Below are 576,716 nucleotides of genomic sequence, written 5' to 3'. Positions count from 1 at the left end.
CCCATGGAGATCAAGAGAGGTGCAGGACAGGGTGGGGAAAAATGCGAGGGACCCATGGAGATCAAGAGAGGAGAAAGGTGCAGGACAGTGTACGAAGAAACGGAAAGGACCCATGGAGATCAGGAAAGGAGAAAGGTGCAGGACAGGGTGGGCAATAATGGGAGGGACGCATGGAGATCAAGAGAGGAGAAAGGTGCAGGACAGGGTGGGAAAAAATGGGAGGGACCCATGGAGATCAAGAGAGGACGAAGGTGCAGGACAGGGTGGGAAAAAATGGGAGGGACCCATGGAGATCAAGAGAGGAGAAAGGTGCAGGACAGGGTGGGAAGAAACGGGAAGGACCCATGGAGATCTGGAAAGAAGAAAGGTGCAGGACAGGGTGGGCAAAAATGGGAGGGACCCATGCAGATCAAGAGACGAGAAAGGTGCAGGACAGGGTGGGCAAAAACGGGAGGGACCCAGGGAGATCAAGAGGGGAGAAAGGTGCAGAACAGGGTGGGAAAAAAGGGGAGAGACCCATGGAGATCAAGAAAGATGCAGGACAGGGTGGGCAAAAACCGGGGGGCATGGAGATGAAGAGAGGAGAAAGGTGCAGGACAGGATGGGAAAAAACGTGCGGGACTCATGGAGATCAAGAGAGGAGAAAGGTGCAGGACAGGGTGGGAAAAAACGTGAGGGACCCATGGAGATCAAGGGGGGAGAAAGGTGCACGACAGGGTGGGCAAAATGGGATCGACCCATGGAGATCAAGAGAGAAAAAAGGTGCAGGACAGGGTGGGAAAAAACGGGAGAGACCCATGGAGATCAAGAAAGGTGCAGGACAGGGGGGGCAAAAACGGGAGGGACCCATGGAGACCAAGAGGGGAGAAAGGTGCAGGACAGGGTAGGAAAAAACGGGAGGGACCGATGGAGATCAAGAAAAAAGAAATATGCAGGACAGGGTGGTCAAAAATGGGAGGGACCCATGGAGATCAAGGGGGGAGAAAGGTGCAGGACAGGGTGGAAAAAACGGGAGGGACCCATGGGGGGCATGGAGATGAAGAGAGGAGAAAAGTGCAGGACAGGGTGGGGAAAAACGCGAGGGACCCATGGAGACCAAGAGGGGAGAAAGGTGCAGGACAGGGTAGGAAAAAACGGGAGGGACCGATGGAGATCAAGAAAAAAGAAATATGCAGGACAGGGTGGGCAAAAATGGGAGGGACCCATGGAGATCAAGGGGGGAGAAAGGTGCAGGACAGGGTGGGCAAAAACGGGAGGGACCCATGGAGATCAAGAGGGGAGAAAGGTGCAGGACAGGGTAGGAAAAAACGGGAGGGACCCATGGAGATCAAGACAGGAGAAAGTTGCAGGACAGGGTGGGAAGAAATGGGAGGGACAAATGGAGATCAAGAGAGGAGAAAAGTGCAGGACAGGGTGGGTAATAATGGGAGGGACCCATGGAGATCAAGAGAGGATCAAGTTGCAGGACATGGTGGGAAAAAATGGGAGGGACCCATGGAGATCAAGAGAGGAAAATGGTGCAGGACAGGGTGGGAAGAAACGGAAAGGACCCATGGAGATCAGGCACGGAGAAAGGTGCAGGACAGGGTGGGCAATAATGGGAGGGACCCATGGAGATCAAGAGAGGAGAAAGGTGCAGAACAGGGTGGGCAAAAACGGGAAAGACCCAGGGAGATCAAGAGAGGAGAAAGGTGCAGAACAGGGTGAGCAAAAATGGGTGGGACCCATGGAGATCAAGAGAGGAGAAAGGTGCAGGACAGGGTGGGAAAAAAGTGGAGAGACCCATGGAGATCAAGAAAGGTGCAGGACAGGGTGGGCAAAAACTGGGGGGGCATGGAGATTAAGAGAGGAGAAAAGTGCAGGACAGGGTGGGAAAAAACGGGAGGGAGTCATGGAGATCAAGAGAGGAGAAAGGTGCAGGACAGGGTGGGAAAAAAGTGGAGAGACCCATGGAGATCAAGAAAGGTGCAGGACAGGGTGGGCAAAAACGGGGGGGCATGGAGATTAAGAGAGGAGAAAAGTGCAGGACAGGGTGGGAAAAAACGGGAGGGAGTCATGGAGATCAAGAGAGGAGAAAGGTGCAGGACAGGGTGGGGAAAAATGGGCGGGACTCATTGAGATCAAGAGGGGAGAAAGGTGGACAGGGTGGGCAAAAACGGGAGGGACCCATGGAGATCATGGGGGTAGAAAGGTGCAGGACAGGGTGGGAAAAAACGGGAGAGACCCATGGAGATCAAGAAAGATGCAGGACAGGGTGGGCAAAAACGGGAGGGACCCATGGAGATCAAGGGGGGAGAAAGGTGCAGGACATGGTGGAAAAAACGGGAGGGACCCATGGAGATCAAGAGGGGAGAAAGGTGCAGCACAGGGTGGGCAAAAACGGGAGGGACCCATGGAGATCAAGAGTTTAGAAAGGTGCAGGACAGGGTAGGAAAAAACGGGAGGGACCGATGGAGATCAAGAAAAAAAGAAATATGCAGGACAGGGTGGGCAAAAATGGGAGGGACCCATGGAGATCAAGGGGGGAGAAAGGTGCAGGACAGGGTGGAAAAAATGGGAGGGAACCATGGAGATCAAGAGGGGAGAAAGGTGCAGGACAGGGTAGGAAAAAACGGGAGGGACCCATGGAGATCAAGACAGGAGAAAGTTGCAGGACAGGGTGGGAAGAAATGGGAGGGACACATGGAGATCAAGAGAGGAGAAAAGTGCAGGACAGGGTGGGCAATAATGGGAGGGACCCATGGAGATCAAGAGAGGAGAAAGGTGCAGGACAGGGTGGGAAAAAATGGGAGGGACCCATGGAGATCAAGAGAGGAGAAAGGTGCAGGACAGGGTGGGAAGAAACGGAAAGGACCCATGGAGATCAGGCACGGAGAAAGGTGCAGGACAGGGTGGGCAATAATGGGAGGGACCCATGGAGATCAAGAGCGGAGAAAGGTGCAGGACAGGGTGGGCAAAAACGGGAAAGACCCAGGGACATCAAGAGAGGAGAATGTTGCTGGACAGGGTGGGAAAAAAGTGGAGAGACCCATGGAGATCAAGAAAGGTGCAGGACAGGGTGGGCAAAAACGGGGGGGCATGGAGATGAAGAGAGGAGAAAAGTGCAGGACAGGGTGGGAAAAAATGGGAGGGAGTCATGGAGATCAAGAGAGGAGAAAGGTGCAGGACAGGGTGGGGAAAAATGGGAGGGACTCATTGAGATCAAGAGGGGAGAAAGGTGGACAGGGTGGGCAAAAACAGGAGGGACCCATGGAGATCATGGTGGGAGAAAGGTGCAGGACAGGGTGGGAAAAAACGGGAGAGACCCATGGAGATCAAGAAAGATGCAGGACAGGGTTGGCAAAAATGGGAGGGACCCATGGAGATCAAGGGGGGAGAAAGGTGCAGGACAGGGTGGAAAAAACGGGAGGGACCCATGGAGATCAAGAGGTTAGAAAGGTGCAGGACAGGGTAGGAAAAAACGGGAGGGACACATGGAGATCAAGAGAGGAGAAAGTTGCAGGACAGGGAGGGAAGAAATGGGAGGGACACATGGAGATCAAGAGAGGAGAAAAGTGCAGGACAGGGTGGGCAAAAACGGGAGGGACCCATGGAGATCAAGAGAGGAGAAAGGTGCAAGACACGGTGGGCAAAAACGGGAGGGACCCATGGAGATCAAGATGGGAGAAAGGTGCCGGACAGGGTAGGAAAAAACGGGAGGGACCCATGGAGATCAAGAGAGGTGCAGGACAGGGTGGGAAAAAATGGGAGGGACCCATGGAGATCAAGAGAGGAGAAAGGTGCAGGACAGTGTACGAAGAAACGGAAAGGACCCATGGAGATCAGGAAAGGAGAAAGGTGCAGGACAGGGTGGGCAATAATGGGAGGGACCCATGGAGATCAAGAGAGGAGAAAGGTGCAGGACAGGGTGGGCAAAAACGGGAGGGACCCAGGGAGATCAAGAGAGGAGAAAGGTGCAGGACAGGGTGGGAAAAAAGGGGAGAGACCCATGGAGATCCAGAAAGGTGCAGGACAGGGTGGGCAAAAACGGGAGGGACCCAGGGAGATCAAGACAGGAGAACGGTGCAGGACAGGGGGGGCAAAAACGGGGGGGGGCATGGAGATGAAGAGAGGAGAAAGGTGCAGGACAGGGTGGGAAAAACGGGAGGGACTCATTGAGATCAAGAGGGGAGAAAGGTGGACAGGGTGGGAAAAAACGGGAGGGACCCATCGAGATCAGGAGAGGAAAAAGGTGCAGGACAGGGTGAGAAAAAATGGGAGAGACCCATGGAGATCAAGAAAGGTGCAGGACAGGGGGGGCAAAAACGGGTGGGACCCATGGAGATCAAGAGGGGAGAAAGGTGCAGGACAGGTAGGAAAAAACGGGAGGGACCCATGGAGATCAAGAGAGTAGAAAGGTGCAGGACAGGGTGGGCAAAAATGGGAGGGACACATGGAGATCAAGGGGGGAGAAAGGTGCAGGACAGGGTGGAAAAAATGGGAGGGACCCATGGAGATCAAGAGAGGAGAAAGGTGCAGGACAGTGTACGAAGAAACGGAAAGGACCCATGGAGATCAGGAAAGGAGAAAGGTGCAGGACAGGGTGGGCAATAATGGGAGGGACCTATGGAGATCAAGAGAGGAGAAAGGTGCAGGACAGGGTGGGCAAAAACGGGAGGGACCCAGGGAGATCAAGAGAGGAGAAAGGTGCAGGACAGGGTGGGAAAAAAGGGGAGAGACCCATGGAGATCAAGACAGGAGAACGGTGCAGGACAGGGGGGGCAAAAACGGGGGGGCATGGAAATGAAGAGAGGAGAAAGGTGCAGGACAGGGTGGGAAAAACGGGAGGGACTCATGGAGATCAAGAGGGGAGAAAGGTGGACAGGGTGGGAAAAAACGGGAGGGACCCATCGAGATCAGGAGAGGAAAAAGGTGCAGGACAGGGTGAGAAAAAATGGGAGAGACCCATGGAGATCAAGAAAGGTGCAGGACAGGGGGGGCAAAAACGGGTGGGACCCATGGAGATCAAGAGGGGAGAAAGGTGCAGGACAGGTAGGAAAAAACGGGAGGGACCCATGGAGATCAAGAGAGTAGAAAGGTGCAGGACAGGGTGGGCAAAAATGGGAGGGACACATGGAGATCAAGGGGGGAGAAAGGTGCAGGACAGGGTGGAAAAAATGGGAGGGACCCATGGAGATCAAGAGGGGAGAAAGGTGCAGGACAGGATGGGCAAAAATGGGAGGGACCCATGGAGATCAAGAGAGGAGAAAGGTGCAGGACAGGGTGGGAAGAAAGTGGAGAGACCCATGGAGATCAAGAAAGGTGCAGGACAGGGTGGGCAAAAACGGGGGGGCATGGAGATGAAGAGAGGAGAAAAGTGCAGGACAGGGTGGGAAAAAACGGGAGGGAGTCATGGAGATCAAGGAAGGAGAAAGGTGCAGGACAGGGTGGGGAAAAATGGGAGGGACTCATTGAGATCAAGAGGGGAGAAAGGTGGACAGGGTGGGCAAAAACGGGAGGGACCCATGTAGATCATGGGGGGAGAAAGGTGCAGGACAGGGTGGGAAAAAACGGGAGAGACCCATGGAGATCAAGAAAGATGCAGGACAGGGTGGGCAAAAATGGGAGGGACCCATGGAGATCAAGGGGGGAGAAAGGTGCAGGACAGGGTGGAAAAAACGGGAGGGACCCATGGAGATCAAGAGGGGAGAAAGGTGCAGCACAGGGTGGGCAAAAACGGGAGGGACCCATGGAGATCAAGAAAGATGCAGGACAGGGTGGGCAAAAATGGGATGGACCCATGGAGATCAAGGGGGGAGAAAGGTGCAGGACAGGGTGGAAAAAACGGGAGGGACCCATGGAGATCAAGAGAGGAGAAAGGAGCAGGACAGGGTGGGAAGAAACGGAAAGGACCCATGGAGATCAGGAAAGGAGAAAGGTGCAGGACAGGGTGGGCAAAAACGGGGGGGCATGGAGATGAAGAGAGGAGAAAGGTGCAGGACAGGGTGGGAAAAAACGGCAGGGACTCATGGAGATCAAGAGGGGAGAAAGGTGGACAGGGTGGGAAAAAACGGGAGGGACCCATCGAGATCAAGAGGGGAGAAAGGTGCAGGACAGGGTAGGGAAAAACGGGAGGGACCCATGGAGATCAAGAGAGGAGAAAGGTGCAGGGCAGGGTGGGAAAAAACGGGAGGGACCCATGGAGATCAAGAGAAGAGAAAGGTGGAGGACAGGGTGGGAAGAAACGGGAGGGACCCATGGAGATCAAGAGAGGAGAAAGGTGCAGGACAGGGTGGGCAAAAACGGGAGGGACACATGGAGATCAGGAGAGGAGAAAGGTGCAAGACAGGGTGGGCAAAAACGGGAGGGACCCATGGAGATCAAGAGGGGAGAAAGGTGCAGGACAGGGTAGGAAAAAACGGGAGGGACTCATGGAGATCAATAGAGGAGAAAGGTGCAGGACAGGGTGGGAAAAAATGGGAGGGACCCATGGAGATCACGAAAGGAGAAAGGTGCAGGACAGGGTGGGCAATAATGGGAGGGACCCATGGAGATCAAGAGAGGAGAAAGGTGCAGGACAGGGGGGGCAAAAACGGGGGGGCATGGAGATGAAGAGAGGAGAAAGGTGTAGGACAGGGTGGGGAAAAACGGGAGGGACTCATGGAGATCAAGAGGGGAGAAGGTGGACAGGGTGGGCAAAAACGGGAGGGACCGATGGATATCAGGAGAGGAAAAAGGTGCAGGACAGGGTGGGAAAAAACGGGAGAGACCCATGGAGATCAAGAAAGGTGCAGGACAGGGGGGGCAAAAACGGGAGGGACCCATGGAGATCAAGAGGGGAGAAAGGTGCAGGACAGGTAGGAAAAAACGGGAGGGACCCATGGAGATCAAGATAGGAGAAAGGTGCAGGACAGGGTGGGCAAAAATGGGAGGGACCCATGGAGATCGAGGGGGGAGAAAGGTGCAGGACTGGGTGGAAAAAATGGGAGGGACCCATGGAGATCAAGAGGGGAGAAAGGTGCAGGACAGGATGGGCGAAAACGGGAGGGACCCATGGAGATCAAGAGAGGAGAAAGGTGAGTCTGTTGGCCTGGAAAAACCCACGTGGGCTCTGAGCCCTGCCTGGCTTCTCTGGCTGTGTCCATGCCAATGTCCCCTGTAAGGCGTGCTGCCACGCACACAAAAACACCCCCCCTGTGCAGTCTTTTCCAAGGCCGCACTGGGGAGCTGAGCATCGGAGTTGGGGCGGGGAGCAACAAGGAAAGTGCGGGGAAGTCTTGCACCAGTGAAGGTTCGTATGCACCTATGCGCGTGAGCTCCCCACTCCACTGCCAGCCTGCCATGCACTTGGGGGGGTTGGGGAGGCTGAGCACTGCGCCACGAACTTCAAAGAGGCTCAGTGGCTCCCTCTTCTTCCCCACTGTCTGTGTCTATTGCTGGCGCCTCCCGCCAGGGTGGGGATTGCACCCAGAGGAGGTGGTGAGTCTCTGTGCCCGCTCGCTGAGGCACCTCCATATCCAAAGCCGGAGTGACAGCAGTGAAAACGTCCCCCTTGATCTCATCTCACCTGAGGTAAAGGAAGGCCTGCCGAAAGCTGAGCCGGGCACAACACACACACATACATGCACACACCTGCCTCCTCCTCCTCTTTGAGTTGCCAGCTCCCATTTTCTGAATGGGGATCGAATTGGAGTCTGGGGTCGGGGGGGGGATTGGGGTGTAGAGGCTTGTTGGGTGAATTCTCCATGGGGAGAGAAGAGGCAGGGTGAAAGAGGGAAAAGACACAGAGAGAAGTGGGGAGAAAGAAAGAAAAGGGAAAAAGAGGGAGGGAAAGAGTAGTGGAGAGGAAGGAAGGAGAGAGGGAAGGAAGGGGGAGAAAGAGGGAGAGAAAGGGAGGGAGGAAGGGAGGAAGAAAGATAGCAAGAGAGATAGTGAGAAAGAGAGATCAAGAGAGAGAAGGAAAGCAAGAGAGAGAAAGAGAGGGCATGAGAGAGAAAGAGAGAGTGAGAGAAAGAAAGCAAGAGAGAGAAGGAGAGGAAGGAGGGAGGGAAGGAAGGAATGAGAAATGGAGGGAAAAGGAAAGAAGGAAGAATGAAATGAATGGAGGGGCGGAGGAAGGAAGGACTTTTTTGGGGGGTGTAAATTTTTGTAAATAGAGATCCCATAGGAATCAATGGAAAAGCCAATAATGCGTGCAAGCGGAAAACTCACCCCTTTTGTCTCATTACCGCCGGTATTCAAATTGTTCAGGGGTGGGTAGAGGAGGGGGGAGACAGGGGGAGAGAGACAGTGCAGACTGCCCGGAGGGAGCCTCGTGGGTGGATTGGGTGGACAGTTACTGTCCGGCTGCAATAACTCGAAGGGAAGGGAGGGAAACGCATGAGCCGTTTGTGCATCTTCTCCAATTTTTTGTTACTGGGAGGCCTGACTGGGGTTCTAGGATTGTCTTGGGAGAGACTGGCAGCAGTTGGGGAAAGGTTGGGGAAGCCCTTGCCAGATTCGCGCTGCGCCACCACCTTCAACTTCAAGCAGAAACCTCTCTCTCTCTTTCCTCCCTCCTCCTCCTCTTCCTCCTCCTCCTGTATTCTGCCTCCCTCCCAGCCACATTCCCCTTCCTCCACCACCAGCGGCATCCAGCTCCTCCTCTTCTTGCTTCTTTACAAGATGACAGCTGGGCGGCGGCACGGAGGCTGGAGGCGGCGGGTGTGTGTGTAAGAGGTCCGCAGGAGAACTGGGGGGAGCTGCGGTGCCTAGACACCTGCCTGCAGCAAAGGCACCCCGCGACCACCACCTTTGCCCCCAGAGGAAAGACCCCAGCCCACACCTGCTGCTTGCTCTCCTGGGGGCCCCCGCAAAGATCATTTTCGGGAGCTTCCCAGCCAGGTCCCTTCCATGCGGCGGTGGCCGTGGCTCCCCCCAGTTCTCCCACGGACCTCTTCCACACACACACACCGCCCCCAGCCTCCGCGCCGCCGCCCGGCTGTCATTTTGTAAAGAAGCAAGAAGAGGAGGAGGAGCTGGATGCTGGTGGTGGCGGAGGAAGGCAAATGCGGCCTGGAGGCTGGGAGGGAGGCGGAATACAAGAGGAGGAGGGAGGCAGCCTCCACGCTTTTCTTTCGGCGGAGGAGCTAAGCAGCCTGAGACGAAGGAATCAATATAAAAGCACCACTGGGCTGGCAATGTCTCTGTCTGCTTAACTTTTCCTGTCCAGCCCGAAGCCGAAAGAAATGCGTGGAGGCTGGTAGATGAAGTAGAGGTCAACAGAATCGGGACAGAGGCGAGGCGAGGAAGCGGCGGCAAAATTTTTCTGTGGGAGCCCCGGTCGTCCATCGCCCACCGCCACTTCCTGCCAGAAGCCTGTGAGGGGCCAAAGCCAGGTGTGGGGAAGGGTGGAACTTGCGGCTTCGGGCTGGACAGGAGGAGCTAATTGGCCAAAGACGTTCCCACCCAGCGGCGCTTTTACATTGATCCATTTCTCTGGCCACTTAGCTCCTCCGCCGAAAGAAAAGCGTGGAGGGGAGGCTGCCTCCCTCCTCCTCCCGTATTCCGCCTCCCTCCCAGCCTCCGGGCCGCATTCGCCTTCCTCAGCCACCACCAGCATCCAGCTCCTCCTCCTCTTCTCGCTTCTTTACAAAATGACAGCCGGGTGGCGGCGCGGAGGCTGGGGGCAGCGGGGGGGTGTCCATTTCTCTGGGACAAATCATTTGTGCCAAGATGCACCACCACATCAACGTTATTAACTATACTCACAGCATTGACAATATTTGTAATCCACCTCTTGTTCCTGCTGGCAGTGGCCTCTGGAAGACACCTCATCAGCTTCACCACATCCTTACTCTGTCCCAAATCAACACCTCTAATAGTCGAGTCACCCACAAGAAAATGCATCCTCTTTTTATTTCCACTAACTGCACTTGATGGTTTGGTAACACTATGCACCTTACGACAACTTCCCCTTGGAACATCCCTTATCCTCCAGTTAAGGGGCCTCGCTAATATCTGCAATAACCTTACAATTTAAATCCTCAAGTACATTATAGTAATTAGATACAGAGAGACCAAAATTGTCTGTGCTCCACTGCATGTAATCTTCCTGAACCAACAGTTGTCCACACAGCCCTTCTCCTTGGGGGTACTGAGGAAGTGAAGGCTGCACACATGGCTGCATTGCAGCACATGGCTGGGACAATCTTTGCACTTCCGACTGCAGGAAAATGTTACATTGGAAAATGAACAGAAAATTAAAAAAGAAGATAAGGTGGAGAAAGTTGAACAAAAAATGGAGGCGACCAAAGAAATGAGTGATATATCAGCAAGACATTTAGGAGAAGCCATCACCCATTTAGAGATAGAACGCACATCATCTACTTTACGGTTCCAGAATATAGTAGAAGAAAAGGAAGAGAAGTTGGGAGATAAAATGATTGAGATATTGGCTGAAATTTTGCAGATGGATCCACAGGAGATAATACGCAAAATTTATTAACTTTACAGAGTACATACAAATTTTGCAAGGAGGTACCACCTACCAAGGGAAGTCCACATAAAATTTGCAAGAAGAGCTATAAGAAATGACATTTATAAATGGTCTTGAAACCAAACTATTACTTATAAGGGCAAAGAAATCATAATATTGAAACAGATACCACAAAGAATAAGAGAAAATAGGAAACAGTACCAATTTTTAACATAAAGGTTGCTTTTTTTAATGTAATGTTTAGATGGCTGGTGCCAGAAGGTATGATTGTAATGTGGCAAGAAAAGAAAATTAGAATAGAATCAGTGGAAGAAGCAAGACATTTTTGTGAAGAAAAAGGGCTAGGACTGCAAGAACTACCAAGCAAAGAAAGTTAAGGGAAGTAGAGAGGAACTGGAAGAAGCAAGCCAGTAAGAAGAAGAATCAATTGAAACAGGAAAAAAATGAAAGGAAACAACAAAAAGGATAAATTGACCCCCAAAAGAGAAGACTATTGTTTACAAACCTAAATAAACTATCAAACAAGATGATCACCTTGCAAGAATTACATATTAACAAACAGAACCAAAGATTAATAGAAAATGTAGAATTAGGAAATTTACGCACTTCACTGGCAGAGCAAAAGAATCCTGGATATTGCAATATATGTGAAAAAATCAGTCAATTCAAAAGAGATATACAAAGGTAGAATATTAATAATACAAATGAAAATTTAACATAAATATCTAAATCTGATAACAATTTATGCTCCAAATGAAAAACAAAAAGAATTTTATAAAAAAGCTCCATGAAAAATCATAGAATTAGAATTGGAAAATTCAATTGGAAAACTAGGTGACTTCAACGCTGTAGCAAATAAGACATTAGGTTATAAAGGTAAAAAAATATTAAAACTAAAAATAAGTTGCCCAAGTCCTTTTGGGAAATGTGTGATGAATTAGGCTTAAAAGATGTTTGGAGTGAGAAACACAAAACAGTGCAACCAATATACATACTATTCTAACCCACATTATAGCTGGTCAAGAATAGATATGGCCTGGGCTATATCATCTTTAAATAATGAAGTAGAAGAAATTGAGGTTGAACCAAACAACTGGGCTGATCACAACCCCATAACATTAATATGGAAAAAAAGAAATAAAATTGATTATGGATCGAAAAAATTTAAGAGAAACAATACAAGCAAATGCTAGAAAGAGAATTAGATATATTCTTCAACATAAATAAAACAGAAGAGATAACACCACAAATACTTTGGGACACAACCAAAGCATATATCTCATATATGGCAGAAAGGAACAAAGAAAAAAAGCTTAGCAGGAACAATTGAAACAAGAATTAAAGCAAATAAAAACCAATTTGCAAACTGACCCACAAAATAAAAACTTTAAAGAAAAGAGACATGTTGCTGTACGCCGTACATGCTGGCATTGCGTGGCTGGCACTTGCCTGCTGGCTGGGCCGGGACGGAGGCTCCAGCCCCACGCCCATGCCCAGCTCAATGCCAGCATGTATGACATCTAGCAACACGTCCAGCCACCACCGTCGGTGCCTCCGTTCTGGAGCTCCGCCTCACAGTTGACCACCCTGCCGCCACCCCACGGCTATTGTCCAATGCCGCTGCTGCGGCGTGGTGTACAAGAAAGAGAGAAAGAAAGAAAGAGAGATAGCAAGAGAGAGAAAGAGATAGCAAGAGAGGGAGAGAGAGAAAGAGAGAGGGAGCAGAGAGAGAAAGCAAAAAAGAGAAAGAAATAGAGAGATAGCAAGAGAGGGAGAGAGAGGGAGAGAAGGGGGAGAGAGAAAGAGAGAGAAAGCAAAAGAGAGAGAGATATAGCAAGAAAGAGAGAGAGAGGGAGAGAGAAAGAGAGAGAAAGACAGCAAGAAAGAGAAAGCAAGAAAGAGGGGGGAAGGAGGGTGAGGGAAAGACATAGCGGGATGGAAGGAGGGAGAGAGCGAGAGCAAAAAAGAACGGAAGGGAGGGAGAAACAAAGAGGGTTGGAGAGAGAGAGGGAAAGAAAGAGGAAGGAAGTGAGAGAAAGAGGGAGAGAGAGAAATAGAGGGGAGGAAGAGAGAGATTTTTTTTGTCCAAATGTTTTTAGCCCCCCCCCCTCAATGTTCCCCAGGATTTTGTAAATGTGAATAATGTGCTCAAAGAAGGTTGGGAAACACTGCTATAAGATATAAAGAATTGTTGAAAGATTTTAATTCAAATTAAAATCAAAAGAAGAATTAGAAGAAAAAAGGAGAATTTTGGATTGGTAGACATATCTACAAATACAGTGGTACCTCATCTTACGAACGCCTCTTCTAACGAACTTTTCAAGATACAAACCTGGTGTTTAAGATTTTTTTGCCTCTTCTTCCAAACTATTTTCACCTTACGAACCCAAGCAGCTGCTGCTGGGATGAAGGGATTTCTTTTTTCCCCTTTTTTGAAGAAAGAAAAGGGAGGGGCAGCTTGGAGGAGTAAAGATTTTGCCTGCTTGCAAAGGCACTGAAACGGTGTCTTTTTAAGAAAGAAAAGGGAGGGGCAGCTTGGAGGAGTAAAGATTTTGCATGCTTGCAAAGGCACTGAAACGGTGTCTTTTTAAGAAAGGAAAGGGGGGGCAGCTTGGAGGAGTAAAGATTTTGCATGCTTGCAAAGGCACTGAAACGGTGTCTTTTGAAGAAAGAAAAGGGAGGGGCAGCTTGGAGGAGTAAAGATTTTGCATGCTTGCAAAGGCACTGAAACAGTGTCTTTTGAAGAAAGAAAAGGGAGGGGCGCCCCCCTTGCCTTTCTTCCTTCCCACTCACCCTTTAGCCTAGCCTTGCTTCTTCCACCCGCCCCCTTTAGCTGCTCCTCCCTGCCCTCTGTTCGCCTCCCTTCTAAAGTTTGGGATTTTCCTGAAGGATTTGCACGCATTACTTGCTTTTACATTGATTCCTATGGGAAACATTGTTTCATCTTATGAACTTTTCACCTTACGAACCTCCTCCTGGAACCAATTAAGTTCGTATGATGAGGTACCACTGTACAGGATATATATGAAAAAGATAAGGCAGGACTCGGGTTCCAAGTGGGAAAGAGTGGTCCAGATAGGATAATAATGGGAACAGATACAAAACTAATTGGTAAAATTTATAATTTTTAAATCAACTATGAAATGGAAGTGGAGATAATTTAAAAAAATATGATCAGCTGAGCAAAAAAAATTGGATATTTGATTCAATTAGATAAATGGAGAAAAGTGTGATCCTATAATTGGCAAATTACCAGGTCAAATGCATTTAAAGAAAACCAATATAAGATGTTTTACCGTTGGCACTTAGCACCCAAGAGAATTTCAAAAATGTTTCCAAATGTATCACCGTTGTGTTAGAAATGTAAAACAGAAAAAGGATCCTTTTTTCACTTATGGTGGACATGCATTAAAACAGGATCCTATTGGAATACGATAGATAAATGGTTAGCAGAAATTCTAAAAGGGAAAATAGAGAAAAAGCCAGAATTGTTTTCTATTAGGGATTTTTAACGAAGTATATAAAAAAGAAGATAAATACTTGATTACCCATATTCTACCAGTGGCTAGGATAACATATACCCAACTATGGAAAAGCAAGGAGCTACCAAGAGAAGAAATAATAATTTAAAAAGTTATGGAATATGCCGAGATGGTTATGTTAACCAAAAAATTAGAAGGGAAAGAGGAAACGGATTATTATAGAGTTTGGGATAAATTCTAGAATTGGTTAAAACAAAGAAATAGCTAATTAAGTGAAATAAAATGTAAGGTTCAAAAGATCAATGATTGATATGTTTATCTTTTTAATTGGAATTAAAATTTTCTATGTCTTTTCTTTTTTCCTTTTTTGAATTTTTCTTATGAAATGTACAGCATTTACAGAAAATATAGACAAAAATGTTCTCAATTAAACTAAAAATATATATAGCTCCATATGTGCTTCTGATGAAAATTTGGATGTAAATAATCCTGGATGTGTGTATTTTTCTTTAATGTTTGTGTGTTTTTATATGTGTGTCTTTTTAAAAATATTTTTTTAAACAAATTTAAAAAGAACCATGAGGTTCTGAAGTCCCCTAGGAAACTCACCCAAGCAAGTGTGATAGGCGCAGTACTTTAGGCAATTCAAATATGAACTGAAGCACAGGTCCACAGGGAAGAACCTATCAGCCAATGCTTTGTCAAGATAAGATGCGTGTATCATGTTTCCTTGATTGCGTCTGCAGAATCCCACCCAGCTGTGCTATTTAGGGTGACTTGCTCCCTCCTTAATCTGGGAGGGGGAGGACTGACAAACCATTACAGGATAGTGCTGAGGATTTTAATATGTTTTTCGCAGATAAAATTGCTCAGATCCGGACAGATCTTGACTGCAATTGAAATGCAGTGTGGGTGACAATGAGTCAGTCAAGGTGACAGGAGCTCATCTTAGTCCTTTTGTGTGGGAGGAGTTTGACCTGGTAACACCTGATGAAGTGGACAAGGTCATGGGAACTGTGAGCTCTGCCACCTGTTTGTTGGATCCTGGCTGGTTTGGGGCTGGGTCCAGGAGATTGTCAACACTTCTTTGAGGATGGGGTCCTTTCGAGCTCCCTACAAGGAGGCAGTTGTGTGCTCCCTCCTCAAAAAGCCTTCCCCTGACCCAGCTGTTCTAAACAACTATTGTCCTGTTCCCAATCTTCCCTTTATTGGAAAGGTTGTGGAGAAGGTGTTGCTCCAGTTCCAATGGTCCTTGGATGAATCTGTTTATCTGGGCCCTTAACAGTCTGGTTTCTGTTCTATTCTGTTCTGTTCTGGCCTAGGCAGATCAGAACAAAGGAAGAATCCATGTGCTGAGATTTTGAATCAATCTCTTATATGAAAAGCAGCATTTTATACAAGCAAATTTAAAGCCTTTCATTCCATTTTGGCAGCTTTCCCTATCAAATTGCCTAAGAGATAAAAGTCCAGGCAGCTGCAAAGAGTCAAAGCTAATTAGCACATTCTTCAGTGAGATCATGTTTCTTCGGTCACACATACACACTCCTGATTCTCCAGGTTTTGATCATACAACTGCAGCTCTGCCCGATGAAGTTAGAAGAATAATAGCAGATTGCCAGCGAGACATTTCTGGAACCCCAAATCTAGGACAGCCACCATTGCGAACATTAGAACACTACACTACTTTACCCAGAAATCCTCCTTTATATACTGTCTGGGTGTAGTCAACTGTTTCCTCGAGATATAACTGTCTAGATTTTCTTTTGTAGACTAACTTTCTGAACCTTTTCCCATAAAGATATTCCTATCTGCTTCTTGACCTTCTGATCTGGGCATCTAATAGGGGCTCATGATCTCCCATCTCTCTCTTCTCCTCTGACTCAGACATTATCATCATTGTCTCTAGATGTTCCTGGGGTTCCAACTCTCCTTCACTCTTACTATCTGACTCAGTTTTCAAGAACACTGGCCTTGGGTACCAAGACATTGGTTCATCCTCCTCAGAATCTGTGACTAACTGACCAAGTTGTGGATCACTCACATCAGTTTCAGGCCTGGCTACAACCCAGAAACTGCTTTAGTTGCATTGATGGATGATCTCTGGCAGGCGCGGGATAGGGGTCAATCCTCTATCCTGGTGCTTCTTGACTTCTCACTGACTTATGATGCCATCAGCCATGGTATCCTTCTGCACCGGCTGGAGGGGTTAGGAGTGGGGGGCACTGTTTTATAATGGCTCACCTCCACCTCTTCGGTCGGTTGCAGTCGGTGTTAGTGGGGATCAGAAGTTGACTCCTAGTTCCCTCCTCTGGAGAGTTCCTCAGGGATTGGTCCTTCCTGCTGTTTAATATCTACATGAAACCACTGGGTGAGATCATCTGACAACATGGGTTGAGTTACCGTCAATATGCTGATGATACTCAGTTATGCATCTCCACCCCATGTCCACTCAGTGAAGCAGTGGAAATAATGTGCTGGTGTGTGGAGGCTGTTTGGATGGGTGTTAACAGGATCAGACTCAACCCCAACAAGATGGAGTGGCTGTGGGTTTTGCCTCCTAAGGGCAATCCCATCTGTCCATCCATCATGCAGAGAGAGTCTGCAACATGGGTGTCCTCCTCGATCCACAGCTGACCTTGGAACATCATCTGTCAACTGTGGCAAGAGGGACCTTCGCCCAGGTTCGCCTGGTGCACCAATTGCGGCTCTACCTGGACAGGGAGTTTCTACTCAGTCATTCATGCCCTTATCACTTTGAGGTTCAACTACTTCAATGCTCTCTATATGGGGCTATCTTTGCAGAGTGTTCAGAGACTGCAGATAGTACAGAACACAGCTGCGTGAGCAATCATGGGTCTCCTGAGATATGTCCTTGTCAGTTCAGCACTCCACACGCTGCACTGGCTACTGATTAGTCTCCAAACACAATTCAAAGTGTTGGTTATGACCTATAAAGCTGTACATGGCATGGGACCAGATTACGTACGGTATTGTCTTCTGCCTCATACATCACAGTGGCTGGTGAGGTCCCACAGAGTTAGCCTTCTCCAGGTCCCATCATCCAGACAAGGTCATCAGGTGGGGCCTAGGGGAAGAAATTTCTCTGTGGTGGTCCTGGCCCTATGGAACGAGCTCCCCCCTAGAGATCCATACTGCCCCCACTCTCCCTGCCTTCCATAAAGTTTTAAAGATCCATCTCTGCCAGCAGGCCTGAGGCCATTGAAATTTTAATAGTTTGCCATGCCCAATAAATATCTGATCCATGATGTTTGAATTTAGTTGGTTTTTAACTATGGGGATTTTTAGTTGTGAATTTATGTAGATTTCTATCATGTTTATATTACTTGTTGTAAGTTATCCTGAGTCTCAGTAGAAGGGTAGTATAGAAATCAAATGAATGAATGAATGAATAAATAAATATTCCATATGGACAAGGTAGTTCTTAGATTGGATCTGGCTAAAAGTGAACACATGGTTCTCTCAGGCACAGGATATTATTATTCTTAACTTTTGTTCTTGTCCTGTTCGTTCTTGATGTGCGCCAAGCACTGTGTATCTATATCAGCAGTGTTTCACAAGTTGGAATCACTGTTCTATCATTTCAACCAGCTTTGATAGGCCGAAAGGTAACACAGTTGACATTTGGCTTCTGGATACGTGCTACAATAGCTAAGGCGTATGAACTTCAGTCGCACCAGGAACTGTTTCACATCACCACCCATTTTATGAGTAGCGCTGAATAATTTTGCAGCTTGGGCGACACAGGTGTCCCTGAGGGAGAAGGGGCATTAGTCTTACCTGACACACCTCTTCTCAGAGAAGTGGATATAGCATCCAGCCCACCCGATATGCTTAATGCCAACTGTTGGCTTCAGTCCAGCAGTCTGTTGCTTTGTTACTTCATTTCAAGCTGTCAAGCATAGCAAAAAGACCGACATCTAAAAGGCTTTGACAGTCTCAATCCAATCAGAGAGCAGATAGATTTAACCCAATCCTGGATGCTATATTCACCTCTCCAAGAAGTGGCGTATCAGGTAAGACCAACACTCTTTTTCTAACCTGATAACAGATGATTTGAATCTTCCAATGTTTTTGAGGGAAATGTTCTAAAGAGAAATAATTTTTGCACGCTCATTTATTTTTCTAAAAATACAGTTCAGATTTGGAGCATCCGGTGAGAACACATCACATTCTTGAATGTGTATTTCATGCATTTTGTCACACTTAGTGCTGTCAGAAACATGGCAGTATGTGAATTATTTTGTTTATTTATTTTATTTATTTATTAATAGAGTTGAAAGGGACCGTTAGGTCATCGAGTCCAACCCCCTGCCTGAGCAGGAAACCCTACAGCACCCCAGCCAAATGGAAGTCCAATCTCCTCTTGAAGGTGTCCAGAGTTGGGGAGTTCACCACCTCCCCTGGCAGGCAGTTCCATTGGTTGATCGCTCTGACCGTCAGGAAGTTCTTCCTTATTTCCAGGTTGAATCTCTCCTTGGTCAGCTTCCAACCATTGTTCCTCGTCCGGCCCTCTGGTGCCCTGGGGAATAAAGAGACCCCCTCCTCACCGTGGCAACCCCTCAAGTATCTGTAAACTGCTATCATGTCCCCTCTAGACCTTCTTTTTTCTAGGCTGTCCATGCCCAGTTCGCTCAATCTCTCTTCATAAGTCTTGGTTTCGAGTCCCCTAATCATTTTGGTTGCTCTTTTTTGCACCTTCTCCAGAGTTTCGATGTCTTTTTTGTAGTGAGGTGACCAGAATTGGATGCAGTACTCCAGGTGGGGTCTGACCAGGGCATAGTAGAGTGGTATTAGTACTTCCCTGGTCTTGGAGCGTATTCCTCTGTTGATGCAGCTTAGGATTGAGTTGGCTTTTTTGGCTGCTGCTGCACATTGCTGACTCATGTTTAGTTGCTTGTCCACCAAGACTCCAAGATCTCTTTCGCAGTCACTACTGCTGAGTGGGGTATCTCCCAGGCTGTATGTATGTCTAGGGTTCTTTTTGCCGAGGTGGAGGACTCTGCATTTGTCGGTGTTGAACCTCATTTTGTTGGTATGGGCCCACTGTGATAGTCTGTCTAGGTCTTCTTGTACTCTGAGCCTGTCCTCAAGGGTGTTGGCTACCCCCGCCAGCTTGGTGTCATCTGCAAATTATATTAGTTCCCCTTTTATTCCCTCGTCCAGGTCGTTGATGAAGATGTTAAAGACTACAGGACCCAGGACAGAGCCCTGTGGCACTCCACTGTCTACTTTTTTCCATGTGGATTTGGTGCCGTTGAGGACAACTTGTTGGGTGTGGTTGGTCAGCCAACTGTTTATCCATCTACATGTGTAGTAATCTACTCCATTTTTTTCTAGTTTGTGGATTAGGAGATTGTGGTCGACTTTATCGAAAGCCTTACTGAAGTCCAAGTATATGAGGTCCACTGAGTTGCGTTGGTCAACTGACTTGGTTATGGTGTTGAAAAATGATATGAGATTGGTTTGGCATGATTTGTTTCTGATGAATCCGTGCTGGCTATTGGATATGATCTTGTTTGTTTCTAGGAAGTGGGTAAGTTGTTTTTTGATTATTTTCTCCAGTATTTTTCCAGGTATAGAGGTCAGACTGATTGGTCTGTAGTTACCTGGGTCGGTCTTTTTGCCTTTTTTGTGGATGGGGACTACGTCAGCTCGCTTCCAGTCTTCCGGTAGGTCTCCAGTGATCCAGGATATTTGGTAGATGAGGAGGAGTGGTTCCGCTATGGTGTCTGCCAATTCTTTTAGGACTTTGGGGTGAAGTCCATCTGGCCCTGGTGATTTGTATTCGTTGAGTTCCCTCAGGTAGTCCCTCACTGTGCTTTTGTCTATGTTGAATTCGGTTCTGGGGCAGTTTGTTGCAGTTAAATTGCAGATTGGTTGGAGGGAGGTTCCCTTTTGTGTGAAGACTGTTGCAAAGTAGGCGTTGAGTAGCTGTGCTTGGTTATTGCTGTCTGTGATTTCTCTACCCTCTTCATTTTTTAGTGTGACGATTGTTTCTTTGATTTTCTTCTTATTGTTGATGTGTTGGAAGAATCTTTTTTTGTTGTCTTTGACTTCTGCTGCAAGGTGTTGTTCATATTGTGCCTTTGCTGTTTTTATTTTTTGTTTGCAGGAACTGGTTGTTTGCTGATATTCCGCTTTGGTTATGAGTCCTTCTTTCCATTGTTTGTACTTAGCTTTTTTTTCTTTTATGTCATCTGCGAGGGCTTTGTTTAGCCATGCAGGTTTAGTTTTGGTTTTCCTGTTTTTCCTTTTCATGGGGATTGCGTTGTTTTGGGCGTCTATGATGCTGTTTTTTAGGATCACCCAGGCTTCCTGAGTGGTTTTTCCTTCTAAGAGTTCGTTCCAGGGGCATTATTCAAGGTTCGCTCTGAGCTTGTTAAAGTCCGCTTTTCTGAAGTCTGGGACTGTAGTGGTGTTGGGTATAGTAGCTAGTGATTGCACTATGTTGAATTTGAGGATGACGTGGTCGCTCTCTCCCAGTTTCCCTTCTTCTTCTGTTCCCTCTATTGTTTCTTCCCTGTTTGTTAGTATTAGGTCTAATATAGCATTCCCTCTGGTTCCTGTTTCAACTTTTTGGGTTAGAAAGTTGTCAGCTAGACTGGAAAGAAATTTGGCAGACTTTCCGCTTGGTGCTGAGTTAGTTTTCCAGTTGATGTCTGGGTAGTTGAAGTCCCCCATTATTGTCGTGCTGTGTTTGTTGCATATGTCTGTTAGTTGGCATGTGAAGAGGTCGTCCATTGTGTCTGTTTGATTGGGTGGTCTGTAGTATACTCCAATTGTGGTGTTGCTCTTTTTTTCTTTTATGTTGACCCATATGATTTCTAGGGGGTTATCATCTTTGGTTGGATGTAGTTCTGTGGCAGTGTAGTGGTCTTTGATGTATAGTGCAATACCTCCTACTTTCTTGTTTGACCTGTTCTTCTTGAAGAGGTTGTAACCCATTATCTGTGTGTTCCAGGCGTGTGTTTCGTCCCACCAGGTTTCTGTGATTCCAATTAGATCATATTGGCCCTCGTGTATTAATAATTCCAGTTCGTCCTGTTTGTTTCCCAAGCTTTGTGCGTTCGTGTACAGGCATTTTAGATGTTTGTGTTTGTTTGCAGGTAGAAATTTTTTCATCTCAGGTTTGTTTGTAGGCTTGTCCCGTTCCCCTTCCTTGTTTTGTTCAGTGTTTTGTCGTATAGTTTGGTCACCCTCCCCTCTCAGAGCTAGTTTAAAGCCCTCCTGATGAGTTGGGCTAGTCGGTTGCCTAGGAGGTTCTTCCCCGCTCTAGTGAGGTGTAGCCCGTCGCTTGCTAGAAGCCCTTCTTGGAGATAGTGCAGGCCATGGTCGAGGAAGCCGAAGTTCTTATGGCGACACCATCCTTTAAGCCAGTGATTTATCTGCGGGATTTTGTGTTCTCTGGCGGGGTGTCGTCCTCTAGTGGGGAGGATGGAGGAAAAAACAACCTGAGCACCTGTTTTTCTGATTGTGTTGCCCAAGTGGTCATAGTCTTTCATAATTTGGTTCATGTCTTTCCCTGTGTCGTTGATTCCCGCATGAATCACCAATAGTGGGTAGTAGTCCATGGGTTTGAGTATTTTGGTGAGGTTTTCAGTTATGTCAGAGATTTTAGCTCCAGGGAGGCAGCACACCTCTCTAGATTGGTTGTCTGGTCTGCAGATGGGAGGCTCAGTTCCCCTGAGGATTGAGTCTCCAATTACCAGTACTCTCCTTTTCTTTTTGGCTGGCTTGGGGTGAGGGAGGTTAGCTTCTGTTGTTGAGGCTTTTGGTGGAGTTGTGTTGTGCTTGGTTCTTGGTGGTTCTTTGTCAGATGTTTGCAGGTTTTCTTGTTCCGAGAGTACTGAATATTTGTTGCTTGTAGGCAGTGGGGTTGGGAGGAGGAGGGTTGGAGTTGGTGGAGGCTTGTTTTTTCGTCTTAGGGTGATGTGTGTCCAGCTATTTACTGCTTCTGGGGGGTGGATTCGGCTTAGCTCCTCTGGGGTGTTGGTTTTGTTGGGAGTCTGATGGATTTTCTCGTTGTGATGTTGGTGCTTCAGGGTTGTTAGGTTTTTCTCTAGGTTTTCGATTTTTTCCTCAAGTAGCTGGATGAGTTTGCATTTGTTGCAGGTAAAGTTTTGGAGGTTCGAGGGGAGGAGTGAGTACATGGAGCACAAACTGCAGCACACCATGGATTCAGTTCCGTCTTCATCTATGCTTGTTCGGGGAGTGACTTCTGTGTGCATGGTTGGTGTATCTTCTCTCTCACTCTCTGTGTTGTTCTTTATGTGTGTGGTAGGTTGCAGGGTGGGTGCGGGAGAGTGCAGAGGTGACATGTCTGCTCTTGTTGCTGGGTTGGTGATTTCCTCTGCTTCCCTGGTCAGCAAACCCGGTGTTCTTTTGCCTCGCGGTGAGCTTTTAGCTTCTTCCCAGCATGCACCAGGAGTATGCAAATTACCCCCTGAAGCTCAGATTCCTGGGTGGTGATTTCCTCTGCTTCCCTGGTCAGCAAACCCGGTGTTCTTTTGCCTCGCCGTGAGCTTTTAGCTTCTTCCCAGCATGCACCAGGAGTATGCAAATTACCCCCTGAAGCTCAGATTCCTTGTAGTGTGCTTATTCAGATTAATTGATTAATTTCTGCCCTCATCACCTGATGCATAATTTTTAATTCTTATCTCTGTAGCTGGCTCATGGATTTGGATATCTAAATTAGCTTTTCTCAACTTGGTTGTTTACATTACGATGTAAAATTGATGTACTTTGAAATTTCTATTTCAATAGCTCTGGTATTAGTGCTATGCTTACAGTAATTAATCAAAAAATGGAGAGTGAGGAATTTTGTCACAGTTTTGTACCATTTCTTTTATTTATTTATTTATTTATTTATTGGATTTGTATGCCGCCCCTCTCCGGAGACTCGGGGTGGCTAACAACAACAATAAAACAGTGTACAATAGTAATTTGGTATTAGAAATGATTAAAAATCTATTAATATAAAAACCAAATATACATACATACATACCATGCATAGAATTGTAAAGGCCTAGGGGGAAAGAGGATCTCAATTCCCCCATGTCTGGCGGCAGAGGTGGGTTTTAAGTTGTTTCCTTTTCACCTTCAGAAACAAATACAAGTAATCCTCAATTTAGAATAGTTCATTTAGTGACTGTTCGCGGTTACAACAGCACTGAAAAAAGTGATTAACAAATATTAATTATCTACCAAATGTCTTGCTTAGCAATAGAAATTTTGGGCTTAATTATTATTGGTTGTAAGTCAAAGACTACTTGTACAAAATGACAGATGAAACTTTGATATGCCATTTGCAAAGCAAATCTGAATCATGACCAGTGTCTTTCATAAGATTTCCCACTGTAGCAGCATCCTTTAAAAAAATGTATTTAATAATGTAATATTCAGAGCTGAGTTCTACCTGAGTTCTGTATATCTGTTGTTTCCTTCTTTGAATTGAATATTTGTAAAATATAAAGAACAGATCATAATTTTTGTTCCCAATTGTTCTGCAGGTATCCACAATACTTCGAATAGTTTGTGGGAGTCTAGTGTTTATGTGCAACGCCATAATGTGGACTTTCTTTGCTAAAGCTTTAAGATATTCCTCTTCCTCAGCTACAGTAACGGTGACATCAACAACATCCAACTTCATTTTTTCAGTGAGTATGAGAGACCATATAATTGATGAAAACTTCAAAAGGGGATCCTCTCTTTTCTTTAAGGGAGAATATCATAGTAGCCTTACATTGTGTACCACTCGTGAGTGTTCTGAATGATCTGCAAGTAATCCAAAATCAAATATTTTGTCCAGACTTAGAAAATCCATTTTGGTGTCAGACATTTCTGGAACTGGAACATTTAAGACACTCTACTCTGAATGCACAAATAAGGAGGTTTTAGCAAGCATGTATGCATTGATAATATTGGATGAATTCTTTTGTTAGTCACTAGCTATTTTCCAAACAGTATATTTAAATCCTAAACTGTTGTGTAGCCTTTGAATGTTATATACAAAGAACCTTTTGAATATACAGTGGAACCTGAGCTAGTGAATGCCTTCAATAGCGAACATTTCAGATAACAACCAAAAATTTCATTAAAAATTTGTACCAGATACCAAACAAAATTCGGATACCGAACAGCCACGTCTCCCCACCAACACATTGTCCCTCACTTCCACCCTCTCTCTTTATCACTTGTCTCTCTGCCTTCATCTCTCTTTTGGGGAATCCTTGCCAGGGGCACCCAGGGGCTCCAATCCACACGGAGCAGCAAAGCGTCGCTTTGGCAGGGACGAGGCAGGCATGCCACTGAGTTAGCCGGTCCCGGCAGCACCAGCAGCAGCAGCAACTGCTGAGGTGGCTCCAGCGGGTTCTCTTCGAGGAGCAGCAGTACTGGGAATGTCACGTCCATGCCCCAGGCCCCCGCTTCGCTGCCGCCACTGTCCTCAAAGAAAAGCCTGGTACGGATGGAGAGGGCTGTGGGCTGCAGGAGCGAGGTGAGCATGGGCAGTGGCTGTGGGGGCGAGTGGGCGGGAGCAGGAGGGGTGCTTGCAGGGCTCTTTCTCACCCCGGCAGTTCCAAACGTAGCGGCAGCTGCCCTCCCGCCGGCCAGCCTTGGAGAAGGTGCCGCTGCACCATGGGTCATCCAGGAAGTTGCAGACAGGGTTCTTCTCTTGCAGCCCATCCTGCACAGGGAAGAGCGGGTGTCATGCACCCCCGGCACCCCACTCACCTGCTGTCTGAGCTCATACTCTGTGATCTTTTCCATCTCCTCGTTCATCTGCTCAATGTTCCGCCGTCACCTGTCCTCAAACTCCTGCCAGGGGAAGAAAGAGCCCTGCAAGTGCCCCGCTGCTGGATACCCCCCACCCGCTCCCTCCCCGGCCTCATGGGCCCTCCCACCTTACCTGGGAGTGCTGCATGCCTCCAGCCAGGCCTGCTCACCACCGCAGCTGCCGCCCATGCTCACCTCACCCCTGCACCCCACAGCTTGCTTCATCCACATTAGGCTTCCCTTAGAGCAGGGGTCCCCAAACTTTTTACACAGGGGGCCAGTTCACTGTCCCTCAGACTGTTGGAGGGCCGGACTATAAAAAAAGCTATGAACAAATCCCTCTGCACACTGCACATACCTTATTTTAACATAAAAAAACAAAATGGGAATGTACTATTTAGAGGGAGAGAAGAAGTCTGAAATTCATACATGTTTATGTTTTGTTTTTAATTTTCTTTTGTTAACATCTGATTGGCTATACAAGGTTTTACTGGTTTATAGAAAAATGTATAAAAATATTTATAGAAAAATATATAAAGAAGGAAGCACTCTGGCATAATGATTAATAAGTTAGAAATATAATTGGTGTTGTACTTTTTGAAGGAACATTAAGGAGGGAATTTAATTAAAAGAAAAGTATGTACCTGGATGACAACATTAGAAAAAAAACTTTTGCAACTTTTTTGATGATTGATATTAGTTACTGACAAAATACCGCATTTTATTCTGTGAAAATTAGATGGTACATTGTATTGTTTGAATGTATGCTGAGAGAAAAATTTAAAAAAATGTACACCCCCCCCCCCAAAGTCTTCCCTTCCTCCGCCCTTCCATTCATTTCATTCTTCCTTGCTTCCTTGTTCCCTCCATTTCTTCTTCCTTCCTTCCTTCCTTCCTTCCTCCTTTCCTTCCTTCCTTTTCCTGCCATTTCTCCTTCTTTCCCTCCCTCCCTCCTTCCCACTTCTCTCTTCCCTCTCCCTTTTTTTCCTTCTTTCTCATTTGTTTTGTTTCCCTCTCCCTCGTTCTTTCCCTCCATCATTTTCCCATTTTTCTCTTTTTCTCTCTCACATTCCCTCCCCCTCACTTGTTTTCTCTCCCTCTCTCTCTTGCTTTCTTTCTCTCTCTCTCTCTCTCTCCTTTTCTTCTCTCTTCCTTCCTCTCTTCTTTTTTTTCTGCCATGCAACACGCCGCGGGGCAGTCGGCTGCAAGCAGAAGCTCCCAAGACGGTGGCACCGACGTCGGGTCGCAGTACATTGCTGGCGCTGCGCTGGGCATGGGCACAGGGCTGGCACTGGCCCGCTGGCTGGCCCAGGATGGAGGTGCCAGCCACATGCCCAGCGCAGCGCCAGCAATGTACGGCGTCCTGCAACACATCAAGCCGCCGCCACCAGTGCCTTGCAGCCAACCGCCCCACCGCCGCCTTACGACTACTGCTGTGCCCTCCTGCTTGACCCACGCTGCGCCACCTTCGTGGCTTGCCCTGCTGCCCCGCGCCCATCAGAGCTCCCGGTGCGGCTGAAGCGCGGGGCAGAATAGGTGGCGGCGGCTGCTTCAGGCCCGCCCCCGAGCTGAGCTTCCTTTGGCTTCCTTCGAGGCAAAAGCTGCAAAGCTCACCTGCCGCCTCGAAGGAAGCCAAAAGAAGCTCAGCTCAACAAGGACCGGCTGTTGGTCCCTTGAAGCTGCCACCGCCACCGCCGCCCACTGCAGAGATCCCTTCGCCCGAACGGAGGCGGCAGGCTCAAGGGACCAAGAGCCGGTCTTTCTCGGCGCTGAATTGTTGTAGCCTCAGCCTCCGGGCGAAGGGATCTCCTCAAGCAACGCAGCTCCGAAAAGGACCGGCTCTTGGTCCCTTGAACCCACCGCCGCCTCCGTTCGGGCGAAGGGATCTCTGCAGTGGGCGGCGGCAGCGGTGGCAGCTTCAAGGGACCAACAGCCGGTCCTCGTTGAGCTGAGCTTCCTTTGGCTTCCTTCGAGGCGGCAGGTGAGCTTTGCAGCTTTGCCCCAAAGGAAGCCAAAGGAAGCTCAGCTCGGGGGCGGGCCTAAAGCAGCTGCCGCTGCCTACTCCGCCCCACACTTCGGCCGCGCCGGGGCGAAGTAAGCTGAGGCTAGGCCCGTCGCCCCCGGCTCCAAGCGCGGGGCCTGGGCGGCGGGCAACCATAGGGAGGGCCTCCCCGTCGCCTGGCCGGGACGGTGTGGCCGTTAACAATTTAGTGCACGGGGGTCCTGATGGCTTGTTTACTTCCCCCTCCAGACGCTCTTGCAGGGCTTCCAGGCTCCCTGCGGGGCAGCAAAGAAGCAAAAAAGCAGCACTCTCCCGTTCTCTCTCTCCCTCTCTTTCTTGCTTTATTTTTCTCTCTCAGTCCCTTTCTATGTCTCCCTCTTTCTCTCTCTCCCTCTCTGCAGCAGACCCCCCCCAACACCAAAAGTGCCCAAACGCGCGCAAACCTCACCGGTGCAAAAAACAAAACAAAACCGGCACTGGAGGGACCAAGACGGTCTGCAGCTGAGTGTCTGGAGGAGGAGGCGGAAAGCCAGAGGGCGGGGAGGAAAGCAATTGGCTAATTTCTTTCTCGCCTTTAGGGAGAGGAACTGTTGCTGCTCTGCCATAGGGTGCTTTCCTCCCCGCCCCCTGGCTTTCCTCTTCCTTGCCGCCGCCAGACGCTCAGCAGCAGAGTGGAGGGGAGATTCGGGAACTTGGTAAAATCTTGTACGCTGCTGCGGGCTGGGTAAATAGCCTCAGCGGGCCGCATCCGGCCCGCGGGCCGTAGTTTGGGGACCGCTGCCTTAGAGGACAGTGGTGGCGGCGGGTCCTGGGGCATGGATGTGATGTTCCTGGCGCTGCTCCTCCTCGAAGGGAAGCTGCCAGAGCTGCCTCAGCAGTTACCACTGCCAGGACTAGCCAACTCAGTGGCACGCCTGTCTCATTCCTGCCAAAATGACACTTTGCTCCTGGGTGTGAAGTAGAGCCTCCAGAGCCCTGGCAAGGATTCCCCAAGAGAGAAAGATGAAGGCAGAGAGACAAGAAGTAATGGAGGGGGGGAGTGAGGGGCAATGTGTGTAGGGGAGAGAAAAAAATCCTATTTCATGGATTTTCGTTTATCGCGGGTGGTCCTGGAACGGAACACCCATGATAAACGAAGGATCACTGTATTAGCGAGTCAATAGGGGCTGGGAATCAATTAAATCTATTTCCTTTATTTCTTATGGGGAAAATTGTTTTGGATACCAAACATTCCAGGTACCGACCAACTTTCCAGAAGGATTGTGGTCGTTAGCTGAGGTTCCACTATATTCAAAATATTATTCTTTAAAGATAACCTATGCATCTTCAATTGAAAAAAATTACGCAGTGATCAGAGTACAATTTTACTATTGATTATTCTTCCTCCTGACTTGCAGGCTTTTTTAGGAAGATTGTTGTTTGGAGAAATAGATGACCTGTTATGGTGGATTGGAATATCCATTTCTCTCCTTGGACTTCTATTACTTTACACCACACCATCTCTACTAGAACAGCAAATCTGTCTGAAGAAGAAAAAGAAGTAAAATGCATAGACTTTATAACACAGAAAAGGAATAAACAAATAAAACATGACTCCAGGTTTGGTGGAAATACAGAATTGTAATGATGTCCTTATAATAGAGGATTGTGCTGGATACTAAAATACTTTAATCACACTGCACTCCTGCAAAAAGAACCATAAACAGAATTTCCGGAGAAAGAACAGCCATCATATCCGTGACATGTGACACTATTTGGTAAATAATTATCACACAATTTACCATGACCAACTGGAATAAAAGATGTTTCACAATTCTTAAGAAAGATATGGTATTAAATGCAATAGGTTTTCCTCTTTTCTATGTTAAGCTGACATTGGTCAATCGCAGAGAATAAGAAATAAATAGTGTTGGGCAAACTGAACTTACATAGTTTGGGTCCGTGCCGAACTTTGCGGGGTTTGGCATACCGAACCCGAACCCGGACTTTTTCAGAAGTCCGTGTTCAGGTGCGGCATTTGCTCGAACACCGTGGCAAGCAGGAGGGGGAGGCAGAGAGGGCTCTGAGGCTCAAGCCACTGACTCGGCTTGGGGGGGCAGGAGTGGCGACTGAGTCAGAGCCCTCCCCCTCCCCCCCACCATCCGCTTGAAGCTGCCGGCCGGGATCCCAAATAGCCGGCCGGAAGAATCTGCCTCCCCACCCCTCTGGCCCGGCATGAGGCGAAACGCTGGAGGGGAGGGGTCAGGCTCCATCAAGCGGCTGATGGCCGGGAGCCGCCAAAATGAGAGAGAACTAGGGGCAGGGATTTTCGGTGGCTCCTGGCCATCGCCTGTTTGATGGAGCCTGACACCCCCCCTCCAGCGCTTCGCCTCCCGCCAGGCCAGAGGTGTTGGGGTTCGAGTATGGGTTCGGGTTTGGCGAACCTAACCGAACTCCGACGGCAAGTTCGTCCGAACCCGCCAAACCCAAACTTCAACAGGTTTGCCCAACACTAGAAATAAATTAAATTTATTCGTTCTTTTCACGTTGCAAAATATGTCAATTGTACATTGTATGCTGATGGCATTGGCAGTGTAGTACCTGTGATAATTCAGATTACCAAAATATATATCAAATACAAATTTTTAAAACATATCGATATAAATATAAATATGATGACATCAATATGATTGGTCATGCATTGTGAACGCGACCATTTTAATATAATCAACCAACTATAGATTAATGCAACCTGGTAGTACTTAACAGAAAAATTTCTAAGAGAAAAATGGGCTACTTTTCTTCAAAGTCAATGCTACACATTTAATTAGACCAATATACAAAGTCTCAACTGTAAGAATTTAAATCTTGTTCTAGTGTGTAATACAAAAATACACTGCAAAAAATTCAATGAAGATGAATTTTAATATAAAAATAAATGTTTCTTTTATAATTCATCAATGATTGATCTTTTTAATAGCTCCACAAATGTTTGTGAGCTTTTGTGCTATTCCTATAACTAATAATATATCCAGGATCATAGCTGTTGGATATTTCTCCATCCTCAGTGGGGCCAACTTAATAGGATCTGATTTTGCTTTGTTTTATTGTTAATTTTTGCAAACAAGAAATTTCTTCTTCTAGGATTCTACATTGTCAGCTAAGAGAACACAGTTGCTTGTAATGTGACCGCAAAGGTCATTTTTATAGAGTATGAAGAGTATTGATACGAGAATGTCACTGTTAACTGGAACAGGATTAGATAGGTCACTCCCTATTTTGGCAACTTGTTGTCTGTTTGATAGGAATGCAGTTAGAGAGTAGATTGTTAGTTCTAGGTAGACAGTAAACACAGTCAGCCAAAATGGACTGAAATGTCTATATGCCAATGCACAGAGTATGAGAAATAAACAAGGTGAATTAGAAATTAAAGTAAATGTGGGAAGATATGATATACTTGCCATTACAGAAACTTGTTGGGATGAAACAGATAAATAGAATATACAGCTGGAGGAATTTAAATTATTTAAAACAGATCAAATAAAAGAGGCGGTGGAGTTGCACTATACAGTGAACCCTCGAGTTTCGCGTGTTCAAGTATCGCGAAAGGGCTATTTCGCGAGTTTTCAACCAGGAAGTAAACTCCACCATCTGCGCATGTGTGCCCTTCCACGCATGCATAGATGGTGGAGTTTCCCCACCGGGCAGAGGCTTCCCTGGGTCTTCCCCCTCTTGCCCCCGTAAGACCCCAGCGGCGGCGCGAGCAACGGCGTGGGCGGGCGGGCGGCACGCGCTTGGGGACATCCCAGCTCCGCTCCCCAGCTGGGGAAAGCGCGCGCGTTTGGGGACTCCCTAGATCCGCTCCCCAGCTGGGGAGCGGATATAGGGAGTCCCCAAACGCGCGCGCTTTCCCCAGCAACGCGCGCGCGTTTGGGGACTCCCTAGATCCGCTCCCCAGCTGGGGAGCGGATATAGGGAGTCCCCAAACGCGCGCGCTTTCCCCAGCAACGCGCGCGCGGTGGGGACTCCCTAGATCCGCTCCCCAGCTGGGGAGCGGATCTAGGGAGTCCCCAAACGCGCGCGCTTTCCCCAGCAACGCGCGCGCGGTGGGGACTCCCTAGATCCGCTCCCCAGCTGGGGAGCGGATCTAGGGAGTCCCCAAACGCGCGCGCTTTCCCCAGCAACGCGCGCGCGGTGGGGACTCCCTAGATCCGCTCCCCAGCTGGGGAGCGGATCTAGGGAGTCCCCAAACGCGCGCGCTTTCCCCAGCAACGCGCGCGCTTTCCCCAGCAACGCGCGCGCGGTGGGGACTCCCTAGATCCGCTCCCCAGCTGGGGAGCGGATCTAGGGAGTCCCCAAACGCGCGCGCACCCCAGGCGCGAGCAACGGGGTGGGCGGGCGAAGGGCGGGCGGCAGTGGAAGCAAAAACACCATCTGCGCACGCGCAGATGGTGTTTTTACTTCCGCACCGCTACTTCGCTAAAAATCGATCATCGCGTGGGGTCCTGGAACGGAACCCTCGCGATGATCGAGGGTTCACTGTATATAAGAAATAACTACACCTCTACATAAATAGAGTACAACAATAATGGAAATAATCTTTAAAAAAAAATATTTTTATTTACAAATATACAAAACATAAAAAGAATAATCAAAACAGATAACAGTTAAATCTTAGTATAGTATAATATATAACAGTTTATAAACATATAGATTTATAGAGAGGGGGTACAAGAGGGATAAAGGATAGGGAAAGAGTGAGAAAGGAGGAAGGGAAAGATAGGAAGACAAAGGAAAGAAAAGAGAGAGAGAAGGTAAAGGGGTGGGCGAGTGTACGGTGAAGCTATGTTGAAAACGAGAATTAATTTCTAATTTGTTAGCTCATTACCTTGGTTCGGATTGGTCATATACATAGGTAAATGCAAGCGTTGAGTTGATCAAAGTATAGAGATTTTTTTTAAATAGAAGTAAATACCGTATATACTCGAGTATAAGCCGACCCGAGTATAAGCCGAGGCACCAATTTTTGCCACAAAAACTGGGAAAACGTATTGACCCGAGTATAAGCCGAGGTTAGAAAATGCAGTGGCTACTGGTAACTTATAAAAATGGAAAACAATAAAATTACATTAATTGAGACATGTTTTAGAATATTTATTTTAAAGAAAACCAGTAAACTAGCTCTGTAAATTTAAAAGAGGGTAAACAAATTAACAATATTAACAATAAATTAAAAAGTAAAAAAAGTAGCTCGATCAGGAACAAAGCTAAAACCTAAGAGTTAAAATCCTTCAAAACTGGATTCCTTCTCATCATTAATTGGATTTACAATATTGTTCTGTTTTTATATATGCTGTGAGCCACCCTGAGTCCTTGGAGAGGGATTGCATACAAATCCAATTAAATAAATAAACAAACAAACAAACAAATAAATAAGTGTATCCAAAGAAGAGCTTCAGCATTAGCTGCTGTGAGGTTATCAGCATAGAAAACCAAATAGATAGATGGATAGATAGATAGATAGATAGATAGATAGATAGATAGATAGATAGATAGATAGATATAGATAGAAAGATAGATAGATAGACAGACAGACAGACAGAAAAATAGATAGATAGATAGATAGATAGATAGATAGAAATAGATACAGATAGATAGATAGATAGATAGATAGATAGATATAGATAGAAAGATAGATAGACAGATAGACAGACACACAGACAGATAGAAAAATAGATAGATAGATAGATAGATAGATAGATAGATAGATAGATAGAAATAGATACAGATAGATAGATAGAAAGAAAAATAGATAGATAGAAAAATAGATAGAAAGATAGAAAAATAGATAGATAGAAATAGATACAGATAGATAGATGATAGATAGATAGATAGACAGATAGATATAGATAGATAGATAGACAGACAGACAGACAGACAGAAAAATAGATAGATAGATAGATAGATAGATAGAAATAGATACAGATAGATAGATAGATAGATATAGATAGAAAGATAGATAGACAGATAGACAGACACACAGACAGATAGAAAAATAGATAGATAGATAGATAGATAGATAGATAGAAATAGATACAGATAGATAGATAGATAGATAGATAGATAGAAAAATAGATAGATAGAAAGATAGATAGATAGAAATAGATACAGATAGATAGATAGATGATAGATAGATAGATAGATAGATAGACAGATAGATATAGATAGAAAGATAGATAGACAGACAGACAGACAGACAGATAGAAAAATAGATAGATAGATAGATAGAAATAGATACAGATAGATAGATAGATAGATAGATAGATAGATAGAAAAATAGATAGATAGAAAGATAGACAGATAGAAAAAGAATTCCTGTCTAGCTCTGCCTCATAACACATTATTAGATCCTATCCAAGCAAGGACAGCAACTACCACAAAATACCATTTTTTAAACAGTTTAAATCCTTTCAAAGGAGGGGGAGGAGAATCTGACAGCAGGGGGCCTTTTTAATCCGACTAAGGACAATGCAGAGAGAACAAAGAATAGTTACTCACCATTGCTTTTCCCCCCTCTCGGTTGGAGCAAATGGCTGCCTCATTTGCTTGAGGCAGGGAGAGGAACTACGGCGTGCCAGAGGGGACAAAAGCTGGTGCCTCCTCGCTCTGGCTCAAGCAATGGCGCCCTCGTGTGGTGACTTTGTCAATGACCCGAGTATAAGCCGAGGCTGTGTTTTTCAGCCCATTTTTTGGGCTGAAAAACTCGGCTTATACTCGAGTATATACGGTATTCTATCTTTCTATATCTGGGATCTCTAATTACTATTAAAGGAATAAAAAGGAACTATATACCGGATTTATGTCTGGTCAAATTTATATCAATCATTTCAATATTACAATGTAATATTCTCTCTTTTTTTTAGCCATCTGTAGAAGGGATCCTAACAATTATTAAATGAGGACACAGTTTCATTTCTGACTAGCATGGTTAATTTAGTCATCTCTGCACAATATTTAATTGTTTTAATTATTGAGTCTTTAGGAGGTATGTCTTCGTTTTTCCACCACTGCGCAAATGTTAATCTGGCTGCTGTAGTGATTAGGTGTATTTGGGTTTTAGGCAAGTTTTGTCTAAGAATGCCCAGAAGGAAGCATTCCGGAGTTTTTTCTATTTTCAAACTTAGTATTTCATCAATCCAGAGTTCAATTATATTCCAATAATTCTGTGCTTTTATACATTGCCACCATAGGTGGAAATAAGTACCTAGTTCTTGATGACATTTCCAGCAATATGGTGAAAGTTTATTGTTTAATTTTGTTAGTTTTATCGGGGTAATGTGCCACCTGTAAAAACATTTTAACTAAATTTTCTTTGTAGGATGTAGCTATGGTTAATTTATAATTTCTGCTCCAAAGTAATTGCCATTCGTCTTCTTTGATCTCTTTTTTAAGATCCAGATTCCATTGTTTTACGTTTATTTTTATATTAGTGTTATCCAATTCATTATAGTTTAGATAGCAATAGAATTTTTTGATTAATTGTTCCTGAGATCCTGTACATAATTTGTCTAGAGTAGCGTTTCCCAACCGGTGTGCCGCGGCACACTAGTGTGCCGCGAGACATGGCCAGGTGTGCCGCCAAGCTCCAGCTGGGCGGGGCGCTGCCGGTACTTCCGTCCTGGGGCTCCCGCTCGCAGCTGTCCCCCAGCTCCTGTCCTCCGTTTTTTGGCCCAGGTTTTCTAATTCTGTTCTTGATCTGATTTCTCCATTCGAGTTTATTATGTCTTTATACCTTATTATATTGTTTTTTTTTAAATGAAAATTAGGGTGTACATATGCTTCTAACGGAGCATACCATAGTGGGATTCCTTTGTAGAGTTTTATACTAACTTTTTTCCAGGTGTGCACTAGGGATTTCCTGATCAGATGGTAAAATATTTGTGCGTCTTAGGTTTTTCATCCCAAAGGTAATAATGCCATCCTAATTGAAGGTCGTGTCCTTCTAAACTTAATAGTCTGGTATTAGATAAGATCATCCATTCTCTTATCCATGTTAGGGATGCGGTGATGTAATAATCTTTCCAAATTGGAAGTGCCAGGCCTCCTTCTTCTTTTCTATCTCGTAAGTATTTTAAACGAATTCTAGGATGCTTATTCTGCCAAATGAAATTACTAGTAATTTTGTTCAGCTTTATAAAAAATTCTTGTTTCAGGTGGATTGGAATTGTTTGGAATAGGAATAGTATTTTAGGCAAGATGTTAAGTTTAATAGCCGCTATTCTCCCTAATAATGAGAGCTGTAGTTTCTTCCATTACACCAAATCGCATTGTATTTTATCTATTGGTTTATCATAGTTATTTTCTTTTAGGCTAGAAACTTTATTCGTCATATTGATACCAAGATATTTAATTTTTTTTTACTATTTGGATATCTAGTTTGGACATTAAAATAGCTTTCTGCGTATCTCTCATGTTTTTGGTTAAGATTTGAGTTTTTGTTTTATTAATTTTAAGCCCAGCTACTGTGCCATATTCTTCTATAATAGCAAGTAATTTAGGTCCTCATTCTAAGGGGTCCTCTAGAATAAATACTAGGTCGTCCGCAAATGCTTGTAATTTATAAATTTCGTTTTTACACTTTAGACCTTTTATAACTTCCTTTTTTCTAATGATTCTAGTTAAGACTTCTAATGTTAGGATGAAAAGTAAGGGGGACAGTGGATAACCTTGTCTAGTACCTTTATGTATAGAGATTTTTGTTGTTATATCTCCGTTGAGAATAATGTAGGCGGATTGATTATTTTTTTTTGGTAAATCCACAGTAACTGAATTTATTTTTTATTTTATTTTTTCAATTTTTTAAATTAATTTTTTAAAATAAACAAACACACATACAAACATTAAACATAAAGTGGGGGTACATTTCCCCCGCTTATCTTGAAAGTATAAATTCAAATACAGAAAAAGAATACATAGTTAGCTATATATTGAATATTAAAAAAAATCTAATAAATTTGAGTTAAAGTTTTCCCAATTTTTACTAATATATGTAAATGAAACAAAATTCTTGCTATGTTACTTATACATAAACTAATTCTACCATAATCATCAAACGGTATATTTAAACTAATGTTGACATTAATATTACCCATATAAAAACAAATTCAACAAATTAACTAAAAATAGATTTATATGTCTTATTTTTTCTTATCTATCCATTTATAAACATTGTTCCACGTTTCATAGAACTTAGTATCTTCCTGATCATTTAAACGTCTTGTCATCATATCCATTTCAGCGCAGTCTAGTACTTTTGCTATAACTTCTTCTTCTTTGGGGATTTCTTCCCCCTTCCAATTTTGCGCATATATAATTCTAGCCGCAGTTAATATGTGTATAATTAAATATAAAATTTCTTTCTTATAAGTCTGATTGGTGATTCCTAGTAAATAGAATTCCGGAGTGTTTTCTATATCCTGCTTGACTATTCCTTTTATTATTTTCTCTATCATCTTCCAATATGTTTTAGCTTTACCACATGTCCACCATTGATGGTAATATGTTCCTATTTCTTTCTTACATTTCCAGCACAATGGAGATGTTTTGGGAAACATTTTTGCTATCCTGTTTGGTGGGAGATGCCACCTATAAAACATTTTAATTTGGTTTTCTTTTAATGATACTGATTTGGTCATTTTCCAATTGTTAATCCAAACTTTCTCCCATGTATCAATATCTATTTCCTTGTCAATATTTCTGCACCATCTTATCATATTGTCTTTTAAGGTCAATTCTATATTTTTGTGTGCGATAAGAAATTTATATATTTTACCTATTGTTTTTGTTTGGTTGATAGTAATTAAATTGCTTAACAAATTTTTGCTTTTATTAAAAATGTAGAGAGTTTTGTCCTTCTGATATCTAGATCGAATCTGGGCATAGTGCCACCAATCTGTTGTTATCCCTTCTTCTTGTAATTTAGTCCTGGATTTTAACTTCATTTGGTCATTTAGTAAATCTTTATATCTTATAATTTTTTTCTTGTCTTTTATAGACTTCGGATGTGTTATTGCTTCTAGGGGGGCAAGCCATTCAGGAATAGTTAAAAAGTGATTTTTCCTTATATCTTTCCAAACCTCTAGTAAATATTTCCTTAATGTGTGTCTTTTAAAATATGAGTGGTTTTTCTCCTTATCATACCATAAAAATGCGTGCCATCCAAGCATAAGATCATGTCCTTCTAAATTTAATATTCTTTTATTGTCTAGGGTTATCCAATCTCTTATCCATGTTAAGACGGCCGCCTGGTAATATAGTTTCCAATTTGGAAGACCAAATCCTCCTCTTTCTTTAATATCTTCTAGACAGTTTATTTTTATCCTTGCTTTTTTCCCTTGCCATAATTTTTTTTAACTATATTTGTTAAAGTTTTGAAAAAGATACCCCCTGGATTTATTGGAATTACCTGGAAGAGAAATAAAACCTTAGGTAAAATGTTCATCTTAATTGTTGCGACTCTTCCTAAGAAAGATATTTTCAAGTTATTCCACATTTTATTTTATTTATTTATTACTTAGATTTGTATGCCGCCCCTCTCCGAAGACTCGGGGCGGCTAAATCTTTTTTAATTTCTGTTAATAATTTTATGTAGTTGTCATTTTTTAAAGTTATTGTTTTAGCTGTTAGAGATATTCCTAAATATTTTACTTTTTTAACAATCTTTATTCCAGAGATGCTTTCTAATTTGGTTTCTTGTATTTTACTCATATTTTTAGTTAAAAATTGTGTTTTACTTTTATTTATCTTTAAGCCTGCTACCTTTCCATATTGTTCTATAGCTTGCATTAATATAGGAACTGTTGTTATCGGTTCTTCAATTATAAACGTTAAATCATCTGCAAAGGCTTGGACCTTATAAGTTTCATCTCCTACAGTTAGGCCTTTTATTTTAGAGTCTGTTCTTATCTTAATTAATAGAGTCTCCAGAACCATAATAAATAACAGTGGTGATATAGGACAACCTTGACGGACTCCCCTATTTATCTCAAGTATTGGTAGTTGATTGTTATTCAATATTATATTTGTTGTTTGTTTTGAATATATAGTATCTATTAAGTTAACAAATTTTGGGCCAAATCTTATTTTATTTAGTTGCATTTTTATAAATATCCAATTAACATTATCAAAGGCTTTTTGAGCATCTAAGAACATTAGGGATGCTGCCTTACCTGGGTGTTGTTCATAGTATTCTAATGTGTTTATGACTCTTCTAAGATTATTTTTAATTTGTCTACCTGGTAAGAACCCATTTTGGTCTTGATGTATTATTCCATTTATAACTCTTTTAAGTCTATCTGTATAAATAGCGATAAATATCTTGTAATCTACATTTAACAATGTTATAGGCCTGTAGTTTTTAATTTTTTCTGGCTCTGTACCCGGTTTATGTATTAAGGTTGTTAATGATTCTGACCAGGATTTGGGAATTTTACCCTCCAGTCTACATTCATTAAAAATTTCTAACATATTATTTCTTATTGTTTCGTTTTCTATTTTATACCATTCTGCAGGTACGGCGTCTGGGCCCATGGCCTTATTATTTTTCTGTTTTTTAATTGTTATTAGGAGTTCTTCCATTGTTATTGGACCATCCATAGTAGCCTGTTGGTCTTCTGTTATTTGTGGTCATTTTGAAAGTTGTAAGTAGTTAAAAACTTCGTCCTCACTAATATTATCTTTTGCATATAGATCTTTATAGAAATTGTACACAATAGCTGCCTTTCCTTCTGTGTCATGTTTTATTATGCCATCTTTGTCTTCTAGTTTTTTAATTAATTTTGATTGCCTCTGTTTTCTAAGTTTATATGCTAACCATCTGCCTGGTTTGTATGCATGTTCAAAATAATGTTGCTTTGCTCTTTTGATTTTTTCAATCATCTGATTTTGTTCTATAATTCTAATTTTATGTTTGATTACGTTTATTTCTGTTTTTAAATCTCTATTCTTTATGTGCTGCTGTGCTAAAGATTCTATTTGTTTTAATTCATTTATTAGTTGTACATACTTTAATTTGTTTTCCTTATTAACTTTTGCTGTATAGGATATTGTTAAACCTCTAATATAAGCTTTAGCTGTGTCCCATAAATTTTGTGGAGTAGTATCTAAGTTTTTATTAATTTCAAAAAAAGTTTTTAATTCTTTTTCGATCCAATCCTTATATTTCTTATCGTTTAATATGTTTCTATTCATCCACCAATTATTCTGTTTGTTATTAATTCTCATAAAAACTACTACTGGATTGTGATCGGCCCATGTATTGACATCTATCTCGACCTCTTTTATTTGTTCTGCAATAATTTTTGGTGCCCATATCATGTCTATTCTTGTCCAAATTTTGTGGGGGTTGGAGTAGAAAGTATACTGTCTCTTGTGGGGGTGTCTTTCCCTCCAAATATCGTTTAATAATAGTTCCGCTTTCATTTTTTGAAAAGTACTAGGTAATAGATTCTTTCTTCTTTTTTTACTTTTGTTGTTGCCTCCCCCCCCTGAATGATCTAGTTGTCTATTTGCAATAGCATTGAAGTCACCAATTATTAATACATTTTCAATATCTAATTCTGTTATTATTTGATGTAATTTTTTATAAAATGTCGTTTGATCTTCATTAGGGGCATAGATAGAAACAATAACTAGAGGTCTAGGTTCAATATCAACTTGTACAATCAATATTCTACCCTCATTATCCTTATATATTTGTTTGGAATTTATAGAATTCTCAACATACATCACTACTCCTCTTTTTTTTGATCTGCTAATGCAGCATACATTTTTCCAATTTTGGGATTCAACAGTAATTTTTGGTTGCTTTTTTTGATATGCACTTCTTGTAATATTGCAATTTGAGCATTTTGATTTCTGATTTTGGAAAAGATTTGTTTCCTTTTCCTTGGTTCATTGAGTCCATTGACATTTACGGAGAAGATTTTTAAGTCTTTACTTATTGTCATTTAGTAGGTTTCTTGGTTTCTCGCTGCGGTTGAACTCTTCTAGCACCTTGGTCCTGCTCGACTATCTGAACAGTAGCCCCCAGATCTTCTTCCTGTTGGATTGCAGGTTTTTCCACTGATTGCTGTTGTACTGGTTGTTGTTGAGCAAGTTGTTGTTTGGCTATCTGATCCAGTTGGCTGATGCCGCTATTTTCAAAAAAGTACATGGCTTGATCTAGATTTTCCAGTTTGTATCTTGTAGAGCGCCAAGTCAGAGATAGTCCTTGTGGAATGAGCCAACGAAAAGTTATATTTTCTTTAATCAAAATTCTAGTTAAGAAATGATAGTCTCTTCTAGTTTCTCTAACACTTCTTGGAACTTGTTTCAGTATTTTTACTTCAGCTCCTTTATGTTGCAATTTAGAGTTTCTTGCCCAGTGGAGTATGTCATCTCTCAATGCTTTTCTTGTAAACTTGATGTGTATCTCTCTTGGAAGATTGTGGCGACGGATGTAGCTATTCGAAGTTCTGAAAACTTCATCGATTTCTTTCAGTAGTGCTGTGGGATCCTCTTGGAGTATTCCTCCAATAGTTTCAGCCATAGTCATTTTTAAATCTTCATCTTTTTCTTCTTTTATATTCTGAAATCGTAGCCCATACGAAGCACGTTGCATCTCCAAATGAGTGATTGATTCATCATATCTTCTGTATCGTGCATCAGCTCTGCCTTCGAGATAGTCCATTCTTTTTTCAGTTTTGTCAGACTTCTCTTCAACTTTCTTAACACGATCTTCACTTTCTTGTAGTGTTTGTTGCATCTCCTTTATCTGTTCTTTCATTTCTCCCATGTCAACTTTCAATTCAGCCATCTCTGTTTTGAATTCTGCCAACTCAGATTTTATAGCTTCTCTTTGTTGTGTTGCGTCCTCTTTTATAGCCTCTCGTTGTTGAGTTGCATCTTCTTGAGATTTAAACATAAAGTCTTTCAATGTATTCAGAGTTTCTTGTATTGTTGCAAAATTAGAATGCATTGATTTGTCCTTGTCTTTGTCCTTCTCCTTGGTAGACATAGTGACTGATAACACCTGGTGCGTCGGGGAAGGATGAGGTGACCATTGTGGGGAAGAAATAGCTGCTGTAGTTTGTTTTTTAACTGTTTTGACATAGGTTGAAGTGCTTGACATTCTCAAATTTGGATCTACTGTTTCAACCCTGAAATTACTTTTAATTTGTATGGAGTGGAAGGAAGAAAATTCCTATAAATTCCAAACCTATTCAATTTACCTTATTAGCAATTTCCCTTAAAATATGACAATATAACAATATTTCAATCCAATTACTAACAAAATTCAAGATATATTGTTATTTTTAAAATTTTAAATAGGCAAAACGAAAAAAAAAGCCAGGTGTAACACTTTTAAAAATAAGAAAGAAGAGAAAGGGAAAAGGAAATAATCTGGAAAGAGGACAAAATGAATAAAGAGAAATAACTATTCATGAGAGGAAAAAATAGCATAAGAAGAGAAAAATATAAGAGGGGAAGAGGAGGGAGAGAGGAAAAAAGAAAAAAAATGAAAGGAAAAGAAAGGAGTAAAAAGAATTATTTTAATAGGGAGGAAAGCAAAAGGAGGGGGTATTTTAATCCAACTGTAAAAGAGCAGGGAACCAAGGTTTGTTAACAACGCATATATTTCAAATCAATTTTCTTTTGAAAATAACACTACACAAGAAAAGGAGAAAAAGAAAAAAAAAACCAAAAAACAGGGAGAAAGATAGTTATTTTGAAGCAAAAGATATCAGTGTTATATACGTATATTCTTCTTATATTCTTCTTATGAATCAAATAATTTTGCTGGTAAAGGAAGGGTATCAATCCAAATGTCAAGTAGTAGTTCCAATTTCAAGTTCAGAAGGGAAATCAAATTAAAAGTTTTCGTTTGTTTAAAATGGAGTCAGTTTATTTATTTTCCAAATCCAAGACAGATGTAGACAGGCAAATCTTAAAATGGAGTCAGGTTATATTTCGTACACCAAGGCAGGTATTAAGAAGATCTCAGCAAATAATCCAAAAGCGATCAGCAAGTAATCCAAATACGATAATCCAAAGGCAAATAATCCACAGGAAAGGCTGAATAAACTCTTTTTAATTTAATATTTCAGTTCCCTTTATTTTCCATTTATTTTCAAATTATTGTATTATTTCGCTGTTGTGTAGGAGAAAACGGCGAGATGAGAAAAAAGGCAGCAAAAATGTGTTCCTCCGCTGTCAAAGTTAGAGCCCGGAACACAGTAGTTTTGACGATCTAAAAAATCCAAGTTTCAATCATCATTGCAGGTTACCTTTAGCAGTTTAAATCTTTTCCATAGTCATATCAAATTTAAATTGTTTTATTAATCCATCAAAAGAAGAGAAAAGAAAAATATATATATATATATATTTTTGTTTCAAAGTTCAAGTTCAAGATAGAAAGAACGAATGTGAAAAAAATTAGATTCGGCTGTTATTTGCGGATGGATACAAATTGTCCAAAAACTTTCACCTTCGCCTTGTTAAGAAAAAAAACTTTCACTTGAAACTTTTGCTATGATCGGATCTTCTGTTCTTACACATGGAACAAAGAAAAACTTTTTACCTTGGGTTGTTGTCTGCAGTATTCCTTTTCAGTCAGATAGGTTACGATAAATTTCACTTTCTTTTAACTTTCTCTTGCTTCCCGCTGGGTATGGAGAGAGTGCACTGGCCGAATCCTCCTGATTGAGGAGGATCGGTTCTCCCTTCTCCGAAGCTGCGGGGCGAACCGCTGTCTCTGGAGCCCCAGCGACGGCTCCTCGGACAGAGGGGAGCCCCCTGTTCTAGGATCGGGCCATCCGGACCCGATCCGATCGCAATTAGCGACCTTCGGAGGGGTAGAAGGAGTCTCGAGGCAGAGCCCTGCCGAAGGAGACTCCGCTGCGGTCTCTTCCAGACCGGAAGTCGAGAATAATGTAGGCGGATTGATAAGTGTATATAGCTTTAATTGCGTTTATAAATTGGCAGCCAAATTCCATATATTCAAGTTGTTTAAATATAAAATTCCAGGACACATTATCAAAAGCCTTCTGGGCGTCTAAGAATATTAATGCCACTTGTTTTTCGCTGTGGCTTTCATAGTATTCAAGGGTGTCTAATATTATTCTGATGTTATTCTTTAACTGTCTCCCTGGAAGGAAGCCATTTTGATCCGGATGTATAAATTGGTTTAAAAAGCCTTTAATTCTATTGGCTAAGATAGAACTGAAAATTTTGTAATCTGCATTTAGTAGAGAGATAGGTCGATAGTTGGCTATTTCTGTAGGGTCAGTGTCCTTTTTTGCTAATAATGCTAAATTTGCTTCGGTCCAGGATGTTGGAATTATACCTTTTTCTAAGGCCTCATTCAGAGTTTCTAACAAGGCCTTTTCCATTTCTATTGGAAGATCTTTGTAGAATTCAGCTGGGAGGCCATCTGGGCCTGTGGCTTTATTAGTTTTTTGTTTTTTGATTGCTTCTTTTAATTCAATAGTATTAATTTCCTTATTTAGTAAATCTTTCGTTTCTTTTGGTATTTTAGGGAGATTGGCCTGTTCTAGAATTTCTTGTATTTTTTGGTCTTGTAAGTTATTAGATGTATTTTCATGGTTGTCATAGAGATTGCTATAGAAATCTCTAGCAATCTGTTTTTTCATTTCCAAGTCATGGCATGGTTCCCCGTTTTTTGTTTTGAGCTAGTTAATAAGTTTTTTTCCTCTTTGTTTTATAAGTTTATTGGCTAGCCATTTGCTGGGTTTATTTGCGTTTTCAAAATTATATTGATTGTTACTTTTAATTTGTTGTGCTAGTTTTTCTTTATCCATTAGATTTAACTGATGCTTTATCAATAATATTTTTTGTTTTATTTCTTTCTTTTGAGGATATTTTTGTAGCTTTTCTTCTAGTATTTTGTAGTCTTCTTCTAACTTTTCCATTTTCCGCTTTTTTAGTTTATATTCTTTGGCCATGTATGAAATAGCAATTCCCCTAGTTACTGCTTTGACTGTGTCCCATAAATTTTGAACACTTGTGTGTTCTTTAGTGTTTTCTTGAAAAAAGAAATTCATTTCCAATTGGAGTTTCTGTTTAAAATTTTCCTGATTTAGAATTGATTTTGAGGTGTCCATCTATGGCATTGTTTTGTTCCTTTCCATATTAATTTAAGAGCATTATGATCTGAGATAAGATTAGGTTCTATCTCAACCGACTGTATTTTTGTATTAAGTTCTGTTGTTGTCCAGACTATATCTAGTCTTGACCAAGATTGATGTCTATCTGAATAGAAAGTAAATTTTTTAAGTTTTGGATTTCTATCTCTCCAACTATCTTTGAGTTTTAGTTCTTTAATTAAATCGAAAAAAGCTTTGGGTAAGATTCTTTTCTTTTGTTTATTCTTTCCATCGTTATTATAATCCAGTTCCTTGTCAATTATTCCGTTAAAATCCCCTAATAAGCAAATATTATCCGTAGCATATTCATTAATAGTAATTAATAATTTTTTATAAAAGTTTTCTTGGCCTTCATTCGGGGCATATATGTTAATTAAAGTTATTATTTCTGATTCTTTTTGTAATTCTATTATTAAGACTCTATCCTCTCTATCTTTATATTTCAGTTTAGCTTGTATGTTAGGATTAATATAGCAGATTACACCTCTCTTTTTTTCCTGTGCTAAAGATGAGAATAGATTCCCTAATTTGTTCCTTTTAAGAAGATGTTCAAATTTGTTTTTAATGTGTACTTCTTGCATTGCAATAATATCTAGGTTCAGTTTGGCAAATTTATTTAGATTTTTTTTTTTTTTGCGAGTTCAAACCATTTATGTTAATTGAATATATCTCAATTCCCCAGTTAATCGTTTTTTGTGCCGAGTTTAAGTTATCTATATTTGGGTCTAGTTGCCCTAGTGCTTCTGATCTCTTTTGGTATGTCTGCGTAGCCATTTTTTTCGTTAGTTGTATTATTGGTAGCCAATGCTTCTTCTGTTCTATTTAGGATCTGATCCGTTGGTTGTTCTGTAGTTGACAGAGGGTTCCTTATTTCCTTGTAATTTTTTGTTTCAGCCGTCTGGTCATTAGTAAAGTTTTTTTCAAAAAATTCTTCGGCTTTATCAATCGAGTCTATTTTTATTTTTTTTATCTTGCCAAGTCACTAGCATTCCCTCTGGGACTAGCCATCTAAAATTTATATTATGCCTGGTCAGTTTGGCAGATAAGAAGGTATATGGCTTACGTAGATCTCTTACATGTTAATGGAAATAATCTTGAATACATTTGGGTCAATATTAAAGGGGGTGGGGGAAATGACATTGCCATAGGTCTATAGTATTGGCCACCTAACTAAACAGAGGAAGTAGATGAATTTTTTGCTAGTCAGCTAACTAAGGTATGTATGAAGCACATCAAAATAGTAATGGGGGATTTTAATTACCCTGACATCAACTGGGAGACAAACTCTGCACCAAATGGAAGATCCAACAGGTTCCTAACAAATCTAGCAGACAACTTTGTTACCCAAAAATAGAGAAGGGAACAAGGGAATCAGCTATATTGGACTTAATTCTCACTAACAGAGATGAAATGACAGAAGGTGTTGAAGCTACAGAAATCTTGGGGGAAAGTGATTATGCAATATTGGAATTCAACATTATGCAAACGAAACAGTCAAACTAGAGTCTTGGACTTTAAGAGAGCTAATTTCAATAAACTTAGAGAGAACTTGGGAAAGATTCCATGGATGAGAATCCTCAATGGGAAAACAACTCAAGAAGCTTGGGAAATTTTGAAAAGTGAGATTATAAAACCCTAGACTAGTTTAATACCAATGAAGAATAAAAATAATAGGTCACAAAAGAAACCAGCATGGCTGCATAAATAACTCTCTGACAAATTGAAAGAGAAAAAGGACAAGTATAAAAAGTGGAAAGAATGTTTGCTATAATAGATACAAATATTTTATAGTCAACATTCAATAATGATATAGATCTATAATTTTAAACTTTTTGTAAGTCCATATCTGCCTTTGGTATCAAAGTTATACCAAACTCCTGGGTCTCCGGGAGTTTAGCTTCTAGAATCAATTCATTAACCCTGCTGTTCTGTTCGAGTCTGTGCAACATGAAATCGAAGTTTGAGACCCTGTAAAAAAATTTCCCTGCATTTCTGAAATTTGAAATTTTATGACTTTTCATCACTTCAGGCGTTTCCTCTTTGAGAATTTTTTTGGGGGGTGGGACTTAGTTTTTGCTGGGCAAAAATAGTCACACTTGTACTGTTTACGAGTCTGTGTGACTCCCACTGAAAATTCTTTATTTTAAGTGCTTATATTTGGTCAACTTCTTTCCCTTGGAAACTAGGTTGAACATTTCCGCACACAATGAAATGAAAATTGAAATAAAAAAATAATGCTTATTGGTTTATCTTGCTCATAAAAGCCCGCCCACATCCTTTTTTGTGATTTTCTTTTCAATTTATAGATAGTTTAGCCTGAAAAATGTGTACAATTTTACTAAATTTGGTGTGGGATTACTAGTTTGAACATTTCTGATCATAAGAAAAATATAAATGAACTGAAAAAAATTATGCTTATTGGGTTTTTTAAAATCAGAAATAAGCCCCCCCCCCCCCAGCTGCTTGCAACCATTTTCACTTTACATTTGTTTTAGGCTCCAAATCCAAAATATTTTTAATATCTTAGGCATTCATTTACTCAATTTAACATTGCTGATCATCATAAATTTGTTGGGTGGGGTGGGGGGCTAACTTTTTTCTGGGCAAAAAAACTCACATTGAGTCTGTTTCTGGTCGTATACGACCCGGAACAAAAATATTTTTTTAGGTACTTAAATTTGGTCTTTTCGAAAACCTTTTTCACTGGGAAACTAGTTTGAACATTTCTGAACATAATGATATGAAAATTGAATTGAATACAATTGATGCTTATATTTTTATTTTGATCAAAATGGCCATCCCCCCATTTTTTGAGCATTTCGTGTTAGTTTATATTTTTTTATGCTACAAATCTCTAAAGAATTTCCCCCCAAAAGTTTTGATATACTAAATTGAACATTTCTGATCATACGAAAAATAGAAATGAACTGAAAAAATGATGCTTGTTTGTTTATTTTGGTCACAAAAGGGCCACCCCCCTCGGCCTTGCTGTGTGCCATTAATTTCACTTGTTATATAGATTTGGCTAGAAATATTGGGAATATCCTTTTGAAAAGCAAGCACATGATAGCCAGACAACTAATTTTATGAAAGAAATCCATTTTACTAAAAACAAGTATGTAATTTTGAAATTAACAGCATAATTTTTATATAAATTGAAACAATTGAACACAGCGGGGGGGCGTTTATGTGCAAAATAAACAAATAAGCATCAATGTTTTCAGTTCAATTTTCATTTCATTATGTTCATAAATGTCCAAACTGGTAATTCAATGCCAAAGTTATTGAAAATATTTGGAATTAGGGGCCTAGAAAAATTTATAAAGTGACATGCTTGAAAAAATTGGGGGCATGGCCCTTTTTTGAGCAAAATAAACAAATAAGCATCATTTTTTTTCAGTTCAATTTTCATATCATTATGTTCAGAAATGTTCAAGCTAGTAATTCCATATCCATACCAAATTTAGTAAAATTGTACATTGTTTGCACGCAAAACTATCTATAAATTGAAAAAAAATTCACAAAAAATGGGGCGGGGCAGGCTTTTATCAGCAAAATAAACAAATAAGCATTATTTTTTTATTTCAATTTTTATTTCATTGTGTGCATATATGTTCAGCCTAGTTTCCAAGGGAAAGAAGTTTTCAAACTGACCAAATATAAGCACTTAAAATAAAGAATTTTCGGTGCGAATCATACTTCTTCAAATGTCTTATAAACCTCCACTGGTAACCCATCTGGACCCAGTGCTTTCCTATTTTTCTGTTTCTTAATAGCCTCCACCAATTCCATCATTGTGATTTTCTCATCTTGTTTTCTTATACGTTTCTGGTATTTTGGGTAGCTCTGCTTTTTCCAAATATTGACATCAACTTCCTCTTCTTTGTATAGATCTTTATAGTATCTCCATACTATCTTCTTTTTATCCTCCTCTATATTGTATTTTTTCTTCATTTTATTCATTTATTTGGTTGGTGGGTTGGTTGGTTGGTTGGTTGGTTGGTTGGTTGGTTGGTTGGTTGGTTGGTTGGTTGGTTGGTGGATGGATGGATGGATGGATTTCTATGCCGCCCTTCTCTGGAGACTCAGGGCAACTTACTACAATAAAATTTCTAATTGTTTTAACCATTTTTTCTCTTTATCTTTCCTCATAAGCTAACCATCTTCCTGGTTTATTCTCATGCTCAAAGAAATTTTGCTTTGATGCTTTAATATTTCTTGCTACCTCTTCATTTTTTGTCATATTTAATTTATGCTCATTCAGATCCATCATTTCTTGCATTTTCAGATCTTGCAGTTGTATCTGCATCTTTTTTAAAAAAAATTCCTATATTCCATTTCAAGTTTTCTTTTAGTGGCTTTATTCTGTTGATTTCTCTCACTCGTAAATGTCATGGCCAGGTCTCTGAAATATGCTTTAGATGTATCCCCAAGTATTTGTAATATACTACCTTCTTTTCTATTTTCTTTCTTTACAAATAATTCAAATATTTTTCTTGCAGTATTTTTCACCGACTTTTTCCGTTTGCCTCTCCATCTAATAATTATTGAATTATGGTCTGCCCGTACATTAGATTCAATGTTTATTCTTTGTAATCCATTTATCAAATCCATGATTGTCCATACCATATCAATTCTTGACCAAGACTTGTGTCTAGAAGAATAAAATGTAAATTGTTTTTCTTTTCGATGCCTCTCTCTCTCCTTGTATCAATCGATTTCCATTCTTCAACAATGTTAATGATTTAGATAAAGTTTTCCTTTGTTTTTTATTTCCCTTACTTGTTTTATAGTCCAAATCTGGCCTTACAATCACATTAAAGTCTCCTAACAAACAAATATTCTTATAATCCAACTCATTAATTTTCTTATGTAATTTTATATAAAATAGATCTTGATTGTCGTTTGGAACATATATTGCAACCAATTAAGTCTTCTGATTATTCATCATTATTTCCACTATTATATTCTTCATTCTTCATCAGAATATATATATTTTTTGAGTTTATTTTCTTCTGTATATATAAAACTACTCCTCTTTTACTTTCATCTATTAATGTTACATACAATTCCCCCTGTCTCTTGTCCTCTAGCATTTTCTTATGTTGCTTTTTAACATGTACTTCCTGTAGATAGATTATATCCATGTACAATTTTTTAAGTTTATTGAATATTCTATTTCTCTTATTTGGTGAGTTAAGTCCATTTACATTTAGTGATATCAATCTAATTTCTTCATCCATATTTCTTTATTTTTCCTATTTTAAGGCTTTTGCCTATCTTTTGCAGATCTTGTCATTTTTTGTTCTTCTACTCTATTGTTACTTTTCCTGATTCCTTTTCCAATTCTTGTTCAGTTAATTGTACTTCTTGTCCTCCTGCTTCCTCATCTAGTAAGTATTCTTCTCTTCTCAATTCTAGCACTCTCATTCCTTCTTCAGTCTGTATAAGATTCTTCTCTGTTTTGGCTGTTTTATTCATATCCAATCTCAGTCTTTGTCCTTGCCAGATAAACCTTATGCCTTCAGGAATCAACCATCAAAAATTCACTCCTCTTTCAATTAGCTATTGTCTTCTTTGGTCTCTCACTCTTCTTGGTACTTGCTTTAAAACAGTGATCTCTTTCTCTTTATATTTCCAGGTATAGTTTCTCAATTTTTGTAGCAATTCCATTCTACGTGTCTTTTTGGTGAATTTCACATGTACGTTTCTTGGGAGGTTATGTCTCTTCGCACACCTACTATATACTTGATAGGCTTCATCAATATCATTCAACAGTTTTTCTTTACTTTCTTCCAGAGAATTTGCAAGAATAACCACAATTATATCATTTAAATTTTCTCCTTTCATAAACATTTATAAACTTTCTCGTCTTCATAAACATTTTGGAAATGTAAATAAAATTCAGATTGATCCATCTCTAAAATTATGGATACTCTTTCTAACCCTAACTCTAACCCCTACAATGAGGAATTTGTGCGCCCCCTCCTCAAGAAGCCTTCCATGGACTCAGCCATGCTTAATAACTACCGTGCAATCTCCAACGTCCCCTTTATGGGGAAGGTTGTTGAGAAGGTGGTGGCACTCCAACTCCAGCGGTCCTTGGAAGAATCCGATTATCTAGGCCCTCAACAGTCAGGATTTAGGCCCGGCTACAGCACAGAAATTACTTTGGTCATGCTGATGGATGATCTCTGGCGGGCCCGGGACAGGGGCTTGTCCTATGTCCTGGTGCTTCTTGACCTTTCAGCGGCTTTCGATACCATCGACCATGGTATCCTTCTGCGCCGGCTGGAGAGGTTGGGAGTGGGAGGCACTGTTCTTCAGTGGTTCTCCTCCTACCTCTCCGGTCAGTCGCCGTTGGTGTTAGTGGGGCATCAGAGGTCGACCCCTAGGTCTCTCCCTTGTGGGGTGCCTCAGGGGTCGGTCCTCTCCCCCCTGCTATTTAATATCTACATGAAACCACTGAATGAGATCATCCAAGGGCATGGGGTGAGGTATCATCAGTATGCTGATGATACCCAGTTATACATCTCCACCCCATGTCCAGTCAGCGAAGCAGTGGAAGTGATGTGCCGGTGCCTGGAGGCTGTTGGGGTCTGGATGGGTGTCAACAAGCTCAAACTCAACCCTGACAAGATGGAGTGGCTTTGGGTTTTGCCTCCCAAGGACAATTCCATCTGTCTGTCCATTACCCTGGGGGGGGATAATTGGCCCCCTCGGAGAGGGTCCGCAACTTGGGCATCCTCCTTGATCCACAGCTAACATTGGAACATCATCTTTCGGCTATGGTGAGGAGGGCGTTTGCCCCGGTTCGCCTGGTGCACCAGTTGTGGCCCTATTTGGACAGGGAGTCATTGCTCACAGTCACTCATGCCCTCATCACCTCGAGGTTCAACTACTGCAACGCTCTCTACATGGGGCTACTTTTGAAAAGTGTTCGGAAACTTCAGATCGTGCAGAATGTGGCCTCGAGAGTTATCGTGGGGTTACCTAGGTTTGCCCACATCTCCCCAACACTCCGTGGCTTGCATTGGTTGCCGATCAGTTTCTGGTCACAATTCAAAGTGTTGGTAATGACCTTTAAAGTCCTACATGGCATCGGACCAGAATACCTCCAGAACCGTCTTCTGCCGCATGAATTCCAGCGGCCAATAAAGTCCCACAGAGTTGGCCTTCTCTGGGTCCCATTGACTAAACAGTGTCATCTGGCAGGCCCCAGGGAAAGAGCCTTCTCTGTGGCAGCCCTGGCCCTCTGGAATCAACTCCCCCCAGAGATCAGAACTGCCCTCACACTCCTTGTCTTTCGCAAATTATTTAAAACCCACCTATATTGCCAGGCATGGGGGAATTGAGACATTTGGGAATTGAAAAAAGAGAAGATATTGGACAAATTATTGTTAGGACCCCAGGAAAAAACAATTCAGAAAATATATCGCCACCTACTTTCTCAGGATGAGGAAAAGGGCAAAATAAAGTTAAACATGAGGAAATGGGAACAAAATTTTGGATACTGTATGGAATTTGAAATCTGGTAACAAGCATGGGAAAGAAACTTAAAAATTACTTTGGCCACATCTTATAAAGAGAATTAGTTCAAAATGTACTATAGATGGCATATAACACCTGTACAATTAGCCAGAATTGACAAAAAATGTCCATCAACATGTTGGAAATGTAAAGGCGAAATTGGCTCTTATTACCATCTTTGGTGGAACTATGACAAAGGAAAATGTTTTTGGAATACAAATACAAATTGGCTGGAATAAATTTTAGGCATTAAAATAGAAAAAAATCCAGAAAGCTTCTTGCTAGGAATATTCCAGCAAAAATTAGAAAAACACCAAATATATTTGATTATCCACATAACTACAGCGGCCAAGTTAATTTATGCCCAATATTGGAAGAATGAAGCAATCCCTCAGGAGGAAGAGATCATAGAAAAAGTCATACTCTGTGCAGAAATGGATAAGTTAACGTTAGAAATCAAAAATAAGGAAGAATCAGATTTTTTTAAGTGTTGGGAGAGGTTCTATTGGTGGTTAGAGAAAAAAGAAAAAAACCATGGTTAAAATAAGATCAGAAAAACATTTATTTGACAAAGCTATTGCTTGGTATTATAATCTATTGTTAATATTAAGATATAGAATGTTTTGTATAATTCAAGAAGTGTATTCTTTTCCAAAACTGGCATATGCAAATAACATAATAGAGCTATAATAGAATGTTACCATAGTTGGAACCATTTTTTCTCTAAGATATGCTGCAAATTCGTCCAAATCCTGTTTGTTTTTCTTTATTCTTTGTTTCTTTTGTTTTTGTTTTAAATGTAGTAGTATTTATTTATGTATTGTATGTATATATGTATATAAATTAACAATTATAATAATAATAAAAGTTCTGAACTCCTCACCGAGCATCTGGGTACCTATGTGTGATGGATGCAAACCATCCCTCTTAAACAACTTCCATCCCTCTTAAACAACTCCCTATTAGACCACCTACTAACATAATGACTAACATATCCAAAACCTTCAGCTTTACACTACTGCCTTAACTACACATTAAACTCTGCGATACAAGTTGTTTTATCCTCCTGACCACAAACAGGTGACACCTCTGAGAAAGTCACTGAATCAATTATTCTGCCCAGCTCCATGCTAAGACATTGGAAATCTCTTTTTACTACATTAACATTTCTCTGGGACAAATCATTTGTGCCAAGATGCACCACCACATCAACGTTATTACCTTTACTCACAGCCTTGATAATATTTGTAATCTGCCTCCTGTCCCTGCTGGCAATGGCCCCTGGGAGACACCTCATCAGCTTCACCACATCCTTACTCTGTCCTAAATCAACACCTCCAACAGTTCAGTCACCCAGTAGAAAATGTGTCCTCTTTTTATTTCTACTAACTGCACCTGATGGTTTGGTAACACTATGCACCTCACTTACAACAACATCCCCTTGGAACATCCCCCCAGGCGGAGGCCTCGCTAATATCTCCAAAATTGCTATGTTTGTGTTCCACTGCATCTAATCTTCCTGAACTGACAGTTGTCCACACAGTCCTCCTCCTCGTGGGGCGCTGAGGAAATGGAGGCTGCACACATGGCTGCATTACAGCACATGGCTGGGTCAATCTTTCCACTTCTGACTGCAGGCTACAAACTATGGACTGCAATCTAGAGATCTCGCCATATAAACTAGATGTCCTTATGCAAAGAGGGCAGCACCCCAAGTTCCACAAAATACTATGGAACACGATAGCCTAACAAGTGTTATACTGCACCAAGCCAGACATCTTAACAATTTATTGAAAAACAAGTACTTGCCAAGAAAATCAACAACCCCTGCCAGTTTTGGTTTGTAGTTGTATGTCTCCTTCTTCCCAGCCAGTAGTACCTGCTCAAGCTCTTTAAAATCAAGAAATAGAAAAAGGCTAAAAAGCACTACCTTTCTCTCCTCCTTCTCTCACTAGGTCTCAGGAGCTGTTGCTCTGGCCTCTGTAAACTGAAAGTGCAATTAAAAATGGCTTTTCCCCTCCTTTTTTATCCTTCCCAGTCTAGTTCCTCCCCAGCCTAATCTGTGATTGGTCTGTGTTTGAATTAAAACTGCCAATAAAATTGTCCTTTACCTTTCTCTTCTTACCAGCCAGTAGTACCTGCTCAAGCTCTTTAAAATCAAGAAATAGAAAATGGCTAAAAACCTTTCTCTTCTCCTTCTCTCACTAGATCTCAGGTCCCAGCCAGGAGCTGTTGCTCTGGCTTCTGTGAAGATTCTGATTCTTTATCATTTTTAGATGGCAGATACAGTCATACCTCGTCTTACGAACCTAATTGGTTCCAGGGGGAGGTTCGTAAGACGAAAGGTTCGTAAGACGAAACATTGTTTCCCATAGGAAACAATGTAAAGTCAATTAATCCATGCAACCAAAAAACAAACCCGCAAAAAAACGGCGTTCGGCGACTGCTGGGAAGCCGAGCGGCTATTTTAAAAGGTGACAGCCGGGCTGGGGGGCTTCCCAGCAACCTCCCGAACCCTGAATCCGGAAATTCGGCAAAAGTTCGGGGTTCGGGAGGTTGCTGGGAAGCCCCCCAGCCCGGCTGTCACCTTTTAAAACAGCCACGCGGCTTCCCAGCAGCTTCCCGAAGCCGAACGCCAAACCCGAATTTTCGCGTTCGGGGTTCGGCGACTGCTGGGAAGCCGCGCGGCTGTTTCAAAAGGTGACAGCCAGCCTGGGGGGCTTCCCAGCAACCTCCCGAACCCCGAACCCGGAAGTTTGGCAAAAGTTTGGGGTTCGGGAGGTTGCTGGGGAGCCCCCCAGGCCGGCTGTCACCTTTTAAAACAGCCGCGCGGCTTCCCAGCAGCTTCCCGAAGCTGAATGCCAAACCCGAACTTCGGCGTTTGGCGCCTGCTGGGAAGCCGCGTGGCTGTTTCAAAAGGTGACAGCCGGCCTGGGGGGCTTCCCAGCAACCTCCCGAACCCCGAACCCGGAAGTTCGGCAAAGGTTTGGGGTTCGGGAGGTTGCTGGGAATCCCCCCAGGCCGGCTGTCACCTTTTAAAACAGCCACGCGGCTTCCCAGCAGCTTCCCGAAGCCGAACGCCAAACCCGAACTTCCGCGTTCAGGGTTCGGCGACTGCTGGGAAGCCGCGTGGCTGTTTCAAAAGGTGACAGCCAGCCTGGGGGGCTTCCCAGCAACCTCCCGAACCCCAAACCCGGAAGTTCGGCAAAAGTTCGGGGTTCGGGAGGTTGCTGGGAAGCCCCCCAGGCCGGCTGTCACCTTTTAAAACAGCTGCGCGGCTTCCCAGCAGCTTCCCGAAGCTGAATGCCAAACCCGAACTTCCGCGTTCGGCGTTTGGCAACTGCTGGGAAGCCGCGTGGCTGTTTCAAAAGGTGACAGCCGGCCTGGGGGGCTTCCCAGCAACCTCCCAAACCCCGAACCCGGAAGTTCGGCAAAGGTTTGGGGTTTGGGAGGTTGCTGGGAAGCCCCCCAGGCTGGCTGTCACCTTTTAAAACAGCTGCGCGGCTTCCCAGCAGCTTCCCGAAGCCGAACGCCAAACCCGAACTTCCGCGTTCGGCGTTCGCCGACTGCTGGGAAGCCGCATGGCTGTTTTAAAAGGTGACAGCCGGCCTGGGGGGCTTCCAGCAACCTCCCGAACCCTGAACCCGGAAGTTCGGCAAAAGTTTGGGGTTCGGGGGGGTGCTGGGAAGCCCCCCAGCCCGGCTGTGACCTTTTAAAACAGCCGTGCGGCTTCCCAGCTGTCTCCCGAAGCCGAACGCCAAACCCGAACTTCCGCATTCGGCATTCGGAGACAGCTGGGAAGCCGCGCAGCTGTTTTAAAAGGTGACAGCCGGGCTGGGGGGCTTCCCAGCAACCTCCCGAACCGAACCCGGGGTTCAGAAAAATTTTGCCTCTTCTTACGAACTTTTTTCGAGTTACGAACCGGCGTTCAGGAGGCTGCTGGGAAGCCGCGCGTCTGTTTTAAAAGGTGACAGCCGGGCGGCGGGGCTTCCCAGCAGTCTCCGAATGCCGGTTCGTAACTCGAAAAAAGTTCATAAGAAGAGGCAAAATTTTTCTGAACCCCGGGTTCGTATCACGAGTTGTTCGTAAGATGAGGGGTTCGTGTCTTGAGGTACCACTGTACTGCAAAGGTTAATCAAGATTTTGCTTCTGCATTTATCTTCAATAATATTTTATCCATTCCATTGGAAAACTGCAAGTTATATTTAGAAGGCCTGGACATTTTTATAATGGAAGCATTTGATCAAGGATAAGATGAAAATAGTTGAACCACAATTGTTTTCTCTTGTCAGTCAATAACACACTGAAGCAAAGTTAGCTTCTCCAGTGCATCTGGAAGGAGAGTCCAACATGGGTTAAAATCCAATCCTATTGGTAGAGACTGAGTTAATTTAAATAATTAGCAGGCACCGCCCCCTAGTAGCCCCCAAGAGCTCAGTTTTAAAAACTCAGTCTAAGTGTAGAGACTGTGTTTTTCTGTACTAAGTGGTTAATATGTTTAATATGTTATATTATAAAATGTTTAGTTGTATTAAAGTTGTACCTTTTTAATGTTTTCTTCTTTTGTCTTTACTGCAGGTTGAAGAAGAATTTCTAAAGGGGTCTCTGCCCTCCGCGGGCACCACCCCCATCAATCTCTCCTCGGGGACTTCTTCCCTCAGAGGGTACTGCCCCAATCGAGGAGCTACACAGCCTGGGGTCCCTGACCTCCGAGGTCACACCCGGCTGCGAGCCGAAGGTGGGGGGGTCCGCCCCCCCCCACTGGGAGGCTCGACAAGCGTTTTGAGGCTTGAATAGCGCTTGGAGCCGAGAGAGAGCTTTCTGGCAAACGGCCAGCGCCTCTCAGCTGTTTGGAGGCCAAGCCGCCGCCGCCGAATTTGCCACTTTTTTTCCTGCTGCCGGTTTTTGTTGCCTGGCTGGAAACGATGGCGTGAGGAGCCTGGAATTTGCTCGTTCGAGCTTGGGCGAGGCGAGGCGAGGGCATAGCCGGATGCCTCAGAGTGGCACCTTTTTGGAGGGCTCCTTTAGCGCGACCGCCATTGACATTTAGGCGGGAAAGTTCCTCTCCGCTCAGATTGGGCACGAACGAACTTCGGGCTGTTCTGCGCTTGCGCGAGCCCCTGAAGTAACAGCTACCATTTTGTCAGCTGTGTAATAGAAGGACGGTGGCTTGTTTCTGCTGAGAGAACCAGTTGTGAGTACTATGGAGGATCACGCTGCTCCGGAGGCAGTGCCTTCTCCTGTGACAGGTCCCAAAGATAAGGCCAAGGTCAAGGCCAAAGATAAGGCCAGGTCATCTCACGCCTCCTCTTCATCCTCCCTTAAAGAGGCAGAGAAGCGTATCCAGGCCCTGGAACAGAGGCTGGAGGCGGCACTCCAAGTTCCTCAGCCCATTCCTTCACTCTCCTTGCAACATTTGGGTCTAGTCAGAGAACCCTCAATTCCTCAGGTCACCACCAGACCTTCAGAGGTTCTTTCTGAGAGGGATTGGTCTCCAGATAGACAGGCATCATCCAGGCCTCAGATGATTCCCTCCCCTGGCCTCAGCATACCTAGACCAGCATCTACATCTCACTCTGTGAGAAGCATGCAAGGCCCTTCTGCAACTTTTACACCTACAGCAGCAGGGCTTTGAGTTCAGCCAGAAGCCTGGCAGCAAATGTCCCCCACGCTGCAGGACATTATTACAAACGCGTATTCGCAAGGAATGGCAGCTGGGGTGAACCAATCTAGTCAAACAAACCGTCCTATACAATCTAGAAATCTGTGGTCTGCTCCGCCCCCCTCAGGTTTGGGGTCTTGGGCTGATGAGTCACCCTTTGAAGAACACGAGAAAGAATATGACCTGTCCAATGATGAAACTGTCCCTGAACAACCTGTTACTGCGGGGTTGTTCAAAGCATCAGTTTTTAGAGTTCTGCTCCATAAAGCCAAGCAGGCAGTGGACTTGCCTGGGCCTGCCAAACCAGATGAGACCGCTGGCGAGGCCAAACCTTCCGTTGTCCTATTCAAGGAGCCCCAGCCCGAGTCAGACCACATTCTTTCCTCGGAGATTTTCTGTCAAAGCGTGAAACGCCCCTGGCAATACCCGGCAGCTGCTCAAGGTCCCTTGGCCATGGAGAGGAAATTTTACACCTTTGATGGGGAGGTGGAAAAACTTTTAGAATTTCCTCCCATAGATCAACCAGTCATGCAGCTGATTTCCAAGGCCTTAGTACCTTCCGAGACGGGTGATAGCCTTAAGCCAGAGGACAGGAAGGCTGAAGTCCTCTTGCGTAAAATGCATCAGATGGCGAGCTTCGGGTTTCGAGCAGCAGCTGCTGCATCATTTTTCAACAGGGCATCAATAGTGTGGTTGCAGGAAATGCAATCCCGCCTAGGTCCAGAGGACAGTCGCCTTCGTCAGGACCTAGGTAAGCTTCTAGCTGCGGCGGAATTTTCGGCCAATGCCACCCTCCATGCGGCCAAGTTTTCTGCCAGGAGTATGGCGACTACATTCTTCTCCAGGCGTCTCCTCTGGCTGAGGAACTGGCCAGCGGATTTAAAGTCGAAGTGGAACCTGGCCTCATCGTCCTTCCAAGGAGATAAGCTTTTTGGGGAAGCCTTGGAACCAGTCCTCATTGAGGACAAGGACAAGAGGAAGACGCTCCCCAAAGCTTACAGACGTCAGGAGCGCCAAGCCGGCCCTTATGCACGTAGACAGTCCTTTCGTTGGGACACCTCATCTAACGCGGGTCAGAATACAAGACCTTATCCTCAGAACCAGTACAACCAAAATACGTTCAGGGGAGACCGTGCCTTCTCTCAGGATAGACAAAGGGGATTCCAGCAGAGGCGTTCCTTTAGAGGCGGTCAGAGGGGCTTCAAGCGTACCAAATGACTTTGCACCCCAGCCCTTAGGAGGCAGACTCCAAAGCTTCAGTGCCTCCTGGTGGACCACGTCCTCCGACAGATGGGCGTTGGCCACCGTATCTCAAGGGCTACGCTTGGAGTTCCTACAGCCCCCACCAGCAAGATTTGTCCGGTGCCCAGTTCTGAGAGATCCGCAGAGGAAAATTCAATTGCGTCAAGAGATCGCCCATCTTTTAGATATACAGGCAATAGAAAAAGTGCCAACACTGGAGGAGGGTACAGGTTTCTACTCGAGGGTATTCCTGGTACCAAAGTCCTCAGGAGGTTTCAGAATGATCCTGAACCTGAAGCAGCTAAATACTTATATCAAGTACAGAAGGTTCAGGATGCATTCTCTCCAAACCATTCTGGCCTCTATCCGCCATCACGACCTTCTGACGTCGATAGACTTAAAAGAGGCTTATTTACATATACCAATTCTTCCAGCTCATCGCAGATTTCTCAGATTCCACCTGAATGGATCTCATTATCAATATCGAGCCATGCCATTCGGCCTGTCATCGGCTCCTCGAACTTTTACAAAGCTGCTCGATATCCTGACCGCTCATCCACGGTCTTGATCCATCAGGCTACTGGTGTACCTGGACGATATCATCATCTTGTCCAGGTCCCATACCAGGTCGCTAGAGGATCTAGCATTGACACGACAAACATTAGAATTCCATGGCTTCACCATAAACGAAGAAAAAAGTCATCTTCTCCCTGCGACCAGGCTGCTTCATCTGGGGTCTATCATAGATACTACCCAAGGTATCGTAACCTTATCTCCAGAGAGGATAGCAAACATCCGGTCGTTGGTCTCCAACATCCAACAACAAGATCAGGTATCCCTGGCCCTTCTTTCAAAGGTGTTGGGTACTTTGGTATCCTCCATAGAAATTGTGCCTTGGGCTCGACACCATATCAGGGCCCTTCAATGGTTTCTCCTTCCTTCACAGAGGGACAGAGTGAGTCACTCACACAGACGGGTAAAGATCCCACGAGTGGTCATGGAATCATTGAGATGGTGGACATCCCCAACCTTACTTCGGGGTTCGCTTTTTCACGAACAAGACCGCCTTATTCTCACCACAGATGCGAGTCTGTCGGGCTGGGGGGCTCACATGGAGTCTCACTTGGCTCAGGGACTTTGGACACCGGAAGACTTGAGCCTGGTCAATATCAACTACCTCGAACTCAAGGCAGTTTTTCTAGCCCTCCAATCCTTTGCACGATGGGTTCAGGGCAGGCATGTCTTGGTATTGACCGACAATGTGACTACCAGGGCTCACCTAAACCATCAGGGAGGAACAAAGTCTCGTCGACTCATGTCCTTGACTAAAGACTTGTTCAACTGGGCCGAACACCAGTTGGCCTCATTGACTGCAGAACACATAGCGGGGACCAGCAACATTCAGGCGGACTGGTTGAGCAGGTCAGTCCTGGACCCCTCAGAATGGAGACTGGATCCTGCGCTTTTCCAACAAATAGTTCGTCGCTTCGGGTCTCCATTAGTGGACCTCTTTGCAACCAACATCAATACACAGCTGGTGAGATTTTACTCCCGTTTTCCGACTCCGGGGGCAGAAAGAGTCAATGCTCTTTGGTCACCCTGGCCTCAAGGTCTGCTGTATGCCTTCCCTCCAACATGCCTCATGCAGAGAGTGTTGGACAAGATAATTCAGGAATGGGCAGAAGTAATTGTGGTGGCGCCTCACTGGCCTCGGCGCCCATGGTTTGCAGACCTGACAGCCTTATCAGTGACCCCCCCCCCCTGGAGGATTCCGGATCCAGACATCTCTCTCAGCCAAGGGTCCATTCAGCATCCGAACCCTCAGTGGTTCCAGCTAGCCGTTTGGCATGTGAGAGGAACAGACTGAAACAGCAGTTATTACCAGATAATGTCATTAACACAATGCAGGCAGCCCGTCGCCCTTCAACGACAAGAGTGTATCAAGCAACGTGGGCAGCGTTTTGTAGGTTCTGTTCAGACCATCATGCAGATCCTAACCAGGCATCCATAATTTCAATGTTGGAATTCCTACAATTGGGCATTGACCGAGGCCTAGCGCCTAACACATTGAGGAGGCAGGTAGCCACTCTTTCAACTATCATTCGGTTGTCGGAAACCCGATCTCTGGCTCAACATCCGTGGATAAGAGACTTCATTAAGGGTGCCATCAACACGCACTCCCCTCCAATACGGAGGTTTCCGACATGGGATCTTTCTCTGGTCCTGTGAGCGCTTACAGGACCTCCCTTTGAGCCCATGGGGTCTATTCCACTTCAATTACTCTCCATTAAGACATTGTTTCTAGTGGCCATAACATCGGCCTGTCGAGTTTCCGAGCTATCCGCCTTGTCTATTAGACAGGACTTGTGTATTTTCCACCCGGATAGGGTTGTGTTAAGATTGGAACCCTCTTTCATTCCAAAGGTGAATTCGGGGTTTCACAGGAAACAGGAACTGGTCCTCCCAGACTTCTGTACCCATGGTCAACATCCTTCGGAGCTCAGGTGGCACAAGATTGATGTCAGAAGGGCCTTGAAGCTCTATATTAGACGGACAGCATCTTTCAGAAAGACCGAGACTCTGTTTGTCTCTTTTGCCAAGAGTAAGATGGGACTGGGTGTTTCTTCTCAGTCTCTCAGTCGCTGGCTTAGAGATTGCATCGAGGAGGCTTATAAAGCACGCTCCTTGTCACCTCCGGCGGGAGTGACAGCACATTCCACCAGGAGTGCAGCTGCATCGGCAGCTTGGTCGACACAAGCATCTATCGAGGACATCTGCCGTGCAGCGACTTGGGCTTCACCTTCTACTTTTATCCGCCACTATAAACTGGACTCACTAGCTTCGGCGGAGGCTTTGTTTGGCAGACATGTCTTGCAGCGAGTGTGTACCACTCCAATGACCTTGGCGCAGCCTTTTCCCACCCAAGGGATTTGATCTTTGGTATATCCCATGTTGGACTCTCCTTCCAGATGCACTGGAGAAGAACCGTTGTACATACCTGAACGGTCTTCTCAATGCTCTGGAAGGAGAGTCCAAACCCACCCGGCATGGTTTTGTTGGCCAGGTCGCCGGAGTATTTGGGTTGTTAACGTTACATGTTATTAATGTTCAAATAAATTCTTGTTGTTATTACATTGTCTTCGTTTTTAAAACTGAGCTCTTGGGGGCTACTAAGGGGCGGTGCCTGCTAATTATTTAAATTAACTCAGTCTCTACCAATAGGATTGGATTTTAACCCATGTTGGACTCTCCTTCCAGAGCATTGAGAACACCGTTCAGGTATGTACAACAGTTCTTTCTGCACTTACTGACCTTAAAAGTATCTCTTTTTTCTGTACATGATAATGCACGCTATTTTCCTTTGCTTTAAAGTATGGTACACTAGTCCCATTGTAGTTTAAATGTAAACATGTAAACATGTTATTGTTATTAATGCTATTAAATCAACAACTGAATGTGCTCACAGATTGCTAATAAAGCACTAACAAGCATCTTATTTGGGTTATCATTTGGGGCAGGCCCTTATAAAACATAAGACAATGCAAATTCCAATAAATGGCTTGAACCATATGGTGGCATTTTGTCTGCAAGTTTTTAAAACAGCCATATGTCTACGGAGATTCTCAGTAATCTAGATCATGGTTATTCCAAAAAGTGTTTTTTCAAGAGACAAGTGGACTTTCTGGTTTTTCTTTGAATACATTTCGCTTCTCATCCAAGAAGTTTCTTCAGCTATGACTGGAGGGTGGGGAATGAAAGGATTTATATGCCTTGCAGACACCTGGTTATTTGCATTCTTTTAGTAAGTCATTAAGTTCACCTGGAGATTTATCTGTCATCAGGGTCACTTGAGTGGTGCAAAAGGGTGTGGAGCCTTCTTGGAACAGTTGAAAAGACTGGTTGTAGATTGAAGAAAGATGATGTCATATGCCTTCTCTTCTTTTGAGAAAGGACTGTTCAATTTTGACATAGATGGCCTCTTTGACCATTAAATGTTGAAAGGCTTTCCCTTCATAAGTGCATGGCACAACATAGGGCAGTGATGATGAACCTTTTTTGGTTTGCATGGGAATATGTGCGCACTAACGCAAATGCACATGCCCACATCCATTCCCTCCCACACATGTGCACACACACACCATACTGCCTTTGCACATGTGCACAAACCCTGCACACCCGAGCATGTGCACAAGCCTCACTGAAGCCTGGGATGGTGAAAAAGCAGCCCAACAAGCAAACTGGAAGTTTGGAAAACCTGACTTCCGGTTTGACATTGCACTGTTTTTCACACTCCAGGACTTCAGGAAGCTTCCCTGAAGCTTCCGGAGTGCAAAAAACAGCACAACAGGCAAACTGGAAGTCCATTTTCTGAACTTTCAGTTTGCCCATTGGGCCATTTTTCGCACTTTGGTGCTTCAGGGAAGCTTTCTTGAAACCTCTGGAGGCCAAAATGGCCTTTCCCAAGGCTGAAAATCAGCTGGCCACTGTACACATGTGTGCTGGAGCTGACCTACGGCAATGCGGTGGAAGTGATGTGCCGGTGCCTGGAGGCTGTTGGGGCCTGGATGGGTGTCAACAGACTCAAACTCAACCCGGATAAGATGGAGTGGCTGTGGGTTCTGCCTCCCAAGGACAATCCCATCTGTCCGTCCATTACCCTGGGGGGGGGGGAATTACTGACCCCCTCAGAGAGGGTCCGCAACTTGGGCGTCCTCCTCGATCCACAGCTCACATTAGAAAACCATCTCTCAGCTGTGGCGAGGGGGGCGTTTGCCCAGGTTCGCCTGGTGCACCAGTTGCGGCCCTATCTGGACCGGGACTCATTGCTCACAGTCACTCATGCCCTCATCACCTCGAGGTTCGACTACTGTAATGCTCTCTACATGGGGCTACCTTTGAAAAGTGTTCGGAAACTTCAGATCGTGCAGAATGCAGCTGCGAGAGCAGTCATGGGCTTACCCAGGTATGCCCATGTTTCACCATCACTCCGCAGTCTGCATTGGCTGCCGATCAGTTTCCGGTCACAATTCAAAGTGTTGGTTATGACCTTTAAAGCCCTTCATGGCATCGGACCAGAATATCTCCGAGACCGCCTTCTGCCGCACGAATCCCAGCGACCGATTAGGTCCCACAGAGTGGGTCTCCTCCGGGTCCCGTCAACTAAACAATGTTGGTTGGCGGGCCCCAGGGGGAGAGCCTTCTCTGTGGCGGCACCGACTCTCTGGAACCAACTCCCCCCGGAGATCAGAACTGCCCCTACTCTTCCTGCCTTCCGTAAACTCCTCAAAACCCACCTTTGCCGTCAGGCATGGGGGAACTAAACATCTCCCCCTGGGCACATTTAATTTATACATGGTATGCCTGTGTGTGTGTCTGTTAGTATATGGGTTTTTTTAAATCTTTAAATATTTTAATTAATTGAATTATTTATGATTTGTTTTACACTTGTTGTGAGCCGCCCCGAGTCTTCGGAGAGGGGCGGCATACAAATCCAAATAATAAATAAATAAATAAATAAATGCCTCACTTGCCCTCCAGTGTGGCTCCGCATGCCACCTGTGGCATGCATGCCATAGGTTTACCCTCACTGACATAGGAAAATAAACACATCAGGAGTAGATTCAGTAGTCCATCTGCATTTAAAAGGTATAGGCCACATTTTGGACAGAGAGGACTGCTGGTTTGAAAGAGGGGTCAAAGAAACAATCTACAGTATGTCAAAATTGAACAGCCCTTTCTCAACAGAGAGGGAGGCATATGACATTTGCTATCTCCAGTCTATAACACAGTCCTTTCAACAGTTCCAAGAAGGCTCCACATCAATTTGCACCACTCAGGTGACCCTGATTACACAGATAAACCTCCAGGTGACCTTAACAACTCACTTAAACAATGCAAATGACTAGCTACCTGGAAGGAGTACAAAATATTCCTCATCATCCAGTCAGAGCTGAAGAAGCTTCTTGGACAAGAAGCAAAACATCTTCAAAGAAAAACCAGAAAGCACTGATGGGCTCCTATGGGAATGGTCAGGTATGCAGTACCAGTAGAAAAATGTTGGTCAGGTATGCAGAACCAGTAGAAAATTTTTGAATTTTATTTCTTTTTTTCGCTTCTAGGCTCTGGATATATTTTTCCTATTGCAGTAAATGAGGTTGAATATGTATAATTTTAGAAGATCTCTCTCTCTATCTCTCTCTCTCTCTCTCTCTCTCTCTCTCTCTCTCTCTCTCTCTCTGTGTATACATATAGTTTATATAGTAGATAATGTATATTTTTGTGTGTCTGTGAGTAATATGTATTTACACATATGGATTATATATATAGACTTAAATAGTATATTATGGATGTTCATTAATAGTAAATAGATAGGGAAATTGTTTCTCTTTGAGATGAGGAGAGGCCAGGCACCCTAGCCCAAACTCTTGATGTGAGTGATGTCAAGTTGGCCACCTTTAAGCCACTCCCCACTCACATGATTGTCAAGCCACTCCACCTGATCACATGGCCTTCAAGCCAAACCCACAAAATATGCCACGCCCAGAGTGTGGTAATAAATTTTTTTGTGGCCCTTCACTGCCAGAAAATCAGTTGTCTCTTGAAAAAGCACCTTTGCGATAAAGCAGCCATAATTTTTTTTGTCAATCTGTAGCTCCTTTATGTCTTTTTCTTAAAATTGTCATTTAGTTTGATATTAAATTAAGAGGAAGATAGTCTTAGAGGCTGAAATAGGAACATTGGCTGCAACATTCCTGCTCTACATACTTAAGAACATTTCTGGAATGTAAGTAAGCACCATGCAGACCTTTTGTGTCACTTGATGTTTGCTGTTTAGAAGGATATATACATACAAAATAACTGATGTTCAGCTACAATTCCACTTATAGATTATGGCAAAATTATCTCTTGCATGCAGATTTTAATTAGAAGTTCTGTCCTCAGATTTTTTCAAACTAAAGGCTCCTATATAATTCATTTTATCTTTCCTCTCTTAGGGAGAAATCTTTCAAACCAAAATAGTGTGTGCTCCAAGGAAAACTGGACTGAAGAAAATAGTAGCCAAACTGATTTCTACCCAGCTAAAAGAAATAACTGTGGGAAAGATTATTTCCACCATTGAATAGCGATGATGGTATTCCCAAAGATCATCACTTGGTAGCACTAGAGATGTAGTTCTAGAGTAGTACTAGAGATTCAAGTTTCTATATTTTGCTTGCAGCCTTTTTTTTTGGGGGGGGGGGGGTATTTTTTTTCCATACACACTTCTTCAATACATTTTAAAATATTTTCATATTACAATAAAGACAGTATCAAGTTATTACATTATTTATAATTAATCTCCCAAAAAATTATTAGTTCCAAATTAATTACTTCCAATTTGTTCCAAATTGAATTACTGGGCCAAACCTAAACAGACCCCAACCTAACTTATGGGGCTTAGGTCCAGAGGAGCCAGACATTATGGAAGATCCCTCCGAGCCAGACCCATCCCAGGCCTACAGGGAATCTCCATCTTTACCTGCAACCATTACTAATCTGCCTCCAGAGTTTCAATCTATGTTTTCTGCCTTATCTAAAGCCATTGATGCCAAGCTCTCGGCCATCAATATGCCTTCTCACTCTCATCCCCTTCCACGCGCCCCTAGGCCCGTGAGTTCACTCTCTTTTTTTTCCCAGTTATTTTTATTTTTTCCCAACAAACATACAAACAACATAAAACATTTATACATACATGATAATTTACTTATTAATGAGTGTTTTACAATTCTGTTTTTGTTACTTAATTTTTTTATAATACTAATTCCCTTTCTTATTTTTTTCTGTCCAATTGTACAGTTTCTCCCACACTTTGTAGTGGTTCTTATTTTGTTTATTCTGTAATTCATAAGTTAATTTGCTTAATTTAGCTTAATTTAGTTCACTCTCATCCTACAGAGTTTCAATTAATGAGGATTCGGATTCTTCTCAGGATGAGAACGATGACGTGGAAGTAGAGGATAAAGATGACCTATTTCATTGCCTGTCGGAAGATGAGGAATCTCAAATCAAGATTCCAACCCTGGCTGTGATCTTTCCATTTCAACTCTTCAAATCTCTTCTATTTAAAACAAGAGTTTCTACAGGCTTAGCCAGGCAAGATAAACACTCTGTTCCTTTCACAGATCCTCCTGAGGAAAATCTACCATACTTCATGGAGGAACAGGAAGACAAAGAGGTCATTCCAATGCCGAAATTGTTTAAAGATGCTCTGCTCAAGCAGTGGGACCACCCAGCCTTTGGCTTCAATCCCACAACCAAAGACAAGAAATTATATAAGCTTTACCCATCTTATGAAGATCTTCTTGTCTGCCCTAAACCTGATGAACCGGTTAAAACTCTACACTCTGTGGCTGCTATGCCTGGTGAAGCAGAGGAGGTATTAAAACTTGAAGACAAATGCCTAGAGAAAATGCTCAAAAGATGTTTCGTCCTGGATACCTGGGCTATCAAGAGTGTAACAGCAGCATCTTTCTTTTCTAGAGCTATGCTTTTATGGCTTCAACAGCTCCAGCAGCACATCCCCCCTGATGATCTATGAGGCCAACAGGATTTCAACAAAGTTTTTGCAGCAGCCCAATATGTAGCTGATGCTACCCTGCAATCATCAAGATTTGCAGCCAGGTCAGTAGCGGCCTCAACGATGGCCAGAAGGCTTCTATGGCTGCGCCCTTGGCAGGCGGAAGTGAGACAAAAATGGCAGCTGGCCATGGGTCCTTTGAAGCGCGATCTCCTATTTGGTGACCTCCTGGATCCTCTTCTCACTGAAACCGCTGACAAAAAGAAAGTTTTGGGGCCCACCAACAAGAATGCCATCAAAACTCAACCCTTTCGACATCCCAATCATCAACAGGATCAAGGGTTCACCTTCCAGAGAAACTCAGGTCAGTATTCCCTTCGTTTTCGCTCCCAAGCTGGCAGAAACCCCAGGGGTAGAGGATCCCGTTACCAAAGAGGTTCCTCTTCGACTAGAGCTTCCAGAAAGCCCAGATGGTGAGCTTCATTCCACTCCCATAGGGGGGCGCCTGGCTTGGTTCTCCTCCAGATGACGCCATTCCTGTAAGGATCCCTGGTTTATTGCTACTGTGGGGGTCTTCAGTTGGAAGAAACCTCCTAAATGTTTCATTTCTTGCCCATCCCCCAGGTCTTCCCCATCTCGTCTCTGAATGGAGGAAGCTATTTAAACATCTGTTGTCTATCAGGGCTATCCAACCTGTTCCATTTTCTCAAAGAGGTCTGGGCTTCTACTCCATCCTCTTCATGGTCCCTAAGACATCTGGAGGATGGAGAGCCATCTTGGACCTTAAAAATTTGAACCAGTTTATTAAATACAGGAAATTTAAGATGCATTCTTTGTCATCCATCCTAGCCGCTATCCATCCTGTGGACTTTATGGTCTCCTTGGATCTCACTGAAGCCTAGCTTCATATTCCCATTGCCAAAGGTCACAGGAAATTTCTATGCTTCGCCTTCCAGGGCAAGCACTATTAATATAGGGCCATGCCCTTTGGGCTCTCCTCGGCTCCTCAAGTCTTTACTAAGCTCCTAGGAGCCCTGGTGGCTCACATCCAAGCCACGCCGATTCATATTTTATGCTATTTGGATGACATATTAATTCGTGGGGCCTCTAAGGAGGACATTTGCTCAGACCTCAACATTACCATGTCTATCCTGAGAGAAAAGTCAGTATTAAGGGGCTCATTTCCCAAATACGATCTCAGAGAAGGACTTCCATCATTATCCTATCTTCTCTACTGGGAAAGATAGTATCCTGCATTGGCATTATCCCCTGAGTCCATCTTCATGCCAGGGATCTCCAATGGCTTCTGTTACCGTTCCAGAGATCGGGGAACAGCAACTCGACACGCCTCATCACTATCCCATCCATAGTTTTAAGATCCCTTACATGGTGGATCTGCCCCGCTCTGGACAAAGGATCTCCCTTCAGGTGTCCAGATCAATTCAACCATCATCACGGATGCTAGTTTATCAGGCTGGGGAGCCCATGCCCAGGGCCTGATAGCCCAAGGCACGTGGTCAGCGGAGGAGATTTCTAGGCCTATCAACTGGCTGGAATTGAGAGCAGTGTCTTTGGCCCTCAAACAATTCAAACCGCACATCATCAATCAACATGTTCTGATTCTCACGGACAATATAGCTACAAAGAGTCATATTTGCAGACAAGAGGGCACCAGGTCCAAGGCCCTGATGAGAGAAGCCCTGAAGTTGGGTCTCTGGGCAGAAAGGCATCTTCAGTCATTAGGGGCCGACCACATATTGGGAGTCCTCAATGTACAAGCTGATTGGCTCTCCTGGTTGACTCTAGACCCAGGAGAGTGGAGCCTTCATCCAGCTCTGTTTCAGCAAATTGGCCTCAGGTTCGGTCACCCATTGCTAGACCTATTTGCAACCGAGGCCAATGCTCAACTCCCTCAATTCTACTCCAGGTTCCCATCCCCGGGAGCGGAGGCAACAAATGCACTCAGAATCCCTTGGCCTCGAGGGCTGCTTTACGCCTACCCTCCAATTCCAATTCTTCCAGATGTGAGCCACAAGATCATCCTCGAGAAGGCCCAGTGATTCTGATAGCCCCTCACTGGCCACACCGGCCCTGGTTTTCGGACCTACAATGTCTATCCGTCCAGGACCCTTGGCAACTCCCCGTTTTGGAAGATATGTTGCAGCAGGGGGCCTCTCTCCATCCATATCTGGAGTGGTTCCACCTCACCGCTTGGCTATTATCCGGCGCAACTTAGACCTGCGAGGATATGACCCGGACACTGTAGAAATAATCCTGAAAGCCAGAAGAGTGTCCACCAACAGGATTTACGACCATACCTGGTCCAAATTCCACCAATGGTGCTCAAAGGAGGATCTATCCCCCCTGTGTATTCCCATCCACAGGATAGTAGCTTTCCTCATGAAAGGGTTCCAGCAAGGCTTTTCATCCAGCACCATCAATCGCCATCTGGCAGCCCTATCTTCGGTCCTAGCAGGGCCTCACAGACAACCACTCTGCTCCTTTCCGGAAATTCAAGAATTTCTTAGAGGTATTTCAAACCTCAGACCTTTCAGGGTTCACAGATACCCGTCCTGGATTCTCCATTCTCTTACTCAGGCACCATATGAACCCCTAAGGTCAGCGTCCTTCAGGTACCTATCTTACAAGGTAGCATTCCTGGTGGCGATAACATCTGCCCGACGCATCTGAGAATTGGCAGCCCTTTCAATTAGGTAGGGTCTATGCCAGTTCTATTTGGACAAAGTAGTCCTGCGTTTGGACCCCACCTTTCTACCCAAGGTCAGTTCCATGTTCCACAGATCCCAGGACATTGTGTTGCCTTCATTTTGTTCCAACCAGAACCATCATCTTGCGGTCAGATGGCACACCCTACATCTCACCAGAGCGCTGAAAATCTGCATCCAACGGACAAGATCCATTCGGAGGTCTGAAGCTCTATTCGTGGCCTACCATCCCAGATCCATTGGATCCAAGGTATCCAAGGTATCCTCAGCCGTAATAGGCCATTGGATCCGAGGGACTATCTCAAAGGCTTATGAGTCAGCTTCCCTCACCATACTTAGAAGTATCACAGCACATTCCACAAGAAGTGCAGCCACATCTGCTGCATGGGCAACTCAAGCTCCATTGGAAGAAGTCTGCAAAGCAGCCACTTGGGCCTCTTCAAACTCTTTCATAAGGCATTACAAAATTGACTCTTACACTTCAGCGGATGCTGCCTTTGACAGAAGAGTCCTCCAATCCGTTATCTCTCATGATAGCAAACTAATCCCTCCCCAGGGACTCATCTATTGGGTATGTCCCACGTGACTGCTGGACCCACTCTCTCAGTACGGAGAATTGATTGCTTACCTGAATGCCTCTTCTCGTACGATGAGCAGGTGTAGCAGTCGCTTCCCTCCCTGTATTTCTTTTCTAACTATGGTTATTCCTTTAACCTGTTTCTTTCCTATCATGAGAGTTGAACACTATTGAGCCATCACAATTGAGCCTAAGTCTACGGATTTGCGAATTCTGGGGAAGGGACAGATCCAGCAGGCTTTTTAAAAACTAGGCTCGGTCCTCGACGGATTGGACAGCGAGCAACCCACATGACTGCTGTACCCGCTCATCATATGAGAAGAGGCGTTCAGGTAAGCAATCAACGGCTATTTTCTTCTTTCCATTCTTGGATATTTTTAAGGATATCTTTGAACAAATCTCTTACGTCTTCCATCTTTTGCCAAATTAATGTATCAAAACGTTTTATCCAAATATCCAATTAACCTTTATATCATCCAGAAGCCAAAATTTTCCAAAACAGATTATATCCTTCTTTCCTTCTCACCCTTTCCAAGTTCAAATAAAGTTCAAATTCAAGATGTTCTCTTTCTATTTATTTTTCAGTTTCTATAGAATTAATAGTTTCTATCAAATAAAAATCATGTTTTCTCAATCAATTCTTCTGCCATTCCTTTTGTTACTTGCTTTGTAATAATTTTTAAAATCTCTGTGTTGATGTTCTTGCAACTGATCAGTCCTCACTAGGAAATTTCGGAATGTGTAGATCATCTGGGCAGAATCATTTATTTCTCAAAGTCTAAAAAGAAAAGGTAAATTGTAGACATTTTCACAATGCATACATAAACAGACTATTTTAAATGGGTTTGATGGACACATTGGAAGGTACTCTGGTATTCTTTCTTGGCTTTTGTCTCAGAAACTTTCTGGCCGCCACCCACATCCCACAAATTGTACAACCATCAAAAAGGAAAATACATATACGTATAACTAGATTAAAATATTACAGTAAATGGATGTAGTGAAGCAGGCTATTTTTCAGTTCTGCCACAATTTTAATATAATAGGTAGAAGCAGTTTTAGGCAGACAGAATGACTGTATGACTGGAAAATTTATGTTTGTGTAATTTTTTTAAAAATAAACTTGTGTGGAAGATATTCTAAAATTTGAGAAGATTCCCACATTTGTATTTTCTTCCCAGTTCTCAGAGTGATCATCTTTACTCACTAAACCCAATCCAAGTAGTCTGGAGAGTCAGTCACATTTTTTTCCATAAGGATATGAAAAAGTTTTAAATCAATTAGAAATCTTCAGTTAGATTTCATATCACTTTTAGCTAACAGATTGGAGGAATTGAGAAAGGGCATTGGCTTACCTTGAATGCCCATTCTTGTAGGTTGGAGCTAGCATTCAGATAAGGTTGTCCTTCATCCAATGACATTGAGGACTGAGTCTATCAGTCAATTGATAGCTTATATATAACCCCATCTCCTGGGACATATCCAAGTTTCAGACCAAAAAAGACCAACAGACTCGACATGGAAATTAAAAAGAAAAGAAAAACTTTGTTTTGACCACAGAACTTGGAACAAGGCTCAGAAGCAGAAAAAAAAGTAACACTAACACATACAATAACCAAATAGAACCAGGGAGGACCTGAATACTAGCTCCAATCTACAAGAACGGGCATTCAAGGTAAGCCAATGCCCCTTCTCCATAGGACAGTGATGGCAAACTTTTTTTTCCTTGGGTGCTGAAAGAACGTGGGCCCGTGCTATCACGCATGCACAAGTGCACATACCCATAATTCAATGCCTGGGGAGGGCAAAACCAGCTTCCCCTACCCCCTGGATGACGTCTGGAGGCTGGAAATGGCCTGTTTCCCAACTTCTGGTGGGGCCAGTAGGCTCATGTTTCACCCTCCCCAGGCTCCAAAGGCTTCCCTGGAGCTGGGGGGAGGATATGAATGGCCTCCCCACCCCCCCGGAGCCTCTTTGGAAACCAAAATGCCCTCCCAAAGCCTCTGTGCGAGCAAAAAATCAGCTGGCTAGCACACACATGCACATTGGAGCTGAGCTAGGGCAACTGCTCATGTGCCAGCAGATATGGCTCTGCGTGCCACCTGTGGCACTTGTGCCATAGGTTCGCCATCACTGCCTTAGGAGGTTGGAGCTAGCATTCAGATAGAGACATGCTAAAGCTAGGCCGAGATCTCAGGTGGGCCTTCTCATAAGGTGGAGAAGAAAAAGCAACCCCTAGGGTGCAATCTCCACCACCTGCTCAGCAGCCAAACAAGGCTTCCACTATTTTATAATGGTGAATGAACTGGGTAGGAGAGGCCCAGGTAGCCGCTCTGCAAACCTCCTCTAGAAAAGCCTAAATATTCCAGGTTGCCGATATAGCAGCACTCTGAGTGGAATGTGCTGTGATGTTAGTTGACAACGGGAGACCCTTCAGAGAATATACTTTAGCAATAACTGCCCTAATCCAATACCCCACTGTGGCCAGAGAAATATTGCGACCACTGGAGCGAGAAAGAAAACCAATAAGGATGCCTCTGTCCTACGGGAAGGAACAATGATTTCAATATAAATCTTCAGGGTATTTTATTTATTTGTTTGTTTGTTTGTTTGGATTTATATGCCACCCCTCTCTGGGGACTCCGAGGTATGCCATGTCTGTTCCTTAGGATGGTGGAGATGCGCACAAAAGATGGGCAGGACTATATCCTGGGATCGTTTGAATAAAGAGTTTACCTTGGGCAAAAAAGAGGGATCTAATCTGTGCATCACCCTGTCAGCATGGAAAATGCACAAATCTTTGTGCACTGACAGGGCTCATAACTCAGAAATGCATGCACCAAGGTAACAAAAAAACCACCTTATATGATAATAAACTCAAGTGCGCCTCTCTAAGGCAGTGTTTCCCAACCTTTTTTGAGCCGCGGCACATTATTCATATTTTCAAAATCCTGGGGAACACTGAAAGGGGCGGGGCGGGGGGGCGGGCTAAAGAAAAGTTTGGACAAAAAAACCCTCTCTCTTCCTCCCTTTCGCTCTATTTCTCCCTCTTTCTCTCTTTTCCTTCCTTCCCTTCTTTCTCTCTCTCCATCCCTCTTTCTTTCTTTCTTCCTCTCTTTTTTGCTCTCTTTCTCTCTCCCTCCTTCCCTTCCTCTATGTCTTTCTCTCTCCCTTGCTCTCTCTCTCTCTCTCTCTCTGTCTCTCTTGCTATCTCTTTCTTGCTTTTTTCTCTCTCTCTTGCTCTCTCTCTCTCTTTCACTGTCTTGCTATATGTCTCTTTCTTTCTCTTTGCCTCTCTTGCTATCTCTCTTTCTTTCTCTCTCTCTGTCTCTCTTGCTATGTCTCTCTTTCTTTCTCTTTCTCTCTCTCTCTGTGCCTCTCTTGCTAAGTCTCTCTTTCTCTTGCTATGTCTCTCTTTCTTTTTCTCTCTCTCTGGCTCTCTTGCTATGTCTCTCTTTCTCTCTCTCTTTCTCTATCTCTCTTTCTCTGCCTCTCTTTCTTGCTCTGTCTCTCTTTCTCTGCCTCTCTTGCTATGTCTCTCTTTCTCTCTCTCTCTGCCTCTCTTATATGTCTCTCTTTCTTTCTCTCTCTCTCTCAGCTGACTGCAAGCGGGAGCCCTGACGGCGGCAGCTGGACGTCCTGCTGGACACCGTATATGCCAGGCCCGCAGCGCCAGCAGCACGTCCAACCCCCACCGTCAGGGCTCCCGCTTGCAGTCAGCTGAGAGAGAGAGAGAGAGCGCTCCCTCTCGCTGCCGCCATCTCCCCGCAACTGCCTGCGGCCGCTGCGGCCACCCCCCCCCCACTCCCATCGCCAGTGCCCTCCTGCCGGGCCACAAAGGACACTTGCCGTCGACGCCAGAGAAGCTCCAGCTGGGCGGGGCACTGCTGGTACTTCCGTCCTGGGGCTCCCGCTCGCAGCTGTCAACCGGCTCCTGCTCGATGCCGCGGTTTTCGGCGCTCTCCTGCTGGGCCCCAAAGAAGGAAGGCGGGAAAAAGGCGCGAAGAATTGAGCTCTCCTTCTTCCTGCCTTCCTTCTTTGGGGCCCAGCAGGAGAGCGCCGAAAACCGCGGCATCGAGCAGGAGCCGGGGGACAGCTGCGAGCGGGAGCCCCAGGACGGAAGTACCGGCAGCGTCCCGCCCAGCTGGAGCTTGGCGGCACACCTGGCCATGTCTCGCGGCATACTAGTGTGCCGCGGCACACCGGTTGGGAAACGCTGCTCTAAGGAATTCATAAGTGGAACCAGTCAATGAGTCCAACACTAGCGGGAGCTCCAAGGTGGGAAATCTGTGGAATGTGGGAGGACTTAGGTTGGCTACCCTCTTGAGAAATTGATGAACAGTTGGGTAGTGTGAGAGCGAAATAAAATTCTCACACAACAGCACTATAGACAGGGCCGCCACCTGTCACCTAAGGGTGTTTGGCAATGAACCCATAGCTAAATTTCCCTTGAGGAAGCAAAGTAACTTGGGAATGGGAACCCAAAGTGGGGAGAGCCTCTCCACACTGCACCATTCACAGAAGGCCTTCCAGGTAGCCTGATATAGTCTGATGGTGGAAGGTTTCTGGGCAGCTTGAATAATATCTATGATGTCTCCATCATAATCCTGTCTGAGCAAGATGAAGTACTGAACCGCCAAGCGGTTAGTTGAAGCTCCTGGATGTCTGGGTGCACGATCTCCCCCTGTATGAATAGATAGATTGTGTCGAAGAGGCAGTCTGAAGGGCAGCCGGATTGATAGCACCTGGAAGTCGCTGAACCAAGCGCAACAAGGCCAATAGGGGGCAATGAGTATCACCTCCGCCCACTCTTTGATCACTTTCTGTAGAACTCTGGAGAGAATAGGCAGGGGGGAAGGCATACATACAGGGTTCCAAAGACCATTGACAGCCGCTGCTCTCGGGGATGTAAACCGGGAGTAGAACCTGCAGAACTACACATTCTGCGGAGTAGCAAACATATCAATTAATGGATAACCAAACAAACATGCAACAGAGTGAAAAACTTTTGGGTTCAACTGCCATTCAGCATGGTCAATGGCTCTCCTGCTCAGCCAGTCAACTGTAATATTACTCTTCCTGAGATGTGCTCAACCGTAAGAGTTAGTGGATGTCTCTCTCTGCCCCAAACCCGAGTCTAAGAGCTTCCTGGAACAGAGCCCTTGAGCAAGTCCCTCCTGTCCAGTATGTACAGAGCTATGCAGCAGGAATAAGATACCAGAATTTATAGTATGGCAATTTAGGAACTAGTGCAGAGAAATAACGAAGACACTTTTGTAGAAAATAGTAGTAAACAATTTTACTCTTCAGTACAATCAAAATATATTTTGTCTTAGTCTTCTATTTACAGGAACAAATTTTGCTTAAACTATATGCAGTCAAGCTTACTTACATATAGACACTAAACCAATCCAGGTTTCTCTGTATCAATACTACAGCTCTAACTTAATAATCAACTCACGTTCAAAACTGCTCCAGCCAGCCAATTAACAACATTACCAACAACAGCAACCAACATAAACAGCCAACATTAACAGCCAACAATCATTGTAAAGTTGCTTTTCATTTTATAATGCTCTGGCCCAATCAGGTTGAAGTTTACACACTACAATTCAGCATTCATTATTGTTTAACATGCTTACATCCTTCTTTTACCTTACATGTAACATAATGGAGTATCACCTAGGATTGAGCTGTTTATGTACATAGACAACACCGGCCACATTCCAGCAGGATGGAGACAAGGAAGATACAAAAACTATAGACCCATTAGCCTAATTGATATAGCAGCTAAGATGTATGCAAAACGTATCTTGAGGAAAATAGAGGACTGGGTAATGGTAATACCATTTTTTATAATTTTACAATTCTTTTCATAAAAATTGACGATGTAACCATCAGCTGTCAATCTCCCTACACCCAATAAACAAAATTTTAACTTTGGAATGTAAAGTACATTGTTTACATTTGTATTCAAACAGGGAATTAATGCAGACCCAACCAATTATACATTAGAAGTTGTTCCATCTGCTAGCATTACAAGTTTTAACCCAGATGCTTTTTAAACCCTCATTGTTTAGCAAAGTCTCACAATTCACAATGTGCTCTGGACAAGCCAAGTCAAGAATCCAAATTGCCTTGCTCTGCTTCTTCTTTGCTGACTCCATGTAGGCTGCTTCTTTATTCACTTTAACTCCACTGAAACCCCCCTTCTTGGCTTTTAATTGTGGTTTGCTTTTAGTAGGACAATTTCTTGCACTGTATCCTCTGTTTCCACAATGGTAGCAACACATAACAGCAAAAGTCTTTTCATCTTTTTTAAAAAAAATTATTGAGTTTTCACACATAGTTCAAATCACACATTATTCTGTTTTACAGATTATAAACCATCTCTATTAAAATTCTTATAATAGATTTTTACCTGCTACATTCCATTATATACATTATATTTTATACTTTTATATTCTAATATTTGTTATATTCAATAACTGGTAAATAAAACTTTTTACAAGGTAGCTGTAGATTGTTTCCATTGTACTGTTGCTTCTTATTATATTGTTTCTATATTCTTTTTTGAACCCATTCATGCCATTTTTGCCATGTTCGTTTTGATTCCGTGATTTTGTTTCCCTTGATTGAGTTAGTGAGTTCGTCCATCTCCACGCATGTATATATCTTATCTATAATTAATTCTTCCGTTGGGGTCTGGCCATTTTTCCAGAGTTGTGCTATTGCAATTCTCGTTGCGGTGTTTATGTGTGTTGTAAGAAGCATTGTTTGTTTTGAGTATTGTTTTCTCCAAACTCCTAATAGCATAGCTTCCGGAGTGAATTCGATTTCCTCTTTCATAATCTCTGAAAGCCAGGTATGAGTTGTTTTCCAGATTTTTTGTATCATAGGACATGACCACCACATATGGAAAAAAGTACCTCTTTCATTTTTACACTTCCAACATGTGTCTAATAATGTTGGGTATATCTTTGCTAACCTAGCTGGGGGAATATACTATCTGTAAAAAAATTTATAATAATTTTCCTTATATGCTGCCGAAAGAGTTATTTTGGATATTGTAGTCCATGTTTTTTCCCAGTCTGCTATGTGTATCTCATATTGCAAGTTTCTTTCCCGTGCTGTCATAGGTGTTTTAGTTGTCTCTTTTATTCTTTCCTGTTCCAGAAGTATTTGATATATTCTAGTTATTTGTTTATTTTCATTCCCTATTAAAATCTTATCTAGTGAATTCATAGATTTTTGAATACCGGGTGTTTGATTGTCTTTCTTGAATCTAGATTCTATTTGAGCATATGTCCACCAATCCATTTTATAGTTTAATATTTCTAGTTCTTGTCTGGATTTGAGTTCTCCGCTTGGGTGTAGAATATCTGTGTATTTGATGGTTTTATTTAGGTCGATCAAATTTGGGTAGATGATGGCTTCCATAGTGGACAGCCATCTTGGGATTTTATCATAGTGTTTCACTTTAATTTCGTACCAGGTTTTTAGTATGTTTATGTTTATGTTTGTTTGTTTATTTAGATTTGTATGCCGCCCCTCTCCGCAGACTCGGGGCGGCTCACAACAAAGTGAAAAACAATTTACAACAAATCTAAATTTCTACTAAAAACATTTTAAAAACCCCATTTTCTAAACACACATACATACACACATACCATTTATAAATTGTATATGCCCGGGGGAGATGTCTTAGTTCCCCCATGCCTGACGACACAGGTGGGTCTTAAGGAGCTTACGAAAGGCAAGGAGAGTAGGGGCAGTTCTAATCTCCGGGGGGAGTTGGTTCCAGAGGGCCGGGGCTGCCACAGAGAAGGCTCTTCCCCTGGGCCCCGCCAACCGACATTGTTTAGTTGGCGGGACCCGGAGAAGGCCCACTCTGTGGGACCTAATCGGTCGCTGGGATTCGTGCGGCAGCAGGCGGTCTCGGAGATATTCTGGTCCAGTGCCATGAAGGGCTTTAAAGGTCATAACCAACACTTTGAATTGTGACCGGAAGTTGATCGGCAACCAATGCAGACTGCGGAGTGTTAGTAATGATTTACGGATCAGGTGCCTGTTAAATATAGTTTGTTTTTGTGATTTATCTTTCCATAAATGCACATGCCAACCTATTTGTAAATCGTGACCTTCTAATACAAGTATTATTTTATTTTTTAAGTTTATCCAATCTTTTATCCAAATTAGGCTCGCCGCTTTCTGGTATAATTTTAGATCTGGGAGCCCCAGGCCTCCTCTGCTTTTATTATCTTGGAGATAGACATATTTTATTCTTGGCTTTTTATTTTGCCAAATAAATTTGGAGATAATTTTGTCAATTTCTTTAAAAAAAAATTGTTCCAAGTTGATTGGGGCTGTGTGAAAAAGGTATAAAAATTTAGGAAGAATATCCATTTTTATTACGGCAATTCTGCCTAACATTGATATTTGTAGATCTTTCCATTTTTCTAATTTTTTTTTTAGTTTCTTGCAATAATTTATCATAGTTATCTTTTTTAAGGGTTATTGTTTTGTTAGTTAGTATTAATCCTAAGTATTTTGGGTTTTTTGTAGATTGGAGTTTAGTGGTTTCTTCCAATTTCCTAATTTGTCGTGTGCTCATGTTTTTTGTCATCAACGTTGTTTTTTGTTTATTTATTTTTAAACCTGCAAATTCACCAAAGTTTTCAATTTCTTTAATTAACTCTGGACCCGAACTTGTTGGTTCTTCTAAAAAGAAAACCATGTCGTCCGCATATGCTTGTAGTTTGTATTCTTCTTCTTTGATTTTAATTCCTTTTATGTTTTATTACTTCTTATTTTATTTAATAATAATTCTTGTGTCAGTAAGGGTGACATTGGACACCCTTGGCGTACTCCTTTTTCTATAAGAATTGGTTTGGTGGTGTCTCCGTTTATTATTGCCCTGGCCTTTTGAGTAGTGTATATATTTTTAATAATATTTTTAAATCTGTTACCTAATTTTAATTCTTTGATTAGCTCATTTAAATATTGCCAATTAACATTGTCAAATGCCTTCTGAGCGTCCAGGAAGACAAGAGCTATTTGCCTTCCTGGATGCGCATCTCCATATTCTAAAATATCTAGAACTGTCCTGGTGCAATTAGAGATTTGTCTAAAGGGTAGAAAACCATTGTGATCTGTATTGATAATTTTATTTAAGATTTCTTTTATTCTATCTGCTAAAATTAGCATAAAAATCTTATAGTCTGCGTTAAGCAGAGAAATTGGTCTATAGTTTTTTACTTTCTGTTTGTCTAACCCCTCTTTTGGTATCATCGTTATATATGATTCTCTCCAGGATTCTGGAATTTTGGCTTGTTCTAATATTTCATTGTATGTCTCCAATAATATGGGTTCAAATAAATCTTTATTGCCTTTATAAAATTCTCCCGGGAGTCCGTCCGGCCCTGGGGTTTTAGAAACATAGAAACATAGAAGTCTGACGGCAGAAAAAGACCTCATGGTCCATCTAGTCTGCCCTTATACTATTTTCTGTATTTTATCTTAGGATGGATATATGTTTATCCGAGGCATGTTTAAATTCAGTTACTGTGGATTTATCTACCACGTCTGCTGGAAGTTTGTTCCAAGGATCTACTACTCTTTCAGTAAAATAATATTTTCTCATGTTGCTTTTGATCTTTCCCCCAACTAACTTCAGATTGTGTCCCCTTGTTCTTGTGTCCACTTTCCTATTTTATTGTAAGGTAATTTTTTCATTTAAGATTTGTTTATCGAGTTCTTCAATTTGTAAGGAATTATTTTCTTGTATATATTTAATAATTTTTGCAGTGTCGATTGGTTCTTTATATAGGTTATTGTAATAGTCTTGCATTATTTCTTTTTTCTGGTGTTCCATGTGTTGTATTATCCCATCTTTATCCTCTAATTGATAGATTAATTTTTCACTTCTTGTCTTTTTAATTTTCTGTGAAAGCCATCTACCTGGCTTATTAGCTGTTTCAAAGTATTTTTGTTTCGTTTGTTTTAGGTTTCTAATGAATTCATGTTGTTCTATTATGTTTATTTTGTGTTTGGCTTCCCTCAATGATATTTATATCTGTTTGTTGGTTGGATTTTGTTGGAGTGTGTTTTCCAAATTGGCTATTTTATTTATATACTGATTATACTCTGCCTTCTCTTCTTTTTGTTTTCTAGCTGTATATGATATTGTGACCCCCCCTAGTATATGCTTTCAATGTGTCCCAAAGTATTTGAGTTGAGGTGGGGTGTTTCTTATTTTCCTCCAAGAATAATTTTATTTCTTTGTTTAACATTTCTGTATATTTTTCATCTTGGAGTAAATTTGTATTTAATGACCATCTTCTATATTCTTTCTTTTCCCCCTGCCAGGTAATTGTTATCGGGTTATCGTCAGCCCACATGTTTGGTTCTATGTCAACTGTTTTTATTTTTTTATGCATACTTTTACTTAGCCAAACCATATCTATCCTAGAAAAGGAGTTGTGTGGAGTTGAATAGTATGTAAATTGTCTTTCATTTGGATGTATTAATCTCCACATATCTTACAAGTCTAATTCATCTGTCATTTTTTCAAATGTGGTTGGTAGTGTGGCTCTTTTTATTTTACTTTTCGTTTCTATTTTATAATCTAGTTTGTGGTTCACTATTCCATTATAGTCTCCTATTATACATATATTTGTTTGATTAATTTGAAGTAATATTTTATGTATTTTTTAATAAAATTGTTTCAGTTCTTGGTTTGGTGCATATATGTTCACTAATAGTATTTTCTCTCCTTTAATTTCTACTTCTACCATAATATATCTTCCTTTTGGGTCTGTTTTTATCTCTCTTGGCTTTAGTTCTTTTTTCACATATGTGGCCACTCCTCTTTTCTTTTCTTTTTCATCTAATGATGTATATAGCTCTCCCAGTTTAGTATATTCTAAATATTTTTTATGTGCCAATTTGATGTGTACTTCTTGTAGACATGTTATCTGTGCTTTCTGCTTCAGGAGTTTGGAGAAGACCTTTTTTCTTTTCTGGTTATTGTTAAGACCATTTATATTTATTGAGATTAGTTTAGTTTCCGATAGCATTTAGCTATGTATGGGTAGAAAGAGAATATATCAACAAAAAATGAAAGAGCAAGGGTTTTTCCTTTTTAGTTCTGTTTGATTTCTTTGTTTGTTTAGTTCTGTTTGTCTGCTGCCGCTGCTGTTTGAGATCTAGTCTTAGCTCCTTCTTCTTTCCCCCTTTCTCCCCCTTTCTCCTCAATCTTTCCCCCTGTTTGTTTATCAGTCTTTTCATCTTTAACTACACTGTCTAGCTGACTTTCTTTATCATATTGCCTTTGCCTTGCACAATCCAGCAATTTTGAAGTTACAAAGTCTAAATTCAAGGATGTTTCTGGCATACTCTGCAAGCTTAAGACAAATTTTTCTAAAGAAGATAACAGTTGTTTGTTTGTTTTATTAGAGTTGAAAAGGGCCCTGTAGGTCATCAAGTCCAACCCCCTGCTCAACCAGGAAATCCTACAGTGCCCCACCCAAATGACAGTCCAATCTCCTCTTAAAAATGTCCAGAGTTGGGGCATTCACAACCTCCGCTGACAGGCTGTTCTACTGGTTGATCGCTCTCACCATCAGGAAGTTCTTTCTTATTTCCAGATTGAATCTCTCCTTGGTCAGCTTCCATCCGTTGTTCCTCGTCTGGCCCTGTGGTGCCCTAGAAAATAGTCTGACCCCCTCCTCTCTATGGCAACATCTCTATGGCAACCTGTATACTGCTATCATGTCCCCCTGGACCTTCTTTTCACTAGATTATCCATGCCCAGTTCCAGCAACCTCTCTTCATATGTCTTTGTTTCTAGTCCCCTTATCATTTAGATTGTTCTTTTCTGTACCCTTTCCAGAGTTCCTATGTCTCTTTTGAAGTGCGGTGACCAGAACTGAATGCAATACTCCAGGTGTGGTCTGACTAGGGCAGTGTTTCCCAACCTTTTTTGAGCTGCGGCACATTATTCACATTTACAAAATCCTGGGGAACATTGAGGGGGGGGGGCTAAAAAACGTTTGGACAAAAAAATCTGTCTCTTCCTCTCTTTCGCTCTATTTCTCTCTCTCTCTCCCTCTTTCTCTCTTCCTTCCTCGTTCTTTCCCTCTCTCTCTCCAACCCTCTTTGTTTCTCCCTTCCTCTCTTTTTTGCTCTCTTTCTCTCTCCCTCCTTCCATCCTTCTATGTCTTTCCCTCACCCTCCTTCCCCCCTCTCTCTTGCTTTCTCTCTCTCTTGTTGTCTTTCTCTTTCTTTCTTTCTCTCTCCCTCTTTCTCCCTCTCTCTTTCTTGCTATCTCTCTCTCTCTTTTGCTTTCTCTCTCTTTCTCTCTCCCCCTCTCTCCCTCTCTCTTTCTCTCTCTCCCTCTCTTGTTATCTCCTCTCTCTCTTGCTATCTCTCTTTTTTTGCTTCTCTTTCTCTCCCCCTCTCTCCCTCTCTTTTTCTCTCTCCCTCTCTTGCTATCTCTTTCCCTTTCACTCTTTTTTGCTTTCTCTTTCTGCTCCCTCTCTCTTTCTCTCTCTCCTCTCTTTCTCTCTCTCTCTTGATATCTCTTTCTTTCTTTCTTTCTTTCTTTCTTTCTTTCTTTCTTGTACACCATGCTGCAGCAGCGGCATTGGACAATAGCCGTGGGGCGGAGGCAGGGTGGTCAGCTGTGAGGCGGAGCTCCAGAATGGAGGCACCGACGGTGGCGGCTGGACATGTTGCTAGACGCCGTACATGCTGGCGTTGCGCTGGGCATGGGCATGGGGCTGGAGCCTCTGTCCCGGCCCAGCCAGCAGGCAAGTGCCAGCCACGCAATGCCAGCATGTACGGCATACAGCAACATGTCCAGCCGCCGCTGTCGGTGCCTCTGTCCTGGAGTTCTGGCTCGCAGCTGACCACCCTGCCACCGCCCAGCGGCTACTGCCTGGTGCCGCTGCTGCCACCGCCCTCTCACTGCCGCCGCCCTCCCGCCAGATCCCAAAGCTCACCTGCTGCCGCCGCCAGGGAAGCTCCAGCCAGGCGGGGCGCTGCAGCTGCCGGAAAACTTGGAAGGCGCAAAGAAGGAAGCTCAGCTTCCAGTCTCACAACTTTTTTCCTAACTGATTACTAATTCTGGTTGTTCCAATCCTGGCTACATCAATACTGGTTACTTTAGCTCTGGTTCTGCCAAGCCTGGCTATCCTAGTTGTGTCCTGGTTCTGGCTACTTCAGCCTTGACTTTGCTCTGGGCCCATAACCTGTCCGTATATAGAGAGCTACACAGCAGGACCTGACAAGATACCAGAATTTATAGTGTGGCAATTTATGAACCAGTAGAAAACAGTAGTAAACTCTTCAGTGCAATTAAAATATTTTCTTTCTTAGTCTTCTTAGTCTTCTATTTACAGGAACACACTTTGCTTTAACTATATGCAGTAAAGCTTGCTTATTTATTTATTGGATTTGTATGCCACTCTTCTCCAAGAACTCAGGGCAGCTCACAACATGTCAAAAACAATATACCATATACATATCAAAAAAAAGTTTACTTACATGTAAATATTAAACCAATCCAGGTTTCTCCGTATCAACACTACAGCTCTAACTTAATAATTAACTCACATTCAAAACTGCTCCAGCCAGCCAACTAACAACATTACCACCAACAACAGGCAACATTAACAGCCAGCATGGATTGCGCATGTGCCGAATTGAATTCTAGGTGCTCCACCTTGAGCTCCAAATTAATATATTATGTAAAGGAAAATCTCTCCCTTAAAAATATTATAAATCCTTCTTGAAGAAGAACAGAAGGAACAAGAATCTACAGACATCAAAGAGAATTTAAAGATTTACGGTTTTAAGCAAAGACGGAGATTCTTTCGCTTTAATGAGGGAGTGATAAGTGAGTACAATAAATCTTTTTTCGGGGGGGGGGTAAACAATATTTTTATACAGTAGCTTATATATATTGTTGTATATACATTCCAAATATTTGTCTATAGGTAATTATTTTGTATTCAATATTCTTATTTGGATAATCTTATATCCGTACAATTTAGTAGTTCAGGGGTAACGTAGAAAAGAAGGGTAGTTTAGAAGTGGGGTAGGAAAGAAAAGAAAGAGAAAAAGAGAAAAAAAGAAAGAAAGAAAGAGGGGGAGTAGTACCTGCAGACTAGCAGGAATATGCCTTGTGACGACTTAGTTTGGTTATGTTTGTTAATTTTATGAGTAAGAGGTATTTGTGAGTTATGATATTGGTACGTTGTTAGTAGTTATCGAGTGGATTGAACTCAGACAGGGATTGTATTGATTTTGGTCCGAATTTCTATTGTGTATATCTTTATTTTAATTTATGTTAAAAAAGTTTGATTGGTTTTTGTTTTATTGTTTTTAAACTTATATAACCATCTGAACCATTTCTCCCAGGCCTTGTAGAACTCTGAATCATTTTTTGTTTTGTATTTCCATTGTTATTTTTGATAATTCAGCACATTCCATAATTTTACTAATAATGGTTAAGTTTGTCGGGGTGTCTTCTTTTTTCCAATGTTGTGCGTATGTTAGTCTGGCAGCCATCAGTATTTGAATAATAAGGTATCTGTCTTCTTTGTTTAATTTCTGTCTAAAAATGCCTAGAAGGAACAATTCTGGTTTTATTGTGATCTTTGTCGATATGACTTGGTCCATTATTCTTTTAATTTGTGTCCAAAATTTTTGGGCATATATACAGGTCCACCACAGATGATAGTATGTTCCCTGGTTCTTCTTACATTTCCAACATAGGGATGATACGTTTGGGTACATTTTAGAGAGTGTAGCTGGTGGAAGGTGCCATCTATATATCATTTTGTATAAATTTTCCTTGTAGGATACAGCAAGTGTCATTTTGTAGTTAATTGTAAATATTTTTTCCCACTCTGTAAGTTTTATTATATATATCCAAAGTTTTGGGGCCATGCAATCATGGATTCTTTATTTATTTATTTATTTATTTATTTATTTATTTATTTATTCGATATTTATGCCGCCCTTCTCCTTAGACTCAGGGCGGCTTACAACATGTTAGCAATAGCACTTTTTTAACAGAGCTAGGCTATTTCCCCCACAATCCGGGTCCTCATTTTACCCACCTCGGACGGATGGAAGGCTGAGTCAACCGTGAGCCGGTGATGAGATTAGATTAGATTAGATTTATTGGATTTATATGCCGCCCCTCTCCAAAAACTCGGGGCGGCTCACAACAAGATAAAAACAATACATAATAACAAATCCAATACCCACCAATCCAATTACAATTTTAAGCTAAAAATTCATAAAAAACAACCCCAGAATATTAAAAAACACGCATACAATCAATCTAATACCAAAACAACATGTGCAAGGGGGAGATGTTTCAGTTCCCCCATGCCTGACGGCAGAGGTGGGTTTTAAGGAGTTTGCGAAAGGCAAGGAGGGTGGGGGCAATCCTAATCTCAGGGGGGAGCTGGTTCCAGAGGGTCGGAGCCACCACAGAGAAGGCTCTTCCCCTGGGTCCCGCCAGACGACATTGTTTAGTCGATGGGACTCGGAGAAGGCCCACTCTGTGGGACCGAACCGGTCGCTGGGATTCGTGTGGCAGAAGGCAGTCCCGGAGATGAGATTTGAACCTTCAGATCTACAAGTCAGCTTCAGTGGCCTGCAGTACAGCACTCTACCTGCTGCGCCACCTCGGCTCATTTATAACTTGCTCTTCTATAGTATCCTGTTTTAATAGATAGCTATATTAATTTGGAGATCATTTTTATGTTAGATCCAAATATTATTAAGTCGAGAGGATTAGGGTTTTGAAAGCCAAGGGTACTTTTGTGTTGTTTGTATTTTGTGTTTATTTGTATATATGTAAACCAGTCTATAAGTATTCCGTTGTCTTCTAGTTGTTGTCTATTGAGAATGTTATCATTAGGATCTAGTAATTTGGAATAGGTTATTATTTTTGGTACTGAAAGAGCGGTCTGGTAAGTAAAGGATTCATTTGGGGATAGCCATTTTGGAATTGCTAGATAATGATTTTTTTTAATCTGTTGCCATGTCGATATTAATGTATTACTTATATAATGGTTTAAAGTATTTTGGTATTTTGTTTGGTTCTGCCATTAGGAATGTGTGCCATCCTGACTGTAGATTAAATCCTTCTAAGGAGAGTAATCTTGTGTTTTGTAGAGTTATCCAATCTTTTATTTTAGTTAAGATAGTGGCTTGATAGTAAAGATAAAAGTTGGGTAGGCCAAAGCCTTCTCTTGATCTTGCAGGTTTTTTAACTTTATTCTTGCCTTTTTTTTTTGTCCAAATAAATTTCCGAATTAGTTTATGTAATTGTTCAAAGAATGACTTGTTTGGTTTGATCTGAGCTACCTGAAATAGATATAGGTATCTGGGGAGAATGTTTGATTTTATTGCGGCAATCTTACCCATCAGTGATAGTTTTAAATTTGTCCATCTAGTTAAATCTTTTTGTATGTCCTGTGTAAGTGTGTCGTAATTATCTTTTTTCAAAGAGCTATTGTTCGCTGAGATTGTAATGCCCAGATATTTAGTTTTTTTCACTATTTTTACATTGAGAGCTTGCTCTAATATGGAGTTTTGTTCTGGTGTCATGTTTTTTGTTATAATTTGGGTTCTGTCTAGATTAATTTTGAGACCAGTTATTTCCCCAAATCTATGAAGTTCGCTCATTAAAATATGGGCTGTTTTAAGTGGATCTTGAATTGTGAATACTATGTCATCTGCAAAAGCTTGAAGTTTAAAGTGTTCCTTTTTTATTTTAAGTCCATTTATTTGCTCATTATTTGTTATATTTTTTAGTAGTGTTTCTATGGCTAATATAAAAATTAGAGGTGCTAAGGGACATCCCTGACGTACACCTCTCATTATTGTTATTTCTTCTGTGATTGTTTTGTTAAAGAGTATTTTTGCTGTTTGTTGGGAGTAGATAGATTTTTATTAGTTTGATAAAGTTGTCTCCAAATTTCATATGTTCTATTTGTGTTATGAAATCTTCCCAATAGAGAGAATCAAAGGCTTTTTTAAAGTCTATAAACATGAGCACCACTGGTTTATCAAGGTTTTTGTTATAGTATTCTAAAGTGTTGAGTATGGTTCGGGTATTATTACTTATATTTCTTGTTGGGAGAAATCCGTTTTGATCAGAGTGTATAATGTTGTTTAAGATATTTTTGAAGCGTTCTACAATTATTGATGAAAAAATTTTGTAATCCGTGTTTAATAGTGAAATTGGTCGGTAATTTTCTAAGTATTTTTTTGTCTTTATTGTCTTTTGGTATGATAGTAATGTAAGCTTCAGACCATGTTTTCGGAAGCTTGCCTTGTTGTAATGCCTGGTTATATAGTTTTAGCATTATTGGTTCTAGTATGTCCTGGTGATGTTTATAAAATTCCGAGGGGATACCGTCGGATCCTGGGGTTTTATTATTATGTTGTTTTGCAATGGCCAATTTAATTTCTGTAGGAGTAATATTCTTATTTAACTTTGTTCTTTCTTCCTCTGTTATCTGTAGTGTTTCATTTAGAGCTAAATACTTCTTAATTGCAGGGTTATCTGGTTTGTCTGAGTTATATAGATCCTGGTAAAATTGTTGTATTATGTTTTTCTTATCTTCTGTGTTTGTTTTCAGTAGGCCCAAGTTATCGTAAAGAGATTCTATGGCTTTGTCAGCTTTTTGTTGCACCAATTTAAAAGCCAACCATCGGCCGGGTTTATTAGCGGATTCAAAATTTAGTTGTTTTAAAGTTTTGTACTTGGCAGTAAGTTGTTGTTGAGTTTCTAGGTTTATTTCATGTTTTATAGTTTTAATTTTAATTAGTATTGCTGTGTCATCCGGGTATTGTTGTAATGTTGTTTCTGCTTCCTGTAATTTAGTGTTGAGATTGTTAAGTTTTTCTTGTTTTTGTTTGTTAGTGTAGGATGAGTAAGATATGTATATTCCACGTATGTAGGCTTTCATTGTATCCCAAACTACCTGCAATGTCATATCTCCTTCACAATTAATCGTTATAAAGGGTGGTAATTCATTTTCTACTTTAGTTTTGAAATGTTTTTCATTTATGGTGGAATAGTTCATAGTACATTTTTTGTGTGTTATAGAATCCTGGTTGTTGAGAGTTAAGAGTATGGGATTGTGATCAGCCCAAGTGGCAGATAAGATCCTTATTTCTTTTGTTTGGTTTGTAATATAAGAATTGGACCAAGCCATATCTATGCGCGACCAATATTTGTGTGGGTATGAGAAGAAAGTGTATTGTGTATTTTCCGGGTGATGTGTTCTCCATATATCCTTAAGTGCAAATTCGTATGTTAGGTGGTCAAATGTGGCTGGGAGGGTTTTTCGTAAACAGTGTTGTTTGCTACTCTTATGGTCTTTGTTTTTATTGTGTATCGCGTTGAAGTCACTCATTATAATAAAATTTGTTAAGTTCAGTTCAAGTATTTTTTTGTGTGGTTGTGTGTAGAATACTGATTGATTGATAGTGGGTGCATATGTATGGAAGTATGGGGATAATGCGAGATGACATCAAAAAAATGCAGGACCACATTGGCAACTTAGACAAATGCATGGGAAAATTAGACAACAAAATGGAAGCGGTACAGAACTAGTAACTAGCAACGGTCAAAAAATCCAAACAATAGAAGAGAAAAATGAACGAACAGAAACGCGCCTTCAATTCACCGAAGCCAGAGCAGAATATATAAACAAAAACCTAGAAGAGGCGATGATAAACGTAGAAATGGAAAAATCTGCCTTTTTTCTTCGATTTCAAAATGTGAAGGAAGCAGACGACCAAGACCTTCCACAAACTATGTCCGAAATTCTTTCAAAAATGACTGGGAAAACAAAACAAGAAATGTTAGAACAAATCGACGAAATATACCGAGTCTCTACCTCATTTGCACGTAGACATAGACCACCGCGGGAAATACATATAAGATTTACAAAGAGAAGCACACACGACGAAATATACAGAACATCAAAAGAAAATGTAATTTCACATAGAGGAAAAGAGATAACAGTATTAAGACAGATTCCCAGACGAGTACGAGAAAGACCTAAACCCTATCAATTCCTAACAACCAAAAAAGTACAATAAATCTTAAAATGATGCAGGGAGGGAAAGACTCAAGCTTAGCGAACATTGAAAAAAAACCCTGGATAAATTGTTGGACATCTGTTCTGGATTTGAGCAGAGATTTATTACAGTGGAATCAACAATTGGAAATCTGGCTTCGGAAGTTAAATTGATTAAAAAGGAGGAGGAGTCTTCTGCTGGAAAGATACAGAAAGTTGAAAAACAAGCGAAGGATCATGATGAATTAATTAAACAAATTAATTATAGAACTGCTAATCTGGAGGACCGTCAGAGGAGAAGAAATTTACGTCTGTGTGGTTTCAGATCAGACTTTGCCTCTGGTTTAAACTTAATTGAAGCAGTATCTGCTTGGATAAATAAGCAAGCTGGTGTTCAAGTCGGCTCGGAAGATATATTACGAGTTCACTGAGCTGCTCCACGCAGAAATAGGGAGAGGCAAAGAGACATTGTTATGGCTTTGGTCAGTGAAAAAAAAGCAGAGATTGTTTACAAGTCTTTGAAGAGTTCTGCTTGCCTTAAACAAGATGGAAATGAGATAAGAATTCTGAGGGATCTCTCTTGGGAAACCTTGAGAGTGAGAGCTGCCTTACTCCCAATTTCAAGCCATTTATATCAAAGTGAAAAAAAGTTTACTTGGGGGTTTCCAGCTGCTATTTTGGTGTTCCAAGAAAATAAAATATACAGCGCCCGTACATTGGAGGAGGGAAAGGCATTATTGGATCAACTGGGGATCAAGTTTGAAGAAGCTGGAGCACAAGGAACTATGAGTGACACAAAGAAGCAGAGGAAGGAGAAGATTTTTTTGACAGTTGTAGTACCCCAGAAGAGGTGAAAAGACAAAGGGAAGAGCAGCTGAAGGAGTTAACCGGGCAGGTGGAGGCCATTAGAAGAGAGCAGAGAAAAACACGAGCTCAGCACGAGAAGAAAGCTAAAAAGTGACCTTGTTGGCTCTCCTTGTCTTTTTGTATTTTTTTCTCGGAGATATTTTTGGATTCTTGTATATCTGTTATTCGGTGAGGGAAGTTTAAGGGGGGAAAGGGTTAAAGAAGTTAAAGTTAAAGAAGGAATTATTTAAAGGAGAAAGGAGGGTGGGAGGGGAATATTTCTCTTTTATTACAATTAAAAGTGGTTGAAAGAGGAGCTTAGTTGTGTGGGAAAATCAATCAAGAGAATGTGCCTCATAAATGGACAAGGGTTTTTCTTGTCCTCCCCCCCTTTGGTGGGGGGAGCACAAGGGGAGGCACGTTGGGGGTGTGTGATAGGGGTAAGGAAAGGGGGGAAAATTAAACCAAGGGCAAAACAAGAGGGGGAAAGGATTATTTTGGTATATTATGATTATGATTGAGTGTAAGATAATGGTTTAAATGTGAATGGTTTGGGATCAGATTTGAAACGTTTTAGGATATTAAGGATGGCTAAGCAACATAAGGTGGATATTATGATTTTGACAGAAACACATAAAAGATGGGGAGGAAGGGATAAATTGATTAATGATAGAAATTGGAAATGGGTGTATGAATCTAGAGGAATGCAAAATAGTAGAGGTACAGCGATTCTTATTCATCAGAGGGTTCCTTTTGAAGAGGTTGGAGTTCAGAAAGACAGAGAAGGAAGGTGGATATTTGCTAGAGGGAAAATATATCAAAAGAAGTTGACATTAGCAGCAACTTATGCCCCAAATACAAAAACAAAACAATTTATATTAAATACTAAGAGGAAGTTAGACAACTTTATGGAGGGCTCAACTTTTTTGGCAGGAGATTTTAATATGCAATTAACAAATGGGATTGGAAACAGTAGGATATTAAATTTAAACAGACTTAATATGGTGGATCTTCATGCAGATATTTCAAACAGAAGTACATATTATTCAGCAAGATATCATACATTTAGCTATATAGATTATATATTAATGAATGGGGGGGCAATATACAAGTTAAAAAAGTAGATATTAAAAGTATTTGGTTATCAGATCATGCCCCACTATTGGCAGAATTGGAAATAGGTCAGGAATGCAATCAAAGAACTTGGAGATATAATGCAGTTGTAACTGCTAGTGAACAAGATAAAGAGAAATTGCAAACAGAGTTATGCAAATATTCCAGAATTAATGATGTGGATGGTATTAAACAATCAATTGTGTGGGATGCATGTAAGGCCTTTATGAGGGGACAATGTATATGTATGGAAGCAGATATTAGGAAGAGGTGGGGTAGAGAAAGGGAAATGAAGATAAGGGAAATAGATTTGATACAAGAGCAGCTAAGATTAAGTAAAAGTAGAGATTGGAATAGTTTATTGAAATTGAAAAAGAAACAATTGATGGTGTATGATGATATCAAATGGAACAAGATGAGAATGACGATGTGACAAAAAATATTGAGCTGGGGGACAAAATCAATGCAGCAAATGGCCAGATATCTGAAGAAGAGGAAAGAAAAATCATGTATTTTAGCATTGAGAGACTCTAGTGGAGTGATTAGATATGGTAATGAGCAGCTAGAGAAGATAATGGGGAAATATTATGAAGATTTGTGTAAAGAGGAGCAAGTGAAGATAGAAGTCCTCAATGTTGGGAAAATAGTAGGTGAAGAAGATAAACAAATATTGAATGCAGAAATTACACAAGATGAAATTGCTAGAGTAATTAAAGGGTTAAAACAAGCCAAAGCACCAGGCCCGGATGGGTTTACAGGGGAATTTTACAAAACGTATATGAATGTATTGCTGCTGCATTTGGGGAAACTGTTCAATAATATATTGTTAAATCGTGATATCCTGCAGACAAGGAAGCTTTCAGAAATTGTTACTATTCCGAAGATGGGTCGAGATTTAAGAGAGCCTGGGTCCTACCGTCCTATCAGTTTGGCAAATCAAGATTATAAAATATTTATGAAAATATTGGCAAATAGATTAGAAAATATTTTACCAATAATGATTGAAGAGGATCAATATGGATTTGTGAAGGGAAGGAAAATAAGTGAACCAATTAGAAATGTAATAAATGTGATGCACCATGCTACCGTTACTAAAAGGAAATTGGGAATTTTGAAATTAGATGTGTATAAAGCCTTTGATAAAGTTAACCATAGCTATTTATATAAATTAGGTAAGGAACTAAATATGGGGGGAAATTTGTGAAATTATAAAAGAAATTTATAAAGGGAATGAAGCATATATAAGAGTGAATGGACAAAGAACGCAGAGAATTAAAATATTAAACGGCACCAAGCAGGGATGTCCTTTATCTCCAAAATTATTTATAATAGCAATAGAGTTCTTAGCTAATAAGATAAGACAAGATAACACCTGGGCAGGATATAGAATAGGGGAATTAGAAATGAAAATATTTTTTTTTGCAGGTGATGCAATTATATTGACCCAGACCCCGATGGAGATGATTAAAGGTATAACAAATATTTTACAAGAGTTTAAACAGGAATCGGGACTGTCAGTTAATATGGAAAATCAGAGATTATGTGTTTAAATACAGGTCTGGGAGAGCAGATAGAAATTAGGAAAGAATCAGGGTTGAAATTAGGACTAAAAAAAAATCAAATATTTGGGAATTTGGTTATTGAGAAACCCAGCGAAAATTGAGGAGGTGAATTATAGATTAATATGAAGGAAAATGTTGAAACAGATGAGGACCTGGAAAGAGAAAAAGCTAAGGAGAATCTCTAAAATAAGAGCTTTAAAAATGATGATAGTTCCCAAAATGATGTACCTATTTCAGGTGCTGTCAGGGGGCTATCAACATTTAAGTTTAAAGAGTGGGACAAAAAATGTAGTTACTGGATTGAAGAAGATAAGAGACCAAGAATAAGATAAAAATGGTTAATCGCGAATGAAAAAGAGGGGGGATGTGGAGTTCTTTGTTTGGAGCTGTATAGGGAAGCTTTTCAAATGGAAAGGTTAATGGAGTTGCAACTATGTGAAAACAAATGGGTGAAATTGGAAAAACAGATAAACGAGATGAAGAATAGAGAATTAATTTTTATAAAGTGGAATAGAAGCAACTTAGATAAATTAATAGGTCCCATGAAAGGGACTATGGAAATTTGGAAAAAATGGCAGGGGGAATTAGGATTATATAAATCTAAACTGTCATCACTTTATGTAATAAATAAAGACAATGAAACAAATTTGAATAGGGTTACAACAGAGTTGAAGGGAAGAGGGATAACCAAGATAGAACAGTTATATGAGAAGGATGGCAGGCCAAGTAGAAATCGTATAGAATGGTGGTTAGGTAAGGAAAGATGGCTACAAATAAATGCAATATGTAAATATTTTAATGAAAGGGAGAATAAAGAAGCAGTATTGAGGATATAAAGGCGCAAGCAACCAGTATATATAAACTGTTAGTGCAATCAGACGGGGATATGATTCAAGGATTGACTAAATGGTGGCAAAATGAGATACCAGTAGAGGTACAAGAGATAGAAAATATAGTAGAAAATATAAGGAAAACTAAGATTACAAGAATTAGGGAAATGAGAAGGAAAATATTACATAAGTGGTATTATACTCCCGTTCAACTCGCACACTTTCAGCAGAAGGTTAGGGGTAATTGTTGGCATAGCTGTCAAGATAAAGGAGTATTTATGCATATGATTTGGGAATGCCCCATAGTGCAGGAATTGCGGCAAAAAGTGCAAGAGGATATAAATAGAATGTTAAATATACAATGGATAATCACAAAGGAAAGGGCAGTATTAGTTAAAAGCAATGCGATGGGAGAATTTAGAGAAATAAAACAAGCAGCAATAGAAAGCGCTCAGGCGGTAATAGTTTTGGGTTGGAAGGATGCGACAAAATGGACAATGCAAAATTGGTACAGGTACATGGTGGACCATATTCAATTTGAAATGATGGATAAAAGGATAAATTTGGATAATGAAACTGAATTGAGACAACTGATGGGACGGTGGGACAAAGTAAGAAGATATATGACGAGTAGAATCCAAGACCAAGCTACAAGAAATGAATTGGAATCACTCTATAATATGTAATTAGATATTGTGCTCTTGGCTTATAGTGGTTTATATAAGAAACTCCCCCGATATGGTGGTGGGGTATGTGTGTGTGTCGGGGTGGTGGGCAATTTTTTTCACTATGCACTGTTTTATGTTGTGTGTATATTAATCTTTTTAAAAAATCAATAAAAATAATTTAAAAATTAAAATTAAAAAAACCCATTAACAGCCAGCATTAACAGCCAACAATCATTTTTAAGTTACTTTGCATTTTATAATGCTGTGGCCCAATCAGGTTGCAGTTTACACCTTATGATTCTGCATTCATTACTGTTTAACATGCTTACATCCTTCTTTTACCTTATATGGTAACCTAATGGAATATCACCTAGGATTGAGCTAATCCTTGAACCTCCCTGTCTATTAACATGCACCTTAGCGGTCATGTTATCAATGAGCATGAGGACATGTGAACCTAGGATAGAGCTCCTAAATTGTTTAAGAGCAAGGAAAATGGCCCTGAAACTTTTCAACACCACTGAACAACACACTCACTCTCCAAAAAGACCTGGACTTTGTCTCAGACTGGTCTAACACCTGGCAACTTCAAATATCAACCAACAAATGCTCTACCCTCCACATCGGCAAAAAGAATCCTAACCGCACATACGAACTGAATAAACAATCTCTCACTGCTAACCCACACTCAGTAAAAGACCTTGGAATACTAATATTGAATGACCTAAGTGCTAAAGCCCACTGCAACAATATCGCCAAAAAAGCTTCTAGAGTTGTTAACCTGATCCTACGCAGCTTCTGTTCAGGCAATCTCACACTACTTGCAAGAGCCTATCCCATCCTAAACTACTGCTCATCTGTCTGGAACCCGTACCACATCTCAGACATCAACACCCTTGAAAATGTCCAAAGATATTTCACCAGAAGAGCCCTTCACTTCTCCACTCGAAACAGAATATCCTACGAAAATAGACTAACAATCCTGGGCCTAGAAAGCCTAGAACTACGGCGCCTAAAACACGATTTGAGTATTGCCCACAAGATCATATGCTGCAACGTCCTACCGGTCAATGACTACTTCAGCTTCAACCGCAACAACACAAGAGCACGCAACAGATTCAAACTTAATACGAACCGCTCCAAACTTTACTGTAAAAAATATGATTTCAACAATCGAGTTATCGAAGCGTGGAACTCATTACCGGACTCAATTGTGTCAACCCCTAACCCCCAACATTTCTCCCTTAGACTCTCCATGATTGACCTCTCCAGGTTCCTAAGAGGCCAGTAAGGGGAGTACATAAGTGCACTGGTGTGCCTTTCGTCCCCCGTCCAATTGTCTTTCCTTTCTTTCACCTATCATATATATTCTCTTCCTTTCATATATCCTCTCCTCTAAGTTCACTTTCACCCTTATATATCTTACCACATGTCTATTTTTCTTCCTATGTATTTGTGTATTGGACAAATGAATAAATAAATAAAAATAAAATAAAGTAATTGATAAGGCAGATTCTTAAAAGGACCAGAGTCCCTGCGCCATCTGGCCATCCATGTGTGGCCCCCAATCTGAAAGACTGCGTTGGTAGTGATCACCAAGGTGGGAGGGAGGAGGAAAAGTGAACCCCGCTGCACCACCAAAGAATGCCACCAGTGAAGGGAAGGCAGAACCCTGGAAGAAACCCTCACCTTGGCTAAGGAAGCTGACCTTCCTACCCTTTGGAAAGGAAGCAGGAACTACTGCTGTTCCCTAGAGTGCAAGCAAGCCCATGGAATGATATCTATACAAATAATCATTTTTCCCAGGTGTGCTGAAAGTAGAGAAATGGAGACTATAGGACAGTGCACAACACAGCTGGCCAATTCTGTGATGATGTCCTAACCCTCCTGAGAGAGGAAGACCTTGCACTCTAGGGAATCTACTAGGGTTCCCAAATACTTGATGGAAGTAGATGGAATAAGGGAACTCTTGGGCAGATTGATAGAGAACCCATGGTTATGGAGGGTATCATGACATGAGATCTTTTACAGCCCTGTGTTGGGACGATGCTTGCACCAAAATGTTGTCTAAGTATGACTGGAGCCTAACATTGCATGACCTTAAATGAGCCTCCAAGACTGCCAGAACTTTAGTAAAGCTGCGTGGAGCCAAAGAAAGGCCAAAGGGTATTGGTATTGATAATGTTTACCAGCAAAACAGAAGCAAAGATATTGCCTATCCAACTCCCAGATAGGAATGTGGTGATACGCTTCTCTGAGGTCCAATGATGCTAAGTAATCCCCCTGGTGAATGCCTCATAAAATAGTTGCAGAGAATTCATTTTGAACCTGTGATATTTAATGAACAAGTTAAAACCCTTAAGGTCCAATATGGGCCACCAGTCCCCCAAAGACTTCAAAATGAGAAAAAAAACTGAATAAATCCTAAGCCCCTCTGATCTGGAAGAATCTTTTCAATAGCCCTAATTGCTAAGAGGTGCTGAACTGCCCCCTCCATCAAGGTCCTTTTAGAATGGTCCCTAGGGACTGGACAAACTATGAAAAAGGAGGGGGGGTAATGAGAGAAATTCTAACTGTAAACTGAAGTGAACTGTGTTGCGAACCCAAAGGTCCTGCGTAACCCTACCCCATTGGTCAGCAGAGGGTGACAACTTGCCACCTATGGGAATAGCTGGAGAGGCTTCACTTGGAATGGTGATGGAACTTTGATGAAGCCCTCTTGAAGGGGCGCTTGAATGGCTTTCCCAAGGTGGACCTATCACCATAGGTAGTCCACAAACCATACGAACCTGGGGGAAAGCTGGACTGAGGTCAGTCTGCCGACAAGGCTGTTTACGGTAGGCTGCCTTCTTAGCAAAGAAAGGAAAACCTTTCTACAATCATTTGATTCTATTAGAATAGGATCTAACACCTCCCACCAAAGCATGGACCCCTTAATTGGTTAAGTAGGCAGACACCACTTTTGTCATGTGTCAGCTGTTCAGTTCTTCAGCCAACTGATTCTGTGGCCAACCATGACCCGCAGCAATGGCTTTGGATGCAAATCTGACAGCCTTCAAGGTGGCATCATAATCATTTCAGATCAACTTCAGATTTAATTTGAAGTATAAACTAAGATCTGACATAGGCCTCTCAATTACTTGGCAAAATTTCATAAAGATCTATTTTTTAAAATTTCTTTTTATTTATTTTCAAATTTTATGTTACAAACAACAGAAATGAATATATATTCCTGCAAACATACAAAAAATAACATGTGCTTGAACTGTTATCCTGCCCTTTGAAGTAAACATATTATTTTTCCTCCATTCATTATATGCTCTTTAAGTTATTTGGAGTACAGTGGTCCCTCGATTTTCGTGGGTTCGAACTTCGCGAAATGGCTATACCATGGTTTTTAAAAAATATTAATTAAAAAATCCTTTGTGGGATTTTCCCCTATACCACGGTTTTCCCGCCCGATGACGTCATACGTCATTGCCAAACTTTAGTCCGCCTTTAATAAATATTTTTTAAAATAAACTTTAATAAATAAACATGGTGAGTAATAATCTAAATGGTTGCTAAGGAAATGAGAAATTGCAGTTTAGGGGTTTTAAGTGTTATGGGAAGGTTTGTGATACTGTTCATAGCCAAAAATAGTGTATTTACTTCCGCATCTCTACTCCGCGGAAATTCAACTTTCGCGGGCAGTCTCGGAACGCATCCCCCGCAAAAATCGAGAGAACACTGTATCGCCAAGGAACCTTTTAACCTTTCTTGTAAATACCATTCTGTCAGAGTGAATGGACATATTACTACATCCAACTCTGTCTGTGTAAAGTATATATTCAGAAAACGCCTCCATTTTCTAAACAATGGGACTGTGAACTTGCTTTTGGATTTTTCTGCTTCTAAGCATTCTACATTTGGTCTACTACCATGCCCACCGTAGAGGCTGCGGGTTCCAGCCAGCATTTTAGTAAACATTTTTTGCTAACTAACAATAGAATATGCAGTAGGTTTACTCGAGGAATTATCATGTCCACAATGAAATAAACATAATTTAGAAGAAAAATTATTTTCTTTTGGCCAAATCTTTTAAATTATTTCTTCTATTTGTTGCCAGAATTTTATAACATATGGACATTTTCATAAACCATGATATAAATCAGTGTGAGGTGTAACACACTTTGGGCACGCTGTTCATCTGTCCGGTCTACTTGTTGTTATTGGTAGATTGAATAAATATGTATAATTTTGAATTGAGTCTCACGCCAATATTCACTGATCATGTATTCCATCCTTTTAGGATTGTATTCCCAATGCCATTATCCCCTAACTGTTGTGCCCATGAGGAGAAGAAAGTTTCTGAATGTCTTTTCACATCTAGATTTCTCATATGGTGATATAGCATTGTCACTGTCCTGGTCCCTAGATTTAGTGAGAGAATTTTATCCCATTTCATTTTGTCTGATTTTATCTTTTACATCATATAATATAGGAACTAAGAAACCCAGTACTTGAGCATACAGCAATCCATGTGCTGGTCCTAGTTTATATTTATCTAGCGGTTCTTCCCTATCTAACCATCTAGGTTCTGTTTCATGCAGTAGGTGTTTTACAAGTAGGATACCTTTTGTTTTCCATTCCCTAGACATCTTATTTTCTCGGCCCTGTGGGAACCCCGGGTGGTTCCAAAATAGTAGATACTTTGATATCTGGAACGATAGGTGGTATTTTATTTGCATGACCTTCTATGTTGCTATGGTATCATGGAAAACTATTTATTTTTTAATGTAGGATGGTAATTGAGCTATCTTTACCTGTAGTAAGGTGACCAAATCCCAGGGTGCACAGTATTGTGATTCTAAATCATATGCTGAAAAAATACTTGTGCCTTTTAATCAGTCATAAATGTGCCTCATCATGCATACTAAATTGTATCCCCTAATATTAGGGGCATCAATCCCTCCTTTTTCCTTTGTGGCTATCAGCTTATAGTAGTGGATGCGTGGGCACTTGCACTGCCATAAAAAATGGGATATAGCTTTATTGAGTTTCATAATATCAGCATGCTTTATCGGAAGGATATAATAGTTTGGAAAGACATCATTTTTATTAGATAATTATATTCCCAAAAAGAAATTGGGAGGTTATGCCATCGTTGCAATATTTGAATTATTTTCATAATTAATGGGGGGTAATTTAGCCTACATTCAGCCTATATTCAGCTGTACGTCCAATTTTGATGCCCAAATATTTCACAAAATTTTATACTACAGGTATCCCTCCTATCTCTTTTCCTGTACTTCCCACCGTTCTGTTTCCCTTCAGGAATAGGATTTCACATTTAGATTTATTAATTCTGAACTCAGAAAATGAGCCAAAGTCCTTTTAAAAAGTTAGAATTTTGGGAAGATCCCTGCTTGGGTCAGACATGGATATCATCTACAAAAAATGTCTTGAGTGTGGAAGATCCTATTTGTATTCCTTTAAATGTATTTTGTTCCACTAGGTATCTCACCAGGGGCTCAATGGTCAGATTGAAAAGTGTTCTGATTTCAGGCTAAGGCAACTAATAGTTGAAATAAAGAATTGCTAAGTGCATATATTTGTTGTTCTTTCTGGGTGCCCCCAGACTTCAACACCAACTGGAAAAAGCAGCCAGACACGCTGGTAAAAGCAAAAGCACTTTATAGTTTGAAAAATAAACACAGAGAAAAACCTGTTCTTCCCAACAGGCAGGCTATGAGGCTTCACAGCAAAGTCCTGACGGCCAGACAATACAGCAGACTTCTTGCTGGCACACACACCACTGTAGAGAATAAGCCCCCACGCCTTTTTCCCCAAGGTTTCAGCCTTCAAGGCCACAAGTCAGAATCAGAGACGCCAAAGATCACAGCCAGGTCCCAGGACTCCCAAAGACAGGAAGGGTGGGTCTGCCTTTTCAGCCTTTCTGGGGAGAACCACACCCAAACGCAGCTGTTACCTATTTAGGACTGGAAGTACCTGGCTAATTGTCCCCTTCGTTGTTCTGCTCTTCTCTGCCTGTGATCGATGATGGCTTGAGCATTTTCATCTAAGGACTCCAGGCTGCTTGCTGGGGAGAGCTCCACCCCGAGGGACTCTGGCTGTTCTCCCTCTCCCTCGGCCTGATATTCCTCCTCCCCTTCTGCCTGGGCCTCCTCCTCCTCCTCCTGTTCCTCATCCTCCCCCTCTGAGCAGGGAGCCGGCAGAGGTTCAGCTGTTCCCTGAGGAGCCTCAGACGGAATCACAACATTTGTAAAACACAACAACTTTATTCTTCTTTCCTCTTCTTCCCCTCAATCATCTTTGCACACAGCGCCTTCTTTTCTCATCTCTAGTTTTAGTATTAAAGTAAAGTAACTTGAAAGTCATATAAAAACATTCCACAAGTCATTCTAAAATTTATTGGCTGATCAGTGTTAGTCCAGAGTCATAAAAGCAGGCAATAAATTCACACAATGTATAGCTTACGCTCGGAGCTGGTTAGGGAAGCCCCCATCTTAAAATGGCAAGATTGACGTCTCAGCTTTCTCTTCCGCTCACACACGGATGTGAGGAAATTAATTAACCAGCTCTTCCCCTTCTAATATTTCTTCCCTAACATTTGTTCTCTTCTCCTCTGCAAGCATCTGAAGTAAGGGTTAACCCACCTGACATCTTCTTCACTAGAACTGGAATGCATCTGCACGTCACCTGCCTCCTCCCTTTCTGTCTGTAAATCAGGCCCTTCTACCAATTCATAATTGCTTTCTACTTTGGAATCTGAAAAATCTGCAGGCTGAACGGGAGTATACACAACAAAAAGTAGGATACCTTTGATGAGTACCCTTCAACAAATAGAAAGGTGTGGACCTAAATCCTGTAGTATACATTCTTGCTTTAGGTGCTTTGTAAAGGCTTTGTATATAGGTACAGAAAGACCCTGTAGTCCGATATGATCAAGTACCTGTCCCAGCTACTTCCATTTCACACTATCAAAATCTTTCTCTGCATCTATAGTGATTAGGCAGCGGTCCCCAAACTACGGCCCGTGGGCCGGATGCGGCCCGCTGAGGCCATTTACCCGGCCCGCAGCAGCGTACGAAATTTTACCATAACCTCCCGAACCTCCCTTCCACTCTGTTGCTGAGCGTCTGGCGGTGGCAAGGAAGAGGAAGAAAGTCAGGGGGCGGGGAGGAAAGCACCCTATGGCAGAGCAGCAACAGTTCCTCTCCCTGAAGGCGAGAAAGAAATTGGCCAATTGCAGGCCCGCTTTCCTCCCCGCCCCCTGGCTTTCCTCCTCCTCTTCCTCCAGACGCTCAGCTGCAGACCATCTTGGTCCCTCCAGGGCTGCTTTTTTGCTTTTTTTTTTCTTCAGGGATTTTGCACCAGTGAGGTTTGCGTGTGTTTGGGCACTTTTGGCATGGGGGGGTTGCTGCGCAGAGGGAGAGAGAGAGAGAGAAAAAGAGGGAGAGATAGAAAGGGAGTGAGTGAGAGAGAGAGAAATAAAGCAAGAAAGAGAGAGAAAGAGAGAGCGGGAGAGTGCTGCTTTTTTGCTTCTTCGCCACCCTGTGGGGAGGGCGCTGGCCTCTGCCCTCAGCCTGGAAGCCCTGCAAGAGCGGCTGGAGGTGTTGAAGGCACTGCAGGGCCAGTACCTCTGGGGCCGTAAGCAAGCCATCAGGATCCCCCCCTCTCCGCACTAAGTGGTTGACGGCTATGCCATCCCGGATCGCAGGGAAGGGAGCTTGGAGCCGGGGCCTAGCTTCAGCTTACTTACCCCTGGTGCGGCTGAAGTGTGGGGTGGAGTAGGCGGTGGTGGCAGCTGCTGCTGCTCCAGGCCCACCCCCGAGCTGAGCTTCCTTCCACTTCCTTGGAGGCAGTGTTCCCTCTAATTTTTTTTTGGGGGGGGGCGGAAAAGTATAGTGTCTGAGCGGCAGTCCCTTCGGGACTGGGCGGCACAGAAATAATAAATAAATAAACAAACAAACAAACAAATAAATAAATAAAAAACCCACCCTGTTTTGCCTCAGAGAATTTCAAAATAAAATACTGTACTGTGTGTCTATAACAGTGAGCTCATAATAGGGCAACTCTATCAATATCAAAATGCCACTTAAATAGTTGAGCTAGTTTCAAATTAGATTTTGATTTTCTTTCTCTCTTCCTTACTCCCATTCTTTTTCTTTCTCTTTTCCTTCCTCTCTTTTTTCCATCTGTTTCTCTCTCTTCCTCTCTTCCTCTCTCTCTCCTTCCCTCTCACTCTTTCCCTCTCAGCTTCTGGGCAGGTTTGGAAAACTCTGAGTTGATGATGATTTTTAAGTGAGCTCACTGCTCAGCTTAGAGGGAACTATGCTTGGAGGCAAAGCTGCAAAGCTGCAAAGCTCACCTGCCGCCTTGAAGGAAGCGGAAGGAAGCTCAGCTCACCTCCTCCTCCCTACCTCCTCCTCCGCGGTGAGTGGATGGGAGTTTCAGGAACCCCCCGAATTTGCCCGAATGGAGGCGGCAGCGGCGACTTCAAGGGACCAACAGCGGGTCCTTCTCAGTGCTGCGTTGCTGCAGCCTCCGAGGCCGCTGCCGCCTCCATTCAGGTGAAGAGATCTCGGTGGGTGGCCTCAGAGGCTGCAGCAACGCAGTGCCGAGAAGGACCAGCTGTTGGTTTTGAAGCCTTCGCCGCCACCCACCGCGGAGATCCCTTCGCCACCGCCTCCGTTCGGGCGAAGGGATCTCCACGGTGGGCGGCGGCAGAGGCTTCAAAAACCGACAGCCGGTCCTTCTTGGCGCTGCGTTGCTGCAGCCTCCAAGGCCGCCGCCACCGTTGCCACCTCCGTTCAGGTGAAGGGATCTCTGCGGTGGGCGTACTCGGAGGTTGCAGCAATGCAGCACCGAGAAGGACCGGGTGTTGGTCCCTTGAAGTCACCGCCGCTGCCACCTCCATTCGAGCGAAGGGATCTCCACTGTGGGCGGCGGCGGCTTCAAAGGACCAACAGCCGGTCCTTCTCGGGGCTGCATTGCTACAGCCTCCGAGGCCGCCCACTGCGGAGTTCTCTTCGCTTGAACAGAGGCGGTGGCAGCAGGGACCAACAGCCGGTCCTCCTCGCTGCATTACTGCAGCCTCCGAGCTCCGCTGCTGTCCCCGGGTCATTGTAACGATGAAACATCATAAGTCAAAGACCATGTAACCCGGGGACTACCTGTAATTGGAGAGAGAGAGAGAGAGTAAGCTGTTGCTGGAGAGAGAGGAGGACAGAGAGAAAGAGAGAGAAAGCAAGAGAGAAAGAAAGCAAGATTTGTATTTGTGTATTGATGTGTATTTGTGTATTGCACAAATGAATGAATAAATAAAATAAAATAAAGAGGGGGGGACAGAGAAAGATAGAGAGAGAGAGGTAGAGATAGAAAGAGAGAGAGAGTGTGAGAGAGAGATAGCATGAGAGAAAGAGGGACAGAGAGAGAGAGAGAAAGAGGGAGAGAGAGAAAGAGGGAGAGAGAAAGGGAGGGAGAGAAAGAGAGGGAGAGATAGAGAGGGAGAGAGAAAGAAAGCAAGAGAGAGAGAGAAAGGGAGAGAAAAAAGAAGGGGGAGAGATAGAAAGGGAGAGAGGGAAAGAGAGAAAGAAAGAGGGAGAGATAGAGAAAGAGAGAGAGATACAAAGAGGGAGAGATAGAAAGAGAGTGAGTGAGGGAAAGAGAGAGAAAGAGAGGGAAAGAGAGAAAGAGAGAGAGGCAGAGAGAAAGGTAGAGGGAGAGATGGAGAGGGAGAGAGAAAGGAAGAGAGAGATGGAAAGAGAGAGAGAGAGAGAGAGAGAAAAGAGGAAGAGAAAAATTAGAAAATGATGGAGAAATATTGATACTGGGAGAGATAGAAAGAGAGTGAGTGAGAGAAAGAGAGGGAAAGAGAGGGGGGCTGAGGGAAAGATAGAGAGGGAGAGAGAAAGGAAGAGGGAGAGATGGAAAGAGAGAGAGAAAAAAGAAGAAGAAAATGAGAAAATGATGGAGAAATATTGATACTGAGAAAATGATGAAGGGAAAGAATGAGGGAGAGGAAAATGAAACATGAGAGAGAAGGAAAAAACAGAGAGGGAAGTGGAGAAGAAGCAGGGAGGGAAGGAAGGAAGGAGAAATGAAGGGAGTTTGTTGATTTAAGTTCAAATTTACTTGTTATTAAAGTAGTATAAATTACTTTATTACTTCTTTATTTTAAATATTGTATTTGTTTTTTCCTTTAAATAAGGTATGTGCAGTGTGCATAGGGATTTGTTCATAGGTCTGAGGGACAGTGAACTGGCCCCCTGTGTAAAAAGTTTGGGGACCCCTGGTGATTAGGGCTAGCCCAGTGATACCCCGATGGTTGCCTGATCCAGAAATAATAGAGCTTTCCTCACATTTGTAACTGCAGCCCTGCCTTGGGTAAGGCCTACCTGTGTAGGTGTTATTAATGTAGGAAGAATATTTGTCAATCGGTTTGCCATTAACTTGGATGTAATTTTTAAGTCTACATTAATAAGTGATATTGGTCTAAAAGAGGCCGGTACGTCACAAGTTTTCCCAGGTTTTGGCAATAATTTAATATGTGCTACATTTAAAGAGTTTGATAATTGGTGTCCTGATAGTAAAGAAGAATACAGTCCTGTAAGAAATGGGGTAATTTGTCCGTGCATTGAAACATAGAAACATAGAAGATTGACGGCAGAAAATGACCTCATGGTCCATCTAGTCTGCCCTTATACTATTTCCTGTATTTTATCTCAGGATGGATTTCCCAGGCATGTTTAAATTCAGTTACTGTGAATTTACCAACCACATCTCCTGCAAGTTTGTTCCAAGCATCTACTACTCTTTCAGTAAAATAATATTTTCTCATGTTACTTCTAATCTTTCCTCCAGCTAACCTCAGATTGTGCCCCCTTGTTCTTGTGTTCACTTTCCTATTAAAAACATATCTCTCCTGAACCTTATTTAACCCTTTAACATATTTAAATGTTTCGATTATGTCCCTCCTTTCCCTTCTGTCCTCCAGATTATACCGATTGAGTTCATTAAGTCTTTCCTGATACGTTTTATGCTTAAGACCTTCCACCATTTTTGTAGCCCGTCTTTGGACCCCTTCAATATCTTTTTGTAGGTGTACTGTAACTGAATACAGTATTCCAAATGTGGTCTCACCAGCACTCTATACAGCGGGATCACAATCTCCCTCTTCCTGCTTGTTTTACCTCTAGCTATGCAGCCAAGCATTCTACTTGCTTTCCCTACTGCCTAACCGCACTGTTCACCCATTTTGAGACTGTCAGAAATCACTACCCCTAAATCCTTCTCTTCTGAAGTTTTTGCTAACACAAAACTGCCAATACAATACTCAGATTGAGGATTCCTTTTGCTCAAGTGCATTATTTTACATTTGGAAACATTAAACTGCAGTTTCCATTGCTTTGACCACTTATCTAGTAAAGCTAAATCATTTGTCATATTACAGACACCTCCAGGAATATCAACCCTATTGCACACTTTAGAGTCATCGGCAAATAGTCAAACCTTCCCTATCAAACCTTCTCCTATGTCACTCACAAACATATTAAAAACAATAGGACCCAGAACAGACCCTTGTGGCACACCGTTTGTAACCAGACTCTGCTCAGAATACTTGCCATTAACAACAACCCTCTGATTTGATTTATTGGATTTATATGCCGCCTCTCTCCGCAAACTCTGATATCTACACTTCAGCCAGCTGCAAATCCACTGAACTATCCAGGGATTAAGTCCAATGTTCACTAACTTATCTATCAGCTCTTTATGTGGAACCATATCAAAGGCTTTGCTGAAGTCCAGATAGGCAATATCCACGGCACCACCTTTATCCAATACCTTTGTGACATAGTCAAAGAAATCAATGAGATTAGTCTGACATGATTTGCCCTCAGTAAAGCCATGCTGGTTTGGGTCCAATAGGTTATTGTTTTTTAGGTATTGATTTATCCTCTTTTTGAGTAGAGTCTCCATCATTTTAACTATAACTGATGTCAAGCTAACTGGCCTGTAGTTACTAGCTTCTTCTCTACTGCCCTTCATGTGGATAGGCACAACACTGGCCATTCTCCAATCATCAGGAACATCTCCTGTTAAAAGGAATTGTTAAACAAATCAGTCGGGGGGGGGGTAGCAATCACATATCTGAGTTCTTTAAGAACTCTGGGGTGGATGCCATCTGAACCTATTGCCTTATTTATCTTTAATAGTTCAACTTCTTCTAAGACATTGGCCTCTGAGATCACTGGAGCTGAATCCCTACAGCTGTAAGCAATGCTATATCCACCCCTAGTATTATTCCAGACCAGACCAAGGGCTGGTCATACCAGACCAAGCACTGTAATTGGGCTCCTCCCTGCCAACATTAAAACCCATATCGGGAGGACCGACCCCCACTCCCAGCTCTCTCATCCTAGCAATCCAATTACTCTGCTGATTTGTCAACAAAACCATCCACACACACACATTTTTAGTTAAAATTGGGATTAAAAATACACTCCCCACCCCAGCAAACCAACCAATATAGCAGAATTATATAATAAGATAGTGTGGTTTAAATTAATTAACTGGTTAACATAACAAGTGATTATAATTTGTGACGAAAATAAAGATACAGCAATATTTTAAGAATAAAAATTGATTTAATTGGTGGTTGTCCCAGGTGACAAAATTTGACGATTAGATGGCATTAGAGTGCTATAACATATGCTCAGGTTACAAAAATTACAACTATAGAAATGAAACAAAAATAATTGTTTGGGAAGCCGCACCATTAGTATAAAAATAAGGAGCATAATATTAGCTCCTTATATTAATTAAATATTAATGGACTGAGGTTGGGGGACACATAGGAATGGTTTTAGAGGGAAGAAGAGGAAGTAGAAAGGGGAAGTAGAGGAGTGGAAAGAAGCAGAAAATGTAGACAGTTAAAGAGAGAATGAATGGAGGGAAGGAGAAGGGGAGAGAAAGGGTAAGAAAGTAGGAAGAAGGGATGAAGGAATGAGGGTTGGTAGAGGGGAATGTTGGGTTAGATTGTTGAAAAAGGTGAAAAATAAGATATTGGTTTATGAAATATTGAAAATGTATATGATATGTACATTTTATTGATACTTTATTGATATATTTTAAGACTATGTGCTTGGTTATAAAAATGGAATTTATGAAAAGAAATAAAAATAAAAAAACTTTAAAAAATATTATGATTATGTTCCATTTACAATCTTTGCATTATATTTGACTTCTATACTGCATTTTCTTTAACTAAGTTCAGTTAACTTAGAAACATAGAAATTTGACAGCAGAAAAAGACCTCATGACAATAGAGAGACTTTTCAAACAGAAGAGCTAAGCTCTGATGACAATCTATTTGATAAAGATAAAGAAACAAAGAAACTGGATGATGAACAGTTTGAACAAGGACCAGTTACCCGAGCAAAGATTGAAGCTCGAAAAGAAAAACCAAAAGAACTCATACTCCAACATTAGACAAAACAAAATCACATTATTTACCACTAATATAAATGGTTTAAATTCATGCAAAAAGAGAACAAATTTTTTTCATAAGTTGTCTGAATCTAACTATGATATAATATCTTTACAAGAAACCCATATTTCAAAAGATGAGATCAATTTATTATATTTTCCAAATTTTGAACTTTTTAGTACATTTGCTTCTGTTAAAAAAAGAGGTGTAGTTATATATGTTAAAAAGACTTACTTTCCTAAACTAACATACGCGGATCAAAATGGCCAACTACTGATAGCTCAATTAAAATTAGGACATAAATATATATATATATTATAGGAATATACGCACCCTGTACCAACCAATCTACCCTTTTCAACAAGTTACATAAAAAAATATTAGAACTGAACCTAACAAATTTTTTAATAATCAGAGATTTCAACGCTATAGCCGATAGAATCAAAGACTATAAAGGTACTACCAAACACAATCTGCGCAAAATTTTACCTGCTACATTTAACCAAATAACCTATGAATTTGCCTTAAAAGACATATGGAGATATTACCATCCAGATACTATACAATATACCTTCTTGTCTCCTCCGCACAAATCTTGTTCTCGAATTGACATGGCTTGGTCTAACCTTGAAATTATAAATGAAATTATAGACATACAAATATTAAATGCAACTTGGGCTGATCATAATCCTTTACTACTGACATTCAAAAATCCCAATAATAAAATTTTAAAAAGATGGTCTATGTATCAAATAACTATTAAACAACAGCAATTCCAAGGCAAAATACAACATGAACTACCTCTTTTCTTCAAAACTAATCTAAATGGCGATGTATCTCGTCAAATGGTATGGGATACCTCTAAAGCCTACATCCGTGGTATTTATATCTCTTACTCTACAAAAAAAATGGAAGAAAAATGCGCTCAACTACATAAATTAAATGTGTCCTTGCAAACTGCAGAAAAAACACTACATACCAATCCTAAAAATATTGCAATCTTGGCCGAAATAAAAACTATCAAACATTCAGCAACAACTCATTCAAAAATTAAAAACCGCAAAACAACTTCAATTTGAATCGGCCAACAAACCAGGTCGATGGTTAGCTCTTAAATTGGTTCACCAAAAGCTAGATAGAAATATTGACACTTTAATTGATAGCTCTGGAATATTAAAAACAACTAATACAGATAAAAAACAAATAATTCAAGACTTTTATGAACAACTTTACAACACAACAACAGACGACGATTCCATATTAACTTATTTGGAAAAAACAGCAAAAAAAACATTAATAAATGATGAACAAAGATCTATATTAAACAACCCAATTACGACCACAGAACTTCAAATCGCAATAGCAAAACAAAAAAATAATAACTCTCCTGGCCCAGATGGAATTCCCTCTGAATTTTATAAGCAACACGTTGACACAATTTTACCTATTATGTTAGATACTTATAACGACGCACTTTCCTACGCTAAACTTCCTATGTCTTGGTCAGAAGCCTATATAACACTTATCCCAAAAGATAAACATAACAGACATCAATAGAAAACTACAGACCCATAGCTCTTAATACGGACTACAAAATTTTTACCACAATAATTGCAGAACGATTAAAGAAAATTTTAAACAATATTATACATCCTGATCAAAATGGATTTCTCCCTCTAAGAAACATAGCAACTAATACGAGAATAATATTAAATAGTCAAATATTATGACAAACATTAGGATAAACCAGTTGCCCTGATATTTATGGATTTAAGAAAGGCATTCAACAGTCTTCAATGGCAATATTTTATTACTCAAATTGACCACATGAACTTTGGTGAAAAATTTCTTAATTTAATTAAAACTATTTACTCAAAACAATCTGCCAGAATTCTTTTCAGCAACGACATCACAGAGAAAATATCTATAAAGAAAGGTGTACATCAGGGATGTCCATTAGCCCCCCTCATTTTTATTCTAGCAATAGAAACATTACTGAATAATATAAAAAATAACAATTTAATTCAAAGAATTACCATTAAAAAAGAACAATATAAACTTCAGGCTTTTGCAGACGATGTGGTGTTCATAATACAAGATCCGATACAAACTGCTCCGATTTTAATGAACGAAATACACAATTTTGGAGAAATATCTGGTTTAAAAATTAATAAGAAGAAAACCCAGATTCTAACCAAAATATGACCTTAAAACAAATTACAATTCTTGAAAATTTGATCAACATAAAAACTGTTAAAAAAATTAAATATTTGGGTCTATGGATGACATCAAACTATAGTACTATAAAAAAAGATAATTACGATCAACTACTCAAAGATACTCAGAAAGATCTGTTGAGATGGTCTAAACTGAAACTATCTTTGATGGGGAAAATATTCGCCATCAAATCTAATATTTTACCAAGATTTTTATATCTTTTCCAAGTTGCCCCAACTATCTTAAATAAATCCTTTTTTGAATCATTGCAGAAAGAAATAAGGAAATTCATATGGGCAAAGAGAAAGGCTAGAATAAAATTAAAAAATCTCCAGGATCATAGAATTAGAGGAGGTCTTGGACTACCCAACTTTCATCTGTACTACCAAGCAATGATTTTAACAATGTTAAGAGATTGGGTGACTCTTAAAAATAGAAGACTATTAACAATTGAAGGTCTTGACCTTCATGCCGGATGGCATTCATTTCTAATAATGGACCCCAATATTAACAATCATTTCCAAGATTATGGAATGTGCGGAGATGTCTAAAATTACAATGGAGATTCATAACAAAAAAGACTCCGAATACTATAATATATGGGATAATTGGTACAAATGGACCACCGCAAAAAAAATACCTAACTTTTATTTTGTAAACCAATAAATTTCTCTCATCTTTGACCGTTTTAAACTCAAAATATCATTGACTAATAAAACAATTCCAACACCAACTGTTAAAAAATTTGACCAGAAACTGATTCCGGCAACATATCTCTTTTTACCTGTATTTTTAACCTAATCAAAATAATAACGTAATTATCTATTCTACCCTAAATTAATTAAGATATACCTTTCTCTCTTTTATCATTTATTATTTAGATATAACTATACTTTTTTAATATATATTACTTATACACCCACTAATATATTAACATACCTCCTGAAAATTTCTGCTATTTAGGCAGATTTTCCCCTTCCATCCTCCCTTATTTATTTAACCCCTTCACTATTTATACTTCTTCTTTCCCTAATTATTTTATACAACTTTAACGTTACTTCGTCTACTTTCCTTTTTACAAACTACTCCTTTTATTCTACTTACTATCATTTATTATCTTTATAGGTTTCAATTAATATGATAAGAAATACAAATGGAATAACAAGATATATATTATTATTAATAGTAATAAGATACAAATACTAACGATGTAAGATATACAACTTTGAAATGTAATATCATGTAACAAATACCCCTACCCTTTTGATTTTATGTACCCCCCTCTTCCCCCCCATTTACCCCCTGTTATTTAATCCATATTTCCCATTCCTTTTTTAAAAATAGTTTTTATTAAATTTCCTTTTTAAAAAACAAATACATATATATATAAAAATAAGACAATACAAAAACAACAATAAGCAATTCAAATTAATATGTAAACTTATACTTTAAGAGAAGGAAAAATAAGCCATTCTCTATTACAATTATCCATATCTATACAATGAAATTTATATAAAATATCTTCATTTTTTAGCTTGAATATTCAGTGTCCTTTTACTTGTCTTGGCTATTGTTATCTTATCTAAAAATCAACTATTTTTCTACCGCCTTATGTTAAATCTGTATTAAATATTTAATATCCTAAAATACTTACTTTGTACATATATTACATAGATATATAATAAATTTAATTGTATTATTCAAGAATTCCTTTTTTAAATGTTGAATTATTATATATATCATAATTTAATTTTCTTTCCTTTTCTTAAACCATTCATAAAAGCAATTCCAAATTTTGTAATAGTAAGTGTCTTCCTTATTTCTTAATTTTAACGTTTGCACATTTGCCTCTGCATAATCAGAAAATTTTTAAGGGTCAGTGAATCATCTGGTAAATTTGGTTGTTTCCAACATTGAGCTACTGCCATTCTGGCTGCTGTAAGTAAATGTATTGTTAAGTAATATTTATCTCAATCTAGGTTTTGGTCTATAATTCCTAATAAATATACTTCAGGTTTCCTATCTACTTTAACTTTAAGTATGTCAAATAGCCATTTTTGTATCTTAATCCAGATTTTTTAAATCATTGGACAAGTCCACCAAACATGATAGTATGTTCCCATTCTTTCCTTATATCTCCAACATTGCTGTTTCAATTTTGCGTACATCTGGGCCAGTCTTGCAGAGGAGAGGTGCCATCTATAATACATCTTATATAGGTTCTCCCTATATGCTGGTGATTTTGTTAGTTTATAATTCTTTGACCAAATTATGTCCCATTTGTCTAAATTAACATTATAACCAAAATTCTTAATCCAATTATGTATATTACCTTTAACTATGAACTCTTCCATTTTATAATTCAATAAATATTTATATAGTTTAGAAATATTTTTTTTAATCCTGTCCTAAAATTATTTTATCCAATTCAGATTCTCCTTTTTGTACTCCTGTTATTTTATCTTTTTGAAATCTTGATTTTATACCATTCTTTTCTAATTGGTCTCTATCTTTCAATTCGCCTCTTTCATCCAGGAGTTGACAATATTTAATCATCCCTCATAAATCTTTAGTGTTTGGATGTATAATTGCTTCCATACTGGAGAACCATTTTGGAATTTGTAAATAGTGGGCTTTTTAATTTTAATCCATACTTCATAAATCAAATTTCTAATTACATGACATCTAAAATATTTATGAGTTTTATCTTTTTCATCCCATAGAAAAGCATGCTATCCCACCAATAGGTTGTGGCCTTCCAATAATAACAATCTTTTGTTTTCTAATTTTATCCATTCTCTTAGCCAATCAATACATGGTGCATAGTAGTATAACTGGAAATCAAGCAATCCAAAACCTTGTCTTTTATTATCTTGGAGGTATTGTCATTTGATTCTGGGTTTTTTCCCTGTCCATATGAATTTGGTTATAATTCTATTTAATTCTTGAAAAAAAATCTTTCTTTAGGACAATTGGGATTGTTCAGAATAAATATAATAATTTTGGCAAAATTGATATTTTAATTGCTGAAATTCTCCCAATAAGTGAGATTGGCAGTATATTCCATTTTTCCAATTGTATTCGTATTTTCCTAATTAATTCTGTATAATTTTCTTCTTTAATTGTAATCACCTCCACAGCGAGAATTTAAGGGGTCCCAAATCAAAAAGACAAGTTTAAAAATACAGTGGTACCTCATGATACGAACCCCTCGTCTTACGAACAACCCGAAATACAAACCCAGGGTTCAGAAATTTTTTGCCTCTTCTTACAAACTTTTTTCTTCTTACGAACCCACCGCTGCCGCCGAGAAGCCCCTCCGCCCGACTGTTGCTTTTTGAAACAGCTGGGGGGCTTCTCAGCATCCTCCTGAACCCGAACGCCAAACCCGAACTTCCGGGTTCGGCGTTCGGGAGGCCGCCGAGAAGCCCCCCGGCTGTTTTAAAAGATGGCAGCCGGGCGGCAGGGCTTCTCGGCGGCCTCCCGAACCCCGAACCCGGAAGTTAGGCAAAAGTTCAGGTTCGGGAGGCTGCTGAGAAGCCCCGCCGCCCGGATGCCACCTTTTAAAACAGCCGGGGGGCTTCTCGGCGGCCTCCCGAATGCCGAACCCAGAAGTTCGGGTTTGGCGTTCGGGTTCAGGAGGCTGCTGAGAAGCCCCCCGGCTGTTTTAAAAGGTGACAGCTGGGCAGCGGGGCTTCTCAGCGGTCTCCCGAACCCGAACTTTTGCCGAACTTCCGGGTTCGGGGTTCGGGAGGCCGCCGAGAAGCCCTGCCGCCTGGCTGTCACCTTTTGAAACAGCCAGGGGGATTCTCAGCGGCCTCCTGAACCCCGAACCCTGAAGTTCGGGTTTGGCGTTCAACGTTCAGGAGGCCGCCGAGAAGCCCCCCGGCTGTTTCAAAAGGTGACAGCCGGGCAGCAGCGTTTTTTGTGGGTTTTTTTTTCCGTTGCACGGATTAATTGACTTTACATTGTTTCCTATGGGAAACAATTTTTCGTCTTACAAACTTTTCATCTTACGAACCTCCCCCGGGAACCAATTAGGTGTGTAAGACGAGGTATTACTGTAGTTAAGAATCTTAAAGATCCAATATTGGGCAATTGCTACTTTCAAAAGATTCCGCCATTCACTTCATCACAAGGACAGCTGCTTCCTGTTCTATTTCAGGTTGCTTTAGCTCCATTGAAATCAAATCAAGAAAAAAAATTCAAAATCCCTTTTGTTCGCTTTCACTCACCAGCACCAGCTTTAAATCTCTTCTTTTCTCTGTAAGTACTCTTCCAGCTCTTTTCAGGTGTTACCAATGATCTTTCCATCCCAGCGTTGTGTTGTCTCCATGGCTGTGTCAGCTCAGACATGGCTGCCTGACTGGTTTTACACCACAGCCGGTGCGAGAATGGGCCGGGTCATCTGGTGGGGCATGCCAGCCCCTACCAGGCCCCTGGTAGCGTCCCATGCATCACCTTCCCTTCAGGAAGGATGCGGTCTGGTCCAAAAGGACCAGAACCCCCGGTCAGTGGGGATTCAGAGCCTTTCCAAGGGAGAGGAAAGTCTCCTTGCTGCTGTGGTGATCGGACCCCACCCCTCTTCCTCCTAAACAATATTCTTATTGTATATTTTTAGAAGCTATCCCATCAAGATGATAGTTAATTTTTCTGTAACGAAGTACAATTCCTAAAATATAATTAACCCACTACCAGTGAAATGTGTAGGAAAGTAGTTGCTTTATTTTTGCTTAGTGGGTTCCTTAGCTAGAAGATGAAATACTCCGTGGTTTCATGCATCAGTGGTATCTTAAAGCTAACTGTCAGGTACACAAATATTGAAAGGACAAACATTGGTAAAGATACTTTATATTAATCACTTAATACTTCCACAACTATCACTGGATCATAAAGTGGTTCAAAGGCTTCTTGTACAGCCATCTCTGATGGAGCAACTGTTGCAGTCCCAGCTGGTGGCACCTTCTTGTAATTCAGGTCTGAAAAGGGACTGAACCATCTCAATGAAAAATTACCCTCAAAAGCCAGTTCCATACCTTCCCAGCCACTGGCTTTTTCCCAAGTTGGCTGCTCTTTTTTAAGCTGTTCTATATCCTGCAGAAAACAAAACAGTTTACATTTATTCATTAAGGGTACATGGAACACTGTTATAACATAATAGCTTAAACAATTTAAGGAATTTTCTGGATGTAGATAGAGAAAACCTTCAAAAGAAAAAATATGAGTTTACAATGTTCTTCAGCCATTAATAGGAAACCAAAGAGTATCTCATCAGAAAAATATTGGGAAATATTTATCTGCACCTAGTGAAACAATCATATATTTTTATCATATTTTTGATTAACAGGTGCCAAATTAAAATCTGCTGAATGTCTACCCAGAATTTCCAAAAATACCTTAGGAATTTCAGAATTTTTCAGATTAGGACTATATAAATCTCGTTCCAGAATTTAAACGCTAGTAATATTTTATTCCGTTTTTTTTTCTTAGAATAACTTGTGTTGATTCCACACAAAACTTTTATAGTACAATTGCTATACTTTCTTAAGGGAATTGAATAAGGGATCAGGTTATGCCATCTTTAACTTCTAACCCTCCCATTCCCATGCCCACTTTTTCTTCACACAGAAAATTCATTGGAAGAAAGACAAAAGAGTGCCCTATGAGTTTGATCTCTAGAATTCTCATCTGAAAATGTGTTGAAGTTACCTCAATTTTTAAAAATCTAGCAATAATAATGGATAACAGATAGCAAATAAAATAAACAGCAGTTCTGAAGAAAAAAGACATGTTTTTAGATTAACTATGGATCTTGCATAATTGTTAATTTGTTTAAGAGGCTCTTTGCTCACATGTGACATAATGGAAGACATAACATTTTCATTGCATGAAGTTTTCCATTCCTTTGGAACCAGGCCAGAACCTCCCTGGAAGGGAGGTGAAGAAGGGGACACTGCCGGTTATCAGTTTTTGGGTCAGCATATTCCCTAGAGAGCCGGCTTGGGACCTTGACTGGCAGCAATGTGAAATCAGCTTTATTAGTCCATCCTAGCTGCAGTGACTACACAACGCACACACTGGATTTTGGAAAGCATTGGAATCAACTAGGAAGTGGAACTAAGAAACATGCTGGAGAGTGGAAGAAGTGGAGTAAGAGTTGTACTGGTGAGTGAATTAGCTAAGTGAAGTTTGAACTTTGTTTTGATTTTAAACGGGAACAAAAGATCTGGGAAAATGGAGGTGAAGCAGCTACGAAGCAATGAGTTTTATAGCAAAAGCATTTGGAGAAGGCGGTAAAGCCCAATTTTTGATAATTCCTAAATTATAAAAAACTGATCAATTAATTTCTCAATTAATACCCATTTTAACAAACAGATTTAAAGAACTGAAAGATTAAGCATTAATATACCATATAAAGGAAAATAGAATGCTGGATTTAAAAATGATTGCTATCTACTGGTTGGAGGAATTACCACAGTGGAAGACTTTGGGTAACAGCTGCTGGCCATTGCTATCTACCGTGAATCTGGAACTGTGAATCTGGAAAAAATCTTTATTCATTTTAATGTGGAGAGAGAAGGAGTACATCAGACCTATTTATCAGTGAATGGTGGTGATATTAGAAGAAAAGGACTTTACAAGATTTTACAGTGTTTTCTTCTCTTGAGGATTAATTTGTAGATTTATAGGTTATACAACAGATTCACATATGTGGAATATGGAAATAGAACTGGAACAAGGTGGAGAAAGTGCAGCTAGCGTCTTGAAAATGTGATTGTGAGGAAATAATAATAGAATTATAAAGAAGAGTTGAAATAAGAAGAAAAGAAGATGAAAGAAAATTTGGACAATGATAAAGTCATTAAAGAAGAAGTTTAAGAAAATGGACATAATAGATGATTAATTTGAGTTTAAAGGTGTCAGTTGCAAAGCCAAAAGACTTAATTGGTGTCAGTTGCAAAGCCAAAAGACTCTTGAAACGCCTGGAAACACCGAGGCACCTGGGGTGGTGGCCAGTGGGAGTGGCTGCTGTCTTGGGGGGAGTGCCCAGCAGAAGCTTTAAGGAACGTGCTGGAGGGAGCTTGCCTGTGTCAGTTGCAAAGCCAAAAGACTCTTGAAACGCCTGGAAACACCGAGGCACCTGGGGTGGTGGCCAGTGGGAGTGGCTGCTGTCTTGGGGGGAGTGCCCAGCAGAAGCTTTAAGGAACGTGCTGGAGGGAGCTTGCCTGTGTCAGTTGCAAAGCCAAAAGACTCTTGAAACGCCTGGAAACACTGAGGCACCTGGGGTGCTGGCCAGTGGGAGTGGCTGCTGCCTTGGGGGGAGTGCCCAGCAGAAGCTTTAAGGAATGTGCTGGAGGGAGCTTGCCTGTGTCAGTTGCAAAGCCAAAAGACTCTTGAAACGCCTGGAAACACCGAGGCACCTGGGGTGATGGCCAGTGGGAGTGGCTGCTGTCTTGTGGGGAGTGCCCAGCAGAAGCTTTAAGGAACGTGCTGGAGGGAGCTTGCCTGTGTCAGTTGCAAAGCCAAAAGACTCTTGAAACGCCTGGAAACACTGAGGCACCTGGGGTGGTGGCCAGTGGGAGTGGCTGCTGTCTTGGGGGGAGTGCCCAGCAGAAGCTTTAAGGAATGTGCTGGAGGGAGCTTGCCTGTGTCAGTTGCAAAGCCAAAAGACTCTTGAAACGCCTGGAAACACCGAGGCACCTGGGGTGATGGCCAGTGGGAGTGGCTGCTGTCTTGTGGGGAGTGCCCAGCAGAAGCTTTAAGGAACGTGCTGGAGGGAGCTTGCCTGTGTCAGTTGCAAAGCCAAAAGACTCTTGAAACGCCTGGAAACACCGAGGCACCTGGGGTGGTGGCCAGTGGGAGTGGCTGCTGTCTTGGGGGGAGTGCCCAGCAGAAGCTTTAAGGAACGTGCTGGAGGGAGCTTGCCTGTGTCAGTTGCAAAGCCAAAAGACTCTTGAAACGCCTGGAAACACCGAGGCACCTGGGGTGGTGGCCAGTGGGAGTGGCTGCTGTCTTGGGGGGAGTGCCCAGCAGAAGCTTTAAGGAACGTGCTGGAGGGAGCTTGCCTGTGTCAGTTGCAAAGCCAAAAGACTCTTGAAACGCCTGGAAACACCGAGGCACCTGGGGTGGTGGCCAGTGGGAGTGGCTGCTGTTTTGGGGGGAGTGCCCAGCAGAAGCTTTAAAGAACGCGCTGGAGGGAGCTTGCCTGTGTCAGCTGCAAAGCCAAAAGACTCTTGAAACGCCTGGAAACACCGAGGCACTTGGGGTGGTGGCCAGTGGGAGTGGCTGCTGTCTGGAGGGGGAGCCCAGCAGAAGCTTTAAGAACGTGCTGGATGGAGCCTGCTTGTGTCAGCTGGGTGGGATGGGAGGACTACATGGATGTTTGGACCTGCTGGACGATAAAATCACGAAAGAGAAATGAGAAAGATGGAACTGGTTGCTTGGGAATTGGGACATTGCTAATATGAACTTGCAAATGACTATCATTGTCTGTCCCTCCCCCCTCCTCCCCCCTCCTGACTTCTGTGCACTTCTATGCACTTTATTGAAGATCCACGCCCCCTAGTGGACCGGCTGGGGAAAAACAGCAGCTTTTTAAGACCTTTTTAAGGTCCTTTAAGATCTAAGACTTATTGAAGCCACACAAAGACACTTCACCTGGACCGACTGACTAACCGCTGCGAGAGCAGTCATGGGCTTACCTAGGTACGCCCATGTTTCACTATCACTCCGCAGTCTGCATTGGCTGCCGATCAATTTCCGGTCACAATTCAAAGTGTTGGTTATGACCTTTAAAGCCCTTCATGGCATCGGACCAGAATATCTACGAGACCGCCTCCTGCCGCACGAATCCCAGCGACCGATTAGGTCCCACAGAGTGGGCCTTCTCCGGGTCCCGTCAACTAAACAATGCCGGTTGGCGGGTCCCAGGGGAAGAGCCTTCTCTGTGGCGGCGCCGGCTCTCTGGAACCAACTCCAGATCACAGAGAAGGAGAGGAAGGTAGTGCTGTTTACTTTTTGCATTTGCATTTTTTGAATTCAAGGAGAAGGGGCATTTATAACTGGCTGTTACAGACAATTTTATTAGCAGTTTGTTTTCAAACACAGACCAATCAGATTAGGCTGGGGCAGGATTAGACTGGGAAGTATAAAAGGCAGGAAAAAGCCATTTTAATTTGCACTTCAGATCACAGAGAAGGAGAGGAAGGTAGTGCTGTTTACTTTTTGCATTTGCATTTTTTGAATTCAAGGAGAAGGGGCATTTATAACTGGCTGTTACAGACAATTTTATTAGCAGTTTGTTTTCAAACACAGACCAATCAGATTAGGCTGGGGCAGGATTAGACTGGGAAGTATAAAAGGCAGGAAAAAGCCATTTTAATTTGCACTTCAGATCACAGAGAAGGAGAGGAAGGTAGTGCTGTTTACTTTTTGCATTTGCATTTTTTGAATTCAAGGAGAAGGGGCATTTATAACTGGCTGTTACAGACAATTTTATTAGCAGTTTGTTTTCAAACACAGACCAATCAGATTAGGCTGGGGCAGGATTAGACTGGGAAGTATAAAAGGCAGGAAAAAGCCATTTTAATTTGCCCTCCAGATCACAGAGAAGGAGAGGAAGGTAGTGCTGTTTACTTTTTGCATTTGCATTTTTTGAATTCAAGGAGAAGGGGCATTTATAACTGGCTGTTACAGACAATTTTATTAGCAGTTTGTTTTCAAACACAGACCAATCAGATTAAGCTGGGGCAGGATTAGACTGGGAAGTATAAAAGGCAGGAAAAAGCCATTTTAATTTGCACTTCAGATCACAGAGAAGGAGAGGAAGGTAGTGCTGTTTACTTTTTGCATTTGCATTTTTTGAATTCAAGGAGAAGGGGCATTTATAACTGGCTGTTACAGACAATTTTATTAGCAGTTTGTTTTCAAACACAGACCAATCAGATTAGGCTGGGGCAGGATTAGACTGGGAAGTATAAAAGGCAGGAAAAAGCCATTTTAATTTGCACTTCAGATCACAGAGAAGGAGAGGAAGGTAGTGCTGTTTACTTTTTGCATTTGCATTTTTTGAATTCAAGGAGAAGGGGCATTTATAACTGGCTGTTACAGACAATTTTATTAGCAGTTTGTTTTCAAACACAGACCAATCAGATTAGGCTGGGGCAGGATTAGACTGGGAAGTATAAAAGGCAGGAAAAAGCCATTTTAATTTGCACTTCAGATCACAGAGAAGGAGAGGAAGGTAGTGCTGTTTACTTTTTGCATTTGCATTTTTTGAATTCAAGGAGAAGGGGCATTTATAACTGGCTGTTACAGACAATTTTATTAGCAGTTTGTTTTCAAACACAGACCAATCAGATTAGGCTGGGGCAGGATTAGACTGGGAAGTATAAAAGGCAGGAAAAAGCCATTTTAATTTGCACTTCAGATCACAGAGAAGGAGAGGAAGGTAGTGCTGTTTACTTTTTGCATTTGCATTTTTTGAATTCAAGGAGAAGGGGCATTTATAACTGGCTGTTACAGACAATTTTATTAGCAGTTTGTTTTCAAACACAGACCAATCAGATTAGGCTGGGGCAGGATTAGACTGGGAAGTATAAAAGGCAGGAAAAAGCCATTTTAATTTGCACTTCAGATCACAGAGAAGGAGAGGAAGGTAGTGCTGTTTACTTTTTGCATTTGCATTTTTTGAATTCAAGGAGAAGGGGCATTTATAACTGGCTGTTACAGACAATTTTATTAGCAGTTTGTTTTCAAACACAGACCAATCAGATTAGGCTGGGGCAGGATTAGACTGGGAAGTATAAAAGGCAGGAAAAAGCCATTTTAATTTGCACTTCAGATCACAGAGAAGGAGAGGAAGGTAGTGCTGTTTACTTTTTGCATTTGCATTTTTTGAATTCAAGGAGAAGGGGCATTTATAACTGGCTGTTACAGACAATTTTATTAGCAGTTTGTTTTCAAACACAGACCAATCAGATTAGGCTGGGGCAGGATTAGACTGGGAAGTATAAAAGGCAGGAAAAAGCCATTTTAATTTGCACTTCAGATCACAGAGAAGGAGAGGAAGGTAGTGCTGTTTACTTTTTGCATTTGCATTTTTTGAATTCAAGGAGAAGGGGCATTTATAACTGGCTGTTACAGACAATTTTATTAGCAGTTTGTTTTCAAACACAGACCAATCAGATTAGGCTGGGGCAGGATTAGACTGGGAAGTATAAAAGGCAGGAAAAAGCCATTTTAATTTGCACTTCAGATCACAGAGAAGGAGAGGAAGGTAGTGCTGTTTACTTTTTGCATTTGCATTTTTTGAATTCAAGGAGAAGGGGCATTTATAACTGGCTGTTACAGACAATTTTATTAGCAGTTTGTTTTCAAACACAGACCAATCAGATTAGGCTGGGGCAGGATTAGACTGGGAAGTATAAAAGGCAGGAAAAAGCCATTTTAATTTGCACTTCAGATCACAGAGAAGGAGAGGAAGGTAGTGCTGTTTACTTTTTGCATTTGCATTTTTTGAATTCAAGGAGAAGGGGCATTTATAACTGGCTGTTACAGACAATTTTATTAGCAGTTTGTTTTCAAACACAGACCAATCAGATTAGGCTGGGGCAGGATTAGACTGGGAAGTATAAAAGGCAGGAAAAAGCCATTTTAATTTGCACTTCAGATCACAGAGAAGGAGAGGAAGGTAGTGCTGTTTACTTTTTGCATTTGCATTTTTTGAATTCAAGGAGAAGGGGCATTTATAACTGGCTGTTACAGACAATTTTATTAGCAGTTTGTTTTCAAACACAGACCAATCAGATTAGGCTGGGGCAGGATTAGACTGGGAAGTATAAAAGGCAGGAAAAAGCCATTTTAATTTGCACTTCAGATCACAGAGAAGGAGAGGAAGATAGTGCTGTTTACTTTTTGCATTTGCATTTTTTGAATTCAAGGAGAAGGGGCATTTATAACTGGCTGTTACAGACAATTTTATTAGCAGTTTGTTTTCAAACACAGACCAATCAGATTAGGCTGGGGCAGGATTAGACTGGGAAGTATAAAAGGCAGGAAAAAGCCATTTTAATTTGCACTCCAGATCACAGAGAAGGAGAGGAAGGTAGTGCTGTTTACTTTTTGCATTTGCATTTTTTGAATTCAAGGAGAAGCGGCATTTATAACTGGCTGTTACAGACAATTTTATTAGCAGTTTGTTTTCAAACACAGACCAATCAGATTAGGCTGGGGCAGGATTAGACTGGGAAGTATAAAAGGCAGGAAAAAGCCATTTTAATTTGCACTCCAGATCACAGAGAAGGAGAGGAAGGTAGTGCTGTTTACTTTTTGCATTTGCATTTTTTGAATTCAAGGAGAAGGGGCATTTATAACTGGCTGTTACAGACAATTTTATTAGCAGTTTGTTTTCAAACACAGACCAATCAGATTAGGCTGGGGCAGGATTAGACTGGGAAGTATAAAAGGCAGGAAAAAGCCATTTTAATTTGCACTCCAGATCACAGAGAAGGAGAGGAAGGTAGTGCTGTTTACTTTTTGCATTTGCATTTTTTGAATTCAAGGAGAAGGGGCATTTATAACTGGCTGTTACAGACAATTTTATTAGCAGTTTGTTTTCAAACACAGACCAATCAGATTAGGCTGGGGCAGGATTAGACTGGGAAGTATAAAAGGCAGGAAAAAGGCATTTTAATTTGCACTCCAGATCACAGAGAAGGAGAGGAAGGTAGTGCTGTTTACTTTTTGCATTTGCATTTTTTGAATTCAAGGAGAAGCGGCATTTATAACTGGCTGTTACAGACAATTTTATTAGCAGTTTGTTTTCAAACACAGACCAATCAGATTAGGCTGGGGCAGGATTAGACTGGGAAGTATAAAAGGCAGGAAAAAGCCATTTTAATTTGCACTCCAGATCACAGAGAAGGAGAGGAAGGTAGTGCTGTTTACTTTTTGCATTTGCATTTTTTGAATTCAAGGAGAAGCGGCATTTATAACTGGCTGTTACAGACAATTTTATTAGCAGTTTGTTTTCAAACACAGACCAATCAGATTAGGCTGGGGCAGGATTAGACTGGGAAGTATAAAAGGCAGGAAAAAGCCATTTTAATTTGCACTTCAGATCACAGAGAAGGAGAGGAAGGTAGTGCTGTTTACTTTTTGCATTTGCATTTTTTGAATTCAAGGAGAAGCGGCATTTATAACTGGCTGTTACAGGCAATTTTATTAGCAGTTTGTTTTCAAACACAGACCAATCAGATTAGGCTGGGGCAGGATTAGACTGGGAAGTATAAAAGGCAGGAAAAAGCCATTTTAATTTGCACTCCAGATCACAGAGAAGGAGAGGAAGGTAGTGCTGTTTACTTTTTGCATTTGCATTTTTTGAATTCAAGGAGAAGCGGCATTTATAACTGGCTGTTACAGACAATTTTATTAGCAGTTTGTTTTCAAACACAGACCAATCAGATTAGGCTGGGGCAGGATTAGACTGGGAAGTATAAAAGGCAGGAAAAAGCCATTTTAATTTGCACTTCAGATCACAGAGAAGGAGAGGAAGGTAGTGCTGTTTACTTTTTGCATTTGCATTTTTTGAATTCAAGGAGAAGCGGCATTTATAACTGGCTGTTACAGACAATTTTATTAGCAGTTTGTTTTCAAACACAGACCAATCAGATTAGGCTGGGGCAGGATTAGACTGGGAAGTATAAAAGGCAGGAAAAAGCCATTTTAATTTGCACTTCAGATCACAGAGAAGGAGAGGAAGGTAGTGCTGTTTACTTTTTGCATTTGCATTTTTTGAATTCAAGGAGAAGCGGCATTTATAACTGGCTGTTACAGACAATTTTATTAGCAGTTTGTTTTCAAACACAGACCAATCAGATTAGGCTGGGGCAGGATTAGACTGGGAAGTATAAAAGGCAGGAAAAAGCCATTTTAATTTGCACTCCAGATCACAGAGAAGGAGAGGAAGGTAGTGCTGTTTACTTTTTGCATTTGCATTTTTTGAATTCAAGGAGAAGCGGCATTTATAACTGGCTGTTACAGACAATTTTATTAGCAGTTTGTTTTCAAACACAGACCAATCAGATTAGGCTGGGGCAGGATTAGACTGGGAAGTATAAAAGGCAGGAAAAAGCCATTTTAATTTGCACTTCAGATCACAGAGAAGGAGAGGAAGGTAGTGCTGTTTACTTTTTGCATTTGCATTTTTTGAATTCAAGGAGAAGCGGCATTTATAACTGGCTGTTACAGACAATTTTATTAGCAGTTTGTTTTCAAACACAGACCAATCAGATTAGGCTGGGGCAGGATTAGACTGGGAAGTATAAAAGGCAGGAAAAAGCCATTTTAATTTGCACTCCAGATCACAGAGAAGGAGAGGAAGGTAGTGCTGTTTACTTTTTGCATTTGCATTTTTTGAATTCAAGGAGAAGCGGCATTTATAACTGGCTGTTACAGACAATTTTATTAGCAGTTTGTTTTCAAACACAGACCAATCAGATTAGGCTGGGGCAGGATTAGACTGGGAAGTATAAAAGGCAGGAAAAAGCCATTTTAATTTGCACTCCAGATCACAGAGAAGGAGAGGAAGGTAGTGCTGTTTACTTTTTGCATTTGCATTTTTTGAATTCAAGGAGAAGCGGCATTTATAACTGGCTGTTACAGACAATTTTATTAGCAGTTTGTTTTCAAACACAGACCAATCAGATTAGGCTGGGGCAGGATTAGACTGGGAAGTATAAAAGGCAGGAAAAAGCCATTTTAATTTGCACTTCAGATCACAGAGAAGGAGAGGAAGGTAGTGCTGTTTACTTTTTGCATTTGCATTTTTTGAATTCAAGGAGAAGCGGCATTTATAACTGGCTGTTACAGACAATTTTATTAGCAGTTTGTTTTCAAACACAGACCAATCAGATTAGGCTGGGGCAGGATTAGACTGGGAAGTATAAAAGGCAGGAAAAAGCCATTTTAATTTGCACTTCAGATCACAGAGAAGGAGAGGAAGGTAGTGCTGTTTACTTTTTGCATTTGCATTTTTTGAATTCAAGGAGAAGCGGCATTTATAACTGGCTGTTACAGACAATTTTATTAGCAGTTTGTTTTCAAACACAGACCAATCAGATTAGGCTGGGGCAGGATTAGACTGGGAAGTATAAAAGGCAGGAAAAAGCCATTTTAATTTGCACTCCAGATCACAGAGAAGGAGAGGAAGGTAGTGCTGTTTACTTTTTGCATTTGCATTTTTTGAATTCAAGGAGAAGCGGCATTTATAACTGGCTGTTACAGACAATTTTATTAGCAGTTTGTTTTCAAACACAGACCAATCAGATTAGGCTGGGGCAGGATTAGACTGGGAAGTATAAAAGGCAGGAAAAAGCCATTTTAATTTGCACTTCAGATCACAGAGAAGGAGAGGAAGGTAGTGCTGTTTACTTTTTGCATTTGCATTTTTTGAATTCAAGGAGAAGCGGCATTTATAACTGGCTGTTACAGACAATTTTATTAGCAGTTTGTTTTCAAACACAGACCAATCAGATTAGGCTGGGGCAGGATTAGACTGGGAAGTATAAAAGGCAGGAAAAAGCCATTTTAATTTGCACTCCAGATCACAGAGAAGGAGAGGAAGGTAGTGCTGTTTACTTTTTGCATTTGCATTTTTTGAATTCAAGGAGAAGCGGCATTTATAACTGGCTGTTACAGACAATTTTATTAGCAGTTTGTTTTCAAACACAGACCAATCAGATTAGGCTGGGGCAGGATTAGACTGGGAAGTATAAAAGGCAGGAAAAAGCCATTTTAATTTGCACTCCAGATCACAGAGAAGGAGAGGAAGGTAGTGCTGTTTACTTTTTGCATTTGCATTTTTTGAATTCAAGGAGAAGCGGCATTTATAACTGGCTGTTACAGACAATTTTATTAGCAGTTTGTTTTCAAACACAGACCAATCAGATTAGGCTGGGGCAGGATTAGACTGGGAAGTATAAAAGGCAGGAAAAAGCCATTTTAATTTGCACTCCAGATCACAGAGAAGGAGAGGAAGGTAGTGGCCCGCGCGCCTAATGGCGCGCGAATCATATAACTATAAACCAAAATCAGCAAAGTTTGGTAGCAATAGGGGTTGTTGATTTTCCTGCTAAGTACTTGTATTTCAATACATTGTTATGATGACTGGCTTGGTGCAGTGTAACATTTGTTTGGCTGTTGTCTTCCGTAGTACCTTGTGGAACTTGGGGTACTGCCCTCTTTGCATAAGGACATCTAGGTTAGATGGCGAGATCTCTAGACTGCAGTCCTTAGTTTGTAGCTTGCAGTCAGAAGTGGAAAGATTGTCCCAGCCACGTGCTGTAATGAAGCCATGTGTCCAGCCTCCACTTCCACAGCGCCCCCCGAGGAGGAGGGCTGTGTGGACAACTGTCGGTTCAGGAAGATTGCGTGCAGTTGAGCAAAAACATCGCAATTTTGGTCTCTCTGTATCGAATTCCTATAGTGTTCTTGCGGATTTAAATAGTAAGGATGTTGGAGATATTAGCAAGGTCCCTCAGGCAGAGAATGAGGGGATGTTCAAAGGGGAAGTTGTCATAAATGTCACCAAACCATCAAGTACAGTTAGTAGAAATAAAAAGAGGACACATTTTCTTGTGGGTGATTCGACCGTTAGAGGTGTTGATTTGGGACAGAGCAAGGATGTGGTTAAGGTGCTGAGGTGTCTCCCAGGGGCCACTGCCAGCAGGGACAGGAGGCGGATTACAAACATTGTTAAGACTGTGAGTAAAGGTAATAACGTTGATGTGGTGGTGCATCTTGGCACAAATGATTTGTCCCAGAGAAATGTTAATGTAGTAAAAAGAGATTTTCAATGTCTAAGTGTGGAGCTGGGTAAAATAACTGATTCAGTGACTTTCTCAGAGGTGTTACCGGTTTGTGGCCAAGAGGATAAAACAACATGTATCAGAGAGTTTAATGTGTGGTTAAGGCAGTGGTGTAAAGCTGAAGGTTTTGGCTATGTAAGTCATGATGTCAGTAGGTGGTCTAATAGGGAGTTGTTTAAGAGGGATGGTTTGCATCCATCATACAGAGGTACCCAGGTGCTCGGTGAGGAATTCAGAACTTTTTTGGACAGGCATTTAAACTAGGTAAAGGGGACAGAGATGTAACTGATGTGGGTGATTTCTGTCCCCGACCAATGAGGATAAAGCAGTTTTTGGAAGCTTATGAAAAGGGAGCTGCAAATAATATAGATGTAGTTGTTGATGATAAGGGGCAAACTAATAACGAAAATAATGTTCTTCGGGTAATGTGCACAAATGCTCGAAGCTATATATCCATCCTAAGATAAAATACAGAAAATAGTATAAGAGCAGACTAGATAGACCATGAGGTCTTTTTCTGCCGTCAGACTTCTATGTTTCTATGTTTCCTCCCGGAGATTAGAACTGCCCCTACTCTTCCTGCCTTCCGAAAACTCCTTAAGACTCACCTTTGCCGTCAGGCATGGGGAAACTAAACATCTCCCCTGGGCATGTTAATTATACATGGTATGCTTGTGTGTGTGTTTGCTATTACATGGGGTTTTCTTAAATCGTTAAATATTTTAATTAATTGTATTGTTGTGACTGTTTTTACTTGTTGTGAGCCGCCCCGAGTCTCCGGAGAGGGGCGGCATACAAGTCCAACTAATAAATAAATAATAAAAATAAATAAATAAAGTATATTTGCATTGTATGATTATTTCATGGGGATCTATAATGGAAGAGAGAAACAGGGGGAAAGGAATGGTTTAAGCTTTTTCTTTTCTAACTTGAACAATGTGTCAATGCCCCAAGTAGCATCTGAGAAATAAATCAGATTCCAGTCCAGTTCTATCATATAAGGTTCAATTTATTATCAGAGCCATGTTGGTCAAGCTATTGCCATTCCGATACTAACTCCCTTCCAGTACCCCACACAGGTTAAGGTTCATCCTACATCACGAGGACCAGTCCAAGTGCAGGGATTCCACTGACTTCCTTTTTTCTTCAGTTGATGCAGAACAAAATATGACCTTGGACTCTAAGAAAGGAATTTGTTGTGGCTAGTAACTTCCCTCTCATTCACTACCGTTCCCAATACCTCTAATACTGTGCTACTGTGGCAGGCCAAAGCCTCTAACTCCACATGATGGCTTTCGGACTGACAGGTGGCCCCCCTTCGCAAAGAACCATCTCCTGAAACAATAGAATAAAACACATAGGGATTAGTACCACTTTTAACCCCCCCCCCCCATGGGGACACTTAGGCTTGGTCATGTAATTTTCATGGAATTACTTAATTAACCTATCAGCCTTGACATCCTGACTCTTAGCCCAGGTAACCTCCGACAGAGGGTACCCCTTCCAATGAATCAAGTATTGTAATTTACCCCGGAAAATGTGGGAATCCAAAATCTTTTTCGCTTCATAGTGGGTTTTCCCAGGGGGAGGGGTCGACTGTGTACATGACCTAATGTTGGACCCGATCACTGGTTTTAGCAGGGTGTAGTGGAATATAGGGATGATCCTCCCTAGGATTCTAGGCAATGCAAGCTGCATCACAACTGGGTTGATTACTTTCACAATTGGGAAAGGACCTAGAAATTTAGGACCTAGCTTTTTGCAAGGAGCCTTAGCCAAATTATTTGGCCGATAGGAAAACCTTATCTCCCACTTTAAAATGGGGTTGGAGAGATTGGTGTTTGCTTGTTTCTTCTAGGCTTGCATTGCCTCCACCAGAACCTCCTTGGTGTCCTCCCATCCTCTCTTCAGTTTCTCCATCCACTCCGCCAACATGATGGACGAGGGAGGTTCTGTAGTTAGTTCCAGCATGGGAACGAAATCTTGTCCACTGGTGACCTGGAAAGGAGTTAGTCCCGTACTGCTGTGTACGGTGTTGTTGTATGCTATTTCCGCAAAAGGCAGCTGTTCAGCCCAATTGTTTTGCTGTTAACTCACATAACATCTGAGGTATTGTTCCACTAGGGCGTTAGCTTTCTTGCCTGCTCTATTTGTGGAAGGGTGGAATGCAGAGCTAAGTCCTTGGGTGGAACCAATGGCACGAACGAATTCTCCCCAGAATCTGGCAGTGAATTGGACCCCCCGATCTGATTCTACGGGGGACTCCATGCAATCTGTAAATGTGTTTTAGGAATAACTTAGATGTCTGACTGTGGGTAGTCCAGAACAAGGGATGAAATGAGCTTGTTTGGAAAATAAATCTATGACAGTCCAAATAACAGTGTTACCCTTGCTCTCAGGGAGTTCTACGATGAAATCCATTGCCATTTCTTCCCAGGGTCTACTAGGGTTGGCGACTTGCTGCAGCAATCCTGGGGGTTTTCCGGGTCTATCTTTTCTGGTGGCACAAGTGGAACAACTTCCCACATAATCTTCAACTTCTGCTCTCATCCTAGGCCACCAGAACTGCCTCCGCGCCAGGTGCAATCTTTTGAGGAACCTGAAGTGGCCTCCTGGTCTGGAGTCATGACTCTGTTGAAGAATCTCTAATCGCAAGCTGGCAGGCACATATAATTTGGTTCCCTTCCAAGCCAATCCTTTCCTCGGTGTTAGGATTTCCTAGTGGTTGTTGAACCACCGGTCAGTTAGCAAAGCTGACTTCAATTTGTTCTCCCATTCCTTTTCCCTTGGTGAACGTTGTCTCCTAGTCTGATCTCGGGTGTGGAAAGGTGTAATTTTCTTTTTACTTTCCAAAGGGGGAAGGCATGGGATGATCGGATGGACCTCTTCCTATCTTGGCTGTTATACTGGGTTTTCGTGACAAAGTGTCAGCAAAGAGATCCTTCCTGGTTGGGATATGCTTCAGTGTGAAGTTGAAATGTCTGAAGTATTGCACCCATCGTACTTGCTTAGGAGGAAACTTCTGAAGGAGCTTTAATGCCTTGAGGTTCTTATGATCAGTCCACACCTCGAAAGGAATTGTTCTGTCTTCTAGGAAATGCCTCCATGTCTTGAGTGCCACACATATACCAAAAGCTTCCTTTTCCCATATGGCCCATCTCCTTTCAGTGGGGGGTCAGCTTTTTGGAAAGGTATGCACACGGTAGCAGCTGTCCCTTTCCATTGTCTTGTAACAACACAGCTGCTATTGCCACATCACTGGCGTCTGACTGAATCACAAACTTTCACTCTGGGTTAGGGTGTTGCAGGATTGACTCCTTTGCAAAAAGTCTTTTGAGCCCTTCAAAAGCCTTTTGGCATTCCATTGGCCACCTAATAGGCTGAGATGGTTTGGGTACTAATTGGCCCAGTCTTTATTAGTTCAGTTAGGGGCAAAGCAACTTCAGCGAAAGCTGGAATGAACTGTTGGTAAAGATTTGCAAATCCTAAGAAACTCTGCAATTGTTTGCATGTGCGGGGAGCTTGCCAATCAAACACAACCTTCACCTTAGCTGGATCGATCTCTATGCCTTTGTTTGAGATGTGGTATCCAAAATAGTCTACTGATGATGACTTGTGAAATTCACCTTTGGAAAGTTTTACATAGAGCTTAGCACCCAAAAGTTTCTTCAAGACTTGTCTCACCAATTTGACACGGTCAGGCAGATTCTGGCTGTAGATAAGAATGTCATCTAAATACAAGTGAATTCTGTTGTAAAGGTGAGTGTGTAAGATTTCGTTTATGTACTGCATGAACACAGCTGGGGCTCCCTTCAGGCCAAATGGCATAATATGGAATTGGAAACTCTCTAATGGGCAGTTGAAAGTGGTCTTCCACTCATCCCCTTCCTTTATTCTGATCCGGTAATAAACCTCTCTTAAATCCAGTTTGGTGAATATTTTCCCCTTGGCTAGATGATTAAGTAAATCCTTCATAAGTGTTCTGTCTGGGTCACTCCGGAAGCTAAGACCAACCCAAAAAGATAAGCCAGACACACCGGTAAAAGGCAACGGCAGTTTATAGAATTCAAAGAAAACACAGGTAACAGAAAATGTCCTTACAAACAGGAAAACGCTGGCACTTCAAATATATACACGAAGGCAATAGTCCATGAAGCAATACAGGATTCTTGCTGCCAAGACGAAGCTGTAGATAGCAAACATACGCCTCCCACAAGTCTTCCAGACTGCTAGGCCACAAGCCAAGATCAGAGACGCCGAGAATCAAAGCAGGTCACCGCAACTGCAACTGATAACACTCCACATGGCTTCAAGAGCTTGCCTGCCTTTTAAATCCTGCTAATGAGGACCACACCCAAGCCCTGCTGTTCCCAATTCAATGTTGATAATACTTCTTTAATTGCTCCTTCCATTGCTCTGAACGTCTCTGTCGCATGTCAATGACAGCTTGTGCGTCATCACCTAATGACTCCAAGCTACTGGCTGGGGAGAGCCCCCTCTGGGGCTCTCATGCTGTTCTTCCTCGTCCCATTCCTGACTCTCCTCTCCCCCGTCCGATTGCTCACCATGACATCAGGGAGGTGGTCACGAACACATGGGGCAGGAAACAAGGGAACGTTGGGACGGAGTGGACAATTGGGAGGGACAGGGACTAACAGAGAATGGTGAAACACAGGGCGGACCTGCAAGTTGGCCGGCAAGGTGAGCCGGTAGGCTACCGGGTTGATGACCTTTTCGACGGGAAAAGGTCCCAGGAACCGGGGATCTAACTTGTGCCTAGGTAATTTGGAGGCTATGTATTTCGTGGATAGCCACACCTGATCCCCCACCACCAAGGGGGGCACATCCCGTCTGCAGCGATCAGCCACCCTCTTATAATCCTCCTTGGCCTTGTTGAGATACAGTTTAACCATCTCGTGTACCGCCTGCAGCTCCGAGAGGAAATCCTCTGCAGCAGGTACCGGGGAATCTAGGAGGGTCAAGGGAAAAAAGCGGGGATAGAAGCCATAATTTGCAAAAAAGGGCATGAGTCGGGTCGAGGAGTGGCGGGAGTTATTAAAAGCAAACTCCGCTACAGGGAGGAACTGGAACCAATCAGACTGGCGATCCGCCACTACACACCGAAGGTATTGCTCCAGTATCCCTATGACCTTTTCTGTGCCTCCATCGGTCTGGGGGTGCTGCGTCGATGCGAGGCACACGGACACATTCAGGGCCGACATCAATTCCCACGAGAACCAGGCTGTGAATTGGGTTCCCCTGTCAGAGACCACCCGATCCCGGAGCCCATGCAACCTGAAAACGTGGCTGATAAACATTTGGGCCATGAGTTGGGCAGTGGGCACCCTAGTGCAAGGGATAAAATGAACCATCTTGGTGAGCATATCCATCACCACCATGACTGCCGTGAATCGAGCAGAGGAAGGCAAATGGGTCACGAAGTCAATGGACACGGCACCCCAGGGTCTCTCGGGTGTGGGCAAGGGTTGCAGTAGTCCTGGCAGGGCTCCAGTCACCCCCTTGGCTGTATGACACCGGACACAGGTGGCCACATAGGAACGCACATCATCTTGGATGTGTGGCCACCAGAATGTCTGAGTGACCAGCCCTAATGTCTTAAACAGGCCAAAATGCCCCGCCACTGGACTGTCATGACACTGGGCGATAATCAGGCCCCTCACTGGGCCTGCGGGAACATACAGCTGCCCCCGGTACCGGAGCAGACCGTCTTGAAATGTCCATGGGGAATTGGGGGCTAACTCCCGCACCCTCTGCGCTACAAACCCATCCCCCTGCTGCACCTCCCGTAAACGGCAACGCAAGTCCACTGGGTCCTGGGTCGCAGCCAACGCTGCAGGGGGAAGGACCATCTGAAGAGGAGCCAGCTCCTTCGGGTGAGTATACTCCGGCTTGCGAGACAACGCGTCCGCTCGAGGGTTCTGGGCGCTGGGAGTGTACCTGATGTGGAAATTGAACCGCGCAAAAAAGAAGGACCAGCAGATCTGTCTCTGGTTCAATTTCCGAGCTGTCTGGAGATACTCGAGGTTCCGGTGGTCCGTCCGTACTTTAATCTGATGACGGGCCCCCTCCAGGTAATGCCGCCAATGCTCAAAGGCGGCCTTAACCGCTAAGAGTTCCTTCTCCCAAATTGTGTAGTTTCGTTCCGAGGATGACAATTTGCGGGAGAAGTAGGCACACAGAAACAGGATGTCACCGGGAGGATGGGCTTGGAGTAGCACTGTGCCAACCGCTACGTCTGAGGCGTCTGTTTCCATCACAAACGGCTGAGCGGGATCAGGATGGCACAGGAGTGGTTCAGCCATGAACGCTGCTTTCAGGGCATCAAAAGCCCGCTGTTCTGCCTCCCCCCAAGGAAACGGGACTTGTTTCTGTAACAACCGAGTCAAGGGCATGGTTAATGTGGCATACCTTGGAATAAAAGTACAATAGTAATTCGCAAACCCCAAAAGACATTGTACGTCTTTAACCCGGCGTGGAGGTTGCCAAGACTGAAGCGCGGCCACTTTGCCCGGGTCCATGGAAATGCCACCCGGAGATAAAATGTGCCCGAGGAATTCGACGGTGGTCTGGAAGAATTGGCAGTTCTCCAGCTTGGCATACAAATGCTGCTCCCGTAACCGGAGCAGGACCCGGCGCAAATGGCCCAAGTGCATGGCATGGTTCAGGGAATACAGTGATCCCCCGGTTATTGCGTCCCCGACCATTGCGAACAGGCTAATTTGCGATTTTTCAACCCGGAAGTAAACAACACCATCTGCGCATGCGCGCCCTTTTTCTTTCTATGGCAACGCATGCGTAGATGGTGGAGTTTGCCGGGCAGATCAGCTGCTGGGCGGCTTCCCTGGGTCTTCCCCCTCTTGCCGGGGTTTCCCCTTTGCGTGGGCGGCGGGGAAACCCCAGCCCTGCTTCCCAGCTGAGTGGCGCGAGCAACGGCGTGGGCGGGCGAAGGGCGAGCGGCGGGCGCGCGGACAAACGGTGGCCGCACCAGCAGCAGCGAGGAGCCGAACATCCGTGTTTCCCCTTTCCGTGGGCAGCGGGTTTCTTCGGCTCCTCGCTGATCCCCAATTCCGCCAACATCAGGCTCTTGTGGCCGCCCATTCATGCCGCTCCGTCGCTCGCCATGCTGGCTTCCCCTCAGGAAAGGCTTCGTCCAGAAAATTCGTAGTCGCCCCCGAATCCACGAGGGCCAACGCAGGATAGGTCCGAGTCCGTTGTGCAATATGCAAGGTCACAGAGAGCGTCAGATGTCGAAACGGTCCGGAGTCTGTAGCCGCAGAGTCGGGAGAAAGTGGGATCCCCGCCCGACCTAGTGTTGCCACCAAGCCAGGCCCCCCTCATTTCCCGACTGCTCCGGCGACTGAGGACGTCCAGACGAAGAACCCGTCATCATAGAGTCCATGACAGGGACAGGGACACAAGGGGTTGTCTCCTGAAACTAAACGGGGGAAGCCATTGGAAGCACAGGAGAGCTGGAGGGTACTGGAATGGCGGCAGCCACCGTGCTCTGCCTTTTGTGGGGACAAACCACAGCAAAATGTCCCGGGCCTCTGCAATAGAAACACAACCCGGACGCCTGCCGACACCCCCTTTCCTCTGGGGTCTGGCGGGTTCGGGCATAACGTACGTCCATCGGCTCCCCGGCAGAAACACGATCCATCAGGCATGGAGGCAGCGCTGGGTGAAAACGTCAGGGCACAGGGGCCGGAGTCGGGGTTCCTACGGTCGACAACCCCCGCCGTGGAACAGGTGTCGGTGGGACGCCTGAAGCATGGGGGTTGGACCCCGCTCGACAGACTTCCCTGGCCAACAGCCTGGCCTCTATTGCCAGGCAATGCCGCTCCAAAGCGTCCAGAGTTCCGGGCAGCACCTCATGCACCAGCTCATCCAACATAGTGTTCCGATAATCCATCCTGAAAGGCCTCGAGCAGGGCAGCCTCATTCTATTGGACCTGCCCAGCCAGGGACCGAAAGTCAGCCATGTAGTCCGCCAGGGGGCGCGAACCCTGGCGCAGTTGCTTCAGCTGCTCTTGTACCGGGTCTGCGAATTGGCGACGCAGCTGGTCACAGAAAGCTGCAAAGTCCTGGAGTAGAGGGTCATCGCGAGCCAGGTACGGTGCCACCCACGACGCTGCAGGGCCAGACAACAAGCTACAAAGAAACGCCACCTTGTGGTCATCTCCAGGAAAGTGCACCATCTGGGCATTTATGAACAGCTGCACTTGGCTCAGGAAAGCAGAAAACAGCCACCGGTCCCCCCAGAACTTCTCTGGCATCGCCACGAAACATTTCCTCCTCGGCAAAGGTGCTGGAGGAGGTACCACGGGTGGCGCCTGGGGTGGGGCCGGGTGGTGAGACAAATCCTCCACCTGACATTGTAACACCAGGACCGTCTGGGTCAATTGCGCAATGTCCCTGCGCAACTCATCAAACACTGCCTGCATGTCAGCTGCAGACAGCCATGGTGTAAGGCAAAAACAGGAACCCAAAAAGCAAAAATGCCAAACAAAGAAAAAACAGCAGGTAGCAGGAAGAAAAAACAAACAAACCACCCCAAAACTGTGAACCAGGTGTGTCTGGTGGTTGGTGGAGTGTTATACTGTTCTGTCTGGGTTACTCCGGAAGCTAAGACCAACCCAAAAAGATAAGCCAGACACACCGGTAAAAGGCAACGGCAGTTTATAGAATTCAAAGAAAACACAGGTAACAGAAAATGTCCTTACAAACAGGAAAACGCTGGCACTTCAAATATATACACAAAGGCAATAGTCCATGAAGCAATACAGGATTCTTGCTGCCAAGACGAAGCTGTAGATAGCAAACATATGCCTCCCATGAGTCTTCCAGACTGCTAGGCCACAAGCCAAGATCAGAGACGCCGAGAATCAAAGCAGGTCACCGCAACTGCAACTGATAACACTCCACATGGCTTCAAGGGCTTGCCTGCCTTTAAAACCCTGCTAATGAGGACCACACCCAAGCCCTGCTGTTCCCAATTCAATGTTGATAATACTTCTTTAATTGCTCCTTCCGTTGCTCTGAACGTCTCTGTCGCATGTCAATGACAACTTGTGCGTCATCACCTAATGACTCCAAGCTATTGGCTGGGGAGAGCCCCCACCCGGGGCTCTCATGCTGTTCTTCCTCGTCCCATTCCTGACTCTCCTCTTCCCCGTCCGATTGCTCAGCCCCCTCCTCTTCGCTGTCCTGCTCCTCCGGGCATGGAGCCAGCAGAGACGCAGCTGGTCCCTGAGCAGCCTCAGGCTGAATCACAACAATAAGGGGGAGGGAATAAGTGTTATGGATGCACAACACATTTAAATTTTGAAATTAGGCGGCTCCCTTCATCTCTTTTTTCTTTAAAGAGAACTGGTGCTGCTATTCTGGAATTAGCAGGCTGAATAAATCCCCTTTTTAGTTTGGTGTCTATGTACTTTCTCAGATCTTCCAATTCCTTTGCTGACATTGTATACATTCTAGGCTTTGGGAGAATTACCCCTGGTTCAAATTCTATAGCACAATCTGTTGATCTGTGAGGGGCAGTTCAATGTAATCTTCCTCACTGAAAACTCTCTCCAAGTCTCTGTATTCAAGGGGTATCTTTTGGAGACCTGGGAGTGTTCCTTCCTTCATTGTAGCCACTGCTAAGGGGCTGTCTGTTTCCTCCCGGGGAAGGGGACTCCTCCTACCAGTCTCTGGAGGAGGGTTAGGGCTGATATGGAGGGCAAGCTTTCGATATCCATCCTCCCACTTGTCTAACCAGGCCAGACCCAATATGACTGCTTCTGACATCTTTGGGGCAAATATGAGCCTCAGAAATAACCGGTGTCAGCCTATTCGCAATTCCACTAACTCTGTCAGGAGTGTAGCTGGAACTGCGCCTACGAGTGAGCCATCCACTTGTTGAAAACGAATGGGGCTAGCTAAAGGTCTGGTTTGGATTTTTAATTTTTCTACTACTGTTTTGCTGATCAGGCATCTTGTGCACCCGTATTTCTTCCTCTTTCCCCATGGTCATTACTTTAATCTTTGCTTTAATGAGGAACAGATGGACGGGCTCACTCATCATTGGGTCATCTACTCCACCAGGCTCCTCATTCCAGCCGGGGCTGGGTACTGAAGGAAGGGCTTCTTCGCCCTCAGGAAAATCCTCAGGAGGGAACAGTTCCTTTGTTTGAAAGGCCCAGCAACCCAGCTCTGAGGCTTTTTCAGGTTTTCCTTCTGCTACTGAGCGTGGTTCGGCTTTTGGGAGAGAGAGGGGGCTCACACCAATAGCATTTTATTCCCCTCATAGCCTCTGAGCGAGAAGGGCTCAGCTGGCGAGGGAAAGGGCAGTGTCTTGAAGGTCTATGTGAGACACGGCTGGTGGGAGGTTTCTTCTCAGTGCCAACTGTATCATCCAAAGTGATAGCCATGGCATACCAGTTTTGAATAACTCATGGCACCCCACACATTTCACAAGCCTCCCTCAATACTGCGGCAAGGGCATTTTTGAAAGTATGGACGGACCAAACGTCTTTCTGGACATTCTCTCAGCTTGCTGGCAGCCCTTCTGAATTCCCACACAAACTCCTTCACAGGTTGTCCTGATTGTCTTAATAGGCAAATCTGGTTCTCAACTTCCACCTGGTTTGCAACATCAAGAAATCTCCACTTAAACAGTTCAGTGAAACCAGTCACATCACCAGGCTCAGGGGCTCCCTCGTTATGTAGTTCAGAAATCCATTTTGCTGTCTCCCCCTCTGTTGTGATTCCGTCTGAGGCCCCTCAGGGAATGGCTGATCCTCTGCCGGCTTCCTGCTCAGAGGGGGAGGATGAGGAACAGGAGGTTCAGGCAGACGGGGAGGAGGAATCTCAGGCTGAGGGAGAGGGAGGACAGCCAGAGTCCCCCGAGAGAGAGCTCTCCCCAGCAAGCAGCCTGGATTCCTTAGATGAAAATGCACAAGCAATAATCGATCTCCGGCAGAGAAGAGCAACACAACAAAGGGGACAATTAGCCAGGTACTTTCAGCACTAAAGAGGCAACAGCTGGGTTTGGGTGTGGTGCTCTCTGGAAAGGCTGAAAAGGCAGACCCACCCTTCCTGGCTTGTGGAGTATTATCTTTGGGAGTCCTGGGACCTGGCTGTGATCTTTGGCGTCTTGGAATTCTGGTTTGTGACTTTGAATACTGAAACCTTGGGGGGGAAAGGTGTGGGTCTTATTCTCTATAGTGGTGGGTGTGCCAGCAAGAAGTCTGCTGTATTGTCTGGCCATCAGGACTCTGCTGTGAAGTCTCATAGCCTGCCTGTTGGGAAGAACAGGTTTTTCTCTGTGTTTATTTTTCAAACTATAAAGTGCTTTTGCTTTTACCAGCGTGTCTGGCTGCTTTTTCCAGTTGGTGTTGAAGTCTGGGGGCACCCAGACAGAACACCCTCCTTCATCCCTTCCGAGATGCTCTCAATCAACTGTTGATCTCTAGGGAACAAATGGCCATATTCTCCCATATATGCTTCAACTTGATAGAGGAAATAGGCCAGGTTCTTTGGGTCTCCATCATATTCGGCTTGGAAAAAAGGCGGGCCTGTCAGGCTAGGAGGGGCAGTAGCAGGCACAGCAGTAGGGGAGAGCAGAGGGTGGAATCCCCCCACTGGTGTACCTCCTTGCTGAAAGGGAGGGCTTCATCTCAGTCCTATTTCACTCAAGGGGGAGGCACCTGGGTAGATGAAAAGTCATCACTTATTCTTATGGTTGCAGCGTAGAGAGCTGGCTGTTGGGCCTCATGGGGAGGAGGAAGCTAGGAATCCACTGGAATTGGGCTCGTCCCTTGGGATATATACCGTCCCAGGTGCCTTCATCTCAGTGCCCTCCTAAGCTCTAGTCTCCCATCCTGGGAGTTTTCCCCTGTACCTTCAATTCTCGTCGGTTCCTCCAGAAGAGGGAGGTCAAAAACTCCAAGCCCTTCAACCTGAGGCTTCTTGGTTAACCCTCTCTTCCATTTCTCCCGAGTTTACTCTCTGCCTGTGGCAATGAGCAGAGAGATGGAAGCTCAGGTCCCTGAGGAAAAAGTAGTATCGAAATTTGTTATCAATACCCCAAATAGCATCTGAGAAACAAATCACATTCCAGTCCAATTCTCTCACATAAGGTTTGATTTATTATCGGAGCCATGTTGCTCACGCTATTGCCATTCCGATACTAACTCCGTTCCAGTACCCCACCCATTCATCCCACATCCCCACACCCACAGGTTCATCACGAGGACCAGTCGATGTGCAGAGATTCCATCGACTTCCTCTTTTCTTCAGTTGATGCAGAACAAAAGATGACCTTCGACTCTTAAGAAAGGAATTTGTTGTGGCTAGTGACTTCCCTCTCATTCACTATCCCTCCCAATACCCCTAATACTGTGGTACTGTGGCAGGCCAAAGCCTTTAATTCCACAATAGCTTTCAGCCTGACACAATTTTAAATCTGGGTTATTTATGGTTAGTTGGAATTTTATGATTTGGATTATATTGCAATTAACAGTGAAAAAAATTGGGTTGACTATTATACTAGGATCTATAATGAAAAAATAAACAGCAGGGTATGAATATTTATTTATTTATTTATTGGATTTACATGCTGCCCGTCTCTGAGAACTATTTGATATTGTGGAAAGAAATAATGTAGGATATGAATATTATATTTTTCAGTGAAAAAACAAACAGAAATAGGGTGTGAATATGACACTGGGATGTATAGTGAAAAATACAAGAAAAAAGGATATTATTATTATACAGGGATTTACAGTGGAAAATAGAGTAGGGCATGAATATGACGCTGGGATTTACAGTGAAAAATAAATAGAAACAGGGTATGATGATCATATTGAGATTTATAGTGGAAAACCAAAAGAAATAATGTAATAGAAATTGGATTAGGATACATTCGGGTTATCTATATAACTGCTAGATTTGATGTGACTTTTAAAAAAATGTTCAGTGGAAATCTTCATTTGTGGTATTGATTGATATTTGAGTATTATGAATTAATTATATGATCTCTAAGTTAAGTATACTGCAAATTGATATTTTTGACTGAATAACTTTAAAATGTAACACAAAAAACATATAATTAATAAGCAACGATAGAAATTAATGTAATTTAAGCTTTTGGAATTGGAGCAATCTTTGTTTTCCCACTGTATTGTTTTAGTTAGTTACAACGCATGAAATAATGGATATAAAATTATAAAATTTATTTGATGGGCAAAATTGCAGCTATTGAAAGTAACATCCTGACAAGAATACTATTTCTTTTCCAGGTAGCTCCAATAAAACGCAATAAAACATTCTTTACAAATCTTAATCAAAAATTTTGTAAGTTCATTTGGTCGAAGAAAAAAGCTAGGATTAAACTAAAAACTATTACAGGATCATAGGAAGGGGGTGGGCTCGGTTTGCCAAATTTCAAGTTTTATTATAAATCAGCAATACTAAACTGGATAAAATAATGGATCCATCTCAAAAATAACAGACTACTAGCCCTAGAGGGTTTTGATCTCCAAGCAGGCTGGCATGCATTTCAGAGACGTCAAAAGCATAAAACATATATATTCTTCAGGCAATATTATATCAGAGGCAGTTTAATCGACACCTGGTTACAAATAAAAAAAATGCCACTACCATTTAATACCAAAGTGGCTATCGCCAAAGGAAGCAATAATATACTCTAATGCACTAGACCCTGAAATAGTAATAAACGAACACATTTTGGACCAACAAGAATATCTGATACCTGTTCTGGATTCTGGTTGTAACTTTGGTTAATTGGAAATAATGCTTACTGAATGCAGAGACTTATAAGTAAAAACTCGATCTTTATTTCTCCTCTCCTCCATTATCAAAATGCATTACATACAAATTCTTTCATCTCATTTCTTCACAATAAGAGCACAAAAGCATTTCTCCAGCACTCCTTCCTTATCTTAAGATTTATAGCTAGGCAGCATTCGTCCAAAGCAATAAAAACAGCTGTTAAATAACAGAGAAAAGATTTAGCTTACTTCGTAGCCGCATCGTGGCAGGTCCATAATTGATTACAACATTGAAAACTCTGCCCTTCTTCTCTGCTGGCACCCGGACGTGACAAATAAATCACTTAAGTAATTAACCCGTTCCTCCCCTTAATATTTCTTCCCTGACACTTGTTCTCTGCATCTCTGCACCCACCTGTAATGCAGATTTAACCATCTATTATCTGTCTCTTCTTCACTGGAGTCTGGGCTCATAGCAACGTCCTGTGGCTGGCCTCCCACCTGTTCTGACACCTGTAACCCAGGACCTGCCACTAATTCATAAACACTATTTGAATCAGAATCTGCAAAATCTTCAAAATCCTCCAACTGACCAGGAGTATATACAACAATACCTAAAAAAAACCCTTAGGGAAAAAGGAATAAACTTGGACTGGTGTACTTATCTACAAATCAGATCCAAATTTAAGGAAGACAAAACTAAATACACTTTCAAAAATGACACTATCTTAGATAAGATTCTTTTAGGCCCCGACAAAAAAATCAATTTCCAGAATATATAAGTTTCTACTCACTTATAATACGGCTGATGAAGACGTGAAAGGAACAATGACATTTTGGTCTCAAAATTTTGGATATTCCATAAATTTAGCAGAATGGGAAAAAAATTGGAATATAAACTACAAATTTACGCTAGCAACATCATGCAAGGAAAACTTATATAAAATGTTTTACCGTTGGCACTTCCCTCCAGCACGACTCAACAAAATGTATCCAAACTTTTCACCGCTATGTTACAAATGCAAAAAGGAAACATGGACCTATTATCACCTATGGTAGACTTGCCCAGTTGCTAAAAATTTTTTGGCACAAAATCAAAAGCTATCTAGAGCAAATTGTGGCACAGACAATCTTTTTAAAACTTGAACTTTTCCTTCTAGGTATTGCAAGGCAGAAATTTAAAAATGAAGACAAATACTTAACCCTCCATATGATAATGGCAGCAAGATTGTTATATGCACAAAATTGGAAAACAGAAACAGCCCCTACAACTTTACACTTCATAATTAAGGTCCTTGAGTGTGCAGAAATTACCAAAATGACTTTGGAATTACAGGAAAAAGATAAATCTGAATTCCACAAAATATGGGAAAATTGGTACAAATGGTTCAAACAGAAAAAATACATAAAAAATTTAAAGGAAAAGCAAAACTAGACATTTCTCCCTTTCATATCTAAATAAAATGAAAATATAGAAACATTGCACAATAAACGGATGGAACATAAAACCCCTAAAAATGAATCTGTATCTTCCTCAGGAATATCCAAAATGAATACAATATAATATACAGAACTAAAGTAAACAAACATACAATCCCACACACTAGATACAAATATTCAATACTAGGTCGCTTGATAGTGATAGTCAACAATATGGTTGACAAATTATGTCTTCTATATCAGTGATTTTCAACCTTTTTTGAGCCGTGGCACATTTTTTACATTTACAAAATCCTGGGGCACACCACCAACAAAAATGACACAAAACAACACTCTAACACAGAAGGACCGTTGAACTTACCTGAACGGTCTTCTCGATGCACTGCAAGGAGAGTCTAACATGAGTTATTCTACAGTCTGATTGGAAGGGACTGAGTTTAATTTAAATATTAGGCAGGTACCGTCCCCTAGCCCTCCAGTCTAATATAAAACGAAGGAGCAGTAGTAAGGAACACAATTTATTGAACTAAGTAATGCAAAACTCTTAAAGTATAACTTCAACCCCAAACAGTGGCCCTGGTCCAAGAGCCGGGAGGGTTTGGACTCTCCTTGCAGTGCATCGAGAAGACCGTTCAGGTAAGTTCAACGGTCCTTCTCCAATGCACTTGGAAGGAGAGTCCAACATGGGATATACCCAAGTTTGAATCAGAGGGAGGGAGAAGGCCGGACCAGGGGCGCTGGGAATGAGCACACCCCCTGTAATACTCTCCTCCCAAAAGCCGCCTCCGCCAAGGCAAAGGAGTCAATCCGGTAGTGTCTAATGAATGTGGACGGGGCCGCCCATGTGGCTGCCCTACAAATATCCTCCAGAGATGCCTGAGTCCTCCAGGCTGTCGACGTGGCAGCACTGCGGGTAGAGTGCCCCGTTATCCCCTGTGGAACTGGGGTGCCCATTGTCCTGTATGCCTCTGATATGCATTCTCGCAGCCAGCGGCTAATTGTCTGAGAGACCTTATTGCCCATGGCTCGAGTCGAAAAGGACACGAACAAGGCTTCCAAAGTCCTGAATGGCTGTGTCCTGCGAACGTAGATCTTCAAGGCTCGCCTAACATCGTTTATGCCACCTCAGTTCTGAGGGGTGGTTCCCATGAGTTCCCATAGCAACCAGGAAAGCGGTCTTGAGAGTCATTAATCTTAAGGAAATTTGACGAATAGGTTCAAAGGGGGGACCTGTCAAGGCGTGCAGCACCAGGGACAAGTCCCAAGAAGGGAAACGGTGCACTGTTGGTGGCCTGATGTTGGCGGCCCCTTTCAAAAAGTCCTTAATCTATGGATGTCTTGTAAGGGGACGGTAGTGGTCCTTTACTATGATGGTAGATAAGGCAGCCGCATGTCGGTGTAACGTATTAGGGGCAAGGCCTTTTTCCAAGCCTGCCTGCAAGAATGTCAGGACAATGAGAGGTGATGCCCTCTGTGGATATACCTCCCGCTGTCCACAGAAGCTGCAGAAGGCTGCCCAAGTGGCCTGATAGACCCGTCTGGTGGAAGGTCTGTGAGCGGTTTGCATAGTGTCTATGACCGTGTCCGGCAAGAGCTGACTTTTCAGAAGATCCCGCTCAAGTGCCACATGGTTAGTTGCCACCACTATGGCTCTGGGTGAGTCATTGTTCCCTGATGGAGGGAGATCCGGTGGTCTGGGATCCTCCAGCAGGGCGAAATCGAGAGCTCCTTCAGGTTGGCAAATCAGAATCGATGTGGCCAGTAGGGGGCCAGCAGTAGCACCTCTGCTCTCTCCTTCAGAATCTTCAGAATCACCTTGGGGATGATGGAGACTGCAGGAAAGGCGTAAAGTAGACCCGGTGGCCACCGAAGACGTAACACATTCACTCCCTCCGCTCCTGGAGAGGGAAAGCGGGAGAGGAAGCGAGGGAGTTGAGTGTTGTGTCAGGTTGCAAACAGTCCATAACCAGGTTCCCAAACCGCCGGGCGATTTCCTGGAAAATCCTGGGGTCCAGTCGCCATTCCGCAGGGTCGAGAGTCTCCCGGCTTAGACAGTCCGCACAAACGTTCTCTACTTCCGAAATGTGTTCTGCTGACAGGGAGGCTAAATTGGCCTCTGCCCACCTGAGTAAAGACTCTGACTCCCTCATCAGTCTCTGCGACCATGTTCCCCCTTGTCTGTTGATACGGGAATGCGTCGAGACATTGTCGGTTAGAATTAGTACGTGTTGACCCTATACCATGTGGGCAAAGCTGCGGAGGGCCATTGAGACTGCCTTTAGTTCTAGGAAATTGATATTGAAATCCTGTAAGTGCCGGGGTCCCCATAGTCCCTGAGACATCTGTGAGGAAAGATGGGCTCCCCACCCGGTCAAGCTGGCGTCTGGCGTCACCATAAGTGGGTTCTTTTCCAGGAATAGAGCCCCTTTCCAACGCTGGGGATACCCACCAATGAAGTGACCTTCTTAGTCTGGTGTTGAAGATCACTCTCCTGTGCGAGTGGCTGGACTTCCTCCTCTGAAAGGGCAGCAGGAACCACTGGAGCAGGCGTAAATGATGTCTCGCCCATGGTAGAATGTCGATGCATCATACCAGGGTTCCCAAAACCTTTGACAGAAAGGAAAGCCGAGGGTACCGCTGATTGTCCAGGGATCGCAGGAGCTTTCTGATCGAGGTCTGCCTCTCCTGGGATAGAAAGACCATGCCCAATGTTGTATCTATAGTTGTATCCAGGTGGGCAAGACGTGTCGTGGGTATTAGGTGGTTTTTGTCCCAATTGACGGTGAAGCTGTGATCTTGGAGAGTCTGAATGGTTAGATGTAAATCCCGGTACGCCTGGTCCCTTATCTTTGATAGTATGATGATATCATCTAGGTACGCCTAGGTATGCCTGAGGCTGGCTGTAAGGACGTCCAACAGCTTCGTGAATGTCCTCGGAGCTGAAGAGAGTCTGAAGGGCATCGCTCTGTACTGGAAATGAGTTCCCTCCAGACTGAATCTTAGGAACTGTCTGTGTGGTGGAAATATAGGGACATGGAGATATGCCTCCTTTAGATCTATGGAGGTCAGAAAATCCCTGTGTCGTATGGATGCGAGGATGGATTTGAGCAAATGCATTTTGAACCTCCTGTACTTGACATAGAGGTTCAATTGACATAAGTTTAAGTTTAAGATTAGCCGGACTCCTCCGGAAGCTTTCGGAACCAGAAAAATCACTGAGTAAAAGCCTCTGCCTTGTTGCTCTAGGGCAGAGGTCCCCAACCGCCGGTCCGCGAACCGGCACCGGGCTGTTGGGGGTTTTCAGCCGGTCCGCGGCGCCAGGGCCCCCTCGGCCTTTCTGCACCACCAGCGGCGCTCCCCCCCGCCAGCCAGCCAAGCCCCGCGCCCGCCGGAACCGGCTCCTCGCTCTCCCCCCGCCGCCCGCCGCGTTTGCAGGAGGTGGGGAGGGTCGGGCGGCCCGCCAAGGCCAGGAGGGACGCCGCTGCCCCCCCTTCCCTCTCTCCGCCCGCCGCTGCGCCTCCTTGACGCCGAGAGGAAATGCCGGCAAAGGCTTTTCTCAGCGGAGGTCTTCAATGTCGGGGGCGCACGGGCGGTTGCACGCGCTCCCTATCTCCCTGCTAGCCCACTCGGAGTATTCAAAATAAGAAAAACCTTTGCCGGCGAAGGCTTTTCTTATTTTGAATATTCCGAGTGGGCTAGCAGGGAGATAGGGAGCGCGTGCAACCGCCCGTGTGCCCTCGACATTGAATATCACCTTCGCCAGCCCCACCTCTCCTGCAAACCCCCTTGCTGAGAGCCAGGGGCGAAAGTGCTCTCGCAAAGGTGAGGCGGGCAGGGTGTGCGCGCGTCACCGCTGAGAAGAATGGAGAACGAGAGTGAGTGATAGCAACAGACAGCAAGATAGAGAGAAAGTGAGAAAGAGAGAGTGAGAGAAAGGGGGGGGAGAAAGAGATAGCAAGAGAGAGAACAAGAGAGAGAAAGAGCGTGAGAAAGAAAACAAGAAAGAGTGAGAGAGAGAGAAAGCAAAAGAGACAGAAAGAAAACAAGAGAGAGAAAGTGAGAAGAAGAGAGAGAAAGGGGGAGAGAGAGAGAAAGAGAGGGAGAGGGAGAAAGAGAGAGGGAGAGGGGGGAGAGATAGCAAGAGAGGGAGAGAGAGAAAGAGAGAGGGAGAGGGGGGAGAGATAGCAAGAGAGGGAGAGAGAGAAAGAGAGAGGGAAAGGGGGGAGAGATAGCAAGAGAGGGAGAGAAAGAGAGAGGGAAAGGGGAGAGAGGGGGGGAGAGAAAGAGAGAGGGAGAGAGAGAGGAGATAAAGGAAGAGGAGAGAGAGAAAGGAAGAGAAAGAAAGAAAGAGGGATAGAAAGAGAGAGAGAGTGAGAGATGCTCAGTGAGCCTTTCTTTGAAGTTGCCTTTCTTTCTTTCTCTCTTTCTTGCTTTCTTTCTTGCTCTTTTTCTTTCTCTTTTACCTTCCCTTCCTCTATTTCTTCTTTTCTTTCTCCTTCCTACCTTCTTCCCTTACTCTCCCCTTTCATAAGTTTCCTTGCTTCCTTCCTCTGTTCCTGTCCCTTCCCCCTTCTTTCTTTCTTTCCTTCCTTCCTTTCCTCCCTCCATTTCTTGCTTCCTTTTCCTTCCTCCCTTCTTTCCTCCCTCATTCCCTTCTTTCACTCCTTCCTCTCTTACTCTCCCCTTTCACACCTTTCCTTGCTTCCTTTGCACCCTTCTTCTGTTCCTGTCCCTTCCCTCTTTCCTTCCTTCCCACCCTCCGTCCATTCATTCACCCATTCCTCTCTTGATCGCCCCTTTTACGGCGCCGCTGACAGCTAGCTCCCCCCCCCCCACCGGGCCATGGAAAACTGGTCTAGCTTAAAGCCGGTCCCTGGTGCAAAAAAGGTTGGGGACCTCTGCTCTAGGGGAACCTCCTCTATGGCCCCTATCTCCAATAGGTGAGAGATTTCTTGGTAAAGAAGGGTTCTCTTTTGAGAGTTCGACGGAAGACGGCATGGAAGGAAGCGGTGAGGTGGGGGTCAAAGGAATTCGATCCTCAGCTCCTGGGCCACCATGGCAGTCGCCCAAGCGTTGGAAGACGTGGTTTCCCAGGGGCCTGCGAAGTGCATCAGCCTGCCACCCAAGGGGAAGCCGATCAGAGAGTCATTTGTTCTTTCTGAACCCTCTGTTTGCTCCTCTGAAGGGGCGGCGGTCCTAGTAGGACTTGTTGCGGTCTGCCAGGGAAGATCTGTCCAACCTGAAGGACTCCTGGTTGAAGGAGCCCTGGAAGAATGGCCTTGATGTTTGGGTATTGGTCGAGGAGGGCTCCGCACGAAAGGGCTGGCACCTTTGATAAGGAGTAAAGCATCTGTCCTGTCTTTTTATTTGTCCTGCGCTTGGGGCATGCTCTGCCAGGTATCTTGCGCATTCCGTAAGCCAGCTGCCGTAGGTGTAAAGGTGGCCGACTGTACTTGGCTATACTGAGGAGGCAGGGATGGCTGAGAGGGTGGATAAATGTTGGGCCACACGGAGGCTTGCCTACCAAAGCTGTAGGTTTCAGGTACAGGCGAGGGTATTGGTTGCAAGGGGCGTTCCGGAGACCAGTCCCTTTCTGTAGCCGAGATGTAATCCTGGGGGAGGCTGGCGGAGGTGTGGGTCCAAAGGCCAGATTTGGCAGAGGAGATGACCCAGTTTGCTTCTGTGTGGCCTCTGTTTTTCAAGAGCCTTTATACGCTTTTCAGCCTCCTTGAGAGAGGAGCCCTGACCTCTGGGTCTTTTCCTTGGGGGGATTAGGCATGGTAATAGGATTGGCCTCCTCCCCAGCATGGGCTGATGGCTCTGCCATCGTATTTTCCCCTTTTAACACTCACGCTCAGGAACAATACAGGCTTTAGTTGCAAGCCGATCTGTCCTTTGCCGATCGCAGAATGAGATAGCAGGCTCTGACTAACGGCTGTGTAAGTCACCCCACTGCACCTGCGTGTCTCCAGGGCAGAATAGGGCCTCCAGCCATGACGCATGGTCTAGGGACTGTGCCCTGACGTCACGCTGCTCAAGCCCTTATAGCTGGAAACGGCAATAAAAATGGCTGCCCGATGTTGCCATGGCAACCTGCTAGTGCTCCGTGAGGGGAACTGCATCCCCGGCAGACTTCGGGCCTTAAATATGGCCGCCGCATTGCCTGGGAAATGGGCGGGAACTTCTTGTTGGCTGCCCACCCTTTGAACGCCCTCAAAATGGCCGCTCCCTTTGCCGGCGATCCTCATCGGCGTTCTGAGGTGATGCAAACTGGTAAGGGCTCTCCGCTCCTGTTTGCAGGCCCACAGGGGGTGCTCCGGAGCAGGTCTTCGTTCCCCGGTATATCTGCCAGGGGGGGCGGCCCCCCTTGGCATCAACCGCCTCCGATTTCACTGGGCGCTACCGCGGAAGTGAGCAACCCAGGCACTCTCTCCAAGACCCACCAAACGGCCCTTATGTGTAGGATCTGTTTTAGGAGGAGTTGCAGACTAGAGGGTTAAACCCACGGAGGGTATAAACCCTTGCTGCATGGAGGTAACGTTGCTCATGAAGTGCCTAAGGAAGTAAAAGAGAAAATAAGGTGTTAATAAATTTCCTGTCTCATCTATAAGATTAAATAAGCTTAAGTTTTTGAGAGAGAAAAACTCAGAATCCCTTTACTGCAACTGAGTTTTTTAGACTGGAGGGCTAGGAGGCAGTACCTGCCTAATATTTAAATTAAACTCAGACCCTACCAATCAGACTGTAGAATAACCCATGTTGGACTCTCCTTGCAAGTGCATTGGAGAAGGTATTATACATTTATTTATTTATTATTTATTATTTAGATTTGTATGCCGCCCCTCTCCGAAGACTCGGGGTGGCTCACAAGATAGAACAAATCATAAATAATCCAAATAACTTTAAAATATTTAAAGATTTAAAAGAACCCCATATACTAACAGACACACACACAAGCATACCATGTATAAATTGAACATGCCCGGGGGAGGTGTTTCAATTCCCCCATGCCTGACGGCAAAGGTGGGTTTTAAGGAGTTTACGGAAGGTAGGAAGAGTAGGGGCAGTTCTAATCTCTGGGGGGAGTTGGTTCCAGAGAGCCGGTGCCGTCACAGAGAAGGCTCTTCCCCTGGGGCCCGCCAACCGACATTGTTTAGTTGACGGGACCCGGAGAAGGCCCACTCTGTGGGACCTAATCGGTCGCTGGGATTTGTGCGGCAGGAGGCGGTCTCAGAGATATTCTGGTCTAGTGCCATGAAGGGCTTTAAAGGTCATAACCAACACTTTGAATTGTGACCAGAAATTGATCGGCAGCCAGTGCAGACTGCGGAGTGATGGTGAAACATGAGCATACCTAGGTAGAAACATAGAAACATAGAAGACTGACGGCAGAAAAAGACCTCTTGGTCCATCTAGTCTGCCCTTTTACTATTTCCTGTATTTTATCTTAGGATGGATATATGTTTATCCCAGGCATGTTTAAATTCAGTTACTGTGGATTTCCCAACCACGTCTGCTGGAAGTTTGTTCCAAGGATCTACTACTCTTTCAGTAAAATAATATTTTCTCATGTTGCCTTTGATCTTTCCCCCAACTAACTTCAGATTGTGTCCCCTTGTTCTTGTGTTCACTTTCCTGTTAAAAACACTTCCCTCCTGAACCCTATTTAACCCTTTAACATATTTAAATGTTTCGATCATGTCCCCCCTTTTCCTTCTGTCTTCCAGACTATACAGATTGAGTTCATTCAGTCTTTCCTGATACGTTTTATACTTAAGACCTTCCACCATTCTTGTAGCCCGTCTTTGGACCCGTTCAATTTTGTCAATATCTTTTTGTAGGTGAGGTCTCCAGAACTGAACACAGTACTCCAAATGTGGTCTCACCAGCGCTCTATATAAGGGGATCACAATCTCCCTCTTCCTGCTTGTTATACCCCTAGCTATGCAGCCAAGCATCCTACTTGCCTTTCCTACCGCCCGACCACACTGTTCACCCATTTTGAGACTGTCAGAAATCACTACCCCTAAATCCTTCTCTTCTGAAGTTTTTGCTAACACAGAACTGCCAATGAAATACTCAGATTTAGGATTCCTTTTCCCCAAGTGCATTATTTTACATTTGGAAACATTAAACTGCAGTTTCCATTGCTTTGACCATTTATCTAGTAACGCTAAATCATTTACCATATTACAGACCCCTCCAGGAATATCAACCCTATTGCACACTTTAGAGTCATCGGCAAATAGGCAAACCTTCCCTACCAAACCTTCCCCTATGTCACTCACAAACATATTAAAAAGAATAGGACCCAGAACAGACCCTTGTGGCACACCGCTTGTAACCTGACTCTGCTCAGAATACTCGCCATTAACAATAACTCTCTGATGTCTATGCTTCAGCCAGCTTGAAATCCACTGAACTATCCAGGGATTAAGTCCAATCTTCACTAATTTATCTATCAGCTCTTTATGTGGAACCGTATCAAAGGCTTTGCTGAAGTCCAGATAGGCAATATCCACGGCACCACCTTGATCCAACACCTTTGTGACATAGTCAAAGAACTCAATGAGATTAGTCTGACACGATTTGCCTTCAGTAAAGCCATGCTGATTTGGGTCCAATAAGTTATTGTTTTTTAGATGCTGATTTATCCTCTTTTTGAGTAGAGTCTCCATCATTTTAACTACAACTGATGTCAAGCTAACTGGCCTGTAGTTACCAGCTTCATCTCTACTGCCCTTCTTGTGGATAGGCACAACACTGGCCATTCTCCAATCCTCAGGAACATCTCCTGTTAACAGGGATTTGTTAAACAAATCAGTCAGGGGGGTAGCAATGACAGATCTGAGTTCTTTAAGAACTCTGGGGTGGATGCCATCTGGACCCATTGCCTTATTTATCTTTAATAGGTAAGCCCATGACTGCTCTCGCAGCTGCATTCTGCACGATCTGAAGTTTCCGAACACTTTTCAAAGGTAGCCCCATGTAGAGAGCATTACAGTAGTCGAACCTCGAGGTGATGAGGGCATGAGTGACTGTGAGCAATGAGTCCCGGTCCAGATAGGGCCGCAACTGGTGCACCAGGCGAACCTGGGCAAACGCCCCCCTCGCCACAGCTGAAAGGTGGTTCTCTAATGTGAGCTGTGGATCGAGGAGGACGCCCAAGTTGCGGACCCTCTCTGAGGGGGTCAATAATTCCCCCCCCCCAGGGTGATGGACGGACAGATGGGATTGTCCTTGGGAGGCAAAACCCACAGCCACTCCGTCTTATCCGGGTTGAGTTTGAGTCTGTTGACACCCATCCAGGCCCCAACAGCCTCCAGGCACCGGCACATCACTTCCACTGTTTCGTTGACTGGACATGGGGTGGAGATGTAAAGCTGGGTATCATCAGCGTATTGATGATACCTCACCCCATGTCCTTGGATGATCTCACCCAGCGGTTTCATGTAGATATTAAATAGCAGGGGGGAGAGGACCGACCCCTGAGGCACCCTACAAGGGAGAGACCTCGGAGCCGACCTCTGACCCCCCACTAACACCGACTGCGACCGGCCAGAGAGGTAGGAGGAGAACCACTGGAGAACAGTGCCTCCCACCCCCAACCCCTCCAGCCGGCGCAGAAGGATACCATGGTAGATGGTATCGAAAGCCGCTGAGAGGTCAAGGAGCACCAGGACAGAGGATAAACCCCTGTCCCGGGCCCGCCAGAGATCATCCATCAACGCGACGAAAGCAGTTTCCGTGCTGTAACCGGGCCTGAAACCCGACTGCTGGGGACCTAGATAATCGGCTTCTTCCAAGGACCGTTGGAGCTGGAGTGCCACCACCTTCTCAACAACCTTCCCCATAAAGGGAAGGTTGGAGACTGGACGATAGTTATTAAGTACGGCTGGGTCCAGGGAAGGCTTCTTGAGGAGGGGGCGCACGAGCGCTTCTTTATAGAGTGTTGGAAAAACTCCCCTCCCCAAGGAAGCGTTGGTAATCTCCTGGACCCAGCTCCGTGTCACCTCCCTGCTGGCCGAGACCAACCAGGAGGGACACGGATCCAGTAAACAGGTGGCGGAACTCACATCTCCAATGGCCTTGTCCACTTCATCAGGTGTCACCAGATCAAACTCTTCCCAGACAGGTGGACAAGTACGTGCCCCAGTCACCTCAACTGACTCGTTGTCAGTCGACTCTGTTTTCCAATTGGAGTCGAGATCAGCCCGGATCTGAGCGACTTTATCAGTGAAAAACGTGTTAAAATCCTCGGCATTGCTCTGCAAGGGCTCCCCAACTCCCCCCTGGTTAAGAAGAGAGTGGGTCACCCTAAACAGAGCGGCTGGGCGGGATTCCGCTGATACAATCAAGGCGGCATGGTACACACATCTTGCCGCCTTGAGCGCCACTTTGTAAGTCTTAATAAAAGCTCTTACAAGTGTAAGAGTGTAGGGTCAGCTGGGTGCAGGGGCCTTGGTTCTGTCTGTTTTGATGGGGTATATAGAGATTTGAGCTCTTTAAGAAGATGACCCTTCAGGAGGCCATATACAATATATATAACATTGTGATGCATTGTATATCACCCTCTGCGGGGGCCTCTTATAAAAAGAAAAAGATCAAATATCTATATAGAATTATAATTCTATTCCATTCCATTCCATCCTATCCAGCTCTCAAATCCATCCTACAAAAGCAGCATTGCCTTCCACTCCCTTCACCTTTTGCCCAGTGGCTAGCCTGGTGCTCTTCTTTTTCTTCCCCATTGCACCCCAGGCAAACTAGTGCTGGTCTTCCTCCTCTACCTCCGGGCACACACCTGGTCTGGCTAAGAGGGTGGCGGGTCTCCGAGGAGGAAGTAGCCTCTCCTTTCATCTGCACTCCCCTCGGTTGTCCCACCCAGCTCCACAGCTGTCCAATACGACATTCCTGAGACTCATGCAAGGATGAAAGAATCGTAAGTAGAAGCAGTGCGGGGAAGGAGGCTGTGGGTGCCGCACCCTGCCGTGAGCCGCCGCTGCCCAAGCCACCACTGCTGCCAACGCTGCTGCCATTTTCCTGCTTCCATCTCCTTTTCCTCCCATTGTTCTACCCCAGCCCATGGTTGGAGGGGTGGGAAAGCTGAGGGGGACCGCCGTGAGCCCGTCAATCACGCACACCTCCTGAATCCCATGTCCCCCTTTTCTCAAGGCTCAGCCTTTCACTTCCCCTTTCTGAAAAGCGGTTGGACATGCCAACTGTCACTCTCCGCTTGAGGGGAGTTGTTAAGAAAGCATGGCCTCATCCTAGTTGGGGGGCTGACACGTGACTTAGGCAGTTTTTGTAGCATTCTCTAATTTCCCCACGGCACACCTGACCATGTCTCATGGCACACTGGTTGAAAAACACTGTTCTATATAACAGATAAATATATATATATGTAGTGAAAGAAAATATTAATTGATGATAAGCAAATAACTATCTATGTGCATACATAGAATGCCACTGAAATTGAATGTTTTATATGTTTTTCTTTTAGATTATTTTAAAAAATAAAATAAAATTAGAGGGGTCAAGATAGGGAAAAACATTTCCAAAACAATATATTAATGTAACATTTTTACATTTAAAATACCCACTTGAAATGAAAAACATTGATCTAAAGTTAACACATTAAGCCAGAGGAGGCTTTTTTTTAATAAATGCATTTCTAAATGATCTCTTCCAACAACAGCTTTCCAATTCTCTAAAAAGCTTTTCTGGAAGATTTCAGAATTCAGAATGCAAGCAAAAGGAGATATATTACTGCCATGTTTAAATAGTGATGAAGAAGGCAATTTTTATCATAAAAATATATGGTGATTCAAATTTGAGGAAATATTTATTTATTTATTTTATTATTTATTAATCAGATTTGTATGCCGCCCCTCTCCGCAGACTCAGGGCGGATCACAGACTGCAGGGAATAGGGAAATTAAGCATTGGAGAATCGGTACAATGTGCATAATTTCTTATATTGAATTCAGTAATAGCATTCTACAGTGAAGGACTACCAAAAGTTTTACCACAATGTGGGCGTGGCTTATGCAGGATTTGTATGCCGCCCCTCTCCGAAGACTCAGGGCGGATCACAGACTGCAGGGAATAGGGAAATTAAGCATTGGAGAATCGGTACAATGTGCATAATTTCTTATATTGAATTCAGTAAGCTGCTGCAAATACAAAATGTTCAATTGATTTAATTCTAGATGTACAGTTCCTATTCCTCTTTTAGGTTTATTAGGGAAAAAACAGATAGTTGGTGTAGTCCCCAACTAGATGTTTTGATCCACCCTCTAGGTACCCTTGATCCCATGTTTTGGATTTTATAAATCAATGCTGTGATCTCCCCATTTAATATGTAAATGCTACAATTATATTTTAGAAATCCAAAAAGCTTAGGGATCTATTCCAGAGTATGTTAATTTCTGGATAATCCCAATGTTGTACTTTCAAAAATGAATGCTATGAAATATCATAAATCTGCAGTTTAATTATCAGCATTAGCTTTTTAATGTTCTAGTAATAAACTAGTATGGACCATTCTACAAAAAATTGAAATTACCTATCTTATATATTAACACTGACTTGCATATTTCTGTGCTATTCATGGTGTTTGTCCAATTTATGTTTGGAACTAAATGATCATTTATTAAAATAAACTATTTAGTTTGGAAAGAATAAATAAATAAGTTATTTATTTATGTAAATAATTTTATTCATTGATAGCTAGGCAAACATATAATTATTTGATATTTTTCCAGAGATAGACAAATTAATTTCTAAAATCCAAAATGATGTCTTGTGACAAATTTATTGTAGTACAATTTTTATGATTCACCAAAAATACATCATAAAATAATAAAGTTAACAGCTTCACCCATCCTCAGATCTATTTAATATTTAGCAAGATATTTAAAACTTGGTAAAATATAGAATATTCTGCCAAAAATTCATCAAAATGGAAATGATCCAAGCGTCAATGGACATAAAATTCTACAGTTAGAATGCTGATGAAAACTGGAACAAAAAATGGTCTCTTATCACAAGAAAGTTGGTCTGTCAGAATAAATCTGGTGTACTGTGATACCTCGTCTTACGAACTTAATTGGTTCCGGGATGAGGTTTGTAAGGTGAAAAGTTTGTAAGATGAAACAATGTTTCCCATAGGAATCAATGGAAAAGTGATTAATGCGTGCAAGCCCAAAACTCACCCCTTTTGCCAGCCACTGGGAAACCCCACCTCCGGGCTTCCGTGTTTTTGTGATGCTGCAAGATAATCTCAGCAGGGGAATCCCAGCCGTGCAAAAATGGGTACTTCGCTGACAACGGAAGTCCGGAGGTGGGGGTTCCCAGCGAGGGGAGCCTCAGCAAAATTGCAGCATCGCAAAAACACGGAAGTCCTTGAAACCCCACCTCCAGACTTCCGTTGCCAGCGAAGCGTCCATTTTTGCGCTGCTGGGATTTCCCTGCAGCATCGCAAAAACACTGAAGTCCAGAGGTGGTGTTTCCCATGGAGGGGAACCTCAGGGGAATCCCAACAGTGCAAAAACGGGCACTTCACTGGCAACAGAAGTCCAGAGGCGGGGCAACAGAAGTCCAGTGGCTTGGGTATGTAAGGTGAAAATAGTTTGGAAGAAGAGGCAAAAAAAATCTTAAACCCCGGCTTTGCATCTCGAAAAGTTTGTATGACGAGGGGTTTGTAAGACGAGGTATCACTTTATTACTTTTAATATGTAGGGTATGATCTAAACACATTTTCATATTGTTTTTCCAATATCTTGTTTTATAAATCACTGAGGTTCTTTGTTTAATAGGCTAGTAATTATTGCATCACTCAGAAAAAAAATCAAAATCATGATCTAAATACAATCACTTAAAATAAGCTTCACTGAACTCAGTGACACTTACTTTCAAGATTGAAAGGTAAAATATCTATTTCTTTTTCTTATGATTGCTATAAATATTTCTTTTAAAAACATCTCTTAATACAAATAATCGAGGATTACTGACACAAAATACATTCTTCTGCAATAAATATTTAAATATGTAAATTGTGGAAATAGGAAACTAGTTTTGTTACAAAAATGTCTGCTGACACCAATTATTCAACTATCTATAATCTAGAGCACAATGGAATTTAAAAGAACTTGTTTTAAATAAAGGCACAGAAGCACTATTCAGAAAGGTTTTATTGCATTTGTTTCCTATATGGAAGCATAAACAGTACTGAAAAAAATGCAGCATTCACATTTTTTTTCAAAATGGGACCATCAGAATTTTTCAAGTCCAAAATATGCAACGAAATCCCTGCCTATATAACAAAGTCGTTAAATTTGGGTGTAAGGTGTTCTATTTATGTTTGTTTTAAACAGAATGCCTTCTATTGAGTCCTCATCTGCAAGCTCTTACCATGTATACAGTTTGCCATCCATTAATTCATGAACGAAGGCATGCATGATTTTTTTACACATGACAGTTCTAATTGTAAAATATATATGTGTAGAATTAAAACACAACAAGTATCTAAAGATATAAAAAGGAGGCAATGTTAAAAAGAAAATTAAAGGACAATGCTAGACTTTTACCTGGATTTTTAAGCCTCTTCTATACATGAACACTATTCATTAACCATTCCCGTTTTTTAATTAATACAAATTTTATTTTGCTATTCTACACATTTAAATCAACTTTCCATATTTCTTCAATTACAAGGCATTACAAGGCCACACATACAACAACCTTCATTCATATCACCAATAATGACAACAATTTTTGCTTTCCAAAAAGATATGGTTAAAAAATAGCACAAGAATAATTCTGTAGCTCTCCAAAATACAACAGTATTGCAACATATTTTAAAATCTTAAAAAGTAAGCAAAGTTATCAACTGGTTTTCTAGTTGAGCCATATTTTATCTTCCATTATTTCAGACATTACATGAAGCTTTAATAACTCAGGCACATACAAAATATCACAACATAAAATATTTTCTGCCACAAAGAAGTTCATGACGACCCATATAAGATGATATTCCTGGCATAGGTTTTTGTTTCCTGGTTGTGTAAATACTACACAATCAGCATAGGTGGTTTACATTACATTTATATTAGTTGTGTCACCAAGCAGACAGGGGGGAAAAAATAGGCCAGTTAAATTATTAAGTTAAAAAAAGAAGAATACCAGCCAGAGATGAAGAATTACCAAAGTCTGCAGAATACAGGCTTGCTTCCCCCTGCCCTCCCCATCCTTTTCAGCTTTTCTCTGCAGTTATCTGCTCTTTTACTAGGCAGTTTTTCTTTAAACAAAAGTTTTTTTCTTTGGCAACATTCATGTAAAATAGCCATAGTGCTGCAAATGCAGTTTCATTTGGGTGAAAGTGTTGTCATGAATTCTTAGACCACATACTGATATGGGTCGGCTTTTCCTTGGTCTGGAGTAGCAAATGGGCTAAGCCAAACTATAGAGAACTGATGGCCGAATACTGCTTTCATGTTCATCCATTTTGTTTTTTTAGCCCATCTTCTCTCTTCTTTTTTCAACTGTTCTATTCCCTGAAAACAGAAATATGACATTTTTAGACAGGAACTTATTTTGTACTTCTGGTTTCGGGCAAAAGATTCCCTCTTACCTATCTTTTATCAAATGGCTGAAGCAGGAAAATAGTAAGATTTGCTAAACACATTTTTCAAAAAATTAACAAAAGCTGGCAGGGATGGGGGAATGGAAAATCAATGAAAAAAATAATCATAGTTACCATGAAAACTTTAAGAATTGATATTAATATTCCCTTCCTCAAAATACTTAACAAATTATATTTTATTGAAATGATTAATAAGAAAACATATACATTTCCAGATTTAAGAAAACCATTACTTTTACAAAACCTCAACCATTAATAATAATAATAATAATAATAATAATAATAATAATAATAATAATAATTTATTATATTTGTATGCCGCCCCTCTCCGCAGACTCGGGGCGGGATTACTTTTCCAATTTCATTTAATCATAAATTTATTTTCTGCCATTCAGATGCACTGAAAATTTTATTTCCCAAAATTCCTCAGCTAGCATGACTGCTAACCAATGTAGCAACAAGTTACAAACCCAGCACATCTGAAGGGCACGTAGTTGGAGAAAGTTGCAGTCACTCACCAGCAGAATAAAGAATTGCAAAGTAATGTATGAATATAGAAAAGGGAGAGACAGGAACAGTATTAGTTTTAAGAAAATTCAGAAGAAGAAGATATTTATTTATTTTTTATTTTATTTATTTATTTAGATTTGTATGCCGCCCCTCTCCGCAGACTCGGGGCGGCTCACAACAAAGTGAAAAACAATTCATAACAAATCTAAATTTCTACTAAAAACATTTTAAAAACCCCATTTTCTAAACACACATACATACACACATACCATTCATAAATTGTATATGCCCGGGGGAGATGTCTCAGTTCCCCCATGCCTGACGACACAGGTGGGTCTTAAGGAGCTTACGAAAGGCAAGGAGAGTAGGGGCAGTTCTAATCTCCGGGGGGAGTTGGTTCCAGAGGGCTGGTGCCGCCACAGAGAAGGCTCTTCCCCTGGGGCCCGCCAACCGACATTGTTTAGTTGACGGGACCCGGAGAAGGCCCACTCTGTGGGACCTAATCGGTCGCTGGGATTCGTGCGGCAGGAGGCGGTCTCGGAGATATTCTGGTCCAGTGCCATGAAGGGCTTTAAAGGTCATAACCAACACTTTGAATTGTGACTGGAAACTGATCGGCAGCCAATGCAGACTGCGGAGTGATGGTGAAACATGGGCATACCTAGGTAAGCCTATGACTGCTCTCGCAGCTGCATTCTGCACGATCTGAAGTTTCCGAACACTTTTCAAAGGTAGCCCCATGTAGAGAGCATTACAGTAGTCGAACCTCGAGGTGATGAGGGCATGAGTGACTGTGAGTAATGAGTCCCGGTCCAGATAGGGCCGCAACTGGTGCACCAGGCGAACCTGGGCAAACGCCCCCCTCGCCACAGCTGAGAGATGGTTTTCTAATGTGAGCTGTGGATCGAGGAGGACGCCCAAGTTGCGGACCCTCTCTGAGGGGGTCAATAATTCCCCCCCCCAGGGTGATGGACGGACAGATGGGATTGTCCTTGGGAGGCAAAACCCACAGCCACTCCGTCTTATCCGGGTTGAGCTTGAGTCTGTTGACACCCATCCAGGCCCCAACAGCCTCCAGGCACCGGCACATCACTTCCACCGCTTCGTTGACTGGGCATGGGGTGGAGATGTAAAGCTGGGTATCATCCGCATATTGATGATACCTCACCCCATGTCCTTGGATGATCTCGCCCAGCGGTTTCATGTAGATGTTGAATAGCAGGGGGGAGAGGACCGACCCCTGAGGCACCCCACAAGGGAGAAACCTAGGAGTCGACCTCTAACCCCCCACTAACACCGACTGCGACCGGCCAGAGAGGTAGGAGGAGAACCACTGAAAAACAGTGCCTCCCACCCCCAACCCCTCCAGCCAGCGCAGAAGGATACCATGGTCGATGGTATCGAAAGCCGCTGAGAGGTCAAGGAGCACCAGGACAGAGGATAAACCCCTGTCCCGGGCCCGCCAGAGATCATCCATCAACGCGACCAAAGCGGTTTCCGTGCTGTAACCGGGCCTGAAACCCGACTGCTGGGGACCTAGATAATCGGCTTCTTCCAAGGACCGCTGGAGCTGGAGTGCCACCACCTTCTCGACAACCTTCCCCATAAAGGGAAGGTTGGAGACTGGACGATAGTTGTTAAGCACGGCTGGGTCCAGGGAGGGCCTCTTGAGGAGGGGGCGCACGAGCGCTTCTTTATAGAGTGATGGAAAAACTCCCCTCCCCAAGGAAGCGTTGGTAATCTCCTGGGCCCAGCTCTGTGTCACCTCCCTGCTGGCCGAAACCAACCAGGAGGGACACGGATCCAGTAAACAGGTGGCGGAACTCACAGCTCCAATGGCCTTGTCCACTTCATCAGGTGTCACCAGATCAAACTCCTCCCAGACAGGTGGACAAGTACGTGCCCCAGTCACCTCGACTGACTCATTGTCAGTCGACTCTGTTTTACAATTGGAGTCAAGGTCGGCCCGGATCCGAGCGACTTTATCAGCGAAAAACGTGTTAAAATCCTCGGCACTACTCTGCAAGGGCTCCCCAACTCCCCCCTGGTTAAGAAGGGAGCGGGTCACCCTAAACAGAGCGGCCGGGCGGGATTCCGCTGATGCAATCAAGGCGGCATGGTACGCGCATCTTGCCGCCTTGAGCGCCACTTTGTAAGTCTTAATAAAAGCTCTTACAAGTGTTCGATCGGATTCAGACCTACTCTTCCTCCATCGCTTCTCTAGACGTCTCTTTTGGCGTTTCAACTCCCGGAGCTCCTCGTTGAACCATGGGGTTCTACGGGGTCTAACACCACGGAGAGGTCGCAAAGGCGCAATCCGGTCAAGAGCCCCCGCCGCAGCCCTGTTCCAGGCCTCCGCGAGAGACTCCGCCGAACTGTGGACGAGTGCCTCTGGAATAACCCCAAGCGCCATCTGAAAGCCCTCTGGGTCCATCAGGCGTCTGGGGCGGAACATCTTCATTGGTTCCGCCTCCCTGCGGGGGGGGGATTGGAGCCAGGAAGTCAAGCCGCAGTAGAAAATGATCTGACCATGACAAAGGCAATACTTCTAAGCCCCTTAGTCTCAGACCATTACTCAATTGCTCGGAAAGGAATACCATGTCAGGTGCGTGCCCTCCCTCGTGAGTCGGACCCTGTACTACTTGAGTCAGGTCCACGGCTGTCATGGTGGCCATGAACTCCTGTGCCAACCCAGAGGTTTCGCCGAGTGACGGCAGGTTGAAGTCCCCCAGGACAATGAGTCCGGGGAACTCCACCGCCAACCCGGCTACCTCCTCGAGTAGCACAGGCAGGGCTTTTGACACGCAGCTGGGAGGCAGGTACGTGAGAAATAAGCCCACCTGAACCCCTAAGTCCAACTTCATCAAGAGAGACTCGCAACCCGCAATTTCCGGAGCAATGAGTCTACGCAGGCTCTCCCTGGCTACAATAGCCACTCCTCCCCCCCTTCCCTGGGGTCGAGGTTGATGCCATATCTGAAACCCGGCTGGGCAAATTTCAGAGAGAGGAACACCTCCCTCCGGGCCCAGCCAGGTTTCAGTAATACATGCCAGGTCGGCCTCCTCATCCAGGATCAAATCCCGGATGAGGAGAGCTTTATTTACTACCGACCTGGCATTCAGCAGCAGCAACCTGAGCCCAGGGCCAGAGTTACACTCACCACCAGTACCCAAGATTGGGCTCACAGAGCCAGAACAAGGGACCGTTATTAAGCAACGATCCCTCGTTCCCCTGGAACGGCTAACTCTGTGGCCCCCGCCATACCTGCCTCTCCCCAGCAACACAGGGATACTCCGACCCCCTGCCCCCTCAGAGATCGGTGCCCCTTCCTCTCCTGTCTCCCGAGCGTCAGGTGGGTCAAACCTATCATTCACACTACTATCAACAAACTCATCCATACCATAACCACCCCCACCCCCACCCACCCAATCATACCAGTCATTCCATTCATAACCACAAGTAAATTTATCCCAGTCATCCATTACTTAGAACCCCAATTATGTTAAAAAACCAATTAAATTAATAATAGTATAAAAAGGCAGTTAATAACAATTTAAAAACACTAAGACCATTAATATAAATATATAAAATATACGTTAAAAATTATAAATTAATATAAAACCAGTTCTTGTATAAATAGGTAAATTAAAATTCATCAGTCAATCAGTCAATCCAGAACAGGATGATAATAATGTCTTTAGTAAAATCCTTCATTAAGTCTGTTGTAGTTATAGAGCCATCCACCAGGGGGCACAGTTCTTCAATGTAATGCAATAGGGAATACAGGAAATGAGAAATGGGAGAAGGGGGAGGAAGGGGGGGGGAGCCGACAAAGCGACGATCTTAACATCTACCAACACCCTCAAAGTTCGACAGTTCAGTTACCATTGTTCACTCTCCCCCAGCTATATCCACTCTGTTCTTAAGTCCAATCTCAGCCAATGGCCTCAGCTCCACACGACAGCCCCCAGCCCGTCTCAGTCTCCTTCCTTCGAACTCCAACGCCGCTCCCTTCATCCCCCCTCGGCACCAGTGACTCTCACTCACTGGTGCCATACAGGGGATTAAGCTGTCGCTCCTTGTCCAGCAGATGACATTCTGAACTCCTCCGCTCTTTCCAAACGACCTCCGGCGCTGGCAACCAACCGCACCCTCGGCGTCCTCGGCGTCCTCGGTCTCACAGAACAGGCAGGCACAGGCAGGCACGTCCCAACCTCGGCGGTGGTCTCCGCTCCGTCCACTCGACTCCTCCATCTCTTCTGTCATTCCATCGCTACGGCCCCAGTCACTCTCACTTCCTGGTGCCTCGCGTTTCTTTCCTCTCCGTCTCGGCATCGGGCAGCCGGTAGGAGCAGACGCCATCTTCCGCTCCCCAGCTGATCACCCCCAGCAGTTTCTCAAGGCTATTTTTTCCCCAGCGCCACATAGCACACATAGCAGCATTCGGGGTTGTTGTTTTTTTGGGTTCCCAGCATGAAAGGCTGAAAAACCAGAAGGAATCAGACAACCTCTGATCTGGATTGACTCATTTTTTGACGAACTTTGCCGTTGTCTCAGAGGTGCAACGAATCCTCCATCTTCTCGCCGCTACCCCGGAACCGGGGGGGGAAATGCGTTTCAAATACTTCAGTAAAAAGCACCTGTACCTGCATTAAGAATCAGTTAGGCTATAAAAGTTACATATTAGATATTTTGGGAAACCAATCCATTCTCCTTCTTTCAAGTGATGCTTATAAATACAGGAACGATAAGAGTCATGTTATGTCACTGCCCTTAGGAAATTGGTCTGGATATAAAATTATTTGCCTTAGTAGTGAATAGACAATTCAGATTACACTCAACTCACTTCTCCCAAAATGGGTGTGGTTGATAAATATGATGGATCTCTCCATAGTTTGCTTAGCACATTACTGCATGAAACAGACAAGACAGAGAAAGAAATACAAAATATATGGCGGTTCCTTTCTCTGGATTGTTTTCCCTGAAAAAAACAAGTCCATGTTCATAATTTACACAATATGTCCAGCAAATCACTCATAGAGCTGTTAACATATTATTAAACATGTATATGCATAGATGGAGTCAGCATCTAAAAACTACACTGCTTACCCTTAGGTGCTATTTGGTTCATCTTACATTATAGTGTGATGTTCAAACTGGAACACTGCATTGACACCAGTGAAAATTTTTTGGAAAAACAACATTTAGATACAAAGGTACAGTGACAAGAGATATAGAAACAATACTGTACTGCATAGAGCAGAGTTTTTCAACCAGTGTGCCGAGGCACACTAGTGTGCCGCGAGACATAGTCAGGTGTGCTGCGAAGAAGGAAGCTCAGGTTCCAATCTCGCAACTTTTTGCTGAGAGCAAGAGAGAGAGAGAAAGAGAGAGAAAGAAAGCAAGAGTGAGAGGGAAAGAAAGCAAGAGAGAGAGAGAGAGAAAAGAGAGGAAGGGAGAGAGCGAGAGAAATGAGCAAAAAAGGGAGGAAAAAAAGAGAAATGAGAAAATGATTGAGGCAGAGAATGAGAGGAAAGAGGGAGAAACAAAAGAGAGAGAGAAGTGACTCTTGATTTAAAGCATATGATAAAAAAGCACCCAAAGAATAAGAGAGAAAAACCGCCCAGCCTTCACTTAATTTTGGAAATTGTTTGAGTGTGTATACACACACACACACACAAGGGGGGGGGGAGGATACAGGGATGAAAAAAGAGAGGAGAGTGTCTTAGAGTGTCATTTTGTATCATTTTGGTTGGTGGTGTGCCCCAGGATTTTGTAAATGTAAAAAATGTGCCGCGGCTCAAAAAAGGTTGAAAATCACTGGCATATAGTACAAGTAGTTCTTGACTTACTCAATTCATTTAGTGACTATTCTAAGTTACAACGGCACTGAAAAAAGTACTGACAGCTGTTTTTCACAATTATGACCATTGCACAGCATCCCCTGATCACATAGTCATGTGATCAAAATTCAGGTACTTGGCAACAAGTTCATATTAATGTTGGTGCAGAATTCTCGGGTCTTGTGATAATGTTTTATGACCTTATGACAAAGTCATTGGGGAAGCCATATTCTCTTAACTGTGTTACTAATTTAACAACTGTAGTAATTCACTTAACAACTGTGGCAAAAATGGTTGTAAAATTGGGCAAAATTCACCCGACAACTGTCTTGCTTAGTTTTAGAAATTTGGGATTCAATTGTGGTCATAAAGGGTGAGGACTACCTATAAAGGGTTACAATATTGCCTCTTCCCCAGAATGCAAGATTTAAAATAGAGGGGGGAAAATACAAGATACAGTAATACCTCGTCTTATGAGCTTAATTGGTTCCGGAAGGTGGTTTGTAAGGTGAAAAGTTCGTAAGATGAAACAATTTTTCCCATAGGAAACAATGTAAAAGCGATTAATGCGTGCAAGGGGGGGGGAATCGCAAAATGGCGCTCCGCTGGGCGCCGCTTCCCGGCTGTCACCTTTTAAAACAGCCGGGGGGCTTCTCGGCGTTCTCCCGAACCCAAACCCGAACCTGAACTTTTTGGGTTTGGGTTCAGGAGACCGCCGAGAAGCGCCGCCGCCCGGCTGTCACCTTCCGAAACAGCCGGGGGGGGGGGGGGCTTCTCGGCATTCTTCCAAATACCAAATCTGGAAGTTCGGCAAAAATTCGGGTTCCGGAGGCTGTCGAGAAGTACCTGGCTGTTTCAGAAGGTTATAGCTGGGCGGCATCGCCCGGCGGAGCGCCATTTTTGCAATCGGCAGCGGCATTTTCGGCCGATCTGGAGGCCGAAATGGAGGTGGGTAATCCCAATAGGGAATTCCATGGGTGGAGCTTTGACGTCACGAAGGTGTCCTTCCTGGAGGCCAATTTTTCGGTGTATAAGACACACCAGCAAGTCCTTGGAGAGGAGCGGCATACAAATCTAATAAATAATAATAATAATAATAATAATAATAATAATAATTATTATTATTATTATAAGATGCACCTAGATTTTAGAGGAGGAAAACAAGGAAAAAAGTATTCTGAACCAAATGGTATAATATTATATTATTTAATGTAGTATAGCAGAATACTTTTTACAACCATGTACACTTTTTACCAACTTCAAACTTGACAGCTTCAAGGACTTCAAGCTTGTGGACTTCAACTCCCAGAATTCCTGGGAGTTGAAGTCATGCTATTTTAGGAATGGGAGTTCAAATCCACAAGCCCTAATCTTGCCAGGTTTGAAGACCCTTGCACTTTTAAACTCTAACTCAGGGGTCCTCAAACTTGACAGTTTTAAGACTAGTGGACTTCAGCTCCCAGAATTCCTCCACCAGTCATGAGAGAAGGGTCTTGGCTGGAGGATAACACTCTACCCACCTACCCCCTAGCCACCCACCTGGATTTCTTTCTTGGTTTGCTAGAATGTTGAAGCCCAGTTTGTGCTTTTGCAGGGGGTGGACAAGAAAGCAAAGGCGGGGATCTACCCAAAGACCCACATACACACACACCACCCCTCTAGGATGTTAGCCCAGATGCCGCCCCCTCACCAAGCGCCTTCCTCCCCAGTTGGGACAAGGCTTTCCCTTGAGAGATGAAAGTAGAGAAAATGTCTTTCGGGACCAGATGCTGGTCTCTCGCGGAAGGTGCTTCCCCATCATATCTCTCTCTCTCCCTCACTCTCTCCCTTCTCTTTTCCTCCGGCTTCCTCTAAAGCCTTTTTGAATAGGTGAGCCAAAATGCCTCTCTGAGGCGGACAGTTTCAGCGTCTGCCTTTGTTATCTACCTATCTCCCTTTCCTCCATCCCCAGTTTGGATGGCACGATGGGAGGCCGGGGTGTGGAGTGTGAGGGTGTGTTGCTCTCCACCTGCCTCACTGCCTCACTGTGACCTCTCAAAGGCACCTTGAAGGCAGACGATTGGGGTGGGGACTGATGGAGCCAAGCCCCCTTGCACTGGATTATCAGGGTCGCCCTGCGAGCCTTCTCCACCATCTGGATGCACAGAGCACCGAGGGGACACCTGCCCACTTCTCCTCAGCTGCCACTGCATGCGCAACCTCGCCTGCCTTGTGGCGGGCATTGCTCACAGGGTCCCTGCCAGCACCAACCCCAGTTTGGATGGGGGCGGCTAGTTGCCATGGGCATCCAAACTGGGGTTGGTGCCAGCAGGGACCCCGCGAGAAACGCCCGCCACCAGGCAGGTGAGTGGGGGCGCAAGTCAGCAGCTGAGGAGAAGTGGGCAGGCATCCCCTTGGCGCTGTGTGTATCCAGCTGATGGAGAAGGCCCATGGGGTGGCCCTGATCATCTAGCGTGAGGGGGCTTGCCTCCAACAGCTCCCACCCCACCTCGTCGTGTTGTTGGGTGGCGGGCTTGGCTGCTCCTCAAATGAAAGCCGTGGGAGCCACCTCAGCAGTTGCCACTAACATTGTCTCCACTGGAACTAGCTAACTCAGGCGGCATGCCCGCTTTGTCCCTGCCAGCTGGAGGTCGCAGGCAGCCGCCTAGAAAGAGAGGCTTTACTGCTGGTGCAACACCAGCCACCCTGCCCATCCCCAGGGTTGAACTGCCGGCCTCCCGCCAAGGCCTGCCAGGTGGCCTCTGCAACATTCGATGTATAAGATGCACCCAATTTTTAAAGCACTTTTTTGCAGTAAAAAGGTGTGTCTTATACACCAAAAAATACAGTAGTATTGTAATAGAAGATAGCTTTAAGTTGATTACAGTCAAAATTTCACAAAGCAAATATTTTTGTACACAATATTACAAAAAGAGATAGAAATAAATTTTAAGGTCACTGTAAAAATATCAAAAAGAAACAGGTTTTGAATGTAATTTTATACAAGTTGTTGTATGTAATATGCTACCCATCAATTTAATTATTACACATAGACAAATCAGAAAATCAGAAAACCATCTACAGGTTTTTTTGGCGTATAAGATGCACCTTAGTTTTGGGGGAAGAAAATAGGGAAAAGAATTTGCTTACCAGGTATTCATCTGGCTAGCGTCCTTAGTCTGGTCAGCTTCAGCACACTATTTTATCCCCTGGTTAAGGGCTTAAAAAATTATTCTGAGCGACTAACAATGAAAGAGCTTGCAAGCCAGTAAGAGCTGGGAAGATCATTAGCACCTGGAAAGAAACAGTCTGAGCAAGTAGAGCAATGGAAAAAACCCTGCAAAGACTTAGGGCTTGGAAAACATTCTTCATTGCAGAGAGTAATAATGAAAGAGCTTGCAAGCGGATAAGAGCTGGGAACATCATTAGCACTTGGTTAGGGCTGGAAAGAAACATTTGGAGCAAATAGAGAATGAAAAAAAAAATCAAAGACCGAGTTTGGAAAACATTCTTTCCAGAGAGTAACAATGAAAGAGCTTACAAGCTGGTAAGAACTGGGAACATCATTAGCACTTGGTTAGGGCTGGAAAGAAACTTACTCCGAGCAAGTTAAGTAATGAAGAAAACCCTGCAAAGACTTGGGGCTTGGAAATCAGAGAGTGACAATGAAAGAGTCTGTAAGGTAAGAGATGGGAAGATCATTAGCAGCTAGTTAGGGCTGGGGGGGAAAACCCCTACATTCAGAGTATAAGATGCACCCTAATTATCAGCCTCTTTTAGGGAGGAAAAAGGTGTGTCTTATACACCAAAATACAGTAATTAACTTGGAATCACAATATTTAATTATTAAATAAACTGAGCAAAATCCATGTTGACTTATGTTCAGCATATTTTGCTAAGACAACTCTTATTTATGATTGTGAAAGAAATTCTGAAGTTAAGTATTATGTAATGGAGTAATAAAGTAAACATTTAGACATAACAGTGAACTTTGGCTTACATTATGACATATTATAAATGTCAAGCATATTTATTTATTTATTTATCACTTCATTTTACATGCTGCTCCAATCAAATCGATTTTGAATAGTATACAAATCCTCCTTAAAGACAGTAACATCATATATAAATCAATCTAAATAATTTCCTGCCAATGTAACATACCTTTCTCAAGGGAACAGGCCGTCTGTTCCCTTGAGAATGGTACGTTACATCGGTGGGAAAATTCTTTCCCTCTGGATCATAACACTAATAACATAACACTAATAAGAACGGAATCAGCCTCATCTCTGGAAAAATGTGCTGCAGGGGATATGGGACTATTACTGAAAAGGTCCATAATTCATCCTGTCATTCCAACCTGGCTGAAAGGATATAAGAAGCTTCTGATATCAGTTTTTATATATGCAATTGCTATTAAGCTTTTTAAAGCCAGGTCTGAAGCAGCATAAAAGTACTAATAATAAACTAACAGCTAGATGAATACATATTTTTTGTTTAAACTCAACAAAATTATACTTTACCCAATATAAAATCCAAACCAAACTAAAACTATGACAGGGTGTCCAGGGGGAAAGCATTTTGAAATTCCCTGATATTTCCCTGTAACTTGCGATCTAGTTAAGGCATGGTCGTAGATGATGTCATACAAACGGCTAAGCCGTGGAGAAATATTGGTACCAGAGGAAGCAAGTTGTTGCTACATTTATGCTCATTTTTGCTTGATTCTGCCAGGAAGACCAATCTGGTTTCTTTTTTTACATGATTCCTCCCTGACTTTTAAACATTTTAATACAGTTTGGGGGTTTTCCCTGATTTATTCCATTTTTTCCACGAATTTCCTAATAATTCCTTGATATTTCCTGAACCACTGATTTCCCTGATAATTCTCTGATTTCCCTGTTATCCAGGTTTGCTGGCTGGACACCCTGTATGATTTGAGATCTTATTTTGTGGCACAGTACTAGCTTGCAAAAATTATTAGCTCCATTTATTTATAAATTACTTTAATGCTTATCTATATGTATAAAAGTGAAAACTAAACATGCATTAAACACAAAATCTCCAAAACCGTAAAGCCTTGAAATTTGCCACATATATTTCTCTTGGCTTCTAAGTGCTCACTAAGACAGAATTTTTCAAAATCACCATCGGAGCAATGAGTATTTCTTATATTATTATTATTAACAAGTTCTGATGCTAAGGAGTTCTACTGCCCCTCCCACCTGAAAAGAAATGTGATCCAAATAAACAGTTGAGCTAAGCCACCTCCAGGCTCCTTCCTGTCCCCTTCTTGCTCATACAACAAATAGTTTTCAAACACCCTTCAACTCTCACACACTAACATGACACTAGCCAGATGAAAATCAATGGATCCTGATAGGCAGAGGCAGATTCCCCCCTCCTTATTTTCCTCCTCAGTTCAGACAAATCTGTTCGTTCTACTAGGTTACCAGTTTACGGGAAAAGAGGCAAAAAATGCAGGAAAAGATTTACAGATGAGACTAGGAAAACACAAGTAAGGAAAGCTGCCTGTTTCTCCCATGGCCAGGTCTATGTGACATGCTCCAGTCAATTCACCTGACAGTCTGGTCATTCTCTAGCCAGACATCAAAACTAGGAATGTTGTTTAAAGGGAGGTCCTAAGCAATTCATCTGAGGGAACGAACTGAAAGCCTATGCTATGCAAATAATATCTTCATCTATAACAGAAGCTTAGTATACTATCTCTAACAAAATTATACAGTCCTTTTTTTAACTACTCATTAATTTTCAAGTTTTAAGTGTCAAATTATCAAGCTCCATCACATAGTTTCATAGTGAAGCATGGGTAATAGGTAGCATATTTATATAACCTTAGATTACAATACAGAAAAGTGTAACAAAAATAAACTAAAATAAGCATATAAATGTGAAATATTTATAAAATGCAAAATCATAATATTTAAGCATATCTCAAATTTTAAAATTTCTGGAATGTAAATGTTGGAAGTTGGTGTTACATTCCCAACTAGTATATTAAATCTATTTTTTTTACATATATCTCAGCTCTGAGTTAAAAAGTAAAAGCAATGTTTAGTGTTATCCAAATAAGATGAAAGAGGTGTAACAATTAGCAAACACTGAGCATCTTGCTATACTACAGGGTTTCTCAATTATTTTCTGTTATGCCCCCCCCCCCCCCCCCGGAAGAAGTAAACATTTTGCACATCCGCAACTCTCCCCGGTGGGTGGGGAGCAGCAGGGAGGAAGGAGAGCTCCACCACCAAGAACTACAGTTTAACATCTTTTAGTCTAATCAAGGTTTGTCCCCGTGATTCATACTTGTACTGAGGGGGGTCCTCTGTTTCAGAGGATCGGGTTGGTGTGTCTGGTGCCAGCTGAGTTCTGCTCTGCTTTGCTCATTCTTCAACTTATTGGAAGTCATGTCTGAGATCCTACGGCTGGCGGTAGAACATGGCGTCCATGCAGGAGGGAGAGGTGGGTGATGACGTGGAAATGAACATCATGCCGAGCCAGAAATTTTATTAGTAGAGGAGAGCCAATTCGAAACAAAGCAGGAGCTGAGGGAGAGGAGAACTGGAGAACTTTGAAACGTTTTTTAAAAAACGGATTGTGATTGTGACTGTGATGGGCTGTAAATTCCGCCTGACGCTTGGAAATTGAATTGCGGAGCTGCCCGGTGAGAAGGGTTGGTGGAGGCACTGCCGTTGTATGCAAATAAGGAAATAAGGAAACAACAACTGCTTCAGGGGTTACACTGCTGTTGGCTGTGAGACCGACGGGGGTGCCGCTGAAACGAGGCAGCAGGAGGGAACGAAGCGACGATGCAACCGGTCTGTGAGAGAGGCCGGTGGGGATGCCACTGGTGTGCCCAACGGTGAGGCGACGACACAACCAAGCCAGCTTGTGAGAGAAGCTGGGGAGGGGCCGTTGGAGAATATGCAATAGGAGGATTGAGACTAAAGACTACTGCTGAGCTGTGGGGGAGAACAAACAGTGACACAGTCCTGGGGGGTGCTCATCTGAGGGTGGCACCTGAAAAGACAGAATATTGTCATAGAAAAGACTTCAACCGACTGTGGATAGCCCTTTAACCATTTAATTTCACCAGCCTCTTAACCTTCTACCTCTAACTTCTTTTAGGAATTTAAAAAACCTATTATACTTTAAGAACTATATGCACTTTACACCAGACTTGAATATTAGAGACACCACCTTTGAATCTCTGACTTTTTTTACTATCCTTTATAGGAGAAGGATGCCCCCCTGTAGAGTTTGTGAAGGCAAAAAAAGGACAGTTTTATTCTTGTTTACATCTCAACTTACGCTTGACTAACATTTTTAATTTTAAATCAATTTTAGTGCTGGAGAGGGTGTGATGGGTATTGGAGGGTAGAGTTGGGTTGGGTTGTATTTTATTAATTAATTTAATTAATCAACTAGTTTATTAATTAGTGGGGACTGAATGTTGGAGTGAATGGTTCTTGTTTGATTGAGAGGGATGAATGGTTAGAGAAAATGTGGAGTTTGGAGACAAAAACCAGTGCCCCCCTTGTTGGAAATGGGTGTGGCCCTAGTCATAACCCCGAACTTCAGAGTCTTTGGAGTGGGGCGGCATACAAATCTAATAAATTGAATTGAACTAGTATGTCTGCTAGGATGGGCCTAGTGGAGGTGGTAGAGCGATTCTGGATGAGGTGGAGAGTTGGGGCATTACGGTCATTACTGGGAGGGGAAGGTATGGCAGGAGCAGAGGGGTAGGCCGCTCTCAGAGAACGAGGACTCGCTGTTTGGAAGTGGTTCCCTGTTCCGGCCCCCCGGTCTCATCCTGTGTAGCTGGTGTCAGACATAGTCAGGGCCCTGGTCCCAGGCTGCTGGTACTCAATGCCAGATTGGTTGCCAACAAGGCCCCCTTGATCCAAGATTTACTCTTGGAGGAGGGGGCTGACTTGGCTTGTGAGACCAAAATCTGGCTGGGCTCGGAGGGAGGTGTTCCTCTCTCAGAAATGTGCCCAGATGGGTTTCTGGTCTTGCATCAGCCACAAAATCAGGGAAGGGGTGGGGGAATGGCTGTCATCATCCATGAGACTCTAAGCCCTCACAGGGTCCCTGCTCCTGAGATTGTCAGATGTGAATCTCTCTTGAGATTGGACCTAGATGCTCAGGTGGGCTTGTTGTTAACATACCTGCCTCCCAGGTATGTTGTAACAGCCCTGCCTGCAGTGCTCAAGGTGGTACCTGGGCTGGTGGTGGAGATCCCCAGGCTTATGGTCCTGGGGGACTTCAATATACCATCGCTCAGCAAAACCTCGGAAGTAGCACAGGAGTTCATGGCTTCCATGACAACCATGGACCTGACACAAGTAATTCAGGGTCCAACTCATACAGAGGGACTTACACTCAACATGGTATTTCTCTAAGAGCAGTGGGAAAATGACCTGGTGTAAGAAATGCCTACTGAGTCTAGGCATATAAGGCCTAGATATAACATTCCCTCTTATTAGTGTACTGAACTTCTGAACTTTGGACAATGGACCTTGCCAGGAAGGAATTGCAAAAGAGGAGAAATACTTGTTTACATCCTGTATTAGGGATGAAGAAATCCTATTTTCTAGGCCAAGAAACATTCATGGAAAAGGGAAAAACAACTTGATGGATTAAGCTAGAGAGTTCCGAGGAACTATGATGAAATATGAAGCAAGAACTGAAAAACAACCCCATATATGGACAACCATATAGACAGAGAGGAGGGGTGTAAGAAACCTATAAGATGATCCTTGTAGTTGGATACTTTACCTTCAAAGGCACACGGGTACCCTTCACGTGACTTCTCCAGGTCCCTGTATGATCATGCCGGTCAAATGTGTTCTATGTTCTCTAAATCATTCTATGTTTTATATTATGTTGTTAATAAAGACTTTTGCTTTCATTCTCTTGGTCTGGGGAATTTTTCTAACAAAATTGGCACCCAACGTGGGGCCCGAGAACTTTTTTCCTGGCTGGAGGACAGGAGAAACCTAGCAGGGGGCCCTTACTGGAGTTTTTCCAGTGGCTGGTTTTCTCTTGCTTCCATATCCAGGAATTAGCTTCTTTTTGAACTGAGGGGCCAGGAGAATAAGAGGTTTCCCAGGAATGGTTGCAGGTGCCGCCGAAAGCAAGCGTCCTTGGTGAGTAAAGTTAGCCAAGGGGTCTGATTCTGGGTTGGTGATACGTAGAGAGATGATTGAATACATGTGGGCACAAAGAGCATGTGGGGAAAATGTCTCTATATTTGTGCTGGGTTCTTGTGCATGAGAGCTAGTTTAAAACACATGTTGGGTCATGACACCGTTAAGTGAAAGTGTTTATGGCATCAGTTTAAATATTTAAATATTAGGGCCCGGCTTGCTTATGTTTTACCTCTGGGTAAACTTCTACGACATAATGAAAGAGGGGTTTTATTATGGAACATAAATATGGGTGTTTACTTTAGATGTAGGGCATAGCATAGAAACATAGAAACATAGAAGACTGACGGCAGAAAAAGACCTCTTGGTCCTAGCATATGCTAGGAATGGTTTTCGTCTACTTAAAATGACAGCAGATGCTGCGGTGGAGTGTTTTCCTTTCTTTCTTTCTTTTCTTTCCCCCCCTCTCTGACAAGGGACATAGGTTGCTTGTAAGTTGTACATTGAAGAGCAGAACAGTGGCTCTATGGGGTAATAGCAGCTGTGATATGTAGTATTTTGTCCCTTGTTGTATGCCCACAGGAAAGTTGCTAGCTGGGAATTTTTGAAAGATACCTTGAGGTTCCAGATGAGGGGAAACATTTCTAAAAACTTTGATTAGGAATTATGAATTGAACAATTATCTGATAAATGAAGTACTGGTAGGTAGTCTTGTGGTGTTATGAAATAAACATGTTTAATTGCTGCTGTGAAAATTGTTGCTGAACATTTTCACAATTGATTAGAACTCAGTGATAAACACTTGCTTTCTGGATTAAATCTGTGGCATCATTGAATACAGCTGAGAGACTCATGTAAATTTAGATAAACCAGTTCTATGAAAATATGAATCTGCACTATAAGGGAAGAGAAGAACCGTTGTACGTACCTGAACGGTCTTCTCAATGCACTGGAAGGAGAGTCCAACATGGGTTAATAACCAATCCTATTGGTAGAGACTGAGTTAATTTAAATAATTAACAGGCACCGCCCCCTAGTCGCCCCCATGAGCTCAGTTTTAAAAACGAAGACAATGTAAGAACAACAAGAATTTATTGAAACATTAACAACGTATAACTTCAAACAACCCAAATACTCTAGCAACCTGGCCAAACACCATGCCGGGTGGGTTTGGACTCTCCTTCCAGTGCATTGAGAAGACCGTTCAGGTACGTACAACAGTTCTTCTCCACTGCATCTGGAAGGAGAGTCCAACATGGGATATACCAAAGATCAAATCCCTTGGGTGGGAAAAGGCTGTGCCAAGGTCGTTGGAGTGGAACACACTCGCTGCAAGACACGTCTGCCAAAGGAAGCTTCCGCCGAAGCTAGGGAGTCCAGTTTATAGTGGCGGATAAAGGTAGAAGGAGATGCCCAAGTTGCTGCATGGCAAATATCCTCTATAGATGCTTGTGTTGACCAAGCTGCCGATGTAGCTGCACTCCTGGTCGAATGCACTGTCACCCCCACTGGGGGTGATTGGGATCTTGCTTTATAAGCCTCCTTCATCCATCACGTTGGCGGAGTGGATGGAGAAACTGAACAGAGGAAGGGAGGACACCAAGAAGGTGCTGAGAGGCAGCAAAGGCTTACAAGAATCAAGCAGACAAACACCGATCTCCTCAACCCCCTTTTAAAGTGGGAGATAAAGTATTCCTGTCAACCAAATATATTCGGTTAAGGTTGTGTAGCAAAAAGCTAGGTCCAAAATTTTTAGGCCCTTTCCCAATAGTGAGAGTAATCAACTCGGTCATGGTGCAGCTTCCATTGCCTAGAATCCTAGAGGGGATCCACCCCTTATTTCACTGCAGCCTGCTAAAGCCATAGTGCCAAGTACACAGTCGCCTTCTCCCCCAGTAGTGATACAGGGAGAGGCTCACTATGAACTGAAAAAAAATTAAATTCCTGTATTTTCCGAGGCAAACTGCAGTACCTGATTCATTGGAAGGGGTACACCCTGTCGGAAATAACCTGAGTTAAGAGCCAGGATGTCAAATCTGATAGATTAATTAAGCAGTTTCAAGAAACCTACCCAACCAAACCGAAGTATCCCCAGGGCGGGATGATTTAACTGATACTAACCCCTATATGTTTATTCTATTTTTCCAGGAGATGGTTCTTTGCAAAGGGGGGCCGCCTGTCAGGGCAAAGCCTGCATGTGGAGTTACAGAGTTCAGCCTGTCACAGCATAAGGGGGGATGGGAGGGGTAGTGAGTAGTCAGGGGGGGAATTACTAGACACAACCAAAGTTTCCTTTCTCCAAGCCAAGGTCACTGTTTGTTCTGTCTCAACTGAAGAGAAGAGGAAGTTGATAAACCCCTGCACTGGCTCTCGTGATGAACTTGGGGATATAAGATGAACCTTAACCTAGGTGAGATTCTGGGAACTATTCAGAATCGGAATGCCTATGGCGTAGCCAACATGGTTCGGTTAATAAATAGAGCTCTGATTGAGAGAATTGGACTGGGACTTGATTTATTTCTCAGGTGCTATTTGGAACGCTGACACTTACCTTGTGGCGACAGAGGTGGCAAATTCAGCGTATGTTACTGCTCTTATTGCGTCTGCAGATTCTCGCCCAGCTGCCCTGTTTAGGGTGACCATTCTCTCCTTAATAAGGAGGCAGCAGTAGAGCCCTTACAGGGGCGAGCTAAGAAATTTGTTCAGTTTCTTGCAGATAAAGTTGCTCAGATTCAGAATGACCTGGACTCCAATTGAGCAATTCAGACTGAGGTGACAGAGTCAGGTCTTAGTTCCATCATTTGGGAAGAGTTGGATCTGGTAACCCCTGAGGAGGTGGACAAGGCTATGGGAGCTGTGGGTTCCTCCATCTTTTTACTGGACCCGTGCTCCTCCTGGCTGGTCTCGGCCAGCTGGAAGGTGACACACAGCTGGATCCAGGCATTGATTAACACTTCCTTGAGTGAGGGGTCATTCCCACAGCCTCTGAAGGAGGCGGTGGTGCGACCCCATCTCAAGAAACTGTCCCTGGATCCAGCCGAATTGAAGAACTATAGGCCAGTCTCCAACCTGCACTTTTTGGGTAAGGTTGTTGAGAAGGTGGTGGCATTCTAGCTCCGACGGTCCTTGGAAGAAGCTGATTATCTAGATTCCTTTAAGTCCGGGCTCAGGACCCGTCATAGCATGGAAACCACTTTGGTCATGCTGATGGATGATCTCACGTGGGCTCGGGATAGGGGACATTACTCTATCCTGATGCTCTTTGACCACTCAGCAGCCTTTGATACCATCGACCATGGTATCCTTCTGCGATGACTGGAGGGATTGTGAGTGGGAGGTGCCGTTTTACGATTGTTCTCCTCCTATCTCTCTGGGACAATCTATTTGAAAATTTTTGAAGGTTTTTTACAGTGGCCATTGCCTGATTGTTAAAATGCGGTGGAAGGGTTGTATTGGCAGTATCGGAGCTCAGTGATAGGAAATAGACCATAGACCCTTTCCTCTTATCGGATTGGATTTGGATTAATAACATCGAAAAATAGATTGTGCAGCAAAGGGCAAGGTGGATTTTTGAATGTGTACGGTGGTTTGCAGAAGTGGCATTAAAAAAAAAAAAAAAAGAACGGAGCGGCCTATAGGTGACTTTGCAAATCGGAAGCCTGTGCTGGGGATACTGCTAAACCAGCATACCTAACAACTAGGATTTACTTGGTTCAGAATTTTGGAATTTTTACAAGACCATCCGAAACATTGTGAGAACTCTTAGATAGGATCTGGGATTCTTGATTTTACAATTAATTTACTTCATAAATAAGGTTAATTTAGACATTGAACTCTGGTGACAGAACATTTGGACATTTGGATATCTTGGATATTTGGACATTTGATTTATATAGAAGCCAGAAGATCGTAGAAAACCTTTGCAGGTATAAAAGTCATACACTGATATCTGATTACCTGAAATATTTATATATCTATCTTATTTATTTAAAACATCTAAACATCCTTTATTTTCTCTTCTCTTCCTTATTTTGAAATAGCACCCACTGTATTTTTTTGTTTATTTAGCAACACTATAGTTCCATATTACAATATATTATAACTCTATATTTTATACTTAATACGCAATATATATTATACTTATTGTTTATTACTGTTTATTATTTAGAACAGATTTAATTGAGATATATAATATTCAGATATTTAGATATTTAAGTCATTTAAAATATATTAGGGAAATCTATATTGTTAGACTATTTAACTATCAATTTAATTATTTAACTATTGATTGTTCAACTAATTAACACCCTTTATATTAAGTGATGAATTATAAATGAATTTATACTAACTGTTATTGACTTTTTAATTTGACTTTTATTGTTATCCTCTCCTCTTAATCACGTAATTGAATTGTTAGCATTATAGTATTGCATTGATTGCATTGATTGACTAATATTATTATTGACTATTGCTAGTGTGCAATTGTTAGACTGACAATAGTATATACCATTTTGATCGGGATCCCAACCAATCCCAATTAATTAATTAATTAATTTACATTGATCTATCAATCAAACTTAATTATTATTCTATTAAGTTGTTAAACAATCAACTTGTGAGCTATATTATATTAAATTGTATATTTGGTGACTTTGGGACTAATCAAGATGTCGAGACCATTAGCGATCACATCTCAATCTAAAAGCGGTAATAAACCAACAACAATGCCCCAACCATCGACTCCACAAAATATTAGAGGAACAGAAAGTGTGACAACAATGGCCACCCAAGCATCAAATATAACTTTGGCATCGTTACAAGAGTTGATGTTAAAGATGCAAGAATCAATTGATCGGAACTATGAAAAGTTGACAGGAAATATGGAAAATGTGAGGGGTGATATTCAAAGAGATATTCAAAGAGTAGAGGATAGAGTAGGTAGAATGGATGAAAAAATTGAGTCCATCCAAGTTACACTTTCTAAAAATGTACAAAAAATACAGGAGATAGAACAGAAGAGTGAAAAACTTGTAATAAAAATACATGAAACGGAAACCAACACAATGTCAGCCATTAAAAATATGGAAGAAGCCCAACTCAATGTGGAACTTGAAAAAGCTTTTATTTATTTATTTATTTATTTATTTATTATTTAGATTTGTATGCCGCCCCTCTCCGCGAACTCGGGGCGGCTCTTTTTCTGAGGTTCTAAAATATACAGGAGAACAAAAAAGAAAATATTGCAGAAACAATGGCAGAGATAATAGCGGGCATCACAGGGTCAACGCCAAACAGAGCCTTGAAAGAAATTGATGAAATATACCGTGTTTACACTAGGTATGCCTGCAGAAACAAATTACCACGGGAGGTGTATGTTAGGTTTCTGAAAAAAAAGCAAGGGATGAGGTATATCATCTAGTAAGGGAAAATACAATAACATACAAGGAAAAGGAGGTCATTGTTTTAAAACAAGTCCCTAGACGGGTCAGGGAGAAAAGAAGACTTTATCAACTTCTTACTTCAAAGCTACATCGGCATAGAGTTCCATTCAGATGGTTGGTTCCAGAAGGCCTCCTAGCTACCCTCTTGGGGAAAAAACAAAGAATAAATTCAGCAGAGGAGGCCCAAAACTTTTATGACCAGCACATTAAATTGATAGAGACCACAGGCGATAAAAGAGACAAAGCAAAAAGAAGGGGAGAGCAGGGAAGAATTGACCTCAGAAGAGAACCTGCAAGAGCCAGAGATTAGATACAAACGGAATGACAATGACAGAGGAGCAATTACAAGATCCCAGACAGGAGCTAGGGAACGGAGTTAAAAATACAACCTTACACGATGAAATAGGATTACTCTCTATAAATATCAATGGTATAAATGCGCAAAAAAATGCGCAAAAAAGAGAAATAAAATATGTTACAAATTAGTGAACTACAATCCAGACATCACCTGTCTCCAAGAGGTACATATTAAAAAAGATCTATACCAAATTTTAGAATGTCCAAAGTTAGGGAAGATTTTTGTAGCCTTGGCCCCAGTTAAAAAACGTGGGACTGCAATTTACGTCAAAACATGGCTGAAACCTAAACTACTATATTCAGATGAGGAAGGAGGGATTTTGATTGTACAAATAAATAAAGGAACTACCCCTACAGTAATCATTTCAATATATGCCCCCAATACAAACCAAAGCAAATTCTATGCAAAGATACACAAAATATTATTAGAGATGGAGCCAGCAAAAGTAGTGATTGTTGGAGATTATAACTCAATAGTAAATAGGAAAAAAGACTAAAAAAGCAATAATAAGAAAAAAACTAGGGAAACATTGCCCCCTACCTTTACTCAAATGGCAGAAGAACTTTACCTGAAAGATACTTGGAGATATCTCCACCCAGATAATAGATATTATACTTTTTTCTCATACCCGCATAAGTCATGGTCCAGGATAGATATGGCCTGGGCCAATCAAGAATTTACAAAAAAATTAATAGAATCTGAAACAACCAAAGCTAACCTATGGGACACCACTAAGGCTTATATTAGAGGCCCATCTATATCTTACTTAGCAGCAATTAATAAAAAAAGTGGAGTAAGATACAAGCCCTAAATCAAAAAGTAATTCTCTTGGAAGAAGAATTACATAAAAATCCATCGGATAAAAAAATGTTAGAAAAATTTGATTTGACAAAACATAAAATTGCTCTTCTAAACCAAGAGGAATTGGCTCAAAAATTAAACGGCCAAAAACAAAAAACTTTTGAATGTGCTAAAAAGCCTGGAAGGTGGCTAGCTTGGAAATTGGCAAACCAAAAATCAGAAAGATATATTGAAGCATTGGTTGACCCTACTGGAGAAAGGCAAACAAATGAAATATTAAAAAAAGCAATAGTGGAGCAAGTTTATTCTAGTTTGTATAATTAGGAAGATGTAGAGGAAGGAAAAATTATCGATTATTTAGAACAAATTAATCTACCAACAATCTCTGAAGAAGATAGGGGAAGACTAAATGCAAATATTACAATAACAGAATTAAGATCAATCATGGGTAGACAGAAAAACAATAAATCCCCAGGGCCAGATGGAATCTCATTTGAATTATATAAGGCTTTACAAGATATTTTAGAATCAACTATGCTAGACTTATTTAATGATATAATGAAGGGAGGAAAGTTGCCAGAATCCTGGAAGCACGCATATATAAGTCTAATACCCAAAAATGAAATAGATAAACACCTAATCCAAAACTACAGACCAATAACTCTCTTAAATACGGATTATAAAATTCTAGCTGCAATCATAGCAGAAATATTAAAACCGGTACTAAATCAAATCATTCATATAGGCCAAAGTGGCTTTCTACCCCATAGTCAGATTAGAAATAATACTAGAATCATATTAAATACAATTGAATATTATGAGTTACATGTGGAAAAACAAGTAGCCTTAATATTCGTAGATGCGGAGAAAGCCTTCGATAAAGTAGTTTGGAAATACCTTATTTTATAATTTAGAAAAATGAACTTTGATGATAAACTTACAGGATTAATTAGTGCAATATACAGCCATCAAAAAGCCAGGGTGATAGTTAATAGAGACCTGACCGACGAAATAGAAATAAAGAAAGGCATAAGACAAGGGTGCCGCTTAACACCGTTAATCTTTATTATGGCTCTAGAAACACTATTAATGAATATAAGAAATAATCAAAAGATAAAAGGTTTAAGAGCAAAAAAGAGGAATTTAAACTCCAAGCTTACGCCAATGATTTGGTTTTTATTTTGGAGAATCCATTAGAAACCGGTAAATTTCTATTAGAAGAGATTGAAGACTTTGGAACTGTTGCCAGATTAAAAATAAAAAAAAATAAAACCAAGATTATGACTAAGAATATGACTTTTAAACAGGATTTGGAATTAGAACACAAATTAGGTATTAATATTGCAAAAAAGGTGAAATACTTAGGAATAACATTCTCTGCCAAATGTACCTCAATATTTAAGGATAACTATGAAAATCTCTTACAAATAACTAAGATAAATTTGGACAAATGGTCAAAACTTCAACTATCCCTTTTAGGCAAGATTGCAGTAATTAAAATGAATGCATTACCTAAAGTCCTTTTTCTTTTTCAAATGGTCCCTATAAGGCTACCCAAAAACTTCTTTGACAAACTTTAAAAAGTAACACATCAATTTATATGGTGTAAGAAAAAAGCGAGAATCAAATATAAAAATTTACAAGATCATAAGATTAGAGGGGGGATGGGAGTCCCAGATTGGAAATTGTATTATATAGCTGCCTCACTGTGTTGGGTGAAAGATTGGATAACTCTAAGGGGGAAGAGCATATTAGCAATAGAGTGCTTCAATCTTGAATTTGGATGGCACTCTTTCCTATGCGGGACCAAAAATAAATCTTATACCTATTTTAAACAACATCTTATAAGGAAATGTTTAATAGAATCCTAGTCAACAATTCGAAAATCCCATTACAGTGGTACCTCAAGATACAAACTCCTCGTCTTACGAACTACTCGTGATACGAACCCGGGGTTCAGAAAAATTTTGCCTCTTCTTACGAACTTTTTTCGAGTTACGAACCGGCGTTCGGAGACTGCTGGGAAGCCGCGTGGCTGTTTTAAAAGGTGACAGCCGGGCGGCGGGGCTTCCCAGAAGCCTCCCGAACGCCGGTTCGTAACTCGAACAAAGTTCGTAAGAAGAGGCAAAATTTTTCTGAACCCCGGGTTCGGTTCGGGAGGTTGCTGGGAAGCCCCCCAGCCCGGCTGTCACGTTTTAAAACAGCCGCGCCACTTCCCAGCTGTCTCCTGAAGCCGAACGCGGAAGTTCGGCTTTAGCATTCGGCTTCAGGAGACAGCTGGGAAGCAGCGCGGCCGTTTTAAAAGGTCGCAGCCGGCCCGGGGGGCTTCCCAGCACCCCCCGAACCCCGAACCTGGATTCGGGGGGGTGCTGGGAAGCCCCCCAGGCCGGCTGCGACCTTTTAAAACAGCCGCGCCGCTTCCCAGCTGTCTCCCGAAGCCGAACGCGGAAGTTTGGCTTTAGCGTTCGGCTTCAGGAGACAGCTGGGAAGTGGCGCGGCCGTTTTAAAAGGTCGCAGCCGGCCTGGGGGGCTTCTCAGCACCCCCCAAACCCCGAACCCGGGTTCGGGGGGTGCTGGGAAGCCCCCCAGGCCAGCTGCGACCTTTTAAAACGGCCGCGCCGCTTCCCAGCAGTCGCCGAAAGCCGTTTTTTTGCGGGGGGTTTTTTGGTTGCACGGATTAATTGACTTTACATTGTTTCCTATGGGAAACAATGTTTCGTCTTACGAACCTTTTGTCTTACGAACCTCCTCCTTGCACCAATTAAGTTCGTATCATGAGGTATTACTGTACTTACAAATTCCAAGATGAATGTCACCTAATGAAGCTATTATATACCCTAACATAATGAATATGAATAAAGTAATAACATATGATCAAATACTTGATGAGAAAAACCTTTTAATCTCTAAACAAGATCTGCAATAAAAAGGGATTAGTGTAGACTGGATTCAATACTACCAGATCAAATCGAGATACAATGAAGACAGATTGGGATTTCAAAAAAATAGGTATACTAGATAAAATTCTATTTGGACCAGATGAAAAGTTGATTTCCAAGATATATAAGTACCTATTACACCAAGAACTAGCTGAAGAAGACTTTGGTTATGCTATAAACCTGCAGGAGTGGGAGAAACTATGGACATCTAACTATAAAATAATGCTATCAGTTCCTTATAGGGAAAATATATATAAAATGTTCTAAAGGTGGCATTTGCCACCCGCGTGTTTAGATAAGATGTACCCTAGACTCTCCCCGAACTGCTGGAAATGCAAAGTGAAAACAGGTCCATATTATCACATGTGTCCATTAGTCAAGAAATTCTGGAAGAAAATTAAAGATATGATTGAACAAATTATAGGGGGAAAAATACCATTAAAACCGGAACTCTTCCTTCTTGGAATAATTAGGCTGAATCAGGCCAAAGCCCATCGAGTCCAGCATTCTGTGTCACATAGTGGCCCACCAATTGTCCATGGGGATCTTGAGTAGAAATAGAAGGGAAGACCATCCCTTTCCCTTGACCCCCAACAAGTGGTACTCAAGGGAATCCTGCCTGCCTCAACCAACATAAAAGCAGCACTTGGATATTCGTTTCAATAACCATCTATATGCTTGGCATCCATGAATTTGTCTAATCCTGCCTTGAAGCTATCAAGGCTGACAGTTGTCACGACCTCTTCTGGAAGTGAATTCAATAAACCAACAACCCTCTGGGTGAAGAAATATTTCCTTTGATTTGTCCTCACTTTCTTACCTATGAGATTTAGGGAGTGCCCCCTTCTCTTAGTATTTATTTATTTATTTGTTTGTTTGTTTGTTTGTTTGTTTTTTATGCCGCCCTTCTCCTTAGACTCAGGGCGGCTTATAACATGTTAGCAATAGAACTTTTTAATAGAGCCACCATATTGCCCCCGCAATCTGGGTCCCCATTTTACCCACCTTGGAAGGATTGAAGGCTGAGTCAACCTTGAGCCGGTGATGAGATTTGAACCTCTGACCTTCAGATCTACAGTCAGCTTCAGTGGCCTGCAGTACAGCATTCTACCTGCTGCACCATCCTGGCTCTGTTTTGTGTGATAGAGAAAAGAATTTTTCTCTATCCACCTTTTCTATCCCATGCATGATTCGATCAAGTCACCTCTTAAACGCCATCTTTCAAAGCTGAAGAGACCAAGGCGTTGTAACCTGGTGTCATAAGGGAGGTGCTCCATTTCCTTTATCATTCTTGTTGCCCTTTTTTGCATCTTTTCCAGTTCCATTATATCCTTCTTGAGGTGCGGTGTCCAGAACTGTACACAGTACTCCAAGTGTGGTCTCACCATCAATTTGTACAGAGGCAATACAGTGCTTGCTGACCTATTTTCGATTCCCTTCCTAATCATGCCAAGCATGGAATTTGCTTTTTTTACTGCTGCTGTGCACTAGGTTGACATCTTCATTGAGCTGTCCACCAAAACCCCAAGATCCCTTTCTTGGATTGTCTCAGAAAATTTTGTCCCCATCAATTGGTAGGTATAATTGGGATTCTTTGCCCCGATGTACATAACTTTGCACTTGTTTAGGTTAAAATGCATTTGCCACTTTGTTGCCCACTCACTCATTTTTGAGAGATCCTTCTGGAGCTCCTGACAATCAGTTTCACTTTTCACTACCCGGAGCAATTTAGTGTCGTCAGCAAACTTTTCTACCTCACTATTTACTTCTACATCCAGATCATTAATGAATAAATTAAAAAGTAAAGGTCCCAAAACTGAACCTTGGGGTACACCACTTCTTACTTCTTTCCATCCAGAGAATTGTCCATTTATTGCCACCCTTTGCTTCCTACAATTTAGCCAGTTACCAATCCAGGACAAGACCTGTCCTCTAATTCCGTGGCTGAAGAGCTGTTTTAGGAGCCTTTGGTGAGGGACTTTGTCAAAAGCCTTTTGAAAGTCAAGATATGCCATATCAACTGGGTCCCTTTATCTGTGTGTTTATTTACACCCTCAAAGAATCTAACACCTTAGTAAGACATGATTTGCCTTTGCAGAAACCATGTTGATTTTCTTTCAGCAATGCCTGTTTTTCTATGTGCCCAGTAATTTTATCTTTAATAATGGTTTCCATCACTTTACCTGGAACTGAGGTTAAACTGACTGGTCTATAGTTTCCTGGATCACCTCTGGATTCTTTCTTGAAGATTGGGGTTACATTTGCCTCCCTCCAATCCTCAGGTACAGTGTCTGATCTTAGAGAAAGATTGTATATTTTAGCTAGAAGTTCAGCAATTTCACACTTGAGTTCCTTGAGAACTCTAGGGTGGATGCCATCTGGACCCGGCGATTTGTTGACATTTAGTTTAGAGAGGCATGCAAGAACATCTTCCTTGTTTAGCTCTATCTGGTTTAATACTTCTAATTCCCTCCCTGGGAAAACTAATTCAGTGGCAGGCAAATGCTCTCTATCCTCCTCAGTGAAAATGGAGGCAAAGAAGTCATTTAGTCTCTCAGCAATCTCCTTGTCTTCTCTGATTATCCCCTTCTGACCATTGTCATCGAGTGGCCCTTCTACCACTTTTGTAGCCCTTTTTGGACCCGTTCAATTTTATCAATATCTTTTTGTAGGTGAGGTTTCCAGAACTGAACACAGAATTCCAAATGTAGCCTCACCAGCGCTCTATACAGCGGGATCACAATCTGCCTCTTCCTGCTTGTTATACCTCTGGCTATGCTTTCCCTACTGCCTGACTGCACTGCTCACCCATTTTGAGACTGTCAAAAATCACTACCCCTAAATCCTTCTCTTCTGAAGATTTTGCTAACACAGAACTGCCAATACAATACTCAGATTGAGGATTCCTTTTCCTCAAGTGCATTATTTTACATTTGGAAACATTAAACTGCAGTTTCCATTGCTTTGACCACTCTATCTAGTAAAGTCAAATAATTTACCATATTACAGACGCCTCCAGGAATATCAATCCTATTGCACACTTTAGAATCATTGGCAAATAGGCAAACCTTCCCTACCAAACCTTCCCCTATGTCACTCACAAACATAAAAAATACGATCCAGAACAGACCCTTGTGGCACACTGTTGTAACCAATCTCTGCTCAGAATACTTGCCATTAACAACAATGCTCTGATATCTACGCTTCAGCCAGCTGCAAATCTACTGAACTATCCAGGGATTAAGTCCAATGTTCATTAACTTATCTATCAGCTTTTTATGTGGAACTGTATCAAAGGCTTTGCTGAAGTCCAGATAGGCAATATTTACGGCATCATCTTCATCCAACATCTTTGTGACATAGTCAAAGAAATAAATGAGATTAGTCTGACATGATTTGCCCTCAGTAAACCATGCTGGTTTAAACAAATCAATCAGGTTAAACAAATCAGGTTAAACCAATCAGTCAGGGGGGTAGCAATCACATATCTGAGTTCTTTAAGAACACTGGGGTGGATGCCATCTGGACCCATTGGCTTATTTGTCTTTAATAGTTCAAGTTTTTCTAAGACATCACCTCTCAGATTAATGGAGCTGAATCCCTACAGCTGGAAGCAATGCTATATCCACCCATAGTATTATATTCTAAGCTCCATTCTGAGAAAACTGAACAGAAGTAGCTATTCAAATGGTCAGTGACCTCTTTATTCCCATCAATGTATGTATTGTCTCCAGTACGAAGCTTTGTGATGCTGCAGTTTTTCTTCTTCCTATCACTAATATATCTGAAAAAGTTTTTATCTCCCTTCTTTCATGGATTAATTTCTTCCTCTTTTGAGGCTTTAGCAGCATGTATTATCTGTTCCGCCTCCTTCTGTCTCATTTTATACACCTCTCTGTCAGCTATACTTCCAGACTCTTTATATCTCTTATAGGCAGACTTTTTTTCATTGACTATAGCCCTTACATCATTACTAAACCACAGCGGTTTACTCTTCCTTTTACCTTTAATTATTTGCCTTACATATAGTCGTGGCTTTTAATATGCCCTTTTTTTAATACAGTCCACTGGGCACTTGTTCCTGCTGTTCTATCCCTGCCCTTTAATTCATTATTTAAATACTCCCCCATTTTATTGAAATTTGTTTTTCTGAAATCCAATATTTTGTTTTTAGTATAGGATTGCTCACAATCAGTTTTTACATCAAACCACAAACATAGGTGATCACTGCAACCTACGTTTTCTCCCACCTTAATCTCTGAAACCCGGTTCCCAATCGTAAAAACTAAATCTAGAATATTCTCCCCTCTAGTTGGTGTCTTAACCAGCTGTGCCAGAGCTGCTCCTGTAAGGGCCTCTACTATATTCTTGCTTTTGCATGTAAGGGCACTAGGGATATTCCAGTTAACATTAGGCATGTTGAAATCTCCCATAATCACAATATCTCCATTTACTGCCATTTAGGTAATTTCATCCACCATCTTGTCACAATCCTCAGATTGCCCTGGAGAACTATAGGTCACCCAATTCTAATGACAGGACTCACTTTAGTTTGCATGCAAACCCAGAGAGTGTCCAGTTCTTAACATAAATGGCTACTCCACCTCCTCTTCTCTCTACTCTGTCCTTTCTATACAATGTATATCCTGGTGTGGATATTTCCCATTCATTGGAGTCCTTAAACCATGTTTCAGTTATGGCAACCAGATCCAAATTATCTCTAGATATTTATTTATTTATTTATTTATTTATTTATTTGTTTGTTTGTTTGTTTGTTTGTTTGTTTGATTGATTGATTTCTATGCCGCCCCTCTCCAAGGACTTGGGGCGGCTCACAACACATAATAAACAATATACAATATCTTGAATCCAATTAATTAAAAATCTAAAACTTCAAAAAAGCATTAAAAACAATCATTCCATACACTCAACATTATCTCAACACATTCAATGGCCAGGGGGCAAGGATCTAATAGCCCCAGACTTGGCAGCATAAATAAGTTTTCAGACGTTTACGGAAAATGAGGAGGGTGGGGGCAGTATGAATATCCAGGGGGAGCTGATTCCAGAGGGCTCTCCCCGTAGGTCCCGCCAAATGACATTGTCATATTGATGGAACCTGGAGAAGGCTGACTATGTGGGACCTGACCGGTTGCTGAGATTCATGCGGCAGAAGGCGGTCTCGGAGGTATTCTGGTCCCATGCCATATAGGGCTTTATAGGTCATAACCAACACTTTGAATTGAGTTCGGAAACCAACTGGAAGCCAGTGTAGACCACAGAATGTTAGAGAGATATGCACGTGTCTGAGCAAGCCCATGACTGCTCAGGCGGCTGCATTTTGCACAATTCGGTCTAGAGCCTCCGTCACAGCTGTATTCCAGGCTGCAGCAAGAGACTCTGCCAAACTGTGTACAAGCGAATCTGGTAAAACCCCAAGTGCCTTTGAAAATCTTCTGGATCCATCAGGCATCTAGGGCAGAACCTCATAATTGATCCCACCTCCCAGCGGGGGAGGATTGGAGCCTTAAAATCCAGACTTAGTAGGAAATAATCAGACCATGACAAAGGCAAGATATCTAAGCCCCTTAATTTCAGATAATTACTTAACTGCTCTGAGAGGAATACCATATCGGGAGCGTGTCCCCCTTTATGAGTCAGCACCCCCCGAACCCCGAACCTGGATTCGGGGGGGTGCTGGGAAGCCCCCCAGGCCGGCTGCGACCTTTTAAAACAGCCGCGCCGCTTCCCAGCTGTCTCCCGAAGCCGAACGCGGAGAGTCAGCACCCCCCGAACCCCGAACCTGGATTCGGGGGGGTGCTGGGAAGCCCCCCAGGCCAGGCCAGCTGCGACCTTTTAAAACGGCCGCGCCGCTTCCCAGCAGTCGCCGAAAGCCGTTTTTTTTGCGGGGGGTTTTTTGGTTGCACGGATTAATTGACTTTACATTGTTTCCTATGGGAAACAATGTTTCGTCTTACGAACCTTTTGTCTTACGAACCTCCTCCTTGCACCAATTAAGTTCGTATCATGAGGTATTACTGTACTTACAAATTCCAAGATGAATGTCACCTAATGAAGCTATTATATACCCTAACATAATGAATATGAATAAAGTAATAACATATGATCAAATACTTGATGAGAAAAACCTTTTAATCTCTAAACAAGATCTGCAATAAAAAGGGATTAGTGTAGACTGGATTCAATACTACCAGATCAAATCGAGATACAATGAAGACAGATTGGGATTTCAAAAAAATAGGTATACTAGATAAAATTCTATTTGGACCAGATGAAAAGTTGATTTCCAAGATATATAAGTACCTATTACACCAAGAACTAGCTGAAGAAGACTTTGGTTATGCTATAAACCTGCAGGAGTGGGAGAAACTATGGACATCTAACTATAAAATAATGCTATCAGTTCCTTATAGGGAAAATATATATAAAATGTTCTAAAGGTGGCATTTGCCACCCGCGTGTTTAGATAAGATGTACCCTAGACTCTCCCCGAACTGCTGGAAATGCAAAGTGAAAACAGGTCCATATTATCACATGTGTCCATTAGTCAAGAAATTCTGGAAGAAAATTAAAGATATGATTGAACAAATTATAGGGGGAAAAATACCATTAAAACCGGAACTCTTCCTTCTTGGAATAATTAGGCTGAATCAGGCCAAAGCCCATCGAGTCCAGCATTCTGTGTCACATAGTGGCCCACCAATTGTCCATGGGGATCTTGAGTAGAAATAGAAGGGAAGACCATCCCTTTCCCTTGACCCCCAACAAGTGGTACTCAAGGGAATCCTGCCTGCCTCAACCAACATAAAAGCAGCACTTGGATATTCGTTTCAATAACCATCTATATGCTTGGCATCCATGAATTTGTCTAATCCTGCCTTGAAGCTATCAAGGCTGACAGTTGTCACGACCTCTTCTGGAAGTGAATTCAATAAACCAACAACCCTCTGGGTGAAGAAATATTTCCTTTGATTTGTCCTCACTTTCTTACCTATGAGATTTAGGGAGTGCCCCCTTCTCTTAGTATTTATTTATTTATTTGTTTGTTTGTTTGTTTGTTTGTTTTTTATGCCGCCCTTCTCCTTAGACTCAGGGCGGCTTATAACATGTTAGCAATAGAACTTTTTAATAGAGCCACCATATTGCCCCCGCAATCTGGGTCCCCATTTTACCCACCTTGGAAGGATTGAAGGCTGAGTCAACCTTGAGCCGGTGATGAGATTTGAACCTCTGACCTTCAGATCTACAGTCAGCTTCAGTGGCCTGCAGTACAGCATTCTACCTGCTGCACCATCCTGGCTCTGTTTTGTGTGATAGAGAAAAGAATTTTTCTCTATCCACCTTTTCTATCCCATGCATGATTCGATCAAGTCACCTCTTAAACGCCATCTTTCAAAGCTGAAGAGACCAAGGCGTTGTAACCTGGTGTCATAAGGGAGGTGCTCCATTTCCTTTATCATTCTTGTTGCCCTTTTTTGCATCTTTTCCAGTTCCATTATATCCTTCTTGAGGTGCGGTGTCCAGAACTGTACACAGTACTCCAAGTGTGGTCTCACCATCAATTTGTACAGAGGCAATACAGTGCTTGCTGACCTATTTTCGATTCCCTTCCTAATCATGCCAAGCATGGAATTTGCTTTTTTTACTGCTGCTGTGCACTAGGTTGACATCTTCATTGAGCTGTCCACCAAAACCCCAAGATCCCTTTCTTGGATTGTCTCAGAAAATTTTGTCCCCATCAATTGGTAGGTATAATTGGGATTCTTTGCCCCGATGTACATAACTTTGCACTTGTTTAGGTTAAAATGCATTTGCCACTTTGTTGCCCACTCACTCATTTTTGAGAGATCCTTCTGGAGCTCCTGACAATCAGTTTCACTTTTCACTACCCGGAGCAATTTAGTGTCGTCAGCAAACTTTTCTACCTCACTATTTACTTCTACATCCAGATCATTAATGAATAAATTAAAAAGTAAAGGTCCCAAAACTGAACCTTGGGGTACACCACTTCTTACTTCTTTCCATCCAGAGAATTGTCCATTTATTGCCACCCTTTGCTTCCTACAATTTAGCCAGTTACCAATCCAGGACAAGACCTGTCCTCTAATTCCGTGGCTGAAGAGCTGTTTTAGGAGCCTTTGGTGAGGGACTTTGTCAAAAGCCTTTTGAAAGTCAAGATATGCCATATCAACTGGGTCCCTTTATCTGTGTGTTTATTTACACCCTCAAAGAATCTAACACCTTAGTAAGACATGATTTGCCTTTGCAGAAACCATGTTGATTTTCTTTCAGCAATGCCTGTTTTTCTATGTGCCCAGTAATTTTATCTTTAATAATGGTTTCCATCACTTTACCTGGAACTGAGGTTAAACTGACTGGTCTATAGTTTCCTGGATCACCTCTGGATTCTTTCTTGAAGATTGGGGTTACATTTGCCTCCCTCCAATCCTCAGGTACAGTGTCTGATCTTAGAGAAAGATTGTATATTTTAGCTAGAAGTTCAGCAATTTCACACTTGAGTTCCTTGAGAACTCTAGGGTGGATGCCATCTGGACCCGGCGATTTGTTGACATTTAGTTTAGAGAGGCATGCAAGAACATCTTCCTTGTTTAGCTCTATCTGGTTTAATACTTCTAATTCCCTCCCTGGGAAAACTAATTCAGTGGCAGGCAAATGCTCTCTATCCTCCTCAGTGAAAATGGAGGCAAAGAAGTCATTTAGTCTCTCAGCAATCTCCTTGTCTTCTCTGATTATCCCCTTCTGACCATTGTCATCGAGTGGCCCTTCTACCACTTTTGTAGCCCTTTTTGGACCCGTTCAATTTTATCAATATCTTTTTGTAGGTGAGGTTTCCAGAACTGAACACAGAATTCCAAATGTAGCCTCACCAGCGCTCTATACAGCGGGATCACAATCTGCCTCTTCCTGCTTGTTATACCTCTGGCTATGCTTTCCCTACTGCCTGACTGCACTGCTCACCCATTTTGAGACTGTCAAAAATCACTACCCCTAAATCCTTCTCTTCTGAAGATTTTGCTAACACAGAACTGCCAATACAATACTCAGATTGAGGATTCCTTTTCCTCAAGTGCATTATTTTACATTTGGAAACATTAAACTGCAGTTTCCATTGCTTTGACCACTCTATCTAGTAAAGTCAAATAATTTACCATATTACAGACGCCTCCAGGAATATCAATCCTATTGCACACTTTAGAATCATTGGCAAATAGGCAAACCTTCCCTACCAAACCTTCCCCTATGTCACTCACAAACATAAAAAATACGATCCAGAACAGACCCTTGTGGCACACTGTTGTAACCAATCTCTGCTCAGAATACTTGCCATTAACAACAATGCTCTGATATCTACGCTTCAGCCAGCTGCAAATCTACTGAACTATCCAGGGATTAAGTCCAATGTTCATTAACTTATCTATCAGCTTTTTATGTGGAACTGTATCAAAGGCTTTGCTGAAGTCCAGATAGGCAATATTTACGGCATCATCTTCATCCAACATCTTTGTGACATAGTCAAAGAAATAAATGAGATTAGTCTGACATGATTTGCCCTCAGTAAACCATGCTGGTTTAAACAAATCAATCAGGTTAAACAAATCAGGTTAAACCAATCAGTCAGGGGGGTAGCAATCACATATCTGAGTTCTTTAAGAACACTGGGGTGGATGCCATCTGGACCCATTGGCTTATTTGTCTTTAATAGTTCAAGTTTTTCTAAGACATCACCTCTCAGATTAATGGAGCTGAATCCCTACAGCTGGAAGCAATGCTATATCCACCCATAGTATTATATTCTAAGCTCCATTCTGAGAAAACTGAACAGAAGTAGCTATTCAAATGGTCAGTGACCTCTTTATTCCCATCAATGTATGTATTGTCTCCAGTACGAAGCTTTGTGATGCTGCAGTTTTTCTTCTTCCTATCACTAATATATCTGAAAAAGTTTTTATCTCCCTTCTTTCATGGATTAATTTCTTCCTCTTTTGAGGCTTTAGCAGCATGTATTATCTGTTCCGCCTCCTTCTGTCTCATTTTATACACCTCTCTGTCAGCTATACTTCCAGACTCTTTATATCTCTTATAGGCAGACTTTTTTTCATTGACTATAGCCCTTACATCATTACTAAACCACAGCGGTTTACTCTTCCTTTTACCTTTAATTATTTGCCTTACATATAGTCGTGGCTTTTAATATGCCCTTTTTTTAATACAGTCCACTGGGCACTTGTTCCTGCTGTTCTATCCCTGCCCTTTAATTCATTATTTAAATACTCCCCCATTTTATTGAAATTTGTTTTTCTGAAATCCAATATTTTGTTTTTAGTATAGGATTGCTCACAATCAGTTTTTACATCAAACCACAAACATAGGTGATCACTGCAACCTACGTTTTCTCCCACCTTAATCTCTGAAACCCGGTTCCCAATCGTAAAAACTAAATCTAGAATATTCTCCCCTCTAGTTGGTGTCTTAACCAGCTGTGCCAGAGCTGCTCCTGTAAGGGCCTCTACTATATTCTTGCTTTTGCATGTAAGGGCACTAGGGATATTCCAGTTAACATTAGGCATGTTGAAATCTCCCATAATCACAATATCTCCATTTACTGCCATTTAGGTAATTTCATCCACCATCTTGTCACAATCCTCAGATTGCCCTGGAGAACTATAGGTCACCCAATTCTAATGACAGGACTCACTTTAGTTTGCATGCAAACCCAGAGAGTGTCCAGTTCTTAACATAAATGGCTACTCCACCTCCTCTTCTCTCTACTCTGTCCTTTCTATACAATGTATATCCTGGTGTGGATATTTCCCATTCATTGGAGTCCTTAAACCATGTTTCAGTTATGGCAACCAGATCCAAATTATCTCTAGATATTTATTTATTTATTTATTTATTTATTTGTTTGTTTGTTTGTTTGTTTGATTGATTGATTTCTATGCCGCCCCTCTCCAAGGACTTGGGGCGGCTCACAACACATAATAAACAATATACAATATCTTGAATCCAATTAATTAAAAATCTAAAACTTCAAAAAAGCATTAAAAACAATCATTCCATACACTCAACATTATCTCAACACATTCAATGGCCAGGGGGCAAGGATCTAATAGCCCCAGACTTGGCAGCATAAATAAGTTTTCAGACGTTTACGGAAAATGAGGAGGGTGGGGGCAGTATGAATATCCAGGGGGAGCTGATTCCAGAGGGCTCTCCCCGTAGGTCCCGCCAAATGACATTGTCATGTTGATGGAACCTGGAGAAGGCTGACTATGTGGGACCTGACCGGTTGCTGGGATTCATGCGGCAGAAGGCGGTCTCGGAGGTATTCTGGTCCCATGCCATGTAGGGCTTTATAGGTCATAACCAACACTTTGAATTGAGTTCGGAAACCAACTGGAAGCCAGTGTAGACCACAGAATGTTAGAGAGATATGCACGTGTCTGAGCAAGCCCATGACTGCTCAGGCGGCTGCATTTTGCACAATTCGGTCTAGAGCCTCCGTCACAGCTGTATTCCAGGCTGCAGCAAGAGACTCTGCCAAACTGTGTACAAGCGAATCTGGTAAAACCCCAAGTGCCTTTGAAAATCTTCTGGATCCATCAGGCATCTAGGGCAGAACCTCATAATTGATCCCACCTCCCAGCGGGGGAGGATTGGAGCCTTAAAATCCAGACTTAGTAGGAAATAATCAGACCATGACAAAGGCAAGATATCTAAGCCCCTTAATTTCAGATAATTACTTAACTGCTCTGAGAGGAATACCATATCGGGAGCGTGTCCCCCTTTATGAGTCAGGCCCTGAACTATTTGGCTCAGGTCCATGGTTGCCATGGTGTCCATAAACTCCTGCACCAACCCAGAGGATTGGAGCGACAGCAGATTGAAATCCTCCAAGAAAATAAGTCTGGGGAATTCCACCACCAGCCTGGCTACCTCCTTGAGTAGTGCAGGCAGGGCTGTTGACATGCAGCTGGGAGGCAGGTACATGAGCAGCAAGCACACCTGTAACCCTAGGTCCAACTTCACAAAGAGGGACTCACAACCCAATATCTCCAGAGCAGCGAGTCTGTGTAGACTAGTGGTCTTTTTGGCTATAATAGCCACTCCTCCCCTCCCCCTTCCCTGGTGTCGTGGCTGGTGCCATACCTGAAACCCGGCTGGGCATATTTCAGAGAGAGGGACCCCTCCCTCTGGGCCCAGCCAGGTCTCAGTCACACATGCCAGATCGGCCTCCTCGTCCAGGAGTAAATCCTGGATGAGGGGAGATTTATGTACAACTGACCTGGCATTAAATAGCAACAGTCTGAGCCCAGGTTCTGGATTTCACTTGTCATCAGTCCTCCGAGATGAGTTTATGGGGCTGGAACGAGGGATCACTTTCAAGCAGCAGTCCCTTGTTCCCCGGGAGTGGCCTACCCCATGTCTCCCGACATATCTGCCTCTTCCCAGCAAAACTGGAATATTTTGGCCCTCAACCACCCCAAAGATAGTCTCCCCCACTCCTCCCACCTCCAGGCCGCCAGTGAGACTGGCCCTTCCATTTATCCTATTTATCCTATACATCCTATCTTCCAATCATATACATTCATCTGTCAATTAAAAATTAGATTTTCTTAATTATTAAAATACAGTAAAAGACAATAATAAAAATACGTATCCAATACCTTGTGAATAATATTCAATCATTCATTCCATTCTCAGTATTCATTTTCCTTCCACATTCTCAAGAGTCTTGCGAATGCATTCATCTTCATTCCCAATATTCATTTTCATTAATCTTCATTATGGCCATTAAGTACAAGTGTAAGTATATTAAGGACAAGTATAAAAAGTGGAAAGAAGGGGAAATCACTAAGGCAGAATACCAGCAAATAGCCTGAACCTGTAAAGATGAAATGAGGAAAGCTAAAGCTCACAATAAACAATGGCTTGTAACAAGAGTAAAAAGTAACACACATACAAAAAAGCTTCTTCTAACATATTAGAAACAAGAAAAATGTTAAGGAAACAATTGGTCCATTGCAGGGAGAAAGTGGCAAGAAAGTGACAACCAACAGGGAGAAAACAGAGCTACTCAACACATTTACACAAAGGGAAAAAACAGTCCAACATATCAAAAACAGCATCACAAAAAACATATTAGGAACACAAGTTAAAATAGGGAAGAAAATGGTAAAGGAACACCTGTCCGCCCCTAGACGAATTCAAATCACCAGGATTACATCCCAAGGTTCTGAAGGAACTGGCAGACAAGATCGCAGAACCAGTGAACTATATCTTTCAAAGATCCTGGAGCACCAGGAAACTGCCAGAGGACTGGAAAAGAGCTGATGTAGTTCCAATCTTCAAGAAAGAGGGGGGGGGGGGGGAACCAGATCCAGGAAACTACAGACCTATCAGCCCGACCTCAATACCAGGGAAGATTTTGGAGAAGACAATCAAGCAAATCACCAACGAACACCTAGAAATAAACAAAGTAATAACCAAAAGCCAACATTGGTTTGTCAAAAACAGATCATGCCAGACTGATCTTATAGCATTCTTTGACAAAGTGACAAAATTAATGGACCAGGGGAATGCTGTCAATGTTATTTACTTGGACTTCAGTAAGGCTTTTGACAAAGTAGACCATAACCTATTAGTAAATAAAGTAGAAAAATGTGGGATAGACAGCAACACCCCCAGATAGATTCAAAACTGGCTAACCAACTACACTCAACGTGTAGTGCTCGGAGAGGGCATGGTAATCTGCTGCGGCACCATGGCATTTCTCCACTCCTGCAGAGGAATTGCCAAACATCCGCTTTCTGGGGGTGCTGTTTCATTTGAATCAGCCCAGAACCTCCCTGGAGGGGAAGAAGGGGACCTGGGCTATGCCCGTGTTGGGGTCTGCACATCACATGGGCCTCCAAGAGCCTCCACCAGCAGCGGAGTGGAAGCGACTTGCTGCTCTTAGCCATGACGATTACAATCGGGAAGACTGAAATGAAAGTAATGGATGTCATCCAGAATGAAAAAGGAAAGCAAGTTTTGTGCTGGAGGAAGAGAAACAGAGAATTGTTGACTGAGATGTGCACTTATGCCAGAGGGAAGGAAATGGAGATATAAAATGACTAGAAAGAAGTTTAAATTTGGATTTATACAAGAGATTTGGGTTGGGATTATGAGAATGGTTGATTAGATTTAGACTAATTTCTAATTATCAGCTTTGATGTGTGGAATTTATGGAAATATTAGGTTTATTGATTATATTAAAATAGGCTTAATTGAATTTAATGAAATGTACTAAATATGCTTATAATTTAGGGAAATATTTGGTTTGTTGAATATACTAAAATAGATTTAATTAGTTTTAATGAAGTATATTAATAAAGCAAGTCGAATTCAATAAGTAAAATGGGAATATAAGAATAAAGATGGTTTTGAAAGATTTTTAAAAATGATTTAGTGAAGAATAGATGGTTTATAGTGCACTGAAAAAATGAATGAAATTAGTTGTATTTTCTTTTCTTTTTTAGTATTTTCAATGTTTGTGACTTGATAGACCATATAGGGGTTTTTAGATTTAAGTAAAATGTGTAAAGAGAAATAGGAGGCACTACGGCCTACCAGTTAATTAGAATGTTAGAAATATTGTTTATTTGTCAGTATATATTTGAGGAAACATTAATGTAGAGATGTAGTACACGATGATTGTGATTGCTGGAGGACAAAATTAGATTTATTTTTTTTTGCAATAAAGGAGAAAGGATTTATAGAGAAATTAATAATTTTGTATTATGCATTTTTTTCTGGGATTATACAAGAGTTACTAACAAAATACTGCATTTTATTGTACTGGAATTAGAAGATATTTGGGATAGAAGATATTTATACCCCAGTGACGTGTAGTGCTCAACGGAACTACATCTACATGGAGGGATGTATGCAGTGGATTACCCCAAGGCTTTGTTTTAGGCCCAGTACTCTTCAACATTTTCATCAATGACTTGGACGAGAGGATAGATGGGGAAATCATCAAATTTGCAGATGACACCAACCTGGCAGAAATAGTCAACACACCAGAAGATAGGTACAAAATACAGAAGGATCTTGACAAACTTGAACAATGGGTGCTATGTAACAAAATGAAATTCAATGGTGAAAAAAGTAAGGTTCTGCATTTAAGCAAGAAAAACAAAATGCAAAGATACAGTATATGTGATACATTGCTCAACAATAGTAATTGTGAGAGGGATCTTGAAGTCCTAGTGGACGACCATTTAAATATCAGCCAGCAGTGTGCAGCAGCTGCCAAAAAAGCCAACACAGTTAGTTCTAAGCTGCATTAACACAGTTAGTTCTAGGCTGGCATTAACAGAGAGATAGAATCAAGATCACGTGAATTGTTAATACCACTTTATAAGGCCTTGGAATACTGTCACTTGGAATAATACATTTTGATCGCCATGATACAAAAAGGATGCTGAGACAAAAAGAAAAGTGCAGAGAAGAGCAACAAAGATGATTAGGGGACAAGAGACTAGTGATGGGCAAACCGAACCCGCACTATTCAGGTCCCTACTGAATTTTACGGTGTTTGGTATTCCGGACTTGAACCTGAATTTTTTTCAAAACCTGTGCCGAAGTTCGGGTCCGGTTCGGCTGGCGTGGTGAACCCAAGGACCAATGGACAGCCTTCTTCTTACCTGAAGCCATGTGGCCTCCGGACATCAAGGTAAATGAAAGGCTGGGATTGGCCATCTGCCCATTGGCCAGCAGTATGCATGGCTTGCATTGGTTCACAAGGACACCTGACCCGCCTCTATAAAAGGCAGCACCTTGGTGTCCAGCCCCATTGTAAAATATACAAGCTAGGCAGGGAAAGCCTGTGTTAGTTTTACTGAGAGGGATAGATAGATTTAGGTTTCACTTCGGTTCTGCTGCAAAGAGACAGACTCAAAGACTTCAAACACTTTTCATACAAGTTGAAGAGACAGCAAAATTTTGGTGAGCAACCAGACAGGGAAGGGGAGGCAGGGGGATAGTTGCTCTCTGCTATACTTGCACTTTAAAATTTTTAAACAACTATTTCTTTTCTTTCTACAAAAGCATTTTTGGGAACAACAATATTACTTTTGGGGTATTTTTCAACTTATTTTCTCTATCCTATACTTGCACTTTAAAATTTTTCAACAATTTTTTTCCTTTCATTCATTTTGTCTACAAATGACAAATGAAAAGTGGGGTCTGGTGAACTTCCAGTCTTGCAAAGCAACATCTGCTTGCAGGGCGAACGCTATTTCCTGTATCCAGAGGGAGGGGGACTCCTGTACCTGTCTGAAGAAAAGGTGTCCAGTGCAGTCTGGGGAACTTCCAGTCTTGCAAAGCAACACCTGCTTGCAGGGCGAATGCCATTTCCTGTATCCAGAGGGAGGGGGACTTGTCCAACGTGCAGATCGGTTGGGTGCAAAAAGTTCATGTATAAGTAATCAATCGAGCCATTCAAGTAATTAAAAAGTGCAATGGCTAACAACTTGTAAGCCGGCCAGACTCTAAGGAGAATCGTGGCATAAAAATTGAAAAAATAAATAAATACATAAAAAGGGGTGGACAGACACTTTTGTCTAGCTACTGACTTCTGGCACTCGTACTTTTGGGTCCACCTCTGGCCACTTTCTTTCAATTTCTTTCTGTGCATTTCCGTTTATTCTATATATATAAAAGCCACTAGAGCTCTTTCAATTTATTTTTGGGTAAAACAAGGGCCAATTTCTATCTCTGCTTCTCTTTCTTCTATCTAATCTGAAGCCACTAGTGCTCTCTGAAATTTAATTTTGGTTCAAGCATGGGGCCACTTCATATATGTGATTTTGATGTTTTTTCTGTCTAATACAAAGGCTCTACTGCTATGTGGGCATTTAAGTTATACAAGGCATTTTTTCTCTAATTCTAGTTCAACCTGAATGTCGCACCTTCATCTGTTCCTTGGACCAGTGTCACCGCAGGCCTTCAAACATGAAGAAAGCCGCGAAAAAGGGACATGGCCGTGCTGCTGCTGCTTGTGATGGAGCTGGTGCTGCAGGGGCAGGTAGAGGGCGTGTAACACCTGCGTCTCCTACCCCTTCCTCTGCTGCAAGCAGGCACCTGGGTTTGATGCAAGAAGAAGTTGGAGATGACATGGCATGAAGCGCTACCTCTTCCTTGTTATTGCCTTCTACACACTCCACCAAATCTGCATGTTCACTGCCTGAGTCATCACCCCCCTCCAAAGCAGCAAGGCCGTCTCACCCAGAAGCAGCAGAGTCTTTAATGCTGTTCTCTGAGGTGTCCATGGCATCATCGGGGAAGACCACGATCGATGACGATGAGACCCAGATCCCCGCTCCTGCAGCTTACTGCAATGTGGAGTCTGAGAAGGAGGCTAGCGGTGAGGGGTCGGTGGAAGATGATGAGGTGCTAGATCCCACGTGGACAGAGTTCAGAGGAGGAAGAGGCTGTTGTAGTCCCACAGCCCCAGGCAGCAAGCAGAAGCAGAAGGAGAAGGCTGCAGACCCTTCAGCGCTGAGTCTGCTGGTACTACTGCCCACCGTGTCCAGGTGCCGAGCACGCCTCATGTGTCACAAAGAATCTCACCAGCGTGGCATTTTTTCAAGCAGTTAGAAGACAAGAAAAAGGTTGTTTGCAATCTCTGCCCCCAGTCCCTGAAGCGAGGGAGAGATCTTAATAATCTCAGCACCAGCTGCATGACCAGGCACCTGATTTCAAAACATGACCTTCAGTGGGGACAATACCTTAAAAGTATTCAAACGCATGGGTTTCCTCTTCTGCTGTGGCTGCCTCAGACACTGCCAAGGTCACCTGTCTGTCCCCAAAGGGACAATGATGGATCGCCACCAACACCACCAGTAGCAGCAGCACCACCACCACCATCACCACCATCGCCAAGCATGTCTACATCGTCCCAGGGAAGCATTCATCAGCTGTCCATCCCTCAAACCTTTGAGAGAAAACGGAGGTGCAAGCCATCCCACCCATGAGCCCTGGCCCTAAATGCAAGCATTTCACAGCTGCTTGCATTTGAAATGCTACCCTACTGCCTGGTTGAGACACCAAGTTTCAGGAAATTTGTTAAATTGGCTGTGCCACAATACTCCGTTCCCAGCCGCTATTACTTTTCACGCAAGGCCATCCCTGCCCTGCACCAACATGTAGTGGAGAAAATTCGGTGTGCGCTGTAAAATGCTGTCAGTTCCCGGGTCCACCTTACCACCGACATGTGGACCAGCAAACATGGCCAGGGCTGGTACATCTCTCTCAGTGCCCACTGGGTGAATGTAGTGGCGGCTGGGAATGAGGCGGAAAGCAGTTCAGCGCCTATCCTTCCACCACACAGGATTACTGCACATCAGTCGGTGCCTGCTGTTGCCTCCTGCTCCTACTCTGCTTCCCCGTCTTCTTCCTCCACACCCAGTAAGCGCAGCCCGGCAACCGCCTACTTCAGAACTGCCGTAGGAAAACAGCAGCATGCGGTGCTGAAACTCATCTGCTTGGGGGAGAGACCACACACCGCCCAGGAGCTATGGACCAGCATCCAGGGGCAAACAGATGAGTGGTTGCTGCCGTTGAACCCGAAACAGGGGAAGGTGGTGTGCGACAACGGGCGGAACCTTGTAGTAGCCTTGGGCCGAGCGGGGTTGACTCATACCCCTTGCAAGGCACATGTGGTCAACCTGGTGGTGCAGAAGTTCCTGGCCAATTATCCTGGCATTTCGGTGCTGCTGGGTAAAGTGTGTGCGGTGTGTGCGCACTTTCGACATTCCCATCCTGCTGCTGCTCGCCTATCTTCCCTGCAGAGAAACTTTGGCCTTCCCACCCACCGCCTCATCTGCGATTTGCCAACCAGGTGGAATTCCACGCTGCATATGCTTCAAAGAGTGTGTGAGCAACAGCAGGCAATAGTGGATTACCAGTTTCATAACCCCCGGTCAAGTCGAAGTGCAGACCCACAGCACTTTACCCCCAATGAGTGGGCCTCCATGAGGGACATTTGTTCCGCCCTGAATGTATTCCAGTATGTGACTAATACGGTCAGCGGTGACAATTCCATCGTCGGTGCTACCATCCCCATGGTTTGCCTACTGGAAAAAACCCTTCAGGCCATGCATGATGTGCGACAGGGGGAAACAGAGCGGCAGGCGGAACAGGAGGAGCAGGCAGAGGAAGGCCCATTTACCCAGAAAATCCATATCTCGCAGGGTGGGGGGCTGTGCCGACAGCAGCCAGGTACTCCGCTGTCCAGCTAGTGTAGAGTTTTGTGGCAGGAGGAGGACTTGCAGCAGGGCGGCCCCCAGTGCAGCTCATGGGCAGCAATGGAGCGTGGCTGGAGGGGGGAGCAGGAGGAAGAGGAGGAGGAGGAGGAAAGACCTGTTGCTGTAAACTTTGCCTTGACTCGGGGCAGCCTGGCTCACATGAGCCACTACATGCTCCAGTGCCTGCGGAACGACCCCAGATAGCCCGCATCTTCGACTTGGCCAGTTACTGGGTGGCCGCCCTGCTGGATCCCCGTTATAAGGACCGCATCACCTCCTTCATACCAGCGGCCGAGTGGGAGCACAGAATAGGCGAGTACAAGCATGCGCTCGTGGACGCACTATTGGAAGACTTCCCAGAGCAATTGGAGTGCCCAGTGGTGGCACGCGGAGTAGGAGTAGGATGCAGTCAGCAACGCAGCGGGGACACTGGCAGCAACACAGGGGGGTGGTCATTGGAAGACGTTGAAAATATGCATGAGACCTTATTTGACAGTCACACAGATGAACCACCCTCGGATGTGATGCTCCATAGCAGAAGGCATCATGTGACCCGCATGGTGGACAAATACCTGTCCACGCGCATGATGGTTCTTAGCGATGCCTCCAACAAATTCAATTTTGGGGTAGGAAAATTGAACACGTGGCCAGAGCTTGCCCTCTATGTCCTGGAAGTGCTGGCCTGCCCTGCGGCAAGTGTTCTGTCAGAGCGTGTGTTCAGCACCGCAGGAGGGGTCATCACTGACAGAAGGATCCGCCTATCCAGAGTCAACGTGGATATACTGACATTTCTAAAAACAAATCAGTCGTGGATCACAGAGGACGTTGCTGTGCCACCACCTGAGTGAGTGGTTAGAGCGTTCAGTACCACCACCACCACCACCACCCTCACAGACAGATGTAAAATTCATCATGTTATGTATGCATATATATAGTCAGTTATATTTTTATGGGGAAGGTTTGTGTATAGTTTGTGTTTGACTAAAGTTTGTGTTCAATAAACCTATTTTTTTGCACAGATTTGTTCTGAGAACCTGTAATGTACATTTGGGTCAACCACAGGGACACCTTCTTTCTCTGCCTTTCCTTTTCCTGTGTAATCTAAAGCCTCCAGAATCTTCGGAGAGGGGCGGCATACAACTCTAATGAAGTATAAACTATGTCCCCTCCCAGAACTGTCACCGTTTGAAAATCTGAGATATGCAGACTTATTGTAATGGGATGTGATGGTCTGGTTTGGGTTTGACAAACATGGTTTGTGTTGTCTCTCCACCAGTTGCAATTTGCCAGTGTGCCACTCTTGTCCATTGTGCAAAGCCATCCAGCCATGGCAACAGAACAAGAGAAAGAGGAGGTGTCCAGGGCTGGGAAGGATGATGATGAGACCCAGATCACCGATCCTGCAGCTTACTGCAATGTAGACTCTGAGAGTAAGGCTAGTGGGGAGGAGTCGGTGGAAGAAGATGCCATGGGTGATGACGAGGTGCCAGATCACTACTGGTGGACCGGAAACCCTCAGTGTTCAGTCTGCTGTTACTACTGCCCGCAGTGGCCAGTGACCCAGCGCGCCACAGAGCGCACACCCTCCAATCATACAGGGCTGCTGTGCAAAATCTGGTGGGTGGCTGCTGTTGCGTCCTCCTGCTACTCTGCGTCCCCCTGTTCATCCTCTTGCAAATGTAATTTTGGGTCAATCGCAGGACCACTTTCTTTCTCTGCCTTTCCTTTTCCTGTGTAATCTAAAGCCGCTAGCGCTCTCTCTAAATGTAATTTTGGGTCAACCGCAGGACCACCTTCTTTCTCTGCCTTTCCTTTCCCTATGCAAGACGAAGCCACTAATGCTGACTCTCAATTTAATTTTGGGTCAACCGCAGGACCACCTTCTTTCTTTGCCTTTCCTTTCCTTTTCCTATGCAAGACAAAGCCACTAGAGCTCTCTCCAAATGTAATTTTGGGCCAACCCCAGGGACACCTTCTTTCTCTGCCTTTCCTTTTTCTGTGTAAGCTGAAGCCTCAAGCTGTTACTACTAGTCACAGTGGCCAGAAACCGATGGCACCACAGAGCGCATGGCCTTCCATCACACAGGATTACTGTGAAAAAGGTGATGCCTGCGGCATATCGGATTGCTGGGTAAAATCTGGCGAGTGGCTGCTGTTGCCTCCTCCTGCTACTCTGTGTCCCCGTTCACCCTCCTGCAAATTTAATTTGTGTGGGCAAGCACAGGGCTGCACTGCCTTCCACAGCTCTATTTTTAAAAAGTTCGGAGTTCGGTTCGGGTTCGGGGTTCTGTGACATCACCCAAATTTTTTGCAAAGTTCGCCTGAATCTGCCGAGCCCGAACTTCATTGGGTTCGCCCATAACTACTAGAGACTAAAACAAATGAAGAACAGTTGCAAAGAACTGGGCATAGCTAGTTTAATGAAAAGAAGGACCAGGGGAGACATGATAGCAGGGTTCCAATATCTCAGGGCTTGCCACAAAGGGCTTGCCGTATTTTTCAGTGCATAAGATGCACCAGAATATAAGACGCACCTAGATTTTGGAGGAGGAGCCAAATGGTCTAGTAACATATTATTTAACAAAATATAAATATAGCAGAATACTTTTTTTACAACCGTATATACTTTTTAAAACCATGTAAAATCAACAGTGGTATTAAGAACCATCATTACTGTCATTAACAAATGAGGAGTGACTTTAAGGTTCAAGCACTCTAATTTTCTAGAAACCCCAATAACTCCTCATCGTCGCTGGTGTCAGAGTTTAGACAGCTCAGTTGTTCACAGTCACTTTCTTTGCTATCTTCATAAAAGATATCAGTTCCAACTAAGGCATTGCTATGCCACATTTTTTGAAGGACTGTGTAACAATTTTGTCCTTCACTGAGTTCCATGATGTTTTTATTCATTCACAAACTTGAGTGATAGTGGGCTTTCTCATTAGACCAGAGGGTGTTAGATCATGATTGCCAGCAGCCATCCATTTGTTCCACTCTTCTTGCATGTACATTTTGAATGGTTTGTTGATGGAAACGTCAAGAGGTTGCAACTGGCTGGTAAGACCCCTGGGAATTACAGCTAGATAAGTCTTCACTTCTTTGAATCTTTTCTTTGTGGTTTCCCTAATATGTGCTTTAAACTGGTCGAGCACTAATAAAGATGATTTTTTCAGAAGCCCTCCATGACGGATGGACCACACTTTTTCGATCCATACTTTCATGCCATGTTTGTCCATCCATCCTTTCTCATGGACATCAACAATAACACCTCTTGGAATCACTTCTTTTGGGAAGGTTTTTCTTTTAAATATTAACATTGGTGGCAATTTCGTGCCGTCTGCACTGCAGGACAACACAACCGTGTAATGTGTTTTCTCATGTCCTGAGGTTTTCACTGTTATGCTTTTGGCACCTTTCACATCAACAGTCCTATTTGATGGCACATCAAAAGTTAGAGGGACTTCATCCATATTCCCAATCTGACCAATTTCAAAATTATATTTCTTTCTGCAATCTATCACAAAAGTATAAAAAGGCAGAATCTTAGATTCATACTCCTTTGGCATTTTTTTTGCGCAATTCTAGTTTTGGTGCGCATAGCAAGGCCATGTCACCTCATAAATCTGAAGCACCACGATGGTGATCCAGTAAAATCTAGAATGTCTTTCTATGTAGCAATGCGTTTGGCTTCATACATCACCATTTTTGTGGTGACTGCAAAGCCATTGTTCCGGTGACCTGTGATCCAATCTCTTATTTCCTCCTCTAACTGTGGCCACTTTGCTGAACACCCACAAAAGTTGTGTTTGCTTTTATTCTTTACCTTTTGCATCTGATCCACCTGTTTCCTCCACTATCTTATCGTTTTTTCAGTTGGAGGTGGTCCAAAATGTTTCTCTGCTGCTCTGTTTACATATTCCTCAGCATATTTCATGACTTTCAGCTTGAAAGAGATTTTATATGCTTGCCTTTTTGGCTTTGACATTTTTCTGCAAGAAATAACAATAATCTTATCATTCCAATTTTTTCATCACTCCTATCACCCATTTCTTCCCACTTAGGACTGTATGACTGTAAGTTGTTGCTTGTATCCTAAGATTTTTATTAATATTGATTGTTTCTTCATTGCTTATTTGACCCCTATTACAATCATTAAGTGTTGTACCTCATGATTCTTGACATATCTGAGAGGGGAGGGTGACCACACTATACGACAAAACACTGAACAAAACAAGGAAGGGGAACGGGACAAGCCTACAAACAAACCTGAGATTAAAAAATTTCTACCTGCAAACAAACACAAACATCTAAAATGCCCGTACATGAACGCACAAAGCTTGGGAAACAAACAGGACGAACTGGAATTATTAATACACGAGGGCCAATATGATCTAATTGGAATCACAGAAACCTGGTGGGACGAAACACACGCCTGGAACACACAGATAATGGGTTACAACCTCTTCAAGAAGAACAGGTCAAACAAGAAAGGAGGAGGTGTTGCACTATACATCAAAGACAACTACACTGCCACAGAACTACATCCAACCAAAGATGATAACCCCCTAGAAATCATATGAGTCAACATAAAAGAAAAAAAGAGCAACACCACAATTGGAGTATACTACAGACCACCCAATCAAACAGACACAATGGACGACCTCTTCACATGCCAACTAACAGACATATGCAACAAACACAGCACGACAATAATGGGGGACTTCAACTACCAAGACATCAACTGGAAAACTAACTCAGCACCAAGAGGAAAGTCTGCCAAATTTCTTTCCAGTCTAGCTGACAACTTTCTAACCCAAAAAGTTGAAACAGGAACCAGAGGGAATGCTATATTAGACCTAATACTAACAAACAGGGAAGAAACAATAGAGGGAACAGAAGAAGAAGGGAAACTGGGAGAGAGCGACCACGTCATCCTCAAATTCAACATAGTGCAATCACTAGCTACTATACCCAACACCACTACAGTCCCAGACTTCAGAAAAGCGGACTTTAACAAGCTCAGAGCGAACCTTGAACAATGCCCCTGGAACGAACTCTTAGAAGGAAAAACCACTCAGGAAGCCTAGGTGATCCTAAAAAACAGCATCATAGACGCCCAAAACAACGCAATCCCCATGAAAAGGAAAAACAGGAAAACCAAAACTAAACCTGCATGGCTAAACAAAGCCCTCGCAGATGACATAAAAGGAAAAAAAGCTAAGTACAAACAATGGAAAGAAGGACTCATAACCAAAGCGGAATATCAGCAAACAGCCAGTTCCTGCAAACAAAAAATAAAAACAGCAAAGGCACAATATGAACAACACCTTGCAGCGGAAGTCAAAGACAACAAAAAAAGATTCTTCCAACACATCAACAATAAGAAGAAAATCAAAGAAACAATCGTCACACTAAAAAACGAAGAGGGTAGAGAAATCACAGACAGCAATAACCAAGCACAGCTACTCAACGCCTACTTTGCAACAGTCTTCACACAAAAGGGAACCTCCCTCCAACCAATCTGCAATTTAACTGCAACAAACTGCCCCAGAACCGAACTCAACATAGACAAAAGCACAGTGAGGGACTACCTGAGGGAACTCAACGAATACAAATCACCAGGGCCAAACGGACTTCACCCCAAAGTCCTAAAAGAATTGGCAGACACCATAGCGGAACCACTCCTCCTCATCTACCAAATATCCTGGATCACTGGAGACCTACCGGAAGACTGGAAGCGAGCTTACGTAGTCCCCATCCACAAAAAAGGCAAAAAGACCGACCCAGGTAACTACAGACCAATCAGTCTGACCTCTATACCTGGAAAAATACTGGAGAAAATAATTAAAAAACAACTTACCCACTTCCTAGAAACAAACAAGATCATATCCAATAGCCAGCCTAGAAAAAAGAAGGTCTAGAGGGGACATGATAGCAGTTTACAGATACTTGAGGGGTTGCCATGGTGAGGAGGGGGTCTCTTTATTCCCCAGGGCACCAGAGGGCCGGACGAGGAACAATGGTTGGAAGCTGACCAAGGAGAGATTCAACCTGGAAATAAGGAAGAACTTCCTGACGGTCAGAGCGATCAACCAATGGAACTGCCTGCCAGGGGAGGTGGTGAACTCCCCAACTCTGGACACCTTCAAGAGGAGATTGGACTTCCATTTGGCTGGGGTGCTGTAGTGTTTCCTGCTCAGGCAGGGGGTTGGACTCGATGACCTAACGGTCCCTTTCAACTCTATTAATAAATAAAATAAATAAATAAATAAATAAATAAATATATTTTCTTTTATGTACACTGAGAGCATCTGCACCAAGACAAATTGCTTGTGTGTCCAATCACACTTGGCCAATAAAGAATTCTATTCTACTCTACTCTATTCTGTTCTATTCTAATGTTTCCTTTATAAACACTGTAGCTGAAACAATGTTCATACATTCAACTTTAAGACTTGTAGACTTCAACTCCCATTCTTAGCTAGTCCTCCTCTAACTGTGGCCACTTTGCTCTTTGAACTCCCCAGCTCTATTTACAAAAAGCCATAAAGATTATCACTGGAGATTCAGGAAAGGAAGATCAAAGGGGGAGATAGCAAAGTGACAATACCCTGTTAGTCGGCTCTCCCTAGGACAGCAACTGCGGTGACAGCTCCTTAGGCAGTTTGGGAGCAGGCTTTGTGCAGGAAGGGCAACAGTGGTGGGAAGGGCTTACTTCAGTCAGCAACTGCGGCAGCTTCTCAGTAATCTAAATATTTAAATGTACATGTATTTTACTGCTGATGAAGGGAAAGCTCACTAGCACAGCAATAGAGATAGCAGCTTCTCAGTAATCTAAATACACTGCTCAAAAAATAAATAAATAAAGGGAACAGAATATAACTCAAAGTAAATCAAACTTCTGTGAAATCAAACTGTCCACTTAAGAAGGAACACTGATTGGCAATCAATTTCACATGCTTTGGGCAAATGGAATAGTTATGAAAATGAAATATTCAATGAGAATATTTCATTCATTCGGATCTAGGATATGTTATTTGAGTGTTCCCTTTATTTTTTTGAGCAGTATATATGCATGTGTTTTATTGCTGTTGAAGGGAAAGCTCGCTAGCACAAAAACAGAGACAGAAGCTTCTCAGTAATCTAAATATTTACACGTGCATGTACAGTGATACCTTGTCTTACGAACGTAATTGGTTGCAGGATGAGGTTTGTAAGGTGAAAGGTTCATAAGACAAAACAATGTTTCCCATAGGAATCAATGGAAAAGTGATTAATGTGTGCAAGCCCAAAATTCACCTCTTTTGCCAGCCGAAGCGCTCGTTTTTGCACTGGTGGGATTTCCCTGAGGTTCCCCTCCATGGGAAACCCCACCTCCGGACTTCCATTGCCAGCTGAAGCACCTGTTTTCACGCTGGTGGGATTCCCCTGCTGGGATTCCCCTGCAGCATCGCAAAATCCGGAGGTGGGGTTTCCCATGGAGGGAAGCCTCAGGGGGATCACACCAGCATGAAAACGGGTGCTTCGGCTGGCAACAGAAGTCTGGAGGCGGGGCATCCCAGCGGCGGCGGCGGATTCGTAAGGTGAAAATAGTTCGGAAGAAGAGGTAAAAAAATCTTAAACCCCGGGTTCATATCTCAAAAAGTTCATATGATGAGGGGTTCGTAAGATGAGGTATCACTGTATTTTACTGCTGCTGGGGAGAGGGCTCACTAGCACAGAAACAGAGACAGAAGCTTCTCAGTAATATAAATATTTACCAAGTGTATCTGTTCTACTGCTGCTGAGGGGAGGGCTCACTGATAAGGTAATAGGAAAAAATGCCGGTAAAAGCTGGTTGATGAAGCATTTGCTCCTCTCTCTCTCTGTCCTCTCCACTGAGTCAGCCATCCCTCTTTCCTTCCCCTTCTTTCTGTTCCTGGACAGCTTGAGATGCGGGAGCAGCAGCCGGCGTTGGCTGCTGGATGTGAATGGGCAAGTTGCTCTGCTCCACCCGGATGCTGCTGGAACTACTCACATGTGGCGACTTCGGTGTATAAGACGCACCCAGTTTTTTTCACTTCCGGTTATGACATCACGCTGAAGCTGAGCAGCCTTCAGTCACTCCGGGGTTGTGACATTTCTCTGCTTTTAAGCAGCTTTAAAGCAATCGCTGACTTGGAGAGCCAGGCGATCTGAAAGGGGAAGACCCGGTGCATCTGTGGGTGGCAGGCGTGCTGCCCAGATAGCGAGGAGAACCTTAGTGCTGGCCGAGAAGAAGCTGGTCTGACAGGCCAGCCCAGAGGCGTGATGGCCCAACTCCATACAAGGAAGCAAAAGAGAAGCGGCTGGGAGGTGAGCAGGACAAGATTGGGAGGAATTTTGGAGGGGATCTCTCTTCGGACTGATCGATTAAGGTGGCAATAGGAGAGAAGAGAACTTTGCTGTCGGGAGGTGATCGAGTGGAAGAGATTAAGCCAGAGACAGTGAAAAGGGTGGCGACTGCACAGAAGGGGCAGAATGGCGGCAGAGACCTGGTAGAGTGAGCAGATACTAATGCGTACAAGATCAAAATCGTGGCTTGCTCCCAGTCTCTGCTGAAGACAGAGCAGCAGGTCAGCAGTTTTTAACATCGGATTTCGACAGCAAGGGCTAAGAAGGACTTAGGAAGGTGTGGAAGGTCTGTGGATTTGAGGATCATTTGGATTGAGCTGGAGACTGAGACTGAGATAGATTCTAAAGGGAGTTGGAGACGCAATTAAAAGCCGGAAGATTGGAGGATATTTATTAGTGCACCAGAAGACTTTAAGACTATAAAAGACTATATATCAACCCCTCTTTCTCCTTTTCCTGGATTCTTCCCTTGGACTTTCTTGGACCTCGGGATTTAAGACTAAACTTCAGTAATATTTTGGTAAGAGTAAACCAGCATAGGACTATATCTTCCTAGCTACTGACTACTGAACTGCCCATTGTCTACTGAACAAACAAATTGAAATATCAACTCTTTCCTCTTAAACTACCCAAGTTTTCTAACTTACATTACTTTCTTTTTTTTCTTTTTTTTAAATTGGATTTTGAAATTGCATATTGGACTTTTAAGCTAGCTAATTTAATTTAGAATATTAATCCTTTAAATTAAATATATTTTTACTTGTAATTAACTGTGATTCTAACAATTATACTAACACATATTGATTATATATAAAGTGAATGATTTGTTGACTTACTGATTTGCTGATTTTTCAATTTATTCAATCACTGGCTTGTTGATTTATTGAAACTTATTGATATTTATGGCATTACTAATAAATACTAATAAATACTAATTTTATTGTTGTAAACTTTGCAAAGACCAGATATATTAGAAACAATAGAAATATTAATTGATCAGAAAAACCAGTAGATACGATACACATTAAGGGAAATTTTGACATAACTTAAACTACTCAAAATATACAGATTATAAATTGTGATATAATAATTTAAACTATTATCTAATAATGATCAAATGTTAAACTATTAATGCATTTGGAGAAATATTGATTGCAAAGAAATATTGAGATACATTGATTAGTTATACATATAGACCCCAATTAGTTTATACACATAGACCCTGAAGACTACAGAATTTCTGAATTATTGATGAATATTGGGATATATAGAATATACTGGCATTCTGATTAAGATTTTTCAAACATAAATACTACACTGCAATTATTCTACCATTATTCGATAAAGTATATGGTGCAATTTGGAAGTGTCTGGAACCTCTTCAAAATGTCCAAGAGTAACACTCTCACAAGCAAGACATGGAAAAAATCCACCCCGTCAAATCAATGATCTTCTGATATTGCTACATGTGGTAAGGCCCTGATGACCTCTGATCAACAAGCCCAAGCTACAACCCTAGCTTCGCTCAAGGAAATGATGATTAAGATGCAAGAATCCATCGACAGGAACCATGAAGCAATGATGGGAAAAATGGGGGATATGAATGAGAACATCCAAAGGATTGAAAGCAAGAATTTCATATTCCCAACTTTGGAAACAAGAAAAAACTCCCTCAATATTAACAATCAATACTAAAATTATGGAATCTGAGGAGATATCCAAAATTACAATGGAGATTCAAAACAAAAAGGAGTCAGATTATTATAAAATATCGGACAACTGATATAAATGGACTACAACAAAAAAATACCTATCCTTCATTTCCTAAAAGTAATACAGTAGACCCCCGCTCGTTGCGAGGGTTCCGTTCCAGGACCCCCCGCAACGAGCGGGTTTTCGCGAAGTAGCGCTGCGGAAGTAAAAACACCATCTGCGCATGTGCAGATGGCGTTTTTACTCCCACAGCGCTAGCGAGGAGCCGAAGATTGGGGGCGGGGCGGCTGTTTGCCGCCGGCATGGAGGGTTTCCTAGCAGCCCCCCAAACCCGGGTTGGGGGTCCGGGGGGCGCTGGCTCTCGGCGCTTTTGAGCTGAGTCCGGAAGCGAATTCGCTTCCGGACTCAGCTCAAAACCGCCGATACCAAGCGGCAAGGAACGGCTTGTCTCGGCGCTTTCGAGCTGAGTCCGGTCAGCTCGAAAGCGCCGAGACAAGCCGTTCCTTGCCACTTGCTATCGGCGGTTTTGAGCTGAGTCCGGAAGCGAATTCGCTTCCGGACTCAGCTCAAAACCGCCGATACCAAGCGGCAAGGAACGGCTTGTCTCGGCGCTTTCGAGCTGACCGGACTCAGCTCGAAAGCGCCGAGACAAGCCGTTCCTTGCCGCTTGCTATCGGCGCTTTTGAGCTGAGTCCGGGAGCGAATTCGCTCCCGGACTCAGCTCAAAAGCGGCGAGAATGAACGGCGTGGGCGGGCGAAGGGCGGGCGGCAGCGAGGAGTTTGCGTGGGCGGTGGGGAAACTCCTCGCTGACGCCAGCAAGAGGGGGAAGACCCAGGGAAGCCGCTGCCATCTACGCATGCGTGCCCGGCACGCATGCGTAGATGGTATTTTTGACTTCCGGGTTGAAAAATAGCGAAGTACCCTGTTCGCAATGGTTGGGGACGCAATAAACGGGGGATCACTGTAAACTCATCTCATCTTTGACCGTTTTAAGTGGAAATAATATCTACAGATAAAACAATGACTAGGATGGCACCATTTCGGCGTTGTTCTGGCCTCATCAGCTAGCCACACCCTTACTGGGATTTGATCTGGTAGCTTCTGCCTTGTAAGGCAGAGAATTAACAGCTGAGCCACCAGACCTGATCCCTTCAGCTCTGTACCAGGGAGGGGCTATCTGTTTTTTATGTTGGATCACCCTGGTATATTGAAGAAACGTCACAGCTCCTTTTTGCCTCTAGGCCCAACCCAGGGCCATTTCAAGGCAGTTAATTTATTCATAGCCGACAACTATATTCTGTATGTATCACGATTTTTGCTGAAATTTTTAAAATATATATTTTACATTCTACATATACACCCACTGTTGTGTTTGGGCCTGGGCCAGCTGTTGCCCCCACAGATGGGGGAGACGCGGCACACAGTAACTGTGAAAGCCTGGCTGACAGCCAGGATGATGCAGCAGACAGTCAGGAAGATGGGGCTGACAGCCAGGAAGAATTGGCAGACAGTTCAGGGGAAGGGGCTGGCAATTCGTCAGACAGTTTATCCTCTCTCAGCTCGTCTGCAGGACAATACATTAATTTATGCAACCGTTGGGCCTTGCAAAGAAGGGATCACTTTAAGAAGTAGGAGAAGCACACCTGGGCTGGGTGTGGTTCCCTTAATGAGGGCTAATGGCATAAAATAGGAACGGGGCCAAGGCAAACTGTGGCTGATTATCTGGGTGGTTTGTGTGGCGTCGTTTGTTCCTGCTTTGAAGTTCCTGCTTTTTGGATTTCAACTCAGCGTTGTGGGAGTTGAAAACTCTGGGACAAGCTGCTGCTGTTGTGCTGTGAATATTCAGAGACTCTTGGAATATTTATGCTCCGTGACTTTTGTATTTGTTGGCTTTTCACTGAACTTTGTAGCTGACTGACTTTTCAACGAATCCTATGTATTAATCCTGAAAGTAAGGACCATTTGCTTTAGACTTTTTTCTTTACTGTTTAATACAAGTTTGCTGACTAACTAAGCACGTGTGTGTCTGACCTTCTTTCCTGGACTGTTAATCATTGCTCTTGAGGCCGGTCAGGCAGAACACCCACTATCCTATTACCTTACATTGTTGTATCTCCTGAAAACGTCTGCAATCACGCAGATTTTTCCTTCCCATCCCCCACTTACCCAACCCTTTTCTATTTATATTTTCCCTTCCTTCAATTACTCCTTCTCACTTTAAACTTCTTTGTGTTTCCTTTCTTCTCTACAAATTAATTTTACTTACCTATTATCAGCCAATATGTACATATACGTTAATCCTCATGTTATGAAATGTAAATTGAACAATAAGATACTTATATCAATGGCAAAGACAACTTTCTGTACAGCTTAAGACATACAATATCGATACGCAATACTATGTAACAATATTTTTACTTTCCCATAAACTTTTGACTTTATGTACCCCCTCCGCACTTTACCATTTGATATCTAATAAACTTTATAATTAAAAAAAAGATGCAAGAATCCATCGACAGGAACCATGAGGCAATGATGGAAAAAATGGGGGATATGAATGAGAACATCCAAAGAATTGAAAGCTGAATGGGGCAAATGGATGAGAAAATAGAATCCATCCAAGGAGTATTAACGAACAATGAAGAAAGAATTAAGAAGGTAGAATAATTTAATGAGAGAGTGGAAACCAGGATTCAATTTACAGAGAATAGAAGAACCGTTGAACTTACCTGAATGGTCTCCTCGATGCACCGCAAGGAGAGTCCAATGTGGGTAATTCTCTAGTCTGATTGGTAGGGACTGAGTTTAATTTAAATATTAGGAAGGTACCGCCCCCTGGCCCCTCAGTCAAAAAAGAAAACGAAGGAGCAATAAACCATAAACCCATTTTATTGAATAACAAGAAAGCCAAGATAACGTTAAACTCATCAACCATATAAAAGTCCAGTGATCCTGGTCCAAAGTCGAGTGGGTTTGGACTCTCCTTGCGGTGCATCAAGAAGACCGTTCAGGTAAGTTCAACGGTTCTTCTCCAATGCACTCGCAAGGAGAGTCCAATGTGGGATATACTCAAGTTCCAATTAGAGGGAGGGAGAAGGCTGGAGTCGAACACACCCTTTGTAACACTCGCCTCCCAAAGGCTGCTTCCGAGGAAGTGAATGAGTCAATACGGTAATGTTTAATGAATGTCGATGGAGCTGCCCATGTGGCCACTCTGCAGATGTCCTCGAGCGACGCTTGTGTAGCCCACACTGCTGGTGCGGCAGTGCTATGCGTAGAATGTCCTGTTATTCCTTGCAGAATCTGGTGACTCTCTGCTTTGTATGCTTCTGAAAAGCAGTCGCGGATCCATCGACTGATGGTTTGTGATGAAACCTTGACGTCCATGGCTTGCGATGAAAAAGACACAAATAACGCTTCGGATGTTCTGAAGGATTGTGTTCTATGTACCTAGATTTTCAAAGCTTGTCTCACATCGAGCTTGTGCCACCTCAGCTCTGAGGGGTGAGTACCGTGAGTGCAAAAGTCTGACAAAATCTCCTCCTGGGCTCTGTGGAACCAGGAATTTACTTTTGGTACAAAAGCCAGATCAAGTCTTAATATGACTCTGTCTGGGTGGAATTGACACAGATCCGGGAGTACAGACAAGGCCGAAATTTCAGACACGCGCCTGGCTGAAGTGATCGCCACCAAGAACGTAGTTTTTATCGATAGGAAATGTAAGGAAATCGTTTGAATCGGTTCGAATGGAGGGCCTGTTAAAGCTCCTAAAACTAAGGACAAGTCCTAAGATGGTTATCTGTGGACTGTCGCTGGTCGGATATTGGATGCCCCTCGCAAGAAATCTTTAATCCATGGGTGCCGCGTCAGGGGGTGGTAGTGATTTTGAACTAATATTGTAGACAATGCTGCTACATGTCTTTGCAAAATATTCGAAGCAAGGCCTTTGTCCAGTCCTTTTCGAAGCAAGACCTTTGTCCAGTCCTTTTAGTACAATTTCCGGTGACGCCGACTGAGGATCTACTTCCAGTGGTCTGCAAAAATCACAGAATGCTGACCATGTGGCCTGATAAATTCTCCTAGTAGATGGTCTGCGTGCGGCTTGAATGGTAGCAATGACTGTGTCTGGTAGATGTTGGTGCTTTAGGCGATCCCCCTCAAGTGCCACATGGTCAGTTGCCACCACTGTGTGTCTGGATGAAGGATGTCCCCTTGGTTGAGGGAAACCAGGTGATCTGGAAACCTCTAGTACGGGGAGATGGAGAGCTCCTTCAGTTCTGCGAACCAAGCCCAGCGAGGCCAATATGGGGCTATCAATATCAATAATATTTCAGCCTGTTCCTGTAAGATTGTTCATATCACTCTTTGGATAATACGTGTTGGTGGGAATGCGTAAAGTAGTCCTGATGGCCAAGGCTGGTATAAGGCACCTGTCCCCTCTGCTCCCGGAGAAGGGAAGCGGGAGAAGAATTGGGGAAGTTGTGTGTTCTCGCCAGTGGCCAAAAGGTCCATCACTGGGGTACCAAACCGATTGCATACTTCCTGAAATAATCTGCATGCTAGGCGCCATTCCGCTGGGTCCAATGTCTTGCGGCTTAGCCTGTCTGCCCAGACATTTTCCTGTCCGGAAGATGTGTTCCGCCGTGAGTGAGGCTAGATTGGACTCTGCCCAATGGAACAATGACTCTAATTCCCGCATCAATCTCCCAGATCTCATTCCCCCCTGGTGATTGATGTGGGCTCGTGTGGCCACATTGTCTGTCCGTATTAAAATGTGCTGTCCCCTTATCAGGCGAGCAAAACTGCGAAGGGCTAATGAAACTGCTTTCAGTTCCAGGAAGTTGATGTTCACTTCTGGCAAATCCTGAGGTCCCCAGAGCCTTTGTGCCACGTGGGATGAAAAATGGGCTCCCCATCCAGTCAAGCTGGCATCGGTTGTTATCGTCAGAGGAACTGGGTTCTGGAATGATGACCCTTGTTGGATCATTGGGATAGAAAGACCATAGATGCCTCGGTGTTGATGACCATCCTGAGGTGCGATATGCATGTTGTCGGGGTCAAATGACTCTTCTTCCAATTGATTGTGAATCCGTGAGACTGAAGAGTCCTTATGGTTGAGCGTACATCTTGACTTGCCTGTGTTGTGGATTTTGATATCACTATTATGTCGTCGAGATACGCCATCAGGCGCAATGACCTGTGCCTGAGGCTTGCCATGAGAATGTCCATTAATTTTGTAAAGGTTCTTGGTGCCGAAGATAGGCCAAACGGCATTGCTTTGAATTGGAAATGTGTTCTGTCTAGGCAGAATCGTACAAACTGTCTGTGTCCAGAAGGTAAGCTTGCTTCAGGTCTATTGACGTAAGCAAGTCCTTGTGTCGTATGGCTGAAAGAATAGTACGAAGCGAATGCATCTTGAATCTCCTGTGCAGCACGTAGAGATTCAATTGACGCAGATTTAGAATCAGGCGGCATCTTCCGGAGGCCTTGGAAACTATAAATACTACTGAATAAAACTCTTTGCCTCTTTGGAGCAAGGGAACCTCCTCGATCGCTTCTATTTGTAGCAGGTGAGCCACCTCCTGATATAACAGTGTTTTCTTTTGTGGGTCGGTCACTGTGGGACAAGGTAGAAAACGGTTTGGGGGAAAATGAACAAATTCGATGCGCAAGCCCTGGGACACTGTAGCAATTGCCCAGGCGTCTGAGGACGTGGTTTCCCAAACATTTGCGAAATTCTGTAGTCTGCTCCCAAGTGGGCAGATACGGGCGACGTCCTTGTTGAAAAGATCTGTTGCGATCTCCAAAATATGTTCTGTCTGAACGGAAAGTTCCTTGATTGAAGAAGCCCTGAAAAAATGGCCTCGAACCTTGGGTGACTGCCAAGGAGGGTTCGGACCGAAAGGGCTGTTGCCTATTATAAGGGTTGAAACATCTTTCGGTTCTTTTGTTTGTTCTTGGCATTACTTTCTTTTTATCTTTATCTTCTACAAGTACTCCTTCTAGGGATTCCCCAAATAGTTTTTCCCCATGAAAGGGAGAAGTCGCCAAGTTCCACTTGGATTTGACATCGGCCTGCCAACTATGCAGCCATATTAATCTGCGGGGAAAAAACAAAGAAGCCTTTGCTCTGGATGCAAACTTCGCTGCACTCACAGTGGCATCTGCAGAAAATTTAGTGGCCACCAAGAGTTTGTTAAGATCCTGGTGAAGCCTGCTATCCTCTGGATTCAGTCTGGATTGCATTTCCTGAATCCATAACATAGTGGCTCGATTAAAAAATGAGGCCGCTGAGGCCACTCGTAGAGCCCATGCTGCCATTTGATGCATTTTACGCACAATGTTCTCTGCCCTTTTATCTTCAGCTTTAAGTCCATCCGAAATGGTTGAAAGCACCAGGCACTAGACACCAGGCTTGCTACTGGTTTATCTATGGTCAGGGAAACCAGCAATTTCTCCATATCATCCTCATAGGTATAAAATTTACGTTCTACTAATGATGGGCCTGGGGCGGCTGTTGAATTCTCCCATGGCCGTTATATATTTTCTAAAAAGAGTTCAGAAGAAGGAATATGTTCTGTTTCCTTCTTGGTACTGCAAACAAGACACCAGTTGGCACTGTGGCTGTTGAAGTTGCAGCTTGTTTACCCTCACCTGCTTGCTCAATGGTCAACTTAGCCTTATTCAGTAGTACACGGAATAGTGATGGCTTGAATAGGCCTATAACAGCAGGAGGTTTTGGAGGGTGCTCATCCCCTGACAAATCGTTGTCACTGTCCCCCTCTCTGGAAGGAACCTCCTCATCCTGATCCTGATCTGGATTGAGGTGTTGGGACAACCCAAGGATCCTTGAATCTTGGAGTTACTGATGGGGTATAATGTTGAACCCCCATTGCTATGCCCTAAGCATTGGCTATGAGATCTTGCTGGGGGCATATTCTGCCATGAGTCTTGTGTATCACGAAACCCTGCAGCAGAAGGCGTGAATGTTGCAGCTGGCAACTGCCCATACTGTGATGGTTGGGCCATCTGAGTAGTTGGTGGATAGGAGGGCCAAGCTGGTGTATGTTTAACTGGCTCAGCTTTGAAGACTGTAGGTTGTTGTATAGTCCTCTCAGGAACCCAGTCCCTCTCCGTTGCTGAGCCTACTACCCCTAAATTGATTAAGGGGGAGGCCAGTGGGATAATGGTTCCTGCATTTGTGACAACCGTGGACAGTAACTGTCTTTGGGTTGCTTCCAATTGCTTTTCTAGTGCTTTTATTCTCTTCTCCGCTTCTCGGAGGGAGGAAGTCTGAGAGGATTTGGCTTTTCCCTTCTCTGATTGGGTCTTTTCTTTTGGGGTACTGGGTTTAGATGTAGCAGACCCATCTACCCCGAGGACTGTTGGCTCTGCCATAATTATCCACCTTTTAACTCATGTTTGAAGATCAACAGTAAATTTATCGCCTCACACTCTGTCTCTTTGCTCGAGCAGGCAAAATGACAGGCAAGGGCTTACTGGGCATGCGTGTTGCTAAGGCCCAACCAGCAACTCATTGGTTAAATAAAACTCCTTAGTTGCCCAAAATGACGACTGTAACCGTCGCCATGGTAACCCTGGTATCTCCACCCCATTTCAAAATGGCGGCCGTTGTGCCTTGTCCCGGTTTCCATAGCAACCGTGACTGGCTGAGGCACTGCTCAGGCTTCCTGCCCGATTTGAGGCCCCACTAAATACGAAGTTTCTTCCTTTTTGTTTTTAGAATTAATGCCGTGATCTTCCTCCTCGTGAATGGCCAGCAATCTTCACACATAGCTGTTGAATGCGGCTCGAGTCCTCGCCAGCCAACAGATCGGGTTTGTTCCTCGGAGGGGCGGACCCCTCCGAAGTCAACCACTCTTTTAAACAACCAGGGAGACCGCGGAGGTCAGCAACCCGGTGGCTCACTCCCTTTTCAGATAAATTCTTTATATAATAGAAGAAGTAACATTATGGCTGAATGAGGATCTATAGGGGGAGGAGCTGCAGCCGAGAGGGTGAGACCCCTGGAGAGTGTCCCCCCCATGCTGCTCTAAAGTAAGTTAATATGAAGACTCTTCTTACCTGTTAATAAGGAGAATGAACAAAAAAGTTATTTAACACAATAAAATTTCATTTAAGACAATAGAATACTTAAGAGGAAAAAAATGTGAGTTTTTTTGACTGAGGGGCCAGGGGACGGTACCTTCCTAATATTTAAATTAAACTCAGTTCCTACCAATCAGACTAGAGAATTACCCACATTGGACTCTCCTTGCGAGTGCATTGGAGAACAGACTACGTTACCAGAAATCTTGAAGAAGAAATTTTGAACTTAGAACTTGAGAAGTCAGCCTTCTTCTTGAGGTTTCAAAATGTGACAGAAGAAAAAGAGGAAGATTTGCCGAAAACCATGGCAGAAAGAATTGCAGAAATTATAAATAAAGCAACACAAGAAATTATAGCACAAAAAGACGAAATTTACAGATTAAATACTACCTACGCGAGACGCAACAAACTACCCAAAGAAGTACACAGTCGGTTCACAAAATGAATAATAAAGGACGAAATCTATAATCTTTCCAAAGAAAAATCAGTTGTATATAAGAGTAGAGATACTAGTCCTCAGACAGATTCCTCGAAGGGTAAGAGAAAAAAGAAGGCCAGTCGAGAGATGACGCGGAGCTGGGCCCAGGAGATTCGTCAACGCCTCCTTGCAGAGGGGGTCCTTTCTGGCCCTTTATAAGGAGGCACTTGTGCACCCCCTCCTCAAGAATCCTTCAAGTTTCAAGTTTTATTGGATTTATATGCCGCCCCTCTCCGAAAACTCAGCTCGGCTAACAACAATCATGAACAATATACAATAAAATCCAATACTAAAAGCAAATTAAAACCCCTTAATATATAAAAACCAGACATACATACAAACATACCATGTATACAGTTGTAATGGCCTAGGGGGAGAAGAAGTCTTAATTCCCCCATGCCTGGCGGCAGAGGTGGGTTTTAAGTAGCTTACGAAAGGCAAGGAGGATGGGGGCAATTCTAATCTCTGGGGGGAGTTGGTTCCAGAGGGCCGGGGCCACCACAGAGAAGGCTCTTCCCCTGGGTCCTGCCAAGTGGCATTGTTTAGTTGACGGGACCCGGAGAAGGCCCACTCTGTGGAACCTAACTGGCCGCTGGGATTCATGCGGCAGAAGGCGGTCCCTGAGGTAATCTGGTCCGGTGCCATGAAGGGCTTTATAGGTCATAACCAACACTTTGAATTGTGACCGGAAACTGATCGGCAACCAATGCAGACTGCGGAGTGTTGGTGTGACATGGGCATATTTAGGGAAGCCCATGATTGCTATCGCAGCTGCATTCTGCACGATCTGAAGTTTCCGAACACTTTTCAAAGGTAGCCCCATGTAGAGAGCATTACAGTAGTCGAGCCTCGAGGTGATGAGGGCATGAGTGACTGTGAGCAGTGACTCCCGGTCCAGATAGGGTCGCAACTGATGCACCAGGTGAACCTGGGCGAACGCCCCCCCCCCCGCCACAGCTGAAAGATGTTTCTCTAATGTGAGCTGTGGATCGAGGAGGACGCCCAAGTTGCGAACCCTCTCTGAGGGGGTCAATGATTCTCCCCCCAGGGTGATGGACGGACAGATGGAATTGTCCTTGGGAGGCAAGACCCACAGCCACTCCGTCTTGTCTGGGTTGAGTTTGAGTTTGTTGACACCCATCCAGGCCCCAACAGCCTCCAGGCATCAGCACATCACTTCCACTGCTTCGCTGACTGGACATGGGGTGGAGATGTATAGCTGGGTAACATCTGCATATTGATGATACCTCACCCCATGCCCTTGGATGATCTCACCCAGTGGTTTCATGTAGATGTTAAATAGCAGGGGGGAGAGGACCGACCCGTGAGGCACCCCATAAGGGAGAAACCTAGAGGTCGACCTCTGACCCCCCACTAACACCGACTGCGACCGACTGGAGAGGTAGGAGGAGAACCACTGAAGGACAGTGCCTCTCACTCCCAACCCCTCCAGCCGGCGCAGAAGGATACCATGGTCGATGGTATCGAAAGCCGCTGAGAGGTCAAGAAGCACCAGGACAGAGGACAAGCCCCTGTCCCGGGCCCGCCAGACATCATCCATCAACGCGACCAAAGCAGTTTCCGTGCTGTAGCCGGGCCTGAATCCAGACTGCTGAGGACCTAGATAATCGGCTTCTTCCAAGGACCGCTGGAGTTGGAGCGCCACCACCTTCTTGACAACCTTCCCCATAAAGGGAAGATTGGAGACTGGACGGTAGTTATTAAGCACATCTGGGTCCAGGGAAGGCTTCTTGAGGAGGGGGCGCACAAGTGCCTCCTTATAAAGGGCCAGAAAGGACCCCCTCCCCAAGGAGGCGTTGACAATCTCCTGGGCCCAGCTCTGTGTCACCTCTCAACTGGCCGAAACCAACCAAGAGGGACATGGATCCAGTAAACAGGTGGCGGAGCTCACAGCTCCAATGGCCTTGTCCACTTCATCAGGTGTCACCAAGTCAAACTACTCCCAGACAGATGGACAAAGACGTTTTGCCCCAGTCACCTCGACTGACTCGTTGTCAGTCGACTCTGTTTTACAATTGGAGTCGAGGTCAGCTCGGATCTGAGCGATTTTATCAGCCAAAAACCTGTTAAAGTCCTCAGCGCAGCTCTGTAAGGGCTCCCCAACTCCCCCCTGATTAAGAAGGGAGCGGGTTACCCTAAACAGAGCGGCCGGGCGGGATTCTGCTGATGCAATCAAGGCGGCATGATACGCGCATCTTGCCGCCTTGAGCGCCACTTTGTAAGTCTTAATATGAGCTCTTACAAGTGTTCGATCGGATTCGGACTTACTCTTCCTCCATCGCTTCTCTAGACGTCTCTTCTGGCGTTTCAACTCCCGGAGCTCCTCGCTGAACCATGGAGCTCTATGGGGTCTAGTGCCATGGAGAGGTCGCAGCGGCGCAATTCGGTCAAGGGCCTCCGCTGCAGCCTTGTTCCAGGCCTCAGCCAGAGACTCTGCCGAACTGCGGACGAGTGTATCTGGAAGAACCCCAAGCGCCTTCTGAAAACCTTCTGGGTCCATCAGGCGCCTGGGGCGGAAAAACTTAATCGGTTCTGCCTCCCTGCGGGGGAGGATTGGAGCCAGGAAGTCAAGCCGCAGTAGAAAATGGTCTGACCATGACACAGGCAACACTTCTAAGCCCTTAGTCTCAGACCATTACTCAGTTGCTCAGAGAGGAATACCATGGACCCAGCCGTGTTTAATAACTACCGTCCAGTCTCCAACCTTCCCTTTATGGGGAAGGTTGTTGAGAAGGTGGTGGCACTCCAACTTCAGCGGTCCTTGAAAGAAGCCGATTATCTAGGTCCTCAGCAGTCTGGATTCAGGCCCGGCTACAGCACGGAAACTGCTTTGGTCGCGTTGATGGATGATCTCTGGCGGGCCCGGGACAGAGGCTTGTCCTCTGTCCTGGTGCTTCTTGACCTCTCAGCGGCTTTCGATACCATTGACCATGGTATCCTTCTGCGCCGGCTGGAGGGGTTGGGAGTGGGAGGCACTGTTCTCCAGTGGTTCTCCTCCTACCTCTCCGGTCGGTCCCAGTCGGTGTTAGTGGGGGATCAGAGGTCGACCTCTAGGTCTCTCCCTTGTGGGGTGCCTCAGGGGTCGGTCCTCTCCCCTCTGCTATTTAATATCTACATGAAACCGCTGGGTGAGATCATCCAAGGGCATGGGGTGAGATATCATAAATATGCTGATGATACCCAGTTATACATCTCCACCCCATGTCCAGTCAACGAAGCAGTGGAAGTGATGTGCCGGTGTCTGGAGGCTGTTGGAGCCTGGATGGGTGTCAACAAACTCAAACTCAACCCAGACAAGACGGAGTGGCTGTGGGTCTTGCCTCCCAAGGACAATTCCATCTGTCCGTCCATTACCCTGGGTTCAGAGAGGGTTCGCAACTTGGGCGTCCTCCTCAATCCACAGCTAACATTGAAACACGATCTTTCGGCTGTGGTGAGGAGGGCATTTGCCCAGGTTCACCTGGTGCATCAATTGTGGCCCTATTTGGGCAGGGAGTCATTGCTCATAGTCGCTCATGCCATTATCACCTCGAGGTTCGATTACTGCAATGCTCTCTACATGGGGCTACCTTTGAAAAGTGTTCAGAAATTTTAGATCGTGCAGAATGCGGCCGCGAGAGCTATCGTGGGGCTTCCTAGATTCGCCCACGTTTATACAACACTCCGTGGCCTGCACTGGCTGCTGATCGGTTTCCGGTCACAATTCAAAGTGTTGGTAATGACCTTTAAAGCCCTTCATGGCATTGGACCAGAATACCTACGGAACCGCCTTTTACCGCACTAATCCCAGCGGCCGATAAGGTCCCAGAGTTGGCCTTCTCTGGGTCCCATCGACCAAACAATGTCGTTTGGCGGGCCCCAGGGGAAGAGCCTTCTCTGTGGCGGCCCCGGTCCTCTGGAATCAACTCCCCCTGGATATTAGAACAGCCCCCACCCTCCTTGTCTTTTGCAAGTTACTCAAGACCCACCTATATCGCCAGGCCTGGGGGAATTAAGACATCTCCCCCAGGCTTTCTTATATTTTATGTTTGGTATGTATGTGTTGTATGGTTTTTAACAGTTTGGGGTTTTTTATATAATTTTTATTATTAGATTTGTTCCATTGTTATACTGCTTTTATTACTGTTGTGAGCTGCCCCGAGTCTTCGGAGAGGGGCGGCATACAAATCTAATAAATTATTATTATTATTATTATTATTATTATTATTATTATTATTATTAATATAGCAGGTCTAAAAATAAATAAAGAAAAGATCAAAAGACCAAATAAAGAAAAGACCAAAATTATAGCAATGAATATGACCCACAAACAAAAAACCAAATTAGAAGAAGTATTGAACCTAGGACTACGCATATCCGCAAATTGCAGTATGATTAAAAAAGATAATTACGCAAAACTAACACAAAATATAAACAAGGACATAGGCAAATTGTCAAACTTACAACTCTCTTTGATGGGCAAAATAGCAGCCATTAAAAGTAACATGTTGCCAAGAGTACTATTTCTTTTCCAGGTAGCTCCAATAAAACTTAGCCTGGCTCTGTTAAGAAGTGCTATTGCTAACATGTTATAAGCCGCCCTGAGTCTAAGGAGAAGGGCGGCATAAAAATTGAATAAATAAATAAATAAATAAACTTAATAAAACATTCTTTACAAATCTTAATCAGAAATTCCATAAATTTATTTGGTCAAAGAAAAAAGCTAGAATTAAACTCAAACTATTACAGGGTCATAGGAAGAGGGGGGATTTGGTTTGCCAAACCAAAGCTTTATTATAAATCAGCAATACTAAACTGGATAAAGGAATGGATCCATCTCAAAAACACCAGACTACTAATTCTAGAAGGTTTTGATCTCCATGCAGGGTGGCATGCATTTCTGGGAGGTGAAAAGCATAAAACACACACATACTTCAGACAACATTATATTAGAGGTAGTTTAATTGACACCTGGTTACAAATAAAAAAATGGTACTACTATTCAACACCAAAGTGGCTATTGCCAACAGAAGCACTAACACCCTAATGCACTAGACACCCCCCCCCCCCCAAATAGCAACATATGAGCAAATTTTGAACCAACAAGAAGATCTAAACAAACCTTAGGAGAAAAAGGAATAAACCTGGATTGGTGTACCTACCTACAAATTTGATCCAAATTTAAAGAAGACAAAACTAAATATGGCTTCCAAAACAACAAGATTTTTTTAGGCCCTGACAAAAAAAACAATCACCAGAATATACAACTTTCTTTTTCCTTAAAAAAAATTTTTTTTTATTAAATTGCATAGACAGACATGACATACATAACATGCAACATTTAGTGGAGCTACAGTCGCTCCGTTCAAAGTAGAAGTCATCTTTATATTTAAATGGAAAAAAGTGAAAAGAAAAGATCTTGTCATTGTTTAACACCGTCTATAAAATACTTAAAAATATGGCACGATGGAATAAGGTGAAAGATTATATTTTACGTAGAATATATGACGACAATGTGAAAAATAAACTTCAATCACTCTTTGTATGTAAAGAAATGTAAACCGAAGCCAAGGAAGAAATTGAAAGTTACTGTAAATAACTGAACCCCCTAATGGTGGAGGGATTATTGGTGTTGGGCACACTTTTCTTTAAGCTTCTTTTCTTTTTTTTCCTTTTTTTTGTTTGTTTGTTTGTTGTGGAAAAATTTAATAAAAAAACTTATTTAAAAAAAAACACTTAAAAATATCAATTATAAGGTGATAGATAGAAACAGTAAGTACCTATTTCTACTTTACATTTCCAACAATTGGGTGACTTAGTTTGAAACATTTTTGAAATTCTATTTGGCGGCAGATGCCATCTATAGAACATTTTAATTTGATTTTCTTTGAAGGAAGTTGACTTTGTTATTTTCCAATTATATGTCCATACCTTTTCCCAAGTATTTAAGTTTATCTCTTTGTTTAAATTTCTACACCAACTAATCATATTATCCTTTAATGTCCATTTCATATTTTTACAATTAATTAAAAATTTATATGTTTTTCCAATCAATTTTCTTTGGTTTGTTGTTAATAGTTTGCCTAAGATGTTATTATCCTTTCTAAGTATATATGTTATTTTATCTTTATAGAACCTGGACTTTATTTGCGCGTATTGCCACCAGTCTATTACAATACCTGACTCCAACAAGTCCTGGTTCGTTTTTAAATTCCACTGATTATCTACTAAGTCCTTGTATTTCCAGATCTTACTCTCTTGTAGCAAATTTGGGTGGCTTATGGCCTCTATAGGAGATATCCATTCTGGCAAAACTAAAAAATAATCTTTCTTTATATCGGTCCACACATCTATAAGTGCCTTTCTAATTATATGTCTCTTAAAGTAGGAATGTGTTCTATACTTTTCGTACCATACGAAAGCGTGCCATCCCAAAATTAAATCATGGCCTTCTAGATTTAATAACCTTCTATTTTGTAAAGTAAGCCATTCTTTAATCCAAGTTAAGGAAGCGGCTTGATAGTATAACTTCCAATTCGGAAAGGCGAGACCCCCTCTTTCTTTTATATCTTCTATTGCACACTATTTTATTTTAGGTTTTTTATCTTGCCATATTATTTTTTTTGTTATTCTTGTTAATTCTTTAAAAAATTCTTTTCCAGGATTTATCGGAATTACTTGAAATAAAAATAAAACTTTGGGTAAGATATTCATCTTAATTGTAGAAATTCTATCTAAAAATGATAGTTGCAAATTCTTCCAAATTACTAAATCATTTTTGATTTGCTTTAAGAGCTTATTGTAGTTGTCTTCTTTTAATGACATGGATTTTGCTGATATCCAAATACCTAAATATTTTACTTTCTTAGTTATTTTCATGTTTGATTTAGTTTCTAATTGCTTTATCTGGGAATCTGTCATATTTTTAGTTAATATTTGTGTCTTGTTTTTATTGACTTTCAGCCCAGCTACTTTCCCATATTCTTCTAATAAGTCTATTAACTTTGAAATGGAGACTATTGGGTCTTCTAATATGAAGACAACATCGTCTGCAAAGGGTTGTAATTTGTATATTTCTTTTTTAATTTCTAAGCCTTTAATATTTTCTTCTTTTCTTACCTTTATCAGTAAGGTTTCTAGTGTTAAAATAAATAATAGTGGAGAAATAGGACAGCCTTGTCTGACTCCTCTTTGTATCTCAAACTTTTCTGTTTGGTCATTATTGATAATAATTTTGGCTGTTTGAGTAGAATAAATAGCATCGATTGTGTTTAAAAATTTGGTTCCAAAGTTCATTTTATTAAGTTGTATTTTCATAAAAGTCCAATCTACATTATCAAATGCTTTTTTTGCATCTAAGAATATTAAAGCCTTTTGCTTTTCTGACTGCTGTTCAAAATATTCTAATGTGTTTATAATTGTCATCAAATTATTTTTAATCTATCTATCTGGTAAAAAGCCGTTTTGGTCTTCATGTATTATTCCAATCATAATGTATAGGCAAAAATTGAAATGAAGATTTTATAATCCACATTCAATTATGAAATTGGTCTATAGTTTTGAATTTTTTTCTTTTTCTGTATCAGGTTTATGTATTAAGGTTATTAGGGCTTCTGACCATGTTTTAGGGATGTTACCATCTGAAATTATATTGTTAAAAATCTCTAACATATTTGTTAAAAGTATATTAGTATTTAAGTTGTAAAATTTCAGCAGGTATGGCATCAGGGCCAGTAGCTTTATTATTTTTTTGGTTTTTAAGTGTTTGCTGTAATTCAATCATAGCGAATGGGGCATTGAGCTTCTGTTGTGGTTCTTCTGTTAAAAAGGCTAAGTCAATAGAATTTAAGAAATCAAAGACCTTATCTTCGTTTATATCTTCTTTGTGGTATAGATTTTTATAAAATTCTAATGCTATCTCCTTTTTCTCAGCAGTTCCATGTCTGCATATACCTTTACTATCTTCTAATTTTTTTTATTATTCTGGTCTCTTTTTGATTCCTTAATTTATATGCTAACCATCGACCTGGTTTGTTAGCATGTTCAAAGTATTCCTGTTTGGCCTGTTTAATTTTTTCTGCCAGTTGTTCTTGTTCTATTAAATTTATTTTATGTTTGATTAATTCCCTTTTCTTTTTATTCTGGTCCTCGCTCTGACTATTTTGTGCTGGTACTTCTAAAGCTTTTAATTCTGCCTCCAATTTTTGGAGTTGGTTTTTCTTCTCTTTATTCTTTTTTGCAGTATAGAATATTGTCAGTCCGTGGATATATGCTTTAGTTGTGTCCCATAAATTTTGTGGGGAAGTATCTATATTATTATTTAGGTTAAAGAAAATTTCTAATTTTATACAACTTTCTAGTCACTCACGTTATGGCCGATGAAGAAGTGAAAGGAACAATGTTATCTTGGTCCCAAAATTTTGGATATTCCATAAATTTAGCAGAATAGGAAAAAAATTGGAACACAACTACAAACTAACTCTAGCAATATCATACAAAGAAAACCTATATAAAATGTTTTACCATTGGCACCTCCCCCCAGCATGACTCAACAAAATGTACCCAAATGTTTTGCCACTTTGTTGGAAATGCAAAAGGGAAACAGGAACTTACTACCATTTATGGCGGACCTGCCTAGTTGCTAAAAAAAATTGGTGCAAAATCAAAAGCTATCTAGAGCAAATTGTGGCACAGACAATCCTCTTAAAACCTGAACTTTTCCTTCTTGGTATTGCAAGGCAGAAATTTAAAAATGAAGATAAATACTTAATCCTTCATATTATAACAGCGGCAAGATTACTATATGCACAAAATTTGAAAACAGAAACAGCCCCCACAACTTTAAGCTTTATAAATAAGGTCCTCGAGTGTGCAGAAATGAGTAAAATGACTTTGGAACTACAGGAAAAAGACAAATCCAAATTTTACAAAATATGGGAAAGTTGGTACAAATGGCTCAAACCAAAAAAATAGATAAAAACCTAATGGAAAAGTAATACTAGACACTTCTTCCTTTCTTACCCAAACATAATGAAAATATAGAAACACTGCATCACAAATCAATAGAACATAAAACCTCTAAAAATGAACTCGTACCTTCCTCAGAAATACCTAAAATGAATACAAATATAGTATTCAGAATTAAAGGAAATAAATATACAATTCCACACCGTAGACATAAATACCCAACATCAGGTCGCTCGACAGTGATAGTCAATGACTTATGTCTTTACTATTGAAACTTAACGTCTTATATGCTTTAAGCACATTTGTCTGTCCATTTTTCAACCTTTTTTCCTTTTTTTCCTATGTATGTTTTGTTTTTTTTGACTGTTTTTATATGTAGAAAATTATTTATTTTTTTTTAAAGACACACCCAGTTTTTGACGCACTTTTTGGAAGTAAAAAGGTGCGTCTTATACACTGAAAAATACAGTATTCCCTAAAGCACCTAAGGGTAGAACAAGAAGCAGTGGGTGGAAACTAAACAAGAAGCTAAGTAACTTAGAACTAAGGAGAAATTTCCTGACATTTAGAACAATTAATCAGCTTGCCTCCAGAAGTTGTGAATGCTCCAACACTGAAAGTTTTTAAGATGATGTTGGATAACCATATTATTATTATTATTATTATTATTATTATTATTATTATTATTATTATTTATTAGATTTGTATGCCGCCCCATTTGTCTCAAGCAGTGTAGGGTTTCCTGTCTAAGCAAGGGGTTGGACTAGAAAACCTCCAAGGTATCTTCCAACTCCGTTGTTGATGTTGTTGTTGTTATTATTAAATAGTTTGATACAATATACAAAAATGTAAAGTTAACCATAAACCAGTAAACCTCTAATTTAACTTCATAGCAATAGTAGTGCATACTTCTCAGGGTTACTGATGCTTCTATATCATGCCATTGCCATATATAGCACATAGAGCCATCTAAAAACAACGACAGTAAATTTGAGAGTGTGAAAAGATTTTTGACAAAATTGTGATTTTTTTTAGCACCCTCCCATCCTATTCCTATCAATCGTTTCTTGGTCTAAGAGCATATAAATATGTAGTTCATGCCTTGAACAACTTTTCTTCCTTCAGCCAACAGATTTAGTCCTCCTGTGAGCAAAAAAAGCAGGCCAAACGCTAGCAACCCTTTATGGTTCAATAGTTAAGAAGAGTGAGAAAAGAGCAGTGTTCAAGTGAAAGTACATGAACAATAGAATTTACTTTCTTAAAAGAACTATAGAAGGCTCATTTGATTTTTCATATCTAAGTAGGATACAAACAGTGAAGTGGCTGAGGCTGTAATATGCAACTGGATAACAGCTTCATAAAAAATGCAAAGTTGACTATTTTATGAATTATCTTTCCAAACTGGATGGATAGATAATACAGTGATATTTCAAGTAACACATGTGTAAAATGATATAGGGACAGAAGAAAACAATTGATTTATATGTATACACTGAGGAGATTCTCAAATGCAACCAGGAAAATGATAACTGGCCAACTTACTTTTCCGTGCACTTCAATATGACATTTTGGGATCATAATAAATGATAATGATACCCTTGAATTGAGTTCAATTCATGATGACTTGCTCATCTACTAATATTTTGGAAAAAATATGGAAGCTGTTTGTCACTGCCACTTTTTGGAAAATATATTCTAAATCCCTGGGAGTTTGAAGTAATCTTAGCAGCTTAAATTGTTTTCAGATAAAACCCAATAGCACGGTCACATTTCAAATTTTGTGCATAATTCTAGTATTTCGATCTCAAAATAAGAAATAAAATAAAATAAACAAAACAGTGGAAAAACAAACATCAAAATAGCCACCAAAATAGTGAAGGGATATTTTTTTTTACTATGGAAAAGCTAAAGATGATTAATTCTTTCACTATCATTTCAGGATTCTGCAGAACATAGCACAAAATTATTGGTGAAAACTACTGTAAATTTGAATGCATAACTTATGAGAGTAGGATTCTTCCAAACTTCCTTCAATTCATGAAACAAAATAAACAGCTGAGAACATTGGCTCAATTTGTTTGGATATCATATTTAAAAAAAATTCTTTTATTCCTACCTGTTACCCCAGGGAATTTGACCACATTGCACAAAATAACAGCACTTTCTATTGGGTAGAAGCCAATAAAGAGGAGTAAACAACAACATCCATTACTAATCAAAATTGATAAACAGATGCTAAAAAATGCCTGATCCACTTACTGTCAGGCTGAGGCCATTGTTTGGAGTTACTTTAGCCTGCCACAAGCAGAATAGTACTGACATGGAATTTGGGAGGGGTGATTGCATGAGGGAGAAAGATACTAGTCACAAGAATTTCCTTCCAGAAGATTCAAGATCATCCTTTGTTCAGCATCAGTGGAAGTACAGGGGTGGATGTTCAGAGAACCTGAGTGGTCCATGTGATGAACTTGTGGGTATGGGGATGAAGAATGAATCTTAATCTGGGTGGGGAATTGTAGGAAATTTAGTATCAGTTTGACCACAGTTCATATCCTACACGGCTCTGTTAATAAATTGGAACTTGGAAGAAGGCCAAGGTTTGGACTCTGATTTATTTCTCAGATGTTTATTGGGACACGGACATTAAACCAATTAGGGTCATTCCATGTCAAGTGAAACAATGATTTTTACCTCTATATTTTTAATTTTTTTCAGATTTTGTTATTTGGTAATAGTATGTCAGAGAATGCAAAATGTGAAGAAAAAAATTATATAGATATATATTATATATATACAGCAGTACCTCATCTTACAAACTTAATTCGTTCTGTGACGAGTTTCATAAGAAGAAAAGTTTGTAAGCTGAAACAATGTTTCCATAGGAATCAATGTAAAAGTGAATAATGTGTGCAAGCTCATTAAGAAAATTCTAAACATTAAGGCTTCTTTTTCGAACTGAGTGGGGAGAGGGACAGCAAGAGGTGGCAGTCCCAACGAAGCAAGGTGAAAAGAGCCTCTCTTGAGCTCCGTGAGTCCTTGCCTCCCATTTCTGTCCACCCCACTGTGCTCATTTCCCCCACACCTTTCTCCTCTCTTGAGCTCCATGTGTTTGCCTCCTGTTTCTGTCTCCCCACAGTGCTCATTTCCCCCACAACTTTCTCCTTTCTTGAGCTCCATGAGTCTTTTCCTCCCATTTCTGTCCACTCCACTGTGCTCATTTCCCCCACACCTTTCTCCTCTCTTGAGCTCCATGAGTGTTTGCCTCCCATTTCTGTCCACTCCACTGTGCTCATTTCCCCCACAACTTTCTCCTCTGTTCCATGAGTCCCTGCCTCCTGTTTCTGTCCATCCCACTGTGCTCATTTCCCCCACACCTTTCTCCTCTCTTGAGCTCCATGAGTCCATGCCTTCCATTTGTCTGGGCGCTGGGACAGACGTATCCCTTCCCCCAGCACGCAGAGAACGCAAAACGCTCTCTTGATTCCAGGCTGCCCAGATGGAAGGGAGGGCTTTTTTTCTCTGGGTCGCTGGGAGAGACTTCCTCCCTCCTTGACAGCCCTGCTGCCTCATTCTCCTTTTTCTCCCCCTTCTTTTCTCCTCTTCCTCATCCTCCTTTCTTCCTCCCCCTCGTCCTCCTTTATTTCTCTTCCTCCTCCACCCGCATCCAAATGACTGCCCCCCCTCTTCCTGTCCCTCCGCTGACCCCCCCCCCAGGTTGCTCACTCGTTCGCTGGCGTGCAGGGTTGGGAAGGCAATCGCTCTCCCCCGGCTGTGTCTTCTGGAGCGCTGTAGGGCAGCGCTGGCACAGCTTGGGGAAGGAAGGAAGGAAGGAAGGAAGGAATGGGCTTTAGGAGAGGGTGGAGGGGTTGGTTACGGGATTCTTTTCCTTCTCTTCCTTCTCCCCTTTTCCTTCTCCTCTTACTCCTTCTTTCTTTCTCTTCCTCCCTCACTGGCATCCAAACGACTGCCCCCCCGTCCTCCTGGATCTGTCCTTTCTGCTGCCGGGATATCCCCTTTGCTTGCCTTAAATCCTGCTATTATAGTGCCTCTGAAGCCAGGGGAGGGGAAAAAAGAGACTTGGCCATGCAGTTTGGAATCTATCTATCTATCTATCTATCTATCTATCTATCTATCTATCTATCTATCTATCTATCCATCCATCCATCCATCCATCCATCCATCCATCCATATGCTTGCCTGAGAACGGAACGGAAAATTTTTTAAGAAGTGCAAGTTGGTTGTCCTGGAAACTTGTGTAACGAAGGTTTTTTGGGGAGGACTTTCACCTGGGATAGGGGCGAAGCATCTTCCAGCACCAAAATTTAAACTGTTTCCATTCTGTTCTCAGGCAAGCCTCTAGATGGATAGATGGATGGATGGATGGATGGATGGATAGATAGATGGGTGATGGATAGATGGATGGATAGATAGATAATGGATAGATAGATAGCCCCCACCCGGGTTTTCTGAGGGCCAGCCTATTGCCAGCCCAGCGCACCCTGAAAACACACTCGGTCGGGGAGGGGGGGCAACAGCTCCGGGAAAGACGGGGAAGCCCCTCCCAATGTTCCCTCTAAATTTTTTTCGGTGTGGGTGGAAAAGTATAATGTCTTTGGGACTGGGTGGCATAGAAGTATGTATGTATGTACGTATGTATATATGTATGTATGTATGTATAAATAAATGAAGAAAGAAAGAAAAAAAATTCCCCTCTTTTTTATTAAAAGAAATTAATAGTAAAACAAAACCAAAATCTATTACTATTAAAACTAAAAGAACCAGCAAAACCAAAAACACTATTAATAAATCCATGCTTTAAAATCTTCATTTCTTAAATATTTATCATAGTATTATAGTAATCTAGTAATAATATGAAAATCTACCTGAACACCAATGCATCAATTAATATATTTCCATAAATTATACTTTTCTATAATTTCATTCAATATTTCCAAGCTCAATTAATTTTCAGGCACTTAGCATTTACTATTATTAACTTTCATCAATCTTCTACATTTCCAAGTATATTTTAAATTCATAATGCAAACTCAGAAAATCATATAGTGCCTATCATAAACCCCTTATTTATCATATATGTATCTTCCATTAATTTTACCTATGTAATTCTATATAGTTCTAAAATTCTAATCCAATTTTTAAAATTAATACATCCTAATATTAAACAACACTTAAATATATATTTTACCAGTATTCCATAGTCAATCCATATTTAATAATCAATCACCCCTCTTCAAATCTGTGAGACCCGAAATCAAAGTTTGAGACTCTATAAATTCCCCCCCCCTGCATATCTGAAACTTGAAATTTCATGACTTTGCATCATTTCAGGGCTTCTCTCTATGATAATTTTTTTTTGGGGGGGGGGGCGCTTCTTTCTTGCTGAAAAAAAAAGTCCCCAAAGTTCTGTTCCTGGGTCACCTTGACCCGGACCGAAAATTCTTCATTTGAAGTGCTAATGTTTGGTCAATTTGAAAACTTTTTTTACTTGGAAAGTAGTCTGAACATTTCTGTACACAATGATATGAAAATTGAACTGAAAAAAATAATGCTTATTGGTTTATTTTGATCATAACAGGCAGCCCCCCCCTTTTGTGAACTTTTTTTCAATTTATAGATAGTTTAGTCTGCAAAATGTGTTCAATTTTACTAATGTTGGTGTGGGATTGGTAGTTTGAACATTTCTGAACCTAAGAAAAATATAAATGAACTGAAAAAAATGATGCTTATTGGTTTTTTAAAATCAGAAATAAGCCCCCCCCCAGCTGCTTGCAACCATTTTCACTTTAAATTTTTTTTAGGCTCCAAATCTGAAATATTTTTAATATCTTAGGCATTGATTTACTAAATTTAATATTGCTGATCATCATAAAAAATTTTTTTTGGGGGGGGGGGGGGCTAACTTTTTTCTGGGCAAAATTTTACCTACACTTGTACTGTTCGCGGGTCTATTTGACCCGAAACAAGAAAATTCTTTTAGGTACTTAACGTTGGTCTTTTTGAAAACATTTTTCACTGGGAAACTAGTTTGAACATTTCTGAATGTAATGATATGAAAATTGAACTGAAAAAATTGATGCTTATATGTTTATTTTGATCAAAAAGCCCCCCCCCCCCCATTTTTTCAGCATTTCGTGTCAATTTATATATTTTTAGGCTACAAATCTCTAAGGAATTTCCCCCCAAAAGTTTTGATATACTAAATTGAACATTCCTGATCATAAGAAAAATAGAAATGAACTGAAAAACATGATGCTTATTTGTTTATTTTGGTCACAAAAGGACCACCCCCCTCGGCCTTGCTGTGTGCCATTATTTTCACTTTTTATATATATTTGGCTAGAAATATTTGGAATATCCTTTTGAAAAGCAAGCACATGATAACCAGACAACTAATTTTATGAAAGAAAACCATTTTTCTAAAAACATGTATGTAATTTTGAAATTAACAGCATAGTTTTTATATAAATTGAAATAATTGAAAGCATCAATTTTTTTCAGTTCAATTTTTATATAATTATGTTCATAAATGTTCAATCTACTAATCCCACACCAACTTTAGTAAAATAGAATGCATTTTGCAAGCAAAACTATCTATAAATTGAAATTAATGTCACAAAAATGGGGGGGGGGTGCATTTCATCAGCAAAATAAACCAATAAGCATTACTTTTTTCATTTCAATTTTCATTTCATTGTGTGCAGAAATGTTCAAACTTGTTTGGAAGTGAAAAAAGACCAAATATAAGTACCTAAAATGAACAATTTGCGGTCCGGGTCAAATAGACCTGGGAACAGAACTTTAGGATGTGTTTTTGAGCAGAACACCAGGGTTAAATCAAGAGCCACTTCTCTCTCTGTTTCTCTCTCTTTTCTTTCATTCTCTGCCTCAGTCATTTTCTCATTTTTCTTTTTTCTCCCCTTTTTTCTATCATTTCTCTCTTTCTTTTCCTTCCTCTCTCTCTCCCTTCCTCTATTCTCTCTCTTTCTTTCCCTCTCTTGCTTTCTTTCTCTCTCTTTCTCTCTCTCCCCCTCTTGCTCTCTCTCTCTTTTTCTCACTTTCTCTGTCCCCTCTCTCTTTCTTTCTATCTCAATCTGTCTGTTGCTCTCTCTCTCTTTTCTTTCTCTTGTTCTATCTCTCTCTCTCTGCTGAAGCAAGTGGGACAACCAATCAAATATTTGATGTGGGAACTCAGATGTGTAGCTGGGAGATTGAGGGATTTGTCGGATAGTGTTCTAGTCCTTACATTTAAGAAAGCCCTTGATGCGGAATTAAGAAAGTCATGTGAAATACGAAGAGTCCCTTGGACAATTCAGGGCTGGTATGCCACTGCCATCAACCTGGATGCTTTGACCCTTAGTGAGAAAAAACCTCCCCCCAGCTGTATGACATACAAACCAACAGAATACCATCCTTTTCCTCAGCAGGCTGTGCCTCCTCGCTCTGAAGTGATGAGGGGAGTGAAATGCTATTGTGTGGCCAGATTGGCCACAAAGCATCTGAATGCTTGGCACCCCCTCATCTCTCCCAAGAGCAAAGCTGCACTCAGCACCCAAAAAGCCCCGGAGATAGGACATTGGGCTTTACAAGTAGCAGAGCTTTTCCTCCCCGAGACCGACGGCGATGGATCTCCAACAGAAGAGCTCAGCCCGATATGGGATGAGGGGGGCAGTGGAGAAGATGACCTTATGGTGAGTGAAAGTGTCTGCCCATTCTTACTGAAAGCAAGAACTAAGGTGGTAGACACGGGGGAAGAGGGGAGAAGTAGATGCCCTGATAGATAAGGATGGCTCAAGAAACCTAATTAAAATTCAGAGAACCGGAGTGGTCCACATGATGAACTTGTGGGTGTGGAATGAAGGATGAACCTTAACCTGGGTGGGGAACTATAGGAAAAGCTAATATTGGTTTGACCACAGTTTGTATCCCACATGGCTCTGTTAATAAATTGGAACTTTCTCGGATGTCACTGATACTTACATTCTAAACCAGGCAATCAGATATTTCTTTCAGATGCTATTAAAAATACCAGATACTAATAGTAGGTAATAATTTTCCTTTGAAAGAGAAGTAGCACTGATTAATGATGAAATGTACAACTGCTTTAATTGCTAAATCATTTAAATGTAGTTCAGAAATGATGGGTGGCAAGTCCTCTAGATATGTACAAACATATACTGCCTAAATGATCTCTGTGTGTCACTGTGTATGTTACTAGTCAATAGAACAACAGGAACAGTAAAAAATGAAATTGTATCATCAGCAATCAATATTCACATTTTATATCTACATTGGTCCTATACCAAACTTTTCAAATAAGGTTCCCACCTCTAAATTAATTAAATATCTGGACAGCATCACATTAGGAAAAACTTTGCTAATATTTTTATTTCAGGAAGTCCAATTGCTATTTATAAAATATATTTCCTATTATAGTTTAGCACCCTCATGTTCTTTTTTGGACAAAAACAATAAAATCACAATACAATACAATAAAATAAAACAATAAAATAAAAGTGATTCTTTTAAAAAAGGAACAAAATAATCAAGAGAAAGGAGATACTCACTGTTTCATCAGTACAGATGGAATGTACCTGAGTTCCAAACATTACAGATGTGAAAATGAGAAAAAGGAGGGCCTCAAAACACAAGAGAATCAGAAGGATTACTGTAGTTGGTGGAGAGAAAGAACTGCACTCTGAAAATGTAATATGAAAGAGTATTTCATATTCTAGCAACTGAACAAATAATAATGCTGCTTTTGTATACTACTTAGAGTTGATAATACTGAGTAGTTTCCAAGTTTATTCAATTATAAATGTTTTAATTATTTGGAATTATTTATAATCCCCCAATCCCAACATCTGGAAATTAGTTATAGAATTCTGAAAGCCATACATACATATAAACTTTAAAATGTAGCAGGAATAAATACAGGTACTCCTCAAAATACAACAGTTCACTTAGTGACCATCCAAAGTTATAACATTGAAAAAAGTGATTTACAACTGTTTTTCACATGATCATTGCAACATCCCCATGGTCACGTGATCAAAATTTGGTAACTTGGCAACTGGTTTCTATTTCTCATTGTTGCATTGTCCCTTGAGCATGTGGTTATCATTTGCAATCTTCTGATAAGCAGAGTAAATGGGGAAACCTGATTCACTTAACAATCATATTACTAGCTTAATAATAGCAGTGATTCATGACTGTAGCAGGAAAAAATCTTAAAATGGGACAAAATTCTTTCTTAGCAACAGAAATTTTGGGCTCAATTGTAGTTAGTGGTCAAGAATGTCTTGTAATTATAAATTTTGCTGTAACTTCAGGCAAGTTCCTTCTCCAGCTTTAAGTCCAATCTGTTCCTGATCTTTTATGCAATTTTCTTATAAAAATAATTATTAGGTGTTCTCCTTTCCAATACAGTGGTACCTCTACTTAAGAACTTAATTCATTCCATGACCAGGTTCTTAAGTAGAAAAGTTTGTAAGTAGGAATCAATGTAAAAGCAAATAATGCATGGAAACCCATTAGGAAAAAAATAAAAGCTTGGAATTTGGGTGGGTGGAGGAGGAGGAAGAAGAGGAGGACAGTGGCTGCCAAAGGAAGAAGGTGAGGTGAATTTTTAAAAATCCATTTTTTTAAAAAAAGAGGGACTCTGATGCGGCAAGGAGGAGCCTCCCATACACTCAGCGTGAGGCTGCCTCCCATACAGTGCGCCAGATAGAGAAACCCAGGCGGGCGAGGGGGGGAACCACCCGCTCCTTTGACTGAAAGGGAGCAGCTGCTGCTGCTTCCTGATTCCTCCTCCTTCCCATTCTGAAGGGCTTCCCTTTCCTCTCGCTTGCTCGCTTTGTAGCCAGCACCTTTCCTTCACTGTGGTGACTCCCCGGTTTGGCTGAAGCCGACTTGATCTGGCTGGGGTGAAGTGCCTCCTTTTGCCTTTCTGCGCCCAGATGCTCTGGGAGGCAAACTCGCACTGGGTGTATAGGAGGCAGCGTCAGGGAGTCACAACAGGGAAGTGGTTTATTCCCTCTCCAAGTGCCCAGAGAAAGGAAAACGCTCCGTTCGCTGTGGGCTGCCCAGTGTGAAGGGAGCGTTTCTTTTCTCTGGGTGCTGGCAGAGGTTTATTCTCTCTCCAAGCACCCAGAGAAAGGAAAATGCTTCGTTCGCTCTGGACTGCCAAAGTCTCCTTAAGCACCACCAAAAGGCTCCTCCGGCAGTGCAGAAAAGCCCGAGATGGTCGAGATTAAAGGGGGAATGGCAGGAAACTGGCCAGGTCTTTGTGCCGCTCTCAAATCTGGGCTCAGGTTCTTAAGTAGAAAATGGTTCTTAAGAAGAGCCAAAAAAATCTTGAACACCCAGTTCTTACCTAGAAAAGTTCTTAAGTAGAGGCATTCTTAGGTAGAGTTACTGTATAGTTTAATGTCATCAAATAAAAAATGAAGCTCTTACACCTTATTTTACATTGACATGAGATTAGGTTTTAGAATTAAATGGCAAAGATGCTGGAAGTAAAATAAGGCAGTTGGAAACATTGATTATAAATAGAAATCAAATAACTATCCTTAATTTCTTTTTCTAGATTTTTCTGTCTGTTGTGATTTACATTAATAACTATTATGCAACAACAAATTCCAGAGTATTTTTTACATAGTATTGTTTCTTGCAATTTTAATTATGAAACATGAATTCACCTTTGGCCCACAAACTTTTTTCAACTTTGATATGTCCCAATTTAAAAGTGAACATTGTCTTTATCATTGTTTTTATTTATAAATTTTTACTTTCACTGACCATTTTCGGCTACCATACAATGCACAAATATATCTTATTTCACACTATTTATATAATTCTACAAGGCTTATTTAGAAAAATTGTGTACAGATTCATAGACCATCAGTAGACCCCAGGTCCCCATACTGCTCTTGAAGATGTTCTGGACGACACCTTCCCCTTCCCCTCTGTCCAGAAAAGGCATAGTTTCTCTACAGGTTTGCTCTAATATTGCACTTCATTTCTATTCAGACACGATTTCTGCCCTGCCCCAAAGCCTTCTTATCTCACAACAAGTGTCAACAGTATTCTGTAGGCACACAAAATAATGATGCAGCAGGGCCATTGGAAATATTATACACCTACTTTTTTCTAAGGAAAATTCAAGGAGAATTATTAATAGAAACCATTTCCTGACTTCTCACAATGTTTATGATGGAGATATGGTACTTCTGATCAGACTAAGTCAAGTAATCTCGTAGCTGATTTTCTTTAGATGAGATTTTTCCACATGGGGTAGGGAGAGAAAGAAAGCTAAAGACAATGTTATAAAATTATGGAGAAACGTATTATTGGGAAATATGTAATCACTCATTCAAATCTTTTTGAATGTTATACAATTGGGATGTTTTACTTTCAAAATATTACATTGCCAACACTTACTTGTCCAGTCTTCTTCCAAACAATATAGGAAATGAAATCCAACCATGATTAGAGCATGTAGAGAAATTAGTGCTATATACATCTGAAATAAAATTTGCAATGTTAAGAAAGACAGACTTTAACATTAAATAAGTGTGGGTAAAATATTTAAAAGATATAGCACAGAGCATTTTTATGATATACACAAAGAACTATGATTTAATAAACCTTTGCCCTAAAAATTTTGAAACAACATGGTCCCTATATTTACTGCTAATCAAATGACAGCAAGTTCGTATCTTTTGAACTATTTATGTTCGAAGCATAAGATATACATTGCATTTAGAGAGTATTCCGACTCTGTTTACTTTTGTCAATTTTATTATATTGCAGCCTGATTCTACAATTCGTGAAATTCTTTTTTTTCTCATTAATCCATGTCCAGTATCCCATAATGATAAAGTGAAAACAGAATTTTAAAATTGTCTATACATTTATTTTTTTAAAATCCTGAAACATCACATTGGCATAAATATTTAGACCCTTCACTCAGTAGTCTGTTGAAACATCTTTGGCAGCAATTACAGCCTCAAATCTTTTTGCGTATTATACAATAAACTTTGCATACCTGAATTGGGGGATTTTCTGCCATTCTTTCTTGCAAGTCCTCTTAAGTTCTCAATTTTCTCAAGTTCCGCCAGGCACAGGATTCAATAGGGTTTAATAGTGAAGGCTCTGTCTAAGACATTCACAGAGTTGTCCCTAAGCCACTCCTCTGTTTTCTTGGCTATGTGCTTAGGATCGTTGTTGTTTGGGAAACTAAACTTTTGGCCCAATCTGAAGTCCTGAGCACTGTAGAACAGGTTTTCATTGAGGATATCCCTGCACTTCGCTCCATTCAATTTTCTCTCAATCTTGACCAGTCTCTCAGTCCCTTCTGCTGAAAACACCCATGAATCGGCATGATGCTGCCACTACATTTCACTTTTGGGGTGATCTTGGATAGATGATGAGTGGTGCCTGGTTTCTTCCAGACATAATATTTAGAACTGAGTCCAACAGTTCAATCTTTCTTTCTTTCTTTCTTTCTTTCTATCTTCCTTTCTTATTTATTTATTTATTTATTTATTTATTTATTTATTTATTTATTTATTTATTTATTGTTAGAGTTGAAAGGAACCATGCAGGTCATCAAGTCCAACCCCCTGCCTGAGCAGGCATTTTAAAACACCACAGCCAAGTGGCAGTCTAATCTCCTCTTGAAAGTGTCCAGAGTTGGGGAGTTCACAACCTCCACAGGCAGGTTGTTCCACTGGTTGATCGCTCTGACCATCAGGAAGTTCTTCCTTACTTCTAGGTTGAATCTCTCCTTGGTCAGCTTCCAGCCGTTGTTCCTCATTCTGCCCTCTGGTGCTCTGGAGAATAGAGTGCCCCCCTCCTCTCTGTGGCAACCCCTCATATACCTGTATACAGCTATCATGTCCCCTCTGGCCCTCCTTTCTCTAGGCTATCCATGCCCAGTTCCCGCAATCTCTCTTCGTAAGTCTTGGTTTCAAGTCCCCTAATCATTTTGGTCGTTCTTTTCTGCACCTTCTCCAGAGTTTCAATGTCTCTTTTGAAGTGTGGTGACCAGAACTGGATGCAGTACTCCAGATGTGGTCTGACCAGGGAGTAGTAGAGTGGTATTAATACTTCCCTGGTCTTGGAATATATCCCCCTGTTGATGCAGCTTAGGAGAGTGTTGGCTTTTTTGGCCGCTGCTGTACACTGCTGGCTCATGTTTAGTTGATTATCCACCAAGACTCCAAGATCTCTTTCGCAGTCACTACTGCTAAGTGGGGTTTCTCCCAGGCTGTATATGTGTCTAGGTTTTTTTTTAACCAAGGTGAAGGACTTTGCTCTTGTCGACATTGAACATCATGTTGTTAGTGTGGGCCCATAGTGTTAATCTGTCTAAATATTTCTGTATTTTGAGCCTGTCCTCAAAAGTGTTGGCTACCCCTGCCAGCTTGGTGTCGTCTGCAAATTTGATTAGTTCCCCTTGTACTCCCTCATCCAGGTCATTGATGAAAATATTGAAGAGTACAGGGCCCAGGACGGAACCCTGTGGTACCCCACTGCCTACCTTCTTCCATATGGATTTGGAACTGTTGAGGACAACTTGTTGCATGCGGTTGGACAGCCAACTCTTTATCCATCTGCATGTGTTGTAACCTATTTCGTTTTTTTCTAATTTGTGGATTAGGAGGTTGTGGTCAACTTTATCAAAAGCTTTCCTGAAGTCCAAGACCAGAGAATCTTGTTCCTCACACTTGGAGAATTCTTTTTTCAAACTCCAATCAGGCTGTCATATGTTTTGCACTGAGGAGAATCTTCCATTTAGTCATTCTGCCACAAAGCCCAGATCGGTGGAAGGCTGCAGTGATAGTTGTCTTTCTGGAACTTTGTCCCATATCCATAAAATTTCTCTGGAGCACAGTCAGAGTGACCATTGGGTTCTTGGTCACTCTCTCTTACTAAGGCCTCCCAATTGCTCAATTCGACCAGGCAATCAGCCTAGATGAGTTCTAGTTGTGTCAAACATATTCCACTTCAGAATTATGGAGGCCATTGTGCTCTTAGGAAGGTAGCAGAAATTGTACTGCAGTTTTCCCCAGATCTGTGCCTTGCAATAATCCTATCTCTAAGCTCTGCAGGGCAGTTTCTTTGATGTCATGGCTTTTGCTCAGCTATAGTATGCATTCTAAGCTGTGAGGCCTTCTAAAGAGAGATGTATACCTTTCCAAATCATATCCAATCAATCTAATTTTCTACAGGTTGACTCCAAACAAAATGTAGAAACATGTCAGCAATGATCAAGAGAAATGAGAGGCACCAAAAATAAATTTCATGTGTTGTTGCAAACGAACTGAATGCTAATGTGATATTTCTGTTTTTCCTTTTAAATACATTTACAAACAATTCCAAAATGCTAAAATTGACAAAAGTGAACACGGTCAGAATACTCTCTGAATGTACTGTATGAACTGTATACTGTGCTTCCCTGAATATAATGCCTAACCAGAAAATAAGCCCGATTATTAGTGTCTCCTAATATAAGCCCCCAAAATAAGCCTTGGGGGCAGCCCCAGAGGTGGCAAGGGGGCGGGGGCCGACAGTTTCTGGCAACAGCCACAGACAGATAATCACAGGTTAGTTGATTATCTGTCCAAGTAGCAGATGGAAGCAGAGGCAATGGGAAGTCACGTGGTCCGAACATGCTGCATGGGATGTGGAAAAGACTAGAGTCAGTGGGCCAGAGTGGTCGGTCAGTCATGGGAGACTCCCTTCGTGTGGTGTCACTGGTAGCAGATAGAGTTATAGGTGCAGGGGGAAGGTAGGCAATCTTGACGCACTGCATAGACCGTAAGCATGACAAGAGATAGTGGGAAGAAGTGGGCATGTGACCACAGGAAGCTCATCTTCACATCTCTCGGCTTGTCTGCAGTCTTCACAATGCAGCAGAATTACTTGCCTTCCCCCTGTGCCTCTGCCTCTGCCTGCTGCTAGTACATGCAAATATGAGCTTCCTAAGACCAGCTGCTAACTACAGCCCACCAACTCTCAGCTTTCCATAGCCTGTGCAGTACATCCAGATTGCCTGCCTTCTTCCTTTCTGAATGGCTGCACCGGCAGTTAGCTCTGCCTGTCAGCTGCCATTGCGGCCATGTAGAAACAAGCTTCCCTTAGCAAGCCAGCCATTCTAGCCAACAAACTCTCAGCTTTCCTGTATTACATATCTGGATAACTTGACTCCCCCTGCTGCTTTGATGTGTATTACCCTCACCTGCACTGCGCAGGTTACACAGTCCCAGATGGTGCTAAGGGACTAGTGGGCAGCAGGTGCTGCCGCACACTGTCAGCCCTGCACTCACCACCTCTTATACATGCATCGGGGAAAACAAACAAACAAACAAACAAACAAACCCCTTTGTCCTCATTCTCATTCTGATTTTCTCTCTCTCATATTCTGATTCTCTCTCCCTCCCTCCCTCTCATATTAAACAGGAAATCAGACTACTTTGGTGTTGGAATATGATACAACAGTAAGCAAATGAAATGGCTAGAATTGCAGCATGTTTTAAATCCAGTAACATACTTTGGGAAACTTTATTTTTCTGCCAACTAGATTTTATAACTTACTTCAAGATCTTGCAGTTTCAACAAGTAGCTACCTTTCGACAAGTGTCTCCTTTTGATTAGTTTTGGAGGAAATGTTTAAAAAATTGAACAAGATCTACAGGTGAAACTCGAAAAATTAAAATATTGTGCAAACATTCATTTATTTTAGTAATGCAACTTAAAAAGTGAAATGTAATATATGAGAGATAGTCATAACATGCAAGGCAAGATAGTTCAAGCTGTGATTTGTCATAATTGTGATGATTATGGGTACAGCTCATGAAAATCTCAAATCTACCAACTCAGAAAATTAGAATATTACATACAATCAGTAAAACAAGGATTGCACATAGAATAATATCAGACCTCTGAAAAGTATAAGTATGCATATGTACTCGGTATTTAGTTTGGGCCCCTTCTACAGCAATTACTGCCTCAATGTGACACGGCATGGACACTATCAGCTTATGGCACTGCTGAGGTGTTATTGAACACTAGGATGCTTCAATAATGGCCTTCAGTTCTTCTGTATTGTCCGGTCTCATGTCTCACATCTTTCTCCTGACTATGCCGCATAGATTCTCTATAGGGTTCAGGTCAGGTGAGTTTTCTGGCCAATCAAGGCCAGTATGGTCATTGAAGCAGGTTTTGGTGCTTTTGGCAGTGTGGGCAGGTGCCAAATCTTGCTGGAAAATTTAAGTCACTATCCCCATAAAACTTATATGCAGATGGAAGAATGGAATGCTCCAAAATCTCCTGGCAGATGGCTGCATTGATCTTGGACTTAATGAAGCACAGTGGATAAACACCAGCAGATGACATGGCTCCCAAAATCAACACTGTGGAAATGTTTGCATCTCATTTGGAAACCAAGGATCCAGAATATGGAGGAAGAATGGAGAGGCGCACACTGCAAGATGCTTGAAGTCCATTGTAAAGTTTCTACAGTCTGAGTTGATTTGGGAAGCCGTGTCATCTGCTGGTGTTTGTCCACTGTGCTTCATTAAGTCCAGGGATAATGCAGCTATCTACCACGATATTTTATAGCACTTTTGGAGCATCCCATAAGCACCTCTGGTGTAGAGCATGTTGTATCCTTTTACAGCAGCTCATTTTAGGGCAGCTTTTAGGGCAGTTCATTCACCTTTGGTCCTCACCTGTCACTCAGCTGTCACCTGTGGCTCCTAGTAGCTGTAGCATGTACACTGGCCACACCTTGGGCAACAGCTCTGACAGGCTGGTCAAATGAGGATGAGAGTGGCAATTGGGTCATTGACTAGGCTCTTGCCTAGTTAAATACTTTTCACATAATTGCTAGCTTGCTGCATGCTTAACTGCCTGTGAATGACTCAGTGAGATAGGGACTAGTCTATCCCGAGCATGTGAAGATAGATTCTAGTAGACTGAGCAGATGAAACCTACTAGAATAGGACAACGGTCATGGGGGCAGTCTATCAGAGCTGCATTTGCGGAAACCAGTCCAGCCAGCCCACCAACCCAACTATGCAGCCACAGACCAATAGAGGAGTTGAAGTCTTCAATGAAACACAGCAGCAGTAGAAAGTTGTGGAAAAATATATTTATTTCTTTATACTACTACTACTACTACTACTACTACTACTACTACTACTACTACTATCTATACCAGACCTGGGCAAGGGGCGGCCCATGGTCCGCATCTGGTCCGCCCGCTATTTGTGACTGGCCTGCCTGCAACCCCCCGCACAGTCTTTTCCAAGGCTGCGCAGGGGAGCCGGGCATCGGAGTTGGTGGGCCAGCAGCAAGGAAAGTGTGAGGAAGTCTTCCACCTGCGAAGGTTTTTCCTTCGCAGGTGGAAGAGGTGCATGGCGGGGCGCAGAGATTCGGCCCCCGGGATCAAATCCCAGTAAGGGTATGGCTAGCTGATGAGGCCAGAACAAGGCCGAAATAGTGCTATCCTAGTCTCCCTTAATTTCAAAAATGTAGCAAAAACATGTGATACATACAGAATATAGTTGTTTGGCTATGAATAAATTAAATGCCTTGAAATGGCCCTGGGTTGGGCCTAGAGGCAAAAAGGAACTGTGATGTTTCTTCAATATACCACAGTGATCCGACAGGAAAAAAAACATACAGTATCCACACTACGTACGAACTGAGTTAATTATTTTAGTTCAGCCCTCTAAAACCATTCCAATTTCTCAAGTGGCCCCATGGCAAAATTAATTGCCCACCCCTGATCTATACTATACATACAATAAAATAGTATTTTACTAGTATTTTACTAGTATCTTGCTACAACTATCTTAGTTCAATAACTCACAGGAACCAACTTTTACAGTGTTACAGCTTCTTCAAAATATACTTCCATGAACAGCAACAGCACACAGCTAACAGCAAACAGAGAGAGAGAGAGAACAGGGAGCTCTTGCCTAGTTAAATACTTTTCACATAATTGCTAGCTTGCTGCATGCTTAACTGCCTGTGAATGACTCAGCATTTTTACATGAGGCCTACTTTCTGCATTATGATATTACCTAGGGATTTTTAATTTCTGACACCCCTTCTAATATCTTAATGCAGGACTACACAACTTGTTTATCAAGGCATTACATTTGTATAAATTTACATTGTTGCATTTACCTTCTTCATATACATCACTTTTACTCCATCCGGATTCTACAAGTTGTGTTAAATTCTGTAATTTAACCTTAATATACAGTCTTCATTTCACTTCATTGGCTTCCTGTACCTTCACTTATTTCCACAATTATACAAACTTTGTTTCCTGGTTTTTACAATATTAACATTCTCTTAATGTCTTATATACCCCAAGTCTGTTACCATACATGACTTATTCAGGTCATTAAATACCTGCATGATTAATCAATAATCTTTTGCACATACATAAATGTCATAACTATATACAATGATCTTTATATTATTGTTTTCGTCATCCTTGGTATATATGCATGCATCAGCAATGCTGTGCCTAAATCTCATTTGGATTAATCTTTCATTTATATATGCAGTCCAACTTTTAGGGAACTTCTTTAACTCATATAGAGCTTTGCTCAATTTATACACTTTGGAACTATCTTTCAATTCGAAACCAAGTGCTTGTTTAAAATACACATCTTATGTTACATTAGCATTTACATAAGCATATTCTACATCAAATTGTTTCACCTTGAAACCTTTTTGCATCTCTAATGCTAACATACTTTTAATGATTTCTTCTTTTGCAATGGATGAAAGTTTTGTACAAATCCCTTTGCTACAAGTCTTGCTCTGAATTTGCTACTCCCATCAGGTGTTGACTTTAACCTGTGTATCCATTTTGTACTAACCATTATTATTATTATTATTATTATTATTATTATTATTATTATTATTATTATTATTAATTATTTATTAGATTTGTATGCTGCCCCTCTCCGGAGACTGGGAGCGGCTTACAACAACAAAACAATACAAATCCAATAGTTAAAAAAGACAATTTAAAAACCCTTAATATAAAAGACAATCATACATCTCATACAAACCATACACAAAGCGGAGAGGGCCCAGGGGAATCAATTTCCCCATGCCTGACAACAGAGGTGGGTTTTAAGAAGTTTGCGAAATGCAAGGAGGATGGGGGCAGTCCTAATCTCCGGGGGGAGTTGGTTCCAGAGGGTCGCGGCTGCCACAGAGAAGGCTCTTCACCTGGGTTCCGCCAGACGACATTGTTTCGTCGACAAGGCCAACTCTGTGGAACCTAACAGGTCGCTGGGATTTGTGCGGAATTAGGCGGTCTCTGAGATATTCTGGTCCGATGCCATGAAGGGCTTTATAGGTCATAACCAACACTTTGAATTGTGACCGGAAACTGATCGGCAACCAATGCAGACTGCGGAGTGTTGGTATGACATGGGCATACCTGGGGAAGCCCATGATTGCTCTTGCAGCTGCATTTTGCACGATATGAAGTTTCCAAACACCCTTCAAAGGTAGCCCCATGTAGAGAGCATTACAGTAGTTGAATCTTGAGGTGATGAGGGCATGAGTGACTGTGAGCACTGACTCCCGGTCCAGATAGGGTCACAACTGGCGCACCAGATGAACCTCGGCAAACGCCCCCCTCGCCACAGCTGAAAGATTATTCTCTAATGTAAGCTGTGGATTGAGGAGGACGCTCAAGTTGCGGACCCTCTCTGAGGGGATCAGTAATTTCCCCCCCCAGGGTGATGGATGGACAGATGGAATTGTCCTTGGGAGGCAAGACCCACAGCCACTCCGTCTTATAAGGGTTGAGTTTGAGTCTGTTGATACCCATCCAGACCCTAACAGCCTCCAGGCACCGGCACATCACTTCCACTGCTTCGTTGACTGGACATAGGGTGGAGATATACAGCTAGGTATCATCAAAGTACTGATGATATCTCACCCCATGCCCCTGGATGATCTTGCCCAGTGGTTTCATGTAGATATTAAATAGCAGGGGGGAGAGGACTGACCCCCGAGTCACCCCACAAGGGAGAAGCCTAGAGGTCGACCTCTGACCCCCCACTAACACCGACTGCAACCAACTGGAGAGGTAGGAAGAGAACCACTGAAGAACAGTGCCTCCCACTCCCACCCCCTCCAGCTGGCGCAGAAGGATACCATGGTTGATGGTATCAAAAGTGGCTGAGAGGTCGAGAAGCACCAGGACAGAGGATAAACCCCTGTTCCGGGCCCGCCAGAGATAATTCATCAACGCGACCAAAGCAGTTTCCGTGCTGTAGCCGGGCCTGAATCCTGACTGCTGAGGGCCTAGATAATTGACTTCTTCCACGGACTGCTGGAGCTGGAGAGCCACCACCTTCTCAACAACCTTCCCCATAAAGATAAGGTTAGAGACTGGATGATAGTTGTTGAGAATGGCTTGGTCTAGGGAAGGCTTCTTGAGGAGGGGGCGCATGAGTGCCTCCTTGTAGGGAGCTGAGAAGGACCCCCTCCCCAAAGAAGCATTGACAATCTCCTGGACCCAGCTCCGTGTAACCTCCCTGCTGGCCGAAACCAGCCAGGAGGGACATGGATCCAGTAAGCAGGTGGCGGAACTCACAGCTCCTATGGCCTTGTCCACTTCATCCGGTGTCACCAGATCAAACTCTTCCCAGACAGATGGCCCCAGTCACCTCAACTGACTCGTTGTGAGTTGACTCTGTGATTCAATTGGAGTCGAGGTCCGCTTGGATCCGAGCAACTTTATCAACAAAAAAATGTGTTAAAATGCAAGGGCTCCCCAACCCCCCCCCTGGTTAAGAAGGGAGCGGGTCACCCTGAACAGAATGGCCAGGCGAGATTCTGCTGATGCAATCAAGGCGGCATGATACGCTCATCACGCCGCCTTCAGTGCCACTTCGTAAGCCTTAATATGAGCTCTTACAAGTGTTCGATCGGATTCAGACTTACTCTTCCTCCATTGCTTCTCTAGACGTCTCTTCTGGCGTTTCAACTCCCGGAGTTCCTCAGTAAATCAAGGAGCTCTTTGGGGTCTACTGCTGCGGAGAGGTTGCAACGGCGTAAGCCGGTCAAGAGCCTCCGTTGCAGCCTTGTCCATCAGGCGTCTGGGGCAGAACCACCTAGTCGGTTCCACCTCCCTGTGGGGAAGGATTGGAGTCAGGAAGTTAAGCCGCAGTAGAAAATGGTCTGACCATAACAAAGGCAACACTTCTAAGCCCCTTAGTCTCAGACCATTACCCAATTGCTCAGAGAGGAATACCATGCCGGGTGTGTGGCCCCCCTCGTGAGTCGGACCCTGTACTACTTGGGTCAGGTTCATGGCTGCCATGGTGGCCATAAACTCCTGCGCTAGCCCAGAGGTTTCACCGAGCGACGGTAGATTAAAATCCCCCAAGACAATAAGTCTGGGGAACCTTCCTGCCAGCCCGGCTATCTCCTCGAGCAGCACAGGCAGGGCTGCTGACATGCAGCTGGGAGGCAGGTACGTGAGCAACAAGCCCACCTGAACCCCTAAGTCCAACTTCACCAGGAGGGACTCACAACCCGCAATCTCTGAAGCAACGAGTCTACGCAGGCAAAGGTTCTCCCTGGCTATAATAGCCACTCCTCCCCCCCCTTTCCTGGGGTCGAGGCTGATGCCATACCTGAAACCTGGCTGGGCAAATTTCAGAGAGAGGAACTCCTCCCTTTGGGCCCAGCCAGGTTTCAGTCACACATGCCAGGTCGGCCTCCTCATCCAGGATCAAATCCCGGATGAGAAGAGCTTTATTTACCACTGACCTGGCATTGAGTAGCAGCAGCCTGAGCCCAGGGCCAGAATTACACTCGTCACCAGTATCCTGGGTTGAGCACACAGAACCGGAACAAGGGATCGTTATTAAGCAGTGATCTCTTCTTCCCCTGGAACGGCTAGTTCCGTGTCTCCTGCCACATCTGCCTCTCCCCTAGCTTTCTGTCCTTGGGTACGTCAACTATATCAAAAACAGTTTGCTTCTGCAATTCTTCCAATTTATCCATTGCATTTTGCCACACTTTTTCTGGTGGCCTCATTAACATTTCACTATAACTACCTGGCTCACCTATCACACTACATACAAAAACACTTTGTATAACCATACCTATCTGGAGGCTTCCCTATATTGGACCTTTCAGACCTCCTAGGTAACTCTCTTTCTTCACTAGCTACTGGTGTTTCTTCAGGCTCTACTATCTGTTACTCTTCTGCTTCACATTTCACATTGCTTTCAATTTGTGGTCTATCATTAACTTCACTTTGCTTAGACTCTGATGGCTTATTTTCAATCTCACTTTGTCTTGACTCTGTTGGTTTATTCTCCAAAAATAACTCTGTATTGGAATTAATCCTATCCCAATTACTATGCTTTTCAAAATTTGCACTTCTAGTAATCATTACTATGCCATAAGTCAAGAAGAATCTATAACCTTTGGAGTGCTCGTCATATCCCACAAACCTGAGTTTCTTCCATTTCTGTCCTTTTAATCTCTGTTTCTCAGGTACCAACACATAAGCATAAGAACCAAAAATCCTTAAGTGTTGCAAGTTGGGATTTTTCCTAAACAATCTGTAATATGGAGTCTGATCAATTACTGTACTCCATATCCTATTAAGTAGGTAAGCAGCTGTACCCACAGTCTCACCCCAAAAATTAAACAGCAAATTCGCGTCTGCCAACAATGCATCTCTCATACTATTTAACACTCTTATTTTTCTCTCTGCAACCCCTTTCTCAGATGAGGAGTAGGAATTAATCATTCTATGAACTACCCCTTTTACTTCAAGCCATCTTTTATCAAATAATTTTTATTGAATATATAAATATTAAAAAAGACATTACATAATTTATCATGTGTTTACATATTTTGTATATACTTATGTCTTAAACAACAAAACAACACAAAACGACAAAACATATCCCTAACCCTCCCCCCTCCCGAACTGTAATCCAAAGTCAGTTCTTTGTTTGTATGTTTTTACGGCCTAAAACAACAGCGGTTAGGTTACATTTTTATATATGAGCAGAATAATGACAATTAAAGTTTTAATCAACTCTATATCTTAATTTTATAAGAATTCTAAGATGTAAAAACATAATGTTCATTATTTACAGCTATTATTTCTCCTATTGTCTACCCATGTGTAGAATTATTTCCAAATGTCATAGTAGCATGATACATCTTTATTTTTAAGTTCTTGTGTTAATTTATCCACTTCTGCACAATCATATATTTTTTTGATCATGTCTCTCTCTGTCGGTATATTTTCTTTTTTCCAATTTTGTGAGATGCTTATTCTAATTGCTGTGATTATATATTGCATCAAGTAGTCATATTCTTTTTTTATTCTTAGATCTATTATGTCCAAAAGAAAGGTCTCAGGTTTTAAGTCTTATTTTGATGATTTCGTAAATCCATAACTTGATTTCGTTCCAAATTTTCTTTATTTCAGGGCATGTCCAACACATGTGGAAAAAAGTTCCATTTTTATTTCTGTATCTCCAACAGTCCGGTTTTAATTTAGGGTATATTTTTGCTAGTCTGGATGGTGATAAATAAAACCTATAAAACATTTCAAAGATATTTTCTTTATATGCAGTGGATTTAGTCATTTTATAGTTTTTAGACGAAATCGAATCACATTGTTTTAAGTATATGTTGTGACCCACATTTTTTGCCAAGCTAATCACATTTCCCTTAACTATCTCTAATTCCATTTTATATTCAATCAGGAAATTATATATTTTTGTTATGAAGTTTTTTTCTTCTCCTAATATTAATTTATTAAATTTGAAAGTTTTTCTTGGATCCCAGTATATTTTTTTTGTCTTTTTGCCATTTCGAGTAAATTTGGGTATATGGCCACAACTCAATATTTATACCTTGTTCTGCTAATTGTTGTCTTGATTTAATGTTTCCGCCTTCATCTAATATTTGATTATAATTAACCAGTTTTTTAATTGGGTTGTGTTTGGTTTTGTTAATGCCTCCATGCTAGAATACCACCTTATTATTTTTATATAATGTTCTTTTTTTATTTTTAACCAGGTCCTCAATAATGAATCCCTTATTATGTGATTTTTTGAAATATGTTGGAATTTTGTTTTTTTTGTTCCAGAAGAATCTGTGCCATCCATATAATATATAGTGTCCCTCCAATATTAACATTCTTTCTTTTTTTATTTCCTTCCAATCTTTAATCCAGAGTAAAATAGCTGTTTGGTAGTAAATTGCAAAATCTGGAAGTCCGAATCTGCCTTGTTTAGCTTTGTCCTGTAACCATTTTATTTTTATCCTTGCCTTCTTACCTCCCCATACAAATTTGGAGATTATTCTGTTTAATTTAATTAAAAAATTATTGTTTAATTTTATCGAGACTGTTTGGAACAGATAAAGGAATTTCGGTAAAACCATCATTTTAATTGTAGAGATTCTTCCTATTAAGGAAATGTGGAGTTTGTTCCATCTGATTAGTTGGTCTTCTACTTTTTTTGTTAATATATTATAATTGTCTTCTTTAATCGTACTACTTTTTTTGTTAATACTATGCCTAAATATTTAACTTTCTTCACAATTTATATTTCTAAATTTTTTTCTAGTTCTTGGTCTTGTTTATAATTCATATTTTTAGTTATAATTTTGTTTTTTTGTTTGTTTATTTTTAATCTTGCCATATCACCATATTCCTTTATCTCTTTCATTAAATGTTTTCCCGATTCCAGTGGCTCTTCTAATATAAAAACTAGATTGTCTGCATTTGCCTGAAGTTTAAATTTTTGCCCTTTGATTTTCAATCCCGTGATCTCTGGATTTATCCTGATTTGATTTAACATTGTTTCAATGGATATGATATATAACTGTGGTGATAGGGGGCATCGTTGACATACACCCTTCCAGATCTAGTTAGTTCTCCATTAACCATAATTCTTACAGATTGGGTGTGATAAATGGTTTCTCTCATTCTAACAAATTTAGAGCCAAATTTCATTTGTTTTATTAGTTCATGCATGAATTCCCATCTCAAATTGTCGAATGCTTTTTGTGCGTCTAAAAATATAAGGGCCATAGATTTCTCCGGGTGTGCTTTATAAAATTCTAGTATGTCCAACACTGTCCTGTTATTGTTTCTGATGTATCTGCCTGGTAGAAATCCGTTTTGATCTGTGTGTATCCTGCTATATAAAATTGACTTTATTAAGATTTTATAGTCTACATTGAGTATATTGAGTATATTGAGATATGGGCCTATAGTTTTGTTTTTCTAGACTGCTTTTCGGTATCAAACTTACTAGTGCTTCTGTCCAGGATCTTGGTATTACTCCCTGTTCTAAGACCTCATTATATGTAACTAATAGTATTTTCTCTAGAGAATATTTAGTTGTTTATAAAATTCACTTGGTATACCATCCGATCCTGGTGCTTTACTATTTTTCTGTTTCATTATTGCATTTTCTAGTTCAGTCGGGGTTATTTTTTTATTTAGTATTGATCTGTCTAATTCTGATATCTCTCCTAAGTTTGCTTTATTCAATAAAGCAATTTTTATTTTATTTTATTTTTTAGAATCCTGATTTCTAATATGGACCTCTTCTATGTATAATGTATCCACGTTTCCTTTCTGTAGTTTAGTCATTGTCTGTTTTCTTTTTATAGTGGAGTTCAGGCTGTTAATATTTATGGAGAATATTTTTAGTGTTTTCATTTCTTACTGTTTTTTCACCGCTGCTCTTGTCACTATCTTTTCCTCCCTCTGCAACTTTTTCTTTTCTCTCTCATCCTCTGATTCTTTCTCCTCTGTTTCTTCATCCCTGCTTTGAGGGTCAACATCCGAGCTGCTATCACCTTCTCTTTCTAGGTACTGTGAAATAAAATGGCCAGCCTTTTTGAATGAATCAATTTTAATTTTTTTCCCTTTCCAAGTTACTAAAAGACCCTCGGGAATTAGCCACCAAACGGTATTTCCCTTCTCATCAGTTTGGCTGTTAGATAATGGAAATCTCTTCTTCTTTCTCTAATTCTCTTTGGGACTTGCTTCAATATGATTATTTCTTTACCTTTAAACATTATTTGTTCATTCCTTGTACTTCTGTAAATTTAATCTTTGATCGATTTCTTTGTGAATCCCTTGGTAATCTGTGTTCTTTTGCATAGTTGGTTTGGATCCTGTACACTTCATCTATGTGGTTTCTCACCCCTTCTTTTTCTATTTGTAAGTTCTCCGTTATTAATTCCACCATCTTGTTGAATAGACCTTCTTCAACTGTTTCAGGTACATTATGGAAGTGCAGGAAATATGCAGATTTTTCCATTTCTAGGACAGAGATTGCGCCTTCTATTTTCTTAATTCTTTGTTCCTGTTTAGTAATAACATTCTGAATGCTTTCCATTTTGGCCTCAAGTCCTTTGATCTTCCCCGCCATTTTTTCAAAATTTCTATTAGTCTCCACCTGATTTGGTTTCATTGTTTCTTGTGTTGTCGCTGTTGCTTCTTGACTCCTCGCCATAAATTCTTGAATTAACTCTAATGAGGCCTGTATTGAATGTAGTGTAGGTGGTTGACCCTGCTTGTCTGTTGTTGCCATTTCTGTGTTTGTTTTACTATTCAAGGTGGTGGGAGTCCCAGGTGTTTTTTTTTTTTAATGTTCTAATGAACGTTGTAGACATGTTCGGTATTGTAAAAAGGTGAGTCCACAATCTCTTTATATCTATACTTAATATTTGGCCTAGGTTTTATTTATTTATTTATTAGATTTGTATGCTGCCCCTTTCCATGGACTTTTAAGATAAACTATAATGATAGCTAGACAATTAGCAAATATCCTAATTCTTAAATCAATCTTATCCATAAATATTAAACTCTAACAATCCTATCAATCTATATCAATTGCACACTATGTATATATCTTAAACAAATCAACTAAATCAGTCAAAAAGAAAAAAATAATTAATTAATATCAGTATAGATAGTAATTAAATTAAATTATTAGTATTTCATTCAAAATTCATTAAATATTTTTACATACATAAACTCTGGCAAAAAATTTAAGTTATTACTATCTTCTATTTAATCAAAATAGTTTAAATATTTATAATATTTATAAAGATTGATTAAAAAATAGTTAGAGTTATCCCACAATAGGAAAAGGAAGGAATTATTTAAAGGAAAAACAAGTAATTAAGTAAGTAATTAATTAGTCAGCTCTTCTGTATTACCTCAAATTAGGGAGTTTAGTTTTCTGTTCACATTTCTTTCAATTATCAAAAGAGTAGAAAGAAAGGATTAGTAAGAGAAGAAAAAAGAAAAAAAGAAAGAGGAAAAAGAAAAAAGAGGAAGAGACAACAATAGAAAAGAGGATCAAAACAAGTCACTTTCACCACTTGTAGTTTGAGAAATTCATATAGGTCTTCTTAATCTTGAATCAGTTCAAATCTCCATTTCCACAGTCTTTATTTAATCAGTCCAAAATTAAAGATTGATGCTCAGATCACCATTCCATTAATCCAAAATTAAAAGTTAATATACAAATCACCGTCCCAGTAGTTCAGTTACTTAGATTTAGGTGAAGTAGTTTATATATCTTAAAAAAAACCTTCAATCTTTCACATAGCCCACTCTGTATCCTGAAAACTCGCTCCCCGCTTTTCCGTCTTTTCACTCCTTGCTCCTTGCTCTTTGTTCTCCTGCCACCTCTCGATCAAGGTCTCTGTTCTTTCTCAGGCTTTCCCAAACTTTCAAACGATCTCCAATCTCTGCTCGATCTCGACTCTTGTCTCGATTCTCCTTTCCAATCTGCTCATGCCACTCGTACTCTGATGTTCACCGCAAATCTCCTCTACCATCACTTATAATCTTGCCTCCCGTCTTCCAGACTCACTCGTTAGCAACCACTGACCTAGCTCTATATCACCGATCTCAGCTGAGACTCACTTTCAACTTCTTCCCGATCTCCTCCTCCAAGTTATTCAAAGCCACAGACTATCCGCCATTAACTTCTGCCACACCAACCACAACTTCCTTCACCTTCTACTTTCACTTTGCTCCAATCTCACTGATCGCTGCCATTTCAAACAGGAGACTCACTGTTCTTAATTTTAGTTTTCCTCGTTGCTCTTTCCTCTAGTGTTTTTGTGGGTAAGTAAACCACAACTGTTTCAATAAAGTCAGCTGATGTTGCCTCTTACTTTTCTTCGCTTCCCAGCTGTCAATTCAGCATGCCATGCCTCCGGACCGAAAGTAAACTTCGGTTCTTTTTCCCGCCCGTTCACGGGGATCCTGCCATTCCCAGTGGAGGTTTGCACCTCCACCCACTGCTCTCAGCTTCCCCTTAATCTAGCCCTCCTCTCCGGGGAGTAGCTTCACCATTTACACGGTTTACAAACGAAAAGTCTCAAGTGTAGACCAGCAGCTTCTAGTCTGCATGTCACATTGGCATGGCGCCACCCAGTAGTCCCTTTTACTTTCCAAAAACCTCACAGATGCAAAATGTATGTCTAGTAAAGTCATCTACAAGTACAAATACATACTTAGCACCACCTTGACTGGCTTTAAATGGACCAGACAAATCTCCATGTACCAAATCAAATGGCCTCTTTGTTATACGTATACTAAACTTTGGAACAGGGTATTTCTTCACTTTTACACTACTGCAAACTGAGCAGTTTAGAAATTTTCTGCAGTCTTTTATCTTTAAATGACAATTCTGTTACTTTCTTCACAGCACCAAAATTAGCATGATGTATCAATTAACAAGACAATCATTAAGTGTTGTACCGCATGATTCTTGACAAATGTATCTTTTTCTTTTATGTATGCTGAGAGCATATGTACCAAGACAAATTCCTTGTGTGTCCAATCACACTTGGCCAATAAAATTCTATTCTATTCTAATCTATTCTAACACTGATAATAGTGTTGTAAACTATGGTCATGTAAAGGTTGGTTTACAATACAAGTAGCTTTCCCTTTAACAATATTATTCTTATTTTTCATTACATACAAATTATCTTGCAATTCCCCTTTAGTACAAACCAGGTTATTTTTCATAATACATTTGTTTTCAGAAAAGTTAATTACATAACCTTCAGCAGCCAGTTTTCCTACACTTAGCAGACAAAATTTAAGCGTAGGTACACAAATTACATTGTCAATTATCTTATCTAAACATGAAACACATGCTGATCCTGATACTTGTACATTTGACTCAGTTCCATCTGCCAAACTAACATGGCTTATTTGCGCCATGTAAAAAGTTTTTATTATTAACAACATGTTGAGAATACACAGAATCCAGGATCCATTTCGCTTCTTCCAGACGGTCTCTGCCAGACACCAGCATCGCTGAACATTTTGTGGCTGCGTCGACATGCCCCTCCTTGGTTGTAAACTGCTGCTTTCTTTTCTTGCTGAACCAATTAATAATAATAATAATTCCTAGCTACATGGCCTTTTTTACCACACCTGAAGCATTTTATTACTGCAATGTGCTCAGTTCTCTTTTTAACAGTCCCTTCTTGACTCTTGGCCATAAATTGTCTCTGTTTATCACAATCTAACAACTTGGAAGTCACAAAGTCCAAATTCAATGAACTTTCAGAAACACTCTGCATACTGAACACAAACTGCTCCCAAGTCTTATTTAACGAGGATAGCAATATACGCTTTATGCTCCTCTGGAAATTCCAAACCATGTGAATTCAATTCTGCAAACAACATCTTCATGCTTGTTAAATGTTCATTTATACTTTGGCCTGGCTGCAGCTTCGTATTATACAAACGTTGAGTCAAAACGACCTTGGCACCAGCTGTATCTCTCTGATACAGCTCCTTAAATCTTTGCCAAACTTCAAAAGCACTATGTTTACTTTTCATGTTAACAAGTTGGCTGTCATCCAAAGCCAGAATAATAGTTGCCTTCGCTTTTTGAACTAACCTGTTTTTTATCTTTATTTTCGTCATCTTTCTCAGAAGGAGCCTCTATCACTTCCCAAATTTGCTGCTGAAAACACCATTCTTAATTAGCACATAGGCCTCTTCTTATTGAGAAACAGTTCACTTTAAACAATTCTTCAGCAATCCACCAAGCTCTGTATCTTACAGAAACCTGGCTTGCCAAACTTTAACTTTTACTTGCTTGTAGCAAATCTCATCAGCATTGGCCACCAATCCTGGTTTTCACCAATCCTGGTCTTCTTGCTTCTTCTCCCACACAGGAACACAGGAACTCTGTATCTTCAGTCTGGGCTAGCCTGGTATGGGCTTTAACTTGGTTACTTTGGGCTTAATCTTGGTTTACTCTGAATCTAATCCTGGCCTACTCTAGGCTACTCTGGGCTACTAACCAATCAGACCCTGGGCCCCAGACTCTGGGCCCATAACCTATCAGAGCTGCATTTGCAGAAACTAGCCTGTTTGTGCTGAAGCAGCAAACCAGTCCAGCCAGCCCACCAACCCAACCAGTCAGCCAGCCACAGAGCAGTAGAAGAGATGAAATCTTCAATGAAACACATCAGCAGTAGAAAGTTGTATAGAAAATAGAAAGTAGAAAAATATATTTACTTCTTTATACTACTACTACTGCTACTGCTACTACTACTACTACCTGTACTATACATATAATAAACTAGTATCTTGCTACAACTATCTTACTTCAATAACTCACAGGAACCAACTTTTAAAGTGTTACAGCTTCTTCAAAACATACTTCCACAAACAGCAACAGGACACAGCTAACAGCAAACAGACAGACAGAGAGAGAGAGAGCAGGGAGCTTTTGCCTAGTTAAATACTTTTCACATAATTGCTAGGTTGCTGCACATTCAACTGCCTCTGAATGATTCAGCATTCTTACCTGAGGCCTACTTTTTGCATTATGATATTACCTAGGGATTTTTAATTTCTGACACGGTCTCTGCAAGCGATGTGGTACGCTAAGAGCACAGCAAAACACAAAAGATGCCCTGGTCAACCACTGCACCCAGCACATTTCCAACTGTCTCGACTTTTGTCCTGCTATTGGAACAAGATGGAATCTGGGAAGAAAGAGTTAGGCTGGCTATGTGCACCTCTCCTTCACTTTAATCTAATTCATGCACAAGTTTTGACATCCACCCTAAATCATGTGTAAAGTCCTGTGACAATGGGTGAACGACTAAGCAGAAGGTGTGGATACATTAGCAGCTATAGCCGCAGACCTGAACAGGTCTAATGGTAGTCTTCCTGCTGACAAGCAACAACTGAATTCAGCATCTAACTGAGTGACTGAGCAACAATGTTCCCTTTAATTATTTTTCGGGGTGGGCAGAAAAATAAAGTGTCTGAGCAGCAGTCCCCTTGGGACTGGGCGGCATAGAAGAATGAATAAATAAATGAATAAATAAATAAATAAATAATAAATCCCTTCTTTTTTATTAAAAGAAATTAATAATAAAACAAAACCAAACTCTATTACTATTAAAACTAAAACAACCAGCAAATCCAAAAACATAACTATTAATAAAAACAGGTGAGGGCTGGGGTTTTTTTCCTCTGTTATTATTTAAGTGCTTTTACCATATGCTTTAAATCAAGAGTCACTTCTCTCTCTGTTTCTCTCTTTTCTGTCATTCTCTGCCTCATTTTCTCATTTCTCTTTTTCCCCCCCCTTTATTCTATCATTTCTCTCTCTCTCTCTCTTCCTTCCACTCTTCTCTCTCTCTCTTGCTTTCTGTCTCTCTCTTGCTTTCTTCCTCTCTCTCACTCTCTCTCTCTCTTCCTATCTTCTCTCTCTCTCTCTCTTCCTTCTTTCCTTCTCTCTTCCTTTCACTTTTTTCTCTTTCTCTCTCTCTCTTCCTTCCTTCCCCTCTTCCCCTCCCTCTCCCTCTCTTTCTCCCTCCCTCCCTTTATATTTATCTCTTCCTTCCTTCCTTCCTTCCTTTCTTCCTCCCTTTCTCTCTCCCTCTCATTCACTTTTCTCTCCCTTCCTTCCCTTCCCTCCCTCCTTCCTTCCTCTCCACTTCTATTTCCCTCCCTCTCTTTCCGTTCTTTCTCTCCACGTCTCCGGTGGGCAGCTGGCTTTGCTGACTGGCACCAGGCCCAAGCCAGCTGCCCAGGAAAGCCCTGTGCCAGCCAGCAAAGCCGGCTTTCTGGGAAAGCAGCGCACTTTTCAAATGCGCTGCTTTCCTGCAACTCTTTCCTGGGTGGGGGGAGGCGGCCACTTCCCCCCCCCCCCCGCTCAGGAAAGAGGTGCAGGAAAGCAGCACGTTTGAAAAGCGCGCTGCTTTCCCGGAAAGCCGGCTTTGCTGGCCGGCACAGGGCTTTCCCGCCGCTCCCCCCTGAAAACACAACGGAGGTCCAGCGCCACCCACTTGAGCCAGGACGACAGGCAGGGCGAAGTGGCATGGAGCAATGGGAGGCTCAAGCTTGTGGCGGCAGACCTCCGTTGTGTTTTCGGCTGGGGGGGCAGGAGGAACTTCCTGACTACCTCACCCAGTGTTACGCCCAGGATGACAGGCAGGACGAAGCGGCGTGGAGCAACAGGAGATTCAAGCAGGCAGCCTCTGCGCTTTTCTTTTGGCAGAGGAGCTAAGCAGCCGGAGACTTTAAAACAAAGGGATTAATGCTAGCCTTCGTGCTTTTCTTTCGACTTTGGGATGGACCGGAAAAGCTAAGTGGCTGGAGACATTGCCAGCCCAGCGGCACTTTTACATTGATTCCTTTGTTTTAAGGTCTCTGGCCACTTAGCTCCTCCGCCGAAAGAAAAGCGCGGAGGCTGCCTGTCATCCTGGGTCAAAGTGCTGGGTGAGGGAGTCAGGAAGGTCCTCCTGCCCCCCCAGCTAAAAACACAATGGAGGTCTGCCGCCGCCAGCTTGAGCCTCCCATTGCTCCACGCTGCTTCGCCCTGCCTGTCATCCTGGCTCAAGTGGACGGCGGTGGACCTCTGTTGTGTTTTTTGGGGAGAGCGGCAGACCTCCATTGAGGGCGCTGGGCGAAGCGCTGGGGGGAGGGAGTCAGGAAGGTCCTCCTGCCCCCCCCACGGAGGTCTGCTGCCCCCCAAAAACACAACAGAGGTCCGCCGCCACCCGCTTGAGCCAGGATGACAGGCAGGGCAAAGCGGCATGGAGCAACGGGAGGCTCAAGCAGGCAGCCTTTTCACTTTTCTTTCGGCGGAGGAGCTAAGCAGCTAGAGACTTTAAAACAAAGAGATTAATGCCAGCCTTCGCACTTTTCTTTCGGCTTCGGGCTGGACAGAAAAAGCTAAGCGGACGGAGACATTGCCAGCCCAACAGCACTTTTACATTGATTCCTTTGTTTTAAGGTCTCCGGCTGCTTAGGTGAGGCGAGGAAGCAGCAGCAGGGGAGGAGGCGAAGTTCAGGGCGGAGTAGGCCAATCCCGGGCCCGTTGCCCCCAGTTTCAGGGAAGCGGAAGGGTGTGGGAGGAGGTGGGCGCGACCGACAGCAGAGCCAAGGAAGCAGGGCTTTCTCCCCCGCCGACAGCTTGGGCGGGGCAGATCAGCTGTCTGTCAGCGCACCAGCTTGGAAAACTCTGGGCTGTCCTTAGGATTTGCCTGTGCTCCAGTGTGCTGCGCACCTTACAGGGAACTGTGCTGAGCAGCCCTCTCCAGAACATCACTGGTCACCTCCATAGTAAGAGGAAAGGACTAAAAAAGGTGCCCTAAATATCGTTGCTTTATAGAACCCTGTCCAGCATGCCATGGTTGGAGGGGATCCCATTTCATATGGCCGTGTAACAAAATCTCAAAGAAAATGTAAGATGACACCACTCACCATTGGCACATGGAATGTATGTACATTTCAAGACAACTCCTTAGCAAATCGACCAGAAAAAGAACAGCCCTGGTCTCCAGAGAGCTTGCAAGATTTAACATTGATATTGCGGCCCTGTGTGAAACTCGTCTAGCCAATGAAGGCCAACTCACAGAAACAGGTGGTAGTTATACATTCTTCTGGTGTGGATGCAGCAATAATGAATGCCGTGAATTTGGAGTTGGCTTTGTGGTTAAAAATCATTTAGTCTGCAAACATGCCAGTTTTCCCAAGGGAGTGAATGACCGACTCATGACACTGCATCTCCCACTGCCGAGAGGAAAGCAAGTCACACTGATCGGTGCCTATGCACCCACAATGATGAACCTGGATGAAGTAAAGGACAAATTTTATGACAATCTCGATGCCCTACTTTCATCCGTGAAGCACATGACAAGCTGATTCTACTTGGCAATTTTAATGCGAGAGTAGATTCTGATCACTCTGCTTGGGAAGGTGTCATTGGAAAAAATGGAATTGGCAAATGTAACAGCAATTGCCTATTACTACTGAGAACATGTGCAGCTCACAATCTGATCATCACAAATACCATCTTTCGCCTGCCCACTTGCAAAAAGATATCATGGATGCACCCACATTTCAAGCACTGGCATCTTATTGATTATGTCATTGTGTGGAGAAAAAACAGACAGGATGTAAGGGTGACCACAGCCATGCGCTGACTGTTGTACTGACTACAGATTCATCATCTCCAAATTAAGCTTTCACATCAAGCCAAAGAGATGTCCACAGGGAAACAAAGCTGCAATGAAACAGATCAATGTCAGTAAACTGAAGGACCCCAACACAGCAGCTTCACTAGCAGAAGATCTTGACAACCAACTCTCAGAGCTGCAATTTCAGGGAAATGCTGAGAAGGACTGGGAACACTTTTGGGACATTGTGCACTCTTCTGCGCTAAAGATTTTAGGACCTTCACACAGAAACAGCAGGACTGGTTGGATGAAAATGATGAAGAGATCAAGGCCCTATTTGCTGAAAAGCACTGCCTTCATCATGCTTATCAGAACGACCTGTCATCAACAGCTAAGAAAAATGCCTTCAACAACACTCACAGGATCGTACAGAGCAAGCTTTGCGAGATGCAGGACTCCTGGTTGAATGCCAAAGCAGACAAAATTCAGAGGTTTGCTGATAGAAACAATATTAAATGATTCTATGAAGCCCTCATATCTATGTATGGACCTCAGCCCCCAGGGAACTCCCCTCTACTGGACACAGCTGGTGCAACTCTCATCACTGAGAAGACCCTGATTCTACAGCATTGGGCTGAGCAGTTCCAATCTGTATTGAACCACCCATCTTCTATCAACAATGAGACAATCGACATATTACCCCACATGGACATCAACCACAGCTTGGACTTCTCACCATCAAAGACTAAAACCCAACAGGCCATTAACCAGCTGTCTAGTGGCAAGCCCCAGGATCTGATGCAATACCAGCAGAGATTTATAAGGATGCTGCTGCAGTGCTTGTCGACAAACTCACTCAGCTGTTCCAGTTTTTCTGGAATCAAGGAACCATTCCTTAGGAACTGAAATATGCGTCCATCATATACCTCTACAAGAGGAAAGGGAATTGACATGTCTGTGATAATCATAGAGGTATATAACTGCTTTCCATCACAGGCAAGATCCTTGCATGAGTGTTGCTGAACCACCTGACTGATCCCTCGAACAGGATCTATTACCTGAAGCATAGTGCGGTTTCCGCAAAAAGCATGGCACTGTGGACATGATCTTTGCAGCCCAACAATTCCAAGAGAAGTGGCAAGAGCAGAATTGTGATCTGTACACCACCTTCGTGGATCTCACTAAGGCATTTGACACTGTCAATAGTGAAGGCCTGTGCCACAGCATGCCAAAATTTGAGTGCCCTGATAAATTCATCCTGATGGTACATCAATTTCATGACAGTAAGATGGCCTGTGTGCTGGACAATGGAGAAGCTTCAGAGGGATTTTCTGTCACAAACGTCATCAAACAAGGGTGTGTGTTGGCCCGACCTTGTTCAGCAATATGTTTTTAGCCATGCTGTTAGATGCTTTCCAGAACAGTTCTCTGGGAGTTAGCCTGAGATACAGGCCCAATGGGATACTGTCCAACCTGCGAAGACTCCAGGCTGTCACCAAGATAAAGAAGACTGTGCTACGTGACCTCCTCTTTGCTGACGACTGTGCTCTGTAGGCTGGATCAGAGCACAAAATGCAAACCAGTGTGAATAATTTTGCAGCAGCATGCAACAACTTTGGTCTCCTTTTCAACATAAAGAAGGCAGAAGTGATGCATCAGCCAGCTCCGAAAGCCAAATACCAAGAGCCCAACTTCACAGGGACAAAAACTACAAGTAACGGACCAATTTACATGCCTTGGCAGCACCCTATCCTGTGCAGTGATAATTGACATTGAGGTCAACTGAAGAATCGCCAAAACAAGCTCTGCATTAGGCACCAATGTGTGGAGCCAATTTTGAATAAACCTTGTTACAAAGCTCAAAGTCAACCAACCAATAGTGCTAACCACCCTGTTGTATGCCATTGAGACTTGGACTGTATACAGGAGAGATGCTAGGCAATTGAACCACTTTCACATGACCTGCCTTCATAGAATTCTGAGGATCCAGTGGCAAGATAAGATGCCTGACATTGAGGTCCTCTCCAGAGAAGGCCTGCCATCAATTTTCACCCTGCTGATGAAAGCCCAGACACGCTGGGCAGTCCATGTGATAAGATGCCAGACTATCGCATCCCTGAACAGCTCCTCTATGGTTAGCTACCTAAAGGAAAGCGATTGCATGGGAGACAAAGGAAGCATTACAAAGACACGTTGAAAGCCTCCTTCAAATCCCTCAATATCCCCACCACCTCCTGGGAAACCCTGGCACATGATCGACCAACATGGCGCATGCTGATCCACCAAGACTGCCAGACATCTGAAGCCTGAAAAACATTCAGAGCAGTAGAGAAGTGAGCACTCCACAAAGCCAGGGCTGCAAATGCAAATGCTGTGACAATGGTGCCCAATATGTCTGCCCAACATGTGCCAAAATATTCTGTGCCCGTACAGGTCTTACCAGCCACTTGAGGACACATCATGTACAGCCCAAAACCCATTAGATGTCAAGGTCCTCCTCGAACACAATGGATGAACATCATCACCCCATAATCATCACAATTATGACAAATCACGGCTTAAACTATCTTGCATGCTATGAGTATCTCTCATATATTACATTTCACCTTTTAAGTTGCATTACCGAAATAAATGAATGTTTGCATGATATTCTCATGTTTCGAGGTTCACCTGTACAGTAATACCTTGTCTTATGAACTTAATTGGTGCCGGGAGGAGGCTCGTAAGGTGAAAAGTTCGTAAGACAAAACATTGTTTCCCATAGGAATCAATGGAAAAGCGATTAATGCGTGCAAGCCCAAAAATCAGAAACCGGCCGCCACCACCGAAGGAGGCTTCAGCCTCCCGATCCTCCCCGCCCTTTGCCATGCATGTCATCCTGCATGCAGGATGCCATGCAGTCAGGAAGGTCATCCTGCTCCCCCCACAGCCAAAAACACAAAGGCGGTCTGCTGCCGCCCGCGGAGCAATGGGAAGCTGAAGCCGGCGGCGGTTTGAGCTTCCCTTTGCTGCATGCTGCTTCGCCCTGCCTGTTGTCCTGGGCGAAGTGCTGGGGGGAGGGAGTTAGGAAGGTCCTCCTGCTCACCTGGTTACCTTGTGTGCGCCGCAGAACGGGACGAGCCGGCAATGCGCACCCCGCCTCCCCCACCCTGGCTGCGGGCCGTCCGCGCTGCTGCTCCACTCGGTCGGCGGCCCCGGAGAGGCAGGAGCCGGGCGCTGGCCTGCTTTTTGTCCCCCGCCGCCCGCTGGCTGCAAGCGCTCTGCCAGGCGGCTCCCCCCGCTCCGCGCCTCCTTTCTGTTTGTTTGTCTCTGGGTCTGCGGAGGGAGGGAGGGAGGGAGGGAAGCAGAGCAGGGCGGCAGGTGAGGCAACCGCCTCTCCGCTCGCCAAGCACCGCAGGGAAGGAGGGAGAGAGAAGCAGGCGGGCAGCAGCCGCGGCGGAGGCCAAGTCTCGCTCCCGGCTGTGCCCCCTCCGAGCGCTCACCGCCCCCGCCCGGGAAACCGGAGCATCCTTCCCCTCCACGCACTTCGCAGGCGGCGGTGGCGGGGGACAAAAACAGGCCAGCGCCCGGCTCCTGCCTCTCCGGGGCCGCCGACCGAGCGGAGCAGTGGCGCGGACGGCCCGCAGCCAGGGTGGGGGAGGCAGGGCATGCATCGCCGGCTCGTCCCGTTCTGCGGCGCACACAAGGTAACCAGGCGAGCAGGAGGACCTTCCTAACTCCCTTCCCCCCAGCCGAAAACCCAAAGGTGGTCTGCCGCCGCCCGCTTCAGCCAGGAGGCAGGCAGGGCGAAGTGCGTGGAGGGGAAGGATGCTCCGGTTTCCCGGGCGGGGGCGGTGAGCGCTCGGAGGGGGCACAGCCTGGAGCGAGACTTGGCCTCGGCTCGTATCCCGAATTTGAGCTCGAGAGTAGAACAGAAATGTCTCTCCCCTCCTAGCTCGTATCTGGAAATACTCGTATGTAGAGCAGCTCGTATCTAGAGGTACTACTGTATTTGAAATTGCAGGGCCAATTTCAAAGTTACACAGATCAGTGAATTACTTACTGTAAACAGTACAAAGTATTTCTGGTTGTTCTCTCCTACACAGTTATTAACCCATGGGCAGTGGTGATCCATTTTCCGTATACATCTTTTGCAAACACTAAAAGCAAATAAAAACACAAATTAAAATACAATCCCATCTACAAAGAGAAACTGGTCTTCTATAGATATCAACCTGTGGAATAAATATTTTTACTTTGTCGAAACCTACAATGCCTTCTCATACACTTTTAGATTCATATTGTCATTCAAAGTAGAAGTAAATATTAGATTTGGAGCATTATGAATAAATAACAACCTTTGCTGCAAATCTCTAACTGGTTTAGAGGCTCTAGTTTTTATTTCAGTTTTTGTTATTTCAGCTATTTCAGTTAGTTTTGAGTTATTAAATGCAATTTAAATGCTAGGAATGGGGAAGGGGAGAGTTTAAGAATTTTCAGCATTTTTAAAGCGCAATTCATAATAAACTCCATGTCAATTAGAAGACTGACTTTTTTCACTGACATCTATTCAGCTTGGTGTCCTGTGTGTACAGGTGCCGTGGAGCACATTTTAACCCTTCAGCCAATCTAAGGGAATTTGTCTGTACATCATAGAACAATGGAAAAAGGTTGTCAGGTATGCTTTCAGAGCCCAGGAAAGTAAAACTCAAACCCTGCCAAGTTCCCACTTGGGTCATCCATCCAATCCCCATGTCTTAAGGTATCAGGTGGTTGCATCGGCTGTTAGATCTTCCACATTTGGTACGCTGCAGCCATTGACCCTGAATAGGCTGTAAACAAGTCCATGATGCTTAGCTATGACAGAGAATGGTGGAACTAACCCTCCCTTAACAATATTCAAAACTTCAAATAGGGTAACCCCTAGCACACTTACTCCCCTCCCAAAACTCCAATTTTTTCCTCCCCCTCCCACCGTTACTATGGAAGCCGAGACAAGCAGGACAAGAAGAAAAGCAGAGGCCGCCCCTGCAACAGGGACATTAGTTCTAGAAAAGAAAACACAGCACATAAGAACAGCAATAGTAATATACAATAAATGAAAGTTCACAGTTTTATTAGGATACTTGGATGGAATAGATCAACCAATTTTGGGACTTTCATTTACCCACTCAGCGTGAGAGGCGGGGAAATGTTTCCAACCAACTAGATATTGCAACCTTCCTCTATGTCTCCTAGAATCTAAGATTTCTTTGATTTCAAAATGCTGTTCTCCCTCAATAAGCAGTGGGACAAGGGGGTGGGATAGGGAGATGGGCCAGGGTGGGCCGAAGGGTATTCTGATTTTAAAAGGCGTGCATTAAATACAGGGTGAATCCTTCTCAGGGTTTTTGGTAGATCCAGCTGCACCGCTACCGGGTTGACAATTTTCACAATGGGAAAAGGTCTTACATATTTGGGGCCCAGTTTCTTGGATTTCTGCAGGAACTTTATAGATAGGAAAGCTGTATCTCCTACTTGGTATTCCCTGGGCTTAACTCTTTTATTATCTGCTTGGGTTTTATGAGCCTGGTAAGCCTCATTGAGGGTTTTACGAACCACAGGCCAATTTAACTGCGATTGATCAATCCACTCCTTTAATGAAGGGATTTGGTGCTCTTCCTGTGGTAATTCAGGGATGGGTACAAAGTCTTGGCAGTAGACAACCCTGAATGAGATGAAACCAGTGCTACTATGCACAAGGTTATTATAGGCCACCTCCGCGAATGGCAGCAAGTCATTCCAATTATTTTGCTGATAATTTTTGTAACAACAGGGGTACTGCTCTAGCAGAGAATTGGCTCTCTCGCATACCCCATTGGTCTGTGGATTATGGGCGGAGTTTAATTCCTGAGTGGAACCTATCAAAGATAGGAACCCCTTCTAAAGTGGAAGTAAATTGTAACCCTCATGGAGCCTATACACATGTTGAATAAACAACTTAGCCAGGTTTTTTTCTGACGGACTTTTCAGGCATGCACGAAATGAACCTGTTTGGAGAAAAGATAGTGTAGTGAAAAAGTGAATCAGACAAAATGCTGCACCCAGTGAACTTGCTTGGGTGACAACTTTCTGGGATTTTTTTTAGCATCTCTAGGTTTTTATGATCAGTCCACACTTCAAAAGGATGTTTGACCCTTTCAAGGAAGTGCCTCCAGGTTAGTAGGACCCATCGGACAGCAAAATCTTCCTTTTCCCAGATGGCCCACCTTCTTTCAGTCTCAGCTTCCAGGAGATGTAAGCATTAGGTTGTAAAACTCCCTCCGCATTCGCCTGAAGCAGCACTGCCCTTCCTGCAAATTTGCAAAATCCAGGAAACTCTACAGTTGCTTACAGGTGAGTGAGGCAGACCATTCCAAGACAGCCCTCACCTTTTCGGGATCCATCTCCAACCACTGATGTAATACGTGGTACCCAGATAGCCAATTTTGCTTTGGTGAAACTCACATTTCGACAACTTGGCATACAATTCGGTCACTGAGTTTTTCTAGCACTGACCACACCAGCATCACATGTTCTTCCATGGTTTGTGTGTAAATAAGTATGTCATCAAGATATACCAAGACCTCCTTGTATAAATGTTTATGGACTACCTCATTGTTCAGCTGTATGAATTCTGCTGGCGCCCCCTATGGGCCAAAGGGTAGCACTCGAAATTGAAAGCAACCCAGCAGGCAACTGAAAGCAGTTTTCCACTCATCTCCTTCTTTAATTCAGACTCTGTAATAGGCCTCTGGTAAATCCAGCTTAGTGAAGATTCTCCCTTTTTCAATGTGAGCTAGCATGTCTTTCATGAGGGGTAGGGGATATATATTCTCAACACATTCAGACTGTTCTAGTAAATACAGAGGTGTAAGGAGCCATCTTTCTTCTCCTGGAAGAGGATAGGGGCAGCCACTTGTGGCCTAGCTGGCTGAAGGAAACCCCATTCTAGGGTTTTATCAATGAAACTGTGTAATTCATCTAGCTATCGAGGTGTTTGGTTTAAGTAGTTTCACACCAGACAGAATTTCTATATTGCACTCCATGGCATAGTAGGGTGGCAACGTATCTGAGGCCCTCTCACTAAATGCTTCTTTTAGGTCCCAGTACTCTTCTAGTATCTTTTCTTCCCCACCAATATGTTCCTCTCCTACTGCAGCCTCCTCATTAGAACCCTCTGCCTCGAGGTTTGATTCCCCCCTTTGGTTGTGGGGGATGCGTAACACTCCTGTTCTGCAGTTTAAGCTAGGGCAACACTAGGAATAGGCAATTGTCCATCCCTGGGGCCACGATAAAGCTTATAGTCTCTTGGTGGCCCCCGAGCCTTATTTCTATAGGTTCAATCTCATATTGAGCTGGTCCTCCCCCAGCCACTGTCCCATCCAATTGGCAAAAAGTAATAGACTCATTCATGCATTTTAGCTTTAGTCCCAATTTCTCCACCACCTCTGGGCTAATTACACATCTGGTGCATCCAAAATCCAAAAGAGCAAGCATCTTCCCCTGGGCACCAGGTGATTAAATCCTCAATTTGATCAGAAGGTAGAGGGGTCCATTGTTTGGATTTACCAAGGAATCATCATCCAGTTCGCTGTAGTTGTCACCTGGGAAAATCAGAAGCCCTGGCTCCTTCCCTTGGGGGGGGGGGGGCAACCTCTATGGTTTCCACTCATTTCAGGACAGATTCATGAGCTTTTGCAGTTAGCTTGTCAGGTTTCTTTCCACCAGTAGGGGTCATTCTTGGAACAGGTTTGGCAACCCAGCCACCCAGTGCCCCTCCTTTCCAATATGAAATAGGCAGATGTTTTGGGTTTGGCTCCTGCCTCTCCCTTCATCCTTCTGGAACCACCTGCCATAGCTGGGGTAGAGGGCTCATCCTGACTGTAAGCTTCTCTATGCTGATTCCACTTCTAATGCTAAGACATACTAACGTTGTAAATCTTTAGAAATTCCCCGAGCACAGCAGCATTGGAAAATGTCCTCATTCAGGCCATCTTTGTAATAATCCATCAGGGCTTTAGCCAAATACCTTCGCATATAAATCACCAGTTTACTGATTTATATTCAGCCACTGATCTTCCCTCCTGGGTCAGGTTTTTCATCCTTTTTCTAGCCTTGCGTTCAGCTAGGGGGTTCTCAAAATGCACCCGGAGGGCAGTTATAAAAGCATTATAGTCCCTCATCACTGGGTCATCTTCATTATGGAGATCTACCATCCATTCAGCTGCTATGCCTTCCAGGGCCAAAAAGACCATCACACTTTGGAGGCTTCATTAGGAAATCCTTCCCCATACTCTTGCATATGATTCTAGACTTGTGTGAGGAAAAAGCCGAAAGCTCTTGAATCTCCATTGTATTTCTATTCCCAGCGGCGGAATCTTTGGAATTCAACACCTCTGTGGTCCTCTCCCTGGCAAGGGACCCTTGGGCTATTGGAGCTCTGGCAACACCAGCTGAGGTACCTGGGGCAGCCTGGACCTCTGAAGATTTCTCTGAGTGGGCCTCCTCCTCAGCCTCTTCAGCTTCACCCCCCCTCCCAGCCAGCAATGCATACCTTCCATGGCTTCTTTGGCTCTCTAAAGCTTCCCTCAGGCTTCGCAAGGTGTCGGTCAGCAAAGGTTCTTCCTTCTCCTACTCTTCCCAATTAGCTCTTTGCTTTTGGCTCTGGGATACAGTCACACTAGGGGGGTTTCTCCTCCAGGGCATCGGGACTCCCCTTTCCTAAAATTACTTAGCTCTGGGAGGAGGCCTGGTTTCAGTTTCCTCCTCACATTCCCACTCAGACTGCTCTTGGCTTTCTTTGAGTGGAGGGAGGGAGGTTCAGCTGTTCTTTCCTCTCGCTGTCTTGGCTGGACATGGTTGCTTAGTCCCCTTGGTAGATTTCTCTTCGGGATGACTATTTAATGCAGATCTTGCTTAATGTCGATGTGCTTCCCTTCAGAGCCCAGGAAAGTAAAACTCTGATTCTATTTGAAATAAAAATAGAACTTTTACTAGAGAAGAAGTGAATGCAACAAATGGAAAGCAAGATTTGAGGGAAAAGGTGCACAGATTGCGCAAAGATCCCAAAATCCTTCCAAGTGCCTCCCTTGGGTCCATTGTTCCCTCTAATATTTTTCTGGTGTGTGCAGATAAGTATAGTGTCTGAGCAGCAGATTTTCATGCCTGAGCACCTGAATTTTTTTCACAATGTCACCCAAGACAACAAGATCAGTGTTACTGATTTCGCAAAACCCTTTTTGCAGAATGTGTTCAGCAGAACAGCTGTATGGGATTTCAGTTTGAGATTGTTTTTACTTTGGTGTGTAGTTCACACACACACACACACACACACACACACACACAAACACATTTTTGCTGATAATGAAAAAAAAGGGAGACTGGTATTTCAAGCTCTTTTGCTCTCTGCAGCTAGCCATGCCTGTGGGGTCTGCTCTGCAAGGCAGCAGCTTTAACCTCTAGACCACAGGATCTCATCCCTTTAGCTTGCTCCAGGGAAGAGCAATGCTTTTTTCTGTCCTGGAGCTATACCCAAATATGGGAAGGAGCACACAGCTTCCTTTTTTCCTATCAGCGCCTCCAGGGGCCCTTAAAAAATGAAAACTGTAAAGAAATTCCCATTGTGTTTTTTTTCTTTCTTCAGCCAGTATCTATTTTGGACCTGGACTAGAATCTGGCTGGCTGCTCCAAGAATAAGAGTTTTACAGGCTTGTAATTTTTAAAACAACATTTATTTATTTATTTATTTTCCTTCCACATTAGAATTCATCATATATGGCTCTGGCATGCAAAATGCATTCCAATCTTACAAACTAAAATGACAAAGTTATAATTCTTTCTAAAAGAACAGGCTGTATATTTCGGAACATCTTCTTATCTCTGGGTCAGGTTCACACTATTAAAAACAGTTTTATCATGCAATATAAAACTCACTTCTCTGGAGAAATGGCAAACACATCCATCTTGTTTATAGCACTTTGAAGAAAAGCATTCATCTCTTCTGGTCAATTCCAAATGTGATGTAATTAATTAATTTATACACTCTGAACAGCATATTAAAACCTCTTCCCCACCAAGTTCATCTTTTCTTTTATCTGACCTTCTGAACTTTGCACTTAACCAAGGACTCCCTTCAAGGATTCCCCTCCCGTTATCTAAAGAAGTATTACTCTGCATACTTTCATCGGATGGCTGTTCTATTTCATTTTCATCATCATTAGCTTCCTCCACATCTCTTAAATCAGGGTAATTAACAGCTTCTACATCATCTTCGTCTTCTGAATCTGACAATTCCAAAGACTGACAGGGAACACTCACAGCAGTATCCTTCTGCTATCCCAAATTAATGAGATTTTTTTTCCAATTTTCATACTCTCCTCCAATAAGAATTAAAATAGCACTGGAACTCTGCTGGTGATTGGCCCAAAGTCACCCAGGAAGTTTCAATTTCTCCCCATCTTTCCCCATCTTGCCTGGTCTGCAGTGCTTGTGAGAGCTGCAGTAGCAGCAGACAGGCTGGTGGAAGAGTCTCCTGGCAGCACTGTGCAGCAAAGCCCCAAGGGCTTTGTGAGCTCCTCCTCCTTCCTCTCTCCTCCCACTGCCACAGGTGGGCGTATCGGCCATTAGATCTTCTACATCTGGCATGCTGCAGCCGTTGAACGTCAGTAGGCTATAAACAAGTCCATGATGCCTAGCTGTGCCAGGGAGATAATGGTGGGACTAACCCTCCCTTAACAGTATTCAAAACCTCAAAAAGGATAAACTACAGCATACCTACTCCTCTCCCAAAACTCCGTTTTTTTCCTCCCCCCTCCCCCCGTTATTACGGAAGCTGAGGCAAGCAGGACAAGAAGAAATGCAAAGGCTGACAAAAGTCTTCCTTTGCAGGTGTCCAAATGTTGTTTTGATTCTCCTACTACTTTGAAGACTTTGAGGGCTTAGATAGAATGCTAGGCCCACAGATGTCTTCAGAGGAAGGGGATAGATATATCTATATCCACACATCCAGAAAAATACTGCTGTGTGTATCAATGTCCCCTCAATCTTTTTTTGGTGTGTGTGGAAAAGTATGTTTGAATGACACATTTCCATGCCTGAGCATCTGAATTTTTTTCACAGATATCACCCAAGACAACAACAAAATAGGTTTTCCTTTTGATCATCGTCATTTAATTTTTGGATGAAGTGACAACATGATGGGATTTGAGACAAGAGCCTTTTCTATCATCAGACCCACCTTTGGAGCATCATTCCCCTAGTTGATTACTATTTAAAAGCTGTTCATTTTAAAATTGTTTTCTAAATATATGTCTAACTGTGATGGTGATGATTTTGGTACTCTTATTGGAGTGACCAAGTGCTTTCTCCAGGATGATGTTCTCAACCTATTACTTTAGATTTTCCAACAACGTACCCTTCATTACTGTAACTGACTGCTAATCCATTTGGCTGCTAATCATCCTGTTTTTCCTTTCCCCCCTCATACTGTGTAAAAGATATTTAATTTGAGCTTGTTTAAGCAATGTCTAACTGCTGGGGATAATAGATGAAATAATAATAGATGAAATAATAAAGAAGAATTCTGGGAGTTGAAGTCCACAAATCTTAACGTTGCCAAGGTTGGAGATTCCTGGTGTAAGGAGTTTCATGTCACTTTAATAATGAATTGGAACTCTTAATTCAAACATCCCCTTCTCTGACTGACTGCAAGTCCATGGCCACTTCCTCTCTTGTAACCCTTGTAAGCGCTTCGCCAAGGTACCATCATGGGGGCATCACTTCAGGAGAGACCAAAGCTAAGTGACAGAGCAGGCAGACCAATGGAGTCCAAAGCGGAGCTTCCATACCCCTCTGTATCAATGGGGGTCTTCTAGCGTTAGAGGCAGGGTTTATGTTAGGGAGAGAAAAATGAGTGGGTAGTGGCGGCAACAATCTGGAAGCGACCACATGATAAAAGGCACTCGGACCTCCTGGAGTTCTTTGCTCGGTGGGGGTGTCTCTGTCAGGAGCCGGAGGGTACTCCTTCCCACAGAGCCTTGGGTCTCCTGCTGCTTCTCTGTCGGGTGTTGATTGCACGACAGTTGAAAAATGCTGCATGGAAGTTTGTTCTTGCGTGTGTGTGTGCGTGCATGTGTGTGTACAAAAAGATATTGATAAAATTGAATGGGGGCTACAAAAGACAAGCTACAAAAATGGTGGAAGGTCTTAGCATAAAACCTTTCAGGAAAGACTTAATGAACTCAATCTGTATAGTCTGGAGGACAGAAGGGAAAGGGGGCACATGATTGAAACATTTAAATATGTTAAAGGGTTAAATAAGGTTAAGAAGGGAAATGTTTTTAATAGGAAAGTGAACACAAGAACAAGAGGGCACAATCTGAGGTTAGTTGGGGGAAAGATCAGAAGCAACGTAAGGAAATATTATTTTACTGAAAGAGTAGTAGATGCTTAGAACAAACTTCCAGCAGATGTGGTTGGTAAATCCACAGTAACTGAATTTAAACATGCCTGGGATAAAAACATATATAATTAACAATAATTAATAATTTATTAGATTTGTATGCCGCCCCTCTCCGATATATCCATCCTAAAATAAAATACAGGAAATAGTATAAGGGCAGACTAGATGGACCATGAGGTCTTTTTCTGCTGTCAGTCTTCTATGTTTCTATGTTTCCATGTATATGCACACATACAGTCATAAACAAACACATACCAGGGCAGTATTTTTCTGGATGTGTAGATCTGCCGGTGGAAACAATTCTAAACTATCTTTTAACTCAAAGTGAATAAATTAACATATTACAAATGAATAAGTGTACAAACCTGCTTTTTTAAATAGAAAGTATGAAGATGTTACAAAATTCAATTCTGAATTATATTGAGTTTTGCAACACAATTAAAATAAATCAAAATGTAGAAATGTGTTGAAGTCATATTGGCAGATGAATGATTCACATGCTAGATTAATGCTGATGCCTCTATTTAAGTACAATAGTAACATAAATACACTATGATGATGATGTATTATAATTACCTGCAGTGATGTGCTCTGTCCGGTTTGATACTACAGCATTTCGGACACTTATAAACTACTTGTCCTGGCTTCAGCTGTAAGCTTTCTATGAATTCTTTTGTAGCATTACCTTTGGGCACTGAACCCTAAAAGGGAAAATAAAGAGTGCCAGAACACTGAGTCACAATCAGAAAATTCAAAGGGCCTATTATAGACACAGATGAATTTAGGAAGGCATAATGACAATGCATGTAATACCTCCGAGACCGCCTTCTGCCGCACGAATCCCAGCGGCCAATTAGGTCCCACAGAGTTGGCCTTCTCCGGGTCCAATGTCGTCTGGTGGGACCCAGGGGAAGAGCCTTCTCTGTGGCGGCCCCGGCCCTCTGGAACTAACTCCCCCCAGAGATTAGGACTGCCCGCACCCTCCTCACCTTTTGTAAGTTATTAAAAACTCATCTTTGTCGCCAGGCATAGAGAAACTAACACATAACCCAATTGTCAAGGCTGGTGTATAGTTTTGTTGGTTGTGTGATTATTTTATTTTATTATAAGGGTTTTTAATTGCATTTTAAAATTGGATTTGTACTGTTTATGTTGTTGTGAGCCGCCCCGAGTCCTTGGAGAGGGGCGGCATACAAATCTAATAAATTATTAAATTATAAATTATTATTACAAAGGTATGGCACTTCCTTTGAATCAGAAGCTAAAGCGTGCAATCAAATAGTTTATGAACATGTGGCTTAATGATAGTAACAGGTTCCAATTGCTGCCTCATATGGGAAATACCTATGCATGCAAGGCATTCAATGCCTAGAACGCCAGCCAGAAATATATGTGTAGTGTAGATATACAGATATGAATCAGATCAGTTTGATCCTAAATGTAGTGCACAATACAGTTATTTTGGATCAAACAATTTTGGAAGAGAAAAGTAAGAAAAAAACTGGTTAAAGCTTTCCCTGTCAATAATGGAAGAGATTAGGGTAAAGGACTGTTGAACTTACCTGAACGGTCTTCTCGATGCACTGCAAGGAGAGTCCAGGATGGGTAATTCTTCAGTCTGATTGGTAGGGACTGAGTTTAATTTAAATATTAGGCAGGTGCCGCCCCCTTAGCCCTCCAGTCTAAATTAAAACGAAGGAGCAGTAAAGTCCAACACATTTATTGAACCATATGAAAAACCCAACAACGTTAAAGAAACAAACCATAAACCTTAAGATGGCCCCTGGTCCAGAGCCGGGTGGGTCTGGACTCTCCTTGCAGTGCATCGAGAAGACCGTTCAGGTAAGTTCAACGGTCCTTCTCCAATGCACTTGCAAGGAGAGTCCAGGATGGGATATGCCCAAGAAAAAACTCAAAGGGAGGGAGAAGGCTGGACCAGTGGCTCGGCAAAGGAACAAACCTCCTGTAGAACCCTCCTCCCAAAGGCCGCTTCTGTTGAAGCATAGGAGTCTATTCGATAGTGCTTTATAAAGGTTGAGGGAGCAGCCCAAGTGGCCGCCCGGCAAATGTCCTCTAAAGACGCCTGTGTCCTCCATGCCGTCGAGGTGGCGGCACTGCGAGTCGAGTGTCCCGTGATCCCCTGTGGCACAGGAGAACCTCTAGCTCTGTAGGCCTCCGAAATACAATCGCGGAGCCAACGGCTGATGGTCTGGGAGGAAACTCTAGACCCCATAGATCTTGATGCAAAGGACACAAACAAGGCTTCTGAAGATCGAAAGGACTGAGTCCTGCGAATGTAGAGTTTAAGGGCTCTCCTCACATCCAGCTTCTGCCATCTCAACTCTAAGGGGTGAGTCCCATGGGTACAAAAATCCAGCAGCACGATATCTTGTGCCCTGTGAAAAGTGGTATTCACCTTAGGCAGGAAAGCTGGGTCAAGCCGAAGGACCACTCTGTCCGGATGAAAACGACATAAGTCCGGTCGTGTAGACAAGGCCGAAATCTCTGAGACCCTTCTGGCAGACGTAATAGCTACCAGAAAGGCAGTCTTAAGAGTCAACAGCCGTATAGAAACCTGTCGTAGAGGCTCAAATGGAGGGCCTGTGAGTGAGTGGAGCACCAAGGACAGGTCCCATGACGGGAAACGATGTATGACTGGCGGTTTAATATTAGCCGCCCCTCTCAGGAAGTCTCTTATCCATGGATGTTTGCTCAAGGGGCGATGACTGTCCATTGTAATGATGCTGGATAAAGCAGCCACATGCCTACGAAGAGTATTCGGGGCAAGGCCCTTGTCCAGACCGGCTTGTAAGTATGCCAGGACCATAGGAGGAGAAGCCGTCTGAGGATCAACCTGTCTTTGTGCACAGAACGTAGAAAAGGCCGCCCAGGTGGCCTGGTAGATCCTCCTGGTAGAAGGCCTACGGGCAGCCTGTATGGTATCAATAACCGTGTCTGGCAGAGCGTGACTCCTCAGCCGTTCCCGCTCAAGCGCCACACGGTTAGCTGCCACCACTGAGGCTCCGGGTGTGACATGGTTCCCTGTAAGAGCGAGATCCGGTGGTCCGGAATCCTCCATGATGGAGCAATTGAGAGCTGCATCAGGTCTGCGAACCAGATCCGACGGGGCCAAAAGGGGGCCAGTAACAGCACCTCTGCTTGTTCCTGCAATATCTTCCGAATGACTCTGGGGATGATGGAAATTGGTGGAAACGCATATAAAAGCCCCCGAGGCCATCCGAGACGCAGTGCATCTACTTCTTCCGCTCCCGGGGATGGAAATCGGGAGAAGAAACGAGGAAGCTGGGAGTTGAGACATGTTGCAAACAAATCCATAACCGGCACCCCAAACCTCCTGGTGATCTCCTGGAAGATCCCTGGTTCCAGTTGCCATTCCCCTGGATCTAGGGTCTCCCTGCTGAGCCAGTCTGCACATACGTTCTCCACCCCCGAGATGTGTTCCGCTGAGAGTGATGCCAGATTGGTCTCCGCCCACCTGAAAAGAGACTCCGCCTCTGCCATCAGCCTCCGTGACCGTGTTCCCCCCTGTCTGTTGATGTGGGAACGGGTGGCCACGTTGTCGGTCATAATCAATACGTGCTGATCCTTCACCAGGTGAGCAAAGCTGTGGAGGGCCAGTGACACTGCCTTCAATTCCAAGAAGTTTATATTGACATTGCAAGGGTCCTGCTGCGACCACAGACCTTGCGCCATCTGTGAGGAAAGATGTGCTCCCCACCCTCGGAGACTCGCATCGGTCGTCACCGTGAGGAATTCCTTTTCCAGAAAGGAGGAACCCCTTCTCAAGGCCGGAGACACCCACCACCGGAGAGATCTGCGAACCCTGGCGTTGAGGAAAACCCTCCTGCGAGAGTGGCTTGACTTCTGCTTCTGAAATGGGAGAAGGAACCACTGTAATGGTCGAAGGTGGTGCCTTGCCCACGGTATTATGCCAATGCATGACACTAGTGTTCCAAGGAGTTGGGATAGAAAAAGGAGACTTGGGGACTGCTGGAGGCGTAGCTCTCCCACCAGTTTCCTGATTGTAGACTGCCTGTCCCAGGACAGAAACACCTCGCCCAGCTTGGAATCTATCGTTGTCCCCAAGTGGGCCAGGCGGGTCGTGGGAGTCAGGTGGCTTTTGTCCCAGTTTATGGAAAAGCCATGGTCTTGAAGGGTCTGGATGGTCAAATGTAAGTCCCTGAGTGCTTGATCCCGCGTTCTGGACAAAATCACAATGTCGTCCAAATACGCCATGAGGCGTACCGACTGACATCTGAGGTGCGCCGTAAGGACATCCAGCAACTTCGTAAATGCCCTTGGGGCTGAGGATAGGCCAAAGGGCATTGCCCTGTACTGGAAATGTGCTCTGGCAAGGCAGAATCTGAGAAATTGTCTGTGAGGAGGAAATATCGAGACATGGAGATATGCCTCCTTCAGGTCTATGGAGGACATGAGGTCCCTGTGGCGGATAGCTGCAATTATGGACCTGAGAGAGTGCATCTTGAACCTCCTGTATTTGACATAGAGGTTCAAGTGCCACAGGTTCAGAATCAGCCGCACTCCCCCCGACGACTTGGGAATGAGAAAAATCGCCGAATAGAAGCCCCCGCCTCGCTGCTCCAGGGGAACCTCCTCTATAGCTCCTATGTCCAGTAAGTGTGAGACTTCTTTGTATAGGAGTCTTCTTTTCTCCCCATCTGATGGAACTCGACACGGGAGAAATCTGTGTGGCGGAGGGCGGAAGAACTCTATCCTCAAGCCTTCAGCCACGGTGGATACCGCCCAGGCGTCTGAGGACGTAGCCTCCCATGCGGCCTGGAAGGACGTCAGTCTTCCGCCCAAACAGCTGTTGATTTCGGAGTCACTTCGCCTTCTTGAAGCCCCTGTTGCCTCCTCTAAAGGGGCGGCGGCCTTGGTAGGACCTATTCCTGTCAGCTTGGAAGGATCTGTCCGCTCTAAAGGACCCTTGGCTAAAGGAGCCCTGGAAATACGGCCTCGACGCTTGGGTGCCCGTCGAGGAGGGCTCCGACCGAAAGGGCTGTCTCCGTTGATAGGGATTGAACCTCCTATCCTGTTTCCTGTTCGCCCTAGGCATGACCTTCTTCTTATCTTTATCCTCAATGAGGACATCGTCCAGGACCTCCCCAAACAGCTTCTTGCCTTTGAATGGAGCAGATGCCAGGCTCCACTTGGATTTTACGTCAGCTTGCCAGCTCCTGAGCCAAATGAGCCTACGAGAGGCGACTGAGGAGGCCATTGCACGGGAAGCGAATTTAGCTGCGTTGACCGTAGCATCCGCCGAAAACTCCGTGGCCGCCAGGAGCTTGTTGAGGTCTTGGCGGAGTCTACTATCTTCCGGATTAACCCTGGATTGCAGCTCTTGGATCCAGAGCATCGTGGCTCTGTTAAAGAACGATGCCGCTGAAGCGGCTCGAAGAGCCCAGGCCGCCATCTGGTGAGTCCTGCGCACCACATTTTCCGCTCTCTTGTCCTCAGCTCTCAGACCCTCTTGAGACTCTGAGGGAACGAGGGCATTGGACACCAGGCTCGTCACCGGTTTATCCACCACTGGAAACTCCAGCAGGTCCTCCATCGCCTGATCAAACATATAGAACCTGCGATCAAGGTTAGAAGGCCCCTGGGCGGCGGCTGGGTTCTCCCACGGGCGCTGGATTGTCTCTCTGAACAGGTGAGAAGACGGAATGTGGACCGTTTCCTGTTTGGGGAAGACAAATAGGCCACCAGCAGGTTGGGTCGTCGCTGTCGTCGCTGCCTGGTCCCCCTCACCTGCCTGTTCAATGGTCAACTTGGCTTTATTCAAAAGGACCCTAAAGAGGGACGACTTGAAGAGTCCAGGAAAACTGGGTGGTTCAGGGGGCTGTTCATCACCCGACAGTTCATCTTCTGCCCCACTGAAGTCGCCTCTAGATGACCGCTCCTCATCCATTGATCCTTCCATGGAAAGGGGGACAGGGGCAGTCCAGGGGTCCCTAGACCTCGTTGGAGGGAGTCCCACTGGAGCCTGCTGATGCTGTTGAGCCCCTATGGCCACACCTTGGGTATATGCCGTGGCAATGAGGTCTTGCAAAGTCTGAGACATACTCTGCCAGGCCTCATTGGAGTTGCGCAGGCCTGCAGATGTAGGTGTAAAAGTGGCAGCCTGACCAGACTGAGATGATGGAAGGGCTGGATATGCTGACAGTCCTGCAGCCCATTGTCTCTCAGCCCTGGGGGTGGGTGTTGGCAGCCTCACCCTCTCTGGAGACCAATCTCTCTCCGTGGCTGTGCCTACCACCCCTTGCAGAAACATGGGGGAGGCCATCGAAGGGCTGGGTTGACTGACAGAAGGAGCAGGGCCCGTTACCTTCTGGGAAGCCTCTAATTGCCTCTCCAGCGCTCGGATGCGCTTCTCTGCCTCCCTCAGAGAGGCCCCTTGAGAGGTCTTAGTCTTCTGGGGCTTCTCCTTTGGAGTGCAAGGTCCTGCAGAGGCCTCCTCCACGAGCTGGGCCGTCTGATCTGCCATACTGTCACCAACAGGGAGATTGACAGCACCGGTATTAAAGCAAGGCCAAAGAAACTCGCCAACCGCTTTAACCTCACTAGAGCAGAATGACAGGCAACTTATTTTCCTGCGCCTGCGTGTCGCTAGGGCAGATTCCAGCTCAGCTCGCTTAATGAGGCCATTTAAGCCCCGCCCCGCTGTCAACCGGCTCAGAAAACATGACCGCCGGCTGGTTGCCATGGTAGTGCCCAAAGCTTGGGCGCGAAAACCTCCGATGCCGGCCTTTGAACCAACATGGCCGCTGGAGCTGTCAGGCGATGGGCGGGAAAGCCTCCCAGGTTCCAGCCTCTCCATGGAGAAGGCGCCAGCCCTATTCCGAGCGGGGGCGACAGGGGGGGTGCCTTCTTCATCCGAGGCCCGGCGAGGGACCTCTGGCGTCTAATCCCCTTTGGTATATTCGCCACAGGGGAGGGCGGACCCCCCCGCGGCGTCAACCACCTCCTCTCCTCCGGAGTCTACCTCGGAGGTAGTTTCCCCGGGTGCTCACTCCCGAATCCACACTACAGGCCCTTGTGTGGATTCTCCAAAGGGAATGGAGGAGCTGCAGTCAACTGGTTTAGACCCACTGGAGGTCTGAAACCAGAGCTGCCTGAGGAGTCATCCCCCAGCTGCACCTGTGGAAAAGTATACACAAAAAGAAAGGCAAGTTAACCATTAATAACAATAATAAACAACAAAAATAAATTTAATTAAATTTAATTAAATAATTAATTAATTAATTAATAATTGATTAAGTTAACAACAGTAATAAATCTAATGCCTAACTACTCAAACCAATTTTTATTGGAAGAGCAATAAACTCTAAGTCCCTTTACTGCGACTGAGTTTTTTAGACTGGAGGGCTAAGGGGGCGGCACCTGCCTAATATTTAAATTAAACTCAGTCCCTACCAATCAGACTGAAGAATTACCCATCCTGGACTCTCCTTGCAAGTGCATTGGAGAATGTCGACATTCTGCAATGAAAGCAGTGAAACCATTGAGAAACTGGTGCACAGCTATGTGCAGCAGTTAATGGTGGCCCCACTTATTCCTGGGAGGTAGGCAGGGTGATCAGTTTCATCTCAAAGAAACAACAGTATCATTTTGGCATCCCGATTTGCATAAAATTCAGAACAGAAATGTTCCTGGGAACTATAGCCAATCTAGAACAATTCAGAAGAACTTTTCAGCTTAGGTTCAAAAGGCAAGATACATTTTCTGGCCACATCTAAAATCAACTAATCAAATTTCATGAAATAAAGAGAACCTGATACATTTTAAAAATATGTAAAAATTGTGTGTATTTACAAAACACATTACTATTTGAAGCAAGCTACGCTCTATGAAGAAAGGGGAAATAGAGATTTCAATACCATTAATTTCATATATGGCAGATATAACAATAGCTTATACCAGCAGCATCAAAATCAAGATGTGCTTAAATCTGGCCTGCGGGGCCAGACTGGAAATATCAAAGGACTGGCCTGCAGTGCCTCTGCCTGCTAAAACAGGGCCGAAGGGAAGCAATGTGGGGCATTTGCACAGCCTGTTTTTGGCCAGTAGAGTGCTGCGGGAGGACTTAATTACATTTATGTGGCCTCAAGTAAGTGCCTGAACTGAACAGAAAACAAGTAATGTGCTTTCTTAATACTACAGTTGAATGCCAGGAATTCATTTAATCTACAATCAACAATCTATAACTGACAGCCATTTCCATTTAATATCCTGGAAATGCACCTCTGCTCTTAGATCTTGCGTTGTGTTACTTATACTCTTATATTATTATTAGTTGAATAATAAGAATACAATAGTATAAAATAATTTTTCACCCTGGAAAAGAAATTTATTATGAAACAATAGGACGGTGATGGCTAACCTTTTTCTCTTCATGTGCCGCTGTGGCACGTGTGCCATAGGTTCACCAGCAATAGGATACAGATTTAGGAGGGGGAAAGTTCAGTGTGGCATGAATAATAAGTAATAAATGTTTGCCAGTAATATCTGGTAGAAAAGATAGGAAAATGATTATAGTAAAGAACTTTGGAAACAAAAGAAGGGAAAAATGCATCTTGAGCTTGTGTCAAATGTCCATCATGGCCACACCCATTCCCGTTCTTCTGAGGCCAAACACAACCTTGATGCAGCCCTTAATGAAACTGAGTTTGACACCCCTGGTTTATATGATAGGATTATAAATATGAACTTTATGAAAAGCTTTCTTGCTACAGAAGCTGTTTTGGTTGGCTGTGGGCCAGCTCCTGCCACAAGGACTGTGCGGGTGGATGTGGGTGAATCCTCCCAGATTCAGAGGCCTGTTGTACTGCCGACTGCTTCGGATAGTGAAGCAGCGTCGGAAGCAGGGAGTGACTGTGAAATGGGACCCTCAGAGGGGGTCATGGCAGGCAGCCCATTAGGAAGCAATTCATCCTCCTCATCTTCGCTGGACTCTGATGAAGAAGCATTCATTGATGTACGCAGGCAAAGGGCCATGAATAGAAAAGAGCAGCTACGTAGGTATTACAAGAGATAAGAAAGTTCACCTGTGGTTAGGTGTGGTTCAACTAATTAAAGCTGCTGTTAAATGGGCAGCATGCCGGCCTCTCAGTGTGGAAGATTATCCGTTCGTGACAGTGGAAGTGGCTTTACTCTCTGGATTCTCCAAGGACTCTCTGTGCTTTGCTATCAGGACTCTGAACTTAAACCACAGTCAAACATGTGAGTTGGAAAACGTTTGAAGGAGAGTAGCTGTGACATCTTCACAGCTACTTGTTAATTGCTTTGTGTTTGTTTCTTATTTTTTCAAGTTTCTTGTTTTTCACTGTGAGCAGTGACTCCCTGTCCAAGTAGGGCCGCAACTGGTGCACCAGGCAAACGCCCTCCTCGCCACAGCTGAAAGATGGTGCTCTAATATTAGATGTGGATCGAGGAGGATGCCCAAGTTGTGGACCCTCTCCAAGAGGGTCAGTAATTCCTCCCCAAAGGATAATGGACGGACAGATTGAATTGTTCTTGGAAGGCAAAATCCACAGCCACTCCGTCTTGTCGGGGTTGAGTTTGAGCCTGTTGAGTTTGAGCCTCACCCATGCCCTTGGATGATCTCACCCAGCAGTTTCATGTAGATTATTATTATTATTATTATTATTATTATTATTATTATTATTATTATTATTATTATTAGATTTGTATGCCGCATGAATCCCAGTGACAAGTTTGGTCCCACAGAGTTGGCCTTCTCCGGGTCCTGTCGATGTAACAATGTTGGCTGGCAGGACCTAGGGGAAGAGCCTTCTCTGTGGCGGCGCTGACCCTCTGGAACCAACTCTCCCCAGAGATTAGGACTGCCCCCACCCTCCTTACTTTTCGCAAACTCCTTAAAACACACCTCTGCCATTAGGCATGGAGGAATTGATTCCCCTGGGCCATCTACGCTTTGTATGACTGGGCAGAAAATGAAAGTCTGTTAATACACAACAGAACGGGTTCCGGAAAAGTGTGAAGTATAGAAGTTTGATAGAAGAAGATTTATATTTACATACTTTATTACAAAGTTAATTGTTCTGCCGGCTCTCTGCACGAATCTCTAATTAAATGCAAAAGTAGCCAAAACAGACACACAAATGGGAAAAGTCAACAACAATTTCTTTATCCACAGAAAAATAGAAGCAAACCCCTCTTTTTGTATTCAAAGTGCTCTCATTTAAAACAAACAGACTTGAAGGCAGTTAAATAACAAAAAAAACCCTCAAAGCAATTAACCAGTAGCTATGAAGTCATCACAGCTACTCTCTTTCAGACTTTGTTTAACTCACACGGTTAACTATGATTTACATTCAGAGTCCAGATATCAAAGCACAGAGTCCTTGGAAAATCCAGAGAGTCAGGCCACTTCCACTATCACAAACAGATAATCTTCCACACTGAGAGGCCGGCACACTGCCCATTTAACAGCAGCCCTAATTAGTTGAACCACACTCAACCACAGGTGAACCACCTTATCTCTTGTAATACCTACATAGCTGCTCTCTTCTATTCATGGCCCTTTGCATGCATGTGTCTATAACTGCTTCTTCATCAGTCCAGTGAAGATAAGGAGGAGGTTGAATTGCTTCCTAATCGGCTGTCTGCCATGACCCTCTCTGAGGGTCCCATTTCATAGTCACTCCCTGCTTTCGACGATACTTCGCTGTCCGAAGCAATCGGCTGTAAAACAGGCCTTTGACACTGGGAGGATTCACCCACATCCACCCCCACATTCCTTGGGGCAGGAGCTGGCCCAGAGCCAACCACAACAGTTAATATACTTAATAATTAAATAAGTAAATAAGTTAAGATTATATGTAAAATTTGTATGTTAGAACTGATTTAGGATTGTTTATTGATATTAACTAACTGTATTCAACCTTATCAAATACTGTACCTAGATATTTACTTAGAAATAGAATTTACATAAACTTTTTTCTTTCCTTTTTTATTTATCTGTAAAAAGTTTAATTAACTTCTAGAATATATATAAGGATTACGTAAGCAAGTTTAAGTGAACTGATAAAATTGAGAATTTGAAAAATTGTTTAGCATTGTTTTTTATAGATAAAATATAATTTGATTAGATAATTGAGGAAAGTTTATGTTATTGTGGAAAAATCTAAGATCTTTAAGTATGACAAGCACATCTGCAACAATGAAAGCTACCAAAAAATAAACATCTACAACAAACTTAGACTCGCCAACACATCAAATGACACATGCTACCATGTTAACGAAAGAAAAATCAGGATCTGCAACCAGCTTACAATCAATATAAGATATGGAAAAAGCTTCCTGGTTGGCGACAAGGAGTGAAGCAGCTGCAAGGAGGATCTCCTCCCTGGGTTTGCTTTTTTCCTCCGATCTGCGAGACCTTTCGGGGCACAGTTTGCTTGGAGGGCAACGTGGAGGATGAGGGATTATTCGGGTGCCGATTGCTAAAGGCGTTTTGCAATCGGTGCGAAGGACACCCTCTCTATCGGAGACCGGAGGCACCCGTCTCAGCTGTCACCAGTATGGCGGGTCTGAAACTCCAAGGAGCCACCGCAGAGGGAAGCAAGTGAGAAATACAGATCTTTCCAAAAATTCCTTAAGATTATACTATGTACTGCATTTGGAAGAATTTATTAGAACATCCTTTTTTTTAGTACGAAAAGCATAAAATTACTTTAATTTTTAAATAGACTGCCCTGACAGGAGATCAAGAAAACATCGTAAAAATCAGTAAAAAGCGGCGACGGTGAAGTGGTGAAAGCCAGCAACCCATTTCGATCGGGGGCTGGGTAACCAGAATGTTCTGATCTCAGAAGGGAGTTAAAAATTTTTTTTCCCCAAAGACAGTGTTTAACTCAGATTTTTGGAACCATAGAACTGCACAACATTGAAGCACATAGACATTGATTTTTTACCGTATGTGGAGTCGGGAATTGGACTCAAGATCCTGATAAATAGAGTGAGCAGAGAGAAATTCCTTTACCCTCCTCACACCTTTTTCCAGATTGCTGACAACCGTGGAATTTGAGAAAGAAGGATTTCGTGGGGATTGTTTACCTCTGAACATTAGAACGTTTAAAAACTTGGAAACCGGGCGAGCTGACAGAGGGAGAGGAGTGCCGAGATTTGTGACTTCTACAACGGAAAGCAGACGTTGAGAAGAAATAATTTGAGAGACCTTGAAGCGAGGAGCAGAGAAGCCCGGGGGAGAGCCAGAACAGAGACATCAGCATAGACTATTACGCAGCTAAAGACCTTGCACTTTCTCCGTTCCTGACAATTAAAGTGGTGAAAGCGGCGAGGAGTGAAAGTGAAAGAAGTGAAAGAAAAGACATTGTATCCAACGAACTTGATACACAATTAACTTTCAAAACAAAACCATTCCTTAGGACATTTAAAACCCCGGAAAAGCCTTGGATTAAATAACCTCTAAGTGCCTAAGCAACAAGCAATAAGAAGAAAGAAGATACAACGCTCCCTGTATTTTACACGTTTGCCTATAATTTTCCTGTCTTTTTCTCACTTTCCTGATTACCTGTTATAATATATAATAATATATATAATATTGATATAGACACATAAAATAGACAATAAGATTTAGAACTAGAATTGAATTTTATTCACAGTATCTCTTTAATATTTTTCTTTCTTTTTTTCCCCTTCTCATTGTCTCTCCTTTACTCTATAGATAGATAGTTAAAATCTGGAAATTTAAAGTACATTATCCTTAGGAATATTTCAATTGTTGTTGTTTTTTGCCCCTTCTTTCCCTCTTAGTACCCTACATAGATAAGATAGAATTGTGACACCAATAGTTAAAGTAAGCATTTTTCAATTGTTTCATTTATTACTTTATTTTTAAAAGTATCTCAAGTGTTTTTCTTTGTATCTTTATTACTCTAGATTGGAATAAGATAGGAATAAGATAGGAAACTATAGAATCATAGAACATAGATTAAACTAGAACTACAAATATTGACAAGAATTAGAATTGAATTGTATAGAAAATAAGTTTATAAGTTTATAAGTTTATACCATTATAGTAGTTAAGATACTTACATTGTTATTTACATTGTTATTTGCAAAGGAACGTAGAATCATTTAATTAATTATAAACTAGAAAGCTGACCACAAAAAGTTAACTAGTGAATGAAATATAGCAAGAATTATTAATCTGCTTAAACATTTTTTCTTTCATCTCCCATGGTGATCTGGAATAGAATATTTACTATATTAGAAAAGCAAAATCAGATTATAAAAGAGATGGCCAGCTACCAACCCAAAGGTGGTAAAAAAAACCACAACAACAATAAATACAGCTTCCCCTGCCTCTCAAAGGCAAAGAGATGAGATGTTAAATGTAGAGAAGGAAAAAGAGAGTACATTATTGATGCAAAACATGAATAAAACTTTAACAGTAATGCAGGAGACCATGTTGAAACTGCAGGAACTGATTACAAATAATCATGTAGAACTCAAAACTGATATACGGAGATTAGAAAACCGACTGGAATCCGCACAAGCGGAAACACAAAAAAATGAGGGAAAAATAATGATAGTAGAAAAAAGGACAGAACAAAATGAAAAAAAATTGGAACAGGTCGATCAAAAACTCATAGAATCTCATAGAGAGCTCGAAAATTCATTGATCCAATTGGAATTAGAGAGATCATCCTATTTCTTAAGATTTCAAAATGTGGTAGAGGCAGAAAATGAAAATCTTGGGGAGATTATGACAACAATAATCGCAGGGATATTACAAACTAACAGAGAGGAAGTCATAAACGAATTAGATGAAATATTCAGAATTAATACTAATTATGCGAGAAGACACCGATTACCCAGGGAAATACATTTAAGATTCGCTAGAAAGATCACAAGAGACAGGGTATACGCAGCGTCTAGAGAAGGGAAAATGAAATATAAAGGTAGAGAGCTAAATATCCTGAAACAAATTCCCAGAAAGATTAGAGAACGAAGAAGAGAATATAGAAATCTAGCCTCCCTCCTGAACAAAAAGGAAATAACATTTAGATGGATTACTCCAGAGGGGATGATGGTAAAAATAGAAGGAAGGAGAGTGAAAGTCGATAATGCGGAAAAAGCACAAGAGATATACGAACGAATAACTGCCCTAGACTCCGAATTAGAAAGTGGAGATAGATTAGAATCAAGCAAAGACGAGGATATAGAAATAGACGGACAAATAGACAGGAAGCAAGGACCAGAGGAAATAGAGAGAAAAAGGGAAGGAAGAAGGGACTAAGACTAGATCACAAACAGCAGCTGCAGCAGATAAACAAAACTAGTGTTCTTGCTTTAGTTTCCCCCCCCCCCTCCTTAAGAGGAACACTTAACTAAATGCTCTCAGATATTAAACTGATTTCAATAAATATAAATGGTCTTAATAACAATTGTAAGAGAAAAAAGGTCTTTTCCAAACTCCTAAACCAGAAACTACAAATAACATGTTTGCAAGAAGTGCATATCAAATTGGCACATAAGAAATTTTTAGAATACACCAAACTAGGGGAATTACACGCTTCATTAGACGAAAATGAAAAAAAAAGGGGAGTGGCCACATATGTGAAGAAAGAACTAAAACCAAAAGAAATTAAAACGGATCCCAAGGGAAGATATACAATGACAGAAATTGAAATTTTAGGGAAAAAAATACTATTGGTGAACATATACGCCCCGAATCAAGATTTAAAACAATTTTATAAAAATATACATCAAATTGTGCTTCAAACTAACAATACAAACATCTGCATGGTAGGAGATTACAATGGAATTGTAAACCCAAAAATGGATCACAAAGCAGGGGGGGGGAAAGCAAATTGAAAAGACCTACATTACCAAATACGTTCAATAAAATGACTGAAGAATTAGATCTAACAGATATGTGGAGACTTAGACATCCAAAAGGCAAACAATTCACCTTCCACTCAGGATCACATAATTCATTATCAAGAATAGATATGGCTTGGTTAAGCAAAAGATTACATAAATTAATAAAATCCCTAGAAATAGAACCGAATACGTGGGCGGACCATAATCCTCTTACAATAACTTGGCAAGGAACAAAAAAAGAATATAGGAGATGGTCATTGAACACAAACTTACTACACGACCAGAAATATACAAAGATGATTAATAGAGAAATAAAACTATTTTTAGAGGAAAATAGGAAACAACCCACCACAACACAAATATTATGGGACACGCTAAAGGCATACACGAGAGGAATAACAATATCATATGCAGCTAAAAAATCAAAGGAAGAAAAAGCAGAATACAATTACCACACAAATAGAATAGTAAACTTGGAAAAAAGTTTACAACAAGACCCCACAAATAACCAAACAATAAATTTACTAAGAGAAGCTAAATATAAAATAAATACAGTGGTACCTCAAGATACGAACCCCTCGTCTTACGAACAACTCGAGATACGAACCCGGGGTTCAGAAAAAATTTGCCTCTTCTTACGAAGTTTTTTCATGTTACGAACGCCAAACCCGAACTTCCAGGTTTGGCGTTCAGCTTCAGGAGACGGCTGGGAAGCCACCCGGCTGTTTTAAAAGGTCACAGCCGGGCTGGAGGGCTTCCCAGCAACCTCCCGAACCTTGAACTTTAGCCAAACTTCCGGGTTCGGGGTTCGGGAGGTTTCTGGGAAGCCCCCCAGCCCGGCTGTGACCTTTTAAAACAGCCGCGCGGCTCCCCAGCAGTCTCCGAACGCAGAACGCAGTTTGCTCTCCGGAACCGGGAAGTTTGGCAAAATTTCGGGGTTCGGGAGGCTGCTGGGAAGCCCCGCAGCCCGGCTGTCACAACAACCGGGAGGCTTCAGCCTTTGGGTTTTTGGCTCGGGGGAGCAGGAGGACCTTCCTAACTCCCTCCTCCCCAGCCGAAAACACAAAGGCGGTCTGATGCCGCCCGCTTGAGCCAGGAGACATTCAGGGCGTGGAGGGTTTCTTAGCTTTCCTCTTCCCCATTCTCCGTGAAAGCTGGAGGACAAATAGAGAAGAAACGGTGAAGAGAAGAACCTCCTTGAAAGGTTGAGGACACATGGAGATCAAACTGGGCAGAGGAGAGGTGAAAAACCCTCCGTGAAAGGTTGAGGACACATGGAGATCAAACTGGGAAGAGGAGAGGTGAAAAACCCTCCGTGAAAGGTTGAGGACACATGGAGATCAAACTGGGAGATCAACCTTTCACGGAGGGTTTTTCACCTCTCCTCTTCCCAGTTTGATCTCCATGTGTCCTCAACCTTTCACGGAGGGGTTTTCACCTCTCCTCTTCCCAGTTTGCTCTCCATGTGTCCTCAACCTTTCACGGAGGGTTTTTCACCTCTCCTCTTCCCAGTTTGATCTCCATGTGTCCCCAACCTTTCACGGAGGGTTTTTCACCTCTCCTCTTCCCAGTTTGCTCTCCATGTGTCCCCAACCTTTCACGGAGGGTTTTTCACCTCTCCTCTTCCCAGTTTGCTCTCCATGTGTCCCCAACCTTTCACGGAGGGTTTTTCACCTCTCCTCTTCCCAGTTTGATCTCCATGTGTCCTCAACCTTTCACGGAGGGTTTTTCACCTCTCCTTTTCCCAGTTTGATCTCCATGTGTCCCCAACCTTTCACGGAGGGTTTTTCACCTCTCCTCTTCCCAGTTTGATCTCCATGTGTCCTCAACCTTTCAGGGAGGGTTTTTCACCTCTCCTCTTCCCAGTTTGATCTCCATGTGTCCTCAACCTTTCAAGGAGGGTTTTTCACCTCTCCTTTTCCCAGTTTGATCTCCATGTGTCCCCAACCTTTCACGGAGGGTTTTTCACCTCTCCTCTTCCCAGTTTGATCTCCATGTGTCCTCAACCTTTCACGGAGGGTTTTTCACCTCTCCTTTTCCCAGTTTGATCTCCATGTGTCCCCAACCTTTCACGGAGGGTTTTTCACCTCTCCTCTTCCCAGTTTGATCTCCATGTGTCCTCAACCTTTCAGGGAGGGTTTTTCACCTCTCCTCTTCCCAGTTTGATCTCCATGTGTCCTCAACCTTTCACGGAGGGTTTTTCACCTCTCCTTTTCCCAGTTTGATCTCCATGTGTCCCCAACCTTTCACGGAGGGTTTTTCACCTCTCCTCTTCCCAGTTTGATCTCCATGTGTCCTCAACCTTTCAGGGAGGGTTTTTCACCTCTCCTCTTCCCAGTTTGATCTCCATGTGTCCTCAACCTTTCAAGGAGGCTCTTCTCTTCACCGTTTCTTCTCTATTTGTCCTCCAGCTTTCACGGAGAATGAGGAAGAGGAAAGCTAAGAAACCCTCCACGCCCTGAATGCCTCCTGGCTCAAGCTGGCGGCATCAGACCGACTTTGTGTTTTCGGCTCGGGGAGGAGGGAGTTAGGAAGGTCCTCCTGCTCCCCCCGAGCGGAAAACCCAAAGGCGGAAGCCTCCCGGTTGTTGTGACAGCCGGGCTGCGGGGCTTCCCAGCAGCCTCCCGAACCCTGAAATTTTGCCAAACTTCCTGGTTCCGGAGGCTGCTGGGAAAGCCCCCCCCCCGCTATTTTAAAAGGTGACAGCCAGGCGGCAGCGGTTTTTTGTGGGTTTTTTTTCTTGTTGCACGGATTAATTGACTTTACATTGTTTCCTATGGGAAACAATGTTTCGTCTTACGAACCTTTCGTCTTACGAACCTCCCCCTGGAACCAATTAGGTTCGTATCTTGAGGTACCACTGTACTATAGAACAACAAAAACTTGCCAAAAACATAAAATACTTAAAACAAAAACACTTCGAATCGGCCAACAAACCAGGTAGATGGCTTTCGCAAAAGATTAAAAAAGCGAGAAGTGATAAACTAATTTATCAATTAGAAGATAAAAACGGAACACTACAATACGATGAACGGCAAAAAAAAGAAATAGTGAAAGATTATTACCAAAATTTATACAAAGAGGAATTAGTAGAATTTACAAAAATTGCCAAACATATAAACGAGAACAATATACTAAAGATAGAAGAGCCTGACAAACAACTTTTAAACATGAAAATAACTTTACAGGAAATTCAATTGGCTCTAAAAAAACAAAAAAATAATAAAACACCAGGACCAGACGGACTTCCAGGAGAATTTTATAAACATAATAAAGAACTATTTGAACCTATACTGCTAGAAATGTACAATGAAATCCTGGAACAAGCTAAAATCCCGAATACTTGGAGGGAGTCATACATCACAATGATACCCAAGGAAGGCCTGGATAAACAAAAAATAAGAAACTACAGACCAATATCTTTATTAAACGCGGAGTACAAGATTTTTATGGCAATTCTCTCAGAAAGATTTAAAAATATACTTAATAAAATAATCAGTCCAGACCAAAACGGCTTTCTACCTAATAGACAAATTTCAAATTGTACAAGGACAGTTTTAGATATTATAGAATACTGCGAAGCTCATCCAGGAGAACAAGTAGCCCTTGCCTTCCTGGATGCGCAAAAAGCTTTCGATAACGTCAACTGGCAATACTTAATAGCTGTAATCAAAGAATTAAATCTGGGAGTCAAATTTGAAAACATTATCAGAAATACCTATACAACACAATCAGCCAGAGCGATAATTAACAATGACATGACCGAACTAATTTCAATAGAAAAAGGGGTAAGACAGGGATGCCCAATGTCTCCATTACTATACATATTAATACAGGAAATACTATTAAACAAAATCCGACTTAATAAAGAAATAAAAGGAATCAAGATAAAAGATGAAGAGTACAAATTACAGGCATACGCTGATGATATTGTATTTTTTTTAGAAGACCCTATAAGATCTGGCCCAGAATTAATTAAAGAAATAGAAATATGTGGGGAACTCTCAGGACTAAAAATTAATAAGCAAAAAACGATGCTTATGACAAAAAATATGACTATAAAACAAACCAAGCAATTGGAAGCGACCACAAACTTACAAACAACAATTTTTAAAAAATATTTGGGACTAATACTATCAAATAAAATTATATCTCTTAAAAAGGACAATTATGATAAACTTTTACAAGAAACTAACAAAAACCTAGAAAAATGGAAGGACCTGCAACTATCCATGTTAGGCAGAATTGCCGTAATAAAAATGGACATCTTGCCTAAATTTCTCTACCTGTTCCAAGTTGCCCCCATTAATATTGAACAAAATTTTTTCAAGGAGATTAATAAAATCTTCTCAAAATTCATTTGGCAAAATAAGAAACCTAGAATCCGACTTAGATACCTTCAAGATACCAAAAGCAGAGGAGGACTAGGACTCCCTGATTTAAAACAATATTACAACGCAGCGTGTCTAACATGGATAAAAGAGTGGATCAATCTCACAAATAAAAGAACACTGGTACTTGAAGGTCACGATTTACAGATGGGATGGCACGCCTACTTATGGAGAGACGAAAAACAAAAACAAACTACCTTCAACAAACACATGATAAGAAAATCTCTCATTAAAGCCTGGTATGATATTAAAAAGAAATTTTACAATAAAATTCCTAGATGGCTATCTACTATGGAAGCCATAGTATACCCGAATCTGATAGACCCAACCAAGACTATTAAATATAAAGATATCCTACACCCAAATGGGGAACTAAAAACCAAACAAGAATTGGAATTACAAAATTACAGGATTGATGAGTGGACATACATGCAAATAAAATCCAGATTTAATAAGGATAAGCAAACACCAGGTATAGCAAATTCCACCCAAACTCTGGACAAGATCTTAACAGGATGTGAGGGAAAACAGATAACTAAATTATATCAGATTTTACTAGAGCAGGAGAACAAAAAAGAGATGATTAAAAATCCAATGGTAGCCTGGGAGAAAAACATACAAAGAGAAATTCATATAGCAGAATGGGAAAAAACATGGAATGCAATAACTAAAATCACTTTATCATCAGCCTATAAAGAAAACTATTACAAATTGTTTTAAAGGTGGTATTTACCACCGGCGAGATTAGCCAAAATTTACCCAGCACTACAAAACATATGCTGGAAATGTAATAAAGAAAAAGGTACTTTCTTCCATATGTGGTGGTCCTGCCCTAAAATTCAAAAACCTGGGAAACAATTTACAAATGGTTAAAGGAAATTACAAAGGAGGAAATAGAATACTCTCCCGAGGGCATGCTTCTCGAAATTTGGAAAAGATCATACTCTAAACAAACTCTGTTCTTATTGACTCACATAAACACAGCGACAAGAATCGCCATAGCGCAAACATGGAGGAATGATCAGACTCCCAATGTAAATCTAATAATAGACAAGATATATACATGTGCAGAAATGGACGAGATGACAAACCTACTTAAGGGAAACAGAATTAACGAATCCAAACATATGTGGAGCAATGGATTCAAAAGAAAATATTTATATAACTTTTTACAAAATAGCAGTACAAATCCCAAAAAATTAAAAATACCATCTGAATGTTCTTATCTTGTTTGATATTGCATAGTATTAAGACAATATTATTTATATAACAACTGTAACAGGTTAAAAAAAAAAAGCTGGATAAGATCTGTAAATTGAATAAACAACTTGTGATATATGTATCTATAAAACAATAAAAAGATTTGGAAAAAAAACAATCAATATAAGATATGCTAATACAATTACAGGAAACCATGACAAAAGCATTACAAAATACAGTGATACCTTGTCTTACGAACTTAATTGGTTCCGGGACAAGGTTTGTAAGGTGAAAAGTTCGTAAGATGAAACAATGTTTCCTATAGGAATCAATGGAAAAGCCAATAATGCATATAAGCCGAAAAGTCACCCCTTTTGCCTCATTACCGCCGACACTCGGATCCTTGTTCGGGGGTGGGTGGAGAGGGGGGGGAAGACGGGGGGGAGACAGCGCAGGCTGCCTGGAGGGATCCTCATGGGTGGATTGACCGAAAAGTCAACAGTTACTGTCCAGCTGCAATGACTGGAAGGGAAGGGAGGGAAATGCACGGGCCGTTTGTATGTGTGTCTTCTCCGATTATTTGTGTCTGGAAGGCCACACTGGGGTTCTAGGATCGTCTTGCGGGAGTCCGGCAGCAGTTGGGGAAAGGCTAGGGAAGCCCTTGCCGGATTCGCGTTGCAACACCACCCCAATGGTAACTTCAAGCAGAAACCTCTCTCTCCTTCCTCCCTCCCTCCTTCCCTCTCTCCCCCTCTCCTTTCCTCCCTGCCTCCCTCCTCCTCCTCCTCCCATATTCCACCTCTCTCTCAGCCTCCAGGTCGCATTTGCCTTCCTCCACCGCCACCGGCGCCCAGCTCCTCCTCTTCTTGCTTCTTTCCAAGATGACAGCCAGGCGGCAGCGCGGAGGCTGGGGGCGGTGTGTGTGTGTGGAAGAGGTCCGCCAGAGAACAGGGGAGCTGTGGCCACCGCCCCGTGGAAAGGATCCGGCTGGGAAAGCTCCCGAATGTGGTCTTTGCACCCCCCCAGGGAGAGCAAGCAGCAGGCATGGGCTGGGGTCTTTCCCCTGGGGGCAAAGGCTCCTCCCATCCATCCAGAAGCTGAAAGAAAAGCGTGGAGGCTGGGGGAGTCGGGGTGTGTGGAAGAGGTCCACGGGAGAACTGGGGGAGCTGCGGTGCCTAGACACCCACCTGCAGCAAAGCCACCCCGCGACCACCATCTTTGCCCTTAGGGGAAAGACCCCAGCACACACCTGCTGCTTGCTCTCCTGGGGGGCGCAAAGACCACCTTCGGGAGCTTCCCAGCTGGGTCCCTTCCATGGGGTGGGGGCCGCGGTTACCCCCAGTTCTCCTGTGGACCTCTTCCCCACACCCCTGCCGCCCCCAGCCTCTGTGCCACCCCCTGGCTGTCATCTTGTAAAGAAGCGAAAAGAGGAGGAGGAGCTGGGTGCCGGTGGCGGCGGAGGAAGGTGAATACGGCCCAGAGGCTGGAAGGGAGGTGGAATACAGGAGGAGGAGAGAGTCGGGGAGGAAGAGAGAGGGGGAGGGAGGAAAGGAGGGAGAGAGGGAAGGAGGGAGGGAGAGGGAGGAAGGAGAGAGAGAGAAATGAGCTTGACAGAGCTCATCGGAACAAAACTTCCCAGAAGGGAATCCCGACAGGGCAATTGGAATTCCCCGCTTCCTTTTGCTTGCACCGGCAGTCCCGAGGCGGGGAATCCCGACCGTAGAACAGACAAAGCTCCCTGGATTGCCCTGTTACCTTAAAGCAGTGAAGCCCCCCCCTCCCGCTGTTGCTTTTGCTTGGTCCTCCGTGGGGGGAAGAGCCACGGTGGAACAAGCAAGAAGAAGCAAGCAAACGGGCTCCAGGTTCAGCCCCCCGCGGAGGACCAGGCAAAAGCAGTATTGTGGGGCTTCACTGCTTTAGGGTGACAGGGAGACCCAGGGAGCCTTGTCTGAGGTGAAGCACGGGTCCTTGCCATGGCCAGGATTCCCTGCCTCGGGACTGCTGGTGCAAGCAAAAGGAGGTGGGAAATCCCGGCAGGGTGGCAAGCAAATATGAAATTCTGGCAGTGACAGTCACAAGGCAGTAAGAGAGCACACGGTAGAGTGCATGCGCAGTAAGAGAGCCCACGCCCCTGGATCAGGTTCGTAAGGTGAAAATGGTTCTTAAGACAAGGCAACAAATCGTAAACCCTGGGTTCATATCATGAAAAGTTTGTATGACGAGGGGTTTGTAAGACAAGGTATCACTGTAATAGAGAAGAAGCAAAAAAACAACATGAAGAATTAAAAACAGAGATGGGAAAAGTCAAAGACAATGTTAAGGGAATTGATGAAAGAATAGTTGATATTCAACAATCACTGAAGGAAAATGAACAAAAGATAAAGGCAATAGAAGACAAAATGGGAAAAGTAGAGAAGAAGGTGGAGAGGATGGAAGAAAAAAGTGAGATGACCACAAATATGGAGCAAGCCATCACACAATTAGAATTAGACCGCTCATCTTACAGTCTAAGATTTCAAAATATGATTGAAGAAAAAGATGAAAACCTAAGTGAAAAAGTGCACACGAATTACATGAGAAGGCATCATTTACCACGAGAGGTACACATTAAATTTCCCAGAAGAACGATTATAGATGAAATATACAAATGATCTCATAATCAATCGATTTTGCGTTTATTAGAAAATAAGAAATTGGGGACATTGTATGCTTCACTTTCAGATCACAGAGAAGGAGAGAGGAAGGTAGTGATTTTTACATTTCTATTGTTTGAATTCAAAGAGGAGGGGCTGTAAGAGACAATTTTATTGGCAGCTTGTGTTCAATCAGAGTAGGCTGGGGCAGGATTAGACTGGGAAGGATAAAAGGCAGGAAAAAGCCATTTTAAGTTGCACTTTCAGATCACAGAGAAGGAGAGAGGAAGGTAGTGCTTTTTACATTTCTATTGTTTGAATTCAAGGAGGAGGGGCTGTAAGAGACAATTTTATTGGCAGTTTGTGTTCAATCAGATTAGGCTGGGGCAGGATTAGACTGGGAAGGATAAAAGGCAGGAAAAAACCATTTTAAGTTGCACTTTCAGATCACAGAGAAGGAGAGAGGAAGGTAGTGGCCCGCGCGCCTAACGGCTCGCGAATCATATAACTATAAACCAAAATCAGCAAAGTTTGGTAGCAATAGGGGTTGTGAATTTTCTTGCTAAGTACTTGTATTTCAATACATTGTTAAGATGACTGGCTTGGTGCAGTGTAACACTTGTTTGGCTGTTGTCTTCCGTAGTACCTTGTGGAACTTGGGGTACTGCCCTCTTTGCATAAGGACATCTAGGTTAGATGGCGAGATCTCTAGATTGCAGTCCTTAGTTTGTAGCTTGCAGTCTGAAGTGGAAAGATTGTCCCAGCCACGTGTTGTAATGCAGCCATGTGTGCAGCCTCCACTTCCACAGCGCCCCCCGAGGAGGAGGGCTGTGTGGACAACTGTTGGTTCAGGAAGATTGCGTGCAGTTGAGCAAAAACAGCAATTTTGGTCTCTCTGTATCGAATTCCTATAATGTTCTTGCGGATTTAAATAGTAAGGATGTTGGAGATATTAGCAAGGTCCCTCAGGCAGAGAATGAGGGGATGTTCAAAGGGGAAGTTGTTCTAAGTGAGGCACATAGTGTCACCAAACCATCAAGTGCAGTTAGTAGAAATAAAAAGAGGACACATTTTCTTGTGGGTGATTCGACTGTTAGAGGTGTTGATTTGGGACAGAGTAAGGATGTGGTGAAGGAGATGAGGTGTCTCCCAGGGGCCACTGCCAGCAGGGACAGGAAGCGGATTACAAACATTGTCAAGGCTGTGAGTAAAGGTAATAACGTTGATGTGGTGGTGCAGCTTGGCACAAATGATTTGTCCCAGAGAAATGTTAATGTAGTAAAAAGAGATTTTCAATGTCTAAGTGTGGAGCTGGGTAAAATAACTGATTCAGTGACTTTCTCAGAGGTGTTACCGGTTTGTGACCAAGAGGATAAAACAACGTGTATCAGAGAGTTTAATGTATGGTTAAGGCAGTGGTGTAAAGCTGAAGGTTTTGGCTATGTAAGTCATGATGTCAGTAGGTGGTCTAATAGGGAGTTGTTTAAGAGGGATGGTTTGCATCCATCATACAGATGTACCCAGGTGCTCGGTGAGGAATTCAGAACTTTCTTGGACAGACATTTAAACTAGGTAAAGGGGACAGAGATGTAACTGATGTGGGTGATTTCTGTCCCCGACCAATGAGGATAAATCAGTTTTTGGAAGCTTATGAAAAGGGAGCTGCAAATAAAATAGATGTAGTTGTGGATGATAAGGGGCAAACTAATAATGAAAATAATGTTGTTCGGGTAATGTGCACGAATGCTCGAAGCTTGAGCAACAAGCTCTGTGAGTTAATGGCCACAATATCAAGAGATAATTTGGATCTGGTTGCCATAACTGAGACATGGTTTAAGGATTCTAACGAATGGGAAATATCCATACCAGGATATACACTGTATAGGAAGGATAGAATAGAGAGAAGGGGAGGTGGAGTAGCCATTTATGTTAAAGAAAGTCTAAAAACAACACTAATTCAAAATACATGTCAAGATCTGGAGACTCTCTGGATTTGCATGCAAAATAAAGAAGGTTCTGTCATTAGAATTGGGGTGATCTATAGGCCTCCAGGGCAATCTGAGGAATATGACAACAAGATGGTGGATGAAATTACCCAAATGGCACTAAAGGGAGATATTGTGGTTATGGGTGATTTCAACATGCCTGATGTTGACTGGAATATCCCCAGTGCCCTTACATGCAAAAGTAAGAATATAGTAGAGGCCTTTACAGGAGCAGCTCTGGCACAGCTGGTTAAGACACCAACTAGAGGGGAGAATATTCTAGATTTAGTTTTTACGAATGGGAATTGGGTTTCAGAGGTCAAGGTGGGAGAAAATTTAGGTTGCATGTCACCATCTATGTTTGTGGTTTGATGTAAAAACTCATTGTGAGCAATCCTATAATGCAACCAAAGTATTGGATTTCAGAAAAACAAATTTTAATGCAATGGGGGAATATTTAGATAATGAATTAAAGGGGAGGGATAAAATGGCAGGAGCGAGCACCCAGTGGACTGTATTAAAAAAGGCCATCTTAAAAGCCACTGGACTGTATGTAAGACAAATAACTAAAGGTAAAAGGAAGAAGAAACCGCTATGGTTTAGCAATGATGTAAGGGCTATAGTCAATGAAAAAAAGGCTGCCTATAGGAGGTATAAAGAGTCTGGAAGTATAGAAACATAGAAACATAGAAACATAGAAGACTGACGGCAGAAAAAGACCTCTTGGTCCATCTAGTCTGCCCTTTTACTATTTCCTGTATTTTATCTTAGGATGGATATATGTTTATCCCAGGCATGTTTAAATTCAGTTACTGTGGATTTCCCAACCACGTCTGCTGGAAGTTTGTTCCAAGGATCTACTACTCTTTCAGTAAAATAATATTTTCTCATGTTGCCTTTGATCTTTCCCCCAACTAACTTCAGATTGTGTCCCCTTGTTCTTGTGTTCACTTTCCTGTTAAAAACACTTCCCTCCTGAACCCTATTTAACCCTTTAACATATTTAAATGTTTCAATCATGTCCCCCCTTTTCCTTCTGTCTTCCAGACTATACAGATTGAGTTCATTCAGTCTTTCCTGATACGTTTTATACTTAAGACCTTCCACCATTCTTGTAGCCCGTCTTTGGACCCGTTCAATTTTGTCAATATCTTTTTGTAGGTGAGGTCTCCAGAACTGAACACAGTACTGTACTCCAAATGTGGTCTCACCAGCGCTCTATATAAGGGGATCACAATCTCCCTCTTCCTGCTTGTTATACCCCTAGCTATGCAGCCAAGCATCCTACTTGCCTTTCCTACCGCCCGACCACACTGTTCACCCATTTTGAGACTGTCAGAAATCACTACCCCTAAATCCTTCTCTTCTGAAGTTTTTGCTAACACAGAACTGCCAATGCAATACTCAGATTTAGGATTCCTTTTCCCCAAGTGCATTATTTTACATTTGGAAACATTAAACTGCAGTTTCCATTGCTTTGACCATTTATCTAGTAACGCTAAATCATTTACCATATTACAGACCCCTCCAGGAATATCAACCCTATTGCACACTTTAGAGTCATCGGCAAATAGGCAAACCTTCCCTACCAAACCTTCCCCTATGTCACTCACAAACATATTAAAAAGAATAGGACCCAGAACAGACCCTTGTGGCACACCGCTTGTAACCTGACTCTGCTCAGAATACTCGCCATTAACAATAACTCTCTGATGTCTATGCTTCAGCCAGCTTGAAATCCACTGAACTATCCAGGGATTAAGTCCAATCTTCACTAATTTATCTATCAGCTCTTTATGTGGAACCGTATCAAAGGCTTTGCTGAAGTCCAGATAGGCAATATCCACGGCACCACCTTGATCCAACACCTTTGTGACATAGTCAAAGAACTCAATGAGATTAGTCTGACACGATTTGCCTTCAGTAAAGCCATGCTGATTTGGGTCCGATAAGTTATTGTTTTTTAGATGCTGATTTATCCTCTTTTTGAGTAGAGTCTCCATCATTTTAACTACAACTGATGTCAAGCTAACTGGCCTGTAGTTACCAGCTTCTTCTCTACTGCCCTTCTTGTGGATAGGCACAACACTGGCCATTCTCCAATCCTCAGGAACATCTCCTGTTAACAGGGATTTGTTAAACAAATCAGTCAGGGGGGTAGCAATGATAGATCTGAGTTCTTTAAGAACTCTGGGGTGGATGCCATCTGGACCCATTGCCTTATTTATCTTTAATCTTTCAAGTTCTTCTAAGACATCGGCTTCTAAGATCACTGGAGCTGAATCCGTACAGCTGGAAGCAATGCTATATCCCTCTATAGTATTATTATTATTTTGTAAGGTGTCTTTTGAGAAAACTGAACAGAAGTAGCTATTGAAATGGTCAGCGATCTCCTTATTCCCATCAATGTATGTATTATTCCCGGTACTAAGCTTTGTGATGCTGCAGTTTTTCTTCTTCCTATCACTAATATATTTGAAGAAGGTTTTATCCCCCTTCTTTACAGATTTTGCTATTTCTTCCTCTTTTGAGGCTTTAGCAGCATATATTATCTGTTTCGCCTCCTTCTGTCTCATTTTATACACCTCTCTATCAGCTATACTTCCAGACTCTTTATACCTCCTATAGGCAGCCTTTTTTTCATTGACTATAGCCCTTACATCATTGCTAAACCATAGCGGTTTCTTCTTCCTTTTACCTTTAGTTACTTGCTTTACATAAAGTCTTGTGGCTTTTAAGATGGCCTTTTTTAGTACAGTCCACTGGGTGCTTGCTCCTGCCATTTTATCCCTCCCCTTTAATTCATTATTTAAATATTCCCCCATTGCATTAAAATTTGTTTTTCTGAAATCCAATACTTTGGTTGCAGTATAGGATTGCTCACCATCAGTTTTTACATCAAACCACAAACATAGATGGTCACTGCAACCTAAATTTTCTCCCACCTTGACCTCTGAAACCCGATTCCCATTGGTAAAAACTAAATCTAGAATATTCTCCCCTCTAGTTGGTGTCTTAACTAGCTGTGCCATAGCTGCTCCTGTAAAGGCCTCTACTATATTCTTACTTTTGCATGTAAGGGCACTGGGGATATTCCAGTCAACATCAGGCATGTTGAAATCACCCATAACCACAATATCTCCCTTTACTGCCATTAGGGTAATCTCATCCACCATCTTGTTGTCATGTTCCTCAGATTGCCCTGGAGGCCTATAGATCACCACAATTCTAATGACAGAACCGTCTTTATTTTGCATGCAAATCCAGAGGGTCTCCAGATCTTTACATGTATTTTGAATTAGTATTGTTTTTAGACTTTCTTTAACATAAATGGCTACTCCACCTCCCCTTCTCTCTATTCTATCCTTCCTATACAGTGTATATCCTGGTATGGATATTTCCCATTCATTAGAATCCCTAAACCATGTCTCAGTTATGGCAACCAGATCCAAATTATCTCTAGATATTATGGCCATTAACTCACAGAGCTTGTTGCTCAAGCTTCGAGCATTTGTGTACATTACCCGAAGAACATTATTTTCATTATTGGTTTGCCCCTTATCATCAGCAACTACATCTATTTTATTTACAGCTCCCTTTTCATAAGCTTCCAGAAACTGATTTATCCTCATTGGTCGGGCACAGAAATCCTCCACATCTGGTACATCTCTGTCCCCTTTACCTAGTTTAAATGCCTGTCCAAAAAAGTTCTGAATTCCTCACCGAGCACCTGGGCACCTCTGTATGATGGATGCAAACCATCCCTCTTAAACAACTCCCTATTAGACCACCTATTGACATCATGACTTACATAACCAAAACCTTCAGCTTTACACCACTGCCTTAACCACACATTAAACTCTCTGATACAACTTGTTTTACCCTCCTGGCCACAAACCGGTAACACCTCTGAGAAAGTCACTGAATCAGTTATTTTACCCAGCTCCACACTTAGACATTGAAAATCTCTTTTTACTACATTAACATTTCTCTGGGACAAATCGTTTGTGCCAAGATGCACCACCACATCAACGTTATTATCTTTACTCACAGCCTTGATAATGTTTGTAATCCGCCTCCTATCCCTGTGGGCAGTGGCTCCTGGAAGACACCTCATCACCTTCACTACATCCTTCCTCTGTCCCAAATCAACACCTCTGACAATCGAGTCACCCACAAGAACATGTGTCCTCTCTTTATTTCTACTAACTGGACTTGGTATGGTGACAGGGATAGCTGATAGGGAGGTGTATAAAATGAGATAGAAGGAGGCAAAACAGATAATATATGCTGCTAAAGCCTCAAAAGAGGAAGAAATTGCCAAATCTGTAAAGAAGGGGGATAAAACCTTCTTCAGATATATTAGTGATAAGAAGAAGAAAAACTGCGGCATCAGGAAGCTTAGTACCGGGAATAATACATGCATTAATGGGAATAAGGAGATTGCTGACCATTTCAATAGCTACTTCTGTTCAGTTTTCTCAAAAGACACCTTACAAAATAATACTATAGAGGGATATAGCATTGCTTCCAGCTGTACGGATTCAGCTCCAGTGATCTTAGAAGCCGATGTCTTAGAAGAACTTGAACGATTAAAGATAAATAAGGCAATGGGTCCAGATGGCATCCACCCCAGAGTTCTTAAAGAACTCAGATCTGTCATTGCTACCCCCCTGACTGATTTGTTTAACCTTGTTAACAGGAGAAGTTCCTGAGGATTGGAGAACGGCCAGTGTTGTGCCTATCCACAAGAAGGGCAGTAGAGAAGAAGCTGGTAACTACAGGCCAGTTAGCTTGACATCAGTGGTAGTTAAAATGATTGAGACTCTACTCAAAAAGAGGATAAACCAGCACCTAAAAAACAATAACTTATTGGACCCAAATCAGCATGGCTTTACTGAAGGCAAATCATGTCAGACTAATCTCATTGATTTCTTTGACTATGTCACAAAGGTGTTGGATGAAGGTGGTGCCGTGGATATTGCCTACCTGGACTTCAGCAAAGCCTTTGATACGGTTCCACATAAAGAGCTGATAGATAAATTAGTGAAGATTGGACTTAATCCCTGGATAGTTCAATGGATTTGCAGCTGGCTGAAGCGTAGACATCAGAGAGTTATTGTTAACGGCGAGTACTCTGAGCAGAGTCAGGTTACAAGCGGTGTGCCACAAGGGTCTGTTCTGGGTCCTATTCTTTTTAATATGTTTGTGAGTGACATAGGGGAAGGTTTGGTAGGGAAGGTTTGCCTATTTGCCAATGACTCTAAAGTGTGCAATAGGGTTGATATTCCTGGAGGCGTCTGTAATATGGTAAATGATTTAGCTTTACTAGATAAATGGTCAAAGAATGGAAACTGCAGTTTAATGTTTCCAAATGTAAAATAATGCACTTGGGGAAAAGGAATCCTCAATCTTAGTATTGTATTGGCAGTTCTGTGTTAGGAAATACTACAGAAGAAAAGGATTTAGGGGTAGTGATTTCTGACAGTCTCAAAATGGGTGAACAGTGCAGTCAGGCGGTAGGGAAAGCAAGTAGGATGCTTGGCTGCATAGCTAGAGGTATAACAAGCAGGAAGAGGGAGATTATGATCCCGCTATATAGAATGCTGGTGAGACCACATTTGGAATACTGTGTTCAGTTCTGGAGACCTCACCTACAAAAAGATATTGACAAAATTGAACGGGTCCAAAGACGGGCTACAAGAATGGTGGAAGGTCTTAAGCATAAAACGTATCAGGAAAGACTTAATGAACTCAATCTGTATAGTCTGGAGGACAGAAGGGAAAGGGGGGACATGATCGAAACATTTAAATATATTAAAGGGTTAAATAAGGTCCAGGAGGAAAGTGTTTTTAATAGGAAAGTGAACACAAGAACAAGGGGACACAATCTGAAGTTAGTTGGGGGAAAGATCAAAAGCAACATGAGAAAATATTATTTTACTGAAAGAGTAGTAGATCCTTGGAACAAACTTCCAGCAGACGTGGTAGATAAATCCACAGTAACTGAATTTAAACATGCCTGGGATAAACATATATCCATCCTAAGATAAAATACAGAAAATAGTATAAGGGCAGACTAGATGGACCAGGAGGTCTTTTTCTGCCGTCAGACTTCTATGTTTCTATGTTTCCCTAGCTGATCAAAAAAAAGAAAAAGTAGCAATATATGTGAAAAAAAAACAATTAGTTCAAAAGAAATATACAAGGATCAGGATGGAAGAATTTTAATAATAGAATTAGAGAGTGATCAAAAACATCTAACATTAATAGTAATTTATGCACCCAACAAAAACCAAATTGAATTTTATAAAAAATTGCATGAAAAATTATTGAGTTAGAACTAGAGAACATAATTTTACTAGGAGATTTCAATGCAGTAGCTGATAAAAAATTGGATTTCAAAGGAAAAATAAATATTTAAAAAAAGAAAAACCTTCCTAAAACCTCCTGGGAAATGATTACAGAATTTGGCTTGAAAGACTCTTGGAGAGAAAAGCATGATAAATCTAAACAATACACATATTACTTGAACTCACACCAGAGTTGGTCTCGTATAGATATGGTATGGACATCACCACAGGTAAACAATGAAATTGCAAAAATAGAAATAGAACCAAATACTTGGGCAGATCATAGCCCAATAACATTAATATGGAGAAAGGAAAATGTGAGAAAACAAATAAAATGGATCATGGACAGAAAAATATTAAAAGAAAAGCAATATATCCAGATGTTAGAGAAAGAATTACAAGTATTTTTTGAAATAAATAAAACTGAAGATATCACACCGCAAACACTTTGGGACACGACCAAAGCTTATATTCGGAGTTTAACAATATCATATATGGCGAGGAACCACAAACTAAAAATAAATAAATATGAAAAATTGGAACAAGAATTAAAACAAATAGAAGTAGAATTACAAATAAATCTAAAAAGTAAAAAAAATAAGGAAAAAAGATACCAAATTAGAGATGCTATTATTCTTTTACAACAGGAAGAACTTGAAGACAAAATTAGGGCAGACAAACAATTATATTTTGAACAAGCTAATAAACCAGGTAGATGGTTAGCCCACAAATTGAGAAAACAAAAGGAAAGAAAAATTATAGATTGGCAGATGAACAAGGTGTTATTAAATATGAAAAAGAAGAAAAGAATACTAATACAATTTTATAAAAAATTATATGCACATGAAGAAGTAAAAAAGGAAGAAATAGAAAAGTATATTGAATCATCAAATATGAAAATATTAACAGAGGAGCAAAAACAAGAATTATACAGACCAATAACCTTAACCGAATTACAGGCAACAATAAAACAAAAAAAAAAATAACAAAGCATCTGGCACAGACGGCTTACCAGCCAAATTATACAAACAAGAAATAAAAATACTAGAAGATAATATGTTAGAAATATATAATCAAATAGCCCAAGAAGCGAAACTATCCCAAACATGGTCAGAAGCACTAATATCCCTAATACCAAAAATGGAGACAGAAAAAGAAAAAATTCATAACTATAGACCCATATCTTTACTGAATACAGATTACAAAATATTTATTATAATTTATGCAACAATGATCAAATAAGTCTGAACCAACTAATACATTGAGACCAAAATGGTTTTCTCCCCAATAGGCAAATTAGAGACAATTTGAGGACAATAATTAATACCCTAGAATACTACGAAGAACACCCAGAGAAACAGATGGCACTGGTTTTCCTTGATGCTCAGAAGGCTTTTGACAATGTCAATTGGAAGTTTATGAAAACAAAACTAGAAATGATGAAATTTGGCCATAACTTTACCAAATTAATAAATGCAATATATTCTAAGCAAACTGCTAGAATTATAATCAATGGAGAACAGACAGAAAAGTTCACAATTGAAAAAGGAGTTAGGCAGGGATGCCCTATTTCCCCACTTTCATTTATACTAACTCTGGAAACACTATTGGTGAAAGTAAGAGAGGATGAATAAAGAGCTTAAAAATAAGGAAAGAAATTTACAAACTCCAAGCTTTCACAGATGATTTGGTATTTATAATTGAGGAACCTTTGATAACTGCTCCAAAATTGATTAAACAAATTGAACTATTTGGCGAAGTGGTGGGACTAAAAACCAATAAACATAAAACAAAAATCATAACTAAAAATTGTACCAAAACCCAGATAAAACATTTAGAACAAATTACTGTTATGAAAATAGCCAAAAAAGTTAAATATCTGGGAATTTGGGTTACAGCCAAAACGGCAACTTTAAAAGAGGATAATTATATGAATTTATTAAGTCAAATTAAAACTGATTTTAAAAAATGGAAAAATTTACAACTTTCACTTCTAGGAAGAATCAATTCAATTAAAATGAGTGCCTTGCCTAAGATTCTCTTCCTATTCCAAACAATTCCAATAAATCCAGGTAAAAAAATTTCAAATAACTCACTAAAATAGTACTAAATTATATTTGGTTAGGCAAAAAATCGAGAATGAAATTAAAGGCACTACAAGACGTAAAGGAAAGAGGAAGTTTAGGACTGCCAAATTTTAAATTATACTATAATGCATCATAATTAACTTGGATGAAAGAGTGGATTTATGTTAGAAAATAAGCGAATATTAACTATAGAAGGTCACGATTTATTATTCAGTTGGCACGCCTACCTCTGGTATGGAAGGGATAAGACACATAAGTATTTAAAAAAACATATATTAAGAAATTCACTTATATAAACCTGGAAAGAAATAAAGAAACAACATTATATAAAAATACCAGAATGGGTCTCGCCAATCAAATTAAAGTACCATTCACGTTTAATTAGATTGCAAAATACAATCAGATATAAAGAATTATTAGATCAACAAACAAATTTAAGATCAAAGGAAGAATTGGAACAAAATGGTAAACCATTAGATTGGTGGACATATCTACAAATAAGATAAAAGGGAACATGGCTAAGTAACCCACACAGTCTAAAGTAAGATGGGGGGATTTAGACAAGACACTGTTAGGGAACAATGAAAAATTAATTGGTAAAATATACAAATACCTAATTCGATATGAAACAGAGGTGGAAATCCCATCTAGGTCATTAATGAAAATGTTGAAGAGCACAGGGCCCAGGACTGAACCCTGTGGTATCCCACTGCCTACCTCCTTCCATGTGGATTTGGAGTTGTTGAGGACAACTTGTTGGGTGCGGTTGGTCAGCCAACTGTTTATCCATTTATATATGCTATAAACTACCCCGTTTTTTCCTAAATTGTGGATTATGAGATTGTGATCTACTTTATCAAAAACTTTACTGAAGTTCAACTATATTCGGTCTACAGCGTTGCGTTGGTCTACTGATTTGGTTATGATGTTGAAAAATGAGGGGCATGGTCAGCACTGTGGCGAGATGGCTTCTCCTTCGCGCTTGCGGGGGGATGCTGAATCCCCACTGTTTGGGGGTGTGGATTCTGGACAGATTGGCCTGGAACCTCCCTGGAGGGAAGGTAAAAAATGGGTCTTGGCCTCCTGTCATTTTTGGGGCTGGCACGCCCCACGACAGGCAGATTTGTGACCTCGACCAGCAGTGGGTGAAATGACCTTGGTTACCATAGCCATCATCTGGAAGGAGAAGAAGCATAAGTTCTTGCGGTGGAGGTTGCATAAGTTCGTAAGTTCTTGTGGTGGAGGTTGCATAGGTTCTTGTGGTGGAGGTTGAGAAGAATAAAAGTTTGCTGCAAAGGGTGAGCAAATTTGTCAGAGGGGACAAATGTTCCCTCTAATTTTTTTTCAGTGTGGGCAAAAAAGTATACTGTCTGAGCGGCACATTAGGTGAGTTCTTCGGGACTGGGCGGCATAGAAGTATAAATAAAGATACAAACAAACACATTTTCATGCCTGAGCACTGCTGCGCTATGTATTTTGTCAATAGTTAATGTATCTAACCATAGAGGTTCTCAAATTCTGAAATGGATTCCTAAAAAGATAAACAAATTTATGCAACCCACTTTATGAATAAATAAATGTTTTCACTGGCATAAGGGCTAGGCAAAGAAGTACTTTTAAATTTCATGTTATAATATATTATTATTATTATTATTATTATTATTTATTATTATTTATTAGATTTGTATGCCGCCCCTCTCCATAGACTCGGGGCGGCTCACAACAAAATAAAACAGTTCATAACAAATCTAATAATTTACAATTTAAAATATTAAAAAACCCATTATTAAGCAGACATACATACAAACATACCATACATAAATTGTATATGTTAAATAAAACAATTACAGAATTGTATAATTTAATTTTCAAATATTTATTTTATTTAAAATATGATATTTATGACTATGTTTTGATGGGATGAATGAACCTGCTTACTTTTGTTGACATCTGAATTTTATTTCTTGTTCTGATCAATGTCTGATAATTGCAAAAAAAAAAACCTAAGGCACAGAAGTAGAAATGCCACAAACCTTTATCAGCACTGTCATTGAATTGATTATTAGGATTGGGTAAGAAGCTTTCTGAAAATACCTAGAAATGTTTCCATGCTAAAAAGCCAAAAATGTAAAAAAATGATTTGGAATATTAAAAAGTCACCCAAAAGATTCTGGAATTACCAGTATGCTAGTGGAGATACATGACACAAACATTTCCGACAGAAGCAATGCACAGTAACATTTGTTATCATAATTTAAATGATGTAGTTGGCAGCTCATACACTTCTTGCTGCTACTAAAAAAAGAAGCTGAAAATTGATTTATAAGCATAGCAATGCCCAAAATTCAAAATTTGATTATCATGTCTGAAATAAATCTTTAAAAAAAAATCCTACATACAACTTCCAAACCAATATTGAACTTCTTACTTTACAGAGAAGAAAACAATTGCTAGCTTTGTTTTCCAAAACCCATAAACATTGAAAGAATTGCTATCTCCTCTTATACATTCTGTGCAGTATTTAGGAGAACAGTATCTAACATATATGGGAACATATGGTAATTGTTAAACTTTACTGAGAAGTCAGTCCCTTGTTCAAGACAGTCTATCCATGTGAGCTAAGCATAGGTTTACAAATACTGTCTTTCTAAATAAAACCATAAATGCAACTTTAATAACTTTCCATTAAGTTATACTAAATACATTCATAGTATACTACTAAAAATATATACGTTTTGAAGAAGCTGAATATACCACTACATTCTTAAAGTAAAATACTTAAAATGGTATTGGCCAGGAGTTCACTTTAATTAATTTACTGTAGGGCAAAATTTATGCTGAAAAATCCCACTATCAACTCAGTATCAATTGTCACATTTATTTACGGAGAGATATGCAACAAGCACTATACAAGCATATTCCCTTAGCGGCTTGACAATAAATACATATACACATTTATCACATTAATACAAATGCAAAACTTGACTACTTCCCTATTAGATCATTTTGGTTGGAAAAAAGTCCGCATGCCTCTGTCTTCTATTTTACGCAAAGATTGCAACAAGCAAATTGCAAAAAAACAGACGCAAACTGGGAAGAGGAGAGGTGGAAAACCCTCCGTGAAAGGTTGGGGACACGTGGAGAGCAAACTGGGAAGAGGAGAGGTGGAAAACCCTCCGTGAAAGGTTTGGGACACATGGAGAGCAAACTGGGAAGAGGAGAGGTGGAAAACCCTCCGTGAAAGGTTGGGGACACATGGAGAGCAAACTGGGAAGAGGAGAGGTGGAAAACCCTCCGTGAAAGGTTTGGGACACATGGAGAGCAAACTGGGAAGAGGAGAGGTGGAAAACCCTCCGTGAAAGGTTTGGGACACATGGAGAGCAAACTGGGAAGAAGAGAGGTGGAAAACCCTCCGTGAAAGGTTTGGGACACATGGAGAGCAAACTGGGAAGAGGAGAGGTGGAAAACCCTCCGTGAAAGGTTGAGGACACATGGAGAGCAAACTGGGAAGAGGAGAGGTGGAAAACCCTCCGTGAAAGTTTGGGGACACGTGGAGAGCAAACTGGGAAGAGGAGAGGTGGAAAACCCTCCGTGAAAGGTTGGGGACACATGGAGAGCAAACTGGGAAGAGGAGAGGTGGAAAACCCTCCTTGAAAGGTTGAGGACACATGGAGAGCAAACCGCTTTCGGAGACTGCTGGGGAGCTGCTGGGCTGTTTTAAAAGGTGACAGCCGGGCTGGGGGGCTTCCCAGCAACCTCCGGAAGCCAACCCAAGCCAACCCGGAAGTTCGGGTTTGGGTTCGTAACATGAAAAAAGTTCGTAAGAAGAGGCAAATTTTTTCTGAACCTCGGGTTCGTATCTCGAGTTGTTCGTAAGACGAGGGGTTCGTATCTTGAGGTACCACTGTATATTGTTTTAATTTTGGTGTCTATTCATATAAGGATTGGAAAAATTGCAACTCCATTAACCTTTCCATTTGAAATGCTTCCCTATATAGCTCCAAACAAGGAACTCCCCCCCCCTTTTTCGTTCGCTATTAACCACTTTTCCTTATTCTTGGTCTCTTACCTTCTTCAATCCAACAATTAGTTTTTTGTCCCACTCTTAAAGCTTAAATGCTGATAGCTCTCCTGACAGCACCTGAAATAGGTACATCATTTTGGGAACTATCATCATTTTCAAAGCTCTTATTTTAGAGATTCTTCTTAGCTTTTTCTCTTTCCAGCTCTCATCTGTTTCAGCATTTTTCTCCATATTCATCTATAATTCACTTCCTCAATTTTCACTGGATTTCTCAATAACCAAATTCTCAAATATTTAATTTTCTTTAATCCTAATTTCAACCCTGATTCCTTCCTAATTTCTCTCTGCTCTCTCGGACCTATATTTAAACACATAATCTCTGATTTTTCCATATTAACTGACAGTCCTGATTCCTGTTTAAACTCTTGCAAAATATTTCTTATACCTTTGATCATCTCCATCGGGGTCTGGGTCAATATAATTGCATCATCTGCAAATAAGTTAATTTCATTTCTAATTCCCCTATTTTATATCCTGCCCAAATATTATCTTGTCTTTATCTTATTAGCTAAAATCTCTATTGCTATTACAAATAGTTTTGGAGATAAAGGACATCCCTGCTTGGTGCCATTTAATATTTTAATTCTCTGCGTTCTTTGTCCATTCACCCTTATATATGCTTCATTCCCTTTATAAATCTCTTTCATAGTTTCATAAAATTTATCCCCCATATTCAGTTCCTTACATAATTTGCATAAATTTGCACGCCCCAGAAGCAGTAAATAGCTGGACACACATCACCCTAAGACGAAAAAACAAGCCTCCACCAACTCCAACCCTCCTCCTCCCAACCCCACTGCCTACAAGCAACAACTATTCAGTACTCTCGGAACAAGAAAACCTGCAAACATCTGACAAAGAACCACCAAGAACCAAGCACAGCACAACTCCACCAAAAGCCTCAACAACAGAAGCTAACCTCCCTCACCCCAAGCCAGCCAAAAAGAAAAGGAGAGTACTGGTAATTGGAGACTCAATCCTCAGGGGAACTGAGCCTCCCATCTGCAGACCAGACAACCAATCTAGAGAGGTGTGCTGCCTCCCTGGAGCTAAAATCTCTGGCATAACTGAAAACCTCACCAAAATACTCAAACCCACGGACTACTACCCACTATTGGTGATTCATGCGGGAACCAACGACACAGGGAAAGACATGAACCAAATTATGAAAGACTATGACCACTTGGGCAACACAATCAGAAAAACAGGTGCTCAGGTTGTTTTTTCTTCCATCCTCCCCACTAGAGGACGACACCCCGCCAGAGAATGCAAAATCCCACAGATAAATCACTGGCTTAAAGGATGGTGTCGCCATAACAACTTCGGCTTCCTCGACCATGGCCTGCACTATCTCCAAGAAGGGCTTCTAGCAAGCGACGGGCTACACCTCACTAGAGCGGGGAAGAACCTCCTAGGCAACCGACTAGCCCAAATCATCAGGAGGGCTTTAAACTAGCTCTGAGAGGGGAGGGTGACCAAACTATACGACAAAACACTGAACAAAACAAGGAAGGGGAACAGGACAAGCCTACAAACAAACCTGAGAATAAAAAATTTCTACCTGCAAACAAACACAAACATCTAAAATGCCTGTACACGAACGCACAAAGCTTGGGAAACAAACAGGATGAACTGGAATTATTAATACACGAGGGCCAATACGATCTAATTGGAATCACAGAAACCTGGTGGGACGAAACACACGCCTGGAACACACAGATAATAGGTTACAACCTCTTTAAGAAGAACAGGTCAAACAAGAAAGGAGGAGGTGTTGCACTATACATCAAAGACCACTACACTGCCACAGAACTACATCCAAGCAAAGATGATAACCCCCTAGAAATCATATGGGTCAACATAAAAGAAAAAAAGAGCAACACCACAATTGGAGTATACTACAGACCACCCAATCAAACAGACACAATGGACGACCTCTTCACATGCCAACTAACAGACATATGCAACAAACACAGCACGACAATAATGGGGGACTTCAACTACCCAGACATCAACTGGAAAACTAACTCAGCACCAAGCGGAAAGTCTGCCAAATTTCTTTCCAGTCTAGCTGACAACTTTCTAACCCAAAAAGTTGAAACAGGAACCAGAAGGAATGCTATATTAGACCTAATACTAACAAACAGGGAAGAAACAATAGAGGGAACAGAAGAAGAAGGGAAACTGGGAGAGAGCGACCACGTCATCCTCAAATTCAACATAGTGCAATCACTAGCTACTATACCCAACACCACTACAGTCCCAGACTTCAGAAAAGCGGACTTTAACAAGCTCAGAGCGAACCTTGAACAATGCCCCTGGAACGAACTCTTAGAAGGAAAAACCACTCAGGAAGCTTGGGTGATCCTAAAAAACAGCATCATAGACGCCCAAAACAACGCAATCCCCATGAAAAGGAAAAACAGGAAAACCAAAACTAAACCTGCATGGCTAAACAAAGCCCTCGCAGATGACATAAAAGGAAAAAAAGCTAAGTACAAACAATGGAAAGAAGGACTCATAACCAAAGCAGAATATCAGCAAACAGCCAGTTCCTGCAAACAAAAAATAAAAACAGCAAAGGCACAATATGAACAACACCTTGCAGCGGAAGTCAAAGACAACAAAAAAAGATTCTTTCAACACATCAACAATAAGAAGAAAATCAAAGAAACAATCGTCACACTAAAAAACGAAAAGGGTAGAGAAATCACAGACAGCAATGACCAACCACAGCTACTCAACGCCTACTTTGCATCAGTCTTCACACAAAAGGGAACCTCCCTCCAATCAATCTGCAATTTAACTGCAACAAACTGCCCCAGAACCGAACTCAACATAGACAAAAGCACAGTGAGGGACTACCTGAGGGAACTCAACGAATACAAATCACCAGGGCCAGACGGACTTCACCCCAAAGTCCTAAAAGAATTGGCAGACACCATAGCGGAACCACTCCTCCTCATCTACCAAATATCCTGGATCACTGGAGACCTACCGGAAGACTGGAAGCAAGCTGACGTAGTCCCCATCCACAAAAAAGGCAAAAAGACCGACCCAGGTAACTACAGACCAATCAGTCTGACCTCTATACCTGGAAAAATACTGGAGAAAATAATCAAAAAACAACTTACCCACTTCCTAGAAACAAACAAGATCATATCCAATAGCCAGCACGGATTCATCAGAAACAAATTTATTTATTATTATTTATTATTTGGATTTGTATGCCGCCCCTCTCCGAAAACTCGGGGCGGCTCACAACAAGTGAAAAGACAATCCAATACATTAATCCAATTAATTAAAATATTATAAATTTAAGAAAAACCCCTATACTAACATACACACACACACAAGCATACCATATATAAATTCAACTCATGCCAAACCAATCTCATATCATTTTTCAACACCATAACCAAGTCAGTTGACCAACGCAACTCAGTGGACCTCATATACTTGGACTTCAGTAAGGCTTTCGATAAAGTCGACCACAATCTCCTAAACCACAAACTAGAAAAAAATGGAGTAGATTACTACACATGTAGATGGATAAACAGTTGGCTGACCAACCGCACCCAACGAGTTGTCCTCAACGGCACCAAATCCACATGGAAAAAAGTAGACAGTGGAGTACCACAGGGCTCTGTCCTGGGTCCTGTACTCTTTAACATCTTCATCAACGACCTGGACGAGGGAATAAAAGGGGAACTAATAAAATTTGCAGATGACACCAAGCTGGCGGGGGTAGCCAACACCCTTGAGGACAGGCTCAGAGTAAAAGAAGACCTAGACAGACCATCACAGTGGGCCCATACCAACAAAATGAGGTTCAACACCGACAAATGCAGAGTCCTCCACCTCGGCAAAAAGAACCCTAGACATACATACAGCCTGGGAGATACCCCACTCAGCAGTAGTGACTGCGAAAGAGATCTTGGAGTCTTGGTGGACAATCAACTAAACATGAGTCAGCAATGTGCAGCAGCAGCCAAAAAAGCCAACTCAATCCTAAGCTGCATCAACAGAGGAATACGCTCCAAGACCAGGGAAGTACTAATACCACTCTACTATGCCCTGGTCAGACCCGACCTGGAGTACTGCATCCAATTTTGGTCACCTCACTACAAAAAAGACATCGAAACTCTGGAGAAGGTGCAAAAAAGAGCAACCAAAATGATTAGGGGACTTGAAACCAAGACTTACGAAGAGAGATTGAGAGAACTGGGCATGGACAGCCTAGAAAAAAGAAGGTCTAGAGGGGACATGATAGCAGTTTACAGATACTTGAGGGGTTGCCACGGTGAGGAGGGGGTCTCTTTATTCCCCAGGGCACCAGAGGGCCGGACGAGGAACAATGGTTGGAAGCTGACCAAGGAGAGATTCAACCTGGAAATAAGGAAGAACTTCCTGACGGTCAGAGCGATCAACCAATGGAACTGCCTGCCAGGGGAGGTGGTGAACTCCCCAACTCTGGACACCTTCAAGAGGAGATTGGACTTCCATTTGGCTGGGGTGCTGTAGGGTTTCCTGCTCAGGCAGGGGGTTGGACTCGATGACCTAACGGTCCCTTTCAACTCTATTAATAAAATAAAATAAATAAAAAAATAAAATAAAAAATAGCTATGGTTAACTTTATCAAAAGCTTTATAAACATCTAATTTCAAAATTCCCAATTTCCTTTTAGTAACAGTAGCATGGTGCATCACATTTATTACATTTGTAATTGGTTCATTTATTTTCCTTCCCTTCACAAATCCATATTGATCCTCTTCAATTACTTTTGGTAAAATATTTTCTAATCTATTTGCCAATATTTTCATAAATATTTTATAATCTTGATTTGCCAAACTGATAGGGTGGTAGGACTCAGGCTCTCTTAAATTTCAATCCATCTTCGGGATACTAACAATTTCTGAAAACTTCCATGTCTGCGGGATATCATGATTTATCAGTATATTATTAAACAGTTTCCCCAAATGCGGCAACAATACATTCATATAAGTTTTATAAAATTCCCCTGTAAACCCATCCGGGCCCGTTTAATTACTCTAGCAATTTCATCTTGTGTAATTTCTGCATTCAATATTTGTTTATCTTCTTCACTTACTATTTAGCCAATATTGAGGACTCCTAACTTAACCTGCTCCTCTTCATACAAATCCTCATAATATTTTCTCATTATCTTCTTTAGCTGCTCATTACCATATCTAAACTCTCCACTAGAGTCTCTCAATGCTAATGATTTTTCTTTCCTCTTCTTCAAATATCTTGCCATTTGCTGCATTGATTTTGTCCCCCAACTCAATGTTTTTTGTCTCATCATCATTCTCATCTTATTCCAATGGATCTCATCATACCCCATAATTGTTTCTTTTTCAATTTCAATAAACTATTCCAATCTCTACTTTTAGTTAATCTTATCTGCTCTTGTATCAAATCTATTTCCCTTATCTTCATTTTCCTTTCTCTACCCCACCTCTTCCTAATATCTGCTTCCATACATATGCATTGTCCTCTCATATAGGCCTTAGATGCATCCCACACAATTGATAGTCTAATATCACTCACATCATTAATTCTAAAATATTCACATAACTCTGTCTGCAGTTACAACTGCATTATATCTCCAAATTCTTTGATTGCATTCCTGACCTATTTCCAGTTCTGCCAATAGTGGGGCATGATCTGATAACCAAATACTTTTAATATCTTCTTTTTTAACTTGTATATTGCCCCCCTATTCATTAATATATAATCAATGCAACTAAATGTATGATATCTTGCTGAATAATATGTACTTCTATTTGGAATATCTGCATGAAGATTCACCATATTAAGTCTGTTTAAATGTAACGTCCTACTGTTTCCAATCCCATTTGTTAATTGCATATTAAAATCTCCTGCCATAAAAGTTGAGCCCTCCATAAAGTTATCTAACTTCCTCTTAGTATTTATTATAAATTGTTTTGTTTTTGTATTCGGGGCATAAATTGCTGCTAATGTCAACTTTTTTTGATTAATTTTCCCTTTAACAAATAACTACCTTCCTTCTCTATCTTTCTGAACTCCAACCAGCCATCCTCAATATCCTGAAACGTTTCAAATCCGATCCCAAACCATTCACATTTAAAACCATTAGATTACACTCAATCATAATATACCAAAATAACCCTTTCACCCTCTTGTTTTGCTCTTGGTTTAATTTTTCCCCTTCCTTACCCCTGTCACCCCCCCCCAATGTGCCTCCCCCCGTGCCCCCCCACCAAAGGGGGGGAGGACAATCATGAGGCACATTCTCTTGATTGCGTTCCCACACTACTGAGCTCCACTTTCAACCACTTTTAAATGTAATTAAAGAGAAAAATTCCCCTCCCACCCTCTCTTCTCCGGTTAACTCCTTCAGCTGCTCCTCTTTTTGTCTTTCCTCCTCATCTGGAGTACTACGACCGCTGAAAAGATCTTCTCCTCCTTCTCCCCCTTGTCTCACCCATTGCTCCTTGTGCTTCGCCTTCTTCAAACCCAATCCCCAGTTGATCCAATAATGCCTTTCCCTCTTCCAATGAATGTGCCCTGTACATCTTATTTTCTTGAAACACCAAAATAGCAGCTGGAAACCCACAAGTAAACCTTTTTCCACTCTGATATAAACGGCTTGAATTGGGCGTTAAGGCAGCTCTCGCTCTCAAAGTTTCCCAAGAGAGATCTCTCAGAACTCTTATCTCATTCCCATCTTGTTTAAGGCTGGCACAACTTTTCAAAAACTTGTAGACGATCTCCGCTTTTTTCTCACTGGCCAAAGCCATAACAATGTCTCTTTGCCTCTCCCTATTTCTATGTGGGGCAGTTCAATGGACACGTATAATATCATCAGAACCAACTTGGGCACCTTGCTTATTAATCCAATCAGTTATTGCTTCATTTAAATTTGAGCCTGAAGCAAAGTCTGATCTAAACCCACACAGACGTAAGCTTCTTCTCCTTTGACAATCCTCCAGATTTGCAATTCTGTAATACATTTGTTTAATAATCTCTTCCTGATCCTTAGCTTGTTTTCCAACCTTCTGAATTTTTCCGGTAACTACCTCAGCCTCTTTTTAAACTAATTTTACATCTGAAGCAAGATTTCCCAGTGCTGACTCCACTGTAATAAATCTCTGCTCAAATCCTGAAACAATTTCTAAAAGTTTATCCAACTTTGATTCTATTTTCCTGAGGCTTGACTCGCCACCTTCCGCCATTTTAAAATTTATTGTACTTACTTGGTTATAGCGAAAGAATCTCTGTCTTTGCTTAAAACCATAAATATTTAGATTCTCTTTGAAGGTCTGTGAATTCTCTCCCCCTCTGTTTGTCTTCAAGAAGGATTTATAATCTTTTGAGAGTGAAATTTCCCTTTACATAATAAATCACCTTGGAGCTCGAGGCAGGGTGTCTAGAAAAAACTTTGACACATGTGCAATGTGTGGGATTTAAAATTGGTCCATGACACGGAATGACTCTATAATAATAGAGTATGGTTCTTTTTTCTGTCATTTTCTTTTTTTTCTTTTTATCTCTTTTCTTTTTCTTTCCCTTCCTTTTTTTCCTGAATTATAACTTTCTTTTTATATTCTTAGTTGATAAAGGCTTCTTTTTCTTGTAAGGGTTTGGAGAATACATAAGAAGGAGGAGTAGGCACTAGGGCATACCTGAATTACCAAAAGATAAAGATACTAATCTCATAAAGTTTAAAGGAAATCAAGGTTGAATTTAATTAGAAGAAAATCAGATATCTAGATGACAAAATTAGAGGTCAAGGTTGGGGGGCCTGGATTGACAGAGGAAGTAATTAATTGTGAACTAATAAATCTTTTTGGGGGTGATTAATTATAATTTGACTTGCTAATTAAAAAAATCACACCCACTCTCCCCCCCCCAAAAAAAGAAAAATGATAGGAGATTGTTTTGGCATGATTTGTTTCTGACAAACCCATGTTGGCTGGCTGTTAGTTATCATCTTGTTTGTTTCTAGGTAGTGGCAAAGCTGTTTTTTAAATTATTTTTCCCAGGTATAGAAGTCAGACTGATTGGTCTATAGTTGCATGGGTCTCTCTTTTTTCCTTTTTTGTGGATGGGGACTACATCACCTTGTTTCCAATCTTCCAAATCCTGTGTTCCAGGATTTTTGATAGATAAGGAGTAGTGGTTCCGTGATGGTGTCTGCCAGTTCTTTTGGGACTCTGGGGTGTAATCGATCTGGTCCTGGCAATTTGTATTCATTGAGCTCCCACAAGTGGTCACTTATTGTGCTTTTATTTATATTGAGTTCAGTTCCGGGGCTGTTTTTTGCAGCTGTGTTGCAGTTTAGTTTCCTGGTGGTTTCATTTTGTGTGAAAACTGATGCAAAATAACAGCTGTGATTTGTCTGTTATCTGTAATTTCTTTACCATCTTCATTTTTTAGTGTAACAATTGTTTCCTTGATTTTCTGCTTGTTATTTATGTGCTGGAAGAAGCTTTTTTTGTTGTCATTGACTTTCATTGCAAGGTATTGTTCGTGTTGGGCCAGTGCTGTTCTTATTTTTTGTTTGCAGATTCTAGCTGTTTGTTGGAATTCTGCCTTGGTTATGTATACTTCTTTCCATTTTTTGAACAGTGGTACCTCTACTTACAAACTTAATTCGTTCCGTGGCCAGGTTCTTAAGTAGAAACGTAGAAGCAATTTTTCCCATAGGAATAAATGTAAAAGCAAATAATGAGTGCAAAACCATTAGGAAAATCCAAAACTTTAAAGCTTAAAAAAAAAAGCCACTGTGGGGCAGACGAAGCAGAGGCAAATGAACAGAGTAGGGAGAGGGACAGCGAGAAGTAGCAAGCGGTGGCAGTCCCAACAAAGCAAGGCAAAAAGAGCCTCTTGAGCTCCATGAGTCCTTGCCTCCCGTTCTTACCCACCCGATTCTGATCATTTCCAAACTGAATAGCCAAGTCTCTTTTTTCCCCCTCCCTCGGCTTTGGAGGCACTTTAATAGCAGGATTTAAGGCAAGCAAAGGGGATATCCCAGTGGTGGAAAGGACTGATCCAGGAAAACGGGGGGGGGGGGCGGTCATTTGGATGCCGGTGAGGAAGGAAGAGAAAGAAAGGAGGAGGGGGAGGAAAAGGAAAAGGGAGGAGGAGAAGGAAGAGGAGGAAAAGAATCCCGTAACCAACCCTTCCACCCACCCCTAAAGCTTCCCGTTCCTTCCTTCCTTCCCCAAGCTGTGCCAGCACTGCCCTGTGGTGTTCCAGAAGACACAGCCGGAGAAGAGCGATCGCCTTCCCAGCCATGCACCCCAGCGAACGAGTGAGCAACTTTGGGGGGGGGGCAGCAGAGGGACAGGAGGAGGGAGGGGACAGTCATTTGGATGCCGGTGGAGGAGGAAAAGAAAGGAGGATGAGAGGGATGAAGAGAAGGAAGAGGAGGAAAGAGGAGGAGGAGGAGGAAAAAAGAAGGTCGAGGAGGAAGAGAAAAGAAAGGGGAGGAAAAGGAGAAGGAGGCAGCAGGGCTGTCAAGGAGGGCAGAAGCAAAAGCGGGGCTGTCAAGGAGGGAGGAAGTCTCTCCCAGTGCCCAGAGAAAGGAAGCCCTCCCTTCGATCTGGGCAGCTTGGATCCAAGGGAGCGTTTTGCGTTCTCTGGGCGCTGAGGGAAGGGATAAGTCTGGGATCAGAGTGGGGTGGACAGAAATGGGAGACCAGGACTCCTGAAGCTCAAGAAAGGAGAAAGCTGTGGGGGAAATTATCAGAGTGGGGTGGCAGAAACGTGAGGCACGGACTCATGAAGCTCAAGAGAGGAGAAAGTTGTGGAGAAAATGAGCACACTGGGGTGGACAGAAACGGGAGGCAAGGACTCATGGAGCTCAAGAGAGGAGAAAGTTGTGGGGAAAATGATCAGAGTGGGGTGGACAGAAATGGGAGGCAAGGACTCAGATTTCTGTCTTATTTTATACACCTCTCTGTCAGCTATACTTCCAGACTCTGTATACCTCCTATATGTCCTGCCGGCTCTTGGCACGAGCCTCTAATTAAATGCAAAAGTAGCCAAAACAGACACACACACGGGAAAAGTCAACAATACTTTCTTTATCCACAGAAAAAAAGGAAGCAAAAACCTCTTTTTGTAGTCAAAGTGCTCACGTGTAAAACAAACAGACTTCAAGGCAGTGAAATAACAAAAAAAACAAACTAAAAGCAATTAATCAGTAGCTGTGAAGTCATCACAGTTACTCTCCTTCAGACTTTGTTTAACTCACACGGTTAACTATGATTTACGTTCAGAGTCCAGATATCAAAGCACAGGGTCCTTGGAGAATCTGAAGAGTCAAGGCAAATCCACAATCACAAAGAGATAATCTTCCACACTGAAAGGTGGGCACGCTGCCCATTTAAGAGCAGCCCCAATTACTTGAACCACACCCAACCACAAGTGAACTCTCTTATCTCTTGTAATACCTCCGTAGCTGCTCTCTTCTATTCATGGCTGTTCGCATGTGTGGGTCTATAACTGCTTCCTCATCAGAGTCCAGCGAAGATAAGGAGGATGAGGAATGGCTTCCTCCTGGGCTGCCTGCCAAGCCCCCCTCTGAGGGTCCCATTTCACAGTCACTCCCTGCTTCCGATGATACTTCGCTGCCCGAAGCAGTCGGTAGTAAAAAAAAAGGCCTCTGACACTGGGAGAATTCACCCACATCCACCCCCACAGTTCTTGGGGCAGGAGCTGGCCCAGAGCCAACCACAACACCATAGGCAGACTTTTTTTTCATTGACTATAGCCCTTGCATCATTACTAAACTATAGCAGTTTCTTCTTCCTTTTACCTTTAGTTATCTGCCTTACATACAGTCCAGTGGCTTTTAAGATGGCTTTTTTAAACACAGTCCACTGGGTGCTTGCTCCTGCCATTTTATCCCTGCCCTTTAATTCATTATTTAAATATTTCCCCATTTTATTGAAATTTGTTTTTTTCAAATCCAATACTGTACTTTGGTTGTAGTATAGGATTGCTCACAATCAGTTTTTACATCAAACCACAAACATAGGTGGTCACTGCAACCTAGGTTTTCTCCGACCTTAACCTCTGAAACCACTGCAACCTAGGTTTTCTCCCACCTGACCCTCTGAGCAGGCATTTGGAGAAGGATTGACATTATCTGAGGTCATTCAACAGTGGTTCCAAGCGACTGATGTTGATATTGATGAACAGGACATTGAAAGAGCCCACTGCAGTATTGGCTGTAGAGATCCGCAGAGACAAAGAGACGTTGTTGTGTTTGCAAGTGAAAGGAAGGCTGAAAAGCCTGGCAAATTTGAAGTTTGAAGGAAATGAAATAAGAATTTTAAGACACCTCTCTAGGCACACTCTACAGGAAAGGGCTGCATTGAGACCAATTACAACTCTTTTTTTCTGGAATGGTGTCAAATTTACATGGGGATTTCCTGCAGCCGTTCTGGTGTACCAAGGAAATCAGATGTATAGAGAACGCACATTTGAGGAGGGAAGAAATCTGTTGTAACAACTGGGCATAGAGTTTGAAAAACGGAGAGGAGAAAGTGGAGAATCCAGTGGGGCAGCAGCGGCAATTGTTGAAGGAGGAGGGGCTGATATAGCAACCAAAAAAGCTTTCTTCTGCTATAGCCAAACCTCTAAGCATTATCTTCCAAAAATCCTTCAGGACCAGCATACTCCCCAAGCTGTGGTCAAAAGCAGTAGTCATTCCCATCTTCAAAAAAGGAGATCCTTCACTCATTGACAACTACAGACCAATATTACTATGCTAGACCCACCTAGAACAAGGAAAATCCATTGATGCAATTTATATTGACTTTTGCAAAGCCTTCGACTCAGTGGTTCACGACAAATTACTCCTAAAACTCAAATCCTATGGCATCTCAGGATTCCTCCACAGCTGGATTACTGCATTCCTGTCAAATAGGCAACAAGTTGTCAAAATTGGAAACGCCATTTCCACCCCCGTCCCTGTCAAAAGTGGTGTTCCCCAGGGCACCGTACTAGGTCCTACTCTTTTCATTCTCTTCATCAACGACCTCTGCGAGCATATCACAAGCAACTGTGTTCTTTTTGCTGACGATGTAAAACTTTTCAACACCACGGACAACATATCTACTCTCCAAAAAGACCTTAACTTTGTCTCAGATTGGTCTAACACCTGACAACTTCAAATATCAACCAACAAATGCTCTAACCCCCACATCGGCAAAAAGAATCCAAACCTTATATATAAACTGAATAAACAAAATCTCACAGCCAACTCCCACTCAGTAAAAGACCTTGGAATACTAATATCAAATGACCTAAGTGCTAAAGCCCACTGCAACAATATTGCCAAAAAGGCTTATAGAGTTGTTAACCTGATCCTATGCAGCTTCTGCTCCAGCAATCTCACACTACTCACCAGAGCCTACAAAACTTTTGCCAGACCCATCTTTGAATACAGTTCATCTGTGTGGAACCCAAACCACATCTCGGACATCAACACCCTAGAAAATGTCCAAAGATACTTCACCAGAAGAGCCCTTCACTCCTCCATTCGAAACAGAATGCCCTACGAAGGCAGACTATCAATCCTAGGTCTAGAAAGCTTAGAACTACGACGCCTAAAATATGATCTAAGTATTGCCCACAAAATCATATGCTGCAATGTCCTGCCTGTCAATGACTACTTCAGCTTCAACCGCAACAACACAAGAGCACGCCACAAATTCAAACTTAATATTAATCGCTCCAAGCTTGACTGTAAAAAATATGACTTTAGCAATCGAGTTGTCGAAGCGTGGAACTCATTCCCGGACTCAGTAGTGTCAACCTCTAATCCCCAACATTTCTCCTTTAGACTATCCACGATTGACCTCTCCAGGTTCCTAAGAGGTCAATAAGGGGCATACATAAGTGCACTAGTGTGCCTTTCATGCCCTGTCCAATTGTCTCTCCTTATCTCATATATTATATCTTTTCTTCCTTTCATATATCTTCTCCTCTATTTTTATATCTTTTCTTTATATATAATATTTCATGTCTATTCTCTTCAATATGTATTGTGTATTGGACAAAATAAAAAAATAAACAATTCAAGCGGAAGGGGAACTCCAGAGGATTCCATTCAGGCAGAGCTGGAGGAGAAGGAAAGAGATGAATAACTCAGAATACTTGAGGCAAAAGTCCTGCAGCCTTGAGGAAAGAGAAAAGGAAGAAACCGAGACAAGCCCATGTGAAGAAACTGTTGAAGTGAAAACTTGCTAATGAATCTTTCTTTTTTGCAATTGTTTTTTGAAGCTTTCTTTCTGTCAGGTTTCCCTTCTCCTTTTTATGGGGGAAGGGAATAGCATAATATAAGAACAGCTGAATTCTAAAGGGGGAATTGAGAAGGGGAGTGGGGAAGGCTTAATTTTTGTTTTTGTTTTGTTATTAAAAGAGGAGGTGTAATCAGAATTGGTGCCTTCATGGAAGGACAAGTATTTAATTTGTCATCCTTCCCTAGAGGAGGGTGGGAGGATCATGATGGAAGGCATTTGGAATGGTGAGTACGGCAAAAAGGAGAAAAATATGTAAATTAGAAACACTACAAAAGGGTAAACGGAACATAATTATATATGAGTGACTGGACCATTAGGGCTTTAAATGTGAAAGGATTGGGATCGTATCTGAAACATTATAGAGTATTAAGGATGGTCATGGATAATAGGGTGGATATTATGGCTTTAACAGAAACACATAAACGACGTTGAAGAATGGATAAACTTATAATTGATAACAACTGGAAATGGATATATGAGTCTCGGGGTAACCAAAATAGCAGACGTGTGGTGATTCTTATTCATCAAAGAGTTGCATTAGAGGCGGTGCAAGTTCAAAGAGATAGGAATGGGAGATGGTTATTTGTTAAAGGGAAAATAAATCAAAGGGAAAATAACATTGGCAGCAATCTATGCTCCAAATGTGAACAGAAAGCAATTCATAATGAATAGAAAGAGAAAATTAGATAATTTTGGGGAGAGCACAGTGTTTTTGGCTGGAGATTTTAATATACAATTAACAATGGAAATGGCAAACAGAAGAATGTTGCATTTAAATAGACTTAACATTGTTAATCTTCATGTCCATTTTCATCACTTCTTTTGTTGATCTACCAAATAGGGGTACTTATACCACAAGACATAACACATTCAGATGCATCAATTATATATTAATGAATAAGATGGAGAATGTACACATTAAAAATTTATGGTTGTCAGATCATGCCCCACTGCTAGAGGTGGTGAGAATGGGTCAGGAAAGAAATCAAAGAAGCTGGAGATATAATACGATCATAACCTCAAATGAACAAGATAAACCTAAATTGCTAACAGAATTATGTGAATATTTTAGAATAAATGATGTGTTGTGGTTGGCTCTGGGCCAGCTCCTGCCCCAAGGACTGTGGGGGTGGATGTGGGTGAATCCTCCCAGTGTCAGAGGCCAGTTTTACTGCCAACAGTTTCCAACAGCGACGCGTCTGTGTCAGGGGAAGAGTCTAGTGAAGTAGGATCAACCGGGGCGGTAATTACAGGCAGTCCATTCGCTAATTACCCCATTAGTGAACCATCATCATCATTAGGTTCAGAAGAGGAGGCATTCATAGATGTTCACAGACGCAGGTTGATGTCAAGGAAGGAACAACTGCGCAAGTATTACAGGAAATAAGGGAGGATACCTGTGGCTGGAGCAATTAGGCTAATGGGGCTACTGATAAATCACCAGTGTTGTTGCGAGATTATCCGTTTGGAGAGAGAGAGAACTGTGTTTTATGTCTGGATTATACAATGACTCTTTGTTTTTTGTTTTTTTAATTATATTTTTATTGTACAAAGATTAAAAGGCAGACATAATATCATACATATTATATCTTTTTACATTATAATTATTATTTGTTGAGATGTTGTACTTACATCCTGAAATATTATCTACAGAGCTGCCAGTACTTCCCCCTCCCTCCCAATTGAACTGTTAGTCACACAGTTCTTTTTTAATTTCATTATACAGCCTATGGCATCAGCGGTTACCAAATGTTTGTTCTATAATTCGGTTAATCTAAAATCAGATTAATTTGATCTTGATTTTATTTATTGGATTGATTCTGAGAAAATTCGATTTATTTACCACTATTATCTCTTCTTATATCGACCCAATCGTAGAATTTCTTCCAGATTTCAAAGTATTTTGATTCTTCTTTATCCTTAGGTTTTTGGGTTAATCTATCCATTTCTGCACAGTCATAATTTTTTTTAATCATTTCTCTTTCTGATGGTGTTTCCTCTTTTTTCCAGTTTTGAGCTATCGTGATTCTAATTGCTATGATAATATGTTGTATTAAATAGAAATAGTCTTTTTTAAGTTTCTGATTTATTATGCCTAGAAGAAAAGTTTCTGGTTTTAATGTCAATTTAATTGTAGTCATTTCAAAGATCCATATTTTAACCTTTTCCATATTTCTTTTATTTTGGGGCATGTCCACCATATGTGAAAAAATGTTCCATTTATATTTCTACGCCTCCAACAATTTGGTTTCAAATTTGGATACATTTTTGCTATTTTAGCTAGTACTAGATGCCATCTGTAGAACATTTTTTGCATATTTTCTTTATATGAAACAGATTTTGTTATTTTGTTATTTTTCCACATTAATTCCCATTGCTCTAAATATATGGTACGTCCTACATTTTTTGCCCAGCTTATCATGTTTCCTTTAACTATTTCTGTTTCCATTTTATAGTCAATTAAGAAACTGTGTAATCTAGTTATAAAGTTTTTTTCTTGGCCTAATATCAATTTATCTAATATAGTATCCTTTTCCTGAATTCCGTTATTCTTTTTATCTTATTGCCATTTTACCTGAATTTGTATGTATGGCCACCAATCAATAATAATGTTTTGTTTTTCTAGTTGTCTTGTTTTGATATTACCTCTCTTGTCTAATATATGATTATAGTTCACTATTTTTTTGATCTGAAGAATGTTTGGAGGTGTAAGTGCTTCCATGCTGGAATACCATCTTGGTATTTTAATATAGTGTTCTCTCTTAATCTTTGTCCATGTCGTCGATAAAGAATCTCTGATTATATGATTTTTAAAATATGTTGGAATTTTATTTTTCTCATTCCATAGGAATCTATGCCACCTTTGTAGAATATCATGTCCCTCTAAAGCCAATAATCTTTGATTTTTAACCTCTATCCAATCTTTTATCCAAAGCAGTATTGTTGTTTGATAGTAACTTTCAAAATCTGTGAGTCCAAATCCACCTTGTTTAGTTTTATCCTGCAACCATTTAAGCTTTATTCTCGGTTTCTTCCCTTCCCATACGAATTTGGAAATTGTATTGTTTAATTTTGCGAAAAAGGTTTTGTTTAATTTTACTGAGATCATTTGAAATAAATAAAGAAATTTTAGTAAGATCGTCATTTTGATTGTGGAAATTCTCCCTATGAGTGAAATATGCAATTTGTTCCATCTAATCAATTGTTCTTCTATCTTTTTTATTAATGTGTCATAATTATCCTTTTTAATTGTGCTACATCTTTTGGTTAGTATTATACCTAAATGTTTCACTTTCTTTACAATTTGAATCCCTAAACGTTTTTCTAGTTCCTGATCTTGTTCTGGTTTCATGTTTTTAGTTATAATTTTAGTTTTTTGTTTATTAATTTTAACCCTGCCACCTCTCCATATTATTTTATTTCTCTCATTAAGTGTTCCCCTGTTTCTATTGGGTCATCTATTATGAAAACTAAATCGTCCGCATATGCCTGTACTTTAAATTCTTGTTTTCTAACCTTCAAACCTGTGATCTTTGAATTTAGCCTTATTTGGTTTAACATTGTTTCAACAGATAGTATGTATAGTAATGGAGATAATGGACAGCCTTGATGTACCCCTCTCCAGATTTGAAATGATTCTGTTAATTCCCCATTCATCATAATTTTTGCAGATTGCGTATGGTATATTGTTTGTATCATTTGCGTAAATTTAGGGCCAAATTTCATTTTTTGTAATAGTTCAAATATAAATTCCCATCTCAAATTGTCAAATGCTTTCTGTGCATCTAAGAACATAAGCGCCATTTGTTTCTCGGAGTGTGCCTCATAAAATTCTAATACGTCCACAATTGTTCTTATATTATTTCTTATATATCTTCCTGGAAGAAATCCATTTTGATCCGTGTTTATCCACTTATTCAAAACTGGTTTAATTCTGTCTGCCATAATTGACATAAAGATCTTATAGTCTATGTTAAGCAACGATATTGGTCTGTAATTTTGTATATTTTGCTTTCTTGAGGTGTCCTTTGGTATTAAACTTACTAATGCTTCTGTCCAAGATTTCGGAGTTATTCCCTGTTCTAAGACTTCATTAAATATAATTAATAATATTTCCCCTAGTGTTTCTTTTAATTCTTTATAGAGTTCACTTGGTATACCATCAGGGCCTGGTGTTTTGTTGCTTTTTTGTTTCAGTATTGCGTTTTCCAATTCCGTTAACATTATTTTCTTATTTAGTATTGTTCTGTCTAGTTCTGATATCTCTTCTAATTTTGCTTTTTTTAAGTATGTATTTAATTGTTCTTTTTTATCTCCTCTTTTTGGTATAGTTCTGTGTAATATTTAACTGCAATTTTCTTTTTTGCTTCCATTGTGTAATGACTATCTCCATTTTCGTCTTCTAATCTTTGTATATATCATTCTTCTTCTTCTTTTAATTTGCATGCCAACCATCTGTCCGTTTTATTTGCGTTTTCAAATTGATTTTGTTTGGCTATCTTGATTTTACCAGCAATTTCGTCTTGTATTAATAAATTGATATTATGTTTTAGTTTATCCCTTTCTTCTCTTAATTTATCATTTTGTAGGTCTTTTTGCATTTCTATTTCTAGGTGTTTTATTTTATTTTTATAATTATTCAATTTTTTATCTTTAGATTTCTTAGGTTTAGCTGAATATGCTATTGTTAGCCCTCTTATGTATGCTTTTGTAGTGTCCCAGATGTTTTGCATTGTGGTATAATTATTCCAATTTTCCTGAAAGAATAATTTGAGTTCTTGTTTAATATAATTAATATAGTTTTGTTCTTTAGTCAATATCTGATTTAAAGCCCATCTATAATATTCTTTTTTTGGTTCTTTTATTTTTAGTATTATTGGGTGGTGGTCCGCCTATATATTTGGTCCTATTTCAATTTCTTCAGTAATTTTTCCTATTTCTTTATCTGCCCAAATCATGTCTATCCGTGACCATGACTTTTGGGGTGGTGAGTAAAAGGTGTATTCTAACTCTTGAGTATGTCTTTCCCTCCATAAATCTGAGAGTCTATGTTCTCTCACCATCTCAAAAAATTCTGTTGGTAAGGTTTTCCTTTCTTTGGGTTTTTTAAAAATTGTTTTATAGTCTTTTTTGATATTATGTACCGCATTGAAATCTCCAATAATACATATGTTTTTCCCTCCTACCTGTCTTACATGTTCTTCTAATTTTTTATAAAATTCTTTTTTATTTGAATTTTTAGCGTATATTACCATTAGGACTATTTCTTTGGTTTCTATTCTAATTTTTATGGTTAATATTCTTCCCTCCTTATCCGCATAGATTTTTTCAGGTTGCAGTTTTTCCCTAATGTATACAGCTATGCCCCTTTTAAAAAAAAAATCTGTTAGTGCTGTAAATAGTTTACCTAATTTTTTATTTTCTAACAATTTAGAGTCTTGATTTCTTATATGTACTTCTTGTAGGCATAATATATCTGCATTTTGTTTTAATAATTTGGTCATTGTCTGTTTTCTTTTTATAGGTGAATTCAATTCGTTAATATTTACCGAAAATAATTTTAATGATTTCACCATATTTTTTCTTTTCTTTTTCCTTTCCCCCCATTCCTCTCCTTCCCTCCCTCTCCTCCCCTCCTCTCTCCTCCCTTCCTCTCCTCTTCTCCCCTCTCCTTCCTCTTTTACTATCGCTTTGGCGCCGCTCTTGTTACAATTCTTTCCTCCCTTTGTGTCTCCCCCCTTTCCTGTTCTCTTTCTGTCCCTTTGTTTCTTCTTCCCGCGTCTGATGGTCTGTGTCCGAATTACTATCTCCTTCTTTTTCTAAATGTTGTCCAATGAAGTAATCAGCTTTTTCAAATGAGTCTATTTTGATTTTCCTCCCTTTCCAAGTTATTAAAAGTCTTCCAGGATTAACCATCAAAATGGTATTTCCCTTCTCATGAGTTTGGCCATTAAATAATGGTAATTTCTTCTTTTTTCTCTTATTCTTTTAGGTATCTGTTTGAGAACAATTATTTCTTTCCCCTGGTACATTACTTTCTCATTTCTTGTTGTTTTGTAAATTTCATCTCTTATAGATTGTTTTGTAAATCGTACATGCACTTCTCTTGGTAGTCTGTGGGTTTTAGCGTAGTTGGTCTGGATCCTGTATGTCTCATCAATATGGTTTCTCACCTCCTCTTCTTCAATTTGTGTGTTTTCGCTTATTAGTTTTGCTATTTTGTTAAATAGATCTTCTTCTGCGTTCTCAGGAATGTTCTGGAAGCGCAGGAAATGCGCGAACTTCTCCATCTCCAATACTGCAATCAAGCCGCCCCAAGTCTATGGAGAGGGGCGGCATACAAATCCAAAAAATAAATAAAATAAAGCCCTACAGCTCTTTGTTGGCAGTTCTCAGTCTTCCCTCTGCTTCTCCTATTTTGTCTTCTGTTCTTACTATATTAATTTCCATTCTTTTTATTCTTTGTTCGTCGTTTATAATGATTTCTTGTGTATTCTCCATTCGTGTCTCTAAACCTTCAATTTTCCCTGACATTTTTTCAAAGTTCTTGTTTGTTTCTTCATGGTTTTGTTTTATTGTTTCTTGTGTTGTTGAAGCAGATTCCTGGCTTTGCACCATAAATTCTTGAATTAGATCTAATGAAGCCTGTATTGATTGGAGAGAGGTTTTTTCTATTGTCGCCATTTCTATATTTGGTTTCGTGTTGGATGTAGAAGGGGTTCCAGGTGTAGATTTCTTCTGATGTTTAGAAACCTTTGTTGACATATTCAGGATTCTCTCTAGATGTTCTCAGATTTTTCCTATATTTGTGTTAAAGCTAGTGCACAAGTACTATAGTCAGCAATACCAATTATTTAATGGAAGGGATAATACTCTTACTTTGAAAAATCAATCAGACAATCTTATCACACTTATCACACTTCTAAACTTATCAGCTATTAATCAGTAATTACTAAAGAAGATTATATATCTATCTTGATTAAATCAATAGATATACTAAATGTATCAATTTATCAGAAAGTATAGTATTAGTTCAGTGATAATTCATTAAGTTGATATTCATTAAGTTGATATTTGTATAAGAACAATAAATTGGCACATACTTTCTTACATGGTGGACTTGAAGTCAAGAATTATTGGAATAAAGTAGAAAAGTGGTTAAAGGAAATAATGAACGAGAAGATTAGAAAGACTCCAGAATTCTTCCTACTAGGTATCTCAGATATGAAATATAAAAAAGAAATATATTATTTAATAATTCACATTCTAGTTGTGGCAAGGATTACATTTGCGCAGAAATGGAAAGAAAAGGAAATACCAAAAGATGAAGAAGTATTTTTAAAAATCATGGAATGTGCAGAACTAGATATGATGACAAGACGTTTGAACAATCAAGCAGAAACAGAATTTTACAAAATATGGGACAAAGTGTATAAATGGTGGAATCTTAAAAAATAGTTCAAAAATTATATATCAATAAATTTTAAAATATCTGAATTTATTAAATTGAATATACAGTCGTACCTCATCTTACGAACGCCTCTTCTAACGAACTTTTCAAGATACGAACCCGGTGTTTAAGATTTTTTTGCCTCTTCTTCCGAACTATTTTCACCTTACGAACCCAAGCAGCTGCTGCTGGGATGAAAGGGTTTCTTTTTTCCCCCTTTTTTGAAGAAAGAAAAGGGAGGGGCTGCTTGGAGTAGGAAAGATTTTGCAGAGAACAACGTGCTTGCAAAGGCACTGAAAGGGTGTCTTTTTAAGAAAGAAAAGGGAGGGGCAGCTTGGGGGAGGAAAGATTTTGCAGAGAACAATGTGCTTGCAAAGGCATTGAAACGGTGTCTTTTGAAGAAAGAAAAGGGAGGGGCTGCTTGGAGTAGGAAAGATTTTGCAGAGAACAACGTGCTTGCAAAGGCACTGAAAGGGTGTCTTTTGAAGAAAGAAAAGGGAGGGGCAGCTTGGAGGAAAGATTTTGCAGAGAACAACGTGCTTGCAAAGGCACTGAAACGGTGTCTTTTGGAGAAAGAAAAGGGAGGGGCGCCCCCCTTGCCTTTCTTCCTTCCCACTCACCCTTTAGCCTAGCCTTGCTTCTTCCACCCGCCCCCTTTAGCTGCTCCTCCCTGCCCTCTGTTCGCCTCCCTTCTAAAGTTTGGGATTTTCCTGAAGGATTTGCATGCATTATTTGCTTTTACATTGATTCCTATGGGAAACATTATTTCATCTTACGAACTTTTCACCTTACGAACCTCCTCCTGGAACCAATTAAGTTTGTATGATGAGGTACCACTGTATATATATATAGTAGAATACTAAGAAATTAAAAGGATAAGGTTTTTAGATTGAATAAGTGATTTTAATTATTCTATAATATTGTTATAATAGATATAAAGAAGTAGATTAAAAATAGTATAATCATAGAGTATTTTTGTAATTTTAGTAATTTTAAATGTAATTTTTCTTATTTGTTTAATTAATTGACTCTAGTTTAGTTATATTATCAAAATGATATTTTAGAAATAAATCAATTTTTTTTATAGATATGAGAACTCATTTGAGTTATATGAATCATAACATAAAAATGGAAATATAGAAGTAAATTTAATAAGAACGTAGAATATTATAAATTGTATTTCTGTATTGGTCTGACTATAGTTAGAATTTTTTTGGTATTAGTTAGACTTCTATGACGAGCGGAGCAATGGTATCTCCTTTAAATGTTAAATGTTTTCCGTCTTGTCTGTTTAAAGAAAAACAATAAAAATATTATTTTTTTAAAAAGAACAATAAATATGTCTATTTCATTTGCTTCAAGAATATTAAAATAGAATGTTGCAATATATAGTTATTAAATAGTAAGTGTATTAACTTATTAATATAAACTTAGTTATTCTATAATATTTTATAAATTTCTATTAAGTATATTCACTATGTTAAATATCTCTTACTGTGACTAAGTTGATGTATACTATACAATTTTATACACTATATAATTTAAAGTTTAAAAGTTTGAAAATTATATTCATTATATTACTATCTTAATCAATCAATTAATTTTCCCCCCAAAATCAAATCCCAGGAGGGAGAAATCACGTAGGTATTAAACAAGAAGTAAACCAAGAAATAAAGAGAGACACATAAAGATAAAAGGGAGAAAAGCAAGGGAGGAGAAAAGAAGGAAGGGAGGGGCAAGGAAAAGAAAAAGAAAGGAAGGAGAGAAGAAGGGGCAGAGGACAACAATCACTTAGAGAAACAGCAGCTATCAGAATTAAATTATTAAATTATTAAACTATTAAATTAAATTATTAAATTATTAAACTATTATAGTTAAATTATACAATTACGCTTAGAATTGAATTATAAATTTGTGGAGTTCGTTGGTTTCTCATCAACTGATTTCTGATGTTTAATAATTCAGTATAGTTTAGATAAATGAGTCTCCAGACAGAGGAAGAAAGTTCTCTTAATTACAACAAGAGTTTCAGTTTCAGTCTCCGAAAGTCTCTTTCATAGAAGAACGGCGTCTCCAGTCCTTCTGTCATGTGCACACACACCCACACTCTCCTTGCCCAAACTTCTCAATTTCTCTCAAAATTTCCCAAACCTCCAAGCTTTCCAGCCTCCAATTTCCAATCTCTGATCACCGACATTAATCTCGATCTCGATCTCACCACGATCTCACCAACACGGAAAAGACAGCAAACACGTCAGGCCCACTCGTCGCCGATCGTTCTCCTGTTTCCCTCCGATCTCCGACTTTTCCAGCCTCGATCTCTCAATCTCTCGTCACCGATCTCCAGACCAAACTCCAATCTCCAGTGTTCCCATGGACACGCGAGCACACATTCGACCACCGATCTCAGCAATTGCCTCAATGTCGTTTTAATCCGTCTAATCCGTCTTCACCAATCTTCCATCGACCACCATTCACTTCTGCCCACGATCAACGACTTCCTTTCACCTTCTTTGCACTTTTGGACTGCTCCGCTCTCTTTGATCGTCGCTATTTAAGAAGTAGGAGACTCTACTTTTTTTCCTCCCAACTTTTTTCCCCCTCTGAGATTTTTATGGGTAAGTAGATTATAGTAGTTTGATAAGATCTGCTGATGCCGCTGCTCCTTCTTTTTGCTTCTCAGATGTCAGCTCAGCGTGCCAAGCCTTCGGGCCGGAGATAAGCCCCGGATTTTTTCCGCCCAAATACAGGGATTTCGTCACCCACAGTGGGGGATCGCACCCCACCCACTGTCGGAAACTTCTCTTTACTCTAGCTCTCCTCTCTGGGGAGAACTGTCCCCGATTATGCGGTTTTTCAGCGAAAAAAATCTCGAGTGTAAACTAGGAGCTTCTAGTCTACACGTTGCTTCAGCTTGGCGCCACCCCGGAAGTCTCTATACAAGGACTCTTTGAACTGTTTCAGGATTTTACAGGACTCTTGGACTAATTCACAGTTAAGTTTAAGCATGAGGACTCTTAAAGGGGGGTGGCTGTGACGTCTTCACAGCAGATTTTTATCTGCTTTGCTTTTGTTTTATATTTTTCACAGAAATGTCAGTTTTTTCAGACCACCATTGAATTTCTGGGGCATGTCATTTCTCCAAGGGGCATAGCCATGGACCCGGGCAAGGTGTCGGCTCTCAAAACCTGGCAACCCCCCACGAAGGGTGAAGGGCATGCAGAAATTGGGGTTTGCAAATTATTATCGCACATTCATCCCAGGTTTTGCCACCCTGACCACGCCTCTTACCCGCCTATTGCAGAAACATGTGCCATTTCAATGGGGTGAGGTTGAGCAGCAGGCCTTTGTGGCTCTCAAGGACGCGTTTATGAAGGAACCCCTGCTGCAGCATCCAGACCCGCGTCGGCCATTTGTCGTGGAGACCAACACTTCCGATGTCGCTGTCGGCATTGTGCTTCTTCAGGCCCATCCCGAGGGAGGCACTCCGTTCCCATGCGCCTACCACTCCCACAAGCTCACGCACTTAGAACGCAATTATACGATCTGGGAGAAAGAATTGTTGGCTGTCAAGTCTGCATTCGAGATGTGGAGGCATCATCTCGAGGCATCAGGTGGAGGTCTGGATGGACCATCGGAATCTGGAGTTCCAGCAAACGGCCTGAAAGTTGAACCAACAACAGATACATAGGTCATTCTTCTTTGCATGGTTCAACTTTCGGATCCGGTACACACCAAATTTTCAAAACCCTCGAGCGGACACTTTATCTCGAAAACCTGAGTTCATGCATCCCAAAGACCTGACCCCATTACAAACTATCCTGCCGGCGGAAGCTTTGGCTGCCACCCATGGCGCCATCGATTTGTGGAGGTGTATTCAAGAGAGGCAGCGGGGGGATGGTTTTGTGGCACAGCGGGTGCAGGAGATGGTGTCCAATTCTCCCTGGACATTTGCGGATGGACTGCTCCGGTACCGGGAGCAGTTGTACGTGCGAGCAGGGCTGCTTCATGGTTTAATCATATCCCAATGTCACGACAATCCCGCTGCTGGTCATTTTGGACTGTTCAAAACATTGGCTCCATGATGATGTACAATCCTATGTCAACACTTGTGAATGTTGTCATGCGGCCAAGTCCGCTACAGGGCCCTGCCAGGATTGTTACAACCATTGCCAATGCCCACGAGGACATGGGGAGCTGTGTCCATGGACTTTGTAACTCACTTGCCAGTGTCTTTGGCGTTCACCACGGTGATGGTGGTGGTGGAGGACATGCTGACTAAAATGGCAATTTCATTCAATGCCGCCAAGTGCCCACAGTTAATGTCACTGCCCAACTATTCCTACAGAACATTTTCCGGCTCCATGGGCTTCTAGATCGGATGGTGTCAGACCGGGGGACTCAATTCATGGCACAGTTCTGGAGGGAACTCATGTCCGCTTTACAGGTGCAGGTTTGTCTCGCATCGACACAGCACCCTCAGACTGATGGTGACCCCGAGAAGGTCATTGGCATTCTTGAACAATATTTGCGGTGTTTTGTGTCAGACCGGCAGTCCGACTAGTCACGCTGTCTCCCGGTGGCCAAGTTTGCTTTCAATTAACTCCCGTCATACACCCATAAGAATCACGCCCTTCTATGCCAATTATGAGTTCCATCCTCGGCTTTTTCCACTAACTTTGTTAGATTTCCCCAGTCCCGGCGGTGGAGGACTTCCTCTCAGAACTTCACACGGTGCATGAGATGGTGAAACGATATCTGCTCAAGGCCAAGGAGGATTACAAGCGATTTGCTGATTGGTCCCGGAGAGATGTCCCCCCATTGGCCGTTGGAGATCAGGTGTGGCTGTCCACAAAGTACATCGCCTTGGAGTTGCCTTGTCGAAAATTAGATCCACGATTCATGGGCCCTTTCCCCGTTGAGCAGGTCATAATCCTGTAGCATATTGTCTCACCCTGCCTGCCAATATGCGAGTTCACCCGGTGTTTCATCGTTCCCTATTGGTTCCTGTTCGTCCCGACTGCCCGGTCCGTCCTAGTGTATCCATCCTGCCTGCACCCTGTGTTTGGGATCACCTGCCCAACGTCATGATCCACGCCACTCGGGACTCACATTGGGTGGACGATTGCTTCCAGTATTTAGTGCAATGGGTTGAGGGCGAACCAGATGATTGGTCTTGGGTGGAGGCCGCACTGGTGGATGCTCCTGCCCTCATTCAGGCATTTCATGTGCAATTTCCACACAAGCCCCGTCCCTTGCACTGGAGTCAGGAGGGGCCTTCCGGGGTGTGTGTGTTGTGGTTGGCTCTGAGCAAGCTCCTGCTCCAAGTACTGTGGGGGTTGATGTGGGAGAATCTTCACATTATAGGCCAGTTTTACCGCCAACAGCTTCCGATAGCGAAGCGTCTGTGTCAGCAGAAGATTCTAGTGAAGTAGGATCAACTTTGTTTACTTTACAAATGTGTGTGTTTGAATTTCTCCTTTGGACTTAATTGGGGGCTTGTAACGTGAAGCCCGGCATAACATAGGGGAGATACAGCAATCAATTCTATGGGATGCATTTATGAGGGGGCAATGTATAAGTTTGGAAGCCGATATAAGGAAGAGATGGGGGAGAGAAAGGGAGGCTAAAATAAGGGAAATAGATTTGATACAAGAGCAATTGAGAGCCATGAGAGGAAGGGAATGGAACACTCTATTAAAATTTTAAAAGAAACAATTGAAACTATTTGATAAGTTGCAATGAAACAAAATGAGAATGGTAAGGAGACAAAGGATTATGGGAAGGGGGACGAAATCAATCAAACAAATGGTAAGATACTTAAAGAAAAGAAAAATCTTGCATAATGGCATTAAGTGAATCTGGAGGTGGGGTAAGATATGGTAAAGATCAGTTGGAAAAAATAATGGGGAACTATTATGAAGATCTGTATAAAGAAGAACAGGTGAATGTGGGAGTCATTAACATTGGGAAAAAAGTGAATGAGGAAGATAGACAAATGTTAAATGCAGAAATTACACTAGATGAAATAGCCAGAATAATTAAAGGGTTGAAACCAGGGAAAGGGGCGTGGTCACCAGCTCTAAAATATGGAATTCCCTACGCTCTGGCGGGAGGATATCCGAATCCCCAGTTTGGGGTGCCGATTCTTTTGAATCGGCCCAAAGCTTCTCTGGAGGGGAGGTGAAGAAGGGGACTTGGCGGATGGCCCATTTTGGGGTCGGCATAACCCACAGACAACTTGCCTGAAGCCTCCACCACTGGTGGAGCGAAGCAGCTTCAGTTGCCATACCTGCGGTTCCGACTACCTGACAGAAAGAGTTTTTGATGTGTTGGAAGATATCTGGAAAGAAGAAAGGAATTTTAATAGTTGTGCAGGAGGTCGAGTGGAAGAGATTTATGAGAGGTGGTTAGCTATTGGCTGGCAAAAATTTATTTTTAAGTGGAACTGCTTTTTGAATAAGAGGAAAGAGATACAAGGAAGTTGGGGAAGGCGGCTAATTAATACTGGAACTGTTTATTGACTGGATATAGAAAGTGACAGCTAAGACCCAGGTGATGGCTTTTGGATTGCTAGATTGTTTAAGGTCTAGATTTAAAAGAATTCAAGGACTTAAAACTTTTTTCTTTCCTATTTGGATTAAAAATTTAAAATTGGATCTAAAGATTTTTGGGATTAAATGGTAGTGTCATCTGTTGGCGGAAGTTTTGCTGTTCGGAGAACTATTTGTTTACTTAATTAACATCTGGTATGTGTCCTTGGGGGGGGGGAGAAATTAATTGAAGAGCTGATATTTTTTGAAAAGGTGATAAAGAGGAACAAAAGGAAACATTGTAAGCTTTGATTGTGGAAAATTCTGAGTTGGACCTGAACTTTGAATGAACTTTTGGGAAAAAAAATCTTTAAAGTTACATTATATTTCATGAAATTGGTGGAAGCAACGTAATAGGCTGTTTAAGAGAATTCTTTTTCTAAATAGCTGAAAAAATAAAAGTTGTTTCTACAGATATGGAGAAATCGGAGATTCAGGAAATAAGGGAAATATTCAATGATATTTGTGGAATCATTAAAGCAGGGGTCCCCAAACTTTTTACACAAGGGGCCAGTTCACTGTCCCTCAGACTGTTGGAGGGCCGGACTATAAAAAAACCCTCTATGAACAAATCCCTATGCACACTGCACATACTTTATTTAAAGTAAAAAACAAAATGGGAACAAATACAATATTTAAAATAAAGAAGTAGTAATAAAGTAATTAAGTAATTAATATTTCTTTATTAACAAGTAAATTTAAACTTAAATAAACAAACTCCCTCCATTTCTCCTTCCTTCCTTCCCTCCCTCCCACCTTCCTCTCCACTTCTCTCTTCCTTCTCCTTTTTTCCTTCTCTCTCATTTGTTTCATTTTCCTCTCCCTTGTTCTTTCCCTCCATCATTTTCACATTTTTCTCTTCCTCTTTTTTTCTCTGTCCCTCTTTCTTTCTCTCTCTCTCTTGCTTTCTTTCTCTCTCTCTTGCTTTCTTTCTTTCTCCCTTTCTATCTCTCCCTCTTTATTTCACCCTCTTCATTTCTATCTCTCTCTTTCACTCTCCCTCTCTCCCTCTCTTTCTTTCTCGCTTTCTTTCTCTCTCTCACTCACTCTTTTTCTATCTCCCTCTCTATATCTCCCTCTTTCCCTCTCCCTCTCTCTCCTTCTTTATCTCTTTCTTTCTTTTTCTGTCCCTCTCTTTTTCTCTCTCTCTTACTTTCTTTCTCTCTCCCTCTCTTTCTCTCTCTTGCTTTCTTTCTCTCTCTCTTTCTATCTCTCCTTCTTCCTTTCTCTCTCTCTCTCTCTCTCTCCCTTTCTATCTCTCCCTCTTCCTTTCTGTCCCCCTCTCTCTCTTTCTTTCTCTCTGTCCCCCTCTCTCTCTCTTGCTTTCTTTCTCTCTTTCTCTCTGTCCCTCCCTCTCCCTCCAGCAACGGCTTTCTCTCTCTCTCTCTCCAATTACAGGTAGTCCCAGGGTTATGTCATCTCTGACTTACGACGTTTCGTCGTTACGATGACCCGGGGACAGCAGTGGAGCTCAGAGACTGCAGCAATGCAACGCCGAGAAGGACTGGCTGTTGGTCCCTGGAAGTCGCCGCTGCCACCTCCATTCAGGCGAAGTGATCTCCGTGGTGGGCGGCGCCGGTGGCGCTTCAAAGGACCAACAGCCCGTCCTTCTCGGCGCTGTATTGCTGCAGCCTCCGAGGCCCCCACTGAGATCCCTTCACCCAAACTGAGGAGGCGGCGGTGGTGACGGCTGCCTTGGAGGCTGCAGCAACACAGCACCTAGAAGGACCGACTGTTGGTCCCTTGAAGCTGCCGCCGCTGCCTCCATTTGGCCGAATTCAGGGGGTTCCTGAATCTCCCGTCCACTCATCACGGAGGTGGAGGAGGAGGAGAGCCAAGGGATGGGGAGGAAAGCAGACCTGCAATTGGCCCCTTTCTTTCTCGCCTTTAGGGAGAGGAGCTGTTGCTGCTCTGCCATAGGGCAGCAACAGTTTCTCTCTCTAAAGGCGGCAAAGAAAGGGGCCAATTGCAGACCCGCTTTCCTCCCTGCCCCTTGGCTCTCCACCTTCTCCTCGCTCAGCAGCAGAATGCGGTGAGTGGACAGGAGATTCGGGAATCTTGTGCGCTGCCGTGGGCCAGATAAATAGCCTCAGCAGGCCGTATCAGTCCCACGGGCCGTAGTTTGGGGATCGCTGCATTAAAGAATCAATGAGAGACTTCACCGGAATTGCTAGAGAAATACAGGAAGTGGAGGATTTAAAAGAGAAAAGTGGAAAAGAGGATGTTGCGAAACAACTAGGAGGACACGGAGAACAAGACACAGTTGATATGGAGAATGGACAGATTAGAGGAAATACTATTAAATTGGCTGATTGTGTAACTTTAACAAATGATATTGTAAAAATCTTTTAAGAATTGTTTGGGCGATGAACCGGCTGTTGATCACATGTTATATTATGAGTATATTGTAACTACCACGAGGGAAAAAGGGAAAAAATGTGAGTAAAGGCACAAGGTTGACCAGACTCAAAAAGAACATAAAACTTTAAAAGCGAATTGGGGAAAAAATACAAAAAGTTGACATCTATAAAAATTGAGGGTTTAAAGAGAAGAAAGAGGAAAAATAAAAAAGGGAGATTAAAAGGGGATACAAAAAGACAAGAAAGTGGTTGAGTTTAAAGTTATGCTTAGACAAGAGAAATTGGAGTTTGAGAAGGGTTGATTAGGCCTTTTGTGTTTTTTTATTATTGCTTTTCTAATCTTAATTACTCTTTTTATTAAATACATGAATTTAGGAATGGATGTTTAGTATTAATCGTTATTAGTATTGACTATATTAAAATATGTATAAGTAAAATCAATTTAAAGTATTATTATGTAAAAAGATGGACTTGATATAAGATTGACCTTTTTTTCTTACAGTAACATATAGTAGGAGGTATTAAATTAGATAAATGTTTAGGTGGAATTAAATTCAGAATTGTTTGGGAGATTAAGGATGTTAATGATTTCTAATTGATTGAAAATAAAAATATTCATCTTTTAATTGATTGAAATTATAGAATATTTAGAAGCATTAACATGTAAGTAAAAAAAGTGGACTATTAAGAATTGATAAGTATTTCTTTTATATGAATTGGCTAAGTATTAATTGGTTAAATGTTATATGAGTTGAAATAACTTTAAAATTTGGGATTACTAAAAATGTACTATATAGAGCAGGGGTCTCAAACTCGTGGCCCGCAGGACAATAGTTTGCAGCCCCCACCTCAACATCGAAGTGTAATGTTAGTGCGGCCCAAATGTAAGGTAACCGGGGGTGGGGACAACCCCAGATCAGCAAAGCAAGCAGCCTCGGGAAAGCCACCTGCCCCGCTCCTCTCTTCCTTTTCTGAGCAAAATAAACAAATAAGCATCAAGTTTTTCATTTCAATTTTCATTTCATTGTGTTCAGAAATGTTCAAATTAGTATACAGTGATACCTTGTCTTACAAACTTAATTGGTTCCGGGACGAGGTTCGTAAGGTGAAAAGTTTGTAAGACGAAACAGTGTTTCCCATAGGAATCAATGGAAAAGCCAATAACGCGTACAAGCCGAAAACTCACCCCTTTTGCCTCATTACCACCGGCATTCGGATCGTTCGGGGATGGGTAGAGGAGGGGGGGAGACGGGGGGAGACAGCGCATGCTGCCCGGAGGGAGCCTCGTGGGTGGTTTGGGTGGACAGTTACTGTCTGGCTGCAATGACTCAAAGGGAAGGGAGGGAAACGCATGGGCTGTTTGTTTGTGTGTCTTCTCTGATTTTTTGTGTCTAGGAGGCCCCACTGGGTTTCTAGAATCGTCTTGCGGGAGACCGGCAGCAGTTGGGAAAGGTTGGGAAAGCCCTTGCCGGATTCGCGCTGCGCCGCCACCCCTATTTGTAACTTCAAGCAGAAACCTCTCTCTCTCTCTCCTTCCTCCCTCCTCCTCCTCCCGTATTCTGCCTCCCTCCCAGCCACATCCGCCTTCCTCCGCCAGCGGCATCCAGCTCCTCCTCTTCTCGCTTCTTTACAAGATGACAGCTGGGCGGCGGCATGGAGGCTGGAGGTGGCGGGGGTGTGTGGAAGAGGTCCACAGGAGAACTGGGGAAAGCTGCGGTGTCTAGACACCTGCCTGCAGCAAAGCTACCCCGCAACCACCACCTTTGCCCCCAGGGGAAAGACACCTGCACACCAATGTTCCCTCTAATTTTTTTCCGGTGTGGGCGGAAAAGTATAGTGTCTGAGAGACAGTTCCTTTGGGACTGGGCGGCATAGAAGAATAAATAAATAAATAAATAAATAAGAAAAAAATTCCTTTTTTTATTAAAAGAAATTAATAATAAAACAAAACCAAAATCTATTTTATTACTATCTTCTCCTCTTTTTCCATCCCTGTCTCCCCCCCCTTGTGTGTGTGTGTGTGTGTGTGTGTGAACTGTTGAACCATTTCCAATAACAGGTGAGCTATTGGAAATGGTTCAAGAGTTCACACACACACACACACACACAGCTGGTTTTTTTTTCTCTGTTATTATTTGGGTGCTTTTTACCACATGCTTTAAATCAAGAGTCATTTCTGTCTCTTTCTCTCTCCCCCTCTTGCTCTCTCTCTCTTTCTCTCTCTCCCTCTTTCTCTCACATACACCCCTTTCCAATTTAAGGGAACAGAGAAAGTTTATAAAGGTAATTGGGCAGCTGTGGGGGGAGGAGAAGAGAAGAGAAAAGACAAGGATGCAACAAAGACGGCGATGCAACTTTCCCAAACAAGTTTAAACACGATGGGCGAACGAGTCCAGGGCGCTGCCGAAGACGGGCAAAGGTGGCAGGAGAAACTGCCCCGCCAAGGTTTCCTTGAAACGTAGGGAGGGCTAACGCGGGATTTCATTGCAGGCTGACTTGGGGACGGTCAAAATAGTGTGTGTGTGTGTGTGTGTGTTTGAATGGGAACTGTAGCAAAAAAAATAGCGTTTTTCCTTTCTTGCCTTCCAACCGTCCTTCCTGCATCTATAAACACTATCTTCAAAACCAAACATTTTCAATCAATCAATCGTAAACTGGCACCCCTTTTCCATTCCATGTCTTCAGGCTGCCTTTTGCACTCCCCGCCTCTATCGTTCTCCCCCCCTTCCTGCTTTCTTCCTCCTCCTCTCTTCCTCTTCTTTCCCTCCCTCCATGTATCTTCTCTCCCTCTTTCTACTTTCTTCCACTTTCTTTAAAAGGAGCATTTCGCTCGCTTCTACGCCAAGGAAGAGGCTGGGGGGGGGGGTGCCACAGCATCCTGTCTAGTCCAGCCATCTGACGGTCCCTTTTGGGTTCAGTAATCCACACACACACACACCCAAAAAAACCCACGACCGAGTGAGCCTAACTAAGGCGCCTCTCGGCCGATCGCCTCACCCTCTTCCCTCGGAATCCGAGACTCGCGCGTTGCCTTTTGTTTTCTCTCTCTCTATTGCTTTCTTTCTTTCTCACTCACTCTTTCTTTCTATCTCTCTTGCTTTCTTTCTCTTCTCTCTCTTGCTATCTCTCTCGCCTCCCCCTTTCTCTCTCACTCTCTTTCTCACTTTCTCTCTATCTTGCTCTGACGCTCTCACTCTCGTTCTCCGGAGGCTGGCGAAAGTGATTTACAATGTTGGGCGAGCGGGCCGGTGCGCGCTCTCCCCAACTCCCTGCCAACATTCAAAATAAGAAAACCCTTCGCTCTTACTTTTAATGTTCCGGGCGGGCACGCAGGCAGGGAGATGGGGAGAGCGTGCGCCAGCCCACGCGCCCGCCAGCCTCCGGAGAACATCTGCCCCGCCTCTCTTGCAGCAGAGGAGAGAGGGGGAGCGTGCGAGCGTGCGTGTGTGCGAGCGTGCGGCAGCTGGCGCGCGTACCCGCCAGCCTCCGGAGAACGCCCGCTTCGCCTCTCTTGCAGCGGAGGAAAAAGAGAGGTGGAGCGTGCGAGCGTGCGTGCAGGTGGCAGCCGGCGCGCGCACCCGCCAGCCTCCGGAGAACGCCCGCTTCGCCTCTCTTGCAGCGGAGGAGAAAGAGAGGTGAAGCGTGCGAGCGTGCATGCGGGCAGCAGCCGGCGCGCGCACCCGCCAGCCTCCGGAGAACGCCCGCTTCGCCTCTCTTGCAGCGGAGGAGAAAGAGAGGTGGAGCGTGCGAGCGAAAGAGCGGGCAGGGGGCAGCCGGCGGGCACGCAGGCAGGGAGATGGGAAGTGCGCGACCGAGGAAAAGGGTGCGTGCGGGGGTATTTTGGAGTGCGCGCGCGCTCATGTGCGCAGCTTACGGGGAACGGTGCTGCACACACCTGCTGCTTGCTCTCCTGGGGGGCGCAAAGACCACCTTCAGGAGCTTCCCAGCTGGGTCCCTTCCACGGGGCAGTGGCCGCAGTTACCCCTAGTTCTCCTGTGGACCTCTTCCACACACCCCTGCCGCCCCCAGCATCTGTGCCGCCCCCGGCTGTCATCTTGTAAAGAAGCGAAAAGAGTAGGAGGAGCCTGATGCTGGTGGCGGCGGAGGAAGGCGAATGCGGCCCGGAGGCTGGGAGGGAGGCAGAATATGGGAGGAGGAGGAAGAGGAGGAAGGCAGCCTCCGTGCTTTTCTTTTGGCGGAGGAGCTAAGCGGCCGGAGACAATGTAAAAGCACCGGTGGGCTGGCAATGTCTCCAGCCGCTTAACTTTTCCTGTCCAGCCTGAAGCCAAAAGAAAAGCGTGAAGGCTTGTGGATGAAGTGGAGGCGAACAGAATGGGGACAGAGATGAGGCGAGGAAGCGGCAGCAGAATTTGTCTGTGGGAGCCCCGGTCGTCCATCGTCCACTGCCCCTTCCTGCCAGAAGCCCGTGAGGTACTAAAGCCGGGCGTGGGGAAGGGCAGAACTTCCATCTTCGGGCTGGACAGGAGAAGTTAATTGGCCAGAGATGTTCCCAGCCCAGCGGCACTTTTACATAGATTCCTTTGTTTTAAGGTCTCCAGCTGCTTAGCTCCTCCACCAAAAAGTGTGGAGGCTGCCTCTCATCCTGGGCGAAGCGCTGGGGGAAGGGAGTCAGGAAGGTCCTCCTGCCCCCCCAGCCGAAAACAGAACGGAGGGCCGCCGCCGCCAGCTTGCGCCTCCCATTGCTGATGTGGAGCAATGGGAGGCGTGGAGCAATGCCTCCAGCCACTTAGCTCCTCCGCCAAAAGAAAAGCGCGGAGGCTGCCTGTCATCCTAGGCAAAGCGCTGGGGGAGGGAGTTCGGATGGTCCTCCTGTCCCCCCACAACGTAGGTCCACTGCCCCTCCAAAAACACAATGGAGGTCTGCCCCCCCAAAAAACAAAATGGAGGTCCGCCACCCCCCCCGAAAACACAATGGAGGTCCACCACCACCCCAAAAACACAACAGAGGTCTGCCGCCCCCGCAAAAAATGGGGGTCTGCCGCTACCCGCTTGAGCCAGGATGACAGGCAGGGTGAAGCGGCGTGGAGCAATAGGAGGCTCAAGCCGGTGGTGGTGGCGGACTGCCTTTGTGTTTTTGGCTGGGGGGGCAGGAGGGCTGGCCTGACACCCTGCCCCCCAGCCCTTCACCTTCCGCCAGCCAGAAAGAAGAAGGGGGGCATCTTGGCCAGCCATTGGAAAGCCAAGGGAAAATCCCAGGCGATTCAGCTGGCAGTCAGGAGGCGGGGAATCTCAGCGGAGGCAGGAAACGAATGAGAAATCTCATCTCGGGTAGTCACAAGGCAGGGGAATCCCTGCATCAGTAAGTGAGCGCACGCACAGTAAGAGAGCCCAGGGACCCGGGCTCGTGTTCGTAAGATGGAAAGGGTTTTTAAGACGAGGCAAAGAAATCTTAACCCCCAGGTTTGTATCTCAAAAAGTTCGTATGACAAGGGGTTCGTAAGGCAAGGTATCACTGTACTAGCAAAAAAAGTATTCAAAAAGGCCATTCCAGTAGCTACAACCAACCCTTTTATACTCTGAGTCTAAAAGGACCCGAAGGGTAACAAGTGTATAGTAAATGCAAGGAGAATAGCAGGGTTAAGGAATCCGGAGAAAACAGTGGAGGTTAATTACAGACAGATATGGAGGAAAATGATAAAACAGATGAAGAATTGGGAAAAGAAAGGATTAAGAACAAAGGCAAAGATAAGGGCATTAAAAATGATGATAATTCCAAAGTTGTTTCACGCATTGCCAGGTGTCTTGCCTGGGGCAAAATTAAAGGAATAGGACAGAAAGTTAAATTATTGGGTAGAAGATAAAAGGCCAAGAATAAGGAAAAATTGGCTAATAGCAAATGAGAAAAATGGAGGATGAGGCGGACTTGCTTAGAATCGTAGAGAGATGTGTTCCAAATTGAAAGACTAATGGAGCTGGAAATATCTGAAAATAAGTTAAGTTGGAAAAAGAGATTACAGTGTTCCCTCGATTTTCGCGGGGGTTACGTTCCAAGACCTCCCGCGAAAGTCGATTTTCCGTGAAGTAGCGGTGCGGAAGTAAAAACACCATCTGTGCATGCGCACCCTTTTTCCATGGCCGCGCAAGGGCTTGAAGTTGGAGGCGGGGAGCGATGAAAGTGCGGAGGCTGGCAAAGATTGTTTTTAATGTCGGCCACCCACCCAGCGCCTCCGGCCTCCTCGCCGCTACCCCCCGCCCGCCCGATTCGCCCCTCTCACTGGCTTTCTTGGGGCACGAGTCCTCCTGCAGCAGCGCTGGCGGCTACTGCTTCTCGGCCTCCTCATTTGGCCGCTAGCCGCTCTGAGTGCTTTGAGAATGCCCGCCCCACCCCTCTTGTAGTCCCTTGGCTGAGAGCGCTCTCACAGAGAGCAACAGACAGAGCGAGATGGAAAGGAGAGAGGGAGAAAGAGAGAAAGAGCAAGAGGGGGGAGAGTGGAAGGTAGAGAGAGAGAGAGAGAAATTATAGAAAAAAGGGGAGGAAAAAGAGAAATGAGAAAATGATTGAAGCAGAGAATGACAGGAAAGAGAGGGAGAAGAGACTCTTGATTGAAAGCATACAGTATGGTAAAAGCACTTAAATAATGACAGAATAAAAAAACCCAGCCCTCACCTGTGTTTGAAAATGGTTCAAGAGTTCACACACAAACACACACACACACAGTTGGGGGGGGATTTACATACAGGTACAATATTCATTCATTCACTCACTCATTCATTCATTCTTCTATGTCACTCAGTCCCAACACTTTTAACCCATAAATTACCATCTCCCATCCCTTTAATTACCATTTCCCCTTCCCATTACTGTACCTCTACCTGTACATTGAATAAGACACTTAGTCATCCTGAGTTATAAATGATAATTATTTATTTACATTTTGGGGGGGGGGGTTATTTTCAAAAAATATTAGCATAACTAGGATAACTCGGGATCTTCTTCTATCACCATTTCATCGGGCACTTCTACAATGGACGCTGAAGGTGATGGTGTGACAGACCTCTTGGTTTTCGTGACAAACATAGTTATGGGCAGTTGTTGGCCCAGTTTCTTTTTCTGGGCTAACATGGCTCTGTATGGTGCAATGGTGTTGTCAAGGGAGGCCTTAAAGTGTATAGAGCGAGTCATGTTGGGATCCCAAAGTTCCACCATGTGTTGGAGATGTGCAGCAGCTCTGTGCAGTTCTGCAAGCCGCTCAAGCGTTAGGCCAACATCTTCTTCTTCCTCAGCTTGTTCAGCTTCCTCTTCCTCCTCTTCTTCACTCGCTGACCTGGTCAGCTCCTCCAGATCTTTGTCAGCGGTAGGCCATGCTCATCAAGCAAACCATTGACTTCATCTGGTGTCATGTCAATGAAGCCTTCTCCACCCAGTGCCTGTGCCAGCTTCACAGATTTCTGGACTGCAGCATGTTGAATTTCTTCGGGAGCAAATTCCTTGTAATCATGCACCACTTCTGGCCACAATTTCTTCCAGCAGGCATTCATTGTCTGTGACTTCATATCCATTAAGGCATTCTGAATGTTCTTCAGACACGATGCGATCGTGTACTGACGCCAGTAGCCCTTCAATGTGAAGTTTTCATCAGCGTCCATTGCTTCCACGAGGCTTCCAAGGGAATTGCGCGTGGACAGTGCCTTAAATGCGCGGATAACACCTTGATCCATCGGCTGGATAAGTGATGTGGTGTTTCGTGGCAAGAATTTGACTTGTACCCCAGCATGTTCATGTGCCAGGTCATCATGGCCTCCAGCATTGTCCATTAGGAGAAGCACTTTGAAATTGAGTCCTTTGCCAGCCAAATAATCCTTCACCTGTGGGATGAAGCACTGATGAAACCAGTCCCGCGTGAGGGCTTTTGTAATCCATGCTTTAGGATTATGCATCCAGTACACAGGCAATGCATTCTTATTTCTGTTCTTGAGGGCTCTTGAATTTCGTGACTTATAAATTAGCCCTGGCTTCATCAAAAAGCCTGCTGCATTTCCACACATGGTCAAAGTTACCCGATCTTTTTGGGCTTTAAAACCAGGGGCTTTGGCTTCATCTTGCATCAAGAAAGTCCGTGAAGGCATCCTCTTCCAGAACAGGCCTGTTTCGTCCATGTTGAACACCTGTTCTGGAAGGTAGGCCCCTTCTTCAATTAGGTCTTTAAACGTGCCATGGACGTACTGCTCGGCTGCACCTGTATCTGCTGAGGCAGCTTCTCTGTGCAATGACACACTCCTCAGGCCATAGCGCCGTTGAAATTTATCGAACCACCCTTTGCTTGCTGTGAATGTGAATGGGGCCAAAGAAGCAGTAGATGTTGATGGCTGGGGGTCTTCAGAGTTATCAGCACCTTCACCAGCACCTTCTTTTCCCTCATCTGCAGAGAATGACAGGAAAGGGAGAGAGAAGTGACTCTTGATTGAAAGCATACAGTATGGTAAAAGCACTTAAATAATGACAGAATAAAAAAACCCAGCCCTCACCTGTGTTTGAAAATGGTTCTTTTCCCTCATCTGCATCGCCTCCTTCTGTGTTTGCAAGACGGGTGTAGAGTTGCTGTGCCTTTGTCCGTATGGTGTTGGTATCCAAAGCAATGCTCTTTTTACGGCAGTCTTGTACCCACACGGACAAAGCAGCTTCCATTTTCATAAGGCGTTTGTTTCTAGGCGTCACCATTCTTTTTGCAGCCTTGTTGAATGTTATCAGAGAAGTTTGCCTTATCTTCTTTTCGTCTTTCCGAATGTATCGCACACTCGATTCGTTGATCCCATAATGCCGACCAACATCTGCATAAGAGCGTCCCTCTTTTAGCATGTCCAAAAGTACAATTTTCTCCTTAATTGTCAGCATCTTCCTGCTCTTTTTAGCGTCGCCGCCTCCGCTCCGCGTGCAACATTTAGGAGCCATCTTCCAACAAGTTTTAACAAGTTGCAAAAGTTCCAAAGCACGCTGGGATAACACCACTGATTGGCCGAGATTTCTGTCCATCAGCATTGTCGGGCGAAATTTTTGCGATGACAACGCTGACTGGCTGAGATTTCGGTGCATCAGCGTTGTCGGGCAAACTTTTTGCTATGGCAAAGCTGATTGGCCAAGATTTCGGCCAATCAGCAATGGCAGACGTAAGTTTGGTGATGACGTATGATGTCATCGGGCAGGAAAAACCGTGGTATAGAAAAAAAAAACATGGACTATTTTTTAATTAATATTTTTTGAAAAATCGTGGTATAGCCGTTTCGCGAAGATTGAACCCGCGAAAATCGAGGGATCACTCTAATGGGATAAGGAATAGAGAGTTAATATTGAAAAGGTGGAATAAAAGTGATTTAGATAAATTAATAGGCTCTTTGAAAGGGACTTTAGAAATTTGGAAAAAGTGGCAGGGGACATTAGGATTAAATAAATCAAAGCTGTCAACGTTGTATGTTATAAATAGAGATAATGAAACAAAACAAAACAAAGTAATAGGTTAGCTAGAGGGCAGGGGGATAAATAGGATAGAACAGCTATATGAGAATGATGGCAGAGTCAGTAGAGATGGTTACAAATAAATGCAATATGCACATACTTGAGTGTGGGCCTACATTAATGAATACGGGCACCACTACTAGATAGATAGGCAGCTGATTGGCAAGATAACCAAGGGCATGAATGAGGGAGGAGCAGCAGAATGGCCAAACTCTATGATGAAGCTGCCCCCAAGCTAGATGACATGGGCAACTTCATCCAATTGATGAGGATCAGATTCTGTGACAAGGTCCAGCAGCAGATATACGCCGAGGAACAGATCCAAAAATTGAAGCAAGCTGGGTGCCCAATGAAGGAATTGGTATGGGAGTTTAGAAGAGCGGCCGGGAAGGTGCGGGACTGGCCTGAACGGTTCTTGGTGCACATGTTCCGAGATGCAATGCATCCAGAATTAAAAGAGATGTGCGAGATCAGGGGAGTAATTTGGCAAGTACAAGTTTGGTATTCCACCACTATTCTCTAGACTGGATGGTGAAAAAGCGAAAGGAAATCCCCATCATCTGACCAGCCAGAAAGCAGTTTGGTCGTAGGGTTCCACTTAAGACTGCAGCAACCCTATGCTTTGAGCTAACAAGAGGTATAAAGTGCTATCGGTATGGTCAGGTCGGCCACTACATCACCGAGTGCCTGGCACCAGACCGAATTCCTTAGCCAAAAATCAGACCACCTTCCACTTCCAGGAAAATGGGCCCAAGTTCGACAAATGGATGCCCACCATAAGATGGGAGGATGGGTACCGGACACTAACTGTGCACGTCGGCCTGACACCTCCTCTGAGGAACCAGAAGCACTGATAAGGGCTGATGCCTGGGGCACCGACCATTCTTCAACTGGCTGCCCCTGCGAGGGAGGCAACTCCACCAGGTTCCCAGAAGGTGCTGAGAGAATATCAAGACTTAGAGAGGGTGTTTAGCAAGGAAGAATACCTTGTGTCGATAGAGGGCGGCAAAATTGGCGTACGTTATCGTCCTTATTGCATCTGCAGATTCTTGCCCAGCCACCCTGTTTAGGGTGACCCGTTCAACCCCTGAATCGGGAAGAAACCGTGGAGCTCTTGTTTAACATCATTATCAAAATGAAAAATCTCATGCCTTTTTGAATTCAACAAATGTCAGATGCATAGCATTTTGGAGGAGAAAAGATGAAGAATTTCTATTCACAAATAGGCATGCAAATACAGACGGTCTTCATTCAGTGATTATTCAAATTTATGACAACAGTTAATGAATGGATGTAGCTGTGATTGTCCCTATGGTCACCTGATTACAATTTGGAAAACTGGCATGCAATTTTGATAGTGAAAGCATTCTGCATTATACATATAGCAATAGCTGGCTGAAGCGTAGACATCAGAGAGTTATTATTAATGGCGAGTATTCTGAGCAGAGACAGGTTACAAGTGGTGTGCCACAAGGGTCTGTTCTGGGTCCTATTCTTTTTAATATGTTTGTGAGTGACATAGGGGAAGGTTTGGTAGGGAAGGTTTGCCTATTTGCCGATGACTCTAAAGTGTGCAATAGGGTTGATATTCCTGGAGGCGTCTGTAATATGCTAAATGATTTAACTTTACTAGATAAATGGTCAAAGCAATGGAAACTTCAGTTTAATGTTTCCAAATGTAAAATAATGCACTTGGGGAAAAGGAATCCTCAATCTGAGTATTGTATTGGCAGTTCTGTGTTAGCAAAAACTTCAGAAGAAAAGGATTTAGGGGTAGTGATTTCTGACAGTCTCAAAATGGGTGAACAGTGCAGTCAGGCGGTAGGGAAAGCAAGTAGGATGCTTGGCTGCATAGCTAGAGGTATAACAAGCAGGAAGTGGGAGATTATGATCCCGCTATATAGAGTGCTGGTGAGACCACATTTGGAATACTGTGTTCAGTTCTGGAGACCTCACCTACAAAAAGATATTGACAAAATTGAACGGGTCCAAAGACGGGCTACAAGAATGGTGGAAGGTCTTAAGCATAAAATATATCAGGAAAGACTTAATGAACTCAATCTGTATAGTCTGGAGGACAGAAGGAAAAGGGGGGACATGATCGAAACATTTAAATATGTTAAAGCAAGGATCGACAAACCCAGGCGCCTGGTCGCCAGTGGCGCCTAGAAAATGTTGTCTGGCGCCGAGACATGGCCAGGTGTGCCGCGAGGTGGCTCCTGCAAGTGGGAGCTCCAGGGCTGAGGCTTCAGCCCTGGAGCTCCCACTTGCAGAAGCCGCCCCCCGGCTATTGCCCGCCGCCGCCGCTACCCGCGCACCCCAAAATACCCCCCCTGCGTGCCCTTTTCCATGGGCGCGCAGTCCCCATTCCCCTGCCTGCCTGGGGGGGGGGGCGGGGGCGGGGAGGCGCCGGCAGTAGAAGGCGCAGCCCCCGCCCGCCCGATCCGCTCCCTCTCCTCCTCTTCCGCTGAAAGAAACGCGCGGAAGCTGCCTGCTTGAGCCTCGCGTTGCTCCACCCCGCTTCATCCTGCTTGTCATCCTCCGTTGCCAGGAAAGCCGGGTTTGTTTTCCGTGAAAGCAGCGCGCCTTTTAACACGCTGCTTTCCTGCACCAGCGACGTTTGGCTGCCGGGGGGGCGGGGAGGAGAAAATCCTCCCCCCCCCAGGAGCAGCAAAAGCCTAAGCGGTGGGGTGCGCCGTTTGCCTTCCGGCTCAGTCGCAGAGGCTTTTGCTGCTTGTGGAGGGGGGGGGGTTTGGCGGTGCCGATGCCAAATGCTTTCCCTCCGCGGTGGGGGGTGCAGGGCAGGCGCAGTCAGCCCCAGGAGACAAAGATGGAATGAGAGAAAGGAAAGAGAGAGAAAGGGAGGGAGAGAAAGAAAAAGTGAGAGATAGAAAGGATAGAGAGAAAGGGAATGAGAGAAAGGAAAGAGAGAGAAAGAGAGGGGGAGAAGGAAAGAGTGAGAGATAGAAAGGATAGAGAGAAAGAGGGAATGGAAAGAGAGAGAAAGGGAGGGAGAGAGGGAAAGAGTGAGAGATAGAAAGGATAGAGAGAAAGAGGGAATGAGAGAAAGGAAAGAGAGAGAGAGAGAGAAAATAAGAGAGAGAGAGCAACAGAGAGAGAAAGAACAAGAGAGAGAAAGCATGAGAGAGAGAAAGAACAAGAGAGAGAGAGAAAATAAGAGAACAAGAGAGAGAAAAAGATAGCAAGAGAGAGAGAAAGCAAGACAGATAGGGAGAGGAAAGGAGAGTGAGAGAAATGAGAACAAAAAGGGGAGAAAAAAGGAGAAATGAGAAAATGATTGAGGCAGAGAATGAGAGGAGAGTGAAACAAAAGAGAGAGAGAGGTGATTCTTGAAGCATATGGTAAAAAGCACCCAAATAATAAGAAAACCCCCCCAGCCCACACCTGTTTTTGAAAAGGATAAAAGAGAAAAAAAACCCAGCCCTCAACTGGTTTTGGAAATGGTTGGAGTGTGTATACATACACACACATAAGGGGGGGAGAGAGACAGGGATGGAAAAAGAGGAGAAGTGAGAGGGAGAAGGAATGAGGGAAAAAGGGAGGAAGAGAGAGAAATGAGAAACACGAGAGAGAAAAGGGGGAAAGACAGGAGAAGTACCCAGAAATGAGACAGTGGTATAAATTTCAGGAGGGATGATTGATGATTGACTGTATTTATAAGGGGATGTTACATGGGATTGTATATATGAGGGGGTTATGTATGTATGTATGTATGTATGTATGTATGTATGTATGTATGTATTTATTTATTATTTATTTATTTATTTATTTATTAGATTTGTGTCATTTTGGTTGGTGGTGTGCCCCAGGATTTTGTAAATGTAAAAAATGTGCCGCGGCTCAAAAAAGGTTGAAAATCACTGGTATACAGTATATTTTTCCCGCCTTGTGTTTACGCCCAGAAATGGTACATCTTGGCTTCCGTAGCTCCGCCCATCAACCTCGGAGCGAGCTGCTTTCCCAGCGTCCCCTGCGCTTGCGTGCGTCTCTCCCTCCCCCCCTTGCCTCCATTCCGCCTCCTACTCGAACCCCTTCACTCCCCCCCACCGCACACAGACGCTCCGATCTTGGCCGCTCACCCGCCTTCGGAGAGAAGCGGAAGCCCCTCCCCTCCCGGCGTGAGGTTTTGTTCATTCCTCCTCCGGCCGCGTGTGCGGTGACTTCCGACCAGTAACCCCTCCTCCCCCCTCCCCCCCTCACCCGCGTCCCCGGCCCGGTCTCCCTTTCCTTCTTCTCTGTTTCGGTTTCTGACTAACGGTCTCCCCTCGGATCCCGACGGGAGTACAGCAGAGCCGGCTCGGCGGAGCCAGGCCTGCGCCGGGGGGGAGGGGGTGAAAGCGATGTCAGGTGGAGACTCGGCAAAAAACCAAGTTTGCTTAAAAAAAATTCTGGCTCCTAAATTTTTTGGCTGGCTCCTAGATTCTGAACAACTTTGTCGACCCCTGTGTTAAAGGGTTAAATACGGTCCAGGAGGGAAGTGTTTTTAATAGGAAAGTGAACACAAGGACAGGGGAACACAATCTGAAGTTAGTTGGGGGAAAGATCAGAAGCTACATGAGAAAATATTATTTTACTGAAAGAGTAGTAGACCCTTTGAACAAGCTTCCAGCAGACGTGGTTGATAAATCCACAGTAGTAACTGAATTTAAACATGCCTGGGATGAACATATATCAACCCTAATATAAAATACAGAAAATAGTATAAGGGCAGACTAGATAGATCATGAGGTCTTTTTCTGCCACCAGTCTTCTATGTTTCTATGGAGCAAAAGGGCAATAAAAGACAAAGCAGAGGTACGAAAGACCAGCTCCTAATTGATAAAATGATTTCAGAGAACTGTAAGAACAGGAAAACAAACCTATACATGACCTGGATTGACTACAAGAAAGCCTTTGACTCATTGCCACACAGCTAGATCATAAAATGCCTGGAAATCATTGGAGTCAATGAAACATCAGGAAATTCATAGAAAAGGTGATGAAATATTGGAAGACTGAGCTTTTTGTTGGGAATGAAAGCTATGGACTGATCAACATCAGAAGGGGCATCTTCCAGGGGGATTCTTTGTCATCATTATTATAATCCCGCTGTCACTCATCCTACAGAAAACAAACCTAGGCTACCAAACTGCTAGGAATTCACCAAAAATTTCACACCTGCTGTATATGGATGACCTGAAGTTGTACAGAAAATCAGAAACTGAGATACAGTCACTAACCAACACTGTGTGAATCTTCAGCAATGATATCAGCATGGAGTTTGGCCTGGATAAATGTGCCACAGTGGCACTGAAAAGGGGGAAAATCACTGAAAGTGAGGGCATTGAAATGCCAAATAGTCAAACCATCAAGTGCCACCAGCCAGAGGCCTACAGATACTTGGGCATCTTGCAACTGGATAATATCAAGCATGGTCATGTGAAAACTGTGATAAGCAAAGAGTACATCCAGAGGACCAGAAAAATTTTGAAGAGCAACCTGAATGGTGGCAACACTATCAAGGCTATAAAAACTTGGGCCATACCTGTCATTAGATACACAGCTGGCATAGTGAACTGAACTCAAGCAGAGCTGGACAACTTGGACAGGAAAACCAGAAAATTAATTATTATTATGATTTTATTATTTATTATTATTATTATTATTATTTATTGGATTTGTACGCAGACTCGGGGCAGCTAACAACAATGATTAAAAAACAGCATGTAACAATCCAATTAATAAAACAACTAAAAACCCTTAGAGTAAAACCAAACATACACACAAACATACCATGCATAACTTGTAATGGCCTAGGGGGAAAGAATATCTTAACTCCCCCATGCTTGGCGATAAAGGTGGGTCTTGAGTAATTTGCAAAAGACAAGGAGGGTGGGGGCCGTTCTAATCTCCGGGGGGAGTTGATTCCAGAGGGCCAGGGCCACCACAGAGAAGGCTCTTCCCCTGGGGCCCGCCAAACAACATTGTTTTGTTGACGGGACCCGGAAAAGGCCAACTCTGAGGGACCTTATCGGCCGCTGGGATTCCTGCGGTAGAAGGCGGTTCCGGATGTATTCTGGCCCAATGCCATGTAGGGCTTTAAAGGTCATTACCAACACTTTGAATTGTGACCGGAAACTGATCGGCAGCCTGTGCAGGCCACGGAGTGTTGCAGAAACGTGGGCGAATCTAGGGAGCCCCACGATGGCTCTCGCGGCCGCATTCTGCATGATCTGAAGTTTCCTAACACTTTTCAAAGGTAGCCCCATGTAGAGAGCGTTGCAGTAATTGAACCTCAAGGTGATGAGGGCATGAGTGACTGTGAGCAATGACTCCCTGTCCAAATAGGACCGCAACTGGTGCACTAGGCGAACCTTGGCAAACGCCCTCCTCGCCACTGCCGAAAGATGATGTTCCAATGTCAGCTGTGGATCGAGGAGGACACCCAAGTTGCGAACCCTCTCTGAGGGGGTCAATAGTCCCCCCCCAGGGTAATGGATGGACAGATGGAATTGTCCTTGGGAGGCAAGACTCACAGCCACTCTGTCTTGTCTGGATTGAGTTTGAGTTTGTTGACACCCATCCAGGCCCCAACAGCCTCCAGGCACTGGCACATCACTTCCACTGCTTCGTTGACTGGACATGGGATGGAGATGTATAACTGGGTATCCATCAATGACGATCCATCATGCACTACACCCCTGCAGTGACATTGACAGGCTGTATTTACCAAGGAAAATAGGCGGCAGAGGACTTTTGCAAGTGAAGCAGACAATGGAAGAAGAGAAGCATGCATTAGCTGATTATGTGAAGGAGAGCAAAGAATCAGCATTGATGGAGGTCAACAATAAGAAGCTTCTCAAGGTGAAGCAAACTAAGGACCAGTACAGAAAAACTATAACTCAATGTCGTATGGACAGTTGGCGGAACAAAGCATTGCATGGCCAGTTCTTGGAGAAAGATTGAAGGCAAACTGGATAAAGGAAAAACCTGGTCATGGCTTACAAGTGGAACACTCAAAAAGGAGACAGAAGGACTGATACTGGTGGCACAAGAACAAGCCATTAGAACAAATGCCGTCAAAACCAGAATTGAAAAATCAACAGACGATCCAAAGTGCAGACTCTGTAAAGAAACAGATGAAACAATCGATCACATACTCAGCTGCTGCAAAAAAGATCACACAGACTGACTACAAACATAGACATGATGCTGTGGCACAGATGATCCACTGGAACTTGTGCAGGAACTACCATTTACCAGTGGCAAAGAACTGGTGGGATCATAAGCCTGAAAAAGTGGTCAAAAACAAGCAAGCAAAACTACTGTGGGACTTCCGACTTCAGACTGACCGAATTCTGAAGCATAACACACCAGACATCCTGATTGTGGAGAAAAAGAAAGTATGGATCATCGACATCACAATCCCAGAGGACAGCAGAATTGAGGAGAAGCACCTAGAGAAATTAGTGAAATACGAAGATTTAAAAATCGAGCTGCAACGACCCTGGCATAAGTCAGTGAAAGTGGCCCCAGTGGTACATGGCACGCTGTGCGCACTGCCAAAGGATCTTAGTGGTCATTTGAAAACCATCGGAATTGACAAAATCTCCATCTGTCAATTGCAAAAGGCCATTTTAGTGGGATCGGCACACATAATTTGCCGCTACATCACACAGCCCTAGGTGCTTGGGAAGCGCCCGACTGGTGATGAAATACGAAATCCAGCATAGTGATCTCGTTTGCTGTGTTGTATTGACATAATAATAATAATAATTATAATAATAATAATAACAACAACAACAATAATAATTTATTAGATTTGTATGTCGCCCGTCTCTGAAGACTCCGGGCAGCTCACAACAACAATAACAATACAATATAATACAAATCTAATATTAAAAAGAACGAATTAAAACCCATTATTACTAAAAACAATCAATGCTAGACAATCACACCACATTCAAATGCTACAAGTCAGAAGGGGGGGATTAGTCCCCCCATGCCTGGCAAGATAAATGGGTCTTCAACATTTTGCGGAAGGTGAAGAGGGTGGGGGCAGTTTGCATCTCCAGAGAGAGTTGATTCCAGAGGGCTGTGGCCGCCACAGAGAAGGTTCTTCCCCTAGGCCCTGCCAGACGACATTGTTTAGTCGACAGGACCCGGAGAATGCTAACTCTGTGGGACCTAATCGGAAAATAAAATAATAAGGCACCAGGTCCTGAAGGCATACTAGATGAACTTTATAAGCAAGAAATAAATATAATGGAAATGAATATGTTAGAAATCTTAATGAAATAGCACAACAAGCGGAACTACCGACATCATGGTCAGTGACACTAATATCACTGATTCCCAAGACAGAAAAAGACATGGAAAAAAATCTAAAACTATAGACCGATATCTCTTTTGAATACTGACTACAAAATATTCATTAGAGCAGCGTTTCCCAACCGGTGTGCCGCGGCATAGGTGTGCCGCCAAGCTCCAGCTGGGCGGGGCGCTGCCGGTACTTCTGTCCTGGGGCTCCCGCTCGCAGCTGTCAACCGGCTCCTGCTCGATGCCACGGTTTTCGGCGCTCTCCTGCTGGGCCCCAAAGAAGGAAGGCAGGAAGAAGGAGAGCTCAATTCTTCGCGCCTTTTTCCCGCCTTCCTTCTTTGGGGCCCAGCAGGGGAGCGCCGAAAACCGCGGCATCAAGCAGGAGCCGGTTGACAGCTGCGAGCGGGAGCCCCAGGACGGAAGTACCGGCAGCGCCCCGCCCAGCTGGAGCTTCTCTGGCGGTGACGGCAAGTGTCCTTTGTGGCCCGGCGGGAGGGCACTGGCGATGGGAGGGGGGGCGGCCGCAGTGGCCGCAGTGGCCGCAGGCAGTCGCAGGGAGATGGCGGCGGCGAGAGGGAGCGCTCTCTCTCTCTCTCTCTCAGCTGACTGCAAGCGGGAGCCCTGACGGTGGCGGTTGGACGTGCTACTGGACGTCATACATGCTGGCGCTGCGGGCCTGGCATATATGGTGTCCAGCTGCCGCCGTCAGGGCTCCCGCTTGCAGTCAGCTGAGAGAGAGAGAGAAAGAAAGAGAGACATATAAGAGAGGCAGAGAGAGAGAGAAAGAGAGACATAGCAAGAGAGGCAGAGAAAGAGACAGAGCAAGAAAGAGAGGCAGAGAAAGAGAGAAAGAGAGACATAGCAAGAGAGGCAGAGAGAGAAAAAGAAAGAGAGACATAGCAAGAGAAAAAGAGAGACTTAGCAAGAGAGGCACAGAGAGAGAGAGTAAGAGAAAGAGAAAGAAAGAGAGACATAGCAAGAGAGACAGAGAGAAAGAAAGAGAGAGAAAGAAAGAGAGATAGCAAGAGAGGCAAAGAGAAAGAAAGAGACATATAGCAAGACAGTGAAAGAGAGAGAGAGAGAGCAAGAGAGAGAGAAAAAAGCAAGAAAGAGATAGCAAGAGAGACAGAGAGAGAGAGAGAGAGCAAGGGAGAGAGAGAAAGACATAGAGGAAGGGAAGGAGGGAGAGAGAAAGAGAGGAAGAAAGAGAGGAAGAAAGAAAGAAAGAGGGATGGAGAGAGAGAAAGAAGGGAAGGAAGGAAAAGAGAGAAAGAGGGAGAAATAGAGCAAAAGGGAGGAAGAGAGAGGGTTTTTTTGTCCAAACTTTTCTTTAGCCCGCCCCCCCGCCCCCCCTTTCAGTGTTCCCCAGGATTTTGAAAATATGAATAATGTGCCGCGGCTCAAAAAAGGTTGGGAAACACTGCATTAGAGTATTTGCAATGAGGATTAAAAAAATTCTAGATCAAATAATACATTAAGACCAAAACAGATTCTTGCTTAAAAAACAGATTAATTTGAAAACAATAATTACCGTATATACTCGAGTATAAGACGAGTTTTTCAGCACAAAAGATGTGCTGAAAAATCCAACCTCAGCTTGTACTCGAGTCACTGATGTCACTCGGGCACTGCTATGGCCCAAGTGCCAGCAGACACTCCCGCACAGCATTTTCCAAAGCTGTACAGTCCGGATGCAAAAGAAAAAGTTACAGCAACACAAGGTTTTTACTTGTACAGTGGCTTCTGCTCTTGCCGGCAACACCCCTCAGCTGCCTGATTGGCAGCAGGCTGAACAGAAGGGACGGGAGGGTTGAAGAAACTTTCGGAAGGAAGGAAATGTGGATGAAAACACGACCTTTCTCCAAGGGAAGCAGCTTCAGGGGACCATGGCTTTCTCTCCTGCTCAGAAATAGAAGTCCCTTCCAGCAAGCCAGCAACGTATTTTACAAGTAAAATAAGTTACCCATTTAATTCCGTTCATTTCTAGTAACAGAAGACGAAATTTTGTAATAAAATGTTACTTCAAGTGTGGATAACTCTGTGTAATTAAACTTTTTCTTCCAACTATATTTATCATCATACCCACGAGAATTGTTAATGCTGCCTTGTTTAAAACAATACAAAGGTTAGGATAATATTATAATAGTGTGAATTATGGCATTAATCATTTGTTCTACATAATTAATATGAATATATTTACCTTTTTTTGGACAGTGTGGTTTCTCCTTATGCATGATAAATATCATCTTGTAGAAAAAAGATTTTACAATTAATGATTGAGTAACCCCGAATTGTTATTTACTAATCTATTGAGATAGTAATGATTTTAACTTATGAAATATGTTTTAAATGGAAAATCTAAATATTTATCATATGGAAGTTTGATTTAAGCAATTGTTTTGAAATAATATATGAAATCCCTATTATTAAGAAAATTATAATGATATTGTAGTGAAGATGAAGATAACAGGTTTGATTACATTCCTAAAGATATTTTAAGAGGTTTTAGTTATGATAAAAGAAGGAACATTCACAACTTCTGGTGGCAGGCTGTTCCACTAATTCATTGTTCTAACTGTCAGGAATTTTCTCCTTAGTTCTAAGTTGCTTCTCTCCTTGTTTAGTTTCCACCCATTGCTTCTTGTTCTGCCCTCAGGTGTTTTGGATAATAGTTTGACACACTTTGCTTTTTGGCAACCCCTGAGATAATGGAACGCTGGTATCCTGTCTCCCCTGGTCATTTTTTTCATTAAACTAGTTATATACAGTTTCTGCAACCATTCTTCATATGTTTTTGCCTCTAGTTCCCTAATCATCTTTGTTGCTCTTCTCTGCACTTTTTCTAGAATCTCAACAACTTTTTTGCATCATGGCGACCAAAACTATTAATTGCTAATACCAGATTGTTTTTGTTTGCCCTCTTTTAAACTTACAAAGCTAGTTTACTGGTTTCCTTTGAAATAAATATTCTAAAACATTTAATATACTGATGCCTCAATTAATGTAATTTTATTGGTTTCCATTTTTATAAGTTACCAGTAGCCATTGCATTTTCCACCCTCAGCTTATTTATTTATTTATCTATTTATCTATCTATCTATTTATCTATTTATTTATTGGATTTGTACGCCGCTCCTCTCCGTAGACTCAGGGCGGCTAACAACAGTAATAAAAAAACAGCATGTAAATCCAATACTAAAACAACTAAAAACCCTTATTGTAAAACCAAACATCCATATACACAAATATACCATGCATGAATTGTAAAAGCCTAGGGGGAAAGAATATCTCAGTTCCCCCGTGCCTGATGGCAGAGGTGTGTTTTAAGGAGCTTACGAAAGGCGAGGAGGGTGGGGGCAATTCTAATCTCTGTGGGGAGTTGGTTCCAGAGGGCCGGGGCCGCCACAGAGAAGGCTCTTCCCCTGGGCCCCGCCAAACGACATTGTTTTGTTGACGGGACCTGGAGAAGGCCCACTCTGTGGGACCTAACCGGTCACTGGGACTTGTGCGGCAGACGGCAGTCTCGTAGATACTCTGGTCCGGTGCCATGAAGGGCTTTATAGGTGATGACCAACACTTTGAATTGTGACCGGAAATTGATCGGCAACCAATGCAGACTGCAGAGTGCTGGTGTTACATGGACATTTTTTGGAAAGCCCATGATTGCTCTCGCAGCTGAATTCTGCACGATCTGAAGTTTCCGAACACTTTTCAAAGGTAGCCCCATGTAGAGAGCATTACAGTAGTTGAGCCTCGATGAGGGCATGAGTGACTGTGAGCAGTGACTCCCGGTCCAAATAGGGCCGCAACTGGTGCACCAGGTGAACCTGGGCAAATGCCCCCCTCGCCACAGCTGAAAGATGTTTCTCTAATGTGAGCTGTGGATCGAGGAGGACGCCCAAGTTGCGGACCCTCTCCGAGGGAGTCAATAATTCCCTCCCCCCCAGGGTGATGGACGGACAGATGGAATTGTCCTTGGGAGGCAAAACCCACAGCCACTCCGTCTTATCAGGGTTGAGTTTGAGTCTGTTGACACCCATCCAGGCCCCAACAGCCTCCAGACACCGGCACATCACTTCCACTGCTTCATTGACTGGACATGGGGTGGAGATGTAAAGCTGGGTATCATCAGCGTACTGATGATACCTCACCCCATGCACTTCGGGTTTCTTCCCGTGTAGGATTTGGAAATTTCTTGCGACGTTTCGATGAGGTCCCATTCATCATCTTCAGGCTGGTGTTTCTGTCCTTGTTCTAGGGCAAACACTGCGAGACCTGAGCTGCCTTCCTTCTATAAATACTGGTGGCTGGGTGTGGTTTGATGGCTCAGCAATTGCCTGCTGTGTAGAAACCTCCTGGTGAGTCAGTGGGGTAATACCTGGGATCGTTGATGTAACTGAGGTATGCTGATTAGTTAATGGTTGTGGATTAGGCGTGATATCCTGAGTAGTTGGAGTTTGCAGGCTACTTGATTGTTTTGCAATGTGTGTTCTGAGTCTGGTTTCAGTTTCTATGGCTAGGATATGTTTGAGGGCTGGTTTCCAGATGTCTGGTAAGTGGGAGGTCAAAATATGAACAAGCGGGATGATACCTCCCGCCTACCAGACATCTGGAAACCAGACCTCAAATGTTGTTTGGCGGGTCCTAGGGCAAGAGCCTTTTCTGTGGAGGCACCGACTCTCTGGAATCAGCTCCCTCCAGAGATTCATACTGTCCCCCACCCTCCTCGCCTTCCGCAAAAGCCTCAATACCCATATATGTTGCCCCTCTGACCAATAAATGAAATTTATGGTGTGATAATTTATTTATTCAATTTTTATGCCACCCTTCTCCTTAGACTCAGGGTGGCTTATAACAAGTTAGCAATAGCACTTTTTAACAGAGCCGGCATATGATTATTAATTTAAATACCTGCATCAGGGAACGGAGATCAAAAGGAAGGAAAGAACATACAGGAAGTTACTGATTGTGTCATTGAAACATATTTACAGCAAGAGTGTGACTGGGCAGAAAGTGAAAGTCCTCTGAACACGCAGAAGAAAGAGAATTCAGGTTCCGTCAGAGTGCGAAAAATAGACGTTTGACAGAAGGTTTATATTCATAATTTCCCTCTTTTTCTTCTTTTTTTGGACTGTTTTCCTCTTTTACTTCTTTTTGTCCTCCCTAGTTTTATTGGGCAAATAATTTTTCTTGTCCTTCCCATTAATATATATAATTTTTTTCTGTTTAAACTTCCTTTTGCATATTTTTCCCTTTTCTTTTTTCCTGTTTATTTTTCCAATCTTCTCAAAAGATCAGAAGGAATAAAATAAAGACTGAACAAGGAACTGAATAATGTACTCAATTATATTAAAGAGCTTTTTCTTTCTTTCTTAAAAATATTTTTGAATATTTCTATAGATATATTAATTTTTTCAGTTTTTTTCTTTTTTCTTTTTCCTTTTGAGTTGGACTTTGCTCAATTTATCTAGCTATATTTACTTATTTTTGACATTTTATCTTCTAATTTTGTCCCTTTCCTTTTTTCTTTTTCCTTTTATACCCGTTGATATGAGTAATAATTAAAATATTTTGCTTTCTTCCTCCCCCCGGGCTTGAAACTTATTCTCTTTCTTTTTGATCAATCCTGTCCTCAATTTTTTCATAAATTGTTTTTTTTCTTGCAAACTCTACTACTTTAAGGAAGTATTATAAATTATACATATGTTATACTTATCATAAAGTTAATATTTAAATAAGTAAATAAGTAAACAAGTTAAGAGTATACAGTGATCCCTCGATTAGCACGGTCTCGATTAGTGCGAAACGCTGCAACGCGGTTTTTCAAAAAATATTAATTAAAAAATACTCCACGGTTTTTTTTGCTATACCACGGTTTTTCCCACCCGATGACGTCATACGTCATCACCAAGAGTCACTTCTCTGTCTCTTTCTCTTTCTTTCCTGTCACTATGCTTCAATCATTTTCTCATTTCTCTTTTTTCTCCCCTTTTTTCTATCATTTCTCTCTCTCTTTCTTCCTCTCTCACACTCTCTTCCTCCCTTCTCTCTCCCCCCCTCCACTTGCCCACGAGAAGAAAAAAAGCAACCTCTGCCGGACAGCTCCCCTTGTGCCCCCGCTTTGTGCCTGCCTCTTTTGGGGATTTCTTTTTCTTTTCTTTTTTGCGCTGGCAGCGGGAGCTGTTGGGGAGGGCTCTGCCGGGAAGGCCTCTCAGCTGCAGAGCCGAATGGGGGCGGAGGCAACAGCGGAGCCCGGCGCTGGGGCCATGCGAGGCTGTTCATCCAGGGGGGCGTGGACTGGCAAGTCGCCCTCCTTTCTCTCTCTTTCTCAAGATCGCTTGCCGCTTGCCGCTTGCCTATTGCAGCGAAGGAGGCGAAGCAAGGCTCCAAGCTGCAAAGCGGCAAGCGATCTTGGAGTTCTCCCCTTTGCCTGGGCGGCAGGAAGACCAAGGGAAGGTTCCTTCAGCCGCCCAACACCTGATCCGCTCCGCAGCGCGGCAGCAGCGAGGAGCCGAAGATGGGGTTTCCCCTTTGCCTTTACCCCATCTTCGGCTCCTCGCTGCTTCCGCGCTGCGGAGCAGATCAGCTGTTGGGCGGCTGAAGGAATCTTCCCTTGGTCTTCCCCCGCCGCCCACACGCAAACTCCACCATCTGCGCATGTGCGGCCATGAAAAAAAATGGCGCACATGCGCAGATGGTGGTTTTTACTTCCGCATCCAGTATAACGCGGAAATCGGTTAGCGCGGGAGGTCTTGGAACGTAACCCCCGCGCTAACCGAGAGATCACTGTACATACAATTTGTGTTAGGCCTGATTTAAGATCGTCTATTGACTGTTTATTGTATATTGACTGTTTATTAATATTAGCCAACTGTATTTAACCATATTAAGTATCTAGTTATCTATTTAGAAGTAAAACTTGTATAAAACGTATATAAATCCTAGATTTAGCTTTTTTTCTCTCTTCCCTTTTTTCTATTTAATTGCAAAAAGTTGAATGTACTTCTGTCCTAGAACAAGGACAGATAAACACCAGCCTGAAGATGACGAGTGGGACCTCTTCGAAACGTTGCCAGAAATTTCCAAATCCTACACAGGAAGAAACCCGAATATACCAAGACCGTCATACCTGTACCCGTGAAAATCTACGAAAACAAATATATATAGCTGGAGGGATCAGGTCTGGTGGCTCAACTGCTAATTCTCTGCCTTACAAGGCAGAGGCTGCAGATCGAATCCCAGTAAGGAAGGGTGTGGCTAGCTGATGAGGCCAAAACAAGGCCGAAATGGTACCATCCTAGTCTCCCTTAATTTTAAAAATTCAGCTAAAAATATTTGATACATATATATATATGTGTGTGTGTGTGTGTGTGTGTCACATGTTTTTGGTTTTGTTTTGCTGAATTTGAAAATTAAGGGAGACTAGCATAGATCTATTTCGGCCTTATTTTGGCCTCATCAGCTAGCCATACCCACTGGGACTTGAACCTGCAACCTTTGCCTTGTAAGGCAGAGAATTATCCTCTAGGCTATAGTATCCAATCCCTATATATATTAAATTTTTCAATTTTTTAAAAAAAACCAGTACATAATCATATTTACAGATCAATCTACATCATATATATATTCCTATCGACATTGTCTTTTAATTGCTTTTAGATTTCTTAATATTTTATTTCAATGCTTCTTTTAAGTTTCTTTTTTTTATTGGTACCATTTTGTCCAGGCTTCATAATAGTCTGATTCTTTTTGATTATTACTGTTGTGGTTCAGCCTGGGACCCCTCCGGGAATGGCTGATTTGCTGTCGGCTTCCAGCTCAGAGGGAGAGGCTGAGGACCAGGAGGTGCAGACTGACGAGGAAGCGGAATCCCAGGCTGAAGAAGAAGGACAGCCAGAGTTCCACCAGGGGGAGCTCTCCCCAGCAAGCAGCCTGGATTCCCTGGGAGAAGATGCTCATGACATCATAGATATGCGACAAAGGAGAGCTAATCAGAGACGAACTCAATTGGCTAGGTATTTCCAGCATTAGAGGTCACAGCTGGGTTTGGGTGTGGTGCTTGGGAAAGGATAAAAGGCGGCCCCACCCTTCCTGGCTTGTGGAGTTTTATCTTGGAGATTCGTGAGACCTGTCTGTGAACTTTGGTGGCTACAATCCTGGTTTGTGCCTTGGACTATTGAAACCTTGGGGGGGGGTGCCAGCAAGAAGCGTGTGAAATTGACTGGACATCAGGACCCTGTTGTAACGTATTGTAACCTGTCTGCTGTGAAGACAGGTTTTCCTTTGTGCTTATTTTTTCCTGCTATAAAATACTTTTGGGATTTTACCAGAGTGTCTGGCTGTTTTTTCAGTGGGTGTGGAGGTCTGGGAAAACCCAGACAGAACAATTACGCTCCATTGTCAATCTGTCCATCTCTGCACAGTCATATATTTTCTTCATCTCATTGTCTTCAGGTATTTGCGGATTTTTCCAGTTCTGTGCAAATACAATCCTTGCAGCTGTTGTAATATGCAAGCTTAAATATTTTACATTTTTAGAATAGGTACCTCTCATAATACCCAGTAGAAAAAACTCTGTCGTATATTCTATTTTTGTATCTGTTATTTGACACAACCAATTATTTATTTTTTTTCCAATATTTTCTTGTCTCTGGACATAACCACCATAGATGAAAGAAGGTGCCTTGAGTCTTACTACATTTCCAACACATTGGACTGTAATTTTTTTGCATTTTGGCTAGTCTTTTGGGTGGGAGATGCCAACGGTATAGCATTTTATATTGGTTTTCTTTTTATGTTGTGGATTTTGTTAATTTGATATTTCTCTTCCAAATCTGTTCCCATTCCTCTATATATATATTATGGCCAACATTTTTCGCCCAGGCAATCATTGTACCTTTGACTATCTCCTCTGGTCTTTCATATTCCATCAGATATTTATATATTTTAGATATTGCTTTTTCTTCTGGGCCTGCCAATAGTTTGTCTAGTGGTTGGGTAGTTCTTTCTACACCTGATTGTTCCATATCTTTTTTATATCTAGATTTAATTTGTAGATATGTCCACCAATCTATATTTATGTTTTGTATTATTAATTCTTCCCTGCTTTTGAGTTTACAGTTTGTATCTTATATTTCTTTATATTTGATTTTTTTTGTCGTTTCTATTGTATTTGGGTATATTAGAGCTTCCATTGTGGATACCCAATTTGGTATTTTTATATAATGTTTATGTCTTATCTCTTTCCATGTTTTAAATAAAGATTGTCTGATTAGATGTCTATTAAAGTATATTGGTATTTTATTTCCTATGTCCCATAAGTAGGCATGCCAACCTTTCTCTAAATCATGGCCTTCCAATTGTAAAATTTGTTTATTATCAAGATTGATCCATTCTTTTATCCACATCAATGAAACTGCTTTATAATACATTTTCCAATCTGGCATTCTGAATCCCCCTCTGTCTTGTAAATCTACTATTTTTATTCTCGATTTTTTACCTTGCCATATAAATTTGGATATTATTTTATTTAATTCCGTAAAAAATTTAGAGTTCAATTTTATTGGTATGGTTTGAAATAGGTATAGAAATTTCGGAAGTATGCTCATTTTGATTGATGCTATTCTTCCCATCAATGACAGTTGTAAGTTACTCCATTTTCCTAATTCTACTTTGGTTTGATTTACTAGTTTTATATAATTATCTTCTTTTACTGTTGAGCATCTATTGGTTAAATTTATTCCTAAATATTTAATTTTTTTCATGCTAGTGAATCCTAATTTAGTTTCTAATTCCTTGGTTTGCTTATTTGTCATATTTTTGGTCATAAATTTTGTTTTTTGTTTGTTGATTTTTAGGCCTGCTATTTCTCCATATTCTTCTATTTTCCCAATTAAATGCTGCCCTGACTCTAATGGTTCTTCTAAAAAGAAAACTAAGTCATCCGCAAGGGCCTGCAATTTGTATTCCTCTTTTTTTATCTTTGCTCCTTTGATATTGTTGTCTTTACGGATCTCATTTAACAGAGTTTTGAGTACCAGTATAAAAAGTAAGGGAGATAACGGGCATCCTTGTCTAACTCCTTTATTTATTTGGAACGTTTTTCTTATTCCATTGTTGACTATTACCTTGGGCTTCTGAGTGGTATATATATTGTCTAATAGCAGTTCAAATTTAGAACCAAATTTCATTTGCTTTATTAACCTTTTCATATATTGCCAATTCACATTGTCGAAAGCTTTCTGTGCATCCAGAAAGATCATTGCAATTTGTTTATCAGGATGTGCTTCGTAATATTAAATTATATCTAATACAATTCTTGTATTATTCCTAATTTGTCTCGATGGTAGAAAACCATTCTGATCGATGTGTATAGTTTTGTTTAGTATTTTCTTTAATCTTTCGGATAATATTGAAGTGAAGATTTTATAATCAGTGTTTAGAAGAGTAAATGGTCTATAGTCGCTGACTTGGTTTGTATTGGCACCTTCTTTCGGTATCATGGTGATGTATGTCTCTTTCCATGTTTCGGGTATTTTGGCTTCCAACAGTGCTTTGTTGTAAACTTCTAACTGTAGTTGTTCTATAGTCTTTCCAAAGTGTTTGTAATACTCTCCTGGATAACCATCCGGACCTTGCAATTTGTTACCTTTCTGTCTTTTAATTGCATCTTGAATCTCTATTGGGGTAATCTCTCTATTTAACATTTCCCTTTTTCGTTTATTTCCATCACATTATTTTGTTGCAAGTATTTATCTATTTCAGTTGTGTCTATTTCCTCTTGTGAAATGCTACGAGACATTGAAACGGTCGAAATAGAAATGTTTGGGCAGACTAGTTGTGACCTGGAAAGGGACCAAAAATCATAATAAAAGATGGAAATTAAATCCACATATATTATTAGAAGAAGAATATACTGAAAGAATTACAAAAGAGATTGAATTTTTTATAGAAGAAAACCAAAACCAACCAACAATCACCCAAAACTTGTGGGATACTCTTAAGGCCTACATAAGAGGTATTACTATAGTATATATCATAGAAAGAAATAAAAAGAGGAGAAAGGAATATAATATGATAATAGAAAACATTAAAAAATTAGAAAAGAATAGAAAGAATAAAATGGAAAGGGGGATTAAAAGGGGATACAAAAAAAGAAAAAAAGAAAAGGGGTTGGTTCAAAGTTCTGCTCATATTAAAGAAATCGGAGTTTGAGAAGGGTTGATTAAGCTTGGAGTATTGTTTTGTTTGCTCTTTTTTAACTTTAATTATTTTTCCTATTTAGCTATATATGAATTTAGGAATTGCTGATCTGTTTTAATAAAGTTAGAAGTATTGATTATAATGAGATATGTAGTAGGTGATACTGATTTGGATTAATGCATAAATAGAATTGAATTTAGAATTGTTGGGGAGATTAATAATGTTAATTATTTTTAATTGATTGAAAATAAAGAATATTTAGAACTTTTTCCTTCTCTCTCTCTCCTTTCCCTCTTTTCCCTCTCTTTTTCTTTCCCTCCAGGTCTCTCTCATTTCTGTGTACTTCTGCCCCCTTTCTCTCTCATTTGTATCTCCTCCTTTTTTTCTCATTTATCTCACCTTCATTTCTCTTTTTCTCTTGGTCTGCAGGATTGGGGTGGGGGCTTTCTTGAGCATCTGAATACACAGAGCGCCGAGGGACGTCCTTCCGCTTCCCCTCAGCTGCCGCTGCGCGCCCCATGTCACTTGCCCAGCGGCAGGCATTGCTTGCGAGGTCCCTGCCGGCACGGCAGTGCCCCCATTTCAGATGCCCGTGGCGACCAGCCACCTCCATAGGGGGGGGTGCCAGCAGGGACCCTGTGAGAAATGCCCTCTGCTGGGCAAGTAATACAGGGCGTGCGGCGGCAGCTGAGGGGAAGCGGAAGGGCGTTCCCTCCGCGCGGGGTGGCCTTGATCGGTGCGAGGGCTCCATCAGCCCCCACCCCAATCTTCTGCCTTTGGGAGGTTGCAGGGGAGGTAGGCGCACGTGACGACAGCCCCAGACAGAGCCGGAGAAGCCGGGGGTTTTTCCCCCAATGACAGCTTGGGAGGGGCAGATCAGCTGTCAGCAAGGAAAATTGGCACCGGCTCCACTGCATGGGCTTGAAAAACGCTGCACCGTGTTTGGTATTTGCCTGTGTCCCAGTGCGCTGCGCACTTTAGAGGGAACAGTGGGTGTGGGGATGTGAAATGAACCTTGACCTGGATGGGGAACTGAAGAGAAATTCAGTGTTGGAATGATGGCCATGAATCCAAAATGGCGATGTTAATAAATCAGACCTTGTGTGAGAGCACAAAAGTGGAATGTGATTTATTTCTCAGATGCTATTTGGTTCGCTGACACCCTAATTATCAGCCTCTTTTAGGGAGGAAAAAGATGCGTCTTATACACCAAAAAGTACAGTACTTAGAAATGCACTAATACAAATTTGGCAGAATACAAAAAAAACACCATTACCAAAAAAATACCCAAATAGGTCTCCCCAATTGAAATAAAACATCACCCAAATTTAATACACTTAGATAATAATACTATAAGATGTAAAGAATTGTTGAAAGAACAATTCAAATTAAAATCAAAAGAAGAATTAGAAGAAAACAGGCGTTAATTGCTTACCTGAATGCCTCTTCTCGTACAATGAGCGGCTACAGCAATCATGTGGGTTGCTCGCTGTCCAATCCATCGAGGACTGAGCCTAGTCTTTAAAAAGCCTGCTGGATCCGCCCCATCCCCAGAATTTGTGAATCCGTAGACTTAGGCTCAATTGTGGTGGCTCAATAGTGTTCAACTCTCATGATAGAAAAGATACAGTTTAAAGGAATAACCATAGTTAGAAATGGAAAACAGGCAGGGGAGTGACTGCTTTACCCGCTCATCGTATGAGAAGAGGCGTTCAGGTAAGCAATCAACGCCTATTCTCCGTATTGAAAGAGCGGGTCCAGCAGTCACGTGGGACATACCCAATAGATGAGTCCCTAGGGAGGGATTAGTTCACTATTGTGAGAGATAACGGATTGGAGGACTCTTCTGCCGAAGGCAGCATCCACTGAAGCGTAAGAGTCAATTTTGTAATGCCTTATGAAAGAATTGCTTTGCAGACTTCTTCCAATGGAGCTTGAGTTGCCCATGCGGCAGATGTGGCTGCACTTCTTGTGGAATGTGCTGTGATACTTCTAGGTATGGTGAGGGAAGCTGACTCATAAGCCTTTGAGATAGTCCCTCGGATCCAACGACCTATTATGGTTGAGGATACCTTGGATCCCATGGATCTGGGATGGTAGGCCACAAATAGGGCTTCGGACCTTTGAATGGGTCTCATCCGTTGGATGTAGATTCTCAGCACTCTGGTGAGATCTAAGGTGTGCCATCTGACTGCAAGATTATGGTTCTGGTTGGAACAAAATGAAGGCAACACAATGTCTTGGGATCAGTGGAACATGGAACTGACCTTGGGTAGAAAGGTGGGGTCCAAACGCAGGACTACTTTGTCCAGATGGAACTGGCATAGATCCTGCCTAATGGAAAGGGCTGCCAATTCTGAGATGCGTCGGGCAGATGTTATCGCCACCAGGAATGCTACCTTGTAAGATAGGTACCTGAAGGATGCTGATGTTAGGGGTTCATATGGTGCCTGAGTAAGGGAATGGAGAACCCGCGGTAAGTCCCAGGACGGGTATCTGTGAATCCTGGAAGGTCTGAGGTTCGAAATACCTCTAAGAAATTCTTGAATTTCCGGAGAGGAGCGGAGTGGCTGTCTGCGAGGCCCTGCTAAGGCCAAATATAGGGCTGCCAGATGGCAACAGATGGTGCTGGATGAAAGGCCTTGCTGAAACCCCTTCATGAGGAAAGCTACTATCCTGTGGATGGGAATACACAGGGGGGATAGATCCAGCTGTGAGCACCATTGGTGGAATTTGGACCAGGTATGGTCGTAAATCCTGTTGGTGGACACCCTTCTGGTTTTTAAGATTATTTCTACAATGTCTGGGTCGTATCCTCGCAGGTCTAAGTCACGCCGGATAATAGCCAAGCTGTGAGGTGGAACCACTCCGGATCTGGATGCAGAGGCCCCCTGCTGCAACCTATCCTCCAAAACGGGGAGTCGGCAGGGGTCCTGGACGGATAGACATTGTAGGTCCATGAACCAGGGCCAGCGTGGCTAGTGAGGGGCTATCACAATCACCTGGGCCTTCTCGAGGATGATCTTGTGGGTCACATCTGGAAGAATTGGAATTGGAGGGAAGGCGTAAAGCAGCCCTCGAGGCCAAGGGATTCTGAGTGCATTTGTCGCCTCTGCTCCAGGGGATGGGAACCTGGAGTAGAATCGAAGGGGTTGAGCATTGGCCTCGGTCGCAAATAGGTCTAGCAATGGATGACCGAACATGAGGCAGATTTGCTGAAACAGAGCCGGATGAAGGCTCCACTCTCCTGGGTCTAGAGTCGACCGGGAAAGCCAATCTGCCTGTACATTGAGGACTCCTGATATGTGGTCGGCCCCTAATGACTGAAGATGCCTCTCTGCCCAGAGACCCAACTTCAGGGCCTTGGACCTGGTGCCACTTGTCTGCAAATATGACTCTTTGTAGCTATATTGTCCGTGAGTATCAGGACATCTTGATTGATGATGTGTGATTTGAATTGTTTGAGGGAAAAAAGACACTGCTCTCAATTCCAGCCAGTTGATAGGTCTGGAAGCCTCCTCCACTGACCACGTGCCTTGGGCTATCAGGCCCTGGGCATCGGTTCCCCAGCCCGTTAAGCTGGCATCCGTGGTGATGGTGATTGATCTGGACACCTGAAGGGGGATCCCTTGTCCAGAGTGGGGGAGGTCCACCACGTAAGGGATCTTAAAACTGTGGTTGGGACGGTGATGAGGCATGTCGAGTTGCTGTTCCCCGATCTCTGGACTGGTAAGAGAAGCCATTGGAGATCCTTGGTGTGAAGACTGGCCCAGGGGATAATGCCAATGCAGGATACCATCTTTCCCAGTAGAGAAGACAGGGTAACGATGGAAGTCCTTCTCTGAGATCGTATTTGGGAAATGAGCTCCTTAATACTGACTTTTCTTTCAGTAGAGAGAAAAACCTGAGAGAGATCCGAATTTGTGGTAGCCCCCAGGTGTTGAATAGAAATAGACGGATGGAGCTGACTTTTTTTGAGATTAATGGAGAAACCATGATCCTGTAGGATAGACATGGTGATGTTGAGGTCTGAGCAGGTGCCCTCCTTAGAGGCCCCATGAATTAATATGTCATCCACATAGCATAAAATATGAATGGGCATGGCTCGGATGTGAGCCGCCAGGGCTCCTAGGAGCTTAGTGAAGACTTGAGGAGCTGAGGACAGCCCGAAGGGCATGGCCCTATATTGATAGTGCTTGCCCTGGAAGCGTAGAAATTTCCTGTGACTTTTGGCAATGGGAATATGAAGATAGGTTTCCGTGAGATCCAAGGAAATCATAAAGTCCCCAGGATGGATAGCGGCTAGGATGGATGACAAAGAATGCATCTTAAAGTTCCTATATTTAATAAACTGGTTCAAATTTTTAAGGTCTAAGATGGCTCTCCATCCTCCAGATGTCTTAGGGACCATGAAGAGGATGGAGTAGAAGCCCAGACCTCTTTGAGAAGCGGGAACTGGTTGGATAGTCCTGATAGACAACAGATGTTGAATAGCTTCCTCCATTCGGAGACAAGATGGAGAAGACCTGGGGGATGGGCAAGAAATGAAACGTTTAGGAGGTATGGAAATAAACTCCAACTGAAGACCCCATTCCACAGTATCAATAACCCAGGGGTCCTTACAGGAATGGCGCCAGCTGGAGGAGAACCAAGCCAGGCGCCCCCGTATGGGAGTGGAATGAAGCTCACCATCTGGGCTTTCTGGAAGCTCTGGTCGAGGAGGAACCTCTTTGGTAACAGGATCCTCTACCCCTGGGGTTTCTGCCAGCTTGGGAGCGAAAACGAGGGGGAATATTGACCTGAGTTTCTCTGGAAAGCGAACCCTTGATCCTGTTGACAGTTGGGACGTCGAAAGGGTTGAGTTTTGATGGCCTTCCTGTTGGTGGGCCCCAAAACTTTCTTTTTGTCAGCAGTTTCAGTGAGAAGAGGATCCAGGAGGTCGCCAAATAGGAGGTCGTGCTTCAAAGGACCCATGGCCAGCTGCCATTTTTGCCTCACTCCTGCCTGCCAAGGGCGCAGCCATAGAAGCCTTCTGGCCGTTGTTGAGGCCGCTACTGACCTGGTTGCAAATCTTGATGATTGCAAGGTAGCATCAGCTACATATTGGGCCGCTGCAAAAACTTTATTGAAATCCTGTTGGCCCCTTAGATCATCAGGGGGAATGTACTGCTGGAGCTGTTGAAGCCATAAAAGCATAGCTCTAGAAAAGAAAGTTGCTGCTGCTGCACTCTTGATAGCCCAGGTATCCGCGAAGAAACATCTTTTGAGCATTTGCTCTAGGCGTTTGTCTTCAGGTTTTAAAACCTTCTCTGCTTCACCAGGCATAGCAGCCGCAGAGTGTAGAGTCTTAACTGGTTCATCAAGTTTAGGGCAGACAAGATCTTCATAAGAAGGGGAAAGCTTATATAATTTCTTGTCTGTGGTTGTGGGATTGAAGCCAAAATCTGGGTGATCCCACTGCTTGAGTAAATCATCTTTAAACAATTTGGGCATAGGGATGACCTCTTTGTCTTCCTGTTCCTCTATGAAGTATGGTAGATTTTCCTCAGGAGGATCTGTGCAAGGAACAGATTGTTTATCTTGCCCAGCTAAGCCTGTAGAAACTCTTGCTTTAAATAGAAGAGATTTGAAGAGTTGAAATGGAAAGATCTCAGCCAGGGTTGGAATCTTGATTTGAGATTCCTCATCTTCTGACAGGCAATGAAACGGGTCATCTTTATCCTCTACGTCCACATCATCGTTCTCATCCTGAGAAGGATCTGAATCCTCATTAATTGGAACTCTGTAGGATGAGAGAGAACTCACGGGCCGAGGGGCGCATGGAAGGGGACGAGAGTGAGAAGGCACATTGATAGCCGAGAGCTTGGCATCAATGGCTTTAGATAAGGCAGAAAACATAGATTGAAACTCTGGAGGCAGATTAGTAATGGTTGCAGGTAAAGACCGAGATTCCCTGAAGGCCTGGGATGGGTTTGGCTCGGAGGGATCTTCCATAATGTCTGGCTCCTCTGGACCTAAGCCGCATAAGTTAGGTTGGGGTCTGGTTAGGTTTGGCTCATCCAGAGAGAGCACAGGGACACCAGAGGGAGGCAGGTTAGAAGCCTCTGGGGGGTCAGGGCTAATGTGCACTTGGGCCTGCACCTTTAAACATTTAGCTGATTTTTCATGTATTCTCTGCAACGCTTGGTCCCTTCTCTTCTCAGCCCTGGTGGGTCTAGCCATTATAGGGGCTCCCGAGGAAGAGGAGGAAGAGGCCTGGGGGATATTATCAATTTCATCACCAGTAGGCCTAGCCTCTCTGGGACCTTTAGATGTGCCTCTCTTGGGAAATGAAGTCATGGTCTGAACAAATTACAGGAAACAAGACTTGAGCCAAAGTCTTTGGTGGGAGAAGCTTCTAGGGCAACGTTCCCAAGAAGCTAGGCCCAGGAGCGTCTGCAACTCACAGTCAATCTGGTCGGTACCAGAGTTCGTGCAGGGGAGTGCAGAAGGGCAGGCCTCGCTAACTTTAATCAAAGTAAACCAAGGCACACTGATTTGGAGGCCTAGCCAGGGAGAAAAGGCCTGAGGCACTCAAAGCTTACTCCAGGGCCAAGCGGCGGACTTACTGGCGACAGGTGGGACGCGCGTGGGCAATCCGCAAGTGTCGACAATTACTGGATGCTGAGGGCCTTCGCGTCAAAATAAACCACTCTGAGATTTTAAAAACAGAGGGGAGTCTAAAGTCCGGGGGACAATCAAAGGAAGCTTGCTAACAGTCCCACACGCAGGAGAAAAAAAGCCCTTTTTTTCTTTTAAAACAATCCTTAGCTTGCCAGTAAACCTCCTGGCCGAGTAGATTTATAAGAAAATGCTGTGGCAAGAGTGTGGCAGTTGCCTCCTCTCCCCTGCTCTAGCAAAGATGCCAGCCAACTGCAAGAGCGGAAAAGACGATGGGAAGCTGGTGAGGTCAGGGGGGGGGACTCATGAAGCAGGAATCCCCCCCCACTTCCCATCGTCTTTTCCCCTCTCGCACGCCGTCGGAGCAGTTGGCTGGCAACTTTGCTGGACCCGGAGAAGGGAAGGCAGCTGCCTTACCCTTCCCACAGCCGCGTCACTCGGAGCCCCGTTTTACTTCTCTCTTGGAGCTCCTGTCGGCGCCTTGCAGCTACCTTCCCTTCTCCGGGTCCAGCAAAGTTGCCAGCCAACTGCTCCGACGGCGTGCGAGAGAGGAACAGACGATGCGAAGCTGGTGAGGTGGGGGGGGGACTCATGAAGCAGGAATCCCCCCCCCTGACTTCCCATCGTCTGTTCCTCTCTCGCACGCCGTCGGAGTAGTTAGCTGGCAACTTTGCTAGACCGGAGAAGGGAAGGTAGCTGCAAGGCGCCGACAGGAGCTCCAAGAGAGAAGTAAAACGGGGCTCCGAGTGACGCAGCAAAGTTGCCAGCCAACTGCTCCGACGGCGTGCGAGAGAGGAACAGACGATGGGAAGTCAGGGGGGAGGGGATTCCTGCTTCATGAGCCCCCCCCCGACCTCACCAGCTTCGCATCGTCTGTTCCTCTCTTGCACGCCGTCGGAGCAGTTGGCTGGTAACTTTGCTGCGTCACTCGGAGCCCCCTTTTACTTCCTGCTTGGAGCTCCTGTCGGCGCCTTGCAGCTGCCTTCCCTTCTCCGGGTCCAGCAAAGTTGCCAGCCAACTGCTCCGACGGCGTGCGAGAGAGGAACAGACGATGCGAAGCTGGTGAGGTCGGGGCGGGGGGACTCATGAAGCAGGAAACCAACCCCCCCTGACTTCCCATCGTCTGTTCCTCTCTCGCACGCCGTCGGAGCAGTTGGCTGGCAACTTTGCTGCGTCACTCGGAGCCACCTTTTACTTCCTGCTTGGAGCTCCTGTCGGCGCCTTGCAGCTACCTTCCCTTCTCCGGTCCAGCAAAGTTGCCAGCCAACTGCTCCGACGGCGTGCAAGAGAGGAACAGACGATGGGAAGTCAGGGGGGAGGGGATTCCTGCTTCATGAGTCCCCCCCCCGACCTCACCAGCTTCGCATCGTCTGTTCCTCTCTCGCACGCCGTCGGAGCAGTTGGCTGGCAACTTTGCCCTACCCTTCCCACAGCCGCGTCACTCGGAGCCCCCTTTTACTTCCCTCTTGGAGCTCCTGTCGGCATCTTGCAGCTGCCTTCCCTTCCCCGGGTCCAGCAAAGTTTCCAGCTTGTACAATTACTGCACTAATTCCCTGATTAGATTTTGAGGTAAGTTCTCTCTCTGCTTTTTTTCAAAGTCTCCTTTCTATAGAACTTTGATAAAGTTCCCCCCTCCCTCCCCCCTCTCTCTCAAGAGACACAGAGAGCGAGACAGAGAGAGAGAGAGAGAGAAGGAAGAAGGGTAGAAGAAAAAGAAAAAGGAATTGAGTACTTTTTAAGGGCTTTGTTGGATTCATTCTGTAGATTTGTTATGGTACAAGCAATATACAATCGTACTAATTTTAGCCTGCCAGTAGATTGTAAAAATAAGATACATTATGCTGCTTTCTTCTACCCCATAGAGATTCATGAATAATTAAGATGTTTAGCATTTCTGTACTCACTTAGCATTAAGTTTTAGTGTTAAAATAATATTAATATTTACCTCTTGGATTTAAATCTATTGTTATTTCTGTGTGGATTTACCTCAGAATAAGTCTCAGTTTTTTGGGAACTTGCTGATAGATATGCTTAAAACTGCAGTCCATCTGTGCAGTTGCCTGTAAATAAGTCCTATTGAAATCTGTAAGGCTTAACTCAGAATAAAGAGTTGATTTAATATGCAATCCTGTACATAAATTTACTCAGTAATTAACTTGGCTGCATGGCTTGGGGTAGTTTGGTAGAATGTTATGCAATTTTTATGTCTCTGAAAATCTTTTATTCTTAGATGGGAAAAAGAATTTTGTGAAATTATTGTGCAATTTGAATTTGAAAAAATATTGTTTTGTTCTTCTCTCTACTTTATCATTGGATTATAGAGAGAAAAATTAAGTCTCTAAAATACTGTTTTGAGGGATTTTGACTCATAGGTTTTAGCTTGGTTGCTGATTGAACTACTTTTTTTACTTTTTAATTTATTTAATTTTATTTAATTTATTGTAAATATCAGATTGCTTTTATTTACCCACTTTGAAATAAATATTGTTTACCCTCTTTAAAATAAATATTCTAAAACATTTAATCTACTGATGTCTCATTTAATGTAATTTTATTGGTTTCCATTTTTATAAGTTACCAGTAACCACTGCATTTTCTAACCTCGGCTTATACTCGGGTCAATAAGTTTTCCCAGTTTTTGTGCCAAAAAATGGTGCCTCGGCTTATACTCGGGTCGGCTTATACTCGAGTATATACGGTACTTTAAAAAATCTTAGATTGTGCAGAGAGGAACAGAATGACAATGAAACTTAAAGGCATAGAAACATAGAAACATAGAAGTCTGACGGCAGAAAAAGACCTCATGGTCCATCTAGTCTGCCCTTATACTATTTTCTGTATTTTATCTTAGGATGGATATATGTTTATCCCAGGCATGTTTAAATTCAGTTACTGTGGATTTATCTACCACATTTGCTGGAAGTTTGTTCCAAGGCAGAGAAGAATCTGAATATTATGTTTGCATGAAGTTCTATAATTGGATAGAAAATTAATATACTGTAGTTAGAAAATGAAGTAAAGTGGGCACAAAAATAAAAAATTAGGAATGATAAAGAAATGAAGTAACTCAGATGACCAAATTGGAATGAGGAGGTAGCATTATTTTTAAAGTGTTTACCAATAATTAAAAGGTAATGATTATAAACATTTTAAAAATATTATAGAAGAGAAGAGACACTAAAAGAATATAACTATTCAGTAATATATAAGTACAGGCCTTCGCAGATGACATAGTTTTTATAATAGAAGATTCTGTAACATCAATTTTGAAGTTAATAGACCTCATAGAAAAATATGGGAAAGTTGCAGGTTTGAAAATTAATAAGGAGAAGACACAGATATTAACAAAAAATATGGTCAAACTACAGATTAAAAATCTTGAAAACTTGACAAACATGAAAGTTACAAAAAAGGTGAAATATTTGGGGATATGGATAACCTCCAAAGCTATATCTTTAAAAAACGACAACTATATAAAGTTGATAGGACAGATTAAAAAGGATTTGGAAATATCTATCTATCTATCTATCTATCTATCTATCTATCTATCTATCTATCTATCTATCTATTTGTTAGATTTGTATGCCACCCCTTTCCGTGGACTCGGGGCGGCTCACAACACAATAAAACAATTCATAACAAATCTAATAATATACAATTTAAAATTTAAAAATAGTTTTAAAACCCCATTTTTAAGCAGATATACCTACAAACATACCATACGTAAATTATATAGGCCTGGGGGAGATATCTCAATTCCCCCATGCCTGACGACAAAGGTGGGTTTTGAGGAATTTACGAAAGGCAAGTTCTAATCTCTGGGGGGAGCTGGTTCCAGAGAGTCGGGGCCGCCACAGAGAAGGCTCTTCTCCTGGGGCCCGCCAACCAACATTGTTTAGTTGACAGGACCCGGAGAAGGCCGACTCTGTGGGACCTAATCGGTCGCTGGGATTCGTGCGGCAGAAGGCGGTCTCGGAGATATTCTGGTCCGATGCCATGAAGGGCTTTATAGGTCATAACCAACATTTTGAATTGTGCCCGGAAGTTGATCGGCAACCAATGCAGACTGAGGAGTGTTGGTGTGACATGGGCATATTTGGGAAAGCCCATGATTGCTCTTGCAGCTGCATTTTGCACGATCTGAAGTTTCCGAACACTTTTCAAAGGTAGCCCCATGTAGAGAGCGTTATAGTAGTCGGGCCTCGAGGTGATGAGGGCATGAGTGACTGTGAGCTGGGAAGGTAATTTAAGTTTCTAAATCTAAATCCTAAATACCTGGAGGAATCCAAAATAAGGCATTCCTGACATATGGCTACTCAGCCTTTCTTAAATATATCACAGGGGAAAAAATATTTCATTAAGTGCTTCTTTCATATATTATTTTTTTAAATATTCCATTTAAATATCTCTTCCTATAACAAAAGCACAATTTTGCTACTAGAAGTAGCAATATGGAATGAAGACAGCTACACTAATCTTCAGTTTAGATTTTTTTTTAGAAATTTAAATTGTATTGCCAAATCCCTTCTTAAGGATTTTCTTATAAGTATTCTTACATCCTTTAATGTGCTTTTATGAATATTCTTGCTGCTCTTTTTCTGAGCTTTTACATTAGTTTGAAACCTTCTTAAAATAATAAACTTACTGGATCTGTTAACATTGCTCTCAAATGTGAAGCCAGAGCCAGGAATGCCAAAGTATTGAAAACTATTCCATTGATTACACTATAAATATAGTCTCTTGATGGAATCAGCATTACGAGGATGACTACAAAGTCAGCATAAAATACCAGGAGCCAGGTGATAACTGCACAGGCAATACCACAACCATCTCGAATAAACCACATTGTTCCTGAGGAACTGTGGCTGGGAGGTGGGACACACTTGTCTGGTTGAAGATATTCTGGTTTCCTCTCAATATCTCTGAAGTGATGAACTGGAGTAATCATCATAGGTTATAATGTCCATTCTTGGATCTGGAAAAGAAAATAAAGTTCTCCACTTTATAACCAAATAAAGATTAAAACTTTGTTTCAGATTAAACTTTAGTGATGCAATGATAGAAATAAAGATGATGATGATGAGAAGGAAGGTTAAGATATTAGCATTCCCTATCTAAAATATGATTTGGCTTGCATTTAGCTTTAGATAAACACTGAAGTAGAAGAATAATCTTAATAAAACTTGAATTCTACCAGGAAGAATACAAGTACAGTAATACCTCATGATACGAACTTAATTGGTGCAAGGAGGAGGTTCGTAAGACGAAAGGTTCGTAAGACGAAACATTGTTTCCCATAGGAAACAATGTAAAGTCTATTAATCCGTGCAACAACAAAAAAACCCCCGCAAAAAAACGCTGCCGCCCGGCTGTCACTTTTAAAACAGGGGGGGGCAGCAGCTGCCACAGCCGCCGGCTTCCCCGCCGCTCGCCCGCCCAGGATGCTGACTTGCTGCCTCGCGGGGAAGCCGGGCAAGAGCGATCTTCTGCCGGCCATGGGCGAGCGGCGGGGAGTCGCCCATGGCCGGCAGAAGATCGCTCTTGCCCGGCTTCCCCGCGAGGCTTCCCCCCTCCTCGCCCACCGCCCGCCCGTCCAGAATGCTGACCTGATGCCTCGCGGGGAAGCCGGGCAAGAGCGATCTTCTGCCGGCCATGGGCGAGCGGCGGGGAGTCGCCCATGGCCGGCAGAAGATCGCTCTTGCCCGGCTTCACCGCGAGGCATCAGGTCAGCAAGAGCGATCTTCTGCCGGCCATGGGCGACTCCCCGCCGCTCGCCCATGGCCGGCAGAAGATCGCTCTTGCCCGGCTTCCCCGCGAGGCTTCCCCCCCCACCGCCGCCGCCCGCTGGCGGCGAGCGCTCTGCCAGGCGGCCAAGAAGCATTCAGGGCGAAGTGACGTGGAGGAATGGGGAAATGAAACCGGGCGGTTTCAGCTTTCCATTCCTTCACGTCACTTCGCCGCTAAATCGTGTGGCAGCAAACATGCTTTGGGGTTTTGGCTGGGGGGGAGGGAGTTAGGAAGGTCCTACTTCTCCCCCCAGCCAAAACCCCAAAGCCTGTTTACTGCCACACGATTTAGCCAGGACAGGAGCGAAGTTTGGGTTTGGCGTTTGGCTTCGGGAGATGGCTGGGAAGACGCGCGGCTCTTTTAAAAGGTCACAGCCGGGCTGGGGGGCTTCCCAGCAACCCCCCCAGCCCGGCTGTGACCTTTTAAAATGGCCGCGTGGCTTCCCAGCCATCTCCCGAAGCCAAACGCCAAACCCAAACTTCCGCGTTTGGCGGCTGCTGGAAACCCCCCCAGCCCGGCTGTCACCTTTTAAAACAGCCCCGCGGCTTTCCAGCAGCCTTCAAACGCATTGTTCTCCGGACCCCGCCCGCTCAGCCCGGCTGCTGGATTCAAAGTGCTGGGGTGGGGGGGATGTCGGGACAAGGAGCGAGGGGGCTGCGAAGGGGCGCGCGCGGCAGAGCTCCGGCGGAGGAGCCGCGCACAAAGGCCAAGGCGAGGCTGAGCAGGAGGCGAAGCCAACCAGCGAGGCGGTGGGCTGGGAGCCGCAGGCGAAAGGAGCTCGGGCATTGTTCTCCGGACCCCGCCCGCAGCCTGGAGACGGAAAGGGCCGCCGCGGGGCTGAGCGGGCGGGGTGCGGAGAACAATGCCTGGCGCCGCGCTCCGATGCCCGAGCTCCTTTCGCCTGCGGCTCCCAGCCCACCGCCTCGCTGGTTGGCTTCTCCTCCTGCTCAGCCTCGCCTCGGCCTTTGTGCGCGGCTTGTCCCGACAGCCCCCCCACCCCAGCACTTTGAATCCAGCAGCTTCTGCTGGATACGGGCGGTGGGTGGGACGAGCGGCACGGAAGCCAGGGGCTTGGCAGCTCGCCCCGCCCATCGCCCGTATCCAGCAGAAGCAGCGGGATTCAAAGTGCTGGGGTGGGGGGTGTCCCGACAGCCCCCCCACCCCAGCACTTTGAATCCAGCAGCTTCTGCTGGATATGGGCGGTGGGTGGGACGAGCGACGCGGAAGCCAGGGGCTTGGCAGCTCGCCCCGCCCACCGCCCGTATCCAGCAGAAGCGGCGGGATTCAAAGTGCTGGGATGGGGGGTGTCCCGACAGCCCCCCACCCCAGCACTTTGAATCCAGCAGCTTCTGCTGGATACGGGCGGTGGGTGGGACGAGCGACGCGGAAGCCAGAGGCTTGGCAGCTCGCCCCGCCCACCGCCCGTATCCAGAAGAAGCGGCGGGATTCAAAGTGCTGGGGTGGGGGGTGTCCCAGACCTGCTGCCTTTTCCCGCGCCCGCCGCCGGCCCGATCCTGCGCCTCCTGCTTCCCCCCCCAGCCAAAAATATAAAGGGGTCTCCGGCGGCAGACCGTCTTTGTGTTTTTCACTGGGAGGGGGGAGCAGGAGGACCTTCCTGACTCCCTCCCCCAGCGCCGGACCTCCTGCCCTCCCTCCCAGCCAAAAACCCAAAGCGGCCTCCCGAACGTTTTCCATCTTACGAACCTGCCGCCGCCGCCGAGAAGCCCCGCCACCCGGCTGTCACCTTTAAAACAGCCGGGGGGGCTTCCCAGCAGCTTCCCGAAGCCGAACGCCAAACCCGAACTTCCGGCATCGGCTTCCGGGAAGCCCCCCGGCTGTTTTAAAAGGTGACAGCTGGGCTGCGGGGCTTCCCAGCAGCCTCCCGAACGCCGAACCCGGAAGTTCGGGTTTGGCGTTCGTAAGACGAAAAAAGTTCGTAAGAAGAGGCAAAAATTTTCTGAACCCCGGGTTCGTATCTCGGGTTGTTCGTAAGACGAGGGGTTCGTATCTTGAGGTACCACTGTACATGATGTTGTCCAGTCATGTATGGTTAAGAAGGATTTGTAATTCTTCTAATCATGGAGTGATTCGGTTTTTGGAGGCCTGCAATATTAAAATTTGACAACACAGCTACAATTAAGGTTTATACTTTAGTATATACCATATATTTTCGGTGTATAAGATGCACCGGTGTATAAGACGCAGCTACATTTTAGAGGGGGGGGGGAAAGGAAAAAAGTATTCTGAACCAATATTGTTTCATAAAATAAATTTATTTATTTATTTATTTATTGATTGATTGATTGGATTTGTATGCCGCCTCTCTCTGTAGACTCGGGGGTGGCTAACAACAATAATAAAACAGCGTAAGATAAATCTAATATTTAAAATAATTAAAAACCCTTATTAAAACCAAACATACATACAAACATACCATGTATAAATTGTATAGGCCTGGGGGGAAAGGAGTATCTCAATTCCCCCATTCCTGACAACAGAGGTGGGTTTTAAGGAGCTTACGAAAGGCGAGGAGGGTGGGGGCAATTCTAATCTCTGGGGGAAGCTGGTTCCAGAGGGTCGGGGCCACCACAGAGAACATTGTTTAGTCGACGGGACCTGGAGAAGGCCAACTCTTTGGGACCTAGCTGGTCACTGGGATTCGTGTGGCAGAAGGCGGTCCCGGAGATATTCTGGTAGTATAGCATACTATATAGTATAGTAGTATAGTATGCCAGTATAGCAGAATACTTTTTACAACCATGTATACTTTTTAAAACCATGTATATTTTTTTAAACCATGTAAACTTTTTACAAACTTCAAACCTGACAGCTTCAAGACTTGTGGACTTTAATTGCCAGAATTCCTCCACCAGTAATGCTAGTTCAGAAATGGGAATTGAAGTCCACAAGCCTTAAACTTGCCAGGTTTGAAAACCCTTGAATTCCTAACCTCTAACTCAGGTGTACTCAAATTTGACAGCTTTAAGACTTGTGGACTTCAATTCCCAGAATTCCTCCACAAGTCATGCTAGCTCAGAAATGGGAATTGAAGTCCACAAACCTTAAACTTGTTAGATTTGAAGACTCTTGCGCTCCTAACCCCTAACTCAAACAAACAAACAAAACAAAACAAACGAGGACAATTCATTTCATTTGTTGTTCCTTTAGTCACAGAAATGGCTAATAATAGAATCATTTACAATTACAGTTCCCTGCTGTATACCATGAGGTTTTCAAAGACCCCTTTCTTGACTACTCTAATTTTCACAAATGAAGTGCATGGAAATATATGGTGATGATGATAAACCCGAAATACTCCTTAAAAGGAGCGTTTCTAGAGCAAGGATCTCCAACCTTGGCAACTTTGAAGAGTTGTGGACTACAACTCTCAAAGTTCCTCAGCCACCTTTGCTGGCTGATGAACTTTGGGAGTTGAAGTCCACAAGTATTAAATTTGCCAAGGTTGGAGACCCCCTTCAGAGCACTAAAGATTCAGCTAAACTCCCATTTTCCTCGAGATAGAGAGAAAGAGAGAGAGAAGGCTTTAAGAAGCTGCAAGATTTACCAGGAAGTTATAAACTGAGAACACATTTATTTCCCCTCTCCTTTATCTATTCTTACCTATTTGCATCTTTCCCCTCAGCTGCTTTTCCATGTCGGGAGTGGGGGCGGCGGGAGGGGGAAGGAAAGGTGGTCATGACTAACCTACCAGGGGAGAGATACGCCGAGGAGAGCAGCACAGCAGCTCGGCACTTGCAAATCTTTTCCCCGGCCTTGAATCAAGCTCATTTACTGTAACAATCTCAAATGCCTCAAAAAGAATTGCAAATGCTGAGCTGCATCTTGGGGAGAAGCAACTACAGGACCCACCTCCATTGGATCAGGCAGGCGTTTTATTTCCCCAAAGTTTTTCTTTCCCTTTTTATTTTTTGTGTTGTTTTTTTAAATTTATACATAAATGATAAAACAAACAAACAGATAAACAAAACAGTAAATAAAACAAAACATATAAATACAAACATTTTGGGGGGGAGGGGAATTTCCCCACTCTTTTAGAATGTTCAATCAGATAATTTTCTCTCATAGCTAAGTATTCTATTATTAACGTATTGCTTTGCTTTGCTTATATTTTAATCTGTTGTCTGAAAAATTATAATTTGTTTATTTCATCATTGTTCTTTTCTCTAGCCAATCGTGGAGGTTTCCCCATATCTCATAATCCCCCGCAGGGAGGCGGAACCGATTAAGTTGTTCCGCCCCAGGCGCCTGATGGATCCAGAAGGTTTTCAGAAGGCACTTAGGGTTTCTCCAGATACTCATCCACAGTTCGGCAGAGTCTCTGGCTGAGGCCTGGAACAAGGCGGCAGCGGAGGCCCTTGACCGAATTGCGCCGCTGCGATCTCTCCATGGCACTAGACCCCGTAGAGCTCCATGGTTCAACGAGGAGCTCCGGGAGTTGAAATGCCAGAAGAGACGTCTAGAGAAGCGATGGAGGAAGAGTAAGTCCAAATCCGATCGAACACTTGTAAGAGCTCATATTAAGACTTACAAAGTGGTGCTCAAGGCGGCAAGATGTGCGTATCATGCTGCCTTGATTGCATCAGCGGAATCCTGCCCGGCCGCTCTGTTTAGCGTAACCTGCTCCCTTCTTAACCAGGGGGGAGTTGGGGAGCCCTTACAGAGTAGTGCCAAGGATTTTAACAAGTTTTTCGCTGATAAAATCGCTGGGATCCAAGCAGACCTCGACTCCAACTGTAAAACAGACAACGTCTGTTTTACAGTTGGCTGACAACGAGTCGACTGACAACGAGTCAGTCGAAGTGACTGGGGCTAAACGTCTTTGTCCATTTGTCTGGGGGCAGTTTGACTTGGTGACACCTGATGAAGTGGACAAGGCCATTAGAGCTGTAAGCTCCTCCACCTGTCTACTGGATCCGTGTCCCTCTTGGTTGGTTTCGGCCAGTTGGGAGATGACACGGAGCTGGGTCCAGGAGATTGTCAACGCCTCCTTGGGGAGGGGGTCCTTTCCGGCTCCTTATAAGGAGGCACTTGTGTGCCCCCTCCTCAAGAAGCCTTCCCTGGACCCAGCCCTGGTCAACCTTCCAGTCTCCAACCTTCCCTTTATGCGGAAGGTTGTTGAGAAGGTAGTGGCACTTGGGACTTCCGGTGGCACCGCTGTCGCTGCTGGCAGCCTCTTTTGGGACTGCTGACCCTCGAGATAGTGTAGTCGCTAGAACAGCGAAAACCGGCTGTCTGGCGGCTTGAAAACTTCGCCCCCTGTGAGAAGAGGGTGAAGAGAGTAGCTGGGCAAGGGTAGAGCCCCTTTTGACCCCCCAGGGAATTTTCCGGGGAGGTAAGAGGGAAGCTCCCTATTGTGCCCGACGAAAGCTCCGCTTCCGAGGTGTTTCTGCTGAATCAAAGCAGACCGAAGTGACACGACCACCCCTGCAAGATTGTAACAACTAATGCTTTTGGAAGAATATATTGTTGCAGGCAGAGTGAATCGCGAGGAAAAAGGAAAGAAAATAGCAAGTATCGTCTTCTTTAACTCTATTAAAATTCTGAGTTCAGCGGAAGAGAAGCGGCTCTGAAAATGGCGCTGTGCTAGGCAGAAACGAAAGTGAAAAGTGAAAGTTTGAGCGAGAGTGATCGTTAGAGATTGTAAATCCGAGCCGGCTCAAAGACTTTTCCTGCTTAATTTAAATTTAAATGGACTTCCCTCGTAAACTTAACACTTAGTCTTCTGGAAGGGGGGGGAAAAAGATTGATTTGGAAAATGGCTTCTAAACAACAGCCCAAAGTATCATTCCTAGATCCACCAGGCAACAACTATACAGCAGCTGCACCAGGCATTACAAATGGGATTTAAAAAGCAATCAGAAGAGTTAGATGAAAAAATTCAGAGAATGGAGGAGAAATGGGAGGAAAAAATTGATGGTGTGACTGAAACAATTCAACATCAACATGACGCGATGAGGGAGGATATTGTTTTAGCATTTCAAGGGATATTGTTACAAATACAAGAAATTGAACAAGTTAATTTACAGCTGGAAAATAAAATGGAGGCGGTACAAGAGAAGATAGAAAAATCAGATGCTGAATGTGTAATGATGCAATATAGATCTATGGAAGGGGCTATTAGAATAAGAGGTCTAAGGGAAAATGAAGGAGAGGATTTAAGACAGATTTTTGCAGACGCCCTGGAGAAATTTCTAGAAGATAAAGATGTTGACTGGGCTTGGAATATCGATAAAATTTACCGTGTGAATTCATGGATTGCCAGACAAAGGAAATTACCAAGAGATGTTGTTATATATTTTGTTACAAGAGGTGCCAGAAACAGAGTTATACAACACTCATTTCAAAACAAACTTCAAGTTCTAGGGCAAGAAGTTGCTGTATTAAAAGAAATCCCTCCTAAGATGTTAAAAGCAAGGAAAGACTACTCTTTTCTGGTCACTGAGCTAAAAATGCGACAAGCACAATATAGATGGGATGTTCCATATGGATTAACAGTCACATACAAGGGAGAAAGACATCGTCTTAATACAGTGGTGAAAGCAAGAGATTTTTATGAAAAAATTTTAAAGGCACGTCAGGAACAAGCAACAGCACCAACGAAGGAGCAGGCACAAGAAGGAGCGATGGCTATACAAGAGGGCTCAATACAACCACCAGAAGAGAGGATAGTTCTGGGTAAAACCCAGAAACAACTAAAACTACAAGACCAGAGGCAAACACGCGCAGCAACAAGACGTAGAGATCAAGAGACCAAGCTACCCTTGATGACATATGCTCAAGTGGTGGATGGATCGAAAGCAGTGGGAGGAGCCAGATCCAAAACGACTCCAGCGGATCTGGAGGCAGTGCTCCAGAGGCTTTCGGGTGCCAAAGATGGCAATTAAATTCTTGACATGGAATGTTAATGGTTTAAATTCACCGCAAAAAAGAAGAAAAGTATTTCATCATTTGAAACAATTTAAAAATGATATAATTTGCTTGCAAGAGACTCATATAAGATTTGATGATCAAAAGCTTTTACAGAACGCAAAACTAGGAACACCATATATTGCATCGGCTCCGGAAAAAAAGAATGGAATTGTTGTACTATATGTAAGACCTGATCTTAAAGTTAAAGTGATTGAAGCTGATAATCTGGGCAGATATATAATAATTGACTTAACAATAGAGACAAAGAATTTTATGGTAGTTGGAATATACGCACCAAATCAACAGCAAGGAAAATTTTATGAGTTATTACACAAAAAATTAATAAACTTGGATCGTAAATCATATATAGTGATGGGAGATTGGAATGGAGTAATTGATGTTAAAATAGACAAGAAGGGCCCTTCTAAGAATATCCAAAATAAGGCTAAGCTCCCTAAATCGTTTTTTGATATGATGGATGATATAGAATTAAGAGATTTATGGAGAGAAAAGAATGAGAAAGAACAAGATTTTACTTTTTTTTCAGATAGGCATCACTCATTCTCAAGAATTGATTTTATACTAATAACAAATGATCTTTGTGCTAGGGTTAAGAAGATAAAGATTTGTCCAAGAACTCTGTCAGACCATAGTCCAGTATGGATGGAGTTGGAAACAGGAGAGAAGCCTAGGAGATCGTGGCGTTTAAATGAAAATTTATTTAGATATGATGGGAATGTTTCGGAATGTAAAAAGCTGATGAAGGAATTTTTTATCTTAAATATGCAAAAGGAAACAACGATAGATATGGTCTGGGATGCAAGTAAAGCCTTCATGAGGGGGGTATTAATTAACCAGAATAATGTTTATAGGCGGAAACAGAAACAAAAAAAAGAGGAATTGGAAAAAGAAATCAAAAAGAAAGAACAAGAGCTGATATATAACCCAGAGGATAAGAAAATTAGAGAAACAATTACATTATTAAGATCACAATTTAATATGTTGGTTTCAGACCAAGTAGCTACTAATTTGCAATATGCAAAACATAATAATTTTTGTAATGCAAATAAACCTGGGAGATGGTTAGCCTATATGTTAAGGAAAAAGCAAAAAATGCGAACAATAGATAAGGTATTTTATAAAGGTAAAGAGGTATTTCAACAGGATTTGATTAAAAAGGCTTTTATAGATTTTTATAAGGATCTGTACACAAAAGACAAAATACAAGGTACTGACATAGATAGATATTTAGATAAGGAGTGCACTCTTAAAATCCCCGAAGCACAAAAAGAGAAATTGAACTTATATATAACTAAAGAAGAGATTTTACTGGCAATTAAACAGTTAAAAATAGGTAAAGCTCCAGGCACGGATGGTTTGACAGCAGTGTATTATAAGAGCCTTCAGGAAGAGATAGTAGAACCACTTAAAGAATTATTCAATAAAATACAAGAAGGAAATAAGATCCCTCCATCATGGAAAACAACTTTTATTTCATTAATTCCAAAAGAAGATCAAGATCACACTCAGCCCAAGAATTATAGACCTATATCACTGCTTAATATAGATTATAAAATCTTTACAAAAATTTTAGCTAACAGACTGATGCCAATCATGCAACAGATAATACATAAAGATCAAACAGGTTTTATACAAGGTAGACAGATGAGAGAGAATGTTAGACAAATTGTGAATATATTGGAGTATCTTAGGAGAGATAGCCAGACTCCGGCGGTGCTAATGTTTTTAGATGCTGAGAAAGCGTTCGATAGATTGAATTGGCAATTTTTGGAAAAGATACTTCAAAAGATGCAAATGGGAGAACACTTTACTCAGTCTATTAAAGCAATATATAAAGAACAAACTGCACGGATAATAATTAATGGGAATTTAACAGAATCTTTTCAAATTGGTAAAGGTACAAGGCAGGGTTGCCCATTACCACCATTATTGTTTATATTAACTTTGGAAATGTTGTTAAATAAAATACGTAAAGTAGAGGAAATAAGGGGGGTTAAAGTTAAACATCATGATTATAGAGTGCGTGCATTTGCAGATGACGTGGTGGTAACACTAACACAGCCTCTACAATCTACCAAGGTATTAATGGAAATTATCAAAGAATATGGAAAAGTATCTGGTTTCAAAATTAATGTGGGGAAAACCAAGATGATAACAATAAATATGACAGGGATTCAAAAAGAAGGTTTGGTAAAGGCAACTGGGTGTGAGATTGTGAAAAAAGTAAAATACCTGGGGGTTTATATCTCAGCAGAGAATGGAAAATTATATAAGTATAACTATGAAACTTTATGGTCCAAGATACAGATAGAGATGGACAAATGGAAAAAATTGCAATTATCATTGTTGGGGAGGATAGCGGTAATCAAAATGAATGTTTTACCTAAATTTTTGTTTTTGTTTCAAATGATCCCAATACTTAAAAATGAGTCAAAATTGTGGGAATGGCAGAGAGGAATTAATAAATATGTATGGCAAGGGAAAAAACCAAGAGTTAAAATGAAAATAATGCAGGATATAAGAGAAAGAGGTGGCCTAAAATTGCCTAATTTGAAATTGTATTATGATGCAACAGTTTTGGTATCTATAAGTGACTGGGTAAACTTAACTAATGAAATGATATTGAATATAGAAGGGTATGAATTGTTATATGGATGGCATGCATATTTGGTTTATAATCAAAAGGCGGACAGGACTTTCAAGAACCATATACTAAGGAATGCTCTGCTGCGTGTCTGGAGAAAATATCAAGGGATAATGGATTATAAAGTACCAATATGGGTGGCGCCCAGACACGCAATAGAGAATACTAGTATAGAACAAAGGCAAGATGTTGTAACATATAAGGAATTATTGAAATTAACTGATGGAGTATTACAATTAAAATCTTTGAATGATTTAAAAGAAGAAGGATTAGTGCAAACATGGTTTCAATATGCTCAGTTGAAGGATAGATGGCAAAAGGATCAAAGACTTGGTATGGAACAACAGGAAGGACAATTAATAAAACAAATTAAGGACCAAGGTCCAATGCACATAAAAAGAATATATAATATACTTATAGAAAAAGACTCTGAAACAGAATTAATCAAGGACTGTATGATAAAATGGTCACAGAATTTTGAGGAAACGATTACATTAGATACATGGGAAGTAATTTGGGTAAGAAATGTTAAATTCACACAAGCTCAAAATCTGAGAGAAAACTTTTATAAAATGCTTTATAGATGGCATTTGGATCCTAAGAAGTTGGCTAGTATGTATCCTGATATACAGCCTAAATGCTGGCTAGTATGTTGGCTAGTATGTATCCTGATATACAGCCTAAATGCTGGCGATGTGATTGTATGGACGCTACTTATTTTCATGTGTGGTGGTCATGTGTAAAAGTAAAAGCATTTTGGATAAAAATATGGTGGATTATGCAAAATGTTCTTAAGAAAAAATTGAAGTTAATTGTTTTTATTAGGTATTACCACAGACTGTACAAGTATAGAGACTAAATTGATATTGAATCTAATAACAGCAGCGAGACTCTTGATTGCCCAATATTGGAAGAAGGAAGAGTTACCCACAATTCAAGAATGGACAATAAAGGTCACAAATCTAGCAGAGATGGCGAAGATATCGGCCTATATGAAGGATCACTCGAATGAGAAATACATATTGGACTGGAAAAAATGGATTGATTATATTCAAATTAAATATCATTCTAAAAAATTTCAAATAGCTTATGAATAGTTTAGGATTCTTATTAGTATAAAGAGCCTAAATGGATTTGGGTGTGAAGATAGTAGAGTTGGGGAGGATAACAGATAATATAGAATTTAAGTATGTATGATTTTGATATTAAGGGAATTGATAATCTGATTTCACTCTGGGAAGTTCGAGAAGGGGGAAGGTTGGGGGGGTAGGGCGAGAGGGAGGGAAAGAGATTAGTGTAACTGTTATGGGGGGAAACTTTTATTTATGTTTTTTCCTTTGACTTATTTTATGTTTCTTATATAACTATGATTTGTAATATGAGAAATAATGTCTGCAAAGTTTCCTAATATTTCAGTTTGTATAACTTTGAAAAAACTAATAGTGATGTGCCGGTGCCTGGAGGCTGTTGGGGCCTGGATGGGTGTCAACAAACTCAAACTGAACCCAGACAAGATGGAGTGGCTGTGGGTCTTGCCTCCCAAGAACAATTCCATCTGTCCGTCCATTACCCTGGGGGGGAGAATCATTGACCCCCTCAGAGAGGGTCCGCAACTTGGGCATCCTCCTCGATCCACAGCTCACATTAGAGAAATATCTTTCAGCTGTGGCGAGGGGGGCGTTTGCCCAGGTTCGCCTGGTGCACCATTTGTGACCCTATTTGGACCGGGAGTCACTGCTCACAGTCACTCTTGCCCTCATCACCTCGAGGCTCGACTACTGTAACGCTCTCTACATGGGGCTACCTTTGAAAAGTGTTCGGAAACTTCAGATCGTGCAGAATGCAGCTGCAAGAGCAATCATGGGCTTTCCCAAATATGCCCATGTTACACCAACACTCCACAGTCTGCATTGGTTGCCGATCAGTTTCCGGTCACAATTCAAAGTGTTGGTTATGACTTATAAAGCCCTTCATGGCACCGGACCAGATTACCTCAGGGACCGCCTTCTGCTGCACGAATCCCAGCGACCAGTTAGGTCCCACAGACTGGGTCTTCTCCGGGTCCCGTCAACCAAACAATGTCGCTTGACGGGACCCAGAGGAAGAGCCTTCTCTGTAGCGGCCCCGGCCCTCTGGAACCAACTCCCCCCAGAGATTAGAATTGCTCCCACCCTCCTTGCCTTTCAAAAGCTGCTTAAAACCCATCTCTGCCGCCAGGCATGGGGGAACTGAGATACACTTCCCCCTAGGCCTTTACAATTTTATGCATGGTATGTCTGTATGTATGATTGGTTTTTATATAATGGGTTTTTAACTGTTTTTAGTATTGGATTTTGTTATATACTGTTTTATTGCTGTTGTTAGCCGCCCCGAGTCTGCGGAGAGGGAGGGCATATAAATCAAATAAATAAATAAATAAATAAATAAATAAATAATCTGAGTCTTCTTTCCCCTCTAATTTTTTAGACATCCTATCCATCTCCGCACACTCCAGCACTTTTTTGATTATTATACCTTCTTCCAGTGTTCTATCGGATTTCCATTGCTGCACGTAGGCCATCCTAGCAGCTGTTAAAATATGAATGGCTAAATAGCTTACCTCTTTTTTAATTTTTTTATTAAAGATGCTCAATAAATATAATTCTGGGTTTTTTTCAAATTCTTCCTTTGTTATTTCTTTTAACCAATCTGCTATCTTATTCCAATAATTTTTAGTCTCCAAACATGTCCACCATTGGTGATAGAATGTGCCTTTTTCTTTTTTACATTTCCAACAGAGTGGTGAGACTTTCGGGAACATTTTGGAAAGTCTTTCCAGTGACAGATGTCACCTGTAAAACATCTTAAACTGGTTTTTCTTGAATGCAATCGATTTTGTCATCTGCCAATTGTAAATCCAGAGTTTTTCCCACTTTTCTAATTCAATTGTATATCCGAAATTTCTTCCCCAACTTATCATGTTTTTTTTTTACAATTTCCACTACTGTTTCGTATCGAATTAAGTATTTGTATATTTTGTGATTAATTTTTCACCGTTCCCTAAGAGTGTTTTGTGCAAGTCTCCCTTCCCTACTTGAAAGCCGTGTTCCCTTTTATCTTTTTGGTATGCATCTTTTATTTGTAAATATGTCCACCAATCTATTAATTTGCCATTTTGTTCCAATTCTTCCTTTGATTTTAAATTTGTTTGTTGATCTAATAGTTCTTTGTATCTAATTGGATTTTGGGGCCTGATTAAACTTGGATGGTACTTTAATTTAATTGGCAAAATCCACTCTGGTATCTTTATACAGTGATCCCCCGATCGTTGCGAGGGTTCCGTTCCAGGATCCCCCGCAACGAGCGAGTTTTCGCGAAGTAGCGCTGCGGAAGTAAAAACACCATCTGCGCATGTGCAGATGGTGTTTTTACTTCCGCAGCGCTAGCAAGGAGCCGAAGATTGGGGGCGGCGCGGCTGTTTTAAAACGTCGCCGCCGGCATGGGGGGCTTGCCAGCACCCCCCGGACCCCCAACCCGGGTTTGGGGGGCTGCTAGGAAGCCGCCCATGCCGGCGGCGACGTTTTAAAACAGCCGCGCGGCTTTCCAATGAGTCCCGAAGACAAACGTCAAACTTCCGCGTTTGTCTTCGGGACTCATTGGAAAGCCGCGCGGCTGTTTTAAAACGTCGCCGCCGGCATGGGCGGCTTGCCAGCACCCCCCCGAACCCGGGTGAGCAGCGAGCGAACGGGCGGGTGGCCGGGTGAAGGGCGGGCGAGCGGGTGCTGGGGAGGGCTTCTCGCCCTCCCGCCAGCAAGAGGGGGAGCGAACGGCGTGGGCAGGCTGCGGACAAGCCGTTCGCTCGAGCCGCTTCCCAGCTGAGTACTCAGCTGGGAAGCGGCCCGAGCGAACGGCGTGGGCGGGAGAAGGGCGCGCGAGCCGCGGGCGCGCGGGCAGGCAGGCTGCGGACAAGCCGTTCGCTCGGGCCGCTTCCCAGCTGAGTACTCAGCTGGGAAGCGGCCCGAGCGAACGGCGTGGGCGGGAGAAGGGCGCGCGAGCCGCGGGCGCGCGGGCAGGCAGGCTGCGGACAAGCCGTTCGCTCGGGCCGCTTCCCAGCTGAGTACTCAGCTGGGAAGCGGCCCGAGCGAAGCGGCAGCAGCGAGGAGTTTGCGTGGGCGGTGGGGAAACTCCTCGCTGATGCCCGCCAAGAGGGGTAAGACCTAGGGAAGCCGCCCAGCAGCTGATCTGCCCGGCGCCATCTACGCATGCGTGCCCATAGAAAAAAAGGGCACGCATGCGCAGATGGTGTTTTGACTTCCGGGTTCAAAAATCGCAAATTAGCCTGTTCGCAATGGTCGGGAACGCAATAACCGGGGGATCACTGTATAATGTTTTTTTAATTTCCTTCCATGTTTGTATGAGTGAATTTCTTAATATATGGTTTTTGAAATATTTATGTGTTTTATCCCTTCCATACCAGAGATAGGCATGCCAACCTAATAGTAAATTGTGACCTTCTATGGTCAATATTTGCTTATTTTCTAACATAATCCACTGTTTAATCCAACTTAATGATGATGCATAATAATATAATTTAAAGTTTGATAATCCCAAGGTCCTCTTGCTTTCATGTCTTGTAGTGCCTTTAATTTAATTCTCAATTTTTTGCTTAACCAGATAAAATTTAGTACTATTTTAGTGAGTTCTTTGAAGACACTCATTTTAATTGAATTAATTCTTCCTAATAGTGAAAGTTGTAAGTTTTTCCAATTTTTAAAATCAGTTTTGATTTGGTTCATTAAATTAATGTAATTATCCTTTTTTAATGTTGCCATTTTGGTTGTGACCCAGATTCCCAGATATTTAACTTTTTTGACTATTTTCATATTGGTAATTTGTTCCAAATAATTTATTTGGGTTTTTTGTGCAATTTTTAGTTATAATTTTGGTTTTTTGTTTATTAATTTTTAGTCCTGCTACTTTGCCAAAGTCATCAATTTGTTTAATCAATTTAGGAGCAATTATCAAAGGTTCCTCAATTATGATTACCAAATCATCTGCGAAGGGTTGGACTTAGAAACATAGAAACATAGAAACATAGAAGTCTGACGGCAGAAAAAGACCTCCTGGTCCATCTAGTCTGCCCTTGTACTATTTTCTGTATTTTATCTTAGGATGGATATATGTTTATCCCAGGCATGTTTAAATTCAGTTACTGTGGATTTATCTACCACATCTGCTGGAAGTTTGTTCCAAGGATCTACTACTCTTTCAGTAAAATAATATTTTCTCATGTTGCTTTTGATCTTTCCCCCAACTAACTTCAGATTGTGTCCCCTTGTTCTTGTGTTCACTTTCCTTTTAAAAACACTTCCCTCCTGGACCTTATTTAACCCTTTAATATATTTAAATGTTTCGATCATGTCCCCCCTTTTCCTTCTGTCCTCCAGACTATACAGATTGAGTTCATTAAGTCTTTCCTGATACGTTTTATGCTTAAGACCTTCCACCATTCTTGTAGCCCGTCTTTGGACCCGTTCAATTTTGTCAATATCTTTTTGTAGGTGAGGTCTCCAGAACTGAACACAGTATTCCAAATGTGGTCTCACCAGCATTCTATATAGCGGGATCATAATCTCCCTCTTCCTGCTTGTTATACCTCTAGCTATGCAGCCAAGCATCCTACTTGCTTTCCCTACCGCCTGACTGCACTGTTCACCCATTTTGAGACTGTCAGAAATCACTACCCCTAAATCCTTTTCTTCTGTAGTATTTCCTAACACAGAACTGCCAATACAATACTCAGATTGAGGATTCCTTTTCCCCAAGTGCATTATTTTACATTTGGAAACATTAAACTGCAGTTTCCATTGCTTTGACCATTTATCTAGTAAAGCTAAATCATTTACCATATTACAGACACCTCCAGGAATATCAACCCTATTGCACACTTTAGAGTCATCGGCAAATAGGCAAACCTTCCCTACCAAACCTTCCCCTATGTCACTCACAAACATATTAAAAAGAATAGGACCCAGAACAGACCCTTGTGGCACACCGCTTGTAACCTGACTCTGCTCACAGTACTCGCCGTTAACAATAACTCTCTGATGTCTACGCTTCAACCAGCTGCAAATCCATTGAACTATCCAGGGATTAAGTCCAATCTTCACTAATTTATCTATCAGCTCTTTATGTGGAACCGTATCAAAGGCTTTGCTGAAGTCCAGGTAGGCAATATCCACGGCACCACCTTCAGCCAACACCTTTGTGACATAGTCAAAGAAATCAATGAGATTAGTCTGACATGATTTGCCTTCAGTAAAGCCATGCTGATTTGGGTCCAATAAGTTATTGTTTTTTAGGTGCTGATTTATCCTCTTTTTGAGTAGAGTCTCCATCATTTTAACTACCACTGATGTCAAGCTAACTGGCCTGTAGTTACCAGCTTCTTCTCTACTGCCCTTCTTGTGGATAGGCACAACACTGGCCATTCTCCAATCCTCAGGAACTTCTCCTGTTAACAAGGATTGGTTAAACAAATCAGTCAGGGGGGTAGCAATGACAGATCTGAGTTCTTTAAGAACTCTGGGGTGGATGCCATCTGGACCCATTGCCTTATTATCTTTAATCGTTCAAGTTCTTCTAGGACATCGGCTTCTAAGATCACTGGAGCTGAATCTGTACAGCTGGAAGCAATGCTATATCCCTCCATAGTATTATTTTGTAAGGTGTCTTTTGAGAAAACTGAACAGAAGTAGCTATTGAAATGGTCAGCGATCTCCTTATTCCCATTAATGCATGTATTATTCCCGGTACTAAGCTTCGTGATGCCACAGTTTTTCTTCTTCTTATCACTAATATATCTGAAGAAGGTTTTATCCCCCTTCTTTACAGATTTGGCAATTTCTTCCTCTTTTGAGGCTCTAGCAGCATATATTATCTGTTTTGCCTCCTTCTGTCTCATTTTATACACCTCCCTATCAGCTATACTTCCAGACTCTTTATACCTCCTATAGGCAGCCTTTTTTTCATTGACTATAGCCCTTACATCATTACTAAACCATAGCGGTTTCTTCTTCCTTTTACCTTTAGTTATTTGTCTTACATACAGTCCAGTGGCTTTTAAGATGGCCTTTTTTAATACAGTCCACTGGGTGCTCGCTCCTGCCATTTTATCCCTCCCCTTTAATTCATTATCTAAATATTCCCCCATTGCATTAAAATTTGTTTTTCTGAAATCCAATACTTTGGTTACATTATGGGATTGCTCACAATGAGTTTTTACATCAAACCACAAACGTAGATGGTCACTGCAACCTAAATTTTCTCCCACCTTGACCTCTGAAACCCAATTCCCATTCGTAAAAACTAAATCTAGAATATTCTCCCCTCTAGTTGGTGTCTTAACCAGCTGTGCCAGAGCTGCTCCTGTAAAGGCCTCTACTATATTCTTACTTTTTCATGTAAGGGCACTGGGGATATTCCAGTCAACATCAGGCATGTTGAAATCACCCATAACCACAATATCTCCCTTTAGTGCCATTTGGGTAATTTCACCCACCATCTTGTTGTCATATTCCTCAGATTGCCCTGGAGGCCTATAGATCACCCCAATTCTAATGACAGAACCTTCTTTATTTTGCATGCAAATCCAGAGAGTCTCCAGATCTTGACATGTATCTTGAATTAGTGTTGTTTTTAGACTTTCTTTAACATAAATGGCTACTCCACCTCCCCTTCTCTCTATTCTATCCTTCCTATACAGTGTATATCCTGGTATGGATATTTCCCATTCATTAGAATCCTTAAACCATGTCTCAGTTATGGCAACCAGATCCAAATTATCTCTAGATATTATGGCCAGTAACTCACAGAGCTTGTTGCTCAAGCTTCGAGCATTCGTGCACATTACCCGAACAACATTATTTTCATTATTAGTTTGCCCCTTATCATCCACAACTACATCTATTTTATTTGCAGCTCCCTTTTCATAAGCTTCCAAAAACTGATTTATCCTCATTGGTCGGGGACAGAAATCACCCACATCAGTTACATCTCTGTCCCCTTTGTGGGTTTCTTTCCTTATTCTTAAACCTTTTATTTCTTCATCTTCTCTTACTTTTACCAATAGTGTTTCCATAGTTAGTATAAACAAAAGTGGGGAAATAGGGCATCCCTGTCTAAATCCTTTTTCAATTTTAAACTATTCTGTCTGTTCTCCATTGATTATAATTCTAACATTTTGCTTAGAGTATATTGCATTTATTGATTTAATAAAATTTTGCCCAAATTTCATCATTTCTAATTGTGTTATCATAAATTTCCAATTGACATTATCGAAAGCCTTCTGGGCATCAAGGAAAACCAGCACCATCTGTTTTCTCAGGGTGCTCTTCGTAATATTCTAGGGTATTAATTATTATCCTCAAATTGTCTCTAATTTGCCTCTTGGGGGGAAAGCCATTTTGGTCTCGATATATTAATTGGTTCAGAATTTTTTTTATTCTTGTTGCGTAGATTGTAATAAATATTTTATAATCTATGTTCAGTAAAGATATGGGTCTGTAATTATGAATTTTTTCTTTTTCTGTCTCCGTTTTTGGTATAAGTGATATTAATGCTTCTGACTATGTTTGGGGTAGTTTTGCTTCTTGGGCTATTTGATTATAAATTTCTAACATATTATTTTCTAATGTTTTTATTTCTAGTTTGTATAATTCGGCTGGTAATCCGTCTGTTTTGTTGTTTTATCGTTGCCTGCAGTTCAACTAAAGTTATTGGAATGTTTAATTCTTGTTGTTGCTCCTCTGTTAGTATTTTCATATTTGATGATTCAATACACTTTTCTATTTCTTCCTCTTTTACTTCTTCATGTGCGTACAGTTTCTTATAGAATTATTCTTTTCTTTTCTTCTTTATAATATGTAATACCTTGTTCATCTGCCAATCTATCTATAATTTTTCTTTTTTTTTGTTTTCCCAATTTGTGGGCTGGTTTATTAGCTTGTTCGAAATATAATTGTTTTGCTGCCCTAATTTTAACTTTGGCGTATCTAATTTGGTCTTTTTTCCTTATTTTTTTTACTTTTTGGATTTATTTGTAATTCTACTTCTATTTGTTTTAATTCCTGTTCCAATTTTTCATGTTTAATTTTTTTTGTTTATGTTTCCTTGCCATGTATGATATTGTTCAACCCTGAATATAAGCCTTGGTCCTGTGTCCCAGAGTGTTTGCGGTGTAATATCTTCACTTTTATTTATTTCAAAAAAATACTTGTAATTCTTTCTCTAACATCTGAATATACTGCTTTTCTTTTAATATTTTTCTGTCCATGATCCATTTTATTTGTTTTCTACTATTTTCCTTTCTCCAAATAAGTGTTATAGGGTTGTGATCAATGTTCCCTCTAATTTTTTCCGGTGTGGGCGGAAAAGTATAGTGTCTGAATGGCAGTCCCTTCGGGACTGAGCAGCACAGCAGTATAAACAAACAAACAAACACCATTTGCTACATTGATTTTGTCCCCCAACTCAATGTTTTTTGTCGCATCGTCATTCTCATCTTGTCCCATTGGATCTCCTCATACCCTATCAATTGTTTCTTTTTCAATTTCAATAAACTATTCCAATCTCTACTTTTAGTTAATCTTAACTGCTCTTGTATCAAATCTATTTCTATTGATTCCATACATATACATTGTCCCCTCATAAAGGCCTTACATGCATCCCACACAATTGATTGTTTAATACCACCCACATCATTAATTCTAAAATATTCACATAACTCTGTTTGCAATTTATCTTTATCTTGTTCACTAGCAGTTACAACTGCATTATATCTCCAAATTCTTTGACTGCGTTCCTGACCTATTTCCAATTCTGCCAATAGTGGGGCCTGATCTGATAACCAAATACTTTTAATATCTACTTTTTTAACTTGTATATCCCCCCCACCCCATTCATTAATATATAATCAATGCAGCTAAATGTATGATATCTTGCTGAATAATATGTACTTCTATTTGGAATATCTGCATGAAGATCCACCATATTAAGTCTGTTTAAATGTAACGTCCTACTGTTTCCAATCCCATTTGTTAATTGCATATTAAAATATCCTGCCAAAAAAGTTGAGCCCCTAACTTTCTCTTAGTATTCATTATAAATTATTTTGTTTTTGTATTCGGGGCATAAATGTCATCTTCTTTTGATTAATTTTCCCTTTAACAAATAACCACCTTCCTTCTCTATCTTTCTGAACTCCAACCTCTTCGAAAGGAACCCTCTGATGAATAAGAATCGCCGTACCTCTACTATTTTGCGTTCCTCTAGATTCATATACCCATTTCCAATTTCTATCATTAATCAATGTATCCCTTCCTCCCTGTCTTTTATGTGTTTCTGTCAAAATCATAATATTCACCTTATGTTGCTTAGCCATCCTTAATATCCTAAAATGTTTCAAAACTGATCCCATACCATTCACATTTAAAACCATTATCTTACACTCAATCATAATATACCAAAATAACCCTTTCACTCTCTTGTTTTGCCCTTGGTTTAATTCCCCCCCCCTTCCTTACCCATCACCACCCCCCAATGTGCTTCCCCCGTGCTCCCCCCACCAAAAGGGGGGAGGACAAGAAAAACCCATGTCCAATTCTGAGGCACATTATCTTGATTGCATTCCCACACCACTGAGCTCCACTTTCAACCACTTTTAAATGTAATAAAAGAGAAAAATTCCCCTCCCACCCTCCCTTCTCATTTAGATATTCCTTCTTTAACTTCTTTTAACTTTTTTTTTCTCTTAAACTTCCTTTACCATTTCCCCTTCTCCTTCTCCCCCCCAAGGAATAACAGATACACTACATTCCAAAGACATCTCCAAAAAAAGGGGGGGCCAACAAGGTCACTTTTTCGCTTTCTTCTCACGCTGAGCTCTTGTTTTCCTCTGCTCCCTTCTAATGGTCTCCACCTGTCCGGTTAACTCCTTCAGCTGCTCTCTCTTTGTCTTTCCTCCTCATCTGGAGTACTATGATCTTCTCCTTCTTCTGCTTCTTTTGTCTCACCCATAGCTCCTTGTGCTCCAGCTTCTTCAAACCCGATCCCCAGTTGATCCAATAACGCCTTTCCCTCCTCCAATGTACGTGCCCTGTACATCTTATTTTCTTGGAACACCAAAATAGCAGCTGGAAACCCCCAAGTAAACCTTTTTCCACTTTGATATAAACGGCTTGAAATTGGGCGTAAGGCAGCACTTGCTCTCAAGATTTCCCAAGAGAGATCCCTCAGAACTCTTATCTCGTTCCCATCTTGTTTAAGGCTGACACAACTTTTCAAAGACTTGTAAATGATCTCCGCTGTTTTTTCATTGGCCAAAGCCATAACAATGTCTCTTTGCCTCTCCCTGTTTCTGCGTGGGGCAGCCCTATGGACACGTATTATATCATCAGAACCAACTTGGACACCAGCTTGCTTATTAATCCAACCAGTTACTGCTTCATTTAAATTTGAGCCTGAAGTAAAGTCTGATCTGAACCCATGCAGACATAAATTTCTTCTCCTTTGACAGTCCTCCAGATTAGCAATTCTATAATTCATTTATTTAATTTCTTCCTGATCCTTCGCTTGTTTTTCAACTTTCTGAATTTTTCCAGTAGCTATGTCAGCCTCTTTTTAAAGCAAATTTACACCTGAGGCCAGTTTTCCCAGTGCTGACTCCACTGTAATAAATCTCTGCTCAAATCCCGAAACAATTTCTAACAATCTATCCAACTTTTTTTCGATTTTCCCGAGGCTCGAGTCACCACCTTCCACCATTTAAAAATTTATTGTACTCACTTTATCGCTCACTTCATTATAGCGAAAGAATCCGTCTTTGCTTAAAACCATAAATCTTTAGATTCTCTTTGATGTCCTGTGGGTTCTCTTTCCCTCTGTTTTTCGTCAAGAAGGATTTATAGTATTTTGAGAGAGAAATTTCCCTTTACATAGTAAATCACCACGGAGCTCGAGGCAGAGTGCCTAGAAAAACCTTCGGCACATGCGCAAATCAGGAGATTTTGATCCTTCTCTAATTCTATTATTAAAATTCTTCCATTCTGGTCCTTATATATTTCTTTTGAACTAATTGTTTTTTTCACATATATTGCAACTCCTTTTTTTTGTTTGGACCGGCTAGAGAAACATATAATGTCCCCAATTTCTTTTTTTCTAATAGGTCCGCATTTTGTTTACAAATGTGTAATTTCTTCAAAGCAATAACGTCCATTTTCAACTTATTTAATTTTGTAAATATTAGTCTTCTTTTATTAGGGTTGTTAAGTCCATTTACATTAATTGATATTATTCCTATATCTTCTGACATTTATTGTTGACAGTATTTCCGATTCCTCGTTTCTCTTAGATTTCTCTCCTGTTGTCCTTCTTGTTGTTCTTGTCTCTTACCTCCCACCCCGGTAAGAGACAAGGTAAGAGACAAGAACAACAAGAAGACTTTCCTTTTCTTCAAGTGGTTCTTCCTCCTCCTGACTTGTCTCCAATTCCTCTCTGCTGCCCCTAATTTCTTTATAACTTGTTCTTCATAAAGTGGATTGTTCTCTTCACAAAATTGTCTTCCTTCCTCTACTGTATTTATTCTGACTTTTCTTTCTTTCCAGGTTATCAGCATCCCTTCAGGGAGAAGCCATCTAAACATCACACTCCTCTGAATTAATTTTCTCGCCAAAAATTGATACTGTTTTCTAATTTCCCGAACTCTATGTGGTATTTGTTTCAGAATTATTATCTCTTTTCCACTATAAACTATTGATTGATTATGGGACCATTTGTATATTTCATCTCTAATTATTCTTCTGGAAAATTTAATGTGTACCTCTCGTGGTAGATGGTGCCCTCTCGCGTAATTCATGTGTACACGGTATAGTTCATCTATTTCCAACATCATCTCTTGTTGATCTTTATGTAGAATCTTCGCTAGGATTTCAATCATTTTTTTGCCTAGATTCTCGTCTTTTTCTTTGATTATGTTTTGAAATCTTAGACTGTATGAAGAGTGGTCTAACTCTAATTGCGCAATAGCTTGCTTCATATTTTTGATGGTCATCTCACTTTTTTCTTCCATCCTCTCCACCTTCTTCTCTACTTTTCCCACTTTGTCTTCTATTACCTTTATCTTTTGTTCATTTTTCTTCAGCGTTTGTTGCATATCCACTATTCTTTCATCAATTCCCTTAACCTTGTCTTTGACTTCTCCCATCTCTGATTTTAATTCTTCGTGTTGTTTTTTAGCTTCTCTGTTATTTTCTAGTGCTTTTGTCATGATTTCCTGTAGTTGTATTAACATCTGCTGTATTGATTGTAAGCTAGTTGAAGAACCTGATTTCTCTTTCGTTAGCATAGTATCTAGTATCTTTTGATGAACCGGTGAGTCTAGGTTCGTTGAAGATGTTTGTTTTTTGGTAGCCTTCATTGTTATGGATGTACTAGTCATAATTAAAGATCGTCTTTAATTTTTCCACAATAACATAAACTTTCCTCAATTAAATTAATCAAAATTATGTTTTACCTATAAAATTAATCAATATTAGGCAATTTCACAATTTTATCAATTCACTTAAATTTATTTACTTAATCCTTATATATGACTTAAAAGTACATTCAACTTTTTGCAATTAAATAGAAAAAAGGGAAGAGAAAAAAAGCTAAATATAGGATTTATATACGTTTTATACAAGTTTTACTTCTAAATAGATAACTAGATACTTAATATGGTTAAATACAGTTGGCTAATACAGTGATCCCCCGAGTTTCGCGATCTCGATCTTTGCGAAATGCTATATCGCGATTTTTTCACCCGATGACGTCACTCCCTTCCTTTCTCATCTTTCTTTCTCTCTCTCTTTCTCTATCTTGCTTCTTCCTCTCTCACACTCTCTTCGTCCCTCTCTCATCTCTTTCTTTCTTTCCTTCTCTCTCTTTCTCTATCTCTCCCCCTCTTGCTCTCGAGCGGCGGGCGGCACCCAGGGAAGGTTCCTTCGGCCGCCCACCAGCTGATCTGCTCGGCAGCGCAGTAGCAGCGAGGAGCCGAAGATGGGGTTTCCCCTTTGCGTGGGCAACGGGGAAACCCCATCTTCGGCTCCTCGCTGCTACTGCGCTGCTGAGCAGATCAGCTGCTGGGCGGCCGAAGGAACCTTCCCTGGGTCTTCAACTCCCAGAGCGGCAGACAAGCGGCGGGCGGACAAGAAAAGTGGCGGCCGGACAAGCGGAAAAGCGGCGGACAAGCGGCGGACAGACAAGCGGCGGCCGGACAAGCGGACAAGCGGCGGACAAGCGGCGGGCGGACAAGCAGCGGGCGGACAAGCGGACAAGCGGCGGACAAGCGGCGGACAAGCTGAAAAGCGGCAGACAAGCGGGCAGGCAGGCGGCTCCTCAGCTGCTGGGTCTTCCCAGGTGCGGAAGTAAAAACACCATCTGCGCATGCGCGGCCATGGAAAAAGGGGCGCGCATGCGCAGATGGTGTTTTTACTTCCGCACCACTACATCCCGAAAAATCGATTATTGCGAGGGGTCTTGGAACGGAACCCTCGCGATAATCGGGGGATCACTGTATTAATAAACAGTCAATAGACGATCCTAAATCAGGCCTAACATACAAATTTTATGTATGCTCTTAACTTGTTTACTTATTTACTTATTTAAATATTAACTTTATGATAAGTATAACATATGTATAATTTATAATACTTCCTTAAAGTAGTAGCGTTTGCAAGAAAAAAAACAATTTATGAAAAAATTGAGGACAGGATTGATCAAAAAGAAAGAGAATAAGTTTCAAGCCGGGGGGGGAGGAAGAAAGCAAAATATTTTAATTATTACTCATATCAAAGGGTATAAAAGGAAAAAGAAAAAAGGAAAGGGACAAAATTAGAAGATAAAATGTCAAAAATAAGTAAATATAGCTAGAAAAATTGAGCAAAGTCCAACTCAAAAGGAAAAAGAAAAAAGAAAAAAACTTAAAAAATTAATACATCTATAGAAATATTCAAAAATATTTTTTAAAAAGAAAGAAAAAGCTCTTTAATATAATTGAGTACATTATTCAGTTCCTTGTTCAGTCTTTATTTTATTCCTTCTGATCTTTTGAGAAGATTGGAAAAATAAACAGGAAAAAAGAAAAGGGAAAAACATGCAAAAGGAAGTTTAAACAGAAAAAAATTATATGTATTAATGGGAAGGACAAGAAAAATTATTTGCCCAATAAAACTAGGGAGGACAAAAAGAAGTAAAAGAGGAAAACAGTCCAAAAAAAGAAGAAAAAGAGGGAAATTATGAATATAAACCTTCTTCTGTCAAACGTCTATTTTTCGCACTCTGACAGAACCCGAATTCTCTTTCTTCCATGTGTTCAGAGGACTTTCATTTTCTGCCCAGTAACACTCTTGCTGTAAATATGTTTCAATGACACCCACAATCAGTAACTTCCTGTATGTTCTTTCCTTCCTTTTGATATCCGTTCCCTGATGCAGGTGTTTAAATTAATAATCATATGCCGGCTCTGTTAAAAAGTGCTATTGCTAACTTGTTATAAGCCACCCTGAGTCTAAGGAGAAGGGCGGCATAAAAATTGAATAAATAAATTATCACACCATAAATTTCATTTATTGGTCAGAGGGGCAACATATATGGGTATTGAGGCTTTTGCGGAAGGCGAGGAGGGTGGGGGACAGCATGAATCTCTGGAGGGAGCTGATTCCAGAGAGTCAGTGCCTCCACAGAAAAGGCTCTTGCCCTCGGACCCGCCAAACAACATTTGAGATCTGGTTTCCAGATGTCTGGTAGGTGGGAGGTATCATCCCGCTTGTTCATATTTTGACCTCCCACTTACCAGACATCTGGAAACCAGCCCTCAAACATATCCTAGCCATAGAAACTGAAACCAGACTCAGAACACACATTGCAAAACAATCAAGTAGCCTGCAAACTCCAACTACTCAGGATATCACGCCTAATCCACAACCATTAACTAATCAGCATACCTCAGTTACATCAACGATCCCAGGTGTTACCCCACTGACTCACCAGGAAGTTTCTACACAGCAGGCAATTGCTGAGCCATCAAACAACACCCAGCCACCAGTATTTATAGAAGGAAGGCAGCTCAGGTCTCGCTGTGTTCGCCCTAGAACAAGGACAGAAACACCAGCCTGAAAATGACGAGTGGGACCTCGTCGAAATGTCGCCAGAAATTTCCAAATCCTACACGGGAAGAAACCCGAATATACCAAGACGGTCAGACCTGTACCCGTGAAAATCTACGAAAACATATATGCATATGCATATGTATGTATGTATATGTATGTACCGTATTTTCCGGCGTATAAGACGACTTTTTAACCCCTGAAAATCTTTTCCAAAGTGGGGGGTCGTCTTGTACGCCGGATATAGGACAGTGGCGCCTATTTGCGATGGCTGAGAGGGGCGAGAACACCGCCTCCCAGCTGGGCGAGCCTGAGCCGAGCGCAAGCCCGCCCACACGCTGCCTTTGGCAGCACAAGCGTGCCTGTCCGGCCGGGGAAGAATCGCCCCGGCCGGACCTCAGTTTCAGCTGGAGGGGGCGAGAATACCGCCTCCCAGCTGGGCGAGCCTGAGCCAAGCGCAGGCCCGCCCACACGCTGCCTTTGGCAGCACAAGCGTGCCTGTCCGGCCGGGGAAGAATCGCCCCGGCCGGACCTCAGTTTCAGCTGGGGGGGGGGGCCAGAATACCGCCTCCCAGCTGGGCGAGCCTGAGCCGAGCGCAGGCCCGCCCACACGCTGCCTTTGGCAGCACAAGCATGCCTGTCCGGCCGGGGAAGAATCACCCCGGCCAGACCTCAGTTTCAGCTGGGGGGGGGGCGAGAATACCGCCTCCCAGCTGGGCGAGCCTGAGCCGAGCACAGGCCCGCCCACACGCTGCCTTTGGCAGCACAAGCGTGCCTGTCCGGCCGGGAAAGAATCGCCCCGGCCGGACCTCAGTTTCAGCTGGAGGGGGCGAGAATACCGCCTCCCAGCTGGGCGAGCCTGAGCCGAGCGCAGGCCCGCCCACACGCTGCCTTTGGCAGCACAAGCGTGCCTGTCCGGCCGGGGAAGAATCGCCCCGGCCGGACCTCAGTTTCAGCTGGGGGGGGGCGAGAATACCGCCTCCCAGCTGGGCGAGCCTGAGCCGAGCGCAGGCCCGCCCACATGCTGCCTTTGGCAGCACAAGCGTGCCTGTCCGGCCGGGGAAGAATCGCCCCGGCCGGACCTCAGTTTCAGCTGGGTGGGGCGAGAACACCGCCTCCCAGCTGGGCGAGCCTGAACGGAGCGCAGGCTCGCTCACACGCTGCCTGTCCGGCCGGGGAAGAATCGCCCCGGCCGGACGTCAGTTTCAGCTGGGGGGGCGTGAACACCGCCTCCCAGCTGGGCGAGCCTGCGCAAAGCGCAGGCTCGCCCACACGCCGCCGTCCGTGCCTCAGTTCCGTAGCTCCGCCTCACAGCTGATCACCCTGCTGCCGCTGCTGAGAGAAAAAAAGATGGAGAGAGGGGGGGAGAGAAAGAGATAGCAAGAGAGGGAGAGAGAGGGGGGGTTAGCAACAGAGGGACAGAGAGAAAGAGAGAGAGGGGGGATAGCAACAGAGGGAGAAAGCGAAGGAGAAAGAGAGAGGGAGAGGGGGCAGAAAGAGAAAGAAAGAGATAGCAAGAGAGGGAGAGAGAGAAAGATAGAGGGGGGATAGCAACAGAGGGAGAGAGAGAAAGAGAGAGGGGGGAAAGAAAGAGAGAAAGAGATAGCAAGAGAGGGAGAGAGAGAAAGAGAGAGGGAGAGAAAGAGATGGCAAGAGAGGGAGAGAAAGATAGAGGGGGGATAGCAACAGAGGGAGAGAGAGAAAGAGAGAGGGAGAGAGGGGGGAAAGAAAGAGAGAAAGAGATAGCAAGAGAGGGAGAGAGAGAAAGAGAGAGGGAGAGAAAGAGATGGCAAGAGAGGGAGAGAGAGAGGGAGAGAGGGGAGACAGAAAGAGAGAGAAAGAGATAGTAAGAGAAGGAGAGAGAGGGGGAGAGAAAGAGAGAAAGCAAAAAAAAAGAGAGAAAGAGAGATAGCAAGAGAGAAAGAGAGGGAGAGAGAGGGGGAGAGAGAAAGACTTTGATCATTTCCCCAGGTATTTTTGTACCTACTTGACCAACATTATTAGTGGTTGCAAAATTGAATGTATGAACTTGTTCATTTCAATAAAAAGAGCCAGGGAAATGATTGAATGTTAAACTGGATGCATTTATTTCTGCCTGTTTGTATTTGTTCTTATGTTTAACCATTGAAAATGTACTTTTCCTCCAAAAAGAATCATCTTTTCATATTTCTTAGGCAACATTTTAAAATAACTTTAAAAGCTGAGGTCATATTATTCACCCTGCTCTGTATCATAGCACACTGCACAGTACTGAAAATTGGCAGAATCACTAATTAAACCCGACAAGTTAAAATCAGTTTAAGTGACATTGCAAGAGGATAAAGACAGAAAGTGCGGAAAGAGGAAAAAATGGATGGGCTGTTTGGATTGCGATATCATGATATCACATACAGATTCTCATTCCATAATAGATTCTCACATAGGTGTCAGCATGCTGCATGTTAGACTGAAAGATACCTGCAGAATAGATGGTAGGAGAAAGGAAAATAGCCAGGTTCACCTTTTTGTGTTGACAAATTATGATGAGTTATAATAATAAACTTAATTGTGGTGAGGAGAAATATGAGAGGCAGACAAGACAGATAGACAGAGACATATGGAGAGATAGACAGAAGAGTGCTCCCACTTGGCTCTCTCTCTCTAAATAATTCATTCATAATTTTAACAATAAGATCTTCATCATTAGTAATTAAAATATTGTGTTATCATGTTCAGAAATGATTTTTTTCTCAATGCAAGTACATCATAGACCTAGACTCAGTCAGGTCTATGATGTACAGAAGAGGGGTAGTCTTATACGGCGAGTATATCTCAAATTCTATATTTTAACTGGAAAAGTTAGGGGGTCGTCTTATACGCCCAGTCGTCTTATACGCCGGAAAATACGGTATGTATCAAATGTTTTTAGCTGAAATTTTAAAATTAAGGGAGACTAGGATGGTACCATTTCGGCCTTGTTCTGGCCTCATCAGCTAGCCACACCCTTCATTACTGGGATTCGATCTGGCAGCCTCTGCCTTGTAAGGCAGAGAATTAGCAGTTGAGCCACCAGACCTTGATCCCTCCAGCTCTGTACCAGGGAGGGGCTATATGTTTGGTTTTTTTAAATGTCGAATCACCCTGGTATATTGAAGGAACGTCACAGCTCCTTTTTGCCTCTAGGCCCCATATATATATGCCACCACACATTCTTTTTTGCAGATGCCATTGTAAGGAACACAGGAAGAAATTAGGAATCCTTCATAGGATTGGTCGTCATGACTGCACTTGTGGGTGTGGGGATGTGATATGGGGTTTTGACCAGGATGTAATCTAAGGGACTCAGAGTTGGAATGAATCAAGTCGATTCCAGATATGGTTTTGTTAATAAATCCAGCCCTGTGTGAAGCACAGGCGTGGAAATTGATTTATTTCTCAGATGCTATTTAGTTCGCTGACAACAATTCCAACTCTAACCTAAGCTGAAGAATGGAACAGAGGGAGTTAACCAAGAAGCTGGAGGTGGAAGGGTTTGAAACTTTTTAGCCCCCTCTCCAGGAGCACCCAGCAAGAGTTCAACATTACGAAGGTAAAGAGGGGAGAAATAGGCTTGGGTCTGAGATGAACAAGCCAGAAACAATCTATCTTCCTGAGTGGGGGTGGCTGAGATGCCCATGGGTTTCTGAAGATCCCCTTCCTCATGGCTCCCTGAAGTTGCCTCTCTACACGGCAACAATGAATAATGTAGCATCCCCTTCCAACCAAGCCACTGACTCCCTAAGTGAATTGTGAGATAGATGCAAGCTGCTGTTATATCAAAGGAATTCCTCTGTGGGGGATTTTCAAAACCTGCTCGGCCCCTCTTCTCCTGCTCCTCTAATTGCAGACTTCTTCCTAAATTGCAAAATGAGAAGGCTCCTGAGCCAAATGATGTAGCAAGACAGATAGGGGCTGAGACTCAGATTTTTCAATTGAAACAAGCAGGCAAGCCTGTAAAAAAATGTATAGAAGAATTTAAAATGATTGCCTATAACCTGAAGGGGTGGCCAGAAAACTGGTCCATATTTTCAAAAAAGCCCTTGATCAAAAGTTGAGAGAGGCATGAGAACTGCAGGTGGGAGGCAGCTGGGCCATTCAAGACTGGTATACCATGGCAGTCGGTTTGGGTGGTGTAATTCTTGCTGAGAAGGGACCTCCCCCGCCCCATGCAACACAGGATCTTTTAAGATGCCACCTTTTTCCTTGTCAGCTGGGCTCCCTTTGCTCAGGGGTTATGAGGGGAACAAATTGCTACAGATGTGACCAGGTTGGCCATAAGGGAACAGACTGCTTGGCACTTCTCTCTAACCCAAAACCCGAGCCAGGCCTGGTAGCAGAAAGAGGATCTGAAGGAGCCCCTCTTCAGGGTCGCTGTGCCTTTCAAACTATAGAGCTGTGCCCTCCTGAGGATTTTGCTAAAGGTGGAATGAGGAACCCATCTACTTTGAACATTCAAAGTAAGAGCGAAGGGTTTTCTTATTCTGAATGTTCTGGGGGGCTGGCAGGGAGATGGGGAGAGCGCGCGCCGGCTGCCCCCCACCCGCCCACCCGATTCCACCTCTCTTTCTCCTCCGGAAAACTCCTGCCCCGCCTCTCTTGCAGCGGAGGAGAAAGAGAGGGGGATCGGGCGGGTGGGTGGGGGGCAGCCGGCGCGCACTCTCTCCATCTCCCATCTACTTTGAACATTCAAAGTAAGAGTGAAGGGTTTTCTTATTTTGAATGTTCCGGGCGGGCTGGCAGGGAGATGGGGAGAGCACGCGCCGGCCCGCGCGCCCCACATTGTAAATCACTTTCGCCAGCCTCCGGAGAACGAGAATGAGAGCGACAGAGCAAGATAGAGAGAAAGTGAGAAAGAGAGAGAGCAAGAGGGGGGAGAGAAAGAGATAGCAAGAGAGAGAACAAGAGAGAGTGAGAAAAAGAAAAGAAGAGAGGGAAAGTGAGAAAAAGAGAGAGCAAGACGGGGAGAGATAGAGAAAGAGAGAAGGAAAGCAAGCAAGAAAGAGATGAGACAGGAAGGAAGAGAGTGAGAGAGAGGAAGAAAGCAAGATAGAGAAAGAGAAAGAAAGAAAGAAATGAGAGAGGAAGGAAGAGAGTGAGAGAGGAAGAAAGCAAGATAGAGAAAGAGAGAGAAAGAAAGAAAGAAAGATGAGAGAGGAAGGAAGAGAGTGAGAGAGAGGAAGAAAGAGAGAGAAGAGTGGAAGGAAGAGAGAGAGAGAAATGATATGCTCCTTGACCTCTCAGCGGCTTTCGATACCATCGACCATGGTATCCTTCTGCATCGGCTGGAGGGGTTGGGAGTGGGAGGCACTGTTCTCCAGTGGTTCTCCTCCTACCTCTCCGGTCGGTCGCAGTCGGTGTTAGTGGGGGGTCAGAGGTCGACCCCGAGGTCTCTCCCTTGTGGTGTGCCTCAGGGGTCGGTCCTCTCCCCCCTGCTATTTAATATCTACATGAAACCACTGGGCGAGATCATCCAAGGACATGGGGTGAGGTATCATCAATACGCCGATGATACCCAGTTATACACCTCCACCCCATGTCCAGTCAACGAAGCAGTGGAAGTGATGTGCCGGTGCCTGGAGGCTGTTGGGGCCTGGATGGGCGTCAACAGACTCAAACTCAATCCAGACAAGGACAATCCTATCTGTCCATCCATTACCCTGGGGGGGGGGGAATTATTGACCCCCTCAGAGAGGGTCCGCAACTTGGGCGTCCTCCTCGACCCACAGCTCACATTAGAGAAACATCTTTCAGCTGCGGCGAGGGGGGTGTTTGCCCAGGTTCGCCTGGTGCGCCAGTTGCGGCCCTATTTGGACCGGGAGTCATTGCTCACAGTCACTCATGCCCTCATCACCTCGAGGCTCGACTACTGTAATGCTCTCTACATGGGGCTACCTTTGAAAAGTGTTCGGAAACTTCAGATCATGCAGAATGCAACTGCGAGAGCAATTATGGGCTTCTCTAAGTATGCCCATATCACTCCAACACTCCGCAGTCTGCATTGGTTGCCGATCAGTTTCCGGTCACAATTCAAAGTGTTGGTTATGACCTATAAAGCCCTTCATGGCATCGGACCAGAATATCTCCGGGACCGCTTTCTGCCGCACGAATCCCAGCGACCGGTTCGGTTCCACAGAGTTGGCCTTCTCCGGGTCCCGTCAACTAAACAATGCCGTCTGGCGGAACCCAGGGGAAGAGCCTTCTCTGTGGTGGCTCCGACCCTCTGGAACCAGCTCCCCCCTGAGATTAGGATTGCCCCCACCCTCCTTGCCTTTCACAAACTCCTTAAAACCCACCTCTACCATCAGGCATGGGGGAACTGAAACATCTCCCCCTTGCCCATGTTGTTTTGGTGTTAGATTGATTATGTGTTTTTTTTAAAAAATATTCTGGGGTTGTTTTTTATGAATTTTTTAGCTTAAATTGTAATTGGATTGGTGGGTATTGGATTTGTTATTATGTATTGTTTTTACCTTGTTGTGAGCCGCCTCGAGTTTGCGGAGGGGGCGGCATATAAATCCAATAAATCTAATCTAATCTAATCTAATCTAATTTATTTATTTATTTATACTTCTATGCCGCCCAGTCCCAAAGGGACTGTCGCTCAGACACTATACTTTTCTGCCCACACTGAAAAAAAATTAGACGGAACATTGCGATGGGCCCAATATTTCAGATGGTTCAATTTTACACTGAAACATATCCCAGATGGCAAGAAACCTCATTGCTTACGCTCTGTCATGGAAACCACAGTACAATAGCAAGAGAGAGGAAGAAGTACATCCGATCATCCCATGTCTTCCCCCGCATCCTGAAACTAAGGAGAAAGCTGCACCTGTTCTCACCCGAGACCAGACCAGACTCCACCAGGGAAGGGGGAAAGGGAAAACAAATTGAAGTCAGCTTTGCTCACTAACCTGTGGTTTAATGATCATAAGGAAATCCTAACACTGAGAGAAGGGTTGGCTTGGAAAGGAACCAAGCTGTATGCGCCTGCCAGCCTGCGACTAGATATGACTCCAGACTAGGGGGCCACTTTGGGTTCCTGAAAACATTGCATCTGGCGCAGAGACAGTTCTGGTGGCCCAGAATGAGAGCGGAAGTCAAAGATTATGTGAAAAGTTGTGCCACCTGTGCCATCAGAAAGCATAGGCCCGGAAAACCAGATTGCTGCAGCAAGTAGCCAACCCTACTGAGCTCTGGGAAGAAATAGCAATGGATTTCATAGTGGAGCTCCCCGAGAGCAAGGGAAACACTGTAATTTGGACTGTCATCGATTTGTTCTCCATACAAGCCCATTTCATCGCTTGTTCAGGGCTACCTACAGCCAGACACTCTTGGCTAAGTTATTCTTAAAACACATTTACAGATTGCATGGAGTCCCTCACAGAATCTTATCAGATTGGGGGATCCAATTCACAGCCAGATTCTGGGGAAAATTCGTCCACACCAAGGACTCAGTTCTGTGTTCCACCCTTCCATAAATGGAGCAGCAGAAAGAGCTAACGCCCTAGTGGAACAGTACCTTAGATGTTATTTGAGCTACCAGCAGAACAATTGGGCTGAATTGTTGCCTTTTGCAGAAGTAGCATACAGTAATTCTATACACAGTAGCACGGGACTAACTCCTTTCCAGGTTACCAGTGGTCTAGATTTCGTTCCCATGCCAGAACTACCTACAGAATCTCCCTCATCTATCACGTTGGTGGAGTGGATGGAGAAGCTGAAGAGAGGATGGGAAGATACCAAGAAGGCGCTGACGGAGGCAGTGCAAGCCTACAAGAAACAAGCAGATAAGCATCGATCTCCCCAACCCTCTTTTCAAGTGGGAGATAAAGTTTTCCTGTCTACCAAATACATTCGGTTAAGACTGCCTAGCAAAAAGCTAGGTCCAAAATTCCTGTGCCCTTTCCCAATAGTGAATGTAATCAACCCGGTCAAGGTGCAGCTTGCGCTGCCTAGAATCCTAGGGAGGATCCACCCTGTATTTCACTGCAGCCTGCTTAAGCCGGTGATCAGGTTCAACATTAGGCCACACACACAGCCGCCCCCTTCCCCTCTAGTAATTCAGGGACAACCCTATTATGAAGTGATTCATAATTCATTGGAAGGGGTACCCTCTGTCGGAGGCTACCTGGGTAAAGAGTCAGAATGTCAGTGCTGATAGGTTACTCAAGCAGTTCCATGAGAATTATCTGAACAAGCCAAAGGGTCCCGGAGGGGGAAGGTAGGATAGTCTGGAATGCTACTAACCCCTATACTTATTCTATCGTTCCAGGAGATGGGTTTTGCGGAAGGGGAGGCCGCCTGTCAGGCCCAAAGTCATTATGTGAAGTCAAAGGTTGGCCTGACACAGGAATGGGGAGGAGGGAGACAGAGGGAGAGAGAAATGCCATCACACATTCCTTTCTGCAGAGTCCATAGTAACGAACACAGGAAGGAATTAGGAATCCTGCATAGGATTGGTTGTCCTGACTGCACTTGTGGGTGTGGGAATGTGATATGGGATTTTGACCCGGATGTAATCTAAGGGACTCAGAGTTGGAATGAATCAAGTCAAATCCAGATATGGCTTTCTTAATAAATCGAGCCATGCATGAAGCACAGGCGTGGAAAATGATTGATTTCTCAGATGCTATTTGGTTCACTGACACAGCCACTCCATCTGGTCAGGGTTGAGTTTAAGCCTGTTGGCACCCATCCAGAACCTAACAGCCCCCAGGAACCGGCACACCTCTTCCACTGCTTCACCGAGTGGACACAGGGAGGAGATTATCAACTCACCCCGTGTCCTTGGATGATCAGCGTACTGATGACAACTCACTCCGTGTTCCTGGATGATCTCACTCAATGGTTTCATGTAGATATTAAATAGCAGGGGGGAGAGGACCAACCCTTGAGGAACTCCACAAGGGAGAAACCTAGGGCTTGACCTCTGACCCCCCACTAACACCGACTGCGATTGACCAGAAAGGTAGGAGAACCACCATAAAATGGTGCGTCCCACTCCCAACCCCTCCAGCTGGCGCAGAAGGATACCATGGTTGATGGTATTGAAAGCCACTGAGAGGTCAGAGTACCAGGATAGAGGTTAAACCCCTATCACGGGCCCACCAGAGATAAATAATAATAATAATAATAATAATAATAATAATAATAATAATAATAATCACCACTGATGGGTACGCCTTGTCAAGGTAGTGAGGCTTGTGTGCTTCAATGAAGCTGAGGGCTGTGCCAGTGGTAGTGTAAACTACTGGTAGGTCTAACCTTGCCGGAGTGGTCAAAGCAGAGGAGTCAGACTAAACGTACCTAACCCATTTAAACTAATGGAGAGACAAAACAAAAAGAAGTCCATACTGGCTCAGTCCTTGCCCAGGATAAAAAGTACCGCGGTGGCTGCTGTGGAACCTTGGCAGCCATCGACAAATGAGCTACAGGAACAAAACAAACAAAGCTTACAAATCAAAAAGCGGCAGAAATTCTCAATGTCAGAGAATCACACACTCATGAAGTGCTATTACAACTCGGAGTCTGAAAAACGTGGATATCAAAGACGGATGTACCAATTATGGAAACAAGAATATGCAGACTCAAAAATAACGGAACTTTGACTGGCCGATCAGCAATGACTCATAACCAGGAACCAAATGTTCAGTGAAGTCGAATTAGAAGAAATACAGAATATTTGCAAAATAGAAACACCAAAATCTGATCAGGCACCAGTAGAAGCTCCAATAAGATTTGGAGTCACTGCACAATTGGAACCTGATGAAAACTTGGAAAGACAGCAAGAAGCTGCAGATGAGACACTTGACACTATGACTCAAAAGCAGCAAGAACTTAAGGACCAAATACTTGCTCATGCAGGGTCCAATGCATAGCGAAAGAGACTGCCAGCCTTAAAAAACATAAGCAAGAAACGACTTGTCCCACTGATGGAAGATATTAACTCTGCACTTGCAACTGTCAATGTAACTTCAATTGAAGAATTGAATCAGCTTGCCTACAGTACAGCTGTGATAGTAACTAAAGAATTAGGGTTACTGCAACAGAAACCAATCGGAAAACCAACTGGAAAACCAAAATGGAAAATCCGACTTGAACTGAAAATCAAAAGCTTGAGATCAGATGCAAGTAACTTGAAGAACATTAAGGAGCAGAAACTGAACAATCAGAAGATCAAAGACTATTTGACAAAAAAGTACTGGCTTAGTACAGGAAAGATTGAGGAAGCTCTGGAAATTGTAAAGCAGCATATAACAGTGACGGCCAGGAAAATTGAGCGATATGAAGCTAGGATCACCCAGTACAGGCAGAATCTTTTTTTTTTTTTAAATAAATTTTATTGATTTTATAGGTTTACAAAAAACAAACATATAACAGTGCACAGTGCATGTGCCCATCACCAAACAATACACACACCCCGTCACCCCCACCACCCCTATAGGAGGATTCAAAGACTTTTAAGCTATTTGTCTATCTATTGATCCTTGGCTCTATCTTGAACGCTTTTTTACTAAAAGAGTGATTGTAGTTTATTTTTCGTATTTACATCACAGATTCTACTTAACATATAATCTTTTACCTTATTCCATTGCACCATCAGCTTCTCTAGTTTATTCTCATCAAAATTATTTAATCTTATTTCCATAATTTCAAAATGTATGTAATCCACCATGTACCAGTACCAATTCTGTAGTGTCCATTTTGTAGAGTCTTTCCATCCTAATACTATCACCGCTTGAGCACTTTCCAATGCTACAGTTTTAATTTCTTTAGATTCTCCTAGTTCCCTATATTTAATTAAGATTGCTGTTTCTTTTGTAATTATCCAATTAATGTTTAACATTTTATTAATTTCATTCTGGACTACCTTCCAGAATTTCTGTATTTCTGTACATTCCCAGATCATATGCATAAAGATTCCTTTTTTCTGGCATCCATGCCAGCATTTACCCTTCTCTTTCCCCTGGAAGTATGCAAGTTGTGCAGGTGTATAGTACCACTTATGTAAGATTTTTCTTCTCATCTCTTTAACTTTCGTGTTTTTCATCTAGAAACATAGAAACATAGAAGACTGACGGCAGAAAAAGACCCCATGGTCCATCTAGTCTGCCCTTTTACTATTTCCTGTATTTTATCTTACAATGGATATATGTTTATCCCAGGCATGTTTAAATTCGGTTACTGTGGATTTACCAACCACGTCTGCTGGAAGTTTGTTCCAAGGATCTACTACTCTTTCAGTAAAATAATACTTTCTCATGTTGCCTTTGATCTTTCCCCCAACTAACTTCAGATTGTGTCCCCTTGTTCTTGTGTTCACTTTCCTGTTAAAAACACTTCCCTCCTGAACCCTATTTAACCCTTTAACATATTTAAATGTTTCGATCATGTCCCCCCTTTTCCTTCTGTCCTCCAGACTATACAGATTGAGTTCATTAAGTCTTTCCTGATACGTTTTATACTTAAGACCTTCCACCATTCTTTGGACCCGTTCAATTTTGTCAATATCTTTTTGTAGGTGAGGTCTCCAGAACTGAACACAGTACTCCAAATGTGGTCTCACCAGCGCTCTATATAAGGGGATCACAATCTCCCTCTTCCTGCTTGTTATACCTCTAGCTATGCAGCCAAGCATCCTACTTGCCTTTCCTACCGCCCGACCACACTGCTCACCCATTTTGAGACTGTCAGAAATCACTACCCCTAAATCCTTTTCTTCTGAAGTTTTTGCTAACACAGAACTGCCAATGCAATACTCAGATTTAGGATTCCTTTTCCCCAAGTGCATTATTTTACATTTGGAAACATTAAACTGCAGTTTCCATTGCTTTGACCATTTATCTAGTAACGCTAAATCATTTACCATATTACAGACCCCTCCAGGAATATCAACCCTATTGCACACTTTAGAGTCATCGGCAAATAGGCAAACCTTCCCTACCAAACCTTCCCCTATGTCACTCACAAACATATTAAAAAGAATAGGACCCAGAACAGACCCTTGTGGCACACCGCTTGTAACCTGTCTCTGCTCAGAATACTCGCCATTAACAATAACTCTCTGATGTCTATGCTTCAGCCAGCTTGAAATCCACTGAACTATCCAGGGATTAAGTCCAATCTTCACTAATTTATCTATCAGCTCTTTATGTGGAACCGTATGAAAGGCTTTGCTGAAGTCCAGATAGGCAATATCCACGGCACCACCTTGATCCAACACCTTTGTGACATAGTCAAAGAACTCAATGAGATTAGTCTGACACGATTTGCCTTCAGTAAAGCCATGCTGATTTGGGTCCAATAAGTTATTGTTTTTTAGATGCTGATTTATCCTCTTTTTGAGTAGAGTCTCCATCATTTTAACTACAACTGATGTCAAGCTAACTGGCCTGTAGTTTCCAGCTTCTTCTCTACTGCCCTTCTTGTGGATAGGCACAACACTGGCCATTCTCCAATCCTCAGGAACATCTCCTGTTAACAGGGATTGGTTAAACAAATCAGTCAGGGGGGTAGCAATGACAGATCTGAGTTCTTTAAGAACTCTGGGATGGATGCCATCTGGACCCATTGCCTTATTTATCTTTAATCTTTCAAGTTCTTCTAAGACATCGGCTTCTAAGATCACTGGAGCTGAATCCGTACAGCTGGAAGCAATGCTATATCCCTCTATAGTATTATTTTGTAAGGTGTCTTTTGAGAAAACTGAACAGAAGTAGCTATTGAAATGGTCAGCGATCTCCTTATTCCCATCAATGCATGTATTATTCCCGGTACTAAGCTTTGTGATGCTGCAGTTTTTCTTCTTCCTATCACTAATATATCTGAAGAAGGTTTTATCCCCCTTCTTTACAGATTTTGCTATTTCTTCCTCTTTTAAGGCTTTAGCAGCATATATTATCTGTTTCGCCTCCTTCTGTCTCATTTTATACACCTCTCTATCAGCTATTTCTTCCATTTCTCTTTCGTCTATTTGTAAGTCATCCTGCCAACATCTTGTTAAACTTTTAACTACTTCTTCTTGCCTCTGCAATAGCATTCTATATATGTTACTGGCTTGTCCTTTACTTTCATTTATCTTTACCCTTATTATTTTTTCCAAGCTATTTTCTTCTCGTAAGAAGGCTTCTTTATTCTCACTTTTATTTAAACATGTACATATTGCATTAATCTGCAACCATTGCTGTTTACCGATCAACCATTCCAATCTAGTTCTACTAACTCTTCCATCTTTCTCATATAACTGTTCCATTCTCATTACCCCTTTACTATTTAATATTTTAATAATTCTAGTTAAATTAGCCTCATCCCCTATATTCAGTGCATGTAACGTTGATAGCTTGGATATCTTTATTCCACTTGTCCTCTGCCATTTAAGCCATATTTCTAAACATGCTTTAAAAGAATCACTTAGGGTACTGGTTTCAATTCTATTCCAACTTTTAAATAATAATTCTTTATTATTTACATTATTAATTTCCCTTTCTAATTCTACCCATTTCTTTCCCCCCCATAACTGTAGCTCGATTAACCTTTCGATTTGAAATGCATTTCTATATAATACTAGGGATGGGCTTCCCCAACCTCCTTCTTTTTCTTGTGCATACTGCCAATGCTTCCTTATTCTAGATTTTTTCTCTCCTTCAATCCAAAAGTTTAGTCTATTATCCCATTCTCTTAATTTTGCCTCAGGAAAACTGCCCGGTAAAACTTGAAACAAATACATCATCTTTGGTATTATCATCATCTTAAGGGCCCTTATCTTAGCCATTCTTCCTAAATTTTTACCCTTCCAATTTTTGATCTGCTTCTGGATTTTTTTCCATATTAAGTTATAATTGGCCGTTGTTATTTTTGATGGATTTTTAAATAACCAAATTCCCAAATATTTCATTTTTTTACAACCTAATTTCAATCCTGAGATTTTTTGAATTTCAATTTGCTCTTTGGGGCCAGTATTTAAGCATATTATCTCTGATTTTTCTATATTAACCTTAAGCCCAGATTGATCTTTAAATTCTTGAAGTAATATCATTATTTTTTTCATCATTTCAATTGGGGTTTCAGACATTACTATAGCATCATCTGCAAATAAGTTTAATTTCAATTCAAGTTCCCCTATTTGATAGCCTCTCCATTCCTTATCATTTCTAATTTTATTTGCTAAGGTCTCGATTGCTAATGCAAATAGCATTGGGGATAATGGGCAACCCTGTTTAGTTCCATTTTGAATTTTAATCATTTCTGTTCTATTGCCATTTACTCTAATTTGAGCTACATTATCCTTATATATTGTTTCTATAACTTTACAAAATTTATTTCCCATATTTAAATCTTTACATAGTTGAAATAGGTATTCATGATTAACTTTATCAAAGGCCTTATAAACATCTAGTTTTAAAATGCTTAATTTCCTTTTGGTACTGGTAGCATGATGTAGAACATTAATCACGTTTCTTATTGGTTCAAAGATTTTCCTTCCTTTCACAAATCCATATTGATCTTCTCCAATTATTTTTGGTAATATATTCTCCACCCTATTTGCCAATATTTTCATAAATATCTTGTAGTCCTGATTTAACAAGCTAATGGGGCGATAGGAACTAGGATCCGTTAAATCACGATCTGGTTTTGGGACCGTTATAATTTCTGACATTTTCCACGTCTGTGGAGTTTCAAAAGTTTCCATTACATTATTAAACAATTTCTCCATATACGGTAATAATTCATTCATATACACTTTATAATATTCAGCTGTAAAACCATCTGGACCAGGAGCTTTAGCAGGTTTCAATCCCTTAATAACTCTAGATATCTCCTCACTTGTAATTTTTGCATTTAACATTTGACTGTCCTCTTTCTTTAATTGCTTTTTAACCTCTGAAGTTTGTGAAACAACATACTCTTTTTTATATAATTCCCCATAAAAGTCTCTCATTATTTTTTCCATTTCTACAGTATTACGTTTTATTAGACCATCCTTATCTTTTAAAGCAGAGATAAAAGATTTCTTTTCTTTTTTTTAAATAATGTACCATTTGCTTCATAGATTTATTGTTCCAGCTTCTAATTCTATGTTTCATAATCATCTTCATTTTATTCCAATTTTCCTCATCAAGTAATTGTAATTGCTTTTTCTTAAATGATAATAATAAGTTCCATTCTCTGTTTCATGTAATTTTTAAGGTTTCTTCTCTTTTAATAGATTATTCCTCTTAACATTCCAGGATTTCCTAAGGAAAGCTTCCGTACTAATGCAGTTACCCCTCATCACTGCTTTATGTGTATCCCAGACTATTGTTTCTTTAATCTCGCCTGTTGCATTAATACTAAAAAATCCATTGAGTTCCTTTTGTAATTTAGTTCTACTCTCCTCATTTGCAGAGACAATGGGGTTATACCTCCAAATTCTTTGTTTGTTAGAAACCCCTATTTCTAACACAGCTAACATAGGAGCATGATCTGATAGCCAGATGGCTTTCACTTCTGCTTTCTTCAACTTAACCTTATCTGTTTTATTAATTAACATGTAATCTATACAGCTAAATTTATTATGTCTTGCAGAATAGAAAGTATCTCTTTTAACTACATTTTGATGAAGGTCCATCATATTAATTTTATTTAACTGTAACTTTTTCTTATCCCCCTTCCCTGTTGTTAATTCCAAATTAAAATCACCTGCTAAAACCACTATACCTTCCGCAAAGTTATCTAATTTCCATTTTACATTTATTATAAATTGTTTTGCATTTACGTTAGGGGCATAAATAACCGCTAGAGTTACTAGATTATTTCTTATTTTCCCCTTAATAAATAACATTCTACCATCCTTGTCTCTCTTAATATTGCTTAACTGAAAATCCACTCTTCTGTGAACCAAAATTGCTACCCCTTTTGATTTATTCGTTCCTTTCGACTGATAAACTTTTTCCCACTCTATATTTGTTACTAATTTATTTGTTTTTTCCCTTCCCTTATGGGTTTCTGAAAAGAATAAAATATCTGCCTTACAGTCTTTAGCCAGCTTCATGATTCTACATCGCTTTTTCTGTGATGAAAGACCATTTACATTGAGAGATAGAAGGCCTAAATCACCCATTTACATAAACTAAATGCATTTCCTCTTTCAACAAAACAGAGCCTGCCGGAGAATTGTTTATTTTCCCAATGAATCCACACCCTGGTGCCCCTAACCTGACTTCCCCGCAGGGGAAGGCAACGGAAAAAAAACCTTCCGTTACTGAGAGGCACTCTTAGATCTACGTTCCCTCTGAAAGCCCTCCCTTCTCCCCCATTTTACAAGACAATAAAAGATTCCCCCCTCCTTCCCTCCTCTCCCCTTATTAACTAGCATGAACCCCCAACAAGAAGTACAAAAGTATGAAAAAAAAGTTAATTAGTTGAAAAACTTAATACCATATTAGCACGACAACTCAGTTCAGTTTATTATTTTTTTCTTCTGTCTGGTGACGCGGGGCTCCTCTCGCTTCTCCGATTGCAGTGAGGCCAATTCTCTTTGAAGCTCGGCAATTTTCTCCTCTTTGGTTTGTTCTGACTCACGAAACGGTTCTGCTGCATCTGGCCGGTCGATCGATGCCTGGGTCTGCATTGCTTCCTCTGGATTTAATCCCAATTGTAAAAGCAGCTTTCTTCCTTCTTCTAATGACTTTGCCTGAAAAAATTTGGTATCTTTAAACACAATAATGGTGGCTGGATATCTCCAAGAAAATTTGATCCCATTTTCATACAGCTGAGAAGAGACCTCTCTCATCTGATTTCTCACCTTGAGAGTCTCGGCAGATAAATCTTTTAAAACACGTATTGGAAAAGCTTTGTAGCGTAAGTTTAAAATCTGTTTGAGTTCTTTAAAAATCTCTGCAGCTCTTCTTTCTGAAACAAATCTGATAACAATGTCTTTTGAATCACCCTTGCGAGGTCCAAAAGCCCAATGCGCTCTTTCAAATTCTTGCAACTCACATGTAACTTTGTTCTCGATAAACCACTGGAGGATTTCTTGAATAAGTTGTTTGCCCCCCTCAAAATCTTTGGGGAAGCCTCTCAAGCGTATGTTAGCACGACGCTGTCTATCTTCAAGATTTATGATGCGAATTTCCTGGCGAGATTTCCCCGCTTCCAGCTTTCCAATCCTTTGGTCTTGAGTTTTTGTTTGTTGTTTCAGTTCCGCCATTCCGGTTCCCAGTGCCGATAAATCTTTTTTCATCTCTTGGAGCAATTTGCCCATATCAGCAAAACCTTTAAGCAACGAGTCCATCTTCTCCTCCAGCTCCACAGCAGACGCCATCTTCGCTTTGTTCTTACTTCTTCACCCAACCGCGTCAAAAAGAGTTATTTACTTCAATTTTTAACTCCTTCTGGTAAAGTTTTTCGACAGTTTATTCAGTTCACTCTCCTCTCAGTCCACTTTTAGTAAGCTAGAGAGGGTAGTTAAGGGTTAACTTTTATTTCTTTTTCTTCATGTGGGAGAGCTTTCCCTTGGTGCGTCAGTCCAGGCGACGCATGCGTAGATCAATCCCCAGTACAGGCAGAATCAAACATTTCAATCCAACCAGAGGCAGTTCTACCAGAATCTGCATCAGCAAACAAATAAGAAAATTGAAAAGCCAGAGGTGAAAATAACAACAAAGTTCTGGAAAGATCTCTGGGAGGTCAAAAAGGACTATAACCGGACTGCTGGGTGCATAAAGGAGTCTGAGAAGGAATTCTCAGGGAGCAATATGCAGCAGCTAGAGATAACACCTGAAATGATTGCAGAAAGAGTGAAGAGGGTAAAGAACTGGCACTGATCAGGTGCATGGTTTTTGGCTGAAATACCTGACCAACCTGCATGCAAAAATGGCTGAATTGTTCAACAAAATGCCGCAGACAGGAAATATTAGTGAATGGCTTACAACTGGCAGAACATATTTAATACAGAAAGACACAGCAAAAGGAGCCATACCAGGAAACTACAGGCCAATAGCATGTTTGCCGACCATGCTCAAACTGCTGACAGGTATCATAGCTGACAGAATTCAGGACTACCTAGAAGAAAATTACATCATGCCAGTGGAGCAAAAGGGCAATAAAAGAAGAAGTAGAGGTACGAAAGACCAGCTCCTAATTGATAAAATGATTTCGGAGAACTGTAAGAACAGGAAAACAAACCTATACACGACCTGGATTGACTACAAGAAAGCCTTTGACTCATTGCCACACAGCTGGATCATAAAATGCCTGGAAGTCATTGGAGTCAATGAAAACATCAGGAAATTCATAGAAAAGGCAATGAAATATTGGAAGACTGAGCTTTTTGTTGAGAATGAAAGCTATGGACTGATCAACATCAGAAGGGGCATCTTCCAAGGGGATTCTTTGTCCCCATTGCTATTCATCATTATTATAATCCCGCTGTCACTCATCCTACAGAAAACAAACCTAGGCTACCAAACTGCTAGGAATTCACCAAAAATTTCACACCTGCTATATATGGATGACCTGAAGTTGTACGGAAAATCAGAAACTGAGATACAGTCACTAACCAACACTGTGCGAATCTTCAGCAATGACATCAGCATGGAGTTTGGCCTGAATAAATGTGCCACAGTGGCAATGAAAAAGGGGGAAATCACTGAAAGTGAGGGCATTGAAATGCCAAATGGTCAAACCATCAAGTGCCGCCAGCCAGAAACCTACAGATACTTCGGCATCTTGCAACTGGATAATATCAAGCATGGCCATGTGAAAACTGTGATCAGCAAAGAGTACATCCAGAGGACCAGAAAAGTTTTGAAGAGCAAACTGAATGGTGGCAACACTATCAAGGCTGTAAATATTTGGGCCATACCTGTCATTAGATACAAAGTTGGCAGAGTGAACTCAACTCAAGCAGAGCTGGACAACATGGAGAGGAAAAGCAGAAAATTAATGACGATCCATCATGCACTACACCCCCGCAGTACGTTGACAGGCTGTATTTACCAAGGAAAATAGGAGGCAGAGGACTTTTGCAAGTGAAGCAGACAGTGGAAGAAGAGAAGCATACATTAGCTGACTATGTGAAGGAGAGCAGAGAGTCAGCGTTGATGGAGGTCAACAATAGGAAGCTTCTCAAGGTGAAGCAAACTAAGGACCAGTACAGAAAAACTGTAACTCAGTGTCGTATGGACAGTTGGCGGAACAAAGCAGTGCATGGCCAGTTCTTGGAGAAGATTGAAGGCAAAGTGGATAAAGAAAAGATCTGGTCATGGCTTACAAGTGGAACACTCAAAAAGGAGACAGAAGGGGCTGCGCATTGCCAAAGGATCTCAGCGGACATTTGAAAACCATCGGAATTGACAAAATCTCCATCTGTCAATTGCAAAAGGCCATTTTAGTGGGATCGGCACACATAATTCGCCGCTACATCATGCAGTCCTAGGTGCTTGGGAAGCGCCCGACTGGTGATGAAATATGAAATCCAGCACAGTGATCTCGTTTGCTGTGTTGTATTGAAATAATAATAATAACAATAACAATAATAATAATAATAATAATAATAATAATAACAATAATAATAATAAATTAGATTTGTATACTACCCCTCTCCAAAGACTCGAGGCGGCTCACAACAACAATAAACAATGCGTTAGAAATCCAATAATTCAAACTTTAGCTAAAAACCCACTATCATTAAAAACAGTCAATACTACCCAGTCATAACAACACATAAATCTTACTAGCCAAAAAGGGATACATCAAATACCTCATGCTTGGCGACATAGATAGGTCTTCAGAGTCTTGTGGAAGGCAAAGAGGTGGTGACAGTTTGAATCTCCAGAGGAAATTGATTCCAGAGGGCCGAGGTTGCCACAGAGAAGGCTCTTTCCCTGGGTCTTGCCAGACGACACTGTCTAGTTGACGGGACCCGGAGAAGGCCAACTCTGTGGGACCTAATCGACCACTGGGATTCGTGTGGCAGAAGACATTCTGGTCTGATTCCATGCATGGCCTTACCATGCATGGAATCCAACACTTTGAATTGTGTCTGGAAACTAATCGGCAACCAGTGCAGGCCGTGCAGTATTGACAAAACAGGGGCATATCTGGGAAAGCCCATGATTGCTCCCGCGGTTGCATTCTGCATAATCCGAAGTTTCCAAACACTCTTCAGAAGTAGCCATGTAGAGAGAGTTGCAGAAGTCGAGCCTTGAGGTGATGAGGGCATGAGTGACTGTGAGCAGAGACTCCCTGTCCAAATAGGGCCGCAACTGGTGCACCAGGCGAACCTGGGCAAATGCCCTCCTCGCCACAGCTGAAAGATGGTGTTCTAAAGTTAGCTCTGGATTGATGAGGGCACCCAATTTGTGGACCCTCTCCAAGGGGGTCAACAATTCCCCCCCAGGGTAACAGACAGACAGATGGAATTGTCCTTGGTAGGCAAAACCCACAGCCACTCCATCTTGTCAGGGTTGAGTTTGAGCCTGTCGACACCCATCCAGACCCTAACAGCCTCCAGGGCACGGGCACATCACTTTCACTGCTTCGCCAACTGGACACAGGGTGGAGATATACAATTGGCTATTATCAGCATACTGATCATACCTCACCCCATGCCCTTTGATGATACCAACCAGCAGTTTCATGTAGATATTGAATAGCAGGGGGAGAGAACCAACCCCTGAGGAACCCCACAAGGGAGAAACCTAAAGGTCGGCCTCTGACCCCCCATCAATTGCTATCGGCCGGAGAGATAGTAGGAGAACCACTGTAAAACAGTGCCTCCCACTCACAACTCCTCCAGCTGGGGTAGGATACCATGGTCGATGGTATCGAAAGCCGCTGAGAGGTCAAGAAGCACCAGGATTGATAGATATGCTGTTTAATATCTACACGAAACCGCTGGGCAAGATCATTCAGGGGCATGGGGTGAGGTATCATCAGGACACACAGCAACGGTCATAAATATGAAACGGAAGCAAAGTTTTGATCCTGCAATCATCAGGCTGCTGAGAAGGTCCTAAGTGTGAAAAGGGTGCATAAGTCACTTTTTTCAGGTCCGTTGCGACTTTGAACAGTCAGTAAATGAACCATTGTAAGTAGAGGACTTTCCCCCTAGATGTTTTCTTTGGAGCTTCAAAATGGACTCCTGATCTGCTGATCTGTTTCTAAAAGAGTGCACTGGTCAGGCAGATAATCCTCGACTTCTGTTCTGACCCCAATGGAGGCCATTCTATCTCCTTAGTAAGACAGTTATTAAGTGAGTTCTGCTTCACTTTATCACCTTTCTTGCCATAGTCGTTAAGTGAATCCCTGCAGTTGCTTGTCAGATCCAAAAAAATGTGCACATAACCCTGGGACATTGCCACCATTATAACTACGTTGTCAAGTGTCCAAAGTTTGATCCAATAACCCCTTTATTTTTCTAACAAAGTTCTTCCTTCCTAGAAGGAAGAATAGAAAGAATAAAATGGAAAAGGGGATTAAAAGGGGATACAAAAAAATAAAAAAGAAAAGGGTTCCCTAGATTAAAGAAATGGGAGTTTGATAAGGGTTGGTTAAGCTTGGAGTATTCTTTTGTTTGCTCTTTTTAAAACTTTAATTATTATTTTTATTTAGATACAGTATATGAATTTAGGAATTGCTGATGTTTTAATAAAGTTAGAAGTATTGATTATAATGAGATATGTAGTAGGTAATACTGATTTGGATTAATGCATAAATGGAATTGGATTTAGAATGTTGGGGACATTAATGATATTAATGATTTTTCCCCAAAATGCTGGAAATGTAAGAAAGAAATAGGTTCTTATTGTCATCAATGGTGGACTTGTGATAAAGCCAAGTTATATTGGAAAATGATAGAAAAACTGATAAAAGAAATAACATTACAAGAGATAGAAAAAACCCCAGAATATTATTTATTAGGCATAATGAAGCAGAAATACAAGAAAGATATTTTTACTTAGTAATTCATATTTTGACAGTGGCTAGGATAATTTATGCGCAAAATTGGAAGGGAGAAAATGTCCCCAAAGAAGAAGAGGTAGTAAAGAAAATATTAGATTGCACAGAGATGGATATGATGACAAGACGGTTGAATAACCAAGAAGAATCAGAATTTTATATTATTTGGAACAAGGTATATACGTGGATAAACAAAAAGAAAAACAAAATGTAAATGATATGGAAAAGTATAAATATATTAAAATGATTTCTTTTTTCTTTTTTTTTCTTTTTCCCTGTTTTTTTTTAATTATAATGTTTGAACAAAATTCTTCTTTTCTATCTATCTATCTATCTATCTATCTATCTATCTATCTTTCATTTATTTATTTATTTATTTATTTATTTATTTATTGGATTTGTATGCCGCCCCTCTCCGTAGACTCGGGGCGGCTAACAACAATGATAAAAACAGCATGTGACAATCCAATAGTAAAACAACTAAAAACCCTTATTATAAAACCAAACATACACACAAACATAATATGCATAACTTGTAATGGCCATGGGGGAAGGAATATCTCAACTCCCCCATGCCTGGTGTTATAAATGAGTCTTGAGTAGTTTACGAAAGACAGGGAGGGTGGGGGAAATTCTAATCTCCGGGGGGAGTTGGTTCCAGAGGGCCGGGGCCACCACAGAGAAGGCTCTTCCCCTGGGGCCCGCCAAATGACACTGTTTAGTCGACGGGACCTGGAGAAGGCCAACGCTGTGGGACCGTATTGGTCACTGGGATTTGTGCGGTAGCAGACGGTTCCGGAGGTAATCTGGTCCAATGCCATGTAGAGCTTTAAAGGTCATGACCAACACTTTGAATTGTGACCGGAAACTGATCGGCAGCCAATGCAAGCCACGGAGTGTTGAGGAAACGTGGGCGAATCTTGGAAGCTCCACGATGGCTCTCGCGGCTGCGTTCTGCATGATCTGAAGTTTCCGAACACTTTTCAGAGGTAGCCCCATGTAGAGAGCGTTGCAGTAATCGAACCTCAAGGTGATGAGGCCATGAGTGACTGTCAGCAATGACTCCCTGTCCAAATAGGGCCGCAACTGGTGCACCAGGTGAACCTGGGCAAACGCCCTCCTCGCCACAGCCTAAAGATGATGTTCCAATGTCAGCTGTGGATCGAGGAGGACGCTTAGTTGTGAACCCTCTCTGAGGGGGTCAGTAGTTCCTCCCCCAGGGTTATGGACGGAAAGATGGAATTGTCCTTGGGAGGCAAGACCCACAGCCACTCCGTCTTGTCTGGGTTGAGTTTGAGTTTGTTGACACCCATCCAGGCCCCAACAGCCTCCAGGCACCAGCACATCACTTCCACTGCTTTGTTGACTGGACATGGGGTGGAGATGTATAACTGGGTATCATCGGTGTATTGATGATACCTCACCCCATGCCCTTGGATGATCTCACTCAGCGGTTTCATGTAGATATTGAATAGCAGGGGGGAGAGGACCGACCCCTGAGGCACCCCACAAGGGAGAGACCTAGAGGTCGACCTCTGATCCCCCACTAACACCGACTGCGACCGACCGGAGAGGTAGGAGGAGAACCACTGAAGAACAGTGCCTCCCACTCCCAACCCCTCCAGCCGGCGCAGAAGGATACCATGGTCGATGGTATCGAAAGCCGCTGAGAGGTCAAGAACCTTTTCCATAAAGGGAAGGTTGGAGACTGGACGGTAGTTATTAAACACGGCTGGGTCCAGGGAAGGCTTCATGAGGAGGGGGTGCACAAGTGCCTCCTTATAAAGGGCCGGAAAGGACCCCTTCCCCAAGGAGGCATTGACAATCTCCTGGGCCCAGCTCCGTGTCACCTCTCGGCTGGCCGAAACCAACCAAGAGGGACATGGATCCAGTAGACAGGTGGCGGAACTCATAGCTTCAATGGCCTTGTCCACTTCATCAGGTGTCATCAAGTCAAACCCCTCCCAGACTGATGGACAAAGACGTTTAGCCCCAGTAAACTTGTGTTCTGTCAAGCTCTCTGGTAGAATCCTCCCAAAAATGCAGATACAATTTCAGACACACACACACGTTTGAAAATTCAAAACAATGTTCTTTATAATGAAAATTCACTTAAACCAAGCCCTCTTTTGGTATAGCAAAGAGCACTTGCCTCCAAACAAACTGGTAATTTGTTCAAGTCCCTTATCAGATACTTAGCTTGCAGCTGTGAGGCAATTCACAGTCCTTCTTCTTTCACAAAGTGAAACACACTTTGCCCTGGTTTAGTTTCAAAGCGGGATAAAATCAGCACACAAAAGGTCAAAGTCAGTAAAGCAGTCACGAAACACAATGATCAGATAATCCTCCACAATGGCCAAACCCACAGGCTGCTATTTATAGCAGCCTCACTAATTACCACAGCCCCACCCAACCACAGGTGGCCTCATTTTCTTTGATAATAATCTCTCAGTTGTTGTTGCCTATGCATCGCTCTCCACATGCATGGCTGTATCATTAACTCTTGTTCTGAATCCAAGGAGGAGCTACATAATTGATCTACTTCTGAACTGTCTGCCCCACTCTCCTCCTCCCTGTCACTCATGTCTTCTTGGTCAGAGGAGCCTTCATCAGCAGATTCCACCAGGGGCAAAACAGGCCTGCAGCATGTGGATGTCCTCCCCCACATCCACAGTCCTTGGGGCAGGAGCTGGGCCAGAGTTAACCACAACACCTCGACTGAATCATTGTCAGCCGATACTGCTATGCAATTGGAGTCGAAATTAGTGTGTGAATTCAATGAATTAATAGTGTATTCTTTTTCTGTATACAAATAGACTTCTAAGATGACAGGGGTAATTGTAACCCCAGCTATATGTTTAATGTTTGTAGGTCTGTTCGTCAGTTTTATGAAAATCAATAAAGTTTATTTTTTAAAAAAGATTTTCAATTTATTGAAAATAGAGAATATTTAGATCCCCCCCCACACACTTTTTTTCTTTTCTCAAATAGATTGAAATTTAAGATTAATAATTAAGTAAGAAATGTAGATAAGTATTAATTGGCTAAATGTTAGATGGGTTGAAATAATTTTTAAATTTTGGATTAGATAAATGTACCATTTTGAGGGGGGGAAGAAGTCTGAAATTGACATATGTCTATGTTTTGTTTTTAACATTAAGGAGGGAACATTAAGGAGGGAATTTAATTAAAAGAAAATGTATGTAACTAAATGACAACATTAAGAAAAAAACTTTTGCAACTTTTTTGATGATCGATATTAGTTACTAACAAAATACAGTGGTACCTCAAGATACGAACCTAATTGGTTCCAGGGGGAGGTTCGTAAGACGAAAGGTTCGTAAGACGAAACATTGTTTCCCATAGGAAACAATGTAAAGTCAATTAATCCGTGCAACAACAAAACCCCCCCCGCAAAAAAACGCTGCCGCCCGGCTGTCAACTTTTAAAACAGCTGGGGGGGGGGCTTCCCAGCAGCCTCCCGAACCCGGAAGTTTGGCAAAATTTCGGGGTTCGGGAGGCTGCTGGGAAGCCCCGCAGCCCAGCTGTCACCTTTTAAAACAGCCGGGAGGCTTCCCAGCAGCCTCCTGAACCCGAACGCCAAACCCCAACGCCAAACCCTCCACGCACTTCGCCCTGAATGCCTCCTGGCTCAAGCGGGCGGCGGCAGACCGCCTTTGGCTTTTCAGCTCGGGGGGGAGCAGGAGGACCTTCCTAACTCCCTCCTCCCCGAGCCGAAAACCCAAAGGCGGTCTGCTGCCGCCCGCTTGAGCCAGGAGGCATTCAGGGCGTGGAGGAATGGGAAGCTCAAACGCCGGTGGCTTCAGCTTCCCATTCCTCCATGCACTTCGCCCTGAATGCCTCCTGGCTGCCTGGCAGAGCGCTCGCAGCCAGCGGGCGGTGGCGGCGGACAAAAGCCAGGCCAGCGCCTGGCTCCTGCCTCTCCGGAGCCGCCGACCAAGTGGAGCAGTGGCACGGGGAAGGAGAGAGAGAGAGAAGCAGGCAGCGGGGGCGGGACAAAAGGCAGGCCAGCGCCCGGCTCCTGCCTCTCCGGAGCCTCCGACCGAGCGGAGCGATCTTCTGCCAGCCATGGGCGAAGGGCGGGGAAGCCGGCGGCTGTAGCAGCTGGTGCAAGAGGCTTCCCCGCCCTTCGCCCATGGCCGGCAGAAGATCGCTCTTGCCCGGCTCCCCGCCCCTCTTCTGCTGGCCACGGGCGAAGAGCGGGGAAGCCGGGCAAGAGCGATCTTCTGCCGGCCATGGGCGAAGGGCGGGGAAGCCTGTTGCACCAGCTGCTACAGCCGCCGGCTTCCCCGCCCTTCGCCCATGGCCGGCAGAAGATCGCTCCGCTCGGTTGGCGGCTCCGGAGAGGCAGGAGCCAGGCGCTGGCCTGCCTTTTGTCCCCCCCCCGCCGCCTGCTTCTCTCTCTCTCCTTCCCAACGCCGCTGCTCCGCCCAGTTTGAGCTTCCCATTCCTCCAAGTCACTTCGCCGCTCCTGTCCTGGCTAAACCGTGCAGCAGCAGACAGGTTTTGGGTTTTTGGCTGGGGGGGGGAGAAGTAGGACCTTCCTAACTCCCTCCCCCACCAGCCCAAAACCCAAAGCCTGTCTGCTGCCGCACGCTTTAGCCAGGACAGGTGGGGCGAAGTGACATGGAGGGATGGAAAGCTGAAACCAGGCGGTTTGAGCTTCCCATTCCTCCACGTCACTTCACCCCACCTGTCCTGGCTAAATCGTGCGGCAGCAGACAGGCTTTGGGTTTTTGGCTGGGGGGGAGAAGTAGGACCTTCCTCACTCCCTCCCCCCCAGCCAAAAACCCAAAGCCTGTTTGCAGCCTCCGCCGCTTTTCTTTCGGCTTCGGGCTGGACAGAAGGAGCTAAGCAGCCGGAGACGTTGCCAGCCCAGTGGCATTTTACACTGATTCCTCCGGCCGCTTAGCTCCTCCCATCCATCCAGAAGCCAAAAGTTCTGCCCTTTGTTCACCAGCCCTTTGTTCGGGAGGCCGCTTTGGGTTTTTGGATGGGGGGGGAGAAGTAAGACCTTCCTAACTCCCTCCCCCCCCAGCCAAAAACCCAAAGCCTGTCTGCTGCCGCACGCTTTAGCCAGGACAGGTGGGACGAAGTGACGTGGAGGGATGGAAAGCTGAAACCGGGCGGTTTGAGCTTCCCATTCCTCCACGTCACTTCACCCCACCTGTTCTGGCTAAAGCGTGCGGCAGCAGACAGGCTTTGGGTTTTTGGCTGGGGGGGGAGAAGTAGGACCTTCCTAACTCCCTCCCCCTCCCAGCCAAAAACCCAAAGCCTGTCTGCAGCCTCCGCCGCTTTTCTTTCGGCTTCGGGCTGGACAGGAGGAGCTAAGCAGCTGGAGACGTTGCCATCCCTGTGGCATTTTACACTGATTCCTCCGGCCGCTTAGCTCCTCCCATCCATCCAGAAGCCGAAAGTTGTGCCCTTTGTTCACCAGCCCTTTGTTCAGGAGGCTGCTGGGGGTTTTTGGCTGGGGGGGGAGAAGTAGGACCTTCCTAACTCCCTCCCCCCCCCAGCCAAAAACCCAAAGCCTGTCTGCTGCCGCACGGCTGGGGAAGTGCCCGGCTTTGCCTTTTTGGCTGGGGGGGAGAAGTAGGACCTTCCTAACTCCCTCCCCCCCAGCCAAAATCACAAAGCCAGGCAGCCCCCAGCCGCCAAAGGAGCCTCCTGATTCTCCCTGCCTCTCTGTCCCGCTCATTGCCCATGTCTGGCAGAAGCTGCTGCCCGAGTGCTCTTGGCCGGCGGGATGCAAAGTGCTGGGGTGGGGGTGTCCTGACAGCCCACCCACCCCAGTGCTTAGCCTCAAGCTGGGCAAGTGCGCTTGGGTGGCAGCTTCTGCTGGATACGGGCGGGACAGAGGGGCGGGGTTAAGCCTCCTTCGGCAGCTGGGGGACTGCCCAGCTTTGCCTTTTTGGCTGCAGTGGGTGCTGTGGTGGGGACCTTTGGGTTTTTGGCTGGGGGGGAAGGTGAAGCACTGGGGTGGGGTGGCCGGACCTCCTGCCTCCTCCCCCAGCCAAAAACCCAAATGTCTCCGCTGTAGCAGCTGCTGCAAGAGGCTTCCCTGCCCCTCGCCCGTGGCCGGCAGAAGAGTGCTCTTGCCCGGCGGGAGGCAAAGCGCTGGGGGGGGTGTCAGGACACCCACCCCACCCCAGCTCTTCACCTCCCGCCGGTCAAGAGCGCTCAGGAGGCAGTTCTGCCGGCCACGGGTGAGGAGGATCGGGAGGCTTAGGTCTCCTGCAGTGGGTGCTGTAGTGGGGACCTTTGGGTTTTTGACTCTGGGGGGGAGACAGGACGGTCGGACTGACACCCCCCACCCCAGCAGCCTCCCGAAGCCGAACGCCAAACCCGAACTTCCGGGTTCGGCGTTGGGAGGCTGCTGGGAAGCCCCCCGACTGTTTTAAAAGGTGACAGCCGGGCAGGGGGCTTCCCAGCAGCCTCCCGAACCCCGAACCCGGAAGTTTGGCAAAAGTTCGGGGTTCGGGAGGCTGCTGGGAAGCCCCGCAGCCTGGCTGTCACCTTTTAAAACAGCCGGGCGGTTTCCCAGCAGCCTCCCGAAGCCGAACGCCAAACCCGAACTTCCGAGTTCGGCATTGGGAGGCTGCTGGGAAGCCCCCCGGCTGTTTTAAAAGGTGATAGCCGGGCGGGGCGGCTTCCCAGCGGCATCCCGAACCCGAACTTTTGCCGAACTTCCAGGTTCGGCATTCGGGAGGCCGCTGGGAAGCCGCGCCACCTGGCTGTCACCTTTTAAAACAACCGGAGGGCTTCCTAGCAGCCTCCCGAACGCCGAACCCGGACGTTCGGGTTTGGCGTTCGTAACACGAAAAAAGTTTGTAAGAAGAGGCAAAAATTTTAAGAACCCCGGGTTCGTATCTCGGGTTGTTTGTAAGACGAGGGGTTCGTATCTTGAGGTACCACTGTACTGCATTTTATTCATGGAAAATTAGATGGTACACTGTATTGTTTGAAACCCCCCACCCAAAAAAGTCTTTCCTTCCTCTGTCCCTCCATTCATTTCATTCTTCCTCCTTCCTTCCTTGTTCTCTCCATTTCTCCTTCCTTCTTTGTTCTCTCCATTTCTCCTTCCTTCCTTCTTCCCTCCATTTCTCCTTCCTTCCTCTCCACTTCTCTCTTTCCTTCCTCTTTTCCCCTTTTCTTTCTTTCTCTCCACTTCTCTCTCTCTCTCTCCTTTCCCTCTTTTCCCTCTCCTTTTCTTTCCCTCCAGGTCTCTCTCATTTCTGTGTACTTCTCCCTCCCCCTTCTCTCTCATTTGTTTCTCCTCCCTTTTTGCTCTCATTTATCTCACCCTCATTTCTGTTTTTCTATCGCTTTCATCTCCCTTTTTCTTTCTCTAGGGCTGCAGGATTGGGGTGGGGGCTGATGGAGCCCTTGCGCCGATCAAGGCCACCCTGCGGGCTTTCTCAAGCATCTTAATACACAGAGCGCCAATGCATGCCTGTTTTTCCTCAGCTGCCACCGCGCACCCCATGTCACTTGCCAAGCGGCAGTAGTTTCTCTCGGGGTCCCTGCCAGCAGCGCTCCCATTTCGGATGCCCGTGGTGACTACCACCCCCATCCAAACTGGGGTGGTGCTGGCAGGGACCCTGCTAGAAACGCCCTCCGCTGGGCAAGTGATATGGGGCGCGCGGCAGCAGCTGAGGGGAAATGGAAGGGTGTCCCTCGGGGCTCTGTGTATCCAGACGCTCAAAAAAGCCCGCAGGTCGGCCTTGATCGGCGCGAGGGGGCTGGTCTCCATCAGCTCCCACCCTAATCTTCTGCCTTCGACAGGTCACAGGGGAGGTAGGCGCGTGTGACGGCAGCCCCAGACAGAAGCCAGGGGTTTCTCCACTACTAACAGCTTGGAAGAGGCAGATCATCTGTCGAGTGGGGAGAAACGATACCGGCTCCACTGCGCATGCTTGGAAAACACTGCACCATGTTTGGTAATTGCCTGCGCCCCAGCGCGCTGCACACATTACAGGGAACAGTGCCCCCAACACTCCCTGATTTAGTAGGGCGACCGGGTGGGATTCCGCTGATGCAATCAAGGCGGCATGATACGCGTGACTTGCTGTGATGAGCGCCTCATTGTAAGTCTTAATATGAGCTCTTACAAGTGTTCAATCAGAGTCAGATTTACTTTTCCTCCAACGCTTCTCTAGACGTCTCTCCTGGCGTTTCAACACCCGGAGTTCCTGGGTAAACCAAGTAGCTCTCCGTGGTCTAGTGCCACACAGAGGTCTCAATGTCACAATCCGGTCAAGAGCCTCCATCGCAGCCTTGTTTCAGGCCACAGCAAGGGACTCTGCCGATCTGCGTACGAGCGAGTCTGGTAAAACCTCAAGCACCCTCTGAAAGCCCTCTGGGTCCATCAGGCGTCTGGGGCAGAACCACCTTATCGGTTCCACCTCCCTGCAGGGGAGGATTGAAGCCTTAAAATTGTGCCATAGCAGAAAATGGTCTGACCATGACAAAGGCATTAAATCCCCTTAATAAGACCATCACTCAACTGCTCCGAGAGGAATACCAAGTCGGGAGTGTGCCCTCCCTCGTGAGTTGGACCCTGAACTATTTGGGTCAGGTCCATGGCTGCCATGAACTCCTGCGCTAACCCAGAGGACTCACCGAGCGACGGTAGATTGAAATACCCCAAGCCAATAATTCCAGCGCCAGCCTGGCTATCTCCTCGAGCAGTGCAGGTAGGGCTATTGCCACGCAGCTGGGAGGCAGGTATGTAAGCAGCAAGTCCATCTGAGCCGCTAGATCCAACTTCACAAAGAGGGACTCACAACTTGCAATCTTGGGAGCAGCAAGTCTGCGTAGGTTGAAGGTCTTCTTGACTATAATAGCCACTCCTCCCCCTCTTCCCTGAGGTCACGGTTGATGCCATGCCTGAAACCTGGCTGGGCACATTTCAGAGAGGGGGGACTCCTCACTCTGGGCCCAGCCAGAGGGAAGCTTTATTTACAACTGACCTGGCATTGAGTAGCAGCAACCTAAGCGCAGGGCCCAGATTTCGCTCGTCACCAGTACTACGGGCTGAGCTCATGGAGCCAGAACAAGGGATTGCTTTCAAACAGCAAGCTCTCGTTCCCCGGGTGCAGCATATTTGGTAATTGCCTGCGCCCCAGCGCACTGCACACATTACAGGGAACAGTGCCCCCAACACTCCCTGATTTAGTAGGGCGACCGGGTGGGATTCCGCTGATGCAATCAAGGCGGCATGATACGCGTGACTTGCTGTGATGAGCGCCTCTTTGTAAGTCTTAATATGAGCTCTTACAAGTGTTCAATCAGAGTCAGATTTACTTTTCCTCCAATGCTTCTCTAGACGTCTCTCATGGCATTTCAACACCCGGACTTCCTGGGTAAACCAAGTAGCTCTCCGTGGTCTAGTGCCACACAGAGGTCTCAATGTCACAATCCGGTCAAGAGCCTCCATGGCAGCCTTGTTTCAGGCCACAGCAAGGGACTCCATGACTCCCGCTATATCTGCCTCTCCACAGCAAGACCAGAATATTTAATTAATTTTTAATTAATTAATATTTAATTAATTTACACACATTGAAATAGCATATTAAAACTTCTTCCCTCCAATTTTTTTCCTTTCTTTTCTGCAACCTTCTGAGCTTTGGACTGTCCAAGGACTGTCTTCTAAACTCGCCCTATTAGACGAAACATGACTCTGCATACTTTCATCCAACAGCTGTTCCGGTTCGCTTACCTTGCTAGCTTCCCCCACATCTATTAAATCAGGGTAATTGACAGCTTCTCCATCTTCTGAATCTGAGAATTCTAAAGGCTGACAGGGAACACACACAACAGTTATGACCTATAAAATCCTACATGGCTTAGGACCAGAGTACTTACGAGACTGTCTTCTGCTTTATGCATCCCAGCGGTCGGTTAAGTCCCAGAGTTGGCCTTTTCCAGGTCCCGTCAGCCAAACAATGTCATCTGGCACAGTCTAGGGGAAGAGCCTTCTCTGTGGCGGCCCCGGCCCTCTGGAATGAACTCCCTCTGGAGATGCATACCGCCCCCTTCCTCCTGGTCTTTCGTAAAACTTTGAAGATTGGGGACCATGATTCACGAGATTGTCCCCAGGAAATATGAATGATTGAATTGGATGAATGTGGATGACTGCATAAGGGTTTTTAGATTTTTATTAATTTTGTATATGTCTTTTTAAAATAATTAGATTTCTCACATAGATTGTTTGCATTTATAATGTTGTACATTGCCCTGAGTCATTTCGAGAAGGGCAGCATAGAAGTTTAATAAATAAATAAATAATTTTTTTTAAAAATGTGCACTATGTAAAAAAGATACAATACGTATTTATCACTAACATAACATCATATAATGGTATTACCATTGCAAACTCATGAGTGAATGTCTAGCAAGCTTTGCCTTGATGAATGTTTAATCAATGCCCCCAAACCATAACTTAAAGGAGATTTAAAGATGAAATATGTTATTAATCTTTGTGGTTTATTTTCAACAAAACATAACTTTTTTTACTTAACATAGAATTAAAAATTACATTTTTACTTATATGAATGAAAGGAGTCGAATTGTGAAATACTTCTTGTACTGTATTCATATAATCATTTCGAATAGATAATAAGATGGTATTCGTTAGAAGGAAAGTTTAAGTTATTATCTAAACACATTTTGCAAAAAATATACTTCCTGGAATTAAACTTTCATTAAAAGATTTAGAAATTGAATATTTATCTAATCAAAGCAACACTTAATTTCCTCTAAGCAACCTCTACTCCAAATGTATTTCTTAACCTTAGCATAATCTGTTGGCCTTTTTTAGTGCTAATAAAGAATTTTTACTTCCAACGTAAATAGTAAACTATTTTTGCTTCAAATGCTCTATCATCCCATTGTCGAAGAAGCTCTCCATCAAGGAACTGAATGACTAGACTAGTTGCTCTAACATCTGTAGTTATGAAAACCTTTGAAAGGTTAGTGATGTCCCACTAACAGATGATGCTGTTAATTTGGCTCTGCACTACATCTTGAATCTCCAAAGATCTACGTTATGGTCCTCTTTGTAGATTTTAGTTCAGCATTCAACACCATCATGCCGGACATTCTTTAAACTAAATCAGCTAGCGGTACCTGAACATACTTGTAAGTGTATCACAAACTTCCTGACAGGAAATAGCAGGTGATGCTAGGCAAAATCATATCAGATACCTGTACAATTAGCACAGCCACCCCCTCAAAGGCTGTATACTCTCACCACTTCTCTCTATACAGTAGTCCCTCGCTATACCGCGCTTCACCTACTGCGGCTTCACTTCATCGCGGGTTTCTGAGGAAGCCGATCGGCAGATTTAAACAGCCCGCCGAACTCGATCGGCAGGTTTTTTTAAAAAAAAAAAAATCTAAAATTGTAAATACTGTATTTAAATACTGTATCTAAAATAAATACTGTGTGGGAAGGGTTTATAAACACTTAAAACAATGAAAACTTACCAAACAATTACAATATAAATACTTAAATAAGTATTATCAGTCGATAAATTCCCCATCGCGGATTTCACCTATCGCGGCCAGGTCTGGAACGTAACACCAGCGATAGGTGAGGGACTACTGTATACCAATGACTGCATCTCAAATGATCCATCTATTAAACTTCTGAAGTTTGCAAACAGTTATTGGTCTCATTCAAGACAACAATGAAACTGCATACAGATGAGAGATTGAACAACTGGCCCTGTGCTGCAACTGGAACAACCTAAGAACTGATCACACTCAAAACCGTAGAAATGATGGTAGACTTTAGGAGAAACCTTCCCATCCTACCACCTCTCACAATACTAGACAACACAGTATCAACAGTAGAGATCTTCACATTTCTAAGTTCTATCATATCTCACCTAACATCAAAAATGTCATCAAAAAAGCACAACAAAGAATGTTCTTTCTTCCCCAACTAAAGAAGTTCAAACTGCCCAAGGAGCTGCTGATACAGTTCTACAGAGAAATCATTGAGTTTGTCATCTACCTCTCTATAACCACCTGGTTTGGTTCTGCAACTCAAACCAGACACAAACTTCAGAAGATAACCAGAACTGCAGGAAAAACAATTACTACCAACCTGTCTTCCATTGAGGACCTGTATATTGCACAAGTCAAAAAAAAGTCTGTGAAAATATTTACTGACTCCTTGCATCCTGGACATAAACTGTTTCAACTCGTACCCTCAAAACGTCACTACTGAGCACTGCCCACCAAGACAACTAGACACAAGAACAGTTTTTTCCCTAACACCATCACTCTGCTAAACAAATAACCCCCTCAACACTATTACTACTCCCTCAACACTATTACTACTGTCAAACTATTTGCTAAATCTGCACTACTATTACTACTACTATTACTATTATTTTTTCTCATCATTCCCACCACCCATTTCCTCCCACATATGACTGTATGATTGTAACTTGTTGCTTGTATCCTTAAGATTTCTATTAATATTGAATGTTTCCTGATTGCTTATTTAACCCCTGTGACAATCATTAAGTGTTTTATGTACATTGAGAGCATATGCACCAAGACAAATTCCTTATGTGACCAATCACACTTGGCTAATAAAGAATTATATTCTAAATGGGGCTTTCTTATGCTCTGTGGGCTTCTTAATCCAGACTATAACATCTCACCAGCAGGTCTAAATATCAAGAAATCCAGGATTATTTTAATCAAGCAAGCAAACATTTTTATTATAATCACAGACTAATAAAAACATTTAAACAATAATAGTAAAAAATAAAATTAAGAGAGAAGGAACTGCATCAGATAACGAAACGATTAGTCCCAATAGTTCTATAAGGACGTAGTCGGGCCCTTTCTTGATTCTCTGTGTTACTGTCTTGTCAAATACATTCCCACATTATGAGCTTCCTTGACTCGCTCTTTTACTTGTGTCTCCCTCAGATTTATGAGGGGTATATATCCACCTGTAAGCGCTCCCGTCGCATATTCTCGAAAGGGCAACGTTGCCGATCTTTTACTCACCAGCTCAACATTGTCTCTTGATGCCCATCTACCGCTTTTCCCAGGGAGAAAAAAAATCCCCGCAATGGAAACATTTCCTACTGGACGAGCTCCTCCTCTTTTTAACTTACCCAGGCTGAAGATGAAGCAACACGCTCGCTGTTGCTGCCGCCCCCGCTCTGCCAGCGGTCCGCTTATCCTGGCTCGATTTTCTACCGCTCAGAACAGTACAACGTTCCATTCGCCTGCCAGTAGAAACCAGCCCTTGAATGCCCAGTCGGGGCTCCTTGCTGAGTGACAAATCTAAGGCTTACCCCTCTCCTTTCGCAGCTTCCCCATTCGCGCTGCGAAAGAAAAAGGACAAACCGGGAAGTGAATAACGCCGAAATTGCCACGCCTTCTCCTTCCGCTTTCCCAGAACCAGAATGCCTCCCTCCCATCGAGAGGACAGACCGTCGCGAAGGAGGCATGCTGGTCACTCTGCGGCAGCTGCATTGTTGGTGCCACATCCTCCAGTAATTAGCATTGCCCTCATTGAATGAATTGATTGAATTAACTCTATTCTAAGTTGGCCTGAGCTCCTTCCTTTAGACCCAGAAAGGAACCCATATACGACACAAATCCTCCAAAGTTTATTATCAGTCATCCTTAATGTACATTCTTAGCAGAAAATACCATTCATTTCAGTTGAACTTAATGCTTAATACGATTGGCTCAAAGAACATTCAGTACAGTCAAGAAAGATTTTGCTGATACGTAGAGGGGAAAATATCTTAGATATTTTCCAGGACAAAATATTAAATTAAAATTCTGGAAATACTTAAATATCAACTATTACAATATTTAGTATGCTGTAATGTTATTCTCAAAATCTAGAATTAGAATTCTTCATATGCCAAAAATAATTTTTGTAGTATAATGCATCTTGATATATAAAGAGCTAAAGGATGCTTAGCTCCTATTTGCTAATATGCATATTTACTGATGAATAAATAGTTAATAATAATAAATAAATGAAATAATAAATTAATTAGTTACTAATACTGTAGTGGTCTGAGATGGCCTAACATCAGCATGTCTTAGGGCCCTAGACCATCTTAAAATACTAAAAATAAATTACAAATAGTCCTCAGCTTAGTGTTCATTCTTCATTACAATAGCATTGCAAAACATGACATGTTTTTCATGCTTATGACCCTTGCAGCATCCTCATCATCACGTAGTTAAAATTTGGACACTTGGTAACTGGAATGTATTTATGGCAGTTGTAGTGTCCCGGGGTTAACTGATCATCTTTTGTGACTCCCTTACAAATAAATGGGGAAGTCAGATTCACTTAACAGTTCTATTATTAACTTAAGAACTGCAGTAATTCACTTAAACATCACTGCAAGAAAGTCATTGTGCTTATCAATGGAAATGTTGGGCTCAATTGTGATCATACATTGAAGACTATCTGCCATAGTAAATACACACTATTACATATTTTCCAAGTAAAAGCATTTGTTTCCCATGTTACTTCCACTTTATTGAGTTTGTTTTTATACCATTGTTCATTTTTTAAAAATTCCAAACTAAAATGTACAGTCCAATAAAATTATACCATTATAATAATCTGATTACAAATAAATTCAAAAAGATACTAAAGTGACAAAAAAGCAACAGAATTTTAAAATGTACTTATTTTTATTATTTAATTGGATTTATATGTCACCCTTCTAAGACTTGAATAAGGCTGCATAATAAAGAAGCAGGAATTGAACTACAGAGCAATACTTATTAAGAGGTTAATGAGTTTCACTTTTTGTATATTTTGCACTAGAATCAGCTGTTGTTTCTGGTTGCATCAGTAGCCAAAACAATGCATTTTAATAGTCAAATTTGGAGTCACAATAGTAATATAGTATATTGTGCTCAGCAATGGTATTTTTTTTTATTATTATTATTATTATTATTATTATTATTATTATTATTATTATGTAGTAGTATTTATTATTTATTAGATTTGTATGCCGCCCCTCTCCGCAGACTCGGGGCATGCTACTCCTAATGGCCCCACATGTTATCTAGAAATCAAGAGAATAAAATGAACCAGCAAACTATTTTTTAAAGGATACTATAATTTATTTACTATAATTTATAGTTCTGGAGACCTCAACTACAAAAAGATATTGATAAAATTGAACGGGTCCAAAGACGGGCTACAAAAATGGTGGAAGGTCTTAAGCATAAAACTTATCAGGAAAGACTTAATCAACTAAATCTGTATAGTCTGGAAGACGGAAAGGAAAGTGGGGACATGATCGAAACATTTAAATATGTTAAATGGTTAAATAAGGTTCAGGAGGGAAGTGTTTTTAATAGGAAAGTGAATACAAGAACAAGGGGGCACAATCTGAGGTTATCTGGGGGAAAGTTCAGAAGCAACGTGAGAAAATATTATTTGACTGAAAGAGTAGTAGATGCTTAGAACAAACTTCCAGCAGACATGGTTGGTAAATCCACAGTAACTTAATTTAAACATGCCTGGGATAAACATATATCCATAAGCTAAAATGCAGGAAATAGTATAAGGGCAGACTAGATGGACCATGAGGTATTTTTCTGCCATCAATCTTCTATGTTTCTGTGTTTCTATGTTATTCAGAAATGAATAAATACATTTAAAGATAAAGAAGAATTAGGTGTCAAAATTAGGAGTTTGCTGGCACCTTTTTGACTGTAACCATTTTTATTAAAGGGCATATCTTTTCATGAACGTGCAATGATCAAGTGGCTTTTGTATGTGCGCCAGTGCTGGAAACTGGAAGAGCTTGTCTTCTGTTTTCCTGCATGAGCACGCATGCTGGCCAGCTGATTCTCGCACATGCATGTGTGCCAGAAATTCAGAAGACTAGTTGGCTAGTGCACATATGTATGCCAGAAACCGGAAGTTCATTTTTGGGTATGCTCCTCTTCTGGGTTGCAGCCCCAGTGAACGTACGTACACACTCCGTTTTTGATACTTGATGCCAAAAAGGTTTGGCATTACTGCCATTGACTATTATAGGTAAATATGGGCTTTACTATTCTACTGATGCTGTTGCAGGAATGTTAAGTCCAGAAAAATCCCAAAATAAGAATATATACAACATTACAAATATAGTGGTCAAAATGACTTCCTCCATTACCGAAACATTGTAAGTTTTAATTCCAATTTGCAATTCATGTCAGGAACTCTATAGCATATATATTTATAGGTTATTACCTATAAAGCCCTACTTTCTTATGACCAGCCTATCTATGAGACTGTCTCCTGCCATATACCTCGCAGAGACCAATCATATCATAGGGAATTGGCCTCTTCCAGGTCCTGTCGACTAAACAATGCAAGTTGATGGACCCCCGAGGAAGAGCATTCTCTGTGGCTGCCCCAATGTTATGGAACCAACTACCCTCTGATGTCTGCATTGCTTTCACCCTATCGTTCCAAAAGACTTTGAAGACCTGGTTTGCCGCCAGGCCAGGGGGCCGTGAATTAAATGTCTTCTCATGTCCGACTGCAATTATATATTTGTGGATTCCATTGGTTAATTCTTTTTGGTTTATTATGGTTTTTTTAATGTTCATATTACTAATTATTTGATTGATTGTTTGTTGTATGTACTGTATTATTTATCATCGTAAGCTGCCCTGAGTCCCACTGGGATTGGGCGGCATAAAAGTCAAATAAATTAAATTAAATTAAATATTGGAAAATTCTATTGAAATAAGTCTCTATATAGGTTTAGTTGGAATAATAGCCTTACTATAGTTCATACAGTTATTGAAAGAAGCAACTCTATAGTTATTTTACATCAAATATTTTAATTCTTTTAAGATGGAAAAGGCATTTTAAGAACTGACTGTGATAATGGAAACAAAGTTTGTCTATCTATACTTGGATGAGAGAAACAAGATTGTCTTACATTAGTTATCTATAAATTGTGAACCCATAACCATTGATGTAATACGAGGGTTGCCCAGAAAGTAATGCACCACATTTTTTCTTCAACAATTATTTATTAAACACAATGAAACTTACACACAAGAAAGAATGATGTTTCTTCTATACTCCCTATTTTTCCACTTAATCTCCATCTCGTTCTATGACCTTCCTCTAGCGAGACACAAGGGTGTGTATGCTCTGTCAGCACCACTCCTTGTTCTGGTCACGAAGCCATTTCCGCACTGTGCAAATCACCTCTTCGCCTCACCCTAACCATACTTCTGTCGACTGCGAATTCTCCATAAACTGTACACAAACATTTGTGAATGTTCCCAACAGTTTCTTTCTCTGCAGCGAGAAATTCAGTGATGACACGCTGATTGTAACATACATCACTTACAGACGCCATTTCAAAACATTGCTGCAGCTACGCTATCTGTCTGAACAAATGCAAAATTTACACACACACTCCTGACAATTCAAATAATGTATATCCAGTGAAGGGCTATCAAAATGTTTACTACCACACTGTAGGCGTGGCTTATGCAGGATACCTTGCATTTTCTTTCAACATCTTTCAGTGCAAATTGGGTGCTCTGGGGTGGAGCTCCATTTTTGCTACCCCACTGCATCCACACACACACCCCACACCCTCGTCCAGGCAGCAGCCCACCCCTGTGTATATCTAAAGTTTCACATTCGTAACATTACTGTAGGCTGAGAAAAAAAATGTGGTGCATTACTTTCTGGGCGACCCTCGATAAGGTCAATATTCCACCCTTTTAACTAAATAAATTATAATTTATAAAAGCTTTTCCTAAAACATTTAGAAATGCACAAATACTTTTTTCTGCCAAGACAACAAATTAGAAACTTTAATATGGTTTTGATAGATCAAAAGACAGACAGGATTTCCATTAAGATATATATAAGAGTATGGAAAAGAAACCAAGTGCATTTGTCCATTATTATGAACATCTTCTTCATATATTGAATTCATATTCAATATTGAGTATCATTCAAAAGGCCGGTTGTAGAGCGTATATGAGATTTATTGCTTCCGCATTTCTATTATTATGCTTAAATTTTCAAATTCTGAAAATGATTGTATTCGGGATATTATGCATCACCTTCAGTCTATTCTATTTGCACAGAAATCTACTCATAAATTTAGCCATAGTATACTCGCAAATAAGACTATAGACCAGGGTACATTTATCTGACATGATCAGATGGGTTTGTATGTGATTAAATATATCTTCGATAGGGAAGAATGCCTTGGACATTTTCTTTCCTCCTTTGGTCTAGCAGAAGCACCATCCTGCTTCTCCAGAAAAGAATTGCACTGAAGGACGGGAAATCCCGGGATTGATCTTCTTTCGACAAACCTGACGTAAGAGCAAGGAACAAGTCACCCATTGGGAATAGGTGGGGATGCCATTTCTTCACACATTGTTAACAAAAACGGAAGGAAGCCAAAAAGAGAGTGACGAGAACAGAAGGCGCTGCAAAGGCGCGAGGCTAACAGAACTCTATGGTGGTGTCATGTTGACAGTTGGATAAGAGGTTCTTGGTGTTGGAGAAGAAAGAGTCTGCACTTGGGACCAATTATTATGGCGTCGGTGGTCTTGAGCGAGGCCAAAAAGGTTTACATCATGCATGGTCTCCAGGTAAAAGGCTGGGAAATTGAGATTAGGGATTGAAAGGGTTGTATGTATATACGTATTTATTTGCTCCTCTTAAACATAGAATGTGACTTGCAGTCCGTGTGCAATTTTATTTATTCAATTTATACAGCATAGCCGTATACAGCTCTGGGAGGCTTAAGTATTTACTTAACTGCCTGGGCCATCACATTTTGTACCAGTTAAAATTTACAGATGATCTTCAAGGACAGCCCTATATAAAGTTTAGGAGGTGATCAGAAAAAGAGTGATCAAGATTACAGCAGTCTCCTGATCCAGGAACAGGTGAACAGGCATGCAATAAAGTTGTGTAAAGGCCCTTGGAGTCACAATTGTCACCTGTGCATTAAACAAGAATCATGAGTCCAAAAGGACCTTGAGATTGAACATAGGATCTGCTGGGGCAGTACCATCTTATTTAGCATCAGAGATGGTAATTTCCTGGATCCTTCAAAGTCATTCAGTCTTGCTGAAGTTGAACTGCCTAATGTTCCCAAATTTATTTATTTATTTTATTTATTTAATTGGATTTGTATGCCGCCCCTCTCCATGGAGTCGGGGCGGCTCACAGTATATATAAAAACAGAACAATAATGTAAATCCAATTAATACTACAATTTTAAAACAAAAACAAATTAAAAGAAAAACTGATCAACCAAACATTCAGCAATCATACTTAAGGCATACAGTGGTCAGGGGGAAGATCTAAAAGTCCCAAGCCTGGCGGCAAAGATGAGTTTTTAAGCTCTTTCGGAAGGCATGTAGGGTAGGGGCAGTGCAAATCTCTGGGGAGAGGTGATTCCAGAGGGCTGGGGCTCTCACAGAGAAGGGTCGATGGGACCCTAAGGAGGCCAACTCCGTGGGACCTCACCGGTCGCTGGGATTCATGTGGCAGAAGGCGGTCTCAGAGATAATCTGGTCCTGTGCCATGTAGGGCTTTATAGATCATAACCAACACTTTGAATTGTGCCCAGAAACTGATTGGTAGCCAATGCAGTCCGCGGAGTGATGGTGAGATGTGGGCATTTCTTGGAAGGCCCAAGACTGTTCGTGCGGTTGCATTTTGGACAAGTTGAAGTTTCCAAACACTCTTCAAAGGTAGTCCATGTAGAGAGCATTGCAGTAGTCAAACCTCGAGGTGATAAGGGCATGAGTGACCGTGAGCAAAGACTCCCTGTCCAAATAGGGCTGCAACTGGTGCACCAGGTGAACCCGGGCAAACGCCCCCTCGCCACAGCTGAAAGATGGTGGTCTAAAGTTAGCTGTGGATCGAGGAGGACGCCCAAGTTACAAACCATCTCTGAGAGAGTCAATAATTCCCCCCCAGGATGATGGACGGACAGATGGATGTGTCCTTGGGAGGCAGTACCCACAGCCACGCCGTCTTGTCTGGATTGAGTCTGAGCCTGTTGGCACCCATCCAGACCCTGACAGCCTCCAGACACCAGCACATCACTTCCACTGTTTCGCTGAATGGACATGGGGTGGAGATGTACAGCTGGGTGTCATCAACGTACTGATGGTAACTCACCCCATGCCCTTGGATGATCTGACCCAGTGGTTTCATGTAGATATTAAACAGCAGAGGGAGAGAACGCCCCCCCCCCCACTAACACTGACTGCGACCGACCAGAGAGGCAGGAGGAGAACCACCGTAAAATGGTGCCTCCCACTCCGAACCCCTCCAATCGGCACAGAAGGATACCATGATCGATGGTATCAAAAGCCGCTGAGAGGTCAAGAAGCACCAGGACAGAGGATAAACCCCTGCCCGGGCCCGCCAGAGATCACCCATCAGTGCGAACAAAGCAGTTTCTGTGCTGTAGCTGGAGCTGAATCCTGACTGCCGAGGGCAGTTCTAGCACCACAAGTAATGCTTTGTAATAGAGTCAGCTAATTTTTTGAACTGCAGCTAAATTTGCACTTCTCAATTTGAGATTTGGGTACAACCTAGGGGTCCTGCTTGACTCACAGATGCTGCTTCTTGTGTACCAGTTGTACCCTTTCTCAACTAAGAGGCCCTGCAGATGGTCAATCCAAACCTGGTTATCTCAAAGCCATCTGGTTACTGCAATGCACTGTTCATGAATCTTGAAGACCACCCAGGGGCGGCAATTGTTCTAAATGGTGTAAGCAATAGTAGGTACTTTTAATTCTGCTCATGTGTCAACACTGCTGCATTAGCTTCATTAGCTATCAACAGACCATCAGGTGCAATTCAAGGTGATGGTTGTTGCCTTTAAAACCCATCACATCAATTAGACTTCGGGAACAATTTTATAAAGATTATGGAAAACATATACTCACAACAAACCGCTAGAGTGATGGTAAACAATGACTTTACAGAAAAATTCCATATAAACAAAGGGGTCCGCCAAGGATGCCCATTATCACCCCTACTTTTCATAACAGCTCAAGAAATTTTGTTAAACAGGATTAGAGGTGACAATGAGATACAGGGTATTAGAATTAAAAACCAGGAGTACAAGGTTCAAGCATATGCTGACGATATGGTATTCTTTTTTTAAGACCCATTAGAATCCAGATTGAAATTACAGTGTTCCCTCAATTTTCGCAGGGGATGCGTTCCGAGACTGCCCGCGAAAGTCGAATTTCCGCGAAGTAGAGATGCGGAAGTAAATACACTATTTTTGGCTATGAACAGTATCACAAACCTTCCCTTAACACTTTAAATCCCTAAAGTGCAATTTCCCATTCCCTTAGCAACCATTTAGATCATTACTCACTATGTTTATTTATTAAAGTTTATTAAAAAATATATTTATTAAAGTCGGATGAAAGTTTGGCGATGACATATGACGTCATTGGGCAGGAAAAACTGTGGTATAGGGAAAAAACCTGCAAAATATTTTTTAATTAATATTTTTGAAAAACCGTGGTATAGACTTTTTGCGAAGTTTGAACCCGCGAAAATCGAGGGAACACTTTACTTAGGGAAATAGAAAATAGTTTTTGGGGTTAAAAATTAATAAACAAAAAAAATAAATTATGACTAAAAACATGACCCAAAAGATAATACACTCTCTGAGACAGCTTGTTCCTAGAGATATAGATGGCAGATACTGAGTTCTGAAAAGCTTTAAAATGTGGCTTTAGCTCCAAATCTGTAGTTAATATGTTGGTTGAGAAGCTATCATGTTATATTTTAATTGTTTTTTAAATTTTGGGCTGTTTGGTGTGTTTGTTTTTCTTTGTATTAAATTTTATACATTGCCTTAGAGTTTGTTGGCATGAGTGACTATAATGAAAATATCTGGCACACAATGAAGCAGTGCACCATGGCCCCAGACAATGTTGTTTCTTGCACCTAGCTTTTTCTGTAAGGAGGAGCTGGCTGGCTGAGGGTTAGGGGGGCATCATGGTTGTCACAGTAAGCAGCTTGAATTCCCTGATTGAAACCAATGCTCACTGCACCATGGGAGAATGAGAGGTCCTGTTGTCCTGCAGAATCCACCGCCACTTGAGTGCAGAGGACGAGGTGAATGGTGAAACTCAGGGAGAAGGTCACACAGAGGTGGCTGGCTGAAGACAGGAGACCATGGCCACTCATATGGCTCCTGCCACCCCTTGGAGTTTGGGTGCCCCAGCAAAAGCATGGATTCTCATACACGCACACACACACACACACACACACACACACACACAGGTTGGAGAGCTCTCGTGCTCTCTCGCTCTGTCTCTGTCTCACTGCAGTGGCACTTATGGCGCTTCAGTGCCTGGCTAGTGGGATGGTCAGGTAAACCAGTGCATTGGGGGGGTGGCAATTCAGCACCCTCCCACCTTGTTTTGTCTACCCTACACCACCTCATTTTGTGGCTATTGCACCAGTGCACTGCTCAGCCTCTTGCTCCATTATGGTGGCAAGCAAGGAGAAGAAGTGAAGAAGAAGGAAGAAGAACCAAGTGAGGCAGGGTGGAGGACAAAGCAAAGCTGGGCTTACCTGAGGATCCTTCAGCCAGGCCACCTATACCAAACCCCCCCCCCCCCCAGAGCAGCCACATCTCTTCACTAACCTGGTTTCCATCTCTGTTCACTGCCAACACATGCAGAGCAAGAAAAGTAGTCTTGGGTCTATGGTAAAAAAATTAGTCCAGGCCTTCCAACCTCTCACAGACATACACAAAAAGATGTTGTGACATTGGAAAGTCTGAACTATTTTTTACAGAAGTCCCACAGACTACTTTTCTTGCCCTGCATTTGGTGGTGAAGAACTGCTCTGCTTGTGCACACACCAGAATGGCGTGGGCCACACTGAGGTGACACAGTCCAGACCCTTACATTTTCCAGGTTAGCTATGTGGACTGGATGGGGCTTAATTACAGGTTTAATGCGGCCCATGGGTTTGACACCCCTGTTCTAGCTAATATTATCAATTTGGGGGGTTTTCTATTAAAAATTATCAGCTGATTCTTATTTATTTATATTTGCATATTTTTCAAAGAAAAAATTGTTCCTTAATAAACCTTAAGTCTAACTAAAAATGGCGTTATGAGTCTTAGCAATGTTTGATTTTCAAAATCAAACCATTTAAAAAGAGAAGTAATGAAAATGCTTTATGCATTGCAATTTAATCTTCCTAAAAATAATAAAATATTTCAATATTTTAATATTTCAACTAGTAAATGCAAAGCATGAGCATTTAAAAAGATTTACATAACTGATCTGGTTAACAGTCTCAAGATGCATTTCATGTGATAATTTTGAAACTATGAATTAAATTGAGTGGGAAGCTAATTTCCCTAGAGCAGCTACAACTCCCACTATCCCTTATAAATCGATCATGGTAACTGTATTACATGTTAAGTTATGAGTCAAAGTCTGAAAGATATAGATCGGTGATTGCGAACCTATGGCACATGTGCCGGAAGTGGCACCCAGAGCAGTCCCCTGTTGCTCTTCCAGGTTCTGGCGTGCCAACTAGTTGTTTTCTCACACATGGGCACACCTGAAACCGGAAGAGCAGCTACCCAGCATGCATGCATATGCCAGTAAGATGATCTTCCTGTTTCCAGTGTATTGGCCGCATGGTCTTCGGGTTTCTGGCACACATGAATGCATGAAGATCAGCAATGGAAAGAACAATGGGCACACATGCCAAAAAACACAGAGAGCGGATCCCAGCAGTTACTTCCCAGGGGAGCAGAACTGTTGGCCAAGACGGGCAAGCTCAGTGTTCCCTCTCTCCCTGTCTGAATGGGCTGCTTGCATGGCCCAAACCTCCAGCCCATGGCGCATCTGAGGTCTGGAGCACCTGACCAACTTGGGAATCCGCACACCTCCCCCACTACTTCTGTCCAGAAATCACAAACACTTCCCAGCTGGCATGCTCTCTCCAGTATTCCTCCTGCACAGTACAACTGCCTTAGAAGAGCAGCAGACAGCAGCAGCAGTATGGGGAAGGGCAGGAACGACCGGTGGGCCCAGGTGCATGAGGTAGCATTTGCTGGCTGGGTAGCAAATGCTGGCTGGGTAGCAGCACACTTGCTGCTCCTGTCACTGCTGAGGAAGCAGCATTGCGAGAACCACAGCCGTCTGCAGGGGTGAGGGGTTGGCGATGGCAAGGACATGGGAGCCAGGGCTTCCTTCCCTCCCTGCTGGAGGCTTGTGGCCAGGCAAGAAACCTGCTGGGGAGGGAGACAAGCCCTAGCGCACTCATCCCATATAGGAACTCTGGAGGAAGGGCAGGAGCAACCATCCAGCTCAGGCGCATAAGGTTCCAGCTCACCACTTGCCCTGGCAGCAGCAGTTCTTGTGCTGCTGCTTCCTGGCAGTGGCAGGAGCAGCAGGCAGAGCATGCCCCATGCGCCTGAGCTGGATGGTTGTGCTGCCCTTCCTCCTACAGCTCCCCCTGCAGCTCTTCTGGAACACCCAAGCCAGCCTTGTGCTCCAGACTGCGAATGCTGGGCTAGAGGGCTGGGGCCAGACAGATACTGTAGCTGCAGCAGTGTTTTGAAATGGCATCTGTAAGTGATGTACATTACAAGCAGTGTGTGGTCATTGAATTTCTCACTGCGGAGAAAGAAACTGTTGGGAATACAGTGGTACTTCTACTTACAAACACCTATATTTATGAACTTTTTGAGATACGAATCGTGTGTTCAAGATTTTTTTGCCTCTACTCATTAACAATTTTCTACTTACAGACCCTCGCTTTTCTCTCGGCTGCTCTTCTCTCAGGGAAGAGGAGAGGTTATGAATCATTCGTGAAAGCTGGAGGACACATGGAGAACTAACAGGGAAGAGGAAAGCTTATAAATAGTGTTGGGCGAACCTGTTGAAGTGCGGGTTCAGACAAACTTAACATTGGAGTTCAGGTAGGTTCGCCGAACCCGAACCCCATTGAAGGGGGCAAATCTGGGAGGACAGTTCACGTGAGAAATTACCTCCTTATGTAAGGGGTAGGACACCCAGCTAGAGGAGTGGGGGATTCAGGAAGGGTCATTTTGTTTTGTTTTTAGTCTAGGTCCACCGGAGGTCCATAACTTTTGTTAATTGGGCTTTGATGTATAGGTCCACTCCAGAGCCACAACAGTTCATATCTGGCCATTTGATTTAGGTCCACAACAATTGTTAACTGAGCATTCAAGTCTAGGCCCACTCCAGGGCCAAAACTATTGATAACTGGCCAATGAAGTTTGGGTACACTGGAGGGCCACACCTGTAAATTATATGAAGCTGGCAATGGCCAGGCACTATTATTGAATTGTCAGAAGCCCACATCCTGTTAATGATATGAAGTTGGCAATGGCCTGGTGCAAATTATTTCAACTTTTTCAAGGTGACCTCCTGGGAAGGAACATGCATTTTGGCAGCTGCAGCTATCAAATTGTCAGAATTTGAACCCAAACTATGCACAAATATTTACAGAAAAATAAACCTAAATATATACATGCATGAACTCTGCCACTAGTGCATCACCTCTGGGGGGAGGTGATGTAGGTGGAAGTGGCAGAGGAGGAGGAGGTGGTGGTAGCAAACACTCTAACCACTCACTTAGATGGTGGCACAGCCAAGTCCTGTGGGATCCACGCCTGGTTCATTTTAAGGAATGTAAGTATGTCCATGTTGTCTGTGGATAGGCAGATCCTTTTGTCAGTGATGACCCCTCCTGCGGTGCTGAACATGCGCTTGGATAGGACACTTGCTGCAGGCCATCATGTCCAGGGCATAGAGGGCAAGCTCTGGCCATGTGTCCAATTTACCTACCCAAAAATTGAAGGGGGTGGAGGCATCACTAAGTACTATGAGACGTGTGGACAGATAGTCATCCACCATGCGTGTCACATTCTGCCTTCTGGTATTATGGGCCATCACATCCGATGGTGGGGGATGTGTGGGATGATGGAATAGGTTTTCCCACATTGTGGCCATGTTCACCCTCCCCTGTGAGGTGCTGCCAGTGCCCCTGCTGCATTGGCGACTGCGTCCTCCTCCTACTCCGCGTGGCACCACTGAGCCCTCCAAGTCCTGTGGGAACTCTGCCACTAGTGCATCCACCAGCGTGCACTTGTACTCTCTCATTTTGCACTCCCGTTCAAGTGCTGGGATCAAGTAGGTGATGTTGTCCTTATACCGGGGATCCAGCAGGGTGGCCATCCAGTAACTGGCAAAGGTGACAATGCGGGCTACCCTGGGTTATTGCGCAGGCACTGGAGCATGTAGTGTCTCATGTGAGTCAGGCTACCCTGAGACAAGGAGAGGTTGTCAGTAGCAGGTCTCTCTTCCTCCTCTTCCTCCTGCTCCTCCCTCCAACCATGCTCCATTGATGCCCGTGAGCTGCACTGGGGGCTGCCCTGCTGCAAGTCCTCCTCCTCCTCCTCCCCCAAAACTCTCCGCTGGCTGGACAGTGGAGTACCTGGCTGCTGTCAGCCCAGCCAGACATCCTGCGAGCCACATGTGCACTACCCTGCTGCTTGGAAAAACGGACCTTCCATCTCCTCCTCCTCCTCTACTTCCTCCTGTGCCACCATCACATCCTCCGTCATGGCCTGAAGGGTTTTTTCCAGTAGGCAAAGGATGGGGATGGTAGCACTGATGATGGCATTATCAGCGCTGACTATATCTATGGCACTGCAGCACAGCACAAATGTCCCTCATGGAGGCCCAGTCATTGGTGGTAAAGTGCTGTTGGTCTGCACTTCTACTCACCCAGGCATTTTGAAGCTGGAACTTCACTATTGCCTGCTGCTGCTCACACACCCTTTCCAGCATATGCAGCATGGAATTCCACCTGGTTGGCAAATCGCATATGAGGCGGTGGGTGGGAAGGCCAAAGTTCCTCTGCAGGGAAGATAGGCAAGCAGCAGCAGGGTGGGAACAGCGAAAGTGCACACACACCGCACACACTTTATGCAGCAGCACCAACATGTCTGGATAATGGGCCAGGAACCTCTGCACCACCAAGTTGAGCACATGCACCAAACAAGGGATATGCGTCAACCCCACTCGGCCCAAGGCTACCACAAGGTTCCACCCGTTGTTGCACACCACCTTGCCAGGCTTCAGGTGCAGCGGCAGCGACCACTCATCTGTCTGCCCCGGATGCTGGTCCACAGCTCCTGGGCAGTATGTGGTCTATCGCCCAAGCAGATGAGTTTTAGCATCGCTTGCTGCCGTTTCCCCATGGCCATGCTCAAATCAATGGTTGCTGCGCTGCATTTACTGCATATGGAGGATGAAGGGGAGGAAGCAGAGGAGGGAGGATGGCAACAGGAGGCACCGACTGATGTCCAGCAATTCTGGGTGGTGGAAGCATATGCGCTAAATTGCTTCCCGCCTCATTCCCAGCCGCCACTACATTCACCCAGTGGGCAGTGAGAGAGATGTACCGGCCCTGGCATGTTTACTGGTCCACGTGTCAGTGGTGATGTGGATGCAGGAACTGACAGCATTGCGCAGTGCACACCGAACTTTCTCCACTACATGTTGATGCAGGGCAGGGATGACCTGGCATGAAAAGTAGTAGCGGCTTGGAAATGGCGTATTGTGGGACAGCCACTTCCATAAAATTTTTGAAGCTTTCTGTCTCGACCAGGTGGTAGGGGAGCATTTCAAATGCCAGCAGCTTTGAAATGCTGGCATTAAGGGCCTGGGGCTCGTGGGTGAGATGGGCCAAATGTCCGCTTTCTCTCCAAAGTTTGAGGGATGGACAGCTGAAAGCTTCCCTGGGACGGTATGGACAGGCTTGGTCATGGTGGTGGTGGTAGTGCTGCTGCTGTTGGTGGAGGTGGTGTTGGTGGTGATCCTACATTGTCCCTTTGGGGAGGGACAGGTGCCCTTGTTGTTGGGAGGCAGTGGCAGGGGCCAAGGCAGCCAAAGCAGAAGATGAAGACTCAGGTATTTGAATACTTTTAAGGTATTGCTGCCACCGAAGCTCATGTTTTGTCTTCAGGTGCCTGGTCATGCACGTGGTGCTGAGATTATTAACACCTCTCCCTTGCTTCAGGGACTGGTGGCAGAGCATGCAAATGTCCTTTGTCTTGTCATCTGTAAGCTGTTTGAAAAAATGCCATGCTGGTGAAATTCTTTGTGGCACATGTGGTGCGCTCGGTTCCTGGCCACGGTGGGCAGTAGTACCAGCAGACTGAGTGCTGAGGGTTTGCACCCTTCTCCCTCTTCTGCTGGCTGCCTGGGGTTGTGGGACCACCACCACCTCTTCCTCCTCTGAATTCTGCCGGCCTTCAGTCCATGTGGGATCTAGCACCTCGTCATCACCCCTGGCATCTTTTTTCACCCACTCTCCCCGCTAGCCTCCCTCTCAGCCTCAACATTGCAATAAGCTGCAGGAGGGGGGATTACGGTCTCATCTTCATCTATCGTTATCTCCCCCGATGATGCCCTGGACACCTCCTCGTTCTCCAGCAGAAGCTCTTGGGCATCCGAAAGCCCAAGGTCTGCAACTGGGGATGGAGTAGATGGACGGCCCATGGCATCCCAGTTAGAAGTGTCATCGAAGAGCATTAAAGACTCCACTGCTTATGGCTGAGACAGCCTTACTGCTTTGAAGGGGGGTGATAAGGAGGGCTCTGAACTCGCGACTGAGGTGGAGTGGGTGGAAGGTAATCCCATGGAATGGTAGCACTGTGTGCCATATAATCTACAACTGCCTCGACTTCTTCTTGCCTCATCACTCTGGAAGCAATTTTGGGGCCTGCCAATATAGGCCCCAAGCCCAGGCGCCTGCTTGCACCACAGGAAAGCATATCAGGCGTAGATGTTACACGCCCTCTCCCTGCCCCTGCAGCACCAGGTCCATCACCACCACCACCAGCACCACGGTCACATCCCTTCTTTGAGGGTTTGTTCATAGTTAAAGCCCTGCAATGACACTGGCCCAAGAAATTTGGGAACAGAAGAAGGTGCGGCGTTCAGGTGGACCTAGACTTCAAAAATCAAATGCCCTGTAAAAAAGTAAATGGTCAGACAGCACTAGTGGCCCAGTATTTGAAAAAAAAATGCACAGATAAAGGTAGTCTTGGATGCCTAGATTTCAGCCTCACTCTGAGCACTTTTTTTAGGTGATCTGACCTTAAAATGACAATGGGTCAGTTGAAATATATCCGGTACGGAACGAACTATGCAAGTTCGGTTCGCCCAACACTAGTAGTGGCCTTTTAAATGCAGAAATAATGGTAGAAGCCCTGTGGACATTAGCAAAAAACTATGATTGCACTGGGTTCTGAGGTGTGGTAGAAATGTTCAGCTAGAATATCACCCAAGTTAGCAAAAAGCAATGCTGGCACTGGCCTTGAGCTGTGGTAGAAATGTTCAGGTATAATATCACAGAAGTTATCAAAAAGCAATGCTGGCACTGGGCCTTGAGCTGTGGGGCAAATGTTCAGGTATAATATCACAGAAGTTATCAAAAAGCTTTGATGGCACAGGGCTTTGGCACAAATCTGGAGCTTATAAATCACCCCAGCAAGCTAAAGATGATATATCACTCAGGTGCAGTGAGACTGGCCCCCCACTTTCTTTGTCTTGGATGCCTAGATGTGGGCATCACACTCTGAGCACTTTCCATAGGTGATCTGCCCTTAGGAAGACAATGGCACAGTTGAGATATATCCCCTTACAGTGGCAGCCACTACCAGATGCAGCGAGACTGCCCCCCCAAAAAAGGCACTTTTTTTGTATTGGATGCCTATATGTGGGCCTCGCACAATGAGCACTTTCCTTAGGTGATCTGCCCCTAGGAAGACAATGGCACAGTTGAGATATATCCCCTTACACTGGCAGCCACCTGGTGCAGCGAGACTACCTCCCCCCAAAAAGGCACTTTTTTTTGTCTTGGATACCTATATGTGGGCCTCACACAATGAGCACTTTCCTTAGGTGATCTGCCCTTAGGAAGACAATGACACAGCTTATAAACCCTCCGTGGAAGCTGGAGAATACATAGAGAGCAAATGGGGAAGAGGAAAGCTTCCTTCACTTCCTTCGCTGCTCTGTCCTCCAGCTTTCATGGAGGGTTTATAAGCTCTCCTCTTCCCTGTTTGCTCTCTACGTGCCCTCCAGCTTTCACGGAGAAAGTTGAAAGCTTTCCGCTCTATGTGTCCATGAAAGCTGGAGGAAACATAGAGAGGGATGGAGAAGCAAACGAAGGCAAATGGAGTGGAGACAGGCAGCGAGGAGAAGTGTGGAATGGAGGACCAATTGAAGGGAAATGGAGGCAGCTAGAGAGGTGATTTTGGAAGCAAGATGTGGCGAAGGAAGCCTTAGACGAGGTGGGATTTTGGCAGTGGGTTGGGGTGGCTGCAGAGAGTTCCTCTGACGCGCTGTTTCAGCTGCAGCAGCCAAGAGAGAAGCGAGGGTTTGTAAGGAGAAAATGGTTCATGAGTAGAGGCAAAAAAATCTCCCTGCAATTATTGAAGTGTATATTTTGTAATCTACATTTAATAGTGATATTGGCCTGTAATTTTTTATCTGTGTCTGATCTGATTCTTCTTCTGGTATTAGAGTTATATTTGCTTCCATCCATGTGTTTGGTGTTTCGGCTTCTAACAGTATTTAATGTAAACTTCCAACATTTGCAGACCTAAAGTATCTTGTGTTTATAAAGTTCTGCCAGTAATCTATCTGGTCCTGGTGTTTTATTATTATTTTTGTCTCTTAATTGCCTCTGTTAATTCCATCATCGTTATCTTTCCCTTTAACATAAGCTTCACTATTTCAGACACTTTGAGTAGTTCAGCTTTCTCCAAATATTGTTTTGTTGTTTTCTTCTGCTGAACCTTCTCTTGATTATATAATTTCCCATAGTAATTCTGAATTATTTTCTTTTTAATTTCATTTTGGTATTATATGATTCCCTTTTCATCTGACAAACTATGTATCAATTTCTTCTTTCTTCTTTTTCAGCGTATATGTTAACCATAGTCCTGGTTTATTGGCCTTTTTAAAGCAGTTTTATTTTGCTTTTTTAATTTTTTGTGCAAGTTCTGTTTCCATTAAATTAAGTTTGTTAAGTTTCTTTTTCCATTACAATGGCACCTCTACTTAAGAACTTAATTCATTCAGTGACCAGGTACTTAAGTAGAAAGGTTTGTAAGTAGAAGCAATTTTTCCCATAAGAACCAATGTAAAAGCAAATAATGCATGCAAACCCATTAGGAAAGAAATAAAAGCTTAGAATTTGGGTGGGAGGAGGAGGAGGAAGAAGGTGAGGTGAGGAGAATCAAAAAAATCCAAAACTTTAAGGCTTAAAAAAAAAAGAAGGACTCTGAGGTGGTGAGGAGTATGATGCATACTCCTCCTCACCGCCTCAGAGTCCCATAACCCCGGCGCGAGGCTGCCTCCCATACATTGTGCCAGAGAGAGAAATCCAGGTGGGCAAGAGGGGGAAACCTCCCGCTCCTTTGACCGAAAGGTAGCTGCTGCTGCTGCTACCTGCTTCCTCTTCCTTCCCATGCTGAAGGGCTCCCCTCTCGCTCGCTTGCTTTGTAGCTGGCGCCTTTCCTTCACTGCAGTGACTCCTAAGCTTGGCTAAAGCCTAGTTGATCTGGCAGGGGCGAAATGGCCGGGATTAAAGGGGAAATGGCAGGAAACTGGCCGGGCCTTCGTGCCACTCTCAAATTTCCTGGGAAATTTTTCTGGGCTCAGGTTCTTAAGTAGAAAATGGTTCTTAAAAAGAGTTAAAGAATCTTGAACACCCAGTTCTTATCTAGAACAGTTCTTAAGTAGAGGTGTTCTTAGCTAGTGGTACCACTGTACAGTGATCCCTCGAGTTTCGCGATCTCGATCTTCGCGAAACGCTATATCGTGATTTTTCAAAAAATAATAAATTAAAAATACGTGCGCGTGCGCGGTTTTTCCCGCCCGATGATGTCACGCATCATCACCAAACTGACGTCTACCATTGCTGGTTAGCCGAAATCTCGCCCATCAGCTTTGCCATTGCAATAAGTTTGCCCGGCAACGGTGATACAGCAAAATTTCAGCCAATCAGCGTTGTCATTGCAAACATTTCGCCCGACAATGCTGATGGACAGAAATCTCGGCCAATCAGTGTTGTTTGCTCAGCGTGCTTTGCTTTGAAACTTTTGGGACTTTTGGAGCTGTTTGTCGGAGCTGTTTGTCGGAGCTGTTTGTCGGAGCTGTTTCTTGGAGCTGTTTCTTGGAGCTGTTTCTTGGAGCTGTTTTTTGGAGCTGTTTCTTGGAGCTGTTTCTTGGAGCTGTTTCTTGGAGCTGTTGGAACTTGTGAAGACTTCTTGGAAGATGGCTCCTAAACGTTGCATGCGGAGTGGAGGCGGCGACGCTAAAAAGAGCAGGAAGATGCTGACAATTATGGAGAAGATTGAACTTTTGGACATGCTGAAAGCGGGACATTCTAATGTAGATGTTGGTCGGCATTATGGGATCAACAAATCGACTGTGCGATACATTCGGAAAGACGAAAAGAAGATAAGGCAAACTTCTCTGATAACATTCAACAAGGCTGCAAAAAGAATGGTGACGCCTAGAAACAAACGCCTTATGAAGATGGAAGCTGCTTTGTCTGTGTGGGTACAAGACTGCCGCAAAAAGAGCATTGCTTTGGATACAAACACCATAAGGACAAAGGCACAGCAATTGTACAACCGTCTTGCAGACACAGAAGGAGGCGATGCAGATGAGGGAAACCCAGGTGAGGGCTGGGGTTTTTTATTCTGTCATTACTGTATTTAAGTGTTCTTTAAGGAAGGAGGGAGGGAGGGAGGGATGGAAGGAGGGAGGGATGGAAGGAAGGTAGGAGGGAGGGAGGGATGGAAGGAGGGAGGGATGGAAGGAAGGAAGGAAGGAAGGAGGGAGGGATGGAAGGAAGGAAGGAGGGATGGAAGGAGGGAGGGATGGAAGGAAGGAGGGATGGAAGGAGGGAGGGATGGAAGGAGGGAAGGAGAGAAGGGAAGGAGGGATGGAAGGAGGGAGGGATGGAAGGAGGGAGGGAGGGATGGAAGGAAGGAGGGATGGAAGGAGGGATGGAAGGAGGGAGGGATGGAAGGAAGGAGGGATGGAAGGAGGGAGGGATGGAAGGAGGGATGGAAGGAGGGAGGGATGGAAGGAGGGAGGGGGAGAAGGGAAGGAAGGAAGGAGGGAGGGATGGAAGGAGGGAGGGATGAAAGGAAGGAAGGAGGGAGGGAGGGATGGAAGGAAGGAAGGAGGGATGGAAGGAGGGAGGGAAGGAGGGAGGGAGAGAAGGGAAGGAAGGAGGGAAGGAGGGAGGGATGGAAGGAGGGAGGGATGGATGGAAGGAGGGATGGAAGGAGGGAGGGATGGAAGGAGGGAGGGAGAGAAGGGAAGGAAGGAAGGAGGGAGGGATGGAAGGAGGGATGGAAGGAAGGAAGGAAGGAGGGAGGGAGGGATGGAAGGAAGGAGGGATGGAAGGAAGGAGGGATGGAAGGAGGGAGGGAGGGAAGGAGGGAGGGAGGGAGAGAAGGGAAGGAAGGAGGGTAGGAGGGAGGGAGGGATGGAAGGAGGGAGGGAGGGATGGAAGGACTGTATGCTTTCATTCAAGTCACTTCTCTCTCCCTTTCCTGTCACTTCTCTCTCCCTTTCCTGTTATTCAATGTGTACAGTACAGGGATGGAAGGAAGGAAGGTAGCAGGGAGGGAGGGATGGAAGGAGGGAGGGATGGAAGGAAGGAAGGAAGGAAGGAGGGTGGGAGGGATGGAAGGAAGGAGGGATGGAAGGAGGGATGGAAGGAGGGAGGGGTTGAAGGAGGGAGGGAGAGAAGGGATGGAAGGAGGGATGGAAGGAGGGAGGGAGGGATGGAGGGAGGGAGGGATGGAAGGAAGGAGGGATGGAAGGAGGGAGGGATGGAAGGAAGGAGGGATGGAAGGAGGGATGGAAGGAGGGAGGGATGGAAGGAGGGAGGGGGAGAAGGGAAGGAAGGAAGGAGGGAGGGAGGGATGGAAGGAGGGAGGGATGAAAGGAAGGAAGGAGGGAGGGAGGGATGGAAGGAAGGAAGGAGGGATGGAAGGAGGGAGGGAAGGAGGGAGGGAGAGAAGGGAAGGAAGGAGGGAAGGAGGGAGGGATGGAAGGAGAGAGGGATGGATGGAAGGAGGGATGGAAGGAGGGAGGGATGGAAGGAGGGAGGGAGAGAAGGGAAGGAAGGAAGGAGGGAGGGATGGAAGGAGGGATGGAAGGAAGGAAGGAGGGAGGGAGGGATGGAAGGAAGGAGGGATGGAAGGAGGGAGGGAAGGAGGGAGGGAGGGAGAGAAGGGAAGGAAGGAGGGTAGGAGGGAGGGAGGGAGGGATGGAAGGAGGGAGGGAGGGATGGAAGGACTGTATGCTTTCATTCAAGTCACTTCTCTCTCCCTTTCCTGTCATTCTCTGTAGATGAAGGTGCTGGTGACTCTGAAGACCCCCAGCCATCAACATCTTCTGCTTCTTCAGCCCCAGCCACATTCACAGCAAGCAAAGGGTGGTTTGAGAAATTTCAACGGCGCTATGGCCTGAAGAGTGTGTCATAGCATGGAGAAGCTGCCTCAGCAGATACAGGTGCAGCCGAAAACTTTGTCCTGCGCACGTTTAAAGACCTAATTGCAGAAGGGGGCTACCTTCCAGAACAGGTGTTCAACATGGACGAAACAGGCCTGTTCTGGAAGAGGATGCCTTCACGGACTTTCTTGATGCAAGATGAAGCCAAAGCCCCTGGCTTTAAGGCCATGAAAGATCGGGTGACTTTGATCATATGTGGGAATGCAGCAGGCTTTTTGATGAAGCCAGGGCTAATTTATAAGTCACGAAATCCAAGAGCCCTCAAGAACAGAAATAAGAATGCATTGCCAGTGTACTGGATGCATAATCCTAAAGCATGGATTACAAAACCCCTCACGCGGGACTGGTTTCATCAGTGCTTCATCCCACAGGTGAAGGATTATTTGGCTGCCAAAGGACTCAATTTCAAAGTGCTTCTCCTAATGGACAATGCTGGAGGCCATGATGACCTGGCACATGAACATGATGGGGTGCAAGTCGAATTCTTGCCACCAAACACCACATCGCTTATCCAGCCGATGGATCAAGGTGTTATCCGCGCATTTAAGGCACTGTACACGTGCAATTCTCTTGGAAGCATCGTGGAAGCAATGGATACTCATGAAAACTTCACATTGAAGGGCTACTGGCGTCAGTACACAATTGCATCTTGTCTGAAAAACATTCAGAATGCCTTAATGGATATGAAGTCACAGACAATGAATGCCTGCTGGAGGAAATTGTGGCCAGAAGTGGTGCATGATTACAGGGGATTTGCTCCCGAAGAAATTCAAGATGCTGCAGTCCAGAACTCTGTGAAGCTGGCACAGGCATTGGGTGGAGAAGGCTTCATTGACATGACACCAGAGGAAGTCAATGGTTTGCTTGATGAGCATGGCCTACCGCTGACAGACAGAGATCTGGAGGAGCTGACCAGGTCAGCGAGTGAAGAAGATGAGGAAGAGGAAGCTGAAGCTGAAGAAGCTGAGGAAGAAGAAGATGTTGGCCTAACGCTTGAGCGGCTTGCAGAACTGAACAGAGCTGCTGCAAATGTACAACGCATGGTGGAACTTTGGGATCCCAACATGACTTGCTCTATACAATTTAAGGCCTCCCTTGACAACACCTTTGCACCATACAGAGCCATGTTAGCCAAGAAAAAGAAAATGCGCCAACAACTGCCCATAACTATGTTTGTCACAAAAACCACGAGGTCTGTCACACCATCACCTGCAGCGTCCATTGTAGACATGGTGATAGAAGAAGATCCCGATTTATCCTAATTATGCTAACCCCCCCCCAAAAAATGTAAAAATGTAAATAAATATTGTTATTATTTCTATCAGGATGACTAAGTGTGTTATTCAATGTGTACAGTACAGGTACAGGTAGAGGTACAGTACATTAAGGGGATGGGAAATGGTAATTTGTGGGTTGAAAGTGTTGGGACTGAGTGGCATACAGAAGAATGAATGAATGACTGAGTGAATGAAATTCAAACACAGGTGAGGGCTGGGGTTTTTTATTCTGTCATTGTTTAAGTGCTTTTTATGAAAGGAAGGAGGGAGGAAGGGAGAGAAGGGAAGGAAGGAGGGAGGGATGGAAGGAAGGAGGGTAGGAGGGAGGGAGAGAAGGGAAGGAAGGAGGGAGGGATGGAAGGAAGGAGGGATGGAAGGAGGGAGGGAGAGAACGGAAGGAAGGAGGGAAGGAGGGAGGGAGAGAAGGGAAGGAAGGAGGGAAGGAGGGAGGGAGGGGTGGAAGGAGGGAGGGATGGAAGGAAGGAGGGAGGGAGGGAAGGAGGGAGGGAGGGAGGGAAGGAGAGAAGGGAAGGAAGGAGGGAGGGATGGAAGGAAGGAGGCGGGCATTGTAAAAGCCGAGAAGCCGTTGCCACAAGCGCTGCTGAAGGAGGACTCGTGCCCCAAGAAAGCCGGTGAGAGGGGCGAATCGGGCGGGCGGGGGGGTAGCGGCGAGGAGCCCGGAGGCACTGGGGGGGGTGGCCGGCATGAAAAACAACCATTGCCAGCCTCCAAACTGCCGTCGCCCCACCATCTGCGCATGCGCGGCCATGGAAAAAAGGGTGCACATGCACAGATGGTGTTTTTACTTCCGCACCGCTATATCGCGAAAAATCGATTATCGCGAGGGGTCTTGGAACAGAACCCTCGCGATAATCAAGGGATCACTGTACTGGTAAATATTAATCAACTCAATCAAGCAGCAAGTGAGGCTACTCTAAAGAAACTAACCATTTTTTTTTCCGGCAAGAAATTTTTTTAAAAAAATCTCTCCAATCACAATACTATATAAAGTACCAACAAAAATCAAATTACTTCACAATAAGTTTAATTTTAAGATTACGGTATACAGATCCAATACTGCCTCCTTTACTTTTGACATCTGGACAAAAAATAGCTGCTCCAGTTTCTTATATTTTACTAATACGCTATTAACTAATACACTTTTTAAGCTGTTCCAAATTTAAATCACCTTGCATTGATTAGGCTATAGTCATTCAAATTTCTCCATATCTCTTCCATATCAATTTTCATGTATATTTATTAATCTTTTTAATCGTATATGCACGTTAAAAAAGAATCTATAAAAAGAAAGAAAAACCAAAACTTCCAATAACTAAATCAAGGGGGGAAAAGCTGAATAATATATCACCCATTGGAGTTGGCCAGATTACTAAACCTAATTAATAATAATTCCTTTATATATGAATTATTATAAAAAATAAAAGTATAAAGTTAAAAGTTAAAAAGAAAGAATAAAGGAAAAGGAAAAGGGTAGAAAAAGAAAAAAACATATAAAGAGAAAAAGAAAAGGCCGAACAACAAGAAGGGAAGAAAAAGAAGAAAAGAAAAAAGGGAGAGAAGGGAAGGAAGGAGGGTAGGAGGGAGGGAGGGAGGGATGGAAGGAGGGAGGGAGGGATGGAAGGACTGTATGCTTTCATTCAAGTCACTTCTCTCTCCCTTTCATGTCATTCTCTGTAGATGAAGGTGCTGGTGACTCTGAAGACCCCCAGCCATCAACATGTTCTGCTTCTTCAGCCCCAGCCACATGGTGATAGAAGAAGATCCCGATTTATCCTAGTTATGCTAACCCCCCCCCAAAAAATGTAAAAATGTAAATAAATATTGTTATTATTTCTATGAGGATGACTAAGTGTGTTATTCAATGTGTACAGTACAGGTACAGGTAGAGGTACAGTACAGTACATTAAGGGGATGGGAAATGGTAACTTGTGGGTTGAAAGTGTTGGGACTGAGTGGCATACAGAAGAATGAATGAATGACTGAGTGAATGAAATTCAAACACAGGTGAGGGCTGTCATTGTTTAAGTGCTTTTTATGAAAGGAAGGAAGGAGGGAGGGAAGGAGGGAGGGAGAGAAGGGAAGGAAGGAAGGAGGGATGGAAGGAGGGAGGGATGGAAGGAGGGAGGGAAGGAGGGAGGGAGAGAAGGGAAGGAAGGAGGGATGGAAGGAAGGAGGGATGGAAGGAGGGATGGAGGGAGGGAGGGAAGGAGGGAGGGAGAGAAGGGAAGGAAGGAGGGAGGGAGGGAAGGAGGGAAGGAGGGAGGGAGAGAAGGGAAGGAAGGAGGGAGGGATGGAAGGAAGGAGGGATGGAAGGAGGGATGGAAGGAGGGAGGGATGGAAGGAGGGAGGGAGGGATGGAAGGAAGGAGGGATGGAAGGAGGGATGGAAGGAGGGAGGGATGGAAGGAAGGAGGGATGGAAGGAGGGATGGAAGGAGGGAGGGATGGAAGGAGGGAGGGGGAGAAGGGAAGAAAGGAAGGAGGGAGGGAGGGATGGAAGGAGGGAGGGATGAAAGGAAGGAAGGAGGGAGGGATGGAAGGAAGGAAGGAGGGATGGAAGGAGGGAGGGGAGGAGGGAGGGAGGGAGAGAAGGGAAGGAAGGAGGGAAGGAGGGAGGGATGGAAGGAGGGAGGGATGGATGGAAGGGATGGAAGGAGGGATGGATGGAAGGAGGGAGGGAGAGAAGGGAAGGATGGAAGGAGGGAGGGATGGAAGGAGGGATGGAAGGAAAGAAGGAAGGAAGGAGGGAGGGAGGGATGGAAGGAAGGAGGGATGGAAGGAAGGAGGGATGGAAGGAGGGAGGGAAGGATGGAAAGAGGGAGGGAGGGATGGAAGGACTGTATGCTTTCATTCAAGTCACTTCTCTTTCCCTTTCCTGTCATTCTCTGTAGATGAAGGTGCTGGTGACTCTGAAGACCCCCAGCCATCAACATCTTCTGCTTCTTCAGCCCCAGCCACATGGTGATAGAAGAAGATCCCGATTTATCCTAGTTATGCTAACCCCCCCCCAAAATGTAAAAATGTAAATAAATATTGTTATTATTTCTATCAGGTTGACTATGCGTGTTATTCAATGTGTACAGTACAGGTACAGGTAGAGGTACAGTACAGTACATTAAGGGGATGGGAAATGGTAACTTGTGGGTTGAAAGTGTTGGGACTGAGTGGCATACAGAAGAATGAATGAATGACTGAGTGAATGAAATTCAAACACAGGTGAGGGCTGTCATTGTTTAAGTGCTTTTTACGAAAGGAAGGAAGGAGGGAGGGAAGGAGGGAGGGAGAGAAGGGAAGGAAGGAAGGAGGGATGGAAGGAAGGAGGGATGGAAGGAGGGAGGGAAGGAGGGAGGGAGAGAAGGGAAGGAAGGAGGGATGGAAGGAAGGAGGGAGTGATGGACGGAGGGAGGGAAGGAGAGAGGGAGAGAAGGGAAGGAAGGAGGGAAGGAGGGAGGCAGGGAAGGAAGGAGGGAGGGAAGGAAGGAGGGAAGGAGGGAGGGAGAGAAGGGAAGGAAGGAGGGAGGGATGGAAGGAAGGAGGGATGGAAGGAGGGATGGAAGGAGGGAGGGATGGAAGGAGGGAGGGAGGGATGGAAGGAAGGAGGGATGGAAGGAGGGATGGAAGGAGGGAGGGATGGAAGGAAGGAGGGATGGAAGGAGGGATGGAAGGAGGGAGGGATGGAAGGAGGGAGGGGGAGAAGGGAAGGAAGGAGGGAGGGAGGGATGGAAGGAGGGAGGGATGAAAGGAAGGAAGGAGGGAGAGATGGAAGGAAGGAAGGAGGGATGGAAGGAGGGAGGGAAGGAGGGAGGGAGAGAAGGGAAGGAAGGAGGGAAGGAGGGATGGATGGAAGGAGGGAGGGATGGATGGAAGGAGGGATGGAAGGAGGGATGGATGGAAGGAGGGAGGGAGAGAAGGGAAGGAAGGAGGGAGGGATGGAAGGAGGGATGGAAGGAAGGAAGGAGGGAGGGAGGGATGAAGGAAGGAGGGATGGAAGGAAGGAGGGATGGAAGGAGGGAGGGGAGGATGGAGGGAGGGAGAGAAGGGAAGGAAGGAGGGTAGGAGGGAGGGAGGGATGGAAAGAGGGAGGGAGGGATGGAAGGACTGTATGCTTTCATTCAAGTCACTTCTCTTTCCCTTTCCTGTCATTCTCTGTAGATGAAGGTGCTGGTGACTCTGAAGACCCCCAGCCATCAACATCTTCTGCTTCTTCAGCCCCAGCCACATGGTGATAGAAGAAGATCCCGATTTATCCTAGTTATGCTAACCCCCCCCCAAAATGTAAAAATGTAAATAGATATTGTTATTATTTCTATCAGGATGACTAAGTGTGTTATTCAATGTGTACAGTACAGGTACAGGTAGAGGTACAGTACAGTACATTAAGGGGATGGGAAATGGTAACTTGTGGGTTGAAAGTGTTGGGACTGAGTGGCATACAGAAGAATGAATGAATGACTGAGTGAATGAAATTCAAACACAGGTGAGGGCTGTCATTGTTTAAGTGCTTTTTACGAAAGGAAGGAGGGAGGGAGGGAGAGAAGGGAAGGAAGGAAGGAGGGATGGAAGGAAGGAGGGATAGAAAAAGGGAGGGAAGGAGGGAGGGAGAGAAGGGAAGGAAGGAGGGATGGAAGGAAGGAGGGATGGAAGGAGGGAGTGATGGACGGAGGGAGGGAAGGAGGGAGGGAGAGAAGGGAAGGAAGGAGGGAAGGAGGGAGGGAGGGAAGGAGGGAGGGAAGGAAGGAGGGAAGGAGGGAGGGAGAGAAGGGAAGGAAGGAGGAAGGGATGGAAGGAGGGAGGGAGGGAGGGATGGAAGGAGGGAGGGATGGAAGGAGGGAGGGAGGGATGGAAAGAAGGAGGGATGGAAGGAGGGATGGAAGGAGGGATGGAAGGAGGGAGGGATGGAAGGAAGGAGGGATGGAAGGAGGGATGGAAGGAGGGATGGAAGGAGGGAGGGGGGGAAGGAGGGAGGGAGAGAAGGGAAGGAAGGAGGGATGGAAGGAAGGAGGGAGTGATGGACGGAGGGAGGGAAGGAGAGAGGGAGAGAAGGGAAGGAAGGAGGGAAGGAGGGAGGCAGGGAAGGAAGGAGGGAGGGAAGGAAGGAGGGAAGGAGGGAGGGAGAGAAGGGAAGGAGGGAGGGAGGGATGGAAGGAGGGAGGGATGAAAGGAAGGAAGGAGGGAGAGATGGAAGGAAGGAGGGATTGAAGGAGGGAGGGAAGGAGGGAGGGAGAGAAGGGAAGGAAGGAGGGAAGGAGGGAGGGATGGAAGGAGGGAGGGAGGGATGGAAGGAAGGAGGGATGGAAGGAGGGATGGAAGGAGGGAGGGATGGAAGGAAGGAGGGATGGAAGGAGGGATGGAAGGAGGGAGGGATGGAAGGAGGGAGGGGGAGAAGGGAAGTAAGGAAGGAGGGAGGGAGGGATGGAAGGAGGGAGGGATGAAAGGAAGGAATGAGGGAGGGAGGGATGGAAGGAAGGAAGGAGGGATGGAAGGAGGGAGGGAAGGAGGGAGGGAGAGAAGGGAAGGAAGGAGGGAAGGAGGGAGGGATGGAAGGAGGGAGGGATGGATGGAAGGAGGGATGGAAGGAGGGAGGGATGGAAGGAGGGAGGGAGAGAAGGGAAGGAAGGAAGGAGGGAGGGATGGAAGGAGGGATGGAAGGAAGGAAGGAAGGAGGGAGGGAGGGATGGAAGGAAGGAGGGATGGAAGGAAGGAGGGATGGAAGGAGGGAGGGAAGGATGGAGGGAGGGAGAGAAGGGAAGGAAGGAAGGAGGGAAGAAGGAGGGAGGGAGGGAAGGAGGGAGGGAAGGAGGGAGGGAAGGAGAGAAGGGAAGGAAGGAGGGAAGGAGGGAGGGAGGGAAGGAAGGAGGGAAGGAGGGAGGGAGAGAAGGGAAGGAAGGAGGGAGGGATGGAAGGAAGGAGGGATGGAAGGAGGGAGGGAGAGAAGGGAAGGAAGGAGGGAAGGAGGGAGGGAGAGAAGGGAAGGAAGGAGGGAAGGAGGGAGGGAGAGAAGGGAAGGAAGGAGGGAAGGAGGGAGGGAGGGATGGAAGGAGGGAGGGATGGAAGGAGGGAGGGAGAGAAGGGAAGGAAGGAGGGAAGGAGGGAGGGATGGAAGGAGAGAGGGAGAGAAGGGAAGGAAGGAGGGAAGGAGGGAGGGAGAGAAGGGAAGAAAGGAGGGAAGGAGGGAGGGAGGGATGGATGGATGGAGGGAGGGATGGAAGGAAGGAGGGAGGGAGGGAAGGAGGGAGGGAGGGAAGAAGGGAGGGAGGGAGGGAAGGAGAGAAGGGAAGGAAGGAGGGAAGGAAGGAGGGATGGAAGGAAGGAGGCGGGCATTGTAAAAGCCGAGAAGCCGTTGCCACAAGCGCTGCTGAAGGAGGACTCGTGCCCCAAGAAAGCCGGTGAGAGGGGCGAATCGGGCGGGCGGGGGGTAGCGGCGAGGAGCCCGGAGGCGCTGGGGGGGGGTGGCCGGCATGAAATACAACCATTGCCAGCCTCCAAACTGCCGTTGCCCCACCATCTGCGCATGCGCGGCCATGGAAAAAAGGGTGCGCATGCGCAGATGGTGTTTTTACTTCCGCACCGCTATATCGCGAAAAATCGATTATCGCGAGGGGTCTTGGAACGGAACCCTCGCGATAATCGAGGGATCACTGTATTTGTATAAATTCTTTATCTATTATAGCTTGTTTCAGCATCCATTTCAATTTTTTCCTTTGTCCTTTCCCTTTTATTTTTATTGGGTATTCAACTACCCAGTTATTGGGTGAGCAATTGGATTGCATTTAACCTGTGCCTTGTGTGTACCAGAAAATCCCTTTGACATTTAAAAAGGGAGCTGTTTCTGTTTTTCTAATTTCAATTAGAGAACCATCTTTTGGCTGTGGCGAGGAGGGTGTTTGCCGAGGTTCTCCTGGTGCACCAGTTGTGGCCCTATTTGGACCAGGAGTCACTTCTCACAGTCACTCATGCCCTCATCACTTTGAATACTGCAATGCTCTCTACATGGGGCTTCCTCTGAAGAGTGTTTGCAAACTTCAGATCTTGCAGAATGCGGCCGCAAGAGCTATCGTAGGGCTACCTAGGTTTGCCCATGTCTCTCCAACACTCCGCAGCCTGCATTGGCTCCTGATCAGTTTCCAGTCACAATTTAAAGTGTTGGTAATGACCTATAAAGCCCAAAATGACATTGGACCAGAATACCTCTGGAACCATCTTCTGCTGCATGAATCCGTGCGACCAGTTAGGTCCCACAGAGTTGGCCTTCTCCAGGTCCCGTCAACTAAACAATGTTGCTTGGTGGGCCCCAGGGGGAGAGCCTTCTCTGTGGTGGCCCTGACCCTTTGGAATCAACTCCCCCCAGAGATTAGAACCACCCCCACCCTCCTTGCCTTCCCTAAATTGCTAAAGACCCACCTATGTCACCAGGCATGGGGGAATTAAGATACCCCGAGGCATATATAATTTATGCATGGAATGATTGTGTTGCATGGTTTTAATGTTGGTGTTTTAAATGTTTTTAAATATTAGATTTGTTATACTGTGTTATTTTGTTGTGAGCTGCTCCGAGTCCACAGCATTCAAATCTAATAAATGAATGAATGAATGAATGAATGAATAAATAAATAAATAAATAAATAAATAAAAAACCGTATCTAGCTCTGTTATAACAGGGGCACACAAACATCCTGGTTGGAGTCAAGACAGAAATGGGAACACCAAAGCTGAATAAACCAGATGAAGGCTGCTTGGAATTCTTCGTTGATTGGTTAGTTAAAGTATTCACAGTGGAGGCTTGTATTTGATTATCAAATATTTTAAAATGATTTTACCAGGTAAAAGTCATCTTTAGAGCCAGTTACATATGGTAGTTAAGCTAGTTACATATGATGGTAAGACATCATGTTATCTACAGACCATGAATCCTAATCCCATCTTTGGCCTGAAGCCAGATGGATGATTTTGGGCCAATCACACTCTCTCAGTCATTTCCAAAACCTTACCAAAGGCAAACCTTGTCAGCACCAAGTGGAAGCATACATATACCAAAAAGTCACATTAGTGATAGAATGCCTTGTTCTTAAAAGTTACAGAAAGAAAATAGAATTCAAAAGTGTCCTGAAAAGCATCCAAATTAATTTGAATTGTACTGGTGTTAAAGAAATCAAATATACCATATTTTTCAGAGTGTAAGACGCACCAGGGTATAAGATGCATCTTAGTTTTGGGGAAGGAAAATAGGGGAAAGAATCTGCTTACCAGATATTCATCTGATATTCATCCTTAGTCTGTTCAGTTTCAGCACATTATTTTATCCCCTGGTTGAGGCTTTTAAAAAACCTTATTTGGACTTCCGGGTGGAGCCTGATCGCGCCGGAGGAGCGGAGGCGAAGCTCTGTGAAAAGTCGGAGGCCAGGTAGGTAAGAACAGACTTTATTCTAAGAACGATTCATGCCAGGAAGCAGGCAGGCACACACTTAAAAGTACATACTTAACATGTCATTAAATACTCCCCGCTGGCTGAGGTAACTACCAATCCACATTCGAGCCAGCTTCCCGCTTTAACTTGTAACTAGCCTAATACGCATCCAATCAGCACCCTGGATAGAGACACCAATCCGCATAGCGCTAGGCAGCTCAGCCGGCAGGTGTCAGGCAGACACTGCACTCCTTTCCCTTTCGTTGGAACAGACATAATCGTTTAAATAGACGGGTCTTTTACAGATTCTTCCGGACTGCCGAAGCCCAGTGTTTTCATCTGCCATCAGCTCCACGGCCGGTAAGGAACGATTAACCTCAGGGCTCATAACCACCCCTGGTAACGCATTTTGAGAGGCTGTTTCCAGATGGCTCGGGGAAGGAGAGATTGGCCCTGCTAATTCCTTATAACCTTCCCCTGGGTGGGCATGGTCCTTCCCTTCTCCACTGATTTCGGCTTTATTAAGGCAGATTTGATCCAAATGTCTTCGCCAAAGTCGACCATCCCGCAAAACCGTTTCAAACGAACGGGGCCCTAATTCCCGTGTCACCGTTGCCTGTTCCCAAACTGGCCCACCCGAGTAAGAACGTACAAACACGGAAGCCCCCACCTCAATCTTCCTAGCCGGAGGATCAGGCCATGGAGTGGCCTGTGAGTATAGAGGATGCAATCTATCCAGGGCAATACGAAGCTTACGACCCATCAGTATCTCGGCCGGGGTCTTTTGGGTGGCCACGCAGGGGGTGGAGTGTTGGGCCAATAATAACTCAACTAATTTTTGTTGCCAGGACCCCTGGGGCATCTTCTTAAGGGCGTCCTTGACAGAGCGTACCATACGTTCTGCCTTCCCATTACTGGCTGGATGCCAAGGTGACGTCAGCGCATGCCTTATGCCAGCTGCTGATAAATATGACTCAAACAGGACAGAGGTGAACTGCGGTCCGTTGTCCAACACCACCAGATCCGGAAACCCGTGTGTGGCAAATAGAGTTCCCAATGCATCTATTATGGCCTGAGACTGGGTAGATCGCAGGTGGACAACCTCTAACCACCGGGAGTGGGCATCCACAACTATCAGGAATGTTTGGCCCATGAAGGGGCCAGCTAAATCTACGTGAAGACGAGCCCATGGTCCCGCAAGTGGCTCCCAAACCAAAGGCTCCGCTCGGGGGGGAAGTGAACGACTTTCTTGGCATAACACACACGAAGCCACCCGCTGCTCAATCTCGTGGTCAATGCCAGGCCACCAGACATAATCCCGGGCCAGACCCATCATATGAACTATGCCTGGGTGTCCCTTGTGCAAAAGCGCTAACATTCTACTGCGCAAAATGGTAGGTATCACCACTCTAGTTCCCCTAAGAAGGGCATCCCTTTCTACTGAAAACTCCTGACGGCAGCGGAAAAATGGGACAAACACATCAGCTGGGGTGGATGCGGGCCACCCCCTCAGCACCCACTGCCTTACCTTAGCCAAAACCTGCTCGCGCCCCATTTCCCTTGCCACATCTGGCGCTGATAATACCAAGGGACCCTCAAACAAAGCTAGGACTGAAGCAGCCGGGGCAGGGTCTAGCAAAAGATCGGGAAGGGGACACCTACTCAGCGCATCTGCATGCGCTATGTGCCGTCCAGGCCGGTATTACAGAATGTAACTGTAATTAGCTAGGAATATAATCCAGCGAGACATACGAGGCGATAAAACCACTGGGCTCTGGCGATTTCCCACCAACAATCCCAACAAAGGTTGGTGATCGGTCACTAACTCAAAACTCCGGCCATACAAGTAATCATGGAAATGGCGGACTCCTGCTATGAGGGCCAAGGCTTCTTTATCAAATGGCCAAAATTATGCTCGGCCTTGTCCAGGGTGCGTGAGAAGAACACCAATGGAGCCTCCGATCCATTAGGCAGCCTGTGACTCAGGACGGCGCCAACCCCGAATGGGGAGGCATCGCAGGTAAGAACCAAAGGTAGTACTGGGCCAGGATGCAGTTGGAGGTAAGTATTTCCTTGACAGCCCTAAAAGCGCCCGCCTCTCTATCTCCCCAATGCCAAACAGCTCGTTTGTCCAACAAACGGTGTAAGGGCTCAGCCACGGACGCCTTATGCGGAATGAACACCGCATAGAAGTTTAAGAGACCCAAAAAAGCTTGGAGCTCCACCTTGGATTGTGGTCTAGGGGCATCCCTAATGGCACGAGTCTTTTCCGGGGTAGGATGGATGCCATCAGCACCCACTATGAAGCCAAGGAATTCTACTCGGGGAACCCTGAACACACATTTTTGTGGCTTAAGTTTCAACCCTGCATCCCGGAATTTTGCCAAAACCTTTTTAATCCTGCCCAATAATTCCTCCTCGGTTCCCCCCGATATCAGCACATCATCAAAGTAGGGCACCGATCCCTCAATTCCATATAAAAGCCTTTCCATGAGCCCTTGAAAAATTCCCGGGGCAATTGACACCCCAAATTGCAGTCGTTGGCACCGGAAAACCCCTCGGTGCGTAATAATCGGCTGAACCTCTGCTGTCTGGGGATCAACCGGGAGCTGTTGATAAGCCTGCAAGAGATCGAGCTTGGCAAATACACGCCCATTACCCAGAGAATGAAGTAAGTGCTGCACCACTGGCAGTGGGTAAGAGTGGTGAGCCAGAGCTTTGTTAATGGAACATTTGTAGTCGCCACACAAACGGATTCCCCCCATCCCCTTTAACAGCAATCACTAAAGGGGTCTCCCATGCAGCCTGATCTACCGGCTCCAAAACCCCTTGGGCAATTAAGCGGTCTAGCTCCGCGTCAACCTTGGGATGGAGGGGAATGGGAACCCGGCGGGCCTTTAAACGCACCGCTGGCACCTGGGGATCCAAACTAAATGAAATAGGGGAGCCCGAATAACATCCCAAATTCTTTGGCAAGGTGATCAAAAGCAAGATTTCCCCTCACCAAATTCACCCCAGTCACTGAAAGTCCCAGCGACTTGAACCAGTCCAGTCCCAACAGATTAGAGAATGGCCCATTCACAATTATCAATGGCAACTTTCCCACAAAGTCTTTAAAACGGACAGCAAAACGCCCCTCCCCAATAACCGGAATTGGAGCCCCTTGATAGTCCCTCAAGTTCAGATGGCAGGGCTGAAAACGATTTTTCATCAGATTCGAGAAACAACGCTTCGCGGTGGGCCACGAAACCAGAGAGTGGGCTGAGCCGGTGTCCACCTGCATGGAGCACGCAGCTCTTCCAAGGAAAACCACAGAAATCTTCTCAGCTGAAGCAGACGTCTCGCGAACAAACGTTGGTGCAGTAGATGGCTGACTAAAAATGGCATTGCAGTCATCACGGCAAGCCGAGGAGGACTTCCTCTGCCAATGGGGGTTGAATGCTTGGGAATCCCTCTGATCCCTGGCAGCGGCAGGCAGAGAGCGCCGAGAACGACAAACCCTGGCAATATGCTCCCTAGCCCCGCAGCGCCGACAGGCAGCATCTCGAAAAGGGCAGCTCAATCTGTAATGATTTCCCCCACAACCCCGGCATGGAGATAGGGGGGGGACGGGAGCGGCCAGGCGGCAGCTCACGGTTCCTACCCGTTGACAGCCGGCAAACTTAATCCTCCTCCACAATCGGAGCATCCTCCACTTCTTGGGGAATCTTGGGCTTGTCAGGGAGTGGTGTTCCCTTCTGGGTAACATTCACACTACTGTCCATGACAGCTAACGACTGTGTAGAAAGCTCAAATGCGTGAGCTTCAGCCAAAGCAGCAGGAAATGTCAAATCCTGAATGGCTAACAGACGGCGTTTGAGGCAGCCGTCCCTCACCCTGAAAACAAGTCTGTCCAGCAAATAATCATTTAAGTTGTCAAATTCACAATATAACGCTGCCCGGCGGAGAGCAACCACAAACTCATTTATAGACTCTGTTTCTGACTGATTACGATGGTAAAACTTGTAGTGGCAAGTGCAGCGGGAGGGAGTCGGGGCGTAATGATCCTGGAGAGTAGAAAGAAATTCCTGCCACGGCACCTCATGAATGGAAACCGGAGCGAACAATGCACGGGCGGTCTCAAATATCTCAGTCCCACAGAATCCAAGAAAATAGGATCTTTTCCGATCCCCAGAAATTTCAGTGTAGCCATTAGAAATCAGAAAACAGTCGAAACGAGCAACGTATGAGTCCCAAGTCTCCCCTTGGGGATCAAAAGGCGCAAAAGTCAGCTGGGTAGACATCGCAATAACTGGAAAATATTTCTTTTCAGATGGACTCGACCGGCATGGGCACAAATCCTCGTCACCAGTGAAAAGTCGGAGGCCAGGTAGGTAAGAACAGACTTTATTCTAAGAACGATTCATGCCAGGAAGCAGGCAGGCACACACTTAAAAGTACATACTTAACATGTCATTAAATACTCCCCACTGGCTGAGGTAACTACCAATCCACATTCGAGCCAGCTTCCCACTTTAACTTGTAACTAGCCTAATACGCATCCAATCAGCACCCTGGATAGAGACACCAATCCGCATAGCGCTAGGCAGCTCAGCCGGCAGTTGTCAGGCAGACACTTCACTCTGGCTCTGCAGTCTTCCTTTCCACCCTGCAGGATGCCGTTTTGCGTTGTGCCGACACCTGGAGGGTTCGGCCCAGGACAGGGGGTCTCCTGGATCCCCCATGATGGATCATCGCGGCCCCGGGGGCTAGGGATAACCCTGCAGCTGCAGGAATGGAGAGCTGTGCCCAGGCGGCTGCTTGGACACAGCCATAGCGGTCGCCAATAACGGAAGTTAAAAATAGAACAAGAAGTCTACGAGGAACAGATCGGCAGATAAAGGAGACTGACATCACCACACGGAACTCTTTTGGTATTTATACAAGTTTGTAAAAAGAAGATTTTAGCCTGAAGGCGAACACAAACAAAAGGAAAAAAAACTGTAAGTGATATCCATACGCGGAAAAGAAGATTAGCCGGAACTACTTGCCTTTGTTAAAACTAAGTACAACTTTCTCTTTTTTTCAACTTTAAGATTATAGTGTGGTGTTTCTACTTTTTCTTTTTTGTTACTCATTTTTTAAAAATAGATTTTTCCTTTTTTCTAAATAAAAATTAAAGACTGATTTGGTAATTATCTGAATGGATGAAGTAAAATATATTAATGAATTGAATACATGAACTTATGAGCTGAACTGAAATTACGTTATCTGAATGAAATTATATTGAAGCTATAATTATTTGGAATAAATTTTGGACTGCTTATTTCATTTTCCTATTTTTAAAATTTTGCCTTTATTTTTTTTCTTTCTTCAATTTTTCTCCTTTTTGGACTTGCTTGGACTATTTTTTTTGCATGATATTAGAGGTGTAAGGATATTTTTCATATTTTTCTTTTTCTCTTTCTTTTTACAAAATAAGGAGCCCTGGATTTTATTTTTTAAATTATTTAAATTTGGAAATTATATTGGACATTGGTTTTGGATTTATATTCTTTGGATATTCTTATCAAAGCATAACTCAAATTTGGTTCACTTGGACTTATTAGAACTTTTAGGATCTTTTTCTTAGATTTTTGATACTTTTTCCTTTTTTTCTCCTTTTCTTTTTAACTCAAAGTATGATTATTATTATTATTATTTGATTATTTCCTTTTCTGTTACCTTTTTATATTTTTAGAATATTAGAAACAATTTTTTAAATAAATTTTTTCCTTTTCTTTTAAATCTGTAATAGGTTTTTCCTTCTTTTTCTCTTCTCTTTTCTTCTTTCTCTTTTACCTATTCCTTCTTTTTTAATTTTTATAATTTTTTTCATTAGAATTATATTATATATTATATTATATTCCTATCTTTCTTAATAATTAACTATGTGCTAGAAGCTTTGTTTTCTTCCCTTCCCCACCTGGTCCCCCTCTCCAGGAGTCTAAGATTTTAGAGGACTGAATTACATTTTTCTTCTTTCTTTTCTCACTATTCTCTCCTTTTAATCAACTTAAATAATCAGTTATTGTATTAAAAGAATTGAATTGATATTTTTCTAGATTTCTTTTTTTTCTGCTTAATAGTATTACAGAAATAAATTTCCTTCTTTTTCCTATACTTAAAAATATTAAGAATATATAAGACATTGATTTAAGTAACTGCTAAATAAAGTAGAAAGTTTGGAATATGAAAGGTTCTTACAGGGCACAAAGTGCGTCTTCAGTGACAACAACAACAACACGGAAACAAACAACTACTCCTGCTTTGACTTCAACCTCTATGCCCAAAGTTTCTCCAACTTCATCACCACTACAACAAAGGACCATTACTACAATGCTGGCTAAAGAGAAAGAAAAAGAAAAGCCACCTATGGACTCTAATTTCCAGACTATTCAAGATGCACTAGCAGGCATTCAAGAGCTCGTACAAACGACACAAACTCAGACAAAAACTCAACTTGACATGAACAAAGAAGAAATGAAAATGTATCTACAAGAAATGAAGCAAGAAATGAGACAAGAAATGAAAGATGAGACTAAAAAAGAAATTGCTGAACTCAAAACTGAACTAAATGTAGTTAAAGGAAATGTTGCCGAAATGGATGGAAATATAAAAGTCATGCAACAAAACTTACAAGACAATGAAAAAAGAATACAAATGACAGAAGGAAAAATTCAAATCATGGGACAGAGAGTGGAAGAATATGAAGATCGCAACTATGCAGCCCACTGAGATTTTGATATAGCAATAACCAACCTAGAACTCCAATCCGTGTCACATGGTCTGAGGTTCCAAAATATTGATGAAGAAAGAGATGAAGATTTATCTGCAAAAGTGGCAGAAGTCATAGGAGGCATCACGCAGGCGGATCCAGCAGAATTGATAAGAGAAATCGATGAAGTCTATCGAGTCCAGACTGGCTATGCAAGATGCCATAACTTACCTAGATAAGTTCATATTAAGTTTTCAAGAAGAATCATCAAAGACGAGATGCTGAGACTGACAAAAAATGAGACCTTTCAACGTAACGGGAAAGAAATCACGATCCTCAAACAAGTCCCGAAGAGAGTTCGAGAGAGTAGAAGAGAATACTACTTCCTTACAAGCATTTTGATCAGAAAGAACATTGTTTTCATATGGCTGGTACCAGAAGGTTTGACTCTAACTTGGCAATCAACGAGAGTGAAAATAGAAAACGTGGAACATGCAAGATCTTTCCTAGCACGCAGCGGATTGGATAGAATTGAACAAATTCGGATAGAACCAAAGAGTAGTGATGATACGACGGGGGCCACAGGTGGCGGAGGGGAAGAATCACTGGCAGTGGAGCAGAAACAAACACAGGCTTCACAGGAGCTAATTTTGGAAACCCGACTTCGAGAACCAAAAGAAGTTAAAAGGTACTACAAATAAAGATGACACAGGATTTGGAAATATTTTCCGTTAACATAAATGGATTGAACAACCCGAGGAAAAGAAATCAAGTATTAACTAAACTTATGAAACAAAAAGCTCAGATAAATATTTTACAAGAAGTTCATATTAAAAAATCAAAATGAAGTCTTCTTAAAAACTCAAAATTGGGGAAATTATATACTAGCTAGGCAAATCAAAAGAAAAGAGGTGTAGCAATGTATGTTGACGAATTAATTGAATCTAAAGAAATATATAATGACAGTGATGGAAGGATGTTAATAGTGCAATTAGATCTAGAAACAAAACCGCTTGTAATTGTCTCAATTTATGCACCAAATGATAATCAAAAACAATTTTATAAAGACCTGCATGAAAAAATTAATGAATTATCAATTGAAAATATGATAATAATAGGGGACTTCAATGCAATTTCAGATGACCAAATGGATCATACTGGGAAAAGAAAAGAAAAGGGAAAAAAGGTAATTTTACCTGGGACATTCTGGAAAATGAGTACAGAATTATCATTAAAAGATGTATGGCGAGAACAACACCTAAAAGATAAACAATATACTTTTTGCTCTAACCCGCACAAGACTTGGTCTAGAATTGATATGGCCTGGGCCCCTGCCCATATAATGGAACAAATTAGTAAAATAGAAATAGAGACAAATACTTGGGCAGATCACAACCATATATTGGAAAGGTAAAAGGAAAATAAATAATTGGACAATGAACAGAACTGTAATAAAAGACCCAGAGTACAAAAAATGGATAGAAAAAGAATTAGAGTTTTTTCTTAAAATAAATAAAAATACTGATACTACCCCTCAAAACCTATGGGACACAACTAAAGCATATATACACGGGTTAACAATATCATTTGTAGCAAAAAAAATAATAAAGAGAGGAAAAAATGCTATGAAAAATTATTAGGAGAACTTAAAAGACTAGAAATGTTAATGCAAAAAGAGGACAAGGATGACAAGCTTAAAAATCAGAGAGAATTAATAAGACATAAATTGAGATTAATAGAACAAAAACCAATTGTAGAAAAGATAAAAAGAGCAAAACAAGAATATTTTGAACATGCGAATAAACCTAGAAGATGGTTGGCATATAAATTAAGAAAAGAGAGAGAAAATAGAATTATAAAAAAGTTGATAGATTCAAAGGGTACAACAAAACATAGAATAGAAGATAAAAAGGAAATAGTATTGGAATTTTATAAACAATTATACAAGAAAGAAGAAATAAGCGAGGATTTAATTTTCAAATATTTGGAAAAAATAGAGCTACCAGTATTAACCGAAACACAAGAGCAAAGACTAAATAAACCTATTACAGACATGGAATTAAAACAATCTATAAAGAAACAAAATAATAATAAAGCGACTGGCCCAGATGCAATAGCAGCCGAATTTTATAAATTGGACACAGAAATACTTTTCTCAAATATGCTTGAGACATATAATCAAATATTGATAGAAGGTAAACTACCAAAAACATGGTCAGAAACTTTAATAACTTTAATACATAAAGCTGACACGGAAAAAGAAAAAATTGAAAATTAGAGACCTATTTCACTATTAAACGTAGATTATAAAATTTTTATATCAATATTTGCTAATAGACTTAAAAGTATTATAAATAATATGATACATAGTGATCAAAATGGATTTTTACCAGGAAGACAAATCAAAAATAATTTAAGAATAATAGTAAATACATTAGAATATTATGAGCAACATCCAGAAAAGCAAATGGTGCTTATATTTTTGGATGCGAAAAAGGCATTTGATAACGTAGATTGGAACTTTATGAAAGTGCAACTAAACAAGATGGAGGTAGGAACAAAGTTTTTTAACATAATAGACGCTATATATTCAGAACAAACAGCTAAAATTATAATAAATGGTGAACACACCAAAAAAGTAGATATACAACGAGGAGTAAGACAAGGTTGTCCAATATTGCCACTATTATTTATTTTAACATCAGAGGCATTGTTGATAAAAATAAGAACAGATAAGGAAATAAAAGGATTGAAGATTAAAAAAGAAATTTACAAAACACAAGCATTTGCAGATGATGTGTTGTTTGTTTTGGAGGAACTAACAAAATCTATTTTAAACTTAATAAATTCAATTGAAGAATATGGGAAAGTCGCAGGATTGAAAATAAACAAAGAAAAGACGCAGATATTAACAAAAAATATGACTGAAACACAGAGAAAGTATTTAGATTTATCAAACATGAAAATCACAAAAAAAGTGAAATATCTAGGGATGTGGATGACCTCCAAAGCTGTATCTCTGAAAAATAATAATTATCTAAAATTATTAAGTCATATTTAAAAAGATTTAGAAATATAGAGTAATTTACAACTATCATTGGTAGGAAGAATCTCTACAATTAAAATGAATATCCTTCCTAAAATTTTGCTTCTTTTTCAAGTTATCCCAATAAACCCAGGATCGAAATTTTTCGCTGAATTAAATAAGATAATTAAAAAAATTATTTGGCAAGGTAAAAAATCAAGAATAAAACAAAATTCATTAGAAGATCGTAAGGAAAGAGGAGGCCTTGGCCTCCCAAACTGGAAATTATATTATCACGCCACCACCTTGACATGGATAAAAGAATGGTTGACCCTAGAAAACCAAAGGATGCTCAACTTAGAAGGCCACGACCTGATGGTTGGTTGGCATGCATTTATATGGTACAATAAATTAAAAACACATTCATACTTTAAAAATAATATTATTAGGAAAGCATTGATAGAAGTATGGAATGAAATAAAGAAGAACCATTTTTTGGTAATTCCAGAATGGGTTTCACCCATTGAAGTTATCACACACCCAAATCTTCAAGAAAAAGGTAAGACTTGGAAATACAGGGATTTGTTAGATAATCAATTTAAATTAATAACAAAACAAGAATTACATGATTTAGGTATTGACTTAGATTGGTGGCAGTATATGCAGATCAGTTCTGGATATCGAACAGATGTAAAGATTTATACTTTTAAAAAAGAAAATAATGCACTGAGCAAATTATTATTTCAAAATCAAGCAAAAATAATTGGAACTGTGTATAAATACTTATTAAATTATAGAACGATAGGTTGGATATTGAAAGACAATATGATTAGTTGGTGCAAAAATTTAGGCAAAGAGATAAACTTAGATACATGGGAAAAGATATGGATGTATAATTGGAAAATAACAAAATCAATTTCCTTTAAAGAAAACCAAATGAAGATGTTTTACAGATGGCACCTTCCACTATATAGAATTTCTAAAATGTTTCCGTCTGTATCGCCTATTTGTTGGAAATGTAAAAAAGAAATTGATACATATTACCATGCGTGGTGGACATGTTCTGAGACAAAAATATTTTGGAACAAAGTAGAGAATTGGATAAATGAAATAACAAAGGAGAAGATTAAAAAATCTCCTGAATTCTTTTTATTGGGTATTTCAAACACAAAGTACAAAAAAGAAACTTATTATTTAATGATACATATATTGGTTGCGGCTAGAATAGTATTTGCACAGAAATGGAAAGAAAAGGCAATACCAAAAGACACTGAAGTATTTAAAAAAATCATAGAATGTGCAGAACTAGATATGATGACCAAACATTTAAATAATTAAACTGAAACAGAATTTTATAAAATATGGAATAAAGTATATGACTGGTGGAATTTTAAAAATGGTATTAACAATTAACTATAAGATAGAATGAAATAGTATATAGTATAACTAACTTAGAAGTGTATATTCTTTCATTTCTTTTTCTTTTGTATTACTAAAAATCTCTCCTTTTTCCTTTTGTATAAGTATAGAATATTTTAAAATATAAAGAAATTTTATTAATAAGTTTAATATTATAAATATAGAGTTGAATTCAACAAGAATGTAAGTTACATGTGTGGCATTTCTGCTTTGATCTGACTACAGTTAGGTTTTTTATATTTCTGTATTAGTTAGACTTCTACGGCAAGCGGAGCAATGGTAGCTCCTTAAATGTTGAGTGTTGTATGTCTTTGTCTGTCTTTTTGAAAATCAATAAAAAAAAATATATATAAAAACCAACCTTATTTGGAGAGAGTAACAGTAAAAAAGCTATTAAGAGCTGGGAACATTATTAGAACCTGGTTAGGATTGGAAAGAAACATTCGGAGCAAGTAGAACAATGAAAAAAAATGCAAAGACGTAGGGCTTGGAAAACATTCTTCACAAAAAGTAACAATAAAAGAGCTTGCAAGCCATAAGAGCTGGGAACATTGTTAGCACCTGGTTAGGGCTGGAAAGAAACATTCGGAGCAAGTAGAACAATAAAAAACCCTCCAATGACAGAATTTAGAAAACATTATTCACAGAGAGTAACAGTGAAAGAGCTTGCAAGCAGGTAAGAGCTTGGAACATCGTTAGCACTTGGTTAGGGCAGTAAAAAACAGTTGGAGCAAGTTAGAGCAATGAAAAAACTCTGCAAAAACTTAGGGCTTGGAAAACATTCTTGGCAGAGAGTAACAATGAAAGAATCTGCAAAATAAGGGCTGGGAAGATTGTTAGCACCTAGTTAGGGCTGGGGGGGGGAGCTCCCAAACAAAAGCTACATTCAGAATATAAGATGCACACAAATTTTCAGCCTCTTTTAGGGAGGAAAAAGGTACATCTTATACTTCATAAAATACGGTATCATCAGATGCATTCAGCAAGCTAATATAATAGGTTTTTATTTTCTTTTTTTCCATTATTTTTCTTCTGTTAGCTCAGGAATGGTATGGTCCCTGGAATTGTATTACTATCTCGTAATTTTTCACTGAGCTCCATATAAAAAGGTTAGAAAAACTGATTGTCTTCTTCCTCAAACTTCAAAAGATAATAATAAGGAATGAGGCAAATCTCCAATAATTGATGGGGGAGTTGATACTTAAGATTAGTTACTGCATATACTCGAGTATAAGTCGACCCGATTATAAGCTGAAGCACCTACTTTTGCCACGAAAACTGGGAAACTTATTGACTCGAATATAAGCACAGGGTGTAAAATACAGTGACTACTGGTAACTTATAAAAATGGAATATTCTTCTATTTATTTATTTTATTTATTTTATTTATTGGATTTGTATGCCGCCCCTCTTCTTAAAATTGTTTTTGTAGGAGAATTAAAAAAACCATATGAAGAATGGTTGCAGACACTGGGTATATTTAGTTTAATGAAAAAAAGGACCAGGGGAGACATAATAGCATTCTTCCAATATCTCAGGGTTTGCCACAAAGAAGAAAGAGTCAACTTATTCTCCGAAGCACCTGAGGGCAGAACAAGAAGCAATGGGTGGAAACTAAACAAGGAGAGAAGCAACTTAGAACTAAGGAGAAAATTCCTGACAGTTAGAACAATGAATCTGTGGAACAGCCTGCCACCAGAAGTTGTGAATGTTCCAACACTGGAAAATTTTAAGATGTTGGATACCCATTTGTCTAGGCAAGGGGTTGGACTAGAAGACCTCCAAGGTCCCATCTGTTGTTATTATTATTATGTAACTTTTTTTCCTTCCAAAATGTTTTTTATTTCTTGCATCTTTCTTCCTCCCCTTCCAAAACTTTTCTTTTTTTAAATTCCAAAAACCTCTTAAAATATCTTTAGGAATGTTATCTTAATCTTAAAACCTGTTATCTTAATCTTCATTACAATATCATTATAATTTTCTTAATAATTGGGATTTCATATATTCTTTCAAAACAATTGCTTAAATCAAACTTCCATATGATAAATATTCATATTTTCCATTTAAAACATATTTCATAAGTTAAAATCATTACTATCTCAATAGATCAGTAAATAACAATTGGGGATTACTCAATCATTAATTGTAAAATCTTTCTTCTACATGATATTTATCTTGCAAAAGGAGAAACCATACTCTAAAAAAAAGGTAAGTCTATTCATATTAATTATGTAGAACAAATGATTAATGACAAAATTCATACTATTATATTATCCTAACCTTTGTATTGTTTTAAACTAATCAGCATTAACAATCCTCTTGGGTATGATAAGTATAGTTGGAAGAAAAAGTTTAATTGCACAGAATTATCCCCACTTGAAGCTACATTTTATTACAAAATAACCCCTTCTTTTACTAGAAATTAATCAAATTTAAATGGGTAACTTATTCATTTAATTAAATATGACATAGATAAAGAAATCACTACTTTAAAACATGAAATCACTTAGTTAAAGTTCATAGTTTTGTAAAGATAATATTGTGGCATAATCATTTTGTTGACAACTGATCTCGGTTTATAACCAGTTACCGTATTTTCAGTGTATAAGACGCACTGGTGTATAAGATGCACCCAGATTATAGAGGAGGAAAGCAAGGAAAAAAGTATTCTGAACCAAATGGTGTAGTATATTGTTTAGTAAAATACCAGTGTAGCAGAATACTTTTTACAACCATGTATACTTTTTAAAACCATGTGCACTTTTTACAAACTTCAAACTTGACAGCTTCAAAGATTTCAAGCTTGTGGGGGTTTGCGCATGCGTCAGTGAGTGAAGACGCTCTGCTGAACGCTCTTCAATTGAGAAAGTAAACATTGGATTTTAAACCCTGTCGAACCACCCTAAGTCTTAAATAAATTGAACTAAACAATAAAGCCATAAATTTGGAACCCGGAGATACCTTGGGCTTATTGAAGGAGAGAGAAACAACTTGGAAACAGTCTGCTTTCCACTCGGAACTGTGAGTAAACAATAAAGTTAAGAGGAGAGATGGCGGAGAAAGTGGGGGAGGAGCTCACAGAGAGAATGGATGCTTTGGTAAAAGAAATGCAAGATATGGTTACTAAGACCGCAACTGAGTTACAAACAGTGAAAATAGAACAACAAGCCCAGGGTAACAGGGTTTCAAAACTGGAAGAAGAAAGAGAACAAGACCGTCAACATATAAGTATGTTAGAAGACAGATTAAGAAGAGCAAATCTACGCCTGAGGGGCTTTAAAGCCGATTTTGCTGACAGCAGAAACATGATCCAAAATATGCAGCAATGGTTCAAGGAGAATAAAATTGAAGTGTTGGATCATGAAATAGAGAGAGCACACTGGGTTTTTGGAGCAAGAAGAGATGCAAATCAACGAGACATTGTAATCAAATTCCTCTCAGAAAGAACGGCTGAAAAAGTTTATAAAGAATTAAGAAAAATCACCAACCTTACTTCTAAAGGAGCCCCGATTCGGGTGTTAAAAGATTTGTCAGTGTCAACCCTACAAGCAAGAAGTCAAATGCGCCCGATAATGGAGGCCCTGTTCAAAGGAAATATACGTTTCAGTTGGCAGTATCCCACCATTTTCATCGTGTTTCATGAAGGGAGGATGTATCGAGCAAAAACATTCCAAGAAGGAAAAAAAATGCTGGCGAAACTTGACTTGAATCTAGATCTACAGCAACAGGCAGGAAGAACAACAGAGGCGCTGGAAGAAGGGGGGGCAGCAGGAGGAGGAGGGAGTAAAGATCTTATGGAACTTTTACAATCAACATTCCTCGGCAAACAAGCTCTTTTGGGGAAGGAAAAAGAAGCACCGGAACCCAAGATGGAAGCAAGAGTCACGAGGCAAAAAAAAAGAAATGAAATGTTTGTAAAAATCTCTGTTTTTACTGTTTTAATGGTTTTACATATTAAGGGGAAAAAGTTAAGGTCTGTTTCAATTTAATATCAGTTTTAATTCTAACCAAATTAAGGGAGATTTAGGGAGGGGAGGGTGGGGTTTTATTTCCAACTTTAAAAGGGTGTTTGGGGGGGCACTAGCTTTGGTGGAACCATACCCCTTATGGTGCCTAGCCAAAGTAGCGGATTTCCCCCCCGCTCTTCTCTCTTTGTGAGAGAAATTCGGGGGGAGGCACCTGGGTGGGGAGAACTGAAAAAATTAACAGAACTCTGGGTTGCAAGAGGGAAAAAGGTTAAATGGAAATATTATGGGTGATCGAACAATTATGGCATTGAATATAAATGGTTTAGCATCGCCTGTGAAAAGGTATAGATTATTGAAATTAGCAAAAGAAAACTATGTGGACTTCTTATTTCTTACTGAAACTCATAAGAGAAGGAAAAAAACAGATAAATTGATTGATAGTAAAGAATGGAAATATATTTTTGAGTGCAGAGGAGAAACAAACAGTAAAGGAGTGGCCATATTAATAAATCAAAGAAATGTTTTTCAGGTGATACAAACAAAAGGGGATAAAGAAGGAAGATTATTATTTGTAAAAGGAAAAATGAATCAAAAGATGATAACATTAGCGGTAATATATGCTCCAAATGTAAATGCTAAACAATTTATTATGAATGTAAAACGTAAACTGGATTTATTTTCAGAGGGGATGGTAATATTTGCTGGGGATTTTAATGTAGAAATAACAGCTAATAACAAAGAAAAGAAGCAATTAAATTTGAATAAGTTAAATATGATAGATTTACACGCTGATAATTCAAATAGAGGAACATATTATTCAGCAAGACACAATAAGTTTAGTTGTATTGATTATATATTCATGAACAAAACAGGAAACATTCAAGTTAAAAAGGCAGAAATTAAAAGTAATTGGATATCTGATCATGCAGCCATAATGGCAATTATAAAAATAGACCCTACTGGTAGACAAAGAATTTGGAGATATAATACAATTGTCTCAGTAAGTGAAGAAAATAAGGAAAAAGTTCAGAGAGATATTCAGGAATTTTATGAAATAAATCAAAATGATGGAATGAGACAATCTGTTATCTGGGACACGAAGAAGGCAGTTATTGGGGTAATCTAATTAGTATGGAGTCTTATATCAGAAAAAGTTGGGGGATGGAAAGGGAAAAAAGAATAAGGAAAATAGAATCAATAAGAGAAAACTTGAGAATAACCAGAAATAAAGAATGGAATGACTTGTTAAAACTTAAACAAAGACAATTAAAGGACATAGAGGAAGAAAATTGGAATAATATGAGAATAGCAGTGAAACAGAGAATTGAAATATGGGGGGGGGAATCAGCATTAGAAATGGCGAACTACCTTAAAAAAAATAAAAGAAAAATTAATAATAAATGGCCTGAAGGATAAGGATGGAGTAATGAGATATGGTAACAGAATTAGAAAATGTAATAAGAGAATTTTATGCAAAACTACATGGAAAAGAACATGTTATGTTACAAGAAATAGAGGTTAAAGAAAGGCTGAATGAGGAAGAAAGACAAATGTTAAATGCAAATATAACAAGGGATGAAATAATTAAAGTGGTAAAAGGGCTAAAACCCGGTAAAGCACCAGGCCCCGATGGATTTACAGGTGAATATTATAAAACGTATATAGAAATTCTGTTACCGCATTTGTAGAAACTGTATAATAATATCCTCATAACACTAGATGTTCCACAAACATGGAAGGTGTCTGAAATTGTAACAATTCCTAAACCAGGTCGAGACTTAAAAGAACCAGGTTCCTACCGCCCAATTAGTCTGCTAAATCAAGATTATAAAATTTTTATGAAAATTTTAGCAAATAGGTTGGAAAATATATTGCCAAGGATAATTGGGAAAGACCAGTATGGTTTTATAAAAGGAAGAAGAATATATGAGCCAATTAGAAATATAGTGAATGTGCTGCACAATGCTACCAAAACTAAAAGGAAAATGGGATTACTAAAGTTAGATGTTTACAAAGCTTTTGATAAAATAAATCATGAGTATTTGTTCCAATTATACAATAGTTTGAATATGGGGAAAGGGTTTTGTCAAATAATAAAAGAAATATATAAGGAAAATACAGCCTATGTTAGAGTGAACGGAAATAGAACGGAGAAGATAGAAATAAATAATGGGACTAAGCAGGGATGTCCCCTATCCCTGATGCTTTTTGCAATGGCAATTGAAACGTTAGCTAATAAAATTAGAAAAGATAAACAATGGAAGGGATATCAGATAGGAAATATGGAATTAAAATTAAATTTATTTGCAGATGATGCTATAATAGTTACAGAAACACCAATAGATATGATTAAAAGAATGATTATAATACTTCAGGAGTTTAAAAACCAATCAGGGTTAAGAGTGAATATGGAAAAATCAGAAATCATTTGTTTAAATACATGGCCTAAAGAACAAATTGAAATACGGAAGGTATCGGGTTTAAAACTGGGTAGCAAGAAAATGAAATATTTAGGAGTATGGTTATTAAAGAATCCAGAAAAAATGGTGGAATTTAATTATAATTTAATATGGAAAAAAATTCAGAAACAAATTAAGAACTGGAAAAATAAAAATTTGAGAAGATTGGCTAAAGTAAGAGCTTTAAAGATGATGATTATCCCAAAAATGTTATATATTTTACAGGTAATGCATGGAACCTTCTCAATAAGAAAGATAAGAGAATGGGACACCAAATTAAATGTGTGGATAGAAGGTAACAAAAGACCAAGAATTTTTTTAAAAATGGCTGATAGCAACGGAGGATGAGGGAGGCTGGGAAAATCCAAGCTTGACGTATTATAGGGACGCATATCATATTGATAGGCTAATGGAATTACAATTATCAGAGGAAAAACCATGGGTAGAATTAGAGAAAGAAATTAATGATATTAAGAATCAGGAATTATTATTTAGGAAATGGAATAAGGTAGAAATAAACAGACTATTAGACCCTACTAAAGTGACAATAGAGAGTTGGATGAAATGGCAAGATAAATTGAAAATGACAAACTCTAAATTAGCAACGCTGCATGTGATAATTACAAAGAAAGAAAGTAACCTCACAAAGATAATATGGGAACTAAGGAGGAATGGTATATAGAGAATAGAACAGTTATATGAAAGGGACGGAAGAATTAATAGAAATGAAATAGAGAGGTGCCTGGGACAACAAAACTGGTTACAAATCAACGTGATAAGCACATATTTAAGTAAAAGGGAAAATAAAGAAATATTCATGAGACAAGAAATAAATTTAGAAAAGATACTTAGGGAAAAGTGTAAGAATATAAAAGCACAAACAGGTAACATATATAGAGAATTATTACAAGCAGAAGAACAAGTAGTAAAAGGACTGACAAGATATTGGCAGGACAAATTAGAAATTGATGAATGGGATATGGAAGGTATAATTGAAAATATTAAAAGAATTAAAAACACAAGAATAAGAGAGATGAGAAGAAAAATATTACATAAATGGTATTATACACCAGTACAATTAGCACGCTTTCAAACAACGAAGAAAGGAAATTGTTGGCATGGGTGTAAGGAAAAAGGAATATTTATGCATATGTTTTGGGAATGTAATAAAGTTAAAAATTTTTGGAAACAAATACAAATGGAAGTGAATAAAATTACGAATGGTAATTGGAAAATAACTAAGGAAGCAGCATTATTGATAAAAAATAGTGAGGTAAAAGAATATGAAGACATCAAAATTGCAGCGATAGAAAATGCCCAGGCAACTATAGTGCTTGGATGGAAAGATGACAATAAATGGACGATAAAAATTGGTGCAAATACATGGCGAATCACATTCACTATGAAATTATGGAAATTAGACTACATAATTATAATGAAGAGAAATTAGCAGCAACAATGAGGCGGTGGGAAAAGGTTAAAAATTATATATTAACAACATCAGTAAGCGATGCAAATGTAAGAAATAAAATTCAATCACTCTATAAAGAATGAACAATGTAACCCAGAGACAAAGCAAATGAAGGATACAAAATTGAATCTTCCCTGGTGAAGGGATTTTTTTTCTGTTTGGTGATGGTACACTTTATGCTTTTTGTTTTGATCTTCGTAAAATTTTCAAAAAAATCAATAAAATTATATTATTTTTTAAAAAAAAGGACTTCAAGCTTGTGGACTTCAACTCCCAGAATTCCTCCACCAGTTATGCTACTTTAGGAATGGGAGTTGAAATCCACAAGCCTTAATCTTGCCATACAATAGATATAGATTCTTGGCAGCAATTATGGGAGAGAAATTATAAAATGACAATGTCAATTGCGTTTAAACACTTGGCTACAAAGGTATCTTTTTATGTTCTATACTTTCCTCTTCCCCTTGGAATTTGGATATTTGAAGACTTCTAGAACTATTGAACTATTAAAACTATTAAAACTATTTAATACCGACTTAAAACAGTAAATATAATAGTATTGTTGTACAATTTTGTTATTGTTCTTTTGGTTATCTCTAGGTTATATTTTAATAACCTTTAATTCATTAACGAAATGAATCTTAATATATTATATATTATCTATTATATCAGGGGTGGGCAATTAATTTTGCCATGGGGCCACATGAGAAATTGGGATGGTTTTAGAGGGCTGGACTTTAATTATTTTTTATATTTAGATATATGAGTTTAGGAAATGCTGATCTGTTTCAATAAAGTTAGAAGTATTGATCATAATAAGATATGTAGTAGGTGATACTGATTTAGATTAATGCATAAATGGAACTGAATTTAGAATTGTTGGGGAGATTAATGATGTTAATGGTTTTTAATTGATTGAAAATAGAGAATATTTAGAATTTTTTCCTTTTTTTCTTTTCTCAAATTTAAGATTAATAATTAAGTAAGAAATGTAGATAAGTATTAATTGGCTAAATGTTAGATGGGTTGAAATAATTTTTAAATTTGGGATTAGGTAAATATGCTATTTAGAGGGGGGAAGAAGTCTGAAATTCATATATGTTTATGTTTTGTTTTTAATTTTCTTTTGTTAACTTCTGATTGGCTATACAAGGTTTTATTGGTTTATAGAAAAATGTATAAAGAAAGAAGGAAGCACTTTGGCATAATTGTTAATAGGTTAGAAATATAATTGGTGGTGTACTTTTTGAAGGAACATTAAGGAGGGAATTTAATTAAAAGAAAATGTAACTAGACCTTAAATGAATGCAGCATGGAAACAATCCACACTACCTTATACAATGCCATCACCAGCCTGGGACTTGACCAATTAGTATTAAACAATACTAGACTCAACAGCGGTCTTGACCTCATATTCTGTAATAGCAAAAGCGCAATCTATGGTCTGCATGTAAAAGAACCCTTTTCCAACAGTGATCATAGTATGATTAACTTCAATCTCAATCTACACCAGGATAACATTCACCTGTATATCACCTAAGTAAAATTTTAGGAAAGCCAACTATGAACTCATAGATGCCAATCTCTCCATTCTTGACTGGCAAACTTTATTTTCTAACTGCAACACTATTGATGATTTCTACAACACATTCTTACTCCAAGTTAAAAGACTTATCAGACTACATGTACCACTAACTTCAACCAGAAGTAAAACAAAAACTAACATACTTATCTCAATAAGGAAACTACAAACCAAAAAAAGATCTATCTGACGTAAAAATAAAAAAGGCCAAGTAACCAACTTCAAAATCCACTACAAAAGCATAGGCCAGCAAATAAAAGCAGAATGTCTCAACTATCGCAGCAAACAAGAGGAAAATCTCCTTCGCACCAAATCTAACCAAGCCTTCTACAACTTTGTCAACAATAAACTCAAAGACTCTAGACCAAAGGTCCCCAAACCTTTTACACAGGGAGCTAGTTCACTGTTCCTCAGACAGTTGGAGGGTCGGACTATTAAAAAAAACTATGAACAAATCCCTATGCACACTGCACATACCTTATTTAAAGTAAAAAACAAAATGGGAACAAATACAATATTTAAAATAAAGAAGTAATAAAGTAATAAAGTAATTTATACTTCTTTATTAAAAAGTAAATTTAAACTTAAATCAACAAACTCCCTCCTTTCTCCTTCCTTCCTTCCCTCCCTCCTTCCTCTCCACATTTCTCTTCCCTCTCCGTTTTTTCCTTCTCTCTCATTTGTTTCATTTTCCTCTCCCTCATTCTTTCCCTCCATAATTTTCTCATTTTTCTCTTCCTCTTTTTCTCTCTCTCTCTTTCCACCTCTCCCTCTTCCTTTCTCTCTCCCTCTCTATCTCTCCCCCTCTCTTTCTTTCTTTCTCTCTGTCCCTCTCTCTTTCTCTCTCTTCTTTCTCTCACTCACTCTTTCTATCTCTCCCCCTCTCTTTCTTTCTCTCTCTTTCTCTCTCTCCGATTCTATCTCTCCCTCTTTCTTCCTTTCTCTCTCCCTCTTTCTCTCTCACTTTCTATCTCTCTCTCTCTTTCTCTCTCTCTCTTGCTTTCTTTCCCTCTCTCTCACTCCCTCTCTTTCTATCTCTCCCTCTCTCTCTCTTTCTCTCTCCCTCTCTATCTCTCCCTCTTTCTTTATCTCTCTCTTTCTTTCTTTCTTTCTTTCTTTCTTTCTCTCTCTCTGTCCCTCTCTCTCTTGCTTTCTTTCTCTCTCACACTCTCTTTCTCTCTCTATCTCTCTTACTTTCTTTCTCTCTCCCTCTTTCTTTCTCTCTGTCCCTCTCTCTCTCTTGCTTTCTCTCTCTCTTTCTTTCTCTTTCTTTCTCTCTTTCTTTCTCTCTTTCTTTCTTTCTCTCTTTCTCTCTGTCCCTCTCTGTCCCTCTCTCTCTCTCCAGCACAGCTTTCTCTGTCCCTCTCTCTCTCTCCAATTACAGGTAGTCCCCGGGTTACGTCATCCCTGACTTACGATGTTTTGTCATTATGACGACCCGGGGACAGCAGTGGAGCTCGGAGGCTGCAGCAATGCAGCGCCAAGAAGGACCGGCTGTTGGTCCCTTGAAGCCGCCGCCGCCTCCGTTCGGGCGAAGGGATCTCTACGGTGGGCGGCGGTGGCAGCGGCTTCAAGGGACCAACAGCCAGTCCTTCTCAGTGCTGCGTGGCTGCAGCCTCCGAGGCCGCCCACTGAAGAGTTCCCTTCACCAGAATGGAGGCAGTGGCAGCCTCAGAAGCTGCAGCAACACAGCACCGAAAAGGACCGGCTATTGGTCCCTTGAAGCTGCCACCGCCGCCTCCCTTTGAGTGAAGGGATCTCCATGGTGGGTGGTGGCGGCGGCTTCAAGGGACCAACAGATGGTCCTTCTCAGTGCTGCTTTGCTGCAGCCTCTGAGGCCGCCCACCGTGGAAATCCCTTCGCCCGAGCGGAGGAGGCAGTGGCGGCCTTGGAGGTTGCACCAATGCAGCACCAAGAAGGACCGGTTGTTGGTCCCTTGAAGTCACTGGCACCACCTCCATTTGGGTGAAGGGATCTCCGCAGTGGGTGGCAGTGGTGGCGGCTTCAAAGGACCAACAGCTAGTCCTTCTTGGCGCTGTGTTGCTGCAGCCTCCAAGGCCACCCACCAAGGAGATCCCTTTGCTCAAACAGAGGTGGCGGTGGCTGCCTCAAAGGCTGCAGCAACGCAGCACCGAGAAGGACCGGCTGTTGGTCCCTTGAAGCCCCACCGCTGCCTCCATTTGGGTGAATTCAGGGGGTTCCTGAATCTCCTGTCCACTCACCGTAGAGGAGGAAAAGGTGGGGAGGAGGTGGAGAGCTAAGGGGCAGAGAGGAAAGCGGGCCTTCAATTGGCCCCTTTCTTTCTTGCCTTTAGGGAAAGGAACTGTTGCTGCTCTGCTATAGGGCAGCAACAGTTTCTCTCTCTAAAGATGGCAAAGAAAGGGGCCAATTGCAGGCCCGCTTTCCTCCCTGCACCTTGGCTCTCTACCTCCTCCTCGCTCAGCAGCAGACTGCAGTGACTAGACAGGAGATTCGGGAGCTTATTATATCTATTGATAAAATTTTGTGTGCTGCCGCAGGCTGGATAAATAGCCTCAGCAGGCCACATACGTTCCGCGGGCCATAGTTTGGGGACCGCTGCACTAGACCTATTCCACCTCTCATTGGACCCAACAACAAAGAATACCAAAGCTAACCTCTTCAACTCTTTCTTTGGCTCTGTCTTCGTTAACAGTAATAGCTCATCCCCCATCTTCACAAATCGCACCTCAAACTCTCTCAATGACCTAACCCAAGTAGACTTCAGTGTAGACCATGTTGAAAAAGTAATCCAAGACCGCACACCTTCTCTATCAGTCGGACCAGATGGTCTTTGCGCATACTTCCTAAAAAAACCTTTCTTTTGCTGTAGCTGAACCACTAAGCATTATCTTTAAAAATTCCTTCAGGACCAGCACACACCCCAAGCTATGGTCAAAAGCAGTAGTCATCCCCATCTTCAAAAAAGGAGACCCTTCTCTTGTTGACAAATACAGACCAATTTCGCTATGCTCCATGTAAAGTCATGGAATCAGTTATAAATCAATCAATCACCCTTTACTTAGAATCTAATAACCTACTCTCTAACAAACAATTTGGATTCAGAAAGAAATTATCCTGCAATCTACAGCTACTTCACTGCAAAAACATATGGACTACCCACCTAGATCAAGGAAAATCCATTGATGCAATTTATATTGAGTTTTGCAAAGCCTTTGATTCAGTGGTCCATGACAGACTACTCCTAAAACTCAAATCCTATGGCATCTCAGGATTCCTCCACAGTTGGATTACTGCATTCCTGTCAAAACAGGCAACAAGTTGTCAAAATTGGAAGCGCCATTTCCACCCCCATCCCTGTTAAAAGTGGCATTCCCTAAGGCAGCGTACTAGGACCTACTCTATTCATTCTCTACATCAACGACCTCTGCGATCATATCAAAAGCAACAGTGTTCTTTTCGCCAACGATGTAAAACTTTTCAACACCATGGACAACACATCTACTCTCCAAAAAGATCTCGACTTTGTCTCAAATTGGTCTAACACCTGCCAATTTCAAATATCAACCAGCAAATGCTCTACCCTCCACATTGGCAAAAAGAATCCGAACCTCATATATAAACTGAATAAACAAAATCTCACAGCCAACCCCCACTCAGTAAAAGAGCTTGGAATACTAATATCAAATGACCTAAGTGCCAAAGCCCACTGCAACAATATCACCAAAAAGGCTTCTAGAGTTGTTAACCTGATCCTATGGAGCTTCTGCTCCAGCAATCTCACACTACTCACCAGAGCCTACAAAACTTTTGCCAGACCCATCCTTGAATACAGTTCATCTGTCTGGAACCCATACCACATCTCGGACATCAACACCCTCAAAAATGCCCAAAGATACTTCACCAGAAGAGCCATTCACTCCTCCACTCGAAACAGAATACCCTACAAAAGTAGACTAACAATCCTTGGTCTAGAAAACTTAGAACTATGATGCCTAAAACACGATTTAAGTATTGTCCACAAGATCATATGCTGCAATGTTCTACCTGTCAATGACTACTTCAGCTTCAATCGCAACAACACAAGAGCACGCAACAGATTCAAACTTAATATCAACGGCTCCAAACTTGACTAAAAAATATGACTTCAGCAATCGAGTTGTTGAAGCATGGAACTCATTACCTGACTCAGTAGTAACAACCCCTAACCCCCAACATTTCCCCCTTAGACTATCCCTGATTGATCTCTCCAGGTTCCTAAGAGGTCAGTAAGGGGTGTGCATAAGTGCACTAGTGTGCCTTCCGTCCCCTGTCCAATTGTCTCTCCTTATCTCATTTATCTTTTCTTCCTTTCATATACCTTCTCCTCTATTTTTATATCTTTTCTTCTATCCTTTTCTTTATATATATTACTAAATGTCTATTCTCTTCAATGTGTATTGTGTATTGGACAAAATAAATAAATAATAAATAAATAAATAAATAAATGACAAAATTAGAAAAAAAACTTTTCCAACTCTTGATGATTGATATGTTACTAACAAGATACCACATTTTATTCATGGAAAATTAGATGATACACTGTATTGTTTGAAAGTATGTTGAGAGAAAAATTTAAAAAAATTACAACCACCCCAAAAATCCTTTCTTCCTCTGTCCCTCCATTCATTTCATTCTTCTGCCTTCCTTCTTTCCTTCCTTGTTCCTTCCATTTCTCCCTCCCTCCTTCCTTCCTTCCCTCCTTCCCTCCCTCCCTCCTTCCTTCCTTCCTTCCTCTTCACTTCTCTTTCCCTCCCTTTCTTTTCTTTTCCTTTTCTTTCTTTCTCTCTCTCTCTTTTCCCTCTTTTCCTTCTCTCATTCTTTCCCTCCAGGTCTCTCTCATTTCTGTGTATTTCTCCCTCTCTCCCCCATTCTCTCATTTATTTCTCCTCCTTTTTTTGCTCTCATTTCTCTCACCTTAATTTCTTAATTTTGGGTGGGGGTGCGGCTGCAATGGCAGGCAAAGTGCTGTTTTCTTTGGGGAGGGGCCATGTGCCTCTGGGGGAGGGAGGCTGAGCATGAGCTTTCTTCTCACTGGCCAAGGCCATAACAATGTCTATTTGCCTCTCCAGATTTCTGCATGGAACGCTCCAATGAACTCGTTCTATGTCATCAAAAAGAATTTGAACGCCGTTCACTTTCATCCAATCAAAAAGTGCTTCAGCTAATTTTAAGCCTAGAGCAAAATCTGGTCTAAAACTACACAAATATAAATTTCTTCTCCTTTGATGATCTTTCAGATTAGTAAACCTATAATTATACTGCTTGTATTCATTGCCTTGACTTTTAAATTGTTTCTCTAATTTTTGAATTTTTTCAGCCAACTCTTCTGCTCCTTTTTTAACTATTTGAATATCTTCGGAAAAGCTTCCTAGCAACCCTTCCACTCAATTAAATCAAAGCATTCAACTATTTGAAGCAGTTTATCTAATTTCGCTTCAGCCTTCCCCCTGAGGCTCGGGTCTCCTCCCTCCGCCATTTTTTCCCTTTGTTTAAAGTCTGTACTCACTTTTATGATAGCGAAAGAAAGTCCATCTTCCCCTGTAGACGTAAATCTTGGATTCTCTTTGAACTTCTGTAATTGCTATACAGCTTTGCTTTTCTTTAAAGGAAATTTATGGTGTTTTGGGGCATGTTTTCCAATTTTTCAAATACTCATATCGGAGCTTCCTGTAGGAGCGTCTACAGCTGTCTGTGATGCATGCGCAATCTTAACAATGAAATATCATTTCCTATTTAAAGCAAATTAATTTATGGTAATAGATAACTAATGAGAAGATAGGTAGCTCAACGTTAATGCAAAATATGAATACAACACTAAATATAGTCCGGGAAACAATTCTAAAGCTACAGGAAGCCATGACAAAACCATGCTGAACTGAAATCAGATATTTTGAGATTAAATAGCAACATGAAAATGATACAGGATGCCATAAAAAAAGAATGAAGAGCAAATTAAGATAGTAGGAACTAAGTCAGAACAAAATGAAAAGATAGAAAAAATGTACCAAAAATGAATAGAACCCACAAAAAGTGGAACATTCATTAATGAATCTTGAAATGGACAGATTGTCCTATTTTTAGCTTCCAAAATATTGCAGAGACAAAGGAGGAAGATATAGAAGAGCAGATGGCAGAACTGATAGCTGAGATACTTTAAAGAGATAAAAATGAAATGAAGAGAGAGATAGGTGAGGTATATCACATACAGACCAACTATGCAAAGTGCCATCATCTGCCATGAAAGATCCATGTATGGTTTGCTAGGAGGAAAATAAAGGATATGGTATATATATATGTGCCGCGGCACATTTTTTGCATTTACAAAACCATGGGGCACATTGGGGGGGGCGCTAAAAAAAGTTTGGACAAAAAATTCTCTCTCTCTCTCTTCCTCCCTTTCGCTCTATTTCTCTCTCTCTCCCTCTTTCTCTCCCTTCCTCTTTTTTCTCTTTCTCCATCCGTCTTTCTTTCTCCCTTCTTTCCTCCTTTTTGCTCTCTTTCTCTCTCCCTCCCTACCTCTCTCTGTCTTTCTCTCTCCCACCTTCCCTCCCTCCCTCTCTTTCTTTCTCTCTCTTGCTCTCTCTCTTGCTTTCTTTCTCTCTCTTGTTCTCTTTCTCTCTTGCTTTCTTTCTTTCTCTCTTGCTTTCTTTCTCTTTCTTTCTCTCTTGCTTTCTTTCTCTTTCTTTTTCTCTCGCTTTCTTTCTCTCTCTTGTTCTCTTTCTCTCTTGCTTTCTTTCTTTCTCTCTTGCTTTCTTTCTTTTTCTCTCTCTCTCTCTCTTTCTCTCTCTCTTTCTTTCTCTCTCTTGTTTTCTTTCTCTCTTACTTGCTTTCTCTCTCTTGCTTTTTCTTTCTCTCTCTCTTTCTTTTTCTTTCTCTCACTCTCTTTCTTTGTTACTTTCTCTCTCTCTTGTTTTCTTTCTCTCTCTGAGCTTCGCGGCACACCTGACCATGTCTCACGGCACACTGGTTGAAAAACACTGGTATATATGGCTACTTTCTGGATGCGCAAAAGATGTTTGACAACGTAAATTGGCAGTATATGATAAAATTAATCCAAAAAATGAAATTTGGTGATAAATTTGAACAACTAATTGAAAAAATATACACCTCCCAGAAAGCCAGGGTAATTGTTAATAGTAAACTATTTATTTATTTATTCATTCATTCATTCATTCATTTATTTATTTATTTATTTATTTATTAGATTTGTATGCCACCCCTCTCCGTAGACTCAGGGCAGCTAAACTAACTAAATCATTCAAAATAAATAAGGATGTTAGACAAGGATGTTCACTATCACCTCTGCTCTTTGTCCTAAGAAAGAAACTCTATTAAATAAAATTTGTAATGATAAAGATATCAAGGGAACCAGGGAAAAAGTGAAGAATATAAAATACAGGCCTTTGCAGATAACTTGGTATTCTTTCTAGAGGACCCACTGGAAACAGGACAATTACTGCTTATATAAGAATGTGGGGAATCTTTAGGGCTAAAAATCAACAAATTAAAAACCAAATTCTTGACTAAAAATATGACAATAAAACAAAAAGAAGAATTGGAAATTAAATTACGCCTTCAAAGCACAAAGAAAATTAAATATTTGGGAATTACTCTAACCAATAGATGTTCATCTATTAAAGAAGATAATTATATAAAATTGGCAAACCAAATAAAAACAGGCTTAGAAAAATTGAGTAAACTTCAATTGTCATTAGTGGGGAGAATATCAATCATTAAGATGAACAAACTTCTAAAATTTCTTTTTCTATTTCAAACTATTCCCATCAAACTGGATTCTAAATTCTTGCAGATTTGAATAAAGCAGTATCTAAATATATTTAGGGAAGAAGCCAAGAATCAGACTATCTGACCTGCAGGACGATAAGAGCAGAGGTGGCTTTGGATTTCCAGGTTGGAAGACATATTACAAGGCTGCTTCCTTAACATGGATAAAGGAATGAATACATTTTAAACCAAATGCATACCACAATTAGAGGGACATGATTTTGAGAAAGGATGGCATGCCTACCTCTGGGAAACTGGAGATAAATCATAAAAATATTTCAAGAGACATTTAATTAGGAATTCATTATTAAACACCTGGAAAGAAATTAAACAAAAGCACTACAGTGGTACCTCGTGATACGAACCCCTCGTGATACGAACCCAGGGTTCGGAATTTTTTTGCCTCTTACGAACTTTTTTCGGCTTATGAACCCACTGCAGATCGCAAAATGGTGGTCCACTTGTCGCTACTGCCCGGCTGTCACCTTTTAAAACAGCCGGGGGGCTTCTTGGCATTCTCCCGAACCTGAACCCGAACATTTCAGGTTCGGGAGGCTGCCGAGAAGTGTTGCCGCCCGGCTGTCACCTTCTGAAACAGCTGGGGGGCTTCTCGTCGTTCTCCCGAACGCCAAACCCGGAAGTTTGGGTTTGGGTTCGGGTTATGGAGGCCGCCAAGAAGCACCCGGCTGTTTCAGAAGGTTACAGCCAGGTGCCGCCGCTCGGCGGAGTGCCGTTTTTGCGATCGGCGGCGGCGTTTTTGGCCAATCTGGAGGCTGGAAAGGAGGTGGGGAATCCCAATAGGGAATTCCATGGGCGGAGCTTTGACGTCACGAAGACATCCGTCCGGAAACGCCGCCACCAATTGCAAAAACGGCGCTCCGCTGAGCGGCGGCGCCCTGCTGTAACCTTCTGAAACAGCCGGGCGCTTCTTGGCGGCCTCCGGAACCCAAACTCGAATCCGAACTTCCGGGTTCGGTGTTCGGGAGAATGCCGAGAAGCTCCCCGGCTGTTTCAGAAGGTGACAGCCGGGTGGCGGCACTTCTCGGCGGCCTCCCAAACCCGAACCTGAAAAGTTCGGGTTCGAGTTCGGGAGAACGCCGAGAAGCCTCCCGGCTGTTTTAAATGGTGACAGCCGGGCGGCGGTGCCCAGCAGAGCGCCATTTTGTGATATTTTTATTTTTGCATGCATTAATCACTTTTACATTGTTTCCTATGGGAAACAATGTTTCGTCTTACGAACTTTTCGCCTTACTAACCTACTTCCAGAACCAATTAAGTTCGTAAGACGAGGTATTGCTGTATTTGAAAATCCCCAACTGGCTGTCAACAATGGAGGCATTAATATACCCAAATACAATTGACACAAGTAAAACAATAAATATAAAGAAATTCTTGACCCACTTGGGAAACCAAAAAGCAGAGAAGAATTGGTGATCCAAAATATTAACATAGTTTGGTGGACCTACCTACAAATTCAAGCAAGATATAAAAAAGACTCAGAAGGGACGGGTATTGATAGCCAAACCCAGCAACTGGCAAATTACTTACAGGCCAGAGGGAAAAATGATATCTAATATATGCAGGCCTGACCCTGAACAGGGTGGAATGCAGTTCCGGTGGGGGCACTGTAGCGTGTAGCCTAGCTCTGGTAGTGCCGCCGGGTGTGCATGCACATACATGTGCAATCGGTGCTTCTCCGGACCTCCACCTGCCCTGCCACGAGCGCTGCCTTCCCCCACCACAAGCCCTTGTTCGCTTATCATGCCAGCACCCCACCACCACCCGCGCTCATGCCACCTCCCCCACTGCTTGCACTGCTACTGTTCACCTCCATTTGCCCCTCGCTCGCCGCTCACGCTGCCTCCCCCAATGTCCACGCTTAAGCCACCTCCCACCACCACCCATGCTGCTGCCATTTGCTTCCATTTGTCCCCTCACTCGCCGCTCATACCACCTCCCCCCACTGCCCACGCTCTTACCACCTCCCCCAAACTGCCTGCGCTGCTGTAATTCGCTTCCATTTGTCCCCTTGCTCAACGCTCATGCCACCTCCCCCTTGCTCGCAAAGCCTCACGCAAACTGCCCATGCTGCCGCTGTTCACCTCCATTTGTCTCCTTGCTCGATGCACGAAATGCCTCCTTCCCACTGCCTGTGCTCATGACGCCTCCACCAAACTACCCGCGCTGCTGCCATTCACCTCTGTTTGTCCCGTCATTCACAGCTCATACTGCCTGCTGCCCACCGCCCATGGTAGTGCTGCCTCCCCCCGCACTGCCACCGTTCGCCCCAAGAGCAAGAGGCAAGCGGACAATTCCGCTTGGTGCGTAATTATTTTTCAAATTTATGTCCAGGTGATTAAAGTCTCCCATTATTACTGTGTTGTTTTTCTTGCATATGTGTATCAGTTGGTTGTTGAAAAGGCTGTCTATTGTTTCTGTTTGGTTTGACGGTCTGTAGTACACACCAATTGTTGTGTTGCACTTTTTTTCTTCTTTAATGTTGACCCATTTCTGGAAGGTTTTCTTTTGTAGCTTGTAACTCAGTGACATTGTAGTGGTCTTTTATGTACAGTGCAACTCCACCTCCTTTTTTGTGTGATCTGGTTTTTTTGAATAGTTTGTATCCTTTAATCTGTATATTCCAGTTGTGTGTATCGTCCCACCAGGTTTTGGTGATTCCAACTATGTCATATTTGCCTTCGTGGATTAGAATTTCTAGTTCACCCTGTTTGTTCCCTAGGCTTTGTGCATTGGTATAAAGGCATTTGAGTTCTTTGTGCCTGTTTTTGGGAGGGCCCTGGATGACTTCTGTTTGGTGTTTATGTGTGTCTCCCTTTCCTTCCCTTTTTAGTTTGTTGTTGACCTTGCTTGCTGAGGGGCCCTGATTTGTGTTAGGTTCTGGAATATGGTTGCCCACCCCACACAGTGTTAGTTTAAAGCCCTTCTGATGAGTTGGGCTAGACAGTGTCCAAGGATATTCTTCCCAGTCTTAGTGAGGTGTAACCCATCCCTAGCTATAAGCCCATCCTGGAGAAAGTGTAGTCCATGATCAAAAAATCCAAACTTTCTTTGGCGACAGCAACCTTTTAGCCAGTGGTTCAGCTGCAGAATCTTTCATTCTCTTGTTGGCTGCCATCTCCTTGTAGATAGTATGGACAAAAAAGCTACCTGTGCACCCATGTCTTTGGCTTTGCTGCCCAGTTGGTCGTAGTCCCTCATTGTTGTGTTTAGGTCTTTTCCTGTGTCGTTTGTTCTCACATGGGTTTTATGATCTTGGTTATTTTTTCTGTTATGTCAGAAATTTTGACTCCAGGGAGGCAGCTTACCTCCCTGGATTGATTGTCCGGCCTGCAAATGGCAGGTTCAGTTCCCCTGAGAATTGAGTCCCCAATTACAAGCACTCTCCTTTTTTTTTCTTTTGGTTTGGGGTGCTTGGAGTGTTCCTTTTTGTCATGGTGGTATTTATTTATTTATTTATTTATTTATTGGATTTGTATGCCGCCCCTCTCCGGAGACTCAGGGCGGCTAACAATAATGATAAAAAACAACATGTAACAATCCAATTTAATAAAACAATTAAAAACCCTTATTATAAAAACCAAACATACACACAAACATACCATACATAACTTGTAATGGCCTAGGGGAAGGTATATCCTAACTCCCCCATGCCTGGCGACAAAGGTGGGAGTAATTTGCAAAAGACAAGGAGGGTGGGGGCCGTTCTAATCTCTGGGGGGAGTTGATTCCAGAGGTAGTTGGTAGTGTTGTTTTGTTGGGGGTTCTAGTTGGTGCTTCTTCATCAGCTGCCTGTTTGTTTTCTTCTATTGGAAGTCCATGGTAGTGATTGCTTGTAGTTAGTGGGTGAGTTGCTTTTGTGGTAGGTTTTGTGTTTGTTTTATACTTTTTTCTGTGGGTGACATGTGTCCAGCTGTTTTTGTCTTCTGGGGGAATGTTTTGTGTGGAGGTGGCATGGTCATTTCTGTGAACTGGTTGTGGTTGTTCTTTTTGTGTGCTTTGAGGTTTGTTGTTGCTGTTGTTAAGTTTAATGGTGTTCAGTTCCTGTTCTAGTTTTTCTATTTTTTCATCCAGTAGATAGATCAGTTTACATTTGGTGCATTTGAAGTTTTGGAGTGTACATTGAGCATGATTGGCATATCACAATGACTTCTGTTTCTTGTTCTTCCATGTGTGCGGTGGGTCTGGCTCAAGTTGTGTATGTGTGTGTTTTGTTGTGTTTGTTGTTATTTGTGTGCGTGTCAGTGAAAAAGAGTGTTGGAGTGTTCAATGTCCGCTTAGTATTGGAGATTTCAAAGTCTCTTGGTGTTGGAGTAATCAAATGTGCAGTTGTCAGAAGTCTCTTTGGTGTTGGAGTATTCTAATGTCCCTTAGGGGTTGCAGGGTTGAGAAAATATCTTTGGTGTTGGGTGTTCAGGTGAAGTTGCAATAATGAAAGTGTCCACTTGGAGTTTGCAAGAGTCCAGTTGGAGGTCTTGAGGGTTTTACGTTCCTTTGTTTCCCCTTGGGGCCACATGGTCTGGTTCGCTTTATTGGCACGGTTCAGTGGGTTTCATGGGGGGCGGGGAATCAATTGGGTGTTGGGAGCTCCAGGGAGATTACCTTGGGTTGGTGGGGAGTCCTCCTGGTGTCTGGCTTTCCAGGGCGGAATAAGCAGGGCATTGGGGGTCTGAGGAGGTCACTCCAGAGGCTCGGGGGAGTCCTCCTGGCTTCTGGCACTCCCGGGCAGAGTCAGCTGGGTGTCAGGGCTTCTGAGAGGTCGCTGGGGGTTCTGGAGGCTCGGGGGAGTCCTCCTGCCGTCTATATTTCTCCCTTGCAGGGCATTTGGCAGATGCACAATCTCATTTAGAATGTCAATCATGAGAGCCAAATCAGTTAAAAAATTTAAATTTTCAAGACGGACAGCCATGCCTGGGTATCTTTCATTGTCCTGAAAAAAGTGATGTAGCGCTGGATAAGCACGCCACACAGCAAAGGTTGACCTTTAGCTACAGGCAGCCCATCTTGGTCCAAAACCTTTGCCAATTTTCACAATTTCAATGCTCAGTTCTATAGAGATTTTGAAAAGTGTCACCTGGCTCTTGGCAGATGTATCAAAAATGCTGTATATCCTGTCAAGGAAGATTCTGAAATGATTCAGTTGTTTAATGTCCTTTATGGAGTCATCCAGCACAAGTTGGAGGCGATGGTTCAGTGCCAGATTATAATGTTTGGGAGCTCTTTAGCAATTCTGCTGCTGACTCCAGATTTTCTCCCAAGCATAACATTGGCACCATCAGAGCAGAATGCTTACAACTATATGGTCTCTGCATCTTGTTTGTCCAATTCCATCAGCTCAAGAAAAATGGTTAGTGGGTGAACTGGATGCTCAACTTTGAGAAAAACTATCGCAACTGGTTTCATTGATAGTGTTGTGGCTTCATCAATTATTAAACACAGTTTTAGTCTTCTGACAATATTTTTTTTAAACAATGGAGTTTTAATGTTTATTGCAATGCAATCAACTATTCTCACTGCCGATCTCCATGAATGCAAGGCTACTCCCACATCTACTCCAGCTTTAGATAGCAACTCTACTTGTTCTTCAATGTTGGAAAATAGCTTACATCTGTGGGCAAGATTATAAACTATTAAAGATATTGATATAGTAGAAGGTTCATGTTTCTCATTGTTTTTTGAATAGCACCCTGCTCCTGTTGTTTAAAGCTCTCTCTGCAAATGGTGTGTGCTCGTGCCCCTTGTGTTCTTCTTGGTAAATCTTAGGTGGATTTCCCTTGGCAATTGGTGTCTACGGACATAATTTGTGTAATTTGCATCAATCTCATTTGTCACTTCTTCCCGACTAAGTTGTAAGATCCCAGCCACAATAGTTATCATGATTTCCCCTAAATTTTCATTTTCCGTTTCAATTACATTTTGAAATCTCACGAAATATGAAGATCTCTCTAATTCCAACTGAAACAAGGAGTTTTCCAACTATTTGTGCGAATCTTTAACTCTTTGGTCAATGTTCTATTTTTTTTTTTCATTTTGTTCTGTTCTTTTCTCCACGAATGCTATTTTTTGTTCATTCTTTTGTGTTGCCATTTGGGCTGTTTCCAGCCTGTTTTCCAATCTTAGTATATCAGTTTTTAACTCCATATGATTATTTGTAATGAGTTCTTGCAGTTTCAGCATCGTTTCCTGCATTATGGTTCTGCAACAACGATGTACCCCCCTTTTCTTTTTCTAAACTTAACATCTCATCAATTTGCTTCTGTAAGGCTGGGGAGGCTGTGTTGACTTGTGTTGTTGAAGTTGGTTTTTTGCCACCTCTGGGTTGTTAACTAGCCATCTCTTTTATAATTTGCTTTTGTTTTTCTAAGATAGTATAAATCCTATTCCATAAAACCATAAGAAATATGATTTGAATTAGGTTTACAATTCATAAATTTCGTACCCAAAAGATAAAGGTTAGAAAGATTATAAAAATATCAGTCCAATCAATTACTATTATTAACACAAAAAAAGGAAAGGGATATAAATCCTAATGTTATAGGTATGTTGTCAATGTAACTGTATTAATATGACAAATAAGTATGTTATCAATATAGCTATTGGATTTTCAGCATCTTTTACTGTTTTTTTTCATATTTTCACATTTTAAGATATTTACAATACTTCGGTAAGATTTTTTCATCTTAAAAGGCTTATATTGCCATCTATAAAAGGGTTATACTGCCATCTAGTGGCAAGAAGTTAAAAGAAAATGTACAGGCTGCAGTGTGGGAAAGTAGCCTTGATACCTTGCTATACTTAATAACAAAGCCAGGTGCAGCTTGCTGACTCAGTGTGTTATTCCTACAAAATGATAAACAGTTTTTTTTCTTCCCTTTTGAAAAGTACAATAACTCTGATTCTTGGTTTGAGGTTTTTGTATGATAATTCAGCTAAAAGACCCTTTAAGGGTTATACTTATACAGTGGAACCTCGACATACGAGCAGCTCTACTTACGAGCTACTCGAGATAAGAGCTGGGAGAGGAGAGACATTTCTGTTCGTCTCCCGAGCTCAAATTCGCGATACGAGCCGAGAAGAGCCGGGCTGGCTTACTTTCCTTCCTTCCCACGCTGATGCAGAGCCACTCGAACAAAGCGTCGCACCCCTCTGACGCTTTCGGCGGCTTCCGAAGCGACGCTGGGCTCTTTTGCCGCCAAAAGCGTCAGGGGGGCGTGACGCTTTGTTCGAGTGGCTCACTCCGGAAAGGAAGGAAAGTAAACCAGCCCGGCTCTTCTCGGCTCGTATCCCGGCAGTTGGTGAGTGGAGAGGCGGTCGCCTCCCCTGCTGCCCCACTCTGGGGGTCCTTGGCTTCTGCTGGGGGTGGGGGGGTCCGCGCACATCGAAGAGGCATCTCTCGCCTTCTGCCACTGGCCGCCCGCCGTGCCGCTTTCCTTCTTCCCATCGCGCCTTCCAAAGCAGCGCTGGGCGAAAGAGAGCGGGCGGCCAGCGGCAGAAGGCGAGAGATGCCTCTTCGTGCGCTCGATCTCGGGGGTTGGGGGCGAGCTTGCCACCAGGCTCGGCTGGGGGGGGGCTTGGCTTCTACGGGGGGGGGGGCGGCGTCCGGGTCCGGCTCCCGCGCACCAGACCTCTTGTCTGCCCAGCCCGAGGCACGAAACCGCTGTTTATGCGGGGCGGCTCACCTGGAACGCCAGCAATGCCGCCGGGCCGATTGCTGAGCGGGGGCGGGGCGCGGGAGGAGGCAGCGCCTCCCCCCGGACCCCTCAGGCCGCTCCGCCTGGGATGGGGCTCGACCCAGGTGGAGCGGCCTGAAGGGTCCTGTGCGGCGCTGCCTCCTCCCGCCCCCGCCACCCGCGGTTCCGAGTTGGGGGGTGGCTTCTATGTGGGGGGGGGCGGCCCAGTCTGGCTCCCGCCGCTGACGCATCCCCTCTGACGCGCCAGACCTCTTGTCTGCCCGGCCCGAGGCACGAAATCGCTGCTTATGCCAGGCGGCATTGCTTGTGTTCCAGGCGAGCCGCCTGGCATAAGCAGCGATTTCGTGCCTCGGGCCAGGCAGACAAGAGGTCTGGCGCGTCAGAGGGGCATGTCAGCGGTGGGAGCCGGACCCGGCCGCCCCCCCCCCCACATAGAAGCCAAGCCCCCCCCAGCCGAGCCTGGTGGCAAGCTCGCCCCCAACCCCCGAGATCGAGCGCATGAAGAGGCATCTCTCGCCTTCTGCCGCGGCGGAGGAAGGCGAATGCGGCTTGGAAGCTGGGAGGGGGGCGGAACGTCTTTGGCCACTTAGCTCTTCCGCCCCCCACCCAGCTTCCAAGCCGCATTCGCCTTCCTCCGCCGCGGCAGAAGGCAAGAGATGCCTCTTCGTGCGCTCGATCTCGGGGGTTGGGGGCGAGCTTGCCACCAGGCTCGGCTGGGGGGGGCTTGGCTTCTACGTGGGGGGGGGCGGCCGGGTCCGGCTCCCGCCGCTGACGCGCCCCTCTGACGGCATTGAAAAGGCGCGATGCCGGAGAAGCGAGCGATCCGGGAGTCCAGGACAGTTTTGCACGAAAACGGCAGCAGGGAAAAATCAGCCGGGCTAACGGCCGCGGCTCAAAAAAGGTTGGGAAACACTGAGATAGAGAGAAAGTGAGAAAGAGAGAGTGAGAGAAAGAGGGGGAGAGAAAGAGAAAGAGAGGGATAGAAAGAGAGAGAGAGTGAGAGATGCTCAGTGAGCCTTTTTTGAAGTTGCCTTTCTTTCTTTCTTTCTTTCTTTCTTGCTCTTTTTCTTTCTCTCTTTTACCTTCCCTTCCTCTATTTCTTCTTTTCTTTCTCATTCCCACCTTCTTCCCTCCCTCCCTCCCTTCACTCATTCCTCTCTTACTCTCCCCTTTCATAAGTTTCCTTGCTTCCTTCCTCTGTTCCTGTCTCTTCCCCCTTTCTTTCTTTCTTTCTTTCTTTCTTTCTTTCTTTCTTGCTTGCTTGCTTGCTTGCTTGCTTGCTCTCTTGCTCTTTTTCTTTCTCTCTTTTACCTTCCCTTCCTCTATTTCTTCTTTTCTTTCTCATTCCCACCTTTTTCCCTCCCTCCCTTCACTCATTCCTCTTTTACTCTCCCCTTTCATAAGTTTCCTTGCTTCCTTCCTCTGCTCCTGTCCCTTCCCCCTTTCTTTCTTTCTTTCTTGCTCTTTTTCTTTCTCTCTTTTACCTTCCCTTCCTCTTATTTCTTCTTTTCTTTCTCATTCCCACCTTCTTCCCTCCCTTCACTCATTCCTCTCTTACTCTCCCCTTTCATAAGTTTCCTTGCTTCCTTCCTCTGTTCCTGTCCCTTCCCCCTTTCTTTCTTTCTTTCTTTCTTTCTTGCTTGCTTGCTTGCTCTTTTTCTTTCTCTCTTTTACCTTCCCTTCCTCTATTTCTTCTTTTCTTTCTCATTCCCGCCTTCTTCCCTCCCTCTCTTCACTCATTCCTCTTTTACTCTCCCCTTTCATAAGTTTCCTTGCTTCCTTCCTCTGTTCCTGTCCCTTCCTCCTTTCTTTCTTTCTTTCTTTCTTTCTTTCTTTCTTTCTTTCTTTCTTGCTTGCTTGCTTGCTTGCTTGCTCTTTTTCTTTCTCTCTTTTACCTTCCCTTCCTCTATTTCTTCTTTTCTTTCTCTTTCCCACCTTCTTCCCTCCCTCCCTTCACTCATTCCTCTTTTACTCTCCCCTTTCATAAGTTTCCTTGCTTCCTTCCTCTGTTCCTGTCCCTTCCCCCTTTCTTTCTTTCTTTCTTTCTTTCTTGCTTGCTTGCTTTCTTGCTCTTTTTCTTTCTCTCTTTTACCTTCCCTTCCTCTATTTCTTCTTTTCTTTCTCATTCCCACCTTCTTCCCTCCCTCCCTTCACTCATTCCTCTTTTACTCTCCCCTTTCATAAGTTTCCTTGCTTCCTTCCTCTGTTCCTGTCCCTTCCCCCTTTCTTTCTTTCTTTCTTTCTTGCTTGCTTGCTTGCTTTCTTGCTCTTTTTCTTTCTCTCTTTTACCTTCCCTTCCTCTATTTCTTCTTTTCTTTCTCATTCCCACCTTCTTCCCTCCCTCCCTTCACTCATTCCTCTTTTACTCTCCCCTTTCATAAGTTTCATTGCTTCCTTCCTCTGCTCCTGTCCCTTCCCCCTTTCTTTCTTTCTTTCTTTGTTTCTTGCTCTTTTTCTTTCTCTCTTTTACCTTCCCTTCCTCTTATTTCTTCTTTTCTTTCTCATTCCCACCTTCTTCCCTCCCTCCCTCCCTCCCTTCACTCATTCCTCTCTTACTCTCCCCTTTCATAAGTTTCCTTGCTTCCTTCCTCTGTTCCTGTCCCTTCCCCCTTTCTTTCTTTCTTTCTTTCTTTCTTTCTTTCTTTCTTTCTTTCTTGCTTGCTTGCTTGCTTGCTTGCTTGCTTGCTCTTTTTCTTTCTCTCTTTTACCTTCCCTTCCTCTATTTCTTCTTTTCTTTCTCCTTCCCACCTTCTTCCCTCCCTCCCTCCCTTCACTCATTCCTCTCTTACTCTCCCCTTTCATAAGTTTCCTTGCTTCCTTCCTCTGTTCCTGTCCCTTCCCTCTTTCTTTCCTTCCTTCCTTCCCACCCTCCGTCCATTCATTCACCCATTCCTCTCTTGATCGCTTAAAGCTGGTCCCTGGTGCAAAAAGGGTTGGGGACCTCTGTCCTACAGGATTGGGTGGCAGAGAAGTTGAACATATGTAAATTTAAAAGTTTAAGAAAGTTTACAAGTTAAGTGAAAGAAACTTCATTATTCATTTATATGTACATGTACATTTCTTCATTAAAAACATGTCTTTCTGCATAATTTAGACTAACTTTGTGAGTTTTTTGAGGGCTGGAACCAATTAAAATTATTTACATTAATTCCTATGGGGAAAAGTCGTTCGAGATAAGAGCTGCTCGACTTAAGAGCCCAGGTCCGGAACGAATTAAACTCGTATCTCGAGGTACCACTGTAATCCTATAATCAATAAACATAGTGTATATATACTTTAAACACTACAATTTTTATACCCAGCTACTTTTTTGATTTAAACCGTGATTTTATTTTAACCATAATTCAAGTTTTTGGTTTTTTAAAAATTAATTAATTTTTATATTTGATTTTTAATTTTTAAATTTTTAAATCTTTAAATCCTTATTTTTATTTTTTTAGGCCTTTATTATAATTCACTTTTTTAAAAAATTATCTTATTATTTTTACTAGATTTTGATTTTGATAGCTTCTTCTGGAGAATTGGCATTTATATTACTTTTTTTATCAGACCCTAATTTAAGTGTTGGGTCTGACTAGTTACTTTTGGGGGGGGGGGGTTGGATCACTGGATTTTTCCACTGTTGATTTTTTTGGATTATTTTCAATTTTTTTCAAAAAACTAGTTCTTTATTTTAGTGGGTCTTTTTAACACTGGGTTTGTATACCCACCGTCTGGATTACTACTATGTTTTTTTTCGATTAATGGATTTTCGTATCTATTCATTGGATTATATTTGACTTTTTGGATTACTTTTGATTTTTTTTAAAAATCATTTTTTTATTTTAATGGGTGTTCTTGTACACCAGGTTTGTATACCCACCCTTTGGATTATTACCTTGTGTTTTTTTTATTAATGAATTTTTCCACCTATGCATTGGATTATATTTCATTATTTGGATTATTTTTGATTTTTAAAAAACTACTTTTTGATTTTATCAGGTGTTTTTAACACCGGGTTTGTATACCCACCCTTTGGATTATTATCTAATTGGAATACTCCAGCCTAATTGGATTATAAACTGGCAACAAAGAAACCATCCCATTCTACAAGCACTCCTCCACAGTCATCAAATAATTCAATTTAGTTAAAGAAAATCTGAACCAAGTGATTAAAAATTTAAATTCTATTAATGTTGAAATGAAAGGAATGAAGGAAATTATTGCTAAAAATGAGCTAACTCTTGAGGCAGACCACGCAGAATTTTATCTGCGTTTTCAGAACATTTCGGAAGATAAAGGTGAGAATCTTCAAGAGATTTTAGTTGATATCTTGGCAGAAACAATGGAAGAAGACAAAGAAAAAATAATGATGGATATTGATGAAGCTTTCAGAGTGAACACTAGGTATGTGGCCAGACATAATTTACCAAGAGAAGTTCACGCTAGATTTACTAAAAAGTGGCGTAGAACACAAATATTTCAAAAGCTGAGAACTGCAACTATCAAGTATAGAAAGAAGGAAATTATAGTCTTAAAGCAGGTCCCAAGGAAGATAAGAGATATACGAAGAGATTACCAATTTTTAACAAGAAAGCTTCACCAAAGAGTTTTAGATGGCTAATCCCAGAGGGCATATTCCTGGTATGGCAAGGTCAAAGATATAGACTGGATTCAGTTAAAAAAGCTGAATTGTTTTTCCATCAGAAGTTTGAACAGACTGAGAAAGGAGCGAAGGAGATGCAAGTAGTTGTGAGGGCAAAAGAATCAGCTCCCATAGAAGAGGGACTAAAAGTCTTACTAGATGTGGCAGCAGGAGGAACAGGTATCTTACCTCAAGACCAAGATCCAACAACAAGTAGAGAACAACTTTTTCTGATTGATAGTAAGGAACAAAGAGAAAGGGTAATGATGAGAGCAGCAAAGGAGAGGCAAAAGCCTTAATATAGGAAAACAAATACAAATTTAAAAAGGATGAAGAGCTTAAATGGATTTCAATAAATGTTAATGGACTTAATTCATCAAATAACAGAAATAGAATTTTTAACAAACGTAAAAAACTAAATTTGGATATAATTTGTCTTCAGGAAGTTCATATTAAAAATCAACATAAGAAATTTTTAGAAAATAAGGTTTAGGTTTAGGTTTATTGGATTTATATGCCGCCCCTCTCCGCAAACTCGGGGCGGCTCACAACAATAATAAAAACAGCACAGTACATAATACCAAATTCAATGCCCACCCATCTAGTTACAATTTAAAATTAATAATCTCATAAAACAATATATATATAAAAAACAGGCACACAGTCAATCAATCAACAAAACAACATGGGCAAGGGGGAGGTGTTTTAGTTCCCCCATGCCTGATGGCAAAGGTGGGTCTTAAGGAGTTTACGAAAGGCAGGGAGGGTGGGGGCAATCCTAATCTCAGGGGGGAGCTGGTTCCAGAGGGTCGGGGCCCCCACAGAGAAGGCTCTTTCCCTGGGTCCTGCCAGACGACATTGTTTAGTCGACGGGACCCGGAGAAGGCCAACTCTGTGGGACCTAACCGGTCGCTGGGATTCGTGCGGCAGGAGGCGGTCCCGAAGATATTCTGGTTCAGTGCCATGAAGGGCTTTATAGGTCATAACCAACACTTTGAATTGTGACCGGAAACTGATCGGCAACCAATGCAGACTGCGGAGTGTTGGAGTGATATGGGCATACTTGGAGAAGCCCATAATTGCTCTCGCAGCTGCATTCTGCACGATCTGAAGTTTCCGAACACTTTTCAAAGGTAGCCCTATGTAGAGAGCGTTACAGTAGTCGAGCCTCGAGGTGATGAGGGCATGAGTGACTGTGAGTAATGACTCCCGGTCCAAATAGGGCCGCAACTGGTGCACCAGGCAAACCTGGGCAAACGCCCCCCTCGCCACAGCTGAAAGGTGTTTTTCTAATGTGAGCTGTGGATCGAGGAGGACGCCCAAGTTGCGGACCCTCTCTGAGGGGGTCAATAATTCCCCCCCCAGGGTAATGGACGGAAAGATAGAATTGTCCTTGGGAGGCAAAACCCATAGCCACTCCGTCTTGTCTGGGTTGAGTTTGAGTTTGTTGACACCCATCCAGGCCCCAACAGCCTCCAGGCACCGGCACATCACTTCCACTGCTTCGTTGACTGGACATGGGGTGGAGATGTACAACTGGGTATCATCGGCATATTGATGATACCTCACCCCATGCCCTTGGATGATCTCACCCAGCGGTTTCATGTAGATATTAAATAGCAGGGGGGAGAGGACCGACCCCTGAGGCACCCCACAAGGGAGAAACCTCGGGGTCGACCTCTGACCCCCCAATAACACCGACTGCGACCGACCGGAGAGGTAGGAGGAGAACCACTGAAGAACAGTGCCTCCCACTCCCAACCCCTCCAGCCGGCGCAGAAGGATACCATGGTCGATGGTATTGAAAGCCGCTGAGAGGTCAAGGAGCACCAGGACAGAGGACAGGCCCCTGTCCCGGGCCCGCCAGAGATCATCCATCAATGCGACCAAAGCAGTTTCCGTGCTGTAGCCGGGCCTGAATCCAGACTGCTGAGGACCTAGATAATCGGCTTCATCCAAGGACTGCTGGAGTTGAAGTGCCACCACCTTCTCAACAACCTTCCCCATGAACTGGACGGTAGTTATTAAGCACGGCTGGGTCCAGGGAAGGCTTCTTGAGGAGGGGGCGCACAACCGCCTCCTTATAAAGGGGCAGAAAGGACCCCCTCCCCAAGGAGGCGTTGACAATCTCCTGGACTCAGCTCCGTGTCACCCCTCAACTGGCCGAAACCAGCCAAGAGGGACACGGATCCAGTAAACAGGTGGCGGAACTCACAGCTCCAATGGCCTTGTCCACTTCATCAGGTATCACCAAGTCAAACTCCTCCCAGACAGATGGACAAAGACGTTTAGCCCCAGTCACCTCGACTGACTCATTGTCAGTCGACTCTGTTTCACAATTGGAGTCGAGGTCCGCTCGGATCCGGGCAATTTTATCAGCGAAAAATGTGTTAAAATCCTCGGCACTACTCTGCAAGGGCTCCCCAACTCCCCTCTGATTAAGAAGGGAGCGGGTTACCCTAAACAGAGCGGCCGGGCGGGATTCCGCTGATGCAATCAAGGCGGCATGATACGCGCATCTTGCCGCCTTGAGCGCCACTTTGTAAGTCTTAATATGAGCTCTTACAAGTGTTCAATCGGATTCGGACTTACTCTTCCTCCATCGCTTCTCCAGACGTCTCTTCTGGCGCTTCAACACCCGGAGCTCCTCGTTGAACCATGGAGCTCTACGGGGTCTAGTGCCACGGAGAGGTCGCAACGGCGCAATCCGGTCAAGAGCCTCCCCTGCAGCCTTGTTCCAGGTCTCAGCAAGAGACTCTGCCGAACTGTGGACAAGTGTATCTGGAATAACCCCAAGCGCCATCTGGAAGCCTTCTGGATCCATCAGGCGTCTGGGGCAGAACCTCCTAATTGGTTCTGCCTCCCTGCGGGGAAGGATTGGAGCCAGGAAGTTAAGCCACAGTAGGAAATGATCTGACCACGACAAAGGCAACACTTCTAAGCCCCTTAATCTCAGATCATTACTCAGTTGCTCAGAGAGGAATATCATATCGGGTGCGTGCCCACCCTCGTGAGTCAGACCCTGCACTACTTGAGTCAGGTCCATGGCTGTCATGGTGGCCATGGACTCCTGTGCCAGTCCAGAGGAACCGCCGAGCGACGGCAGATTGAAGTCCCCTAGGACAATAAGTCCGGGGAACTCCACCGCCAACCCGGCCACCTCCTCGAGCAGCACAGGCAGGGCTGTTGACACGCAGCTGGGAGGCAGGTACGTGAGTAACAAGCCCACCTGAACCCCTAAGTCCAACTTCACCAGAAGGGACTCGCAACCCGCAACCTCTGGAGCAATGAGCCTACGCAGGCAAAGACTCTCCCTGGCTATAATAGCCACTCCTCCTCCCCTTCCCTGGGGTCGAGGTTGGTGCCATACCCGAAACCCAGCTGGACAGGTTTCCGAGAGAGGAACTCCTCCCTCCGGGCCCAGCCAGGTTTCGGTCACACAAGCCAGGTCGGCCTCCTCATCCAGGATCAAATCCCGGATGAGGAGAGCTTTATTTACCACCGACCTGGCATTGAGCAGCAGCAACTTGAGCCCAGGGCCAGAATTACACTCGTCACCAGTATCTTGGGTTGAGCTCAAGGAGCCGGAAGAAGGGATCGCTACTAAGCAGCGATCTCTCCTTCCCCTGGAACGGCTAGCTCCAAGGCTCCCACCATATCGTCCTCTCCCCAGCAAGACCGGAATATTTTGACCCTCCGCCACCCCAGAGATAGGTGCCCCCTCCCCTCCTGCCTCTCCAACGTCAGGTTTGCCAAGGGTATCATTTAAATCATAACCATTCAATTCATACATACTGTAATTCCACCCACCAAACCCATTCCATTCACTATCCCCCTCCCACCCTCCCCCATTCCCATAAAAATCCATTGCTAAAAATCCTAATAATTAATTTAAAAAATAGATTACTTAAAAACACTACTAGCATCAATAATTCATCCCTAAAATCAGTTAATTAAAAACAGTAAATATAAAAACATATAACAAATAGACAGGTATAGTATAGAAGTAATTTGCTAATAGTTCTTAAAAAGGGGAAGTAGCAAAAATACAGGGCAAAAAGGCAGCAGCAAGAGGGCACCAGATTCCAAGTTGGTTTGGCTGATTAGTTCTCAAAGTTGTAAAAGTTCTGAAAGCCTCGGATATCAGTATCTGGGTCTCAATGTCTAAATACAGTTTGGTTTTTCTAGGACTGGTCAAGATCGGTGACCAGTACTGTAAAAATTCTGTCTGTTTGCCTCGATTGAGAATGTCCCAAGTTCTTCCTCTCTGGGGGCTCCAGTTTCCATCAGGTGCCCTGGGCAATCTCCAGTAGTCCTCAGTCCCACTTGATAACATCTCTATCTCCATCGCCCCTTCGTAGCTCTGCATTCTTAAAGCTTCTGCTGGGCGCCCCCCCAAGACAGCAGCCACTCCCACTGGCCACCGCCCCAAGTGCCTCAGTGTTTCCAGGCGTTTCAGGCAGTCTTTTGGCTTTGCAGCTGACACAGGCAGGCTCCCTCCAGCATGTTCTTAAAGCTTCTGCTGGGCGCCCCCCCCCCAAGACAGCAGCCACTCCCACTGACCACCGCCCCAAGTGCCTCGGTGTTTTCCGGTGTTTCAGGCAGTCTTTTGGCCCAAGTGCCTCGGTGTTTCCAGGCGTTTCAGGCAGTCTTTTGGCTTTGGACAACTCTATACATTTGGAGAACTCTATACAGTGTTCCCTCAATTTTCGTGGGTTCAAACTTTGTGAAAAGTCTATACCACGGTTTTTCAAAAATATTAATTAAAAAAATACTTCACGTTTTTTTCCCCTATACCACGGTTTTTCCCACCCAATGACGTCATATGTCATCGCCAAACTTTTGTCTGCTTTTAATAATTTTTTTAAAAATAAACTTTAATAAATAAACATGGTGAGTAATAATCTAAATGGTTGCTAAGGGAATGGAAAATTGCAATTTAGGGGTTTAAAGTGTGATGGGAAGGTTTGTGATACTGTTCATAGCCAAAAATAGTGTATTTACGTGCGCATCTCTACTTCGTGGAAATTCGACTTTTGCGAGTAGTCTCGGAACGCATCCGCTGCGAAAAGCGAGGGAACACGGTACTTCATTAATAGATCAGGCTAAAAGAGGAATTGCTTTGTATATACAGAAGAAAATTGACTCCAATCATATTTACTCAGATGAAGAAGGCAGAATACTGATGATTGATTTAAAACTTAATAATCAAAAAATACTGCTGGTAGCAATATATGCCCCAAATGATAATCAAGAAGCCTTTTACTTAAAGTTACACAAGAAAATTAATGAATTAAACTATGAGAATATTTGTGTATTGGATGACTTCAATGCAATAGTACAACCAGATCTGGACTACAAAACTAATAAGAGCAACAAACTTAAAAAGAGGACTTTGCAAAAATCTTTTTTTGAGATGGTAGATGAATGGAATATGGTGGATGTCTGGAGAAATAGACATCTGAAAGAAAAACAATATACTTTTTACTCTGCGAGACATGCTTCATGGAGAAGAATTCATATGGTATGGACTACATTTGATCTACTTAATTCTGTGCAAAAAGTTGATATTGAACCTAATGTTTGGGCAGATAATAATCCTATTGTGATGAAATGGAAGGGCAAAAGTAAAAATTACCTAGGTGGACAATAAGGTGAGAAATATTACAAGAGAAAGAGTTTGAACTATTTATTAAAAGAGAAAGGGCCTTCTTCTTCCAAGAAAACAAAAGAGAACATACTTCCTTGCAAATACTTTGGGATACATCCAAAGCTTATTTTAGAGGTCTTGTTACTACGTACATGACCAAGAGGAATAGAGCAAAATTTTTATATAAGAAAAAGCTTGAAGTAAAACATAGAAAATTGGAACATCAGTTACAGATAAACCCTCAGGATCTAAAAACTCAAGGGATGTTGGATTTAACTAAACACAAATTAAATTTAATAGAGGATGAAGAAGTAGCCAGAAAGATGAAATTAGCAAAACAAAAAATTTTTGAACAGGCAATAAGCCTGGAAGATGGTTGGCTTATAAAATAAGGAAAGATAAAGAACAAAGATGGATAAAACAATTGCAAGACAAGGAAGGTGAATTGCACTATAGAGAGGAGGAGAAAAAACAAATTGTCTGGAACTATTATAGAGACTTATATAAACAAGAATTTATAGATGACAAAAAAAATTGTCAATATTTGGAAGAAGCAAATCTAAATATTTGGAAGAAGCAAATCAATTCTTAAATGAATTTATACATACAGATCAGAATGGATTTCTTTCTAAAAGACAAATAAAAGACAACATGCGTATCATTTTAAATATTATTGAATATTATGAACAACATCCTGAAAAACAAATGGCACTAATGTTTTTAGATGCGCAAAAAGCATTTGATAATGTAAATTGGCAATTCATGAACAGACAACTACAATATATGAACTTTGGTGCAAGATTTCTTCATTTCATCGAGGCAATATATAAAAACAATCAGCTAAGATACTGATTAATGGAGAAATTACACAAAAGATTGAAATTTTTAAAGAGACAATGCAAGGATGTCCCCTGTCTCCATTGTTATTTATTTTGTCACTGAAAGTTTTAAATGGAAATATTAGATCTGACTTTCAGATCCCAGGATTAAAGATTAGAGACCAAGAATATAAATTACAGGCTTTTGCTGATGATTTAGTTTTTGTACTTGAAAATCCAATAACTTCAGGCTCGAAACTCTTATCACAAATTGAAAAATATGGAAAGGTAGCAGGACTAAAGATCACTAAAGACAAAACAAAACTAATCACAAAGAATGTGACTGAAAAGCAGAAATTACATCTTAAAAGATGTATGGATGTCCAAATGGTGATGTTCATCACTCAGGGAAAATAATTATGTAAAGCTTAAAAAGCAGATAAAGACCTTCAAAAATGGAAGAATCTTCAGACATCTCTATTGGGCAGAATCGCTCTAATTAAGATGAATATTTTACCAAGATTATTGTTCCTATTCTCCACTATTCCAATTAAACTTGAAAAGACTTTTTTTCAGTGAGCTAAATAAAATTACAACAAAATTTGTATGGCAAGGGAAAAGACCAAGAATCAGTTTTAAAAATTTAGAAGATACGAGAGAAAGAGAAGGACTTGGGAGCTCTATTACCAAGCGGTGGCAATGACATGGGTAAAGGACTGGATTTTACCTAGTACTGTAATAAAAGACTATTGTTGTTAGAAGGACATGATTTGGAAATAGGTTGGCACGCATTTATGTGGTGTGAGAAGAAGAACATGCATAGTTACTTTCAGAGACATATTATAAGAAGTTTGTTGATGCCAATTTCAGAAAAGATGAAAATGAAACACTACTCAAAAGTACCATTTTGGATATCAATAATAGAAGTATTTATGCACCCCAATAGACAAAACTGGTCTAATATTTTAAGATATAAGGCTATACTGACACAATAATTGAAGTTAAAATCTCTTCAAGAATTAGAAAAACAAGAGACTTCCGGGGTGGGGCCATGGTGAAGCAGAGTTAAGGGAGACGCTGCTCCACTTGATTCTGAAATTTTTCATTTGGGGGGCTCCTTCAGAGCCATCGCAAATTCCGGAGAGGTGAGCGAGAAAAGTGGGAATACTCCAGGAAGGTGTGGGTGTGCGCAAACCCCGCTTTCTGTGGCTAGATCTCACAAAACCTGACGGGAAAGAAGCCCGTGTGGCAACATTACGGCCCGAAGACATGGCGACCCCTTAAGACACCAGGAAGGAGACAACGCAAGAGAGACGGTGCAGATCAGTGGATCGGAGGGTGACAGCCAAAAATAATAATAAGAAACAACATTGATTTTCATATTAAGAGGTTCCAAAACAAGACAGAAATGAGAAAGCCTCCAACAAGATCAAGCTGTCAGCGCATTAAAGATATAGATCGGAGCTTAAGCGGGAGACCGGAAAGACTGTACCTTTAAATAGCGTAAGTCCACCGACAAACAGGAAAGTCCACTGACAAACAAACAAACAGGACTATTCTTTTTCCCTTTTTCTCCCCTTTTTTACGCAGTCTTACCTTTGCAATTCCCTGAGACAACCAAATTTGGATTACAGGTAAATTTAAAAATTAAAATACGTGGGTCTTGTTTTTTTCGCTTTTTGCTTTATTTTTCCTTTTTTCTCATTCTGATATGCTAAGTGCGGCCCCTTTAAGGAGAGCCTTCCGTAAAACCTTCATAAATCTAAGAACTTGCCGTAAACAGCAAGAACTAATGAGAGCAAATGAGATTTAACGAGAACAAATAGCTGATTCAGACAAATAGATCCAGAATATCAGAACGTGAGTTTTGTACAATTTTTTCCTTTTTTATTTATTTATTTTATTTATTTATTAATAGAGTTGAAGGGGACCGTTAGGTCATCGAGTCCAACCCCCTGCCTGAGCAGGAAACCCTACAGCACCCGAGCCAAATGGAAGTCCAATCTCCTCTTGAAGGTGTCCAGAGTTGGGGAGTTCACCACCTCCCCTGGCAGGCAGTTCCATTGGTTGATCGCTCTGACCGTCAGGAAGTTCTTCCTTATTTCCAGGTTGAATCTCTCCTTGGTCAGCTTCCAACCATTGTTCCTCGTCCGGCCCTCTGGTGCCCTGGGGAATAAAGAGACCCCCTCCTCACCGTGGCAACCCCTCAAGTATCTGTAAACTGCTATCATGTCCCCTCTAGACCTTCTTTTTTCTAGGCTGTCCATGCCCAGTTCTCTCAATCTCTCTTCGTAAGTCTTGGTTTCGAGTCCCCTACTCATTTTGGTTGCTCTTTTTTGCACCTTCTCCAGAATTTCGATGTCTTTTTTGTAGTGAGGTGACCAAAATTGGATGCAGTACTCCAGGTGGGGTCTGACCAGGGCATAGTAGAGTGGTATTAGTACTTCCCTGGTCTTGGAGCGTATTCCTCTGTTGATGCAGCTTAGGATTGAGTTGGCTTTTTTGGCTGCTGCTGCACATTGCTGACTCATGTTTAGTTGATTGTCCACCAAGACTCCAAGATCTCTTTCGCAGTCACTACTGCTGAGTGGGGTATCTCCCAGGCTGTATGTATGTCTAGGGTTCTTTTTGCCGAGGTGGAGAACTCTGCATTTGTCGGTGTTGAACCTCATTTTGTTGGTATGGGCCCACTGTGATAGTCTGTCTAGGTTTTCTTGTATTCTGAGCCTGTCCTCAAGGGTGTTGGCTAACCCCGCCAGCTTGGTGTCATCTGCAAATTTTATTAGTTCCCCTTTTATTCCCTCGTCCAGGTCGTTGATGAAGATGTTAAAGAGTACAGGACCCAGGACAGAGCCCTGTGGTACTCCACTGTCTACTTTTTTCCATGTGGATTTGGTGCCGTTGAGGACAACTCGTTGGGTGCGGTTGGTCAGCCACCTGTTTATCCATCTACATGTGTAGTAATCTACTCCCTTTTTTTCTAGTTTGTGGATTAGGAGATTGTGGTCGACTTTATCGAAAGCCTTACTGAAGTCCAAGTATATGAGGTCCACTGAGTTGCATTGGTCAACTGACTTGGTTATGGTGTTGAAAAATGATATGAGATTGGTTTGGCATGATTTGTTTCTGATGAATCCGTGCTGGCTATTGGATATGATCTTGTTTGTTTCTAGGAAGTGGGTAAGTTGTTTTTTGATTATTTTCTCCAGTATTTTTCCAGGTATAGAGGTCAGACTGATTGGTCTGTAGTTACCTGGGTCGGTCTTTTTGCCTTTTCTGTGGATGGGGACTACGTCAGCTCGCTTTCAGTTTTCCGGTAGGTCTCCAGTGATCCAGGATATTTGGTAGATGAGGAGGAGTGGTTCCGCTATGGTGTCTGCCAATTCTTTTAGGACTTTGGGGTGAAGTCCATCTGGCCCTGGTGATTTGTATTCGTTGAGTTCCCTCAGGTAGTCCCTCACTGTGCTTTTGTCTATGTTGAGTTCGGTTCTGGGGCAGTTTGTTGCAGTTAAATTGCAGATTGGTTGGAGGGAGGTTCCCTTTTGTGTGAAGACTGATGCAAAGTAGGCGTTGAGTAGCTGTGCTTGGTCATTGCTGTCTGTGATTTCTCTACCCTCTTCGTTTTTTAGTGTGACGATTGTTTCTTTGATTTTCTTCTTATTGTTGATGTGTTGGAAGAATCTTTTTTTGTTGTCTTTGACTTCCGCTGCAAGGTGTTGTTCATATTGTGCCTTTGCTGTTTTTATTTTTTGTTTGCAGGAACTGGCTGTTTGCTGATATTCCGCTTTGGTTATGAGTCCTTCTTTCCATTGTTTGTACTTAGCTTTTTTTCCTTTTATGTCATCTGCGAGGGCTTTGTTTAGCCATGCAGGTTTAGTTTTGGTTTTCCTGTTTTTCCTTTTCATGGGGATTGTGTTGTTTTGGGCGTCTATGATGCTGTTTTTTAGGATCGCCCAGGCTTCCTGAGTGGTTTTTCCTTCTAAGAGTTCGTTCCAGGGGCATTGTTCAAGGTTCGTTCTGAGCTTGTTAAAGTCCGCTTTTCTGAAGTCTGGGACTGTAGTGGTGTTGGGTATAGTAGCTAGTGATTGCACTATGTTGAATTTGAGGATGACGTGGTCGCTCTCTCCCAGTTTCCCTTCTTCTTCTGTTCCCTCTATTGTTTCTTCCCTGTTTGTTAGTATTAGGTCTAATATAGCATTCCCTCTGGTTCCTGTTTCAACTTTTTGGGTTAGAAAGTTGTCAGCTAGACTGGAAAGAAATTTGGCAGACTTGGTGCTGAGTTAGTTTTCCAGTTGATGTCTGGGTAGTTGAAGTCCCCCATTATTGTCGTGCTGTGTTTGTTGCATATGTCTGTTAGTTGGCATGTGAAGAGGTCGTCCATTGTGTCTGTTTGATTGGGTGGTCTGTAGTATACTCCAATTGTGGTGTTGCTCTTTTTTCTTTTATGTTGACCCATATGATTTCTAGGGGGTTATCATCTTTGGTTGGATGTAGTTCTGTGGCAGTGTAGTGGTCTTTGATGTATAGTGCAACACACGCTGTGTGTTGTAACTTTCCCCCCCGTTATTTTTGTTCCTCCTCTTTTTTTCCCCCTCAAAGATACAACTGTAGACATGCCAACGTAAATGCTAATTAACTTCCTGATGGGAACACTCTAGGAGCTGTATTATTGAATTGTTTTTTGTGGGTTTTTTGGTCTTTGTTCCTTTTTCTCTTTTGAACTCCGCTCCGTTTGCTACTCTTTTTTTATATTATTTCTGTAATTTTTTTACATCACCTTTTATATTAAATTCATACCCAATTTTTGAACTTTTTTGAATCCCTTTTGAACATCTCAACAGAACCTACGAACAGAACTCTTCAACAACTTTTTTCTTTTTTTCTATTTTTCCCTTTCCCTTCCTTCATTTTTCTTCTTCATTTTTGTTGTTCCTTTGTCCCAACCCCCTTCCTTTAATATAAATTCCCACTTCCCTTTATTTCCCCTCCACAATTTGCAATTCAACATAGTATAATTTATTGTCGTTTTCTCACCAAGTGACTATTAACTTGATATAACCTATAGGCAAACTAAATACTTTTACTATATTTTACATAGTTATAATTATATATTTACAATTTAAATATTTAAATATTTTCATGAATTTTCAAATAATTGATTTTGGTGTAAAAAAATTAATTAATAATTAATTATCTGTCTGGATTTGTAAATATAATATAATATAACCTCGCATAGTGACTTTTATTAAGGGACAACTGAATGACAAATTGAATTGAATTGAACTGAATTTTCTAGAGGAATGTGAATGAAATATTTTATAATAGAATATTAAATTGATTAAGTTTTTATAATCTTGTTACAAGTGTATATAAATGTGTGACTAGTGTATAAGTAATAATATCAAAACAAGTGAATAATATAATATATTGTTAGTAGACATTGTATTAATCTATTTTTTTTCCATACCACCTTTATTTTTTACTTCTTTTGAGACATCTTGATAGGATAAGTATAAGATTAATCAAGAAATATTACAGTAGTTAAAGGTATTGAATTTAGTGTGTTTTAATAAGTGATTTAACAAAATAGATTGATTGTGTTTAAAGAATTGATTTAACGAATAGATCACAGTTAGTAATACAATTGTGAATTTAAGATTTCTTTTTTCTTAATATTGAATGAGAGTGTGGAGTAATTTCTTTAGAACGGTAAAAATGTCATAAACATACACCAAATCCCTCAAGAAGCAGACACCAACAACACCGCTCACAATCAGAGCAAAATCATTGATGGAAATGACTACAATAGAAAACAAGAGCAAGGACCATCCCTCCAATCTATTCAGAGTTCATTGGATCTAATAGATGATTTCATGAAACAAACACAAGAAACTATGTTTAAGACTCAAGAAACCATGGTGCAAAACCAAATTCAAACAAACAAAAATTTAGAATTTATGAACGGAAACATGGAAGAAATTAAAACTCAAATAAGGAATATACAAGATGCTATTGAAAACCACGACCAAAGAATTAAATTGATAGAAGAAAATTCCATGAAGACAGACCGAAAAATAGAAGGCACAGAAGAGAGACTAAGAGCGGCAAACCATGAGTTGGAGGGCGCAGTAGCATTACTAGAAATGGAAAAAGCAAATTTCTACCTACGAGTCCAAAATGTACCAGAAACCAATGATGAAGATCTCTTTAAAAAAATGACGGAAATATTTACCACACTCCTGGAAGTAGACGAAGAAGGACTTAGGAATCATATTGATGAGCTGTACAGGGTTCAAACAAACTATGCGAGACATTTTAAATTACCCAGAGAGGTGCACATCAGATTCACAAAGAAAACCGTCAGAGATTAAATTTACAAAAGTGCAAGAGGCGAACCTTTAATATTTGAAGGGAAAGAAATTATAATTCTGAAGCAAATCCCAAAGAGAATAAGAGAAAGAAGAAGAGATTTTCAATTCATATCAAACAAACTAGTCAGACAAGGGATCCCATTCGTTGGCTAATTCTGGAAGGCCTATTAATCACATGGAAAGACAGAAAGATTAAAATAGATACATATGAAAAAGCCGACAGATTTATTGAGGAAAATCTAAAAAGAACCAGGAACAGCAACATGGAGAGTGAACCCCCCAGTCAGGAAGTACAAAACAAAAACCCAGAAACAAAAGACACGAACCAAGATCCAAGAGAGGAAAGAGAAAGAATAATTACAAGAGCTATGGCCAGAAAACAATAATATGGAAAAACAAGCAAAAATATTTTCGGTTAACATTAATGGATTGAATTCAACAATTAAAAGAAAACAAACCTACAAAAAACTACTAAATGAAAATGCAGATGTAACTTGTCTGCAGGAAACCCACATTCAAAAATCTGAGAAAAAATTGCTAGAAAATCCAAAACTTGGGAAAATGTTTGTGGCCCTATCTGAGAATAAAAAAAGAGGCATAGTAGTTTACGCCAAAGAATGGTTAAACCAGAAACAAAAATACTCAGATGAAGAAGGCAGAATCCTAATACTAGAAATTACTATAGATCAAAAAGACGTTGCCCCGGTGCCCTGCTTTTCTCATCTGCTCTGAGAAAGCTGGGCTTTTGAAGGATTTTTTTGGCTGCCAAACGGGCGATCGCAGACCTGAGGACCTGCGATCAAATAGGGGAAACTCCAGTGCAGCTGAGAGTGTGATCGACACCCCCCTAGACATTGGGGAACCCCCTTTGCCAACCTTCAAAGAGATCGGCCTTCCCAGACCGATCCAGAAGCGCGACATCTTTGACTCATTAGCGGAAGCTGTGAGGACGACTTAGCAATAAGATTGAGTGACAGAAAGAAACAAAGAAGAGGGAATCGTGAGTGATTAAACAGTGGGTGGTTAAGAAAGCACCTCTTTCAGAACTTTGATTGCTGGAGGTTTCCAAAAGAAACAAAAAACATTGCTGGAACTACATTGCTTTTGCCCTCCTGTACCTTCAAGGCTTCAAGCCTCAAACCTTCCACAGAGGAGACAACGTGACACAGGAGAAATTGCATCAGAAAAGCACTGCAGCACCACAGAGTGTTAAGATCTAGCTGGAAGAGTGAAAGATTTTTTGAAAGTGAAGAAGGATTGTGAAAGTGTTGGATTAAATTTGCTAAGCTGATACAGAAGAAAAGGAACTGAAAGAGACTTCAGTCAGAGGTACTGAAGATTAACAACCGGAATATACTTTATTAAAATCCTCTCCCTTTATGTCTTCGTGCTCTTTTGACTTGCCTTCTATCTGATTGCCCCACTGACATTTTTCCTTTCTACCCACACATTTCAACCCAGACTTTCCTTTAACTATTTTGTTTTCAAAGTGACAACTACTAAAATATTTGGATTCCTTACTACAACTGGACTTTATTTTTTCCCCACTTCGAGACTATTTGGATTATACTAATTTTGAGCATATTTGAACTGCACCAGTTATAACTATTAATCATAACAACTATAATCTAAAGACTATTTGATAGGACTGATAGACTAATTAATTGCTGGGCTGAGGACTGATAGACTAATTAATTGATGGACTGATTGACGGAGGACACCAGACAGATCGACAAACTGAAATAAACTGATTTAATAAACTATTTTATTTCTACACCTCGATTAAAAAATCTACTTGAATACCGGCGGAATAATTCTGTGGAATATTTTTGAAATGTTTTAAGCTTCAAACATACTGAAGACAACTCATTGAAAAAGATAAGAAAACGACCTCATCAACTGTTTAATAAATTAACTTTATAAGCAATTATAATAATAGTTCACCCCCATTTAAAGTGATAATTGTATTTACTTAATATCTATTCTCTCTTCTCTTTTATTCTTTTTTAATTTTCTCTGTACTTAAATAATTCAGAAACGTAGTAGTAATATAGTAGTAATATATATATATATATATATTTCTTTTTTGCATACTTCATATATTTAATTAACTGGAAAAAACTTTATTTTATATAATATTCCTGATATAGTCAATTACTAATTAGATTGCTATTTTTCTTTTTATACAATATATATATATTTTCCACACTTTCTTCTTCCTTTCTAAATCTACTCTTCCTCTAAACCTATTATTTTATACTTATTCTCTTATCTATCTTTTATATAGAACATTAATTAATGAATTGTTTGAATCTTTACTAGATAAATTTATTTTGTAAATACTAATATTAATTAGAAATTGAAATAGTTGTATTGAAACATTTATAATTGATTCTATATAGATATTAATAGTAGAACTTTCATAGATTAAAACCAATTAACAAAATATAAAAATTCCTCCTAATTGATTGTATAACGTAACTTAATATAGAATATTGTGTTTCCTTTTTATATTTAATATATTATAGATAAAATTCTATCTACTTAATAACATAATTTACTGTGTTTTCTTATATATACTATAGATAAAATTGATTGATAAAACTGAATGTCTTATTCTTCTATTCTATATATACTTTACTTCTATCCTATACATTAAAATCTTATGGGTTTTTTTTACTAATTTATTAACACTCTTTAACCTTTAAATAAAATTAAATAAATTAATCAATTAATATATTAATATACGCTTAAAGATACTAATACTATTCTACTCTCTATACCTATTTAAATAACTCTATTAACCCAAGAATTGAATTGAATACTACTCCAAAATATAACGTGAAATATCGAACAATAAATTTGAAGATGTCTACAACAAACCAAACAACAATAACAAAAGCATGGAAAAAGAATACCACACAATCGGCCACATCATCTGCTCAACGTCCACCAGAGGCAACTCCTACAGACAAAACAACACCGCCTCAAGCCTCACAACCACCCCAGAATATTACAATGGCCTCACTCTTCGAAATGATGACAAAGATGCAAGAATCCATCGATCGCAACCACGAATCAATGTATGGAAGCATGGGAATAATGCGAGAAGATATTTTAAAAATGCAGGATAACATAGGCAGCCTAGACGAACGCGTTGGAAAACTAGACAACAAAGTAGAAACAGTACAGGAAATAGTAACCACAAATGGTCAAAAAATTCAAACAATAGAAGAATAAAATGAACAAACAGAAACGCGCCTGCAATTTACAGAGGCCAGAGTAGAATACATAAATAAGAATTTAGAAGAGGCAGTGATGAACCTAGAGATGGAAAAAGCTGCCTTCTTCCTGCGATTTCAAAATGTGAAAGAAACGGATGAGCAAGATCTTCCACAAATCATGTCTGAAATACTCTCAAAAATTATTGGAAAAACAGAACAGGAAATGTTAGAACAAATTGATGAAATATATCGAGTCTCTACCTCGTTTGCACGCAGACACAGACTACCTCGTGAAATACATATAAGATTTACAAAGAGAAGTATACGAGATGAAATATATAGAACAGCAAAAGAAAATGTAATCTCACACGGAGGAAAAGAAATAACAGTACTAAGGCAGATTCCCAGATGAGTACGAGATAAACGTAGACCCTACCAATTTCTAACATTCAAATTAAACAAAAATAAAATTATGTTTAAATGGCTGATACCAGAAGGGATACTTATAACCCTACTGGACAAGAAATATAAAATAACGACACCGGAAAACGCAAAGGAATTTTATGAAGAATTATTAAAACCCCTCGAAGAAAGTTTCTCAAAAGAAATAGAGGACAAAGATATAACAAATACCGAAGAATCAAGTTTAGAAGATATCATCCCAGAAAAAGAATCAGAAACAATACAGGCCGAGGAAAATTACCCACAGAAACTACAAAACAAACATGAGAGACAAGGACCGATCACAAGGGCACGAGCTGAAACCAAAAAATAAAAATGAGAAAAAATTAGATACTACAACACAAAAAGATGACATTACTATATTCTCAACGAATATTAATGGATTGAACTCAGTTAGAAAAAGAGAAAAAATTTTCCACAAACTCCTAAGCCACAATTTTGACATTACATGTCTATAAGAAACACACATCGTAAAAAAGGACATCACGACCTTATCACTCCCAGGTCTTGGCGAACTTTTTACTTCATCAGCACTAGTTAAAAGAAGAGGAATAGCAATATACGTTAAAAGTCAATATAAACCAAAACTTATATATGAAGAACCTGATGGCCAAATTTTAATAATACAAATAATGATAAAAAATGAGCAATTAACAATAGGAATATATGCACCCACTATTAATCAACCAGCATTTTACACACAATTACATAAAAAAATTCTAGAATTAAATCTAACAAACTTCATTATAATAGGTGACTTTAACGCGATACACAATAAAAATAAAGACCATAAGAGTAGCAAACACCACTGTTCTCGAAAAATCCTCCCCTCTACATTTGATCACCTAACATACGAATTTGCCCTTAAAGATATATGGAGAACACACCACCCAGAAAATACACAATACACTTTTTTTTCATACCCACATAAATCCTGGTCACGCATAGATATGGCTTGGTCCAATTCTTATACTATAAATCAAATAAGAGAAATAAAAATCTTACCTGCCACATGGGCTGATCATAATCCTATATTATTAACTCTCAATAACCAAGACCCCACAACGTACAAAAGATGGACTATGAACTATTCCACCATAAATGAAGAACATTTTAAAACTAAAATACAAAATGAACTACCACCTTTTATAATGACCAACTGCGAAGGAGATACAACCTTACAAGTAATTTGGGATGCAATGAAAGCTTATATACGTGGAATATATATATCTCACTCAGCCTACACTAACAAACAAAAAAAAGAGAAACTTAACAACCTTAACATAAAACTACAGGAAGCAGAAACAACATTACAGCAATATCCGGATGACCCAGCAACATTAACTAAAATCAAAACCATAAAACATGAAATAAACCTAGAAACTCAACAACAACTCACTGCCAAATATAAAACCCTAAAGCAACTAAATTTCGAATCCGCTAATAAACCTGGTCGATGGTTGGCCTTTAAATTGGCCCAACAAAAAACTGACAAAATTATAGAATCTCTTTATGATAATTCGGGGCTACTGAAAACAAACACAGAGGAAAAGAAAAACATAATACAACAATACTATCAGGACCTATATAAATCAGATAAGCCAGATAACTTTGCAATAAAAAAATATTTAGCCTTAAATGAAACATTTCAGATAACAGAGGAAGAAAGAAAAAAACTAAATAGAAATATTACCTCTACAGAAATCAAATTGGCTATTGCAAAACAACACCATAATAAAACACCAGGACCTGACGGTATTCCGTCAGAATTCTATAAGCATCATCAGGACATATTAGAGCCAATAATGCTAAACTTATATAATCAGGCATTACAACAAGGCAAGCTGCCGAAAACATGGTCCGAAGCCTACATTACCATCATACCAAAGGAAAACAAGGACAAAAAATATTTAGAAAACTACCGACCAATCTCACTACTAAATACAGACTACAAAATTCTCTCATCTATAATTGCAGAACGCTTTAAAAATATATTAAATAATATTATACATCCGGACCAAAATGGATTCTTACCAAAAAGAAATATAAGCAATAATACCCGAATTATACTCAATACCATAAAATACTACAACGAAAATCACGATAAACCAGTGGCACTCATGTTTATTGACCTGAAAAAAGCCTTCGATTCCCTTTATTACAAATCCAACACATGAAATTTGGAGATAATTTTATTAACTTAATAAAATCTATTTACTCCCAACAAACAGCAAAAATACTTTTCAATAAAGCCATCACAGAAGAAATAACAATAACAAGAGGAGTACGCCAGGGATGCCCTTTAGCACCTCTAATTTTCATATTAGCTATGGAAACATTTTTTTAAAATATAAGAAACAACGAACAAAAAAATGGACTTAAAATAAAAAAGGAACATTTCAAAATTCAAGCGTTCGCAGACGATATAGTACTTATAATCCAAGACCCCCTTAAATCAGCCCACATTCTAATGAGTGAAATCCATAGATTTGGGGAAATAACCGGTCTTAAAATCAACCTTGATAAAACTCAAATTATAACCAAAAACATGACAATAGAACAAAACTCAATGTTGGAACAAACCCTTAATATAAAAATAGTGAAAAAACCCAAATATTTGGGCATCACAATCTCAGCGAACAACAATACTCTGAAAAAAGATAATTATGACAAACTCACACAGGACACACAAAAAGATTTAAATAGATGGACAAATTTAAAATTATCATTGATGGGTAAAATTGCAGCAATAAAATCAAACGTTCTTCCCAGATACCTATATTTATTTCAGGTAGCTCCAATTAAGTTAAATAAATCATTTTTTGAACAATTGCATAAAATGATTAGAAAATTCATCTGGACAAAAAAAAGGCAAGAATAAAACTAAAAAACTTGCAAGATCACAGATCAAGGGGAGGCTTTGGGCTCCCCAACTTTTATCTTTACTACCAAGCCACTATTTTAACTAAAATTAAAGATTGGATAATATTACAAAATACAAGATTACTTTCACTAGAAGGATTTAACTTACAATTAGGATGGCATACATTCTTAATGGTGGAACCAAATAAAATTCCAAAACACTTTAAAAATCATCATATTAGAAATACACTAATATCGACATGGCAACAGAAAAAAAAAAGCTACTACTTAGCAATTCCAAAATGGTTATCCCCCAATGAATCTTTCACGTACCAGACCCCCCTTTCAGTACCAAAAATAATAACTTACTCTAAATTATTAGATCCCAATGATAATATCCTCACCAGACAACAACTGCAAGATAATGGAATACCCATAGACTGGTTTACATACATACAAATAAACACAAAATATAAACAACACAAAAGTACATTTGGCTTTCAAAATACAAACCCTATCGATTTAATAATATTTGGACCCAATATAAAAATGATCTCTAAACTATATACCTATTTGTTAAAACAGGATACCATAGAGGAACAAGTGAAAGGGTCAATGATTGCATGGACACAAAACTTTGGATACACAATAACACTTACGGAATGGGAAAAAATATACACAATTAACTATAAAATGACGCTGGCTGTCTCCTACAAAGAAAATCTTTACAAAATGATATACAGATGGCACCTTCCACCAGCTAGGCTTTCTAAAATGTACCCAAACGTATCTTTTGGACACAAATTAAAAGAATAATGGACCAATAATGGACCAAGTCATATTGACAAAGATCATAATTAAACCAGAGTTATTTCTTCTGGGCATTTTTAGACAGAAATTAAGTAAAGAAGACAGATACCTCACTATCCAAATACTAACGGCCGCTAGACTAACTTATGCACAACATTGGAAAAAAGAAGACATCCCGACAAATCTAACTATCATTAGTAAAATTATGGAATGCACAGAACTAACAAAATTAACAATGGAAATTCAAAACAAAAATGATTCAGAGTTCTACAAGGCCTGGGAGAAATGGTTCAGATGGCTATCCAACTCTAAAGATGACAAACCAAAAAATAATCAAAATCGCTTAACATAAACTAAAATTAAGATACGTATAACCAAAAACGGATCAAAAACAATTCAATCCCTATCTGAGTTCAATCCATTTGATAACTACTAGAAATGTACTAATATCACAACTTACGATAAACTTTCACTAACAAAAACAACAAATATAATTCATCTAAGTCATCACAACTTAAACGCCTGCTTGGTTGCAGGTAATATTTCTTACTTTCCTATCTCTCTTTTCTTTCTCTTCTCTCCCTCTCCTTTTCTCTCTCTCTTTTTTCTCCCTTTTTATCGTTTATTTTCCCTTATTATAAAAAGAAAACAATCACACAACCTAACAGGCCATACATAAACTATAATAGCTAGAGGTATGTCAGTTTCCCCATGCCTGGTGACGAAGGTGGGTCTTCAGAAGCTTTCAAAGAGCAAGCAGGGTGGGGGCGGTCCTAATCCCTGGGGGGAGTTGATTCCAAAGGGCCGGGGCTGCCACAGAGAAGGCTCTTCCCCTTGGTCCTGCCAGACAGCATTGTTTAGTCAACAGGACCCGGAGAAGGCCAACTCTGTGGGACCTAATCGGTCGCTGGGATTCGTGCGGCAGAAGACGGCCCCGAAGGTATTTTGGTCCGATGCCATGTAGGGCTTTATAGGTCATGACCAACACTTTGAATTGTGACCAGAAACTGATCGGCAGTCAGTGCAAGCCGTGAAGTGTTGACGACACATGGGCATATCTGGGGAAGCCCATGATAGCTCTTGTGGCCGCATTCTGCACGATCTGAAGTTTCCGAACACTTTTCAAAGGTAGACCCATGAAGAGAGCATTGCAGTAATTGAACCTTGAGGTGATGAGGGCATGAGTGACTGTGAGCAGTGACTCCCTGTCCAAGTAGGGCTGGAACTGGTGCACCAGGTGAACCTAGGCAAACGCCCTCTTCGCCACAGCTGAAAGATGGTGCTCTAATGTTAGCTGTGGATCAAGGAGGATGCCCAAGTTGCGGACCCCAGGGTAATGGACGGACAGATGGAATTGTCCTTTGGACGCAAAATCCACAGCTACTCTGTCTTGTCAGGGTTGAGTGTGAGCCTGTTGACACCCATCCAGACCCTAACAACCTCCAGGCACTGGCACATCACTTCCACTGCTTCGCTGACTGGACATGGGGTGGAGATGTAAAGCTGGGTATCATCAGCATACTGATGATACCTCACCCCATGCCCTTGGATGATCTCACCCAGCAGTTTCATGTAGATATTAAATAGCAGGGGGGAGAGGACCAACCCCTGAGGCACCTCACAAGGGAGAGACCTAGAGGTTGACATCTGACCCCCCATTAACACCGACTGCGACCAGCCAGAGAGGTGGGAGAACCACTGAAGGACAGTGCCTCCCACTCCCAACCCCTCCAGCCGGCACAGAAGGATACCATAGTCGATGGTATCAAAAGCCTACCTGAACCGCTAGGTCTAACTTCACAAGAAGAGACTCTCAACCCGCAATCTTAGGAGCAGCGAGTCTGCGCAAGCTAATAGACTCCTTGGCTATTATGGCCACTCCTCCCCCCCCTTCCCTGGAGTCATGGCTGATGCTGTACCTGAAACCCGGATGGGTACATTTAAGAGAGGGGAACTCCCCCCTCTGGGCCCAGCCAGGTCTTAGTCACACATACCAGGTCGGCCTCCTCCTCCAGGATCAAGTCCCAGATGAGGAGAGCCTTGTTCACTACCGACCTGGCATTGAGCAGCAGCAGCCTGAGTCCAGGGTCCGGACTCAGAGAAACTGGGCGGGGCTTGGAACCATAGGGGTTTCTTCCTGCCCGGCAGCTTGGGAGGGGCAGATCAGCTGTGGGATGGGGAGAAATGGCTCTGGCTCCATTATGTGGGGTTTGAAAACCCTGTGCAGCATTTAGAGGGAACAGTGGCAGTTGATCTAGGAAGGCCCCTTGGTTTACTGAGGAACTCCAGGGGATTAAATGCCAGAAGAGATGTCTGGAGCAACATTGGAGGGCAGTGAATCTGGATCTGACTGGACACTAAGATCTTTTATTAAGACTTATTTAGTAACAATCAAGGCGGCAAAAAGTTTGCATCTTTCCACCTTGATTGCATCTGCAGAATCTCACCCAGCCACTCTGTTTAGGGTCACTCGCTCCCTCCTGGATATGGGGGGAGTAGATGAGCCCTTGCTGAGTAGAGCTGATTAGTTTAATCAGTTTCTCACAGATAAAGTCCCTCAGATTCAGATAGATCTACACTCTGATTGGGCAATATCGAAAGAGGTGCCTGGGTTGTGTGGGATGAGTTTGAACTGGTAACCCAGATGAAGTGGACAAGGCCATGGGTCAGTGAGTTCCTCTACCTGTTTGTTGGACCTGTGCCCCTCCTGGCTAGTCTCAATCAGTAGGGAGGTGATATGAGGCTGGATCCAGGTGGTGACTAATGCTTCTGTTAAAGGAGGTGGTGGTGCACCCTCTCCTCAAGAAGCCTTCCCTGGACCCAGCTATTCGGAATAACTATTGTTCACTCTCCAACCTTCCATTTTTAGGGAAGGTTGTTGAGAAGGTAGTGATGCTCTAGCTCCTGTGATCTTTGGGTGAATCTGATTATTTAGATCAATTATTTAGATTATTTATCTCAATCTGGTTTCAGGCTCAGTTACAGCATCAAAACTGCTTTGGTCACTCTGATGGATGATCTCTGGCAAGTCTGGGATGGGGGTATTTCTTCTTCCTGATGCTTTTTGCTCCTTGACCTCTCAGCGGCTTTCAATACCATTGACCATGGTATCCTTCTTCACCAATTGGAGGGGTTGGGAGGCCACTGAGCAGAGCAGATGCTCAGGTCTTCCTCCAGCCCTCCAGCCCGGTGCTTTCCCGATTCACTGGGGCTCTTCTTGGAGGGTCACCCTGCCACTGTGGGGCGGCCGCCGAGTGGAATGGATGCTCAGGTCTGTTTTAATGCCTGTTTTAATGCTTCAAGAAGTGCTTTTTCACCCTGAAGTGCTTTACAAACCATCTCCTTTATATTCTGCACAGAGCCCAACCATTCAGTACATTTGAGAATGTTCTCAAGTCTGAATTTGGAATAATGGCAAGATAGAATTGCAGTAAAAGTTATAATTCATAGCATTGAGTAAGACCTATTTATTTCTTATTTGAAATGTACTTTGGCAAACGGACACTTTATACTTTAGAAATGAATTTCCTATACTATTATGCAAGTTAATTGTTCCATTTAATTTCATAGTTTTTACATAATTTGTCTATTCTTGCAGTAGGGTTCATTGTTGTTTAGGTACCATTATAGGAGATCAAAACAGGAATAGTATTCTGCTCATATAATCATGAATCAATCCTGTTGCAATGACATTTCTTTTTTATAATAGTTGACAGATAATTGGTTGATAGGTATTGTAGAGATAGCTAGCTAGCTAGCTAGCTAGCTAGCTAGCTAGATAGATAGATAGATAGATAGATAGATAGATAGATAGATAGATAGATAGATAGATAGATAGATATGTACGGACAACATGAAATTGATTGTCAATCAGTGTTGCTTCCTAAATGGACAGTTTGATTTACTTGGAGTTATATTGTGTTGTTTAAGTATTCCCTTTATTTTTTGAGCAGTGTAGATATAAATATATATATAGATATATAGATATACAGTGATACCTCATCTTACAAACTTAATACGTTCCCTGACGAGGTTCATAAGTCGAAAAGTTCGTAAGATGAAACAATATTTCCCATAGGAATAATTGTAAAAGCGAATAATGCGTGCAATCCCAAAACTCGCCCATTTTGCCTTATGACCGCCGGCATTCTGATCCTTGTTTAGGGGCGGGTGGAGGAGGGGGGAAACACAGCAGAGGCTGCTCAGAGGGAGCCTCATGGGTGATTAGCATATGCAGGAAGATGCCTGGCATCTTGTCAGCCGGGCGGGGGGGCTTCCATCCTCCTTGAAAGTGTTTTTGGTGGTGGCAGCAAAGGGGAATCCGGCACTTCGGCCTCAGACAAGGCTCCCTGGCTCTCACTCCGTGCCTGGCACCGGCTTCCTCTGGAGAGGCTGGGAGGGCCGGTAACTAAATATCCTCACGGAGTTTTCAGCGCTGCAGAAACTAAACAATCGTGCCGCCCCAATCCAGATAGAAGAAATGCGCCCCCCCTCAGAGCCCGCAGCGCTCCAGTTCTAAATCTAATCAGTTTTGCTTTTCTTTCATTGATAGACTGACCTCCCCCTAAATTGCATCTCCATTGTCTGCACTTTGCTGAGGACCAGAGCTCGGTGGCTCGAACCCCATGAGCGAAGGGGAAGGAAAGGAGTCTCCCTCGGTTCCCTATCAGCATTCAGGGACCCACCACCACCACCCGAAAAAAGAGCCAGCCACACTGCCCAAGTGGAAAGTGTTATATAGACTGGGTTTATTAATAAACTGGGTTCATTAATATTCAGTCAAAAGCAGTACTCAACGATAAGAAAACAATCCATGTACAAGGAACACCCAGCCTGCTCAAAAATCCTTCTTTTACATACTACCTTAAGAGCCCCAACCAATCAGGCTGCAGGAGATCTCTCTGCCTCTCAGAGCAACCAATCCTGGCACCCTGGGTTTTACCTAGGATGTAACACCCCTTTCCAGCTGTCATGTGCAAACATAATCTTTTAGGTAGGTTGGAGACCCATGCAGCCACGCCGATCTCCACAGACCTGGCTCCTCTAATGGAGGTACAGGACCATTGGCATTGTCAATAGTCTTTTCTTTATTTGGCGGCTCCTGTACTACGATAGGATGACCAGTTGTTTCAGATGGTTCCGGTAAGGGTGGTACATTTAGTGCCGCTTGTAAAACTGGCGGGGACTCCATTGGAGTTGGAGTTCTGTCAGGAATAGAAACTAACAGAGACTCTTTAGTGGGTAGTAACTCGGCATTAGACTCCTCTTGGTCGGATGGCCAACCCTCTTGGCGACAGGCACGTAGTGGATCAATATGCCTTTGCCAATTCCTTCCATCATCTAACTGGACCCTATAAGAGACAGGGCCAGTTACATCACTAATAGTACCCGGTACCCAATGTGGGCCTCTCCCGAAATTCTCAGCAAACACCCTACTCCCTATACCAAATTTCCTATCCCCTGATGACCCCATAATTGAGAAATCTGGTGCAAAAGAAGGATGCAATCTATCTAATATAGTTCTTCTTTTCCTTCCCATAAGTAATTCTGCAGGGCTACGATTAGTCAACAGAGGCTACAGCCCAATTGGCTGTGGAGGAGGGCACAGAGCGATGAATTTCAGCAGAGGAGTTAGAAGACAACTCAAAAGCCACAGCTTCTATAGCAGAGGTGTTCAGTGTTATCTCAACACTGAACACCCAACAATTGCCTTTGCAAACGTAAATCTCTCAAGCCACAAATGAACTGTTCTAGTAATGACTCATCTAATTCTGCGAACTCACATTCCTGAGCCGCCTCTCGAAGGGAAGAAATATAAGCATTAATAGTTTGCCCCTCCCCCTGCACACGCTATCAAAATGTAAAACATCAGGCCACCCTTGTTGGTATGTCTCGGTATAGCTAGGCTATGAGATCTTCGACATACACTGAGCAGTGTATACCATAACCAACAAAATACAACAACCTTGCTCTGTGTTGCCCTTTCTTTCTGATCTGAGATGGAATATGCACCCATGCTGGTGCTCCAAATACATGAGGATAGCTCAAGGCAGGCTTCTTACCATACCACTTAGTAAATGGTATCTCTCCAGTAGTCGAGTGAATCCCTCATCCTGGTTCTCATCATGGCCTGTAAGGTCTGGCCTCTCCTCTCAACAAATGCATTATGCTGTGGCCTATAAGGCGCAGACAGCCTGTGTTCTATTCCACAATCCTTCAACAAAACAACAAATCTCTTGTTTGTGAATTCTGTTCCATTATCAGAGACCACACTAATAACCTTCTTGTTCATTTTTCTTTCCACAAATTTCAGCTAGTCACTAAACAACTTATATGTATCTGCCTTTGTCTTCATTGCCTACACAAAACCAAACCTAGAATAATGATCCGCAATGCTTAAAATAAACCACCCAGCCTGCTCAATATCCCTCCTTTTACATACTCTCTCAACAGTCCCAACCAATCAGGCTGCAGGAGATCTCCCCGCCTCCCAGAGCAATCAATCCTGGCGCCTTGGGTTTTACCAAGGATGTAACAGAGAGTGCTCTGGATTTGGAATTGCACCTTGCAGAGTGGACTCCTCACGCGGGGCCTTCTGCTGTTCCTCACAACTTTTCCGCTCTCTTCTTTCTCAGCAGTTGGGAGGGAGGTATCGAGAAGGGTCTGTGGAGATGGAAGATGGGAGGAAATAAAGCCAGCTGCTTTGGGCACCTTGAAGGGACTCCTCCAGAGGAAGCCAGTGTCAGGCACAGAGTGAGAGCCATGGAGCCTTGTCTGAGGCTGAAGTACCGATCCTTGCCACAGCCGGGATTCCCCGTCTTAGGACTGCCGGAGCAAGCAAAATGAGGTGGGGAATCCCGGTGGGGACAGCAAGCAAATGGGAAATCCTGGAGGTGGCAGTCACAAGGCAGGGGAATCCCTGCGGCAGTAAAGGAGTGCATGCGCAGTAAGAGAGCGCACACACCCAGGCTCGGGTTCGTAAGATGAAAATGGTTCTTAAGACAAGGCAAACAAATCTTAAACCACGGGTTCGTATCATGAAAAGTTTGTATCATGAAAAGTTCATAAGACGAGGCATCACTGGATAGATAGGTAGGTAGATAGATAGATAGATAGATGGAAGGAAGGAAGGAGAAATGAAGGAAAAAAGGAAGGAAAAAAGGAAGGAAGGAGAAATGGAGGGAACAAGAAAGGAGGAAGAATAAAATGAATGGAGGGACGGAGGGAGGAAGGACTTTGTTAGAAAAATAAAGGAATTTTAGTTTTCGAATCGATTGTTCATGTTCTAAATTTAATTTTCCATTGAGCTGGCAGATGAGGTCAAACATACTTTGCACATGTAGATTCAATCATTGTCCTCAAACTAACTGTAGTACAGTGATCCCTCGAGTTTCGCGATCTCGATCTTCGCGAAACGCTATATCGCGATTTTTCAAAAAATAATAAATTAAAAATACGTGCGCGTGCGCGGTTTTTCCCACCCGATGACATCACGCGTCATCACCAAACTGACGTCTACCATTGCTGGTTGGCCGAAATCTCGGCCAATCAGCTTTGCCATTGCAATAAGTTTGCCCGGCAACGGTGATACAGCAAAATTTCAGCCAATCAGCGTTGTCATTGCAAACATTTCGGCCGACAATGCTGATGGACAGAAATCTCGGCCAATCAGTGTTGTTTGCTCAGCGTGCTTTGCTTTGAAACTTTTGGGACTTTTGGAGCTGTTTGTCAGAGCTGTTTGTCGGAGCTGTTTGTCGGAGCTGTTTCTTGGAGCTGTTTCTTGGAGCTGTTTCTTGGAGCTGTTTCTTGGAGCTGTTTCTTGGAGCTGTTTCTTGGAGCTGTTTCTTGGAGCTGTTTCTTGGAGCTGTTTCTTGGAGCTGTTGGAACTTGTGAAGACTTCTTGGAAGATGGCTCCTAAACGTTGCATGCGGAGTGGAGGCGGCGACGCTAAAAAGAGCAGGAAGATGCTGACAATTAAGGAGAAGATTGAACTTTTGGACATGCTGAAAGCGGGACATTCTAATGTAGATGTTGGTCGGCATTATGGGATCAACGAATCGACTGTGCGATACATTCGGAAAGACGAAAAGAAGATAAAGCAAACTTCTCTGATAACATTCAACAAGGCTGCAAAAAGAATGGTGACGCCTAGAAACAAACGCCTTATGAAGATGGAAGCTGCTTTGTCTGTGTGGGTACAAGACTGCCGCAAAAAGAGCATTGCTTTGGATACAAACACCATAAGGACAAAGGCACAGCAATTGTACAACCATCTTGCAGACACAGAAGGAGGCGATGCAGATGAGGGAAACCCAGGTGGGGGCTGGGGGTTTTTATTCTGTCATTACTGTATTTAAGTGTTTTTTAAGGAAGGAGGGAGGGAGGGAGGGATGGAAGGAGGGAGGGATGGAAGGAAGGAAGGAGGGAGGGAGGGATGGAAGGAGGGATGGAAGGAAGGAAGGAAGGAGGGAGGGATGGAAGGAAGGAGGGATGGAAGGAGGGATGGAAGGAGGGATGGAAGGAGGGAGGGATGGAAGGAAGGAGGGATGGAAGGAGGGATGGAAGGAGGGAAGGAGGGAGGGATGGAAGGAAGGAGGGAGGGATGGATGGAAGGAAGGAGGGAGGGAAGGAGGGAGGGAAGGAGGGAGGGAGAGAAGGGAAGGAAGGAGGGAAGGAGGGAGGGAGGGATGGAAGGAGGGAGGGAGAGAAGGGAAGGAAGGAGGGAAGGAGGGAGGGAGGGATGGAAGGAAGGAGGGAGGGATGGAAGGACTGTATGCTTTCATTCAAGTCACTTCTCTCTCCCTTTCCTGTCATTCTCTGTAGATGAAGGTGCTGGTGACTCTGAAGACCCCCAGCCATCAACATCTTCTGCTTCTTCAGCCCCAGCCACATTCACAGCAAGCAAAGGGTGGTTTGAGAAATTTCAACGGCGCTATGGCCTGAAGAGTGTGTCATAGCATGGAGAAGCTGCCTCAGCAGATACAGGTGCAGCCGAAAACTTTGTCCTGCGCACGTTTAAAGACCTAATTGCAGAAGGGGGCTACCTTCCAGAACAGGTGTTCAACATGGACGAAACAGGCCTGTTCTGGAAGAGGATGCCTTCACGGACTTTCTTGATGCAAGATGAAGCCAAAGCCCCTGGCTTTAAGGCCATGAAAGATCGGGTGACTTTGATCATATGTGGGAATGCAGCAGGCTTTTTGATGAAGCCAGGGCTAATTTATAAGTCACGAAATCCAAGAGCCCTCAAGAACAGAAATAAGAATGCATTGCCAGTGTACTGGATGCATAATCCTAAAGCATGGATTACAAAACCCCTCACGCGGGACTGGTTTCATCAGTGCTTCATCCCACAGGTGAAGGATTATTTGGCTGCCAAAGGACTCAATTTCAAAGTGCTTCTCCTAATGGACAATGCTGGAGGCCATGATGACCTGGCACATGAACATGATGGGGTGCAAGTCGAATTCTTGCCACCAAACACCACATCGCTTATCCAGCCGATGGATCAAGGTGTTATCCGCGCATTTAAGGCACTGTACACGTGCAATTCTCTTGGAAGCATCGTGGAAGCAATGGATACTCATGAAAACTTCACATTGAAGGGCTACTGGCGTCAGTACACAATTGCATCTTGTCTGAAAAACATTCAGAATGCCTTAATGGATATGAAGTCACAGACAATGAATGCCTGCTGGAGGAAATTGTGGCCAGAAGTGGTGCATGATTACAGGGGATTTGCTCCCGAAGAAATTCAAGATGCTGCAGTCCAGAACTCTGTGAAGCTGGCACAGGCATTGGGTGGAGAAGGCTTCATTGACATGACACCAGAGGAAGTCAATGGTTTGCTTGATGAGCATGGCCTACCGCTGACAGACAGAGATCTGGAGGAGCTGACCAGGTCAGCGAGTGAAGAAGATGAGGAAGAGGAAGCTGAAGCTGAAGAAGCTGAGGAAGAAGAAGATGTTGGCCTAACGCTTGAGCGGCTTGCAGAACTGAACAGAGCTGCTGCAAATGTACAACGCATGGTGGAACTTTGGGATCCCAACATGACTTGCTCTATACAATTTAAGGCCTCCCTTGACAACACCTTTGCACCATACAGAGCCATGTTAGCCAAGAAAAAGAAAATGCGCCAACAACTGCCCATAACTATGTTTGTCACAAAAACCACGAGGTCTGTCACACCATCACCTGCAGCATCCATTGTAGACATGGTGATAGAAGAAGATCCCGATTTATCCTAATTATGCTAACCCCCCCCCAAAAAATGTAAAAATGTAAATAAATATTGTTATTATTTCTATCAGGATGACTAAGTGTGTTATTCAATGTGTACAGTACAGGTACAGGTAGAGGTACAGTACATTAAGGGGATGGGAAATGGTAATTTGTGGGTTGAAAGTGTTGGGACTGAGTGGCATACAGAAGAATGAATGAATGACTGAGTGAATGAAATTCAAACACAGGTGAGGGCTGGGGTTTTTTATTCTGTCATTGTTTAAGTGCTTTTTATGAAAGGAAGGAGGGAGGGAGGGAGAGAAGGGAAGGAAGGAAGGAGGGATGGAAGGAAGGAAGGAGGGATGGAAGGAAGGAGGGATGGAAGGAGGGAGGGAAGGAGGGAGGGAGAGAAGGGAAGGAAGGAAGGAGGATGGAAGGAAGGAGGGATGGAAGGAAGGAGGGATGGAAGGAGGGAGGGGTGGAAGGAAGGAGGGAAGGAGGGAGGGAGAGAAGGGAAGGAAGGAGGGAAGGAGGGAGGGAGAGAAGGGAAGGAAGGAGGGAAGGAGGGAGGGAGGGAGGGATGGAAGGAGGGAGGGATGGAAGGAAGGAAGGAGGGAAGGAGGGAGGGAGAGAAGGGAAGGAAGGAGGGAGGGATGGAAGGAAGGAGGGTAGGAGGGAGGGAGAGAAGGGAAGGAAGGAGGGAGGGATGGAAGGAAGGAGGGATGGAAGGAGGGAGGGAGAGAAGGGAAGGAAGGAGGGAAGGAGGGAGGGAGAGAAGGGAAGGAAGGAGGGATGGAAGGAGGGAGGAAGAAAAGGGAAGGAAGGAAGGAGGGATGGAAGGAAGGAGGGATGGAAGGAAGGAGGGATGGAAGGAGGGAGGGATGGAAGGAAGGAGGGAAGGAGGGAGGGAGAGAAGGGAAGGAAGGAGGGAAGGAGGGAGGGAGAGAAGGGAAGGAAGGAGGGAAGGAGGGAGGGAGGGATGGAAGGAGGGAGGGATGGAAGGAAGGAAGGAGGGAAGGAGGGAGGGAGAGAAGGGAAGGAAGGAGGGAGGGATGGAAGGAAGGAGGGTAGGAGGGAGGGAGAGAAGGGAAGGAAGGAGGGAGGGATGGAAGGAAGGAGGGATGGAAGGAGGGAGGGAGAGAACGGAAGGAAGGAGGGAAGGAGGGAGGGAGAGAAGGGAAGGAAGGAGGGAAGGAGGGAGGGAGGGGTGGAAGGAGGGAGGGATGGAAGGAAGGAGGGAGGGAGGGAAGGAGGGAGGGAGGGAGGGAAGGAGAGAAGGGAAGGAAGGAGGGAGGGATGGAAGGAAGGAGGCGGGCATTGTAAAAGCCGAGAAGCCGTTGCCACAAGCGCTGCTGAAGGAGGACTCGTGCCCCAAGAAAGCCGGTGAGAGGGGCGAATCGGGCGGGCGGGGGGTAGCGGCGAGGAGCCCGGAGGCACTGGGGGGGGTGGCCGGCATGAAAAACAACCATTGCCAGCCTCCAAACTGCCGTCGCCCCACCATCTGCGCATGCGCGGCCATGGAAAAAAGGGTGCACATGCACAGATGGTGTTTTTACTTCCGCACCGCTATATCGCGAAAAATCGATTATCGCGAGGGGTCTTGGAACAGAACCCTCGCGATAATCAAGGGATCACTGTACTGGTAAATATTAATCAACTCAATCAAGCAGCAAGTGAGGCTACTCTAAAGAAACTAACCATTTTTTTTCCGGCAAGAATTTTTTTTAAAAAAATCTCTCCAATCACAATACTATATAAAGTACCAACAAAAATCAAATTACTTCACAATAAGTTTAATTTTAAGATTACGGTATACAGATCCAATACTGCCTCCTTTACTTTTGACATCTGGACAAAAAATAGCTGCTCCAGTTTCTTATATTTTACTAATACGCTATTAACTAATACACTTTTTAAGCTGTTCCAAATTTAAATCACCTTGCATTGATTAGGCTATAGTCATTCAAATTTCTCCATATCTCTTCCATATCAATTTTCATGTATATTTATTAATCTTTTTAATCGTATATGCACGTTAAAAAAGAATCTATAAAAAGAAAGAAAAACCAAAACTTCCAATAACTAAATCAAGGGGGGAAAAGCTGAATAATATATCACCCATTGGAGTTGGCCAGATTACTAAACCTAATTAATAATAATTCCTTTATATATGAATTATTATAAAAAATAAAAGTATAAAGTTAAAAGTTAAAAAGAAAGAATAAAGGAAAAGGAAAAGGGTAGAAAAAGAAAAAAACATATAAAGAGAAAAAGAAAAGGCCGAACAACAAGAAGGGAAGAAAAAGAAGAAAAGAAAAAAGGGTCTTTCTTCTTCTTACCAACCACCCATGTAAATCAATATAATATCATCCAAATTTACAAAACCTTATAGTTCACCCATGGACCACTAAAATCCTCCAACTCACTCTAAAACTATAACAAATAAGTTCATCCCGACCTTCACCATTATCTATATCCTGTAAAATCATCATAACCTACTGTAATTTAATCGCTGCAAACCCAGCGGAAACATCATGCCCTACTCTAATTGTATCATTTTAAATCCAGTGCAATCATCATGCCCTGTTTCTAAAAAAGAAAGAAAAAAGAGGAAAAAAGGGGAAAAAACCCTCCAATAACCCATTGGAATCAACATTTAGGTATATCGCTGCATACCCAGTTGAATCCTCATGCCCTACTCTAGTTTTATCACTGCATACCCAACGGAATCATCATGCCCTATTCTAATTATATTGATCCCAATTGATAAAAAGAAAAGTTCCCCTTCTTTAATCCAAATTAAATTATAACATTTCATAAATTGATAGCCATCTTAATACACCTTTCTAAAGTTTAATCTGTATTTTCTGTAGTTCCATAAATTCTATAATCAATAATTACCACTGACATAGTTTCTCTTTCTTTAAAAAAGAACATCAAACATAATCCTCCTTATCTTCTATTTCCATAATTCTTATAATTCTAATTCAATAGTTTAAATATTATATATCTTAATATTATATATCATAATTCAATTCATTACTCGGCCTCTTAAATTAATTCCATTATTAATTCCACAATCCTTACTTATTCTATGTTAATTATTCATAATAAAAATCTATTAACGGTGTCCTTCATTCCAATTATTATTTTCTTTTATTTTTCCCAACACTACTTCTACAGCACCCCTATCCTCTCAATATTTAAAACAGTATGCTTATACTAATCGTTATATTAATCATCCTTACAAAAAACATTACCAATTTCCATATTCAATATTTCATTATTTCACTATTTCAAAATTTATATTTAAGATTTTATCCAGAAAATGATTTTCTAAAACCAAACATTATTCCTAATGTTATTCTTGTCACTCCCACCAATTTTTATTGAAGCTGAAACTCCCTCCTCCATAGAGAAGCAGTAAGGGGTAGGTTTGCTTGGAGAGGGGTGGAGAAAAGAGAAAAGGAGTCTTACTCGCAGTGTCCATTAACTGGAAACAGTTTTGGACAAGCGCTTATTTCAGAGTTCAAAAAAAATATAACACGGGGTCTTATTTTCACGGAAACACAGTATCAGCCACTGTTCAGTGATTCCTTAGTCTGTGAAACTTGATCAGGGAAACAAAGAACACTGAAGCAGAAGGAAATGAAATTGAAATGGTGTCAGCATTCCAAATAGCACCTGAGAAATAAATCAAGTCCCAGTCCAATTCTCTCAATCAGAGCTCAATTTATTAACAGAACCACGCCATTGTCATTCTGATTCTGAATAGTTCCCAGAATCCCACCTAGGTTAAGGTTCATCTTACATCCCCCACACCCACAGGTTCATCACGAGAGCCAGTCCGTGTGCAGGGGCTTATCAACTTCCTCTTCTCTTCAGTTGGGGCAGAGCAACCAGCGACCTTGGCTCAGAGAAAGGAATCTTTAGTTGTGTCTACTAACTTTCCCCTCTGACTACTCACTGCCCCACCCATCCCACCCTTGTGTTGTTACAGGCTGAACTCTCTTACTCCACATGAAGGCTTCAGCTTGACAGGCAGCCCCACTTCGCAAAGAACCATCTCCTGGAAAATTAGAATAAACTTATAGGGGTTAGTATCAGTTAAATCAGTTAAAGACATTTTGGTTTGGTTGGGCAAGTTTCAGGAAACCGCTTAATTAATCCTTCAGCTTTGACATCCCGGCTCTTAACTCAGGTTGCTTCCGACTAGGGGTACCCTTTCCAATGAATCAGGTACTGCAGTTTGCCTCAGAAAATACGGGAATCTAAAAAAAATTTCACTTCATAGTGAGTCTCCCCCTGTATCACTACTGGGGGAGGAGGCGACTGTGCACATAGCCTAATGTTGGACCCGATCACAGGCTTTAGCAGGCTGCAGTAAAATATGGGGTGGATCCTCCCTAGGATTCTAGGCAATGCAAGCTGCACCATGACTGGGTTGATTACTTTCACAATTGAGAAAGGACCTAAAAATTTTGGACCTAGCTTTTTGCTAGGCAGCCTTAGCCGAATGTATTTGGTTGACAGGAAAACTTTATCTCCCACTTTAAAAGGGGGTTGAGGAGATTGGTGTTTGTCTGCTTGATTCTGTGGCCTCTGTTAGCACCTTCTTGGTGCCCTCCCATCCTCTCTTCAGTTTCTGCATCCACTCTGCCAACGTGATGGACGAAGGGGGTTCTATAGGTAGTTCTGGCATGGGAATGAAATCTTGTCCATTGGTGACCTGGAAAGGAGTGTATGGAGTTGTTGTATGCTACTTACGCAAAAGGCAGTAGTTCAGCCCAATTGGTTTGTTGGTAACTCATGTAACATCGGAGATATTGTTCCACTAGGAAGTTAGCTCTCTCAATGGCTCCATTCGTAGCAGGGTGGAATGCAGAGCTAAGTCCTTGGGTGGAACCAATGGTACGGACAAATTCTCTCCAGAACTTGGCGGTGAATTGGACCCCCCGATCTGATATAATCCTACAGGGAACTCCATGCAATCTATAAATGTGTTTTAAGAATAACTTAGCCAGATGTCTGGCTATGGGAAGTCCTAAACAAGCGATGAAATGAGCTTGTTTGGAGAACAAATCGATAACAGTCCAAATAATGGTGTTTCCCTTGATTTCAGGGAGTTCCACAATAAAATCCATTGCTATCTCTTCCCAGGGTCTGCTAGGGTTGGTGACTTGCTGCAATAACCCTGAGGATTTACCAGGCCTATGTTTCCTGGTGGCGCAGGTGGCACAACTTTTCACATAATCTTCAACTTCTGCTCACATCATAGGCCATCAGAACTGTCTCCGCACTAGGTGCATTGTTTTTAGGAACCCGAAGTGACCCCTAGTCTGGAGTCATGACTCCATTGGAGAATTTCTATACGCAGGCTGGCAGGCACATATAATTTGGCTCCCTTCCAAGCTAAACATTCCCTTAGTGCCAGGATTTCCTTGTCGTTGTCGAACCACTGGTCAGTTGTTAAGGCAGACTTCAATCTGGTTTCCCACTCCTTTTCTTTGGGTGATGATTGTCTCCTCATCTGACCTTGAATGTGGACAGGGGCAGCTTTCTCCTCAGGTTCCGAAGATGAAGGGTAAAATGGAGCGATCGGGTGGATTTCTTCTTCTCTTTGACTGTTATACTGTGGTATACGCGACAAGGCATCCGCAAGAAGATTCTTCCTGGCCGGGATGTGCTTCACTGTGAAGTCGAATCATTTGAAGTATTGAGCCCATCATACTTTGTTAGGAGAAAGCTTTCATTGATTTTTTTAAAAATTGTTTTTATTAAGTTTCTTTTTAAAAAAAAATACATTAAAAAATACAAAAATACAAAATACAAAAATACAAAAAATACAAAAATACAAAGACAACAATAAACAATTCAAAATAATATGTAAACTTATACTTTAAAAGGAAGAAAAATAAACCATTCTCTACTACAGTTAGCAAACATGTGGAAAACTCTCAAAAACATCACCTGTTACAGCAAACCACCTTTCCAGGCTGAAGGAGATCAGCAATTGGCAGATGACCTGAATGTGTTCTACTGCAGGTTTGAAAAGAAACCTCAACCACTTATGTGCACAACCTCCATCCCAGACACACCAACAACAGCTAAATCTTCTACAATTGAACCCATCCCATTGTGTTTACAACCCCTAGTGATCACAGAAAAGGAAGTGAAAGATCTATTTCTCAGACAGAAGCCTGGAAAAGCACCAGGCCCAGACAAGATAACTCCTTCTTGCTTAAAAGTCTGTGCTGACCAATTGGCCCCCATCTTCACCCAAATCTTCAACAAATCACTAGAGTTGTGCTATGTTCCTTCCTGCTTCAAACGCTCGACTATCATCCCAGTGCCAAAGAAGCCCTCCATCAAGGAACTGAATGACTACAGACCAGTTGCTCTAACATCTGTAGTTATGAAAACCTTTGAAAGGCTAGTGATGTTGCATTTGAAAGCCATCACGGATCCACTGTTAGACCCCCTGCAATTTGCATACCGAGCAAATAGATCAACAGATGATGCTATTAATTTGGCTCTACACTACATCCTTCAACATCTTGAATCTCCAATGACCTACGCCAGGGTCCTCTTTGTGGACTTCAGTTCAGCATTCAATACCATCATACCGGACATTCTCTTAACCAAACTAAATCAGCTAGCGGTACCTGAACACACTTGTAAGTGGATCACAAGCTTCCTAACAGACAGGAAGCAGCAGGTGAAGCTAGGAAAAATCACATCAGATATATGTACAATTAGCACAGGTGCCCCCCAAGGCTGTGTACTTTCACCACTTCTCTTCTCTTTATACACTAATGACTGCATCTCATACGATCCATCTGTTAAACTACTGAAGTTTGCAGATGATACAACAGTGATTGGACTCATTCGAGACAATGATGAATCTGCATACAGACGGGAAGTTGAACAACTATCCTTGTGGTGTGACCAGAACAATCTAGAACTGAACACACTCAAAACTGTAGAAATGGTGGTAGACTTTAAGAGAAACCCTTCCACCCTTCCACCTCTCACAATACTAGACAACACAGTATCAACTGTAGAGACCTTCAAATTTCAAGGTTCTATCATATCTCAAGACCTAAAATGGTCACCTAACATCAAAAACATCATCAAAAAAGCACAACAAAGAATGTTCTTTCTGCGCCAGCTCAGGAAGCTCAAACTGCCCAAGGAGCTGCTGATTCAGTTCTATAGAGGAATCATTGAGTCTGTCATCTGCACCTCTATAACTGTCTGGTTTGGTGCTGCAACCCAACAGGACCGACACAGACTTCAGAGGATAATCAGAATTGCAGAAAAAACAATTGCTGCCAATCTGCCTTCCATTGAGGACCTGTATACTGCACGAGTCAAAAAGAGGGCGGGTAAAATATTTACTGACCCCTCACATCCTGGACACAAATTGTTTCAACTCCTACCCTCAAAACGTCGCTACAGAGCACTGCACACCAAGACAACTAGACACAAGAACAGTTTTTTCCCGAACGCCATCACTCTACTAAACAAATAATTCCCTCAGCACTGTCAGACTTTCTACTAAATCTGCACTTCTATTCTACTAGTTTTCCTCATCATTCCTATCACCCATTTCCTCCCATGTTGACTGTATGACTGTAACTTGTTGCGTATATCCTAAGATTTTTATTAATATTGCTTCTTCATTGCTTATTTGACCCCTATGACAATCATTAAGTGTTGTACCACATGATTCTTGACAAATGTATATTTTATTTTATGTACGTTGAGAGCATATGCACCAAGACAAATTCCTTGTGTGTCCAATCACACTTGGCCAATAAAATTCTATTCTATTCTATTCTATCTACACAATGAAATATATATAAAATATATATATATATATATATTTCATATTCTGGGTTGAGTATTTGGTGTCCCTTTACTTGTCTTGGTTATTGTTATCTTATCCATAAATCAATTATTTTCCTACTGCCTTATGTTAGTTCTCCATTAAATATTTAATATCCTAAAAATACTTACTTTGTATACATAATACATAGATATATAATAAATTTAATTGTATTGTTGGTGGATTCCTTTTTTAAGTGTTAAATTATTAATTATATTGTAATTTTAATTTTCTTTTCTTTTCCTGAACCATTTATAAAAGCAATTTCAAATTTTGTGGTAGTTGGTGTCTTCTTTATTTCTTAATTTTAACGTTAGAGCATCTGCCTCTGCACAGTCAAAAATTTTTTAAAGTGTCAGTGAGTCATCTGGTAGATTTGGTTGTTTCCAACATTGAGTTACTGCCATTCTGACTGTTGTTTAGGGTGGAAAATTTGTAGTGGGTGGGACATTTTTTTCTATTTCTTTTCTATTTTTTATTCCATTTTTAAATTTACCTACTCTGATTTTATGTATGGTAGGACTGGTCTCTGGGTGTCACACGACTTTCGTTGCGAATGACAATTCATTGCTTTGACAATGACAATAAATAAATGATGATGATGTTAATATATGTATTGTTAAATAGTATTTATCCTGATCTAGTTTTTGGTCTATAATTCGTAATAGATATGCTTCAGGTTTTCTATTTACTTTGATTTTAAGTATCAGTGCCTGGAGGCTGTTGGGGTCTGGATGGGTGTCAACAGACTCAAACTCAACCCTGATAAGACGGAGTGGCTGTGGGTTTTACCTCCCAGGGACAATTCCATCTGTCCATCCATCACCCTGGGAAGGGAATAATTGACCCTGTGCTACTCGAGGAGGTGGCCGGGTTGGCGGTGGAGTTCCCCGGATTTATCGTCCTGGGGGACTTCAATCTACCGTCGCTCGGCAGTTCCTCTGGACTGGCACAGGAGTTCATGGCCACCATGACAGCCATGGACCTGACCCAAGTAGTACAGGGTCTGACTCACGAGGGTGGACACGCACCCGATATGATATTCCTCTCTGAGCAATTGAGTAATGATCTGAGATTAAGGGACTTAGAAGTGTTGCCTTTGTCGTGATCAGATCATTTCCTACTGCAGGTTAACTTCCTGGCTCCAATCCTTCCCCACAGGGAGGCGGAACCAATTAGGAGGTTCTGCCCCAGACGCCTGATGGATCCAGAAGGTTTCCAGATGGCGCTTGGGGTTATTCCAGATACACTCATCCACAGTTCGGCAGAGTCTCTTGCTGAGGCCTGGAACAAGGCTGCAGGGGAGGCTCTTGACCGGATTGCGCCATTGCGACCTCTCCGCGGCACTAGACCCAGTAGAGCTCCATGGTTCAACGAGGAGCTCCGGGTGTTGAAGCGCCAGAAGAGACGTCTGGAGAAGCGATGGAGGAAGAGTAAGTCCGAATCCGATCAAACACTTGTAAGAGCTCATATTAAGACTTACAAAGTGGCACTCAAGGCGGCAAGATGCGCGTATCATGCCGCCTTGATTGCATCAGCGGAATCCTGCCCGGCCGCTCTGTTTAGGGTAACCCGCTCCCTTCTTAATCAGAGGGGAGCTGGGGAGCCCTTGCAGAGTAGTGCCGAGGATTTTAACACGTTTTTCGCTGATAAAATCACTCAGATCTGAGCGGACCTCGACTCCAGTTGTAAAACAGAGTCGACTGACAATGAGTCAGTCGAGGTGACTGGGGCTAAACGTCTTTGTCCATCTGTCTGGGAGGAGTTTGACTTGGTGACACCTGATGAAGTAGACAAGGCCATTGGTTTCGGCCAGTCGAGGGGTGACACGGAGCTGGGTCCAGGAAATTATCAACGCCTCCTTGGGGAGAGGGTCCTTTCCGGTCCTTTACAAGGAGGCACTCGTGCGCCCCCTCCTCAAGAAGCCTTCCCTGGACCCAGCCATGCTTAATAACTACCATCCAGTCTCCAACCTTCCCTTCATGGGGAAGGTTGTTGAGAAGGTGGTAGCACTTCAACTCCAGCGGTCCTTGGAAGAAGCCGATTATCTAGGTCCTCAACAGTCTGGATTCAGGCCCGGCTACAGCATGGAAACTGCTTTGGTCACATTGATGGATGATCTCTGGCGGGCCCGGGACAGGGGCCTGTCCTCTGTCCTGGTGCTCCTTGACCTCTCAGCGGCTTTCGATACCATCGACCATGGTATCCTTCTGCGCCGGCTGGAGGGGTTGGCAGTGGGAGGCACTGTTCTTCAGTGGTTCTCCTCCTACCTCTCCGGTCGGCCGCAGTCGGTGGTAGTGGGGGGTCAGAGGTCGACCCTGAGGTTTCTCCCTTGTGGGATGCCTCAGGGGTTGGTCCTCTCCCCCCTGCTATTTAATATCTACATGAAACCGCTGGGTGAGATCATCCAAGGGCATGGGGTGAGGTATCATCAATACACCGATGATACCCAGTTGTACATCTCCACCCCATGTCCAGTCAACAAAGCAGTGGAAGTGATGTGCCGGTGCCTGGAGGCTGTTGGGGCCTGGATGGGTGTCAACAAACTCAAACTCAACCCAGACAAGACGGAGTGGCTGTGGGTTTTGCCTCCCAAGGACAATTCTATCTGTCCGTCCATTACCATGGGGGGGAATTATTGACCCCCTCAGAGAGGGTCCGCAACTTGGGCGTCCTCCTCGATCCACAGCTCACATTAGAGAAACACCTTTCAGCTGTGGCGAGGGGGGCATTTGCCCAGGTTTGCCTGGTGCGCCAGTTGCGGCCCTATTTGGACCGGGACTCATTGCTCACAGTCACTCATGCCCTCATCACCTCGAGGCTCAACTACTGTAACGCTCTCTACATGGAGCTACCTTTGAAAAGTGTTCGGAAACTTCAGATCGTGCAGAATGCAGCTGCGAGAGCAATTATGGGCTTCTCTAAGTATGCCCATATTACTCCAAAACTCCGCAGTCTGCATTGGTTGCCAATCAGTTTCCGGTCACAATTCAAAGTGTTGGTTATGACCTATATAGCTCTTCATGGCACCGGACCAGAATATCTTCGGGACTGCCTTCTGCCGCATGAATCCCAGCGACCGGTTAGGTCCCACAGAGTCGGCCTTCTTCGGGTCCCATCAACTAAACAATGCCGTCTGGCGGGACCCAGGGGAAGAGCCTTCTCTGTGGGGGGCCCGACCCTCTGGAACCAGCTCCCCCCTGAGATTAGGATTGCCCCCACCCTCCCTGCCTTTTGTAAACTCCTTAAGACCCACCTCTGCCGTCAGGCATGGGGGAACTAAAACATCTCCCCCTTGCCCATGTTGTTTTGCCATTTGATTGATTGACTGTGTGCCTGTTTTTATATATATTGGGACTGTTTTATGAATTTATTAATTTTAAATTGTAATTAGATTGGTGGGCATTGGATTTGTTATTATGTACTGTTTTTTATTATTGTTGTGAGCCGCTCCGAGTTTGCGGAGAGGGGCAGCATATAAATCCAATAAATCTAATCTAATCTAATCATCATCTCGAGGCTCGACTACTGTAACGCTCTCTACATGGGGCTACCTTTGAAGAATGTTCAGAAACTTCAGATCATGCAGAATGCACCTGTGAGAGCAATCATGGGCTTCCCTAAGTATGCCCATGTTACACCAACACTCAGTCTGCATTGGCTGCCGATCAGTTTCCGGTCACAATTCAAAGTGTTGGTCATGACCTATAAAGCCCTTCATGGTATCAGACCAGAATATCTCCGGGACCGCCTTCTGCCGCATGAATCCCAGCGACCAGTTAAGTCCCACAGAGTTTATTTATTTATTTATTAGATTTGTATGCCACCCCTCTCCAAAGACTCGAGTTGGCCTTCTCCGGGTCCTGTCGACTAAATAATGTCGTTTGGCGGGACCCAGGGGAAGAGCCTTCTCTGTGATGGCCCCGACCCTCTGGAACCAGCTCCCCCCAGAGATCAGAATTGCCCCCACCCTCTTTGCCTTTCGTAAGCTCCTTAAAACCCACCTTTGTCGTCAGGCATGGGAGAATTGAGATATTCCTTTCCACCCCGGCCTATACAATTTAACTATGGTATGTTTGTATGTATGTTTGGTTTTTTAATAAGGGTTTTTAGTTATTTTAAATATTAGATTTGTCATATGCTGTTCTCCAGTGGTTCTCCTCCTACCTCTCCGGTCGGTCGCAGTCGGTGTTAGTGGGGGATCAGAGGTCGACTTCAAGGTTACTCCCTTGTGGAGTGCCTCAGGGGTCGATCCTCTCCCCAGCTATTTAATATCTACATGAAACCGCTGGGTGAGATCATCCAAGGGCATGGGGTGAGGTATCATCAGTATGCCGATGATACCCAGTTATACATCTCCACCCCATGTCCAACCAACGAAGCAGTGGAAGTGATTTGCTGGTGCCTGGTGGCTGTTTGGGTCTGGATGGGTGTCAACAAGCTCAAACTCAACCGAGACAAGACGGAGTGGCTGTGGGTCTTGCCTCCCAAGGACAATTCCATCTGTCCATCCATTACCCTGGGGGGGAATTATTGACCCCCTCAGAGAGGGTTCGCAACTTGGGCATCCTCCTCGATCCACAGCTAACATTGGAACACCATCTTTCGGCTCTGGCGAGGAGGGTGATTGCCCATGTTCGCCTGGTGCACCAGTTGCGGCCCTATTTGGACAGGGAGTCATTGCTCACAGTCGCTCATGCCCTCATCACCCTCATCACCTCGAGGTTTGATTACTGCAATGCTCTCTACATGGGGCTACCTTTGAATAGTGTTCGGAAACTTCAGATCGTGCAGAATGCGGCCACAAGAGCCATCATGGGGCTTCCCAGATTCGCGCACATTTTTACAACACTCCGTGGCCTGCACTGGCTGCCGATCAGTTTCCGGTCACAATTCAAAGTGTTGGTTATGACCTTTAAAGCCCTACGTAGCATTGGACCAGAGTACCTCTGGAACCGCCTGCTACCGCACCAATCCCAGCGACTGATAAGGTCCCACAGAGTTGGCCTTCTCTGGGTCCCGTCGACTAAACAATGTCATTTGGCAGGCCCCAGGGGAAGAGCCTTCTCTGTGGCGGCCCCGGCCCTCTGGAATCAACTCCCCTGGAGATTAGAACTGCCCCCACCCTCCTTGCCTTTCATAAATTACTCAAGACCCACCTGTATCGCCAGACATGGGGGACCTGAGACGCCTTCCCCAGGCTTTTATATTTTATGTTTCGTATGTATGCGTTGTTTGGTTGTAAATGTTGGGGTTTTATATGTTTTTTTCCTTTTAATATTAGATTTGTTCCACTGTAACATTGTTTTATTATTGTTGTGAGCCACCCCGAGTCTTCAGAGAGGGGCGACATACAAATCTAATAAATTGTTATTATTATTGTTGTTGTTGTTGTTGTTAGCCACCCCGAGTCTAAGGAGAGGGGTGGCATACAAATCTAACAAACAAACAAACAAACAAACAAATAAATATCAAATAGCCATTTTTGTATCTTGATCCAGAATTTTCTTTTCCTTACATCTCCAGTTTTAGTTTTGGGTACATCTGGGCCAGTCTTGTGGGGGGAAGATGCCATCTATAATACATCTTATATAGGTTCTCCCTATAAGCCGATGATTTTGTTAAATAGAAAAAATAAGCTTAAAACTAATCAATTGAGAGAGAATCAGAATGAATTAAGTGACATAGAAAAGAAAGTTCAAAATGACCCAGAAAATGGGAAAATGAAAGCGGAAAGGGAATTGTTAAAACATAAAATAAATCTCCTAGTTCAGGAAGGTATAGCCCAAAAAATTAAGCTAGCGAAACAAAATTATTTTGAGCAGGCTAGTAAGCCAGGTAGATTGCTAACCTACAAATTAAAAAAGGAAAAATATAAAAAATATATCTAACAATTGGAAGATGAATTGGGAAATAAACAATTTGATCTAGAAGGGAAAAAAAGATAGCCAAAAATTATTTCAAAGAGCTTTATAGAAGAGATGAGATAAAAGAGGAAGATATACAAACATATTTAAATGAGTCTAAACTACCTGAAATATCAGAGTTAAACATTAATACAATGGAAGAGGACATATTAATGGCAGAATTAGAAAATGCTATTAAAAAACAAAATAATAATAAAACCCCTGGGATGGACGGGATCCCAGCAGAATTTTACAAATAAGCACAAGAACATCTTAAGGAATTAATGTTCGTAACATTGAATGAAGTTTTAAATAAGGGTAAAATTCCGCAATCCTGGAGGGAAGGATTAATTTCATTAATTCCTAAAGACCCAATTCAAAAACATTTGATCAGACAGTATAGACCAATTGCCTTACTAAATTCAGACTATAAAATCTTCAGAACTATAATAGCAGAACAATTTTTAAAAAATCATTAAGGAAGTGATTCACCTTGATCAAAATGGTTTCTTACCTAATAGAGATATAAGAAACAACTTAAGAAATATTATAAATATATTAGAATATTATGAAGCACACCCTGAAAAAAAATTGGCTCTGATTTTCCTGGATGCAGAGAAGGCATTTGACAATTTAAATTGGATATTTTTTATCAATCAGTTAATAAAAATGAAATTTAAACAAAAATTTAGATCATCCAGATCATTTATTCACAATAGACAGCTAAAATAATTATTTAACTGATGCTATTAATATCGAAAAGGGAGTCCAACAAGGATGTCCCCTCTCCCCATTAATTTTTATAATGGCAATAAAAACTTTACTAACACAGATACGTTCCAACACAGAAATTAAGGGATTAAGAATAAAAGGGCAAGAGTTTAAACTTCAAGCTTTTGCTGACAATTTAGTTTTCAATATTGAAGAGCCCAACCAAACAGGAAATAAATTACTTGAAGACATTTTTGAATTTGGGAAGGAAGCAGGATTAAAAATTAATAAACAGAAGACCAAAATATTAACTAAAACTTTAACTAATAAAGAGAAACAAAAGTTGAAAAATAAATTAGGGTTACAAATAGAGAAAAAAATTAAATATTTGGGTATAAATCTCTCGGCTAGGGCGATTACAATTAAAGAGGAAAATTATACAGAATTAATTAGGAAAATATGAATAAATTTGGAGAAATGGAATAAACTGCCGATCTCCCTTATTGGGATAATTTCGGCAGTTAAAATGTCAATATTACCAACATTATTATATTTATTCCAAGCAATCCCAATTACTCTAAAGAAAGATATTTTTCAAGAATTAAATAGTATTATAACAAAATTCATATGGGCAGGGAAAAAACCCGAAATCAAATTATAATACCTTCAAGACAATAAGAAACAAGGAGGTTTCAGACTACCTGATTTCAAGTTATACTATTATGCATCATGTATTGATTGGCTAAGAGAATGGATAAAGTTAGAAAACAAAAGATTGTTATTATTGGAAGGCCACAACCTATTGGTGGGATGGCACGCCTTTTTATGGGATGAAAAAGATAAAAGACATAAATATTTTAGACGTCATATAATTAGAAATTCAATCTATGAGATATGGATTAAAATTAAAAGAGCCCATTATCTACAAATTCCAAAATGGTTTTCTAGCATGGAAGCAATTATACACCCGAACACTAAAGGTTTAAGAGGGATGATTACCGTATTTTTCGCTCCATAAGACGCAGTTTTTTTCCTCCCAAAGTAGGATGAAAAATCAGCCTCGTCTTATGGAGCGAAGATGCAGGCAGGGAGGGGGGGGAGGCTGCGAATTCGGAAGCGCCATCCCGCCGGCTGGCTGGCTAGCTGCTGCCTGGCCCACCGTTCCCCGTAAGCTACGCCCGTGAGCAGGCGTGCACCCCCAAATACACCCGAGCGCCCTTTTCCACGGGCGCGTGCTCCCCATCCCCCTGCCAGCCCGCGGGAAGGTGGGCGGGGGCGGGGAGGTGTGGCAATAGGAGTAAAGGGAGCCGCGGCCGCCCCTGCCTCCCCACGGTGCCTCCGGCCAAATGCGCCCCTGGCTTCTCCACGCTGCCCTATTGCCCGCCCAAACCGCCTCCTCTGCCACCTCCTGCGTTTGGGCGCGATCTGCCTCCTCTCCTCTGCTGCCTCCTCCTGCCTTGGGGCGCAATCTGCCCCCTCTCCAACGTCGCTGCCTTCTGCCTTGGGGCGCGATTCGCCCCCTCTCCTCCTCCGCCGCCCCCTGCCTTGGGTGAGCAATCCGGGACAGGGTGGCTTTACGCCATGAAGAGAAAACGGCCGACTTTTCCCTGCTGCCGGAGCCGTTTCCTCTTCATGGCGCAAAGCCACACAGTCCCGGACTCCGGGATTGCTCGCCCAAGGCAGGAAGCGGCAGAGGAGGAGAGGGGGCGGATCGCGCCCCAAGGCAGAAGGCGGCGGCAGAGGAGGAGAGGGGGCGAATTGCGCCCCAAGGCAGAAGGCAGCCATCTGCCCAGACAGAAAGGAAACAAGAGAGAGAAAGTGAGAAGAAGAGAGAGAAAGAGGGGGGGAGAGAGAGAAAGAGAGAGGGGGAGAGAGAGAAAGAGAGGGAGAGGGAGAAAGAGAGTGGGAGAGGGGGGAGAGATAGCAAGAGAGGGAGAGAGAGAAAGAGAGAGGGAGAGGGGGGAGAGAGAGGGAGAGGGGGAGAGATAGCAAGAGAGAGAGAGAAAGAGAGAGGGAAAGGGGGAGAGAGGGGGGAGAGAAAGAGAGAGGGAGGGAGAGAGAGGAGATAAAGAAAGAGGAGAGAGAGAAAGGAAGAGAAAGAAAGAAAGAGGGATAGAAAGAGAGAGAGAGTGAGAGATGCTCAGTGAGCCTTTCTTTGAAGTTGCCTTTCTTTCTTTCTTTCTTTCTTTCCTTCTTTCTTTTTCTCTCTTGCTCTCTTGCTCTTTCATTCTTTTTTCTTTCTCTTGCTTTCTTTCTCTCCTTCCTTCCCTCATTCCATTTCTTTCATTCCCCCTCTCTATTTTTATTTCTCTTTCATTTTCTTTCTTTCTCTCTTTCTTGCTTTCTTTCTTGCTCTTTTTCTTTCTCTCTTTTACCTTCCCTTCCTCTATTTCTTCTTTTCTTTCTCCTTCCTACCTTCTTCCCTCCCTCCCTTCAGTCCTTCCTCTCTTACTCTCCCCTTTCATAAGTTTCCTTGCTTCCTTCCTCTGTTCCTGTCCCTTCCCCCTTTCTTTCTTTCTTTCTTTCTTTCCTTCCTTCCTTCCTTTCCTCCCTCCATTTCTTGCTTTCCTTTTCCTTCCTCCCTTCCTCCCTTCTTCCCTCCCTCACTCCCTTCTTTCACTCCTTCCTCTCTTCCTCTCCCCTTTTTGGCTCAAAATATTTTTTTTCTATTTTCCTCCTCTAAAATCTAGGTGCGTCTTATCAGCAGGTGCGTCTTATAGAGCGAAAAATACGGTAAATACTATCAACTATTGGATGAAAGAGGCGAATTGAAAGATAGAGATCAATTAGAAAAGAATGGTGTGAAAGTAGATTGGTGGCCCTATACCCAAATAAAATCAAGATTTCAACAAGACAAAATAACAGGAATACAAAAAGGAGAATCTGAATTGTATAAAATAATTTTAGGACAAGATAAAAAAATTATCTCTAAACTATATAAATATTTATTGAATTATAAAATGGAAGAGTTCATAGTTAAAGGTAACATACATAATTGGATCAAGAATTTTGGTTATAACATTAATTTAGACAAATGGGACATTATTTGGCCAAAAAATGATAAATTAACAAAATCATCAGTTTTCAGGTTTTTTTTTAACGCCTCAAGGTTCTTATGATCAGTTGACACCTCAAAAGGAATTGGTCCACCCTCTAAGAAATGTCTCCATGCCTCCAATGCCACTCAAATATCAAAGCTTCCTTCTCCCATATGGCCCATCTCCTTTTGGTGGGGTTCAGCTTTTTGGAAAGGTATCCACATGCCAACAGCTGTCCTTCGCCATTCTCTTGTAGCAACACAGCCACTACTGCCACATCACTGGCATCTGACTGAATCACAAACTTTCATGTTCTGTCCAAATGTTGCAGGATTGGTTCCTTTGCAAAAAGTCTTTTTAGGCCTTTTTGCATTCCATTGTCCACCTAATTGGCTGAGATGATTTGGGCTTAGTAGGAGTGGAACCAGTTTTTAGGAGTTCAGTTAAGGGCAAAGCAACTTCAGCGAAACCTGGAATGAACTATAGGTAGAAGTTTACAAATCCTAAGAAACTATGCAGTTGTTTGCGCGTGCGGGGAGCTTGCCAGCCAAGCACAGCCTTCACCTTGGCCTGGTCCATCTCTATGCCTTTGTTTGAGATGCGGTATCCCATATAGTCTACTGAAGTTTTGTGAAATTCACACTTAGAAAGTTTCACATAGAACTTAGCAGCCAGAAGTTTTTTCAAGACTTGCCTCACCAATTTGACGTGGTCAGGTAGGTTCTGACTATAGATAAGGATGTCATCCAAATACACAAGGATACCATCGTAAAGGTGGGTGTGTTAGACTTCATTGATGTACTGCATGAATGCTGTGGGGGCTCCTTTTAGGCCAAACGGCATGATACAGAATTGAAAACTCCCCAACGGGCAGTTAAAAGCTGTTTTCCACTCATTCCCTTCCTTGATTCTGATGCGATAATAAGCCTCTCTTAAATCCAACTTGGTGAATATTTCCCCCTTTGCTGGATGATTGAGTAGATCCTTCATAAGGGAGGGGGGATAAGTGTTCTGTATGCACACTGCATTTAGGCTGCAGAAATACACTACCAGACGAATGCCCCCGTCCCTTTTCTCCTTAAAGAAAACTGGGGCCGTTATCCTGGAATTTGCAGGCTGAATGAATCCCCTTCTCAGGTTGGTGCCTATGTACTTTCTCAGCTCTTCCATCTCCCTTGGTGACATTGCATATATTCTAGGTCTTGGGAGAGCTGCCCCTGGCTCAAGTTCTATTGCATAGTCTGTGAGGTGGCAATTCATTGCAATCTTCCTCACTGAAAACTCTCTCCAAGTCTCTGTATTCAAGGAGTACCTTTTGGAGACCTGGTAGTGTCCTTTCCTTCATCATTGTTGCTATTAAGAGCCCATCTGCTCTCTCCTGGGGGAAAGGACTATTCAGTTTCTGTGGGAGGGGTAGGCCCTATGTGGAGGAAAAGCTTGCAATATCCATCCTCCCACTTTATAGTGGGGGTCCTTTTGTCCAACCAAGCCAAAACCAAGATGATGGCTTCTGACATTTTTTTATTTATTTATTTATTTATTTGTTTGTTTGTTTGTTTGTTTGTTTGTTTGTATGCCGCCCCTCTCCAAAGTCTCGGGGTGGCTAACAACAATATAAAAAGACAATGTAAACAAATCTAATATTAAAAGACAATCTAAAAAACCGCAATTTAAAGAACCACTCATACATACTAGCATACCATATATAAATTCTATAAGCCTAGGGGGAAGGGAAATTTCAATTCCCCCATGCCTGATGACAGAGGTGGGTTTTAAGGAGCTTGCGAAAGGCAAGGAGGGTGGGGTCAACCCTGATATCTGGGGGGAGCTGGTTCCAGAGGGTCGGGGCAGCCACAGAGAAGGCTCTTCTCCTGGGTCCTGCCAAATGACATTGCTTAGTCGACGGGACCCGGAGAAGGCTAACTCTGTGGGACCTAACCGGTCACTGGGATTCGTGCGGCAGAAGGCGGTCCCGGAGGTATTCTGGTCCGATGCCATGAAGGGCTTTATAGGTCATAACCAACACTTTGAATTGTGACCGGAAATTGATCGGCAACCAATGCAGACTGCGGAGTGTTGGTGTAACATGGGCATACCTTGGGAGGCCCATGATTGCTCTCGCAGCTGCATTCTGCACGATCTGAAGTTTCCGAACACTATTCAAAGGTAGCCCCATGTAGAGAGCATTACAGTAGTCGAACCTCGAGGTGATGAGGGTGACTGTGAGCAGTGAGTCACGGTCCAGATAGGGCTGCAACTGGTGCACCAGGAGAACCTGGGCAAATGCCCCCCTCGCCACAGCTGAAAGATGTTTCTCTAATGTGAGCTGTGGATCGAGGAGGATGCCCAAGTTGCGGACCCTCTCTGAGGGGGTCAATAATTCCCCCCCAGGGTTATGGACGGACAGATGGAATTGTCCTTGGGAGGCAGAACCCACAGCTACTCTGTCTTATCCGGGTTGAGTTTGAGTCTGTTGACACCCATCCAGACCCCAACAGCCTCCAGGCACCGGCACATCACTTCCACTGCTTCGTTGACTGGACATGGAGTGGAGATGTACAACTGGGTATCATCAGCGAACTGATGGTACCCCACCCCATGCCTTTGGATGATCTCACCCAGCGGTTTCATGTAGATATTAAATAGCAGGGGGGAGAGGACCGACCCATGAGGCACCCCACAAGGGAGTAACCTCGAGGTCGACCTCTGACCCCCCACTAACACCGACTGCGACCGACCGGATAGGTAGGAGGAGAACCACTGAAGAACAGTGCCTCCCACTCCCAACCCCTCCAGCCAGCGCAGAAGGATACCATGGTCGATGGTATCGAAAGCCGCTGAGAGGTCAAGAAGCACCAGGACAGAGGACAAGCCCCTGTCCCGGGCCCGCCAGAGATCATCCATCAATGCCACCAAAGCAGTTTCCGTGCTGTAACCGGGCCTGAATCCAGACTGCTGGGGACCTAGATAATCGGCTTCTTCCAAGGACCGCTGGAGTTGGAGCGCCACCACCTTCTCGACAGCCTTTCCCATAAAGGGAAGGTTGGAGACTGGACGGTAGTTATTAAGCACGGCTGGGTCCAGGGAAGGCTTCTTGAGGAGAGGGCACACAAGTGCCTCCTTATAAGGAGCCGGAAAGGACCCCCTCCCCAAGGAGGCGTTGATAATCTCCTGGACCCAGCTCCCTGTCACCTCCCGACTGGCCGAAACCAGCCAGGAGGGACACGGATCCAGTAAGCAGGTGGCAGAACTCACAGCTCCAATGGTCTTGTCTACTTCATCAGGTATCACCAGATCAAACTCTTCCCAGACAGGTGGACAAGTACGTGCCCCAGTCACCTCGACTGACTCATTGTCAGTCGACTCTGTTATCCAATTGGAGTCGAGGTCCGCCCGGATCCGAGCGATTTTATCAGCGAAAAACATGTTAAAATCCTCGGCACTACTCTGCAAGGGCTCCCAAACTCCCCCCTGGTTAAAAAGGGAGCAGGTCACCCTAAACAGAGCGGCTGGGCGGGATTCCGCTGATGCAATCAAGGCGGCATGATACGCGCATCTTGCCGCCTTGAGCGCCACTTTGTAAGTCTTAATAAAAGCTCTTACAAGTGTTAGATCGGATTCGGACTTACTCTTCCTCCATCGCTTCTCTAGACGTCTCTTCTGGCGTTTCAACTCCCGGAGCTCCTCATTGAACCATGGAGCTCTACGGGGTCTAGTGCCACGGAGAGGTCGCAACGGCGCAATTCGGTCCAGAGCTTCTGTTTCAGCCTTGTTCCAGGCCTCAGCCAGAGACTCCGCCGAGCTGTGGACGAGTGTATCTGGAATAACCCCAAGCGTCTTCTGAAAACCTTTTGGATCCATCAGGAGTCTGGGGCGGAACAACCTAATTGGTTCCGCCTCCCTGAGGGGAAGGATTGGAGCCAGGAAGTCGAGCCGCAGTAGAAAATGGTCCGACCATGACAAAGGCAACACTTCTAAGCCCCTTAACCTCAGACCATTACTCAGCTGCTCAGAGAGGAATACCATGTCGGGTGCATGCCCTCCCTCGTGAGTCGGACCCTGTACTACTTGGGTCAGGTCCATGGCTGTCATGGTGGCCATGAACTCCTGTGCCAGTCCAGAGGCTTTGCCGAGTGACGGCAGGTTGAAGTCCCCCAAGACGATAAGTCTGGGGAACTCCACCGCCAACCCGGCTACCTCCTTGAGTAGCACAGGCAGGGCTTGTGACACGCAGCTGGGAGGCAGGTACGTGAGAAACAAGCCCACCTGAACCCCTAAGTCCAACTTCACTAGGAGAGCTCGCAACCCGCAATCTCTGGAGCAACGAGTCTACGTAGGCCAAGGCTCTCCCTGGCTATAATAGCCACTTCTCCCCCCCTTCCCTGGGGTCGAGGCTGATGCCATATCTGAAAACCGGCTCGGCAAATTTAAGAGAGAGGAACTCCTCCCTCCGGGCCCAGCCAGGTTTCAGTCACACATGCCAGGTTGGCCTCCTCATCCAGGATCAAATCCCAGATGAGGAGAGCTTTATTTACTACCGACCTGGCATTGAGTAGCAGCAGCTTGAGCCCAGGGCCAGAATTACACTCATCACCAGTACCCAGGATTGGGTTCACGGAGCCGGAACACGGGATCGTTATTAAGCAGCGATCTCTCATTCCCCTGGAATGGCTAGCTCTATGGCCCCCGCCATATCTGCCTCTCCCCAGCAAGACCGGGATATTCCGACCCTCTGCCACCCCAGATATCGGTGCCCCCTCTCCTCCTGCCTCTCCAGTGTCAGGTAGGCTAATCAAATCATTCATATCATTATCATTTGTTTCATCCCTACCAAAATCCCACCCAGCCCACCCATAACAATAATTCATTTCATACATCTTATCACAGCCACTCCAATAAATTAAGTCCCCCTTCCAATAATTATCTAAAATATTAATAACTAAAAAACTCCGTATAAAATACTATTAATAATTAATAAAAACAGCAATAATTAATAAAAACGGTGTCGGCCTATTTTGGGGGCAACTATGAACCACAGGAGCTCATGGTGTCGGCCTATTTGTTAATCAACTCGCTCTGTCAGGAGCAAGGCCGGCGCTCTGCCTACAAGGGAACCATCCACTTGTTGGAAATGGATGGGTTTGGCTAAAGGTCTGGTTTGGATTCTTAATCTTTGCACTACTGCTTTGCTGATTCGACATCTGGAACATCCTGTGTCTAGCAGGGCCTTTACTTCCCCCTCCTTCCCCATGGTGATTACTTTAATCTTCGCCTTAAGGAATGGTTTCATTCACCATTGGGTTGTCTTCTCCAGTGGGTTCCTTGTTCCAGTTGGGACTGGGTCCTGAAGGGACAGCTTCTTCGCCTCCAGGAGTATGTTCAGGAGAGAACAATTCCATTGTTTGAAAAGCCCAATGTCCCCGTTCTGAGGGTCTTCCAGGTCTTCTCCTTGCCACTGAGCGAGGTTTGGCTCTTGGGAGAGAGAGTGGGGCTGGTGCCAGGCACTCAGATGCTCTGTGTCCTTGTTTACTGCACTAGTAGCAATTTATTCCCCTCATGGCCTCTGAACGAGAAGGCCCTAGCTGGCAAAGGAAAGGGTGGCATCCTGGAGGTCTGTTAGAGGCCCGGCTGGGGAGTGGTTTCTTTTTAGTACAAACCACCTCTTCCAAAGTGATCGCCATGGTGTACCAATTCTGAATGGCCCGAGGGATTCCCTGGATTTCACATGCCCTTCTTAATTCTGGGTCAAGAGCATTTTTAAAAGTATAGATTAATAGTCTTTCAGGCCATTCTCTCAATTTTCCTGCGTCCCTTTTGAACTCCCACACCAATTCCTTCACTGGTTGGCCTGTTTGTTTTAGCAAGCCAATCTGTTTCTCTGCATCTACCTGGCTTGCAACGTCTTGAAATCTCAATCTCATTAACTCAACCAACCCAGCCACATCGTTTAACTCAGAAGCGGCTTCATCAAATAATTCAGCTATAAACTCAGCTGCTTCCCCTTCATTTAAAGCTTCAGAAATGGCCTCAATAAGCTCATGATCTGTTGGAAACAAATGGCCGTATTGCCTTACAAATGCTCCAACTCTGTAGAGAAAGTAATTAAGTTTCTTCGGATCCCCATCATATTTTGCCTGGAAGGAAGGTGGGCTGGGCAATCCAGGGGGAGGGCTGCAGCAGGCAAAGCAGCAGGCAAAGGGGTGTTAAACAATGGATGCGTCCCCCTCACTGGTATTCTCCCCCCCTCTGAGGATAGGGCTCCTGTCTCTGTCTCATTACGCTGGCAGGGGGAGGCACAGGGGGAGGAGGCTGGGCAGGAAAAGAAATGGCAGTTGTTCTCATAGTTTCACTCAAGTCTTGGTTTCTGGAATTCCTGAGCAGGGGGGAGGTTAGGGCCCCACTGGCACTGGGCCCATCCTATCCCCAGGATATACACAATCCCAGGCATCTTCATCTCAGGGCATTCCCCAGGCTCTTGTCTCCCCTGCTTGGGGCCTCCCCAATTGGATCTGGGTGCCAGCCTGGGCTCAGAAGGAAAAGTCACCCAGGTAGTTTTCAATTTTACTGGACCAGCTTTAAGGGTTTCACTTGCAGCCATGTGGAAAGAAAGGGTTTCTTCACTTTGCCGGGTCTCCTTCCCTAACCCAGCATTAGAATCCCCTGAGGCTTTCAAGACCCATCCATAGGTCTGGGGGCTTTGTTTAGGGGTTGTTCCACTTACAGCCAGACATCCAAAATAGTCAGGGAGATCTGGCAAGGACTGGCTCCTGGACACCGATTCCAGGCTCCCAAATTCAGACTGGTTGACAGCTTGACTTCTGAGCGATCTCCAATCTGCGTGGGGCCACCAGTTGACACTGAATTGTGTCTCAATTCTCTTGGTCAGAGGGTCCTGGCCTCCCATGGCTCCAAGAAGAGACAAATCCTGAGGGGGGTGTCATTTCATCAGCAGCTCTCTTCTGTCGTGCCCCTCCCGTGCCTTCATCTCTTTTTGCTCCATCTGGAGGAGGGGTTCTAGCAATGTTCCCTCTAATGCACGCAGTGCGCTGGGGCGCAGGCAAAAACCAAGCTCAGCCCAGAGTTTTCCATGCCAGCATGATGGAGCTGGCGCCCTGTGGACTCTAAGCCCGCTCGGCTTCTCCGGCTCTGTTGCTGCGCGCCACTTCCCTGGGCAGCCTTGATGTCAGCGGGCCGCTGTGCCACGGGTGTGTGTGTGCACGTGCAAACCCCTTGCCTCCACCACCTCCTCTTCCACCACCCTGCTGCCTGAGCCTGTTTACAAGGGGCTGGTGAAAGATCTGATGTCGCTTTTGCTCTTTTTTTTTGCCTACCTTTAGCAAAAGCGACATTGGGTCTTCCACCAGCTCCTTGTAAATGGGCTCAGGCAGCGGGGCAGTGGAAGAGGCGGTGGAGGCAAGGGGCTTGCAAGCACCCCCCCCCCATGGCACAAGGCGAGTACAGTGGTCAGGGCAGCAGGGTCCCCCTGACATCAAGCCCTGCGATGGCCAGCAAAGCGGGCTTGATGTCAGAGGGCCCCTGCTGACAGCAAGCACCTGACCACTGTGAAAGAGTCTCAAAAGCCTCCTGAGGGGGTTTAAAGCAGGGCCTGGAAGATTGCCCCCCCCCATTTTGAAATGGGGAATCTGGCAGTCAAAAGAGATGGGAGATGTTCATTGTGAGTGCTGAGAAAATGGGAGGAGTTGTGAAACTTCGGAGTGGGGGTGGGGGTTGGAGAGGGAGGGCGAAGCTTCAGAGAGGAAGAATGAAAAGGTGGGAGGGGCTGGAGCTGAGTGCCTGGCAGCATGTCTCTTCCCCACCCCATTTCCCTCCAACACGGTCAGGTCCCCCCCCCATTTTGGAGCCAATGGAATCTGCTCCTTCCTTTATTTCTTTATTGGTCAAGTGTGATTGGACACACAAGGGAGGAGAGAGAAACAAATGATAGAGTGGTGGGAGAGAGGAAGAGGATGCAGGAATGAGAGAGACCTGGAAGGAGAGAATGAGAGAGAGGGAAAAGAGAGAGAGGGAAAAGAGAGAGAAAGAAAGAAAAGGGAAAGAGAGGGAGGGAAAGAGAGAAGTGGAGAGGAAGGTAGGAAGGAAGGAAGGTAGGTAGGTAGGTAGGTAGGAAGGAAGGAAGGCAGGAAGGCAGGCAGGAAGGAAGGAAGGAGAAATGGAGAAAGAATGAAATGAATGGAGGGAAAGAGAGTGGAAGGACTTTTTTGGGGGGGGTAATTTTTTTTAAATTTTTCTCTCAACATACATTCAAACAATAAAGTGTACCATCTAATTTTCCATGAATAAAATGCAGTATTTTCTTAGTAGCTAATATCAATCATCCCAAAAGTTGCAAAATTTTTTTTTCTAATTTTGTCATTTAGTTACATACATTTTCTTTTAGTTTCCCTCCTTAATGTTCCTTCAAAAAGTACACCACCAATTATATTTCTAACTTATTAACCAGTATGGCAAAGAGCTAAATTCAATTTCATTTATGCATTAATCCAAATAAGTATCACCTACTGCATATCTTATTATAATCAATACTTCTAAATTTATTGAAATAGATCAGCAATTCCTAAATTCATATATCTAAATAGAAAAAATAATTGAAGTTAAAAAAGAGCAAACAAAACAATACTCCAAGTTTAATCAACCCTTCTCAAACTCCAGTTTCTTCAATCTGAGCAGAACTTTGAACCAAACCCCTTTTTTTGTATCCCCTTTTAATCCCCTTTTCCATTTTATTCTTTCTATTCTTCCTTCCAGGAAGAAAGGATTCTGTTAGAAAAATAAAGGGGTTATTGGATCAAACTTTGGACACTTGACAAGTTAGTTATGATGGTGGCCATGTCCCAGGGTTATGTGAACATCTTTTGGGATCTTCTGACAAGCAGCTGCAGGGATTCACTTAACGACTGTGGCAAGAAAGATGGTAAAGTGAGGCAGAATTCACTTAATAACCGTCTTACTTAGGAGATAGAAACGTTGGCCTTCATTTGGGTCAGAACAGGTTGATGATTCTGACCAGTGCACTCTTTTAGAAGCAGATCAGCAGATCAGGAGTCCATTTTGAAGCAGACTCCGCAGACTCCAAACCCCTCTTCCTTAGGGTTTTTGGTTAACCCCTTCTTTTGCATTTCTCCTAAGTTTACTCCTCCCCCAGTAGCTGGTAGTGGAGGGAGGGGAGCTCAGTCCCCTTGAAGAAGATGAAAACCGGAATTTGCTGTCCCAGTCCAATTCTCTCAATCAGAGCTCGATTTATTAACAGAACCATGTTGGCTACGCCATTGTCACTCCAATTCTGAATTATTCCCAGAATCCCACCTAGGTTAAGGTTCATCTTACATCCACCACACCCACAAGTTCATCACTAGAGCCAGTCCGTGTGCAGGGGCTTATCAACTTCCTCTTCTCTTCAATTGAGGCAGAACAACCAGTGACCTTGGTTGAGTCTAGTAATTTTCCCCTCTGACTACTCACTGCCCCTCCCATCCCCCCTTGTGTTGTGACAGGCTGAACTCTCTAACTCCACATGAAGGCTTCAGCCTGACACAGGGGCCCTTCCTAGTCCATCTATATGGGGGGAGTTTGACCTGGTAACACCTGAAGTGGACACGGCCATGGAAACTGTGAGCTCCGCCTATATGGCATTGGGCCAGATTGCGGGATCGCCTTCTGCCGTATGAGTCCCAGCGACCGATTAGGTCCCATAGAGTTGGCTTTCTCCAGGTCCCGTCAGCCAGACAATATCACTTGGCGGGGCCTAGGGGAAAATCCTTCTCTGTGGGGGACCCAGCCCTCTGGAATCAGCTCCCCCCAGAGATTTCACCACCTCCACTCTCTTTGCCTTCCGTAAGAGTAAGACTCACTTATGTCGCCAGGCTCGGAGCAATTAGGTGTCAGCCCCCTGACCAATGAAATGAGATATATGTTGCATGACTGAGTGAGTATGATTGTTTTTAAATATTGGATTTTTAGATTGTAATTTTAAATTTAATTAGATTTGCCTTTTGGGCTGTATTGATTTGATTTGATTTGATTTGTATGCCGCCCCTCTCCGCAGACTCCAAACCCCTCTTCCTTAGGGTTTTTGGTTAACCCTCACATATGCTGTGAGCCACCCCGAGATTTAGGTTATTTTTAAAAAAAAGATAAACTCCAAATATTTAATAAAGTACAG

General features: G+C 42.7%; 1 protein-coding gene across 7 annotated transcripts; it reads right to left on the bottom strand.

Annotated features, from left to right (window-relative positions):
* Positions 1-114,861: 114,861 nt before the first annotated feature.
* ZDHHC3 (zinc finger DHHC-type palmitoyltransferase 3) lies at positions 114,862-446,815 on the bottom strand. Of its 7 annotated transcripts, none has more exons than XM_070727368.1 (7): positions 446,554-446,794; positions 384,651-384,836; positions 277,408-277,532; positions 268,414-268,510; positions 241,290-241,371; positions 238,415-238,545; positions 114,862-115,154 (listed from the first exon to the last, which is right to left on the bottom strand). In XM_070727368.1, the coding sequence occupies exons 2-7, from the start codon at positions 384,810-384,812 to the stop codon at positions 114,915-114,917; spliced, it is 837 nt and encodes a 278-aa protein (XP_070583469.1). In that variant the 5' UTR covers positions 384,813-384,836; positions 446,554-446,794; the 3' UTR covers positions 114,862-114,914. The 7 variants fall into 7 exon arrangements, with proteins under 7 accessions (XP_070583469.1, XP_070583466.1, XP_070583467.1 ...); XM_070727365.1 differs by lacking the exon at positions 446,554-446,794 and adding an exon at positions 446,444-446,506 and having other exon boundaries at positions 384,507-384,836; XM_070727366.1 differs by lacking the exon at positions 446,554-446,794 and adding an exon at positions 443,130-443,208 and having other exon boundaries at positions 384,507-384,836.
* Positions 446,816-576,716: the final 129,901 nt, after the last annotated feature.

Source organism: Erythrolamprus reginae, chromosome Z (assembly GCF_031021105.1).
Source record: "Erythrolamprus reginae isolate rEryReg1 chromosome Z, rEryReg1.hap1, whole genome shotgun sequence".
Taxonomy (NCBI): Eukaryota; Metazoa; Chordata; class Lepidosauria; order Squamata; family Dipsadidae; genus Erythrolamprus; species Erythrolamprus reginae.
Note: the sequence above shows the minus strand (reverse complement) of the source record. Positions and strands in the feature narration are given on the sequence as shown.

What these genes read in the sequence shown, in the direction of transcription:
- ZDHHC3 (XM_070727364.1), bottom strand. Translation starts at nt 384,812, where the DNA reads ATGATGATTACTCCAGTTCATCACTTCAGAGATATTGAGAGGAAACCA. An exon ending in GAGCAATGTTAACAGATCCA is followed by an intron (nt 277,533 to 384,506) that starts GTAAGTTTATTA and finishes TTTCCCTTTTAG; the next exon opens with GGTTCAGTGCCCAAAGGTAA. An exon ending in CCATCTGTACTGATGAAACA is followed by an intron (nt 115,155 to 238,414) that starts GTGAGTATCTCC and finishes TGTTTTCTGCAG; the next exon opens with GATATAGAACAGCTTAAAAA.